Here is a 552,742-nt window from a genome sequence, read left to right on the forward strand (position 1 = left end):
CAATAGATAATACTGTTTATGAAGTCGCGGTATACCTAAATCTTTAAAGGGCATTTTATACTATTGATTCAGGCCTATTTGTAAGAAAGATTGAATTAGAGGGGGAGCATGCTCCTGATTAAGTAGTTACCTGCAGAATACGTATCTGTATTATCATAAAAACATGCTAAAGTGTTAAAGATTACCTGTGGAGGTCCCCAAGGCTCAGTGCTAGGCCCAGTATTGTACTGACAATGCAGTGCAAAAACATATAATAAGAACCAACAATAAAACCACATAAGAAACGTAAAAGAACGTACAAAAGATGTAGGCTTTTGACTGCTTCTTAAAACTGAGCTCAAGTTAGCTACAGCTCGGCTCGTGTCGCCGAACTACATTGGATAAACACCAATTTTTACATGAACTGCTCTATTCATTGCTTTTACTGGTTTTAACCAGTTATGTTTATTTTGGAGATAAGAAAACCTCTGTAGATAATTCGGCTCCCAATAAAATTCCTCAAAGTAAAGATTGAAGGGTCATTTTAAGACTCAGCTTGTAAATTTTATAGCTTGCCATTCTGCTCCTGGTTAAGTAATTACCTGCAGAATAAGTATCCGTATTATTAAAAAATAACTCAAACTTCCCAAAGTATTAAAGGTTACCTGTGGAGTTCCCCAAGGCTCAATGCTAGGCCCAGTATTGTTTACCAGCAGTGTACCACAATGTCAGTAGTCAGCTGCTCGACTTGATCAAGATGAGAGGAAACAGAACATCTCAATGATTTTGTCCAGATCATAAAAGGAAAATAGAGATTGTAATTCGGTCAAAGTTTGAAGGAAAAGGGTTGGACTCCTTTTTTTTTTTGTGTGCCACTCAGAGTTCATATGTTGGTCAAAGTCACCGGCTGTACTCTGCTGTATTTTAGCAGAAATGCTCTCAGGTTATCAGCTTACATAACAGTCCTCTTTCCCAGTGTCAATGCACGTCAGCCCTGTGGAGAAGCAGCAGATTTATCACATTAGAGACCGGAATCACTCCACTCTCCTCTCTAAATCATGTCTGATGTGTGCTATCTAATACCGCTCCATGCATCTGCTCTGTGATGCACTCAGAGTTAGCTGATGATTTAGCCATAAGCACAAGGACTGTGTGGTTTGTATTTAAGATTACCTGCAGTCTGATCGAGGCAGTGAGATAGCATCTTCCCTGATTTGTACCTCCTGCAGGGATTTATGCTGCATTCATGGCGAAAACTTACTGTTATTCCAACTTTGAAGCCTTATTTTTTAGAAAGTTACAGTTTTTAGCCCTCCCAAATGTAAATTAAGTCTAAATATCTTTTTTACTTGTGTCTAGTCCAAGTCCAAATGATATCGCTGTGGTGGATTTCTACTCTAGATGCACTAATAAATTACTATTACAACGTATTTAATTTATCAATTCCTAAAATCAGAATCTGCACAAGAAATAAACTTATAGTGATAATAAAAATAGATAGTATTAACTGACCTTTTTCTTTAAGAAAATAAGTGATAACATCTTTTCAAGGAATAAAGTGAGACTTTAAAACAATTGAATCTACATTTCTTGTACTTTCTTTTTTTTTATTTTGACAAAAGTATTGATATAAACTTAAATATCTCAACAAAAAAAATCTCCTGAATTGAATATTTTTCCATATAATAAATAGAATTCATTACATGCTAGAATTCATTATATGTATCTTTAGAAAATCAAATAAGAACTGTCACAAAAAAATTAATTTTCCGATTAATATCTGTAGTTCTATTCTGGTGTGACCAACTCAAACAACCAAAACAAAAAAAAATTAGATGATGTTAAATATTGTGATTGACTTATAGAAATCCAATCAAATAACTGTATGGATTCGGATGGAGATGACAGTAATTGTAGTTCAAACATCCTTAAAAGTCAAAATATACACAGAAAGGATGCTTCGAAACCAAGCAAAACCACGACAGAGAGAGTTTGTTTTAAGGGTTACATGGATAAACAACTCAATAAAGACGTGTTAATTGTTTAACAGAGAGTACCCTGGAGTTTTATTTTGTTTTATCCCCAAAAAGTTGTCCCCATTGGGATAGACGGAGATCTGAAGGCAGTGTAACCAGATACAAACAGTCTTTTGTGGAGCTGCTTTTGTCTGAGCTGAATAGATTCTTTGAGAGTTAATATTAGATTTTACTCCGGGGAGTTTCCAGTCACAGTGCGCTACCGCCTATTTTTGCCATTAATCTGGATATTTCATAGTTTGCGTGAGAGTAGGGTCGCTGCCTTTGTTAAGACATTTCAACGGACACTTTCCAGCCAATCAGAAGGTTGTTTTTGCAAATTCACATGGGAGCGGTGTTGTCAGTTATATCTTTACATATTCAGCCTGTTTTTGTTCACCTAGGGAGGACCTTGTAGGTAAAATCAGTGCAACTACATTACGAGGGTTCACTCGGACTTGAGATCAAAATGTTTCCGATTGGGTGGTCAAAGGTCAAATATCAAGGTCAAATGTCACTGTGACCTCTCAAAACATGTTTTTGGTCAACCCTCAAGAACTAATGCACTTATTATGACACAATTTAAACAAATATCCAATAAAATGAGGGATTTATGGCGTTTTTACCCAAAGGTCAAAGGGCAACTTGCCTGTGACATTATAATGTACAAGAAAACACTTTTCTGGCCATTACCCAATCTCATTATTTTGAACAGGATATCTCAGAAATACTTTGAGGCAATGTGGAGGAAATTTGCACAAAAGTCCACTTGGACGATAATTTTTTTGTCCTGTCCAGAGAACCATCTAGCAGGATGAGAATTCATGGGCTAATTGTGACACAAATTAACACAAATGTCTACAAGAATAAAATGATAAAATTATGACATCTAGTACCCGAAAGGCCAAAGGTTAACTTCCCCTGCACTTCATTATGTCCTGAAAAACGGTTTTCTTCCAATTATTTCCTCCCCATTATTGTGAGCAGGATATCTTAGGAGTGCTTGTAGGAAATATCTTTGGCACAAACGTCCACTTGGACTTACGATGTAATGCTATACAACACATACAACAGTTCAAGAGAGTTTATTTTGAGAAAAGCAGGAAATACCCATCATCATTTCTTTGTCATTGTATGGTACATATCTGACCAGACAGAACTGTTTGCTGTTTTTTCTGTTTCTGCTCAATAATAATTAATAATTTTCCTTTCTCAAAGAGAGAGCTAGATATTCAGCCATGCAGCTGGATTTGGTTGTGTGATGAGCAGAGGCATAAATGTGGAGCTGCACCCGACAGAAAGCAACCAATCAACCTCCCCGCTGTTTGATTCAGAGCTTTGCTGCTGCTGCTGACACAGACATAACCACCTCACTCCCTCTCACTCTGCCCGGCCAGATTAAAACATACACACACACTGCAGCGACACACACACTCCTACCTTTTAATCTTGAGTAGTTTATGGCTCCACAAGCCCATGCATAATACACAACACTTCTGGCTGCCTGTGTGTGCGTGTATCTGTAGTGTGTGTGTGAAGCCAGGGGATTTAGGGCGACATCTTTAAGCAGATATCGGGTGACACCACCATCTGTCTGAAGCTCTGAAGCCTGCAGCGCTGCGGTGACGCAGCCCTTACATTAATACATTCATTTCTTTCATTCATTTACTCAGAGGAGCCGACAGGCGTCTCATCCTCCGGCAGCCATGTTGGAGGCCCACAGCCGCATTTTGCAGGTGATACACAACTCTAACATGCTGATATTTATTTAAAACTGCAGAATTACAGGCGAAAATTAAAGGTGTTGTGATAATATTTCTCCTTCCCAACAATGATCCCGATTCCTAGATTTATGGCCAATTCTGGGTACCCCTATGGGACTGGTTTGCTAAAAACAATTATACATATTTTTATTATTATATGCATTAGCTCTAGGCTTTACTACTCACCCTGTATGTGTGTGCTATGATTGCTATCAGTGTTGTAAGGCCTGGCTCAGTACACGTATACAAGGAATGTAAAAACAAGTTGAGCAACTAAAGCAGACGTTCAGGGCCTCTCTTGATGCCCTTTGTCCATAGACTGACAAACCTGGATTTTTATCATAAAACTGCTTAATTATGTGTTTTTACTATAGACTGTATCAAAGAAGTGCACGTATCCACTGCATGTGCCATCCCCCATTGTTTTGCTAACTCCCCTTTTTAAGCTTGAGTCTGGCTTTATGGCCGGAAATATGTTGTTTCTTTGGAACAATAAGTGACCAGATTTGGGCATGAGGGTGGATGTTGTCTGTATTGGGATCTACATGTCACAATGGCAGTCAAGCCACAACCTGTTGGTACAACAAAATGTAAAGCACGCATTGTTCGTCAAATATCTGCTTAAAAAATCTCCAAAAGCGATAACACCATAAAAAGGCTGAGCGGTTAAGTTCAGTCGCTTCTAGCTGAGCTGACACCAGACAGCTAGCCAAATACCTCGCTATTAATTAAGCATAACTTTAAGCTTTATTATGTTGTAAACGGTTGAGTTATATAGAAGTTTAGCCCCCGTACAGTTGTCATGAAGAGAAAGATGAGCTATAGAGACCAAATAATTTTTTGTACCAGGCTGTAAACATGTTTATTTGTACTGTGAAGTTGGGCATTTTAACATGGGGCTCTCTGGGGTTTGACTCACTTTGTGAGACAGTTAAGTGGCCACTCAAGAAACTGGAGTTTTTTGGTTTCATTTTTTAACCCCAGAGTCTGCTCCTGGTCCTGATTCACTCTTAGTGCTCTCATATACCCCTTTCCCACCAAAATTAGCGTGTTGACGCAGGTTTTTCAGACCCTGGAAGACCCGCTAAAAAGTGCAGATTGTCTCTTTTCCCATTGCCAGTGGAGCATACTCCTTTCGGTCTCTTTTCACACCTGGTGGAAACAGGGTTAGTAAACAATAATACACACAAAGAACTTAGATTATACTCTTTGATAAACAGCATGGAGGCTAGTGAAGGTGTTACGGTGGTAAGGTCTTTATTGTATCTATTCCTCATTCAGTCTGTTTATCAAACTCGGCGCTGACAAATTTGGAAAGATGTTCGAGCGCTGCTCGGACGGATACAGGCAGAGTTTGTAGCTGAGATGACAAGGAGTCGCAGAAGTTACCGAAGGAGCATAGCATCACGCCGGGGAGGGGGGAGGAGATTAGTGTGTTGACACAGGTTTTGTGTTCCCATCAATGCCGATCGGCGCTGAAGCCTTTCCCACAAAGCAAAAAAGCCGGGTTTTTTTGACTAGTGGGAAAGCGGCTATAGCATCGTTTTAGCAGAACAAGCTGTTAAATCGACCGAACTCTACTCGCTCTGCAGGAAACCGCAACAGACATTTCCCTCGAGAGGTGACAGAGAACAAAATCAGAGCTAAAAGAGTAAACATTGGACAAACACAATTCCACATGCGCATGTTGCTCTGAAACTGCTGGATGTGGAAATGTTTGCTAAGTTGAACAAATCAGCCAAAGAGGTGTGACATGACGAGGCAGATTTTATGATTCAGCTAAGAGGGATACGTAAATGCCTTTTAAACAGCCGTACTGAAAGAGTCAGATGATACAAATATATTCTGATGGAAAAGAGAGAACCAGAGGATGCAGACAGCTCCTTCTGTCAACTGAAGCAAAGTGGAAGCAGCTGGTTTTCCAAAAAGCCTTTTTATTTTCTCCCCAGAGGTCGATCATTGAAATCCTCTCTGTTTCTTCAGTGACTTTGTTTTATCTCAGCTGGAAGTGCAGATGGTTCATTCACACTGGACCGGACACTCGGGAGGGGTTGTGAAGAAGACAGAATATATTTTAGAGTTCTGAAATGACGAAGGGTTTTCTTCCTCCAATGCCTGAAAAGTTTGCTCTCCTGTTACACTTTTATTTGTTTCAGCATCTTAAAACATGACTCGTTGAAGCTCTTCTTTCAATAGTTGCAGCACCAGATTAATCTGTTAATGAATAAAATCATCAAATGACTGAACACAACTTTTAGACAGTAAAAAAGTAAAAACACAACAGTTATTGAGTCCATTACTGCACTTCAGGAAGGGAGAGGGGTGGTGGTGGTGGTTCTGTGTTGGTGGTGGTGGGGGGGGGGTTATGATCTCTGCAGTCTGTCCACGGCTCTGGGAAAAAAGCTGTTCTGCAGCCTGTTTGTGTGTGTGCTGGGGGTTCTCAGCCTGCCCGAGGGGAGGGGGGTGTCCGGGGTGTGAGGGATCCTGCATTATGTTTGTGGCCCGTGTGAGAACACGGCCTGAGTGGATGTCGCCCAGGTTTGGTAGGGGGCAGCCGATAATCCTCTCAGCCGTCTTGACAACCCGCTGCAGGTCTACCACACAGTACAGCAGTATGGTAGCGTGCTCTCAATTGTGCAGCAGTAGAAGTGGATCAGAAGTTTCTGAGGAAGCCTGTTGCGTTTCAGGGTCCTCAGAAAGCACATCCTCTGCTGGGCACTTTTACCTCCAGTCCTATTTGAATAAAGGGATACTGAGATTAAATAAAGACCTCAATAAAGAAACACTCTCATTATCACATAGTTTCCCTTTAAATAGCAGGTATACATTTATATTAAGTGCTCTATTTTTAAAAATAGCTATCAGCTGATGAGTTTTTTTCACTCCTCAAAGTGGGTCAGACTATAATTACCACTAAAATAAGTTATTCGGGCACATGGCAGTGCTGTTGTGTTGTCCTTCATGTGTCAGACAGACAGCACAGTGTGGAGCTGCTGCATGTTCAGCCTCTGGCTGTGTACAAACCAGCTGCTGAAAGTATAGAAATAACACAGCAGCAACATATTGATTTTATAAGCTCTCTGCACTCGTATGCAGAACAACGTGCAGTCATGTGTGCATATGTGTTCCATAGGGTCCCATATATGCAACGGTTTCAATTGACTCCTGTCGTTCTCTGGTCTGTGTAATGGCCTTTTATTGTCTTTGTCATTTCATCGACTGTGGTGCTTTGTTGAAGCAGGGGAAACTGTACAAACTGAGCACAGGGGGCTTTATAAAACTCGACCTCAGAACTTATCACCTATCATGATTCCTCCTCTGGGAACAATGACAAACTTGCCAGCGGTTCCAGCCAAGACTTCCTTTTCCTTGCACTGCATTGTTTATAGTCCGACTAGCAACTTAAGAAGTAAGAATGGAGTCGGAGTTGAGATACAATGGGCCTCATTTACGAACAGTGCGTACGCACGAATCTGTGCTTGAACTGTGCGTATGCACGTTTGACGCACAAATCTTGGATTCATCAATTTGTTCTTACCTAAATTTCTTCGTACTCTGCGAACAAATTTAGAACTCCCTCAGACCATACGTACGCACAATGATGATGTCCTAGGAAATGTTAACACACACCCTTTTAACTAAATGCATACTATATTTATATTTCTTCATTTATTGAAAAAAAAAAAGGCTTTAATAGACAATAACTGAATTTACTAATGTATGGACCAAACGTAAATGCCATGTCATCCTCATAATTTATTGTCATATAATCAAAATCTTCAATTATAGCAGTTGAGTTAGTTTATTAAGTTTACAACAGAGTAGACCATATGAAAATGTTCATATTGAAATGTAACACTTTTGTTACAATTGTTTCTATTTCTGCTGATGTGAAATTTTCCTTTTGAGGCCATCTTTCACGTTCTTTCAGCTTCTCCGTAACACCGCTCTCGTCATGCGGCACCAAACAGATGTCCTTATATTGAGAAATAGAGGCGTGGCAGTATGCTGATTGCAGATCGCGGACACGCGCCTGTCAATTTAGAATGGTTCTGATTTACTAACATACGCACGGTGGTGAGAACAAAATTGGCCGGTACGCACGTGTCAAAAATCCGACGGTAATTTTGCGCAAGTACTTATTTTTTGCGGAGAGTAAGAACATTTCTGCGCAGATATTAGTGAATGAGGCCCAATGTCTAAGAACAGATTGTTAGCTGCACATGCAGATATCTGTTTATAGAGATTAATAAAATGTCCGCTGATGGAAGCCGGGATGTCATTCTGTCGGATTGCATTCCACTCCTTTTGCTCTCCATACGGACTGTTTTTCCTGCATGCAACAAAAGCCTTCTGATATGTGATCGGTCAATACTACTCGGACTACAAACGTACAACAAACGGAAACCAAAACACCAAAATCCAGTCCCAAATCTGGGAATAGAAATTTTATGTAACTGAATCCAGGTTTGGGTTTTGTTTGGATTTAACGAAATCCTGGTTCAGGTTCTCCATCAAATCTCCCAACACTTATCTTGACCAGTCAGGAGTCCTTTTCCCTGGAGTTGTTGTGATACTAATACCAGTATCGGAAATGCCAAAGGTGCAGAATCGGCAAGTTTGCCCTTCTATGCACTGATCAGATACCGTAATTCATGAGTATTAAAAATGATCAAGTTCTTTCACCAGGATTAAATTCTTCTTCACTGTTTCAAAACACTAACCTGCACAGTAATTTGCACTGTTGTGTCACCTTCACCTCCACCTGCTGCTCTAAAAAAGAACCGAGCAGAAAAGGAAATCTGATTTCTAGTAAAACAACAGTGTGTCAAGGCTATGTTTGATGGGGTGTTGTTGCCAAAATGGGTTCGTAGTGCAGGCCTACAGTCATTCATTGGATGGATGCATGTCCTGAGAATCTTATGTCATAATGACTGAGAACTTCTTATGTCCCTGTAACTCTGGAAGCTTTGTCGTCATTTCCTCAGGGCCGGTAGCTCATCATAGTCTTCCAAAAGCAAAACGTTTGCAAGAGGGATTCAAGGACCCTTGACCCTGACATTTGCAGCTGGTTTGGGAAACTTTCCCTGCGGGTTTCAGCTGGGCTCAGCCCCCCCTGAAGCCACAAGGGCCGTTTAAAAATGTTAAAAAAGCCCCTGAGTCATGTTTTATTACATAAGTCGAATTAAGTTTGTCTCTGCCAGAGTGCAGGATAAATCATTAAGGATTTGCTATCAGAAGCAGTGGAGCTGTCTAAGTTAATTTTTATACATTCTTCTATCAGCAGAAAGCACCTCTTGATTTTATCTTGGATGTCTGTTTTATTGTATTGGTGTTACCCTTCAGGTTTAATGTTTTATTTGTATGACCATTAATCATGGATAAGGTGCATTGAACAGAGAGCTCCCCTCACTCCCACACCAAAAGTCAACTGACAATACTGACAACCCAAAAAGTGCTGTAAAACGTAAGAGAAAGCACAGAAAAGAACAGCTTGATTTTAAGCCGGTTTTGGCTGTGATAAACAGATGTAAAGAACAACATGCTTTATAATTGTTTTGGGTAAAATGACAAGAATGATTTTCTTCAGTTGGTTGATTATCAGGCATCAGAATCTCTGCATTCTTCCACCTGCTGCGGGAAGCGCTGAGTCATGTCAGACCGGCTTCCTCACTGCAGGGATTTATTTTGTCTCTGATTACATTTCACTTCATCACTACTGCTTTTGTGAGCACTCACCAAGCTGCACAGCTAACAGAAACCGTGGACTAAACATGATCATACTGGAGATGGTATGTCAGATTTTTTATTTCTGAACACTTTTACTCCTAATTATATTTTTTGTCCTACTTTTACCTGAATTATAATCATGCTCAACAGTTCTTATATTTAGGGCTTTGAATTGGAATACACTGTATTTGTTTAAAATCTGGCAAATAAGCTCCATTAAAAGTTAGCTGAATGATCGATTAGCAGTTCTTGTTTGCAGTTTATTCATGCATGCGCTGACAAATATCACTGGATTCATTTGATACTGAAGTAAGTTTAAAAATGTCATGACTTTCAGGCACGTTCTACAAGAACAGCTGCACATGTCTCATAAACGCTTTGATGTTAACAACAAACTCAGGAAAAGTGCTGTATGTAAATACAAAGTAGAGGTACTTTATTTGAGTATGTTTTTTTTCCCTGCAACTTTTGCTTCTAAGTAAGGGATAATGTATAGTGAGCAGGTCGTTATTGCAGAATGGAACCACAGGGCAGGTCCTGTCTCATCCAGAAGGGGTTCCTCCACGATAACAACCTGCTCACTATACATTATCACGCTTATTACTATTAATATAATTATACTGTTATTACTTTTTACTTAAGAAATCAATTATTATCTTTCCGTTTTCCATTTAAAAAAAGTCTGTTACAGCCACAGTGAGAGCTGCGTCCATAGCAACGGTTAACTCTGTACATTCTTAAAATGAGCTAACCTAGCTGCTATTACTCACATTAAAATGAGCTAACCTAGCTGGTATTACTCACATTAAAATGAGCTAAGCTAGCTGTTATTACTCACATTAAATTGAGCTAACCTAGCTGTTATTACTCACATTAAAATTTCCACTAATGGTGAAGAAAGACATGATGAACGGACCGCAGCACCTGATTGAGGTTTTCTGTCTCGTCACTGTCAGTCTGTTGACATTTTCTTTTCCATTCACCGTGTTCCATGTTTACTTCATGTGCCATCTTCAGTTTTGTAGATCTCTCTGCTGTAGCCTTCAGCTTTTACAGTGTTTAACCTTTATTGCTTTCTTTCTGTTGTGTTTGTCTCTTTTCTTCTTTTTTCCCGCTGTAAACAAACCAACGTCAAATTTACCGGACTTCTTTGGCGGATTGATATGATTACAGTTAGTCTTCCGGATTGTGCGATCAGAGCTGAATCCCTAGCAACGGTCTGTTCTTCATAGCAACGGTCTGTTATATAGAAATGAGAAATAACAGACTTTGGAATTGCGTAAAAAAAACCAATCAGAATCAAGTTTTTAACACCGCCGTGTAATAATCCGATATAACTTAGAATCAAATATTGTTCTCTGAAGCCCCTGGATACCCAAATAATCTTCTAACTATGTAATTCAGGATCCTATATTCATCATAGTAAACATTTGAAAGTAGAAATATATATCAATCCAGATTTGAAATATTGTCATTTAAGTGTCTAACTTTTCTGGTATTTGGATTGAATTGGGCAAAAATTACGCGACAAATTCCACAAAAGCCAATAATAAAAAAAGTCACATGTCAGCAGTGTTTTAAAACCCAGCTTTAGTGTCGTCTTAAGTCCAAATATAGACCGAACATACAGGGGAAGGTAGGTATGGGGTACGGTAGATAGTATATCTTTTGTTTGTTAGATCCTTGTTTTGATGTTCCTGATTCAAGTTCCTACATGTTCTGTAAACGGCTGAAGTTCTTCCACTTCTTTATATGATTGTCTGCAGTCGTTATCGTTTCCCGAGAGCCACACAGTCCTCCAGCTTCATTTACTTCCATTAAATTTAACTGATAGTCAGGTCAAATGCATTCGATACAAATGTGCTTTGTGGGATAAAGTGCTACCACTGAATCCAATAAAGGACTTCTTCATGTCTTTCTCTCTTCTCTCTTCTCTCTTCGGTGGTTACTGATTCAAACATTAATTGTACCGTGGTGTTACTCTCCTCCTCCGAGGCGCCCGTCAGAGACAAAGCATCACAATCGCAGTAGCAGAGACAATACTTACACACTGTAAAAGTCCTGAAACGTGAGCAGAGCGGGAATATGAGAGCATTTAATTCACTGAGTCAGCCATGTGAGTACGGGAACGCTTCACATGGCCCGCGAGTGCTCACAAACACGGACAGTGAACTTAGAGAAGGCATGCACGGTTGTTACAGTGGCAGTTAAAAAAAACAAAATACATTTTATTTATATAGCGTTTTAATAAGTACTTAAAGACACCAATAGCAAAGACAGTAAAAGCAGCAGTATAAAACGATCAAGCTGCAGTTAAAATGCATGTATATAAAAGAAAACAGTTAAAGCAATAAGATAATGAGGGGTCACAGATTAAAAGCAGATTGGGGGGGTTTTGAGTCCAGTTTTGAAAGAGGGGAGTGAGGGAGGGTGTCTGAGGTGATGGCCGAGTTCCAGAGGGAGGGGGCGGCAATAGAGAAGGCTCTTTCCAAACTTGAACACTGTAAGCCGGCTGTTTAAACAGCATTTAAGTAAAGGAATTATTTTATTTGCTTTTATTATTAAAGCCAACAAATTTAGGCTTTTACAGCCAATGTTTTTCTCTGGGGAGCATGCCCCCAGACCCCCCCTAGCTGTCTACTTTTCCCCACTGGCTGTATACTCCATATGTTTGTGGAAAGCCCAGAATAATCTGAACAATATTGTCTGCATTTCTACATCATGTAGGCTATTCATTTAAATCCTGTTTTTTCTTATACTCCTCATAATAGCTTGTGTGAAAGAAAATATAAAATGCATAGCCAGTTGCGGCACAGTGGCACTTTCTCGCGGAATGTATATATTGCTTTGGTTTGGTAGCCACCCCAAGATTTTCTGTGGCCATCTCTGGCCACCCTTTTGAAAAACTCCTGGAGTTGCCACTGTCTTTATGCCTCTCTCATCTCGCCTTCTCTTCTCTCTTTCTGTCTTGCCTCTCCTCTGATGAATCAAGCCTTCTTCCTCCTCCTCCTCCTCCTCTCTTTCTGCCTGATTTCACCCATCACCCGGGGCAGTGATGGCATGCTCCAGTGTCCTTATTCTTCTTTGCCGTTCGGCTCTTTTGCTTACAGTATAAGAAACGTTTTTTTTGTTATCAAAGGGTTCAAAATACAAATGAATGTTTTCTCACTCGCCTCTAGTGGTATTTAGCGATGCAAGGTCTTTTTAGATCCCTGATCCACAGGGATGATTTCTCTTGACATTTTTAAAGCTTTTAATTTATTGATATTTACAAACAGAAATGAACACAAACTGGAATTGAGGGCAAAATTGTCAAGTAGATCAATCAGAAATTCAGCAAGAAATCTGATTTAGTGCTGGGGTCGGAGCCTAGACGCCAAACAAGCTATGTTCTGCTGCAATAAACATTTCAAACTATAACAACGCGAGTTGTCTGACTGAAATATATTTATTCATAAATTATTTACAGAAATCTTCCTTTATTTTTAAGTCCACAAACAAATACCCAGTAATGTAGATAATTTCTATGTGGACAAATTGAGGATTAACGACAACCAATTTTACTAATGGATTTCTTGTATCTTCCATGTGTTTGATTCGTGCCTGTGTCCTCTTGGCTTTGTTTGCCTGTCTGGATAGATTCCCTGATTGTTTCCACATCACACTTTTTGTAATAGAGTGACTCAGCATGGCCTCCACATTACTTCTGCATTTGGGTCTTATCCCCTGTGCTCCTGTTTTTTCGCTTGTACATACATGACTGAAACTTCTAGGGCCATGACTGGCCAGTTTGTGTAACTTTAGAAACAGCCTACACTTTCAATCAGTTAGACCGTGCTCTTGCAGCCTTACTTTCCTTACCTGGCTGGCCAGTTACCTTAATGTCCTGACCCTTTATTACCCGGACCCCAGGAGCTTTTTGTTAAATATGCACTGTTGGCCGTCTTGCTGTCCTTCTGCCCATCGGCCAGAGTTGTGGTGCCTAGATCACCGACATCGGGGCTGTCCTCCAGACATGCTCAGCCCTTCCTCCTGGTCGCCCTCCAGACCTTCCTTTTCCATCTGTTTCCACCCCAAGCTGTCTCCCCCGACAGTCAACTACCCAGGTCCTCCGCTTAAGGTCTCCTGCTCCAGACCCTTGGCCACCCGCTTTAGGTGTCCTGCTCCGTCCCTGCCCAGTCCCAAGGCCATCTGCCTGGGGTTTCCTGTTCGGCCTCGGAACAGCCCCTGGGCCATGTTCCCCTGTGTCACCTCAGTCCAGTCACTGGTTCATCCGCTTGAGGTGTCCTGCACCGCCCCTGCCTAGCTTCAAGGCCGTCCACCTGAGGTCTGCTGTTCAGCATCGGGAGTCAGACTGAGGTCTACTGCTCCACACGGCCCTGTTCCACCAGTCTGACATCCCAGGTTCCATTTTGCAGCTTTACGCTACCCACCCTATAATCTCTCCTCCCGACCCCTCAACCCACCCTGCTCCACGTTCCCGATCAGCTTGTTCGGTCATCTGGAATCTTCTCTTATAATGTTTCATCCCGCTTTCTACATCCTGACTTTAATTAATTAAAGTGTCAGCCATCAACTCTGGTACTGTTTTGCCTATGCCTATATGCCCCGCCTATGTTTTTTTTTTAAGATTTTTTTTTCAGGAAATGTGGGGAGCAGAGAGTGGGGGATGACATGCACCAAATGGATCGGCAGACCTGGAGGTCGAACCTGCGATCAGTGCAACGAGGACTGTAGTCTCTATACATGGGGCGCCTGCTCTACCAAACCAACCAAACCAGCCAAACCAGTGCCCCGCCTATTGGAAGATTTGCCTGTATTTGTTTCTCTTGTCCACCTATAATATTCACGCTCTCCTCCCCATGCATGTAAACAGTGTAATCCTTTATCTCTTTCAGTTCAGTTCAGTTCAGAAAACTTTATTTATCCCATACGGGCAATTCAGTTCACAGCTCCCAGTTCAACAAGTTAGAGAAAAAAAAGAAAAAGAAAAAGCACAACACATACACAATCATTCATTGCACATACAACTCTAACACTCAACACTCAACTCTCAGCTGCCAGCGAACCAGCTCAACCCATGCCCTCCCCAGCAGCGACGTCCTGTACATGTGCAAATATGCAAAATAAATATTCCAACACGGAAGAACGGGCCAACAGGATAAAGACAAAACAAGCAAATAAATAGCAAATAAATAAGAACCACAAAGCACAAATCTTCTCATTAAAATTGGCATTCATCAGCCTAATAACTGAAGGGATAAAAGAATTCGAGTAACGATTTGTCTTCCTCAGGGGGGCATAGTAGCGCCGCCCTGAGGGCATTAGAGTAAATTCACTGGACATGACATGGTCTCCCTGCTTCAGGATGCATTTTGCTTTCTGGACCACGCCTTTTTTCCAGAGCTCACTCAGGTCTGTGAGCTGGACTCCAATAATCTTGGAGCAGACTCTGACGATCTGATTCAGACTGTTCTTGTCCTTCACTGACAGACCATTGAACCAACAGATAAAAGAGAACGTTAAAAGACTCTCAATAAAAGAATGATAAAAGGAACATAGAATGGTTTTAGAAACACTAAAAGAGTTGAGCTTCCGCATCAGGTGGATTCTTTGTTGTCCCCGTTTGACAAGTGACTCTGTGTTTTTGTCAAATTTGAGAGTCAGATATGGTTCCTAGGTATTTGTAGGTTTCCACAATTTGAACTGGGTCACCATGTATCTGGCTGTTTTGTGGCTCTGCACTGTTCTTTCTAAAATCAATGATCAACTCCTTTGTTTTCCTTACATTAAGATCCAAGAAGTTGTCATCGCACCATTTGATAAAATCATTTAGAGCGTAGCCACGATCCGACTGTGGATCCTGAAGAAGAGACAGCAGAGCGGTGTCATCAGGGAATTTGACCAAGTGACTGCCCTCTTGTGAAGCTCTACAGCTGTCTGTATACATAATAAAAAGTAATGGCGAGAGCACACAGCCCTGAGGGGAACCAGTGCGACAAGTGATGGGGGTAGACATGTGGTCATTAACGAAGACACGCTGCACTCTGTCTGTTAAGAAGTTTAAAAGCAACAATAAGATCTGATCTGGGAGCATAAAATCAGAGGCTAGCCGTTCAATTAAAATGTGGGGCTGCATTTTATTGAAAGCGGAAGAAAAATCTGCAAATAAGAGTCTCACATGGGATTTGGGTTTTTCAAGGTGCTTTAGTGCTCTGTCTTAAATGAAAAGTTTTGCGTCATTAACACCTTTACCAACTTGATAAGCAAACTGCAGTGGATCTAATCTGCCATCAATTGGGGAGACCACATTTCCTTTTAAGATTTTTTCAAAGTTTTTCATCACAAGAGATGTCAGTGCCACTGGTCTGAAGTCGTTAAAATCTCTTGGATGATTTATCTTTGGCACTGGAATAATAGTGGATGTTTTCCATAATTGGGGCAGGTACCCACTCCCTGCGCACATCTGAAAGAGTACTGTGAACACCTCACTGAGTTGGTCTGCACAGTGACGCAAAGTGCGTCCACAGATGCCATCAGGACCAGCCGCCTTCCTGATATTCACCTTTTTGAACAGAGAAGCAACCTCCCTTTCTGTGATGGCAATTCCATTTTCAGTTTTTAAAGACATCCTCAATGTAGAGATCTTGCATGCAGGGTCAGACCTTTCAAAACGAGAAAAAAAGGAATTGAAAGCATCGGGCAGGTCAGCGTCATTTACGCCACTGATAGTTGTGAGCTGCCTGGTTTCGCAAGAGTACTGGTTTATGGATGCCATCTGTTTTATCCCCTTGCCAGGCAACTCTAAGGTCATCACTGCAGTACTGTTCCTCTATTTTGTCTCTGTTCTGAATTTTGGCTTTCCTTATTTCATTTCTCACTTCTCTGGAGACAGCTTTTTTCTCCAGAGGGTCACCAGTGTAAAAAATCTTTTTCTTCTTATTGATTACAGCTTTGAGTTCTTTAGTCACCCAGGGTTTATTATTTGGGTACGTGACAACAGTTTTGGATGGAATTATAGAGTCTACACAGAAATTGATGTATGATGAAACAGCGTCACATAGATCATTCATATCATCACAACCATCATAGAAACACTGCCAATCCGTGCACTCAAAGCGTGCTTGAAGAGAGGTAATGCTGTCTTCAGACCAGCTCTTGACAGTTCTCTCCTTTCTGTCCACACGTCTGAAGGTGGGTTTATACATAGGCATAAGGTACACTCCGTTATGATAAGAAGCACCCAGTGAGGGCGTTGGCATTGATGTATATGCTCCTTTTACTGTACCATAGCACAGATCAATTATAGTGTTCTTCTGTGTAGTGGAGCAGGTCACATACTGTTCATAAGTTTTTAAGACCGTGTTCAGTTTGCAACGATTAAAATCACCGAGAACAAATTTTGGTGCGTCTGGGCGGACAGCATCCAGTCTGCTCATTACGTCAGCGATCAGCTGAGCAGCGGCAGTAGCGTTGGCTCGCGGATGGATGTACACCAATGTGTAAAACAGTTGTTGAAACTCACGCGGCAGATAAAAGGGGCGAAGTGAGATTGTCAACAATTCAAGATCGGTTGTGCATATTCTTTCTCTGACCTTCACTGTATTACAGTACCTCTCGTTGACGTAAAAACACACTCCTCCTCCTCGGCTTTTTCTGGTAATCTCCGGAGACCGGTCCAGGCGAATCGGGGTTCCGAACCCGATGAGTGAAAAGTCCTCATCCCGGTCCGAGTCACTGAGCCATGATTCAGTGAAGGCGAGGAGGCAGGTCTCCTTGATTTCTCTCTTGAGCTTGGCCCATACTTCCAGTTCATCTAGCTTGTTCCTGATAGACTGAACATTTGCCAACAAGATTGTAGGGAGTGGGGGTAATTTACGCCGATCGCTCAGCCTGAGAGTCTTTAATCTCCGCCGTAGACCACCTCTTTTTCCTCTTTTCCTGGTCTTTACGATCGGCTTGCATATCTCCCTCGGGATACTGGCTAATATCTCTCCAGCTGCCGAAGTCCGCAGGAAAAGTAGAAACGCCCGGCTCAGAGTACCTCTCTCCGGTGCGCCGTGTTCAGCTCCATGGCAGGTAGAGACGCCAAGTAAAAGTGGTAGCGTTGCCGCATAAAAAAGGATCAAAAGACCCGCAACTGTTCCCATCCGCATCGCTGGTTCACTGACGGTTCATTCACACATAAGAATTTAAAAAAAAGATTTTAAAAGGCCTCTCGGAACATAGAAAACACATAACACATGGCATACACACACTGAGCAGACTGCTGGGTCGCACACTGTGAAGCGCCCCACTCGCCCAGTCTTTGCCGGTTTGTCTTGTTTGACAACCGTTCCAGACAGTTGATGCTTTATTATTCTTGCTGCATGTTTTTAGGACTTTTGGACAATTTGTGTGCCTGTGTGCTTGGACTGACCCTGGATTTGAGCCTTGCCTGTCATACCACAAAGTAGGCCTTTTTTTTCATTGCATTTATTGTATTAAAGTCACTCATATGCATCCGCTCTGCTTTTAAAGTAATAATGATAATAATAACTTTATCAGCTTTATAGATTCAGATTAACATTGTGCCTTTTAAGATACCCAAAGTCGCTTTAGGAGCTCAAACATGTGTCGTTGGAGTTCCTGGATTTTACTGAGGAAGGGAAGGTTGGAGATCAGCCTGTAGTTAGAGAGTTGTTTTTGTTTAAGGAAGGGGGTGACTGCTGTCATTTTGAAGGTGGATGGTACGATGCCAGATTGGAGGGAGGAGTTGATGGTGTCCACAATCAATGATTTCTGTGAGAGACACATCACACTTAGACTTCCACACTTGAATTGTTCTCTCTTCTTCACTTTTTCACAAGTTTTAATTCACAATCTACTTTAATCTGATCACTTCGCCTTCTCTCCTCTCTTTCTGTCTGGCCTCTCCTCTGATGAAACAAGCCTTCTTCCTCCTCCTCCTCCTCCTCTCTTTCTGCCTGATTTCACCCATCACCCGGGGCAGTGATGGCATGCTCCAGTGTCCTTATTCTTCTTTACCGTTCGGCTCTTTTGCTTACAGTATAAGAAACGAGGAACCATAAAAAAAAGTATTTTTTTTTGTTATCAAAGGGTTCAAAATACAAATGAATGTTTTCTCACTCGCCTCTGGTGGTATTTAGCAATGCAAAGTCTTTTTAGATCCCTGATCCACAGGGATGATTTCACTTGACATTTTTAAAGCTTTCAATTTATTGATATTTACAAACAGAAATGAACACAAACTGGAATTGAGGGCAAAATTGTCAAGTAGATCAATCAGAAATTCAGCAAGAAATCTGATTTATTTTAGATTATTTGACCTATTTATATCTGTAGTAATGGGGCGACGCCTGCGAGCTAGTTCAGGCAGACAACTCGAGCTGCACTGATTTAAAAATTGATATACGTCACTTCCACATCACCTGACAAACACTTCCTCCCAATTGGCGGTCTATTTAAGCTGCAAGATTTCCTGTCTCTCCCTCTGCTCTGTCATTGCCATCGCTGCCCTGCACCAGTACTGTGCTCCTACTTTCAGCCCCACCACCACCCCAGCATCCACCTGTAGGCTCCGAATAGGGGGTTTAAGATATTATCTCATCACTTCTCAATTTCTGCATGTATAATAAATCAGCGAGGAGTGCTGGGATCGGAGCCTAGACGCCAAACAAGCTATGTTCTGCTGCAATAAACATTTCAAACTATAACAACGCGAGTTGTCTGACTGAAATATATTTATTCATAAATTATTTACAGAAATCTTCCTTTATTTTTAAGTCCACAAACAAATACCCAGTAATGTAGATAATTTCTATGTGGACAAATTGAGGATTAACGACAACCAATTTTACTAATGGTTTTCTTGTATCTTCCATGTGTTTGATTCGTGCCTGTGTCCTCTTGGCTTTGTTTGCCTGTCTGGATAGATTCCCTGATTGTTTCCACATCACACTTTTTGTAATAGAGTGACTCAGCATGGCCTCCACATTAAGTCTGCTTTTGGGTCTTATCCCCTGTGCTCCTGTTTTTTCGCTTGTACATACATGACCGTACAAACTGGCCAGTCATGGCCCTAGAAGTTTCATTTGATCAACTTTAGAAACAGCCTACACTCCACTCAGTTAGACCGTGCTCTTGCAGCCTTACTTTCCTTACCTGGCTGGCCAGTTACCTTAATGTCCTGACACTTTATTACCCGGACCCCAGGAGCTTTTTGTTAAATATGCACTGTTGGCCGTCTTGCTGTCCTTCTGCCCATCGGCCAGAGTTGTGGTGCCTAGATTACCGACATCGGGGCTGTCCTCCAGACATGCTCAGCCCTTCCTCTTGGTCGCCCTCCAGACCTTCCTTTTCCATCTGTTTCCACCCCAAGCTGTCTCCCCCGACAGTCAACTACCCAGGTCCTCCGCTTAAGGTCTCCTGCTCCAGACCCTTGGCCACCCGCTTTAGGTGTCCTGCTCCGTCCCTGCCCAGTCCCAAGGCCATCTGCCTGGGGTTTCCTGTTCGGCCTCGGAACAGCCCATGGGCCATGTTCCCCTGTGTCACCTCAGTCCAGTCACTGGTTCATCCGCTTGAGGTGTCCTGCACCGCCCCTGCCTAGCTTCAAGGCCGTCCACCTGAGGTCTGCTGTTCAGCATCGGGAGTCAGACTGAGGTCTACTGCTCCACACGGCCCTGTTCCACCAGTCTGACATCCCAGGTTCCATTTTGCAGCTTTACGCTACCCACCCTATAATCTCTCCTCCCGACCCCTCAACCCACCCTGCTCCACGTTCCCGATCAGCTTGTTCGGTCATCTGGAATCTTCTCTTATAATGTTTCATCCCGCTTTCTACATCCTGACTTTAATTAATTAAAGTGTCAGCCATCAACTCTGCTACTGTTTTGCCTATGCCTATATGCCCCGCCTATGTTTTTTTTTTAAGATTTTTTTTTCAGGAAATGTGGGGAGCAGAGAGTGGGGGATGACATGCACCAAATGGATCGGCAGACTGGGAGTCGAACCTGCGATCAGTGCAATGAGGATTGTAACCTCTATACATGGGGCGCCTGCTCTACCAAACCAACCAAACCAACCAAACCAGTGCCCCGCCTATTGGAGGATTTGCCTGTATTTGTTTTTCTTGTCCACCTAAATTATTCACGGTCTCCACTCCATGCACGTAAACAGTCTAATCCTTTATCTCTTTGTCGGTTTGTCTTGTTTGACAACCATTCCAGACAGTTGATGCTTTATTATTCTTGCTGCATGTTTTTTGGACTTTTGGACAATTTGTGTGCCTGTGTGCTTGGACTGACCCTGGATTTGAGCCTTGCCTGTCATACCACAAAGTAGGCCTTTTTGTCATTGCATTTATTGTATTAAAGTCACTCATATGCATCCGCTCTGCTTTTAAAGTAATAATGATAATAACTTTATCAGCTTTATAGATTCAGATTAACATTGTGCCTTTTAAGATACCCAAAGTCGCTTTAGGAGCTCAAACATGTGTCGTTGGAGTTCCTGGATTTTACTGAGGAAGGGAAGGTTGGAGATCAGCCTGTAGTTAGAGTTGTTTTTGTTTAAGGAAGGGGGTGACTGCTGTCATTTTGAAGGTGGATGGTACGATGCCAGATTGGAGGGAGGAGTTGATGATGTCCACAATCAATGATTTCTGTGAGAGACACATCACACTTAGACTTCCACACTTGAATTGTTCTCTCTGCTTCACTTTTTCACAAGTTTTAATTCACAATCTACTTTAATCTGATCAATTTGCTTTGCTACACTCCCCCAACACACCTGCACCTCTGCTCTCTGCACAGCTTCTGGCCCCCCAGTGGTTGCCACGACTTCACGTGTGATTGATGTCCTGTGACTCCTGTCACTGTTTCAGTGCTCTTCTTCAATGAGGAAAGCGGGCTAACGACTGTCAATTTAGAGCGGAAATCTCCGGCGTTTAATTGCAACTTCGGGACACGATAAAGAAATCTGAAGCAGTGGCGGCAAAATGTATGTAGCAGAAACACTGCTGAAGATATTTTCAGGATGTTATTGAGGCCTGGGATGTCAGAACGCCTTTTATAAAACATTTTCTCAGTGTTGCATAAAAACAAAGGTAGAACATGCTCACTGCAACATTCTGAGGATCTTTTCAGGATGTTAGTACGGCCTGAACTGTCAAAACGTGATCTAAAACGATCCTGAAATGTGATTTGAACATTCTGGGAACCAAATAAAAACTTCCCACTCAAAACATTACCAGAACATCGCACGTTACATTCTCAGAAAAAAAACATTTCTAGCTGGGGAGGAGCATTAGGTTTCATGATCAAACAAAATTTCATATCACGTCAATTGAGTCCGTACTCAACCCCCCCTGTCATGAGTCATTCTAGTTTAGTTATGTTGTTTTGTATTTTGGTGTTTTGATTTTATTTCTTTTTTTCCTCGGTCACTTTGTCTCTTGTTGTCAGTTATTATTGTTTAGTTTGTATATTGTGTTCCTGTCTTGGTTTAGTCTGGTTTAGTTGTGCATTTCATTTCGAGAAATTCCTGTTTTACTTTGTAGTCCTGTCAGTCCTGACTTTATATAGTTTTAAAGCCCCTGGAAACCCAAATCCACAAAATCCTTCTCACTATGCAATTTAAAGTCTTATACTTGTAAGCATGTTAAAAGTTTTAGAAATGACTTTTAATCCAAACTGGAGTTATTGCCATTCTTACTTTAACTTCTCTGATGCTGGGGTTAAATTGGGCGTAGTCAGTGAAGATATTTATGTCATTTGCCATTCTTACTTTGTTAACTTCCCTGACGCTGGGGTTAAATTACCCAATTTAGGGCGTAGTCAGTGAAGATATTTATGTTGTCATAAATTTTCTTGAACCAATCGTCAAATAATCAACAGCAGTTGCCCTGCCCTCACAGGTGTAATTACACTTCTGGGCTCGCGATCAATCCCTCTCTCCGAGTCTGCGCTAACTCGTGCCCACATACCTTGAACATCTCTGCACATACCTGTTGCAGTTACCTAACGATCGCCTTTTCCCATCATGCCTGTGTGTGCTGTCCCCGGGATCATCTGAGATGACAACGTGTCATTCTTTTATTTTCTAAATGCGGCGGACTTGGAGAAGCAGCAGTGTTTCCGCCACATACATTTAATGAATTGTTTCCAGGGGCTTTAAATAGTCTTCTGGCTGATTTTGATGCCTGTGATAAAACTTTTTTTGGAAATGACTCAGTGAAAAAAACTGCTGATAGAGAGGGAGACAAAAACAAATTAGAGATGCTGATTTATTTAATCTTTAATTTGGCCTCATTTTTTTGATGCCCTTGGTTTGTTCTGATTTCTATAAGAGGTCTTTGGAGCAGTGCAGTTCATATTTCTGTATCACTAATTTGTTATAATGCCTCTGATAAACACCTGGTTTATTTATGTCTGTTGTCCAAATAATGTTGACCCCGTTCGGCCCTCGTCTTAGAGACTGTAAGTTTTTTGCTCTGCCTTTTGATTTTCCTTTTTTGACTTTTGTTGGATTATAGATTTTGTTTTTGCCTTTTGTTTGATTAAATCACACATCTAAGTCTGCATCTGGGTCCTCACCTTTTTGGTTTCACGTCAAAACCCTGACAGGAAATCCTGCTGATCCACTTGATCAAGCGGAAAAAACACTCCGAATGCAAAATATTTGGTTTCTTTTGTGAAACAGAATCAACGAGCATAATAGATGCTCATGGATTTTCTGACAGTTGAATAATCACTTATGTGTTTGATTTTTGATTTTACTCACGTTTGACCTGCAAACGCTCAACTTTAATGCTTCAACACTGACAGCAAAAAATCTATATCTCACTCGGGTAAAAAAATAACTGTCACTCTGATCTTTCGCATGCCCTGTCGCCCACAATGAGGCTACTGTTTGCCCTCTTAAATATTGCACTGAGTAAACTTATTACATTAAACACCGACTCATCTCAGAAGTTTTAAACATTTAGGATTTGACCTTTCTTAATAACCTAAATCAATACTTTAATTAGCTACAACCCAGCTGTTTGAAACCGTTCTAACCAGTTGATTTGAATGTGTGTGTCCTTTGCAGATCCCCGGGGCAGCGATGGACAGAGTCAGCCTGCTGTGGCGTCTGAGACGTCGGGCTCGCCGTGGAGTACTCTGCATGGCCTTCTTCTGCATCTCCATGGCTCTGCTCTACGCCATCTGTGCTGAAAACAGCGTGCCTGTCACTGATGCCATTTTTGGGGTTCGGGCAAGAACCCGAGCTCAGCCACGGGCACACTCTGTCATCAAGGTCTGCAGCATGTCTCACGGTCATGTTGGTTTTCAGGCAACCAGCTAATGTTAGCTGAATTGTGTCGCCAAAACTTACAAAAACTTATTGACTATGAACTCAGTGATTTTTTTTTTTAACTCTGAGCCTAACGTATGTCCTCCAAATTCCTCCTGTCAAACTGCATTTGGGACTGTAGTAAGATTTATAATATATAATATAATATAATATAAAAAATGTCTGTCCATGTCTATTAATCTCTGGAAGTAAGAACCAGTTACTGCTTAGCCAAACATACCATTCACTAATTATGTTGTATTAGACGGAAAAGCCTTCTATTGTAAAACCAGTTCAATGCTATTAATGTTAGCACTCTGTCCTGCTTCTTGCGATTCCAGCATCTCCAGTCAACCTTCTTCTTTATTGGTTTCTTTATTGACATGTTTTCTAACGTCGCATAGATCATCACTTGTCGAGAATAAGGACTTTTAGCCTTGTTAGCTGAAGTTTCAGTCTGGTAGCATGATATCAGGACATGGGTGCTGTTAACGGTAGGTTGTCGGTGAGCTTGAAATCATAACCTTGGACTTGTTAGCTTTAGCGCTAATCTGTCCATCTATTAGGTTTAGCCTCAATTTGTTTTGCATGAGTTTGCAGTTTTGCAAACTAACAGGTCCCAGGTCTTTATATCATAAGATAAGATAGAAGTTTATAATTTCCTTTGGGATTAATAAAGTTCTGTCTGTTAGCTTGATTTTGTGACTTTGAGCCTGTTAGCCTAAGCCTCAGTCAGTTAGCATAAAATCTTAACCCAGGATTTGTTAGCTTTAGCCCCAATCTGGTAGCTTGACATCATGGGTGCTGTTGGTGGTAGCCTCAGTCTGTTAGCTTAATATCATAACCTGCAACCTGTTAGCCTCAGTCTGTTAGCATGACAATATGACCTTGAACTTGTTAGCTTTAGCCTCGGTTTGTTAGCATGATATTATGACCTTGAGCCTTCTGGCTTAGCTTCAGTCTGTTAGCATGATTTTGTGACTTTTGGCCTGTTAGCTTTAGCCCCAATCTGTTAGCATGACGTTATGACCTTGGACCTGTTAATTTCAGCCCTAGTCTGTTAGCATGGTTTCATGACCTTGAGCCCTCCAGCTCTAGCTTTAGTCTGCTAGCATGGTTTTATGACTTTTAGCTTGTTAGCTTTAGCCCCAATCTGTTAGCTTGATAGTATCACCTGGGATTGTTAGCCTTAGTAAGATAGCATAAAATCATGACTTTGGGCCTGTTGACTTTCTGACTTCATCATTTCATGGAGCAAATGTTATTGGTTAGATTAGCTTGCTAGTTATAGCTGATAAACTCTAACATATCGTATGGAAATGAGAATCCTGGATGGTGGACCTATAGGACTTGACATTATTCTCCCTATGACCTCCACAGGTGCTGAGAGGCGGAGCCAAACCCATGTACATCGACCCCCAGAAGCTCCCAGGTGTTGTCCCAGGTGACCCTCACCGTCCAATCCCTGTCCTCTCCTCTCCAAACCACACCAAGGAGGCCGTGGAGACAGCCCCAAAGCGGAAAACAAAAGATCGGGAGACCGCTGGGTTTTTCTCCCGGCTGCTGCCACGCCCCTTCACTCGTGCGCTGGAGACCCTGTTCGGAGGCCGGCGAAGGGGGGAGCTGAGTGGCAGAGGGGACGCAGAGTTCTTCGGGCCGAATGGGCCACTGGGGGAGGTGTGGGATGACGAGATGTCTAGCAACATGCTGGGAAACAGACTGAGGAAGGTGGTGCAGAATTATCAGGTGAGAGTTTATTCTCGAAATATTGAGAAAACTTTGAGAGTAAAGTCTGCATTTTAATCACAAAACTCAGCCTTTATCTAAACATTAAGCTAAACTGTTGTAATTCTCACAGTTTATGTTTGTTCTTCTTTGTCTTGATGAATACATAATTTAGGCGATGAACAAGTACGGAGTCTCTCTCTCCGGCCCCGGCGGCGTGTCCAGCAGGCCCAAGCTGAGTGGCCCAAAGCTTCTTTGCCAAATGAAGGACATGGTAGAGGTCACAACTTTGACCCCTGACCTCCCACCCTTCTCGTCACTGCCCTGGGCCACCCAGCTGCCACAGCAGCAGCTGACCTCTGACCTCGGGCCGTACAAGAGCTGCGCTGTGGTGTCATCTGCAGGGTCGCTCCGCAACTCTGGACTTGGCAAAGAGATCGGTGAGACAGTTTTACATGGATGTATTGATTATGTATTGCTGAGTGTCAGCTGAGTGTTCCTATATAAGAAAATAATGGACAGGTTAACTTTTTGTGGACAAATATGATTTTTTTTTGTCTCTTTTACCATAAAGACGAAGAGAGGCTGTGTTGAAATTCATAGGCGCTTTTCCAGCCAGGAACTCTCCCTTAGGACTGGGAACCGTTGGGGGAACTCTGCAAGTTCAAGATGAAGATCCAAGATTATTGGTTACGAGATCTCATGAAAGCGTGGTGCTTGAGAAAGAGACAGGTTCTGATTAGAGTTTTAAGTAGTCTGTCTTCAAAACATTAATTTTAATGATAGAATGTTCTCAAAAAATGTTTACTTTACTGGACGTTACTGAGGGAATCAGGAGCTGCTGCTCGCCTCTTAAAGGGGCAGGCAGCAGAGAAACTAACGTGACACAGATACAGGAAATGACTCAGGCTTTGGGGGTGGGGCTTGCAACACAAAATTTCTGATTGATTGAGTACTCAAAGCATCTTGTTTTAGAGTCGGTTGTTGTATAGTCACAAAAATGCCCTTCAGGGGTCACACCAACTGCAACAAGCTGTAGGAGTTCCTTGAAATGTAGTTCTTAGGAATAGAAGTTCTGGGTACCTGGATGGAAACGGCAGTTAGATTTCAGATGTTCTATTTCTCAGTTTATCGTCCTAATATGTTCTATATCTGCTTTTTTCTCAAGTCCTTTTATTTGTTTTATTTTATATTCCACAGCAATGACACATTCTAATTCTTTGTCTTTAACCTGCTCTCAGCTACTTACTCTTACAGAAAGGTTGGCTTGTATTTAACCCAGTAAGAGAATTTGTCTATCTCTGCTGATGGCAGGAAGATTGTATTTTGTGAAAGGACTGCTGGACTGGTTATACTAGACGCATCACCGCTCAAAGTTTATTTATACATCATGTATTAGCTGCCTCCAAAGTGTGTTCCTATGCCTAAACTTAATACACAACCTCATGAATGATGATGTTTAGTTTAATAATTGCCATGACTCTTAAATGTTCTCTTCCTGCTGCTGGTGTATCATTAAAGAGTAAAGACCTCTACATGTTTCAATCACGACTTCCTTCACACTTTTCTGAAAGCTTTGAGGCGACACCAAACACGTGTGCTTTCTTCCTGTTTTTCATCAACAGCTATTTACAGACACAGAAACAGAGCGACGTGCTTTTCTCAGGAACGCAAGGTTTCACTTCTTCTAACATTGTTTTATAATTTAACATTTCAGACTCCCATGATGCTGTGCTGCGCTTCAACGCTGCGCCCACCACCGGCTACGAGAAGGACGTAGGTTCTAAAACCACGATACGCCTCATCAACTCGCAGGTAACCACACTGACATGCTGAAGGACACGTACGTGCGGCCGCTCACTTCCACATCAAGATTTCAGACGTGCAAGGTTTAAAACCAAAAGAGCAGAAAGTTCACACAGTGCAATATTGAAATCAAAGGCACAAGAGAGTTTGGATGTGAAATGACCCCTGACGTGTTTAGTAGAATCATTGAAGCCAAACTCAGAACTGAGAGAAGCTGCATTCGTGTCTGAATGTTCCTTTTGACTATAAACAAAATCGGGTCTTAACCTAAAGCCTCCATTTTCCTCACAGCAAGGCTCTTTAAATGTAAATCTCCACAGGAAAACACGCACAAGCTCCTCTCCCTGCAGCTCAGGTGTTCTCCACTCATGACTCCTCTGTTATCTTTATGAACTCGAGCTGTGCAGCTGAATTTTACAAAGATATCATACGCATAACACTCAATAAAGGATTATCATATCTTATTTTACATCAGGGTAACATTCTTATGATGACTAGATTTAGCAGTTTACTTTTGTAACTATTTTTGGTTCCTAATTTGGTCTTAATGGTGGTTTTACATACTCTCGGCACCCTGTTGTCACTTAATATATTCATGTTTTCATTTTTGTTTTGTACCCAAGTCTATGCGTCCTAGTTTTCTTAATCTCTAAAATCTCTCTTAATTCTACATAAAAATGTAGGATCTGTAGGCAGGGATGTGGATTTAAGGGACGGCAAGTGTTCTGGTTTCTGTTTGTAGTACGCTTGTAGTCCGAGTAACATTGACCAATCACGTGTCAGCAGGCTGCGGCGTATGCAGGAAGAACAGTCTGTGAGGAGAGCAAAAGCAGACGGAACATAATCCGCCGTAATGACATCCCAGCTCCCATCAGCGTCACCTGACGACGATTTAGCTTCTTATTAATCTCTATAAACATCGGCAACAGCAATCTGTTCTAGATCTAAAATTCAACTTGAGATGAATTCCCTTGACGCTGTGTCATGAAAGCCGTTCAGCGTTCAGGTTTCCCCGACTTCCTCGAATGCATCAGATTGATCCGACCTCCGTTCAACAAACGGGCATTTTAAAATTTTTCTTCTCCTCTTGAGGACAGACCTAACAAAGCTTGAATTTTTACTTCTTTCAAATCTGCATCAGGATGTTGAGATTTGGGCGAAGGTAAGACCCGTTGATAACAAGTAAATCACAAGAAAACGTTTTCTCTTTCTGTAACGATGCAGCACACGGAAAAGGAAGTCTTGACGGGAAGTCGATCATAGGTTACCGCCCGGCACGTTCACCGGTGTCCCCAGAGGCTAAATTGTCTCAGGGCTGACACATATTGTTAGAAAGGCTGTTGATTGAGGTCTGGGCGCCCCCTTGTGGTGCTATTGCGCAACTACACTGGAGAGCACATGGTGCTGTGCAGTCAGAGAGAGAGTGGGTGTGGAGAGCAAGCGCGGTTTGCTTGCTTGATCCGGAACGCAGCAGCACGACTGGTCTTCAAACAACCCAAAACAGCACACGTCACTCTGTTGTTCATATCCCTAAGTGCAACAAATATCACATTGAAATTCCCGTACCCTTGAAAGCACCTCGGTGAAGCAAAGATTACGTCGATCTTATTTGCCTTCAGATAAAGCTTGTATTTAAATGATGGGAGGGGAGTTTATTCAAAGAGCTGATTTCCCTGCTCAATGTGCTCTAAAACATCAGTGTGTGACAGCTGAATGTGTATCTGTGTTACAGGTGATGGCGTCTGATGACCATCGCTTCCTGTCCAGTTCTCTGTACAGCTCAGGTGCTCTGGTGGCCTGGGACCCCGCCCCCTTCTCTGCTGACCTCACTCAGGTGACGTTTACTTCATAATACACCCACAGGAAACAAGACAGCGTGTTTTACCTTTTAGAGCCATTACTGAATGTTTTTAATGAACCCTGCTCTGTTTTTTTAATCAAAAGCTGTATAAATTAAATACTTGATCCCTGCAGGGAGTTCTTGCTAACGCTGCATTCATGCAACGCCGAAAGAATGGGAAAAACAGTTGTTGTAGTTACACTTGTTTAATAACCCAAATTAGTAAATTCTGCTACTGTGTATTAAAATGTTTGAACTAATGAAACCTAGGGAAGTATACTTTGCACAAAGAGCATGAGTATAAATATCATAAAATCATCATAAATACACCTTTGAAGGATATCATGTGCCATGTCAGAGCTTATAAAGCAGCTAATTGCTGTATGAGACAAAGGACTTGATGGTAGAAGAGAAACCAGGTGCTAATGTCAGCCCCGCTGGACTACCGGCCGTTCTGTGATTCTACAGAACATACAGATGGCCAGTCCGCCCCTGAGACAATGTATATAATGTCTGTTGAGATATCACCGAGTTATGACTGAGAGAAGGAGACACCAGATAGATCATTTAACTCACACGGTGTCTTTCTCGCTTTGGACACAGAGACCTCGTAACATGCTGCAGAGAACACTCGTTCATTTTAATACTGAGCCAAACAACATCCTCATATTGCCTGAGTGTGATATAAGATGCTGTTGTCTTGTGATGTATGACGAACTCACCGTGCAGCAACATGACTTTCTAAACTATAATAATTCTGGATGTACTTGCTTTTGCTAGTCGAGCACACTCTGCAAACACAAGCAAAGTTTCTGTACATTGTTTACAACATGATGCAACATATAAAGCTGCTTTTTAACCCATTGTTTGTGGGTCGACCTACAAAGAACAACAACCTGCTGTACTGTAAAATGTGTTGTACCATGTTTCCCCCTCGTGCAGTGGTTCAACAGGACAGACTACCCCATCTTCACCCAGTACCAGAGATACAGGCGGCTTCATCCCATGCAGCCCTTCTACATCCTGCACCCTCGCTTTGAGTGGCAGGTGTGGCAACGAGTACAAGACAACATGGCCGAGCCGATTCAGAAGAACCCGCCCTCCTCCGGCCTGCTCGGTACGTAAATATGACTCCGCAGATCTGACGGATTGTGGAAGATGATTCCAGAGGGTCGGGGCTGAAACAGCAAATGCGCGATCACATTTTGTTTTAGAATTTGAGCGTGAGACTGATAGAAGGCCGAGATTAGATGAGTGGATTGGACGATGGAACGAGAAGGTCTGAAATGTAACTGGGGGTGAGATCATGCAATGCTTTATATGTGAGTAACGGGCTCTTGTAGTTTATTCAGAATTTTACAGGAAGCCAATGGCGGAATGCAAGAACAGGGGAGATATGGGACCGACGACTGGTTCTAGTTAATAATCTGGCAGCGGCATTTTGAACTGTAAATGTTTGAGGGATGATTGGCTGAGGAATGTGTAAAGGGAAATAAAATAATCTAGGTGGGAGAAAATAAAAGTGCAAATTAAAAGCTTGCGATCTGAAGAGGAGAGTAATGATCAGATTTTTGCAATATTTGTTTTTCCGTGAGTCGTCTGCATAAAAATGCGTACCAGTGTTGTACCATAATAAGTACCAAAATAAGTAGGATTTTTCCTTGCATTTTGTCAACAACACATTCAAACTGGGCCCCTCCTCCTGGCCTCTTCGTCACCAGAAGCTCGCTCTCACTTTCTCGTGCGAGAACACGCCCACCGACAGCATTGTCCTACCTGGTTTGAGGCACCTAACTATCCAACAAAAGGAAGGCCATCTTTTGCCATGTTCGCCGGTCTGAATGGAGCCCAGTTGCTAATTTGAACCACTCCCTCGCTCACCTGTATGCTGTGATTGGCTCAGGGAACCACAACAGCACCCCTCCTGAAAACGTCCCGTGCAAAGCGAAACAACAGAAAAGATGCAGAGGGAAGGGTCTGCACACGGGTCTGCACACACACTCACCAACACACATGTATAGAGGCCCATAAGTGATGATTTATATTATATTAAATTTACAAAAGTCTTATTTTTCGAAGAAAATCCTACTTATTATACCTTAAAGTTACATATGCGTGGAGAATAAAAAAGGACCAAGGACTGGGCCTTGAGGCACTCCACAGGAAAAATGGTAGGTTGAGGTTTAAAGTCACCAAAGGACAAACAGAGTAAAAGTATTCTTAAACTGTACCTGAAACACTCACCCGATGTTTACATGTTTAATACAAATGGCATGGTCAACTGAAATGTGCTTGTGTCATTTAGCCAAAATAAAACAAGGTCATGATTGTTACATCTCTGCTACGAAATCGGTGCGAGACTAAATATGGAATCCTTTAAATCCTTCTATCTTTTTTGTCCCTACCAGGCACCGTACTGATGATGTCGCTGTGCGAGGTGGTGCACGTTTACGAGTTCCTGCCGTCCCGCAGGAAGACGGAGCTCTGCCATTACTACCAGCGCTTCTTCGATGCCGCCTGCACGCTGGGCGCCTACCACCCGCTGCTGTACGAGAAGAACCTGGTCAAACGGATGAACCAGGGCTCCGACCGCGACATCAACACCCACGGACGAGTCACGCTGCCGGGCATCAGCAAGCTGAACTGCACCCAGCCTGCTGAAGGGGCGCCCGACCACTGAGTGGAGAGTGAAGCATCACACACACACACACACACACACACACACACACACACAGGAGGACACACACATACACACAGAGGATGAGAAGCAGAACGGTGCATGAAGACACATACGGATGAGGACAGACACATGAACACTTCACTCACTGCCGAACCCAAAGGATCGCTGTGCCACTCACTATAAATATAACATGGTGTTATTATAGGCTGTAAACACACACACACACACACACACACACACACACACGCACACAGCTAATGGATGTGCCTGCTGTTCACACATACATATCCTTACAAGGACGTTCCACTAATAATGTTCATCCCTGAAACATAATATTAACTCTTAAAGGACCATACCGCTGTTTTTGAAGGTTTATATAAATATATATACATTTATTATTAGCTAATAAAATGCGAAAGGCCCCTCACGTCTGACAGCCCTATCCACTGCACCACTGTGCAGCTGGTCCCCGCTTCCCCACCTCTAAAGTTGTGTGTTTAAACAGGGCTCAGTCATTTCCCCAAAAAGTTGCTCACTGTCATTTTTAGCTTAACTTTCTCCAATCGGGGGGGAAATAGTGCATTTAATGGGACTATTTTTAGTGGGGGATTAGTCCACGTGTCGTTTATCTCTTGCAAGTCTGAACATCCAGGATTATACTCAGTAAAGCAGGAAATGGTGATGTACTGATCTCAATCTAGTATCAAGTCTAAGAACATGTGGCATGCTTTAGAAACCATGTCAACCAGGAACACGAAGTGAACACAGTTTATGGATTTTTGGACTGAAACCTGTAAAATCAGCTGTATGGTCCTTAAACATAATTATGATATAGATCATTAACCAAACCAAAGTGTTGAACTGACTAAAGAAGGGAGAAGTGGCTGTAAATGTCCTCCATCACTCTGACATTTTAAATGTACATACTGTAACATATGAGTCATTCCACTGGGGGGCGCTGCTCTCTCTCTTTCACCTCCATCTTTGACTTTTACTTCGAATCTTCCTTCTTTTGTAATTGTTGTTTGAACGGCAGCTGTCTCACTGGAGTGATTTTTTTTTCTTCATCTTCTATTTTCCACTGCTGATACTTCTTCCATACCAATCTGATTACACTGAGGACCAATCAGATTCAATGAAATTACTCTGAGGAGTTCATAAAGACAACAATCACATCTGTCTCTGTGTGTGCGAGAGAGAAAGAACAACATGGCTGCTTTGCTTTGGTTTCATTTGTCTTGGGTTTAAGTTTAATGAATTATTTACCGCCCTATTTTCAGGGCTTAAAACGCACTTCTTAAGCAACTTCTTCTTTGGTTGAAGTAATTAGTCTCTTTAAAATGTGATTGTATTTGTTTTCACTCTGGGAGACAGGAAAAGTTTACCTACAAAACAGAGCCACAGTAAGAGCTGGTTTACAATAATGCATCCTCTTTTCTCCATGTCGTCTACTCACACGAGCCTGGTCGCCAAACGTCCTAAAAAGCAAGGATTTCACTTTAAAGAAAACAACAATCAAAACATCATTTCAAAGATCAGAGGAGTTCTTGTGGATGTAATTTGAGCAAACACAAATCAACATAGGGAGTAAACATCCTCTAAATGTTTATTTTTCCTCCTTGTGACTCTTCTTGCTCATAGGACAAACAAAAACTCTGTACTGGACGGACTGATCACCCTCGGAAAATGTTGCACTGCTCCTTTAAAGAAACCTGTGTAGCGATTAAAATGGTCAAAGAGCTGATGAATGTCTGCACATTCACACTCACACACGCACACACACCTCACGGAATCTATTTATTGAAGAAAACACTGCCTGCGGATGACATGACTCAAATACAAACGTATTAGTTAAACAGACTAATATAGATTTTTTACCCAGTTTGTCAATCCTTTAACAACCTGTTCCTAATAATCTTTTTATAACTATAATATAGTGTAAATATAGATCTATATTAATGCAATAATACCCATGAGGATGCTCTTTAGTGTGATTCTCCAGTGTGAGTCAGATTTGTAAAGCAGGACAGAGTTTTATTTTTATAAATATCCAAAATTTAAACATTATTTTGGTCTTAATAGTCTTGATATCATGCTAAAGTAGCAGCTAGCGTACATAGATGTTCTCCTTTAACTTAATTTGTGTCTGTGGGACAATAAAGAAGTATCTTTCGTAACCACAACATATATACCTTGAATACATACTTACGTAGTCTCCCAGCGTTGTCTGAGCCATTAATCACAGATTGATTAAGCTTTCATGTCGGTATGCTAAATTTGTAGCTGGAGTGAGGAGGCCATTAGCCTAGCTTAGCATAAAGGCTGTCAGGTGGAATCAGTTAGCCTAGCAAGCCTTCCAGCCCTCCCAGAGCTCACTTATTAGGTCTTATTTTTTTAACCTTTTAACCAAAAACAAGTTTTGTTTTCATTAAGGGGTTATGTGATTGGCTATAGCAACAAGATGCTAAGCTAAGCTAATCTGCCTGCTGGCTCTTGCTTGATATTTATTACAGTGAGTGGAATCAAAGGCAGTCTGTTAGCCTTTCATTAAAATCTGCAGCTATAAGTTAGCTAGCTAGTCCTTTGACCATCCAAGGCCATTTTAGCTGTGATCATAAATGAATAAAACAATGAACTATTAATATTTGTATCACAACTTTTAGATTTTCCGAATCTGATTTCATAAGGTTTTGAGAATTAAAACTCTGGTCTGCTCACATTTCTGAATCATACTTGTATCACAGTCAAGACATCAGCCTCAAGGGTATCTTGACAATTACGCTGCATGTGCACCATCTGTAAAAGTCTTCTCCTAAGTAGTGTAGCAACAGGAGAAAACACTCCTTCTCTGATAAAACAGAGAGATGATCCGCATGGCACTATTTCACGAAACGTGATCATTGAAGTTAAACATGCAATATTGTAAATCGCACCATCACATGTTAGCCAGGTCATTAGCATGCAAATAAAGCCTGGGTCAGACAGTGTGAGTGTGATGCTGCTAGGAGAATGGATGATATGTGTGTCTAAAATCTGATTTTTTGGGGGGATATCCTGTTGAACTTATGCAAAACTAGGGGGCGCCATCATGAAGAGCTGATTTGTACACTGTAGCAGACAAAAACATCAATTTACTTTAAGTTAAACTTCTACATTTTAAGTTAAATACATCAACTATTTGATGGATTGCTATGAAACTTGGTACAACCATTAATTCTTTCTTTTATAGAACGAATTATAATCACTTTGGTTGACCTCTGACTTTTATTTAGCTCCATAATCCGGTCAAATGCGTTACTCCTAGTTTGTTTATGACCAATTACCTGCAAACGGAAAGACAAGACCTTCAAGCCCTGTTGTACTTTGTGTTTAGCACTTGATAGCAACCGTTAGCATGCTAACACGCTAAACTAAGATGGTGAATATGGTGGACATCAGCATGTTGGCTGTATTGTGAGCATGTTAGCATGTTGATGTTAGCATTAAGCTTGTAAATATTTTATTTGATTATGATGATGCGGTGATGAAGCTGCTGTGTCTAATTTGCTGTTTTCTTAGAACTAACGAGCAGGGGGCGATGAGGAGGGGGGTCGAAAGCTAATGTGTGTTAGCAAAGGGTCCAACTAGCATGCCAATGTTTTTAAAGGGCATGTTGGTTCAGTGAAGCTTCAGCAGCCTCCAAGAAACATAATGTCTCCTGTTGTTTTTCTACTCATTTGAGTTTAATGTTTTCGCCAGGATGTTTTTGCTTATTCAGGAGGCAAACACTTGAATTATTGATGTCATTGCATTTAAGAAGAAAACTAGGAGAAGATATTCTTCCTATGCAGTCGCTCTCTCGTCCCGACTCCTGCTCATTTAATTTGAGCCAGTGTTTGTTTAAACCTTTTGAAGTTTCATTTGACTTTACAGATGCACTTTTTCCTGCTTTGCCTTCGTCCTCTTTGTTTCTGAGAGGGCTGGTTGTTCAGCTGTTAACTGTGGTTTCATATTGATTGTTTATTATTTAAGCACTTTCCCCCCGGTTTGGTTTTAAGTGAAATGTCTCAACTACAATTGGATCCAATTTTATGGAATTTTATTTGAGACAATCATGGTTCCCAGAGGATGTATCCCAATGAATGAACTTTAACTTTTCCTTTCGCGCCACCATGTGATTTGCATTTGCGGTTTTGAGTGAAATAAAACAATAACTATGGTATGGATTGTTTTAGATTTGGTTGAGACATTCATGGTCATCAGAAGATTAATCCTACTGGCTTTGGTGGTTCTTACCTTTCCTCTTCTGCCACCAGCAGGTTGATATTTCTGGTAGATTGCCCTGAAAATTGGTTAAGGTGTTTGTTGTGACTTGACCTCTGATGGTCCTCAAACTTTTGCTGTTGCGCCACCAGCAGTCAAAGCCTTCACTTATTCTGTAACATAAATCAACATTCATCAGATGGATTGAAACAAATGTTGGTACAGACATTCAGGGTCCCTAGAAGATATATCCTACTGACTTTGTTGATGCTAAATATCTTTGCAGTACTGCCATGAGGTTGGATTTTGGGGTTTTGAGTGAAATGTGTCAAAAACTATTGGATGAATTGCCTTGAAATTCACACATTCATGTTCTCCTATAGGACTAATTTTATAACTTTGGTGATCCCTTAACACACCATCTAGCGGCACCATATGGCCAAAAGTTGTCCAACAGTTTGGTTTATGAACAAATACCCGCAAAACCAATTCCATCCCCATCAGCTGGATTCGTGTTCAGTGCTAGTTAGCAAAAGTTAGCATCTTAACTTGCCAAATTATGATTGGGAACTCTTTACCTGCTTTATATTAGCATCTTAGCATTCTTATTATGAGCGATTAGCATGCTAAAATTAGCATTTAGTACAGCTGTGCACAAGCAATGCCTCAAACGCTAGCATAGCTACAAATGATTGAGTCTTGTTTTCTGTAGAAATGCTGCACACTTTACTTCTTAGGCCTCTAAAACTTAGTTTAGTAAAACAATCAGAGAATGAAAGATCACTCTTTATATTCACACAATTCATGAGCAGGGTTATTTTAAGGGGTAAAAGCCAAAAAGGTTTGGAAACACACCGTATGGCTGTTAACTGTGGGTCATAACCCTGCCTGTCTGGGTTCATAACAGTATATTATAACCCTGCATGAGTCCAGAACCAGTGCTGTAAAAGTCAAACTTCTGTTGGATTAATTATTATGATTAATGTTGTTGTATTTTTAGGATTCCTTATTCTGTCAGTGAACTGCTTACATGATGTTTTGTTACTGACTTTATGTTCAAGGTGTCACGTCTGCCATTTTGTCTGTGTGTGAGCAGGAGGTTGTGACAATCTGGAGTGAATCACATCCGGATGTTGGAATGAAGTAAATACATGTATTAAAGACTTTAAAACTGAGATCAATAAAGAACTGATAACTCCAAGGCTCTGGAAATCATTCTTAAAGAGTAAAGGAACATTATTATTTGTTTTTTTTAAACGGAGAAAAGAAAATACAATGCACAGTCTATTTCTTTTTTGTTTATACAGTCAATCCTTTAGGGAGCTGTCATGTTGTCCATCTATATATAAAGTCTTTGGTTTTTTACCTGTACCCTCATGCTGTTATTTTCCTGTATTTGCTTCTGTTTAGCTTTGAAAATACTGTTTGTGAGGCGAACGTGATAACCACCACACTACGGAAACGCTGTGAAAATGTTGCATTCATGAACATACTGTTAAATGTAACATTCCGGTCAATTTGCTATATTGAATCATAGTTCTAACATCCATACAAAATGCCTAAACGTATAGTAGCCTATGTAATGTTTACATAGTACATACATGTTTACATATGTACAAAAAGAGGCACAAACGCGGGAGTAAAATGTTCAGGAACATACCTTTTATAAACGTGCTTGTTACTATAGGCTTTATTATTATTATTTTCAAAAAGAACAATTGTCCTTACCACGCCAAGATATTTTTTTCTCTGATCAGATAAAGTGTCATTTAATGTAATTTTTGTAAATCAGAAATCTGATCTGGGTTCCCTTTCCACTACCGTCTTTATTTATATTAAATTACATAGTTCTTGTCAGGAGAATTCCTTGGAAATTATTCATATAAAATTGAGCTTTACCGATTGTTTTGTCAAATAACTACAAAGGCACACGCACAAATAAACGCCCACCAGGATAATGTGAGTGTTTGGATGTAGTAATATGTCGTCTGAGTCATCACCTGTGACACATGATGTCTCATGGGAAGGAAATCATCTGCTTCCTCCAAATAGAAACTCCCATCCCACTAAATATTTCATTTGAACAACAAACACCAAATAAACAATAATCACACTATCAGTGGCAACAGAGGAGGAAGTTCACCCATGTAGGTTTATGTGTTTCTTTTCACAATGTTTTTGTTCCTCTTTGTGTGTTGCAAAAGTTTTGGAAATCACAAGCCGGACCTGAAAGCCCCTCTGAAAGCCCACAGGTGTGACACAATGAAAAAATGTTGTAATAGAAAATAAAAGCTGTTATTGCATGTAGAAGTCAACACGGTAATTCCCCGTCTGAACTATTGAGTAACAATTTGGAGGGGGACTCTGTACTTGTACTATTTCTCTAAAGTTGACCGTTTACCGATTCTGAGTCAGTTAAAAGTGAACTAAGTAAAAGTAAAACTAATATTTCATCTATTAGGAGGTATCCCATTGGAGCTGTATTGTCCAGTTCGAATTGTAGTACTTGTTTTAATAGGGAGAGTGAAATGTACACAAGTATCTGTAAAATTCAGAACAATACAAATGTATGTAAATGCAATATTGGAAGACGTACTTTGGTCTATTTCTTATAAAAAATGTATAAAAGTACCAATGTAAAAATCCTCTGTAACAAGTAAATGTCCTGCATCTATAATTCTGACTTATGCAAAAGTACAAAAATATTCTCATCTTCAAGTAGTTCAAGTATCAGCAGTTAAAGTACAGAAATATCTTCACTTTCATGTATATAAAGTATACGTGGTAAAAGTACACAAGCATCAGCTACATGTACTTATAATATCAGCAGTAAAACCACCCAAGTAGTTAGAGTCTCAGCAGTTAATATAAGTACTATCAGCTTCATATCTTTAAAGTATCAGTGGTGAAAGTGCACAAGCATTATAAGCGTCTGTAACTAATAGTGTCAACAGTAAAAGTACACAACTATTATCAGCTTCCTGTACATATACAGTTAAGTATCAGCAGAGAAAGTACACATTAAAGTCTCAGAAGTAAAAGTGTATGAGTACTATCCGCTACTGGAACCTATAGTGTTAGTGGTAAAAGTGCACATTAAAAGATGTAACTTTCAGAAAATCCTCATCGACACGCTCGGCTGTTGAGGAAACTGCAGTCAACCTTCTCGTACGCACTTGGGCGGACACTCGCACGCATGAACGAGCATCAGGGGTTTTTGCCGAAGACACGAAACTGAGCATGCTCATTCTCGGAACTCACCGGCTCTGTTTACTTTTCACTGACGAGACGTGTTCATTGACGGTATCTTGTTGACCGGCATCATGTTGTCCAAAATCAACACAGTTTGTCATAATACCAAAGTTTGTATCATGTGAGGTGGCGAAGTTATTTGTCAAGCTAGACTGACAACACTGACATACACACTCGGATAGTATTTTGGTTGTCATAACATTAGCGGGCATACTAAGGTTAGCCAACTAGCTCTAACATAACTACACTGCATGGATCTGGCATTGTGCTTCGTAAGCAAATGGCAAATTACTCAATTACCAGCCAGATCAGCCCCGAGAGCCTTCGTGAGTTAGCTGATGCTATCTACTCGACAGTGTTTTGCTACGTTGCCTAACTGGCAAATCTTCTGCAATAGCACACAAACTAACGGTAGCTTGTTGCCAGCTTACAGCTGGCTGGCTAACCTTAGCCTAGACAGGTAATGCAATGATATTGGATAATTCATTGGCTAAGTTTTTTTGTTTTTTATTCTTGTGTGTAGTTTGTGTTGGTGTTGTTGTGGGTGCCAATCGTTTGTTAGCATTATCCATCTCCATTGCAAAGCTTGCGTTCGTGTTGTACACTGTTGACTGTAGTGGCGTGGAATGAGCTCTCGGCAGAGGTAGGGCCCGATCAGACAGGACGCATTTTGCAGGTGCAAAACGCGAGGCGCACCGCACTGCCTTTTTGTGAAAGTAAACACCCGATCAGACAGAGCGCGTTTTAGCAGCTGGGGGCGGCTTTTTTTCCCCTACTGTTGTTAAGGCAACCACCGAATCATTAGCTGTCATTAACCTAACCGTTACATTGTAAACTGACAGAAGGCTCGCCTCTCCTTTCATCCGATTGCACAATGAGAAAAAACGCCCATGACATCGGGCGCTTTTCTGCTTTGAGTTGACGTTTTTTCAACTCGAGGTGCTTGGAGCGTTTCCTCAAAAACGCGAGGCGCACAGAGCGGAAAAAAGCGAGGCGCTCTGCAAAGCAAAAGCAGCGCGCAAAAAGCATCCCTCTCATTGAAAACAATGACAAAAAAGCCGCCCCAGCTGCCAAAACGCGTCCTGTCTGATCGGGCCCGTACTCGCGAACGCGCAGATACATCACATCCTCTTGTTTCCTGGAAAAAACGTCCCGAGTGCTTTACATAAAAATCAGCCTGTGGAGGAAGTTGGGGAAGGTCTTAATTTATCAGTTCTTCTACTATCCCTTCACACATTGACAATAAAAAATATTTGGTTGATGAATACATGTAAAATCTTACATATAGCCCCTTTAAAGTTAAAGCACACAAGTATCATCAGCTTTATGTAGTTCAAGTATCAGCAGAAAAAGTACACATGTAGTTAAAGTCTCAACAGTAAAAGTACACAAGTATTATGAGCTTCCCGTACATATACAGTTAAGTATGAGCAGTAAAAGTACTTAAAGTCTCATCAGTAAAAGTACACAAGTATTGTCTGCTAGATGTTGTTAAGTTTAAGTGATAAAAGTACTCAAGTATTTAGAGTCTCAGCAGAAACACATTTATCACCATCTTCATGTACTTTAAGTATCAGCAGTAAAAGTGACGAAATACTATCATCTTCAGGGTATCATATTACCTTCACATAAACTATACTGTCACTATAAGTTCAAGTACAACACTGGTTGTAGTACTTGAACTGCTGTTGCCTATAACTTGATTTGTAGCTAAACTGCTTTTGTATAGTTTCTATTTTAGTACATTTTTTATTATTTTTATAATTTCAACTAAATTTCCTCTGGTTTTATCGCTAACAGTGTATTGTATTTTATAAGCGTAAAATATATTTTTTAGCATAGCATATTTATCTGCATTTATCTGATTCTGACAAATGCAGAAATTATCAAATCAAAATTATTTGTATATTAACAGCATTAATATTAACATTATACCAACAGATGAGAGAAAGCAACAGTATTTCCTTGTTTCTTTTATTAGTGATGAAATTAAAAGACTTTCAGAGAAGTGGAAAGAGGAACTAACATTTTAGATGACATGCTGCACACACACATGCATACACACACACACACACACACACACACACACACACACACAGTATATAAGTCTGAGGTTGTTATTTTTCATCTCAGTCAGACTCTGTCAGCATGGAGCAGATCTACGTCAGGCATGTGGAGCTGTTGGGCTTCGAGAAACGCTTATTTCCCAGTCAGCACTATGTAAGTCTTAAAATGTTTACTTCAATTTGACGACAAAAGACTTCAAATCCTTTAAAAACTACAAATTTAAGGACATTGTATTTGAAATAATTTTTAGTCCTGAGGCAAAGTTGAGTTACTGATGTGGGTGGCTTAACAGAGAGGCTTCAATCCAGAACCTATTAAATAACGGATATAATATGTTACTGCACCGTGTACATGCAGGTGTACAGGATGATGGTGAAATGGAGCGAACTCTCCGAGAAGCTCATCTACAGGACGTATCCTGAGTTCCACACCTTCCACGTGAGTACATCGGCACAACAAAATAAAAGCTCTGCAAACTTAAGACATCAAAAACAACCTTCTAAAAATAGTGTAAAATAAAATAAAATGCTTTTGAATCTGTGACAGAAATCGCTGAAGGAGATGTTTCCCATTGAGGCTGGTCAAATTGAAAAGAAGGACAGAAAAATCCCTAAATTACCAGGTAAAAAAACACGACATTTAGGCTGTTTGGATATTAAAGAGTAGAGATTGTTCCACATTCTGTTAGTTACTGACAATAAAATACAACTTAAATACGTGTAAAGTACAACAAGGTATAATAAAGCAACTTCTTTTTTACGCTTAAACATCCCCTGTATGCAGTATTATGCAGTATTCTTTCAGAAAGGAACCTGTGGTTTTTCTAACACGTATGGCAAAATCCACTTCTCTTTTTTCTAGTAGTCGTTAAAGCAAATGAGGCAGCTGCAACCAGGCTGAAACCAATGTGTCAAAATGTGCAAAGGGCATTTGGCAGCTGTGAGCAGCGGTAAAAGGTGTGAATGCTTATAGGCAGTGGTGGGTAGTAACGCGTTACACTTACTCGGCTAAATGTACTTAATTAAAAAAACAGACTTCTAAGGGTACTTGTTTTGTAGAATACTTTTTACTCTTACTTGAGTAAATTTGCGCAAAAAAATAATGTACTTCTACTCTGTTACATTAGGCGACACGCGGCTCGCTACTTTTATTGACACCAGGGTTGGAAATTAAACATTTATGGAATATTGTTACGGTTAGAAAAGATGTTTTAAAAATAAGTGAACTTTACTGGATATCACACCCATTCAAGTGATTTCACAGCACGCGCTGCGGTCCGTCTCCGATGCGTCCCAGAAGCGTGTCTCCGCTCTGCTTCGCTAAAAATACGCGCCGGGTCTATTTTTGACGGAGGCCGCATCAAGCACACGTCAAGCTCAACAGAGCAGATCGTTCCAAATAGGAGGTCACACATGAAAGCAACATACAGCATCTGATCATTTCAAAATAAAACACCATGTTCAGATCGGTACAGACTCACGTTTTTTCCCGTTTATTTTAAGATCAACACACTGAAATGTGAAAAAAAGAACACTTTTAATTAAGTAGTGTACTCCTCCATGGCAGAAGCACAAAAATCACCGAATGATTTCCAAATGTACAGATGATCAACCTCGGATGTGCAAAGTGAACTGTAGTTTGTGTGTTGCTCTGCTAACATTAATGTTATTGCGTGCTTTCTTAATTCTCGCGCAATAATTTAGTTCCAGCTGCTTTGGGCCAGCGCTCCGCTGCGCTGCGGACCAGACACGCTTCCTGTGGGCGAGGGCTCGCGCTGTTGACGGACCAGAAAACGCGGCGCAGGTGAAATGCACCGGAGACGGATCCTGTGGGATCGAGGGGTTACAATACATTGATGTAATAAATTGCATCTAATGAAGTTACTCACTACTTAAGTAGTTTTCTTGCGTGATACTTTCCTACTCTTTCTCAAGTTGTTATTTCTAAAGCTACTTTTACTCCTACTTCAGTAAATATAATTATAAAGTAACAGTACTTTTACTTGAGTACCGTTTTGGTTACTCTACCAGCCACTGCTTATATGTAAGAGAAACAAATCCACATATTTGAAGAAGTGAAATAAGCAATTTGGAGTTTTAATTTAGGACTTTCCTTAATTTCTGTGTCTATTCCTGCTTTCACTTTTAAATAATAGCCAGGTGTCATAAAAGCCAGTCTGTACTTTTTACTAGATCATTTTGTGTTCCTCTTCAGATTTTCAGAGCAAGTTTTCATGAAAACAGAACTCAAACTGTACACAACTGACCTTGTGAAACCTTAATTACAAAACAAAACTTCTTGTGATGTCCAGAAATAGAAGCAGAAGTAAAACCTCAAACCTGATGCAACAGCAGCCTTCAGAATCCACATATGTCTGGAAATGTCCATCTTACGAAAGTCACATAGCATGCGGGGCGTTAGTGGAGCTTTTAGAGACGGGAAAAAAGGTTTTAAAAATGCAGGAACCTCAAAGTAGACGATAGAGTTACTACTAACCTTCCACTATCCATCCATTCAGTCCAGTATCTTCCGCTTATCCGGGGTCGGGTCACGGTGGCAGCAGGCTAAGCAAGGTGACCAAGGCATCCCTCTCCCCAGCAACGTTTTCCAGCTCCTCCTGGGGGATTCCGAGGCGTTCACAGGCCAGACGGGATATATAATCCCTCCAGCGAGCTCTGGGTCTGCCCCGGGGTCTCCTCCCAGTTGGACGTGCCCCGGAAAACCTCCAAAATAAGGCACCCAGGAGGCATCCTAATCAGATGCCTGAACCACCTCATCCGGCTCCTTTCGATGCGAAGGAGTAGCGGCTCTACTCTGAGCTCCCTTCAGATGTCTGAGCTCCTCACCCTATCTCTAAGGCTGAGCCCAGACACCCTTTGGAGGAAACTTATTTCGGCCGCTTGTATCCGCGACCTCATTCTTTTGGTCACTATCCAAAGCTCATGACCATAGGTGAGGGTTGGAACGCAGATGGACTGGTAAATCGAAAGCTTTGCCTTCAGGCTCAGCTCCCTCTTCACCATGACGGTCCGGTACAACGCCCGAGTTGCTGCTGATGCTGCACCGATCTGTCTGTCAATCTGACGATCCATTTTACCCTCACTAGTGAATAAGACCCCAAGATACTTTAACTCCTTCACTTAAGGCAGCGAGGGAACATGGTGTTTGTTATGGCCAATCCATGACGAGCACAGAAGTCCAATAACAAAACACCACTCGGGTTCAGATCGGGGAAGTCGTTCCTCCCAATCACCCCCATCTAGGTTTCTCCATTATTGCCCACGTGAGCGTTAAAGTCCCGCAGTAGAACTATAGAGTCCCCAGGCGGAACCCCTTCCAGGACTCCGTCCAGTGACTCTAAGAAGGTCGCGTACTCTGAACAGCTGTTTGGTGCATATGCACAAACTACAGTCAGAGCCTTCCCCTCTGCCAGAGAAGCCACCCTCTCGTCCACCGGGGGAAACTCCAACACAGCACTCAGCTGGGGGCTTGTGAGTATCCCCACACAAGCCCAGCGCCTCAGCGCAACTTCGGAAAAGGAGAGAGTCCATCCCATCTCCAGGAGTTTGGTTCCAGAACCGGAGCTGTGCGTGGACATGAGCCCAACTATATCTGGCTGGTAATGCTCCAACTCCCACACCAGCTCCGGTTCCTTCCCCCCCCCAGAGAGGTGACGTTCTGCTGCTGGGGATCAGCGCGCCGAAGACCTGCCTTTGCCTGCCGCCCGGTTTGCATTGCACCCGCCTATCCCTCGCGTTTCCTCGTCGGACTGAGCCCGGCCGGGCCCCATGGATGAGAGCTTGGCTACCAGACGCTCACCATCGGGCATTACTCCCAGGTCTGTGTTTAATAAGGATCGTTAGGTGTGGCAGCAATCACTTCAGGGTGTGATGTTCAGGTGCGAGTGTAGACTACTAAGATGATGAAGAACAGAACAATGCAGAATGATTAGTAAAATAATTCGGTGTACAGCAAATATATTCAGTTAAGTCAAACCTAATTTGAACATCTACAATTCACTTACATAAACCATCAAGCAGATAGGAACTCAGTAAAGTAGGCATTGAACTAAGCATCTTATGATATATTATATAAAATATATATTATGATGAGTAGTCAACAATATACAAATAAAGTTACAGAAATCCTAGCCAATAAATAGAAGATAAACAAAGTTCACAACTCTTAACTAGCTCAGTTAGCTCACATTCTCGTCATTTTACCGGACTTAAAACAACATCAAACACGTCGAAAATACGCTTGCGGCAAAAGCCGACTGTAACAGCATGCAACATAAACATCAGTGTAAAGTTTACCTACATATTCATGGACGCACACACGATAAGAAGAGTCCGTCGGCGACCACTGATGTCTCGGTAGTATGTGCAGTAAACAAGTCCGGGCAGGTCTCCCTCACTGCCGTGTTTCGGGGCGATGCGCTGAGTCATGCTGCATTCAGGTGCGCTGCGTAGTTTTGTGACACAGACCTGGCAACCCTGAAATAAATAGTACATTTGGGCCTGTGTCCACTTAAAGCGTTGTTGTTTTTCTGCGCTACCAGTGCACACTACCTCACTTTCAGAGCACTTCTCACTGGCTCTTACTGTTGCTAGGTTGCGAAAGTTGTCTGGGGACACTTCTGCTTCCCTTGGTAGTGACAATTAAGTCTGTTTTAAATAGCTCTGTATATTTGCTTTAATTCAAGGAAAGCAGCTCTACACCTGGAAATAGTACCCTCAACAAAAACGATAGATTAGCTTCTCCTCCGCCATTGTTGTTGACAAAGTTGATATCGGAAGTCCCGCCCCTTTTTGACTTTATTTTTTTTGATTGAGTTCCTAAAGTTGAACTATTTTCAAATAAGAGCGCTGTGAGCTTAGCAGCAAAAACAACAGAACGTTTTTGCCCTGAGGACGCAATGAATGTTCTACTCTTTTATGACTTCTTGTGTCTGAACTTTACAACTAAGGCATAATTCCCCCCCTTCTAAAACCACAGACTCTCAACATTGCCTCACTGAGTAACCCATTCAGACGTAGGCTACTGTGTATTTGTGTTTACCTGTGTCTGGTCCAGCTGATGTGTGTGTGTGTGTGTGTGTGTGTGTGTGTGTGTCTGCAGCCCCGCGTTGGTTGGACAGCGAGAAGTCGACAGAAACCAGGCAGAGCACGCTGTCCGATTACTGCAGCGTACTCATCAACCTGCCGCCTCACATCTCCCGCTGCAGACTCATGACCAGCTTCTTCAGGGTCCGACCCGAGGACGAGAACCCACCAGCCCCAAACACGTCAGTGCATCATACACAGACACACACTGCTGCTTCTTCATACAGCTGATGCATTAGATAGTAAAGCAAACTGGATTACTTATAAATAAATAAGTCAAACAAACAGGCAGATCAGAGAATTACAAGTTGTTGAACAAATAAATAAAGATTATTTCTTCCTCAGACTGAAAAGAAACGATAACTTTGTGGAGTCCAGAGAGTTGGCAAGAGGCAACGCATCAGGTGAGAGTTACAACACCTAAATAAATTCCCTACATGCTTACAGTAACAACGTTCATTGTTTCAACCTTTATTTTGCACGTTCTTTATTCGTTTGATGAAATGAAAACATTTTTATAACCAGTTAAAACCTTCAGTTGAAACGTACAGTCTTTTGATATCGTCAGTTTTAATTCCCTGAAAATGTTGCAGGCGTTTCCTGAAATTAAAAGAAATGCTTGTGTTTTACTTTTCAGAGATTTCTGGCCCCATCATACTGGACACCTACAGAGTGGTCGCAGACTTCAAAAAGACGTCCAAACATGAGATCAACTTGCGCTCCGGAGACCTGGTGGAGATCGTGGAGAAAAATCAGAACGGTGAGAAAAGTTTGACACTTTGAAACACGTCATTACAAATTCTGCAGCCAGACTTGTACGATATAGATATAATATTACCTTATATTAAATAAATGAGGCCATGTTCTGAGCTGCTGTGTTCCTGCTGTTGTGGTCAGGTTGGTGGTTCTGTCAGTGTGAGTCTAAACACGGCTGGGTTCCTGCTTCCTACCTGGAGCCTCTGGACACACCGGAGGAGGCCGAGGAGGCTCAACCAAACTACGAAGGTAAGCTGTTACAACACATACGGAGGAACATGTGTTTAAGTGAGAAAAAAACAATATAAACAGTGTTGTGTGTCCCTGCAGGAGAGCTGCACGTCACCATTGAAGCCTACAAAGCAGAGGAGGAGGATGAGATCTCTCTGGAGCTGGGAGAGACCATCGAGGTGATTCACAAGCTGCTGGACGGCTGGTGGGTCGTCAGGTACGATCTACACAAACACACACACATTACAGCAGCTGTAATAAAGAATAATAATATAAAAACAATGTGCTTTATGAAGCATTATAGTTTTGGATCTTTGTTTAGCTTTCTGATTCATTGCTTTACTGTTCTGGTTCACTCTCAGAGCTCTAATAGCCTCGATTCACAGAGAAAGCTGGAACAAATTCTGCACTCTATGTTGTTCAGTATCAAACAGCAGACAGATAGTGAACTTAATGAAGCATTTAGCAGCTGAAGAGAAAGATAATTCCCTCAGGAGGTGGTGGAGACCAAAAACAGAGCTTAAGGAGAGAGAATATTGACTGCTGGATGTGGCAACATGCACCATTGCGCAAAAAAACAAACATAGCAACCCTGAGGGCCCGATGAGACAGAGCGCGTTTTAGCAGCTGGGGTTTTGTAGTTGTTTCGATGAGAGGGACGCTTTGCGCGCTTCTTTTGCGTTGCTGAGTGCGTTTTTCCTCTCTGTGCGCTTGCCGTTTTTGGGGAAAACTTCAACTCAAAGCAGAAAAGCGCCCAACGTCATTGCTGTTTTTTCCTCATTGTCCAGTCGGATGAACGGAGAGGCGGGCCTTCTGTCCATTTACAAAATAACGGTTATGTTCAAGACAGCGAATGATTCGGTGGTTGCCTTAACAACAATTAAAAAAAAACAAAGGTGCGGCAAGCTGTTTTTTTTTTAACTGTAGGCTTCGACAGAAAGGCAGTGCTGTTTGATCGGGACCTGAAGTTATTGTGATATGTTAACAATATTTTGTTTGCTATTTTGTGACTAAATGTTTCATTCAGATCCAACACAATATTTGTGTCATATAAAAAAAACCACATGATAACTGATCAAGGAAACAGTAGAGCTGTGCTCTACAAGTTAAAATAACTGTGGAGTGTGGTGTCCTTGAAGAGAGCAATCTGACATGTGTCTCTGGTTCATAAAAAGCATCTTCCTCTTTAAAAGAAAAGGTCTGTCTCTGTAGGGATCCTTTCTGTAATGCACTTAGAATAACAATCTGAGCCTGTCAGCGGAAAAAACAAGGACTTTTAGTGGATAGACTTTGATCAGTCAGGAGTAACACTGCAGCCAATACAGCCTGTTTCACAGCTGTGGCTGAAGCAGTCTACTGGAGCAATTAAAACTTATTTGTACCTATCACTAATTAGACCCTAAAATTATGTTAAGGGTCCAGGTTTAAAATAGTGAATAAGCATTTGATTTTAAGTTGTGACATGCTGTTTTTTTTTTACAGGAAAGGAGATGAGACCGGCTATTTTCCCTCCATGTTCCTGCACAAAGCGGGCAAGAAAGAGATATATGAAGCAGAGAAGCTGAACCTGCAGAGACAGAAACCACCACCACGCAGGTATGTCACATGTTCTTTAAATCTAAATAAGTAATTTTTGTTACCAGCTCCAATTAGCAAAAAACACACATTTGAGGGATAAAATCAGTAATAGGAAATAACTGCAAGTAAAGAGATGAACAGTCTTGTTTAAAATAATATGCAGCACATTTGTTTCTCAACGAAACTACTCCTCTGTAACCGCTTCATGTCCCGCAGATGTGCAATATTTGCATACAGTTCCTCTGCGGGCACTCCGGTGTTGGGCTGACTCATTTCAGACAAAGAGGAAGTGTGTTGACTAACACGTTCTCTCTCTGTTTTACACTCTGTTCATAAATTCATCTGTTTCTGGGACTAAAATAACACTTCTCTTTGATGTTTCCAAAGCAGCATGTTCGCTTTGTTTGACAGCATATTAGCCTGTAAACACGCTATGCTAATGTTTGAGGAGCATTTAAACAATTTTGATTGCGACACCTACCACTTGTGTTTAAAAGAGAACAACTGTGTGCCCTCCTCCGGTCTCAGGTCCTCCATCAGCAATGCCAAGAGCATCCACAACAAGGCCCGTCAGCGGATCAGCCAGGACACCTACCGCAGGAACAGCCGCAAGTACATCCAGCAGAAGGGCGGCCGCCGAGCCGAACCAAGCAGGAACTCCAAGAATGCTCCAAAGTCACCGCTGAGAGAGAGAAAGAACCAGAGTAATGAAAACACTTGATTATAGACAGTGAATAAAGAAATGCACCCACAAATCCACTCTGAACACTCTTTAAACCTGATGATTCTGTCTTTATAAACCAACAGACAACATTCCCGAGCAGCCTGGCTCCAGCTCAGAGAGCGAGCTGAAGAAGGAGGCTCCGGTCGTCCCTCCCCGGCCGAGTGCGGAGCTCATCATGGAGCGCTGCAGCGACGACACCCGCAAGAGGGTCAGCATCCACCGGTCACAGGTCGAAGTGTAAAGTTGCAGCAAAATTGCTTTTTTAGCTTCTTTAATTTGTTGCAGACAATTCAGGCAAAGTGGTTATTTTATATCGACATTACAGTGTATTATATATTGTGTGGAAAATCTTTAAATTTGATTAGCAAAAAAACAACTTCTTTATTATCAAAAAACTCCACTAAAAAAGCAAAACAACTTTGTGTCTGTTACTACTATCTGACTTCCTGTATGAGGCTCTCAGCTTTGAAGCTCATTGGCTCCCATAGAAGTCTTTAATCAATGAAAAAAACTCTATAATAAATATTTAGTTTCATGTTTAAAAAATACTAAGAAATGTCTTTAATCTGCAGGAAAAATTCATTTTTTGGGGACTATTTTAAGTGGCGGATTAATCCACATTTGTTGCTCTAGAGCCAAAATAAAAAGTGTGTGTTCATGGTATTGAAGGAACATGTCACAGAGCAAAATGTGGCTAACGAATGTTTTTGGAAAACAATGGCAAAGAGGAAGAAAATATACAGTCTGTGAGTCACACAACTCTTGTTTTTGTCTTTTTATGTGGATTTGTTGAAAGATAAAGAACGTCACCTTAGTGGTCCTTTAAACCATTATGTTAACTTTAGTGCCATCTGGTGGTCATACTAAGAATTACAGAATTTGATTTAATGCCTTCAATTGTTCCCCCAGACCAGTCTTAATGTTTGATACAACAGCTAAGTGCAAAAAGGCAACATTTGCTTGGGTTTAACTGTCCAACTGTCTTTAGGGACTGATTTAGCTTTTGTTTGATGTGAACAGCTCTACCTCGCTTAGAATGCAAGAAAAACAAGCTATGAAAACAAGCTACGTTCCTCACCGAAAGCTGAATTTATGAATTTATTTGGTTTCATTGTTATAAAAGTGTTTGTTGGAAAAATACAGAATTATATGTTTCTGCATGCCGAAGCATTTAAATCTATTTCCAAGCATGCTAACTGTAGTGCTTTGTCTTTATTTATTTGCTTAATATCTGTATACAATAAAAATGACAAAACCTCACTCTTTTGTTTTTGGGTTCATTATAATTTTCTCTCACATTATTCTCAAATGCTATGAGTAACATATCAGCAGTGCATCTTTATCTAAAAGTAGACACAAAACCTCACTTTTTTTAAAATTAAATATCCCTGCTTTTAGAATATTTACTTTAACATTTACTCATTAAAATGTACTTTAAACTCAGCATTTCAACATACATCTTTCATATTCTGAGAGAACAGAGCTCTATTTAGGAAAGTCGAACGGATGTTTCAAGGTTTCATGGGACAAACCTTCCTTTCAGTCTGAAGACAGGAAGTGGGTTACAGTTACTTGAAAAAGCGTCAAAGTCAAAAAGCTGCATTTAGAAACGAGGCTGAGGGATGGCGAGGACAAAAGGCTCTTTATAACATCAGACGCTCCAGTTTCCACTCTGTGTGACTGTTCACGAAATACACAAGATAAAAAGGCTCACATTCAGCAATTTGTGAATGTTTATGAAAAACATACTGTACTGTGTGTATTTCTTTTGTTATATATATATTATATATATATTATATTTTATTTATTTCCATCAGCAGATTATCCAAATTGCTTGTAGTAACAAATCCTACAGTAATCAGATCTTCTTTCAATTATATTTTTAATACCATCATCTATTTATGTGACTTATAAATGCCTTTAATAATTTCTCATTATGATTGAGCATTTATTTATATACATTTTTGTCTATTAACTGCAATATTTATGTAATGATTTTAGTGTTTAGAAAAGTGCTGAGGAGTAGGCCTAGTTACTTGTTATTCTCTGTACATGTCTCTACATAATCAACCTTTATTTATAGTCGAGAGATCATTGAGGGGCAACCCTCATTTACAATGATATCGAGTCCGTTACAGAAGCAAATTAAAAGACAAAGCGTTAAAAGAACCAGAGGAGAGATGAATAAAAGGTACGTAAAATTATTACCCAGCAATGCAACAGTGGTAATAAGAGTGGTCTCACCATGGTTTAATTGGTATCTATCGTCACTGATTACCTAGGTATTTGTTGATTAAGTAATTAAAATATGTGTTCCAAAACATGATAGAAAGAATTGACCCCGACGTGATTTGAACACGCAACCTTCTGATCTGGAGTCAGACGCGCTACCGTTGCGCCACGAGGTCCTATTGACAGAGAGAGGAAATCCATGGATAAATAAACAGTGACTGTAAATTCGTTGTATGTTGTTTTTCACCTTCAAACATTCACCAACAACTACGGCGAAAGTACAGGAAAAGCAAAGCAAGGAACAGCTAACATGCAAGCTAATCCTTTGCGAATGCTAGCAAGGCTAAGCTAGCTTCGGCCGCTAACCCGAACAAACGGGAGTAAGGGAATAAAGTAGCTCCTTCTTTAACACTGGAGAGAAAAAGACGTTGATCTACCTGTTAGCACACAGGGATTTATGAAATATTTGATCTATTAATTTTTGTTTTTTGTGGCTCGTTGGTCTAGGGGTATGATTCTCGCTTTGGGTGCGAGAGGTCCCGGGTTCAAATCCCGGACGAGCCCTCAGTACTCATAAGTGACCTTGCAACAAGTGAGTCTACTTATGAAGCTAGAGGAAAAAAACGATGTGCTCTTTCGAACACCTCATTCTGGAAAAGCCAGTGATTTCATGTGAACGTTATGTCAAGTAGATCCGGCTATCGGATTCCAGTGATGTTGGAATAATCCTTATTATTTTGTCACTTCTACAAAAACTCAAGATTTTCTTTCCCACCTGTGAACATTACAGACAGTCATAACAATGGAATTGACATTGCAATTTAGTTACAATGGAGATTTGTCAATTTTTTGTTCTATTACCGTCAGTTTTTTATGGCTCGTTGGTCGAGGCCAGGTTAAAATAAATGCGGATGTCAAAAAATAGGTCCGGACACGGTGGCAGCTGGGTACGAATCCGGACCTATTTTTTGACAACCGCATCTATTTTAACCTGCGCAGCTTTTTTGTCTTTGCGGTAGTGATTTGGGGGTCCAGGAAACTCACAGACCAATGCATTCGTTGTTATTCAACAAACGTGACGATACTCAGCCAATCATGTCTGTTACTCTGATAAACATCGCGACTGACCCAGTGGGTGTGTGAGAATACAGATACAGACGGAAGAGCCAGCCGACGGGAGCCTTACCGAGACACAGTGGGAGAAAGTAAGTGAGTTGGGGAAAAGTAGACATGGCGTGCTCTAAAATGAGAAAAGTAGAGAAAACAGAGCCTTTAAGACTGGACGGACTCGTATATGTTCCGTGACCGTGGCGATTATTAAACGCGGACATTGTCACTCCGTTTGTCTCTGTTAACAGACCCTGAGAGTTACACAGAGCTACACCAGGCTTCACCATCATGACCAGTTTTCCTCTTGCCCACTTCTGTTCTTATATGTACCGGTATGTGCCCTCTCTCTCTCTCTCCCCCTCGCTCTCTCCAGCAGTCAGTGTAACTGCTACTGTTTTTCAGCAAAACATTAAATAACATTTGGCAAACATGAAATAAAATATAAAGTGAATCCTATTTTGGTCAAATGTTGATAATTGTGTCAGGAGGCAGAGAGATAGTAGCTTCAGTGAAGACGTAAAGCTGTCTCTCTCTCTCGTTTGATTTCTGCACGGACAACATTATACTACCATGTGAATATGGCTCTTTAAATCCTGCTAGCATGTGAAACTCATGCTTGAAGTAGCAGACATGTATTATTTTAATTTATTTATTTTCATTTACAAATAAAGACACTTCCATCACAAACTGGGGCGTAAAATAAACCAAAAATACAGGACATAAAGGTTTTGACACTCAAAATTTTCTTGTGGAGACCCCCCCCGACCCCCCAACGTACAAACACACACTATATTTCCTTACCAGTATGGAAGTATTCATTATTATTATTGTTAAATTATAATAGTTCTGTGTAAAAGTTATAATAAGCATTGTTGTAAAAACTATTTAGCCTAATTGTATTTTCTTTATTTGATTTGACAGACGTTCAAAATGTATAAATGTGCGGTTCTGAATCATAACGCAGGTCAGACATTATGATGTTCCGGACCTTTGCTGGAGAAAGAATTCTATAACTGGACCTTTTTCAAGTTTAACTGAGTATCCCTGGTTGAGGCATATGGTTCTTGCTTTGGGTGTGAGAGGTCACCAGTTCAAATCCCAGATGAGCCCTCAGTACTCACAAGAGAACTTGTAATATACGTCACAGGTGCATTTATGCAGAGGGATACAAAAGTGCCGAGTCTGCAAATGCCTGCACAACTTCCTGGTTCAAGCCACATATCAAAATGTAGGTTGTGTAACTTTATTTGTTACATCTTCAGCAACAAGTCCAGACTTTCTTACCCACCTGTGAAACTGAGAGACTTCATTAAACTGGAACTAATTGACTTTGTATTTTAGTTAACATTGTGATTTGCAGGTTCAGGTCAGGTCAGGTTTATGTGGCTCGTTGGTCTAGGGGTATGATTCTCGCTTCGGGTGCGAGAGGTCCCGGGTTCAAATCCCGGACGAGCCCTCAGAAGTGAGTGTAGTGACCTTACAGTATGTCTCCTGTGTTCGTTTATGAAGCTAGAGACAAAAAATGTGTTCACAACGCTCTGATCTATCTCCTCATTCTGGAAAAGGCAGGCTTTCTGGTGAAAGTTATGTCAAGTTGATCCTGCTATCGGATTCCGGTGTTGGTTGAAGGTTGCTCAGACTGTGCAACTATACAGCTCAGACTACACAATGTGTTATATACAAAGCAGAGCTGTACTTATGCCATAAACTTTTTGTATTGAAAGAAAGCCACTTACACTAAAGTATGGCACAAGGTGGTTGATTCATGTGGAATTCACAATATGTTCTTACTTTCAGAAGGTGCGCCTATGACACAGATTTGATTTGAATCCTGGATGAGGAAAGGTCTTACAACATACCTTTCATGTACACAAAAAACATGCATTACACAGTTTTCAAAATGTACGAGACAAACACGGCCCACAGCAGAGTGACTTTTTCAGATATTTTGGTTGCTTTTTAATGAGCCAGTCTGAACATGAAACAGACAAAGGATTTTTTTCCTTCGTATTGGCAGGGTGATAAATAAATAAAAAAGATATCTGAATCATGGGATCACGGTAATATTAACCCAAACAACTTTCTTTCAGCTGATTTTCTACAAATGGAAAGTAGTCTTAAATGTTCCATAGTTTGTGTATCATGAAGTTATTTAAGTGTAACGCATGCATGGGTGCGACGCGTCATAGCCATGATAATGTTTGTCTGTTTTCTGTTGTGTGCCTTATTTGTGTATAATTTGCTTGTGTCTGTATTTGCAGCAAATTTTCTTAATGAAGCAAACATGTTGTGTCATTATGTAAATGATTTCTAAATGTATTCTATTTTCTCTTTCTGTATTTGTTTTTATTTAAAATGTGGTTGCAGTGTGTTGATCTCTCAAGGTCACCGTAGATTCTAGTCTTTTATATACTGTATGAACTCAAGCACCCACGGTTGTAGGAAACCGGCCTTCTCCACCAGAAATCTAGCTGTGTGAACCATAATCCTCTTAACCTTTCACAGCCATTAAGGAAACCTGGTGATGTGATTTATATAATGCTAATAAATGATGTGACTTTAGAAAGCTGGCGGTAACCAGATTACCTAAGTGCATATAAACACACTGATTGTTTCTCGAGGCCATTAAGCCCTCACGCTCGCCGTCCCGACAGCTTCTCTTTCTATTAAACGGAAAAAGGAGCAGTGAAGAACCAGCGAACTTCGGCCCAATGTTTACATAGCGCTTCTGTCTGAGCGCCAGCGGCTTCTTTCAATTGTTCTCAACAATGTAAGCAGAAATCACACACATCTAAGAGATGAAGAAAACCCTTGGTGTAGTTTATGTGGGTGATAAAAGCATTCAATCTGAATATACAGATCGCAGCAGGTTCGCTCTCTTGCCCTAAATATTTCAACCTTCCAGTGAGTTTATTTCACACCAATGCAGTTAATCACACTAATGAAAAGTGAACACAGTCACTTTCAACATTTTGTACTATTGACCACTAGGGGGAGCAATAAGCTAAGATCTGAAATTTGAAATGTGTAAACGTGGTTCAGTCTCTCAGGCTAAAGTTTGAGATGATGTCGATCTTATGGATCATATGAAAAAAGCTTTTTCTAGGAAGGCAATTACAAAGAAACGGCTTAAGCCCGTCTGGTATGATGTAATTCATCTTTATTAAGTAACGGCATTCTTGAATTGAAAGAAAGAGAGAAACTTTAGGAGTGTAAAATATTTGTTTAAATCTGTTTGTGTAAGTTATATACACCTGTGTCTGTGTGTGTGTGTGTGTGTGTGTATACGTGTATCTCCCTTCTTAATGAGGGACTTTTGTATGATCTATAACTATAATGTAAAAAGCTGGATGAAAAAGATGGGTCACTCTGTAAGTTATCTAACCCCCCTGGTTCTCAACTGGTGGGTCGGGGCCCTAAAGTGGATCACAGAACTGTTTTCCGTGGGTCGTGGACGTGTGCTTGAAAAAAAAAAAAGTTGTGACAAAAAGTCGATGCTGCGCTTTTATTTTGAAGAACATGGGGATCCTTCGAGGTGCGTGCAGCAGTAGTGTAGTTTAGTCACACTCCATGTATCCACTTATTGGTTATCCCAGCTACAGTTACATTCCTGAAACTTGATGAGCCCTTCAGTAGTTGCATTTATGCTGCACTTTTTCAGTTTATTTCTGATGCTAATTTAATGAATTGTGTTCTTCTTCTGTCCTGCTGCCTGCTTGTCATGTTGGTTGACTTTTACACCGTTGTGTTTTGTGATGTTGACATACTGTGATGTTTCGTCCTGTCTCAGGTCCAAACTGCACAAATTTTTATTAAATAAATTAGACTGTTTAAAAAATGTTAGTCGCTACTCGTCATTAAGGAGGTGGTGGTGGGTCCTCAGGCTAGACCAGTTGAGATCTAACCAGTGATGACTGTGTGAGCGTCTGTTACTATATGATTCCAAATCAAGTTAAAAATAGATTAAAGAAAAAGCATTAATAGAAGAATAAAATCTTATATCTGCTGCAAGTATTTCCCAAAGGCTGAAGATGCCATAAAGCACATTACATTACCACACTTACAACAGGTTGATTGTTATGCATGTTGTATGTTGAAAAGTTATGACACAGCAGTTTATTATGTCATTGATCAGCTGTTATCAGAAAGACAGCATCAGTGATGTTTGTTGGATCTGAACACAGACGGACACACGGTGAGAGTGTTTTGGTAACTTTTATTTTACTAAAAAAGGGGGAAAAGTTCACATTAACATTTAGCCTCAATATTACAGTATATTGAAATTCTTCTCAAAGGAAGTAAAATACAACATTTTTTATTTTATTTTAATCTTATATTAAAAATATCAAATAGTACTCATCTAGCAGTGCTTACAGTATTTTAAGATATGTCGCAGGCTTGATAGCAGAAAGGTTGGCTTTGTACTGAGCAGTTTGAACAAGGGCCTTGCAGAGACGACCGACCTTTGTGTTACCCGGCCTGGTTTGATTGACAAGCTGAACATGCAATGAGGGCAACTACACAAATCATCCTATAGATTATACTGGTGCAGTAAGACACTTGGAACAGGCTTGCAATAAAACAACAAGAAAAAAAGCAGAATGTTCCATTCGTTGTGTTTTTTTCCCAACCGCCCTCATGTCGCTGAGTGCCTTTCCTCCTCTAAAAAGTGATCTGAAATTAAATGGCAGAATTTCTGGTGATCTTTTCAGTACAGCTTACCAACCATGGACATGGTGAGTGAGAAAATAAGACTAAAAATAACATCACTACCTGAATAAACTTCAAAAAACAGACTTCTTAGAGCATTTCTCTAGTTGCACAAAACTGTACAGGCACACATATTATATATATTCAAAATAAATAGGGCTAATTTGGCCAAGACTCACTGGGGAGGGCGGTTCTCTCTCGTTTGTCAGCACAGAGAGACACATAACCAGCCTTTATTAGGGTGGCTTTCCAGCCACTTCTAAACCTCACAAGTTCTCATAGTCCCTTAAAACACACAAACACACACACACTTTCTCACTCGCTCGCTCACTCAAGTACATCCACATTGTCACTTACACACCCGGCCTCCACCACGCACATGCACAAAGCCAGACGGACTGAAAAACAAAACAAAACAGCTGTTAAACATAATTTTTAAACATGTAAATGCCATTTTTTCTGGAAAACAAAGCAGGAGTTTGAGTTGACTGGTTTCTTAGATCGTCGCACCAGTGTCCAAAAAAGGAGTCAATAGATGACACCACAACACCCACGGTGAGATCCTGAGCCACTGCGCCAGGCTGTGGCCTCCAGACGCCTCTGATCTCTCCCGTCGTGGTCCCAGAACGTCTTGTCGTCTTTTTGGCGGGAGGCGGGGGACGGGCGGCTCTGCTCGCCTAACATTACAAACGGGACATCACACGTGACTACTAGACGACCAGGAATTCTCCTTCACCACCTCCCTACGTGCTCGGCTCCATCTCTTTTCAGGACAGGGGCGGTGAGGTGGTTTGGTTTGGGGGTGCAGACAGGAGGGACGGTGGGGGGAGGGGGGCTGTACAGTCGAGATGAGCTGCCTGCTGGGAGACGAGGTGAGGCAGGAGGAGATTTGTTTGGAGTCTCTCACTCCCTCCTCTCCGGATGCTGCCCTGAGGGAGGTGGTGGTGATTAAACATCAGTGGAAAAGTAGAGCGTGTTGCGCTTCAGTTCAGCAAAGGAGATGGGAGGATGCTGCAGGTAATAGAGCAGCACCTGGACCTAGGAGAGAGCAAACAGGTTTGTTAGATGAGAAAACTTACAGTGTTTTAATTCACTCACCTACAGCTTGATTTTAAAAGTAGCTCCTGTTAGTGTAAATGACCACCGGGAACGTTCTCTGGTTTACTTTAACACTGAAGGAAGGTTTTTAATGATCTGTAAAAGATTCGTCTTTGAATGTGATTTATAAGCACATTTCTTTTTTACTCAAACTGGACATTAGAGGATCTCATAACCTCTGAAAGTGTAAGACCATGGTTCTCAACTGGTGGGTCGGGACCCAAAAGTGGGTCGCGGAGCTTGAAAATAAAAAGTTGAGGCAAAAAGTCTTTGCTGTGCTTTTATTTTGAAAGATATGACGTGCATGCAGTAGTAGTGTAGTTTATTCACACTCCATGTATCCTCTGGTTGGGTAATCCGGGCTACAGTTACGTTTACATTCTTGAAACTTGATGAGCCCGACAGTAGCTGCATTATGTTGCACTTTTTTAGGTTATTTCTCTTGAAGAAAGGCTGTTCATTGAATACATTGCACTGCCACCTGCTGGTCATTTTGGTTGCGTTGTGTGAAGCTAACGTACTCTGATGTCTCATTCAGTCTCAGGTCCAAGCTGCAGCATTTTTCATTAAATACTTTTGAATGGTTACATCTTTTTTTAGAAATTTAGGTGGTGATTTGTCATAAAGGAGGTGGTGATGGGTCCTGAGGCTAGATCAGTTGAGAACCGCTGCTGTAAGACACACTACTTAATAAATATTTAAATATGCACATGGTATATGTCCAGACTGACAAGGCTAAGATATGAATTTGAGAAGGAATAAGAGTAATAAAAAAATAATATCCCCTCAGGATTAATAAAGTATGTCTTCTTCTTCTTCTACAATCACTAACTCCTGATGTAATGCAACAAGTGTAGTTCTAACTTCAGCATGAAAATGTCTTGAAAGTACTTTTTAAAGAAACAGATGCACTTATTATTGGTAAACAGTTTTATTCCACAGGGTCACTTTGATTGTTTATCGTGTTTTTCTCCTTTAAAAAGCCACATGATGAGAACCAGACGGGGATATTTTCTCATGCTTTGTCAGATAAGATCAGATTTAAGATATAAGAACTTCATTAATCCTGAAGGAAATTAACGTGCCAGATAGCTCCAGAAAAGAAAGTACAAAAAAACAACTCAAATATAAGTGAAAATATAAAATATAAAGCGAATGGGTTTATGCAAAAGAGACTAAAAGAAAAACAACGTTACAATAGTCTTCTATAAAAGTAGGCAGGAAGTAATGGAGGCAGTTAAATTGACATTAAAGTTTGTTGTCCTTATAGATCAGCACAGAATGGTTGATGCCTGAATGAGATGGATGGATGATGGATGGTTGGTTTTGTGGCAGACAGAAGAACTATTTTACTTTCAGTTAATATTTAAGTCAGTTTTGCTTGCTGATTTCTCCTTTGAGGTTTCGCTGCTGACTAAAGAAGCTCTACAGGACGTCTTACATCACTCTCTGTAGTTATTGCTTTGTTAATCGCTGCTACAATTTCCCTACAGGTTATGTCTAACTCCTGCTTCAGTTCCTTATTTCACTGTGACTAATCTGGTGAAATAAAGTTTAAAAACAACAACATTTTTTCAACGACTCATTAAACATGTAGGACAAGTCCTGGCAATCACTTAACTGTATTTTTGGAGGTTGTATAAATTTGCTTTATTAAAACAGGTTGATCAGTCTAATGTCCCCCATTGCACTGCTCCACAAATTTCCCCTAATCTCCCTTTTAATCAGTTATGTCTGGAAACGTCAGGCATATGTCTGGGAAACTTAATTTGATTGACCTGGATAGTGGATATGGTTTCCTGCTGCAAGGAGCTTACCAGCACAAACTGTTTCTAGCGGGAAACATACTTTACAATATGTATTTTATTACATATAAGTCTGAGAGCCTGAGGACTAAATCACATTCTGTAAAACACTGTTTCTTTCTCTGTCCGAATGCTGGATGGACTCTTATCAAATGAGGGAGAATCCATCACTCGTGTCTTCGTATGAGATTAAATTCAGCATATGAAGGTGGAAGCATCTTTTTGTTTACTTATTAGAATAAACATTTAGAATATAAAATACAAACACTAAGCTTCAGACGGTTAAGACAGTTCCCTACATGTGCAGCCGCCCCTTTTATGATTATTTACTCTGGATGTTTATTCTGCCAAGAAAAGACATTTGTGCACAGGAAACTTGTCTCTTAGTAGACATGAAGGGATGGCCTGCAGCCTAAATACAGCTGGGAGAGTAGACTGCAGTGACACGGGTCACTTAGCGATGTGGGAGTAAAATTCATCTGGAAAACACGCACAGCAGCCGAGGGAATACTCGTGTACACACCAGTCTACCATCCGCACACGCAAACAGTGTTACGTCTACTCACTTTCTGTCAGTAAGATCGTGTGGGGAAAGCCAAAGGGACAGTGTGGACGTACCTGAGCCATGACGTCGTGTGACCAGATGTCAGAGGCTGAGGTGATGTGCTGTCCCTTCGTGCTCTCTGATTCTGAGGGCCTGAGCAGAGTGGGGCCAAACACGGTGGCCAGGTTGTGGAGGGACATCTTGTTGATGGGCTCCTTCTCAGCCACCCTGCAAGAACACACAGACAGGGGTGTCATTACAAGGCAGCCATTCACAAAGTAGGCACAAAGTACAAGAGTACAAGTGCAGGAAAAACATGACTAAATGTGCATTCACACAGAAACCCTCTCACTCTCTTCTTTCTCAAGGCCATCGAACAGAACTGTCGTTTTCTTCCTCCCCTTCCTCTTTCTGTTCATCTGTTCCTTCTTCGTTTTATTTTGTTTCCTTGTTTGTTTGATTTCTGCTTCGGTAACGTCTGATCTTTTTGTGGCTGTTTTTATTGTTCTAAAACTCCATGTTTTGTATGCGTTGTGCTGTGTGTGACTTATATTGTCTTCACATTTTCTCACAATAAAAAGCAATCTGAACAGAACAGAACTTCAACACTTGTTTACAGAAGAAGCTAAATAAAGAAGCAGGGGGGAAAAAAACGTGCTGTTCCCGCCCAGTTTCGAACTGAGGACCTTTCGCGTGTTAGGCGAACGTGATAACCACTACACTACGGGAACTGGCTGACAGCTGCTCTCCCCCACCACGCAAACACAGTCTTAGAGCATGTGTTGTGAAATCCTTCCTGACAATCACAAGAATTCTGTCAACACATCACACACAGGTCAAAGACAGCTACAAGTGATAAAGTTTAAAGGTGAGAAGAAGGGACATTTAAATGTGCATAATTACCGCTATTAATTTAAACATTCATGCATTACAAAAGTACTGGATTTCTTTTTCTAAAGGACCAAGAGATTCGGTTACTTTTTTACTGACTGGTGGCCTAACAGTGATCCGCAGGTGTCTCTGAGAGTTATTCTGCGTGTGTGCGTGTGCTTACCGTTTGAGGTGCTCCAGCAGAGTGAGGAAGGTCATGAGGTTGGGGTCAGGCAGGGAGCGCAGGAGGTGCATCATGCAGTTCTCCTTGGCTGCTGGGTCTGAGAGCGCTGCGAGGGAGAGAAAAAAAGATGTCAGATCAGATTATGGTGAGACAGGTTTTTATCTTAAGCCCCTTTTCCTCTTCCAGCTGGGTGAATTCAACTCCCTTGTTAAAGTCTCTAACAACCTGCTGATGACAACACACACTTCTTGGACTAAAGGTCGCTAACCTATGCCCTCCATGAAGGCTGGGTAGAGGCGGTCGGTGAGCAGAGGCTCTGGCAGCTCCCTGAAGTACAACTTCAGTGTTCCCGCGATGGCGTTGATGTCCATGTCACTCAACATCACCAGGATATCTTTGGTATCTACAGGTCAAAAACAAAGACTGATTAGACACCTGAACACACAACATTACTACAATGTAACAATAACACATCTGTCTCCGGAGTGATGTCATCTCTCAATAACCCCACGCCTAGACGGGGACAGATGCAGCTGCTGCTTCTGCCAGTTGTTTCAGGCAAGACCCACAAACCTCTCGCTGACAGATTGTGAGAGCAAATGCCTCGATAACAAGAACTTGAGGGCTGCAGGAAAGTATTTACATCTAAAACTATGTACATCTTAAACATCTGAACATGCAGCCTTTACACACACGCTTACTTTGTAGGGACAAAGTCTGTGAAAGCTTAATGACTGATGTGGCATTATATTATTCAGCTGGATAGAACGTGAATTGTTAAGTCTCAAAAATCTAAGAAGAGGATTTTACACATATGTATGTTTCTAGTGTTTGCAGCACATCAGTTCTGTGCTCTGTATTGGAACTATGAAGAAAAACGTTTATTTAAATCTAACTGAATTTGTACAAATCCATTGTTGTTGTGAGTGAGTGGAGTCTTACTGGTGTCGAATGCTAATTTGAGGGCCTGGATGTCCGTGGCCACCCCTGAGATCCTGTAGATTCCCACTTCATCAATCCCTCTCTTCTCCACCTCCTCAATGCACTGGCGGACAATGTAAGGCACCTTGGAGCGCTCGCGCCTGAGGACATAAACAGCACCTGTGTTATTTCTCTGATGATGTGAGTGAAGATGTATTCATGTACCACTGTGGGCATGAAAACATTGGAGAGAAATTGTGTTCGTAGCTCAAATAGAAATCAATAACAGGACCACACTTACTTTGTCACCACATTGATTTTGACTCCAAACACCCCGCTCTGTTTTTTGGACGGCGTTCTCTTCAGGCTGAGGTCCCGACTTGTAAACTTCATGGAGAATTCCACTTTGATCTGATGAACAAACAACACCACTTAAAGTAAACTGCATTTCCTCCATGAAAACTGAATCTAACTTTTGAGCCTTAATGAAACACTTTCTGTGTTTTGACATAGAACAAAAAAACCTTAGAACTTTCTTTAGGACAGAACGCAACATTTTTTTTAATTTCACTTTAGACTTAAAACTAAACTGCATTCGTAAACTAACAGTTAAGCTAACAATTAAACACAACACACTTCATCACAATAATGACAGGATATACCCTGCATGTCATAATCTAAGTTGTGTCTTACCCCGTTCATCTCAATGACGTCCATGTGCCAGTTCTTGGACTGCACCGTCTGAGGATCCAGCTGAGAGACACAACAGAGACAGAGAGATTGGGTGATTACTTAGATGAAGACACATGACGTGAGTCACACAAGGCTGAACTAAAGAAGAGACTGATGAATCAAATCACAAGATAATAGTTGTCACATTTTAAAATGATGATGTCACAAAATTGCACAAAGAATATGTTGAAAAGTCCCTCAAAATATTTAAACAGCATCTCCTCATTTTAAATTCAGTTACAATTTTGAACAAAGATTCTGACGTTTAGAACTTTTTATCCACATTTGAGCTTTTAGAAATGAAAGTAGCTTTGACACTTGTTGCTTTATAAAGGAAGCAAAAACAGTTGAAGGTGCAAGGGGAGTAAAAATGTGCTGTTCCCGCCCAGTTTCGAACTGAGGACCTTTCGCGTGTTAGGCGAACGTGATAACCACTACACTACGGGAACTGGCTGACAGCTGCTCTCCCCCACCACGCAAACACAGTCTCAGAGTATGTATTGCGAAATCACAAGTATTCTGTCAACACAACACACACAGGCCAAAAGATAGCTACATGTGACAAAGTTTAAAGGTGAGAAGAAGGTGAAGGAAAAGCACTTTGAAACTGTGATTAATGGTCACTACGTCCAGAGTTCACCTTTAAGCTGCTGTCAGCCAGATCAAAGCTGCTTTACAACAACACAGTCTCTCAGCCTACTTGGGAAAAGTTTCCCCAATTTGCCCTTGGCAGCCTCTTTGGGGACCAACCAGGGCTCCAGTTTGGCTCAGACACTTTGGCCTACTTCCCCGCACACATTCTCAAGGTCTGGATCACAGGTCCCATGATGCCCTCTGAGACACGAGAGATGGCGGCCTGTTGTTGTTCTGAGGTCTTTCGCAGATTGTGCCCACTGTGTGAGGCCACACCAGCTAATGTCTTTTTTATAGGCGTCTGCGCTACGCAGTTATCTCATTACTACAATGCATAGTGATGTGCTCAACTCAGAGGAACATAATGATGGTTGAGTGAGCACAGGGGCAGCACACTTCTCTTATTGTCAGCATTAGGCTGCAACCATTAAAAGTTCTCAGTGAGCGTATTTCATTACCTCGTAAAAAGGCCATTTGGCATCAGTTTCACGCATTCCTATTATCGTTAGAGCCTGTTTTCCCAGCAGGCTTTGGGTTTGAGACGGGGGACAGGTAATCACTCCAGTCGGGTCTTACACAGCTACTGCCAAGAAGAGAAGCGGGCAAAGATCCAGGACTGGCTGCAGACGCCTCCTGTGACCCCAAGCAGACTCAGCTGAAGAAACAAAAACTGTTTCCTTCCTATTACGCTCTGCTAATTTCTTATAAACCTGATTAAAAATGAATGTGCTGCAAGAGGATCCTTTACAGGCAGCGGTTACACTCATTGACCCCTCCAGACACTGCATCCTCAACTGTGCTCTTTTTATCATAAACTACTTGAACTGGTTTCCCCTCCCGTTCCCTTTCCTGGGAAATGTAATGGTTTAAAGGGAAGACTGCAACCAGTGTGACTAAGGAGCCCTGGACAACCCAGACTTGGTTTATACTAAATAAAACACTCATTATTAGGAACAAAATGTCAGGAGAAGGTTTTCGTGATTAAAGTTGTTGGGTATTAACTGTTATCGGGAGTGAGTCCGGTTGGCTGGTTTTAACAAAGCAGACAGAGGATTTAAGATTTAATCCTGAGTGACGGCTCAGACAGGGAGCTGGCAGGAAGAGGGCAGCAGGTAGCAGCTTCTGGAGAGGCAAAGGTAATGCAGTCCAGATTAGTCAGTTAAAAACAAATACAAAGAAATAAAGCTAACTGAATGTAGCCAATTAAGATCTGAAAATCAACAGTATGGACATTTTTATTCTTATTGCCTATTTTTTCTATCTTATTCTATTTAAGTCTTTTACTTATTTTATTCTAGTTCTGTGTTAATTGTTCTGCACCAAAACCACCAAAACAAATTCCTTGTATGTGTAAACCTACTTGGCAATAAACCTGATTCTGATTCTGGTAGGAACGGACACAATGAGAGTTTTAAAGAAGATTCAATAAATAAATATAAGGAACCTATTTTAAAGAAGAGCCAGATCGATACATTGGATGGCCAATATTATCAGGCCGATATGAACCTATCACTGATATATATTGGTATCGGCATAAATATTTTCCAGTGTTCACTGAATTAACTTTTTTATAGAATTAAGTAGTAGGTATGCAGGATATTATCGGCATGTTATCTGTATCTGCAGATTATGGCCTAAAAATGAAATATCAGCACGGGCCGATTTGTCATTTTTCTTCTGATATTTTCAGCCGATAAAACAACACTTTAATTATGAGAAAATGTTACACACAAATAAATATGGCATTTTGTACATAGCCTAAGTTTAAGTAGTTTTCTTATATCGCCCAGTGAATGTGTACATTTTAAAAAGCACTGTACTGTTATTTCTGCATCTGTCAGTGGGCCACTACAGTAAGAGTAGGCATGATATCAATTCAACTACAGGGGGGACTTGGTGTTCTCTGGAATCAGGTGGAAAAAAACATGTGCCGAATATATCAGTGTTGAAATCGGCAAAATGCGTTCAGCATCAGAATAGCTTATATCGGCAAAAAATCCAATATCGTGCATCCCTAATCAGTCCATTTTCCCTGCTATAAAATTGGTATCGGCCTCAAAAAAACCATATCGGCCTGGCTTTATTTCAAAGCCTTAGTTTACTGCCTTTAAAGCCTTCCCAGACCTTTTAAGGAGCTGGATAAAGCAAACCAGCAAAGCTTTACTTCCTTTTATCTCTTTTCAAAAAGATGACAGGCACAAGGACCAATTTCCGGTCTTAGGAATGCTGGAAGGGGAATTTAAGCAGATGAACATTTACTATGTGCACATTCATGCACATGTTTAGGAACAGATAAAAGACAAAAAGTATGTGATCTTTGTTATTTAGAGACATCCTCAGTGTGATATGGTTTTGATTAGGATCGCATCACTCTGTCCTTATTTAGAATACAATGAAAATGTGTGTGTGTTTGAAGGACTGATCAATTTAACAGAGCGTGTTGCTCTGTTACATGTGAACTCATCGTTCTGTAAGCAGCTCTCTGAGTGTGTACAAGGTTTGGGGCTCAGCTGGTTACCGTGCAGCCCATTTACTTTCTCTCCAACCTGCGCACGGCCTACTAACCCTGAGCCCTGTTTGCTCTCACACACATATATTATCTCTTCGCTTTTTGGTGGGCTCGAGCAGGAAAAGTAAGTCAGAATGCAACAGGAGGCATGTGGCTGCCATGTGATGTAGCTAACCTGTAGGCCCTACAGAAAATTGATGATTGATTTCAGTATCTCTTTCCTGCCTCTGGTTGGAGACGCTGAACACAGGCAGAAATATTATGACTGGATCCAGGATGGACATACAGCCTGTTCTCTGCATGACTGATCTACAGCGACAGAACAAAGCAGATAAGATGAGGCCGGCTACTCTGCTGCCACATGGAGAACAGGCAGTCGATTCATGCATCAAAGAGAAACACTAGCTCAACTTTTTGACAATAAATGACTATTGGAGGAAATTTGACAGACAAATCTGGAGGTTTGAGTATCCTCGTAAAATGTGGCAAAAAAATAGTCATTTTTCACACATAAACCAAGGCTAACTTTAAGCCCAAAGCAAAATATAACACCTGTTGTCTTCTAAAACAAAGAAAACTGCTGTTCCCGCCCGGTTTCGAACCGAGGACCTTTCGCGTGTTAGGCGAACGTGATAACCACTACACTACGGGAACTGGCTGCCTACCTCTCTCCCCCTGTTCTGCTAAGAGATAATCCTGCCCTCCTTCGAGAGCATGTGACATGTGAGTCGAGCTCCTGCAGCCTGCATGAGACTGACAGCAACAACAGGCTGACACAGCGGGACGGTCAGAGGTCTGTGGCCCTCTGGAGCTGTTTACATTTCCTACAAAACACACAGGAGGCTTCAGAGACATGCAGCACTGCAGCAGGAGAACTATAAATACCCTGAATAATGATTAGTCAGAAAAAAACAGGGAACATGTTCTGCCAGGAGGAGGCCATGCAAGAATAGAGTGCTATGCAAACATGCTTCCCTCAGTGGTATCTGTCAGAATACTTAAAAATACACTCCTTAAAAATCCAGTGAAAACGAAGTGTTCAACCTGGTAAACATCTCCATGTGGTGTTCTTCATGTGCTACAAGACATATCAGGGACAACATGAGCAGTCGTCTCCATGGCTGGGCCTGTCTGCTTTTAAACTGCAGTGCACCAAGGACAACACGTTTTCAGATTGGCAGGTTTGAGACGTCACAAACCTAAGGAGCCAATCCTGTTAATGGAAGGAGTCACGCTATGCATATCATTATGTGTAACCTATGGCAACCACTTAACTTTAACGTTACTACTCCTAATTGCTACATTTCAAGCGAGCTAAGTTTCAACAAGTTGCCACTAAACGACAGCAGAGACGTGTTTTGTTTTTGCGACGGAGGGGGCGGATGTACATTTGCATAGTGGGCGGGGCCTATGCAGATTCATGAATTTTTAATGAGGGAGAAGGAGGAAATGCTATGTGGGGATTTTTACAAGGTAATTAAAACGCATTTTGCAGAAAAAAACACATCAGATACAATTTATTATTTCAAGCAGAGTATTTTATAAGTCTTAAAACACGACTGGAGCTGGTCTAAAATGTTACCCAGATTTTACCACTGGGTTTCAATCACGTGCGTGGTTTGGATACTTGTTTGTTCTGCACACACACGACTTTATTTTTATAAACACACTCGTGCTCATTATGTAGTTCTTAAACAAAAAAGATTGAAGTAAGTGTGTTCTGAAATAGCAAAAGACATTGTGCCAAACAGTCAGTTGGTGAAGTGATGTTTAAAGCCGAGAATAATTAAATCCCTCCACGCTTCATTAGCCCACGGTTCCTTTGCTGCAGAGTTGGTTCATGCTGGCGACAATATTCAAAACACAAGTTGATCTTTTGATATGCTAAATTAATGAATTTATGTTTAAGTTCTCCTTTGTGTTTCCATTGCTGTTTTCCATTGCTGCTCTGCGGCTGATTAAATATTCATTCAGCGGCTGAAAGCTTTTTATTAGTTCTTTAATTAGAACGTAGCTCCGACTGCACGCCTCCTTGGTTTAAGCAGGATTACAGGAAATGTTTGAGCCCCCTTTCCCCCCCGCTAACACATCAAGCTGCTGAATATATTTGCTTCACAGAGTACACGCAGCGCGACTATTTTTAGACATTTGCACCGCATAAACATTATGTTTATATGTGCATCCGTGACAGCGAGCTTTTTACTTAACAGCTGCTGATGTCAACCCGGCCATGTGAGGTCTCTGACTCGGTTGCCATGTTGCCTTCGTCCCTCACTTCCTTGTTTGAGCCAATCGGCGAAGGTTTCAGCCGGTGCAGCGTTGTGATTTGCAGAGTAGTCTTGCATCTCTGCAGGCAATGTGTGACTCTAACAGGGCCTGTAAACAGCAACACACAGGCGCGTACTGCACTCGTGCAACACAACCCTGCCTGCAGCTTGCACACAGAATCATGAGTTATCCCACACAAGCAGACGAGCAGGACAGAGAGAAATATCCCTTCAATGAAGTTTAAACGCTTCTTTCATTTTTTCCCTCAACACACTTGAAAAACATGAATTCAGGAACGCCCTCCGCTGCTTCCTAAGACTTTAACGAACCAATAACTGTCAGCTCCAATTCCAGCTCTTATATAAAACCCACATGGTGAAGTCACAGATGCAAACACTGCTTTGTTCCATTTTCAGACGTTCTGATTTAATCTAACACAGCAGTGACAAAGCTCACATGTGCTATCAAGAGACCGCGATCTCAGTCACTTTCTTGTTCTCTGATGAGCCCTCATGTTTGTCTTGGGCAGATCTACAGCGATGTTGTTCACTCGTCGGCCCTCTGGGGACATTGCGTAGTCGCGGGCTAGCTCATTACCTCGCTATTCAGGATACATTTGTAATCTTTACCTATAAGAGCGTGTACCATTACGTAAAGCCATTAGATCATCTCTCTGTGTGTTTACACTGGAGTCTGCAAACTGACTGAGGAAGTATGATGTGTCAGTGTTGAAGCGAGTGCCAGGTCGATGATCAGATGGCTCTCACTTCAGCTCTGATGTAACATTCACCAGCTTGTTTGGAGAGAGAGTTATGATTGCTAAATCGGGCCGCTTCCACAAGTTACAAAAGAGCATTTTCTGCCTAGTTTGGACATTTTATCTGAGAGAAATCTTTCAGAAAAATGCAGAAAATCAACTCCGGCAAAACAAGTCATTCACTTTCAGATAAATGCATCACGTTCCCTGAATGTGAGCAGTAACTCTGAGTAATCCTCCTGCCCTAACAACCTTCCCCTCATTACCCAATTCCAGACTACACTACTGTTAAATGTGATGAACATACCAGAATCCCACACCTCCTTATTCTCACCACATAATTACATGATTAATGCCATGTTGTCACCCTGCTGAGATCAAAGCCACCCCGCGCACGGCCTGCTGTACAGCCAGGAGCGATGAGTCTGGGCTCATCCCAGAGGGGGTCATTGTGGGTATCAACCTGAGAATGTTTTACTGACCTGCCGCTCCCCTCCTGGAGCTCATTAACCAATAGCAGACCCCGCGCACGGGGGATGGATTGGGGCCAATAAAGGGCTATGCCCCGCGGTGGGGACAGACGGAGATTTATGTGGCCTATATAAAAGGCCATTAGGGGACTAGCTAGCATTTTAGGCACTCAGGAGGGATGAAACTCTAATATCTCATCTGCACTAATCAACAGACTCAAATGGAAGTGCATAATTTGGTATGTGGGCTAAAATGCAGCGGGGGCGAGGGGTTGGATGAGTGTGGCGGAGGGCAGATGATAATGGTTGGATGTGATTCTCCTCCACGGCTTAGCAGAAAGTACAGCTCCATTGTTCTCGCCACTAAGCTGCTGGAACTCCACAAAGAAAATCAAACCAAACCTTCCCAGCGAACAGGTCATCAGCCAGAAGAACACGATGTTAATCACACAGCCCCAAATCCCAGACTACCACGAGTACAGCCTAATCATCATTTGTTCTTTTGCTGCGACACACAACATACATTATGTCTGGTTCTAGTCCAATTAGTGTTCCCAGCCAGCTTCACATCTCATCACACCGTGTCTTAATTAGGTGCTGCTTTAGGCTGAAGGAGGGAAGACAATTCCCCCCGTGTGCTTCCATACCCTCATGCATCCTCCAACATCCACATTCCTCTGAATACACGGTGAATAACATGATGCATGCGGCAGATGCAGACAAACAGGCAAAGCAATATGCCCTGGAGGCTGCTCTCCCTGCACCCCCAATAATTATTTTACAACACTGAGAGTCGCCCCTCCTCATTATGGTCCCTGGATGTTTTTAGAGAGTTAAACTGTAATTATTTTATGATCGATAACACACAATACAAAGACACATTTTTAATTAGGTTTTAAAGTAATAATCTTGAAGATTTTCATGTAAATAAATGTCTGTTAAGTCTATCTATCGAATGAGGTAACACAATGGTGATTGAGTCTATGGCCCACTGATGAAAGCCTTTGCATTTGCAGTATATAGTATTATTACAGACTGGGTGTCTGTGGTGACTTTCGTGGAAAAGATCACAAGCGGCGCCCAGTTAGTGACACGTTTTCCATCAGCCAGCAGTGGTTGGTCTGCCAGAGAGGGTAGGCGGAGCTAAGCGGCTGCTTTTCCGCTCTCTGCAAGTGTTGCGAGTAAACAGTAATCTACTATGGCTGAACAAACAAAGAAAAGATGGATGACTACAGATACAACTTCAACAATAAGTGAAAATCCAAAGAAAAAGAAACAAACTTGACACTCAGATGAAGCAAACAGTCTAAAAAGGAAAGCGACCGTCAGCCAGGAAAATGCAATTGCAATGCAATTACAACCGGAGCCAACTGTGAACGTCACACATGCAGCACTGTCTGGATATCTGGGAAGTGTGCTCCCGCAATTACCGTTTATCACCATAGGTGCCGCCAAAGAGAACAAAACAGAACAGGAAAATAGAGCCAAGGGTGAGGTTAAAATCTACTTGAAACATTATCTTCAGATCTCTATCAGATTAGAGAAAAAAGGAAGTTATCATAAACTGTTTTACAAAACTATATGGAATACAAAAACCCGCACGCAGCCCGTCATTCTACTGTTTCAGATGATTTCACAGCATCACCCATCACTCTCCACCCACATAAAGAGGCAGACAGGCGCAGCAAGGGGAGCATAAAGAGAGAACTGTAGAGGAGCTGATAGCATCAAAAGGCAACAGAGCGCAGAAAAAACTGCAACACAAGTTTACTCATAAGACCAGGCATTCAACATAGATGAAAGGATGAATGGGACTTCACAGAGCAGTTAGTGACCGGGGGTTTCTGCACAGGCTGAGAGTTTGGGGCCGGATCACATGCCGATAACGGCTAAGTTGACACATTTAAACACTAATAAACAGAAACCTCCTTTGTCTCATTCTTTGACATGAGGACATGTGTACGGAGAGGAACTCATGAATCAGTACAGGTCCTGCAGGTCAATGCAGTAAAGTCTGGGCTTAGTGTGTAATCCCTGTTTCATCCTGCTCAGTATCAGCAGTGGTCAGCCGTCCTCAGGCCTCTGTTGAATAATGGAAAGCTCTGAAGCATAGGTCAGGCCAACTCTCTGCTCAGAATCTTTGTGCTGAACCTGTTTGTTATGCACACAAATTACAGCTCAAACTGCTGGCGATGCACTCGCGATGAAGATGAGGAGGGCTGCTGAATAAACATGTGCAAACATAGAGGGAAATAACAAAATGAGTCATAGATTCAGCTGCATGTGCAGAGCTACGCATAGAAGCAGAACAGGCCCATATGCTTCTTTATCGTTCACATACAAAAAGCATCTGGAGGGAAAAAAGAAGGCCTTTTCCGGCTCCCACGCACGAGCCAAACTCCAGGACCTGCATTTAAACTATGCCAGACCTGACCTGTGTGTGTGTGTGTGTGTGTGCAATCTCTGGGTAACAGATTCCTGAACACAAGGGTCATTCAGTAGAACCTGAGGGTTTAAACCAAATGACAACAATTGCTGTTTCTGAATTAGCCTCAATCCTATCATACATACAGCCATCACTGTCGTTTTTCCGTCTGATTTTGGTCTAAAATTCACGTATATTTCAACGAACAAGCATGTCTCTGTAACCCTCATTTGTTTATATTATTTTAATCCACATATTACGTAATAAAGTTTCAAAAAAGGTCTAAAATCCTGCATAAAAATTCAGATTTACTTAAAAAAACTTATAAAATGGCAGCAAAACACACACAAAATGTCAACTTTTAACAAAAACTAGATCCTTGCAGAGCTGATTGAGTTAGAAAACTGAAAAAAAGTGATTCAGATCTGCTACTCGCATGTTTCAGAGTCTGTTCGGGATAATGTGACAGTTAATTAGTGGAATCTGTGCTTGAAATGCCAAAGGGGCATTAGAGCAGTTCAGTCAGAGGAGGACAGTACTCAAAATGAACAGCAGGGGGAGCTAACCTGATACTGAAACATCTCAGAACCAATACAGTTTAGTTGGGAGAACCAGGTAGCCGTCAATAGTGGCTGTAAATAAGGAATAACAGTAAGGGTGAAATACAAAGCGTCAGGATGAAATGATGAGTATCTATCTGTCTAATGTGAGAGTGATTTTCACCTCCTGGTAATGACATTGTACAGGCCAGTATGGATAGAAAATAAGTCTACCTAAGATATGTGTCATTAATCAAAACTTTAACATCAGTGGGACCTTGCTTGTGCAATGCTAACCACTTTTAAAGCTGACATAAGGCTATATGACAAATATTTAGCGCATGCGTTACAGCAAGCAGAGCAGAGTCAAACAGAGACGTGCACTTAGAATAAGGTTATTTAGTTAAAGAGCACAAATGAAGGCTTTTAATCGTATCTCTGCCATAACTGTGGCTGGTGTTAAAGCAGGTCACAGTTCAGCTACCTTTTTATTCAGCACTACATCACTGCAGTCAATAGACCCATCAGATAAGAACAATAGTCGACTCTACACTGAAAGAGGAGTCATCCGGTGAGAGCTCACACACATGGAGAGGGAAACACTGAGCATAAAAGAGAGGCAGAACAAGCAGATGGAAGTGACAGAGTGATAAATAGGACAGAAGCAATGATAAAAGAGAGGAAACACAGCTTGTGTGTGCATGTGACGTGTGTGTGTGCATATGTCAGCTGGAGAGACCTTTTGTCTGAGCAGCTTGCTGCGGACGCGGCCCCATAGCTTGGCCCCGGTGTTGCTGTGCCTCTTGAGCACGGGGGTCTGAGGCTGGCTGGACAGATTGTGCTGGTTCTGGTCCACGCAGCAGTGCTGCTCCAAGCGCTCACACACCTCGTTCAAGTTTATATCCGACACAACGATCTCCGTCATCCCAAAGCCTGTGAGTGGCCCTAACGCAGCACGCCGCTTACAAACAAGGAGGAGGAGGGGATGATGGGTCCCCAAGTAACCTCTCACTGATCACCGGACCAGGTGCTGGAGAGCTGCTCCGGGGATTTCTTCAGGGGGAAAAAAGTCGTCACAGCTGATTCTCACTCAGATATTCAGTTCAAACAAGGAGAGAGTGATGAAAGAGGAAGAGAACGAGATGCTGCCATGGTCTCCTTGATAAGCCTGATGATAAATCCACGTTGGTTCCTCTCTCTGTGAGCTCGTTCCACAGTCAGCTGCCAACATCTCCTCACTGTGCAAACTGAATTCATCCACGGCAAACACAGACACAGAGCGTTAGAGCGAGGCAGAGAGAGAGAGAGAGAGAGAGAGAGAGAGGGAGGAGAGGGAGGGGGAGTGAATGAGCTCCTGTTGTCACCGAGTGGGCCCTGCTTCTCCAGATGTTGATGGACACACCTCCAGAGAGAGCAGAGGAGGGAGGGGAGGGAGACAGGAGGGGAGGGGGGGAGCAATAAACAGTCAATGAGGAATGAGAGAGAGAGGGAGAGTGAAAGAGGGAGGGAGAGAGGGGCTGCTAAATGCTGCTGCACTGTGTTTTTGCTTGCTTTGACCCCCTGTCAACCTTTCCCAGAGCTGGTCAGTACACAGGAAGTGAAGAGAGAGAGGAATTTAATAAAAAGAAGGAGGTAGAGGAGGTGTCAAACTTAACGTAAGTTTCAGGATTAAATGTTTTTAAGTGTGGAAAACATCCTCTAACAAGCTTTAAAGTCTTGTTGTCAATTCCTCTTTTTTCCTTCTCTTGCCACCCTAATCCTCCTCCTCTTTCTCTCTGTCTGTGAGCTTGTTACTGTGCCTTTCTGTGCAGATGACTTCTCCCCACCACGCTCGTACAGTTCTGATTTCTTCACGCACGCACGCTCACACATCCTTGGAGACACACAGAGCGCATCACCATCTTTATTCATCAGGGCGCCCGGAGCTGGCTGCCCCCTTAAAAGGCGTGTTCCTCTGTATAATGGATCGATAGGGGCAGGGGAGTCTGTGTTTGCCTGTCAAACTCCATCTCCGTCCGCCGCGTCCCTTCCCCGTCTGAATTAGAGGGCAGAGATATTCTGCAGGGGAAAGGTTACAGACACGAGGCGGCATTTTAAAACCTCGAGAGCAGAAAGACAGACTGTCTGCTGGGCTGACTGTTGGCTGTAATTGAGAGTGGGTGTCTGGTAGGTAGGCAGATGCCTGATGATTGTGCAGTGATTCATAAAGGAATTCAGATGAAAAGCAAGGAGCATGTTACCCTAAGAGACTTTTTGATCTACTGAAATCATGGGACGCGGCTGTGTTTACTATGATGCTAACAGCGAAATTTCAAAATGTTGACATTAACTTTTAGACTACTGGAAAGAATCAGTTCGAATGATGCAGAAACAATGTAAGAAAACACTCACTTCTAACTTTTAAGTCTATACACGCTCTGAGCATATCTTAACAAACCAGCGTCAAAGTCATCATGCCATCACGAGGCGCCTCAGATAGCGCCCGACAGCATGATACCAAGCTGTAAAAACATGTGGGTTAGTCTGTGTTCTGTGGTGGCGATAAAATAGTGAACAGGACAGAGTGTACGTCTGACAATGTCGGGGTTGCGGGGGTTATTATGGGAGAGACCTCAGCCAACCCTCACCACAGAGTATTTTTAACTCCCAGAGTTTGTAACTATGAGACATACACACTCCATGCGTCACATCCTGGAAAGAATGTCTGGGAAAACCATGTTTTGGCAATGAGGAGAAAGAAAAAGCCACTGGGAGGTATTTTTGGGCAGAGATGAGACAGAAGGGGGACACAGAAATAGATGGGTGGATTTAACTGTGTATATGTTAACTGTAATGTATGTGTTCAAGACGTTCTGTTGCTGTCCTTTAAACTGTCAAGAAAGCCTGGAGGTCAGAACATACTGACAGCTGTGTATATGCTGGCAAAAAGGGTTCATTGGAAAAAACACAAGCAGTGTCCCATGTTACCATCTTCCATTTCCCCATAGTTTACTTATGCAAACTCAATTTTACAATCATGAGATGGACTTGGACTGATGACAAAGGGAGGTAGCCACCCTGCTGTCATTTGTTTGAAGCCTCAGGTTTAGCATTTTGTCCGTTCGCCATCTTGATTTTTGTGGAGCCAGAAGTGACGATATAATAATCGGAGATAGCCACACCCTAAGGGCCTGTGTCCATGAACAGCATTTCTGCGATGGCAGCGCCCACGACTTCAAGAGTGCTTATAACTGGCACTTACTGTTGCTAGGTTACAAAAGTTGTCTGGCTTCTCTTGGTAGTGACCAATGACTGTATATTGTTTATAGTAGTGAGCGTAAAGTCTGATTTAAATTGCTCTGTTTGTTGATATCGGAAGTCCCGCCCCTTCTTCATTTTGATTGATTGGTGAGAGAGATTACATTGATGACTTGGCGGTGTCCCAAAAGTTTAACTATTTTCATCAGAGAGCGCTGTGAGCTCAGCGACAGAAAACAGCCGATGTTGAGCGAGTTTTTGCTCTTAGGACCTTGAAAACATGAGTGCTGAGAAAACAGGACAATGACCTGCTCTGTTGTGATTTGTACTATAAATAGGACCCTAATTTACTAATTGAACATCATGCTCTATTAAAGAACACTTGAAACTGGAGATTGAGACCATAAACTAATTAGGAAAAGGTTTACTGAGGTAAGAAATTAACTTAGATCATGGTCATTTTCTCATAGACTTCTATACAATCAGATTACAACTACTAAACACGCCCCCTGTTGGCCACGACAAAGAATGCAGGTTAAAGGCACTTATTTTCTGCAGTTTATGGACCATTTTGGTCGACCACGTAAGATGCTCGATGTTTAACCCCCACTGTTAGACACACAGAGAGCACTATACGTCTTTAGAGTAAAGCAACAGCTTTCAGGCGTCTATACCACTGGGTCACACAGAGTCCAACGCTTCACAACACATCACATCAGAAAACTGATAGAGTGAACACAAATGTACGTACAGAGTGCAGCGGCCAGAAGAACCCTAACAGATACTATGCGTTCATATATCCCGTGCTCCACTGGGTCTAGTGTGAGCTCATTCACTATTTATGGCTTTAAAAACATGCCTTCATACTGTAAATGCAGACATGTTAACCCAGAATACTGTGGGCTCACACCAGCTCCACACACATTAAATAACAGTCCTGGTAGTTGTGCACAGACTGCACAAAGGCCGCCACAGTTCTCCCGCAATATCCAGATTTACTCCATACGTGACGTTTAAATAAAAAATAATCACAGGACAGACATGTGCCAGGATAATATTTGTCTGCATCTCATTGGAGGAGAACTATTTCAGGTCATGGTTCAGTTGGTTGGATGGGTTTTGAGGAGCGGAATAATGGTTCCTTATTTTCCTAAAAGGCTCTCGCGTAGATAAAAATGTAGAGATGAGGGATGAACTGTGTGGGGCCTTGAGTTTTAGAGACATGGGAAAGATAAAAAGAGGAAAGATGCAAGCAGGGGAGGAGGAGTGAGTCCAACAGGGAGATTAGATTAAGAGTCCTTGTGGGAACAAGAGACTACATGAAAGAACAGAGAAAAAGAGTAATTAGTAGAAGAGGTAATACTTGAGATGTTTGTGTTGGTGCCAGGTTTGGTGCTGAAAACTCCTGAATGATGAAGCAATTAAAAGTGACACTGCAACATGCATCTTCCTAATGTTTAACCTGAAACAGTATTCAAGCTGCCCAACTCCCTGAGAACAAACATCTTTGTAAGATGTAGCCTTCTAGTCCTGCAATAATTCCCATGGCTGCTGTTTGCTTGCTTTGTGCTGCAGATCTTCCCAAGTCTGGGACGCAGCTGTGAGACTGCCACTCTTATTTCATTTTCAGTGCTTTGATCTGAATTTGGTCTTGATTGAGGCAACTGCAGAAAAATCTCACACAGGAAGGTCGGATGTGGCCAGGGCTCTCCTGCCTAGCAGTGTGTACTCACTTTCCACTCCAACTCAAAAAGCAGCCATGGTCTTGGACATTGGTGACAGGTAACATCAATGAACTGTCATAACCGAGATATGGCTCGTCAGATTTTCTTGTCTTTGTTTTAGTAGTCAGGACGTTTGGTGTAGACTCATCGTCATGCTGTGCTAGCAGTTTGGAACTGTGTGCCTTGGTTTTATTTAGCCTTTCCGCACCCCCCGTGCCATAACTCAGTTTGGGAATCACTGAAGCAGCCCATTGTCAAATCATCAGATGTTGAGTCTACCAGTTGAGTCAACTGGCAACAAACTGCCAGTTGACTCAACCAATCAAAATCCTGCACTTTTGTTTATTAGCTACATTATTGTACATCAGTAAAAGCATGGCAGGCTGCAAACTCAAAACGACCCTACAGTGTTTATTGTTCTGAATATAGGGAGCAAAATTACTGTCAATTATTGATTATTGTCGCCTCCCAAGAAAAAAAAAATACCAGTGGTTAAACCAGTAAAACACTGAATATTCAGTGTTGAATATTACATTTAAACACTGAGAGTAATTGCATGGAAATGGCCGACAGCCTCACTTATACAAACCTCTGATAAACCACAGCCTGACTGTATAAGACAGACTCACATAAGCTGATACAGGAGTTTGTTTTGGTGCAGAGCTTAAACAATAAGAAATAGTAGAATAGAATGGTCAGTGATTGGCCTGACAGATAAATCCCTAACCATTTCCCATACTGATTTTTATTTCTCCTCTATACTTACAAACAGCTTATATTGCTGAAAGTCAAAAATTACTCATTAAAATATCTACTATTCTCAGAATAATAAGCGTTTAAAACATTGCTTATTTTAACTTCAAAGATTAGAATAAAGCCATCTGATTACAGCATGAAAGGTAACAGAGCAGCTGGCTCAGCCCTGAGTGCCTGTGCTCTGACATCAGGACCCGTCCTGGCTCTTAATTATAGATGTGCTGGGTGGCACGGCCCCTTGTAAAGCTGCTCCATATGACCAGACAAGAGCGGGGGGAGGGGAGTGTTAAACAAGGTCCTGGTTTCTACTCTAAACTCCATCGGGGAACGCGACCGCTCCCTGACAAGCTCAGTGATTCTGTTGATTCTGCGGTTCTCCGGCCTCTGCTCCTGCAGGCCTCAGCACTGCTCTGCCAATCACAGAGGCCTTCAAGAGATAAATTAATGATCAATTTACGCAGCTCGGACATGAATATGAAGCAGCTCTGAATCCGCGCCTGTATAATGTGCATGAGGTGGTCCTGACACTGCAGTCAGCCTGGTGTTTTCAGAGTGCGGTGTACGTAACAAGCCCCTCTGACTGTATGATAGACATCCTGGGAACACTGTACAGCTGCTGAAAACATGTGCCTGTAAATGTTTGGTAGTTGACCTTCACTGTTCCCTCCCTTTGCATGAGTGTGATGCAAAGTCCACAATGAATTTCTTTCATGTCACAAGTAATTCCATCCCGAGTAAGAGCTGGAATATTGGACATTAACAAGATCTTGTGAACTACAAATCCAGATTTTCCTACAGGAAGCTGTGCAGTGGCTCTCCTCACAGCAAGTAGGTCCTGGGCTCGGATCCAGCTCGCAGCTGGGGTCTCTATGTGTTTGCATGTTCTCTCCTGCCTGACCTGTAGGACATGTATGCATGGCTGGTATACTACATTGTTGAAGGAATACTTTTAAATTTTAGGAAACATGCTTATTATCTGAAAGCTATTAAAATTGAAGTAGGTGGGGAGTCCTAAAGTAATAGGGAAAACACAGATCTTGATTTGTAGATTAAATTAGTATTAATGTTCTCATCACTGTACATCACCAACTACTCATCTTAATAGGTCTGCAATGTTGTATAAACATCTGACAGTATTGTTTACTGTGCCTTTAATATCTTCTGCTACTATGAAGCAGACGCTGCGCCGTTCTAACAAGGTGTTGTAGAGTCTCTTATCAGTGGTCTATACAAGCGTAGCACCAGAAATAAGACGAAAATAACAGCTTCAATGGAACAAGTAATGTGTAGATTCTTCTTTGGGCATATGGATAGCAATGAAATAGACACAAGCAGTTCGAAATTACTGTTCCTTCACATTATATTTGCCATCTTGACTCGGAAATTGACCGGAAGTGATGAAGACAAACAGCTCGCTCAGCCTTCATTGGAGCATTTGTCCCAGTCACTGACAGTGGATGTGTAACGTGGTACACACAAAAAATCAACAACAATCGCAACTTTGCCAAAAATCTGCTGTGAAATCACATAAAATGCCAGCAAAATCCTGGAGGGAGTGTCTAACTCTCAACCATCCCTTTAATAATTATTAACATTTGTTTTTGTTTTCTCTGATAGTTTACACATCTGGAAAAAATGGCTTTAAACTCTTTAGAAACAACAATTATCTTGTTTTTTAAAAATGGAAGTGCTGATTTTTTTTTTATCAAAGTAAGCGTGGTCTCCACCAAAACGCAGAGAGGCTGTTAATAGTCGCTGTGGTTTGTTATGATTTTACAAGCTCCTCAGAATTCAGTTTCCCTCTGTTCATGCCAGTTTTTAAGTGGCACTCTATCTCACGCTGCACAGTCTCACTCTGACCCTGCGTTCATTCATATTCCCGACCGCAGCTCTGCATCGTGCTCGCTGTAGATCCCTGTGAAGACGGGGAAGCTGATCATTTGAGACCCGGGTGTAGAAAAATGATTAAATCAAAAAGTAAGGGCAAGCAGCCTTTGGCTTATTCGACTTACTCATCAAAAATGACAAAGTGTTTTCATCATGTGCGCCTCTTTGAGGTCTGTGATTGGCCAGGTGACACTGACAGCCGCAGGCGGTGTTGTGAGCGGATGATTCAGTCAGATTTAATTTGAATGGTCTCTATAAGTCTGTTTACGGGATGACCTACTCCACCTCTTTGATCTTTCCTGCTGCCTTCACTCGAGCTTAGGCACGAGGAAGGGGTAATGGAGGAAAAAAGGAGGTGTGTGTGTGTGTGTGTGTGAGGGAGGGGGGCTTTCGAGGGAGGGTCCTTCAGGGTACAGTGGGAGTGCTAAAATGAGAGTGCAGACGCAGGAGGGGGGTTTGGCAGGGTGGGAAATCACAGCCTTAGGGTGCTCTGCAGATTATTCCTGCTTCTCTTTCATCTGAACCGTTGGGGGGCATCTCCCTCAGATTAACTGCTCCATCACTTATTAAGCACTTTGGAACAAAAGTGGTGATGGAGAGCGAGGAGGGAAGGAAAAATAGAAGGAGCCAGGAGGAGGTTTCATTAGCATGGAGCTCAGGTCTGTTGTGTGTTGTTGGGCGTGGTCGGGATGAGAAGAGGAGTGCAACCTCTCAAAGACGGAGAGCGGGTGGAAAAACACAGCAAAGATATGAATAGAGAATAACTTATTTTAAGCACATACAGGTTAATGTAGCCAAACATCCTTTTAAAGAATATGAGGTAAATATGGATATAAGGACAGAGAGAGAGAGAGAAGTGGAAAGATAAAGCAGGCAAGAGGAGGCAAAGCACAAACAGAGGAGTGATGCAAGAGTGAATGTTGATGCAGTAATGCTGCAGGTTCTGCATGACAAACCTCCATTTAAAAACAATGAGGTCACACTCTGTGTACAAGCTGCTCTCCATGTTCTCCACGCTGTGATTCATGCAGCTTCACTTAGCTTGTTGCAAGTGTTTACTTATATCTTTATGGCTCCTATCTCCATCTCCTTTAATCATTACTCTTCATTATGATGAGATCATCATTTATCGAACGCAGAGGTGTTCCAACCGCAAGATAACAACACAGCTGACGACACAAATCAAATGCGACATTCCTCGGCTCACACTGCATTTGTTCTCCAAACATGAAATCGTTTTTGTCAAAGAGACAAACAACAGAAGCTCCTCAGAGCAGCGAACTTTCTCTTATTACATCTGATCCATCCATCCCTGGCAAACATCAGATCGCACAATCTGAGCCGAGCTGAAACTTTGCTTTGCATTTTTGAAACCCCAAGAGGCGGCGCAAAATAACTTTCTGGGATTTTCCGAGAGTTAAGATTTCATTAGTTATAAATCACTGTCACATGAAGAGACAACATGATCAGTGTATGGGACTACTGAGGAAAGGAAGATTGGGATAAGAAAGAGATTGTGAATAGAGCACTCACTCACTGCATGTTGTGTTAATTTGTGTTAATCTGTGTAAATAGGGCAAGGCTGCAAAGTCAGGCTCAGGGGTGATGATGACATTCTTCCCTGTTTCAGCAACAGTCTGAGACGTATAGGAGGCTAGAGAAGGGTGTGATGTAAAAACCATCCTTTAGTGGGATATAACGCTGAAGTTGTGATGTTCGTGTTGTGCCCTCTGTCTGACCGAGACAAGGCTGTGTTACATCTGAACAGTGTGACCCAGTTCTGGTGAAGAAGAGAGTGCAAGCCCCCACAGGACGACGAGGACGCGGCTGACCCGCTTGAATAATTCATTCTCAAGTGTAAACCCAAGGCTGACTGGACGCAGTCACCTGGAAGACTACATGAGCAGGGAGGATGGTGGCGGGACCAACAGAGAAGAGGAGGCGACAGGATGACACGAAGTGAGATAAGAAAGTATTATGCAACAGGAGGTTACAGTAAAAAGAGCTGACATGAAACAATTTGGAGTAAATATTAGCGTGTAAATATTAGGAAAGGAGGCGGATAAGAGCGTCTGAAACAAGAGCATCAAATTCAAACTGTCACAGCCTTCTGACTGAGTTATCCAATCATGATGAGAGCAGGCAAAGTCTGATGCTAAACAGGCCAAGTCATGCCGTCTACACTTCAGGGTAAATGGACTGTACTTCTATAGCGCTTCAGACGACTCAAAGTGTTTCACACTTCATGTCACATTCATCCTTTCACACTCACATTTACACACTGATGGCAAAGGCCTAAGTGCTAATCTACAATCAGTATCTTTGCACATTCATACCGGATGGCTAGGCCACCGGGAGCAATTTGGGGTCCAGTGTCCTGCCCAAGGACACTTCTACATGTAGTCCAACACAAACCCCCTGCTAGTAAGCAGATTTTCTTAACTTTATTTGCCTGGCTAACAGTTTCCCCCTGTTTCCAGTGTTTGTGCTAAGCTAGGCTAACTGCCTGTAGATTTAAAGTTATAATCTCGAAGTCATCAGTTTAGTTCTATTTGGCGGCACCTTATGGCAATAAAAGGTAATTGCGTGTACATACGTCCCAGATTACCAGATGTCTTGTTGGCTCTGGATGTAACTCTTGATTTTCCTGGCTGACGGTCGCTTTCCTTTTCAGACTGTTTACTTCATCTGAGCGTCGAGTTTGCTTCTTTTTCTTTGGATTTTCACTTATTGTTGAAGTTGTATCTGTAGTCATCCATCTTTTCTTTGTTTGTTCAGCCATAGTAGATTACTGTTTACTCGCAACACTTGCAGAGAGCGGAAAAGCAGCCGCTTAGCTCCGCCCACCCTCTCTGGCAGACCAACCACTGCTGGCTGATGAAAAACACGTCACTAACTGGGCGCCGCTTGTGATTTTTTCCACGAAAGTCGCCACAGACACCCAGTCTGTAATAATACTTTCATCAGTGGGCAATAGGCACAATTACTACTGTGTTATCTCATTCGGCGATAGATAGTGACTTCACAGACATTTATTTACATGAAAATCTTCTTGTTGATGAAACTGATATTTATATAATTTGCAAATATTTCTTTTTTTTGTAAATTGCCTTAAATTTTGATAATTTTGTCCATTGATGCTTTGGCAAAATTGTTACTGAGACAATCATGCCAATAAAGCTCTTACACTGAACAGAAATTGATCCCAAAATGTCACAAAATTGTTTAAAGCATTTTTTCAACACTGAGCAAAAATCTGAGATCCCGCCTTCATGGCGGACATGAAACCTCCATCATCAAGAAATCTGTTTTGCAAGCTCTGACATTTTCTTTTCCCTCCAAACTGGGTCATCCTGTTAACTAATTCACTGCAGCATCAAAACACACCCAGCCCCCTTTGCTTTCCCCGATAACGGGTAAAATAAAACCCAACAACAACCCCACCATAAAAAAAAATCAGTGCGGGGTCAGCACCTCATTAGCAAGTGAAGAAGCCATCAACCTGAAAGTGTTAAATCAATTAGTCAATCAATGAAGAATCCAGCAGCTTCAGCCTGGAACAAGCACCCTGATGATTGTGTGATGATGACCAGTGTGTGTGTAACAGTGTTAGCAGGGCAGCACAGCAGAACACCTCAGGCTTACTCTGATGTAACACACCACTCTCTGTCACTGAGTCTCTTCTTCATGGTCTTCTGCTTTCATCCGCGAGCTTTCACCTTCCAATTCACAGATAAAGAAGACGGATTAGAAACTAAACAAGAGTGTCTCACTCATAATCGATACCACGAAGCCCACCAGGCTGGATCACAGTGGCTTCTATCTAACCAGAGCTCACCAGCCTCCTTCAAGCCGGCTGAGTGAAACATCAACAGGTTAAACCGGGGAGAGAAAGGTACAAGTGGGTAGCGATGCAATCAACCCAAACAACTCCTCTGCAGCTCGAGGAACACACACTCATACAGTACAGATGCCTGTCACGGCCATTATACAACCCACATTACATAATTCAAACAGTTTGTCACTATGTGTAAGACACTTCTGAGGCGCCCTCCCTCATAAACGCCCACGCAGCTCTTTGATAGCAGAACCAGGAGAGGGAACAGGTACACGCTGGAGCTGGCAGCCCTGCCGGATCAACACATTTCATCACTCTGCCAGGGACGTTCTTAAAAAAACAACAACACTCGTTCAGATGAATTCAGCACGACACGCTTGTTATGCAACAGGCTGCTTCAAGCAAAGCGATGCACAGGGAGCGCTCGTCATCGGAGCAACACTGAGAGCTGCAGAGAAAAGTGTTGTTTTCAAGGTTAGAAAACTTACAAGAGGGAGCATAAATTACTGTCGTCTGTCTCACTGCTTTGTTAAATGTGAAGCTAAACCTTTTGGACTGTGCAATAGAGAGGAGTCTGCCAGTGCATTCGCTGGTATTTTTGCATAGATGTAATTTCCTCAGTTTCTTCAAATGATCTACATCCCTATAATCTGTACAACCTAAGTTATGAATACAAAAATCAGACATATATGTTCATCAGTTTACTCAATAAACAACCAGTTTTCACAGGGTTAAAATACCAAGGAGTGATTTGTACACTATAAATGTCCATATAGGTTTAACTTTTCCTAATGTGTGATAAAGGATCAAGATCAACTTGGAATGCTTTGATCCCTCACGAGTTGCATGTGGCATCAGTCTGCTCTGCAGCACCACAAACTGGATTAGGTGAAGCTGGCGATGACCTCATCTTTAACACAGCTGACGAGTTCAAAACATCCTCACGAGGAGTCAGGAGGGACTTAAGAAACATTTCCTCCACATGAAAACAATTACATCATCATTAGGCTTCATTTGTGGAGGCAAAGGGGGCCCAATGCTGAGGTCCAGAAGGCAATTAAAAGAGCTTCGTTATTTTGGTTGTGAAAGAGTTTCAACCATTATCATTAGTGTGTTTACATCATTTTAACTCATTACAGAGTTTGTACATCTGCCAAGGGAAGAAAATGTAGTAATTCATTTATGAAGAGTAACACCCGCCATCGTGGCCAGCTGTCCGTCTGTCTGCAGGTTTGTAAAGTAGAATGGGAAAACAACCTATTATCAGCTACGTTTGCAGACCATAAAACAAATACCACCAAACATGTTCTAAGAGTGGGAGGGGCGTCTGATATTTACTGATAAAAATAGGACAACAAATTAGATAAGGACATGTGCGATTAGTACACAGGGAGGTAAAGGTTCAAGTGGTCCGCACAGTCCGAACAGGAAGTGGGCAGTTTCCCTCCTTCGCCCTGGGACAGGAAGTCATAAAGCAGGATCAAACGCCTGGCAGCGCTCCGGGACCTGCCGTACGAACAGCGTAATGACATGGGAAGTCACAGACACAACAACTCAAAGCCTTTGCAATAAGGCAAGTTGTGCAGTTTAAGTCATTGAAGGTAGCGGGGGATTTGCAAAGCGTAGATTCTGACACGACACTTGTCAGAGATGGCCTCAGGAGTGTAAAACTACCAAACTGCCCAGTTTCTTGTGCATCTCCATTAAACATGGAGACATGTTGTGCTGCTCTGATAAGTGGAGTGGAAGGAAAATGGAAAGGTCATCAGGACTTCATGAAATGTGAGGAGAAGGAAAACAAACAGTAGCTCTGAGCCATGACCTGAAACTGCTGACACAAACACCGTATGACAAAGGACTGATTCAAAGACCAAAACCCATTGAGTAATAATAATGATCTATCTAGTATTTCTAGTATCTAGATGGTATCTATAAACTGACATAAAAGATAAATCCCACCTTATTCTACAGTAGCTAGTCTGACCCACTGTACTGCTATATTTAGATATAAATCTGGATGACTTGTCTGCACCACTGTACATCTCATGCTTACATCAGGATTAAAGGTCACAGTCTAAAAAAGACTACAGACTAACAGCACTATTTTAGGGACATTGTACTCCCTTTAAATCTCCCTACAAGCCTGGGAAGAATGCTATTAATATACGTATTTCCGCCAGCAAGCAGTTTTCATGTCCACTCATTTTTCTCTGCATCTATCAGGCAAATTCATAATGTGTGTTTGCGACCGGGGGCTTTCTCTCTTGACTCACTCGTGAACAAAGTTGGATCGCTGCAGGAGCGGAGCAGATGCCTCTGCAAGGCTCTAAACATGCAAAAAACTGCACGCAGAAACCCCAAAATAACAGCTGCAGCACCTGGAGCGACTGATTAAGAGTCAGCTACTGTTTGAAATTCAAATGGTTTGGAGGTAGCATGCACTAAACATTAGGTAATATTCTTATTCTTATTTTCCATCAAAATGTCCACTAGAAATGAACAACACTCTTCCTGTACTACTTGCAAACAGCTGAAGCATAGTACACCTTCACCTGTGAGAGCTATTGGGGCCAAGCAGAGCGTACAAAGGCTGATCTGACAGCTTACTGAGGCACACACACACAGATATATAGGTGCTGCAACAAAGACTGTGGGGCTCAAGGACAAGCAGCACCCTGGATCTGAGTACAAAGACACAAACACCCTGATAGCTCTTGGCATACAGCAGGGGAGAGGAAAACCTCTTAGGACCATGATGGTCAAACTGTTTTTACCATCTTGTTGTGGTGAAAGTCTTCGAAACCCCTTCTGCTGATACAGAATGTTATCATTGGATCAGGAATGTTTGCAAAGCTTCTTCTGAGGTTGTAGATCGTAAAAACCAGGATGTCAGTAATCCCTCTGACACGCTACCGGACAGATCCTTATGGACGCTTCTGGGGAAAACGTTAAAAGTGAAACGCTACACAGTAGACAGGATGTAGTTGGGAAGTGTGGTTAAAGTGGAGATCATACTGCAACACGAGCACCCATCCGTCCTTGACTGAGGAACTGAAATCTTACAAGCTTATTAGCTGATCCTGACCTTCAGATTTATACACATATGCTAAAAGTGTGTTAACTTGAGATCCTATAAACACTGTGGATTAAAGCCACAGCAAACAACAAGAAAGAACATAATTAAACATTTAATTTCATACTTTCTTGGTGTGGACACATACCACGTTGTCTTGTCCAACTTATCCCCAGCTCCTAGAAGAAACCAGACCTCATAGAGGCCCCACTGTGCATCAACCACCCTGAATAATGAGGTGCAGAACCACAGTGGGCAAATTCTTGCTCAATCTCAGACCCCAGCTATGGCCATGTGGAAAGCATCGACGTTCCTGCACAATCATCACGTCTAAACAAACCAGCCGAGGAGAGTATTTTAACAAAAAGGCATTTACAGCTTCATAACTGTCCGACCCGATCACCAGCTTCCCCCGGGTATAGTGGGGCTCAAAACACAAGCAGTCCAGAGCAAACGTCAGCCACAGATGGATAACCATCACATCTTACTGCTGCAGGAACCGCTCTGGTCCCCCGACAGGCCACTTTAAAGCCAGAACAGGCTCTGCATGCTGGGACGCAGTGTGTTGCTGAGGCCCATTTACTTTAATATGGTTGGAAATGCTGCCAACAACAACAGCAAGAAAGAGGAGAGGGAGAAAGTATTCTGCTCTCACTCGGGGTTTTGAGGAGAAAAAAGACACAGTCGCATCTGGTGGTCAGAGACTCGGTTCTGGCCGTGATGTGAAATCTGATTAAGAAAGAAAAGGAGGCAGAGACACTGAGGGGCGGCTCTTCAACAGCAGCCAGCAGAGGATGAAAGAGGAGTGTGGAGGAGAGAGAGGATGCCGTTTTAAAGGAATGGTTTGACATTTATGACATTTGACATTTATTTATACAGGCTTGTGCAGAGATTTAGACGAGAAAATCAAATCCGCTGCCATACTGTCCCTTCAAATACATGGCTTAACTCAGCAGCTGGTTTGCTTTGCTTACCGTTGCATAAAGACTATAGGAAGTTACATACCCCGTTCAGAATTGGGAAACACAAAGGCTGTTATGAGGAGCCTTTTTTGGTAACGAAATAAACAAGGTATAGTAGAATGGTTACAGAGCTAAAGAGGTCCTGGCAGCTGAATTTTGGTCCCTTTCGACAGAGACACGCTTCCCTTCCCCCAGTTCCCTCTTTATTCTGAGCTAACCTTACGAGCTGCTGAATGTAGCCTCATGCTGAATGGAATATTATGAGTGGAATGAAATATTAAAGTGGTGTTGATCTTCTCACATAAAGCCAAGACTTTCTCCCCAAAGTGTTGAGCTACTCCATTATATGGTGTGTTTTCCAAACTCTCAGCAAAGTATCCTATAAAGCTTACCATTTACAAATGATAGAACTTAGATAGATTAATAGATTTTTGTCACAAATTGAGTTAAAAAGAACATGTCACACATGTCCTCCAAATTAAAAGACCCAACACAGTGTTGGTCCGTGCCCAACATGGTCAATAGTTAACGTTTGTGAGGTTTAATCTCAAAAACGTGGTGGTTAGGATAAGGGGAAGGAAGGAAAATTGTGGTTGGGTTTAAATTTCAATGTTGTTAAGGTTAGTAGACCTTAGTCAACATGGTTACAACAATAACCACTTGGGTAAAGTTGGAGAACAACTGTGATGATGGTAAGAGGAAAACAAGATTGACTGGTGGTTTGACACAGGGAACAAACAGTGGTCTACTGTGTTTGTGTTTGTGATCCAACAATCCACCTAGACCACCGCCCTTCTGACTGAGTATGCTCTTTAATAACGTCATCCTCTTTTTAGCCTCCTAAGGACAAGCGGCATAATAACTACAGCAACTACAGGGCTGTCTCATCTCGGTCTCTTCAAACAACTACTTTGGGGAATCTAGCAACTGATTTATACCCAATGAAACCCTGGTGGTCAGGGCAATTTACATGATACAATACCACTTTAGATTATGTCTTCCAGGAAGAGCCAAAAGAAATGACACATCTACAGGCGGACTCTACCACCGAGGACACCCCTCCATCGACCACACGGGGATTTCACAGACCCTTGGCTGAGGTGAACCCTCGACAATCCCTGAGCCTCGCTGTGCGCTGGCAGGCAGAGCCGAGCATGAAATGAGCTTTGCCCCTCAGAGAGTCAGACTGGGACCGTGATGAGAGGGATGAGGTGAATCTCTTCCCCCCCAATGTCATCTGTTGTCTATAAATCCACAGCTTGAGAGCAGCCAGGGAATGTGTGAATGTGAAGTTCAAATGTGATTTAGAAGAAAAGATGATTGTGCTGGACCAGTGAAAAAAATGGATTATGTTTGGAATGTCCCGGAATACAATAAGAAAGAAAACAGCGAGACCACCAAAGATCATAGCTGTGTTTCATCAAGAAGAATGTCTGTCTGACAGGAAAATATATTTTGTTAGCATGCGTTGCTCTGCTAACAGTAGTCCCCTATTAAGAATGTATTGCTTTAAACACAGCAGGGGGACTAATACAGCGAGATGATGGGGAGTTAACAAAAGTCTACTTGTCATTATTAATGACCACTTCTTGCTTCTCCGACTGCAGAGCCTCTGTAATGTTCTCGTCAAAGGCTACAAAGCGAACAAGCAGCTGAAACAATAAGAGAGGCACCAGCAACCAAGATAACGGACAGAACGGATGATTCAATCGCGTACGTCAGGACTGATCGACTCTCATCACCTCACGGTTTTATCAGAGCGAAGGAATAACCAGCCTCTGTGTTCAAATATAACACAATCATCTGACCCCCCCTTCAGACTGTTTCCAATTATTCCTGAACCCTGACTCTTCCACAAGACAAAAGGGATGTATAAAACGCATTGAGAGATTCTCAGCGCCTCTCCGGAGAGCATTTCATTTCTCCGGCTGTGATGAGATCCTTTGTTCTCGCTTTAACTCTCAGCAGCACATAATTGGCCACCATCTGGGGCTCTTCTTCCTATTCTCCCTCCTCTGCCTCTTTCTCTTCTGTGTCCCTCTGCAACACAACCCTCCATATGTGCTGCATATGCATGTTCATGGTAGGAAATCATACATCTGTTGTTAATCCCTTACACTTCCCTGAAACATTATGTAACATTATAATGAGGGACCAATTACAGAGCCGGCTTGCCCTCGACATCTCGGAGGGCCATCAGAGTGTTTGTGTTTGCTGCTTGGAATAAAAAGGCAAAGGTGATAAATGATGACGGTGAGAGGAAAAGAAAGATGTAAAAGAGGTCGCAGAGAGATCTTTGGGCCTTTAAACTGCCTTTTATATCTTGACTTTATTCTTTTACGAGGTCCTCAGTCATCCAACAGCAACAGCCAAGCTTTTCTGCTTTGCTCTTCCTACATGGTTCACAGTTCACTCTCTATCCTTGGCTGAATCAGAAGCCTGTCCAACGCCTCCGAGTTCCTTGAGTCCAACAGCTCAGGTTTTGAGCAGAACAGGAATCCTTCAATTCATAACTGGTTTGATTCAGAATTTCAAAGTCTAAATCAATGTGTTATAAACAGTTTGGCTCCCAGGTGGCCATGTGCATCTGTCAACTGGTCTGGACTAAAATCTTTCAACCCACGACTATTGGATGGATGGCCATGAAATTTTGTAGACATTCATTGTCCCCAGGGCCCGGTTGCTCAAAAGGTTTAATCCAGATAAGAATTACCAGAAAATGGATATCCACTTCTTTATATCCAGGATCAGGTAATCTGGATACTTTTATCCCAGGTGTTAAAAAAAATGGATAGGATCAACTTTATCCAGATACTGACTTTCAAGGATTACCAAACCTGGATTACCAGTGCTCTGAATGGGACGTCACGCTACATACTTTATCCACAGGGGGCGCCAAAATCAACACAAAACAAAAGTTCCTGAGTTACTTTTGAAGTTCCTTCGTTTAACTTTTGAACATTTCATGTTTGATAGTAAGAGGTATATCACAGGTATCACAGAGTAAAATATGAAGCTTGAAATAAGCACAATACCTCCCCTCTGAATCGTATGTTGGCCCTCGTGAGACCATATAAAATGCTAGAGATTTCCCGATCCCGATATCAACTATCGGATCAGAGCCGATCTGGGCATTTTTTTACTGATCTGGGATCGGCAATTTGAGCTTATCATCTCACCCCGATAATTTACGTCAGCTGTCGTACAGTGAGCACAATTTGTGGCCGAACGCAAACGTGCAAGGAACTTAGCATTAGCAACCGTGTGGCTAAAATGGTATCGACAGATACTCAATATTTAAAATCGGATCGGGGGCCAAAAAAGCTGATCGGGACATCCCTAAAGAATATAAATGTTTACAACGTCAGAGCAGTTCCAGATACCCACGCTGGGTGTCCTCCTTATGTTCTTCATAACACCATATAATATTCTTTTTTTCTTTTTCTTTTTCATTTTTAAAATGTCAAAACATTTCCAAAGAAATCCTAATTCCTGCCTTTTCCTCTCAGCCTACAACATCTAATTACAAGAAAAACCCAACCAAAGCATCAATCTGGATGACAAATGTTAATCAAATGTGTCTGTTCTGTCTTCTCACACACATGAAGTCGCTTTGACAGGTTGGAGGTTTTCCTATCCTACCCACAAAGAGAAAAACAAGTGGGTATCTGCAGATTGCATGATCTAAGAACGCTAACAGCACTGCGTGTAGTTATTTGGGGCATGCAGATCCCGAGCGGCAGGGAGTGGATGTTTTAAGTGAGAACAAAGGCTGCCTAAGTGAGGGGCTGTGACGGAGGAGCCTCTTTGTGGGGAGATGACAGGGAAAGACTTAGAATCCATCAAAACGCAGCTATCAGCTCCACTGATCAAGCGTCGTCTGATGAGGAAGTCGGCTTAATTGGGACTCATCAATAAAAAAGCACCATATGCTTCAACACAGAGGAGCTATGAGGGATGAGCTTCATTAGAAAAACATGGTGGGGGAAAAAAAATGGAACATGAAGAAAAAAATAAGTTAATGAGGAAAGAGCAATGAGGTGATCTTTGTCTCTGAATTAATGTACATTCTTCAGCCATATACAACCCCCGACCAAACACACACACACACCTCGCCAGACAAAGGAGACACAAGCTAATAAACACCAGGTAATGTGGCAGGCTCAAGTTATTGATATCATTTACAATGCATTAGCCCATCACCCATTTGTGTGCATATGAGTCTGGTTTGTCCCCAGGGAGGCTGCACACACACGGTAGTGAGTCCCATCTGTTTATGTAGCTGACAGCTGTGTGTGAGCGTGCGTGTGTCTGTATGGCTGCAGGGGGTGCGTAGGGTGGAAACATGACAGATCACAGCCCTAAATGACAGGGGGCAGAAACAAAATAGATGACACCATCTATTAGACACTAATTTATATTAATGCCTACACACACACACACACACACCCTCATTAAAACCTCTGAGCTCCGTGTTCAAAACAAATGCTACATGAAATACCACCACGCTGAATGCCCCAGAGGGAAGACATTTTTTAACAGAAACTACACAGGAAAAAATAATCACTTAGGAGTCTAGGCACAGTTTTCACTGAGAAGCAAGGAAATAAAAAACACTTTGAATTTCTGTCAGTGAATCTGATGCTACAGTTTTATTTAGATATTTAGAAGTTTAAAGAATCCAAAAGAGCTCCATTCTGAGCTGCCAATTTCCCCATCTGCTGAATAAAACTTCCACGATATTTCCTTCCCTGCTAATACATACTGTACATATTACTACATGCACTCACCAGGCTGTATTTCATTCTCCTGTCGGCCTGATGTTGGCATCATGTTTGATACGAGCACTGAGAGATTAGACCAGAGCTTGAGGCCTGCACTTTCTTTCAGCACTGGCTGAGTGCCACTGGTCCACAAGCCTTACCACCAATTCTCCAGATGGCCAGTCGGCTATTAGCCCAAACAACGTCTCTTTCACCAACAAACCCCTCACAAGGCATGTAAATGTCAAATTTTGCATCTAATGCTGCATGTGGAGGAAAGAGCTTCAGCTCTTAAGTGGGAAAGAGAGTGCAGATAGATGCTCGCCCTCAAACTTTACAACCCCTCTGCACCCGGAGTTTTACAGTAAGGCCGGCTAATGCGTGCGCCCGGGTCTAGATCCGTGGCTTCAGAGGGGGGAGCTGAGAGCTGCCAGGAAAAACTTCATCGCCCCTTTTTTTTTTCACTCGCAATGCCCAACTTCTCTGGCTGCCATCATCTCCGGGAAGCTGCTCAAAACTATCAGGTTACTGCTTATTGAGGCCCCGCAAAAAGTGCTGAGATGGGTTGCTGACATGCGCCCAACCCAGAACTGAACCAACAAAAACAACCCCGGTGTTATGCTGAGTGCAAAGGATGAGGAGGGGGTGTAGGGTCCTGAGGTGGTGTCTCTTTGCTGGGGATATTACTGGAGATGTTATATGACTCATATAACGCACAACAGTATCATCATATGTGGCTGCAACAATGACCTAAGTACATGACACAGCAGAGAACATTCAGTCCCTTTATGGACACACAGTATTACTCATTGGGACATTCAGTACAGCAGGTCAGCATAGTCGTGATCTCTGTTGTCCCTGTCTTACTGCTGTCTGCTCAAAGACAGGTTTGTGGCCTCCTCGAAGACAAAATGAGACAACAGTGTTTCCCCAAAGGCCCCCTATTTGGATGATAATCATGCTCTTAGATCTGGAACACATAATTTGAGGGCTTTCGGGGAAGTAAACAAGTAGTTTACTTAGTCAGGTAGTTTGCTGCTTTTCTTGTCTAAGCATATATTTGTGTACATTTAGAAAAATTGGCATTATTAAAAGGGTGTCAAATAATGTCATAGCAGTTCCTGTTTGCAATTTACCCAATTTCCAAATTTATGATATTGGTTACAGCTAGCTCACGCATCGCCTAAGTGGTTGCCATAGGTTACACATAATGATATGCATAGCGTCACCCCACCCATTAACGGGATTGGCTCCTTAGGTTTGTGACGTCTCAAACCTGCCAATCTGAAAACGTGTTGTTCAGCCTGTCCTCGGTACAAAGCAGACAGGCCCAGCCATGGAGATGACTGCTGATGTTGTCCCTGATATGTCTTGTAGCACATGAAGAACACCACATGGAGATGTTTACATGGTTAAACACTGGATTCTCACTGGAGGGGGGCTTTAAGGGTCTTTTTCTATTATTTATAAGCAGATGGATGGATATTTCTTTGCAATAGACATCAGAGATGATGGTCGTCATGAAGTCACTGAATCTAAACTACAAGGTTTACCCATTTTTCAGGTAGATTGCAACATTCTGATGCTAAAGGTTTTAGAGTAACATAATTGCCTCCATGAGCTGTATCCTAGATAAGATGCACAAACTTTGATAAGTAACTTCTGTTAGTTAAACTATTATCGCTTTAAGAACTCCGCCATGATTCGTTTTGCGGCACACTTTTTCTGCACAAAGAAATAAACCTCAAAGACTAGCGCCTTGAGAAACATGTAACCATCAGTGGAATCCCATTTCCTCTTCCTCACCAGTCTAACAAAGTGAGATAGTCAGAGACAGACTAAAGGGCTGGAGGTGCTGGTGGGTGTATGAAAGACAAGAAACTCTTCCTCTGATAAGATGAGAAATAAAAGCCCTGAGAGGCGAGCCCAGGGGAGGCCGGGACGGGGTGTACGAGGGGGCCGGGTTACAAAGATGAAAGCACTGCTGACGCTGGTTGATATGATGCATTCCTGCTTCACAAAGCACTGGGGCTGTTAACCTAAACAGTTACATAACTGGTCCTCCCAAGACAAGTATTGCAAGCTACAGCCGACTCATAGGGGTCATCGGGGAGACCTTGCAGAGAAGCATGAGGCAGACAAGGAGACAGTTTGCTCTTTTCAATCGTAACCAGTTCAGGACTTTGGGTCCCTTTAAAGCTAGACTGAGCAGAATCCCGGCACGCAGAGATTCATGAAGCATCAAACTGACAGTGAAATGTTGAATAAAAATCAACAAGGTCATAACCTGAAGAGTTTCTAATTAAAAACGTCCGTCTCATCAGTGGAGCCTTCAAAGTCTTGTGTCAGCATCTGACAGCAAAAACAATCAATGTGTCTAATTGTAATTGAGGTCATAACGTGTACAAAAAGTTTGTTTAGCTGGAGGACAAAAGTATCAGTGACAACATGCCAAAGATATCAAACACTGGAGGCAGCTATTTTCCTGAACTGTCAACTTTGGGAGCGGATACTGATCAATTTTCCAAGTCGCCTGCTCTGAGACATTTAAGATCCATTTGTGTTGCCAGTTTGAGAGACGGGGGAGTGTAACCTCGACATTGTTGCCTTCTAATGGAGGACTAGCAATGTGACCTGAGAGTTCAGAGGTCATCTGCTTTGGGGGGACATCAGTTTGGTTGAAGGGCTGGAAATAAATGTTGGTATTTTCCTTTGAGGACAAGCCAACATAAGTGTGCTACTGTTGCTTTAATCCTGTGCGTCTTCTTTCCTGTGTTTGTGTGTGTGCTTACTAGTCCACATCACAAACAATACATATCCTACAGGCAGAACATTTACAGATAACACTGCATCAACAAGCTTTCCTTGCTCACTGGTAGATTACAATCTCTGGCCAGAATCACAACATCCTCCGACGTCGGAGAAGATCAACTTTCTCATCAGTAACAAAGTGAAGTAACAGCAGAGGGTGAAAAAAGAAAACTTCCAGCCTGATATGCCCATTTACGGTCAGTCAGTATTCCACAAGCTTGTTAAATAAATCAGAGGGTCTCCAGAGAGGAAAGCAAAACACTGAGGGCTCCTTCTAAACTGGGCCTCACCAGGAAAACAAACAGCTCGGGTCCTAGTGAAAGTCTCTTTAGGCATGCACTCTGGACTGTGGAGCGGACCGATGTCCCTGTGGTTAATTCTCAGGAAGATGTGTGATCTGCTATATCCATATGACATGACATGTCCCATAATGCGATGAAACATTAGTTCCACCATGTCTCGGAACAAGAGCCGACCGATGTCAGATTTTGGAGGCCGATACTGATCACCAATATAGCGTTTGATATAGATAATTTTTGCTGTAATGGACCTGGATTGTTCACCAATTTTGCACAGATATAACTCGGCAAAGATACTCAGAATACTTACATAATAATATAATACATTTAAATTACACTGTCAACAAATTATACACTGGACCACTGTCTTCTTTGCTGTCTCTGCTAAATATACTACAGACAGTACTATGAGAATCTTAAACTACGGAGTCAAAGAACGCTCTGCTAGAGAAACTGCGATCACACCCTGAGTTACCCAAAGAATTTCATTCTGCATTTTAAGTTTTGTGACAAAAAAAAGTCATATTGTCTTATATCGGAAAACATATGCAATACAAATATATCATGATTGGCCAGTATCGGCCTAATAATATCGGCCTAATGATATATCCGCTCTACTCTGAACCATTGATTAGCAACATACAGTCAGATAGAATTCAATTATTCAGTATTTCATCATGTTTTAGCGAAAATGAAACAACATTACAACCAAACAGAAGTGAGGGTTTCACCACAGTGGTCATTTTTATCTTAGCAAACATTTTATGGTTCACGGACTGTAGCATTTATTGATGGTGTAGATATTAAAGGGCTGACTGTGTATTGAATAATTGTGGTAATATCCTCTGTTGAAGTATAAATGTTTTTGTTTTTTTTGACTGTCGGTACCTTTGACATCACAGAGATTAATCATTTACAAATGATGCATGAAGCTGAAGGGCACCAGCTAATGATTATTTTCATTAATCATCATGTCTTGATTGTGTTCTCTCGATGTATTGATTAACTATTTTGTCCATAAATTGTCAGAAAATTGTGACATCCTCAACCTAATCCCAAAGTGACGTTGTCAAATATCTCTTTTTGTTTGACCCCCAGCCCCAACCCCCTAAAATATAGTTTAAATGCATAAATGTACACGTTTCAGAAGCTGGGAGAAGCAGATATTTGGTCTTTATTGTCTAATTGTTCGCCAATCGCTCTACACAGCTGATACAATCACTGGAGACCGTCTCTTAACTAACTACAAACCCACAATCCCAACAACCCCCTCTATAGTACACACACACACGCCCACACACAAACAGCCCACCCCTCTCAGAGTCTGGGACAGAACATGCCATTCCTCCTCTCCATTTCTAACCCCTTTTAATTTCCCCCTTCTCACAGCGACTCACTGAACATGTGGTGTATTTATTTGGGGTTTTTTCAGCTGTTGTTGGCTGGAAATGGATGTGCCCAGCAGCAGCATATTTGTGTCTCTGACTGGCAGCGGCACCAGAGAGGGCGGGTTTTTAATGTCATGTAGATACAATGCTGAACCACTGACGGACCACTTATGAGAATGAGACGGTCCCCTTTGACAAAGAAAGAGGAGTTCAATAGAATAAAATCCAATTATAAAATCAATTCTGCATTTTCATAAAATGATGCTACATTTAAAAAATATATATTTATTTTGTTATTTGTTGATTTTACAGGTGGATTACTCTTTGCAGCCCCACAATCGCCCCCTCTTGGAAATATTTAGTGGTTTGAATTTGATTAGTTTACACATTGCTCTACAGACACTTAGGCTCAAACATGCACTCATACATACATGCATGTGCACAGTAATTGTTTTAATCCTCTCATAGGTCGGCAAATCTTTCACCAGGAGCCGACTCCTGACCCAATTAACCCGATCACACAGGCAAGGCAGGGTTTAATTATTTTATGCCACACTGCTTAGAATCCCATACAGTGCTTACTTAGAAACAGCCACTGTAAGGGAGGATAGTTACCAGGTAATCTTTGCTTCTACTATTATTTTAGAAACATTCAAGGCCATAATAACAATAAAACCCAAAGCCACATTAACATGCATGTAGATCTGATGAAGCTGAACAAGGGAAACTTTGTGGTGCACACTCTTATTCCCTTTTGCTCTTCAGATAAATCACAGGCAACACTCAAGGACGAAAACCATCAAACCGAATGAGAAAAGCATGGAAAGCGGTGACAAACAGGAAATGTGACATCAAATCTGTTGTGGGGTTTTTTTTTGTTTTGTAGACTGCTTGAAAGATATACGGCAGGAATTTGAGTCTGAGGCAAAACAACAAACCCACTGAAGAAGAACACAAGTTATTTTCGAGATACATCCTCGCTTTAAACTGCAACGTTAAGCGAGCGATTCATGTCTGCTCCACTTTCTCTCTATCGAAGACAGGGGATTTGTACTCCCAGTGCAATTTGTCTTTCATATGTGACTGTTGAGCGCTATTGTACATGCAAACAACACGAGATATAGATCATCTCAAGCGTTCCAGATTTAAGTTTTGAGGGCTGAAAAGTGTCGGAAAAAATGTAACCTCACTTCTAGCACCGACACATGCATCACTTGGGGGAAAAACAAGGACATTAAGTGATGATAAGAGTGACTCAAACCCTCAGATTTGACACTATTTCATTAGGAGGAACTATATTGTTTGGAGGAAACTGTAGCCATTGGACTGAACTGCAGACAAAATGACAGAAGTCGAGCTTCACTTGACCAAACAGATTTTCCTCTGAGGTTCTGGGAAAGTAGAAATATGACTCCTCTGCAGGCTGCAAAATCTAAACAATGATGCACAGCAGCATTTTGCCTTGATACCAAGAAGCCACAGATTCCACAGTGTAGGCAGGATCAAGTTAACTAGAGTGAAAGGGATTTTTATAGGAAGGTTTCTCACAACAAGAGAGGGGAATTCCACCTAAAATAAGCTCACGTTCAGGCAATTAACCCAACCAGCATCCTTAGAGGCCACCAAGACACAACCACATCATTGTGCGTAGAGGCGAGACGGCTGATTAAATGAGTCACATGTTGGGAAACTTCCCCAACGAGGACACAGGCGTCTCTCTTTGTGTTTCTGTCAGCAGCTGTTCTCTTACCTGGACCTGTCCCTTTCCCATGATCTTGTCCACGATCTCGTTGTCATCCTTGTTGAGCATGCTTTTGTCGTAGCACTTCTCGTAGCACAGGATCCGCAGGTACTGGGAGCCCTCCAGCTCAATCTCAAACTCCTATTTAAAGACACAAACACACAAAAAGAAGAATTAATTAGCTGCTACTGCAGAGTGACAAAAATGAAGCAATGTAGTGTTAAAGGAGGCATCTTTGTTACTGACTTCATTCCACTGCGGCTCTGATGTGTCTCTGAACACTCGAGTCTTGGCCTTGCTGACAAAGTATCCAAACGAGTCCACTTCAAGGGTGCAGTATAGATCTGAGAGAAAACACAGAGGGGAGACACATCCATTAAGAGCAGCAGTGGATAAACATTGAGGTCACTTAACTGTTCTGTCATTGTGATGATAACCCATATGTGATAACCCACATCTGTTAATCACGTTTTTATCATCTTGTAGTGAAAGTGCAGTCATTCAAGAGTTATTACAGCCATTAAAACAGACTCACTCAGACAAGTATTCCTTGTTAGTATCAGTTTCTCTACACTTAAGTCATGTTTTCGTATTATGTAATACGTACGCAGGGCTGCAACTGACAATGTTTTATGATCAAATAATCTAATAATGTCAACAAAAGAGCAATGAAATGTCTTGCTTAGTCAGACCCACAGTCCAAAACAAACTCATTTTACTATCATAGACAACTCTTACCAAATAAAAATATTCTCCCTCGAGAAGCTAAAACATTATTGTTTTAAAATGATGCAATTTATTGGTTCTCAAAGTTTATTTATATAACACATTTAAACACAGCCACAGCCACGGTTGACCATAGTGCTGTACAGACTTAAAACACAATGTCAAATAAAGAAAATGAACAATAAAAACACAATGAATAACAGTAAAACATAGTTGCATAATAAAAATGTCATGCTAAACTGGAATAAAAAGCCAACGCAACGAGGTGGGTCTTAAACAAGGATTTAATTCATCCACTTCATCCATGATTCAACGTCCTTAAGACAGTTCAGCAAGGCTTGCATAGAATCAATATTTGTTTTGGCAGATAGATTTTCAAATTGTCTGCAAAACAATGGATAGAAATGTTGTGTTTAAAAAAAAAAAAGAACCCCAGGGAAAGCATATATAGGGAAAAGAGAGCGGGGCCCAGAATGGAGCCTTGCGGAACCCCGCTGCTTAAAGATGACTGCACACTGCCCAGACGACGCCCAACTCACCTCAACATTCTACAGTTGGCAGTTGCTGGTTGCAGTCTTTAGAATGTTCCAGAAACCAACTGCCAGCTCCACACCGCCCAGACAACAGCTGATAGGACAGACTTTTGTTGCCTACTTTTTCTTATTTAAGTTTTTGCTTTATTTTACATGGACCAACGTTGTGAATACTGATGTTCCGCACGCGAGTACAGGCTAGTTGTCAAGGAACGCACTCTCAGAATGTTGCAGTTTGTTGGGAAAAGGCGCACACTGGTCCAACTTTCCACGACTCCACCAAACCTGAGTGGACATGTCAAATTCGAACAACTCAATCAGACAAACACAGACTGTTGGCGCAAACTGACACAACAGTTGGCGTTGGTTGGAGTTGGTCGGCATTTGTCTGGGTAGTGTGCAGCCACCTTAAGAGTATCGGCCGAGGTTGATGGAAAAAGTTTTCTCTGACAGATATGACTGAAACCATTTAAGGACAATAATTTGACTAATTGCTTTCGCTCTATCTCAAGTATCATTCAGTATCAAGAAATCAGTGCTCCTCTGTGCTGCATATGCCCCAATTTGGTCAATAAAAATCATATCACTAAAAAAATAAATGGATACTGAAGCCATTGAATTGTCTAATTCTGGTATCAGATTTTTAATGAATGTGCAGTTAACAGAAGAAAAAAGGTAACATTCCATCAATGTGAAATAACCCTTTAAAATGTCGACATGTTCTGGTTTGTCAGCTGTCAAGACATCAGTCTCCTGCCTGTGTACACATTTACACCCCCTCCACTCTTAACATGGTCAAACCACAGCCGACGCTCCCCTGAGATCTGCTCACACTCAGTTCTTACACGGAGCAATTAAAGTCTGTTAATGTGTTTCTTTAAATGCTGCTGTAGCCGTTCCTGCAGACCTCGCCTCCACCTGTCTGTGAAGTGTCTACAGTACGTCCTTCAGCCTGGACCTGGTCTCCGGGGTAAACCTCCATCTGACAGCATGATGGATGGATGGATGTACGGATCGACCTTTCACCAGAAGAGCCTCATAGATTGGGTGAAGGAGACTGAAGCAGGGAGGGGGTGGTGAATCTTATATGCATATAATGAACACAACACGTGACGAAAGACAGAGAATATGTTTAAACTGCAGCACACAGACCAACAGCCTGGCCTGTGCCTTGTTTAACGCAAGCATACCACCTGGGTGAGCTATGACTGAGTGAGGCAAACATCCACATGTATCTATAAAACCATCACTAACAAGACTATACAGTAAAACAGAATCTCTTTCCATCTGGTTTCATTCGGTCTTTGTTTGTTTGCTCAGCGCCTTGAAAGGCTCTGGCATAATTACTCCCAATGAGGAAGAGATTAGCAGCAGCGGTACGAGGGAAGTTCAGCAGAGGGGAGTTCAGTGTGTCCGTCTGGGGGATATTTATGAAATGAAGCATTTATTGTACGCTTCCGCTACACATGGGGGCATAACTGCTTGTGGCAGTCACCTCTGGAGCTTGACATCCGGCATACGAGGAATGCACAAACTACCTGTCAGACGCTGCTTAAGTTAGGAGAGGGGCGACATGAGGGATGTTTTAGTTGTTTAATCATGTCTTGCACTGATGGTGCCCTATTGAGACAGACTACAGGGTGTCATTCTCTGTAAACCAAGATATATACACAAGATATCATGATGTAAGAGGATTATTTTATTTTATCCAGACAGGAAAAAGTGTCTTGACAAAATAAATACTGTTGATCTAAGTTCCGCTGTTCCTTACCTTGTTCTTATTGCAGAGAGGGATTCTACTGAATGGCCAGAAGTTAATTACTTTGATATAAATAACTATTTGATTGAATCATTAGGTAAGATCGTCTCCTAATCCGACAAAGATCAAAAACAGGCCTTGTTTGTCCGGCCATATTACAGAGTGTCAGGATGCCACAGGTTTCTTATTCTTGCTGTTGAACCTCCACTTTCATCTTTTGTGTCCACTTTTTCCTTCTTAAAGACTAATTTTACCAGTTCAGATACTTGTGACTACATAGTTATTGGTTGTTTTATTTCCCCCCTGTTAGTAATGCTTCCTTACGCGCAGCAACTTAAACACAGAAGAATAAAATGAGGAGGCGCCTGGGCACGACAAAAAGTCAACCAAGAGCCATGTATTATATTAATTGAGGTCAGGGCGGGACTTAATAGCACCAGGTCTATCCACAAAAAGTTGTTTAATAGATATTCTTCAAGACATTTCCAGGAAAACAAGATGACAATCCTGACATCCTGCAATCCAGTGTGTTTAAGTGTTTTGCGTCCCATTTAATGCTCTATCAAATTTTATGTTCCTCAAACATAATGCGGGTACATGCTAGCTAGCAGATTTATGTTATCATCGGGTTTGCGTTAGCGCTAAATGTAAATATTCCATTAGTTGCTGTCAGCGCTAATAAATATCCACAGCAGTCCCTCCCTAGCTTCCTGTTATTAAAGTAAACATAAATATGTGAAATCAAGTATGACTCTACTAGCTGTTACTTGGGAACTTTAAAACTGATCTAGCCGGTTTGTATTTATAATAAAGTTGCAATTCACTTTTTTTAATGACAAAAAAAGCAGAGGGTTAAGTTACATTTATATAAAAAAAAAGTTTTGGCATTTGTTTGAGACACTGTTGTGGTTTAAAGCTCTCCTTTTCATCTAGCTCAGCAGAAGAGTAGAGTGTATTCATAGTCCTGAGCGGCTCCCAGCACTCTTTGGAAGTTTATTTCCTCTCCATCTGAAATGGGTTTATGTGCCCAGACTTAAACTCAAACAAGGCCAGAGAGAGCAGCTTTAGAGAGGTCTTTTTGTGTCCTCACAGTGGATTGTGGAGGGCTCTGAGAAGTAGGACAGACTAAAAAGAGGCCCTGGAACACCATGAGTTTTCATTTTCCTGGCAGGTCACCATCAGGCTCAGAGTATGAGGGGGATATATTTGTCAGCATGGGGTCTCTGACCCCTAAATGCAGGGGTTAATGGATACCATCCTCTTCCATCTCAATCAACTGAGGCCTGCAGCCCTTTCCGTGTGTGTTCTTATACAGGAGGCTAATCTTTGCCTGCAGCTGTGTTGAAAGCCGGGTCAAACTGCGGGTTCACAGAATTAGAAGGCAAGTGATAATCAGTTAAACTAATCATAGTCTGCAGCTACAAGCCCCAGACAACAGAACGGCTAACTGTCTGTATGTTTGGCTCTAAGGCATGAGGAGAAAATACTCCTGTAATGGGAGAAAATAAGGAGGGAACAGGCGAAATCTAATTGTTTTTATAGCAACCAGAAGAAGAAAGTTAATAAAAGAATGCTCAGCAATGAATGTTAATGCATGCAGCTGTAGCTGGATCGGATTAGAGGCAGCAGTCATGAGAACATGTGAGCACTGCGGGCAGCATTATGCCATTAATTTTTATGGGAACAGTGGCGCACGACAAAAACTTTGGTTCTTATTTAAGCATTAAAGAAAGCAGAGTGACAAAAGGAATATGATGTATAGCACCAGCAGCTCCAGCACTATAATTTCTTTACTAGTTCTATGCATCAAGTATGAATCTCTTTAGCTCGTGCAACGTACTGCAGACAACTGTAGCTCTTAGTGTGTCTTTGTGTCTGTAGAGCTGCTGCAGTTCAATCTGGATCTGTAAACAATATTCCGTGTTGGGTAACTGCAATGTGATAGCATTAACCTGAATCAGCTGTTGAATGCATATATGGTGAGCAATGCACCGAGTCACTTGTTGACACTCACAAATAAACAAAAATGTACCAAGAACAATGGCAGCATGTTGCGCACCTCTCCACTGGGTCATGTTTTCCACTCATTCTCTTCCTAACAGAGTATTTTGGAGATGCTCGACTCTTAGCTCCTTCCTCTGTGACCCAGTTAAACTACTTTGCCCCCGGGCGGATATTAAAGCCCTTTCCCACTGGTGGTAGGGGGGAGATCGTTGTGACACAAATAACACAACTCCAATAAGATATTGCAGGAAATGCTAATGTGAAGTTTCAATCAGGAGAGAGAACAAAAAAAAGCTGTTGTGGATGATTACACGTCTACTTAACAATCTGAATCAGTAGATAATGACTGTTATTTCCAGCCATTACACATTTCCATTCTAATATGATAATAACTTCCATATGCATCGACAGAAGCACATATTGTATACACTGTTATGCAAAGGATCAAATTCCTTACAGAACGCAGGGCTTGCAGGAAAAGTCAACAAAATGAGAATGAGAGCCTGATGATATATCGGTTGGGAAATACTGTCGGCCAATTTGGGCAGACGTGGAGTATATGTTTTCCAATAGAAGGAGATATGAAAACATATAATTCAAAAAACAATGCCTTGGAGGATTTGGAAAAGATGTCATCATGCAGTTTGTCCAGGGGAGCATGCTCTGAATACATATTTAATAGTCCTTTCACCACTGTCTGCATGAAAGGTGGCAGAGCATTACAGCTTAGCAGTCGCTGCTGCACAAGAATCAGTTTGCAATATATAATAAAGTTAAATATTGTTAAATGGATGTCTTTAATAAAAAATGGACACAGGCGTACCTTTGCATATTCATACGGAGCAAAAAATCCACAAAGGAAGGCTCTAATTTCATTCCCTCTAAAAATGCTGCTACATTGTTTCCATATCGTCTTATTAAACCTATTTTTCTCCTCCACAATTGTTGATGATATCAGCCTCAAACATCACATATCGGTAAGGCTCTAGTGAGAATGTCTTAAGGTAAAACAGAGAAGAAATCAATAGTGCAGATTAAACCACATCGAACCTCTAACACACACACTACACAACTACATCGCCGCACATCATCTACATAATCATGCAGATTTGATCCCATCATTAAGCAACATCTGGAGGCAATGCTGTGATTTTAGTAATTTGAGAGAATTTACAGGCAGAGGAAACATTACTGTGCACACAAGGTCTCCCTTCAATTCTGTGCTCTCTGGGCTCACAGTGCCAAAGCTGGACAGGATTCATAAACGAGTCCTGACGCAAATAACATGCACCTTTAACTTTCAGTGTAGTTAGGATGCAGGTGCAAAGTAAACTGGGGGAAGAGGCGTGTCAAAATATGGTGTTTGATCTTTAGATATGCGTCAAGGTCACACATGAAGCACACATGACACTATCCACACACACACAAACAAATAAAACAGTCACCCACGCAGAACATTTCTAACATAAAAACACAGGTGTGCTCTGCACTGTGGATGCAGCTGCCATGTGACTCCATGACACTACTAAGGGATATGATCTGAGCCGCCTTCACTGAACAGAAGCCGACGTTTGAATTAATTATGTAATTCCGGATCAAGTACGTTTTTTTCTTTCCCTGTCTCTGATTTATGGAGCTAATCTAAAGCTTAAGCTGCACATATGGAAGGATAATTAACTGAGGGTCCTTTCATAATCAGATTATGTTTTCATGCGGCACGCTTTAAACACTGTGGGACGCCTGTTCTGTTCGTCTTTCTTGTCTTTTTGCTCCAAGAAATCGACATCAGTGACATGTTTTGCTGGATTCGGTGTAGAGGAGTGTCTGCTTGTTTCGCCAGGCACAGGCGGGTGGTGGAGCGACTCCCAAGATTTATAAAAATAAAAATGTGATAAAGGATTTGAGGATGTATAAATAACCAAAAGGGATGTGTGTAAATAAATGCTATATCAGATATTAAAAGTTAAGAATCATTTACAGTGTGTGCATTCATGCTCCTCTATAACTTCTGACCTCTATGTAGAAGGACATTTGAGTGGATTTTATTTTGAAAAATGATTACAGCTGTTATAAAGCTACTTCACCCATTAAACAGAGAGTGTAACTTTATTTATTTTAAGGATAAATGCTTTTGTCTTCATGACCATCAAAGAGACCCTTCACAAATACAACACATTGTTTACCCGACACTACCTCAGTGCCCCACCCTGCCTCTGTGCGCTACACTGGACACACTCACATCAAACTGTATCAGTGCAGCTACCTAACTTCCCTCCACATACACACACACACACACACACACACACACACACACACACACACACACACACACACACACACACACACACACACGCTGTCTTTGTTCATTTTTAAACCCTTCAGCTCTCCGCACTCCACGGAGGATCAAACAGGCTTTCAGAGGAGAGAGCTTTCCAATCCATTACCCGGGAAGTTCCAGCTTTCACGTTCTACACGCTGTCATGGTAACCGAGGAAATCACATTCCTTCATCTCCATCTCTCGTCCAGATTTTTGGATATTTGACCTGCTGCTTGTGCAACAGGGCACAAAGTGTACCGCAGCACCAGCTGTCCACTACTGACACGTCCGAGGGTGCACGCCGCTGCCAACATCACTCGGCTGATGAGAAACACACACGCCCAGCTGTATCCGCGCTCATTGTTACACAAAGGAACAATTGTGTAAGGTAGGAGGTTTCAGTGACAACTGGCATCATGTTTGCCAGCAGCTCTGTTTCAAAAGTCTCCCCGCCCACTGTGCATGATTTAAGATGTTCTTTCTCTCTCCTTTTTATGTGTTTTTGTTTCATTTCTGAAGTCTGCTAAATAAAAACAACCACAGAAATTCCCCTGTGGTTTTTACTTCTCCTCTAAAACTCTCTCTCTTCTGTACTCTGTGTCCTCATCCGCCATCCATCCATCCATCTGGCCATCTCTGTTCTGGGCTGTGGAATGATGGAAAGTGCATGTGCGGACGGCAGTGATTGAGTGGATCATGTGTTTTGCTGGCAGACACGTATATGCACAGCAGCTATGTGTGAGGGGATGCTAAGCCAGAGTGTGTGCACAAGTGTGGTTAAAATATAAGAGAAGAAAAAAACTGTGTTCCTGGACGACTTACTGGCTGACTCCTTGAAGCCTTTGGCAGAGTGGACGATCACATGCAGAAAACCGTACAGGCCGGGAGTCTCCTCATCTGGAAAACAAAAACACAGAGCGGTTAGTCCAGTGGTCAGTGTATATATGGACACGTACTGTATTTGAAAGTCACTGAAAATGTTTGCGAGCATGTTACAGAGGCCTGATAAGTAGTCATTGCAAATTACGAATGTCTACTTATAAAACCATTCCCTCTTTATTTCTATCACAGTGGCATCTGTACTAGTGATATTTTAGAATTGTTTTAATCACTCAAATAGTACTATTTGACATAATTATGTCATGTTTTTATGTGCTGATTTCCTAAAGCAGCACTCGTCTGCACATTTTTTTGTGAATGAAACCTGGCCACAAATGCAGCAGATCAGCCGGGCTTATACTACACTTTTAGGGCTTAGATTATGGTAATAATCAAACCTCATGAATGAGGATACATTTTCCCCTTTAATGTCTTGAACCATTTAGAAGTATTTTAAAACAGGTACTTAAGTTCCTACCAAGTAATCTGATTGGACAAGAGGCATTCCATGAGTGCTGATATAGAGAACAACATCACTGGGACTTTTCACTCCATGTATCACTCCGCCTCGGCCAGGTGTTCTGAATACTGTTTATTAACACTACAGCCGACCGTGTATGTCTACACTGATCAAGCTGGTACCTCTGAATCACACAGCAGACTCTTATTTCACTGGTTGATGATACATTAAAAAAAACAGAAAAATTGAACATGATAAAAACAGCTGATCTGTGGTAACCTGCAGACACAGAGTGCAGGAGAATGTTTGGGTTGCTTAGCAACAGAAGTCCAGTTTCAGTTAAGTTGTGGAGCTAGTTGAGTTGGTGGAACAAAAAAGTAATCTCTTGATTCATACTGTTTACTACTATTTGCCGCTTGTATAACTGTTGTATAAAAGCAATATCACACTCAGGGTTGTGATGTACTGAATATCAGCACGGCTGTGATTATTTTACCGTGATGATTATCAGTACAACATCACGACCTTGAGTGTGATACGGCTTAAATTGCTCATGTGTACTTTTCATTCATTTCAGGTTGGGTGGTCCAAACTGTGAATAAACTTTATTAAAACCCTCTACACTAAGTGGTCTCATGTCTCTCTATGAGAAGAGACTTATTTAACTTCAGACATCAGCCCACAGCTGAATATGATGCAGCAGACTGAGGAAAAGTAACTAATCTGAGGATCTTAGTGAAAGCTAACTGTTATCTCAACCTTTCCTCAGATCAGTATCAGGCTTCACATCAACAAGCACGGTTCGTGGGAGGAGGTATGTTGGGTGGCCTGATGAACCCCCCGTCCTGCCGACAGACACATGAAGGGGGACGCTCTCTTGCTTTGGTGAAGGCCTGTGAAGCCTGGCTGTTTCCTGGTAAATAAACTCTGATGGGGGGCTGCAGGACTGTTTGGAGCTCCACTGTAGGCCGCTGAGAGGAGAGCAGTCATCCCCCTGAGTGTTACACGTGTGTATGTGTTGTATATAAGCGAAGGGGGAGTTTCGCAGCGAGAGAGTTCAAAGGTTCAGCTTCGAGGTGGCCTGTGTGCTGCTTTTAGAGCGGCACCGAGATCCATTACATTCAATTATAATCTTACTTCAACAATAATCAGTGGAAATCCATTCAATTACATAAAATAGTCGACCAAAATCTCATCAAAGAGTCAAACAAACGTGAAAGTATTTAAGGGACTCAAATAATATCCTCTATCCGATTAGCTATGAGATACATTCCTTCTCCAGCTGGTCTCCATTTAAACTCCTACTGTGCTTCCTGTGTCACATGTCCCCGAGGTGTGTGTGTGTGTGTGTGTGTGTGTCAGTGTGTGTGACGTGGGGCCTGAGCTCTGTTTTAACACACATGTCAGTGTCGACAAACCGAATAACAATGACCGATCTGTTACATAGCAGAAAGTGAAGGTTTAATCATGTTAACAAAATCTTCCTGTAGCAGTTAAAGTTATTAGATGCTTTAATTGTGAGCTTTAAACTTTGAGTTTATGAGTGAACATGAAGGAGAAGTTTATTGTAAGAAAATAAAAAGCAAATCAAAATTAATGCTCTTGAAAAAATGCCAAAGAAATTCCGATCAGCTCACATGTGAAGCAATGGATCAAAAGAAATCTTATATTGTTTTCACAGCTAAAGAAAAAAATGCTTTGAACAGATAATTAAAAATGTAAAGAGACGCTGGCATATTCTCGTGTACATCGCCCCATCACAACTATAATATTAATCTAAGGAATGTGTAGCTTATAACTGATCTCCCTTCTAAGAAAGACATCCTCACAGCCTCTTTATCTCAATCACAGGATTGAAACCACAAACATGGAGCGTGTTCAACGTTTCAGGATGCACAAAGAGGAAATCAAAAGGTGTTCTTTCATGTTACACAAGAAAATCATATTTATGATCACCTGTAACAGGAGCGCAAAAAGAGAGAAGCGGAACATTGCATCTTCTGTTCCTAGTCCTATAGAGGCGAAGCATTAAATATCATGAAGGTGTGTCGCTAAGAATGGAGACATACTGGTTCATTTTCCTTTATGTTGTGGAAACTATTATACCACATTATAGACATTCTGTTATATACCATACTGTATTTTATTGCAACTTTTATATTATAGGCCTACCTTACATTGTACCATATCTTATACCTCATATCATACTGTGTTATTTCATACTGCTAAATGCTGCTGCTATCACTCATACACCCCATAACTGTCACTTGTATAAAAGTGGTATACCTCTTATTTTACGTTATTTATTTGATCTACTCTTCATTTCTTGCTCCTCTTGCTACTTTGTCTTGTGCTGTTCCAACACCCGAATTTCCCCTCTGGGGATTAAAAAGGATGATCTTATGTTATATTCAGGCATGAATGCTAAAAGAGTTTATTTTAAAGACTTTTTGTAATAGCAAAAAACATGAATAGGATCATTGTATTTGTTATTATGGATGGCATTGATGTAATATGTGTGTGTAACACAGCTGGGATCAGCGGAATGAATGACAGGTTGACAAGAGCAGTCTGCTGCATAGCCATGTCTAAAACACAATTGGTCTGACAGTGGTAAATTTAACTGCATGGAGAGTGTGTTGGAGGGGTATTTGCTTATAATTTGAAACATATTCATGTTAATATTGCAGGCTAGGACTTCCTGTCTGCTACTCACCGTAAAGTAATGTGTTTTACACTTTAGTCTGTTTTGCGTTATTTAAAGGAGGAACTACGTGATAAACATGAGCCCTGAAGAAAAAAGTTACAGTACTGAATTTAACTGTCCAGAGAGCTCTACAGTTGTTCTTGTTTCCTTCACCAGAGTTGTAATACAAAGCAAGAATTCCTTTGATCATCGCCTACACGGTATTGGCTTTCAAAATAATGTCTCAGATGCATGGAGCTGGCATTGTATAAGATGCAAACATGGATAGTTTCTCTGTATGATGGGAGGAAGATAAAGACAATGTGTGCCAGGCCTGTGGGTTCTGCATGTATAGTGTGAGTGCACATGAAAGCGGAGACCCTCGTGCCATTCAGGGAGATCAGAGTGGGTCGGCCAGATGGCTTTAATGTCACCACCCGCCTGTGAAAGCGGAGCAACGTGGAGATCTGGAGCGAAAACAAACATATAGGAGCAGGGAGCTCGGAGCGGGCCACCGTCGGCACACTGCGTGGCACTGACTGCTACGAGCTAGATGAGAAACATATTGTAACCCAGATTCTCTCCTGCATGGCCCCCTTCTCTCATTATGTGGCTTTTTTGCGCTGAGAGTGTAGTAATAGGCACTTTTGTATGAATTTAAACTCAAAGCAGGGAAGAGAGGAATGTGAGAATATGTGTTTTAGGGATTGCTGAATAAAGGAGAAAGCAAGAGAGAACACAAACTAAACTTAAGAGGAGACGAAGAAGGAGGATAATGTGAGTGAGGGTTTCTTACCGTCTTTGTTACTGGTTACAGGAATGTTGTGGACAGTTCGGAGTTTGAAACAGGAGCTGGTCAGGACCTGGAGCTCGACAGAACTTAATACACACGCCTGCAGATCTGGAAAACACAGAAACCACACAGCTACAGCAAACCGTTTGTGGCACCGCTTGTAAAAACTATTTCAAAACCCCTATAAAATGATGAAAAACTAGGTTTTCCAAGGACAGAATATGTCAACAGTTACATTCAAGGCCTGTGTTACCTTTCTTCTGTAGTTTCTGGATGCTTTCCTTCCACTCTGACCTCTCGTAGTCTGAGGAGAGGAGGAACAGGTAGCTCTGCAAACACACAGAAAAACCACTGTTATACACGTCAACGACACATCTCCTCTGCACTATTAAAGAGTTGTGAACAAAATCACAGCAAAAAAGCAGAGTAGATTAGATTTGAGAAAGTATACACTGTTAAAAAGTGTGCAAAAACTACTAGAAAAATGATTATATCTCAAATTGTCACAAGTTTTGTATTTAGAAAACCGTCTTATCTATCACAGATTAGTCTTTGGAAAGATAAATGTCTCCCTCTAGTGGTGAGACTTGAGCGCTGCAGCTACAGGGATACAGATAGGATGTGACGGACAGATCTTCACCTTTCCGTGTTTGTTGTGGATGCGGAAGGGGATGGTGGGCGAATGTAGGAGCAGCCATGACTCCTGCTCGTTCATCTTCTTCCTCAGACGCTCCACCCGACTCTGACCCTTGGGTGCTTTCTGAACACACAAACACAAACAGGAAAATCAACATTAAGATCCTGATTTAGGGCTAAAACCGGTGCTTAATGCACGGATAGAAGAACATTGATTACATTACATTGAAGGTAACTTGCACTGTCCATAGAAAATAAACACCCACAAACAGGCTTTTAAAGCAAAGAAAGAAGTTGATTCACACAACTTCAGAACTTGCCTGAGAATCATCATGTTTTTAACTTTTATTCAGTATCAATGTCAGTAGTGATAGTAGTGATGTTTGTCCCGACATCTACAGCTCCGTAAAAAATTTGAGACCGCAGCAAAAATATGTTTTTCTCTGGTTCTCCTAATTATAGGTTTGTGTGAAACAAACTTTTGTTTTATTGTTTAAACATTTCTTCCTACTTCCAAACTGAATTCTCTCATTGAGGTCTTTTATTTGCAGAAAACGACGACTGGTTAAGAAAAACAGAAGATGCAACAAAGATGTTATTCAGACCTTGAGTTATGCAAAGAAAACAAGTTCATGTTGAAACAACAGAATACTATTGTTTTAACTCAGGAAGTGTTCGCAAATCTATATTTGGTGAATAACCTGGTTTTTAATTACAGCTTTCATGCCTCTCGGCTGCTCTCTACCGATCTGTCACAGTGCTGCCGGGTGACGTTAGACCATGCTTGGTGCAAAGATTCAAACAGCTTGTCTTTGTTCGATGGCTTGTGACCATCCATCTTCCTCTTGACCACAATCAGGAGGTTTTCAACGGGCTTCAGGTCTGGATTTGGCTGGCCATGACATGAAGAGAGAGATGCTGATTTAAGGAACATTTAGAGTGGTCTCTTAAAGTGGACATATTTTAGCTATGCAATCAATTTTCTGTTATTCTAATGTTTTTTTGTTTGTGTTGTTAATTTAATTTTTTTTTCGGAGCCTCTCCTTCCTCCTGAAACAAACAAGCTAGTTTCCCAATCAAAGGCTGGACCTCAGCCACGATTGGCTGACAGTATTTAGGAGTGACTGCGAGAGATATAATTATAATGTAAACTGAATTATTATCATGTATCAACACCCAGCTGGAGGATAAAAGACAAGCTCTACAGTGTTGTTCCTGTTGTCAGGTTCGTATCAGCTTTGGTATCTGCTTATTAAAATCGTTCTTATTTCACGATAGATAAAGCTCTGAAATTGGGCACCGTGCTGTGAGAGACTTGATATATAACTCAAGTATCTAATCTTGCAGTCAGTATTAAAGGAAAACAAATACACACAGACATCCTCCCGGCCCTCACCAGGAAGCCGTGAGTCACAGTCTGGATACAATCGGCTCCATCTCTCTCTCTCTCTGCCCTGGCCTCCTCTGACTCTAAAATACCAGCCATGGTCACTGGCTGTGCCCCCGGGTGGGCGAGTGTAACACAGCGAGAGGGGAATAACAGGAACTCTCTGCTGATGAAGCCTTCAGAGAGTCTTAGCCAGGGGGGGTGTATTACTGGAAATGTTTGTGACTGATGGAGGCGTATAGCATCTTCTTATTCAACATCTGTCACCAGCCACACAGATAGGAATAAACAAGCGGGCTGTTAAAATTCACAGTAACTCATAGGAGCAGTTTACGGAGTAGAAAGGAAAGTTTCCTTTTACATTAGAAAAATGTTTTTTGTCACACTCACTATAGCAGGAAATTCCCGACATGGCAACCTTATCTTGAGCCTGTCGTACACAAACAAATGTGTGGATGACAGGCTCTGAGTTATAACGTAGACACAGTGTTTCCAATGAGGAATCACGTACATGGGGGATTCTTCCATGAAAGCGCACACATCAGTCAAAACTTCCCTCCTGAGTCACTTGTTTGTGTTTCTATTATAATAAGAACAGCTAAAGAGATTAATGAGCAAGAACTCAGGAAGGTCCTGCAGAGAGAGAGGGCTGATTTTAAATGACTAACTTTCTGTTATCATGTGAACCTTGGCACCAAATGTTTCATATATCTATATAAATGAATCAAAAAGTCATACAATGATAGCTCAAACAATCCTGTTGTTGTTCTTCTGTCCTCTGGCTGAACATTGTGTCTATTTCATATAGGTTTTGGATACTTAAGTTCTTGTTTGATACATGCCCTCAAGGTCATCCCAGCCGGTTATCAATACACATTAACACAGTGAAAGTGGGAGCATTCCTAATGAAGCAAAGTGTTCATGTTAAATGATGTTTCTGGGCCCTGCTGTGGGTGTCAGACTGTGCCGCTAAAATGGATTAGATGTAATAACATAGATGTACTAATTTGAGGATATTATTTATCACTGTTGAGTAGAATTTCTGGATGTATCTATTTTTTTCTTATAGTGTTATTTACTGTATGTGCTCATTTCTCTGGTGCTTTATTTAATCTGACAACCTGCTACTGTTACACACCCATGTCCCTGTTTGGGATCAAGTCAGTCAGTCATATGTTTAGACTGCCTGTTGAAACCTATACTCATCCAAGCAGATACAAAACAGCTTCACCCAGTTTTATATTTACATTTTATCTGTTTAGGCTACCCTACGTTTCCTGCTCCACCCTGGCCTGAGTGCCATGACCCATTCAGTAGTCCTGTTGCCCAGCTAGCAGCTAGCTCCACTAGTCTTAAAAATGGTCACAAATAGTTGCCCCTCTGGGATGAGAAACTTCACTCATCTTACCAAAAGTAAAAAATGGTCTATTCAGTGATACTTTTCTTTTGTTTATGGTTCAACAACCACAGAAAAGTTGATTATTCATCATGAGATTGCACTAGTCATTTTTTTCTTTAGAGGCTTTCTGAATTGGCTTCAAAGACATCGCAAAGCTCAAAATAGACACTAACTTAACTCAGCGTCGAGACTTTTAAATGCCAATATACGTTTACAACAGTAGACGGCGCCACTTATCTGTAAAGCGAGTGTACCCCTCATGACTGAGGCCAGCCGTCACTCACAACTACAGTTCCAGGGAGATGATAGATGGAGAGACACAGTGATCGTCCGGAACAAAGTGGCTCAAAAGTCGACCAAGTAAACCGACAGCTGAGGCGGAGTTATGATGCCAATTTTAATGTAATGGTTAGCGTTGCTGCAGAATCATTAAAGAACCGTCAAATGGCCAATAAATATGATGTCGCAGAGAGCAATGTCCGAAGACGGCGAGCCCAAAAACACCGTCTTAAAAATAACCGTCAGAGAAAATCGTACCGTGGTCCTGAAAGCAGCCGCTTCCAAGAGGTTGACAGGAGAGTGTGTGAGTGTGTTACTGAAAAACTGTTGATCGCCAAAGTGTTAAGCATACACATTTATGAGATTGATGGCCTAAGAACTAATAGGTCATTTGAATTCGTAGGGTATTTATGTCAGATAAGTGCTTAATTTTCACATATGATTATATTTTACTAATATGGACTAATACGCATTTTATTTTATTATATATAAGTTATATAAGTTTTCAGTCCCCTGTATTATAGTTAAACCTAACTGTCACTGTTCTTGTACGCTTTAGGGATGCATTGGATTTTTACCACAAACCAGTAAAACAGTCAGGATTACCTTCTCTTTCTGTATCTCGCTCTTTAAGACTGAGATCTTGATCTTCATCTCCTCGATCTCATGCTCGGGCAGGACTTGGATGCTGGGGCAAGAATCAGAGTCGTCCAGGGTCTGGAAAGTCAAGTCTGCCAGAGGGATGTACCACTTGCACTCGTACTGCTGGTGACGTCTGCAGACGGATGCAGAAGTAGGAGAACATTAAACAGAGTTAGTCAAAGAATTATTAGAAGAATTCTTCCTCCTTTTTAAAGTCATCAAAGCATTTGAGGAAACATGAAGCTATAAAAATCTCCAGAACAAAGACAGGGAAAAAACCTGCAATAACACTGCTGAGTTAATGAAAAATTCTCTTAGAAATTAAGTTTGTCCAGATGGTCGTTTCCATTAAAAATGCAAAAGATGCCCTGATATAGATGTCAGAATTTAAGGAGCTTTGGAAACGCCATTATTAATGCATCTCTGGCCTAATTTCGACAAAGCAAGAGGTTTAATTTGTGGTGTGAAAGCATTACTGCTGTGGTTACAAATCATTACATAAACAGTTAAACTATCATAGTTTAATAGGAAAATACAAAACATTTAACATCCTGCCAGCTGACACAGCAAAACAACACTAATTGAGAGAACTACAGTTTAAGGTCACACTCACAAATAAATTGCTTTTCTATTTAAAGTGAGCTAGTTCGACCTCAGAGCTGAACATTTTTAAATAAGGCATAATTTTCAGTCTATTCATGAAGCTGCCAAGCTTTTATATTAATATAAATGATGCACGCTCAGCAGAGTGCTACTTCCTCCAGGGCTGAGGAGCTGCATTTGCATCGTCACTAATGAGACTTTCATTAGCATTCCTGGTGCTGTGCAGTCAACTCAAAACCAGTGACACCTTCATCACATGGCCGATTTGAGCAGCTTTCTAATGAGGATCTATGCTGGAAACAAAATTCTCATATTTTACAACCATTATCTTTTAATCTAAGAGCATAATACGTTTAGTTTAAGAGTTTTTATAATGGTCATACACAGGATGGTTTTAGAGGGAGAAAAAGTGTATTTTCTTGATCATATCAATCAAAGGAGAATATAAATATAACCTTGTTTAACAGGGCAATAGCCTCATTGGGAATTAATGTCTTTGTCAAGAGCATAGACTGTATAAAAGATGGACAACATGACAGCTCCCTAAAAGTGAAGCCAAACCCTCTCTATCGCCCCCTGCTGACTGGCTGCAGTATATGTCATAGAGCCCGCCTCCTCCATGTCATCAGATGGGACATGAGTAAAACTATAAAATCAAAATACACGTCAAATCAGATTGGTTTAGTTTTATTTTTAATTAGTTATTTGATGCTGTAAAAAGGATGATTGACAGCTCTGTTGACAAATACGGCTCCTGCAGACGATCTGTTCCTGATTAGCAGAGCAGATGTGGAACGGTGAGAGGAGACGTAACTAAAACAATCACTACAGTCATTGAAGTTTCCATATCTGTGAACGTCTGCTTCAGACCAACACAAGAAGCTGTTCTACTCTTAAACACGCCAACATGCAGGATCTTTGCTGGTTTTTTCCCCGGTAAGTTAAGTGTGTGTGTGTTTTAGTTAGCGGAAGTGGCTACGGCGGCTCCACCCTCCAATCTCTACTATGCAGCTCTGACTCCAAAGTATGTCACCAGTGCAAGATGGCAGCGCCTGTTGTGGGGGGTATTTTGGCTTCAACTTTGTACAACGAGGGCAGATGGAGACGTGCCATCCATCTTTACATACAGTCATTGGTCAAGAGTTACCTGGCCAGAAGTTTGTTGGAAAACTGTAGTCAGCATTGCAAATGTTGATGAAACTATAGCATAAGCCACCCAGTTAGTTTATTTCCAACCTGCATTTAAACTGTGACTGTAAACTCACACTTCTGGACTTGTAATAAAAGCTTATTCTTTTGTGTCCATGTGCAGGAAAGATAATTATTAATATCATTATTATCTGAGCACATTGATTTTAGCCTTCAAAGCCGCGCCCAAGCCTCTCAACACCTGCTCTCCCTCCATTTTCAAAGCCTTTGTGTCTCGTTGCTCTCTGGCCTTCTGGGAAACTCTTTGTTATACAGACCATCCATTCATTTTCATTCTAGTGTACTCTGCTTACAGCTGATCTGGTTACACTTGAACACACCCTTGCAGATATTGCACACACAAATACAAGGGTGGGGCTCAGTTAGATATCATATCATTATATCAAATCTCCTTTAGTTTAGGTGGAATATAAATGAGGGAAATAATTCTATACTAGGACGTGGAACACGTGGTCGCAGAGTGACTGTAAATATGACTAAGCTCAAAATGACAGGAGTGAGATAATCAGAGGATCCGATGGGATTAAAGATCCTCACTGACTTAGAGTTTATGGATAGATGCTCTCCTCAACTGTGTGTGTGCGTCTTTGTGAGTATGTGTGCGCCTGCAGGCAGCATGCTGAGATAACACCTCAGACCATAATAGTCTGATTTACAGGTCTGGTAGTTATGGCAACGCTTTGTGAGGGGTGGCAGCAAATGACACAGACTACCGGCTGAATGTCAGACAGAATGAGATCCAATCAGGCTAACAGCGGCCGCCATGCTGACAGGCAATCCTGTAAGTGTGACGCTTAATAAATGGACATGTGTCAAGCAGCACACACAAACAGATTGCCTCCTGGAAAAACAACCCCACATTTACACCAACACCTTCATGCTCTTTCTGTTTTTACAAAGTATTTCTGCGACTCTCCGCCCTCAGCTTGAGGCAAAATACCGGCTAGTCTTTCTCTTTGTTAGTGAGGCTTCTACAAGAGACAGGATCTTTTGTAAAGTGCCATCCTTTCTGTTTCACTGTCAGGTTGACTCTCTGTTTTGGAGGGTAAACTGAACGACATACAGATAGAAACACAGGGAGGACAACCCTTACAAAGGTGGGTATTTAAAAGGTCCATTCGTACGGCTCCGTGATAAATACAGTGTTTTTATATCCTTGATGGAGAGGTAAAAGTAAAGCCGACTCCTCACCCCACAGCCGTCTTCTTCATCTTGGCACAGAGCAGCAGATCCGTGAAGAGGAAGACGTGCCGTAGTTTCCTGGAGCTTTCCGACACCTCCACCAGGAAGCCATCCTTCACCAGCTGACGGGCCTGAGAGGACACCTCATGTTACTTTTTAAGCGTGCCACCAGTGCAACACCCACTGCTGATAAACTCCACACAACAAGGACCAAACCATGTGAACATTCGGCAATGATTCAGAGACAAGAATGGACAAATGTGCTTTGGTTTAAGGAAGTGGATACATCTTCTTATTATAGAGAAAGAGTATGTTTTGATGCACACACACCTCTCCTTTGGGCGTGGTGACAGCGGTCCTGCGAGGGTCGATCTCCTCGTTGATGGAGGAGAGAAAGTTCTGAGATATCCTCAAAGCGTCCTGCAGGAGGGGGAAGTCCGGGTGGTCCTTAGGAGTGTGTTTCAGCAAGTCCTGCAACACAACACGTGCACAAACACACAAGGTTACACAGACATCTGTGATATGATGCAATGATCCAATCCACTGAGGCCAGATCCTCACAAGTGTCCAGTGAAGTGTTTGTCCAACTTAAAATGGCAAAAAAAACAAAGCAAAACAAAACAGAAATTAAAGTATGAACAGGAATAATTGAGAGAGGGAAGGAGGAGTTTTCCCAGCTGCTCCACTTTAACACTGGTGCGTCATCCTGATTAAGGGGTACTTGTAAGCTTCCACAGAAGTAAGAGTGGGGTCCAAATCTTTCTAAAGTTTTGGAAAGAGCCTTTAAAGTCAAATCAAAGTTTTTCAGAGTGTCTCTAATCCATCTAGTAAAGTTAGGAGGTGTTTGTTCCTTCTAAGAGAGAAGAATAAAGTGTCTGTTGGACCCTTTTCTCACCTAAGTTAAGTTTTCATGTGGGATTGGGAGTGATGTCTCTTTGAAACATCTTAGCATAGGCACCAAAGATGTTGGTCAAAATGTCTTATGTTAATGGCAGGTTCAGAAGGTGTATGTAATCTGCTGGTTGACCTTTACAGCTGGACGTGGAGGGGAGCTTTTTTTGCCAGACTCAAAACAATTTTTTTCCTGAATCAAGATGTGTTCCGCACGAGTGGAGGAGCACAGCCTCTTATTGATCATCTGTCATTTCCTCGCCAATGTCACTCTCAAAGTCTCCTAACATCTTGCAGTGGGGGAAACATTAAAGTGATTTTGACCTTATTTTGTATATTGTTAGAAATCCCTCCTCACTTTCTGACAAAAATCCATTCAAGCATAAAGAGAAGATTCAATTGTGTCTACTTATTCAAAGCCTAATTGCATTACCAAACACAACGTCAGTAAACTCTGGAAATCTCATTTCCCTGCTTTTGTTGTGGCTGCTTTCATCAGTACAGCAGGCTGATGAACAGGGCAGCCGCCTCTTAATTTCCATGAATGACAGGAACACAACGTTTGTAGAAAACAAACAGCAAGCTTTGGAGCCACTGTGCATGGTGTTGTTCTGACAGCTGTATGTAAATGTAGTCATGCAACACACTCCTGGAACCTAACTAGACACATCCAGGCAACTGAGCCTGCTTGATTGGCAGTTTAGACTAAACTATTACTCATCCAAAGACAAAGGCTTATTTAGGCTGTGAGGAACCTGTGAAAAAAACAACAATTATTTTGACCAAGAATTAAGTAAAGACCAAAAATGAAGACGTTTGAAACTAGAACGTTTACTCTCAAGGGTGGATCTGTTGTTGTGCTGCACCTAACCATTATTTCTTATCGATTAGTCTAACGATTATTTTTTCAATTAGTCGATTAATCTTAATTAATTTATTGATTATTCTAAAGATTATTTTTTTATTACATTTGTGGTGATATGATTGGTGGAGATAGTGACTTAACAGACATTTATTTAAATGAAAATCTTCACTATTATTACTTAAAGTACGAGCAGGGTGAGCTAATTAAACAGAATGCTACTTCCAAACATAAATTATTTTTTGAGAAGGTTCGAGTTTGACCTGAACCTGTCACACCTCTCTTCTCGCGTTGTGTCGTGAAGCGCGCATTGAGTGAGTGGTCGAGCAAGCCAGCGCTGCCCAGAACGTGGTGCCCTTGGAGACCGCCCTTATCACCTAAACCTTGATCCAGACCTGGCTCTTCTTACCTCTATTTTGACAGCCAGTGTTGAGTGGCAAGATTCGTTTCTGCATGCACATAACTTTACAGTGCCCCAGCTCTTAACTCAGCCCTCTTGTCTTTGTGATGCATCGACGCACGTTACACAAATCATATTTCTGTAATCGATGACGATTACATCGGCGAGTCGCTGCAGCCCTAATTTGTAGTTAGGAATAAGAACTCTTATCAAAACAGCTACAGTGGTTAGCAGCAACTGTTTATTCTGTTTTGAGAGTATGCGTAAGAGAGGGCAGTTAAGGGTCACTTCACCAAATTACATGAGAAAACATATTTTTTCAATAACCTGTCGTGGTATCTGGCCATGCAGACTGTATCATTTAAATTTAAGATTCTTTATTGTCATGTACTCATGTAACATCATTACCGGGAATGAAATTCTTGGTAGCTGTTAGCAAGCTGTGTACTCACATGTAGGACCAGGGTGCTTCTGGTGACACGGTCGATGGGCTTGTACAGGAGAGCTGTTGGGAGAAAGAGAGGAGGGCTGTGAGTCAATGTCGCTCACACACAAGTCTGTGCACACACACATACACACTTGCATGAGGTCACAGATCCACAGCCCAAACAAGGACGGACACTCCCACACTGAGCTCACGCCGAGTTAAACACACCAGCTATGGTCTGGATAATGATATGATTCTGAACATTCACCTGCATGCAGCACAGCCTGATATGTGACCTCCGTGTGAAGGTCAGCGAGCAAAAACACAGTTACAATGTGATCTGCCTCCATATGTATGGTCATTAGATTGAAGGTGGGGGGATGCAGCAGTGTGTAACACAAACTAAAGACTTTAGGTCGTCTGCTTAGCATGCAGTCCACCTCTAACATAGGAGCTGCAGCCTCCGGTTGGTTCAGACACAGTTTGCTTCCTTTGCATATTCAGGCTGCTACTAGGTAAGCTACAGCCTGCCTGGATACTGCTGTCACAGAGTCTCTCATAGGACATGTAAGCAAATACAACAACAACACATTTATTTATGTATTTACACAAAGAGTGTGTATATAAAACACCGACGTGTCAAAATGCCACCTCTCCTGTCTGTAAATCACAGTTTAAGCCGGCAACACCAAACTTGGCTGGTTTCCCCACGGGACGGCTTCACTCCCGAGATGGTGTGAACAGCAGCAGGCCTGACATACATGGCAGCTCGAGGTGAGAAACTCCCACATACAGGACGGAGGGAAAGACAGGAATATATGGAGAGAAAAAAGATTACATAGGGAAGATGGGCGGCAGGCAAGATAGCAGATGTGAGATCCCCTGGGGAGTGACGAATCAGAAGCAAACATATATATAGATTTATAAAAAGGGAAGAGAGAGGGGGAGGCAGGTTTCTTCTGTCAGACTTAGGCTCCAGCAGTCAAGTAATGAAATGCCAAAAACGTCTCAAGGTCTCAGAATAATAATGCCACCGGTGTCATGAGGCGTTGAGAGAAGGCAAAAATGTATAATAATGTTGCTGTGATGAGGAACAAAACGTAAGGATATACAATGAAAACAAATCAGACCCTCAAGGGTATAAGAATGTGAACACCAGCTGACAATGTTCCAGCCAGTGATCAAGCTAATCTCCATTTATTAAAGTGAAAGACTTAAAGCAGCTGATTCTTAAATGGAAGGGAAGAGAAGTTAGCCGAGTGAGACAGAGAGAGGAGATGTTTCTTCTGTATGCAGGACGGCTCCGCTCCCACAGAGAGGACCAAACAGGGCTACACTTCCCTTCCAGTGTTACACTTATCTGTTTAAACCACTCAACAACTTTACAGTGCAAAGACTCTCTCTGTCTGTACTCTCTTTCTTCTCTGCTCCTCTGTCAGCGAAAATGAATGAAGGGAAACCTACAGGGAACATGTTCAGATTGTCTGATAGGGCTCGTCATATTGAACTTTACACACTCTATACTGACTCTCATGTGCTCATTACATACACACACACACAGGAGACACATACAGCTACTGTATAAGACCAAAGAGAATCTTCTAGAGGGCCTCGCTGATGCTCTTTGAAGCAACTCCACCCTCTGGTCTTTAATTCTGCAGGCCCACCAGTCGTCCTGCTTCACTGAGCCAATACTGCTGCCTCCTGGAGGATTAACAGGAGGACCTGCACTGACTGCAAGGACTGTGAGAACCTCTAATTATATGCATGTTCAGGCGACTTTAGGTTACAATTCAAGTATCAAATGTTAGCGTATGAGTCTTAAGAACACGAGCTGTGAGCACGTTAGCAGGCTGCTTAAGACACAACATCAGCTGTATTGATTATTTATGTCCTGCTTTGAGCTGCATGTCTGAAATACTAATACATGTTGATTCTGCTTAGAAACAGGAGTCTGCAGCCAGGCTAGCTGCTTTGTAAGCGGCACTGAAGAACAGTGGTACGTTCAGCTAGATGCTAACATCTGCATGCATGTAAAGACAACGACTTCATGATGATGTTTAGCAGTAATAAAGTATAGCCAAGTATTGGTTAATGCTGTTTAGACATTAAGGTCTGGACGCTTAAATGATGGTGACACAGACATTTTACTGCTATTATGTCACATAAACTTGCTAGGTTGGTTCATCGTAAGATAATCTCTATAAAAAGATATATGTATATAAGTGCAGAATCTGTGGGAGAGGGACAAAGCTTTTCAGTTTGAGTAGTAATGAGCAATCAAGTTTGAGCTGGCTTTGGTTGTACGCAGGAAGGCATTTGTCGTTATACAAGGCCTGGAACCAATCAGGTAAAGTCTGACCACTATGAAGCTTTTTATTAACCTCTATAAACACATAACTGCATGTGAGTGAAGATAATATTCCAGTCTACGGTGCCGTCTCTCCACTCCAACTCACAATTCTCGGGCCTCATGTTGCTAGTTGGAGGAACCTCACAAGCACATTGAAGACAATTTCAGAGAAGGAAATAGCATTGTGCATTGCCAGGAAGTGCAGAGCAATTACCTGGAAGTCCAATTCATGTGTTCTCATAGCTTGATGGTTCTCGAAAATGAATAGCTGCATTCCACCCGAACAGATCACATATAGATATACTGTGTCTCTCTTCCCCTTTCCCTTTTTTATTATTCCTCTTCCCGTTTGTATGTGGGTGGGACAGGGTGGGGTTTCAGAGCCAAGTGTTTGTGACTTTATGAGTGTATTTTGTATTGCTTGTCAAATCTAAAATTATACCTTACTTTTTGTCTGACTGGTACTGACATACCTTATATATAAGGGAATATTAATAATGAAGTTATTATATGTTATAGGGGAAATTCTTGCCATGGATACAATCAAAGACATTTGAAGGACACAGCCAGGATGATGCTTATATTTGTCAACAGTACTAATGCAGGATAAATGTGTTTCTTCAGGATCCTTTTTGGCGCGTTTTACAGACAAGGACAAAATCTGGACGGAGAAGTAAAGTTCAAGGTCCAGTCAAGTGTCAGGGCTGATGAGAAGACATGAGAAGAGAGGGAATCAGACAGAGAGAGGCGGATTATTGGAAGTCGATGACCTGCCACAGCGGGGTGCCTCTGATTGGTCCCGTTCTCAAGGTCGCCTTGACAACCTGGCTGACGGACATGTAGTTCATCTCCGCTAACTAGGGGATAGACCATGTGGGCGAAGTCTTTGAACAGGCACATCACACACACACTAGGACACGGGAACTGCCCGCTTCCAGTGTTTGGAAAGAAATCAGCTGCCAGCGCCAGGCAGGAGCCGTGACGGACGTGGAGGACAGAGGGAGAGTGAAAGGAGGAGGAAAATAAAGAAGGCAGAATGATAGATAGAGAGAGAGAAAATACGGATTAAGGGAAAGACAGAAAACACTGGTGGTGCAGAGCAAGAGTTCCCATTTACATGTAAAACAGGATGTCAGATGCTTGCTTGATTTAGTACTTGTGTTTCTATATGCATCCATTCATTAGACGGTGGTGGGCAGACGAAACAGTGGGCTTGACTTTAATATAAACAAGCCTGACAAATCAGATCATTTGGCTGGGGTCCAGTTTAATCATATGGAAACAACAAAGATGGATGCAGGGAAGAAAGTAAGTATGAAGACAGCATGATAAAGAAACATGGAGGGGAAAGCGAGAGAAAGCGGCACTTTTTAAGCTGAGCTACAGGAATCCCTTGATTACCTCGCCAGGTAATTAAAGAACCTTAATACAAACATTAATCAAAGAGGCTGCCCAGGGTGCCGATAAACACTGATTGTGGAGGGAATATGAAAGTAGTTTCCTGCTGCTTAGTTACAAAAGCTTAGAGCCTCACCAATATGGGATGAGACTGATATGAGACCCACATTTAGACGTGGTAAGATTCACTAATTAACCACAGGTGGCCGATATGATCTTTTCTATTAGTTTGTATAAATGTGTAAATCAGGGCATGTTTCAACTAACGCCATTTTTTGCACTGGCAGCATTTACTCCACATAACCAATGTATTTCAGTGTTTTCAACGCTCAGTGCAAAAACGCTTTGGGCGTCAGCTGTTTTTTGTCGCTGTGCTCACAGCTCTCTCATTTGAAAAACTTTCGGAACCCCACTGTGCTCGTCAATGTCACCTCTCCCTCACCGACCAATCAAAATCAAGAAGGGGCATGACTTCAGATATCAACTTAGTCAACAACAATGGCGGAGGAGAAGCTAATCCTTTCGTTTTGTCGAGGCCAAATCTAGAGAGGCAACTGTTTGATCAGCAATGAAGCTCTGCAGCATTTGCAGCAGACAGTGCTGAGAGTACTGTGAACTACTGAGTTGGAGCGCTCTCTGCTGGACAAACAACGTGATGACAACATTTCTAAATCACCAAGCGTTGTTTTCTGTGTTATATGTTCTTCGAAAAAGGCTTCATATTAGGAATATGTCGAAAAACATAGAATTACATACAGATTAGGCTGGGCAGTATGACAGTATATATCGTTAAAACAATCTGAAAATGTTGTCGATGGTGATGTCACAAAACCAACTTTTTATTTGTCAAGGATTTGATTCACACAGGATTATCCAAAAATAGGCTTTACCATGTGGTTATTTCATATCGACTCATTATTTGCTAAATTACCAAAAAACATTACCTATCGTGATATATGTTTTTATTGAGATATGAAAAATCCTATATCGTGATATAGGATTTTGGCCATATCGCCCAGCCCTAATACCGATATATCTCTGAAAGGCCCATATTATATATATATCTGTCAGGCTCCGACAGTAGAGCACAAAAATAAATCCTATAATAAGCTAAATAAAGTACAGTCTCTGCAGCAAAGATAAGAAACAATGCTCTTTTAATCACCTGCATAATTGAATTCTTCCTCATTTACGATGCATAAATTAACAGACAGTTCACAGGTACATGGTGCTGATCATTAACACACATATGAACACCTACCCTCCCTCTCTCAGCCTGACAAAGCCACACCATTATTTGCTCATCATGTTTGCTCATCGCTGCATAATTCCGACAGACCACAACAATTCAGTTTTTCAACAAGAGCGCTAACCCCTGGTTTTAGCTGAGCAAAATCCCCCCCAAAGAGCAGAGGGATGCACCGGCTTCCTAATACACGCACTCACTTGCACGCTCACACACACACACGCTGATCAGACTTGTTCCGATCCTCTGGCGATAAGTATTCTCTATCAGGAGCAGTCTGGGGCAAGCAGTCCCTATACAGACAAAACGTGCCCAGCCTTTAAAGAAACACACACAGCTGCTATCCTCCTACACATTCTGTAAGTTAAAAGGCATGAAGAGTTGCAGTCTCTCAGTCCCTGTGAGATGCATATTTTAAAAAACCATCACTCAGCTTGCACACATAGCTCCAACACTTCAAAAGATTCTAATATTAAAAGCCTCGCTGCGTGGGCTGAAGCACATGAATGTACAGAAAAGGGAAATTTAAAGTCCTGAATTGTCAGAATCAGTTCATAAAGCTCCAAATATCAGATATGCTGGTATCCAAAGTCAATCCAGCGGCTTATTAATAACTGTCCCAACCCAATAACTCTCCCAAACATCTTGCAAAAATAACAGAAAAGAAGTTTCCTACATGAAACGGCGTCAAAGTCAAATCATGCAGACGTTACCGTATGTGCAGTTACAACACAGCCTGAGGACCAGAAGCACCTCCATATCCCTCATCTCCTCTCCTCACTCTGCTCTCCTGCTTGCTGCCTCCTCTCTCAGGCAGAGACAGACAGCGAGAGCGAGCGAGAGAGAGAGAGAGAGAGAGAGAGAGAGTGTGTGTGTGTGTGTGTGTTTGAGCGCTCACACACACCAGTTTGCCTCCTAAAGCCCACCACTGCATACACAAGTAGAAGGGGCAGGACTGGAGCCTTAAAGCAGCACGTCAACTCAGACTGATGAAGGCACACACGCACACACAAAGACAAGAACACACATGCACACACATGACTGAACACTTACCCTCCATTGAAACAGTTGTGGTACAATCTTTGGCGTCTTTAGGACCTTTTACTTTGAGGTTCTGAAAGAAACAGAGGAGAGGAGTGATCGATTCTATTAATCATACACACACAACCATGCATACACACTTGCTGGGCGGAGGCTGATAGGACTAATGAAGAAGTATAGGGTCACTGCAGCAGACCGAGACAGCGGAGGGAGGCTGGGCAGTGCAACCTTCACAAGTTTACTCCACAGGAAGTTATATTTACTCCCACCTACACGTCTCTACATAATTATGTTAATATTATTTCTATGTTATGTAAGAATTATCAAATAAGCTTTGATCAAAACCAGTAACAAACAACTTCAGCTGTGAAATCGGCTTTACATTGTACTTGAATGAGAGTTAGAATACGTCATGTTTTGACAATAACCAATATTAAAGTTTGACCCATATATTTTACAGTTGAAATAAGAACTATTTTACAACAGATAGTTCCGACCAAGTAATCTGATTGGACGAGAGGCATTCCATCAGGGGGACTTTTCACTCTGTATATCACTCCGCCTCGGCCAGGTGTTCTGAATACTGTTAATTAACATTACAGCAGACTGTGTATGTCTACACTGATCAAGCTGGTACCACACAGCAGACTCTTATTTACTCAAACAGCAAAAACAGCTGATCTGTGGCAACCTGTAGACACAGAGTGCAGTGTTTGGGTTGCTTGGCAACAAAAGTCCAGTTTTAGTTAAGTTGTGGAACTAGTTGAGTTAGTGGAGCAAGAAATAATATGTTACTTTTTACTACTATTTGCCGCTTGTGTAACTGTTGTATTAAAGCAATATCACACTTGAGGTCATGATGTTGATGATTGCTTAAATAATTAATAACTCCATGCTAACTGTTTGAAGTTCTACAATGCTAGTTTTCTGCAAGCTGACCACTTGGGGGTAAAAGGTCAAAACACAACAGGAAATGGAAGGTTTATATCCACACATTTAAGGTGACAGTGCTCTAAGGTTTAAATGCTACAGTTTTTTTTTAAATCCCAAAACATCCCAAACAAATTTTTTTCAATATAATAAATCTTTTGTATTTTTCTTTATTAAAAAGACACTATATTTACCAATGTGTGGTATCTTTTATTCCTAGTGCAAATTTCGGAGTACATTGACGCACAAAGCTAGCACCCAACCAAAGCCATGAGAGTGGTTTGACTTTAGTGAGCTTATCAGAAGTCACTGCCATCACAGATGTTTTGCTAATTAATGTGTCAAACACCTTCAAACTCATGAGGGAGATTTTAGCACCCCTCCTCCACATCACCTCCAAATATTAAATATATCCATGTTGCTGGAGCGACTTGTTGATGTACAGTAGATCTAAAGGAGCCAAAATCTTCTGGATACTCGTAAGCTTAAATCTGCAATGTGTAGCATCAGTAAATCTGTTAAATCTGTTCCTCAAAATTAGATCACATTCCTATAAACACTGTTGCTTCCTGTTAAAAAGAGGATGTTTTGTCTAGCGTTGCTTCTCCTCTGCACTGTCCTCTCATGTGCATTTGTTTTCTCCTTCAGTTTAATGAAGAAGATTAATGTGTTGGCTTAAGAAAACTGATACCAGATGATAGATTGCTTTACTGTTAATTTCAGGAGTACACATTTAAGTGATTCTTAAGCGTTATGGGTGCAGGAATAAAAGCTGTTCTGTGCTGTGAAGCTGAGAGCATTGTTAAATATATCCTTGTGGTGAACAATTTTAGAGACAGTATCAAAAATAGGTTCTATCAAGCTACCCAGCATTTTTTGGGTTTATGATAATTATGCTTAAGGCTAAAAGTTATGAATATATGTGAATGCAACATACAGGAACTTTGATTGCGTTGCGACAAAATGACATCAAACATGCAAATGAAAGCTGCATGTCTGCTAATCAGGCATGTCTCAACCAGCTTCTCAATCTGCGCTCATTGTTGGAGGACAAACTCACCTCAGATATCTTCTGGAACTGGCTGTTGGCCTGGCTGCATTTCTCCGCTGTCTCGAGCGCAACCTTGTAGTTGTCCACGAAGGCTTTGTACACTCCCAACTGGCTGGCCTGTGGATGTAAAGAGAGAATAGGATGCATTAAGGAACAGCAGCCGGTGTGAGACTGATAGGGGCTCAAACCTCTCTTCCTCAGTTGTGTAAAGAACCATATGGACCCCATGAGCAACTGGTTTAAAGTCTAATACAGCCATTCCCAAACCCAAGAATGCTGCTGCCAATTTAACATCCGAAAATATTCTCGGGCCCACCCAAACCTTCAATCACACAACTCTGACTAACACCTGAGACAAAGACGAAGAATTTCACAACTCTATTTCATTAACAGAAAAAATAATAATAATAATCGATCAGAATATAATTTTTCTTTTTTAAATTATTAGTTTTGGTGATTTTTAAGCAAAAAATCTCAAACATTTTCTGGTTTTCTTCTGAATAGAAAGTCTTGGGTTTAAACTGTTGGCAAAAAAAGTGATTTGCAGACGTTAATTCTGGCCGTGGAAAGTTGTGATGAACATTTTTCACAACTTTCCCGAGCTATAACAACACAGGTCTGAAATTGGCAGTAAACCAAAACACAGAGAGATGAATATAAGTTGCATTGGCATTCATATATCAGTTCCATTCTTCTGTATGTCACACCATCATATGAAAATACATATACAGCTCTAGCAAATGAATTCATTTCAATTCCCACCAGAGATTTGTCTCTGCTGGAGTATAAAGAGTTCTGCAGTCTCCCTTTTGCTCTATCAGCACACATGGAATCATGCAACACACACACGGATCATCACACATACTGTATATAGTCAATGCATACAGGCTAATCATTTTCCCATAATGCCACCCCACTGGTGACTCTGTGCAGACCCCCTAAAGGAAACAGAGTCACTTTCTCTTTCTCCTCGTCCCTTTCATTAACAGCCGCTCTCTGCTGCACTGTATGTGCATTGTAACACAAGCTGCAGACCAGCAGTGCATGAATATGCATCCTGCTACAGCTATGCCTGAATGGCCCGGGCTGAAGAGCCGACTGCACTCTATTAAAGCAATGAGATTGGACTGAGCTGAATAGAGTGAATGAGGAAGACTTGTTACTTTTGTCCTTAAAGACCCCCTCCTCCTATTTTTAATTTCCTCTGCTTCCACTTCCTCTCAGAGTGTGAAGAAGTGGAGAGTCAGGCTCAAGAGAGGAGACAAGAAGGACTCTTCCGGCTATAGATGAAGCTTAAAAGATGATGTTGTAGATCAATATATTCTTCATAGGAACAGATAATGGAGAAAAGAAAACAAAAAGGCAACAGTTATTTTGTGAAACAGTCATCTTAGCACAGTCCTGACACTCACTTATCCAGCTAAAGACTTACAGAAATACACAGAAGAATCAGCCAAACCAAACAAGAGTCACTGTCTGTTTATCATCTCATCATAATTGGCCAAAACCCTTGGCTGTAAAGCTGAAACCACCGTGTGCAATGACAGAATATCCAAAGAGAGACGTTTCTGATTTGTCAGCTCGGCTGACCAATCAAGAAAAACATGACGTGATGGTGGCGGTCGAGCATGTAGAACACTCTGACCACAGAGACTACACAAGATCACAGGTTAGAGTGGTGAAAAACAACAGCTTGTGATTGAGTGCGGAGGTGGGAAGGAGAAGATATAGAGGGGCTAAAAAGGGAGGAGGAACAGAGAGAGAAAGAGAAACCATGCTAGTGTTTATAAGAAATAATGACTACTTTCTAGCCGAACAAACTTGAAAGCTTTAGTTCAAACCAAGTTTCTAAGTGTATAACACAACACGTAGTCCAAGCTCTGCTCTGTTGCATGAATCATAGAAAAACAAAGACAGAGAGAGCAATTGAACTTTTAGACCCTGATATATAAACACAACTTAAAGGAGCTGTTTCATGATGGTGGAACTGGGAAAAGACACTCATCTGTCCTTGAAGAAAGACTTTTTCACAGCATTACCAGCAATAATCTGGTAATACAGTTTTATCCTATACCTTCAATTGCACAATCAAAGACTGTACGTGCAGGAGTCCTGGTTCTACAATAGACCATAGTTCCTCTTGTTACCAAAATATACTGTTCCCCTTGGCATTCACACTGAAACTTCAGTCAGTTGTGCTCATGTCATAAGAAAAATCACTGCTAAATTTAAGAAGAAGGAAGAAGAAGAGATACTTTATTAATCCCGGGGGGGAAATCCAATCTTTTCACTCTGTTCTTACAAACATGCTAACACACACAAAGGCCCGAAATACACACATGCACAAACAGGATCCAATGGACATGCACTAATGGAGAGATGTCAGGGTGAGGGGGCTGCACATGGACATGCACCCCGAGCAGTGGGGGGATTCTGCGCCTTGCTCAAGGACACCTCGACGGAGCCCAGGAAAGGAGCTGGCCCCTCTCCAGCTACCAGCCCCAATTCCATGCTTGGTCTGTAACGGGACTTGAACCGGCGACCCTCCGGTTCCCAAGTTCCGGCCATAAATGTCTGTGTACAATAACATGGCAATCCACCCAAAAGTGGTTGAGATATGTTAGTCTCAACAAAAATGGTGGACAGAACAACACACCAATATTGCCATTCATAGAGCTACGCCTCTAGCATGGTAAAAAAGGGGTTGAGGCAGTTTTACAGTCACAGAAATGTGTTTAAAACTTGATTTCATCAGACCAAAAAATGTCCAGAGCCATTACAGCAGAAACCAAACCCTCTTACTGCCTCCAAGGACTTTGCAAGGATTTCATTTAACCATTCAAATTATCAGTCGCAGGCAACAGCTGAGCCCGTTTTCTTGTCTGAAAAAGTGAAGAAAAGTTTGGCTTTGATCCCCTCTCTGCCTGTTTTCTATAACTTGGTCCGTCCGTGTTGCTTCGTTGGCCTCCATGCGGCTGACGAGGAGCAGTAGGGAGCAGACCAGCTAATTACGCTGCCATCTGTACACTCACACTGCCACTCTGACTAAATGTTTAGCCGCCACATGACAGGCTCATGTACGCACATACACCCAGCACAGATGGCAGCTGGTGACTACAGTAATAGGTGTTACTTGGTGGTGCGACTCCTGGGGTCCACAGAGAGGAGGGGGACGAGAGGAAGTACTTAGACAAGTAAGATAATAATATTTCTATGGGAGAGCTAAGTTGATTATTAAAGTTAAGCTCAGCATTTCAATATAATCTTTAAATAAATATTCAACATTACTATTTTCAAAACCATATTTTTGAGGATCCTAGCATTTCTTACAAATCTTACAGGCCACACAGCTGTACACGACCAATCACGTCATTGGTACATACAGTTTAAAATTTGTAAAATTGTGATTTAAAAAAGAAAATATCATCATAAAGACAAAGTAACAAGATTCGGAAACTGACCAGAAATTCAACGCTATTTTTTGGTACCTGACATTTTTCAACACAGGTTCAGTGGACACATTTCAGTCTGTAACAAACAATTATCTAAGTATTTAAGCTAACTTAAGCTAGCTGTTTTATACAGAATATTTTGTTCCTTGCAACATAACTAGAAGCGGTTAATTTCTGTTTTTGTGTGATTGATAAAGGACTGTTTTGCCAATACATCTCATCAGTTTTTCGTGGTTTATGTTAGCTAATTAGCTAAACACTAGGATACTTTGTTAGGCAGGACGCCTTGTGGATGATACCTTTCTAGTTAAATAACTGCAGTCTCTTTGGTAATCATTCAACAGCAGAAACAAGTACAAACACATTTACTTGTTTTGTTCGCCACTAGCTAGCTTAGCTAGCTTACAAAGGCTAAAACAAGATGCTAGTTATGAAAGTGCCAATGTGAAAAACAGGGCTAAAGGGAAGTGTGTTTCATCAGTTTCTTGCCCTAACCTTGTCAACAGTTTCAGACAATGTTCAGGTACAGTATATCGATCAATACATTTAGGCATTATTTACACATAAACTTCAACAGGTATGTTTCAGTTTATGTTGTCCTGAAAAGCAGCGCGATCTTTGAGTCATTGGCGTTGTGGTTAATAATAACCTCTGCTGACATGATTTTTAAGTCAAATTAAGCCCTTTGAGAGATGTGGTAGAGAAATGGTTTCATGTGTCAGTGAGACAGGACGTTCTTCTTCAGAAGGTTCCTCTTAATGACACCATGACATTTACTCATCTATTCACTCAGAGTTGTGATATTTATACATCATCTGTGGCTGAGTCACAGAGGTTTAAATGAACAGCATAGATGCAGTTGAAGCTTTACATACATATATAGTCAAAAAGTGTTAAATGGTAATAACATCAAACCTGTACCCGACAGACATGAGTCTCTGTTTAAATCCTTCATCCTTGAAAAGGACTTCCAGAGGATGTTAATCACAGCTACCAGAGAAAACAAACACTGAATCAGAGAGCAGAAGAGCCAAACATATTTAACACTTCATACCGCAACTTCTCTTTATGAACGACTAAAACAGATGCTTGTCTTTATTCTGAGGAGATCTGTTGTCTGAGCAGGCATGACGCTTAATCTTGTGCTCTAGTCGAAACAACAGTAAGGAAATGACTTGGCAAAATGTCACACGAGTTCTAATAATGGGACATCTGCTTCACTCAGAGCTCATTAACAAGAATAAATTACATCTCTTAACATCTAAATCCATATTTAATCACTGATCTGACATCAGTTCATCACATTTATCTGTTTATTAAGATAACTGTATAACTGTATAAACACTCCTCATAAGCATATCAGCGTAAGAAACAAGATGCCTGTTTCAAAGGTACTGTCTAACAGTAAGTAGCTGAATATAAAGTTCCTGTTTAGGTAGTAGATTTACTTTAATAGCATATTATCTTCTGCTAATTCATGGTATTAAATCCACAACAGCACTCATCAAAGATAGCTACAGGATATGTGTGGCTTGTGGTGAAAGTCATGAAGGATTTAGTGTCTATTATCATTTTAAAATCCCATTACAAGATAAAGCTGTAAAAGTCAGTTATAACAATTTGAACAGCAGGATGTTGGAAAAGAGAAACTGAACAAAATGAAAATGAACCTTGTTAATGGCTCATATTGTGTATAAGAGCACAATAAAAACGTTGTCATATATCAGGTTTTTTTATGTTTATGGGGCTCCCAGCTTTAAAGCCAAAATGTTGCTTCTGTAAAGTAGACGTGGATTACAGCGGCTCACTGCCACTTTTCCAAATGGAGAGTTTGTGTCTGTGTAGTTTCCAGTCCAGGAAAATTATAAACCACAATATTGTGTTTTCCCTCCCCACACAGGAACATGTTCAGGCTGAACTAACAGGCCACTTTGTGCCAGGGTTTACTGACTTCAATTATACCAGCTACACTACACTGCAAAAAGTTAGCTCGAACATGGAAGGAAAAAAGCAATAGAATGGGAAAATACGCAAAATTATCTACACACATAAACACAACAAGAATTGTCAATAGTCAAGAAAAAAAAACTAAATACAAGTACATTAGTTTGATTCAAGAATAGATATACGAATTATTTGCTCATAATGTTGGGAAGTATGCTTAATTAAGCATCCTGTGCTATTGCACTCGTCTTGAAATATACGATACGATAGGGTACGGTACTGTCACTTTTTACAGCGACTGCCCTCAGTACCAAATGGCACACATGTTGTTAAATTTGGCAACCTTTTATTGCTGACTAACTCTGGGTTTTACACTCATAAGGGACTTAACCATGTTAATTTCTGTGTGGGTTTATTTTAAGTCCAGTTTCCTACATGTCAGCTAAAATTCTTTATTACAGCATGTTGCATCAGCCTCCCTACAGTTAGCCATCAAAAGCAATGAGTATCTAAAACATGTTACAGTATGTGCTGAGAAGCCTTGTTAAAATTACATTATCCACCGCTAATCCACTGATAATGCAATGATCTAACGCAGAGCGAGGACTAACTCACTTTGAGACTAGAGGAAGCCTGGAGTTGTGCTAATTCTGTAAACAGACACATCCATACACGTAACAATGATGACTATGTTACATTATGTACTGAGAGCGCCTGTTAAAGCTACATAATCCTGAGCAAGTAAGACAGATTGAAGGCTGCAACATTTCTGCTAGCGCACACACACAAACACACTTAGTTGCACTCACAGTCTAATTTAGACCAGTGATTCACGAGTACAAATAGCGAGAGCCTGACAAGTCTCCTTTACATGTTCACTGCAAACACTGTGATTTGTGGGTGCACGTCAGACTCACCAGCTTCTGGAACAAGTGTCCCACAGTGACCTTCTCGTCCCACTGCTGGATGTTGGGTAAAAGGGCGTCGTAGAACTCCTTGTGGATCTCAAAGATGTCCTGGATTTTGTAGAAGATGGTCTCGACCTGCTGGATGGTCAGGACGGGCTGCGAGGTCGTGGCTGTGGCTTTCAGGGGACGCATGGGCTGAAGGACCAGAGACAGAGAGAACAGATTGACTCGGAAAACTTGAAAATACTTGAAGCAAGGCATCACACCAAAACTCATTTCATAACAGTCTTTCCTTTTGACACGTTACAAATAAAAAACAAAAAGATTTTACACACAAATCAAAATAAAGTGGGTTAAACATGTGTCTATTTTAAGAGCAGGCTTCATTAGTGACTACAATTTGGGGCAGTAAATTGGCCAATCAGTGGCCTGATGTCACCCAGTGACAAGCATGTAATCTTAGCCTCTCTGCACTGCCATTGGGAGACTCTGTTCTCAGCTGTGCAGCCTCTGACCTGTAAGATTGCACGCCAACTCAGTTAGTCATAGATATGCGCGGAGTGGACGTGGTGTTGATGTGGGCTGAATTACAGTGAAAACAGAAAAGCTTTCACGTCATGGAAGCAAAAGTTCTCTGAGGCTGGTTATGAGTCACTCCCGCTGACTGCAGGGGTTGTCTGATGGCCAATCAGACAGACGGGCTCGGTTTTAAAAGCACAGACAATGGCTGCAGACACACAATCAACGCCCCCAGTGGCAGGTATATATGATGGAAAAGCACTTAAGCTGGAAAACACTCATTAGTTTTGACAACAGTGTTTGAAGTGTTAAAAGTGACACTCCGTCTCCACTTGTCTTCTTATGCCATTTGTAACTTTACAGGAGAGGAGCGTGGGATTATGGCAGCTGCAAAAATACAACAAGTGGGTCAGTTGGAGCTGTTAGAGAATATACCTTTTAATACATTTACAACAGGCAATTTACATTAAAATACGAGAAATAAAATATCAAATTTGTTGCTGTATAAGGTGGTGTACATGGTCAAAGTCCTGACTGATACATATTTTGTCTGGATTTTGAAGAAATGTCTCCTTCTAAGCTTAAACTAATTTTGCGTGTGGTAAGCAGAAGCAATTAAATATTGCTTCGCACATTTCCTCAAAACTGGTTTCATATTTATGTCATCTGTATTATTGGCCTGACCAGTTTCACATGAGGGAACGGGAGTGTTGGGACGCTGGTTTAGCTAAAAAACAGAAAATACCTGCTTCATGAATATCTATAAAAACGCCAGTTTTTTTAATTGCCAGTGTAACTAGCCTGTGAAGATTAAAGGCAGCTGTTAATTATTAAGCTAACTAGCTAGTAGAATGATGTTATTATACACAGCTCTTCATCACAAACATGTGGCGGATGGTCCAGTTTTTCTCCATTTTTCCATCATGTATTCAGGCATTTCTTGTAACTGATGTTAAATATGTAAAATCTAAATAATGATACAAGGTACCTTCATCCGTTACTGGAGGCAGCTGTCTCACATCTTAACTACTTATACTGCTGTCACAGGTGCATGACATCCCCCACTCTCTCCTCCCCACATTTCCTGTCTCTCTTTAGCTGTCCTGTCTAATAAAGGTTAAATAATCTTTCAAAAAAAAGTACATGAGTGTTAAAACACATTGATGACCTAGGAAGAGAGGAGAGGAGACTAGTAAGGAAAGGAAATGATAGGAGGATCTTCTGATGATCCAGTGTTTAAAGTATTTTTCCTACTACTATCTACTGAATTTAACTTGATCTAATACTCCTTTCATTAGGGGGCGTTTAAGGTGAGAGGAAAGGTTAAATTTCAGGTCTGTAACCACAATGCAAGTCTTTTTGAAGCACAGTCAGGTGGTTTGTATCTTTGCCGCACTTAAAACCAGCCTCAAGCTTTGGCTTAAATCAGCAGCAAAGTGGCGCCAATGACTGCCTTGTATAGACTGTATTTACCAAACTGCTTCTATGTATCATTTCACACAAGACTTTTATTTATTGTGCTGTTTTATATTGTGTAAATGCTTTTCTGCGTCTGTTTTCTTGTCTACATGCTACATGAGCTGTCCCTGCAAAAATTCACATAAAGAAATGAATGAGGTATAAACACCACCAAGACCAGACTATGTCGCCGTGCCTAGAAAAAAACAACAACACACAAGCTGCTTCTGACATTTGTTTACAAGTAATGGCCCGCCTTGAATTTGGTAGTGTAAACCTCAACTGCCAAATATAAAAAGTGCAACAAAGCGTAAACAAAACTGTGATCGCACGGTGCGTTTCAGACGTTCTCTCATTGACTGAGGGAGCGGAGGAGGACAGGAACAAACATGGCCAAATTGTATAATGAGATGTGTCGTCACTGAGAGCTGACAGAGAAGGAACTGAGACAGACCAGATTTCTCCCACGACTGACTTCTGCAAACAGCTTTTTGCGTTTAACTGCAGAAGGTTTCTTGCTTTAGCTGTTGTGTGATGAAACAGGTTTGTGTTTGCGTTTGATGCCAAACTGAAGAGATGTTGGTCAAAGTGCGGCGTGCCGCTGAGTGCAGCAGGATATGACATAGTAGTGGCTTAGCATGGGGAAGCATGATCAGTTAGTGTTTCAGGAAACTGCTCAAGTGCGGCCCTGCGTTCAATATGACCATTAACCACTAAAACGCTCTGACAGTTCTCACAGGCCTGCGCAAACACACACAGTAGCAGCACTGCTACATGCTACATTCTGCTACGTGACGCTGTACAGGCTGATTTTCCCTGTTAGTGCCAGGACGTTTAAAAGAAGAACAATGTTTTTGGGATTGTGTCTGTGTGTGCATCTCACCAGTAGCAGGGCCTCCAGCTGGTTAATATAGATCTCCTCACTGGCCAAGAAACCAGACAGCACCAGTTTCTTCATCTCCAGTCCTTTCTCGATGTCTCCCTGCAAGATAAAACAAACTAAAATGTAATATTGCAACATACATGGAGTTATACATTTTAAACTCACACTCTTTGTTTGTATCCAGGAATCATTTCTGTTTCAGTACAATGACTCAGGCTCATTTCCTGCACGATGCAAGTGATGTCACCACATCAGGCAAACATGAGATCTATACACACGCAACCAAGAAAGCAAGAAACATTAGTTTGTTTATCTTTTTACTAAGGAAACCACTTGTTTTAGTCTAAAGTATAAATACTGAAGAAGAACAGAGCTGTAGAAGTGAACTGTAACAGTTAAACTGAGCTGAAATGTCTTGGTGTTGATATTCTACTTTAAATTCGATTTATTCATTCACCTTCCTGCCAACTATCCCAGAATGCATTGGGCCGAAAGCCCTCAAATGCAGGATCAGACAGACACGTCAGATTCACTTCAGTTCACACTCTGGGTGTTTTATCCCTGTCCACTGAAGCTGATTTTGTGATTCATCTATTCTGGGTTTAATTATTGTTAATAATAACATCACAAAGTTTACTGTATATGAAGACAAATGTGTCCAAAATTATTGCAGATTATAGGCAAAGTATACTAGATTTTATGGCACTATTAATGTAGCCCTGTTCATTTATTTTACCATATTATAGTAACAATGTTCTCAACACATCTAGTATGTTATACACAACTGATATAAATCCATTTTAAACACCAGAGAGGAGAGCAATCAACCAAGGGGACATACCAACAGACTGTCAAAGTCAGTGGTATTAAAAAGTAAGAATTTAAATGAATGCAAACATTTTCAGTGTGTGGAGTCAAACTGTGGAATTCTCTGCTGAAAAATGTGAAATATATTGTAATTTATATTCAGTCCCTCCAGGATGTTGCGGCCGAAAAATGCCTGATTTCATGGCAGCTGTTTTAAAAAGTAGCAATGAAAGTTGTGATGATTTGAGGCCATTTGTTTCTGCAACACATTACACATACAATGTGAGCTATAAGGACAAACACTCTAATAAAGCAAGTAAAGCCTGAGCGGGCAGTTCGTCCTCTGATATCAGGACTCCAAATAAAGGTGTAAAAAATTGAATGACACTCGGGCTGAATGACTTTGAATAAACAGCGATTATTTTGAAAAATATACTATGTAAAGTTCATACTGTACTTCGGTACAGGGATCTGTACCATACAAAGATATATGATACTTACATCTGTGTATGATGTGTAGGTCACAACATCTCTGCAGCACAATATTTAAATTAAAATGGTATTTTGACACATTTCACCTTTAATCAATATTGGGCCTCCTGCGATTTGAAAATTGAAGCAGGCCATATTGTGATTGCAATTAAATTTGGATTAATTGTTCAGCCCTAAATTACACAGAGACAGGTGGGATAAATATCTCACTGTACAATGACTATTTAAAATCAGTGATGACACAAACATCAGTACATAAGAAAGAAGTAGATACAAACAGAAGTAAATACAGTAAAAGATGCTCTCCAATGTTCATACAACACTGCAGACCTTAGAGGAAGTGAGTTCGGTGGTAAATGATTTCACACGTGCAGGGAAACGGGATGATCGTTTAAAAATATGCAGAAAAGCTGTGGCAGTTGGACAGAATTGCAAGGTCGAGAAAAAGTTGGTTGGCAATTGGTTGAATTTGCATGAATGATTATTTAACCTGAGAAAATGAAAAGCAACCAAATCACCTGACAGAAAGACCGTTATGAGTCATGTGAAGGCTTTGTATCTGTGTGCATTTTGATGTGAGCAACATGCCTTTAAAAGCTGTAGAGAAGACTGCCAGCTGTAGCAGTGTAGACCATTAACATGAGTTATTTTAGGAAGGAGGACAAAGACGTGTTTTGTCACAAATCATATCTTATATTTAAGGTTGGGAATATACACTGAAGTAAGCATAACAAAGAAGAATCCATCTCCATTTTATGTATGAACATGGATTGTCATATATTGCCATCTCCTCTAGCCAGTGAACTATTGATAAAATACATAACACTATGTGAGGGTGTGAAGATTATAATGATTGTTTTATATAGATATTTATAAGAATGATATATTAATGCCTGCTGAATTATTCACACCTCACTGTTAAATGTTAAAAATCCACAGTGGTGTTAATATAATCCAAACAGGTCAGACTAGGTCTCTGTGTTAAAATAATGTGTTAGCAAAGCAATTCAAATATGTGAGAGCTATATTCCTTAATAAGACCACATAAACAGTCGCTTATGAAAACTACTATTCACACTGTAAGCTGTCATTCACTCTCTGCCCTCGGCTGATGACACACACGTCTCAACACACAGACAGAAGCTTATAAACTGAAGAATTGTGGTCAAAGTGATGTACAAGTGTTACATACTGAATGTTGTAATATTTGAGGCCAAAGACCAGCAGTGTGAGCAGAAAGGAAGATTAATTATTAACACAGACGGATCCTTACAATGATATGGGCACAGCAGCTCCGCCTGATAAGACGAGGAAGGAGCCGTGACCTCATTGTTTTAACCCAATCACTGCTGACGCTGATTTTATCCCTCAAGACTAAAGCTGTTGTACAACCAGTTGCAGCTGAAACAACATGTGCACAATATACACGTCTTCATAACAGGATTATCATTATTATAAAAAACAGGACTGATTTCTATGACTCATGTTTCTTTCAGTCTTTTTAAGTTTTCAGTGAGCTGCGTTTACATTAATACCTCAGTGATTAAGGAAGGATTTGAACAGCACATGTTGTCAGCAGCCTCTCAGCCTGTTCCCTTGAAAGAAACTGAAACATCCTTTTCCTTCGTCTAAAAAATATGCAGCTCTGGAGATGAGTCAGACTCTTAGATGCTACTTTGATACTTTAACTTCTGCATCTTATCATTTATATTAAGCACAACAGACCATATGCATGTCTTAGAGCCCGACTGATATATCTGTTGGCTGACATTATTGGGCCGATAAATGCCTCGTATAATTATCGCTATCTGCGTATTTTTTCCGTTGTGCGATGCTATGAATATTCTAACAGAATATTTAATGCAGGAAACAAAGCTTGGGTGGTTTAGAAATGTCATGACATAGTAGGGGTTGGGAATCTCAGGGTAACTCGCGATACAATACGATACATGTCCCATGATAACAATAATATCACAATACAGCAATTTTGCAATAATTGATACATTGCGAGACAATCATATAAAGATACATCACGATATCTGATTAACTTTCTTCTTCCGCCAGTTAATTTCCGTTCACATTACCCTCATTCATGTCAAGCGCCACCATGAGGGGTCATGAAGTAGTGACATAGTGAGTCAAAATCACAGGGAAATCTGTTTAGAGCGCCGTATATTTGTAAATTAAAATATCGATATTTGGCGATATTAGCCTATCGATAATTGTATTGCACGAGTCAGGACGGCGATATATTGCTGTCATATATATATTTTTTGGCTTTTGCCTATATTAGACAGGATAGCTGAAGAGAGACAGGAAATGTGGGGAGTAGTGCGTGGGGGATGACATGCACCAAACGACTGGCTGACTGCGAGTCGAACTTGGGATCAGTGCAACCAGGACTGTAGCCTCTATACATGGGGTCGCCCTCTCTACCTGCGCCCTGCCCCTCTTACGTAGTGTGTCATACAGTATGGGCTCTAACACCATAGTTTACAATATTCTCAGCAGCACATGGAGCAGAGCATCTCAGCTGAGTAGACAGTGGTCTGCTGTAGAATCTGATTGACAATCAATGATTATTTTATTTTTAATTATTGTTAAGACAGCTGTCTTTTAAGTACATTGGCATAGTGGGAAAATTGGTGCACAATTCACTAATTAAAGGTGTATTCCTATTTTCTTATGACCATTTCAGCCACAATATCAGTAATCAGAAGTTTTTACTTCTAAAATCGGTGTCTGTATCAGTCTCAAACATCCCATAAGGCCGTGCACCGGTATGTCCAAATTGTAACATCATGTTTTTATTGAAATATCATCCTACTTCTACCAAGGTTTTATAGGTTAGAGATCCCTGAAATAGCCCTGACCTTTGACCAAACAGCACATACAACTGTATTTTGTTTAGTTTGTTGGTGACGTGTAAAGCTCAGTCTTTCAGTGACAAGCCTGTCACAGCAGGATGAAAAAAAAAGGGACTGGAAAGGAAGGGAAAAACTATTTCTTCCAACAGTGGGAATATTTTCCCCTGTGCTGTACAAAGAGCCACTGTGTGGCGAGAGGGCAAGATGAGAAATACATGAGCGGTGAAAGTGTTTTTCCATGGCAACCTGCTCCCGAGTGTGTGTGCACTTTTCACTTACACTTTACATGCAGGGAAACCTTATATGTGTTCTTATATTGTGCCCTTTAGTTCTCATTCTGTGAGAAAAAGGAGATGTTAAGGTATTAAAAGTGACAGGCAACAGCACAGGGCAGCTCTGCTTTCTGTCAATTGATATACTAGGAGTACACACACACACACACACACACACACACACACACACACACACACACACACACACACACGGGCCTCTTAACAGACAGAAGTTAGCATTACAAACAGAAACCAGCTGGCTTTAAAAAAGACAGCAGAGTAATGAAACACGTGCTCCCGAGGAGCTGCCTCATCATCAGGCCATGCTCAGAGACCAATGGCTGTCACACACACACACACACACACAAACACACACACACACACACTTGCAGCACAGATGGCTGTTAGGCAAACGTAGCAGCACAAAGTGACGCCACATCATGCCCAGACACCAATAAGACCTTACACTTTGCTATATACAGACAAATAACAAGCCCAGTCAAGTGTGTGCATGTGCGAGTGTGTGTGTGCAGTCTCTGCATCCAGCTGCCCCGCCGCTGTCTCACCTTGAACTGTCTATGTATTGGAGTGATGGGCTCCAGCTCCCCATCTCCATAATCAAACACCTCCTCCTCCTCCTCCAGCACCCTGTCCAAGTAGCACAGCACCTCCTCCTCTTCCTCCTCCATTATTCTCCCTTTCTTTATTCCTTCTTCTTTCCTTCCACGCCTCCTCCTTCTCTCCTCTTTCTGCCCGAGATTCCCGTCTTCAGGGCCTGCCTGGACACATCAGTGTTTTCCCTTCAGAGCAAGTCGTCTGGACACCGAGAGAGAAAGAGAGAGGACCCCGCCTACACAACCCCACCCCCTTCCTCTGCCGGGCTTCCTGGTGTGTATGTGTGTGTGCTCTATTTGTGTGTTTGCGTGTATGTGTGTGTGTGTCTACTGTTCCACCTCGGTCGATGAGGTCTGCCCTCCCTCTACATCCGCCCCTCCCCTCACAACAAACGCTTTCCAGCCACTTCCTTGATGGTTACAGAGGCCGTTTCTGTCTCACTGGGAGAGTCTGTCTGCTTCTTCTCTTCGTTTCTTTCTTCCGCATCTTCAGGCACTTCCTCAAACACACACACTTAGTTTCTCTCTTTTTCTCGCCTTACTGATTGCTGCAGACTTCATTGCTCTCTCTCCGCTGTCTTCTCTCTGTCCATTGTGTTTTTATTGATCTGCTGAGAGCCTTAGATGTGGAGCTGAGAGCGGCTAATATGCTGCTAGCGCGGCTGATTCTAATTACAGGTCACATAGTTCACTGGGTAACAGCAGTTTTAGCCGAGGCAGAACATGAGGTTAAAATATTAAAAAAAGGTGTTAAAAACAAGACACGTGTGCACAAGATGAGCTGTTAGGAAGAACTCTGGATACTATGAAGGAAATGAAACGGAAAATATCAATGGCTTCTAACAAGGAAGAAATGTTGATTCAGCTTTTGGATTTGTGTGTATTTGTGAATGAAAACATGACCTCTCACTCAGCTCCTGACCTTTAGGTGTCGCTTTACAGGAAGTGACACCTATCAACCACCCTCTAGATTTTTCTACCTCCTTGTCACCGCTTCTTGGGCGAACAATGTTTGATTTTTTTCTCATGTTTTGGGTCCATTTCTGCACGCTAATCTTGCAAAATCTAGGCTGCGTTTTTAGGTTGCTTACCTCATGGCCTATAACATATAAGTCAGCTTTATTAAACAAGCGAATGACTTCAAAGAGTGTCTGGAAAAGACCAGAAGGATTAAAAGAAAAGTAAGAAAATAAAAGCATAAAACCAGTCAAGTCAATTCTAATCATAAAGCCTCAAAAGTTTTATATGAAAGAAAAACTTTAGTGGAGAGAAACAAAGTGGGAACTTCAGGTAGAGCAACACGGGCTGGATCCTTTCTCCAGCTCGGGCAGGTACAGAAAAGTTGAAAGCATAAGAACAAAAACACGACTGAGTTCAAATGAAACCCTCATGTGTGCAAGTTCACAAACTCCTCGTGCTGAATGTGTGCATGTTGGCATGGACGTGTCAGTGTTGGCTCTCTCCTCCCAGCAGATGAAAGGCTTGTGCAAACTCAGCGGAAAGAAAGGCCGACTTAACAAGGCGGTGAGGAGAGGAGGACTGCAGTGACTCCACCAACAACCTCTCCACGCACTATGAACTGCTCTCACTCAATTTTCAAACTTAAGTGTTTGGATGCATGTAAAGGACACAGTTAGTGCGTTTTGTACAACAGTTAGTTCTGACAAAGTAATCTGATTGGACAAAAGGCAGAGTTGTTATAGTTTTGAAATTTCCATTCGTTTTTACTTTTACTTTTTACTTAGGTTTAGTTAGTTTTACAAGTTCATAAGAAGTTTTATCTTTATTTTGAGAAATTGACTAGTTTTAGTTTAGTTTTTTATTTAGTTTGAGTTTTTCAGGTACTATGAGGAAACCCTTCATTTAAAGAAGCTGAAAAAAGTCAGATGAAAGATACATGTGTCGTTTTTATTTTTATTTCAGTTAACAAAATTATTTCTTCACTACTAGTTTTAGTGTCAGTCTAAGTTTTCTTTAACTATAATGACCCTAGTACTGATATGGAGTACAACACATAGACTGTATAAATAAGGTACAACATCACTGAGACTTTTCACTCTGTGTATCACTCCACCTCAGCCGGGTGTTCTGTATACTGTTAATTTAACATTACAGCAGACCGTGTATGTCTACATTAATTAAGCTGGTACCTCTGAATCACACAGCAGACTCTTATTTCACTGGTTGATGATAAATTAAAACAAACAGATAAATGTACATGATAAAAACAGCTGATCTGTGGTGACCTGTAGACACAGAGTGCAGGAGAATGTTTGGGTTGCTTGGCAACAAAAGTGCAGTTTCAGTTAAGTTGTGGAGCTAGTTGAGTGGGTGGAGCAAAAAATAATCTGTTGTTGATTATTACTGTTTACTACTATTTTCTCGGCCTACGGCCTTGTGCCTACGATCGAATCACAGCCGTGATGATATTCAGTACAACATCAGTCACTCTCATGTGATACTGCTTATATGGAGAAAAACAACATCACTAAAAATCTAGATCAAACCATTCCTTTGAAATTTGATCAAGTGGCTTCATCTGACTTCTGTCCTGTTCTTACTCCAGCCTGCCACTAGATGGAGTCACCACCTCATCTACATGAGCCGACCCCTGCATAGTGACTCACAGTGAGTAAAACACAACAATGAGCTTAATAATTCATAAATCACTGTCACAATAAGGTCAACGGTAAAGGCCTCAGTGTTTTTACAACATTATGATAGAACAGTGGTAATACAGCTGGAAAAAGGGAGAAGAAGAGAGCTGGCAGATTTAAAGGGCAAATAGAGCAAATGAAATTAAGGATGAATAAGCTGGTTTCTAGACACAGAAGGGGTTCAAAGCGAGAGGCTATTATCTGTGTGATGTATAATGAAAAAAAAGTGGATTCCTTAAAAGCTGTGAAGGTGTAAGTCACATATCAGAAGCCTGATTCAACCGCTCCGAGTTTCATTCAGGCTTTTTCATGCTGCACGTCAAAGCTGCCCCGATGTGTGAAAGAAAAGCCTGCTAGCCTCTTTTTCTCTCTGCCTTTGTGTGTGTGTGGGAGGGTCGGTTCAGGTCAGGGTCAACACGACTCCCGCTGAGTCTCTCCAGGGTGCTGAAGCACACACACAGTCACACATACCAGTGGTCACAGCACACACACATTTATACAAACACAAGCACACACAGCCGCAAGTCACAGAAAGAGAACAGCGAAGAAAATAACATTTAGAACATATCCAGCAGATTTATACAAGCCGTATGTTGCTACTCTCTAGCAGAAACTAATATAACAACAGTGACCCAGTGTATTTCAATGTCAGGAAAGATTTTGCATCAGCCTTTCTTACTGCCTGGTGTCTGAGGGGTTTAACTGGAAGTGTTTTATATTTCCTGCAGGAGCAGCAAAAAGCGGCACGACGCGCCAACAGAGAAAGAAAGAAGTGTCACATTATCACTGATGGATTGACAATAATAACTTATTTTTAAGAAAGAACATGGATCTAGAAAGTATTCTGCATCCACACACAGACTGCCTGATTGGTCCTGGTGGCGTCAAACCCCATCTGGGTCACTTGTCATTTCCTGCTGCTGTGAATGCACCACCCGCCGTGTGCTGCAGGCAGTCAGCTATTGCGGGTAATTGCTAACAATTACACAGGGTCAAGACATGGCGGCTAACTTCCGGAAGAAACAATCCGCAGCTCAGAAAAGACTGGAAGACTGTCAGCACAGATGGAGCCTGGAGTGGAGTCATATCAGGTGAAGCTTGGGCTGCTAATAATAAAGAGACGCTCTGACTGGAGACAGCTCTAACGCTTTCACACTCCTCACACCATGTCAGGGTGTTCACCATGAATTATAATTGATTTGACTTATTCAGAAGGATGAAGCCTCACTTTAGCACAATTTTGTCCTCCATCACTTGCATTGGATCTCTTCAGGGACAGTACATACAAGAGGAAAGACAACAGAGACAACAATATGGGCTTGTGAGTGCTGGTTTAAGAAACCCTGTGAAAAACTGACCTTAAAGAAGCTTTTGGAGAAAAGGAAGCTTCATCACATGATGTGAGAGCAGTGACTGATGTTTTTCATTAGACAGGATCAGCGAGGATTACGTGACTTTGCATAAAAATGTTTTTGCATAAAAACAGGAAACTTGCCGAATACCAAACTTTCCAGCAACACTGGAAAGCACCAGCAAAGAGAAACAACAGCCGCTGGTCGAAGCTGCATCACCACTCGACAAGACTTAACACTAGAGCTGCAACAGTTACTTAGTCAACCAAAGAAGAATTAATTGTTAACTATTTTGGTAATACATTAAGTATTTCAATCAAATTTTAAGCATTAAGGTCAAACACTCTCTGGTTCCAGCTCCCTATCTGTGAGAATGTGCTGCTTCTCTTCATGTATGACAGCAGCGTAAAATCCAGAACATAAGTCGCAAAGCAGTATAAGATGCAGTTTGTTTTTGGCAGCCTCCCAGAGGGAAAAAAGGCTTTCCATTGCTATTTTCTAATAAAAACGTGTATTAGGTTTAATTTATGTTGTGTAAAACGTGCAAGTTTTTTCAACACTATTTCCATTGTGTTTCATTTGAAACACAATTGTGTTTCATTTGAAACACAATCCAAACACAAATTACAGCCTACCATCTGTTTTCACCATGTTGACTTTGCAATCCTGGTCCGGTAGCTGAGCTCATCCTACGGTAACGTTGATTGTTGTGAGGATGTCCGTGACAAAGCTAGATTGTAGCACCATTGTCTGGGTAAAATCAGGCTTGGGGAGTAACGGAATAAAAGTAACGCCGTTACGTAATGGGATACAAAAAAAAGGCAACTTCATTCCTAAAGAGGTAATCAGATTACAGATACATTTATTAAAAATGGGCATTACTAGCAGGATTACAGTTTTAAAATGCATTTTAAAATGAAGACGATATAACAGCAAAGATGCTCCATAACATCTGCCGCCTCATTTCTAAACCATCTGTCTAACGTCTCTGATAATACCATGCACCTGCGTGCACGTTACCACACTTCACGACACACAAGTCTCACAACACCACTCCACAAAGTTGCCATCAACAGTCTCTGGTTGCCACGGCCTGTGGTGAAAAAATGCTTTCAATGGGTAGAAAATGGCCATCATTTTGTCTTCAAAGGAGAAAATGGGAGCAACACTGCCGCACAGTGCAAGTTCTGCCTTCCTGCTGTGAAAATGCTGTCATTATCCAAGGACTCAGCATGTAATTTCAGGAAACATTTACAGGTAAGAGCAACCGCTAACGTTAGCTGCACAGCATTCCAGTTAAAATGTTAGCTAACCTACTACTACTGAAAAATAGTTTGTGACTCTGGTGATGGCCACGGCCCGGGATGGTGTGGGTAAAAACACAAGCCCCAGACTGGAATACGTTAATGGCAGTTTACTTGAAGTTAGAGTGTGAAGTAGTGAGAGAAGCAGACTTAACAAAGTACATTTAAATACACTACAGTAAAGAGAGAAGAGTCTTTGGGTTTTGGACTGTTGGTTGGACAAAAGAAGAAACTGGAAGACATCACTGCTAGCTTTGGCATTTTTTTTTTTTGAGCAGTTCAAATTTTATAATCTAAATGATTTATTGATTAATCTTGAAAAAGATCGGCAGATTAATCTATCATGAAAACGATCACTAGTTGCAGGCCTACATAACAAATCATCAGTGAGATGTTTTACATATAGTATTTCAAGTTAATTCAAGTGTCTGTAGCTCTAACTGCTTAAAACTGAAATCAATAGTTTGCTGTAGTGAAGAAACTCAGACTCACATCATAAAGTATGCTTTGCATAAAGATACCAGCAATCATACACTAGTTAGAGAACAGGATTTGTACACATTGTTCTTCAGAAGCTCGCCTGGAGGAGAATAACCTGAACTCATCATTCATCTTGTGTATAATCACAACTTGAAACATCAGGTCTGTGATTTATGTTGCACGGTTCTCCAACTGCCATCTGTTCTTCCTTTGTCTGATGATAGACAGGTGTGTGTAGATGTTCAAGCACAGAGGACTGCTGCTGACTTGTACATGCCTTTGTGTGTATGTATGTGTGTGTATGTGCGTGTGTATAAGTGTGAGTGCTCTTACCCCTGCCAGCAGGCCCTCGGGTGGTGTGGGGGAGACCGTCTCTCCGTCGGGCCCTTGGGGAGCGCACAGCTGGGGCGACATGGTGGGCGACTCGTCTATATAGGGCAGCGTCTCGGAGCCGTCCTGAGACTTGCCGTCCTCCGCTCCGTCCCCCTCGTATCCATCTGTGTTGTAGTTAAAGTCTGCAGGACAGAGAGAGAGCGAGGAGTGAGGGATGAGGAGGAGAAGAAAGAGATAGATGCTGATTAGCATTTCAGCTCTGGGAACAAGGCCATCGCTGGGCTGCGGTGACTCACTACCACTACTCAGTGAGAATAATGAAGTACTTTTACAAGCACTGAATTCTTCTGTTAAATCAAAACGTGTGACAGTCAAACTGTTGTGGTTCAGTTGAAAATGGTTTACAGCAGGTTTCTGTTCTAAAGCACATAAAAGACAGTTACAAAATACAAAATAAAACTAAAGAAATCAACAGCGGCTTTAGAGAAGCTAGATGGCATCAACAAGCTGGACAGTGGAGCACGGCTGAACTGGTTTTAGGGCCAATCCACACCTGTGCTGATGATGCTACAAATCAGAAAACTCCACGGGTCACTTTCTTTGGTTTTGACTCCTGAAACATGTAGGAGTTTATCTTTAAAGGGGGGGTATTATGCTGTGTCACATTTTAAGACATATATTTAATGTTACAATGTTGGATGTCCAAACTAAACGTGGGTGAAGTTTCAGATCTGTAGGTAAAAGTATGTTGGAGTAATCCCCAGGCTTCTCAGCTCAGTCTGCAGGCTGCTGTGAACGCCAGGTTTCACACAGTTTTTTCTACACGCTGCACTTTGTGACATCACAAGCAGGCTTCGGAGAGTTAGCCAATCGGAAGAAAGTGGGCTTGTAGGGGCGGGGTTTCTTAAAGGCACTGACTGAGCCGTTATGAGGGAGAGGCTGAGGTGAGGTTTTTAAACTGTAAATTATGCTAAGCTACTCCACAGGTATCACAGAGTGAAATATGAAGCTTGAAATTAGCATAATATGATGCTGCAACAATAAAGGCATTCTGATCATTTAAAAAGACAGTGCTTTAAAGTTTTCTGCTGATTTGATGTCTTTGTGTATCCCAACACAAAGAGCACCTGTAACTTAATGCGTTTGAATCCAGGAAGCGCTTCTTTCTTTATACTTTTTTAATTTAGCTTTCATTTTGTTTCTGAAGTTTCCCAGTCATGTAGTTTTATAGATGAGTATTAGTGTCAGTATTGAGGTCAGTGAAAACGCCTGCATTCAGGCATGAGCAGCAGTGACAGCTCCAGGGGAAGAGAACAATGCGGACTCTGAAACGACTCCTGCTCTGCCTTTAGAGGATCACTGGAGAAGAATAACAGAAAGCATGAGAGGATAAAAAAGCCTGTGTAAGACACAGAAAATATTTGGCTGATATCTTTTGTATCTCATGTCTTATTATTAGAGAGGTGTATTTTAGATGGGCACTGAGGGAGGGGGAAAACCAGGCTGAAGCACAAACAGAAAAGATTGTACAATATATTGTTTCCCTGATTAGTTAAAAACTATTTGATGCGGCGCAATATATTGATTCTAAGACCTTGGAAAAGGACAAGCGCATGTACTACAGCTTGTGTAACTATTACTCGAAGCCATCCAGCAGTGGGCTGGTGTGAAAGCAGAACACACTGTGTGAGAAGAGAATCATGTGGGAGGTGCGTAGGTGAGCCTATCTCCCTGAATATAACCCACCACTTTAAAAGTACAACCAGTGCTCGTTCACTACAACTGCACAGACATACATGTGCTCCAGAGGGTGTGTTTTTGTGCGTGTGTATGATAATATCAGTAAACTCTAACAAGCAACAAATGAGAGCTAATTAGAAAATAAAAGCAGGGGTCAATCCCCTCTGGGCCGTCACGCAACATCAAGCTAATGCTAATGGGTGCTTAAAGTGGCCGACACACCGCCGTCTGTCACCTTCTGACACGCAGCATGACCCACAGTGACTGGACCACCCACCTGCCAATCAAAAAAAATCCCTCCATCTGTTGGTTGCATGTGAGTATGTATGAGCGCCGTGCAAATTCACAGCTACCATATGTTTGTTTTTTTACTGTTGGGCAAATAGCGGACAAATGGTGCTCTTGGGTCTCAGCTGATTCAGTGAAGCGTGGAGCAAAAAAAACAGTGACAGAGTGATGAAGTGTTGAGATGAGGAGGATGACTTCAACATGAGACATAAAGGCGAGGATAGGGTTAAAATACTGAGGTACGGTCATCTGTCCGATGCCAACTGTGCTGTGATCGTGCCATGGAAAAGATCTGCTCTGTGAGTTTCGTGCATGTATTTGTTTTTCCTCTCCCGTCCATCTGTTCCCTCTCTGACTCTCCTTGTGCACCTTCTGGCCTCCTGATGGGCGAGTTTGTCCCCAATCTGCTGAAGTTGTGTGAGTGTGTGTGAGCATGAAAGAGAAGCACAAAACTGTTGTGGTTTTTTAAAGATGTTTATCTGATGTTAAAAAAGTCAGTTCCCTTCCAGCTCATAGACAATGATGTTTTGAAACAAAGTAACCTGCAGGGCTGAATAATGAAGCCAACATGGAGGTGACAAAAACGGCAGTTCCTCGAGTGGCCACTAGGGGCTGGCTCCAGAAGAGAGTCAATCCCCATTAGGCCATATTTAACTTCACAGCTGATTCAAACATGTTTACGGCCTGGTACATTAAACAGTTTGGCATCCATAGCTAATTTTGCTATTCATGACGACTGTACCGGGGTTGAATGTTTATATAACGCACCTGTTTCATTTATGTAAAGGCTTACAGTTATACATAATTATGGATGTTGCAACTCTGCTATTTCAGCCACTGAACTTCTCATTGTATTTATGTTGTTGCTGCCTTTTGGAGATTTTTTTCATGCAAATATCGGACAAATAGTTTGGCTTGCTGTGCAGGTTTCTATATATTATAACGCCTGGATCCCACAGGATCCGTGTCAGGCACGTTCTGTCTGCGCCGCGGTTCTAGTCCGTCAGACAGCGCAAGCCCTCGCCAACAGGAAGCATGTCTAATCCACAGTGCAGCTGAACGCGGGCCCAAGCAGCTGGAGAATTGCGAAATATCGCGATAACATCAATGTTAAACAGAACAACACACAAACAACTGTCTCTACTTTTTGAGTCACTGAACCAAGTGTAGTAAAAGAAGGAGAGGGGTTTGGTCTGTTTGAAGAAAATATACTTAATATATTATAATATAATATAATATTTTTTGTTAATTATGTATGTTTACTTGCTTTACTTTACTGCATTTATCTGGTATAATTACCTGTACTTTTTATATCCCAATAAATACAGCAGAACAAAAAGTTATCTCAATATCAATTTTGTCCAATTCAGGTTAACAAGTTCATTCAGCAGCTAATGAAATTAACTGTTTAGCTTTGATATCTTGGTGTTCGCCAACCCCTAATATGGTGACTTCTGGCTCCAGAGGGCGTTTGCCAACCATGCCTAACTTGCAGATTAAAAAAGGAAGACGTCATTGGGTGACGTCAAGATGGCTACCTTCATAATTTGAACAGTTGAAACTGAAGTAGGAACAGTAAAGATGGATGAAAAGCACAGGAAGCCGGCCTTTCATGGTGCACACAGCAGAGCCGCCATGTACAGACAAGCACCAAGGTCTGTTCCCTCCTTTACGAAGACGTAGGCTGTGATTCATTTCTATTTACAGAACAGGCAGCAAGAATCATTCAGGAACAATACTGTCCATCACGGAGAAACAGTGAAGACAAAGCAGAACAAGTGGACTGAATGTACCGCTCACAGTGCGCACACACACACACACACACACGCACAAGCTGAGTGCTTCTAGCTTACTTACAGCTGCCTGAGTGTTCATGCATATCCTGATTTATTTCAGCTTTGTATGCATTGTGTGTTAAACTGTTAATGTGAGTCATTAGATTCATTAAGTGTTTGAATGAATCTTCCTGCGTGCAGTTTGCTGCGCGAGTGTTCATTATTTCTACTCATTACGTCTGATTAGCCATATTAATGCAAGACAGACACAGATACACGGAGAGAGAAGCAGAGACAAAAGTAATTTAAATGTCTTTTCAGCTCAGCTGGCTGCTGCTCGGTCGATCAGTGATGAGAGCGGACAGAAAAAGAGAGAAACCAGGGCTGTGTGTGGAGTAACACTCAGATTACAGCTACATGTGGTGCAACACAGTAAGCAGAATATGCCACACAAGCTGCTGGTGACACAAACATGCCTTTGGCTCTTTGCTGCATCCTCATTCTCTCTTACCACATTTCTGACTCTACGCACTGTCCGATCCAAAACACTAATATAAAAAGAATAACAGACTATCATTAAGAGGATAAATACAGGGCAGCTTAATCTTTAAAATACTCACTTATTAACACGACTGAAGTTAACTGTACCGATACATTTTAGAGCCCTCGTTTATACATCACATCCATTCTCAGATCAGGAAGTAGGTCTCTTGTTGGAACTCCGGTGCATGAACTTTAATATATTGTTCAGTATTAAGTTGGTGAATCTCTCTTAACAAATGTGTTTCCAGTAAAGGGACAAAAAGTAAACCCCTTATGTAAACTTGATAGGACCTTCCAATAATAGGCATCAGATAACAAAAGAGGAAGAAGGTAGGCTACATAGAGAAGAAGGAAACTAAATAATGCAGGTCAACTGATCAGAAGTGAAGGACATCTGGAGGGTGTGAATTTAAAAAGTGTAAAGTAGATAAACTCAGACTTTGACCTGATGATAGAGCTAGATGGGAGGCAATTTATCCTCCGAGGAACATGAACATCTGAACCAAATTTCATCCGACAGCTGTAGAGAATTTTCAGTGAAATACATTTCACTTTTGTCATTACAAAATCTGATGCCAATTCAGCGAGTCATGTCAAGATGTTTCACTGAGTAAGTGAAAACGTACTTTGAATCATCCAATACAAGATATTTCAATCTGGACTAAAGTGTATAAAGTCTATATAAAAAATATTAGTCTTGTTGCTGATGGTCTGGTTTGCTTTTGTAGGTCACACAGAGTAATCGGAATGAATTTCAGTCTGTTTCATAAGCAGCGGAAAAGCTGAAGCTGCACTGGAGGAATGTTTCTGGCCTTTCCACTTCGTGTCCTCCAAGCTATTTTAACTCAGGAGCTGTCATCGTAAACGAATGTCTAAGATATGACAAAAAGTGAAGAACGTCTTGAATATTGGTTTAGTCGAAGTGTCCTTGGACAAGACACCGAGCCCCAATGAATGAGTCTAGAAAAGTGCAGTCTATTACCTTTTTTTAGAGAGCTAACAAGCTCAAATCAGCCAGTAATTTCCCACAGATAAAGTAAAGAGAAAAAATGTTCAGAAATATAGACACTGTTCCTTTGCCTAAATCTGCTTTCATGGTCTCCCTTCCTACGTATCATTTTGCACTGTTGTTCTGCTGTGTTTAAACCCTGCCGCAGTCACAATCAATGCTAACATGTGCATGATCCAGCGACACAGAGGTCCACACGTGCACATGTTTATCTGCTCCCACTCTGACAGGCTGAAATGTAGGCTGCCTCACTCAGCTAATGCACCCTGACAATCCCCGCGCGTGACAAACACGAAAATCAATGCTGCGCCGTCAGTCCATGGAGAGTTTTTCTCTGTGGAGCGGATTCATCAGGCCTAAAGTGTCATTACTGTTCAGTCACAGTCACCAAACACGCACACATGTTTAAGGGGGTTACAAAAGGTAAAAGCTGAACATGACATGCAATTAAAGAGGAGATAACGTCAAGTAAAAGGATCGACTATCAGAGGAGGAAGATCCGATTGAGAAATCAATGCAGCCTTAGTCTGGAGCAGTGAAGTGAGCCTGTCAGGATCAACACACACAGAGAGACAACACACACACTTACTCTCGCTGGAGAAGAGGGAACGGATGACACACACAGCCTCAAAGAAGAAAGCCATGACTGTTTTCTGACCTAAACACCTTCACCGGCAGTCGGCCATGTCACCGAGGCGAGCGGGCAAACGTTATGTCACCACTTAAATCCCGCAGGTCCCATTTCTTGGACTCAAAATCAACAACACGAGCATTACTCGACCGCGCTGCCGACAGAAGGGTGAATATGAAAATAAGAGAGCTGTGTACGCTGAATACTTCCACTGTTGTTAACTCTTCAGATAGCACTCATTCAAATGAAGGCCACAATGATGTATTCAGCAGCCCCCACAGCCTAAGAGGAAGCAACACACTCACACGCACAAAAGGAGTAGTTAGAGTATGGAAGCTATAAAATGATTCAACGTGTTTGTGTGTCCGCTGAACATCGCCACGTCACTTCCCAGCTGGCCTATAAAGACAGTCCTGTTATGGTTAATGGGTCACTCGGTCATAGAGATCAATAGTGTGGGTGTATGTGCATGAATTTGAGGTATTCGCTGTACTACGAGGAACCAACCAGAACTGGATTTGTGCTTCACATATTAAGTCATTTAACCACTCTGTCAAGCTAAAACTGCTCAAACCCAAATGCTGAAAGCTGCCGCAGTGAGGCGGGCTGGGGATTAGAGATTTCACATTTGGATATTATTCAAATCGTGATGTTTCAAGCAAACACAGCGAGCTTCTATGAATCCAGAGGGCATGCAGAGATGAACGCTGGCTGAACTGTGATATTCAGATGACTGAGTGTGTGGTTTGAGGTTTACAGGCACTAAATCCCCCCCGCGTCAAATGGGGAACCAATAACATCATTCAGTTTGTAAATGCAAATAATCCACATACAGCAAAAACTGTATATTAGTAAGCACCTCTGGAGCCTTTCACCTCTCTTGACCCTCATCCTGGGTTACCTGCAGAACCATAGTTATACAGCTTTGTCGGATCCAACAGGTGCTTCATTTTAACATCATGCTTCATGTTCCTTCTGACTCCATTGTTGTTTTCGCTTTCTGTTTTGATGGGTGCTTTTTAAGAACACCAGTGTAGGGTCGCTGGTTTCGCTCTGTGGTTAGAGCAGGTGCCCCACATACAGAGGCTACAGTCCTCAGCACAGCGTCTGCAGGCTCAACTACCGCCCTTCCCATCAGCCCCAACTTTCTTCTCCCCATATTTCCTGTCTCTCTTCAGCTGTTAATAAAACAGCTCTAATAAAATTAAAATGGCCCAAAAAAAAGAATACCACTGTACTAGGGTAGGCCTACTGAGAGATAACTATATCTAGATCATGTGTGCCATGGGTGCTAATCTAAAGCATTTTCAGACAAAAATGGTAGGGCCACTTTGTCGGCCGTTTCGAAGAAGACAAAAACGGATGCAGCAGACACAGTCTGTTTTAGACAATATGCAAATTGACTGTGATGTTTCCAAAAATGATCCTTGGGTTCCACTAATACAGCGTCATAAGCTGAGCTGAGAGGATGCATTTACGTCGCTGGTGCTGGTCTTCATATCCTGCATGTGCTGCTGACAGAGGCGGGACTGCCTGCAGAGATCTTAAGAGAAAGAAAACCTGCCGCTCTACCCCTCCTTTGCCTACTTTAGTTCTTAACACTTAAATTGCTGTCTTTTTTTGCAAGCATGTCCAGTTTTATTGCCTTCTATTCATTAGTCATCAATCATATTTGTGCATTGCATTCTGGTCTACTGAGGCTACCAGCAGTGGAGAAATCCGTATCTACACTAGCGTGGATACCATTCTGTATAAATATGGAGATTCTGTGTAAAATGTCAACGTTAATACAGATGAGAGCTGCGTTTGAGTCTGAGGGATTGACTCCAAAACCGGGCATTACTGATGTTTTATAATACTGCAATACTGCAAAGGTCACGTTATGAAACTTGTTGCATTACATCATCTCCATATGGCGAAAGGGATAAAAAAAAAAACACCAAAACAAATCCAGAAATCTAAAAATGCATCAAGATTAAAAGTGATTCAGGGATTTGTTTTCAGCTGCTTCTTTTAAGTCCAAACACACCATCATGTATTTGATGTTTCTCTCTCTTCCTGTGTCTCTCTGGGCCTCCTTTGCACTCCTCATAATGCTGAGGGAAATTAGTGCAGCCCAGGAGGAAACACACACACTCTCACTGTGTCACTCATACCACAGATACAATTACTCAGAGGCTCTGCTGTGCAGTGATGGGGTTAGATCAATGAGGCTCCAGTTAATAAGGAACGGCTCGCACCGGAAAACCTCTCAAACTGGGAAAACCCACACACGTACACACACGTACACACACGTTCACATACAGAGACAGCACTGTGCTTTGCAATAGTAGTATTGCTCACTTCAGCGAGTGTTTAAATCTGCCTTGTGAGAAAACCACTTCAGCAGTTTCAGAGCTCCACATATGGTGGAAGTAAATTTATGACAAAGGGATCAAAGTGATTGCAATGAAATAAATCAGAAACAGGATAAAAATGTTCTCTCAGCAGTACAAGTCAATAATATAAATGACTGCACATTAAATAAAGTCTGCTTTTCAACACACGACTGATAGCGGTGCTCAATCTCTGATGCCTCTTATGTCCTTATATCGCTTTAACGTTTTCTCCCCGTGATGCATTCAAGGAAGTTCTAAAATGTGACATTTGAGTGTCAGCTGCTGAACAAAAAGCTCTTCAGCAGAGATGCAAATAAAACAAGTTTACATACATCTTTTCATAATGTCACAGCCCGGCTGCAAACATCGTGAGAATGCAAAACAATGCTACAAAGACCTGTCCCTGCTTACAGCTGCAATGCCCCGCATCAGGAAGGTGACATGAACACAGCAGAGGAAGGTATCTGCTTTTAAATTCTTTATACTAACACAAAGCAGAGCCCTCTAATTGAATATGCACATACAGTATATGAAAAGCTTTACTAAACACCATCGTGTAGAGAAAGATGCTTTCAGTATATAAGAAATTGAGCTGTCAGATAATTTGTCATGAAAAAGATCAAATGATCGCACTTTTCAGCACATGTTCCGCAAGGGTTCTGAGGTATAATAGATCACCAACCACTCAAAATCAAGAAGGGCGGGATTTACGATATCAATTTTGTCAACAACAATAGCGGAGGTGAAGCTAATCCTTTCGTTTTGTCAAGGGTACAATTTCCAGGAGTAGAGCTTCTGCTAATGCCAGCTTTCTTTGTAAAATGTCCTTGAATAAAAGCAAATATCAAGCATACAGAGCAATTTCAAACAGACTTAACGGTCACTATCAAGGGACGTGGAAGTGCCGCCAGACAACTTTCGTAACCTAGCAACAGTAAGCCCCCATGAGAAGTGCTCTGAAAGTGAGGCCGTGGGCACTGCAAGCACAGAAAACACTGTTAGTGGACACAGCCCCTTAATCAACCATGTTTTATCACTACATATGACCTTTTTACCGTTAGATAAAGATGGGTGTTAATATTTAAAAACAAAGAGCAATTTGCACTTGGGTAGTGATATCACAAAGCTGCCATTGCTTCCCTGAACTACAGTAGTTTGTAGTTATTCTGCAGTTCTCCACAGACACAGGTAAAATGTCAACATGGCAGCATGCACTGTCGCTATTAAAGTGAGGAGTTTGCTGTTTCAAAGGTTCTTCTCAGTTGTCTGAAAGTGGTCCGGTTTTGCGCATCCGGTTTCAAGCTAACCACTGTCCCCTTTAAAGGTTGTCTTAGGTCTGTGGGGACGAAAAGCAGCAGCTGAGTGAAGGATCTATCTGACACTACCAGTAGGGCAAGACATTTGGCAGGGAGAAAACACCTGCTAGAAAACAAGGCCAGCATAAGTGTTATCATGTGGATTATAATTGGAAATTGGACATTTACGGACAACAATTTATTTTATTTTCTGTTTTTTTTCTGTTTTTTCTGTGTTTCTGAACTACATGTAATCTTATCGGTAATGGCCATGAGAATTCTGTATTGGTTATCGCTATCAGCTGAAAAAAATATTCATATTGTGCGTCTCTCTGAAAGCTAGAACATTTAAAAGCTGATATTCTGTGAAAAACGGTAGGTAGTATGTAATTTGTATTTAAAGGGATAAAGCAGGCAAAACAACACATGTGATCCCCTTAAGAGGTCAGAGGTGAAAGGATGAATACTTTTGTTTAGACACCATAATCTGGCCACAGAGGAGCGTTTCATTGAAACACATGTTCCCTCTGATGAGATTTACTCGCTGACAGCTGGCAGCAGAGAAACAATGGATCACAGGGAAGCAGAGAGTCCACAGGTTCTCCTGAGAATCACTGCTTCTGTGGTGAGTTTGTTGCATAACCAGCCTGTTAAATCCTTAGTCCCATCCCTTAATACCTCGCCAAACACTCGCTCACCACTGACCTCCCTCCCGATGTCAGCTCACATCACTCTCACTGTTAACCTCTCCTGACGGACAACTCGCAATCTACCTGTCACTCTCAATAACCGGCCCTCGTTTCCATGGCAAGGACAGAGCCATGGAAACGGGCCAGGTTGATGCAAATGCTTCCTGCTGGCCGATGAGCTGTTTTGGCCGTGTCGGGATGCAGTCGATGTTCCTGAAAGAGCTGCACTATTTATACCAGGGGAGAAGAGAAACTTTTACAAGTGAAACCCCTGAGTCATAAACCAGCTGTGAGCTCTTACAAGAGAGCAAACTGTCTGTTAGGCTGTTTGAAACTGTCATTCACACAGTAAACAATAAACCTCTGCAGGGGTGATATGGATCGCTCTACTGCAGCTCGGCTCACACAGACCATGAACCAGGCCCAGAAGAAGAAGATCTATCATTCTGAACACAGCAGATCTAAATGTGCATGATGCTTCACATTTCAGCGTTCCTCTCTTTGTGTTGTTCTTCTGTCATGTGGCTCCAGCCTGCATATCTGTAACTGCATTCCATCAGTCTACAAAGGAAATAATCCTCAAAGAAATACTGCTTGAGTACATTGTGTTTTCTTGGATTGCTTTAGGTTTCTAAAACAAGGTTTGTCTAACAGGTCGGTTTCACAAAGATGTTTTGCACTGGTGTGTAGGGTAAGGACGGTATTAGTAACGCATGTAAGACACTAGTTCACAAAATTGAAGCCTTATATTAAAGGCAAAAACATTTAAAATAGGCCTGCACTGCAAATAAGATAATTACAATTTTTTTTTAAATGAAAATAAATTGAAATAGTGTTGAAAAAACTTTTATACTCGTTTTATTAATAAATAGCTATAGAAAACATGTTCCCTCTGGCATATCCCAAAAACAGACTGCGTCTTATATTTCGGTGCGACTTATATTCCACATTTTACGGTAAATCCAAAAAGCTTCTTTTTTTTCCACCCTTACATTGACACATATTAATCTGAGGGTAGCTCCCAGCTCGCTTGGGCTTCATCTGATCGCATCCAAAATGGTGTGAGAGCATGGCCATCATACCCCGGGCTCCATCCAATAGGTAACATTTCCCATGCTTAGTGAGAACTTTTGCGATACGTTTATTCCGAATGCTCATATTGCGATTATGATGAAATTCCGATTTATTGCCCCTCCCTAGTTTGAAAGCCATTCCATTCATTTACACTCGCTGACTTCGTCAGTAAATTGTCCTAGCAAATGTTTATTGGTGGAGTGGCTCTTAGCCAGCCATGATTGTAGTTACATTTTTCCCAGAATTCATAGCAAATTATTCAACTTAAACTAGTCAAGAACTAGACAGCTCAATCCAAAGTCTTCTGTCTTGCTTTGTGAAACCAGTTGGGGTTTAACCGTTATGGCATAAGTTCAGGATGAACGTAGCAAGTTAGATCCTGATGGGCAGCTTGGAACTTTGCATAATAGCCTCTGCCATCAGTGTGTGAATGTGTGTGTGAAAGTGTGAATGTGACATGTAGTGTAGAAGACTATAAAGACGAAGTCCATTTACTTTTACAAGAAAGAGAATAAGCTTAGAACTGAAGTGTCCTTCGTGTCAGCTCTGCAAGGTGTTTCCTATTTATGACACTTAATGGTTTCCCACCACGCTCCTCACCAGGAAGGAAGCTGCACAGCCAGAATAGGGGAAAAAAAAGAAAAAGAAGAGACGATTGAAGAAAAAAAAAAGCTGTGAGCTCTCCTGAGCTGCATCCCCTCCTCACACCCACACTGGGCAGATGAGTGACGGCTCCACTATCATGTGACATCACACGCACGGACCCCTGCTTAGAGAAGCCAGGGCGGACACTGTGCATTCAGCTGAAGCAAAGCCAGTTGAGAAAAATGGCTGCTCCTGTAACTTCACCTGCTCTGACACCTCTTCATTTTAACAGTGGGTGTGTGTGCGGGAACGTAAGAGGTGTGGGCAGTAATGTGATGGGTAAGTGGGACAACAAAAACCTGCTAAGACATCCATCACACAGCCAACGTACGGTAACAGGCTACTTGGGACTGACAGACACATCCATCACACAAGCAGCAGCAGGGACACACAAACATGAATGGTCGACAAACACTTACAAAAGATCCTGTGAGAAAAACTAACACAAGCAATTTACATCAACATCCAACCATTCTGCTGTGTGGAAACATCAAAAACACGGAGAATATGCCGGTATGCAAATGAAGGCACAGCTGCTGTGTACCTGCATGTGGAGATAACTCACGTTCTCACTGCTCTCCTCCGCGCCCACTCAAACATAATATAGTGGCAGTGACAGCAGTATCAGAGTGTGCTGTGTGGGTGTGGACAAAGCAGAGGTGGCAGCAGGTTGTGTGTATATAGTACAGTAGTACCTCTGCATGTGTTGACTTGTTGACGGATGAGCAGCAATAATGTAAACAATCGTGTCTGTCAGTGATGACAGACTTATTATGGCTAAAGCTAATGTCTATTTTTATTTTAATTATTCATCGGGCAACAGTGTTCTCCATACATTTTCTCGATACTGATTTCCAACAGACATTTCCAACCAAATGATGAAAAGATATTCTGTTTAAAAAACAAAAAGAACGCAGCAAATTCTCAGATTGAACAAGCTGAAAAAGCCACCCACAACCAGTCAGGGTTGAAGGAAGGGGTGGGGCAAAATAGGCTGGCGCCAAATATTGATATGTTAACGTACAAATATATGGTGCTCTAAACCCGTGGTTCTCAACTGGTGCGTCGGGACCCAAATGTGGGTCACAGAGCTGTTTTCAGTGGGTCGCAGATGTGTGCTTGAAAAAAAACAACAAAAAAAACAGCAAAAGTTTTGGGAAAAAAGTGCTGTGCTTTTATTTTGAAGGACATATGTTTCCTCTGCATGTGTGCAGTAGTAGTGTAGTTTAGTTGCACTGACTGGGTAATCCCAGCTCCAATTACATTCTTGAAACATGATGAGCCCGACAGTGGTTGCATTTATGTTGCAGTTTTTAGCATATATAAGTAAAGGGAATATTTTCCCCTTATGCACTTTTATACTGTTGTCTTTTGTGATGCTGACATACTGTGATGTTTCGTTCCCAACTCAGGTCCAAACTGCACCATTTTTATATCAAGTCAATTTGAGTGGTTGAAATAATCTGAAATTTGGGTCGTGATTTGTCATTAAGGAGGTGGTGGTGGGTCCGGAGGCGAGACCAGTTGAGAACCACTGATCTAACCAGACTCCCCTGCGATTTTGACTCACAGCATCACTACTTCATGACACGGTGGCGCTTATGACATGAATGAGGGTAACGTGAACCGAAATTAAACTGCAGAAGAAGAGGTTAATCAGATATCGTGATGTATCATTATATGATTGTCGTATCGTATCGTATCTCGAGTTACCCTGCGATTCCCACCCCTAGTTGTAGGTATAAAAATGTGAAGAGTATTCTTCCAAAATAATCTTTATACTAATTTTAAGACTTTGTGCATGTGACCCTGAACAGGAAAAGCAGAATAGATAACAGTTGGATGGATGGATGTTTATTTATAGGTGATATAATGAGTAATTAAATATGTAAAAATGTGATTTCTTACTTTTATCAATCTTCTGGCAAGATTTTTTTTTTAATTCATGATTTATTACTATATAGTCATTATCCCTAAAATCCAAACAGTCAGCCACGAGAAAAGAAATCCACATTTGTATCAGAAATATGAGTCACATCTGTGCAGCAGTAATCCCGTTATTAGCGTAGCTGCAGTTCAGCCAAAATGTCTCTGTGTGGAAGACTGATAATTGTGAGAGGAGAAATCACATCTGAACTAATGCTTCCCCCACTGATCCCTTTATTCACTCGAGTGGACCGCTCACAATAAAATGAGTGCATGAGCAAAAAGCAAAAATGAGACGACGCTCGGTCCTCACAGGATGCAGTGTATAAAGTTTATCTATAGGAGCTCAGACCGGCTGTTTAAAGCCGCAAACTTATTAATTCAGGGGAGGGAAAAGTTGCTGCTGCAGCGTGAGGATTCAATCAGGGAATAGTTTTTGTTGCCTTGCTCAGCATTTTTCTTCTGAGGAGGAGAGGATTACATCATGCCCTGCAGCCAGCTCACACTGTGTGGGCACTGGGAAACAGGCTGCAAAATGCTAGTGTGCTGTATAGAGGGCACGGCTGCAGTGACTGAACACACACAGATACACACTCACAGTCAGCGTGTGTTTACGAGTCAGGGCTGTTGTGTACCTTCTAGTTTCTTGGGGAGGTAATTTAGAGACATTTAATGTGTGTCTAAAAGAGTCTCTACGTGTCTGTACATGTTTATTTTCCAACACTCTTTACTCTATATATACTGCATGTCTGTTTGTGTGTGTGTTTGACATATTCCTCTGCGCCTCCTGTGCTGCTCTCGAAAGGATGTAAGTGAGCTCAACCATAACGGATCCAATCCTCTGAGGAGAAGATGAAACACAGAGAGAGAGGAGAAGAAAAACTAAAAAGACAGAGCTCAGCTACGAGTCGTCCTGTCCTCACGGAGCCATGACACAATGACAGAACATCAGCGTTTGACGGATGTGCGCTCTTTGAATAAGCGTTGACGGTGTTCATGAAAGCTTTTACAACTCCCCGTCCTGCGCTCGTCAGTCAGAAGGTGACACCGGGGAAATTAAAAACCTTTATGAAGGTCTTTCTTTACAGCGCGGGCACAGGACTCCTCCACACATCAATATAAAGTATTTCAACATGACACGAGACTCTGAGGACAGAAGCAGCAGTTATACAGCATCACTGGAAACCAATTTAAGCCCAACATATGCAGACATGTCAAATAAAAAAGCTAGAAAATACAGAGGCGGAATATAGTGCTTACATTTTACTGGCTTACTACACCCCTGAATGCAAATATAACCCCTGATTTGCTGCTTCCAAAGAATCTCTAAGTGCTCATAAGTCCTTCTCTTCACGCAATTTATGTTGGGGGAAAACATCCAGGAACCAAAAGTTAAACCTGTCACACGCCGACAAACAGACGCTAACCAGAGAGGCAGGTGTGCCGCGACAGACTTCCCCCCTCCAGGAGCCGTCTCAGCTGTGATCAATCCTGCTTAGGTAGTGATCAATATGCAGACACACCCACCCTCTGCCTTATGCACACACACAGAATGTCAAACAGCTGCATTTACACACATGCGAGTGAACATGCTGCCTCGTGTGCACACACAGAGAAGACTGATGTTTAGAGAGTGCTGCTGCACATTCCAAGATTCCCGTCCAGTCTGTTACTGGAGCTTTAAATTAGAATTTTATTCGACAAGGAAGCGCACCAGTACCTCAGAGATGATTGGAGTCTCGGTGAACCTTTTTGTTAACAGATGTTTTTCGCACAACAGTCGACTACAACATGGTCATGTGCAAGGTATAGTCAAGTGATGAATTCAAGAACACATTCTCGAGAGCAATTAAAATACTGATACATCTGAAGCACAAGTAATAAGAGAAGGAGGGTGTATCTTAATGAAATATCTGCTTTTAAATTAATTTTGCACTGCACGTAAAATAAAAGTAGGGGCGTGGCCACCATGATGCCATTTGCCAAATCTCAAAGCTAGCTTTTTGGCTGTTGCCGCCTATTTTTGTAGAGTCAGAAACGACAATATGAAGACAAGATGATGGATACCCATAAGGGTAAATATTGGCAGTTCGATCCCCTAGCCTCTCCCATGATGCTTTCCAAACCCCAAATTGCACCCTTAAGAATACCGTCGGTGTCTGAGTGTGTGTGAATGAGCTAGATTAGCTCTGATGGACGGGTTGGCACCTTGCATGGCAGCCACTTCAATAAGCGTATGACTGTGTCTGAATGGGATTTATGTGGCATTTAGCATAAAGAGCTTTGAGTGGTTGGAAGACTTTTAATGTGCTACGTGCAGTCCTTTTACCATTTACTATTCACTTTAACTAGCCATCCACTAAGGCTGTCTGCAAGATTAAAGTGATGATCTGTACAGCACACACAGCATATAGTGAAGATGTAAGCACTGCAGGCTACAAGCTGAGAGCTTTAAGAGATTAATGCGCTAAAAATAACTAACATGAATTTCACATTAATGCAGGATGTGACAGGTAGGAACGGCAAAATATATAGGTTACTGAGAATGTGCACGGATACTGTAGCATGAGGAGATGTGAATTGAGTCATTGTCACTTCAAAAAGGACTGATAACTAACAGTCTCTAAGAAACAGAGAAACTAGTCCCCCATCTGTGCATTCAGACCCAAAAGTACTGCTAAATGTCAGTTCATTCTTCTTTCTACCACCTTAATGTCACGCTAATGCTAACTGATGCTAACTAAGCCTGTGTCGAGAGCCGTGAGCAGCTGCATTCTGAAGGTCTGTGAGTCATCCAGTCAAGCCGGGGTCTTTGTTCCCCCTCTCTCTGATCCAGCCTGATCAGGATGATAATGGGTCTGCTCCTCATACAGCTAACCACTGTGCTCAGGAAACAGGCTGAGAACACTTTAAAAGGTCAATAAGCGGCAGGACTCCCACACATTAGTTACTGTAGAGAGAGAGAGAGACAGAGAGGAAGACAGGAAGAGACAGCTCCTAAGTGTTGAGCTTTAATGGAAGATGACAGGAGAGCTGCCAGTCCAAAATCAAAACGCTAACGGCGTGTAACATCTACAGACAGATGAGATTCCACTGTTCTGAGATGTTTCTAATGAAGATGTGTGCCCATTATCCTCTCCACAACCTGTGGGCACACATCCAGAGCACTTCCCTGCTGGAGAGGAGTCTCTTAAAAGGGAATATTTTCTCTTTGTACCTCGAATGAATGCCGATTCTACTCCAGCTGCATATCTTCATGTGGCATATGCCTGTAGGCAGCCAGAGATAAGGACCCCTCCTCATGCATGAATTGTTGTTTCACCGTGTCCCTGCTGCCCCCAAACCCAACCATCCAGTGTTACCATGGCAGCCAGCCACTATACATTGTAATTAGGCTAAATCCCAAAGGTTTGGACCGGTTGGATACAGCCTACTGCTTGCATAGATTAGGAGTACGACTGTCGAACACGGGGCGCCAAGCCGCACGAGAGGTTGCATTCAAGTGCAGACACACCTATGCACACACACAAACATCCCAACTAGGGCTGCAGCTTACTATTGTTTCCATAACCCATTAATCTGGTGATTCTTGTTATGATAAATGGATTAATCGCTTAGACCAGTGATGCTCTTTTGCCGTTAGAACACTGTGTGAGGAATAAACTGGTCCCGCTGTTGTTTATTTGGTTGCCACGACTTTTATTAGCGTGACCAGCCCGGTGACGGTAAGTTTTGGAAACGACACACACCACCTCATGCCGTGTGTGCACTGCAGGTGTAGCCGCTAAGCACAGGTGGCCGACCCTGCTCCTAGAGAGCTACCTTCCTGCATGTTTTAGGTTTCTCCGTACTCTAACACACCTGATTTGAATGTTTTGCTCATTGTCAATCACCTGAGACGCTTCAGTTGCTTGATAACGAGCAGGTAATTCAAATCAGGTGTGTTAGAGTACGTGGAAACCTAAAACATGCAGGAAGGGAGCTCTCCAGGAGCAAGGTTGGCCACCTGTGCGCTAAAGTAAACAGTCCACGGCACGTCCGCTCCATTACCAGACCGTAGATGTAGCCACAGCGTTAACGAGCGCCGGGACGAGGTGCTGCTGATAACGGCAATAAACCCACTATGATCTGTGAGGGCAGCAGCGTAGCATGCATGTTTACAGTTTACAAGCAGGTGAAAAGTGTTGATCAGAGTTGTGTTATGAAAGGTTTGGAGGGGAAGTGAAATATTTTTTTTAATTGTAAATTAGGCCTTAGCATTCTGAAGTTTGAGAAAGGCTTGTTCAGATCATAAAATGTCCGATGTACTGTGAAAATGCTCATCATTATTTCCAAAAGCCCAAAGTGATGTCTTCAAAATGCTTCTTTTGTCCAACCAACAATCCAAAACTTTTTGTTCACAAAATGACAAAAAGCAGCAAAATCTTTGTTTGTGTTCGACATTTCTTCTTGAAAAATCACAAAACAATTCATCTTTATTTTAAAAAAAATGTGCAATTAATTTTTCCTTTAAGAAATGAATCAATGAATTATGCAGCTCTATCTACAGCCCATCATTTATCTCCCACTTCCCATCTTTCACTGCCCTCCCTGTGTTGGTAAGCCTGGTACAAGGAAATTAATCCTTCACTTGTACTGTCAAGCTTTTCTCTCCCCACACACACCCACATCCACCACACAAACATACCGCTCAGCAGCTCTACTGTGTGGGCATCTACACCTCAGCGTGCAGCAGTACCCTCTGCATGCATTCGTGGGCTTGTGCTAATGGAAAGTGTATCAAACCGTGCAGCGAAACAAAAGACGAGTGGAGCTATTAAAATGCAGGCGGCTGTCGATCGTCCTCGGGGCAGCCCCGGCAGTGATTATTGTAGCGTCTGTTTATTGCACTCCACAACCCAATTAGATGACTATGATGCAGATTAGAGGCAGAGAGTTTGATGCACTGTAGGTGTAATAGAGAGAAGAGGAAAAGCCCTGAGCTGGTTCGTGTTTCACATCACAATAACACTGTTAAAGTCACCCAACATTAAAGGCAGAAAAGAGCGACTTTTGATACTTTCTCCTTCGCAAAAATGGATTGAAAAGGTTGGGAAGAAGATGAAATTCGTCCAGAAACTAAATATGCTACAAAGACACATGAAGATAAAAACTAACTGGCAGTGTGGGCGTACACTCGAAGCGGAACACACATAAACTTCCTGCTGGATGTGCCATCGTACAAGCACATTTTATGATTCATCTGAGATGTTTTCAAGGCAGTTTTCTGTGAGGTTTGTTGTTTTATAGACAACAAAAGTCCAGAACTGCTGTGGAAAAGAAGAGCTGTAAACGAGTTATTTCGAAAATTAGTCAGCATCCTGTTGAATTATGTCATTGTGATTCCTCTGACTCTGCTGCATCACTGTGTGCACATCAACCTTAAGGATGTGAAATCTCTTGCACACGATTGCACCATCAAGCCAGAAATTTATATTCTTCTTTTTACTTTCAAGCTTCAAAAACCTCCAGGGCTAAAAAAGTTACAGCTGCTATAACAAGAAGCTGCTGGTTTGAGCTGAACTCTTTCGCTGTGTTCGTGCCAGCTTTTAAATAACACCCTTTTAAGACAGAATCGGAATAGCTGCACGCTTCTACTAGATGCTAAATTCTGGCAGTAGGTATGCAGCTGTCTTCGAGACGTGATCAGAAGCTGAGAAAAAAAAAAAATGGGCACCATTCAGAAAAAGGAGCTGAAAACAATCCAAGGCTGCAGCAGCTCCTCTGTCCCTCGAGCATTGAAGGCAGGAGTGCAAGTACAAAGAAAAACACCTGCATAAGGAGAAAAAAGAGAACCACAACCACCATGTACATGTGACTTCTCTGGTCTTTCTGCAGCTGTCTCGTGCGGTGAGGATTCGCTGTTCTTCTCTTATAACGATTTGCCAAATGCTACCGCTGTGTATCTGCCAAAGAGTAAATACGAGGAGTCTAATGTGTCACCATCTATTCTGTTTTCTTTGACACAGATGCGCATGAGTACAAACTACAGCATGCATTGTACAAGCATGGAGGCTGACCTTCGCGCCTGTTATAGAGGTTTATTTAAAGAGAATAATATTGAACATACGAACGTAGAGGGAAGAGGATATCAATCTATTGATTTAGAGTTTGGTCCAACAACTAAAGGTCACACTTAAGTGGTGAATAAACAGTGGACAGTGATTTAAAGGAGCGGCCTCGCCTTGTCAATCAGAGTCTGTACTGGTGCCAGCAGCATCCTAGTTTTATTACACTGTAGAGATGTATGGAAAGAATATAAAGCGTCCTCAAGTCAGTCAAGCAGTTAAGTATCCCTTACATTTATAGAGGAAGGAAAAAAGCATATATCTTTATGATGCTTCTTAAAGGAGTAAGTCGCCATTTGGCGCCATAGCTGTCGAGAAAGTTGCAAAAACAGCTTCTACCTTCCTACAACACCCAGCGTGCATTGTGCCCCTCCCTCTGAAAGGAACAGCCCAGCGAGAGACGCTGGAGTGAAACTCACTGAGGAGTCTCTGTTGTGTCAAAAAGTCAACAAGGCTGAATACAAACATCCACTTTTGACCTCAGCAGAAAGACGACCTACTGAGACCAGGAGGCCAACCCTAACTGGGGCCATTAATCTTTAATGATACACACGCATGCAAACATACACACACACACACACACACACATATGAACAAGAGAGAAATATTGCTTCCTGCAGGTTAATGGACTCTTGGTTTGACAGCTTCTAACACGAGCTGTAAACATGCAGACAAACATTCATACAGTCTGATTTATATCCATGATTAAAGGATGTGGAATAAGTCAATTCACAGAATCCTGAGTTGATATACGACCTGTATGTTTTTGTCCACCTGAGTCTGTCTGGATGAATGCTTGTTTCTCCAGTGCATCCATCAGCTCTCTCAACTCATAATGGCCTCATCTCCCCTTCCTGTCTCCCCCCTCTCCTCCCCTCTTTTTTTTTCTCCTCCTCTCTTCTCTTTCGCTCGACTACCCTGAATGCTTAATGATGGCCCGTGCCTTCCGGGAGCAACGTAAACATGCCAGATGCACCATTGGCCAGGGCGGTGGTGTTACTCTGTCCTGATTGGCCGACGGGACAGGGGCATGGGTGGCAGAAGACGAAGGGGTTGGTGGTTACCATAGCCCTACAGGATGACTACTGTCCATAGTAACATAGCACACACACACACAGACATACACACACAGCTCGAGCCCCTGAGGGCATGGTGAAGGTCCCCACAGATTCACAGAGCACAAACACACTCAGACACATGACACACCCTCTAACATCAAGCACAACAAAGGATTTTTACCCACGTGAAGATGAGACATATTTGGCACTGAAAGGAGAGTAGAGCTAATGCTGCTATTTGAGGTATTACAGCTAGATTATAGCTCAGCTTAAACCTGTGATTCATGTGATAAGCAAAAAGCTCACGAACGCTGTATGTTTCCATAATTCCTTCATTTCTATGCAAAATACTAATTTCACGGTTAATTTGGGGTCAAATAGACGGAAAAAAATTACCCATACAAAAGCAGAAACAGAAAAACACAAATAAACAATCAAGCTAGGTCAAGTGCTATGGTGAAATATGTTATAGATTTTAAATCTAAATCAAAATTCATACATCAAAAATACATCCTAAAATATTTAAACAGTAAGAATTACATTATCAACAATATATAACAAGAGTTCCAAGTCTTGCCTGCTGGGTGAATAATGGTTGCCTGCTTAGTTTAGCAGTGGTAGCTACTAAATTAGCTAAAAAGACAAAACCCCTCTTGGCTGCTATCTGGTTAGCATGCTCTCTAACTTTTGGTGTCTGTGTAATATTTAACATACAGTATGCTCTGCATTTTCCTGGTGTTTAAAAAGGGACAGTTTTTGGCTATCCAAACAAATGTGTAGCTAATTGCATTGACGAATAATTTTCAGACAGCTAGCTAGACGACACAGTAACCGAGCGTATCAGCTAGCCAGAGGTTTTTTCTTCAGAAGTATACGGTGGAAGTAAGTATAATTTTTGTAAGTATAGAATTACTTTGATTTTCTACTATCAAATTATAAAGAAAAGCCTATGTGAACTATAACAGTCTCCTTCTTTATGCTATATAAGAAGCTAAGTCCATCTTAAGTAGCGATATGTCAGCAATAAGTCATTTTCAGACAGCTAGCAGTGCTAGCTAGCTGACACACTAACCGAGCAAATCAACTAGCAAGATGGTTTTTCTTCATAAATATAAGGAAGAAATAAGTATAATTTTTGTAAGCATAGAATGGCTTTGATTTTCTACCATCAAATTATAAAGAAAAGACGGTGCTGTAAAAGAAGCTAGCTTCATCTTACGTAGCTAGCGTGCAGATATCTCAGCGTTCAGTTGGTTACTAGCAGTTCATTATTTTTACTATAAAACAACACTGATGTATTTATGTACTCTCTGCTGAGTGTGAACATGCCACAACAACACACTCAGCTGAGCCAAAACCTTCATCTATTATTCACAAGACTGTCATTGAACGAACCCAGGCAGCCGTGACACAGGCGCTCACACATCGGCGGCTGAGGTAATGTTACAACTGAGAGCCAAATCCCTCTTCCACTCCTTTTAGCTGGACTCACTCACTTGGAACCAGGAGAAATTAACTGTAGATTCAGTGGAGCTGCTTCCTTTCTACAGCTGCACTGGTGCTGTTTAGATCTGTATGTCTTATTTCCCCACTATAAACAAGGTGCACCTAAGACATATTGGAACTTAAGATTTCCATTCCAGTTATAACCTCCTAGTAGGTATGTTTGAATGGCTGTGGTGATGAATGCTGTGTGGTAATCAAAATATAGCTGCATATTAGATGCCACTGTTTTCCACTCTTGTTTATAACCTGGGAAGTTAGCGTTCAACAACACAGTTTTGGCTTAGTGATCGGGATGCTAGACTTTATTGTAGCTACAATATGTAATGTGTGTTTTTACATCAAATGTTCTGTCTTCTAAAGTGGATCCTTACATAATCTTAAAAAATTACTATGATAGAGTAGTAAAAATATCTGGGGATGTCTGTGGATAAAGGGGATTTTAGCTCTAGCTGGATGAGAGTATCAGGGAAATTGTTTACTTTGCAATCAGTACATCCAGTGCCTCTCTCTCACTCCCTCTCTGTGTTAGACTCTCAAATCTGTAAGCGTTTGGTTCTCCCTCTGCAGCATCACACAACTGTTTCCTGGCGCTTTTGGAAAAGTGAACAGAAAGCCGATTACATAAGCCTGAACCCTTTTCCAGGCCCAATGGGAGAAGGATGCTGCAGCACAGAGAAGAGAAGCATGGCAGTGGAGGAAGAGGCAGTGGAGATGACGGTATTACATAACAATAGTGCTTTGGGCTGACTCAGACTCTCTCTCTCTCCCGCTCTGAGGACAGATTGAAATGTCTGTTTCTATAGCTACAGTCCAGAGAAAGAAGGGAACAGCTTCAACTATTGATCAGCATAATGGAGGAGATTGTACAGAGGGAAGACAATGATTCAAGACTTGACATGCAGCAGATTCAATTACACAACGCACAGTTTCATTCCTGGAGAGCAAAACCTTCTGGCTGCACAGTGGCTGATTTATAGCAGTAGTTGTGCTAATAGCAATTTATTGATTAATTATTCTATGATCAGGATTTACAACCTTCCAAGCATCTGAGTCCCAATAATGGTCCGTCCAGTTCAATCACATTTTCCATCAAACTCAAAAGACCACCTGTGAGCGAGAGTTCTGGACCTTGCAGCGGCACCATTGACTACTACTTTCTTACTATATGAATCACTTTTGCTGAATGATATTGATAACCTATCAATTAGTTAGTTATGCTAGATAGTTAGCCCGCTAGCTACCTGTGGCTAGGTGACAGGAGCAGCATTTTGTGACGCAAGGGTCAGAGCGGGAACAGCTGGTGACTCAAACTGGAAATCTTCCGTAGACCAGACCGTCTCATTTCAGTTCGGCTTTAGCGTCTACACAGGCTGTGAATGGAGCATCCCCCGTAGACCGCCTCCTGCAAAGGCTGCAGCCTATAACTCCCTTCATGTGGGCACAATATCTCCCTCCTTCCTTTAAGAACAATGGCTGCCCGACGCACTATGTCGTATATACTTGATCCAACTGTAAGAGTCTGTATTGAACTGATATCTGACATCAGTATTGGATCAGCATCCCCTCTAAATTAAAACGTTTTTTTCCCACAAAGAACCAAAGCTTTAAGCAGACCTCTTCACTTTAGCTGTGTTGTGTTCTTCTCTGTGGTCCAGCCTCAAATGACAAGTTTGGAAACACTTAAGATCCCATTGATCTGCACGTGGTGCTGCTGGTACTGATTGCAGAGCCAAACGGCTCAAACACAGTGAGAAAGAAAGAGACAGAGAGAAAGAGTTGGGTGTCAAAATAGATTTAGCAGGGTGTGATAAATGAGACACCCCTAGTGGTATCGAAACACTCTGCTGGGAAGCTCTCCAGAATCACTTCGCTGTGTGCCCCTGTTTGCTGAAGCAGCCCTTGTGACAGCCAACTAACTACTAACATTAAACACTCCGAGACAGAACTGGGACTGGACTGGAGTGAGCCAGGAGCAGCCAGCCAGCAGTGGGGCAGGAGCTCCATTTATCACAGCTGTAGAGGGGAAACAGAGCAAAGGTTTGACAGGCAGAGAAAGCCATCACTGTGTGGTGAATGTGTTACCCGAAAACTGTCAGCATCTGTTTTATTTCCAGTGGTGCCATTTGGTCCGTATACAAGTGTCATTAAGTACTTTAAACTGCCTAATAGAAAGGCTGAGACACTTATTATAGCATCTTCTAACTCTCCATAACTTCTACATAAACAGTGACAGTCATGGAGGAAGGACTGCCTGGTAAATGCCCCCCCCTGACTGATCCTGTGGTCTTTTAGCATGGCTTGCTAGGCTGAACTCCAGTGCTTCCCACCGCACTAACAGGATGTACAGAAATGAATATAGATTTCCTTTTTAATGCTCCCTCAGAGCTGCACACATATTTCAGCCCTCCTCACTGTGACTGGGATTAAACAAAATCGTTTTGACATGTGCACGTGCCACCCAGGCTCTGCCATGCCAAAATGCCTATATTCTTCTCTTACATAATCTAGCTCTCCTTTGATGTAGCTTTAGCATCACGTGGCTTTGAAGCAAGCCAGAGAGGAGTCTGGCTAATTCTGTGACGGGCTGGCAGTGGCAGAAGTCAGAGTCAGGCTGCAGTTTAGGCACAGACATGATGGGATTGGCAGAAAATGTGGCCTTGAAAGCTCATAGATTTGTTGTGTTATTTGGAATAAGGGACTAATAAGAGGCTGCTGTAGGCGATTCTGTGATTTTACAGTTAAAGGGTGCTAAGATTCACATATTTTGTTTGTTTGCAGCTGAAGATGCCAATTAACTGCGCCAATACTCAGCATCTTTAGTTCTGCTTCATATTACTATTAAATAAATACTGAAAAAGAAGCACTCAAATCGTTCACTATTGAATATTGTTGTTTGAACAAAGTGGTAACAACATCGATACCAGAATCAGAATTGCCTCAGATACAGACTAAATTGCTCTACACCAGTGTAACCAGCGAATACACCAGTCAATGCTCCAATGCCATAATCAATATCAAAAAATCAACATGTGTCCTTTTTGTTCAAAAAATTGCAGCCCAAGCAGCAATAATCTGTATATTATAGTAGCAAAGTCGAACTGATTTCAGGTCAGTATCACCTCCATTAACAAACAACAACAACAACAACATTGTGGTGGTATCAGAAAGTGTAGAGGTTTGTCAAAGCTAGCAAAGTGTCAGCAATCAGTGTTTACATTTCACACATTTTAAGGCAATATTAAGTTAATTTAGAGCACTAATAACTGAATAACATTTTTATTGCTATGGTATCGTACGTATCATTTTCGGCGCTCAGCGTCCTCAGCACAACAAAGTCCTCGGCCTCAGCTGTATTTTGTCGTAGCTCTCACAGCGCTCTCAGTTGAAAATAGTTAAACTTTTGGAACACTGCCGCGCTCCTCAATGTCAATTCTCCCTCAACGATCAATCAAAATCAAGAAGGGGCGGGTATCCAGATATCAACATCGTCGACAACAATGGCGGAGGAGAAGCTAATCGTGTCGTTTTGTAGAGGGTACAAATTCCAGGTCTGAGCGGCTGCTAATGCCAAGACACGATTCCTTTACATCGTTTTTATGTTTTCTTTGTGAAATTTCCTTGAATAAAAGCAAATATTAAGCATACAGAGATCTAAAACAGACTTAACGGTCACCACCAAGGGAAGCAGAAGTGCCACCAGATAACTTCCGTAACCTCGCACCAGTAAGCGCCGGTGAGAAGCGCTCTGAAATTGAGGCTGTGGGCGCTGCCAGCACAAAAAACGCTATAAGTGGACACAGGCCCTTAAGAGGCAAAATCAATATTGGCTAATGCATCTGAGTTTAAATGTTTAAGCAATCTAAATGCACTGTAACTAAGCTCAGTGAAGTGAATTTGGCATTATTTTATTATTTATTATTCCAGAGTATTTGAAGCGAGGGTTCAATGCTGACCGTTTTGTTTGTTCATTATTAATCCCCACATTCCTGCTGATCTATTTTCCCCCTTTTATTCACGACCATCCATCCAGCCCTTTTGCCCTGAATAACAGTTGTGTAACAAAGAGTCTCAGGTCAGTGGCTGCGAGGATAACATTTGACAAAGCTTCTCAGAGACTGGGCTGATCACTAATGGGAGTTTGGAATCTCAAAGGGCAAATCCTGGCCTGACATGTCCAGATAATATTTCAATCCAATTTTTGTGCGAACTAGAAAAGATAAATAAACAGAGTTAACAAAAGTACACAGAAGATGTAAGCAAAAAAACACTGAAGCAACAAAGAAACGTTGAAAACAAATGAGACGGCGCTAGATGATGATCTGGTTAGAGACAGAAAACGGAGACAGTTGCGGCACCAAAATGCTTTGAAAATCAGATCACGGCTGAAAAACCCTTTTACCCTGCTGCTTAATATAATAACACTGATAAACCTTTTGTGCATGTGTGAGAAGCACACTTAAAAATCATAAACTACTTAAATCAGGACAGAAAAAAAGGTAGAAAAAGCAAAGAATGGGAGGAAAAAAGAGACGTTGTGTTGAAGTATTTGTAACACACACACACACAGAAAAGCTAATAGCCGCCTGGGAGTCTACCACTTACGCTGCTGACTGGACAAATGGGGCAGAGGATGACTGATGGGAGGTCTGGGCCGGTGATTTTGTTTGGGGAGAAGAAAAGCTGGAGGAAATGTTGCCTTGATCAGCTGCGGCCAAACAGACGAGCCGAACAGAACGACTTCATCCTCTAGGGGAAACACGGCCGCTGTGGCTTTCAGCATCCTCTCCAGCTTTACTCAGCCAGTTAAGGACGTGTGGTCACCACTTACCAATGAGCAAGTAACACAGATCCAGTGGCTTAAAAGGAAAGGATGCAATTACAGCCACATGTTTGGTAATTCACAACAGCACACTCTGCTTTGTATTGTGCTGATGCGTTTCAGCCCGTGAACTGGTGAATGGGCTGTTTCAGGGTCAGTGTAGTGGTACTGAGGGAGGGAGCTTAACAGTAGCACTCGAAAAGCTCACAAAAGTGGAAGTGTGTTTTTATCCCCCTGAGAGGAGAAAGGAGGTCAGTCCAGCAGCCCTCGACGCACCAATTTATTTGTACAATACACACACAGAGAGGCACACACAGGCTCACACAGTATAGGAGGAAGGAAGTGGGATGCTGAAGTGACAGGTGCATCAAAAGGCTTGGTGCCCTCTTCCCCTCACAGGAGCTCAGAGTAAAGCCTGTTGTAATGTTAATAGTCTTCTGCTATCGTAGCATCCAGCCTCTCATAGAATTTCAAATGTGCTTAAGCACATGAGGTGTTGAGTTATGATGTATTCTGTTTGTCCTCACAGCAAAGCCAGAACCAAAATAGCAACATTAAAATAGTACACAGACTGAGTATACAGTCCTCCTGGTGATAGAAGTCATTATCATACAGTTACTCTGACCTGATTCCTTTTTTAAAAGTGGAATAATGCAGAATTCAGTGCGGAGATAATTCTGTGCTACATGAAGAAATGGTTCAAGGACAACATTATAATATTGTAGAACACAGTTAAACCATCAGACAAAGAAAAGTTATTGTGAAACTTTTAAGGATTTGTTTCTCATCTTCGGAAATAATTCACTAAGTACAATCGATACTGCTCTTATGACTACACACATATGAAGCAATAGCTAGCGAGCGATTAGCTTAGCTTAGCATAAGACTGAAAGAGGAGATTGCTGGTCGATTGGTACAACCACAAGATGAGGGTCACATGGCTAACGCGGGTAGCAAAGCTAGCATTACTGCTTGTCCGTTATCTGCTAGCATGTTTATTACTTTACTACTATAGTGAGGGTTTTGTTTTAGGAGTTTCAGTCAATACAAAATAAGCTACAGCCAGCTGTTGATTAGCTTAGCATAAGACTGAAAGGGGAGACTGCTGGTGGACTGGCACGTCCTGCAAGATGAGGGTCACATGGCTAACGTGGGTAGCAAAGCTAGCGTTACGCTAGTCCACTAATCTGCTAGCATTACTACTTTACTACTATAGTGCATGTTTTGTTTGAGGAGTTTCAATTCTATTATAATTTAGGATTTGTTTTATTACTTACAATGACACTGAGTCGTGCCTTCAGCTTTCTCAGTACAATGGTAACAGAGTTAGTCGGAGGGGGGAAAGAAATCAGGCCTGGAAGTCAATGCATTGGGCACAAAAATTACTCAAACAAATCCATCATGTAAGTTGAAAAGCTTTAAAGATGCTAGCAGGATATTTTTTTTGCCATTGGACACGGCCAGGCAATTGTTTTTCAGCTTTCCACCTTAGTGCTACGCTAAGGCTAATTACAGCCTCTAGTTTCTTATCTAGTGTACAGACATGATAGTGGTACCAAACTTTTCATCTAACTCAGCAAATAATCACACTCCCTTAGTGGTCACTATTCTTTTGAACACTCTCTAAAAGTGAAATAGTTTATTGTTGTCACACAAACAACCCCACATGTTTATCATGCTATTATTCATTTTCACACCTAGGACACTACACTTGGCTGATTATCCGTAAAAAGTCAATGAACATACCAATGACTGTGCTGTACAGTCAGTGTAATAATAACAGTATCACTCCTGCCTTCAGTGTCTTTGTGACAGCCCTCAGACCTCTCTGAGGAACTTCAGGAACAACTCCCCAACTTGCCTGCATGTACGTAAGGTTTTTCTTTCTTTCTGTTTCTGTATCACTTAAATCCCAAACACCAGCATCCCGCCTCCTCCTTAGTCTCCTATTCACTCCCTCTCTGCAGATTAAAGCATGGTGACAATGGTGACACAGCACAGCAAATCCCAAAAGACTGTGCCATGTGCCAAAAACTCCCAACACACACACACACACACACACACACACACAGCTTACCAGCAGCACAAACAACAACAGGGAGTCACAGCTGCTCCTAATGGGATGTTGCTGCAAAAACCGTTACCACTCACTGTCCCGGATCAAAGCAGGAAAAACTATTGTTCAAATTGTGGTGTTTGCAAAATACTCCTCTTATAGAAAAAGTTACATTTATAATACAGTAAAAAACAAGAGGAAGATGGGTTATTCAGAATATTTTGTTGTTGCCAATGCTAACACAAAAGTGCCTCAGTGACCCGGCATACAGTGAGACATGTCAGACTCTGTCTCCAGCGCTGCATGAAGACGACAATAAAGAGCAGATTAAAAATTCAACATCAGACAGCTTGTGTCCTCGATATGTTAGAACATAAAGTTCTACCTCCAGGTTGTAAGAATGACTCACTCTCTCCCACAATACCTTTCACCAGGATTCCCCCAGCCTCTAAGCCTACCAGCAACTAAAAGAGCTCAAAAGCAGCAGACAGGAGTTGCTGCCAGTGTGGGGAAACGGAGGCGTAAGAAGAAGACGACGGGGGGCTGAGCGTCTTGTTATGGACAGCCACAGTGATGCACACTAATTGGAAGTCCAGAGAAAATGCAAAGTGTTCTCTGTGGGCATGTAGCTCCGCTTGTAATGTAAACAGGCAGAGCATGAGAGGCAGCAGGAGGAGGAGGGGGTGCTGGGTAAAAATGGCAAATGGGAAACGATGTGTGGAGGAGAGTAAATAGACTGATGGATGGAGGGATACGTACTGCTGTAGAGGGTGTCGATCCAGGAGAGCCGGGGCAGGCCACGAGCGCTGAGGGGCTCCATCGTCCCTGTATCTCCGTCTTTCACTCACTTCTTTCTGATTTCTTCTTCCGTCCCTTTTCTGCTGCTGCTTTTAACACTGCCTCTTTGCTTTTCCTTATTCTCGATTAACAGCCGTCATCTCGCAGGAAGAAGCCAAAGGAATCATTCGGGGAAAAAACTCGCAAAAGACACCCCGGGGTCCAACAGGCAGACGAGCGAGCGAAGCCGAAGGAGTGTGAGTGCTGTGTGTGTGTGAGAGAGAAAACAACAGGCTGGAGACGACCACCGCCGACCGTTGCTAGGGGAAGGGAGAAGCACTCCCTCTCTCTCTCTTTGGCTTGCTCGCTCACTCTCATCCACCCCTCCTCTCTCTCTCTCTCTCTCTCTCTCGATTCTGAGCGAATGGCTCATCAGCTTCTCTCTCTCTCCCCCTCACGCCTGTCATCTCTCTGTCTGTCGCTCTCTCTCTTCAAGCTGAGGCAGGAATTCTGAAGCGATGCATAATGACCGTGTACCATTCAGGCGTATGTCAGATATGAATTAACTGGCAGATTCTGCATCTCTGTGCTCGTCTCTCTCTTAATGCTAAATCTAAAGTAACGTTCACTGACGCGTTCTATGATTTATGTAAATAGCTTCTTGTTTCCTTGTTGTACAGTGCTAATTCTGTTGCAGTATCCTTTAAAAAAAAGCCTCTTTTAAGATGAAATTCTCCATCTTTGTCTCGACCATGCAATTATTTTCCAGTTTCCAGTTAAGGGTCAATGAGTTTTCAAGCTTTCCAAGTTAAGAAAAGTAAGAGAAAGTGGCATTTTTGGTTCAGATCCTGCACCTATTCAGAAAACTGTCCGAGCATCATGTGAATGCAAGCACAGGCCGTGATACTGGTCGCCTCCACCGAGGACTCTTTATGCGTTTGTGTGTTTTCAGAGGTCTTCTGATGTGTGAAACGCACCCCGCGATCAATCGGCTCATGATCACTGCCGCCTGGCTGCCACACACAACAACACGCTCCTGTGTTTGAAACAGAGTCAGTCATTCACACAGCTAGGGACTGGTGGGTTCAGATGTCGCGTTTAAAGCCTGTCCTGTCTTCTGTTCCTGTGGCCACTCGCTCTGCCCCCCCTTTCTCTACACACACACACACACACATACACACATACAGAGGGGCATGTTGGAGGAACATGAAAGAGCAGACATGAGAGTGTGTTGAGCAACTGAGGGAAGGTGGTGGGACAGAGCTGAATACTGATATATCCGCTGCCACAAAACAGGATGTAGTGGTGATATAGAAAACATAATTTAAGACTATTCAGCTATTTTTTTCTTTTCTATATTAATCTTTTAATCATAATATAATTTTTCCTACTGTATTCACCACGAATACATGCCAAAAGAAAATAAGAGTGTAAGATTTAAACTGCAGTTGCAACATGAGTGAAAAAATTGAAGTTAGTTTTTTCTTCTCTACGTTGTTACAGGTATTAAATCAAGGTTTTAAGATATGTACGCATGTCAGCATCCCTTCTCATCTGTCAATATTGGCATTAAAATACATTTTTAGAAAAAACATTTGGTCGTAATCTAATGAGGAAGTTCATAGTGAGATTTATTGATTTCTCTGTGTGACGTTTTAATGGGCACATTAGCTCGTTTAGCTCTCCTGTTGCGTCCTGTTCCCAGAGACCGAGCTGACAGCGTCTCCACACATCGCCCTCTCTTTCTATCAGCATGTTTATGAACAATTGTGCTACACAGTCAGAAAATTAGAGACGAGCATCACGCCAGCGGCAACAAAGCCTGATATGAAACCCTCCCCTCAACCCTCAAACCCCTGTCAGGTCCTCTCCCCTACCCCCCTCCATCCCCCTCTAACCAGCATGGGGGAGGAAAGACGGGAGGACTGAGAGGCAGAAAAACTTCAATTAGGGCACAAAGGCTGACAGGAGGAGGAACCCCCCCACCCCCACCCCACTCTCTCTCTGCTCCACCACCACCCTCCACAGGCAGAGCACCGGGCCCCGAGCACCGCTCTTTGTCTGGCTACAGAGCCCTTATGTGCCAGCTGGAGGAAACGCACACACACGACAGGGCACCCCCAGAGCCTGTCTAGCTGGGGGTCATATTTGTGTGTGTGTGTGTGTGTGTGTGTGTGTGTGTGTGTGTGTGTGTGAGAGTGTGTGTGTGTGTGTGTGTGTGTGTGTGTGTGTGTGTGTGTGTGTGTGTGTGTGTGTGTGTGTGTGAGAGTGTGTGTGTGTGTGTGTGTGTGTGTGTTTTTGTCTCGAGGCATTTAATGTAAGTCTGCATGTGTTTATGTATGTCAGGGTTATTAATGAATATAAATGTGTCATTATGAAGGAGGGAAGTCACACTGGCATGACAAAAACATGCACAAAGTCGACGTTTCGAGACCACACACACACACACACACACACACACACCAACAGACGCACACACACACACATGGGTTAATGTAAAGGCAAAGGCAGCAGACAAAGAAGAACGGGGTTAGTGAGTGGCACTTCATCAAAAATAGATATACTGTACAGACTTACACATCCTTTGTCTTAAATCTGGGACAATAGGTTGCACACACACACACACACACACACACACACACACACACACAGCTATACCTCAGCCAATGTGTGCGCATACCTGTCTCCTAGGTTTTTAAGGGTTGCCCACCTCCCTGTCCTAATCGCCTCATCATTCAAGGGGCAGAGGCAAACAAAGAAAACACACACTTGCCATGCTTTAGCACACACACTAACACACACAAACAAACACACACACATATGCCATATATGCAAAAACACCAAGCAGCATGTTAGTCTTCCTGGAGCGTCACAAACGTAGATTTATCAAATATTAAAGGGCAGTCAAGCTGTGTAGTAAAAAGGGCCATTACTAACTGTCTCTGTACAACCTCATGACGCACATACACACACATGCACATACACACACTGACAGGCAGGTTGCACAGTGTTCAGGTAAGAGCAGCTGAAGTATCTGTCTGCTTGCAGATGTTGTAGGGGGAGGAGGAGGGGATGGTAGTCTGGCTCTTTGTAACACAACAACAAAGCTCAACACATCAGTGATGCTTCATTCTCCGTAAAGGTCAACATCCAGCAACAGTGCTCCACTGTGTGTGTGCGTACATGTGTGTATATGTGTGTTTGTGAGTGAAAGGCCGAGGATGGATAAGACTGAGGCTCCAGGCAATCATCATTTTAAATGTCTCCGTATAGAGGTTGGTTTTTCCCAGGATAGATGCTGCATTGTGTTGGAACACCTTCAGGTCTCGCATCATATGGTTTATTATTCTCTTAGGTTCATTTGCAAAGATGCACGTGTGTGTGCGTGTGTGTGCGTGTGTGTGTGTGTGTGTGTGTGTGTGTGTGTGTGTGTGTGTGTGTGTGTGTGTGTGTAACTAATGAGGGTGTAACACAAACCGTAATAAAAAGACACTACATCACTACTACTCAATCTCGGATCCCATCAGCTATAGTCTGACTACAGTATAGCCTCTGGAGACAATGGTGAACATGCCGGGCATGTAGCCAGTTGTTAGCGATAAACAACTTCCAGTCAAGACTTCCTTTTCCGCGTGCTGCTTTGTTTAAAAAGAACAGTTTTTCCAGTGACTGACTTTAATTAACAGGTCTTTCCTTTGCTGAAATTACAACATCCTGATGCAGATTAGTAAAAAGTCAAAATGAAGCTTTGTCGGGTCTGTCCTCAGGAGGAGAAGAAAATGCTCGTTTGTTGAATGGAGGTCGGAACGATCATTTTCTGATGCATTCGAGGAAGTCGGGAAATCTGAATGCCGAACGTTTTTCGTGACAGCATCAAGGGAATCTATCTCAAGTTAGTTTTAGATCTAGAACAGATTGTTAGCTGTTAGCATGCAGATGTCTGATAATAGAGATTGATAAGAAGCTAAATCATCATCAGACAGCCGCTGATGGGAGCCGGAATGGCATTACAGCGGATTACGTTCCGCCTGCTTTTGCTCTCCTCACTGACTGTTTTCCTGTATACCCCGCAGCCTGCTGCTACGTGATTGGTCAATATTACTTGGACTACAAGTGTACTACAAATTAAACCAGAACACTTGCCGTCCCAGAAATCCACGTCCCTGCCTACAGATTCTACATTTCTATATAGAATCTGTAAATAGAGGTTAATTAGGGTGTAACACAAACCGTAATAAAAAGACAATACATCACTGCTCAGTAGAGCTACAATTCAGAGTACAACACACAAAGAAGCCTGAAATCAATAGCTGCCTTTGATCATGCATGTTATCCCACTGTGAGCAAAGCCACTGTACTGCATGATGCCCAAAGGCGTGTTTAGGATTCACAAAGTCAGATTCAAGTTTTAGGTCTCCGACAGGAATTCCTATTATGCACTCGTCTGTTTCCACTAAAAGCTGTCTGCCTTACAGTATAAGCCTTATTTTGAAGCTTTAATCGGCCTTATTTTATGCATTAAAACAGCTTCTACTTGAGGCAGCAGCACTTAAAGTGCATAAAAACATCATGAAGTAAGCGTCAGTGTATAAGAAATAATTTACACAGAATATGTACAGAATATGAATCCGACTTGGCTGGAAATCAGATCTCAGTAAGAGAAAAAATAGATGTTTATTTAAATGTTCTGGGCTTTTAACTTGAAATTTCACTCATTAAGACTTCCTGTCACACAGTCTGGAGGTACATAGTGGTCATTGCCAGCCCAGTATGTGTGTGTCTGTGTGTATAATTAGGCAGTACCAGGGTCCCACCAGCCAATCAAAGTTCCACCCCTCCATCCCCTCCGTTCTACCCAGATACCCCTGCCCCACCCTCCCAATTCTACCAACCCCACCCGTATCTACCCCTGATACTCTTCATCAACATTTTCAACCCACACCCCAGGCCTTGGGGCTGATTGGGGAGGTGGGGGGTGGTGTGTTTCTAGCACTAATTTTCCAGTCACCACCCCGTTCCATCTCTCGGGCACACCACCCACAGAGGGGTGGCAGTAAGTACGTGAATGTGTGTCTGGTGCCCCCCATTACATGAGGATAAAGTCAACTGGAAATGTTAAAAGCCTGAACCAACCTGCTCCTGTACGACCCCCCACTCCCACCCGCTCACCACAGAATGTTTAAAGCAGTCCTGATGTGCGAGTGTGTGTACGTGAGAGCGTAAGTGAGAGTGTGTCTGCACACACACACGCGCGCACACACAGGGACAGACAGCTGTGTCTCCATACGAGTGGCTTCAAAAAGCCTAATGAAGCACTGGAGCGAAACAGAGTTCACAGGAACACAAATAATTTAGGTTAAATCAAATTAGACCTGGCACAGAGAGAGGGTGAAATAAAGGCACTATAGAGGGACAAATTAATATTCACTGTTTAAGGTGTCACAGGTTTACATTTGTTGAAAATAACATCGTATTATGTTTTCTGTCAAAAGACTTTAAGCCAATTTTTAAGGTAAAAATAATTTAAACACATCATGCTTTGAAATAAATGCTAATGTCAGCATGCTAACACATCACAAAGGGAATGCTAACATCATCATGTTAGCGGTACAGCTTGGGCTACAGGGAAAGTCAATTTTTACAGGTATTTTGTCATAAACTTAAAGTGATACTCGTAGATCTCAGTTTCGTTCTCTTTGGCGGCACCTATGGTGATAAATGGTAATTGCAGGATAGGGCTGAACGATTTTGAAAAAATTGCGATTATTTTGACTCATATTGCGATTTTGATATAAGATATTTTGATATTGAGATACTAAATTCAATTTTCATTGAAAAACATTAAAATTATTATGGTGCGTTTTTTGCAGGGATCTGTACCAAACAATAATATTTGATACTTCCGTCTGTGTATGATGTGTAGGCCAGAACATCTCTTGAGCACGATATCTAAATTAAAATGGTATTTTGACACACATTTCACCTTTACTAAATATTACGCCTCCTGTGATTTGAAAATTGCAGCAGGCCATATTGTGATTTCGATTAATTGTTCAGCCCTATTGCGGGAGCACACTTCCCAGATATCCAGACAGTGTTGCATGTGTGATGTCCACGGTTGGCTCCGGTTGTAACTCTTGATTTTCCTCACTGAGCGTCGCTTTCCTTTTAAGACTGTTTGCCTTCATCTGAGCGTCGAATTAGTTTCTTTTTCTTTGGATTTTCACTTATTTTTGAAGTTGTATCTGTAGTCATCCATCTTTTCTTTGTTTGTTCAGCCATAGTAGATTTCTGTTTACTCGCAACACTTGCAGAGACCGGAAAAGCTGCCGCTTAGCTCCGCCTACCCTCTCTGGCAGACCAACCACTGCTGGGTGATGGAAAACGCGTCACTAACTGGGCGTAATTTTTTTCTGCGAATGTCGCCAGACATGACATCCAGTCCATAATAATACTATATACTGCAAATGCAAAGGCTTTCATCAGTGGGCCATAGACTTAATCACCATTGTCTTAACTCATTCGGCGACAGATAGTGACTTAACAGACATTTATTAACATGAAAATGTTCAAGATTATTACTCTTTTTTATATTTTGTACTTAACTATACTTAAACTATTTCAATAATGCCAGTATTTTCTGATTAGGTGCAAAGTAAACTAAATGAAAATATGATTGTGTGAACGTCAAACACAATCTGTAAATTGTGTAACAGATTATAGCTCGCCATATGCGTTTAATTCACAAGATAAATAAATAACTTATTTCGTTTACGTTTGACTTCCTCTCTAACAGTTTATCATGAATGTGGTATTTCTTTCTCCCTGGCTGTTTTCGGAACACTCTATACACACACCTTGGAGATGGAGAAGGATATTCCTGAGCTGTATGTTTTTCATACTCCTCCTTTGTTTTGGGGGGTGGGGGAGATGGCAGTGAAGAGGAGTGATGACTATGCATTATTAAAAAGTCGGGAGTGCACTAGTGATGAACGTCTGCTTGTTAAAAGGGGAAGCCTGAAATCATCAGGGGCATTTTTCTTTATTGTTGGTGATTGTCTGCTCGTTTCTTTTTCTTCAGGGAAACAGCGCGAGAAGCCCCAGGAGGTCTTGCTTTTATCAAAGGCACAAACAAATCATCTGCCTGTCCTCTGTGTTTGTTATAAGAACTGTAGTGTTTCTCCATTAATTGTAGTAAAGTGACAATACATCAAGTTAATTACTTACTTGATTCTCCCATTATTGTCCCTCTTCTCTATGTGTGCCTGTGTGCGTTATGTGAGGGATAATGTACAGCGAGCAGGGTGTTATAGCGGAAACAAACCATGACAGGGTAATGCAGGACCGCGACACGAAGCGCTAAAAGTTATTTAATTGCTTTAAAAATGTTTTTATTTCTTCAGCTAAAAAATAGTCAATAATGACACGGCTACAGTTTGAGCCTCTTCCTGTTACAATAAACTATGTACTTTATTAAAATTAATCGCTCACATTAAATGGAACATTTCCAAAATACTGAAATAAGGATCTAAAAGCTCTGGGTGCCATCACAGTGCCTAAGTCCACTTCACACTACAGTCTATGGTCCGCAGCGACGGTCTGTTATCCATGGCAGTGGTCTGCTCCACAGAAATAACAGATAGATAGAATGCTGTAATTGACCAATTAGAAACAAGTATTCAGCTGTGTAATAATAGATACATGACTTAAATTGTTAACACTTCTCCACCATAATTGAGCTCTCACCATTAAGCGTTTCTATGTGATTGACAAAGCTTATGTGTGCGCGTGTGCGTGTGTGTGTGTGTGTGCGTGCATCACAGCATGTGCTCTGGCAGGCGAGAGCTCCTCTCACCTCATTTGCCCTGGATCTCCCCCCTAACTCCTTCACCATCCAATTATGTGGAACGAACCTGTCTAGCCGACCCCTGCCACATATCTGTGTGTGTGTGTGAGTGAGTGCGTGTGTGTCTGTGTGTGTGTGCCTGTCTGCTGCTGCTTCTATATTAAACCAGCCGCTGATTTATAAGATAGAGCTTCCTTAAATGCAATCCTGAGCCTGTTTGTGTCAAGGAGAAAGACAGAACAGGGGACAAAGAGATTGAAGACTGTGAATGTGTGTGCATGTGTGTGTGTGTGTGTGTGTACTTGTTTATGAATGAGAGAGAGAGGGAGAGAGAGAGAGAGAGAGAGAGAGAGAGAGAGAGAGAGTATTCATCCTATGCCAGTTGAATTCACTTTGATCTATTGAGGTCAATGTGGAAATCATCTGAATCATGCTGTGATTGGACAGACACCAGATAAGCACAAGTGCCTCTCCGACACACACACAGACACACACTCCCTTAAATGTGCACACACTGTAAAACCCCTCATGTGTTATTTAAGCTGTTTTCATCATTACTGTTTGTTTCTTGCATATAGACGAGCTTTCTTCTCCCCATTCACAGACACACTTGCACAGGGAGAAAACCCGCCTGCAGAAGAGATCAGACCAGTCCATCAGAAAACTGTCTTCTGTTTGTGCGCAGCTGCACTGTGTTTGTTTATGTGCATCAATGAAAACAAAGCCATGTGTGTATCTAGTCCACAAATTGACTTTTGATTTAACCAATTTCACCAAGTGCCTGCCTGCAAACTGCAAAGCCACCATGAGGTTACAAAGACAAACACACATGCACAAACACTCACCTCAATAATAAGGTGGACAGGGAGCACAACAAAGGTACTGACATCCAAATAAAGAACTAGTGCTCTCTAGTGTTTCGTTTCTGCAAACACAAGTTTAGGGGCTGCAGGAAAGATGCTCAGTGTGTGTGGGACACAGAAAAAGCTACAGGAAGAATTGACAGGAAGGGATTATAGAGATGTTTTGGATATCCATCGCTTATTATAAAAGAAAATTAATATTTTGTGAGACCGACCAATTAGTGTAACAAATTCTCCAGCAGAGAAACAACCAGGGAGAGGAGGGATCATGATTTTGTTGTTTGCCTTCAACGGTAAAACATAGTTTAAACATAGTTTTGTTTTTTTACTGTAACTAATCATTCCGTTAGTTTTCCATAATATAATGGAAAATATTGTTGTTTAAATCCTACCGGCCCTACCAGTTAATACTTCACTTGATTTATCTCCTCCTGTGCCACAGATGATGCTTACAACTGTCTACAAAGGCTGAGCAGTACACAAAGAAACTGAACTTCATTCAGAAAATAGGTGGATTTTTACATTTACAAGCGACTGTGTATTCGGCTCGAAACACGGCCAAAACACTGGTGACCTACACTTAATACTGTGCCTGAATGCATCCTGTGTAGTCACAGACAGAGCAGTGAAGCTGCTGCACTGCTAACACATTCACATTACACCTCGCGTGTGGAGACAGTGTAAGACTACGTGGCATGTGAAGTTAATCTGGGAATTGGAAACAAGTACACAGTTCTCTACAGAAATGTCTCATCATTGGTACTCTGTTATTACCTCACAAACACAAACCTCCACCACACCACAGCAGAACTGCCATGGTTACAGATGTCCACATGAGGGCGCTGTGTTCACCTGCAACATATCACAATCCCACAGGCTCCTCTCCAGTCAGGGCGAGGTCTCACTGGCATTGTGTCACACAAATGTTTGAAGCAGTCACATGTTTACTTTGGGGCAACGTCTAGTGTGACAGCATGTGATACTGACATGGGTAAAAAGAGAAGATAAGGGGAATCTGAAATCTTTGTTGTTTCTTGAGGTAAGATTAAGCCTGAACCTATTTTGAATGTTAGTGAAAATAAACAGCTCCACAAGCACATTTATTGATTAAGTGCTGCAGAGGTGAACACAGGGGGATTGGTTGGCTCTTTGGAACACATCCCATCAGTCACTGTGTCATCAGGGCAGATTACACACACACTCACACACATTGACTGAAACATAAGAGGGACACTTGCTGCAAACACAAAGAGTAAAAGCTGCTGCTGCAGATCCCTCCTGTCATCCACAACAGTCTTGTTAATATAGTGATTGGCGGGGAAAGCCATGAGTCATTAAAAACCACCTTTGTTCTACAGGCATTTGTTACACATATTTACCATCTTTACAGTTCAGCTAAGAAAAACAACTTCTTTTGTGTTAAAATGTGACTTTACATTATGGATTCTAGCATTAACATCCTAATGAAACTCTACACTGTGGCTCATGGACCCCACTGAGAATATGCAATAGGGTTGGGCATCAAGAACCAAATCCAAAATTCAGATTCTGGCGGAATCAATGAGAAATTTTATTTCGACGCTGCTCATCGATTCCTAAAGAAATTTCCCTCAGACAGCGCCGTCGCAGGGCGGGTGCGAGGCTCCGCTCATTGACATGCATGTGCATAAGTCACTGTCACACGCACGGAAGTACAGACAGACTGTGTCTGTATTTATTCAGTAAGAGTGAGACTGTATCTAAGTTTTTAACCAACGAGAGGGAGAGGCGGCGGCAATACTGTAATCATGCAGCGCAGAGAGGACACAAATCTGTGTGAGTGTCTCTCATGCTCTGTACCTGACCTAAGACGGTCGCAATCTGTCCGTATTTCCGTGAACAACCATTATAAAGCATGAAATCTACACATGCAGTGGATGAGATGAACCGGAGTTGATCCACACGTAGTTTATCTGCTCTGTACCTGGCTCAATAATGTCGCAATGTGTCTGTATTTCTGCGCACAGTTACTATAAAGTATAAACTCCGTCTCGACGTCTTCAAAGAATTGGAATCGTTAGGAACTGGAATTGATAATCAGAATCGTTAAAATCCAAATAATAACCAACCCTAGTATGCGATGCATTAATGTCACTAATTCACGGGATACCACCCACTTTACAGCAACTGATTAGGAGTATAAGCCAGCAGTTGACTTTTATCATCTAAAGAGGCTGTGACAATCATCTTTAAAAAGGAGAAGCCGCGAGAATAAATGTTGAACTACTAAACCGTCTTTATACTGAGCAAAAACTACATACAACACGAAGGCAGTTGCAGAAAAGTTGCACAATTAGTACGGCCTTAACTTAAATCCTGAGAGCAAACAGCAATTTGTTGCATTGCTTTTAGTTTGCCGAGACATTGTGGCTAAAAAGCAATTATGATACCAACAACAAACCAGGAAGTACCTGCATACTGTGCAAACGGCTTGAATACAGGGGAAGAAAGCAAACCTTCTTCTGGCAAGATCTCCCTCTTAGTATAATGCTGTGCCTATACTTTTAACCCTTGACCTGCAAGCTCAGTGAAGCTAGTATTTCCACATGGCATCTCACACAATGACACTCAATACCTACATCGGGAGCTCATGTGACCTGAAATTCAAACTCCCCTTTCCTTTCAGATAATCAGTAAGCAAGCTTTCCCTTCTAGAGCACCAAGTGGTTTCTGTAATGCAGTACCTGTAATAATTTCAATGCACTGCCTTTCTGTTTCTAAGTCCATCTGTTCCATTGCCACCTAGTAATAAAAGGGAAGTGAAAGTGATGAGCGTAGCAAAGGATGCCCTCAACATAACATCCACCACACACTGGGACGGAGAACTGAGAATGCCTTTATGGTCTTGGTACAGGTGTATTAAAACCACCAAGCTTCACTAAAGGCCAGCGTTTCATCAACTCCCCGGAGTGCATCTGACAACAAAAATAGCTTTCAGAACGGCACAGAAGGGAAGGTGTGACAAAGGCTGGCAAGACGTTATGTCCTGTAGCGCTGAGAGAGAATGATGAAAAGAAAGTCGGTTCATGAGAACATCTCCTGCTGGCAAAGCTAATACAGCTAAAGTCTGAGCCAAGGCTGCTTAAAGGTGGTGGTCCAACACAGTCCACGAGCATGACATTTAGGAGACTACCATCCTACAGGCTTTGGCTCTTACTACTAAAGAGTTCATGATCAGAAAAGCAACAGAATAATCTCTAGTTTGCCTCCTTTTTGAGCCTTGATATCAAATGTTAACATCAGTCTATGTAAACCTATGAAACCATATGAAACAGCTGAACAAGGAACAAGTGTTGTTCACATACTCTGTGTCTTTACCAGTCTGAGTCAGCAGATGCTGACCACTGGTGTAAGTCTGCAACTCCCCAACCACTGCCTTCAGCTGACTTCTGCAACAAGTGATCAAACTACAGTGCAACGTACAACTGATAGAGAACATGACATGTTTCACAACACCTAACCATGTAGATCTCCTCCTCTTTCTAGTGTAGAACAACAAGCTATGACAAGCTTACAGTAATAATGTTACCTATTACTTTCATTACTATGTCATTACCCTGCTCGCTAATGTTTTGTACTTTAAACAGAAGCATGAAGCGACATGGCTGATTTCTATTTTATAAAATCACATTTTTATAAACACTCTCTGAACACTCTGAGCTCCTTCTCTGTTAAGCTAGCAAACTCAACAACTGCTACCATTAACCAGCCAGTTCCTGGGAGCTTGAGCTAAACAATGTTAAAATCAATCTGAATCAACTGCCAAGCTGCTGCAGAATAAACACAGTACAAAGATATGAAACACTGTTTATCTAGAGTCACATGTGTAGTGTTTTGAAACTTACTATGTTCCCCATATTGAGAGAGACACACAAAGCTGTGAAGACAGTGTCTTTCTCTGCAGCGGCTCCTGGGCTGATAATGCAAACACTGGCTAGCACTTGTTTGATGTGGCCTAGCTAGTGAGCCGGCTAGGTAGGTAGCATGAGAAGCCTTATAAGGCTAGAATTTCATGATTTAAAAAAATGTTGGTTTATTCATATTTTTTATGTATTTGTAACAATGTATTCTCTATGTATGTCATATTGAGTAGTGAACTGATATATGTGGCCATGCACACCCACTGGCAGTATGTCAGAGAAGAATGCACTACACACGAACAAACGCCGCCGCCCCCCACCCCAGCTCCTTACCACACAAACCACACGGGGGTCTCCATGGCAGCCATAGAAGTCAGCCAATCAACATTAACCCATTGTTTCCTCACATTTCACTCTAAGAGGAAGTTCATCTAAATTGCATAAATTAAAAGGAGTTAAAGTGTTAACCACCTTATTAGGAAACAGAATATTCAGTGCTTTGACCAGAATTAGATTTACCCCTGTGAGCCGAAAGCTCCGAAACTGAAACGAAACTGGAAACCTGCCAAAGAGAAATGTGTCAAAGTTATTTAAGCTTAAAGTTACCTGTAGTTTAACATATTTTTTTCATGACGAGCCTGGTGGCTAACGTGCTTTGCATTCAAGTCTGTCAATCTACAAATCATTAAAAGTGAGATTAATTTGCTGATGTCACTTTCATCCAGGACACACACGGTTTGTTCAGTTAGCACTGCTGCATGAATCAGTTAACTGACAGGAAAACCACCACTCTCAGCCGCACTGCTCTTTTGCAGCTTCTACTACTTGATTTGAACTGAGAGAAATTCCCTGTAAGAAAAAAATTGCATTTCCTGTGCTTCTGTATTCCCTGCAGTGTGAAATCCCAGCCATAATTAAAAAAAAAAACACTAAGTGAGATAGCTGGTACAGTTTGTCTGACCAATTCATGTTTATATGACGGGTTGATCAGGGAAAGATAGGGTGAGAGAGGGGGTAATCCATCTCGGCCTTGTTTCAGCAGAGATGGGAACAGTAGTAGGGGCTTTTTTTGGCACATAGAGATGAGATGACCCTCATGTCTGTTAGCCTGTAGTTAATTTGAGGTGCCAGTTTAGCTCAGTTGGTAGAGCATGCGCCCCATTTACAGAGGCGCCCCACTACTCGGCTATGTGTTTTACTCCAACCCTCGACTCTTTTGCTGCATGCCATCCCCCATTCTCTCCTCCCAATACCTCCTATCTCTTTTCAACTGCCCTATCAAATAAAGGAAAAAACCACCATAACAATAATCTTCAGTAATGCTGCATAGCTATGTCCCTAAGGTCTACGCCTTTGTTGATTCTAGGAATGGACACACAAACACAGACAAAGGGCAGTGAGCCAATGTGCCTCACACAGTGAGCTGATGGGAAATCAGGTTCTGTTTACGAAGCCCTACTTCTAAGGCAATAAGTTCATATTGTTGCCACCTTTATCAGACACCTTTATTTATCCCAATGGTTTATGGGATCTCATGTGTTCTTTCTTAAACGTATTTCCCCATTAGATTTCTACCTAATCCTGTCCTACAATGCTGTCATTGGCCCATACTGACTTTGGGACTTTCAACCACGAAACTATTCCTCCAAAAAGTTCAGGGGACCACTGTTAATACCTGTTGTAAAAAAAAATAATAATACTGAGTTATTGTTTTAATCCTAACCACCATCTTTTCCTAACCTTAACCAACACTGCTTGGTTAGGTTTAGGGTTAGGGTACCAAAACAACTAGGGGGTTTAAGTGTCAACATGACTTTATTAGCTCTTGGTACCAAAACGACTTGGTTAGGTTTAGGTACACACGCTACTGGCCAGAATTAGGCACCAACACTACTTTGCTAAACCTAGAAACCTAGGTTTAGGGTTAGTGTAGTGCAGCGGTCAAAATCCTGTATTGACCTCACAGCTCACAAGCACAGTTGTCATAGCAACCCACAGCACAGTAAGGTGGAACTCTATGACGAAAGAATAAATCCACATGCTCACAATACGTGACTTTTTAATCTGTCACATTACCTTCCCATCATCTAATGAATCAATTTCATTTTCACCATCATGCATCTGGTCTGGCGCCTCCCCCCCTTCCATTACTCATCACAGTTTCGACAGTTAATGATCGAGGCTGCTGACGTCAGCAGACTACAGGGGGACGACATTGCATCAAAGGATTATGTGGAATGACAGTGACTGTTATCTGAACTTGTGGCTGCACTGTGGGAAATCCTGATATGATGAAAAAAGGCCTCAAGAATGTCTGTTAAAGCCATCAGGTCCAGCTCATGCTATTACCATAGTTTGCTTTGACAGATAAAACAGTAACAAGTGATTCAAACAATAGAAGGTACCTATAACAAGATCTAAGAAACTTTGCTTTGTTTGTGTGCATGCATCTGTCTATATGTGCATCTATGTAGAGAAGAGACCGCCAGGCTATATTTAGATATCGAAATAAGGTCAAAGCTTCTGCTGCACTCGTGCAAATATTCAACTCCTGCATCCAGCTTATAAACCAGCAATGATGCTGCAGAACTCACACCTCCTCCTCCATCACAGATACATCCTGTCTGCTCGCACAACCACGACGACACATTCATCACCAAGGTAACACAGGGATAAGTCACACCAGAAATAGTGTTTTACTTTTGAGGATTTGAGGCCACAGTTTCTTTGACTGCATTCAATTAGAGGACATCTTAGATTTGAAGGAAGTGAAAATTGTCCAATCTTACAGGAGGCTTTATGGGTTGATGTGTAACAGGAATAGTAGCCACAACGTATTCAATGAAGTTTGAGTTAAATGACATGAAGGGTATTATACTTCCATGAATTTGGAACATGCAGTATAAATACTATTTGAAATATCACTGCAGCTAGCTGTTACTAAAGCCCTTTTTACACATACACTGACAATTTTGCAGAATATTTCAAGACAGTGTGCCCCTGAAATCTTCCAGAGTTGCAAATGATCCTTCTTCAACTGTTCACACATCAGCTCACCTTGACTTCTAGCTAACATTGTAATAGGAGGCTGGCAGGAGCTGGCAAAAAGTCTCCATTAAATTAGGTTGAAAAATGTGTCCGTCTGCGCACATGCAGCCCTGCACAATGTTGGGAAATGTTCAGCAGTGCCGTGCATGTGTGAAAGGGGCTTAAGTTACACTGCATGGATCAAACTTTGTTTGCTACGTTAATTAAGCTGGTTAAGTAATTTACAAACGGCAAGCTAGCCAGTTTACCTGCCAAATCCTTCCCTGTATTCATGAATGTATGATGGTGATTCATCACGATGTAGGATTTTGCTACTTTAGCTTGATAGCAATTTGTTTTCGTGTTATAAGCATGTTAATGTTTACTAACAAACAAAACTAAAGTCCGCACATGAATCGAATGCCCTCGACTAAAGAGGTTTGATTTGATGTCTCACATTCGAACATCCGGGACAAGCTATATTTGGTATTTTGTTTAAAATGTGCCTAAAACAATTGACAATTAAGATCATTGCAGATTAATTATCTGGTGCTGTATTCATTGATTAATCAGTTTGTCAGACCAATAGCATAAGTGTCTTGATTTGACCTTTGTCAGTCTTGTTTTGTCTGTGATTACATAATTATTTTCCCTAAGATGTTAAGATCTCCAAGAGCGCCAAGTTGACTTCTTTACACAGTTTTTTTCTTTCAAATTAACAGTTATGTATAAAATAGAAAAAAGCGCAAATGCACTAGATTCATACAATCTGCTTTGCTTTGTGTTCACGTGCAACAATAATGAGGGTAGAAGCTGACATACCACAGCAGCAGCCACATGTCAGCCTGAGCTCTACAGCTGTGTTTCCTGGGACATGACTGAGACGAGTTCTGAGAGATTTACCCTACAGTCTCAGGGGACCGTCTGCCACAGTTAAAGCCTTCACTTAGCTGTAATAGGCTGTAGAAACTGGAGCAAATGGTCAAGTAATAATAAATCGACCTAAAAGTGTGTACAGAGGGTATAAAGTGAGGCCTCAACGCCTGAAAAGTGAACGTCACGTGTTCATTGTAGAGGCAAACAAATCAAACTCAAACAGACTGATTGTGAGTGTTCAAATGGAAACAATATGACAGGCTCATAGTTTGTCTGCTACACGCTGTTCAAGGCGAGCCTGGACAGGCCCACTTATCCGAGTGAAGAAGAGCCAACCCAGAGGAAAGGAGAAATATGTGTGTCAACCGCTCTCTCACAGAATGACAAGAACAGGTTTGTTCTCCTGTTATTCCTCTCTGAGTACACGTTGAACTGAACTCTTCTTCTCATAACTGGCTACCAACAACAACCATGTAATGGCTTTATCACAGATAATGAGCATGTTCTTGTTTTATTACACAACGACATGAAACTGAAGCTATTAGCAGGATGACACAGCAGCTGCCAAGCCTTTTCTGGTGATACAGTTACATTCCTTACATTACTCTGCGCCAGAAAACACTGCAGAAAGCTGACAGGTCCAGATGTTGTGAAATAATTCCTCTGAAAGGATTTAAAATATCATAAGTGCCACACTGTCATATTAGATGTGTTTTTTCACCTTGCAAACAACAACAATAATCTTCATAGAGCTCTGGGATAGACGCTAACACTATAATGTTCCCGAATTTCCCCCCTGGGGATCAATAAAGCACAGCCCCCAGGACCTCCAAGCACCTTAATGTGGTGGGAAAAGTACATTTCTGGTGGCCTCCCTTTACTATGACACCTTAACTAATGAAAATATATTTTATATGTACATGCTTATGTAGTAATCAATAGAGCAGAATAAGATATTGGATATTTTTATTTCTAAAATCCCAAAAGCAACCAATATAGCAACAGAACAAGTGTGTCTGTTACACCTGCTCAAGCTCCTTATTTGCTGGGGTTGTTCAAGAGTCAGGAAGTATGGATGGATTGATGCATGGATGGATGGATGTATTGATGCATGGATGCATGGATGGCTGGATGGATGGATGGATGGATGGATGGATGCATGGATGGATGGATGGATGCATGTATGGATGCATGGATCAGGGTCGCGCACTGACACATAGAGACAGACAACCCAGACAACCAAGATTTGAACCAGTGACCTTCTAGCTGTGACCACTTCACCACCGTGCAGCCCAACAGGAAATATGTGGAACTGAAATGATGAGCTGCTGGCAAATGCTCTCATTATTGGGATAAATCTTGGGTGCGACAAGCGTGGGCGCCACCTACATGTAATATTTGGTGGCCATATTGTTACTTGTTGGGCCACGGGCCACGTGGCTATGGTAAATGTAAACTTTTATAATAATAGCTGTTTTAATAATGGATTAATCGGTTTTGACTCTTCTTACTTGTAAATATTTTCTGGTTTCTTCCCTCCTCTTTGTGAGTAAACAGAATATTTTTGGGCTGTGGAAAAATCAAGACATTTAAAGTCGAGCTGAAACGGCATTTCAAGAGTATCTAGCTTCCGTATCGTGACGTATTTCCGAGTGAAACAGGACGTGCAGGCGGGACATATCATTAGAGGGATTTGATTTGATCGTTGAGAAGTGGGCGTAGACAGACGTTCTCCACAGCGCAGTAGCTAGCTAACTGACCAAACGTTCTTGGTGCTCTGCGGCTAAATGTTGCAGATTGATTGGTTGAAATTGTTTGGTGCTAGCTTACGTAAGCACACAGCATATTGTTTTTTACAGGAAGAAAAAATGATCGGATTTTGATATAAGAATACGAAGAAATGGATTTTCTGTATTTTTTTTGGCCTATATTGTCAAGTAGATGCACAATATTACCGGGGATGTGATCTAAAAGGATTAAAATGACATTTTTCATTTCACCTCGACTTTAAGGAAGTAATCTTAAGTGTTGGAAGCCACTAACGGACACTTGTCATGCTTTTCTGACATTTTTTACTTCCAAACAACTAATCAATGAGAAAATAATTGACGGTTGAATCAATAATGACACTAATCATTAGTTGCAGCAGCAACCCTGTGCATTTACACAGTGTGACAGTTCAAATACAGCCTTTACACCGCAGTGCGAACAACAAACATGTTATTCCCTAATTATATGTATTGACAGGACTTCACTCCAAAGACTTTAATGCAAAAATGATACATTTATGTGAAGACTCATCTCAACTTGTTTGCATTGGTTAAATTGTATCTACCCATTTAAATAAAAGTGAACTTTTTCTCACTCTGCTAATTTCTGAGCCACCAGCTGCTGTGCAGAGGAGTGTGTCATAGGTAAGAGGAACAGGAAACAGTTGTCTCAGCAGCGCCATCCTGTTGGTATCTTGACCTGATGAACTTTCAATAAACTATCACATTTACTTTGCCGGCTGAATCTTTATTACCTATTAAAACACTGAGTAATCACTGGTAGACATGAAATAAAAACCAGACGCAGATCAAAGATGCAGGGGGCTAAAAATAAACCAGGTATTACACTTGTTCTGCATCATTTTACTTCTCTTGTGCTCTTGTTTCCACTCAAAGAAGAGCAGATATTTTAGCACTAAAATGCTTTAAATAGTGTGTCAAGGAGTATGTCTCCTTGCTGGCATGACAGGCCTGGACAAATGAAAACCAGTATCTTGAAATGTTCAACTGACTTTTCAATCAACAAAATCATGAAACAGCAACAAAGCTTGGGTTCAGAGTCTTGAAATAACAGCTGGTGACTGCAAGTTGATGAATCAGAAGTGAATCAGGAAACACTCAGAAAGGCCCGACCTATGGATTCAGACTCACATGACCTGATGGACGGTCTTTTCCCAGCAAGCACACATTGCACAAAGGCCCCAGCATGAGCAAGACCTGTGGCATGAGCCCACTCCTGCTGTGTAAGAGTGTGGGAGAGAGACAGGACTGTATCCCATGACGCTGAGGGTCCAGGAGCCGGACATGCGCTAATTCTTTAATTATAAAAACAACTTGACCTCACAGAGACTAGCGGGCAGAGGCCCCTTAAAAATGTTTAAGGCCTTCTCAGAAGTCCACACACCCTCCATTGTTGCTAACCACAATCAAGTCTTTCCACTGATTCTCCCATTTGTCACAGGACAACATCAATATCCTGCAAAGATGGAAGAGATTAAAAGACTTACTGTAAGTGCTTATGTTTACTCAACCACAGGTTCATTGGAAAATACATCCCCTAACCCACTACAATGGAAGAGACACACTGTTTGATGGTTATAGAACAATGTAGATGTTTTCCCATAAAGTACCAGCTCTCGAAGTAACAGGAGGAAGCACTGGACCTGAAGGTGTCACCTTACTACATGTTCTGGATTCTTCATGCAAATACAAAAGCTAGTAATTTCCCCAAATCCTTGAATATAATTCAGATCAGTTACTATCTGGTAAATCTCTTTAATGCCATCAAGAGACTAAAAATGAAACCATGTGCTAAGCCGACCGTAATCCTGAAATATTCACAGGCGAGGAAACAAGCAGCCTCTGCGCCACAAAACATGTTTAGTTGCTCAAAAAGCCTTCCTCAATCTATTCTTATGTTACCGTCAGTCACTGACTCATGACGTGCAGACAATCTCTGTCCATGTTGCCACACTTTCTTGGGGAAGTAAAGTAATGCCACGGCATGTGTGTGAATCCTGCTTCCTGGATTTGCCATCATATTGTTATTTTGGCTGTTATTTCATATTGTTAATTTGAGATCCCTTTTTCTCCACAGCTGTGATGTAAATTGTTTTTTTTTGTGCATCATCAGGGTCTCAAGTTTATGTCTTAAACCTGTGAAGACTAACAAATCACTGGTGAGTGCTGTGATTTTTTTTATCCATATCAATGCAGGTTTCCTTATGAACCAACAACTTAAAGAATGCTTTAACATCTTGGCAAATACTTATTTTCTTTATCTTGCAAGAGTAAGATTTAAGGAATGATAACCACTCTCGTTGGTATGTGGTCTCGTTGGGTGGTCGCTAATAAAAGCCAATAAGGGCCAATCACAGACATATAGATTTTAGTGTACAAGTTTTCAGCGAGTAAGAAAACTTTCTTAACAAAACATAAAGCGCAGGAAACAATGGGGATGATATAGTAACGCGGTCATCTCGTAGTTTGTCCCCTAGCACAAGCTTTGAGTTGATAGTTCACAATAATCTCAGACACTGTATGTTAAACATCCTAATTTAAGTCATCTTGGTGCAAAATTGGTTTAAAATTCACATAGAAAATGTCTATTTCCATTAGAGTTAAAAAAAAATCCCTTTCATGGCCACCATTAGGTAATCGGTGAATTCCCCTCTTAAAATCGGTATTGATGGGACTCCACTGGTACCAAGGAAAAGCCGACAGCGCGGCTTTGGTTACAGGTAACAACATCTCCACAGCAGCACCTCTGATGCTCACTAATTGACTATATTTCCTTCTATCTTAATGGGTATAAACACTTAATTAAAGAACAATACATGCAATGCATGAAATGTCAATGGGGGAAGAGATGCCTGACTTTTCTTTGGCCAGCAGCAGAAATTTCCTGAAGTGGAGTAAGAACTAGACTCGAGGAAGTAAAGCACAGGTGAGAAGCAGTACAACACATAACCCACCAGAAAGCACAACAAAACTTGTTTTTGTACGGATTAAACAATCTTGTTAGCATGCTTTTGAGTTGCTCGTAGGCAGACTAGATTAACATAGGACAGAGGCAGGCTAGCTGTTTCCCCCTGTTTCCAGTCTTTGTGCTAAGCTATGCTAACGGACTGATGCTTCACATTTACTGTGCAGAAATGAGGGTAGTATCAATCTTCTCTTCTGATCTCATCCGACTTTTGGCAAGAAAGCAAGTAAGCTAATTACTCAAAAAGTCAAACTGGTCCTCTCAGTAGTTAAGCAGCAAGCAGCACCTGCTTGACATCATACCAGAGGGGTTAAGGACTTTAAATCTTGTCATAATAACTACAGTGAAATACATTGGGACAAATGCAATCCAAGGCACAATTTTAAACAAAGGAAAGCTGCCAATGTTGATGTTGGAAAGGTTTTTTGCTGCTGAAGCAAAACAAAAAATAATGTCAAAACACTGGATTTTCTGCCTGTGATGACACTGATTCACTTCCCTTAACTCCTGACTCAAACTGCATGGCAGCTTCTTTACAGGCTGATAAAACACCACTTAGAAATATTTCCCCCAAGTTCAGATCCCAGTTCTCATAGGTCAGGGTCAGAGACCACTTTATACAAGGACTGTGTAATACAGCCAAGTTCCCTTCGAAAACAATGTCTCGAAAGCACACACTGAGAATAACCTGGGCCTCATCTGACTTAAACCAAGAATATTAATTCACATCCGCACAATGTGATACTAGAGCAGAGGTCATAGAAGCCCACCACCTCTCATCAGTCAGTACATAACACCTTTAAAAAGCATTTAGTTTACTCTAAGCCAAACCAAGGCAGAGTATCTTTGTTTCATGATGTCTGCTTCAGAGGAGGAAGATGAGCTCGGAAGTCGCAGCAGTGAGGAAACCAGAGCCAGAAATAAGTCACATAACATTGTTGATCAATGTTAGCGACAAAACAGGACAGTGACTGAGGGTGTGCTAAAATATTGACCAGCACAGTGTGCACACTGAGGCATCAAAGTCGAATACAATGCAGCCATTGTGAGATACAAACAGCTTTGTCTAGTAAAACGTGCATTTACAGCAATCCATAGTTAGATGATTAGATGATAGATGATTTAGTTCCCTTATTTCTTTCCATTCACAGGCAAGGGTTCCTTAGTTCCACAATGCCAGGCCCATACAACAAGTTAAAATGCATTCACAAAGGCCTGTCTGACTTTGCCACTGTCACTGATCACAGTCTGTTCTGTAGTGATGGGTCCATCGTGAACAAGACGGCTCTAATAGGCGGCTCGTTTAAGTGACTGAGTGGAGCTGGCTCAGAGCCTGTTTTATATCTTTTGTTTATTTTTTTTGGTAAATCATTACTATGTATAGTTAAGGATAAAGAATAAACTTCAAATAAAATATGTGGCCAATTGTGTATTCATTTTTAATCAAATAATTGAGGGTCTCATTATTTTTGTGACAACTAGAATAGTTATTTTTGATATACGAAAAAACTTTTTAAACGTTTTATACTTAGATTAAAGTGTATTTTTTTAATGAATTATAAACTCCAGAAGTGGCACTAAATGAAAAGCTATTTGGGAACCGAAAGAGCTGTCTCTTGCTGAGTGGAGTCAAATGATCTGATCACTGAAAAGAGCTGAAATTACCATCACTAATGTTCTGTTGTGCCATATAATTTTATGTCATTTGTTGAACTACTAGTGTGTTTAAATCATGATGTTTCTAACTTTATTACGAGCATTAAGAGTAGTAGTGTTGGCATTAACGTTATTACCTGCAGAGGAGGAGTCGTCGTGGTCGGAGCTCAGGTACCCATCACTCCTCCTATCCGGGGTGCTGCACCCGGAGCCCCGGGACGCTCTCCTGTGAATCTGTGGGAAGGACGGGGACAGCCTCCCGTCATCGCCGGAGTCAAAGTCCCTGCTGTGGCGGAAAGGCCTGCGGGGGTCCCGGTAGCTGCTGGAGGTCATCTGGTTGTCTCTGCCGACGGTTTTTGGTGCCAACAAGTTATTTCTGACAAAATTTTCATTGAGCTCCGTGTCCTCATATTCTCTGTCGCTGCTCACTTCGTTATCATTCAGCTGGCAGACGACACTTTGGGCCGGGTCGACTCTCTGAAAGCTGGGCTTTCGCGGCGGGACAGGGATAGGGACGGGCTTACCTGTCCTCCCGCTAAACTTGCCCCTATCTCGGCCGAAGGAGCTCATGACTCCTGCTGTGTTAAATGCTGCGTGGGGTTTCACGCCTCCACAGTCAGACACCTTGGACATCCTGTGACCGTCACCTTCATCATACCTCTGCTGAGATTTCTTAATATTCCCCGGTTTAGAATAGCCAAATGTTTCAGCGTTAAAGTTTTCATCCTTGCCTTCAAATCTTTCCGGGTCGTTTCTCTTCCGTTGAGACACGGTGGTCTGCAGGTAGATCACCTTGAATTTCTCCTCCGCCAGCGCCTTTTGCAGCCTCTTCAGGTTGCCTTTACATGTCTCCAGCTCCGACTCGATGTCCTCTACTGAGTTCAGGTCCATTTCAGGCACTTCTCCATCGGGAAATTCATTCCTCCAGTGTTTTGCGAATTCCTCCTGTTCCCACATCTCGATGTTCAAACAGCCAACCGCAGGCTCGTGAGGCGACGGTTAGAAACGTTGAGCTAACTGTTCTGAGTATTTACCGACAGTTAGCTGCGTATCTGTCGCATATATCCACCTTCCTGTCCTGCTCTGATTTCTAAGATAAAACTGTCAGTCAATTTTAACTTGACCACTTTATGACCATCTTCAGCCTCACTCACATACAGAAAGCAGACGTACGTGTGCACTGTGAGTGCGTGTGAGATGCGGATAACAAGTTTGTCACTACGCTGAAAAGTTTCGAGACTTCCTGTATTGAGACGTGCTGCTTTCAAGTACTGCTCGGAAAACTGCGGTTTAATATATTTTTATGGCATAGCCTACTAATCGCATCAATGCACCACACCTCATAGCACTTTATATCTACTTATTAAATCCTCATTTAGTCCTCTACATCAAATGCACTGGTGCACTTATTAATGAAGCTTCTATTTAGTTGTAATGTAAATGTGTACAAATGTATCCTGTCTGAATGTGATTTGATGTTTTTTAATAGCACTCACACACAGACCAAAGCGAAATTTCTGACTTCTACATACTAAAGGTTGATAATAAAGTGTTTCTATTTCTCAATGCCAGATATTAAAGCAGGGGTGTCAGGCTTTGGTTGGGGAAAAAAATTAAATTGCTTCTTTATCTTTAACACTCAGACATCAAGAGCCCTAAAGCTATGGACTACTTTCTGTCAGACTCCCAGGACGGAAAAAAATAGGTTGTAGGTCAAATTATTAAGTTACTCTAGAACAAATATGGGGGGGCAAGCAAAATCATTTTAAAACTTAAACAAAACAAAAAAACATCATAACACCACAGTGGTGATTTTTAAAGAATAGATCACAAGAATACATAACATGTATACATTTATACAGAATAAATAACAATTCAAGTTATATTGTATAATTTGAATTTCGAATTAACACAATGCTTATCTTATCCCCACATAAATCACTTAAATGACTTGATTGCCACAGAATATTCCCTGCCATGCTCAATGGGACAAAGAATTCCGACAGCCCTGAATGCAACAAGTAATAGCGGACTAGAAGCAGGGGCTGATCCCTCCTTGCTGACATCAAGCAATGTTCAATTGCTCGAGGAATAGGTGAATATAAATTTCGTAAAAATTCTCATGTACTCCTTTTGCTTTTCTATTCAACCTACAGTTGTGGCACATTGCAAAATAACAGTTTAATGTCCCATCTGGATATATTTCATATGATATCATGTAACACGTAACGTTTGAGCAAAGACACAGGCACATGTCAGTGCTTTTGCATATTTCGAACAGAGACATTTGATAACTAACAGTTATTTAACACATCCTCATTCTCTTGCTTGTTTTGATTGATGCTATTTTATCACTGCAGAACAATCTCTGATGAGACATGTGAAACTTGCTGAGCTATTCCACCCACTTGATTTGTGGCACAGGCTTTTACTTTATCCTCACTGGTTCAACATTTTTTTATTTCGCAATGGGGGAAAAAAAAAATGTTATATCTTACCTTGAAAGCTTTCGATCATAATGATTTCACGATAGATGACTAGACGGAGGAGGAAACATGAAACCCAATCACCTCACACTCTGCAGGATGCATCTGTGTTAAAACTTGGGATGCAGCCAAGCAGCAGACTTCCAGTAAAACAGAATGCCATACAGCAGAGGAGAGAGTTATCATAGTAGGGCAGGGATGAGGTAGAGATGGACGCTTGGTATTTTCAAGTGCTCGTTTGGATCTCTGCCCAGAACTGAAAGATTATTCCCCTAAAAGCTTTCAGAGGCCAGGAGGAATCATTGATCATCACTGAGAGGCCTGATTGGGTTACTGTAATGAATAGAGGAGAAAGACTACGTCCAGAGTGAAGCCATGAAACTGAATTACTCATCTTAAGCCGAACATGATGTAGCAGGAGATATGCAGACTCCTCCCCTGGTCTTCAGCAGGTGGAATGCAGGAGAAATGACAGCAGCTGAGACACTCATACATAACATACTTTACCGATATGATCATTTCATGTCAGTCAAACTTGAGAACATTCAAAAGTTTCTCAGTGACTTGTCAAAAGATAAAGACATGACTGAGGAAATGGTAGAGCTATACACAGAGATTTTACTTGGCAGACTGCATTCTTTAAACGTCATTCCTAAAGTGCTTTAACTCATTAAACACCAACTTTCATCGTTGTCTTGTTCCAAGCATGCACGTTCTGCAAGGTGCATCAAAAAATAAAGAGTGACAAACAGTAATCTGGTTTTATTGTCGTATACAGTGCATATTTAAAATGTTTGCCACACCCCTCGAGCTCCTTCACTCCCATTCGAATCCAGATGTGCTGCAGGCCTGAAAGCTCTTATTTAGTTGCTGTGTGGAATTCAAGCTGCGAATGAGAAGCAAACACGAGCATGAGGCAAACAATCCCCAGTGATGCTGCATTGTAACATTTACTGTATGAGTCACTGTAAACACATTTGTCTCCACTATAAACACTGAATATGTTATCTGCAACATAATGTATACAGTGTATACAGAAGAGACTAGTAACAGCATGCAGTATGGTGTGTTACAAAGCAGAGTCATTGGTGTGTTCTGTGCCAAGGAAGACACAAAGCATTGTTAAAAACGACAAAAATCTGAATGAGCTTTGGTTGAATATCTATTTAACCATCCAAATGATAACTTCTTCCTTATGGCTCTGTTAAGAATTTCAATCTAAACATTTTCCATGAACACAAAATGAAAAAAACAAACATGAATGTGCATTTATATCTTAATATGTGGGATGGTATCGCTTCTCTATGAAATGTTTGGAAAAATTCACCTTCAGAAGATAAACTTCCAAACTAGACGATGGGTTAGCAGGAGGGAACCTCAACGCAGAATGAGCTGAGGTGTGCCTAAAGGAACAGTACACATAAATATAACACCATCAGAACGACATCACTCTAATCCTAACATGCATCAAATGTAACAAAGAACATGGGAGGGTAATGTGGTCAAAAGTTCCTCCTTTGACTTGGTGAACCAAATAACAAAACTAAGGATCCGTTGTTTGCCATAATTGTCCATTATGGGTATTTTTCCATGAGATGTTATCACTAACAATGACTGTGTACTAGACTTGTGTCACTTCCAGTCTGAGAGCCATATATAGCTCTATGGTGGGAAAAGGTGAACAAACCATGTATGAACCAATTTATACAATAGCTGGTTCTGGCCAGGTAATCTGATTAGATCCCTGAGTGCTGATATAGAGAACAACGTCACTGAGACTTTTCACCCTGTGTATCACTCCGCCTCAGCCAGGTGTTCTGAATACTGTTAATTAACATTACAGCAGACTGTGGATGTCTACACTGATCAAGCTGGTACCTCTGAATCACACAGCAGACTCTTATTTCACCGGTTGCTTTATAAATTAAATCAAACAGATATACAACAGGCAAAGTAGCTGATCTTTGAACCTGTAGACACAGAGTGTAGGAGAATGTTTGGGTTGCTTAGCAACAAAAGTCCAGTTTCAGCGAAGTTGTGGAACTAGTTAGTGGAGCGAAAAATAATTATCTGTTGTTTATTTTTTACTTTTTACAACTATTTGCCGCCTGCGGCATCGTGCCTACAATCACAGCTGTGATGATATTCAGTACAACACTCCCTCTCATGTGATATTGCTGAAGTATTAAGGATATTTAAAAAAGTATCTGGGGGAGTTTTTGAAACAAAATTATGTTACTGAACGATAAAATCAAAGACTGGGCTGTGAAAAGTAACTAGGATAAAACTATAAAGAGGGGAAGTTCAAGTGATTTTCAAGATTTCCATACTTATTTTAATTCCATTTTAATACATTATATTGATATTATGAATATGTAATCTTTGTTTTATTTGAAGATAGTAATATGTGTATTGAACCACCACAGTAAATATGTGCTGGTTCTAATGAACAAGTAACAAGTAGGACAACAAATGTGGGAAGAATATTACAGCAACAGGTCAGAAGTTCTTTATAACAGGAGAGTGGAGAGTGCATCATGTAGAGGACTTTAATCTGTTGTTATGTGTCGCCCTCTTGTGGTTAAAGCTGCTACTTTCAGAACTAAACAGTCGGGAAGAGTCCCAGCAAAGCAGTGTGAAAGGTGCAGTTAGAAACAATCGGAGATCACAGTTTAACACAGTACTAGATTTATTGATAAACAGTAGACAGTACGAATCATATAAATGGTGCTACCAAAAATATTGCTGAATGAAAAACGAACGACCGTAAGACCACAGTGAAACACTTTAAGACGACAGAGACGTAAAAATATTAGACAGCACATGAGCTTCCCATGATTTAACGAGTTCCATACATCACATAAAACCAAACGCACAGTACGAGTATATCAAAATAGACACAGATATATTATTATAAAACGTGTTTTTCAAACTGCATCCCGAGTGTTTAGAGGAACAGAACATGGAGCATTTCTTATCAAAATAATATCTTATTATCCAACATGTAGAATCTACAAATTTCACTCCAAATTTTGTTGTGCAATTTTCTCTGAAATCTCAAGTAAGGCAACGATAGGACAGCACCACAGATGCAACCACAGGAGTTACAGGTAGGTAGAGTAAAAAAAGGCCACAAACACCCTCCTAAAGATGTCACAAATATATGTTCAGAAGAAGAAGAAGACAAACGAGAACAGTTTAGGGTCCAAAAGTTGCAGGTTATGATCCTCAATGGCCGTCCTGAGCAGTAGTAGGAGTGTGTATAATTATTCATAAGCCATCAATGATTAGGCCTGTCCTTTTATATTATAAAACTGAGTTGATTTAATGTAAATATATTCTTAAAATAACAGCAATATCATAAATACTTACCACAGCAATATACCAGTCTTCAAAGACTCACAGTGACTTTTCACAAATGTCTTTTGCATAGTTAATCGATTTTCTGGTAGGAAACGCATAAAAAAACTAAATCAGTGTGTAAAAGATGCTGTCTAATCATTATTGTGAGGAAAGTCTGTCATTTTCTAACAGAACAAAGTGCAAAATCTATACACAGATTCACGTCGAGGCTAAAACACTGTATATTCATGATCCCTGGTAGCCCCACAGAGCAGTTCTCATGCTTTTCTGATGGCACTCGCTACCAGAGCTTCTCGCCGGGTGGTTACAAACGCCTGTTGTTTTTCATAATAGGCTGCCTCATTAATAAACGTGGGGTAGACGGTGCCCGGGCCCTGGTAGTGGATGGTCTTTCCGTCGAATGTTTGGAACATGGGGTCGCCGGGGTTCAGCGGTTCCCAGTCGCAGTCCTGAAACAACAACAAGAGTAAGTAACCCGAGTGTGCTGCTTAATCTGAAACAACACTTCTCACGTCAGCTGAAGACGCCTCATTTCCTCCTTCATAATAACTACTAATAATAAGTTCAATAGGTCAGATATGTTGGCTACAGAGTGACAACTGGAATATTTACCTGCAGATTGGGGTGCACCATGGCGATGATGTTCCCGTTGGCATCTCTGGGGTAGTCAATCCTCTCTGAGACCCGGAAAACTTCCACTGTGCAGGGAGGGAACTCCATGCCTAAACAACACACACAAAACAACATCCTGTATTCAAAAAACTGCTGAGGATGTTGAGGAAAACTGTGCACACAATTATTTTTTTACTTAACAAGGAAAAATTCCTGCGCATCCGGGTACACCAAAAAACATAATAAAGTAATAAAAGGAAGAAAAGGGCAGATGATTAATCGGCCGAGTTAGATTTCCTGCAAATGATCCACTTCTTCGCCGGCGTGATAGATAGACTTTGTCAATGATCTCTAAACTGATTTAACGAGGATTGATTATGTAAGAACAGACTAAAGGATGTTTAGTTTCCCCAGGATCCTGAAAAAACCTCCCTACATGAAAAGAGTACAGCTGGTCAGTGCTCAATCATGTGGACAGAAATACTTCCTGTTTATGCATTTAAAATGTATATAATGATGATTGCGGTAAAGCTACAAAGAGGTAATGTACGTTCCTCTAAGGTGACTTGGAAGACTGAATATCCAACATTCAAATCATCAAGTTACAAAAATAAATATATGTGCACGACACATTGGAGCTCTCACTGAACATCAAACAAAGGATGGGTTCCTAAATTTCCTGTTGGATTCCAGGGAGGTTCATCATGATTGTAAATATACAAAGAGTGTGCCTCCTGTGAGATGGTTATTTGTTGAAGGTCCTGAGATAAATACCCATCCTGCTCCACAGAGGAAAATGGCTTGAGAGAGTATGAATCAGCAGTTGCTTCGTGCATGCATCGTGATGTTTGGGTTAGCCTGAGAAACATATTGAAATGACGGAGGACGGCACGGTGGTGCAGTGGTTAGTGCTGTCGCCTCACAGCTAGAAGCTCCCTAGTTCGAGTTTGGACGAAGTGGGCCTTTCTGCGTGGAGTTTGCATGTTCTCCCCGTTCATGCATGGGTTCTCTTGAGGTACTCTGGCTTCCTCCCACAATCAAAGACATGCTTGATCTAAATTTATCTGTAGAGTGTGAAAGGTTGTCTGTCTCTATGTGTCAGCCCTGTGATTGACTGGCGACTCTCATGCAGTGGCAGCTGGGAGAGGTTGTAGCCCCCCTGTGACCCCTGACAGGATAAGCTGTGTCGATAATGGATGGATGGATGAATGAAATGAAGGACACATTACCAAGACTGGGATACAACAGCTAGTTTGCTCACTGCTCTGTGAGGTTGTACTTGCTAAATATTCAACATGCTGATGCTGAGTAGGTATGAATTTTATCATGTTCACAGTGTTGGTTTAGCCTGTTAGCATGCTAACATTTGCTCATCAGCACTAAACACAAAGTACAGCTGAGGATGGATGTGTAATCAGTCATAAATCAAGATTCTGGTCAAATTGACAGATAGTTTGAGAGAAAAATGTTGGGGAACAACAAAAGTCTTAATCCATTTAGAAGATATTTAGTTATAAAAAGATAGTTTGAACTTTGACCTGCTGGTGGGGCTGGCAGGAATGTCCGGGTATAACCAAAAGAGGCATCTAAGTCTTAAAAGCTGCTTCTAATATAGTCACATTCATCTCACTTATAATATTATATAACTTGGTTAACTCTGGTTAAACTGGACGGTGCCACATCGTGCCAAAAGGGCCTTTTTCAGTCTCTGGAACAAAACAGGAAGTGCAGGGTTTCTGGCAGAGTTGGGAAAATAAATAAGTAGATGCCCAAATGAACTGTTTAATCACCAAAGTGTTAAACCACTGAGCTGTATTGATATGCAAGTGGCAGCACAGACTACACGAACAAATGCTCTAAACACCACCGTCACAAAAGTCTTCTCACTGAATCTTTTGTTATTGTACCCAGTAAGTAATTTCAACTCCACCAACTGTTTCGTCTGTTATGGCTGAACAAGTTGTTTCTTCCTGCTGCTCAGCTTCAAAGCGCAGGAACACCGATTCATCACCAGGCCGGAGCATTCATCCGCACCAGGGTGGCCCCAACGACAGAAGATTACCACACCGTTGGCAGCCGGACTCCAACGACATGGAAACTGACCAACTCCCAACAAGCAGCCCATTCAGCGGCAGAGCGGTCAGGGGAAACCAGCCGACTGCACCTCACAGTTGGCACAGAGCGCTGGTTTACGTAAAAACAGGAAGGACAAGCTGTCTTGCGCCTAAACTTTCCAAACCCTGTTCTGTGCCTCCGGGTAGAGACGGAGCAGAGCGGAAGAGGGATGAACTGTATGCAGATAAATGCAGAGAAGAAGGTACGTCTGGATGAATCAGATGGACACCCATGGGCGCTTTGTCATGGAATGTTTCTCGTCAAGAGGATGCAAAACAGGATGACTGTAAACAACTTATTTTTCTATTATGTAACACATACTGAATCATACAAGTACTCGTCCCTATGTAAATATTCAAGAATAACTAAATTAATGCCTCTCCTAGAAACATTAACTCACTATTGTTTGCTTCAGTATCAACTGCTTTAGCCTTAAAACCTCTGAAATTTATGATATCATAGTTAAGAATCTCTTTAAACATCCACAAAAATCTGAGTGAAAATCAAATGTAATAACCATTAGAAAACCTAGTTTAACAAACAGCTCATTTCACTGTTAAAACGTTCTCTCAGGACTGTGTGGGCGTGGCCTATCATATATTGATTGACATCTTCCAGGCTCAACACACGACAAGGGCAAAATGTGAAAATCTGTGTAGTGCAGCCTTATATGTCAGAGTCTGAATCAGAGGAGGAAGCAGCAGCCCTGCCAATGGAAATGATTCATTATAACTGGTCACTTACAAAATGCTATTCATATAAGAGTTAGCATACACACGCAGTGTAAGCTGAGCTGCACTTATTTGCTCTCAAAGCTATGGATGTAATGCAAAACAGCTCTGTAGTGTTAGCTAGTTCTTAATCACACTCAACGCCTTTTCCTATGATTTGAACGTGGAATTAATTACATCATTAATACCAAGCTTAACAATCCCTCCATCATCCATACCGCTTATCCTGTTCATCGTCGCAGGGGGCTGGAGCCTATCCCAACTCTCATTGGGCGAGAGGCGGAGTACACCCTAGACTGATCACCAGTCAATCACAGGGCTGACGTATAGAGACAGAAAACCTTTCACACTCACACGCAGAATTACGGGCAATTTAGAGTCACCAGTGAACATAATGAGCATGTCTTTGAACTGTCGGAGGAAGCCAGAGTACCCGGAGGGAACACGATCGGTGTTTCGAACTAGGAACCTTCTAGCTGTGAGGCAACAGTGCTAACCACTGCACCCCAAAGCTGGAAGTTGTAATCTCGCAGATCTGTTTCATTCTCTTTGGCGATAAACGGTAATTGCAGGAGCACACTTCACAGATATCCAGACAGTGCTGCATGTGTGTTGACTCCGGTTGTAACTCTTTATTTTCCTGGCTGACGGTCGCTTTGCTTTTCAGACTGTTTGCTTCATCTGAGCGTCGAATTTGTTTCTTTTTCTTTGGATTTTCACTTATTTTTTGAAGTTGTATCTGTAGTCATCCATCTTTTCTTTGTTTGTTCAGCCATAGTAGATTACTGTTTACTCGCAACACTTGCAGAGAGCGGAGAAGCAGCCGGTTAGCTCCGCCTACCCTCTCTGGCAGACCAACCACTGCTGGCTGATGGAAAATGCGTCACTAACTGGGCGCTGCTTGGGATTATTTCAGCGAAAGTCGCCACAGACGCCCAGTCTGTAATAACACTATATACTGCAAATGGCTTTCATCAGTGGGCCATAGGCTCGATCACCATTGTGTTACCTCATTCGGTGATAGATTGAGACTTAACAGACATTTATTTAAGCTCAATTTATTTATTATATTTTGTCAAATTATTTTTTTGTCCTTTATTTGATAGAAAAGTGAAGAGAAGATATGGAGAAGCGAGAGTGTAGGATGACATGCAGCAAAGGGCCGAGGTCAGGAGTCAAACCTGCGGCCACTGTGTTTGGGACTGTAGCTTCTGTATATGGGGTGTCTGCTCTACCCACTGAGCTAAACCAGCGCCCAAACCAAGCTCAATTTAAACCCAATATTAGGAACGTTCATAGAAACTTTTATGACAATATTTCAAATTTGGATTGAAACTAATTTTCAACACTTTTTAAAGCATACAATCCTGTATATTAGAGCTTGCATAACCGCAGGATTTTGTGGATTTACATTTCTAGAGGCTTTAAAACCTCATGACGTCGCCTGCTGTTGAATGTCACATATATGCGTTACGTTGTAGCTTAAAAGCTTAAGCTGCTATGGTATGTCTGCCCTACCTTCATTGAACAGCTCGATGAAGTCCAGCGCATGTTTCAGTATGATCCTCATAGCTTCAAAGATGTTACTCCTCAAAACCCCCTGAGGCTGAGGACCTACCTCCAGACCTGCAATCATACAATCAGAGCACACATTGGCACATGGACAAACTATTCTCGAGTAACTTAATATCGGTGCCTTGGACACATTTTAAAACACAGTCCCCGGAGTGATTTGGCTGGACTTGAGAGACTCACCCACAGGGTGCTTGGCAACAGAGCGTGAAGTGGAATATTTCAATAGAGGATGTTCATTCAGCAGAACAAGACAGCTGGCCGGAGCGATGGCTTTCTGCAACACAAAACCCACAAAAACAAGATCTCAGCTGGAGATTAAAACATGCTGCACGTCAGCCCAGTGTCTCAAACAGGCCTTACTGTGAGGGACTGCTTTACGGTTTTGCTCAAACATTGGAAAATGAAATCAGCAGCAAAATAATGAAGCAATAAATGAAACACATACGTGCAAAAAAGTAGAGTTTATGTTGATTAAAATAATAGTAGATTCATTATTTCCGCCAAGGAGGTCGTTTTATTGGCACTGTTCGTTTGTCAGCAGGATTATGAAAAAAATAACGGCTTGATTTTTACGAACATTGGTTGAAGGATATAGCGCGGAAGATAGGACCCATTTAATCTAGCAGTGAATCTGGATTCGACACACGAACAAGGCCTTGGTGGAGGTTAGTGCTCAGTGAGAGCTTCGTCCCAGACCATAGACTGTATCAAAACATGGACGACATTTTGGGCGCCCCCTGCTGACTGGCTGCAGTATAGGTCATAAAGCCCGCCTCCTCCATGTTAACAGATGGGACATGAGTCAAACTATAAAATCAAAATACACGCCCGATAAATGTTTCTCAAACATGGTTTCTGTCATTATAGTTAGTTATCATCATGATGATTTGTGTCCAAGTGTTCATTTTTCTGCCAATTTTAAATTAGTTATTTGATGCTGTCAGAATGATGATTGACAGCTCTGTTGACAAATTCGGCTCCTGCAGCCAATCAGTTCCGGGTGAGCAGAGCGGAGGACGATCCGCGAGTGGAAACGTAACTTAAACAATCACTACAGTCATTGAAGTTTACATATCTGTGAACTTTAACCTCAGACCAACACAGAGAAGCTGTTCTGCTGTTAAACACGCCGGCGTGCGGGATCCTTGCTGTTTTTTCGGACAGTTAAGTGTGTGTTTTGGTTAGAGGAAGTGGCTACGGCCGCTTCACTCGCCGATCTCTACTGCGTAGTCTCTGGCTCCTTATGACGTCACCATCGCATGATGGCAGCGCCCGTCACAGGGGCTATTTTGGCATCAATTTCGTACAATGGGAGCAGATGGAGACGCGTTGTCCATCTATACATACAGTCATTGGTCCAGACACAGCAATAAACCCAAACAAAGACAAATAGAGTCTTAAACATAATATTTCTAAGGGTATTTTTACTGCATTCTGCCTGGAGACACGGACACAGCTGTTGAAACAGGCTCTGAAATCATTACTGATATTACAGTCTGTGTTATCCCAAACACAGGGCAGAGAAATGAGTCATTAAACAGCTGATGTGTCATGATACTATGTTGGGCTTGTAATTGGAAAATATCTGTCATGTCAATCTTCCATCTGCTTGAGTCTGTGTATCATTTTGTAATTTAGAAAATCATTACATGGTTTGGGAACCTCAACTAATATCTGAGGGAGGTGTCAGGCTAGGCTTCTGGCCATGTATAACAGGCAGGTAGGAGGACTCATGCTATACAGGTTTGCCAGAATCATCCACTTCAGAATGAGTTTGAGCTTTTGCCCTCAGGCCGTCATTTTAGGGCGGAAGACTAAATGGCTCTTTGTTTCCTTTATCCCAAGTGCAATTCACATGCATACTGGCAATTAGCACTCACTTGCACTACTGTTTTGCACTTTGCACACCTCCACATCGCACTGAGCATATTTCCACTTTGTCGGAATTTCCATTTCTGTATGAGCTCCCATTTTTGTACTATTTTTACTGTTGATGTTGTTGATATTGTCCTTTTATATTGTGTCATTTGTATTGTGTATTTGATCTTAAATGGGTCGGATTTTACTGTTGGTGTTGTCCTTGTGTATTGTGTTGTTTTGTGTGCTCCTGCTGCAAAACTAATTTCCCCTTGTGGGACAATAAAGTTAAACTAGAGGAGCTGTTTCTCATGACCTCTAAGACATGTTGCTTTTGGCTGTTCCTTTCCTCCCTGGTGCTGCTCTGCGTGACTCTGCTTTGTGTTTAGGAGAACAGAACCGACTGTGTTCAATATATTCCAAATTAGAAACAAGCTCACTTTTGTAAGTAAAATATGGTTAGCTCTTTTACCACAAAACAACATCAAAAGTACTTTTAAGTTCAGACTGTTCATAGTAATTATCTAAATGTGCCAGTACAAAATACTCTGTTGATTTACTGTTGTTGAAATATTATATGTACCATGTTCCTGATTATATTCTATGGTTTTAAAAGAAACAAATGGGGAAGGGGTCTTCTCAGGCTCAAATGATGATGATAACTAAAGTCATCCCTCCGGTGTCTTGGATGGTTGATCCTTTAGATGAGTTTGCCCAACATCTAAAGGTAAACTAATGAGTATATTATTTACACAGGTTAAGTGGACCTCACCAAAGAGACCTGGTAGTAAAACATTGATTTTTTAGCCCACATAATAAAGTGGAAGATGTTTGTGAAATCACTTTTAACTTTCTATCGCTGACAAGAGTTCGTATCAGTGTTTTCAATAGTATTAATACTTTGATAGTCTCAATGACCAAAAAAAGAAACCCGGAAACTGAAAGAAGAGAAGTTAGATGTTAGAGAACAAGGGTTAATGCGAGGTGATAATTAAGATACAATAATGAAAAAGAAGATAAAGGCAGAGGGAAGGGTCTCTGAAGATAAACCGCCGCATTTCTAATGGGTCATAAGATATAATGAAGAGGGACTTTTCTGTATGAGTCTACACAGTTTTACTATGCCTGACATTGCTCTTTGCAGAGGTTTAGTGGAGCATTTCTTACTGAGTACTCATGTTAGATTTTTGACTCTTTACAGATGGTAAGAGGAGGTTCAGCTCCTTAAGGTGGTCACCTTGATGTAGTTCATCATCTGCAGGTTGAAGTGGTCTTTGGAGCTCTCCAGGATCAGAGTGCAGCCCATGTTGGACGTCGTGTTGTGGAGGTCAAAGATAACGTCGTAGGCCTCTGGGCTGCCTTTGGGTCCAAACATCCGGTTGATCTCCTGGGCTCTCTGCACCTCGTAGGGCAGGTCATCTCCTCCCGGGGCACTGCAGGGCACACACACACACACACACAGACATAAAGCATGGGAAAGCAAGTCATACACCAACAAGTCACAGCTTATCAGACAGTTCTGCTGATGGAACAATGAGCCATTAAGCCCGTAAATGATTTACACAAGGGTGTCTCCTTGACCTGCTCGCCCTCTTTCACACTTTCACCTATCTGTCAGCCGCAGTGGAAAAATCTATGAGTAACAGCCGCAAACTACCATATGCACATGGGGGCCATTTTCCTCTGATGTCACTCTTTAAAAAGCTTACATGCTTTGATAATGTAGTACTGCTGTGTTCAAGGTCTGCTAATCGTATAAACATAAGAAATCTGCCGAATATTATCATGTTACTTATTTATTGATTGGCAACTGTAAAGAGCATGGATGGTGGAAATCTGGAGGTGAATGTGGCCATATTTCAATAATTATTTATTTATTTCATAAGCCATTGGCTGCTGATGGGGTTAGGGTGAGGCTGCTAACATTAGCATTCAACCAAGTCTTAGCTAACACTACCGTTAGCTAGCTGATATTACTGTTAGCTGTAGTTGTATCCCAGTTGTATATACCTCTTATTTTATTTTATTTACTTATCTATTCTAATTTTACACTGTATTAACTTAAAGAATCATCTTATCTTAGCTAGCTGATATCACAATCAACTAGCTAACATTACGTTTAGCAAGTATTTTCTATCATATTGTGTAGCAGTATCAAATGAATAAATGTGGATTGTGTATTATTGTTATTACAATTTTTTGATTTTTAAATACTACTGTGGAGGCAGCTAAATGTATGCAGCACACGAGTCAAGACAAATTTCCCTAGGGGGACAATAAAGTGTTTCGTATTGTATCATGTCATATTGTAAAAGTAAGGTTAGCAAGAAGTGGTTAATTGCTACTTTAGCTTTTGTCAATCGTTATCTAAGGGGTAGCTAATCAAACATGTTGTCTAAACCTTAAAATATAGGCCTGTATCCCTCCGCAGTTTCACTATCCATTGTCTTTCCAGTTATTGTTAATTCACGCAGCAGTGAAATGACGACCATTTGTCAGATTCCTCATGTTTAGACGATTTGCAACCCTGAAACACAATATAACAGATTTAAACTGCGTTTGACCTTCCCAGTCTGAGCATGACTTCAGAGGAAAATAGCCGCTGTGTGAATATGGTAAATTAAGCACAGGCTAAAATACAATGGCCATTTTTAGAGAAGAAATGTAATCCACTTTCTACAAGCCTTACATCTACATTTCAGGACCTTTGAGGTTATTTATATTAACCCAAGGCCCTACTTACTTCCCCCCCTCCCCAGACATACATTCAACACACTCTGAACAGAGAAAGAGCGCTTCCCTCTTTTTTGCTCTCATCTCTTTTGAAGCATTTCAAAATAACCAGCAGTCCGGGACATTCTCCGAGCTACTGTAGCACGGCACCTCTGCTGTACATATTGTCTCGCCTGCCTCACATCTGCTCTTTTGACCACATTTTCAGGAAAAAACGGCTGGTATTGTTTGGACTTTTGCCCGGAAACAGAGTACACAAGCAGAGTGTGAACTAAAGCTGATGAATACACAGACTCCGACTGTAAATGTGAGGAGGAGCAGAGCTGTCAGTCTATTTAAGTTCTGTTTAATCTTCTTATATGTTGCCTTGACAGAGGCCAAAGGGTCGGTAAGCTGAAGAACGGCTCGAAAATGTGGATAGATCATTAAAATATGCTGGACGAGGCAGCAGTGACTTCACCCTTACTGTTTAATGAGCTTTTAAACCATTTTAGTTGATTATATTATATTATTGTCACTCAACTGTAAAAGTACAATATTAATCCCATATAAAATATAACATTATGCCATATTAATAACAACTTCTCTACGCACGCTACAATAACCTTGTGAATGCTTTAATGGGATTCCTACGGTGAAATATGAACAGTAGATTGCTGTTATCCAACCACATTAGTAAATAGGCATTCTGTGTGTGTTCATGCACACTGACTACATGAGCCAGCGTTTGCGTAAGACTTTACTTTCCGCTATAGTGCACACGAAGAGGCACGAATTAAAAAGAGAGGGAAACATCGTCTTAATTCATTTGCAGCTCGGTCACGTTTCGCTCACGTTTTTCCAGCTGGCTCAAGTCACTGAGGAGGGAGGGAGTACACGCTGCTCTGCTGTTATTGGCAGAGAGCCAGGGGGGCAGAAGGGGGGGTGGGAGACATGGCTGATGGTAAACACACTACCTGGGATAATAACAGTTTGAGGGGAATATCCACGTGACTGTTTTGTAGATTCCCCAGAAGAAATCCTCATATGGTGTAACCCCAATTTTTCACGATCTTCCTTATATTACAACTGTATCATTATGTGTTGTTATTATTATCATTGCCATTCTTATTATTATTACTAATATAATTATTACTATGATCCTTTTAACATTATGTTCTTTCACTAACGGGTGTTGTCCTCATTTGACCAGCGGAGCACACACATATAGTCATTTTTGTCGATAATGTTGCAAAGTTTAGTTTTAACATTTTCCAATACACTCATGCTAACTGTAAGATTTACATATTTAAATATCCAACATTGGACCAAAATTAGATTCTTGATTGCGTAAATTCATTCACAAAAACAAGACGAAATGTACTCACGACCATCCACACAATGCCAGTTTACTGTGTAGCTATGCACGTGCCACGTCATTGCTTGTTTTCATCAGATGCGACACACTGACAGGACATGACAGCTCCGGGGTCTCCCGTGTTTACCTGAGGTTCTCCGGGCTGAAGGCTCGGTTGAGGTCGGTGTCCACGTATCTCGTGCACTTCTCCACAGCCTTTGGGTTGGTGATGAACGGTTTGGTCTCGACTCCTTTCCTCTGGATCTCGGCGCTGTTCTTCACCCACAGGTTGACGAGCGTCACGCCTGACATCTCGTTCCCGTGCGTCCCCCCGAAAATAGCCACCCGCCTGGCCTCGTTAAAGCACGCGCTGTTGTTGTACGATGACATGTCCGGATTGTGAACACCGTGCAGAGTGTGAAGGAAGACACGCTGATGGTGTCAGAGGCTTCAGCAGTGAAGGAAAAGTTTCCAGCTGGAGCTTCACAGCCTCTCTGTTTAAAAGCCTGCTTTGGCTGCGCGCTTACGTAACGTGCCCGCGAGCTTGTTGTGGTCAGTCAGCGTGCGTAAAATGAGCTGAGTACTGCACGACATCTCCAGTTTCAGGCGAAACTCCAGTTAACAGGGTTCCTCCTTTTGTTTGGGCTGCCCGACTGTGCGACTAACGGAGATTATTTACGATTCGTTTCCGGTGGATTTCCTCCAAAATAAAATGTATTCAAAACAGCCTTCCCATATTATAGCATTTACAGGTTGTCTGTTAAGCTAGACATAGCGGTATACACTACTTCCGGGCACAGCTTTCAAAATAAAGCTATTTCGCATGTTTCAGTAAGAAAATAGCTGTGGGAATACAAATTGACATTACAGGCAACGCCACTGGAAAATCGCATTTTTTTTTGTCTTTTCACCAAGTTCCCACGTAATTCATAAAATATACAGCGACATAATATTGATTACTTATTTTCTCATATTTATCGCATAGCTTTGTATGTACATATTTTATATCTATGGTCTATTCTAGTATATTTAGCAGTATGTATTCTATAGATATTGTACATATAATTTGTATATATATATTATTCCCTCTATTGCTTATGTAAATTGATTGTATCTATTAAATAAAATCAGTAAAGCAAAGCTACACATCTATGACTGTCACCCTTACTGAATGGCATTATTGAGTCCCCCTATCACATTTTTTACATGTTCAGTTGCAGATGAATATGAGAAGACAAGTCTGATTTTTTTTAACAAACTTTGACAAATCAGAAAAAAACCCTGAAAAGATTTTGCATGCGAGTCTGCTTAAAGTGTGGTGTGCTTAAAACCCACTAAACACAATCACTGAATAAATTCCAGAGAATGTAGCAACCTTCTAGGAAATGTTTTACCTAAAGCAGTTGATTATTACCTATTAGCATGAATGCATGTTGCCTAACTTTGTGACAGCTTTAACAAACACTGATAGACTGAAAGTGCACAGGTTCCTACAAAAACCCTCCCTACTGTAAGAATGACTTGCAGTGAATGACAATAATGGCCGTGACTTTTGTCCAAAAAGACTATATGGCTTTAGAGTTTAAATGACAATGAGGTTGAAACAAAATATTCTTTGTGAATTTTTTATTAAAAATTCAAACTTCATTTAATAAATGAAGTAATCCATAAGCAGGAGCTTTTATTTTGAAAACAACAAAAAGAAACCATTATATTTTGTTATTTCATCTCAACACCAAAAAGGTCGAGAACTGTCAGTAAAAAATGCTTTGATACAAAACAAAATACATAAAAACTTATTGTGAAAGCCTCACAGCTGTCTGATCTTCACTTTAACTCTGGTGTCTGCTGTCAGCGAGTTCAAACTAAGGGTCCATGAGGAAGTGCTCATTTGGGTTATGGAGTCTCCGTTTGACCTTTTTGTGCTTAGTTTTCATGGTTCTGTCTGAAGACGACATTTCAGACTTTGAGAGAGAAGTCTCTGATGACATGGGGCTGCTGGGTAAGATACTGGGGACGGCTGACTGCTCTGTTCCTTCCTCTTCATTATTTTGAGGGTCTAAATCTGTAGAATTAGTTGAAGATATCCCCTCAGGCTGAATGCTATCAGTGGATTTTACTTTTTTCTTCTTTTTCTTGCCTCTTATATCATTAAAGATCTGATTTCCATGTGTCTCTAAAGGTGGTGAGGTGTGTTTTTCCTTGTGTGAGAGTGAATTACAAGTATTCAGTGTTGATCTTTCTGATTCAGTGTCTTCAGTGGTAGCTGGTGGACTCTCTTGTATCTCATGGGACGGCTCTTCTGCACCCCTTTTCTTCTTTTTTGGCAGCACGGCCTCTTTTCTTTGAGAAAGCCCTGCATCTGTTGCATTTTCCAATCTTTCCTCAGGAGTCACAAACTCACTTTCACTTCCGGTCTGTTTCCTTTTCCTCCTCATCTCTGTGTCAGTGCTTTCGGCAGTGCTTTTTGGTTCCCCAAAATCCTGCTCGTGACCTTTTTCCACACCGTCCTGCGATACAGACATTTTCCTCTTACTCTTCTTCTTCTTCTTTTTCCTGACCCCATCATTGCCTTCCTCCAAATTTCCAGCAAATTCTGCTGATTCTGTCACTAAATCGCCGTCACAGACACTTTCCAGCACCTGGACATGAGCCTCCACAGACTGTGAAGACTCTGCATCAGCAACGAGGAAGGATGAGGTCCTCTTCTTTTCCTTTTCCTGCACAGACACTGAATCATCGCTTTGTGCCACACTGTTCTCTGAGATGTTCCTGCTACCAATTTCACTCTCTCTTTTCTTCTTCTTCTTCTTTTTCTTCGTCACCACTTGAGCATTTCGATCTTGACGGCTCTCCTCTGCTTTTTGGGTATTATCTTCTTTTTCTTCAGGATCATAAGAGTTAACCATCCCCTCAGAGATCGTTTTCTTCTTCGTCTTTTGCAGTGCCGTCTCTGTACTTTCAGCCAAGGCTACAGCATTGTTAAAGAAGCTCTCATCCGCATCTTGTTCTCCATCTTGAGTAGCATCATTACTCTGTCTCTTCTTTTTCTGCTTCTTTCTTTTGAGAAAAGATGACTCTATTGTTCCTTCAGAAGCTTCTGAACTATTTCCTTTATCTTCTGCATTTATAATCTCATCTATTTTACATTGTTTCTTTCTCTTCTCTTTCTTAGCATCATGTTCGACAGCTGCTCTCGACTGTAGCTGCTCCACATCCACATCCTCCTCATCCGCTTTCCTTTTCCTCTTTTTCTTCTTCTTCTTCTCCGCATTACAGCTCAAGAACGTAGAATCCTCCTCTCTCACATCACTTTCTAAGTTTCCATCCACTTCCTGTGTGACATTTTCTGCTGCAGACTTGTTCTTTTTTCTCTTCTTCTTCTTCTTGGGTTTGGAATCGGGAGTGTCTCTCTCCTCCTGTCTCAATATGTTTTCATAATTTGATGACTTCTCAGTCAAATCTCTTTGATTCAGTTCCAGCTCATCACTCGTCTGCGATGTCAGAGGCCCCGCCCTGTTTTCCTCGGACAGGCTAGGAATCTCATCTCCCTCCACATTCAGAGATGCTGCACCTTCCGGCTCCTCCTGACTCTGGCCCTGTCTTTTGTCTTTTTTCTTCTTTCTCTTCTTTACCTTGGTTTCATTGCATACACTGTCTGTATTAGTGTCGCTTGTAATGTCTGGTAGACTGTGGAGTTTCTCTGTCTGTGCTGTTTGGGACAGGTCGTCAGTTTGAGGCTCTGTTAAAGTTCTGGATACTTCTTTTTCCTTCTGTTGGTTACACAGCTCTTCCTCTCTTCCTTTTTGCATCTTTTTTTCTTCGTGTAGGAGTCTCTCTGTCTTTAGTCTTTCAGGTTTGTTTACAAAGTTTCCACCTCTCGTCTCCAGTTCATTCTGCTTCTTCTTCACAGCCTGAATAGTCTCTCCATCATCAGAGCTCTCTGGTCTGATCCTCGATGTGGTCGCTTTAGCTGGGATCTCATGTGACCTTTCCCGTTGTTTTTCTTGTGAGGTGTCGTGTCCGGCATCAGTAGCTTTCCTCCTCTTTTTCTGTTTTGACAGGTTGCACCAGTTTCGTTGGCTCTTTGTTTTTAATGGCACTGCAAAAAGTTTCCTCTCCTGTAAGAAGACACACAAGTTAAAACCTAGTTCACAAACAAAAACAGTTCAATATGCAAGATTTCTTGTTTTCTTACCACCACTGTGATGTCCTCGTTTCCTTCTCTCTCTTCTTCTTCTCTATAACAGAAAAGATATGCTCTTTTACCATCAATTAAAACTTTATTTTTACATCGCGGTGATGGTGAAAGAGATGGAAATAATTTAAAACAACAGAGTAACAAATGATGAAAGGGAGTCAAACTTCTTAAAAGCTGTGGCTCAGAAAGAAGAGTGGGTTGTCCACTAATAGGAAAAACAGGTGGTGGATCTTCAGCTTCTCCAGTCTGCATTTAAGTATCCTTGGTCAAGATATTGAACCCCAAACTGCTTCCAAAGGCATAGCCAGGTAAGCTGCTTATGATTGTGTATCACAAGGAATGTTCCCTGCACAAGACAGGCCGGAACTCCATTCCACCGGAGATTCTGCGTTTCTCTGCGGAGGCACAAGAAACTGTGCCATTTTTTTAGTGTGTTCTTAATGTGTTTGTAGCATGTTTTGTTTTGTCTGCCTTTCGTTGTTTTACAATAAAGATTTATCTATCTGAAGACTAAAAAGTTACAAGTTTTAATTTAAGTGTGTCAGTGAAAGTTGAATGATAACAGCACCTTTGGCTGTTTTCTGATTCTGTCTTTCCTGGTGACAACACAGAGGGTTTATGAATACAGATTAAAATGTAGTGGCCCTAGAATGAATCCTTGGGGAACCCCGAAAGTTATTTAAGTGTTTGGAGAAACTATAATCTACTGCAACAAAGAGCGCAGCAAGAAAGATCATTTTTAAACCAGATAAAAAACTCCACATTTTGTCATCTACTATAATATGAAAATGCAGAACTCTCGATGTATCCTGTTATCCTAAGATCACCTCAGCTGCGAAAACCAGATTGGAACATGAACTACTTTATCACACTAAGACCAGTTTCTCTAAAACTGTTCTAAAATAATGTAAGAAAAGAAATTGCGATTGTTGCATACTTTTTCAAAATACTACATGTACTTATGGCAATATGCACCATCACAACATGAAATGTACTCACTCTGACAATGGAGATATGTAGGCCCCATCGACGTCAACTGTTGGTAAAGACGCTGCCACATCATCTCCTCTTTGGTAGCCCTGCCACATCTCTCGGACACATTCAAAGAAGCCTCCCATTGCTGAGTTCTGTAATAAGGACATTATAACATCTGTAAGCATTTATACAACAACAGCCAGCCAAAACTTTAATTCCGTGTTGTTTGTCCTTACACAAAGACTTATGTTCTGCAGCATTTGAGTGCCTCTGCTTCTGGCCTTGCACCTCTTCTCTTTAAGGAAAGGGAAACCATATTCTGGCAGTTTGTACGTCTTCCTTCTCCCCTCTCTGTCATTTTTTGGTTCCTCGTTGGAGGCAGCCGAAGAATTGTCATCTTCACTTTCTTCCAGATGTGTGACACATGTGGGGTCTGACCTCTGGTTGCAGCGACTTCTAATAGATCTCACAGGAGCGGGTACTGGTTTCTGAGTTATAAACAGGCTGTCTCCTGAGTCACTGCAGATAGACATAAATACACATACAGGAAGTAAGACAGGAGCACTTTCAGGTTGCTGTTATAGGATAAATTGTATCAACCTTACCTGTCTGCTTCTGTAGGTTCATTAGACACTTTATCTTGTCCACTCTGTCCCACAGTAGACTCGAGGTATCGCGATATTTTCTCCAAGTACTCCGGAGGGGGTGTTTCCATGACAATGCGGCAAGACTCCGCTGATACAACCTCAGCAATAGCATCAGATTTTGCCCAAGATGAAGAATTATTCACTCCTGTCATTGTGTAGCTCAACAAAAGTTAGTAAGCAAATAACTGGAGGTCTTCATCGTGAGAAAGTTGGAGATTACATCCGCCCGAGAGCTTCAATGAAACGATGTTCAAAATGTGTTTGCATTAAGAAAGAGAAAAGGTTAATTGATCAAATAAGGCCACGGTAATGCCGTTTAACAACGTGCAGCTGGCCCAAAACAAATACAAAAGGAGAAACTACCACAGCACATGCGGTTCTGGGTCAACCAGGAAGTGTTTTAACGTCATTTACGTGACGAATGATCATCTGACCAATCGCCAAAGAGGAGGCAGAAGTCAACCTAAGAAACAAGAGATTTCACTCTTTGTACTTCCGTTTTCGGTTCACCCACAATATATCAGTTGTTCGTGATCAGCAAGAAGAAAATAAATTGTTGAAATAAATTTAAATGATTTGACTGCCTACCAAACGATATTCATGTATATTTTATAAGATTAGACATCTATTGGTTGTTTAATTTTAATATGAATGTAATTCCCTACACTTCGACTTGTTACCTCACTTAAAGCATCAACCTATACTCTAATTATTAAAACTTTTCTTCCTCAATACTATCTACTATAATATCACCAATCAACACAATTTTTTTTTATTTTTGACAATTATGATGAAAAACTATGGGCATAGGCGACGAATGACTATCAATAATAGGAACTATCTTGTAAGTATTGACTCTTTGGTTGTACTTCAACCATACAGTGGATGTATCCGCTTTAATAATCAGCTCTTTCTACACAGCTACCAGTCTGCAGCTACATTTAACATTCAGTGCAGTTACAGTGGCAGGTATGAGCAAAACTGAGAAGGTTCAGCTGCACGCGCCAGGTTTAGAGGAGCTGCGTGGTGGTAAGAACTTCAGCTTTGATGACACGGGCATGTTGGTGAAACAGTATGTTGATAAAGAGAGAAAGCGTAATAAAGATATTGTTGCCGTTTGCAGTTTTACAATCAGGACTGGAGGAGAACTTTGCAGAAGTTCAGGTGAGTGTTGTGGAGTGTCCAGATCTCACCAAGGAGCCCTTCCAGTTTCCTGTCAAAGGTATGCATGTGTGCACACAGTTTACCCAAGTTTAAAAACAACACGCATCTTAAATCAAGATGGCTGAATCTTATCAGAAGTTCGAAAATCAAATATATCATGCATGCTCTTTGTGTTTTTTAGTCCATTGGTGCACAAGTTGACACTTTTTTAACCCTTGTACTTCCAGGCCAAAATATGTTTTGCACTATTATTTATAAGTCTCTCAAATTCAACTATAAAGCACTAATTGAGCAAACGACACACACAGTTGCACGTGTGAAACATTGTGTGGAGGCCATTGGTTTGTGTCATATTGTGTTTCTCTTAATGTCCCCTCTGTCCTCCCTCTGCAGGCTTGTGTGGAAACCCTCGCGTCACAGATGTGGGTGGTGTACCGTACCTGATCCCCTTGGTTCAGAAGCACAAGGTAGTTTTATTGTGAAAATGTGCTTGAAGATAATGAGCAATGATCTGTAAGGAATTGCAGTGTTAGATTGTTGTCTCTCCCACCTGTTAGGAATATGACATGAACAACATAACAAAGGAGCTGGAGCTGCCGGGGGCCTTCGTCCTCGGTGCGGCAGGAGCTGCGTCAAGAGTTGTTGGAATGAACGCAGAGGTGAATGTTATTTTTACACAGATGTACACACCAAAATATCTTCACTTTTAGTTTCTTATGTCTCGCTTTGTGAAGGATGAAGCTCTACTTTCGTGTTCTCTGGATTGGTTTCATTTTCATTTACGTCTCCTCACCAGAAGGTCAGACTACAGAGTAAATATTTGATTGAAAAAGACAAACTTCGGGGGCTTGTGGGACTGAATTCTGGAGTTTAGACTTCAAGTGAAAGCTGCACATTGGCAAGCAAAGGCAGGAGTGATTGGCTGTTAAATGAGGAAAAAAAGATACTTTTCTGCTTCAAATCCTCCCTGTGAGTGAGATGCTGAATCACTGAATCTCCCCGAAGAGAATACAAAGTGAAACAGTTGATTTCCCCACAGAAAAGTATCATCTTATCGAAGAACGTTTGGATCTATATTATTCTCCACAGCTGATGCCTCTGGTTCTGACCGAAGCAGAGGGCAGGCCTGCGGTGAACAGCAGCTACTTCTCCTCCATAAACCCAGCCAACGGCCAGTGTCTGCAGGAGAAATACAGCGACAAGTTCTCTGACTGCCACTTTGGACTGCTGGGAAATCTGTACGCTTGTGAAGGGAAGCCTGGAAAGGTAAATTATTCTCATCTGATCAAACAAAATCTGCAAAACAATGCATTGTCATTGGCGAATAATGAACAACTACAGATAATTATCTGTGAATTAATAACCTTACTGCAGTTGTTTTTGTGAACCTCAGCCCTGTCACATGTGAGCCCCCGACATCTAGAATGATAAACATTAACAAAAGGAAAGTGAGTGTACAAGCAGAGTGTTCATGTGCTCCTCACCTGTGGGTCTCTTCAGGTCATCGAGGTGCGAGCTAAGAAGAGAACAGGAGGCCACAGTCTGGTGACGGCCCTGAGGACCACTCTGGAAGGTCACTACCCCGAGAAGAGCCTGGCTCTGGGAGGAACCTTCGTCATCCAGAAAGGGAAAGCTAAAATCCACATCATGGTAGATACATATAAGACGTGACACGGAGCACATGATTAGTAGTTACGAACAGTTACATGCATTGATATATTTGCAGCTGTGCATCATATGTGCTCTAATTTTTACCCTTATTTATTTATTATCGGCGACAAATCCTTGTGCTAAATGCTCCTTCGGTCTGTTTTCAGGTGCACTTATTCTTCATTTAAAGCACCTTTGAGCTGCATTTCTTATAGAAAAAACGTGCACGATAAACACAGTTCATCATTATTATTATTTTCTCTTTGATAGCCAAGAGAGTTCTCCGTCTGCCCGCTCAACACCGACGATGAAGTCAACAACTGGCTGAAGCACTTTGAAGTCAGCGCCCCGCTCATCTGTCAGTCAGTGCTGGTGTCCAGAGACCCTGTGAGTACAGCAGACACTTACTACCGAATGAGACGGATCAGAGGAGCTTATGGTTTTAGCACCAATTAGAAGTAGGTTTGTAAAGGAGGCTGCTTTGTAATGTTCTGTTTATTTGTCTCCAGGGTTTGGACCTGCGTGTGGAACACACTCACTGCTTCAGCCACCACGGAGAAGGAGGTCACTACTACATAGACACCACCCCCGACAGTGTGGAGTACCTGGGCTACTTCATGCCTGCGGAGTTTGTGTACCGCATCGACAGGCCAAAGGAGACGCACAAAGTCGGACGAGATTGAGAAATGGAGGACAAATAATTCTTGTTTGCTAATCTGATAATCATGCAGTGTTTTATAAAAGTTCAATTTCACTTTGTAAATGATTATTTTGCATCAATTCTTTGCTTTTCAATCACATCTCAATTACTTGTAATTGATTTCTTACAGACAAATCACTACATTTCATGTAATAAAAACAATGTTACATGTCTCCTGTTTGTTAGCTGAATCCAGTAGCAACATGTAAATCTGCAACACTGAGCCACATTAATGCTTACCAACTCCATCGTGATACAAAAGAACAGAGCAGAAAAGACCTGAGCAGGTAATGCCTGTGCTTTGTTTACTGTGTGAGAAAACCAGCACAATATTTTAGAGGCCCTACGCAACATGTAATCCCACAGAGGGGACTTATTTATTAATGTGTGCAAAAAGTGATGCACTTCTCACAAACATATTTCTCTCTCTCTAGTCGTGGGTGCTTTATATTGACTTTTTAAAAGTTTAAAATTCATATACGACATAACAACAATAGTTATAAAATAAAAGGTCACACCTCAAAGAACAGATGCTGCTATAAATGTATACATAGACACATTATAAGTAAATATTACAAATAAATATGTACCTGTATATGCAAGTATAGATGCATGCCTGACTGTTAAGACAGTTGGCTTCATGGGAAACGTGTCAAAGTCAGAAAGCAAGAGAGCAAAGGCTTCCACAGTCTCCAGAATTAGTCTTGTTTATGTCATGAGTCATAAATCAGTTTCTCCAGAGGGAAAGGAGCTGTGATCTGTGATATCCACATACTGACCTCAGGAAGCTGCGGAGCAGACCATTGATAAAAAAATTTTTTGCCAATAGTAAAAGAAATGATTAGCAGATTTGATGTCTGTAATAAAAAGATCTTTATCTGAGTGGTTCAACAGGTAAAACAAAGAAGACATTGTCAATCTTTTCGTCGTAACCTCCTGGATCACAGAACGAACCTCTTTCTAAGATGTTTGGATGCGACCACATGACCAAAACAAAGCATAAATGTAACGTTGTGTGTTTTTCATTTAAACAGTGGTGTGAATAGGTGGGAAATTTATAGATGTAAAATGTATAGAGATTGAGGTACATTCCAGAAAGAGGTTTTAAAGCAGAGGCCCAACCATCCAATATTAAAAACACCTGTGATTCAATAGATGCTACATTTATATAATTATGTAACTTTTAAAGGTAAACTCAACATCTCCATATTGAATCATTGGGAAGGTAAAAGGGGAATGTCAACACTGGACACACTTGAATTACAAATGAAGAAAAATGACCACATCTACACTGGTAAAACAACTGGTGGCTTGTTAACAACTGCATGAAAGCCTAATTTAAAAACCCATATTATTAATGTGACTTCCAGCTCACCTTTATTGAGCAGACAGTCTAAACCCCAAGTGGCTCATCTGTTCCCATAAGTCTGTTCTCCCAAATAGTTGTTGTTGGTTTCTAACTTTGCAAGCAGAATTATTGTTACACTGACAAACATTTCCAAAATTATACCAGTTTTCAAAAAAGAAAAAATCACATTCTGACTGAAATTATTGATATTAATATTTAATTGCCACAATACTTTTTAGTTTTATTAAGTAAGCAAGAAATACTTTTTACAAGAAACTTTAATTTGTCTAATTAAACATGTTTATTTCTAATTTAAAAGTTGCATAATAAATAAATAAATCCTTTACTGAAATATTGTAATTCTCCAGCGTTGTTCATGTAGAAACACCGCCCTCTGCTGACCAGAGAAGGAAACACACTATTTCCCACAATGCTGCTGCCGCACCAGCCCGGAAGTAGGACGTTTATTGACAATATGGCCGCGGAACTGGGTTTGGATTTGGAGAAAAATGTAATTTGACAGCACTCACCGGGGCTGCGATAACAACCCGTTTCCACCTCAGGAGTGTACAGAACAGATGCATTTGAATGAAGGGAGCCGCGGACCCACGGGACGGTGTCAGTGAGCTGAGGAAACGTCCAGAGAGTCAAACCCGTCATGTCGTTTTTCAAGAGGAAAGGTGAGGAAGGAAGCTCTCTCTGAGGGCTGCAACGTCAACGGTCGGTAACAGCTCGGAGAGTCTGGTTGAGGAGAGAGCGGTCCCCGATAAGATGAAGATAATGTGGTCGAGACTGTGACCGCAAGCACATTTGCGAAATTAACTGTGGTGTTGGTGGAAGTCGGTTAGCCTCTCACTGCAGTGATATTAATACGGTTAGCTTAGCGGTGGCCTCTCTATCCTCCCTGACTTATCTAACCTGGCGTTAGCCAGCAATGGTGGCAAAGACCTGTCAGCTTGAACCGCTCAGACACATAACCCTGATTGTGTATGCATAAAAAAGAGCTTCTCGTGGGTAAACATTAATATTAGCTCGGTTTATCTGTGGTAGCCATCACTGGACATAGGTGTGAAGATGTGCTATGACAGCTAGCTAGCTTAACCTGGGCATTTTTGTACAGCCTTAACCAGCAAGACATAAGTAATCAAGCTAATATCAGTCAGTTGAGGTGTTCAATATAATATAGAAACTGCGGGAAGTTGGTATTCATTGAGGGGATGTAATGTTAGCGTAGGCAGAACTGGTCAGCATCACCCAAGAGGAACTGATTGAACTGGACCTAACATTCAGCACTGTCAGCTATATACAACATTATTATCAGGTATTATTCCAGGCTCATTATTTAACATTCACAGCTTAAACTAACAAGCAAAATAATGGTTTAAGAATACGAAATTGTTAATCAGCTTAATATTTTAATCTCCTTTAATTCATTCTGAGCTGTTACAAGTGATCTGGTGGTCAAATGAACAGACTGGTAACACTTATTTGTTAGGTTATTCAGTACATTGAGCTTAAACTTATCCCAGTCCTGTAATAACCCCTGCCTTCATTAAGGATAATATGCTAATTTTTTCTTGTAACTGTTGCAGAGACAATAACTCAACTTAATGTTAATTTTGAAAGCTGTAGTTTCTTCATTACTGACATCTGCATTTATGTTGTTGTAACATTTAAATGAATTAAATTAGACTACAGTGATACGTCTCTGTGTAACGCGAAACATCTCAACAGCTCCACAACATCCACACTGACCGTAAGCCTTAATGAATACCTTTCAGCAATAATTTCAACAACTAGTCGTGTTGGCCAAGGCAGGCAGCAGCACAGTTATTAACTTAAGATATAAAACACAACAAATTTAACAGTTAAAAACAAAAGCAAAAAGAAGATATAATTAAAACATAAATTGACATTCAAAGCAGCCAGATGCACTTGAATCAAAGTCACTTAAAAGTCCTGAACAGAAACAGAAACTTATAATGAGATAATAGACCTGACAGACTAGCAGTGAGAAGCAGTGATTGTAATATGGATTCTAACTGAAAATCTTCCTGTGTTTATTCTAGAAATCACTACAGTATCTTCACTGTTTAAACTGGCCCACAGTCGTTCATCTTCAGGAGGGGAGATTAGCGGTTTTTCCTCGCAGGCAAAAGTGGGCAAAGTAGCTGACACAGCAGGTTTCAAAATGAGGAAATATAAGAGAGAGTGCACTTATAATACTCTGAGCCAGGATGACACCAGGGACTGACAGGAAGTCAGAGTGTTTCTCCATATAGGCATGATTAGAATGTGGAAGCAGAGTTTTTACTGCATAAAGAAATGATGTCACTAATGTTACATTATAATGAGATATGTCAGAATCAGAATCAACTTTCAGAGTACACAGAAATAGACATACGCTTAAAACACGACTACAAGCTCAACACATAAACATGAGGAATATTAAAGTAATATTTACAAAATACTATTAATTACAGGTCTGTTGTATTATCATGCAAGACAATGAGACACAGTCTTTTCTTATTGTCTTGCTTAATAATACAATTTCGGTGCAGTTTTAGTTACAGTTATAGTTGCATAATATAACCATATTCTTTAGGTTGTTGCACATGGTTCACTCGGGGGTCACTGTAATTCCCTGTGTTTATTGATACAAGTTTTCTTTTATCAGTTTGGTTCACTTGACCTTCAGATATGTCCGTCATGCTCATATCTGGCCCAAACAACATTTCCTCCCATCTGCACTTGTAACATTTTTAATACTATCTACACAGCAAGAGTTAAAGTGAACTTATTTACTGCTGTCTGTAGAGCACATTAAGACACCATACAAAGTCAGTCCATATGGTGCACTGAGATTTAAATTATATGTCGATATGGATATAGTAGTTTTAGTTAAAGCTGTTGTAGCTTTATGTCTGGAGTAGGGATGCACGATATTATCGGCACGTTATCTGCAGATAATGGCTTGAAAATGACATATCGGCATCGGCAGGTATGTCATTTTTCTGCCGAAATTTTCTGCAGATATTTTCCGCTGATAAAACAACGCTTTAGTTCTGCCTAAATGCTCGATGACAACATTAACTCGGTGCGTGTGCACTGCCTGCACCACGCCTCTTCCATCAAGCGTGAAGAAGGGTGCAAGATGTCTGCGTTATGGCAGTTTTTCAAAGTTTCCGAAACCGACAGCAAGGTTGATTTAATTTGATGTATTTGTTCTGTGCAACAGGTAAAATTTGCCCTAGATGAGGCTATTGTCAGGATTGTCTCAGGGAGAGCGTCATCCAAGCCTGTCTAAGTTGAATATTACAGTTTTATTTGAAAGAAAATGTTACATACAAATAAATATGGCATTTTGTACATAACTTAAGTTTAAGCACTTTTCTTATATTGCCCAGTGAATGTGTTCATTTTAAAAAGCACTGTATTATGTTACTTCTGCATCTGCCAGTGGGCCACTACAATAAGAGTAGGCATGATATCAATTCCACTACAGGGGAGACTTGATGTTCTCTGCAAGTAGGTGGAAAAAAACATGTGCCTAATATATCGGTATCAAAATTAGCAATCAGTAAAAAGGGTTGGAAAATATCTGCATATCGGATAACGGCAAGAAATCCAATATTGTGCATCCCTCGTCTGGAGGTTGTGGTAACACTTTATATTAAGGTCCTTGTAATAAGTGTTAGTTAATAGGTAATGAGACCCTTATAAGTCCTTATAAGATGGTTATTAACATTAAATATATGTTAATAAGACTATAGAAGTGTTAATAACTGCATCATAATCATGTTCACTGTTAGATTATAAGACATTTATAAGCACTTATAGTAAACTTGTACACAATTTATTGCTGGCTTAAGAGCGTTACTAAAAGCCTGATAAGTTTGCTATAACTGTTTATAATAGCATTACAAACTCATTCATTGAGTCTTACTCACTTACCTATTATGCCTTTGTTAAGCCTTTACTAAGCTTTATAGTTGCTTTATTAAGATTAATACATACTTTATTATGCAGTAATTAGCAATGAACTATGCACTTATTAACAGCTAATTATGCTTTTATGCAGCTACTGGATCTAAAGCGAGAACAGTAACTTATTTAGGATCTTACCTATTAAGTAGACCTAACGCTTAATACAAGAACCTTAATATAAAGTGTTAAAGAGAAGGTCTATTGCAGTATCTCATCATTTAAGGGTGAATATTTTTCAGAGCAAAAACATCTGATGTTATTTTTACCACGTTTCGGTTCAGTATAGTAAATATTGTTAGATGTTAGATATTAAATAGTCAGCTCAGTCCAAAATGCCTCACTAAACGAGCATCATTGTACCTTTAACTCTGCCTCTCTGTCCAGTTTGTAACGGTAGTGCTTTAAACTGTCACTTAACCTGACTACTCTTCGCAACAACAGAAGATGTTAATGTTGAGTCACTCTGATGAGAGCTTTGCCACCATGTCTTCCTCTGTGCACTCATTCCACTGCAGACTACATATCTCATATTTTATTAGCCGCAGCGTCAGAGTCAAAATCTGTCTTTAAACTGCTGGTAAAGCTGAAAGACCACCAAGGTCACAAATATAAGAAAGAACTTATTAAGCCAGAAAGCCGTCTCAGTCCTGCTCACTCTGTAAAGAGCAGGACTGAGGTGGCTTTGACACATCAACACACAACTTCCCTTTTCATCTGCAGTAAATTATTTGTTTGCGCAGCCTAGTTATTCCTGGTTACTTCTCTGGTATATAAATTACATCACTACAGAGTGTCATTATGTAACTAGATAATGTGTTCCAGTCTTTCCGGTGACACAACACCATGTCTTACCTCTCCCTGTCAATGGTTATGAATGTATGAATGTTTCTGGTGCAGGTCTGCCCCTGCGTTGTGAATAAGGCTGCTGTTTACTTCTAGAGTTACAACCCTGCTCTCGTCTTCCTCCCCACAGCTAAAAGCAAAGAACCTGAGAGAGTGACCGATGCTAAAGTCAGTAGAGGTGAGTTCATCATCGCTCCTGTAAGGTTATGAAAGTGTAACATGATGTTGTTGACATACAAACACAGTAAAGAAACTATTTACTATATGCCACGTGTGTGTGCTCTTTCGTTCTGAGATTGACCCCTAAAGGAAGTAATTGTAATAGGTTATTTTGCTTAAGTTGGCTCTATCTATGTTTAAGTAAGCTGGTCAAAAGAATCAACATTATGACCTCAAGCTAACCAGCTAAACACATGCAGCTCACAGCCAAACACTGAGCACTCTGTCTTCTCAAATATCTCTCACCCCCCGAGGCCTCTGTACGCAAACTGTGAGCTCTTTCACTAAAAAGACCTTTTCATAAAAGTCACGCTGATGTCATACTTTCAGGCCGCTCACAGCCTTCATATCATTGCACCCTTTTTTTTGTCTAATGCCCTATTTTCTGTCTTCCATTGTCGACCCACAGCCCCAGCCAGCCCTCACTCTCCATCGCTAGGACTGAGGAACCACAATGCCATCCAGGAAGCTGCGGGGCCCAGCCATGTGGCCATCAACGCCATCTCCGCCAACATGGACTCCTTCGCCCGCGGTCGCACCGCCATCCTCAAGAAGCAGCCGAGCCACATGGAGGCTGCACACTTTGGAGATCTCGGTGAGGAGCCTGCATGCGCTTGATTGAGTAATATAGTCTATTTAGTGATCACATATAGAAAAGTAGAAATTATTTGTTAATTTATCTGCATTAATATCTAGATTTTCAGTTTGGTCTAAAACATTTAAAAAAGTTTATCCAAATATTTAAAAGAACAAGGTGATGTCTTTCAATGTTTGTGTAAGTCCAAAACCAAAAGATATACAGTTAAATATATGACTTAATCGAGAATAGTAGGACACATCCATGTTTGAGAAGCTGAACGTTTTCATACATTTTTGCTTGATGTGTGATTAATCAGTTATTAAAATATTTGGCACAATTGTTGTTGATAGACCAGTAAACTAGTCGACTAATCATTGCAGCTCTGAACTAAAGAGTTTGTGTTACAGATGGAAAATCATCATTTTGAGTTTCTCAAATGATCCTCATTCATTACAATACAAGTCTGAATTAGCTCAATATTATTTAGTTATATATAAAGTATAGATTTTTTTTTGTCTATGACGTGAACCAATTTCGCAGGTTACAGACTTACAGCTTATATTTATTTTATATTATATTTATACTTGAACTTTACTTATTTATACATTTTTATACTTTATTTATAATTTTAGATTTATTTTGAATTTTTTAATCTCTTTTTTTTTTGATCAAATGTTTTTTATTTTAAAGTTTGGATAAAGACAATGTACAATAACGACCAATATGACACAAGACACAGAAATTAACAATACAGACAATAAATAAATTCAAAATGACGGTAGGACAAAACCAAGGGCAAGAAAACAAAACAATATTAATAATTAAAGTAAAGCCTCACTCCCTCCCTCGCCCCCCGCGGATCTCCAGGACAAACAAATGAAAACCTACATAATATGGCTGCATACGTTCCTTTAATGTTTCAGCTTCCGACACCCAGAAACCAGAACTGGCCTCCAGTCACACGAGCAGTGGACGGCTCCACGTAAACAACATCTAGATGTGAGAATCCAGTTGCTCAGCGAAAGCTTTTCAGGGTGTTTCCACCTCATAGCAACCAGTTTGTTGGCCGCAGTAAGGCCAATTTTTTAATCTATTTTAAGTTACTTCAATTTAGCCAGAGTGAATTTAGACTCTTACTACAGAACATAAAAACACAGACCATTAATCTGCAGATTATTATTTTCTCTATTATTTTAGTCCATAAACAGTCAGAATCTTTTTAAAATGCACTTTGTAACTTGGCAGAGTCCAAGCTGAAGTCTTCATATATCCTTTATGGAACATAAGTCCAAAAACAAACAATTTATATATTTATTTATTTATATATGTATATATTTAGGCTATCATATCTGAGAAAGAAAAACAGCAACAAATCCTGATAATCCTTCGTTTTCTTGAAAAGTGACTAAACCAATTAAATCATTGTCAGAATAGTTGCTGATTATGTTGCAGGTTAACTTATTTATGAGTAGACTAACGGTTGCAGCGTGAAAAAGGAGACACCTCGGATTAACTGAAGCCAAATATGCTTAATTAGAAAGGGTGACTAATAAGGCTTCATAGTAGTAAAAGCATAACATACTAACACAATAATAAGAGGTTATGAAACCTTTGTGTCTCGTAATGTGCAACAGTTTCAGTCCTCCTTTGTTGTGACTCTTGCATCACTAACATGGCTCCAGCAGCACACTGTCTTTTGCAAGTGGCAAACACACCTACAATAATCCTGTGTGACGCCTTCTCCGGACTTCATGCTTCAGTTTTAACAAACAACCAAACATTCATCCTCTCACAAGGTGAAGAAACAGCTCCTCCCTTTTATCAGTAGTACTCTAAAATTAGATTCTGTGGATGCCATCACACAAAACAGCGGTGTGGCACACGCTGACTGACAGCAGCGATAGGCTGTACGAGCCAGTTTGCCAGAGAATACCTGGTGTGAGTCAGACGGAGGTGGAGGAACCTGTGCTGCAGCCCGGACCACAACGTCTGAGCGAGACTCACCGGGCGGGAACTGATTGTGTCTGGGGTTTTAACAGAAAGAAGAGACAGGAAGAAGGAAGTGAGGGTGGAGAGTTCAAAGAGACAAAGTGGGTTAGTTTCAGAGACAGTTTGTGGGCGGCCGTGATGGTTGAAACTCAAGCTGATCTATACAGGTCAGAGGCCTGCAGGAGTCGACTTGCATTGATAGCCATAATGTTGAACATGGTCGTATGATATCCCCACTTTCTTCTGATAGCAGTTTAAAGAGTACAAAGCAGATGTAGCACATGTGAGGCAAGACTTTGACTGGCTGTGAAGAGATATGCAAATGAGGCTGGGCGCTGATACAGGCACAGATGCTGCACTAGTTGCTGTGATTCAAACAGCTTTTAGTATTAACGGGGCCTTGACTCTGTGAGAGAAAAGAACTATAAAGGCTGATTAAAAGTGGGTGATAACTTTGAAAGCAAAATTTTGTTTCAAAGGGCAAACATAACCGCACAAAGCCTCAGCCCACGCGTCAGTGCTACTACAGCTGATGTGCTGCGATACACACCTATCAAACTTGTTTGGTTGTTTGTTTTCTTGGAGTGTTTGTGTCTGCAGTCCGCCCAGGATGGAGGATACCATTCAAACTGTTTATATTTAAGACATTGAAGAGTAATATAATAATATGCCACACTGACAGGACTCTGACGGTTTCAGTGTTCATACAAACCCTGAGTTTGGAGGCTGTCAAAGTTTGCTCTGGCTGTAACTGCTGACCACTTCACGCACGCTTGAATGGCAGGACGGACAGGGCACGCAGACGCTGCTGACGTGCGATTCAGAAAAGTTTGTCTGGGTTTAATCATCTGTGAAATTGCATAGTCTAAAGCCACAGACAGAGGTGGAACTTCACAAGACTTCAAAACAAATGTCTGGGAGTTTAAATTCAGCTCACGGCGCAGCCCTCAGCCCGGGCCACGTTTTCCCTTCAAATCAGAGAGCTGAACACAGACATCCACTTTTTTGTCTCTCACTTCGTGTCGCAGCTGCCATCAATAAGCAGCACATTTCATGTTGTAAAGTTGAAAGCTTTAAAAAGTAGAGAGTGAACCGCTCAGAGTCTAATTGAATACTTTAGCATGTGCACTTAAAGGCAGCCTGTAAATCAGATTTTCTCATGAATGCAGGGTTTCACTGGTTTAATAGTTTCATAACAGCATTCCCTTTAAATGTGGGATTGTTCCTACGTTCTGAACATTAAGCTAATTTGTTTTTAAGTTCTTAGCTCACCTTTTACGTGTTGGATTTACCTATTAACAAGGAATGCACTGCTGTGGAGTGAACATGTGAATACAGCCCGAACAATACAGGGTTTTTGAGACTGGTGCAGGTGTTTGAGGGGAAAAACTGCTGTGGTGGCTACTATAGTGTATGTTTTAAGCTTGGATAAAAATAAACCTATTCCATGTGGATTTTGACTTTGCCAAGGTGCTCAGGAGTGCGCTCTGCTGGACACACTACCTGATGACACCTTTTCTAAATCACCATTGTTTCCTGCTTCATATCGGAAAACATACAGACGTGTGTGGGCTTGTATCCACGACTAATATTGCTTTACGCTCTACTTTTTGAAACAGTACAGCGTATAGTTCCTCTCCTTAGTTTATTGCCTAATTACACTTTTATGTTCCAGGTCACTCCAGTGTGAACTACCAGCCCCAGTGGACCCGCTCTCGCCTGTCAAAGACAGTAGACCATGTCCTTCGAGACAACGTGGCCATACCCCACTACATGCATTTTATGGAACTACGGGGCGCCGACCACCTGGTCCGCTTCTGGCTGGAGGCTGAGAGTTTCCGCTCCACCAGCTGGTCTCGGGTCCGAGCGCACAGCCTGAACTCTGTCAAACACAGCACGTTGGCCGAGCCCGTCCCGGCCTCCCCGGACGGTTCAGAGGTACCCGGGCTCGCCCAGCACGCTCCTAATGCCCTCTCCAGGGACAGTAGCAGTGAACGCCACGCTTTGCAGTCAGAGCAGCAGGAGTCCTTCAGCACAGAAGCAGGCCTCAGACCCAGCACCCCTCGAGCTGAAACGCCCAACAGGCAGGCACCCTCCAGGACGGGGACTCCTTACAAGGTGCAGGCGAACAGCACCCTGAGAGACCTCTCGGACAAACTCATGAAAAGTGAGTAGAAACCTCATTTATTTCTTATATTTTGCAGCATAATTAATGGGTTTTTTTACACTAGTGGTCGACACATAGCCTCCTTTAATAGACTGGAAACTAATTATAAAAGGAAACTTTCTTATGATTGACCCTTCAAGCTAAAGTAAGATACTTTTGGCAGCTTCTAGACGCTTTTCATTTTTCAAGTGTGTAGAGATATTAAGTTTCCGTCCCCCATGCCATGAGAGTAAGTGCCAGAGACTGTCTCATTACACCCGGCTTTCTATTTCCATACAGTAACGAATGCAAATGTGCATCAATTAGCTCTCTTTCTATCACTGATTTTCTGTAAATGAGGTTTAAATCTGCTCTACATTTAGATGGAAACTTGGCTGCTGGCCCCTGGATGGTTGAAAGACACTTTCTTTTTAGCAACAGTTTTATTTTGCTCTGAACGCTCTGTTCCTCACTTCCTGTGCACCCAAACATTTCTCACCAGTGCCCTAGAATCGTTGGGTAAAAACAAAACTACACAATTCCTTCAGATCTGTTGCAGCTGTATCTCCGCTGAAGCAGAACTCTGCAGCTTCAAAGGATAAAATTAGTATATTTTCATATCTGTGTTGAAACAATACTGACATGCCCACATGTAAAAAGACAAGTTTTATTAGCTGTGATTGTTCCTGCTTTCCATACTGGCAGCAGAGAGTTCACTTTCTATAGAGGGATTGTGCTATAAGTGATGGGGGTGTTGGGGTACAGATTTCAAAACCTTGTAAATGACTTTACTTGGTTTCTACATCAACATACGTCCACACAGGGCATGATGAAAACACAGAGGGAACTCTCTGCTGACAGATTGTGTGGATAAATCGATAACGTTAAATACAGCTGGATGAAACCAACTGGTCCAACTTCAAACTTTCTTTTAGTCTGAAAAATGTACAATGACTCTACTAAATATTAATTAAGCGAAGAGTTAATCTTACTTTGGCTGGTATTAAACAAAATACAAAAGAACCATAACTTGCTCCCACATCACAAAGTCCAACTTGGTACATCAAGATTGCCAACACCCGGTGGAGCATGAGGCGTTCAGGTGCGCGCGTTCATGAGGGAACCACCCTCAACCAGGAAGTTGACCTCAGAGAAACAACAAAACCAATACTTTGAACAATAACATACTAAATCAAAGATGTATAAATCAACCAAAGTGGATCCTAACATTAGCTGATGACTCACATCAAAAAACCACCTCCAAATATTCAACTAAAGGTTAATAAAGGAGTTTGTTGAGGGCGTAGGTGACGCTCCGTCACAGGGGGTCAAATCAACAGTGTGTTTTTCTAGCTGAAGCTATCTTCAGTACGAGCCTTTAGGAGTCTGAGTCGGCCAAATCAGGCAGTTAATCTTAAGAAATCATTTATTAAATGTTCTTTTTGTGCTCTCATGGACAGTTTTGTTTTGCCGACTGGTGACAGAGGTACAGTAACTTATCCTCCTGAGACCCGAGCTTTTGTTTGGTATGCATTTTTAATTTCTCCTTCCTTTTTGGGATTAATAGGACCTAATAAGTATAAAACCTAAGAATTGTCTTTGTGTTACAATGAAAAAGTCCCAGTGTCCTCATGTGAGTACCTTGTGTGTAACGGTGTTGTAGCTTGTTGCTATTGATAAAACTAGTCAAATTTGTCTGCCATATCAAGCTACAACTGTTCATACGCATTAAATAAACAAGTTTAAATCTGAAGAGGTTTTGTTCCTGGTTGAGTTTTCTGTAGAGTCCGACTGTAACACATTTTGGTTGGGATCACGGCCATCTTGAATGTACACCAATCAGTGTAATTTGCTTTTGTGACCACAGGTTGGTGGACAGAGTGTCCATGAATGAGACCAACGGGTCTAAGTTTCACAGAATTAAATATTATGGTGCTGTGAAGCCAAAATGTAATGTCCCTGTAATGTCCTTGGTTCTAAAAAGACTGTAACCTGGGAATATATCCTCTTGGTTTGTCTGGACTTTACTGCTAAAGCTTTGTGTTATCCTCTGCTGAATATTAGAAACTATTAATGGAAAAACTGAGGACATGTGGAGTTAGTCTTTTTGTACCTATGCTGAAATGTAGGCTCTGGGAAGGATCGCTATTTTTGCCAGTATGGACTCAGGACTGAAGTAACAATTACAGCAGCTAATAATGCTTTCAATGTGAATATATCTCTTTAAAATCTCTTTTCATTCACATTCATGGGGAAAAATACATCCTTCCTACATGTCTTGTTGCATAACTGGGTGATCATCGTTGTTTCTGTGTTCTTCAGGTATAGAGACGGATGCAGTCACCATCTTCACCAGGTACATCTCTCCAGACGCTGTGAGGCCCATCCCCATCACAGAGCAGATCAGAAACGACATTGTCGGTACGACACGGACGTTCTCTAAACGTCAGACAGCACTTTTAATGAACTCTGGTTTCTGATCCTGGAGTGTAATGATGATCCTGTCTCTCCTCTGTGCAGCTAAGATCTGTGGAGAGGACGGCATGGTGGACCCAAACTGCTTTGTCATTGCACAGTCTGTAGTGTGCAGCATCCTGGAGCAACAGTGAGTGTCTGCCTATTCATTCTCTAAAGGAGTTAATACTCACACACCAAAGCATCGCCATGATCTAAGACTAAACCCCACTAGTGTCCTTTGTCGTTTCACCACCTCACCATCCTCAGTAACAGCTGTGTTTATCTCCCGCTTGCTCTCTGGTTTCAGGCACTTTACTGAATTCCTGCGGAACCATCATTTCTGTAAATACCAGATTGAAGTGTTGACGAGTGGCTCCGTGTTCCTGGCCGACATCTTGTTCTGTGAGTCAGCTCTCTTCTACTTCTCTGAGGTGAGTGAGCCCTGTGGTTTCAACAAACATGTTTATCTGAGGTGTATCATTATTAACACATTTCTACATCAGTGCTATTATTCATTCTTTATTATATACTTGTCCTCTCTGCCACCACCACAGAACAGACTCTTGTGGTGTGTTTATTTATTCTTTAGGGAAATTTTATTGTCATAACAGCAATAAACTACGCACGCAGTAAACAAAACTAAACAAGAAATGGTCCTACGATGCTCTCTTTACAATCTCCTAACCTATCAGGGTCCCTGCGCAGTGTGGAAAGGTCGGGAATTTGACTTTAGTCATTTCAATGACAGGATATGTAAGGAAAGAGAAAAATACAGTTCTCTTCAAACTATTTCAAAGTAGAGAAAAACTTGGACAGGCGCGTAGGAGAGGAAAGCTTTTATTAGCTTGCAGCGTTTCGGTGCTCGACCTTCATCAGGCAAACAGTTTGTGAACAGGGGCGGGCCAACTTAAGGAGGGGCTGGCTGCACGTTTGCAGCCGATCAACTTGTGTGATCACAATAAGTAAACTAATGAACAAATTAAATCACCAACATCAGCCTCCTGACTGAGTAAATGTATCACAAGCAAACATCATGTTACAGAAATGATCCATAACAAATGATCAATTCACAAATACAAGTTAAATGGAACAATGAAGGTCCTAAAATTCTACAGGAGGTCATGAAACCGAAATAGTTCATTAATAATGATTTATACAATTAGTCACCCTAGTCAAGAAAAAGTCCCCCCTCCTCTAAAAAAAACCAGTCAAAGCATGCACCTCCATGGCAGGTCATCTGTGGATGAAACCAACACATAAATAAATCACCCGGTTTCTACAACATCCAAAATCAACACTAGATAATCCCTCTAGACTGAAAACAGGAAAACATGTTGAATATGTGTACACATATAAACAGACACAAAGACACAGCTCAGCTGATCCAGTGACCCTGATTATCAGTGTGCATCTTAGACTCTTGCCCCATTCTGTTTCACACACACACATCAATATAACCGTTATTAACTGCATATTATTCACGTCTTAACATGTATGACCTCTGCAGTGATGTAGAAAACTAAAAGGATTATCTTCACGCCTTCTTATCGTTATTTTCATGGACAGAGTGAATAAACAAGGCTGCCTTGGAAAACATTTAATTTCTGAAGCTTTTTCAAGTCATTCTTGGCTTTATTAAAAAAAGACTCAAAATATTGGTGGAATGAGGCGCCCGGTTTAGCTCAGTGGTCACAGAGGCTACAGTCTCCCGCCCCCAGCCCTTTGCTGTGTGTCATCACACATTCTTTCTGCCCCTGTTTCCAACGCTGTCCACAGTCCTCTCTCTAAATAAAGGCATAAAAGGCCAAAAAATAATCTTAAAGATTAATATATTTATAGATGGAATGGTAATACATTTTATTTATTCAGTATGATAAAGGAGAATAACAGGATTGTAAGTGGTACTGGTTAGTTCACTTCTTCCTCTTTAGGCTGAGATGTTCAACAGTGGAGCACACGGGTAAATGCATGTTTTATGAGGGCTAACTATACAACCCTGAATATAAAGTCTGCCTACATAATATTTTATTTTACATACTTAACATCCAGCTATTTGTATTCTGATGCCCGATACGGTCTGAAAAACCTCACAGATGCCTTGAAACTTTGGAAATTGGAAATGGAAAATGTGTAGGAACCCTGACTGATTGATCTAACACTAAAATTACATTTAACTCCATCCACAAAGAGAGCCGTGGTTGTCAGAGTTACCATGTAGCTGTAGGTTATCCATGTGAGCATGCACACAGGACATGCACTAAATACTGATGTGTACATTTGATTAAAAAAACATGCAGCAGCTTCCACTTGAATCGTCCTGTGCTCTGTGTCTCCTCTCCTGCAGTACATGGAAAAGGAGGAGGCCATGAATGTACTGCAGTTCTGGCTGGCGGCGGACAACTTCCAGAACCAGCTAGCAGCTAAGAAGGGCCAGTATGACGGCCAGGAGGCTCAAAATGACGCGATGATCCTCTACGACAAGTACGTGTTCACTCAACTCTTTTACTCCAAAACACCCAGTTAGTTTAAAAAGTCTATTTAGTGTAAGACTTGATCTTGCCTGAAACACAAATCCCAGGGGTGTTAAGAGATGTAGTGCAGAGCTATAGATATTTTAAAAAACGGCAACTCAAATTTGCTTTTCATGAAGTTCCATTTCCTCTCAGACGATAAAAAACTTTATTCCCGACAGTGTAATGCATTCACATTTTTGTTTATCGCTGCAGCTCAGATTAACCAGAGTGGACTTTGTTATGATAAGCTGAAATAAATCATCTGTAGTCTTATATGACAACAATAATCCACACACTCATAATTAGCTCCCATGATTATTAAAGCTACTTTACAATCAGATTGACCTCATCAGTCACTCCCTTCCTTCTCTCTGCTTCAGCGGCAGAGGCAGTCTTATGTTGATTTAAGCTTCATGATGTGTATCACATTCACAACAGGAAGTTCATACTCAAACAAAAAAGGAACTTACTTTCTAAAAGACAGAGCTACATAATTATTCACACTACTTATTGAGCCTTAGTTTAAATTCAAATATATATATATTTTTTAATTTTTATTGTAATGTTTATTTGTATAGGGACAAGTATGAAGCAAGTAAACCGATGCCACACACTACAGCATTTATAGCCTCGGCTAATTTGCAACGCCCGTCCCTAGATGGGCCTTTAAAATACATTAAATCAACAACAAATACACAAGAGACAATACAAAACAGACTCAACAGCAATAAGACAGATAAAACAATACAGGATACAACAATACACTCCTCCAATAAAACTTAATGTAAAACAGGGAGCACAAAATCATACATGACTACAAGACTGAGCCCTCTTCAAAAACTGTTTCAGTTTGAGTTTAAAATGCTCCAAGTCAGGATCCAGTTTGAGCTCTGCAGGTAAGACATTCCACATGTTGATCCCCTGAACAGAAAAAGTGCTTCGTCCAATTATTGCCGTGTATAGATAATGAACACACTGGTAGCTGAAAAGGAAAACACAGCAGTAGAACTTGCTTCATTACAGCCCTTACTGTGATAGATCGCTTTTTGTATGTATTTCTCTTTTGGGGCAGATCTTCAGCTTAATCAGTGTTAATGAACACAGGTGTGCATCATTAAGCCCTGTATGAAGGATGAGCTGTAAACTGCTATGTAGTAAATGATATCCTGTTAGCGTACAAGCTTGTGTATTTGGACAGAAAAGGTGTCCTTTAATGCCGTATATGTAACGTGTTGTAGATGAAGGTCAGTTCCTACATACAGGTTATTTCATTGACAGTTGTAGTCCATTCATCCTTTGGATTTTTCAATCACTGCCAAATATCCTCCAATCATTTTATTTATTTATTTTTATTCTCTATGCTCTGAAATGTTTGTGTTAGCTTAGCCAACCTAAGCAGATGGCATGTCCCTGTAGAGAGCAGGTCGGCTCCTCGTCTGAAGTAATATGAGACTAGCCGGCAGCTTGCCGTGTGGCTGCCCTGTTTTTTTTCTTCCTCTTTATTAAATTATAAGTTATCTTTGTTGCATGTCCTGGGGTCCATTCTTACCTCATTCATATTTAATAGTTAATAACTGCTACCTTTTTACACGTCCTCCATCCAAGACCTGCTTTTTCAACATCCCTGCTTTAAGTTGCTGTTGCCAAACATCTCCTGCTCTCCTTTTTAAAGGGCACTATATAGAAATATAGCCTCCTTTTAAGATACAATTTCCTTTTTATAATCTTCATAATTGTATTGTGTTATTGCCTAAAATCCTAATTCAAGTGCCCTCGCCTGAACTCAGTGATTAATGTCTCTGTTTCCTCTGCAGGTATTTCTCACTCCAGGCGACAAACCCTCTGGGCTTTGGTGACTCTGTGCGGATGGAGATAGAGTCGAATATCTGCCGAGAGGGAGGGCCGCTCCCCGACTGTTTCACCACTCCACTCAGACAGGCCTGGACCACCATGGAGAAGGTCAGACTCACACAACAAGGGCTCGTTGTATTATTATAAAACATTGAATTAGAATTTCTTTAGAATCCTTTTTTCTGGATGTTAATTTGATCCTGCGTAAAGGTTTTGTGTTGTAAGTCAGTTAAAAATGTCCTTTTAATCCACTGACATATGTAGCTACGTCGGGGTAGAGAGTTCAGAGTTCACTGTTCTTTGCGTTTGTTCAGGTCTACATGGTGGGCTTCCTGTCGAGCAACCTTTACTACAAATACCTGAGTGACCTCATCAACTCTGTGCGGGCAGACGAGTTTGTGAATGTCAACGCTCCGGGTCAGGGCGGGCAGGCGGACAACGACCGATCAAGTTCAAATGCCAGCGACGGCTCTCAGACTCAGGTGACCCCCCGCCCTCTGAACTTTAACCCTCATGTTCAGCCCCTGTGGGTAATGTACGTCTGTCTGCTGACATTTAGAGCTGCTCTGCCTCAAAGCACACATTACAAAGATTTTTTTGGTAATGCCAAAGGGTTATGATCATTCCTTTTGTTTAGATGTCTTAAAGTCTTAATCTCGAAGATTTTAATTTAAATAAATGTCTGTTAAGTCACTATCTATCGCCGAATGAGGTAACACAATGGTGATTGAGCCTATGGCCCACTGATGAAAGCCTTTGCATTTGCAGTATTATAGACTGGGTGTCTGTGGTGACTTTGCGTGGAAAAAATCTCAAGCGGCGCCCAGTTAGTGACGCGTTTTCCATCAGCCAGCAGTGGTTGGTCTGCCAGAGAGGGTAGGCGGAGCTAAGCGGCTGCTTTACCGCTCTCTGCAAGTGTTGCGAGTAAACAGTAATCTACTATGGCTGAACAAACAAAGAAAAGATGGATGACTACAGATACAACTTCAAAAATAAGTGAAAATCCAAAGAAAAAGAAACAAACTCGACGCTCAGATGAAGCAAACAGTCTGAAAAGGAAAGCGACCGTCAGCGAGGAAAATCACGAGTTATAACCGTGACAAAGGGAGCCAACCGTGGATGTCACACATGCAACACTGTCTGGATATCTGTGAAGTATGCTCACGCAATTACCATTTATCGCCATAGGTGCCGAAACTGAAGTCTTTAGAGAGAGAAAAAGAAAAAATATTAGCTGTATTTCTACCAAACATTTGTTTCATGGTTTCTCCTTTACAACAGGGGGCCCGAAAGGCAGCGATCAAGATCCTGAAGAACTTTGACGAGGCGATCACGGTGGACGTGGCCAGTTTGGATCCTGAGTCCTTGTACCAGCGGCCGTACGCTGGGTGAGTTTCCACTGTGTTCTCTGAGAAAGAAATATTTACAGATGTAATTTATTGAAATCCCCCAGTAACATTAAATGAAACAAGAGTTGAAAAAAGTGCACATAATGCAATTTTTCTGATGGCTTTAACAACAAACAAAAAGGCTTATTTTGAGTATTTCTGTTGCTGTGATTTAATTGATCCTCTAGTTCCCATGATGCTTTGCTTCTGTCTGTGTTACTCTCTTAAGTTTGTGTTCCTTTGATTTGCTGCCTTTAGGATTTAATGCTTGCATCTCTTCTGTTTTTTATCGACTGCCACATAAAACTTTTACGAGTGTGCTTTGAAAAATCCTGTCCACAAACAATTCAGTGGAATGATGTTATTGACAGACGAAGCTGTAGTCTGTCAAATTTGCCCCCTGCAGTTTAAATCCTAGTTATTGAAATCACACACACACACACACACACACACACACACACACGAAGGGCGGCTTTTGATTGTGCCTGAAGCTCAGCTTTGTCCCACATGCTCTGTCTGCTGTCTTCACCGTCTGCTCTCTCCGCTCAGAAGGATGACATTCGGGAAGGTGAACGAGATGGGTCAGTTCATCAGGGAGGCCGAGCCGGAGCCGGACGTCAAGAAATCCAAAGGCAAGATCCGCTCACGCTGCTCTCTTCTACCTGTTCGGCCCTCTCTGTCTCATTACTCCCTTTCAGACTTCGGCCTCACTCTGTCATGTTTTATCTCCTTCCTCCTTGCTGCAGTGAAATACATCTTCTCTGTGTCCATGAATATAAACCTCATCTAGCGGCTGCTCAGAGCTCGTAGCCCTCTGAAATATTTAACATTACCCTGGGGATGAAAAACAGCCTCTGTCACTCTTTGGATCAAACAACGTCCAAAATATTTATCACATAAGGAGGGCGCTCTCTTTAATAAGGATAAAGCACCAGCCAACAAAATAAGAAGTCATTGGAAGCCGCTGGTTAATTATTATTCACATCTCAATTGCAGTTTCTAATAAAGCTCTGAATGCTTCGATATCTCATGATGAACTCACCTTGGGAAATTCACATCATTCCACCAATTGCAGCAGTTCTTCTTTCAGATTACCTCGTGAATCGTGCAGCCCCTTTGTCTCACTCAGCCTTTGTCTCTCACCTCCTTTAGGTTCCATGTTTTCTCAAGCCATGAAGAAATGGGTCCAAGGCAACTCAGACGAGGTGAGGCCACACCGTGTTAAAATATTCATCAATGATTCAGTGGTCTGAGGCACACAGCGAGCCTCTCAATGGCATGTTTTCAGATGCACCCTGTGACATCACTGCATGTTGTATGATTTATTAAAGAGCTGGTTGGGTTAAAGTTATTGTTTGTGCTGTGGCTCTCGTCGTGAAGGCCCAGGAGGAGATGGCGTGGCAGATCGCGAAGATGATCGTCAACGACGTCGTCCAGCAGTCGAACCACGACAGCCCCGCCAAGTCCACCAAGGTACAACTGCCCCGTCTCTTTCCTCCTGTCGTTAGGTGTGAAATGATACCAGGGGCAGGATTCAGACATCACGTGCTCCGGTTTGGCTCAGGAGCAGGTGTAGTTCTAGACAAGAGGAGATTAACTTTATTCTTATATGACCTTTTAAAACAAAGTTACAAAGTGCTTCACAACAGCAGAATAAAAAATGTAATCAAGCGACAGGACAAAAACATTATTAAAAGAACATTATACAACAGTTAGTTCCAACCAAGCAATCTGATTGGACAATTGAGGCATTCCACGAGTGCTGATACAGAAAACAACATCACTGGGACTTTTCGTAATGAACATTACAGCAGACCGTGTGTGTCTACATTGATCAGGCTGGTACCTCCGAATCACACAGCAGACTCTTATTTCACTGGTTGATGATAAATTAAGACAAACAGATAAATGAACATGGTAAACAAACAGCTGACCTGTGGTAACCTGTAGACACAGAGTGCAGGGGAATGTTTGGGTTGCTTGGCAACAAAAGTCCAGTTGAGGTTGAGGTTGTTCAAATTAGTTCAGTTGGTGGAACAAAAAGTACTGCTCTTTTCCGTTTGTATACCTTGTATCAAAACAATATCACTATCAAGGTTGTGATGTGACTCGGTTGGCCGAGTGCTGCAGATGATCACAGCCAACATCACTCCCTCTCATGTGATATTGCCTAATTAATTAACATTACAGCAGACTATGTATAACTAGACTGATCAAGCCGGTACATCTGAATCACACAGCAGACTCTTATAAGTGTTTAAAAGCAATATCACACTCAAGGTCAGGATGAACTGAATATCAGCATGGCTGTGATTCGGCCGTTGTCACGAGTTCACAGGCCGAATCACAGCCATACAAGTACAACATCACTCCCTCTCCTGTGATATCGCTTAATCATATTATAGTAACAATACACTAAAATATAATATATATCTATACCATAGGTTTTTGAAACAATAACACTAATAAGACACACATGGCATTGCATTAAACAAAAGAGCATCGATATGAAGGATATTGTGTGCTTTTTTTACAGATATAATCATAATGAACTAAAGCCTGTACTTGTTGTACCTGTAAGATCCCAAGACAGTTTGATGCCGTTGTGGTAGCAGCTGACAGTATTTAGCTAAAACTGTTATGTATGCAGTCAGCACACATCTGAGCAACACATGTAATTACACCTGAAATACACAGGTGTATTTACAGTCAGATTTACTCATGATGGAGCTGTTATATTACTTCCACACAGTTTGTAATTTCCTTCCCAGCTGTCCTTCCTGCTTCTGGCAGCTGCAGCTTTGTTTCTTTTAGTCCGGATTGTGTTCAACTTCTTCGTTTTTATCTCTTCAGTTTGTAAAATATGTTGCTATGCTGCCAGTAGACATGTCTATGTTTGTGATTGACACTCCCACCATTATGTGAACACACTCATGGCTGGATGTTAGGCTTAGTGAAGCCAGACAACACATAGATACCCTGGGTGTGTTGAACTTGCTTTGTAGTACAGACACTTCCGTTCTTGTCTAAGTGTTTTCTTTTGTCTGTCTGCAGTTATGACCCCACTGAGGAACCAAAGGACAGTCACTCCCTGCAGACGCTGGCCAGCCCAGTGACACACTGTTCACAGGGATCACCCTGCAATGAACTGCAGAACGAACAAGGCTTTTTATCACCTCCCCAACCACCATGTGTGTGTCAGTGAGTGTGTGTGTGTGAGAGAGAGCCAGAGCTTGGATGACTGGTTGTTCACGCATGGTATAAGGGGAAAGTTGAAGTACACCATTCTTCCAGTCTTCTAACTCCATAACACTATAAAGGTACACGTGTAGTAGCTGAGATAAAGCTACACCCAGAGCTTGAAGTCACTCCTAATGAAGGAAACGTTGATGTTTGACAAAACATGTCCGTCTTATTTGGGACTTGTGGAGGATGTTACAAAGGCTGAATTACCCTCACTCCATCATGCAACACCTCCCCACACCTTTTATAACCATTCCTTGTTTTTAGATGAAGTCCTCTCCTAAAGGTCAGCAGCTTAAGGCTTCAGCAGATGTTGTACAGGTTTTTGCAAACGCTCCCCTCGGCCTGCCTGGAGTAGTTCTGTCTGCTGTGCTACCCTGGACGTTATGCGTACTGTAGAGCATTTGGAAATATGACAATGAAACAGAAGAAGAGCTGACTCCTCCTCTATGACCTCCTGGCACCTTTAAAGAGCGTAGAAGAAGAAATACTCCCCTAATGAACTTAAGTGCTCCAGATGTGTTGGAAAACTCCAGACTCCTTGTCCTAAATGTTCTATATATATACAGTATATATATGTAGATTTCTGGTTGACCCCATATATTAATGTTAGTCCTTTTTTATGGTGATCGCTGTTTTTTTTTTTTTTTAATGCATCACTGAAACAAACAGCAGTGATGAGCTGTTAAACTGGAAAGTGTGCTCAGTGAAATAAATCTTTTTTTAAATTTGTTTTGAGCCTTACCAAGACGTGGAAGCGAAACCAGAAAAGACTCTTGGTACTATGTACCACTAATGTTTTCTGACATGTATGTGTACTTAATCTATAATATATTTAAATTGTGTTTGATTTAAATACATATATTATAAAATGTTTTTGTCTGTCCTCTGATTTTTTTATTTGACATATGCTTTCTAAAGTGTTTCAGCCCACCGCAGGCAGAAACATGTCCTATGTTTACCGGCTTTTAAAAGTCCTATTTAAATCAGTGATATAGTCATAATGTGGGCAAAGTGAGCTGCTTGGTGCCAGTAGTTTCAGGGTGGACTATTATCACCTCTGACCAGCGGGGGGCGATATTGACTGTTATGCTACATGAGGGTAAAACGGTAAAATTGATGACACAGAATATTATTTGTGACATGAGCATAAATGTGTCTCCTTTTTCTTTCAGTAGCTGCTTTAGCTTCCATTGTAAAGGTCCAGATCCACAAATTGTATTGTACAGTTCAAACCAAAGGGCTCAAGAGTCACCTTCAACGCAAACAAAGCATTTGAAAAGTTGAGTTTTTGAATTTAAGCGACCTCCCCGTAGTGGTCACCTCGCCCTGTCAGAAATATTAACGGCAGTAATGCGGTATAATATCAGTTCTGTACACTGGGATCAAAATAATCTGATTGAATAATTTTGATGTCAATCAAAGGTATGTATCCTACACGTTGTGCTAATTATTGTCATAGATATGTGAAACACTAATTAGCAAAGTAGCAACATCGTAATTTTGGCTGCTGTTGTGGTTTCCTGACAGAGACTACCTGCACGTGCAGAGGCAACGCCCACCTCAATACTAACGGACAGTGCCTCTCCTGAGCTTTGATTGGCTGAGATGCTGTTACGATAACTTACTGTACGCCTCTATGCAACAATTATTTCAACATATATCATTTTAATTGTACATTTCGCTGCTGAGAAGTGTTTTGTTTTGCGGGAAATAATATTTATCTGAGATTAAACAACGTCAAAATAATATTTTCATATGCTGTTTTTTTATTACAAAGGTGTGTCTCGCTGTCTTTATGAAAGCCGAATCAACGAACAGCACAAAGTACATTCAGGAGAACCTGCGGCCAGACGTCTGCCCTGTCAAGGTAGTATGACACAGCGTGTGATACACCGGAACAGTCGGCTTTTGCTTTCAGAGTAAAAGTACTGTTAAATCGTTTTTGTGGGTTTCATGCCAGAAACAACAGTTCAGCTGTAGCTTACATTAGCTAACGACACTTACAGTTTCATTCCACAGATTCACAAACAACATTTTGTGTGTGTTAAAACCACTATGGGTGTAAATATGTGAGTGTGTCAACCTGAGTAATGTTAAATCGACTTTTTACAACCTATTGCTGTTTTTGACAGACCTGTATCTCCACCTTTCCTCTACTGTATACCGCACAGAGTGACAGTGATAACGATGACTCAGCCTGAGTCGACCAGGACCAGATGAGCCTCACATCTGGGCCACATTTCGTCACCATTTTGGCAGCTGTTGTTCCTGTTAAGTGGGTATGTATCTGAGTTGTATATCCATGTCCCTGGTACATTGTGAATGAGATATTGGGTACTCTGGCAATCTAGTATGTTACTTTTATTAGGTTGAAAAAAATAAACAAATTAAAAAAGATTTATTAGTGAAATGGTATAGCCTGACTTGGAGTCCCTAGTATGGGTCAAACACTGAATCCTACATCTCCCATAATGCAACAAATAGTGGATAATAGCCTATGATGTGCTCCTCTAGAACACAAGAAGACCACATTGAGACTGTGAAACACTTACAATAATGTTTAAATGAAAAGTTATCTGAAAAATCGGTGCAGTGCTTCTTTAATTTTAATTATTTAAATGTGGTCATTGGCGAGCCTCCCTGCTTTGACTTTGAAAATCACACCCGGAAGTGCTCGCGCTACCCTCTGTCGGCTTGACGTGGTCCAGACGCACTCCCTTTGAAACGCAAAGTGCGCGGCTGTCCGTGTTGAGGCAGAGCAAGTGCCTTGAGAGGAGCAGAGGAGTGGAGCGGCTGTGGGACATGTTTGTGTGTTTGCGTGTCTGAGTCAAACTGCTGCTCCTCGTGCGCGGGTATGACCGCTGCGCACACAGGTTTGGGTGTGACAAACATCTTGCGCGCGCGCCTGTGTGTGTGTGGCAGATTTGGGCATTTTTCCAGGCTGAGTGGAGGCGCGGATGACTTGACTTTATTGTAGCACCATCACTCCTGCTGCTGATGTGTTTTGGGCGTATTTAACTGGGTTCCCCCCCCAGACCAGATGTTTTGGACACATTCACACTGCAGGTGTCCACTGTTTTTGTTTTTGGCTGATGTAGTGTGAGGGTCTGAAGTTAAAGTCTTCCTCCTGAAGGTGTGAGCTCCAAATGCATTCGCTCCTGGGCCGGGAGAAGAAAGAAGAAGAAGCCGGGTTTGGGATTGATCTGGGTCTGTCTCCGGGCTTTCTGCCCCACGCTGCCACCATGTTCAGCTGTGTGGGCTGCTTCTGGGTGCTCCTCTCCTCCGCTCTGGTCGCCGTCTGCAGCTTCAGCTTCATCTCTCCTGCCTGGATTGTAAAGGACCAGCTGAGGAACAGCCACCACCACCACCATCACAGCAGCGGCAAGGACTCCGTCAGCTTCGGACTGCTGTGGCACTGCTCGGAGTCTCTGGATCACATGTACCGCTGCTACACCTTCGGAGGTCTGGGCAAATTCGCAGAGATCCCCTCCAGCTCCTGGCAGGTATAGTTTCACCTCACGCACACTCGTGGCTGTCACATGTGGAGGGATGTTTGGAGCATGTGGGGCATCAAGTGGGAAGGGCAGGGCATTGTGGGAGTCAGGGAAGAGTGAAGGGTAAGAACCTTTTGGGTTAAATATGAATAAATTAGAGGGAATCCCGCAGCTTTCACATTTAATCACTGCTCTTAATCAAGAAAATTACACCTGATCCGGGGAAATTACTCCTGATTTGAGACGTTTAATCAAACAAGTAGATTATGCACCAATTACAAGTCTTTTATCTCTTACATTTTAACTTAAAACTGTAGTTTAAATGAATTATTATGATAAATTATCTGCTCATTTAATAGCTTTTATCCCCTGTGTCCACAGAACTCCATTTGATTTTTCACTAATTTTGGGGAAACTTGGTGGTAGATGACCAAAAAACAGTGTTGGGGAAGCTACTTTGAAAGTGTAGCTTTGCAAACTACCAATTATTTCACACTGGAAGAAGTTGAAACACAGCAACTACTTAAGAGAGTTATCTAGTTTGAACTATAGCTAGTTAGAAAAACAGTTCAAACTACTTGATGAATTGACATGTATGTGGGATGCGTTGGTTTCTTTCATGGCCCAAAGTTGTTCGTAGTTTCAAGAGTTCACTACATAAAAAATGGCTAAAAAAACTACAAATCTACTTTTATCAATATCCAAATATAATTGTAGTTTAATTACAAACAAGTTAAACTACGTGTTGAATTATATGAAGTTCACTGCTTCTGAACACTGACACACCTCATGATGAAACTGTGTTCTGCTCAGTGTCACAGTAAACTCCATGACACAACAGGATAATAAGTGTTGATCTGATGCCCCTCCTGAGTCCATTTTTTTCACCAAAGCACACTCAGGATGACGACGTTATTTTCAGTCATAAGGAATGATGCATTGATCTTTTTGGGGTGTTATCAGACAGAGCAGCAGCTGCAGCACAGCAGGAGAGACACACATCAGAGCTGTGAGAGTGGCACCGGGTTGGCAGGACGCTCATCGATCAGAGCTCCGCGACCAGCAGGGATTTCAATTAAGTCATTTTTCGTAATGTTGAACTCATTCAGGGATAGTTAGATTTCACTGACTACATTCCTCTAACTTCTGCTGTAAACAAACATCCTCACACATGACATTGTGGGACCAATACAGATCTTTTGCTAACTTTGTAAATGATGCTTGGATTGTTGCTGAGGCTGCTGGGAAAAAGAGTTCTGCCTTCTTTGGGGATTTTAATCTGGGAGTTTTTAATTCATGCAAGTTGTTGGATAATTTTATTCCTTACTACCGCTCCTGCAACCCCCCCCAAACTAAATATCTTAAAAAGGAAAAAGCTGCAGCACTATAGCAGCCACCTCTGGAGCTATGATTAATGTATGAAGCAGAATTAGCATTTGAAAGGGAGATATTAATAAGTGGCTGCTTGTGTTGTGTGATTGTAGCGGAAGTATCTGAGAAAGAGGGTTTTATTTTCTCCAGGAGGCACAGGTGTCGGCTGTGCAGAGGCAGAAGAGATCTCTGTATGTTTACATCACCTCATTTATATTCAGACATGAACCGCTGCACGCTCTGCACTGAGCCACCGTGTGTTTAAGGCTAATTTGGCTGAAATCAGTCCTCATTTAGTTAGCAGTTTGTCAGAGAGTCAATTAGTGGCTGCGGTTATGAGCTTCTCCTGCAGTGAGTTAGAGAGTGAGGCTGATTTAAAGCACGCACACACACACACACACAGCGACACATGTTATTACAGCGGTGAACCCGAGCACACCGACCTGCTCACACAGCCATTAATAAAGGTGAAGGGGCCATTAAGTTTTCATCAGAGCCACTTTATTACTCCACCACTCCTCACTCATGTGCACAGCGTTCTGCTGACGTCTTACATTTTCCAACCTGTCAACAACCTGCACACGGACACACAGAACTCCACTTTACAAACATATTTCATGAAGAGCAGCGGTGGGGGAAAGGTCGACACAGTATAGTATCATGATATTCTGCGTGACAATATTGAATCAATACACGCATGGCAGCTATTGATCTTTTATTATAAAGAATATCTAGGTGAAAAAAAATCTAATTTAACTTTCAATTCATTTTTTCACTCTGTTAGTACAAACATGCTACACACATAAAGGCCCAAAGTATACACATGCACAAACAGGAACCAATGAACATGCACTAATGGAGAGATATCAGAGGGGATTCGGCGCCTTGCTCAAGGGCACCTCGACAGAGCCCAGGAAAGGAGCTGGAACCTCTGCAGCTACCAGCCCCGATTCCACGTTTCGTCCGTAGCGGTACTTGAACCTACCGTCTCCAGATTTGCTTCGTTTGAAACAATTGCACTCAATTGTACTTTGAGCACCCCAGTTGGCGAAGCTGTTTCAGAACTTTTTGTTGCATCGTTAAAAATACCTGTAATAGTACAAAACAACACGTGCAATCAGTTGATATGTACTATGCAGATTAAATATAAAGTTCAGTTTGTCAGCTGGATGCAGCAGTTATGGCTGTTTGGCTGTTTCCTTAACACTCCCATCCATCCATCATCTATACAGCTTATTCTGTTCAGGCTATCCCCGCTGTCATTGGGCGAGAGGCGGGGTACACCCTGGACTGATCACCAGTCAATCACAGGGCTGACACACAGAGACAGACGACCTTTCACGCTCACACCTACGGCTAATTAAGAGTATGAGCCTAACGAGCATGTCTTTGGACTGTGGGAGGAAGCCGGAGTACCCGGAGGGAACTCACACATGCACGGGGGAGAACACGCAAGCTCCACACAGAAAGTTTCAAGGATGATACATTTATATTTAGGAGACATAAGCTGCAGTTGAACAAAGGGTTATAGATCTCAGTATATCACCATATAGGTTATTGCAATCCTCAATGTAAGTGTTTACAAATCACAGTAACATCATGTCCTGTTAGCATCAGGATAATATTGTATCACTGGGCCTCTGGTGATTCACACACCTAATGTAGAGGTGTCTGTGCTACAGTGTACACACACAAACAGTGTACACACACACACACCCGTCCGGCCATTAGTCCTGCTGTGTTTGTGTCAGTGGAAGAAGACAACTCTCACCGAACACTGAGCTCCGTGGTCTCCATCAGAGTCGAAGACTGTCCTCTTGGCTCAGTCTGAAACACAAGCTGAGCCCTGTGGAAGCTGTAAGTAAACCAGAGGTGGAGGAGGAGGAGGAGGACGAGGAGGAGGAGAAGGAGAAGGAGGAGGCTCCCTTTGAGGGTGGCCTACTTGTGCTGTACTTTCTGTGGGCTCTTCTGTTGTCGCTTCGTGTTGTAAAAAAGATTTTTCTTGGACGTTGCTGCCACACAGGGCTGCTGGCTGCTGGCGCTCTGAAGACCAGTGCTGTGGTGCTGTCGCCAAGGTTGGCAGGGGTGCTGCCTCGATTTAGGCACACACACACACACACACACACACACAAAGACAAAGCAGAAAAAAACCCTGTGAGATGTAAAAGAGGGTAGCAAACAAACATGGGGTCATGCAGCGTTCATGTCATATTGGATGGATGGTAAAGAGTCCAATGTTTCTCCAAGAATTTACATCATCGGACATTTGAAGATGATTGTAAGACGCATCGATCATAAAACGTTCAAAACACACTTTTCCATTACTATTAACGACTTTGATTCTTTAGTGTACTTTTCTTCTTTCGTTACTTTTGCTTGAATTGATTTATTCATTTATGATCTCTTGAAGAAAAGTGTGTAGGTAGATGGGAGGCTGCAGGTTAAAGTAGTCCTCTTACTCACTGTGGGCAATGACATATATTCAATGATATATTATTACTAACAACTGTAAGTAGGACTACTTTATTTGTTTGTTCTTTTTGCTGTGATCACCGCTAACTGTGCACCTACTTCACCGGTCAGCTTCTGGAGCCACATGTTTTCTATTGTTGTCAAGATGTCCACTGTTCTTTTAGACTATTTAATGCCATCTGTTGTGTCTGTTTGTCTATTTTTTACAAAGGAATAAGAGAGAAGGTCATCAGAACACATAAGTTGTGAAGTGACTATTTAACAATATTTACTTTGCTTTAATTGACAGATAAATCTAAACCATCAGAAATACAAGACTCTTATAGTTGTACTCATCACTTGGATGCTAACATGAATACTTTTTCTTCTCTTTAACGTAACTCTGTTTTATCCATGAGTTTAGTCTTGTACTAAAGTTCCCTGACCTTAATTGACCTGCTTACATGCTTTATCATAGTTTGCAAATAACCCCATGTGTTTGCTGTTGTTAAAGATCGGAAGCCATTACAGAAAAAAACAGTTCATTTATTAAGTCAAACATGCTTCTAAGTGAACATCACTAACTTACAGTGACAGCCTGATTTCCCCTTCAGGGATCAGACACCAGACCTCGACTGTAACTTCTGACCCTTTATACCAATGTATATATAGATGGACGACACGTCTCCATCTGCTCTCAATGGACGGAATTGATGCTAGAATAGCCCCCATGTTAGGCGCTGCCATCTTGCCATGTTGATGTCATTTGGAGCCAGAGTTTGCGCAGTAGGGATTGGCGGATGACGCTGCTGTAGCCACTTCCACTAACCGAAACACACACTTAACTTACCAAAAAGACAGCGAGGATCCCGCACATGTAACAGCAGAACAGCTTCTGGTGTTGGTCTGAGGTTAACGTTCACAGAAAGGAAACTTTAGTAATTATTTTAGTTATGTTTCCTCTCTCTGTTTGTCCTCCACTCTGCTAACCCAGAACTGATCGTCTGCATGAGCCGTATTTGTCAACAGAGCTGTCAATCATTCTTTGAACAGCATCAAATAACTAATTAAAAATAAACTTGTCAGAAAATATGAACACTTAAATACGTAAAGACGTAAATCAGCATGATAAGAACTAACTATAATGACAGAAACCATGTTTGAGAAAAATATATTTGACGTGTATTTTGATTTTATAGTTTGACTCATGTCCCATCTGTTAACATGGAGGAGGCGGGCTTTATGAGCTATACTGCAGCCAGTCAGCAGGGGGCGATAGAGAGGGTTTGGCTTCACTTTTAGGGAGCTGTCATGTTTAAACAGTCTATGCTTTATACCCCAGCTGTGGCATCCAGCGACACCCAAAGTAAATACAGTTACATGTTTATATTGGACACACTCTTGGCTCCTACACGCATGATTCACAAAAGTGTTTTCCAGTTGATCAGTGCAACTTGGCACACATGAGGCTTTTTGCAGAAGGAAACTTCTGCAGGGTGGTTTTCCACATCAATGATTCTTTGTATTCCTTCTGCTTGTTCCTGCTGGGTGGAGAGCGGTGCTGCTAGTGTCTGAGCATGCATGCGTACATAGATGCATTAGCGTACATTTGTGTGTAAGTCAATAGAAGCGTGCATGCATGCTGAAGTGGAGGTTTCCAGGTGGAACGTGTCAGCGGAGGAGGTAAAGTGTTAGGTAAAGTGTAAAGGGGGAGGGGGAGGGGGGCGCCTGCCAGAAAACATTTTCACCTGAACTTGTTAACAGCTTCTGTGCATCCAGCTGCTTCACAGCACTAAACACTGGAGCTGGATTAGCTGGCCTGTGTAGTAAGCAGCCAACAGCTCACACACACAACTGGTAGGAGGGGGTGTGTCTGTATGCTTTTTCCTCTGTATGTTTTGTGCCATGTATGTTCGGGCTCCTCATACATGCCCATTGAATGTCAAGGTTTTTTGTAGCCTTAATGAGCGGTGGCCGAGCTCCAGAAGCTGTGATTGGAAGCTGTCTGAGTTCGTCCTCCTCTTTTGTCTTTCTGTGCAGAAAATGGCAGCATGACAGGGGGGAGATTGGGGAGAAAGGGATGTGATTGGCTCCCGTCAGCCCGTGTTGTCTCACCCTCGTGCCAGGAAGATGAATTATAGACGTTACTAGAGATGTTTCACCATGCCTAATTGCCAGCAGCCTATGAAGAACACTTACTGGTGCATAAACCCTGCAGGATGCTCCAAATGTCATTTCACCACTCAGTGAGCCAGAACTAGTTTTAAGTAGAGAGATAACTCATTGGGTGAAAGTCACTTAAGAGTGTTTGTCTGGCTGCTGCTCAGCTTTTGTCTCCGCACTCATTCATTAGGAGAAGTTTGGCTGTAAAAACATGTCAGCAGGAAAAAGGATGTCACTCTCTTTTTGCAGCATTTTGCTCGTCTGTGTGGATGTTATTTTATGTAAGAATCTGACTAAGATGGTCCAGAATAATAACATGATTTTAAGCATCATAAATGTCAAGATGCAGAAGAATATGTGAGGACTTTAAAACAGGTCGTACACTCAAACCATGGTCTATTGTGGTGCTTTCATTCTGTGCAGTTTGGAGCAGTGATCCAAAACAGATGACGGTTAAAGTCTTTCAGCTCAATAAACTTAAACATAATTATGCAGTGACAGGAAGTTGAAAGACAAATATAACAATTGTTTTCACTTATTTAAAGTAAAAGCAATGTTACCTCTACTCAAATGAAAATAATAGTGTACCTTGTGCACTTTAAAGTATTAAATGCATCTAAAACTTAAAGTTTGTAAAGCCGGAGACATATTTGCTTTTTAACCTTGTGTTCACGTACACAACCGGCTGCGTCATGAAGAGCTCAGGCCGTATGCAACTACCGTATGTGCGGTAAACGACAGACATGGCGAAACTCCAGGAAGTTACTGTGACGTTAATTCTTCGATAAGGGCAGAAAAAGTGACAGCTTTTGTGTGTTTGGTGGACAGACGTAACGGACGTAACGACCCCAGACGTGTTTCCATTTAGTTTTGCATGTTTCCACACGACTTCTGGAACTTATCTGTCGCCAGCTATTTTGACCGGCATATTTGTCGCTGTGCATCGTGCAGATGTGGATAGTTGGTTTATCTGCTTGTCTTCAAAACTTTCTGCCATTGTTGTTCCTGCTGCTGTGTTGACTCTGTCACGTCCCCTCTGCCTCTACACTGCCGCTACCGTTCATATGCAAACTGCATCTTGCAAAGCGTTTATCTTTGAGGAAGTCCACAGCTGACTCTCCACACAGACGCAGGGAACGCGTGGCAGCCATCATGCTCATGCAAGCACGTAGTTAGAAGCAAGTATTTCTCTGGCTTAAAAGGATTTTACTAAAGTTCAATTCAGAACAAATCACACCTCAAAGAATCACACAAGCATCAGAAAATCAACAGTTGTGCAGCCTTTTTTCATTTAACAGTCCACTGGTGAAGAACAAAAGGGCTCTGAATTAGGGACTGTGGGGAAATTATAAGGTAGGTCAGAAAATAGGGAGGGCAGATGTTTTGTTGTTTTTAAATGAGCAGCGGAGAGTACTTTTCTCTTCCTAAATATATCATTTTTCAGGATTCTTTGCAATAAAGTCCCATCAAAAACACGACTTTCACGTCAAATCTGTGTCTGTGCTCGTATTTATTCATGCGCACATTAGTGACACACAAGTTCCTTTAAGATATAAGTGGTTTACATTTGGGTACATGATTTAACATGTGAGGGGCTTTCATTAAGTAAAGAGGAGGCTTCAAAGAAAACATAAAAAGCCCAGAGGAGGGAGTTGCTTTTATTTTTTTCACCAAGTAACAACATTAATAATTTGTGTACAATCCCTTAAAACAATCTAGTTTGAAGTCTTTCATCTTACTCTTTGAAGTCATCCAACGGTATTCAAGTAACTCAATAACATTCTCTGGGCATGTTTTGAAGACGCTCCATTTAAACAACACATTTAGTTATTATTTAAATTACAGTGATTCATTCTTCAACTTACAATACGCTAATGTTTAAAGAAAGAAAACCACTGGTTCCATCTCAAATTACGATAATTTCATCTTTCTTAGTCTTCTGTGCACTATATATTTCTGTGTTTTGGACTACTTTGAACTTGTACCATTTTTTTTTTTTACATTTTATAGACCAAACATTTTTTAGTCTAACCCTTTTGTTTTACGAGTATAAGTATTTATTTCTCAGGAAAACCTGACCATGACAGCAATCTAGTTACAGACCTATTAATAAATTAAGAAGAAAATCGGCAGAAACTTGCATTAAGTAATTGTCTTAGTCTTCGACAGCAACAGAGTTAAGCTGTCGTTGGAGTGTCATGTGACCCCAGCTGAGAGGAGTAAAAGCACCGTTATGCTATTTCTATTTAACCTGGTGTGACATGTGGCCTCGGCAGCACGATATGCACTCACTGGTCGTTTTCTGCCTAATAACAGAGTGATGGATGAGGTCTGGCCTTTATCTCTTTGACCGACAAGAGGGAGCCAAACGTTCAACAGTACACACGCACACATATCCCAGAGGGAGTCACTGTATTCCCTGCCTTACACTGACATACAGCGGCTCAACAGACTAGCAGAGGGCTGTCATTTCATCCTCGATGCAGACTGTCTCTCCTCAGATTTACAGTAGCTGTAAAGCTTCCCTCTGCCTCTTTCAGCCTCTCTCCTGTGATGCTAGTGTGCAGCCTCTGTGGTGAAAGCCATTTGTGTGGACGTGTGTCGGCATGTTATAAATGATGTTTAATGCACATGTTGTATTCCTGTCCCTCCCCCCAACATCACCCGTGGGGAGTCCACTGCCCAGTTTGCACGAGAGACAAAAGGCCGACTTGTCTGGCTGCTTTGTCCCTGCCGACCTCATTCTGTTAACAGCGCCATGTACAGAGGCGCGTTCTGCACACACGCAAGTCTGACAACTCAGAGTGATGTGACGTACATAAACATAACACTTAAAGAGGCAGATGCACACGCACACTAAAATGCTTCTCAAAAGAGACATTGATGGGATGTGTTTGGCTGTCGGTGTCAGTGCTGATGCAGTAATTTGGGGTTCAGGGATGCTGAGGGGCATTAAAGTGGAGGAGAGAAAGAGATAGACCCGGTGAGTTATTTTAATCATGTCTGGGAGATAAAACAGTCGGGAGAGAGGCAAGTGATAAAATTTACATCGATGAGGAAGATGTATTTTGGGAATTTTTAATCTATAAAAAGATCAAACGGCCTATCACACAGCAGAAATAAGGATAACAGTCAGTTATTTGCAGTTCTCTGCTTGCGTGTGAAGTCCACAACCACAAGCCACTGCAAAGCCTTGTTTGAGCTGCTCTGTGAAAGAGGTAAAAGAGTGGAACAATGGGGCACGACAACAACAGTGAAAGTAAGCTCATGATATCCTCCTAAGATGAGGCCATTGTTGACAATAAATGGTTACAGAACGTCAATTATCTGGAAGTTAGTGGCAGCTTGGCTAGAAGCCCCCTCAGTTGGAAAGACTCTGTTTTCTGACCTTGAACCGCTTCATTCTGTTTAAATGTTTTAATTTTAATACCAGATCAGTTTGTTTTGAAGGCAAGGAGACCTCTGTGGACAATTCTGCTGCTCCTGTTAAAACCTTTTGAACTGTGAACAAGGAATGAATCCTTACTCTCGAATAAGCTCCTAGAAACAACCAAAGCTAATGCTAGCAGCAGCTCAGCTGGCAGCTCCTGCTGACGTGCTTTGTTTGTGATTTAAAATGAAACTGCTTTATTTAGCAATTTTACTGATTTTAATTACCAGGGCTGTCTGTTTTGTAGATGAGCAGACCTCTGCAGATAATTTGGCTCCAGTTAAATACCTCGTAAATGCTGAACACTGAATTGTAAACAAGCTTAGATAATGTTAGCGGCAGGTTAGCTAGCAGCCTCTAGACCGTGCTGAGACACTGATTTTACACGTGAAACTGCTTAATTTTGTGTTTTTACTGGTTATAATTACCGGGGCTGTCTGTTTTGTAGACGAGGAAGCCTCTGCAGATAATTGAACTCCCGTTAAATACCTCCTGAATCGTAAACCAGCTTAGCTAATGTTAGCGGCAGTTTAGCTAGCAGCCTCCAGACTGTGAGATAAAGACATCTTTAGTTCATTCCAATAAACTAGATTTTGGAGTTTGACTAATGATATGGTTTCTTCAGGGCTTCGTCATAATAATCTTCTAATAGATAATATTTTGAAACAAATATTTATATTAATAAAAAAACGATTATTATGATAACACATCTTGCCATATCGCCCATTACGATAAATATCCTTCTGCTATTACCTGCAAAAATCCCAGTTACATCAGTCTGTAAACTCTAAAATGAGGCCATACACTCAAAAGCAGCACTCCCATCCACAGCCCAAAGCTGCTATCATCTAATAAACTGAACTCTGTTTCCTTGCAGCCGATATCATGAAAGGACTTCCACCTGTAATGTTGCTGCTACGAGCTCCAGCCCATTTCCCTCTCTGCTCCGACGTGACCTTTTCGTTCAGCCTGTTGTTGTCGTGTACTTACCTGTGAACAGAGAGAAAGTAAAGAGCAAAGAGTACAACCAGTGTGGACGAGGGGAGGTCAAGAGTGGTGTTTTACCACCGTCTCTCCTGCCGAGCTGTTTTTCAGGCGGCTGGTTTAGAGCTCAGCTAATGCATCGTCTTTCTGCCGGTGCTTTATGAGACAAACAAATCCTTCGACCCCGGTTCAGCCTGTTATAAATTAGTGGCGTTTTGTATTTGGCTGTGTGTTCACCTTGACTTATATCAGGTACATAAATAGAGCCAGAGTAACTACAGTGTAGAGCTGGAGGACTGAGAGAGAGATAGATGTTTGGTCCTTTGACAGTAAGTCTTGCGTGAAATGTGGTGTGCTGTCTTATTATCATACAGCGCATGTTTACTTCAAGGCCACCGTCTGTCTGTGACAAAATGAATGGTAGGAAGTGTGTATACAGAGGAGTGATTTAAAGTGATGGATTTGGGTTTGAATGAGCCATTTGGATCACATCCTGAGTCTTGTTTTGAATATTTTACAAGCCATAATTTGCTTTTCTTTTCCTCTTTTTGGACTTAAGACTAGCCCTAACCCTTCCCCCTAAAAGTCTTTGATTCGAATCAAGTCGAGAAGACCTCAAACCTGCTCCCACTGAAAAATCTGTATTTTTAATTTTTTGCTGTCATTGCACACAGAACAATGCAGAAGCAACAACATGGCAGGCTTTGAACTTTACCAACTGCGTCCCGAACAAATCACCAGTGTTCATCGTTCACAAGGCTTTACCAGGGGCTAAATTCTCCACAGATGTCACTCCTCTCAAAAATCAACCAACCCACTTATACAACCAAAAAAAAAACAGAATAAGACCGTTTCATGTTGAATATCAGGATTTTTCAGACCCTCTTCTTTGTGGGACACAGGATGTCTGGTTTTCACTCATATTCTTTTTTCCCACAGAGGTCACCACCTTTCCAAAACACACAAAACAGGCAACCAAAAATAATAAAAAACACTGCATAAAGCAGTTTAAAAACCCGTCTCTACAGCTTTTTGGAGGGGCGGGCCTTCATCCTGTAAAATGATGCTGTCAAGAGAGATAGTGATTTGAATTTATTTTATTTTAAAGGGACCCTGTACAGTTTAAAACATAAATGTCACCATGTGCAAGGTCAATGAGATTTGACCTATAACACTGAAAAGTAGTCCGCTGGAAACCTTTGTAATGTAAACCTGACAGCCAGCGTGCGTGTTTAAACATGGGACTTAATGGCTGATGAAGGAGTTTGACGTAGGGCTAACCCTAACCCGTACAGCACACACTTTGTTTTGAGCAGGCCAAATCTGATTCAGCTAACAAAGCTCTGAGTACAGCTCTACAAAAGACCAAGCTTAACCTGCAGTATGTTACTGTTATTTGACTACATTATCTGTTAGAACTTGTTAAAAGTGTCTAACGGTGTGCCGCTGTGTCAGACGGTGTTATCTTCCTTCAATATCAGCAATTTCCAACACTCCGCTGGATGTCAGAAGAAGGCACTTAAAGCATCGTAGTAGTGTCTCTGCATTTATTATGCTATTAACATCAAACTGTGTGCACTATACGTTACTGCTCACCTTATTTGAAAGCACAACAGGAGTTTTCACAGTGATTTTCTACCATCCAGGCTGCTCCTGCTTTCAGATCGTGTCTCAGCACACAATGAAAATCAACACATTGAGACACTCGACACTCGCTTTAGAAATGTAATCCACCACAGTGACTGTTATAGGTGCCTTTATATATTTATTTTTGATAAAGTGGTGTAAATGTGTTGGAATACAGTTTCAAACAGGGGCAGTTATCAAAGCTCTCAATGATGGTGCCTTCAAGGATGCTCAGACATCTCAGACTTCCATTTTGGCTGAAGACCAAATTCACACATCTGTTTTTTAACATCTGTTTTTCTTCTGTATTTATATTCAGGGCAACATACGGACGCTCATTCAAGCAATTCTTTTTCTAATCTCACTCTTAAATCGTACTTGTCAGAGTGTCCTTGAACACATCTCAGGAAAGTTCCAACTCTCTTCAAGTTAATTTCCATCCTGTTTTGAGAAGAATAAAAGGCACTGACAGCCTGCAAGGTACAAAATCACTTAATTTGAAAGGCTTTAGAAAATGTTTGGCAGCAACGTTACAAATACGGATTTGTTGTTTTTTCAATTCTGTTTACCTTAATGACCAAACAGCTCTGCAGCAGTTTGTAGCAGAAAGGCTCCATCAACATTACTGCACTGTCACAATAAGCACATGGGGAGAATCCACTGTCAAATATCCATCAACATGATAAACATGTAAAATCAGCAGCAAAGCTATTTATGGGAATATTTTAGGCTTCAGTGGAGGGAAAATCTGGCTAGTGGTTTAAAAGCTATGAAGTTTAAGTTGTGATTTATATTTATTTGCACACACATATAACATTAAATGCAGCGAGAGAGTGCATTTTTTCCCATCACATATCTCAAGAGCAATAAGGGGGTCATCATCTTTGTCCAGGATTTAAAAAAATATAGTTTTTATTGACAGAATTTGAATGAATGAAAAAAAAGTTTATTTTGATCACATGTCAAGGACACAAAAGTACATAGCAGAACAAGAAGAAAATCTAGTGCATGAGTACAGATGATCCACATGATTAAAAATATAATTCAGACATTTTTATGTTAATGCTGTGGGGGAAACCTTCACCTTCATTTAGGGGTCGTCCCTTCTCAATCCAATCTGACTGCGGATGTTGTTAGAAGGCTTTAGGAGGAGGTTGTCGACAGGCGGAGCGAGGGCAAGAGGTCAGCGCTGCGTACGGGAGAGGAATGGAAAGTGCAGAGGAACAGCTGTCCAGATGATGGATTGAACAGGTGTCTCTGGGAGAGATGAGGATGAGGAGGGAGGGAGAGTGTTTTGCATTTTATACCCATCTCGATGAAGAAGAGAGTCCATCTGAGGAGGAGAGGGATTTATGATCTCATCAGCTGTGATGGATGGATGTTTCCTGCAGAGTATGATCATCTGCTGCCGCTTTTATACCTCGTATTTGATTCTCTCACAGCAGAAAACACTCAAAAATGTGACATAGGACTTCCGCTTCCGGCCGAATGGAGTAAGCAGCAGATAGAGGCAGCTCGGACTTACATGAAACAAAACTCTCCCTTCAAAGGGAACTTCATCTAGTTTATACTACAGAAACGACTAAACTTACTGTATGACCCAAGAAAAACATTATTATGAGTATGGGGAAAAAGCTGGAAAAGTGTTGGCGCACCAAATAAAAGAGCAAGCTGCATCAAGACTGATCACACAAATATGTACTGATTCGGGACAAACCATGTTAGACGCAAAAAAAATAAACATCAAACAAAATAATATACGTCAGAATCTAAGGGGGGGCCCAACAGTGATCGACCCAATGATCGATCATATCTCAACAATCAGTTCTGAAAACAAAGAACAATTAGAAAAACCTAAATCAAGAGAGGAAATAGAACAAGCAATACAAAAGATACAAAACTCTAAAGCCCCCGGCCCAGACGGCTTCTTAATAAGGCCTTTAAAGGTCAAATTTCACCTCTTTTGTTGGATGTAAATGAGGCATTGGTCAACCGCCAACTTTTTCTCTCTAATTTATAAGAAGGACAAGCATCAGCTGGAACCAGGATCATATAGACCAGTGAGCTTATTGGATGTAGATAATAAAATACTGGCAAAAATCCTAGCAACACGTTTGGAAGTAATTCTTCCAACAATAGTGTCACAAGACCAGACAGGATTTATAAAAGACAGACAGCTGTTCTTTAACATCCGAAGATTATTAAACATTATTCATACCCAAGATACTGAGAATCAACTCTGAGATACTGCTCTCTTTAAGGCCTTTGACAGGATCTGTTTTCGACCCTGTCAAGGTTTGGACTTGGCCCTAAATTCAGTTCTTTAATAGCTTACTGTATGCCCAACCCCAAGCTTCTGTACAACAAATAATATCAGTTCCAGTTATTTTCCCCTTAGTCGTTCTACGAGACAGGGATGCCCTGTGTCACCGTTACTGTTAGCACTCGCTGTCGAGCCTCTGGCCATCTCATTACGTGCAGCAAAGGAATATGCTGGAGTTAAAAGAGGCGGGGCAGAAAACAAAGTGTCCTTATATGTGGATGATTACTGTACATCACTGTCCATCTCAAACCCTACAAAATCAGTATCACTTATAATCACAATTCTCAAAACATCTGGAGTAGTGTCTGGAATAAACTAAATCTATCCAAAAACATAATACTCCCAGTTAACTCCAAACCCCAACAAAGCACTTACACCTTTACCTCCTTTCCATTTGCAATTTCAAAGCAGTTTAAATACCTCGTTATAAATATTACTCAAGACTTTATGATTGATGGGCTAATTTTCCAGTTTATAAGTGGGACGAATTAATATTGTTAGAATAAATATTTGACCTTTTATTTTACCTAGAGCTTTCCTATCATCATCAATAAGGCTTTTTTAAAAAGAAACCAGAATTCTAAATATCTCATTTTATCTGGAATAAGAAGACCCCATGAGTTGAGAAGGCTTTCTTACAAAGCTCTAAAGGGGGTTTGGGATTGCCTTGCTTTCGGCTCTATTACTGGTCTCTTAACATTCGCTCTCTGTCATTTTGGTGTTACATATAGGGGCTGATTGGTCAAGGATGGAAAATCAATGTCATCAATCAGTGATTGACAATGTTGACATGTTAAGACAATAAAAGAAAGTCATTCATCACTTTACAGAAATCCAAATATACAGAAAGAAAATATATTTCAAGACTTTATTGAAGTTTTGCCGAATTAATTTTATTTGATTTCAAATTGTTGTGTGGGATGAAACCGGAGCACCCGGGAAAAACCCACAAAGGGAAGGTGTGTGTGTGTGTGCGTGCGTGCGTGTGTGTGTGTGTGTGTGGGGGGGGGGGGGGGGTGTTTTGAGAGGCTGGGGTGTTAGTCCTTGTCCAGCTTCTGCCGCTTCTGTTGCTTATATTTGCGACGGCTGTGTGGAGTGAGGAACTTCTTAAACCTCCTCCAAAGAGAGATTGTCTCCTCCTCCATTGTTGGCGGGACCAGCTCAGGTGTTGTCTGGACCAGCTCAGGTGTTGACACATCGTCACAGATAGAGACTGTACAGCCACACTGGATCATCTTAGAGAGGCCTGGCAAGAAGATCTATGAGGGGAAATCCCAGAAAATCAGAGGAGAAAGGCCCAAGACCACGTCCTCTCCTCTTCTGTATGCATCAGGCATAGACTATTGCAGTTCAGAATATTACACAGACTACACAGAGATGTTTCCTGCTGTAAATCCACCCTGTGATTGGTGTGGACAGGGACCGGGACCCAACCCTTAAAAAAAAGAATAGTGATATTCTCCTCTAACTTCAGAGAGGAAATGCTTCTGCAAACATTGGCCGAACTCCTGGCAGAAGCAAATATGTCGACACTCTGAAAGTTTATCTCTCTTTTGAAATACGCTGTTTGCTTTGGTGATATTTAAGAGCCCTCTGATTAGCAGTCCGCAGGTAGACACAGCGAGATGTCTGACTGATAGGAGAGAGAGGAGGAGGGAGGGGGGGCGGAGTAACAGAGCGCTGTTTCATGCTGAGTCAGCGAGCACTGCGAGCGCTCCGTCCATTTGTTAAGCGGGCTGTCACTTCCTCTGCCCTCGCTGTGGATCCTGAGGGTAGTTTATGTATTGATTTAACAGCGAGCCTTTCTCCATTTTTTAACATAAATGATGGCTCACTCGGCTCGATGCACTGTAGCCGCCTCCATCAGTATTCAAAGCACAGGGATTGTGGGTAAAAGAGGGTAACAGGTATAACCCTTTAATGCCTTAAATCACCTCTTCTACACATCTGAATGTCGGCACTCTGTAGAGGGAAAGATGCTAAAAAAGGAGGAGGTGCTTGTTTGATTTTTTCTGAACTATAGTTTTCCTGCTCCACTTTTTCGCTTCTCGCAAATCCGGAAACATCAGAACGTAAGGCTCCAGGGATCCAGCCGAGCTCCCAAACATTACTTTTTCTTCTGCTGGATCCCGGAGCGGGCCTCGCAGCTTCAGAGGAAAAAATCCACAAGTCCCCTGTGTGTGGATTTATTCAGTGCTGTATAAAGGGGGATGTCACTGAATTCTGCTTTGAATTGTTTCACTCTTAAAAACTGTCAGACAGTTCAGACGTGTCAGACATTAAAAAATTAGCCGTTGGATGGGACATGTTTAGTTTTGGGGTAGAGGAGGGAATTGCAGCATATGATCAGGTCTTCTTATCTTTCTTTGGGGAGTTGGCTGTCTTACCGGAGGCAACGCCTTTCTTCTTCTCTGTCTGAAACTATGTAGATAGAAGCAGACTTTGTGTGTGAAACATTTAATGCACAATGTGGAAAAAAAGAATATTGCACAATGTGAATTTCAGGCCACAGAGCTTTTATCATTGTCTGTTTGCATGAAAAAATGCAATACGTAACCCACAACCGTGAGCCTATTTGGAAGTCTTACCTGCACCGTGGGACTTTCAACTATAGACAGGGGTCTAAGTGTAATATGAAACAAAATGCGTATTTGAACACACACATTTTGTTTCGCAAACTTAAACAAGTGTTTTTTGCCTAAAACTAACAGAAAAAACTGTTTCAAATTAACCCATTTGTTCAAAGGGAAGAAAACAGATGCTAAAAGGTGAAACAGAAGCTGAACAGACAATACCTCGTGCATCTATTCAGGACAAAAAGTTTGTATAAAGTGTTTGTATTAAACCACAGGGGATTCAATATTGTAAATCTGTATAATTAATTATGCTTGGACCTGACTTTAGCAATCTAAAACACGCTGGGGAAAAAGAAAGAAGGAAGTTCTGCCTTTCTCCCGCTCTGCACTATCTCCTCCTTCTCCCTGAGCACTCAGTAAACTCAGGTGCACAGCAGGCAGAAGGATGTATTATCAATCTGTGTTTTAGGTGTAACCTTTTTAGCTCAGGGCTATCAAATATTGGATGTGAGGCATCAGAATTATGGGCAGTGAGACAGCAGATTCTTAATAGGTAGGTTTCATCTGTTTAGTTAAAATTCTCATAAGCTCTGAGCATTAGAGTAATATTTAAACATAAACAATACTTCAGTTAAAGACTGAAATTAGCCATAAATGAGCTTAACATTATTATTGCATTGTCAAACAGATAAACATTAAACTATAACTCACTTTTGGTAATTTGACAGGTGAGTAACGGTTTCTCCTCTTACTTATAACAGCACTGATTAAGGGCAGATTGACGTCACCTGTGTCTCGTTAGCTCCAGACAGCACAGGTGTGCTCGTTGCTCCTCCCGGAGCTCAAAGGGATCATGGCAGACATGAAACACTTTGAACAATCTTGTTCTATCGATTCAGTTAGTACAACCCTACTCTCGCCTACTAAAACAGGCTTAATTTCCTGCTCTGCAACAACTGCTGTGCTAATGTGCTGCTCTACATGGAGAACTGAATGAAAACAAAGATGAATATGTGAGCACGCAGTAGGACACGCGTAAAGGCAGATGTATAATGAAGCCATTTACATGCAAGATAATTTGCAGAAACATAAAAGTAACATCCACATAAAACCTTATCCTTCATTTAAAGAAGTTTGTGCTCACACATGTAACCTCTGTAAGGCCAGAAGAAATATATTCCCTCATGTTGTTTATTCTCGTTAGAGGGCCAAAAATTAATGACTTTAATAAAAACAGAAGCTCCAAGCTGACACCCGCTCATGTAAAACTTCATTATAGTCCCGTTCTCAAACAGAGGAACAACTCAGGCTATGTCTACACGTACACGGCTATTTTTCAAATGTAGCTTTTTCTCTGCGTTTTGGCCTTTCGCCCACACAAAATGCCGTTTTAGGTCGGGTGAAGGCTTTTAGAAACCCGTTTTCGCGGAGATGTGGGTAAAAGGAGTTTTTGACTCGTGAGCCTGGCTCAGGCTGTGCGCCGTTATCTCCTTTGTAAGGCGTCACAAATGAGGCGACATTCCTTGCAAAATGACTTACCTGACAACAGGTCTAACATAACAGGACTTTTTACATGTTTACACGTACAGTTGCTCGTCCACTATGAGCTGAAATGATCAATCATTTGTTCCCACGTGAGGCCACTAATTATTGACCTACAGTGTAATAATAATCTGTCACCGTGTAAGATTAAGCAGGTCAGCAGCATGTTGTTGTCCGGTTACATCATCCCACTCCCGAGCCTCTAACAGGCCCGACTCTGAGTTCCTCCACATGCAGCAGATTCTCTCTCTGCCTCTCTCTTTATGAGACTGATGCAACTGTGACCCAGACCTGGCAACACGCGTATTGATCGGCCCTGGAGATCTGCTTTCCTCTTGATTTGTGAGAAAAAAAAGAAGATCGCTGAAATAGCAGAGGTATGGTTGGAGTCTCAAATTAAAGCAAAATAAAAGCCCTGTAGCTGCATGTTCATATTTGGAGGTCGGGTGGTTCCCTTTAATCGGAGCGTAACATGGCCCAGTCTGACTCGCTGATGAAATGAAGCAGAGCGGTGCAGGCAGATATAGTAGCATTTCCAGTTGCTACAGTACAGTATGTATGAATTATGAAAGGTGCACTTGGGAGCAGCGGTAGTGCAGATCATGAATAAATGCAGGAGCAAGCTGGGCTGTGTGAGGTTCAGAGTGTGTGAGAGCTGAAGTACGGTGTCCTCTGAAGCCCACACGCTCTCCTAAACCTCTCTATCACAGGTGGAGGAGGAGGCGGGGCCACATGGACACACTGTTAGTCCTCCATCTGAATGTAGCCACAAAAGCTGATAATACAAACTGGGGAAGGTCTGAACTCTCAGTTATTTTTTCCAGTCTGCATCTATAAATATTACATCCAAAGTGTGAAAAAAAACATTAAATTACTTCTTTTTTCAGTCATGTGGGAACAGTGATGCAGCTCAAACTGGGTTGTTGAAAGTAGCTCACTCTTCAGAGGACGCTCTCCTCTAAAAATCACTGATTGAATCATTTCAAACACTTTCAGCCTAATTAATTTACAGACTCTTCCTCTCATCTTTTAAACAGCATGCGACTTCCCTAAGTGTTATATTTTGCTGGCTAATAGATAAACACACATATATTTAGCCTTGTTGTTGTAATATAGCTTAACTACTTCAGGCTGACATCCTGTAATCAGGCTTAATTGATCCTGTTAATCCTTTATTCAGCTCTTTGAACACACTTTAAACATTGATCCGTTAATCCGGGATGAAGCTGAATACAGTTGGGCTTTTACTTTGAAATTTAGGCCACATGAGTCAGGAGACAGTAATCAGCTCTCCTATCACTGGCTGCATCCTGATTGTGTGATTAGAGCTGCATCAGGCAGGTGTGTGGGGAAGCCTCCCAGCATGCACTGGTGCTGAAGACTCATGGCTCTTTTATTTTATTAGTGATATTGAATTGTAACCTACAGTATTTAACTCTGCTGTTAATGTGACATACTAAGGTATAAGAAGTGAATGTGCTAACATGAGTGACAACATGAGTTTCTCCTACAGGGAGAACAAAAGACTTTGAAGTGATAATTACGAACCTGCTGCAGCTGATGATTCTCCTGTATGCCGTGAAATCTTTCAACATACAGACTCTATTAAAAGTCTTAATACATGGACTTAATTAAATGAAAACTTTATCTCACTTGGACAGATTTTAACATAAATATGATCAAATGTGTCAATTAGCTTACTTACAGGGTGCTGGAGTTTAGACAGAACAGTCTTTATGCTCAGCTCTCTGCTGATTTCAGTTTGCTCAATATTTACACGTGATACTCTGTCTCTTTTAAAAGACAAACAAATAAAAACCTCACAAATAATATATGATTAAAATAAAACTGATAAATAGTAATAATTAGTGATAATGGATAGGACATCTTGAAAACAAAGTGCAATAATAAAAAGCTATTTTGGAAGTAATCTCGCTGATTCTGCTGCCTCAAATGTTCAGGAAGAGTTCAGAGCTGGGGGTCCCATGACGAGGGGTGGGGATCGCAGAGTTACTAACTATACAATACGATACTCAATACATGGCCCACGATAACGATTATATCACGATAAAGCGATTCTGCGATAATTGATATATTGAAAGACAATCATATAATGATACATCACGACAGCTGAAGATGACAAAATGCCCCTGAAAAGGTAAAGAGCACGATTAATGTGTTTCACTGCAATTTGACACAAACTGAGATGAAACTATGGACGGGTTTTTAGTCTGTGAATTACAATTACTGTAAGAACAAATAAAGACTTGAAAGTGGACGGCGCATCTCTGTTTTTTATCTCTTCTTTTATCCTGCTGTCAACTTCTTAGGACAATTAATTTCTGTCCGACTTGTTACCCTCAGTCATGTTTTAAGCGTCACCTTGAGGAGCAGTGAGTCAAAATCACAGGGAAATCTTTTTACAGCGCCATTTATTTGTAATTCGAAATATTGATATTTGGTGCCAGCCTATCGATAATTGTATTGCACGAGTCAGGACGATGATTTATTGCTGTATCGATTTTTGTTCCACCCCTAGTCCTGACTGTAAAATATGTTATCTTTACTGTTAAGCCGGTGTGTATGGACAGCCAACAGAGCTCATAGGTGAGCAACTACTAATCAATATAACTTGGAGTTAAACCATGAAGTACTTTAATAGCTTATTTTTCCAATGAAAGGTGACTTTCAAATATTATGTATGTTGCTGCCCTGAAAGGTCTTGTTCATATTTCAGCTTTTTGCAGGTTTGGTTTTAAATACTCATTACTCTGACAGCAGCTCCAGATTGATTTTAAGACAGATTATAAAAACGGAAAAATCCAGAATCATCAAAGGTCCCATTTCTGTGAAAACTAGACCAGAAAGACCCCCTCCACTAACAACCTTGTGTTTAACCTTGTAATCATCTCCATGTGGTGTTTCTCATGTGCTACAAGACATATCAGGGACAACATGAGCAGTCATCTCCATGGCTGGGCCTGTCTGCTTTTAAACTGCAGTGTACCAAGGACAGGCTGAACAACACGTAACCTATGGCAACCACTTCAGCGATGGGCAAGCCAGCTGTAAATGTCATTGTAACATTACTAATACTAATTACTAAATTTCAAGCTAACTAAGTTTCAACAAGTTGCTGCTAAACGATGGCAGAGACGTGTTTTATATTCACGGCGGAGGGGGCGGTTGGAAATTTGCGTAGTGGGCGGGGACTACACAGAGGGAGAAGGAGGAGATGCTTTGGGAGGATTTTTAGAAGGTAATTAAACATATTTTGCAGAAAAAAAACATATCAGACACAAGTTATTATTTCAAGCAGAGCATTTTAAGTGTCTTTAAACGTGACTGGAGCTGCTCTTTAAAAGTTAAAGCTTTGATTTGCTTTTCAAGAAAGAAATGTTACTTTTCACCTCAGTTGTGACAGTTTTTGTGTGCGGGTTAATATTTTTACACGCTTTACATACAAACAGGACTAAGTGAGCATTAATAAGGATAAACAGCTCAGCTACTTGTTAGATAAAGGGTCCACAGATGGAGTCTTAGTGTATGTGGGCTGTGGTGTTATTACGCCTATATGTGAGAGAGTACAGTATTTCTTTTTTGCTCTTTGAAAAGGCTCAGTGCTCCTCCCTCCCTCTCCTTCACATCGTCTCTACATTTCTCTCCCCCCCTCTCTCTATCTCGCTCTCTCTCCTGCAGTGCTGCAGTTTTTGATGTAAAAACATCAACCATCGTTTCTGTATCGGCCGTCTTTGTGCACCAGTTTCTCCGTGCTGTTTGTTGGGATGCCAAACATTTGTTAATGATCAAACATGCTTATTAACAGTTATCGCCTTGGATTCATGGTGTTTATTCCGCACTTCCTTCCAAATTTCAACAGTTTTCTGAACAACTATTTCTAATTAGCGTCTTGCTTTCAAAGCCGAGAGACAAAACGAGACAAATTCCTCCGCTGGTATCCTCTGAGGAGACGCAGGGGTGAGGGGGGGAGTGATGGGGGGAGGGGAGGCCGGACACAAAACTATCAGTTGCTCCTATAATTCAATTACAGCATCTATAGAGAGAAAGGAGAAAGTTTGGCCGGGGTGGATCTCTTTTGACTACCCATCAGCCCCCTCAGCAGCCTGCATAAGACGCTGTGGTCGTCTGTGAGGATGTCATCATTAAACCAGGCTGAGAGGGATCCCATACATTTCAAACCAGCAGTTTGATCCTCCCATCTCATCCAATCGCCTTTTGTGATCTATTATGAACGAGAGGAGGGAGAAGAGGCGCTTTAACAACTTTCTGGTTAGATGTTTTTTTTTACCTTCCTGCTTGAACCTCAACCTGTACCCCCCCCCATCCCAGCCCTCCCTCCTCCATCCTTCAAGAGCATCAACTTTTTAATTGAGAGCAGAGAGATAAAGAGAAGAGAAGCAGGAGAAAAGGCCTGTGTGTTGCAGCTTTGCCCCCTCGCTCCCCCTCCTCACTGTGTATGATCACTGTGATCTGAAGCTGTAGTGTGGCAGCAGGAGGAGATGAAACGATGAGGACTGTAAGCTTTCAGACTCTCTGCAGCTACGTGAACCACGTATAACCCTGAATGCATGTGGCTTCCCCCCTGAGCGGAGTACAAATACTTTGTTACTGTACTAAAGGAGAGTTTTCAGGTATGTGTAAGTTTTTACTTTTACCCCTCTTTCACACAAATATATGTACTTTTTACTCCTTAGATTTTAAAAACAGGCTTTTAATTTAGTTTAAATGGTATTTTGGGGGTTAGCGCTGTCGCCTCACAGCGAGAAGGTTCCTAGTTCGAGTCTCGGCTCGAGCGTTGGTTTCCTCCGGGTACTCCGGCTTCCTCCCACAGTCCAAAGACATGCTCGTTAGGGTCATTGGTGACTCTGGGTCATTGTCTGTCTCTATGTGTCAGCCCTGTGATTGACTGGTTAGGTTACATCGGGGCTAAAGCCCTTGATGTTTGGCTCTAACGACGCCACTGTGCTCCAGCCCCCTGCAACCCTGAATGGGATAGTCGGTGTAGATAATGGATGGATGATATTTAAGGGGTGTTATCGATGATTTATGTTCCTCATCATTATGGGCATCCTTCTGAACATCAAGACCGGTTTCAACCTAAATGAATGAGACAATAATCCATAGAAAAGACGATTTTGGTGTATCCATCAGTGCATATCAAGCATGATATACGTAATATAACAAAACTACATGAAATGAAACAGACAAGGAAGAGAAACTTAAATTCTGAGAAGAGGCGTGAATGTGACGCCTGTGACTGAACTTGAAGCGTTTGAAGTACTAAATATTTCATTTAGGGAGCTTTCACACCTAAAGTCTGTTTGTTTGATCAGAATCAAAGACCACATCGTTACAATGTTGCATTTTGCCTCGGGTTTGGTTTGTGTTCACACAGCAGCTTTAACCAGAGGACCAAAAGTTTAGACGCGCAAGGAAACTGCTCTCTGATTGGTCAGAATTACCACGATAAGATGAGAGAGAATCGCCGACTTTAATGTTGTTGTTTTGTTTTTTTACTTCTAACCGACATTGTTCTGCAGTTCGATCACTTCCAGTCTCCTTTAGTTTCTCACTGAACAGTTTGAATACCTCCAAGTTTCCGCAAGCCCTCACCTCGTCGCTCCCCTCTGTCCTCTACTCATCTTGCTGCCTGGCTGCGTGGCTGTCTCTGCAAGTGTCGAAGTCTGTTAACAACCCACAGTGCACGCTTTGTTGGTTTGCTTCCTGTATTAGTTCCTACTTTAAGTCTGTTTAATGTTCTCACCTGAATCAAACCAGGCTGTGGGTCATTCTTCTTTTTATACACATATTTGCACTTCTACTTGAGTAAAGAATGTGCATACTTTTTCCACCTCTGAGGAGCCTGACATCATGTTTGCAGAAACATGTCAGACAAAGTAAATGTTTTGTTGAACGTCCGAAACTTTCATAAATTCATGTATTGCATAAAAAGTTTTGTTGCTGTTCATGTGGAGTGACCTAGATCAGTTGTGAGCAGTAAAAAAACAGCACACCTTTGTGTCCATGTCACTTCCAAATTTTGACTTAAAGCTGACTAAAGCAAACATACTAAAGTGGGAAGAACATCTTTCCTACTCAGGAAATGGGGCCGTACGAGGAGCACCTGAATGCAGCACAAGCCGTGCAGTGCTGCAGTGTGTGTGTGTGTGTGTGTGTGGGCAGGTGGTGCTCAGCGCTGCCAGATGCATACTTTGTAACTTGTCATACAATTTATGATTAACCTGTAAAGTGAACCCATTATATAATCCTTCATTATCATCACTGAATGGAGGAGGGAGTTTGTGTCTCAAAGTTTCTGTTCCTCCTCCGTGTGATTCAGAGGGACGCAGCGCTGTGGCGCTTCAGCTACTTTTCAAAGAGCTCTTTTTCTCAGAACAGTGTGCTGAAAATAGAAGCTCTTCTGCGTCCTATAGCTCTCCATAACAGTCTCTTACGTGTGAGTCATTGTCTGTGCGGCTCCACCTGAGGGTTTCATAAAGATGATTCTCCTCTGGGATGATACCAGCCTGCATCTATTTCCTCTGCCTGCATCTGAAACCAGAGCGCTGCGTTCTGTCTCTCTCCTGCAGCTCTGAGACCTGAGCCTCACTGAAGTCTTTTGGCAGGTCGGCAGCGACCTGAGGCAGTTTATATTCACACAACTTCTATTCACAGACTGAAATAAATCTGATTCTAAACGTCTTTCTGGAAAAGGGAGAACATTGATTGAACATAATGGCTTTTATTGTATAAAAAAACTCGCTGTAATTTGTCTCTGGAGTCATTTCTGGAAACATTTAGGCTGCAATTTTGAGTGTTTGAACCTTTATTATTGATATTGGCTACACATTTAAAGCTGAAAAAGAATAAAAGGAGCTATAATGAGTCCTTTGGGGAGAATGCAGCGTTGCAAGAGCTTAAATATGTTGGAAATCACAATAACCAATACATTGACTGTAGACTGTAAAGCCTGCAGAACAATGGGAAATGAGGAGAATAAAAACTGCATCATTACCTCGCCGCTAAGATTAAAACTACACTCGTTCAGTCAGTGTGAGCGCAGTGAGTGAATAGTTCGCAGTGACAGGTCAGAGTGCAGCTCCAGCTCATCGATCAGCAGTAGTTTGTGTTTATTCATCACCACAGAGCCCAGGAGTAACGTCTCTTTGGTCTGCAGGTGTCACAGCAGGTGGTCTGCAGCGGGCTGGCAGGGACGCAAACTGGAACCAGGCCAGATACACTGGAGGGCTGTGGGCACGGCTGGAGTCACTCTCTTTGAGCCTTTATTTACTCCCACTATATGTGGTACGTTTATTTTGTCTCTAGACACCTGAAAAACACCTGGTACTCCTGCGCTGGCATAAAAGTGTTTGCCCCTGCGGTCAGCTATTTTGAAACACTTTGGTTAAACACGACTTTAATTAGCAAAATGTAATCCAACATAGATTCTGACACAGAGCTCCTCAAACACCGAGATATAAGGAGAACTGGGGAGACAGGCTCGAGCCATTCCTATGACAGCTGGTCAGCATGAGGCAAAAAAAGTTCTGTATTTTGGGACCCATAGAGCACACTCATGCCTCCAAACCTCAAAGTTTTGACACATAATGCCAAGGAAAATAACTCCTGATTCAGCTGTTTGTGAAGTGTACACCTTTATGACATAATGGTTTAAATAAGGGCTATTACAGTGTAGCTAATGTAGGTGAAACAAAATGATTTGCTGATTTAAAGATGTCTCTTTCACACTGAAAGTAGACGAAGAAAGCCTTCTTTGGTCAGTGTGCATCACGTAGGGATTGGCAATTCAAGCAAAAAAACGTTTCGATTTCCACTTGAACTATTCAAATATTATTCAAAGATTCTGAAAAAAAGGTCAGTCCTCAGAAAAAGAATGAATCCTCTTCCGTACTTATGATGTGCTGCCTCACCTCAGCTTCCAAAGTTTGCACTTGACCTCAATAAGTTTATTTTTTGAAGGAGTTCCAAACAAAACTCTCTCTCGGCTGCAGAAGTGTCTACATTTTTCTCTGGCTCCGAATCTCACAGCAGCACACCCATTTTACTGGCACCTGTTGTGTTCTTCTTCCTTTGTTATTTAATGGCGGTTAGCAAACAGCTTTCAGGTGCGCTACAACCACCGTCTGGTGGTAGTACTGCATCACAACCAGGCGCTGTAAAAACTGTGGAAAAAATATATTTTTAAGATGACATATTAGTTGCATGAACTTATCGATTTTTATTTACAATTCCCGACGATGAAGCAGGTTTGGCCACTGTGTCAAACAGCCTTCGTAGCCTGACACTCCTCCTTGGCGCTCGCAGTTTGAAATGTCAGACATTCACGAAGGATCTTGTTTTAGTTGCTGTTGTAATTTTATGCTGCGAAATACAACACAAATTACCAATTAAATTAATTATATATAAACAACTCATAAGGAGTAGAACAGTGGCAGTTGCCCACCGCGCCTGGCTGCCAGTCTGACCTCGGCCTGTTTTTCTGAGACACAAACGGACAGGGAAACGCTGTGTCGACCAGAGAAGTTGGCGTAAGAACAGAAATGACGTCCACGCAGCCTCTAGTGACTCTGAACCAACTTCCTGCTCCGAAATGTGATCCAAATCAAACAAACCTGCTCACCACACGATGTACCTGCCCCACAAAGAGCCGGAGAAAGGTGTGTGTGTGTTTCCCTGGGTGTTTCCTGCATACTTTCTCTTCACTCATTCAACCATTCATCTATCTGTGTGTTTGTGTGTATGTGTGTGTATGTGTGAAAGTGACACTGACTGTAAAAGAGATTCCCACAGTGTTTTCATTGAACATGACACCGTGGACTGAACACCACATTAAAGCGTTGCTGTGCAGCAGGGAGCGTCCTGTGTGGCTCCCTGAGAGAACGCAGTGGGACAATGAGGGTCTCTCTACTCTCACTGTGTGTCTTGGCTGTTACAGTATAAAGGAGTAGTGCTACCAACTTTAGAAATATAAGAGTTCACAGATAGTAGAAGGTGTATACTTAGTGTGACGTTTGACAGAACAGATCAGGATTAAAGTAACATGTCTAGCTTCAGTAGGTCAGCTCATGTTATATTATTATATGACTCAGACTAATGCAGAAAGTTTTTTCAGCTTTTTCAGACGTTAAGAAAACGTGCTGAAATGCAGAGGATCCAGTCCCTTAGAGCGCAGGCTTTGAATTATTAAAGCATTACATTTCTAAATTATTCATTTTAATGTCATTGCTTTGATAAAAAGTCTTCACATCTCTCACTACATAATGACTTAGCAGCTCACACTTGACCTTATCATCACCATCACATCCTTTAAGAACGTCTTAGTTGGGCTTTTCCCATCAGACTAAAGTTTCATAAAGTTGCCGTGGAGCTAAGAAGAACAGAAATGTAAGTTTGCATGTAAACAGTTACGCGAGACAAACGCTAACATCCCTGCAGACTCCTGAGAAAGGAAGCTGCTTCACATACAAGAGGCCTGTCACAATAAAAGCTCAGGTAGAAACAGAGAGAGAAAGACATACATCTCCCAGCAGGAGAAGAGGGACACTTCTCGACGATGCCATGTAAAGATGTGCAAAACCCCTGAAATATACCTGCGTGTCAGACACCACAATTGGGCGACAAATTAATGAAATCATGGACGATGTGGAGCTGAAATCCGCAGTGGGATTTTCCAACACATTGAGACACCACAGCTATTAGAAAAATGTGTTAGTGCAGGTGTTATCTGGCCGGTGCAGAGTTGTGAAGAGAGCGAAAGTATGTGTGAGAACTTGCAAACGGCTGCTAGGAAACACAGTACGGACACCAAAATGCCTTTTTCTATTTGTGGTAATGTTTCTCTCTAAAAGTGGATCCTCTTTTTCTCCTGAAGGACAAATCACAGAGGCAGCCCTCCAGCACAAAATGACAGAAGATTGTGCCTCAGAACCATTCCTCAAAGAATAACGGGAGCAGGTCAACAGCTTAGCACACCTGTGTTCAATATTGTATTGATCTTTTTAGTGCTATATGCCATATATGCTCACATCACAAAAAACATTATTCATGTTTTCTTTATCTTCCATTGAAATGTGATGAAGCCTGCAAGACAGAAAGAACATTTAATGAGGGATTCATAGCAGATCTGCAATCAACAACAGTTAGCAACAAATACTGAAGACCTTTAAAGATACAATCTCGAATCGAATTTCAGTGTCGTGCTCTTGAGCTCCACCCACTGGCGATAATCGGTAATTATGGGAGTGTTCTTCCTAATTTAACCAGACGTCCACGGTTGGCTCCAGCTGATTTTATTTGCTGACGCTCGCTTTCCTTTTTAGACTGTTTGCCTTCATCTGAGTGTCAAATTTGTTTCTTTTTCTTTGGATTTTCACTTATTCTTGAAGTTGTATCTGTAGTCATCGATCCTTCTCTCTGAATGGAACAGCTCAGCAGGCGCTGGAGGGAAATACTACAGTTTCGCTGCAGGCAATGGCTCAGAGCGTTACAGAATCCGAAATACGACGAGAATATACCGGTGGATCGTCTTGTGGATTCACTGTGGATTCAGGGGCCAAAGTGACAAACTTAAAAATATTTGGAAAAAGTCTCTGCTATGTATGTTGAATTTTTCCTGTAGCTGTTGAAATTTGTGGAAAATCTTGTCAATGAATAAGTCCTGTCTGAGAGTGATGGTGTGAATGTATGATTGTTTATCAGCGGAGCTAATATTATACCTTCCTGCCATCAAATCAGGTGCTTATCTTGGACCAGTTTTTACCTGAATGAGAGACTGTTGGATTCCTGAACTTTAGATAAGGAATAGATAGAGCAGAATAAATCATTGCTTGTAATGAAGAAGATTGACAGCCATGAGCTAGTCAATAAACTAGAGCGACCAATATCAGTTGAAGAAAAGGCCTCTATTCTTATTCAAATATATAATGAAAATGTGTTAATGACACTCTCCCTAAGACCCTTACTCAGGCAACTATCTCTCTTGCTCTTAAAACAAAACATAATAGATAAACATCATTTTGGTAGTTTAATCTGTAACAATGCATCATACTTGACTGGTAATTTTTATTTTTGTAAAAGTAACAAGATAAACATTGAAATAAAGAAGTAGAAGTAGCACAAAACAAAAAGAGAAAAGTTAGTCCCTCAAAATTTTGAACTACCACAGAAGAAAACATCACAGACTTCAATTTTATAATTATCATGTTATCGTAGTCTTTTGGAATTATAGATCAGTGTTGGGATGTTTGCAGGTTTAATTGTGTGGGTTCAATGTTGATGCTTGGGAGGCCATTTTGAGAATGTTTTTTTTTGAATTGCTGTTTTAAAAAAAACAATACATCAAAGGAATTCCAGAATCCTGGTCACACATCAAAGGTATTAAGAATGACGTGTCATAGAACACAACCAGAAGTTTATAAGTTGAAGCCACAAACACTCAGCAGTTCATAGTTACAATCTGAGACACAACACAACAATTGTTGGAAAGACCCTTGACAAACTACTGAACCACAGAGACACTGATTGTACTAAGAACAGCAATGTTCACCACGACCCAACGCAAGCCCCCTACCCAGCCACAAGCTGCGGCTGCCTACCGAGAGGCGGAGACAGCTCACGAGGGGAGCCACAATAACCACCACAACTCCGGCCAGGCCCAAAATCGTCAATGGCAGCAGAGGGGCCCAGCCCCTCCACAATGGCAGGTGGAAGCAAGTCTCAGGAGTCAGATGAGGGACCTACAGTTTCAGCTGCACCAGGAGAGGACCTTGAGGCAGACGGCCGAACAAAACAATGCCCTCAACGAGAGCAAGGTCCAGGCGCTGCAGAAGGAGGTGGAGGAGCTACGCAAGTCCGATAGTAGGACTTGCGTAACTGGTAAGACCGAAGAGCTTGAAAATCTTCATCGAGATCAAGCCGAAAAGCTGCAGACTGAAATGTTGAGGGCTGACAACCTCCAAAAAGAACTGGTGGAAGTCAGGCATCAGCTTCACGAAACAGCCAAAAGGGATGCAAAGCTCATTGAGATGCTGACGGGACAAAAAGAATCCCTTGAGCAGGAGGTGAACGTCCTGAAGGAAGAGGTCTTAGGCAGAGACATTTTAAACACAGAGCAGCTGGACATCTATAAGAATCAGCTGCTAGAACAGACATGCAGCGGCTTCGAGCTGGTCTACAAACTGAAAGCTCAGGAGGAGGTAAGTCAGGCGCTGCAGATGGAGGTGGAGGAGCTTGGAAAGCAAATGGAGCACCACAAGTGCCACCATGTCGTAGAGCCCTCCCTCCAAAAGGACAATACAGACATACCCAGCAACGACTCTCCAAGCATGGGCCAGGAAACACCTGAGACGGTCCAGGAAACACCAGAGATGGTCCAGGAAACACCTGAGACCGTCCTGGATATACCTGAGATGTTCCAGGAAATACCTGAGCAGGTCAAGGAAACACCTGAGATCATTAAGGAAACACCAGAAATGATCCAGGCAACACCTGAGCTGGTCCAGCCAACAATGGAGGAGGAGACAATCTCTCTTTGGAGGAGGTTTAAGAAGTTCCTCACTCCACACTGCCGTCGCAAGTACAAGCAACAGAAGCGGCAGAAGCTGGACCAGGACTAACACCCCAGCCTCTTAAACCCCCCCCCCCCCCCCCCCCCCCTTTCACTCACTCTCACACACACACACACACACACACACACACACACACGCGCGCGCACGCACGCGCACACACACACACACACACACACCATCCCTTTGTGGGTTTTTCCCCGGGTGCTCCGGTTTCATCCCACACAACAATTTGAAATCAAATAAAATTAATTCGGCAAAATTTCAATAAATTCTTGAAATATATTTTCTTTCTGTATATTTGGATTTCTGTAAAGTGTTGTCAAGTATTTCTCATAGTGTTGAATGTAGGTTTTCAAATGTATTGTAATATTGAACAGTGTTTTAAATTCAAAAACCTATAAATGAGGCAAAAACTAAAGTTTTTATAAACATTTGTGAGGGCTGTTTTTTTTAATCAGTCAAATTTCAAAAACATCTGGGTTTCAGTACCATTGGTCTGATTTTACATGTTATCCTTGAGCTCCATTATGACTTTCTTTTATTGTCTTAACATGTCAACATTGTCAATCACTGACTGATGACATTGATTTTCCATCCTTGACCAATCAGCTCCTATATGTAACACCAAAATGACAGAGAGCGAATGTTAAGAGACCAGTAATAGAGCCGAAAGCAAGGCAATCCCAAACCCCCTTTAGGGCTTTGCAAGAAAGCCTTCTCAACTCATGGGGTCTTCTTATTCCAGATAAAATGAGATATTTAGAATTCTAGTTTCTTTAAAAAAAAAAGCCTTATTGATGATGATAGGAAAGCTCTAGGTAAAATAAAAGGTAAAATATTTATTCTAACAATATTAATTCGTCCCACTTATAAACTGGAAAATTAGCCCATCAATCAGAAAGTCTTGAGTAATATTTATAACGAGGTATTTAAACTGCTTTGAAATTGCAAATGGAAAGGAGGTAAAGGTGTAAGTGCTTTGTTGGGGTTTGGAGTTAACTGGGAGTATTATGTTTTTGGATAGATTTAGTTTATTCCCGACACTACTCCAGATGTTTTGAGAATTGTGATTATAAGTGATACTGATTTTGTAGGGTTTGAGATGGACAGTAATGTACAGTAATCATCCACATATAAGGACACTTTGTTTTCTGCCCCTCCTCTTTTAACTCCAGCACATTCCTTTGCTGCACGTAATGAGATGGCCAGAGGCTCGACAGCGAGTGCTAACAGTAACGGTGACACAGGGCATCCCTGTCTCGTAGAACGACTAAGGGGAAAATAACTGGAACTGATATTATTTGTTGTACAGAAGCTTGGGGTTGGGCATACAGTAATCTATTAAAGAACTGAATTTAGGGCCAAGTCCAAACCTTGACAGGGTCGAAAACAGATCCTGTCAAAGGCCTTAAAGAGAGCAGTATCTCAGAGTTGATTCTCAGTATCTTGGGTATGAATAATGTTTAATAATCTTTGGATGTTAAAGAACAGCTGTCTGTCCTTTATAAATCCTGTCTGGTCTTGTGACACCCTTGTTGGAAGAATTACTTCCAAACGTGTTGCTAGGATTTTTGCCAGTATTTTATTATCTACATCCAAAAAGCTGATCCTGATCCTGGTTCCAGCTGATGTTTGTCCTTCTTATAAATTAGAGACAAAAAATTGGCGGTTGACCGATGCCTCATTTACGTCCAACAAAAGAGGTGAAATTTGACCTTTAAAGGCCTTATTAAGAAGTGTAGCCGTCTGGGCCTGGGGCTTTAGAGTTTTGTATCTTTTGTATTGCTTGTTCTATTTCCTCTCTTGATTTAGGTTTTTCTAATTGTTCTTTGTTTTCAGAACTGATTGTTGAGATATGAAGTTTTTCAAAAAAAGTTGTCGATCACTGTTGGCCCCCCCTTAGATTCTGACGTATATTATCTTGTTTGATGTTTATTTTTTTGGGTCTAGCATGGTTTGTCCCAAATCAGTACATATTTGTGTGATCAGTCTTGATGCAGCTTGCTCTTTTATTTTATGCGCCAACACTTCCAGCTTTTTCCCCATACTCATATTTGTTTTTCTTGGGTCATACAGTAAGTTTAGTCGTTTCTGTAGTATAAACTATAAAGAAATGTTGCCACAGACACCCAGTCTGTAATAATACTATATACTGCAAATGCAAAGGCTTTCATCAGTGGGCCATAGGCTCAATCACCATTATATATATATACATATATATAGTGATAGATTTGTCGATAGATAGTGACTTGGACACATTAAACATGGTTGAAAAACATGAAACTACGTGAAAAAAATGTGTCATCTTGGAGCTCTGCCTTTTTCTTTTAATACTGGTAGAATTACAGCCCGATTGCTCAGGTAAAATTTATAGTGCGGTTCCCACAAAATAAAATAAATATTCTGAAAATTCTAATTTATTTTTGTATCATTTACTTTTTCATATTTATGTAGCAACATGTAGTCTAAAGCTGAGGTGATGATTTTCTTCCCATATTGTCAAATATCAGTTTATGTAAAGCAGTCAAACTAACTGAATAGACGACTGGCTGGCATCTTTTGTTACATCTTCATTTTCACTATGATAGCATGTTGTTATTTAACTGGAGATTTTTACCTTATGGAAACACTAACTCAACTTATAAAGAAAGTAAATACACATTTGATGAAATCATATTTTAATCTCTGCAAACCCCAGACCACACGTGTCCTAAAGGAACTCTCCACATGTTTCCCAAGCTGTCTGTTAGGCCTGCATGATATGCTATAACTCTTAGTTTCTCATCCTATCTGCTGTTTTGCATGTTTCACAGAATACCTGTGTTTGCAACATGTCCGTCCTGAATGCAAAATAATTCAAAAAAGTGTTTCTTTTTTCATCACTAAATTGACACCAATGAATCTGAGGGGAGCTGACAGCTAGTTTGGGCTTCATCTGATCGCATTAAAATGGTGTGAAAGTATGACCGATCCAATAGGTACAATTTTCTCATGCTTACATATAATATTTTTTCTTATTCATTACAATAAATTCTCAATTTTGCGATGTGTTTGTTGTGAATTCTCATATTGCAATAACCATAAAATTGCGATTTATTGTGCCGCCCTACTGTTGAAAGTCAGGATGGGGTGAAAGGTGGAAATGTGTTGGCAGTGCTTGTCACAGCCTCTAAAACATCACCTATAATGTACCATAATGGTCACACCTCCATGAGGCAGAGCACACTTGATTGTGCTTAGCACGTTGCCACAGGGTTCATTGCAATATATCACAATTTTGTGACAACCTGGAACTAATTTAAGTCATTTATTCCCATTTCTAAGACAATTACTGTTCAACAAGAACTTCAGAAGAAGATTTGTGCTTCAGCGTGTCATCACTGCTGCTATTAACACAAATCCATCTCACAAAGTATCAACCATCCACCAACCCTGCCTTTACACATTTACCAACAAGTGTTTTTTTATAGGCCTTAATGCATTGTTTCGTACAACCTCAAAATGTTATGATCCGTAACAGAAATCCCGCCCTAAACGTACACGTGCTTGTTAGCTAACATAGAGTATGTTGGCCCCTGTGTGTGTGTGTGTGTGTGTGTGTGTGTGTGCATGTGTGTGTTCCCATGTTCTCCTAAGTGCTCCTGAATGTCACATCCTATCTGCGGCCTGTCCCCGAGGCACAAATGGACACTCCATCCACTTGTCAGGTGATTAATCTCTGCTCCCCTCTCTCCCTCATCTCCTCTCCATCTCCTATTCACTCTGTACACACAGCATCGTCGACCATTCACAGGACCGTCACACTCACCATACACACACTTATCCCTCTCACGGTCTCCTCCCAGTGAGGATCAATGAGGGAGACGGATGTATTATTCAGCGCATTCATTTAGAGGTGGGGGGTGTCCTTTTTGTGTTAGCGCTCTGGCAGGATTATTAGGGATCGCTCTGAGAGATGATGAAGTAACACGACAGGCAGAGAGAGGTAAAGTGGAGGGGAAGGGAAGCGGTTTACAGGGAGTGGACTGGACGTGAAATCTCAGCTGATACCTTGTGAGCTGGAGCCCCTCTGCTGGATCAGAGATGTCCTGTGAAGTTGTGTTACGCTGCTAATGGGCTTCTAGAGGCAGAACATGTCCAGGCGGATGCTTCACTGTGACCGCTGGGCTCCCACGCTGCTGAATGCTGATGAGTAATGGGAGGGCTGAGGCGGCTCACAGAGGATGAGTCAGCAGTCTCCTGTTGATGGCATACCTGTACGCTTTAATAGGGCTGTCCCTGGAAAAGAGTCGGGCTCACACTTAGGGAGATTTGGGCTGATTCATACCTGATTCCCAGAATCTTGTTAGGGCCCTCTGTCAGTGCTGATCCTGGGTCTAGATTATCTGTTAATTCAAGGGGTTTACAGATCAAATTTTTCAGCTCCTGAACTGCTCGCAACCTCATTGGGGGACTGTCCCAGTATTATCAATACTGAATTATTACATCAGTACTTTCACAGTGCGACAACTATAGCCAATAAGAGAGAAGGAAACGGTGCTGCTGATGGTGATTCTAAAGGGGAAAAGTTCTCACCCCTGTGGCTAATGTTAGCTAACATGCTACTGCTAGCTAAAAAACAAAGTTACGATCTCACTTTAAGGTCTCGCTGAAGAAAGACAACCCATTTTGACCACTTCTGTCAAATGTTTTCTCATTCAGACATTTTCTCTCACAGCAAAGCATGACTACAGCAGGTTGTAATCAGTCTCCCATTTTGTTTACATCTGCTTCCCGTGAGATCACGTGGGGAGCTACGTTACTCACTCAGGCACACCTAACTTCAAAGTTCTCCCTGTCTTGTAGTGTGTCCATGTTTGAGGTTGTAGTGGAGAACATATATGAAGTTTCTCCTTTTGTGCGTGATGACACCCAGTATTTGAATTGGTTAAGATTTTGAAACTCCTGTAGTCTAAGACAGACAAGCCTTAGTCGACCATATTAAAAAGCCTCACACTCCATCCAAGTGATGCATCTTAAATGTTGTTTGTTTGTCTCTTAGAACCTCTGTAACATCATCTGTAATGTTACCAGCCGAGCTAACCCTTTAATAAGGGTGTTATCTGGCCAGTTTGTTATAGGAAGAAAGTTACTTCTGTGAGTGAGAAACCAAAGACTATTCTTCACTAGTTCGTTAGCTAGTTAGCAGCTACTGGTGGGGTAAAGCCAACTGATTGAGTCTAAAGTTGGAAGTTGCTAGTTGCAGTCTTTAGAATGTTCCGGAAAACTGCCAGCTCCACACTGCCCAGACATGAGCTGACAGGACAGACTTTTGTTGCCTACTTTTTCTTTTAACTTAACTTAACTGATTTAAGTTTTTGCTTTATTTTACTTGACCGAAGGTCGTGCGTACTGATGGTCCACACGCGAGTATAGGCCAGTTGTCAAGGGAACACGTTCTCAGAATGTTGCGGTTTGTTGTGAAAAGGCGCATATTGGTCCAACTTCTCACAACTCCACCAAACCCAACTGGATATGTTAAACTTGAATAACTCCATCCGACAAACACAGACTGTTGGCGCACACTGACCCAACAGTCAGCGTTGGTTGGGGTTGGTCGGCGTTTGTCTGGGCAGTGAGCAGCCACCGTAAAGTAACCAGAGGTCTTCCAACCATGGTTTGGCGTGGGCCTCTTAGATTGATATTTTAATATTTGTTATTATTGTGGTTTTGTATTTCTCTGTAATTCAGCACAGTTTAAATAATGTAACTCATACCACTTTTTCTCAGCCCTGGAACTTAAACCATTTTCTGATGCCACTAAAGAAATATTAGATAATTAGACTTACACCTTAAACATGCAACGACTGGCTGATTAATAGCTTGACATTCAACTTCTAGTCTAGTAGGAAAATCTTATTCAGTGGCAGCCCTACACAGAAAGAGTCATCGAGCACTATGGCCATCGAATCATGTCTGCTCATCTGTGGATCTGCCGTGTTCTTGCTTCACCTCTTGTCCTCCATAAAGGCAAAGCACTGGATTGTAAAGTGGTGTGGTTATTTCTGTCAAGGGCCGACGCTGAGCTCCAGCTGTCTCCTCTCCTCGGCTCCTCTGAAGAGGTGAATACCTCCATTTTCCACAGACCTGCTCTGAAACATTTGGCCGTTCAGTCCAGGCTTGGAAAGGCAAAGTGCGTTTAATGAGACATGCCTCGCCATATCCATCTTGTAACTCCCAATTGAGGAGACAATGAAATTTCATTGGCCCGTACAGTGTAATCCCCGACTTCCTTAATGTAATTGGAAGTCAAAGAGTCCCCGTCAGACCGTCCCTTTATTACACAAAGCAGCTGGATGGAGGTTTTTTGTATTAGTGCGGTTATTGGTCTCCAAGAGGGTCAGGATGTGGACCATTTATTGAGGAAACCAATAACATTTCTTTATGATGGAGCCAGGTCGTCTTACATGTGTATCACGGCCTTTAGCTCCTTTTTTATCAGCATCGTAACACTTGTATGGATGTATTAAAGGCTGCTCCAGGCCAGTTTCTAATACAGTGGGATTTAGTGGCGCTCAGGGGTCAAGTCTGACAGGTATTGTCAATATTAATTACAGTGGTGATGTATAGGTTGTGTCTTTGTGCCTCTGAATACCTTAAGTCTCAATATCCTGAGATGATTACTTTTCAAATCAAGTTTTCCGACTGCCGAAAAGCTAAAGACAAAGAGATTAAGAAACGTCTGTCTCATTCTGTCTGCCAAATTAAAACTTTTATTTCCCTCCTCAATTTTCCACTCTTTCAATCCCCCGCTTTCTCTCCGTCTGCAGCTGTTGCAGCGGCTCGACCGGTTATTAACACATAATTACAATCTATTTAGGAAGCATCACTGAGAGGGCCAGTGCTGTTAGCGGCTCATTTTCTCCTAAATTAACTTGTGCTCAGAGCGACGAGGAAAAAGGCTTCCGAAATGTTTCTGTATTGTCTGTGAGTAAAAGTGGTAATGATTATGAGTTTGTTTCTCCAGAACACAGAACACATTGTCGGGAGTTGATTAATTGGGGCAGCAATAATTGAAATGTTGGTTGGTTGCTGTAAAAATAGCCGCGTAGCGCTCTGATAGCCTTTGTTAGTCTCTGGGGCTGTGTTTAAATGGCACACAAAATGTCATGTGTATAAATCTATTAGTGTTTGCAGATAATTAAGTGACTGGAAAATGGACAGAATACAGAAAAGCTGGATTTACAGCTTATATGTGGAAATACTTAGATTTATAACCATTACATCAGTGTTTTTCCCTAAAACAGTCATGTATTTTTTTTCCAGTCATCGTTATCGGACTTAATTCAGCCGACTACAACATTAGAGAGTGTCTTTTATTGTTGAGCGAGAGCATACCTTCTATAAACGAACATGGCTCTCCTCCCCCTGTCAAGCTCCTCTCCTATATGAGATATGATGTACCTTTAATGTGTCATAGTGAATCGGGAACAGCAGGGCGGGAGGTATAGGCTGCACACTGTGAGCCCACGAGGCATGCCAACATCCAGCAGCAGAGAGAGAGGAGACATTCCTCTGCATACATGAATATCATTTCAGGGGGGAGAGGGAGAAGAACAAAGACCCCTGAAGTTAATGACTTCTCTGTATCTTCAAGTGTGCTGCTGCATCTCCTCTGTCCCTTTGTAGAGGTTCAAAACAAGAAAAACAAGTAGCTTGTGTCAGGAGAAGCTAGCAGAGATAAGGGCTCTTAGTGGCAACATGTTTTTTTCTTTCTTTTTTTACTTGTTATGTCCTTGCTTTAGTTAATTAAAATGGCAATAGAAATTATTTCTGTATTAACACTGGATAAAGAAATATATACTAACATGACTACTTGTATTAGAAGGAGGCATATACTGATAGGCGCTGAAAGTTACCACCCAACTGCAGCTTTTCTCAGTTCAAGGGAGCCTATAGCATCTTTAAGCTAGTTTGAGCTTATTGGCTTTACTCTTAACACTCTCATAGTGTTTTTTTGTTGCTGCTGTTTAAAAAAGCTGTGGATTAAAAGTCTAGTATTTTACAGCAGTTATACTATGCTAACAACTAGCTTGTGAACATAGTAGTACATAGTTGGTGAGGACGCTTAAAGTAATAGATATCAGACTTAGATTTATCATGTAGCCAAACACACAACTACAAATGTATGCTAATGTTAATACAGTGTCTACCGTACACGTTAGTAACACTAAACCACTAAAAGACTAAACACTTTAGCCACTCTGTAATCCACTAAAAACCTATAATCAGGTACTTCCGAGTTATTGAGAAAACAAATAAGTTTGGAAAAAAAGGACAAAACTGAAACGGTGGAGCCCTTGGAAGCTAACGACGAAAACACGCTGGACCCAACACTGGACGATGGTGGTGCTATGCTAGCTAGCGACGCGGACAGCGGACAAGAACAGAACGTGACAAGTGCAGATATCATGAAAGCTATAAAGTCCCTCAAACAGGATTTTCATGAGGAGATTGATGGGGTACTAACAGCCATCAAGGCCAATATAAGAGAGTGCACTGGCTGCATGAATGAGGCTGAGGAACACATTTGTTTCTCGGAAAATACTATCAACAATCTGCAAGCTAAAGTAATGGACATGGAGGCCAAACTAAAACTCACCAATGATCTTGAGCTCCAGAGCAGGCGAAACAACTTGAGAATAACAGATATACCAGAAAAGGAAGAGGGGACAAACTGTTGTGCTTTTATGGAAAAATGAAAAAAAAGTGAACACTGACTTTCATTGTTAAGTTTCTCGATGACAGACATAAAAGTTTGCTATATCATAATATCAAGTATCAAATATTGCAAGCTTTATTTACATAAAGCTTATGTTTATGAACATATACTTTCGGATTACCTTTAACCCTGAATAAAGCTGAGATTCGTACTTTCAGTCAAGGGTTGGCCTACCTTACAGGTGTATCCACTTGTATTTATTTCGGAGTGTACCGGGCCCCATAATGCGTTGTGTTTTCAATTTAAGTGGAGAAAAAAAAAGTTATTTGCTTTGTTGATAATTATATGAATTTATTCCATAATAACTGTTGAATTGTTGTAGCCTATTGTTAGAAGAAACTGAAGTGTCTCTCTTTGTGTCTGACAAAGTGCTGTCAGTAAATGTTTTAGATTACTGGAACGATTTCTTTTTGCCACCATAGCTACTCCAATTTTTTATGTGGAGTTGTGTTAGTCATTGTTGTTCAGCTAAGAAAAATAGTAACTCAGAGACAAATACCCGCTGAAAAAAACGGATTCTTGTCTATCTTTTTGTCTCTAAGGGCTTTACCATCTGGAAATTATGTGTTACCCAACATAGGCACATTCAGCAGAGTAGGCATGAAGCAACAACAATCTGTAAAATTTCATTGAGGAGAAACAGAATTACAAAATGACATAGACAGAGTGCAAGCAACACAAATGTGGGAAACCAAAGTTTGCAGGTTTTGAATTCAGTTTTCTGAAAGAGGGAAAGTCAGTAGTTACAAGTTAAACACACTTGCATGGTATGTATCAATACGGCTAGCGGCAATAAAGGGGAATTTCTCACACCAAGCTAAGCGGTAGAGAGGTAGCGAGCCGCTGCAGTGAGGAGTGACGCATATGCACGCCAGGTAGAGTGGTTTGCGCATGCTTGCTGCTGCCTCCAGTTGGGTTGCCAGGTCTTATGACACATATCCCACATAGAGGTTGAGAAAACACGTTTGATTGGTAGTCGAAATTACAAATCGGGAGTGTTGGCAGGACTGTATTAGTTTTGCAGGTATGTAGTCGTAAGCCAGGGTAAGTCCAATTAAAAATGTGACCTGCACCAAATTTAGTATGCTTCATTCTCTGGGGACCATGAATACATAATTTCTATAAATGTTTAATACGCATATATAACTATCAATTTCTTAATGCATCCGTCTGCTCCCTCCTGGCTAAGGTTGAAGCTTCCATTAGTTAAAGTCCCAGCAGCCATCACAAGATAGAAACTGTGATCAAACAATGTTCTGGTGGACGACTGAGAAATGATCGCTGTCTTGAATAATGATGACATTTCAGACATAAATTAGATCAAATTAAAGTTCTTCAAAATGATATGCAATAAAATTACTTTCTGAAAGGGGGTTGTTCTTATTCTGCTCTTCCATTGCTTGATTGCTATGGTCAAGGTGCCCTTGAGCAAGGCCCTTAGCACCTGCTAGTTCCCAAGGTGCTGATCTGTAACCCAGATGTGACTGTGTGTAAGTGCCCTGCTTATGTATAAGGGCTCTTTGTGAGGAAGAACATACACACTTACACATTCAACAAACCTGGAGAAATAAAGGTCAAAAGAATAATCATAATCATTGCCACCAACATCACAGCACTTAAATATCTCCCCCAGCTCCCCTCTCTGCTTTTCTGCCAAACTCCCACAACAAGCTAATTAAATTTTCTGTCAGGCATGGAAATCACTTCTGCTTTCATCCTTCCTCCATTCATGTCAGTCACATCAGGGACATGCGTAATGACACGTGTTTCAGGGCTGTAATTCCCCGGTGCATGTTAGACATTTCTCTCCCATCGCCCCCGCCTGCATGCTAAGCACTGGTGTGTGGCTGTTTTCTGACTGCGTTAATGCGTGTTGCACTTGTCCAAGACGGGCACGTTTTTTAATGTGTCCAGGAGGATGTGTGGCAGCTTTATTGGAGCTGGTGAGTCAAGTTCAATTGTCACATATAATCATAGGGTGCAGTCATGATGACATGTGTGTCAGCAAGCTCCTTCTATCATGCAATAAAATAATAAGTGAAGGGGCAGTCTTAGGCAGTGTCCTCATTAAAGATTCTAGTGGCCTGATGGTAGGAGCTCCTCATAGTACCTTCCTTCCTCCAGTTCAGGGACAACAGCAGGGTACTCAGAACGCTGCCCTGGGGTTCTCCAGTGTTAAGAAGGTTATGAACATCAAACAGCACCAAGAAGACAGAAAGGTTGTTGGAAACAAACCAACTCCAGTAGCCACAGACACTCCCTCAGGGCTACAATACATTACGTCTTCACAGTAAGTCTTGACAGTATGACTGCCAGGCATCTAGGAATGCAAACTTTTCTCATTAAGGACTCTTGTTGCCTGATGGAAAAAGCTCTTCCTGGTACCTTCCTCACTTCAGCAGCAGAAAGAAAGGCCAGTATCTTTGCAGTTAGGATCCTTGATGATGCTCTTAACCTTTTTCTTGCAGCACCTGGCGAAAATACAGCCTTTTATACTGTGTGTCCAACCAAACGATCTTCTCTGTGAAGGTCCTTGCAGTCCTATTTGGTGCTGTTTCTTTCCCATGCAGCATTGTTACCTGTACAGACACTCTTGGTGCTATAGGAATAGAGATGGGTAACAATGACTGATACTTAACTGGCCATTGGCCATAGCAATCATGCAATAGAATTGGTACATCATGAAATACTTAAAACCATCGACCATGCCCACAAAGGACCCATAGTTCCTTTCCGTCTTCTTTCCAAAGTCCACAATCAGTTTCTCAGTGTTGCTAGTTTCACAACGATTCTTCACAGGAAGCGATGCTAACGAGGGAACAAGAGAACATCATATAGTTTCAGATTTTTCTCCAATTAAGACATCCTAGATATCCAGGTTCTCTTCTTTCTTCAGGTAGGCCTTGTTATCTTATCAGACTCATCATAGCTGTGTTGTCTGCAAACTTGATGTTGGAGACAAAAGTGGCTACATAGTTGTGTTTGTTCAGGGACAATAGCAGGGGACCCAGATCGCTGCCCTGGGGTGCTCCAGTGTTGACGGATGAGGGAGGAAAAGGTGTTTCCGCCCCTGCCAATTGTGAGATTATGAAGATCAAACAGCACCAAGAAGACAGAAAGCAGCAACAACCACAGACACTCCCTCAGGGCTAATGTACAGATTGCTGCCAGTCATCTAGGAATGCAAACTTTCCCAGGAGACACACTGAAGTGAAGCCAGTCAAAACACAGACAGGACCTTTTGTGAATCACCCAACTTCCTCATAACAAATGTACCAGTTCGGATAAATTCATACAGTCATGGCTTATCATAAAAAAAGTTGTGAATGAATCTGTAGTTTGTGTGTATGTGTGTGTGTGTGTGTGTGTGTGTGTGCTTCCTGACTCTGTTTGGCCCCTGTGTGTGTGATTAAGCGCAGATGTAATTAATAGGGACAGTTCCCTGTTGTTTGGCCATGGAGTGCTGTTTTCCAGCTGGGAGAGCCATTAACCTGTGAGGAGGATTCAATTTGAGGTTACACAATCTGACCAGACCGACACGCAGACACTTGGGCTTTGGGGTGTGTTTTCAAACGTAGTAATGAATCATAATTCTTGGATGGTAATGTAAACATGCTCAAATTAGTTTGTGGCTACGTGACAGAACAAGCAGCAGAATTTCCTTCCTGTTTTGAATATTTGCAGCTTGTGGGCTCTCTTTGATGTGAGTGAAAACTCGTCTCTGTTTGTGTTCCTCAGACCAGTGCGGTGCTGTGTTCAGGAGGCTGTGCTCTGCTGGCTGTCAGCTCCCTGTTGGCCATCATCACCATCTTCCTGCCCAGTGGAGGATGTGAGAGGAGGATCTGCACGCTGGCCGGATACATGCAGATGGCTGCAGGTCGGTACAGAAGTGACAACAAACATACCCAAAGCAGCACACTCAAATCAGATACAGACAGAGCTAGACGACATCCATCTTAAATTCTTGACATTGTTAAGTGCTGCATTTGTGTAAAATCCATTATTTCAGCATTGTGTATTCTCCCTGTGCCTGTCGAGTTGAATATGTCCTTCACTTTCCCATCTTTCACCATTAGAGCCACTCAGCCACGAGCACTGATAGCGCTTCTATTACCAGAGCTGAAAAAAAGGAGCTGACTTTGTTGCCCATCAGTCACAAAAACAAAAAAAAAACAAAGGAAACAACTCGAGGACAGCTGCTGCTAGGCAACCGCAGTCTGCATAGCACTTGTAGGGGTGAACCGGCGAGGACAGATTTAGAGCGAGCTGTAAAAAGACAATTATGCCTCCTTAACACAGGCCGTTGGTTCAGGGCTACATGTGACTTATCAGGTCGTCTCTTTCACTCAAATATGGGAGTAGACTCATAAACAAAGTGCGGTCATGTCAGCGCCTAGGCTTTAAAATCCCCACAATAAAACACAGCTCATGTCACTGCTCAGCACAGGCGCTCAGACTGTCACCTTGTGCCGAACATTTCAATGGCAGTGGATGTTTTTTTACAGCGACGTGTTTTCTCATGTGTTGAACCTTCACATTTGCAACTGTAATATATATAGTCATATTTGCACTGTTTATGATAATGCAACATTATGTAGTGTACAAACTCTTGCTAGTAGACTTTGTGATCAGATATCCCTTTAACTCACAAACTTTTTAAATGACATATTTTGGCGACTTAAAGGAGAAGTTCGGTATTTTTAAACCAGGGCCCCATTTGTGTGCGGACTAGGGCAACTGCGCCTGATTAAAGTACATCCACTAAAAGTGCTCGTTTTAGCCACTGACAGGCTCAGATTGTTACCCCAGGTGTCCGACAACATTATGGAAATGATCCCTTTCTTTTAAGAGTAAGATCCTTTTTGTGTAACCAGAAACAGTGACATTTCTTGGTAAAGAAATTAGATGCATGTAAATATGTTACTACTGACTCGATAGATAGTTGCCTTTCAAGTCCCTTTGGTCTTAGCCTCCTCCTCCAGTTTATTTTGGGCACATGAAAGAATGCAGCACAGCCCTGTTGATCAGAAGGGGGGAATCCTCCGACGTGGTTACACAGCGCTGTGTAGTGTCCGAGGTGTCATCCCTGGACATGCTTCATCTTCATGGTCGAAATCAGGTAAATATTCAGCCATGGCTTTTGAAATACAAAATTTCAAGCTAGCTAAGTTTCAACAAGTTGCCACTAAACGATGGAAGAGACGTGTTTTGTTTTCGACCGTAATTTCACGAAGGAGAAACGTAGCACAAAGTGGGCGGGGCCTATGCAGATTCAGGATGAGGGGGAAGGAGGAGATGCCTTGGGATGCCTTCAAGCAGAGCATTTTATTTGTCTTTAAACATGAGCTGGTCTTTAAGACTGGCCTTCCACTACCGACCAGTGGATAATATCTCTGTGAAAGAGGCCCCTGATGGTGCTGAGCAGTACATCTAAAAGATATATATGCTGCTGCGATGCATACTAGTGTGTTTCTCTTCCTTTCTACCTTTTCTCCCTCTTCGAACATTTCTGATGCTTTTTTGATGAAGTCTCTCTGCTCTTCAGGGTGACTGATCCACAAACCCTTAATCGCTATTTTGTCTCCTCTCATTTGTTTAGCGGCAGCAGCAATTACGTAGCCTCTATCCTTGAGAATATTGAGTAGCTAATTTAAATCCCTGCATGTGGCATTTAAATAAGCGTAATTAGAGGCTGGATTCATTGGGCAGGTTAAATCTTTAGTGACAAACCTGGAGCTTTCACAGGGCTGGTTAATGGTGTGTTTAAAGTGGCGCTTGTTGCCAACAGCCAAACTCTAGTACTTCTCTGTCTGACTCCAGAATCAGATCAATGCTGCGCGGAGAGGATGAGAAGGAGTCTGTGGCGAAGCAAGTGTACTGAGCCTCTTGTGAGTCTGTGTGTGTTCACTCATTCTGTGAAACTGAGAGTGTGTGCGTCTTTCATGGTGACATTTTTGCTAAATGACAATGTGGAGCGAGGAGCCGGGCCTTTGTTCAGTTTCCAGGTCGACTCTTGTCTCGATATACGGAGGTTTCACAGAGAGCCACAAAGCCCCGAGGAGGGCAGATCAGAGGAGTGTTTGTTTTCCCAGCATTGTAAGGATGTGTGTGAGTGTGTGCGTGTGTGCTACCAAGTGAGGCTGATAAACTGAAACAACTAGATTAAGAACAATGGTTTCTTTGTGGCGTGCATGTAATCAGTGTTGCTTTTGAGGCCTGTTTTTCCCTTTGCAGATAGAAGTGATGTCTGTATTAATCACCATGCTTTCCACATTATCTCTGAACTACAAAACATGTCAGTGTGTGTGTGTGTGTGTGTTATTAATCTGAAAGTCATTACAAGGACACAAGTAGAAAGAGATATCCAGTTTATCAGAATAATGTAAATATGTTTGGATAGAGGTAAAGATGAGGGTGGATTTTGAATCAGTGCACAATATTGGGGAAAAGTGAGTCCCGATAAAACAAAACCCTCCTCCTACTTTAATCACATGAAGTTCAGCGACTCTGACGCCTGCATGAAAAAGTAGAGAGAGTTCAAGTGAAGCGACTTGTTTCTTTATAAAATAAATACAAATAGCATTTTTAATAGTGTTCAAATATATGTGTATTGACGTGACCAGCCCGGTGGTGGTAACTGCTCCTACTAACTCCTACTTCCAGCCATCACACACACAACCTCACGCTGTGTGTGTGCGCTGTAGGTGTAGCCGCTAACAGTAAAAAAAAATCTACGGCACGTCTGCTCTGTGAACGGCCCGTTTATGTAGCCACAACATCAACCAGCACCGGGACGAGTTTGCCTCTATAACGGAAATACACTCACTTATAAGCCACCTCGCGTAGCGGAGGGTCTGCCACGATCATCCCGCCGATTCATGGCCGCTGAGTCGCGTGCTTGTTTACTGTTTACATACAGCTGACAAACAAGACTCTGCTGCAGAGCAGTCAGTTCACTCTGAGTTCACACTAATTTCATATCAGACTGACTTTTGCTGTAGATTAGTGATGGAAAACGAAAAACTGGCGAGTTTCCGTTTTGCAGCGAGGCCCAAACAAAAAAGTAGCAGTTTGACCTGCTTGACTGTCGCAAGTCGATGTGACTATTGCACATGCGAAAATAGCAATTGCAATGGTTAAACGATAAATCATTCAGCCCTAGTTTATAGTTAGGTGTGTTATAACTTAACCCAACAGCAGCACCAAGGCTACATTACATCCTGAAGGATCGGACAACACTGGTTACTGACTGAGGATCCCCTCTGGACATGTAGAAATACTCTGCTTTGAATAATCATTTGTGTCTGATAAACTTTATTCACAAAAAAGTTAAATCGACTAGTTGGAAATCATTAAAATCACATGAAAAACCTATAATCTTTGAACAGTCATTTACTGTTTATGGCACAAGTGTAAAGAGGTTCAAAGAGTTTTACCCATTCACACTTGTATAAGGTGCTTATTGAACCATCGGCCCCCACAGCCTCCAAACAAGTTCCGTATTCCACGCACATGAATGCTGCAGATGTAACTCATACAAACTGTAAGTGACAAGTGGTGGCTTTTAGTAACTGCAGAAATAGAGCAAGACTTTCCCCTGTTCATGTCTGACCTCTGACCTTATAACCAATATGTCTGACTGACAAATATAAACACCAGCAGTCTGCACTCATAACCAAGTCAGCATCACCCAGAGGCTGAATCATTTTCTCCTCTAAACTGCTGTCACATACATCCCACCTCCACAGCACTTACTGTTTCCATTTACAGCCACATCTGCTGTATCACCGACACTGTTACTCAGCTGGAAGGTTAAAGGAACAACCCATCAATGTTTGTGCATTCATGTCAACCATTCTGTCACGTCTCCTCTCTAAACCTACACACCCGGGGGCTGGTTTGAACCAGGAAAACCCTTTTTTCTAGGTAAACCTGCCTCGCTCTTTCTCAGCAGCGTACTCCCGTGGGTGACGTCCAGAATTAGACGTGAACTTGTTAACCCTCCTCTGGTTCGGCTCGGCGCTCCATGCAGCGGCTCAGCCGTCGAGCTTGTGCCTCCATCAATGTTTTACGCCCTGAGAGAGAGACGGAGGGAGGCAGAACATTTGTGTGTGCTGAGGCAGGGAGCTTTTTCTCCTGTCATGCATATTTCATCTGCCTGTTCTTCTTAGTGGTCGGGATCCGTCGGATTGGACGGCTCTTTTGCTCGGGCCTTGTGTGTGTGCGGAGAGAGAGACATGCACACTTTGCATGATAATGAAATACATGCAAACGTAAATACGGTCTGATTTAATGCACGTTGACGATGCAAGCGTCACACTGTACTTCACCCTTTTCTGCAGATATTTTAGTGTTTTTTTTCTCATATCCACTCGCTGATAGAAGCAGCTGAGCGCTACGTCTGGGTTTCGTCGTGGTACATCGCTCTCGCCGTGCAGTTATCTGTTCAGGGCTGCAGACATGTCACACTCGGCTGAGTGTACAAATGCTCGCTGCACATACATGCTCAATTTCAGCTGATCTCCTGCAGGGTTACAGCCGTATTAAGCATACGGAGATAATGTACATTATGTGCTCACATGAGAATGTGCAGCAGAGTTTATTTGCTGTGTTATCTGCCTGTTGTCTTTGCTTTGTATTGATCAGTCTGCCTGTGAGCTCTATTTAAAAGAGCAGTTTGTGTGAACATGTTTCTGTGGGAGTTGCCTGGGTCGAGGACTTGAAAGAGAAGCGCCTGCAGCTGTGTTCTCTGCTCCTAAAAGAAATATGAACCAGTGTTTTTTATTCTGAACTGTTCAGTCGGAGTTGTTTGTGGTTTTATTGTAACATGGCGATAAAAAGTGAAGTTAGATCTGTGTTTACTTTGGGCTGAATTCAGCTGCATGGTTTTGGTGCCGGTTTTTCAAAAAGATATTTGAAGCCAAATTGTCCAGGGGTGATTTTCTCATAACGAGGCATTCAGAAATATTTCATGTGTTGGAGTATGAAGATTGTCTTGTTTTTTTCCCAAAATGCATCACAGAGCTGCGAGCACGGCTGTAGTCTCCAGGTCAGAGGTTAAATCCACTCGAAGCCCAAATCCACGACAGCTTTAAGCGCCTTAAGTACATCATAGTAAGAATCTAAAAAGTGTTAGAAATGTGTTTCTGTGAACTTTCATATTTGGTTTAAGTTGTGCATTTATGCTCAGAAATATTACCAATATTACGCATTTAATTCAACAATCCAATCATAAGCATTCACAGCACTTTCCGCAGCAGCCTCTGCCATCAGTGTGTGAATGTGTGAATGTGACATGTAGTGTACAAGCAGCCTTGAGTGGTCGCAAGAAAAGAGCTATATAAGTACAGTCCATTAAGGGCAGCACTGTACTTACTGTCACGTGCATCATTGCTGTCCAGATGAGCCAGGCAGATGTCAATCAAAATGTGATCCCCAATACCTCCACAGTCTTGAGAAATGGTCCATCCTTCCATCCATCCATTATCTATACTGCTTATCCTGTTAAGTGTCGCAAGGGGCTTTAGCCTATCCCAGCTGTCATCGGGCGAGAGGCGGGGTTACACCCTGAACTGATCACCAGTCAATCGCAGGGTTGAGACAGACAGAGACGGACAGACCTACAGGCAATTTAGAGTCACCAGTGAACCTAACCAGCGTGTCTATGGTCTGCGGGAGGAACCCGGGGTACCAGGAGGGAACCACTGCACCACCATGCAGCCCTAAACAGCAAAAGTTATTTGAAATAGGTTTTGAAATAGTTCTGAAGTTTTTATTTCCGCTGAATGACCCTCAGCTTTGATCATATTCCTGCATATTTACAATTTAAAGCCTCATTTCCAGAGGCTTAATAGGACATAAGGTAAAACTATTTAATAAGTCGAAGTAAGCTAAGTATTTCACAAAGATAATTTCCCCAGAAAACCATTATTTTCCCTTTTTTTAATCCTGCTTCAGTTTATAAAGAGAAGTATTTAATGCGCCGTGGAGGGCCAGCTTTGATTGCTCATGGGCACTTCTGAAAGGCGCCTCTTGTCTTACGTCCTCAGTAATAACTAACTTCTTCCTCTGATGTGTGCAGAGATCACGTCTCAGCCACGGGACTGTGTTTAAATCAAAAGCGTGACACTTCGGCTGCTCTTGGCACTGAGTGAACACGTTTCTGCAGCCGCAGCAGAATGAATGAAAACCGTCTCTGTGTAGGAATGTTATCACTCGCTCAGTGGACCAACTTCTGGCTGGAAAAGGTTTCTAATTTGCAGCTAAACTCGATCCAACCCCTGCTGTACGCTCTGAATATCTCCCTTTGATGCCTCCCTCTGAAACTATACCTTCTTATCTGCATCCCATCATCCTCCAGTGTTTTGAGCCCGACCCCTGGGCCACTCAGGGAAGGAAAGCCGGTGTGTGTTCCTGTGTGTTCCCGTCGCGCACACACATTCTGTCATCCAGTTTCATTGTGCTGATGCTGAGGAAGCCCGGCCTGCTGTGTCAGCGTTCCCCTGAGTAAAGCTTCTATGCAGATGTCCTCTGAAGCATGGTGATGAAAACAGGAAGTTACTTTGATCAAAGCACCTGCTGTGTTATTTCAGTGCTGCTCCAGCACATATGGTACCTGTGCCAGCTGTCAATCACCTCTCTGATACAGATGAATACATTTTTCATATCAAAGTGGCAGCCTGTGAGCAGAATGTCCCTCCAACGATTCAAATGCAGTTTTTCTTTCTTCTGTGTGTGTGGAAAGTTGATTGGACCACGAATCACGTCGCATTATTTTACTGAATCATTTTCCTGGAGAGAGTATGTAAGTAAAGCTTTATTTATGTCGCACAACGACTTAGCCTCTGGGAGCTTTGGGGGCTTTGGATGTAGCCAACAGTTATTCAGATAAGTGATAAATCATATCCGGGCCAAGGCTTCAGTTTGTGTGTGCTTACAGTCTGACATGAGATGCGAGAATCCAGTTGGAGTTTAGCATTTACAACGGGATTGCTGCACTTCTGTCTGTTCATAGAGAGTCTTTGTTAGATTACAGTTGATGGCTTCCTGTCTTGCAGTATGGCTAATGCGTACCACGTCTTTTGCTTTCCACACAAACTGTTCTGCCTGTCTCTGCTGCCTGCTAAAACACTAGTGGACTAGTGGAAACTATATGGACTTCAAATGGACATTGGAGCTGTAACATGTCCCTCTGCATTAATTGTTGTGTGTGTGCAGCTGGGTGAAGCTGTTGGCGGGGTATAAAAGGGGATCTTTACTCCGCCCACACTCTCTTTTCCCTCCATGATCCAGGAACCAGCAGTTTGGTGTGTTTTGTGTCATGATATACTTTTGATTTCTGTGAATAAATGTTGTTACTTTGCATTCAGACCGGCGTTGTGTCGCTCCATATGTTGCGGCCTCCGAGCCAGTCGTAGCAGGAGCACTTCCAACCCCTAAAAATTCACATGCATCTGTTTATATGTGAATGAACCATATACAAGACAGGGATCTACAAGAAGGCTCGTCTATATAGATGGGTTTTTATAAAACCTCTACAACAATGCAAAGATGGAGCAGATCTGACAGATTGACGGAGATGATTCCAGCCAGTGGGGACTAACGATGGATTAACATTTGAGCATGTGAGAGGAAGAGATATGGAGTGAGGAATGACGAGGCTGGAATTATAATGGGGTTAAAGTCATCCCGTGACGATCCAGGATAGGGCTGCACAATTAAAAGAATATTAATCCTGATCACGATTTTGGCTTCCCCACGATTACGTAATTGATGACAGGGATATTGACGTTTAAAATGCGTGCGCCACCCGCAGAAAACTGTGCTGCATATCAAATCAAGCGCTCTCTAATCTAACAGCCACTCCTCCAGGAGGCGATAGAGAGGTTTTGGCTTCACTATTGGGAGAGCTGGCATGTCATGTCATGAGCGCCTACCTTGCAGCGGGAGATTAGAGTGGAACAGTAAACAGAGACCGGTGTTTCAGTTCAATGAGTCATCATGTTAACTGGAGACTTTCAGCCGAATGTGTCTGCTGTTGTCGTGGATACAGCATCTGTTAAAAAACGGAAAGAGAGTAGCCGTGTCCCAATCCACAGGCTGCAGCCTTTGAAAGAGGCGGTCCACGGAGGATGCTCCATTCATAGCCTGTGTAGACGGTTAAAGCAGAACTGAAATGAGACAGTCTGGTCTACCCTTGCGTCACCAAATGCCGCTTCTGTCGCCTAGCAATGGGTAGCTAGCAGGCTAACTAGCTAGCATAACTAACGTCGCCTAAGTTAACCTTTTATTTGAAAGATTTCTTTCAAGGGCCCTTGGCCCTGTATCTCTAGCAAACGTTTATGTTTTAAAGTGTGTTCCTCGGCCTGGCCTTCGTGGCCCAGGAAACGGAGGAAGCATTTGTCAGCCCATCCAAAGGAGGCTTCGAATTGGGACAGCCCTTCGACGCGCTTCTGCGACGCAATCAGCCTTCAAATACGGCCTTCGAAGGCCTGCTAGGTCTGAAGGTCTTGTCAGTACCCCATCCGTCCCGGCTGCCCGATCCGTTCTGCGCATGCTCATACTTATTCCTGCCCGATTTGTACCTCACGTGTGAATGTTTGACAGCAGCAAGTCTTACAATATTAGACAAATACACTACACTGCAATACAAATAACAGTATGTGGCAGTTATTATCTGACATAAAAGCACAGAAGTTGCACAACTGCTTGTTTTATTAACATAGATTGTTAAAAGAACTCTGTATCATACATACTAATTAGCTAATTTGGGTAAAACTAGCTAATTTGACAGCCAACCCAATGACACAACTCTCTAATCTAATGTTACACGCCAATTCGACCGCCAGCACACAAACACAACTCTCTCGAGTCGAGCGATGCATGCGTGGAACAGATAGGGCAGCCGGGACAGATGGGGTACTGACAGTGCTGTTTGTGCAAACGTGTCATGAAGGCTACTAACGCTCAGTTGCGTTTTGTAATAAAACCCTTTGAATTATAAATGTTCCTTTATTTTCAAAAAGTGAAGTTTGAGATCAGCAGAGGCCTGATTTTTATGATATTTCTTAGCTGAAGACAAACTCGGTGACGTGAGGATAGAAGGTCATTCACTGGTCAAAGATGAAACCAACAGTCTCAGCTTTAGATTTGATATTTGAGTGAGAGTCTCAGGCTGAGTCTTAGAGAGCAAACATCACTGAAGCATTGTTTGATTATCTCTGCCATCTCTCAGCTCCTCCCCGCTGCCTCCGGGCTCAAACGCAGCCGCTGCTGTCCAGTTTTCCACTTTTCTGTGTGATGGGAGCATCTGCAGGTCAAGTTCTGTGTGTTGTTTGGACTTTTTCATTCTTCCTCCGCCTTTCAGCCGTCTGTCTTTTGCTTTAATAAGATGAGAATGTGCAGTAAATCCATGCTTCCCTTTCTGACCTGTCGCTCCTCCATCATCCACTCGATTCTCTTTCTCTTTCATCCTTTTAACTCCCTTTCTCGCAGCGTATTTCCTTCAAGCACGTCTTCATCACAATCAGCACCGCGCTCCTCTTTTTCTGCTTGTTTTCCGTCGATCACTGATATTTCATTCTGTTTCATCAGCCGACTGGAGGCTCTCTCACACCTTTTAAAGTAACTTCTCCCTGGCAGAACTTGTTCAATCCCGCCGATCAAGGACAGAGAAGTCGATTCCTAACTTCTTAGCACAAACGCCCGCTCTGTTTGTGCGTGCGTGTGACCCAGTTTAGACGCGGTGCGATGCTGACATCGTGACCTCTTCACCCGTGACTCACCGTGCGCTGACGATAGACATTAATCACACGTGTCAGTCACAGCATTCGCGTGTATGAATGTCACTTCCCATTTGATCAGAGCTGCCACGTCTCACCGTCTCTGCCTCCTGCAAACACAGAAATCTGAGCATTTTCTTTTTGTTTGTGCTCCGTTCGAGCTAATCTCATTAATCAAACAAAGCAGGAGCAGATTTACACAGAAATCATTCATAATTACTGGAGAAACAACAGATTTTGCTGCACGTTTGTTTGATTCATTTATTAGCTGCTGTATAACACGACTCTCGTCTTGTAAATGTCCCTAAAAGGATAAACTACACTCCTAATACCTTGTGAATCGAAGCCTGTGTGTGTTTGTGTTTTCTGAGCTCCCTCATTGGTCAGATCTGATGTCTGCTGTAATTATGAGCTCCCCTCTCTCGCTCTCTGTTACGCTACCCACAAAAACCACAGTAATTGGTCCAACAGTCACTTAGAGTCTCATTGTAATTAAGAATGAACTTTCATCCCGTCTCATTCATCCGTCTTCTTTTCATTTACTGGAGAGCCCTCCTATAGAACGCCTGAGATCAACACTTTTTTCATCCATCTTTAATGCTCCCTTTGAGAGCTGAGCCCGAGCTTTGATATTTTCTTATTCATCAAAGGAATTAAGGGAAAATATCAGAGATTTTCCTCTAATATTAATGTTCTTTAAAGCAATAATTAACCTTCCTTATCTTCCGTATGTGCTGGAAACTCTTTGATAATCTCAGCACAGCAGGAGAGGCTGGACCGGGCTCAGTTCTCTCACTCCGGTCAGACGGAGAAGAACCGTCTCAGAGTCCAAAACATGTCCGACTGTTTCTTATTCCTTCCTTGTCTCGCTTCTCTTCCTGCTCCTTCGTCATCCTGCCATGAAAGCTCCCGCACATACGCACTCGCGTTCACACACAAACACACTCAGAGTGTAGTGGCTATGCATATTACATGAGTCCTCCACCTCTGAGGGCCTCGCTGCCTTTTTTCATTTTGCAACTTTGAGCAGAGATGATGAGGTGGAAGCTGGATCCTGCACTTAAGAGCGATTTCCCGACTTTACTGCAGAAACCAGAAGCGGCTGTTTATGGGAAACATTTGAATTAAAGCAGTTGTGCTGCAATTAAACTATCAATATATAATTCAGTACTATCTTTATCATGGACTAAGAAATAAGGGGGATCTATTGGCTGTTGTTGTGCAACTGTTTCTCTGTTATAAGACCAAGTGTTTGGCGGATGTTACACGATTTAGCCAAAATGTTTTGCACTTGTCAAATATGGGTTAAAGAGGGGGTATTAAGCTGTTTAACATTTTAAGACATATATATAATGTTACAATGTTGGATGTCCAGACTAAACGTTGGTGAAGTTTTGAATCTGTAGCTCAAAGTATGTTGGAGTAATCCCCAGGCTTCTCAGCTCAGTCTGCAGGCTGCTGTGAACGCCAGGTTTCGTTTTGTGACCTCACAAAGTGCAGCCTCAGCAGGCTTCAGAGAGCTGGCCAATCAGGCAGGGTTTCTTAAAGGGAGAGAGCTGAGTCGTTTCAGGCAGAGGCTGTATGAGGGCCTGTGCGGAGCACCAGTGTGAGAAAAATGAGGAGGTTTTTTAGCTGTAAATTATGCTAAGCTACTCCACAGGTATCACAGAGGGAAATATAAAGCTTGAAATTATCTAATTCTAGTCCTGTACTGGAGTGTACGGAAATAAGGAAAAGGAGGGAAGGAACAGAAGTAGCTTGAGCAGGTTTCCAAGGCTAGAGAGGATGGTTACCTCACCTGCAGGCTGCAAGCCCCTTGGCATAGTAGCCATTCCATCATTGGAAGCCCCAACAACACCTGGCTTAACTCCTGAGAACAGCATGTCCTCATATTGTTTTGTAGTTTGGTTTGCCTTTATTCAGGACAGGATGACATAAGAGGGAAAAAAAGGTCAAGGACCAGAGTCGAAACCAGGGCCGCTGAAGCTTCTATGCACGGGGCACCAACTGAGCTAAAGAAGCGCCCTGTAGTTCAGTTAAATAGGAATAGATAATGCTGATTTCCCTCGTGAGTTCATGAGTAGTATTTTTTTTTAGGTCAAGTTGAACGTCTCAACACACAGCTGTCTCTCCACGTGTCGACTGAACTCCCTCAGCTCCCTCCGACGCAGACGTCCCCACACCTGAGGCTCATTTTGTTGTTTAAGGAGATTACAGAAATGGCTGCACGTGCCCCTCAAAGATGTTACGTTTAAGGCCTCAGGACATACCAATAACGTCCTACCAAGACAGCTTAACAAACCCAACCCGGTTTCTCAATGGATACCAGTCCAAACTCCTTAGAAAACAATATTTGAAGTTAACATGGAATCTGTTTCTGCAAAGAGGAACAGGAAGCATCTGTGTTAATACTACGGTGTGTGCTCTGGATGTTTGACAAGCTATATCTACAAGGTCACTGGTTACAGTCACAGTAGCTGACTCAGGAATGGTCATACAACCTGTGCATGTGTGCGTGTGTCTCCCAGGAATTCCCACTCGTGCTGTTTGATGTGAACAACAGCCAGGATGACTCATTGTTGTGTCTGATGCTGTTGGATTGCTGCTGCTTTACTCCTCCACACAGGGCCCTCAGCCGTAAACACACACACAAACACACACACACACACACACACACACACACACACGCATACTTGGATGATTGTTTGTGTGCTCCTTTCAGTCTCATTTCTCTTATGTCGTTTTATCCTCTTCCCTCTCATGCAGTGATTGATCCTCGGCTCAGAGGCTCCTCTTGAGTGCGCAGTGATGAGTGAGAGCTGGTGCTGCGTTGTCGTGTTTTTGTTTGTGCCATCTGTGTTGTTTGGAATTAGTTTTTGTAGGCAATATGAAAGGTTGAGACCGCGGGTACCTGTCACACACACACACACACACACACACACACACACATGTACTGTGATTGATTAGTCAATGCTACTCAATTGCGATGGCTTTGCTCGTGTTTATGACTTTGTCATTTGCATGCAGTAAGTGAATGTGTTAGCTCTGCTAAGTGAATTAAAAATGCTGCATCAAAGATTGTGTTAAGGTGTGTACATGCATGTATACTGACCCTGTACATAAAACACATGTAAAACAGACAACAGGCTGGAGCTTTGTCTGGCTGCAATGTTGATATTTTCAGTTATACAGAAGCTTTGTCATGAAACTTGTGCTGTCAGCAGAATTTGACGATCAATCACTTCAGCAGCAACTCAAGAAGGAATCAAAGTCAAAAATGTTGGGTCAAGAAAAAGCTTGACTTTTAAAAAATATGCTTTGTTGCTGAGAGTGAGACGAGAAGATTGATACCCATATCATATCATCTCTGACTGTTGATGAAGCTCCGCCCACCAGGAGGATAGCTTAGCTTAGCATAAAAGCTGTGAACAGGGGAAAAACTACTTGTCTAGACCTGTATACCACAGCCACTAAAGCTATCTGTTTAATATGTTATATCTTATTTGTTTAAACTCTTCTAAAACCAAAGAGTAAAAATGGAAAAGTGTTGTTTTATCTGACACAACCAGGCTAGCTGTAAGGCTAGCTGTTAAGTTTGCTAACTGATGATTTTAGCTTCATGTTCACCCCTAAGAAAGAAGGTTGATTTTAATCTTCTCACCTTACACTGGGTAAGAAAGGAAAAACACGTATTTCCCAAAATTGGAACTTTAAACATACTCTACGTTAAGTGACAGAATATTGTGAGAAAGTTTTACAGTGAAAGGGTATTAGCTTAAATGTAGCACTTTCTGCTAGCATTGTGTACAATCCTTATAAAGAGTACTCAAAAAGAATCTGGTGTTTTGAACTAGCAGGGACTATTTTTGCAGTATGCACAGTTGCTGGTCCGCACAGATAAAAAGAACAGTAGCGATCCATGACGTGTTTGAGCTTTAAAGTGGCAGAGGCAGAGAGAGCGGGAGCAGTAGAGGGAATATTTTCTCTCAAGGACATCAGTGGCAGCAGGACGGCTGGAGAGGACTGTAAATTCACAGTCAGCTGGATAAAAGCAGATATCAGATATATTCAGTGAGTGTGTTGGAGAGCAGGTGTTCACAGTGACCTGCTGCTGATCTGAAAGTGAACAGAAGTAATAGTCCTTCATCCAGGAAGTTAAGTTCACATGTACTGCAGAAGAAGCAACACGACAAAGCTTTGATGTTTGTATTGAAGAAAGATGTTTGGAAAATATCCGCACAGACTGTTGTATATTACCTACAACATATAACTTAAACTATATTATGCTATGCTAATTTAGGCTATGGCAGACAAAAGTTGTCAATACTATACTGAACTGTTTAATGCTATACAAACTATGCTATGCTAGGCTATGCTTTACTAAGATATACAATACTGAACTTTGTTATGCTAAGCTATATTATACAATGTTATACTCCTTGATGCTACGCTATTCTAAACTACACTATGTTGAGTGTGTTATCCTATGTCAAGTTGTGCTATGCTAAGCAAGACTATACTGAACTACGCTATGCTATTTATACTATGCTATGCTTTAGCACAGTAAGCTAAATGATGCTATACTCTGCTATGCTAAACTACACTATACCACTATGTTATAGTGCTATTCAAACTATGCTAGTTTATACTACGCTATGCTTTAGCACAGTATGCTAAATGATGCTATATTCTGCTATGCTAAACTACACTATACCACTATGTTATACTATTCAAACTATGCTAGTTTATGCTATGCTATGCTAAAGTAGACTATTCTAATTTATGTAAAGCTATGCTATTTTATACAATGCTATACTAAGTATGCTATGCTATACTTTACTTTATTATTCTTTGCTAGGCTATGCTGTACTGAGCTATACTATACTATACTATACTATGCTATGTTATGTTACATTGTTATACGTTATTCTGCTCTAGCATGTTGTAGTTTGTTTTATAAACGTCTGAGAGATAATAAATACAGTGATGTGGATGATTAGAAGTAGAGCGTATCAGCTCTTATAATAGCAAGAAGAAGAAAGGGCTGATGGGTAATCTTTTGTCTGAAACACAGAGTGTGTCCTCTGAGTGTGGCAATGAATCACTTTGGTCTCTTTAAAAAGGCTTTTACTCTTAATGGATGTTTGTCCGTTTATCAGCTTGCTTTATTATGATTTGATGCTGATGCGGCCGTGTCAGTGCTCGTAATGAAGCTCCTTTTGTTCCAGTCCTGATGCATCTGATCCACGTACGAAGCCGCTACACTGAATGCTTTTGCAGCAATGACGGATCTCACAGGCAGGCCCATTGTGGCAGGTACTATTTATGCAACACTTCAATTAAACTATGCATGTGTACCTCCGGAGTTTCATCCTACAAATGCTGCCCTTTACTTCCATAGATTATAGATTCACATCATACAAACATCCAGTATATATTAAGAATAGCATTAGATTAAGTTAAACTCGTATCAGCTGCATTACCCGTTTCTTTTGTGTTGTAAAAGCACCATTGTTTTGCAGCATTGTACCACCAGCCATTTAAACCTGATACAATTATGCCAACATAATTATCAACATAATTTAGAGTCACCAATTAACCTTACAAGGAAGTCGGAGACCCCGGGGGAACCCACGCACGCACAAGGAGAACATGCAAACTCCGCACAAACCGGGGTTTTAACCGCTGACCTTCTAGCTGTGAGGCAACAGCACTAACCGCTGCACCACCGTGCAGCCCTCAATGTGAACAATGTGAACAATGTGAACTGTAACATGATTCCTGTAAACACCCCAAAGAGTTGGTATAACTTGTTAACATTAATAGTCTTTATGTTTTCACACGTACTGCTTTGTAGACAACTTCACCTGGTGTTTGCTGAATCAGAGAGGACCTTGCTACACAACACGTCATGTGGGTGCAGCTGATGTTGTGTGATGATGTGGTGGACACACAGCTGCTGTCACATGTTAGGTATATGAAGTGAGACTTGTGTGTGTCCTCTCGGTCTACAGACTGTAATATATAACACCAATGAAAGATGGTTGACTGAGAAGCTGACAGACCTGGTGTGTGTGTTTGAGTGTGTGTCGATGCTTCTGTGGGCCTGAAGTCATTTTCTTACATACCACTCCATCTTTCAAAAAAAATGGTAGCCACAGGTGCGTGCTTTCCCCCCTGACACACACACACCCAACATACCTACAGGTAGAGACTCCACATTCTTGTCTTGACCCCCGGGCGCCACACACAGTTGGCACAGTGCCTATAACTCAAACACACTTCTTCACTGCCCTCTTTCCCACACCGACAGACAGGTAGACAAAACGGTGAGCACACACACACACACACACACACACGCATATTGGATCTCTGTCTGGATTCTGTATCACACACACACACACACACACCTTTGTTTGTCTGCCCTGAAGATGTGTATCTGTGTCTTTGCGGGGGAAGAGGATATGATATGTGCATCGCTCTCTGAGGTTATTTGTAAGCAGCCATCATATCTCAACATGAAGGTGGAGATCGGATTAGTATTCTGGGAGAGACCACACACACACACACACACACACACACACACGCTCACAAGCTCACTCAGAGGTGTCATAAAGCAGCCAGTTGTGGACGGTTCTTTCTCCGTACATCAGGAGCAGACTGGCACATTATTCTGGACCCGTCCCCACATGCACACACATGTTCACACACTTACACACGCACACACACACGATGTATTGATTTAATCGATCATTTTTGTAATGAAATCTGTCCTCATGTTTTCTCACGTTGATCTACTTGTCTTGTTATCGATCTGGAGCTGTAGGTGTGTGTGAAGTCACTTTTATGAAGCTGATGTACGGCCTGCAGAATGGATCGGGATGTTTGCTTTATTAAAAGTAATTTTCTTGAGATAACTTCACTTTCTTACTGCATGTGTAGAACATTTCCATTACCAAGCGACAACACTGTTGTCTAAAGAGGGAGGATTTTGTGTTGTGTGAATTTTTCAGTTTTATGTAACTGTGAATTGAATATACACCTGTGATGGACTGTTGTTTGGAGAGAAAAAGTGCATCTTTTAAGATAAAACAAGACAATGGTGCAGCTAGAAGGTAACTAGTTTGAATTCCAGTTTGGACGTAGTGGGCCTCTCTGTGTGAAGTCTGCATGTTCTCTCCCCGTGCATGCGTCAGTACTCCGGCTTCCTCCCACAGTCCAAAGACGTGCTCGTTAGGTTCATCGGTGACTCTAAATTGCCCGTAGGTGTGAATGTGAGCATGAGAGGTCGTCTGTATGTGTCAGCCCTGCCGATCAGTCCACGATGTACCCCACCTCTCGCCCAATGACAGCTGGGATAGGCTCCAGCCCCCCTGCGACTCTGAACACGATAAGCGGCATAGATAATGGATCCAACAGCTCAAAAAAAAGAAAAGCACAATAATAATGATAAAAATAATGAATATATATACACTGTATACACCTTTGAATTATTGATAGAGGTATCAGTTTTGCACAGAAAAATGTACAAGGTGTGTAAAGTGAAATACTCGGTAAAAATTACACATGAAAAAGTGATTGCACGGACATAACTGCACGGTACGGATTAGGTGATAAATACGTAGAAATATATGTACCAAAGTATGAATACTGTGGTAACATACTAAAGTAGATATGCATAAATATAATTATAGTAATAATAAAATACAAAATATGCTTAAATACAATTTGTGTAGCTATAAATGAGAAAACAGTGCAAAGCAGCTGCCATGAAGTGATTGGTGCGTGATGATTGGTTGATAATGTCGGTGCTAACAAACATTTGTGGGACTAACAAACTTCTGTACATATTTTTGTTTTATGATCTTAGACAGACACATCATTTGCAACAACAATAGTAATAATTTTCCACTATGTTTTTAAGATGTTGTAAATATTACCATATATTTCTTTGTTTCGTGGTGTTTCTATTAATTCATCCCCCTCACTTCCTGGTGACCTCTGAACCTCCCAGTTCAGGTCCAATAAGGAGAATGTGTTTGTTTAGCACGACAGCGCCCTTTTCCTGAAACTTAATCATGTTTGTGCATCCACGTAAAACACACTCCACACACACGCAGCGCCTTCTAATTGATATGTCATGTGTGCGCCGGGCTGCTCACACAGCTCACGTTGATTGATCTGCTGATGGGATGGATGCTCTCCAGCTCGTGATCTAATCTGTTACAGCAGAGCAGTGTACACACTGAACATAGAGAGAGAGAGATATCTATGTCCGTCCTCCACTCTCTCTCTCTCTCTGTCACACATATCCCTCACCTCCTCGCCTCTCTGTGATTACAGTTTAAAGTGGGAACCTCACAGGAGCAGACAGACAGGAGAGGAAGACAGATCAGAGCGAGCAGCCACGCTGAGACCAAACAGATTAAAGCCGGTTTCCCCCCACCGGCCTCTCTTGTTCATTTCACATCTTTCACCGTGTAACTGGGGGTCAGGACGAGGCTGCCAGACAGGAAGAGAAGCTTGAATGGAATTGAAACACTCTGACAGCAGCACTTCTCAGCCACACCCTCCATTATATCGGTAGTTATCCACTTTTCTGGAGCAGACAGCGGCTCCGTTGTTGCTGGGAAACTTCAGGGTTCACTAACTGAAACTTTGCCGAAGCACCGCCCTGCGTTCAGTCATGATAGCGTCTGCAAAGTTATTACACCTTATGCCTTGTTTTTGTCGTCTTCGGTATCATAGTTCTTGTTGTAAAGACGTCTGAAGGCTTCCTATACATTTTGATTTACCATAATTGTTTGTTCTTTACATCCCAGCTGCATTTTTTTTCTTTAATTTGGGTGTGCAGACAGTTCTCCGAAGATTAAACATTGTGAAAAGGGATTATTACCATCATGTCTCATCTTTTTGGCTTTTGCCTTTATTTTATTGGACAGCCAAAGGGAGACAAGACATGTGGGGAGCAGAGAGTGGGCGACGGCATGCACCAAACGAGCGGCAGACTGGGAGTCGAGCCTGCGATCAGTGCGTCGAGGACTGTAGCCTCTGCACATGGGGCACCTGCTCTACCAACTGAGTTTGTATGTTCTCCCTGTGCATGCTTGGGTTCCCTCCAAGTTCCCCGGCTTCCTCCCACAGTCCAAAGACATGCTTGTGAGTGTGAATCTCTATGCCTCTGTTAGGGCCGGGCAATACGATAATGTCTGTCGTATGTGTTTTTCTTTATCGTCTCTATCGTGATGTCACAAAACCAGCAGCTGAAACGCTTTACGTTCTAATCCTCGCACGTGGGAGCGAACCTGGAGCGAACTATAGAGGGAGGCGCCGTTTATCAACATTGACATTAACGTGCAGAAAAGGACTCAGGCTCAAGTATTTAACTCACTCAGGATTATCCAAAAATAGGCTTTAATGTGGTTATTTTATATAGACTATTTTTTTGTTAAATTACCAGAAAACATGATATATCGTGATATATGTCCAGCACTTGCCTATATCTGTCAGCCCTGTGATTGGCTAGCGATCAGTCCAGGGTGTACCCCGTCTCTCGCAACAATGACAGCTGGGATATGCCCCCCCCAGGGTAATATATGTAATAATACAAGTGGATTGTACCTTAATGTTCTGCCATGCATACATAATTAGTCTAAGCAAAGTAATGGCCCTGAAACACTGAATATTTTAGTCAATAAAAAACCCCCGAAAAGCACACGCGTTCACAAGATAGAGTGAGGCTGCATTCTATCTGTACATCCCTTGGTGCATTTATCCAGGATTTACACCTCTCTGTATGCTGCCAGTGTGTCCTCATGTGAGCTCAGAGCAGCAACTAACCCAGCAATGACCCGTGCTGGAAGATAACACTCCTGTGCAGAGACGGTGCGGAGGACGATAAATGAGACAGTCAGGGTGAGCGTCCTAAGCATCCGAAACATAAATACGTTCAGTTAAACACCATCAGCTTTTATCTGTAGAATCCATATGTTTAAGATGTTCTGTGTGTCTTAGATCTTATTTAGCCAGCAGGTTTAAAGATCCTTGATCAATTCTGCTTTCCTAAATTGCTGTAATTATTTCCAAGCAAGTTTCACACGGAAGTTTAAGAGATTGAACGTACGCGGGGCATCTCCCTGCTCTGTGCGCTCATGCTAACAGCTTGTTTCTCGCCCTGTCACTCCTAGATTTAATGATGTTGGCGTGTCCGCATGTTCCAGTGACTTCTTTGTGGGGAGCGCTCTAATCAAAACACGATGTGATGATTGAAATCCTCAAAAATAAGAGCCAGTTTGTAATAAAACAATTTTCCTTTAACGAGTATTAAAAGCAAAAACAACCGTTATGATTGATGTTTTTGTGACGAGGTGTTGGAGCGTCTGGACGCCTATTAATCACCATTCTTGCTGTCAAGTCCGCGCGGCCTAATCTCATAATCCGTCCGGCTACTTTCCCCATTATCCCCTCTCACTGACAGGCCGACACAAACAACCTCAGTGGGGGCTAACTCTGTGTCAGCGGGGCCGGAGCGCCCGTCCGTGGATGAGATGCTCACCATCTGCTGTGTTTACACTCTCAGACTCTCTCACTGTATTCTTCTGACAGCCTTTGATGCATTAATGATTTCCCCCCGTCTCTGGGGGGCTCTCGGCTCGGCCTAGCCCTGTTTACTCTGGAGTTAGATGCGCTCTTTCATCAGGTCTGGAATTCCCCAGGTCCGAAAACTTCCAACCAAAGCATATCGGAGGAAAGGGAAAAGAAAAGAGAATATTTTTAGGGAGAGTTTGAGAAATAAAGGCTGTCATTGTCTTCTCGTTTCAAGATCACGGCTGTGGAAATTCTGCTTTTACAGACGGAGGAAAAACAGAACTCAGATCTGGATTTCAACCTGCGAGTTTCCAGTCCTGTGATGTCATTCGAGGTGTAGAAACTCGCTGCGAAATGCTCCTCTTCCTCTCTGACACACACAAGTGATTCAGGGCCGAACAGCGGAGCCTCTCAGGCAGGACATCTCTGCGGTGCAAGTCGTCTCTTGTGAGAAGACAAATGAGAAAGACAAAACCCAACCAGACAGAAAGAGAGCAGAGAGGGTGCAAAACGTGCTGGAAACCAGTGAAACCTCCTGTTTCTTGTTGCTGGGGGCAGAGTGGACCGGATCAGAGAGTGCTGCTTACATTCAGCTGCAGCAACAGGCTTCAAGAGATGTCACTGGTCCCCAGAGTCTCCCAGCACCCTCAATCTGTCACCGCACATGCACACACACAGCACATGGACACACAGTATCAAACATAACATAGAAAAGTCACACTGAAACACTGTTTTTGGATTCTCCTCTTGTATGATAAGAAGTGAACTAACATGAATGCTGAGTATTGTTGCAGTTTATAAATATAACGTGATCTGACAGTGAAACTCTCCATCCTACAGACTAAATCTCTGATGACACCTGCAGGGGGACACTTTAGGCTTACAGTGAAACATCTCAATATCTATTGGAAGGGTTGGCATCACATTTGGTACAGGTAGTCGTGTCCCAGACAGGAAGGTGCTAACTTTAGCGATCTATAAAGCATTTCACCCATTGCTCCTAATTGATCCAGTACTTTGGATGTATAACCAAAGACCTGCAAAATGTGACAGTCCCATCATCCTCAGCTTCGAACTAAATGTCCAGTAACTAAAGTAAGACGGTGACCATAGTGCGTCACAACGTTAGCATTTATCTCAAATCTCAGCTGTACTTATGAGCCTCACAGAGCTGATAGTCTTTGCTCTCTTTAACAGAAGTGTTCCTAATTTCCATCTCTTCGAGTCAGGTTTCTAGGCTGCTGTTTAAGTAGATTTTCTCAGTGAAGCTGTAAAATACGTTGTTCTTCCAGCACCAGTGCTGTCATTTGACATGAGCTCCTTTTACACTGCCAGTTTGAGCCGGGACTGTTACGCCTCGTCTTTTATGTGAAGCGCACAGAGGCGTAATGGTGGGGCGAAGTTGTTCCTCCTCTGAGGTCGTAACAGAGGCGCAACAGCATCTGTGGAGGAGCCTGCGGGGTGAAACAGCCCGTATGTACAGGAAGCACGCTGTGTAATAAAACACACTGGGGCGGCTTTAACCGGCATTGCTTGGTTCAACATAAAATGGGAAAGACGAGGCAATGCCTGAGCGTTGTTACGGCGCTGTGGAGGAATTGCATTGTAAAAAGGTCTGTAGTAGACTAGTGGACTATTTTACCTCTGATTTCTCCACTAAATCTCTGCTTGTATTTCAAACTAGCTACAAAACTACGTTATGAGAAGAGGAAATCCCCTCCCAAAGCAGGAGGGCAGAGGATGTCGGGGTCAGGGATTCATTTTACAGTGTTTTGGCTGACTCAGATGTTGAGCCACATTTACACGAGCCGGAATGTGACCAGAGAAATGCCGCGTGGCGAGGCTGCAGCTGCACGTGTGCAATGCATCCTGGTACATGTAGGGGCGGCTACACATGGCGGCTGTGGAAGAGTCGGTCGTCTTTCAATCGGAAGGTCGGAGGTTCGATCCCCAGCTCCCTCAGGCGACATGTCGAAGTGTCCTTGGGCAAGACACTGAACCCCAAACTGCTCCTGGTGGCCAACGGGTATGAATGTGATAACTGATTGACAGTTGGGCACTTTACGTAGCAGCCTCTGCCATCAGTGTGTGAATGTATGTGTGAATGTGAAAGCTTTGAGTGGTCGCAAAGACTAGAAAAGCGCTGTATAAGTACAGTCCACAGCAGACTTTCTTGGTCAGAATGGCACGCATTGAGAAATGTGTTGCTTTAGTTGATCACATTTATCAACACTGATTGTTAGACATCCGAATGAATGACAGCAACACTTCCTTTAAAGGCCATGCTGTATATGGTCGGGTTTCTTACTTTCTAATGGCTGCAGTGCCTCTTTTTTTTTTTATTATTCCAATTTCCATTTTTATTTCTCAAGTTTAAAAATTGAAACTGAAATGAAACAGAATTCTTATCTCACAGTGTTTTCTTGCCGGCTTTGCTGGAGGAGAAGATCTTCAGTGATCCCTGAAGGGAAGCAGAGGAAGAACAGTCATAGAAGTTAGTGTTTTATTAATACAGCCCATGAATAAAACAGTAATAAAGGATATAATGCACATAGATTAAAACTAGGGCATGGACATTATTCTCATGAAATATAGCTCTTGAATGACTGATATAAAATTGGCACCATGATGGTTTTTGACAGATTTACAGGTGTTCGAATTATATACAGCAGGTCGTCAGTGTGGAAACACAGGCGTCTCTGTGCTGCTGATGAGACTTTTAATGCGAAGCAGAGGCGACACCGAGGCCCTGATCCCTCCATCATCTCTGCTCTGCCGTTTATAGCCGAGCTGTTTAACACAGTCTGGACACGCGGGGGCCAGAGGAAGTCAACGACCCCCGGGAGAGGTCAGCAGGACAATCAGCACTTTGTACGAGCGAGGAGAGACAAAGAATTCATCTCCATCCTGAGAGAACAGAAGAGAAATGTGACTTCTGCCGAACACCCGGCAGCACTTTGAGTCTTAAAACAGAATTACAGCCTGTCAGACGCCTCAGCCAGGCTGAAAGGAGAGCGATGTTTTCACCGCCGGAGAAGAACCTGATCATGATTTCTGCCCTGTTTTCACGACAGCGGGCCTCCACTCAGTGGCTGCGTATCCACAAGTATTTCAAAAGAAGATGGAGAGGGCAAGAAATGGCAACTGGGAGAGGTTTCGGCGTGCATCAGAGGACACCAGAAGCGCTTCTGACAGGGAGAGCGTGGTTGCAATTATCACCACAATGCCTTTCTTGTGCCTCAAAGAGAGATGGAACAAGAGAAAGATGTATGCATGCAATTTTCCTCAAGAATGTGTTCCCCCTATCACCCTCTGCGCTTTCAACTCTTCCTTTTGTTCCTTCCTCCTCTGACTCCAACCCCCTCCTGCCACTCCATCGCCTCTTCATCTTCCCTCCAACCCCCCGCCCGTCCTCTCCTCGTGCTCATCGCCCCGGAGAGCCTTTGAGACTCTCTGAAATTGAAATGCGTCCTGCCCTGAGACAGGCGACCCACGACTGGAAATAAGTGTGATCCAGGTGTCAAGCGACAGCTTCCGCTCTCTTAAGTTCACATATGTTCACTTTTGTACCACGATTTCTCATCCTGGTGCAAGTGTGTCGCAGCAGCTCCCATTCTGTCGTCCCATCGTGTGCTTTGCATCACACAAACACTATACACAGTATGTGCTATAAGAGGAGAGCCATTTATCTTCTGCTCCCGGGAGAGCTGTGTTGTTTGCGTGAGTAATGAGCTCTGTACATCCGCGCTGTGTCTCTGTTGTCTTTAATTGGTGCAGCGTGACTCTATTAGAAGGATCCAGTGTAATTAACATCTTCTCCAGAGTGGGAATCCAACCTCACCGCTTTGTAGGCCGGAGTTTTTTAACCGTCTGCTTTAATCAAAGATTAACAAATCAGCGGTTGAGAGAAGTGACATTGAGTGAAAGATGTTAGTAATTTAAGATCAGAACGTCGGCTTTTACTCAACAGAAATCGTGAAAGCAACTCTTTTAGAAACATCTTTGTGCATCTGTAGGAATGTGTCTTTGGATCTGTGCCCTGTGTTACGTGTCATACGCGTACCCAGGTGTGTAAAACGAGCCATGAGGAGCTGATAAATAATAATGGTACTCCGTCTGTTCCCGCCTGCAGCTTTTTAATCAGAAACTTGCGCAGCCACCTCTCTGTGATCTGCAACCAATATGTGTGCAGACGTCTTGTTGCTTAGAATATATTGTGCTTTGCAGCATCAAGAGGCTGATGGTAGACGGCCATGCTCATTTAGTCTAGCCTTTAAAAAGATGGGCGACATGACAGCTCCCTAAATGTGGAGCCAAACCCTCTCTATCGCCCCCTGCTGCCTGGCTGCAGTATAGGTCATAAAGCCAGCCTCCTCCATGTTAACAGGTCATTGGACTTGCCTAGCAATCGCATTGTAATCAGCGGGGCGGCTGTGGCTCAGTGGTAGATCGGTCGTCTTTCAGAGGGTTTGATCCCCAACTCCCTCAGCCTACATGTCGAAGTGTCCTTGGGCAAGACACTGAACCACAAATTGCTCCCGGTGGCATAGCCACTTTAGGTAGCAGTCTCTGGATGAATGGGTGAATGTGACATGTAGTGTAAAAGCAGCTTTAAGTGGTCGCAAAGACTAGAAAAGCGCTATATAAGTACCGTCCGTTTACCAAGGTGTGCAGACTAAAATGACTCAGGACGCTACAACCAATCAGAGCTACGAAATTTGTGACATAGCGGTAGGCTGCTACATCCAGCTCCCATGGCCTGTACAATACACTCGTTTGAATGAATTGAATAGAATTTGTAGCCAACAATTAACATTTGTTTATATCTTGAACTACCGAACTACTAACGCTCCAAGTCAGCAGCAGCCATCTTGGTTGTTTTCCTAAATGCCTCAGTTCTGCTTCAACCTGATAAACTGCTGTGATTGGCCCGACCTGAATCAGGTCAGCTTAAAATGAATTGAATTGGAGGAAAGCCGGACGCATCTTTCAGAGGAGGTAAATCATGAGTTTGCAGATTCGTCTGGCTCAGGTTTTAGTAATGCCTTAACTTTCTATACTTCAGGCTGTCAAGGTTAAACCTTTGTTTCATGACCAAATACCTGCACAGCTAAGGACATTTGCTTCCAGTCCGCATTTTGATTTTACTGGTATATAGTGATGCAAATGCTAAGCTTGATAGAGCACTCTCTAATTTAGCATGCTGCTCATGCAAAACATTGCACGGTCGTCCAGCAAAACATGGCTGACTTTATGCACTGAAAGAAAAAGACGAGTCACACTTTGAAGCCTGTGTGATTCTTTGCGCGCGCGTGTGTGTGTGTGTGTGTGTGTGTGTGTGTGTGTGTACAGTATCCATGTGCACAGCGATAAAGCCCTGATATGTGATCTCCCTGCTGATCAAGGTGACTTGGACGGGTGCTGGTTTTGGGCGAGGCGGGCCAGCTGCTGGGTAAAGATGTCAGGCGTGGCTGGCAGGTTTGGGACTGCTGCGCTCCCTGTGATATGACGGACAAACACACTCCCCTGCTGAGCCATGCATCACACTAACACACGCACACACACACACACACAGACAGATATGCACTGCTAGTTCAAATAGTCCCTCTGTTTGCGATCTTGTTTGTTTATGTGTTGTTGTCTGTGCATGATGTCAGTGTGTTGCTGCCAGTATCTTTTCTCTCTGATGATCGGAGGCGCAGCAGGCTTGGCACGGCCTTCGTGTCACTGTCACGCCAGCAATCTGAAATCTGAACCTCCCTGCTGCCCATACGAGCCTGCGGAGGGAGAGACAGAGGAGGAGAGAGCAACAAAGAAATGAAGACAGGAAGGAGGGATGGTGCTTCAATAACTAGCTCTGGTTCTTAGTTCTCTACCTCCCGCCCCTCTGCTCTCGGTTCTTCCTCTCTCCAGGTGACGACGGTCCAGAGAGGATGAATGACGAGGGATAATCCCCGAGCTCACAGATAATCAACTTACATCCTCTCACTGCCTGTCAGCTCTGCTCGCAGTTATTGATCAAACAGCTTTGGAATTCTACTTTAGAGCCTCACTCACCTTCATGTTATTTGTTCCTCACACGTGCGCACAGTGCGACTGTTGTCAGTCTGCAGGTTTCATTGGGATTCCTCACTGTGCGTTTTTTCCTGGTTGAGAGGAATCAGGTTGTAATTAAGAGAAGCCGATGAGTTGTTTGTCGGCTCTCCAACAGTACAACAAAGTCCCTTCATATTCACCACGGTGCTGCTGCCACAGTTTCTCTGAGTGAGGAAGATATAAGCCAAACTTTTTATGATATTTTTTGCTTTTTAACATGTTTGGTCAGAAGCCAACCCAGAGGAGGAATATTGTTCCCTGTTACCTGCTGGAACGTTTCACACCTCACCTGTTTGCTGTATTTGGCAGTAAACAAACTCTGGTGCATTCACACGTTTGGTTTGGTTTGTTTCCGCTTGTTTGAAAGCTGTCAATCAAACTTTGGTGCTCGACTTAACAACTCCGAGCAAGACCAGCAGACAAGGTTGGTTCATCTGTACATTTACGCAATATCATCTGGTAACCATGGTAACACCTATGTGCATGTTGGTTTAAGGAATTTCCTGATCAATAAGAAAGGTTGTTGTGTGTTTAGCACGTCCTTCGTTTCGAAGCAGTTCTTTGTTGCATAACAGCGCTTCTGTTTCTAGCTGTACATCACTGTTCACAAGTCCAGGCTTAGCCTTAACTATTAATGCTCATTATCAGTGATTTGTTTGCTCACACGTCAGATGAATAAACACATTCAGTAATGTGCAGAAGAGTGCAGTACGACCTGCAGCCAGTCTCCTGGATTGGATTTCCTCTAATGGCTCCATGCTGAGCTAATGATGCGAGACGAGAGGAGCTTAAACTGTCCAGACGATGTCAGCACATTCCGGTATGATATTTGCCCGAATTGCCTTACACGCGTCACTCACAGTGCGAGATGGTCTGTATCTGTTTAGTTGAAGGTGGCCCCTAGGTAGTTGAGATCTCTACAACATGTATCAGGACGTTTGCATGTGTGACAGGGGCTCATGAATTACCTCTCTGCATGACATAATATTTTACACCTTTTGGTCTCTTTCTTTAAACCAGTGTGAGTCCTGAGTCCAAACTCCAGACTATATTTCCTGAGGTACCGTTGATGTGTGAAAGCCAACTGATACAAAACCATCTGCCTCTCTGCTGCCTCAGAATAAGCCCCTCCTACCAACTGACCCACCAAATATGCTGTAGAACCACAGACTTACAACATAGATTATAAATAATGGATGTAGCCACTGTAATGTTACCCATTGGTTTCTTGACTGTGTATGGAGCCTCGAGTTCGGCTCCTGGCTGCAGCCATGTTGGTCTCAGGACGTGACCATATTTGGACGTGAGGGTGACTTTTTAAAGGGGGGGGGGGGTCATGCTATTTAAGCCTTATATTTCACTCTGTGATACCTGTGGAGTAGCTTAGCATAATTTACAGTTAAAAAAAACTCATGTTTCTCACACTGGTGCTCTGTGCAGGCCCTCATACAGCCTCTGCATGAAACAACTCAGTCAGCTCTGTCCCTTTAAGAAACCCCGCCCCTACAAGCCCACTTTCTTCTGATTGGCCAGCTCTCCGAAGCTTGCAGAAGCATGTAGAAAAAACCGTGTGAAACCTGGTGTTCACAGCAGCCTGCAGACTGAGCTGAGAAGCCTGGGGATTACTCCAACATACTTTGAGCTACAGATCTGAAACTTCACCCACATTTAGTCTGGACATCCAATATTGTAACATTATATATATATATCTTAAAATGTGACACAGCTCAATACCTCCGCTTTAAAGGAACCTTTTAATTGAATATTCTAATTGATGAAAAATTGCCTCCTGCGGCTTTAAGAACAAAGGCAAGAACACCATACAGAGTACGTCTGCGTCTCCTGCGACTGTACATACAAGCAGACAGTCACCTGTGCTCAGCTCTCCACAGCCTCACACACAGCATGACACACACGCCCACAGCTACATGCCACATTTACTTCATGTAAAACCTGTCGCTCTTCATGTACATTTCAAACACACACACACACACACACATGGATCCTATCCCCATGAGGTGATGGCAGTGATGCCAATTCTTTCTGTCACTACACACACTTCCTGTCAAACACTGCCAAGGCTATGAACCACGGTATAACCGTATCAGCTCATGTTTGTGTATCTGTGTGTACGTGTGTGTGACTTTTGATTGTGGGCTCATTGTGCAGCAGTCAAGTGTGTAGAAAGCAAAGATGGATAAACAACTCTCCTTTGTTTGGCCTCTAGCATTGGCTGCATACGATCCATTCAACAGGAACACACAGTCTGTCAGTACAAACACATGCACACAGAAACACACACATTTGCACACACACTGACATTTATTGTCTTTGTACAGTTATCATGTAATGATGTCCCTATTTTCCCCTCAGCTCAGCATGGCCTACCCTTGGCTGCAGAAACATCCCATTTACTGCGTGTCAATTACACATCTCATTGCCGAACACACACATACACACATTCAAACGCACACAAACATATACACTGACACATAAACACGCAGATGATCCAGGCTGATTTGTTCGCACTAACAAGACAAGGGAAAGAATAAAAAAGGGATACTTGACTTTGTGTCACAGTCGCCACCCAATTTATTCTGAACAAACTGCATTAGTTGTTCTTGAAAGTGCAGCTCCACACTTTCATGTTCCCGTCCTTTATGTGTGGAAGCTTCAGAAAACTCAGCATCTCCACTGAAGCAGAGATGTGTAACTAGACTGGAGCAGCTTCTGGTTTTTGAAGTGTTTTCCCCACTGTAAATTCCCTTACCTAGAAATGTACTTTTCTCAGTCTTTGTGAGTATCAACAAAAGATTCTCCTGGATCGTTTAACAATAATATGACTCTGAGTTATCTCAGGTTAGTTCCTGATATGTCATGTTTAGTTCTGTGGGTGTGTAATGCTGGATCTTTAGAGTCACAGGATTATCATTCACAGTTATTATTGCTCAACCCGTCACAGGAGTCAGAGATGAAGCAAGTTGTTGCAGTTAAGAACAAAACAAGGCCAGCGATGTGCAATTCGTCTAAATTCCCAGTTTGGGATCCATCCATCCATCCATCCATCCATCCATCTATCCATCTATCCTTCCACCTTTCCATCCATCTATCCTTCCACCTGTCCGTCCGTCCATCCGTCCATCCGTCCATCATCCATCCATACATCATCCGTCTGTCCATCCATCATCCATCCATCATCCATCCATCCATCTGTCCTTCCATCTGTCCATCCATCTATCCTTCCATCCGTCCAATCGTCATCCATCCATACATCCATCCGTCCATCATCCGTCTGTCCATCCATCCATCCATCCATCCATCATCCGTCCATCCGTCCATCTATCTATCTATCTATCCATCATGTATCATCTGATTGGATGCTTCGTACCAACATGCTTCTTGGGACTTGTAGTCATCTTCTGTCTTAGTTCTGTTGGTCTTTACTCATAGACTGTATGTAAATAGTTGACCTAGCCCCTTGGTTTCAAAAGTAAAGCCGTAAATGTACATGCCTCAAATGTGCAGTCTTTCTCATGGCCAGCAGGGGGCGACTCTTATGGTTGGAGAAAGAAGCCGGATATCTTAAAGTCTCCTTTTTCACGTTATTTAAAAGTTTTCTTTATAATTTTACAGTCTCAACCTCCAGTTTGATGTTCGTTTTGTTTAATATGCTCACACTTACGATAAAGTATGGTACGCTTTAGTTTATGGAAACCTGTGATTGACAGCTCTCAACCAGGACAGAGATATAGACATGTGTATCCACCCTGTTGTCCAAATATGGTCACGTCTCGCTCTAAAAAAAACAAGATGGCGGCGGTATACCACAAACCACTGGTTGATGTTATGGTGGCTACATCCACTTCCTTGGAGGTACACAAACTTTCATCTACCATTGTCCATGACATGAGCGAGACCTATGGAACCCTGGACAACTACAGTAACCTTCACTGTGCAACACTGTGGCTGTTTATCTGTCAAAAAGAAATACAAAAATAGCAAAAAAAGTCTTAACTACAAGATTTCATATGTATCTTCTTAAGATTTATTTGATATAGATATTTTAATGAACCATTCGGCTTCCAAAGCGCTAATGAGCTTAAGTCAGTCCATCACCAGTTTTGTTATCTGCTCTGATTTAGTGTCAACATGACCATCACAGACTGGAGGACAGATGGTGGCATGACTCTAGCTTAGCGTGACTCTTTTCACACGACGTACAGAAACTCTTTTTAAAGCTGCTCTTCACACAACAGCCTGATCGCTAGTGTTTGTTTGTGTATGTGAGAAAACATTTGGCTACATTCACAGGCCTTATCGCTCTTTACGTTCCAAAGTTTGTCTCCAAACCCGCTCACACATAAACAAAGTGTGTGTTCAGGGATTCTTCATGATTGCTGTCTTGGATCTAAATGCTGCCGAGCGTCATCAGAATGCAAATACACGAACAATAAAGCTAAAGCAGCGAGATGTTACTGTCAAGACTCCATATCTCAACAAACACACTGGTTAACCCTCTCTGCCTCTGTGTCGGGCTCAGGGAAACAGACGGAGAGGGTCTGTGCCCTGCTATTTATCTGTGTTTAAGAAAATCTCATCCACACACATGTTAACACACACACACACACACAGCATGGTATGTTAATCATGTGTGTTTTCCTCTGATCATCAGAGAACAGGCTGGAGCTGCTTATTGAGATACAGAGCCGTATTAACTCCAACTGGTGAAAACAGGGACGCATATGCTTCAGAAATACAAACGCCCCGAGGGTCTGTGCATGTGTGTGTGCAGTTGTGTGAGTGTGTGTGCGTCAGCATCTGTTGGTTTGTGTGTGTCATTCATATCAGAGTTGTTAATGCAAGTGTAACTGCTGTGTTGTTGCCATGTGTTCGTCTTCTACGGTCCAACGGTGACTTTGCAAACAGGCCAAACATTAAAGACACGATATAGAATCCAGAAGTAAACACAAAGGGTCCGTCTTGCACCAGAAACCCGGTAAAGTGTATGAAAGTAACTGACAAGTAGTTTTATAGGGATTCGAACTAGTGGAGAAAAAGTAGGAAAGAAAAATGCTGATGCTGCTGAAAGTTTTAGAGATCTTTAGATGAAAGTGCATAAATTAATGTGAAATAAGACAGACCCCAAACTGCAGTAATAAAGTTATAGAAGATAATTCCAGAAATAATCTATTAATGTGCTTCAAAGCCTGTTTGAGAGTCCTATTTTCACCTCCTCTGCCAACATATGGTAGCCTACTGGACTAAAGCTAGACAGAGAAGAAGATCACGGGCGATTTTACCCAATGAACCTACCGAGCATGTCTTTGGACTGTGGGAGGAAGCCGGAGTACCCGGAGAGAACCCGAACATGCACGTGGAGAACATGCTAACTCTACACAGAAAGGCCCACTATGTCTTTTCCGTCATTTGAAAGCGTAAATCTTTATAATCGGCTTCTGACTTTCAAAAATATTTAGCTCTGTGAGAATGCACCGCACTATCCTCGTTCTTTCGCGATTTGATCAGACTCGTATGGTATGGTATAATTAATAGTTTATAATAATAAGTATAATTTGGACCTGTTCTGTCTTTGGCCTAATTTCCTCAGAATTTATGGGAACTTGGGAGAAAATGTAGGCCTCCAATTAGCCTGTGTTTAGTGAAGGGTCAAAACCTAGTCTGTTTCCTCTTGAGGACTAATTGGGTTGAAAAACATATTAAGTGTAGATGTTTCATTTATAAGTCATGCAAATGGACCTATAATTCATACGGCATGGTGTAATATAATGATATAATAAATCAATTACATACTGGGGCTGTAGGCTCAGTTAATTTTCGTACACATGTTCTTGTTGTTAATGTATTTGCTTGAAATGAAGCCAAAAGAAAGTCGAAGGTAGTTTAAGCTATAGCGACCATTATCCAGGAAGTGCCCTGGGTACTCTTTGTAGTGCGTTTGTAGTCCGAGTAGTTTTAATCGACTAAGTATTAGCAGGCTTTAGTAAAAGCAGGACAAGCAAAAACAATCTGCTGTAGATCAAAAATTTCAACTTGTGTTGCGAAAGCAGTTCAGCGTTTAGATTTCCCGACTTCCTCGAATGCAGCGATCGATCTGACCTCCGTTCAACAAACGAGCATTTTAAAGTAGTTCTCTTCTCCCCTTGAGGACAGACCTGACAAAACCTGTTCATTAAAGTAAATCACAAGAAAAAAGGCTGAAGTGAGTCAGAGTGCAGCCCTTGTGTAAGATACTATTTACAGGGAAACTTGAGACTCACCACAAACAGACCAGAAGGCCTGAAAAGTTCACTCTGTCCCGGAGGCTGTATCGTGGTCTGAAGGTAGACGATGGGTTCTGAGATTGCAGCCGGCATGACTGAAGAATTCAAATCACATCCAAAATACACAAGTTTGCCTGCTTCTATAAAGAGATGCTCTGCTGCATAACTTTACCGCTGCGCTCATCCATAAGGTGGCTATCACCTGTCTGATCTGCATTCTCAATGGCTTCCATCTATCATTCGCTCTCTGTCCTCTGTGTTATCATACGCACCCTCCTCTGAGCCACATTTCTTATTCTCTTCCTGCCTTGCTCCTGTGTCTGGACCCTCCCTGGGTTTTGGAGGTGGTTGAACCTGGGAGGTTGGATCAGTGGAGGAAGAATAGGCCTAAGATAAGAGGAGGTTCAAAGGTTGAAAACAGACATAGGATCCCTGTCACAGTCGCTTTGATTTTTGTTGGGCCCCACTGAGAGAGTCCTCGCCGCGCTCCTCGAGATGTCTCACTTTGCGCTTGTTAGTGTAGGCGACACACTCCGAGGTGGGCGAGTGTGTCAGCGTGCGATCGGTGCCGATTACGGCGAAGGAGAAAGTGTGCGAATCTGTGCTCTCGAGTGTTTGCGTGTCGTATTTACACAACAGCTCTTTTCCTTTGATACAGCCGTAAAGTCACTGATACAATCTCTGCAAGCCTCTGTGAAAACACACTCTGTTCTTCTGATGCAGAGCAGATAGTCACAGCTCACAGAGAGGGAAATAATCAAAACAACAGCACGCCACACGCCGCATCACATCCTCTGCTACTGGAGGCGAGGGGAGGGATGAAAGCAGGTGTGTGTGTGTGTGTGTGTGTAGTGGGGGTGCAGACAAAAGGGCTGTGGAACATCTGGATGCCGGTGATAGCTCTGCTCACACGCGTTACGAGCCAAATTAATCAAACCTGGTGGGGAGACTGTGGAGTGTGTGTGTGTGTGTGTGTGTGACGTGTATTAAGAGTCGATCCACGTCCTGGACAGCCCGGTGCCGACATATAGTCATCCAGGGAGGGTGGAGGGGATGGAGGAGAAAGTATAAATCAATGGCTTGACGTCTGCAGAGTGACTGCGCTCGATACAGGAGTTGGTCCCGGTGAGAACAGGAGCAGACACATTATGTTGTCGCCTCCTCAAACTCTTTCAGTCCCATCGGAGGCTGATAACACAACCACAGCTGCTCCTGTTATGAACACAACTCTGCAGAGGCTGCAGGAGGGCTATCGGGAGCCTGATGGTCATAGATGTTCTTAAGTAACACTGCAAGACATTAATCGTATTAAAATATTATATCCCAAATGTTCATGCTCTTTAGCATGTTAGCTGTAAGACTCCAGGAATGACAAGGCCATTCGGTCCACTTCGGTCCAGACTGAAATATCTCTCTACGTTGTAGCCCCCTAAAGAGGAATGACTTTAGTGATCTCCTGACTTTTTCTCTAACACCACCATGAGTTAACATTTTTGTTTTTTGGTAAAATGTCTGATCACTTGTTGAATGGATTGACCTGACACCTGCATTGATGGTCTCCAGAGAATCCTTCTGACTTTTGGGGGTCCCTTAACCTTTCCTCTGTGGAATATCTCAACATGTGTTAGCTGGATTGACCCAAAATAAAAAATAATCATGTTCCCAAGATGTTTATCATGATGGTTCACATTTTGGCCCCCCTTTCCCCCCTCTTGCGCCAAAACAGCCCTGACCCGCCGAGGCATGGGCTACGCTAGACCTGTGAAGGTGTGCTGAGGTATCTGTCACCAAGACGCTGGAAGCAGATCCTTTAAGTCCCGTAAGGTGCGAGGTGGGGCCTCCATGGAGCGGACTTGTTTGTCCAGCACATCCCACAGATGCTCGATTGGATTGAGATCGGGGGAATTTAGAGGCCGAGTCAACACCTTGAACTCGTTGTGTTCCTCAAACCATTCCTGAACCATGTTGCAGTGTGGCAGGGCGCATTATCCTGCTGAAAGAGGTCACTGCCATTAGGGAATACTGTTTCCATGAAGGGGTGTACTTGATCTGCAACAATGTTAAGGTAGGTGGTGTCAAAGTAACATCCATATGAATAGTAGGACCCGAGGTTTCCCAGCAGAATATTGCCCAAAGCATCACACTGCCTCCACCTTCTTACCGTACATCTTGGTACCCTGTCCCTCCCAGGTGAGCAACCTCCCTCACTTTATTTATCAGTACATTCTTATCTAGTGACATCATCAGGTCTGTATTTGTTCCATTCCTTTTGAGTACGATGAAGTACCTGCAACACCAAATCTGGGAACCCATCAGCTATCAACTGATGGCAATAAAGCCTCTTGGGGCAATGGACAACTTTTTGGACGCTTCCACTGTAGCTGTAGTTATTCGAAAAAACCGAGGGATTTTATCGAGCTCGGACCTGCAAGACCTGAGGAGCTACTTGAGCCGCGAGAATGGAGTTCGAGCTCCAGATGTTAGCACGCTAGGCTAAACTGATATGGGGGAATCATAAAAAAAGCTGATAAACATAGGCATGATTAGCGTTATCATCATGGCCATGTTCAAAGCATCACTGACCCACAGAGCTGCTCGCAGAGCTGAAACCTCTTGGTCTTACTGAGGTCTTAAACAAATCTTAAACTGTTGTCACTTTTGGGCCTCAAAAGTCTTCAAATCTCTGAGGTGGAGAAACCGTAAATGTCGTTACGCCGTCGGCGTTTCTCCTGTCCTCCTCCACCTCTCATTGTGATGGTATTTGCAGAGCAGCAGCAACAGACCACCATCACTTATTCCCAGACTTGACTGGAGGGTCGATATGAATTAGCATTTCCCTCTAAATGAAACCTTCAGGGATTTACAAGCCAGAGTTCCAGCGCGCTGTCTCACTCGCAGCAATTTGCAAAAAATACACTCTGTTTTTTAACGTAGAAACACGGAGACAGACAGGTAGAAGTTGAAAAAAGAACAGTTAAAACATTCACTCTTAGTTACTTACTTCCTGTTTGCTAACTCTCTAGTCTCTGTGTCTCTTTCCTATGTTGGCTACATGCCAGCTATGAAGGAAGATGACATTTTCAGGGATCTGGGGGAGGATCCTCTGTGGCTGTGCTGTTCTGTCCCATGTTAATGTGAGTGTATTATATCAGCATTGATTTTCTCCCCTGCATTCCTGCTATCGACACGTGAATACATCACGTTAACTGCCGAAGCGCGCCGGGTCAGGGTTTATGCATCGGTCAATGCGGCGTCAGGAGGAAGATAAAGGAACTGCTCCGGCTCATTCTGATTAGAGGAAGAGGAGTGTTTGGCTCACGGCTTTTTAACGTCTCTCTCTTTGAAAAATTCATGTTTTTTTAATGCTCAGGCTCCGTCAGCCGTGGTGCAGGATCCTAAAGCTTCCTCTTCTTTAAAGAAAATCTACTTGTTGAGTTTGATGTGAAGCTGTTTCTTTGTTGTTCTTTAATCAATCCACATAAATGCCATTTGCTTTGTCTTTCTTTGAACTTGGGATCAGCAGCATATCATTTTGTTCACTTATATAAGAAAACAAGCTTTCAGACTCACACAAAGTCGCTCTGATTTGCACCGTCGATAAGCGTTTTTCACGTTGTCAGCTCTCCTCAGATGGATAGCGTGTTTATTGTCATTATTTATCTCTCTCTCTTTTAACCATCCCTCCCTCGCATTCTCCCGCTGTCTGCTGATGAGAGCAGGTAGCGCTGACGGCTGTGAAATCGAATTAAGCGCGCCTTTCCTCCTCCTCCTCGTCTTCAACCTCCTCTGACATGCAAGGGTTTTAATGATCATGCTCCAAATGGCAAACGCTTAATTGAGAAAAATGAACGGGACAGCGCTGCGATTCATTCATCTAAATAGAGGAACGAGGGGTGCGGGGGGTCGTACCTTCTTCAATTTCTCTCTTTTTTTTTCTCCCCCCCTTCGGCCACTTCGGAATGTGGGAAAATTTCATTAGGTGAGGTGTGGGATAAATCAACATGACGAATCTCTCCCCTCGCCTTAATCGTGTTTGCAGAAATAAGAGAGGGACGCTGCTGGATGCCATGGCTGATCTTTGGTTGTAGAAGATGATGTAGCACGTTGATGAGTGTTTGGATTTTATTGTGTCTGATATTTATTTAGCGTCGAGGCCATTGGAAACAAACCAAACTGTCACTGGCCTTCCAGCTGTGTAATAAAGGGTCTTATGTAGGGTGAAGTCAGATAAAATGGGCCAGTTTTTGGTAAATGATCTATTAGGCCATAAAATAAGCAGAGCACGAGATCTCATGATATTTTGATTAACTGGCGAAGACCTCTTTAATATTTATTTGTTAATAAAATGTGGAAAAATATGATTGTTTTGGAATTATCAGAGCTAGAGTATCATCAAGTGCTACGCCATGATGTTCAGGTGAAATGGGCCGATCTAAACTGAGAACAACACAGCGAGTACAAATGAAATATTTTTATTCTATTGCTTTTGTTGTGCCTTGGACATCTCTTCTGGTAAGGGGGAGAGGAGCTTGATAAGACTGGCCAGCTCCCTCTCAGGATCCTCTGGCATAGGGTTTCCTTTCAGCAGCAGAGCCAGCATCTTTACAGCTAATGCGCCTTTGCAAAGTGGTCTTTGGAATATTTAATGCCCTTGCTTAAAAACTGTCTGCCCTTTCTCTACTAGCTCACAGTACTCATTGACAGCACCCCTTATTCTGTCTTTCTCCACTGGTTGTATTTGTCATTTTTGCTTCCTTTCTCTTTCTTTTTCTGGTCTCTTTTCTCCCTCTTTTTTCCTTCTCTGCCTGTCCCCCCTATTTAGGGTTATTAAGATTTTGAATGGATACTTAATTGGACCGATGAACTTGTTTTGCACCCTTAATTTCTGTCTTTCTTCTGTGTAAGAGTGTACATTTACTGTGGCCCATTTCAGCTGACTGGTTCAGCTAAATCGGGCCAGTGACTAACATGTATTAGTGATTAGTCATTTTTGCCATGTCAGGCTCACTTTGTGTACAATTTCCCTCCATCACTTGTAACACATGTAACACTCTACCCCGCCCATCTCAGCAAACTTAGACCAATAAAAAGTATTGTTATATGTTGATTATGGTTGTAGCAACAGTTCAAGATCAGTCAATGTGATTGGTTGTAAAACTTTAAAGAGCTATGATGGCATCTAAACACTATTAGAAACTAGCTTCAATCTTAATTAGAGGTATTGTTATAAACTTTACTGATATTGGGTTTGAATTCGGCGGGGTTAAACTCCAACATTTATGACGTCATTAACTCCAATCATTGGAAAAGTCACACAGCAGCTATAAGGCTGTTTAAATCATGCGTTAGCATCGCCTGTGGGTCATTATTGAACCGCACATGAGTGCCGACCATGGTTTCCTTTTTTTTTGGCTGCAGGAGTTTAGTTCAGGCTGTACTATTGTTGTTGGCAGGTGTTGAACATCAGGGGGAAACTTAGCTACTCTCACAGCTATAGCACTAGCTAACGCTACCTAGCTATCATTTAGCACTGCATTCATAACTTTGAAAACAAACAGAAGTATCTCAGCAGTGTTACTAATCCTAACTCCTGTTCAAACCAAATTTCTAAATGCTTTAAAGAAGTTTCATCAGAGCTTCATCAGTGTCTGTCAAACTGTTTTTTTTAATATCAGAGTGAAGAGTTTACACGGCCGCGTCCAAAGGACTGACCCGGTAATGAACCTCTCATTAGTGACATCATTAGCCGCCGCCTCCCACGGTTTGAATCACACCTCAGGGACGAGCCTGCAGATCTGCTTAAATCACCTCACAGCTCCGTTCTCCGTCTCTGCTCTGTGTGTTTAAAGCTGTGCAGGGTCTCCTGCACTGGGCAGGGGTTAATGTGGGCGACCCCCCCCCCCGCTCTTTTTCTTCTCAGCACACCCCTCCAGCTCAGCTCAATCCATCACTCCCAGCCGACCCAGCCTAATCTGTGATTATGTGTCAAGCAGGAGGCCATTTATTCCAGATTAATTTATTCATCTTCCTGGTGTGGCTTCCGCTGCGGGGGATTGATGGTGCAATATATCTGAGGCAAAGAGAGCCGGAGAGGAGAGAGATCATCCATTTCTATCCTCTGCTCTGTGAGAAGTGTGGATATAAGCTTGTTTTACAGCTGACGTCTCGCCTCCGCTCCTCCGTAACCCCATCGTCAGGACACGTGTAACGGACAATTTATCAGCCACATGCAAAAAATCAGAGAATTTATCTCCTAAATAAATCAGTTTTAATTGCAGATTAGTCCTAACATACGACACATTTAGTGTAAATATTTATTAGTCCTAACATACGTCATATTTAGTGTAAATATTTATTAGTCCTAACATACGTCATATTTAGTGTAAATATTTATTAGTCCTAACATATGTCATATTTAGTGTAAATATTTATCTCTGATAGGAAATAGATAAGTGTCGTGTCAGAGAATAAAAGTCTTAATCTGAGTGAATCCTCCGCTCTTCCAGCTCTTCTCTAAATTAAAGACATACCCCGAGGTTTCAAAAAGTCAGCCCTTTGATCAACTTCATATTGCACAGAAAGAATATTGGTAGCCTCTTCACGTCTTAATGTTAAATTTTATAATTTTCAAGTTCTATGTTGCACTCAGAGATAAAAAGAGCTAAGAGTGTTGGAGTAACCTTAATTTTGAACATTAAACTTTAAAATTACTTTAAAAACTCCACATTTTAACCAATGATATGTTCTTAAATGTGTGATTGGAAAACACTAGCTGATATTTTGCTAGCTTGGACTACTGTCACTCTCTAAGCTAGCGCCACACTATTCTTCTTTTCCAGTTTTACAGCTGTGTATTACTAACTCTGTATGGATGTGATAAGTCACTTATGCCGTCATTGTTGTACACCCTGGCTCATAACACTGAAGGAATTCTAACTAAAAAACAAAAGGACCGCCAAAAAACAGGCTGAGCTAACGTTAGCAGCAGCTTAGCTTGCGTGGCTTCTTTTGACATTCTGTGTCCACTGAGTCTGAAAATCCCAGATTTGATGAAACTTTGTTTTATTTTGGTTTTTAAAGGTTGACATTATCTGTCCCTCTATCCTTATTTGAAGTTGTGAATGAAAAAAATGCTGTTTCCTGGCATTTTGCTAGCTTTAACACTTTGCTAGCTTTGGCTAATGTTACACTCTAAGCTAGTGCACTGTTCTTCTTTATATATATATATTTTTTTTACAGCTGTGTATTACTAACTCTGTATGGATGTAATATGTTATTTATGCAGTCTTTGTTTTACGGCCTGGCTCATAACACTGAAGGAATTATAACTTTAAAACAAAAGGAGCACCACAAAACAAACTTAGTTAACGTTAGCAGCAGTTTAGCTTGCGCAGTCTCTCCTGACGTTCTGTGTCCAATGAAGGGAGTGTGCAAAACCCAGATTTTCAACATGAAACTTTTTTTGGGGGGGGGTTTTTACAGGTTGAAATGATCTGTCTTTATCCTTAGCAAAATTTGTGAATAGAAAAACACTGTTTGCTAGCTTTAACACTAGCTTTGATTAACTCCATGACTGAAGCTAGCAGCACTGTTGTTATGCTATCGTCACATAGATTACCCGAAATACTTCTTCTTTGCAGGCAGCTCTAAAACAGAAGTTTCTAGTGACAGGCATAATATATGCCATTGCTGTGTAGACTGCTGTATTGGAGGAGAAGAAACAAGTAGCATTTTGTGATGCAAATAAATTATGGTGTCAGAAATGTGCATTGAATCAGGGTCCACTCAACTGATTCAAAAGTTCAAGTTGAAGTTTTCAGACCAAGTACAAGTACTTACTTTTGGGTACTTGTAGATACCGAGTGCTGATATGAGTACTTAATGATATCATTACAGTTCTTGTAATGACTTTAAAAACATGTTTCATTTTCTTCGGATGTTCCTCACTCTCTGAGTGTAACAAAGTAAATAGACAGAATGATGCAACTGTTGCTGACATTTTAACACTCAACTTTGCTTCTCCGCCGACCTGCTTAACTAACGGAAGGCTAACGTCAAGGCATAAAGAAGTACTCGGGTGCGGTACTCGTCGTTGTCTTACGAGTACTGTGACGGCATCCTATTGGAGCCTGCTGGTTTTCCTTCTCCTGGTTTTGGTTTTGGTTTTGGTTGCTGGTGGGTGGGGTTTCGCTGCCCCTGGGAGTGCCTGGCCAGTCTCCCAGGTGCATTAAAGAGCTGCCCGTCAACCTGCACACTCTCTCTTCTCTTCTCTCGCTGCTCTGCTCGACTCAGTCCTGCGAGACGCCAGTGCAATCCGCGTGGCGAAATGACTTTGTTTAGTTGGCTTCGACCGTATTTTGTTTAGGTTTCACACCCTACGACAGGCACTATACACTTTCCATTCATCCAACAGCTGACACACTGACTAACAGACTTACACAGCTCATGTCCTTTATACCTTTCATTCCCTTATTTTGTGATAAATATTTACTTTTGAATCGTTTAAGCCGTGTATTTCCCTCTTTTGTCATGTCTTGTGAGCCTTAAGCTCCGATACCGCCCGATACCCGATACTGGTGCATCCCTATTGGTCAGCCAAAAAAAATGTGAACAATTTTGCTGGATTTGCCACTTGTAGATACTTGTTGATCCTCAATTTAAGCAGTATCAGGGGTATTTCTGATTGAGTTTTGGAACAGCTCTATATAAAAGTAAAAGCATTGCCATGCAATACAGACAAAGGGTGTAGAAATCACCCTTCAGCAGAGTGTTCTCGCTCTGGTGTGAAAGAACACTGTGTGAGATTTCCTTATCCTCCACGTTCAGTCTCAGAGTGATAACATAATGCATTCACTGGGTGTCGAGGTGAGCCTTTGTGAGCGTCTCATAAAGAGGCTTATTCGTTCATCATGGTGCTGATGAATGACATCAGGCCATGTGTGTTGTTTTAGAGGGTATCTGAAGAGACGCAGCAGTTGAGCTTTATGTTTTTCTCTCCTGGCCACAATCCACAGCTTCCCCTCGCTCAGCCTGTCTGAATGTCTCTGATGATCTGAGCTGCTGCTTAAAGGTGAAGAGGATCTACAGCATGGCTCATTATGAAGCCTTCCAAATCTCCTCTTGACGTGTTTTAACTTTCTGATAGACATGGGTGGTTCTTATAGAGCCCTATACACTCGCAGACATCCGAGTAACTTTGGTCTTCTACCTCTTGGGCTGTTGAATCCTGTCTGCTTTTAGGGCTCTTAAAGAAGATGTTAAAGCCGGGAGACGGTCAGACAAGCAGCAGGGAGGAGAGATACAGGGAGGTGGGAGGCTAAGGACTTTTAAGGTTGCCCTCTGGCGTCCTGTTTGATGGAGCTCCCAGGATGGCGTTTGAATGGAGGGTTAGAGGAAGGCCTTGCCTGGAAGCTGTGCTTTAATAGAAGAAGAAGAAATTGGTTATGATCTGTTACACCTATTTAATTCCATCTAAACCTTTACTGCTTTATTTGTAGTCCCAGCAGTGGTTCATCTCAAGAAGAACAACCGTCTACCTCTGAAATATTTACCCCTTCCTCTTAATATGAGTGCTTGGTGTTCTTGCACCCGGCTGCAGCGTGTCTTCATGGTCATATATAGATGAACAGGGTCGTGCATTTCTGCAGATGAGGTCAGAGCAGACATTAGCTTCAGTTTGCTTTGTACAGAAACAGCTGGTAGAAATGTCCTTCTGAAGGCTGCCACCTTTTTAGTTTAATACTCTGAGTACACACAGAGTCTGCACTTCCTTTACACAAGCATAATGTGAGAGATATAAGTCCAACTTACCTCCTCTTCCTCTCTCTCTTTATTGCTGTCTGTCAACTTCCATCTCTTCCTCATCCCTCTCTCTCTTTACACAAGTACCTGTACTTCGACTTGGCTAAAAAAAAAGCGTGTGTACTTTTGCCACCTTTTGTAATGGGTGAATCCATTACCAAAATGCCTCAGGTGTGCTATGTAAATGTGCGGTCAGAGAGGGAAGTCTGTGGGTTATAATCTTAAAATGAATATATGGACAAAAGTCAGAGGTGTTTGAACAGGTAAGACACGGACTGGAAGGACTTAAAAATCTATGACTTCTTCAGATGTTTGAATACAAGAGAAAGACATCAAGCGAGGCTGATCAGGGAGGCTTATTGAAAGTCAAGTCAAACCATCCTCCTCCTCCTCTCCCTCTCTTTATCCCTCTTCTTTCTGTCGGTCGACTTCCATCTCTTCTCCGTCTCTCCCTCTGTCTCCTCTCCTCCGTCCTCCCAGATGTGCCACATTAATTCCACAGCTGCTGTCCCCATTAATGTTCACCGTCACAGCTTGCACACCCTCATTTTCAGCTTTTCCAGACACCCCCCACCACCACCACCACCAAGTGCATGCATGCATGCAAGTGTGTGTGCAACAATGTGTGTGTGTGTGTGTGTGTTTGTGAGGGAAGTGCAGCAGCTGTTAGCCCTCCACTTCCTACTAAAACTATAGTAGCAGTGGTGTGAGGAGCAGATTTACTCATTCATGGAGATGTCATCAACAGCAGCGCTCATGCTTGTCTGTGACTCATGCACACACACACACACACACACACACACACACACACACACACACACACACACACACACACACACACACGGGCAGCATCAGCAGCACTCTCTTTCCCATTTAAAACAGCCCTGCCTGAGAAGATTTCAATAATCCCCGCTCCACAGTGGGCTGTTTTTCCGACACATTGCCCTGACCAGTCGAGCCCGATGGACGATATCTGTTTCTTACCCCCCAGACTCCCCCCTAATCCCAAATAGCCCCCCCCTCCGCCCCCCATTTAAAACAGCGTGAGCGTTTGGCGGCCCGAAGGCTTTCCCCGTCTCCGAATGTAGACGCACACGTCTAAAAAAAGGGAAGAATGTTTAAAATACAGCCTCCACAGGGCTGATACATTTTTAAAATCTTCCTGCAAACACATAAATTATTAATGTGTTTACTCTGCCTCTCCTCATTACGACCTGCTGCTTAATATATAAGTGTTTTTATCCCGGGCTCATTAACCCTGCGGTGAGTATTAAGGCATTAAAGTGATCTGTGTGAGATTTTGTTCTTTTGCAAAGTTGTATCTCATTACCTTCTCTCTCTCTCTCTCTCTCTCTCTCTCGCTCTATCTCTGCTGCTAAACACGGTTAATTTGAATGTGGAGGGGGGTAATTGAAGGTCGCACCTTTGTGTCGGCTGCTCGGCTTAATGAAGGCTGAAGCAGTTTTCAGGAGGAGAGCAATCCGGAGGAGGTGAAAACATGTTTTGTGCTGTTACAGAAGACATTGAGAGTCTCACGGAGGCGATCGATGTATTATGGAAGTTGCATCTGTTCTCCGTCGTTGCTCTCGTTCGCTCTCATAGCTGCATGAGGACAAACGTAATTTTTAAAAGGGCGCTCCATCAATTTTACACGTCAAGATGGGTTTTATGATGAATGGAGGTTAACACTCAGCCTGTAAACACTGTTTTATTGGATGAGAGCGCCTATTGTCCTGTCAAATCTCATAAAATGACCACAGTGATGTCATCAGGGGCTGTCTCAATTTCGCCTCAAAGATCCCGAGAGAGAAATTTGGCCTTGTGTTGTGGATGGAAATGTCAGTCTGTTGGTAAGATGACTTTGTGTCAGACATACGTACATCATCAACTATTGGATGGAAGATGTTCATGGTGCCCGGAGGATGAAGCCCACTGACTTTGGGAACTTCTGACCTTTGCATTTGCAGCTTCATGTGGATGGCGCATGTGGTTGAAAGCAAAGTGGCAACTTCTACAACTACTGTCGTTAAACCTGATGCACACGTTCTTATTGAGCTCGGGGTGACTTTTAAAGTCCTGCAAACTGCAAACAATAATAACATCAACATTAGATAGAGTCAAGCAAATTCACAGCCAAGGGCGGCAGGTTGCTTTTTGGTGTCGCTTGTCAGTTCTCACTCTGCGAAGGTCGTGCAGGAAGCAGCAGAAGAAGAAGAAGACAAATTCAACTTTTTCACTCGGCACAAACACGACTCTATGGACACGCATTAATGGAGAGTTGGGGGATTCGCTTGCTCAAGGGAACCTTGACAGTGCCCAGGAAATGATCTAGCACCTCTCCACCTACCAACCCCAAATTCCATGCTTGGTCCGTACTGGGACTTGAACCGGCCACCCTCCGGTCCCTACAGACTGAGCTACCATCTACATGAAACTTTGCAAGAATAGAACCAGAGGGAGCATTTTTTCCAATGCGTTTGCATCCCAAGGCACTTGGACCTGGGTCGTTTTTTGCGCCTTTACTAGCAGCCTTTCCAAGAAAGGAATGTTGCCTTGGATGGATTTATATAACAGTTACTTAAGAGCCAGGTGCTTGTTTATGCCGATGCTGAAGGGTATCTCAGTGTGTGCTGAGGGACACAGCGAGAGGCGTCGCGTCCCTGAGTCTGTTCGCTGACACATGCAGTGAGTTAGAAGTTTATCAGGAAGAACTCAGAATCTTATGTTCACTTGGCGTTCGGTTAGTAATTGGCACAAGTCTTGTATTGCCTGTAGAGAAATGGAGTTTGAATTATTCACAATAAATTGGCACAATGGGAATTGTAGGATGCAGTGTTTTTGGAGCTTGAATAATAGGACTCAAACTATTGACATCTTCATCTCTTCTGTTTCTTATACACATTTGTCCCGTGCAGCGTTGCAATACCAAATTCCTTGTGTGTAAATGAAGTACACCCCGTATCACCCAGAGTCAGAGGTGAAGTCGTGCACACTCCACTCCTCCTCCAAACGCACGTCTCATTTATTAGAGGACTAGATGTCGTCCTTACTGATAATGGTTACCAGCTCTGTCACATTACTTCCTTACTGTTGACAGAATCTCTGCTCTGAAGGATTACTGCGCCGGCCAGGGGAATCCTCACTCACACACACACACACACACACACACACACACACACACAGACGAAATGGCAGGAAGCAATAAGACTGAGGTTGAGTGTTGGACATGGGGAATAAGGGACTAAAGGGACCTATTGTATCAGAAGCCGTGACCCGGCCCTGCCTGCCGCAGATAACAGAATTACTGCAAATTGAACTTTAGGGTTTTCTCTCTCTCGCTCTGCTTTTTCCTCTCTCAGAATCACTCCATCTTCCCCTCAACCTGTGTCACCTCCTCCGCTGCTTTCTCTGGGATGTACGTCCTTTCGGGAAAATCATACTCTGTTGCTGTTTTGTTGGAGCCCTCTGCCCCCGGAAAAGAAACAGAGACAGAGGCAGAAGCAGAGAGGAAGCAGGAGTGAAACGTAGAGAAAGACAGAAAAAGACGGATGGCTTTTGGAGAGGGTGATAAAAAAACAGGAAACAGACAAATAGAGAGTCAAAGGAGAGAGGAAAGTGAGACGGATGCGTGTGGAATAAAGCAGAGAGGCAGCGAGGCAGAGGATGGAGGGAAAATTATGGCAAACAGAAGAAATAACGTCAGGAAAAAGACTCGAGGGAAGGCTCTGCACTCGCCCACACCTTCCTTAATGAGGAAATATAATATGGAGAGAGGATTGAGGTGGATCAAATGTGGGAGATAATGGTTTTATCTGCGGCCAACTTAGAATTATGGATACAACTGCCAAAGACCTTTCCAGGTCGGCCACCTGGAGAGAGAAGAGTGAGGAGAAGAGAGGCCTCGGGCTCTGATATGGACAATTGAATTTAGCAGGATTGTATGGATCCTCGTGCATTATTAAAGCCCCCATTAAAAACAGAAAGCAGGAGTGTCTATTAGCATAAAAGTAGATTTAGACCCTGGAGCAACAGGCAAACGCAATGATAGAAATTCATCAAACTAAACACTGATTCAGACATTTATTGTTTAGTTGATATGTGTGCGTTTGTGTCTCTTTGCATGAATTACCGAAACATGAGGGGATAAAACACGGCTGAAACAAAGGATTATTTCCACCATTGATTGTTCCATAGTTCTTGATTGACTGATTAATTAATACGTTAGTCTGTTGAAGTGGTAACCCAGCGTTCAGTAATCGCACGTCCATTACTTTTTAAAAAAAATAATGGCACAATTAAAAGCAGCAAAAGCCAAGATGTCCTGATGACCCTACCTACCTCCTTTAGGCTGTATGTAAGATTTTACTTATATTCATCAATCAAATATCATTTTTTATTGCCAATGTGTGAAAGGATAGTCAAGGAACTGATAAATTAAGACCTTCCCCAACTTCCTCCTTTGACTCTGACAGCCTGAGGGATGATTTTTATGTAAAGCACTCGGGACATGCCGGAGTCATGCACTGTGTTTATGTTAGAGCTAGTTGGCTAATCTTACCATGCTCGCTAACGTTATGACTACCAAATCCGAGTGTGTATGTCAGTTATCTAGCTTGACAAACAACTTCAGCTTACATGTCAAACGGTGCTGATTTTGGCCAACAGTAAATAATGTAGCAGGACAAAGAAAATGTGTATAACTACCGATTGTTTTCTGCCAATGTTGTTGCTGTCACGTTCAGACAGACAACAGGACCCACAGAGCAGACCTGAGGCAGAGCAGATTCGTTTAACCGTTTATTGGCAGAGTTCGGTACACGGGAGATCAGTCAATGGCAGCAGGACAAAATCGGCAGGCAAAGTCGTAGTCCAAAAAACAGGCAAAAGTCAAAACCAAGGTAGCAAACTAGACAGGCAGAAGTACAAAATCACTGGGCAAAAGGAGAACACGAGGAAAACTGATCATACACTGAGAAACTAACACGAGGAATAAACGCCGGAAAACTACTCACAAGGATGCAGACAATCTGACACACTGGGGAAGACAGGCTAATATACACAAGAGGGGAGGAGACAACGAGACATAGGTGAAAACAATAAGCAATCACACACACAGAAAACAAAGAAACCTCAAATGAATGCAAACAGGAAGTGGGGAGATTAACAGAATAAAACAGGAAGTACAGACAAAAACTCAGGACCTGACAGTTGCATTACCTGCCTAGGCTAAGGTTAGCCAGCCAGCTGTAAGCTGGCAACAAGCTACCATTAGCAAACAAGCAAACGTTAGCTTGTTTCCTGTTTCCATAGGTTTGGTAGCTTCCTTAAGACAACTTTACATTTAACTCTTTTATGTGTGCAGTTGTTGGACTGTCCCAAAGAAAATCACAATGTATGACATTTTGCTTTCAAAGCTGAAATCTTCAAAATGATTTTATCAAAAGCTGAAAACTCAAAGAAACCAGTTCAGGATGAAAAAGAGAAAAGCAGGAAACAGTCGTGCTTATTGCTCAAACAATAACTTCATTCATAAAACCTTTTATTTTGTAGGAGACAATCAAGTGATTAACCAAGTGGTTGTTTTAGCACTAGAATAATTCTGTGTTCTTGGGCCCACCTCCCACGAGTCAGTCACACCCACATGACCTTTAGCCTCTTTGAGGTCAAAGGTCATGATTGGTTGCCAGTCATGTCAGCGTGTGCTCCTCCTGATAGGACAGCTGACCGTCTAAGGTTTGGTACTCGATGCAGCTTTAAGTGTTTCCTCCTCTTTGATTGAACGCTGAATGGATTTCTCTCCCATAAACCCTCAGCATTCACAACAACCTTCAGCATTACAAAGGTGTGCGCAACATTTTTACATGGACAAATCACTCTCCTTTCTTGCGAGACTGTTAAATACAGCAGTTAGTTTGATGACAGCCTCCTTGGAAGGAACTATTTTCATCCCTCTTTTGGACATAAAGGAGGAGAGTTGTGAAATTTCTGAAACACTCTGTTTTTTCCCAGAATCCTGTGAGGAAAATTGACCAGAGTGGCATATCGCCCGGATGTGCGCTCACCACCCCGGGTTCATTTAGAGGCTTCAGCTTCTATTTTCATTCACCCACACTCCCACAACTCCTTTACTTGTTCCTCATTGTTTTTCAGTCCGCTCAATTTCCATCCGTTTCTGTCCGCACTCTGCCAAGAGGGAAGCTGTTGTCATCGTAACCACCGGCGTCTCTGGCTCTCTCTCTGTCCGTGTTTTTCAGTTTCTGCCTCTGTGTCCGTCTTTCTCTCTCTCCTGTGATGTGATAAATATTTATTTCCACGCCGCTCCAGGAGGAGGAGGGAGTGGGCGGTTTGGCGAGGAGGGCCTGAGTGGTTTTTAAGGAGCTAACGGAATTGGAATTGGTGGCTGGTACCCGGGTACAAGGACACAGCACACACACACACACACACACACACAAACACTGTCTGAATGGAGGGAATTGATTGTGGCGGCGGCCTCGTGCTTTTATACAAACCTGTCTGGTTCACTGAGGGAGGCTTCGTCCTCTCGGGGGGGTCTTTAATATCTGTTACGGGTGGGTGTGGAGGACTGTAACATGTGCCAGTCAATTTTAATCATATAAAGCTGTCTCGGCCGCTCGCTGAAGGCACGCCGGCTTTATATTCCACTCCTCCTCACTCTCTCCAAGCTTTAAACGGCGTCTTGAATCCTGTGAGGTAGTAAAGTCTGAATGTGGAGAGTCCTTGGAAATTCAAACCTAGGATGTTTTTAGAAGGATGAGACAAACTGAAGCATTTTTCTGACGCTTTTAACTATTGCACACTTTTATTTTGGATTTTGGAGCCATGGACTTTTGGTATTTCCATTCCTGCGAGGCATTTTCATGAGCACAAAGTCTGTAAGTTCTTTCTTTAGTTGTTTTCTTCAGCTTTCTATTTCAATCTGAATCCCTCAAACTCCTCGGCTCTCCCGCACCGCCTCTCTAACCTCCTCTTTCCCACTCTTTCCCGTCAGCCGGCCACAATTACAAATCTTCCCTCCTCCATATGGGCCAAATCCTATAATAGCTGGAGCTGAAAGAGGTGTGTTTGCTCGCAGTCTTCGTCCCTCATTCGCGCAAAAATTACACGCATTAGTAGCTGAGGGACAAAGCAGGGCTAAAGAGGGGGACCTCTCTTTCGGCTGCCGTGTGAGATGGCGCAGGGACGGGGAAGAAGAAGCTGCTGTTTTGCATGGCAATAGGCTGATAGTGTGCATGGATGAAGTCATGGAGCTGAATGTGAAGGAGGCCGGGCCCGGACGCTCCATGGCTAATTGTGTTACCCAGAGAAAGGCCCGACCGGCCTGTTCTCAGCCATTGAGGAGCGGAGGCGCGAGTTTAAAGCCTTTCAGGAGGAGGGAGAATGGTTCCCCGCTCTCTGAATGGATGCTTCCAGAAAGTGAGAATGGCTGAAAGACAAAACCGGAGGAGGAATGTGGTGATTGGATTTCCCAGAGAGTAAACTGTGTTGGCAAACATGCAGCTGAAAGAGTTCACTGGTGCTTTTCAGAAACTGATACTGTCTGGATGAATGAACATTCACACCGAGTAACTGGATGAAGAATGAAAAGGTTCAACACTTCCTGGCCGGGGTCGTGATTATCCTCTGATTACAGTGTATTGATCCCTGATAGGAAGCTGTGCTTACTGCTGAGCTGCCATGGCTCACTGAGCCACGTGGAGCCTGACTTACCACAGGGAACTTTGGCTAATGAACCTCTGATTAGAGATCCTCCAGGACTCTTGGACTCGAGACCTGGCCTGGAACCTGTACTCATTCTGGTCCAGGTTTTATTTCGGTCATTTCAAGTCATTCCAACTTGGGTCCAATTCTTCTACCAGTCGTCCCTGGTCTGTTTGTCATCATGTGTAACACCAGATTACAAGAGTCAAACTCAAAATGTTAGGCCACGACGTCAGCAGGTCGGAGGCAGCGGCGCAGAGAAAAGACATCTTTTGTAAAGTGTCTTGAGAAAACTTTTCTTATGATTTTTGCTATATAAGTAAAAATTGATTGATTGATTGATGGAGGCTGTCTTCATTGTGATGAAAAAGGTAAATGAAAAGGAATATAAAGAGTTCAAACCCATCTGAAGCTAAATGTGGTCTCACGGCTCAACTTCATTAAACCAGACTTATGACAGCAGCTCTCATCAAAGCAGGGCTGCAACTAACAACTATTTTAAAACTCAGTTGGTCATTGATTATTGAAATGATTAGTAATTAGTAGTTAATTGCTCTAATTTAGCTATCAGCTCTTAAATGTAGGAGGAAATGTTGGAGGTTCTTTTAAGCCTGTGCTAACTAGCGATACATTTCTTCATTCATAAATATGTCTTTTAATAAACTTTGTTGCTGATTCGGCAGGCAAAGTGCTGATAAAGAAAATAAATAAAATCAAGCAGTCCAAGTCCAACACACTCCACAGATCTTGCAGGCGATTCTTTTCTTTGCAGCGTTGAGGCTGAAATGCTCACAGACTTGATGATGTTGCATCGGCCACAGCTGTTTCACTATGTCTTGTTTACATGTTGCTTCTCGGTCGCTGTTTTGCGTGGGCAACTCTCAGCAGAGATAGTAAGGATGCGAGACGGCTCGTCCCTCAGCAAGCTCCGGAAAAATGTTATGTTGGCGCACAGCATAAAAACAAGTGCGATGACGTAACCGACTATTATCGACAATTACATTAGTCATTGTTTGTCGGCTAATTGTTGCATCGAAACAATAAAAAATGACCAAAAAATAAAATGAAATGAATTTATTATAGATATCTAAAACATTATTTAACATTACTGTGGGTAAGAAGGGCAAGAACATTATCTTGTTTTCAACATGATGAACATTTTAGCAGCACAGTGGCATAAGGTATTAGTATATTTACCAGATTTGAGGGTCTACTTTATGACCAGACATTTTCCAACAGCAAAGTATGTTTCTCTGACAAAAACAGGTTGGGTATTTATATTTTATAAATGAATGAATGAATTTCAAAATGTCTCTTGTCCTTTGTTTCTTTGTCCTTTTCCCTTTCTTTCCCTCTGTGCTCATAATTTACAACGACCATGAAAACACCGAAAAACTGCAGATTTACATCCATCATATAAAGTCTCTCAGACAGGCCGGTGGTGTTTCAGGATGGAGCACCAATAACCTGCTCCGCTCCCTGTATCACCTCCTCCACCTTGACTTTGCTGACCTTGTGAGCAGGGATACTTAACCACAGACATCCTTGAGTCCTGCCATTTTTATGTCTTTCCTAACCTTTTAAAAAATGTTCCACTCTGGCCAATACCTCCGTTTATAATCTCCATCCATCTCTGTCGGCAGGCGGATGCACCCCCGAAAGACATAATCGGATTTGTGTGGCATTAAGCAGCGAAAATCTGCTGTCAGTGGACGACCTGCTGGTAACCAGGTTTAGAGGGGGAGCTCCACATTTGTCAAGTGTCAGAGCCGAGGAGCAAACAGCAGATACGGACACGAGCTGTACACGCGCGCTGTGGTCTCTGAGGGATCCACTGAGCTGTTAGTACGAGGGGAGGGGGCTGTCTCATTTCATTTACTGTCAGGATGGATGGACGAGCTAATGGGCTTCTTTAAGCTGCAGATTTTAGATGTGAGGAGGTCAGGAAGATAACCTCTCATTGCTTCTAGTTTATGAGCGTTTAATGACAATCAACATCAGTTTGCAGCTATGCAGACGGATACATCAAAGGGTTAACATTTCCTCTAATGGGAAGGAAACCACGAGGTGACCAATGAAGACCAAGATGGTGGCTTCTTCTGAGAAGTTAATTAACCTGCAGTTAAATTTGGGTTGATTTTGTATCACAAATTAGTCGGCAGCCAACAAATTAAAACAAATATTCAGTGCAGTATAATGTGAGACACACATTCACACATTAAGAAGCTGGGGAGGTTTTTTTTCCCACATTTTTGCTTGATATACAAGTTAATCATACAATAAAATAATTAGCTTTTAATTGACTCAATGAATTGCTCTCTGATTGGTCAGAATGTCCACCTGAAGTCAACAGAGAGAGAACAAGAAGAGAGAGAATGTAGTTTGTTTTTACTTTGAACCGACGTACCACTGTTCGAGCAGTTCTCCTTTAACACTTTTAAAACCTCCGTGTTCTTGTGCTTGCGTTTCCACAATCATTTATGAAACTGTTCGCTCAGCCCACACTTCTATTTCTCCTCGTCGCTCCCTCGCTGTCCTCTACTCGTCTTGCTGCGTGGCTGCGTGTCTGTCTCTGCAAGTGCACCCGTTAAAACCCACAATGCACTGGTTTGTTGGTTCGCTTCCTGTATTAGGTCCGACTTTAAGTCCGATTATGTTCTCAGCTGAATCAATCGGAGCGTGGTTCATTTGGAAATGGACCCAGTCCCGTCTTTTCTAGCAGACCATGGTCCGGTGGTTTGGTCCGCTCCGGAGTTTGAACGCGTGTTCTCACCTGTCCAAACGAACCGGAGTCTCAGAGTAAAGTCAGAAAGCACGCTAAGTGTATTCTTTACATAACAGAGCACATGTGACTGCAAATGACAAACATATTGTGATTAAGTAAACAGACAGTGGAAACCTGTATGGTCAGCACACTGAAATGTGGTCATATTGTTAACGCCTTGTTTGATTTTGATGTGACATTGTCCAAATACAGTGGTGCTGTGGTTAGCGCTGTTGCCTCACAGCTAGAAGGTCACCTGTTCAAACCCCGGTTTGGGCAAGGTGGGCCTTTCTGTGCGGAGTTTGCATGTTCTCCTTGTGCATGCGTTGGTTCCCCCCGGGGTCTCCAGTTTCCTCCCACAGTACAAAGACATGCTTGTGAGGTTAATTGGTGACTCTAAATTGCCCATAGGTGTGGGTGTGAGTGGGAAAGGTTGTTTGTCTCTATGTGTCGGCCCTGTGATTGGCTGGTGACCAGTCAAGGGTGTACCCTGCCCATCGCCCAATTCACCTGGGATAGGCTCCAGCCCCCTGCGACCCTGAACAGGATAAGAGGTATAGATAATGAATGGATGGATTGTCCAAATATTTGAACACTTAGCATTTGATACCTTTGCAAAATTGTTCCTTAAACTTTGAATGGAATTAAAAACATTTGAGAAATGTTCACTCCTACTCGTTTTGAATGAACCTCAACAAAGGTGTAACTTCATCGCTCGGTAGGTCAGGGACAGGTCGTCGTGTTCAAAGGGTTGGTCCTGCTCCACTGCAATCTAGCCACGAACAACCAACGAGCTCAAATCATACAATGCCATATTTTTGGTTGTGTAAATGCCCACCAAGTAACGTTAAAGCCCAGAGGTCTTCCTCCCTTGGGTGATGGGTTAACTCGGTGTACTGTCAGTGCTAACCCCAACTTCATTCTGACTCAGTCATCTGAAGAGCAAGTGCTTCCTTGTGTACAAACTGTCTGCCTCCTCCTGCCTGCAGACGGACTTGTGTTTCCTTCAGTCGCCGATCTTCAATTCCAGACGTCCGTATTGTTTGTTCTGGAAATGAGAAATATGTATCAGTCAGGGGCGATGTCTTATTCATCACCGCTCCGACTGTCCCGGTGTCTCAGAGTGTTGTGTACGGCTGACACTGTCACACGCGCTCATTGTGGACGCGTCTCACTCCAGGCAGATAAAGCAGACGCCTCGCTCTCTCTCTCCTCTGTAATTGTATTCTGCCTCCACACACCGCAGATGTAACTATCAGATCATATGAGTAATGAAAGTCCTGTATGAGATGCTTTCCTGTTTCAAGTGTCGCACAAACGTGTTCGAGGCTGCTTGAAAGGGTATTTGTGCTCGCATGTGTGTGTGAGGAGGGAAGCAGTGATCGGTAATCATTTGGAAAGGAGGAATGAGGCGCCTCATCAATCACGCGTGTTCGTTAAAGGTTACGTCGCCACATTTTGAGGGAACGTACTCGGCCTCAGCGAGGGGAATAAAAAAGTAATTATCCTTTATCATCAGCCAGAGGAGACCTGACATAATTAGGTTTTTGTGTTTGAAGCTGATCTGGGCTTCCTGTCCTTTGGGATTAAATATATCAGATGATGGTTCGACTGTTCACATCAGGCCGAACAGTCAGTCATATCACACCTTTATCAGCTTTAAACTGATACCTGACTGTCTGTCTGTGTCCTCCTGACCCAACATACAACACCCCCTACAATGAGACAATGTGGGGGGTGTTTGGTGGCTAATAACTTCCCCTCAGGCATCTGTAAAGTACCAAACTGAACATTAATAAAGCTGTGCTGTTATTGGAAATGCCACGTTACTCAGATCTCATTTTAACAATCTTTGTAATTGAATATTTCATTGTGAAATGGAGCAGGACTCCCTGCGAGAAGAGATCTTGTATCCTAATAAAGGATAAATCAAATATGTTCTGACGTCTGCGTCTCTCAGACCCTGAGCCCTAAACTCTGAAAGTACAGCTTCAGAACTTTTAAGTAGAAAACTTTCAGTTCAGGCAGGACGTAAAGTCAAGCTCGGCCAACAGTTTCAACACCATCAGCTCATGGCAAGCGGTCTGAAGCCAGCCCACATCAGCTGAGTCTTTATTGAAACTGCTCCAGCCTGCCTGTCCCGGCTGCTTCCACTAGAAGATGCTTTACACCTCCAACCCTGCTCCGTCTTCTCAACGTCATGTCTGTTGTTGTTGCCCGCTCTGCTGTGCACAGTGCTGCCACTCCTTACACATAAGCATGTAAAAGGGACAGGGATGTCTCAGAGCAGAGCCATACCGCTCAATAAAACTTACTACAATGCAAATGTAGCTTTCGTTGACTCAAGTGGTCCTGACTGAACGGACATATTGAAACTTGTTAGTAAACACTTGCAGCAGGATGGGCTTCACTTGGAGCCACTTGTGGCCTGGTAAGTCGGATTTCAACTCTAATTTTAGTTCTGGTTCCTAAAGGAAATATGTCTCCCCCTCCCTGCTGGTTTATTAAAGAGCTTTCCTTTTAGATAAAAAGCAGTGAGGTCATTTGGAATCAATCCAGTAAAAACTTGGGCCAGAAAAACTGAAACAATTAGTTGCTGTTGAGCTCCACTGAGGTAAGAGGAGTTATTAAATGTGCAGTATTTAAAGGAGTAATTCAGTGATCTCTCAAGTTTGGGCTTAAAGTTCAGTGAAGTCAACTTCATGTCTAAACAATCGGCGCCCCTTTAAAAGGGATCTTTTGATAGTCTGATTTTTGCAGTGAATTGACACTTTTATTCAGACCTCTTTGAAGATATTTTTCTGACAGGGCTCTACCGTCACATATATTACATGTTCATACAGTGATCATGTAATCTTTTATCTATAAGACGTATACACCGGCAGACAGGGGTAAAAGATTCAATGATTATAAGCATCATATAAAAAATCTAGTTTGGCGGTTTTTTGCTGTTAAACTACACTTCCTCAATCTAGGACGTCCGCCTCTGATGTCATGTCTCGTACAAAATCGTCAAGTTTGAAATGTTAGACTGCAGACCTGAAGATTTTTTAGACGATCCACCGGTATATTGTCATTGTGTTTCGGATCCTGTACCGTTCTGAGCCATCGCCTGCAGCGTATTTCACTCCAGCGTCTCTCGCTGGGCCGTTCCTTTCAGAGGGAGGGGCGCAATGCACGCTGGGTGTTGTAGGAATGTAGAATGGGCGAAACCACAAGCTGTTTGTACAACTTTCTCCACAGCTATGGCGCCAATTACAGATATTATTGTTCAAATTATATACCTCATATTTAAGGAGTACAGGTAAATACATAAATAAATATTACAGGCCACAACTACCTGCAGTACAGATATCAGTCGTGGCCTCTGAGCGAGCAGTAATGATCTTTAATAGAGGAAGACGAGGATGAGGTGGCATCTCTTCCCTCCATCATGAACCTTCTAACCACCTGCAGTCCTTTTGTCTCACAGACGTCACGCTGGGATGTAAAGAAACAGAGAGTGAGCAGAGGAAGACTTATGGAAAAGGGGGCGGGATGACGGAAGGAAGGAAGGGGGGGTTGAGAGAGTGAACGAGAAAGAGAGAGTGAAAGCCAAGTGAAAATCCATATACATGATTTATACCAGCGCGACTGTGCGCGGTAGGCAGGAGTTATCTTTTATTTATGAGGGCATCAGCGGCAAAGCGCCCAGATGTTAAGCTGTGTGGGGATCTCATCTCGCCGACTCGCTCTCTGGCAATAAAAGCTGGAAGGTTTGGCTGTTTGGAGCCGAGGAGGGCGGCGCGAGGAGGCGCGTGGAGGAGAGGCGAGGCTTTGTCTTCTTTGACAGGAAGCTCTCGTCTTGATCGCCGTGGTGCTGACGCTGTTAAAGACCAAACACGCTGATGACTTTTCCCTTTGATCGGCGTCATCAGAAAGCATCCTTTTTACTTTAATTTGGGGTATTTTGTCAATCGAAGTCATTAAATTGCCTTTGTAAATCACATGACCTTATGACCCAGAAGTTAGGCGAAGCACAGACGCAAGGGGAGAGAGAGCTGGTGTCTTTTGTAGTTCTTACGCTGCTGCAGGACACCTGTGAAGATGTCACATGAACGTCAGTAAGAAGCGTAGACTCTCAGTAGTTAAAAGTTGAGACTCTCAGCGTTGAACTTCTTTGACAATTTGTCAAAGTAGAAACAAAGAAAGACAGAAAACCCCCTCATGTTTGATGGAGTCATTTGCAGGACCGGCTCATTTCCTACTCTTCCATTATTTATCCGAGCAGGAGAAGACACTTGTTTTTCCTCCTCTGTCAACAGCTCATCAAAGAGGCGCTGAGGATTCATTATGGAAATGAAGCCCCTCATTGTCAACCTTTTGCAAATCAGATGCAGAAATCTTCACGCCGAGCATCATCATCACCATCAATCTAACCTCACATTAACTCGGCCGCGATATGAAAAACACGCCGCCGGTCCTAATAGCGCTAATAAAGACGGTTGCTAATGTTGTTCTGCAGCCACTGGAGGGTGGAGGCCGCAGCTCGCTCTTTACATGTTTGCTCCAAAGTGAGTTTTTTTTTCACAACATGCCAGCCACGGTGACAAATGCCTAACAGCCGCGGGGCCCAGTGCGGAGAGATTTGTGAACTGTAACAGGAAGAGAAAGGTTACGCTGTGACCGGGTCACTCAAACCCCGCAGCTACACAGCAGGTCCTGATGCTGTGTGGGTTTAACTGAGGCGTCTTTCCAGCGCAGACAGCTCCGGCTGGCAGGGGAAACATGTTTCAGGCATCATATAGGGAGAGTGTGTTCCTGTTTCTAAGGAGGTACAAGTGCTCTGAACACTAATGCTGCTCTCGGCCTCTGTGCAGTGTTTGCGACATGGCTCTGGACTCCTTAGCTAACAAGCTAAATGATCATAAATGTGTCTACATTTTTCTCTTCTGTCTTTCCCTTTCATCTCTTCTTTTTATAAATATACAATAAATAGTTTTGATATTTTGAGGATGTTTATTTTGAGGTTTCATTTTGTACCATTGGCGGTGGGATGCTGGAGACTGGAGGTGCAAAAAAATATGTATGTAAAGGCTTATAATTTGCTTTCATAACTAATCTAACATCCAGTATCAAAGGTCTAATCTCGAAAGATTTTTGTTGCGTTCTCTTTGGCGGCACCTCTGGCGATAAACAGCAATTGCGGGAGGACACTTCCAATTTACGTCCACGGTTGGCTCCAGATGTAACTCTTGATTTTCCTCGCTGACGGTCGCTTTCCTTTTCAGACTGTTTGCTTCATCTGAGCGTCGAGTTTGTTTCTTTTTCTTTGGATTTTCACTTATTTTTGAAGTTGTATCTGTAGTCATCCATCTTTTCTTTGTTTGTTCAGCCATAGTAGATTTCTGTTTACTCGCAACACTTGCAGAGACCGGAAAAGCAGCCGCTTAGCTCCGCCTACCCTCTCTGGCAGACCAACCACTGCTGGCTGATGGAAAACGTGTCACTAACTGGGCCCTGCTTGTGATTTTTTCTGCGAAAGTCGCCACAGAAAGCCAAACATAATAATACTATATACTGCAAATGCAAAGGCTTTCATCAGTGGGCCATAGGCTCAATCACTATTGTGTTACCTCATTCAACGATAGATAGAGACTTTACAGACGTTTATTTACATGAAAATCTTCGAGATTATCACTTTAAATATTAAAAATTATCACATTAACTATTGACAATTATAATAATAAAGATAAAAATGACAACAAAAAGACAATAAATATACTGTATATCAATTAGGGCCTGTGTCCACTGTCGGTTGTGCTGGCGCTTATTTTCTACACAAAATCAATGCTGTTCAGTATTTTCAGCTTCAGCTGTTTTTTATCGCTGCGCTCTCAGTTGAAAATAGTTCGACTTGTGGAATGCTGCTCGTCAATGTCACTTCTCCCTCACCGACCAATCAAAATCAGGAAGAGACGGGACTTCAGATATCAACTTTTTTGAACAATGACGGAGGAGAAGGTAATCCTTTCGTTTTCTCGAGGGTACAATTTCCAGGTGTAGAGCTGCAGCTAACGCCAGGACACGATTTATTTACATCGTTTTTATGTTTCGTTGAATAAGAGCAAATATTATACATGCAGAGCGATTTAAAACAGACTTAACGGTCACTACCAAGGAAAGCAAAAGTCCCTGCAGACAATTTTTGTAACCTAGCAACAGTAAGCGCCGGTTAGAAGCACGCTGAAATTGAGGTCATGGGCACTGCCAGCACAAAAAACGTGGTTAGTGGACACAGGCCCTTTGAAACATGGATTTAAGTATCAACAACTACAGTAACAATGACTACAAGGGGCCTCACTGTGTCTTTACATCCAAGACGACAATTAAAGAGCCTAGAAATATAACTTATTAAAACAGCACATACAGAGAACAGGGGAGACATTTTAAAATAAGAATTGACGAAGAATCATTAATGATCATGTAGTCTCGTATTATGGAGCAAAATCAGGCAAAATAAAACAGTGTGGTTAAAACTATTCAGTATACTTGTAGCAAAAGGAGTTGCGTGTGTCTGCAGAGAGACTATGGATTGCTGTTGCTCCTCCACCTCGTCTCCATTATCTCAATTGAAGCAGTTACAGTAAATGTTGAGCGTTAACGCGACACTTCCTGGCTCCTGACGGTGCTTACGCTATAAAACGCATTCAATTCCAATGCTGAGCTGCAGCTTCTCAATGGCTCGTTCACTATCAGCAATTACTGTAAATGAAAAAGGTTTTTGTTCTTCGCTGCCAGTTTGGAATCTTAAAGCAACTTAATCTACTTTAAAGAGATCAGGAAGAAACGAAGGGTTCAAACACATCTCCTGTCTCCTGCTGGAGTAACCCAGGCGTCCCAACTGCTACATGTTTGTTAACAGAAACCAGCTTTCAGATCAGCTTTGCACCGCTGCTGATGAGAGGTATAATCCCAGTCTACTGTACTGTCTGCTGGAGTATTTCAGTGTGTGCATGTGTGTGTGTAACAGAGCACGCTGGATGCAGACAGGCAGACAAAGAGCCACTCCCTCCTGCTGATTGAGGCTGTTGTGTAGATGCATGTTGCGCCTCCTGAAATGAAGTAATATTCTTTATCGCAGGGGATGTAGAGTGATATATGGCGTGATATTGTTTAGCTCCTATCATGGGACTGTCTTTAATATCAGGAAGTGTAATATGTTGTTTTGTAGTCTAAATTAACGTCATTAAATCTCTCCCAGAACAACCACAGCTTGCATTTGTTTAAAATGAAAGAGCTGAGAACTACATGTTGTGTCCAGTGAGCATTAAAATCATCTCCTGTTCTTATCATATAAGCAGACGAACAAGAGGCAAACAACGAGTCTAACAATGCTGCTCTGCTGTTCTGGAAGACAGTTAAAGCTGAGACAGGAAACTGTGAACAAACTGTCCATCAAACCATAGAATCATCAAAGCCCCAAACGCATGAACGTGCACTATTTCCTCTCTACAGGTGCAGGATGAGTCAGGAGAGAGCGCTGGGTGATGGAGCACAGCCCATAATTGTTATTATGGCATCAAACTACCTTTCTCTGCCATTACTGAGCTAGTTAGAGTGCAGATGACTCAGCTAATGGGCACATTTTTTAGGGCATTTGATTTATTGATTGCTGTAAAATATTATAAAAACTTAATCTCACTTAATTTTTAACCATTTTGTCAGTCAAACTTTCTTGATGAGAGTAAGACAAGAAGATTAATGCCGCCATCATATCTGCATGTTCATTATGAAGCTGGAGCCCGGCGGCTGTTAGCTTAGCATGAAGGCTCCGTCCAATGGTAACAGAATCTGCCTGCACCTCCAAAGCTCACAAATGTTATAACTTTATTATTTACTACGGTAAAGAATAATGAAACCTTGAAAATGTTATTCTACCACTCATTTTCATTTTTGACATATGCATGTTATTTGAGTAAAAATGCAAAAATCCAATTTGCATTTTCATTGTCACGTACTTGTTCTGTGGTGTTCTGTGACCGCATTAAAATTAAAATGGAAAAGCTGTTTGACATTTCGTTTTCAAAGGTTTAACCTGCATCACAGTGGACTAGAGTCAACTGTTGTCAAATCTGAAAATGAAAATGCCTCATGAAAAATGCAGCCTCATTTTCTATTTGTGCAAGCATCATTTAAGAAACGATTACAATTAAATGCACATTTTTATCAATTTAAAACAAATGAAAAGTCAAGTGCTGTTCTCATATTCATTTTCAAAGCCTTACTCAAATGCAATAAGCTAACCAGCGCCCCCGATCTGTTGCATTTTCATTTACATGTCACCACGCTCTTTTGGGTCTTCTGCTTTGCCGTCAATCATTCTCTGTTGCCGGGACACCATAGGTTACTTGGATGTGTGTGTGGGCGTGGCTTATGAGTCCTTTGTACACAAACAAGGAAATAAACACCTCAGTTACTCCACTGCTTATCTCTCATTAATCGTGTCCTTTCTGACATTATAAGAAACACAGTTTGCCGGGACATTCATCACATGACAACATGCGACCCTACACTCGCCATACTGCTGATCGCTTCTGCTTATGTTTGCTTTAAATACCGTTATGCCACGGAAGCTGGGCCTGGTCATAGTTTAATTTATACACAACCGATGGGTAAAGGCAATTATTTAGGGTTAACAGGGAGTTATGTGGAGGACTACATATTGGCCAGTAGCACTGACTTCTTGGAGTCTCCATTTGTTGCCTGGCAACCTCGAGATGACGATTCCAGGATTTTTTTTTTTTGGGTGAAAGAAGAGATTTATAAATATTAAAGTGAGTGATAATGGTGTTCAATTCCAGTGGTCAAATAACATTTTATTAAATTATTCAACATTTCATTTTAGCTAAATCAGCAGTTTAATATGAGGATGAAAAATTCTAATATCAGGAAGAAAAAAAAATTTGACTTGAATGTCTTTCCTCCACTCTCATCTTCCGGCGCCTACCTGCCCTTCGTGAAACAAATCAGTGTGAAAGACAAACCAGGAGAAGCAAATATGCAGCACAGGACATTACATCTGATAAGAGCAGCAGAAATATTCAACCTGTGCACAGGCTGCTGTTATTGCATCACCAGACATCCCATCAGCCTGTACGGCCTCCACTCCCCTCTGAGCCTCCATTATCATAACGTCTGCGGGCTCGGCCCCCTCGTCCCAGAGGCCAACAGGGTCTCCATTTCACCGCTCTAATAATGGAAAGTACCCCAGAGCCTCAGCAGACCTCCAGGTTCAGCCTGCTTATTGTTGGGCCGTTAGGAGTATTGTGTGGAAGAGTGATACAAGTGTGTTCAGTGTGTGTGTGTGTGTTTGTGTACATAAAAGCATGGACGGGTGTAATGTGGGAATAATCCATCGGCAGTTAATGGGATTTCAGTAGGAGCTCGCGTTGTTGACAGTTTACAGTAGCCGCCTACCTCAGTGTGAATTATTAAACGACTGTGAACTCACATTAGTGGCTGTGACATTGGAGCCAGACAAAGAGCCGCACACACACACACACACACACACACACACACCAGACAGAAAACAGTGAAAGGGCTACTGAACTCTGACTACTAATCACATAAAACTGGACACACAAACACTCACATTGTATTTGGCTACATTTTATTATTCTGCATTTAACTTACCGAAGTAGAGAAGTGAAATAGGGCTTAACAAGCTTAAAGAAAAGTAGCATCTTCCCCTCACACCTACACATGCTGAAAAGATGCACACACACACACACAAATATAAAACCAACAGGACAGAGGAAAGAGCACTTCCCAAGTCGCAGGGAGCCTTAATTTAATTTCCTGGTGTTTGCTGTGAGATGAGACAAGGTCATTTGCATTTCAGTATTTTTTTAAGCTGCTCCTCAGCCCACCAGTGGAGCAGAGACACACACAGGACGAAGGAGGAGAAAGCTGAGGCTTAAATTAAAAAAAAAGCATGTTATGGTGTGTGTGTGTTTAGACTTGAGTTCGTCTGTACCTACGTGTTTGTCTGTCTCATTATGCAGATACACAAGGTTACAGTGGCTGCCTGCTGAGTGTTTTACTATCTGCTCTCAGCTTCCCACACGGGCATCGCAGACAGAACTATTAAAGGCCAAGGTGCCGCCTTCAACCGGGCTGTCTGTCAGCATGATTGGTTGGCTGTTTGTAATCAATGGAGCCTCCTAAATCCATACAGCAGGTTGGGAAAGATGAGACGGCAGAGGGAACGTAGGCTGCGAGAAGTCTGCCACACACACATGCGAACGCTCCTTGTTTAAATGGTACCCCGCTGTTTAAGACCCCATCGATCAGTTAGTGAGCGTGTGGCATTTTGACTTAAACCGTGCATGGATAATGGGCTTGGCAGCCACCGTACAGATAGTGGGACAGCAGCCCAAGGAGCAAGCAGAGGGGGGGCTCATTAATCCAGGAGCATGCCGTGACATTGCCAACAGGCTGCAGCTGGATCGAGGAGCATCTGGAGCGACCCTTCCAACCCCCGACCCACCCACCCCTCTTTGAAGCAATGGCCTGGCCCGGTCTGGTGCAGCTGACTGCCAAGGCAGATGGTACATTGGGTGGTTGAGGCTGGGCAGAGATGTGCATGGGCAGTGATGTGGCTGATGGAGGCACACAGACATGCTTTGGCACACACAGGGCGGGCACGCTGGTCAAATTTACTTAGAGAGAGAGTGTAATGTAGGAGTCATGGTTGTGCATTTATAGGGCTGGACATGGGAGGCTTTGGGAATTGGTAGAGTGCGGAGACTTTAGGCTTTAACCTGGATTCAGACTACTCATTCTCAGCCATGAAATTTGCCATTGGACATTACAATTTGTCTGTGGCGTGTCCCAGACAGGTGAATCTGTGTGGAGACCCCCAGAGTCGAGCATGTCATGTCATTCTTCTCAAAAATCCTGATCAAGACACGGCAGGACCATGAACACCTCTTCTGACGTTGCCATCATCCTAAGGACATAAATGTTGTGCAGTCTGATCACGCCATAAAATACATGCACCTTCAGAGCGTGCAGAGAACAGGATCCTCATCCATCCACAGGTTTTAAAGTGATGCTATGTAACTTTTGGAACTTCATCATATGCACATTTTCCTCTGATATCACACTCAGGGTGGGAAGCTCTAATGCTATTATGATGTCGTACTTCTGTGTTCCAGGTTAGAAATCATACAACAATGTCACCACTTACAGATTGAGAAGCAACTGAAAAAAGACAATGAACAGTGATTGACAGGCACAAATATCCAAAGGTAGTAGCTACATATTTAATAACCCATTAGCCACTGTTAGACAGCAGCTAACGTTAGCATTCAACCACTTCCTAGCTAACATTACTGCTTAATAGTGTAACAAGGAGTGCTGGGTAGCGTTACTTTTAAAAAGTAACTTGTTACGTTACAGCGTTACCTACTGAGAAAAGTAACGTGTTAGATTACTTTACCAAAAGTTACACATGGGTTATATTGTCAGGATGGCGTGTAGCCTACTGTATGTCTACCTTTAAATGTATTGACTCTTTTGTCATTGCATAGCCTTGTTTACAGCCCATAATCTGTAACTCTGCAGCCTAATAACGGGAATGACAGACGCATTATAACCTTTACAGCTCTTTATTATGCTAACAATTTCACAGTTTTAGGCGCATCTGTTTCAATAAAAACAATACAACACTGGCTCTTAGTCCCACCAGTGCTGTGGAGCTGTGTTTAGCTGCAGATGCTACTTCAGAAGTGGAGCTCTTCACAGCTGACAAGCACTTATCCTCCAGACACAACTTACATTTCACCGTCATGTAGTTCTTCTCTGTTAAGCCCAAAAAATAGGCTAAAAATATTGGGAAAATTTCCACAAAGTAAACGCTGTCCTCTGTGCCACCTCGCTAGATGAATTAGCTAGCAATGCATGCGCACGGACACAACTTCCGCTGGTACGCAGCCGGCTCTCAAGAAGTAGGAGGGAAACAGAGTGACACAGTGCTTCTGGGAAATGTGGCATTTTATTAACTTTTTATGAAAAAGTAACAAAATAACAGATTACTTAACACGTTAAAAAAGTAGTCTGATTACTTTGTAACACTTTACCCCCAGCACTGGTGACATGATATGTTAGAAAAGGTCCGGTGTGTTTTCTGGCTTTAAGGCTTAAATATATTGTGAAAGGTGTGTCTGGATATTTAAAAATTGATTTATTATTTATATATTTATTTGTTTATACGATAGCATAACATCATTAGAGCTTCCAACCATTAGCGCAAAGCCATAGGAAGATGGCTGCTGCCCTTGCTGACTTTAATACACACTACAACGTCTGGTTTGACCATTATCTTGTGGTGGCTAGTTGATGCTAAAACACTGAAAGCTAGATACAGATGTATAACTGATATTACCGATTGACTTTATAACTCTTATCTACTAGTTTGACTATTTAATACTCATACACCTTAACTCTCCAGGAGACATCTTTGTTTTTCTTTTATTCAACTATCTACCAAGTTGACTAGTGGTGATGTTTTTATAGCAACTCATTAGAATCATAGGGAATTAGGTGGTAATCTTACTCTTTACCAACCAAACAGTAAAATATGACTGAGCTCAGTTGCTTTGGCTCACACAGAAGAATGACTGTAGGCAGTTATTGGCCAGGCGTCCACAGTCACACACTTTACAGATGGTTTCATGGTGATATTTAGTTCACACATTCATCACACTCTGCTGTCCAGATCTCTGAGTGCAGGTCTGCATATTCAGTTTGTCTTCTCTGTTCAATCAATGACGCCGCGCTCACCTCTGATTCATCAGTCCTTCCTCTGTCTGCTTCTTCTCTCCTTTAGAATGACAACGTTAATACAGCCTAAACACACACTCAGCGGTCCAAACTCAGACATCAATACACTAATCACACACCCAGTACAAGCCAAACGCCACGTCGATGCGCCACAATCGCAAAGGCCAGAGCTAATGAATGTAAATGTATGCAGTGTAAACCTACACACACCAGTTGAACTGTTGGAGGACAGGAAGGTGCAACAGGGAGCAGAGAAATGTGCTTTCCTGCAACCACATTCAGTTCATCGCCACTGCTACAGAGTCTTAGTGCTCTATGGTGCAACTAAGCCTGACCTTTGACCTCCCCAGGGATGTGGTATGGAAAAAAGAAGTTTGTATCTCTGCAGACCCGCACACTTGAAGAGGGCAGGTCCAATGTTTTATATTATGCCAACCAGGGGCTCACAATCCAATCCAAAGACTAACTGACCAACAGTAAAGTCTCATTTTTGGTCTAATAAACAGCAAGTTCAAGAAGTTCAGAGGGCAGAGGGGGTACAACCACCGTGACTGAGCTCAGCAGCCCACCAGCAAACACAACCTCCGATACAAACACAGGTTTGCTGACAGGAACTACAGCACGAAGGTTGTTTCCTTGCCAGGTCTAGCTCGTTGCACCCATTGGCTCACCCTGTTGAACCAGACCTCAGTAGATGGGTGCTGACTGATAGCTGACCTCTTCTCACTTCTCCCCTGTTGAACTTACTTAACCTATCCTCATGAACCCACTGTTATACGCAGAACACTACTGATCGTAGCCACTTTAAATCACCTGGGTTCATTAATGTTAGAATTATTTCCTGTCTTCAAACAGGCCTCCATTGGTCAGACAGCTGCGACCAATAGGAGGCTGCAGAGTCCAGCTCCATTGCTTGGCCCACTGCGCACCTGAATTTGAGGAATTCACCATTTATCAGACAAAAAATGAGACATGAAGTTGCTTGCTTATTTCCTAAATGTATTGGAGACGTCTGATGACACTTTGGGCTGATTCAGTTCCTCGGATACTTCAGCTGCCTCTCTTCAGATGATGAGCTGAATTTAAATAACTGGCTGCATGCTCGTGGAATTATTTTTCGATGGGCAGAGGATTGCAAGCCTCCTATTGGCCAGAAAAAGAATGATAGTGACAGTTAGCCCGCCGTCCCAAAGTCTCCAGTCTGCAGTGATACCATGCTCAAAAAAAGAGACCATTACTTTAACTCAGTAGCAGATTTTTGTTGTCATTTCTGATTATATAGGTTGTCCTCTGCACATGCAAAGTCTCAGCACATCAACTATCATTAGCCAAGATGCGCACCAAATGGAGCTGCTTAATTCGGTGCAAAACAGAAAGAGGAGAAAATTGCTAATGACAGGGAACTCGGTCCACATCGGAAACAGAGCATTCAAGCAAGTACTCGTGTGATTTTGTGTACGTAAATCTTTCATTATGTGTTTAACTGACGCCAAATCATCTGAATGAAAAGTGTTGATGACTACATATGGCTGCGCTCTTGTAAACAGCAGACAGCTTCGTTCTAATTAACCCACATAATCAGAGGAGCAGCAGTTTGTGTGGGCGTGCTGGACCAGCGCGAGCGAAGAGAAACCTTATCGTGTCTCATAGTGGGGACCTGGACGTCTGAGGGAGACATCTGATAGGCCGACTGTTCCCCCCACAGTGCGTCTGAGTCTGAGCTGTATTGTTTCAGCTCAGTGGGGGATTGTGGAGGAGAGACAGTGATGGTCTCATAGCTGCTTTTTAGTGCATGCTAATGGCTAATTAGGCATTTCATGACTAAAGCTGCACGGTTATTCTCATTACATGCTACTCAGTACTCCCAGAGTGCCTCAGCATTGTGCTGAGGACAGACAGTGTTGGCTTTAGTCTCCTACTATAAATTATTTGTGTTTTATTCCGAAGAAGACCTCAAACTAGCTTGCATTTTTGCCAGTCGACAATCCCGATTTTTGTTTTTTAGCTGCAGTATTTTACACAGAGCAAAGCAGGAGAGACAGCATGTCTGGCTGTGAATGAAGTCTCTGAATGACCCTTCAGTGTTCATCGATTTTGAGGTTTTTAGCGTGAATTATCCGCTGAGGTGTTTTACTCTCCCAAACAGACTCAGTGATTAAATCCGGTAAAAAACACAGAATAAAGCAGCAGTTATGTTTAACATCAGTGTTTCTAAGAAACTCTTCTTCAGTGAAGAAAGGCCTTTAGGATTGTCTGCTTGTGGACCTGCTGTTAGCTTGTTTGGTTGTGCCTAGCTTGTTTCATTTCAGCTTTCATTGTTCACAGGGTATCTACCAGTAGCCGAATTACTTAAAGAGGTCTCCTCTTCTCCAAAACATATAGACCAGGTAAATAAAAACAATATTAACACTAAATAAAGCTGATTAAAGTTAAAAATCAGGGTTTCTCCAATAGTTTTCCTCATAGGACATCAGGAGGGTCTGCACTTGGACCTGCTGCTGCGGAGCTAGCATGCTTTCTGTTAAGATTGCTTCAGTGTTCATTGTTCACAAAGCTTTTACCGGAGACTCATTTTTGCATAGGTCTCCTCCCAAAACAAACATACAAGTTAGGCTAACAAAAAAATATAAAAAAGGCACTCTTTGGCGAGGCTAGCTTAGCTGCAAGGTCAGCTGTTGCAAACTAGCTGCTAGCTAGCTCACTCGCTGACTAAAACCCGTCTTCCTGTTAAAGATATCGTGAAACAAAAAGATGGTGACTTGATTTACACATTCATAAACTTTATATATTCATATGGTAGAGGGCTGGAAATAATTTAATTGGAAGTCGAAGCTTCGTATTAAAGAGCCAAATCTTTATCGACAGACACAGTTCTGAGTCGGGTACGGCCCCCTAAACTCTGACTGTATTTGCTGGTTATTCCTAGCCGGGTTGGGTTTAATGGTATGATAATAGCAGCAGCCCATCTCACTCACTATAGATGGATATTTGACTGTTCAGAGTCTCTCCCTGACATGATAGGGGCCCTATAGATACTTCTGTCAGCTTAACTCCTCAGCCAGGCTCTGGGTCATTAAAATACTGTCTGTCAAACACCCTCCAAATTAGACACAGCACCATTACAGTTAAAGGGACAGCATTTGTGTGTGTTTGTGTGTGTTAAAGGGTGATTGAGGGGGGGTGGGGTTTTCCTGCTGTTGCTTAGTGATAAAGCTGTTAATAGAGTAGCCACTGAAGATGTTAACCAGTCTTTGTGCAGCCTTGATGAACGCCCCAGTTATCATGATAATTCGACACAAGGGAGCCCAGCACAGCAGCACAGTGTTTATTTGAATTGAGGGCAATTGTGTGTCTGTATGTGTGTGTGTGGAGGGTCACAGTGGTAATAATAGAAATCATGCATGTTTTAGTTTGCTGTGACTGAAACACAGGGGTTGTCCAGGCATGCATGGGATGCTTTTGGGATGAGGGAATGTTTGTATACACATAGGAGGAGCTAGGTGCTTATTTAAGGCCTTAATAACAAGGAGTACGCCTGTTATTAAAGCATGACCAGTCAGTTAAGCACCTGGCTTTGTCTTCTGCCTGTTCGTCCTCCAGCAGACAGCTTGTGACAAGCAAGAGGCTCCGCTCCTCCCTTTACTTTAGCTTAGCTGCAGCTTCAAAATAAAGCACAATGTTTAAAAGCGATTGTGCTACAAGTCCCAGGAGGCTCGAGAGAGAGTGGAGATGAAGCTGTGTTTGATTGTGTTTACAAGATTGTTGAAATCCTAGATACACGCATTTAAAAGATCGTTTATAACCACAATTTGAACATAATACTTCATGATCTTATTTTGAAGTTTTCACTCGAGTTGTGTACACAAGTGTCTTGTCGTAGCTTGCAGGAAATCAAGTGTGTTTACACTCATACAAACACATATTGTACAGGCTTCTGAGGGAGATAACGGCTCTATTTACGCTGAATCTGCACTCGGCAACCAAAATACAAACCAAATGTAAAGCAGTTTAAAACCAGATTTAAAGTAGGAGGTTAAATGGGATTCAGATAAAATGTTCTATAGTTACATCCAGTGACCTCCACACAAGGTCGCCACCCACCTGGGTCGCCCCTCAGACCTCACAACCCCAGGCAATGTCAAAGAGTTCCTCTTCCTCCTCCTGGCAAATTTCTCTGGGCGGCCTGAACAACAGGAGGGGTACGCTGCAAAAAGTGCCCCCCTATCCACCCTGTGATGTGCTTACATATGCTTATAGCATGTGTTTCATGGTGGTGGAAGTTTAAAGGGCAGGGTGTGGTCCAGATGTTCGAGTCCTACGAGTTACACCTGGTTTTAAATTGGATCTACATCTGGGGTAGTTGTCCATATAATAAAACCTTTCAATCCTACCTTTTGCATTTGCACCTGCTTTTTAATGCCTTCTTGTTGTCCTTATTGAGGTCTGATCACTGTTGTCCAGACAAACACCATAATTAGAAATATTAGTTTCCGACTGGCAAAATTCACACGAAGAGTCCCTAAACCTCGAAGAGCAGTCAGTGAAATCTTAATGACAGATCTTCTGTCGCATTCGTGTAGTTTCTCTATTATGACTTAAGGCTTGTGAACAATCCAACCAAATGCATGTAAGATCATAGGAAACAGAAAGACACAAATAAAATGTATTTCTAGGGTGAGTTAAGAAGGTGTGTTTCATTGCAACGATAACACCTTTCACCTTGTTGTCTCGATTACACAGCTGTTACACTCTCCGACCCCCTCACAGTGAGTCCTCTCCACCTCTCAGCGTGCTGTGATTGAAGGACAATCCACCTGTCTGTGTGTATTTGTCGGGAGATGGTGTTCGATTAAAGCTTTTAAACCAGAGAGGTGCAATAACGTGGACGTATATATAAATGGAAATATAAACTAATTCATTCAGTTTTTCTTAAACAGCATTTCCCAAGTTGCCGCCATTTCTAGACCCATCCCTTCATGTCTTTGAGGCTGTCAGGTTTGCAATGATGGATGGTCAGAGCGTGAAACAATAAGTATGTGTGATTAAACCCCGGAGTCGCGCCTGAATGAACAGAGGTCACCCTCTGACCCTGACACCCCGCATGTGTGTGTGTGTGTGTGTGTGACAGAGAGAGGACGAGCATTAAATAAAGGAGAGCGAGGCAAGAAGGGCCACGACACCACACACAGGCCAGCGTGTGTGTGTGTGTGCGTGCGTGTCAACCACAGCTCTGCCTGCTTTCATTAAGGTTTGTGTAACCAGGGAAATTGCTTCACCACATTAGCGCTGCTCTCCCTCGAGTCTCGGTGGTCTTCTTGATTACCTCTCAGGCCATCGTTGTTACCTAAGGCTTCATTTACAGATCTGAAAGCATTTGATCGATTGATAGAGAGCCGGGGAGCCACAGCTCGGCGTAGCTAGGCCGAAGGTTGATTTCTGATTGTCTCCTTAGATTAAAGAAAAGATGTGAGTGATAAAAGAGCAGGATGAGTCCTCTTTGAGGAAGACGTTTCACAAGATGACACAGGGCGAGGTTGAGGGGATCTGCTCGAGTCCCTTATTACTCCATTAGCATGGGCAGCGCTTTAAGAGATGTCATTAAGATGTGTGTGTGTGTGTATTTGGATGTGCATCTGTGAGTCACACTTGTAGTTGGCAGAGGGAGGAAGGGAGAAGCTCATTAAAGATGTAAGAGATGTAAGAGCAGAGAGTTTTTATAGAGTCGAGGAGACACACTGGTTTATCACATGGTGAAAACAGAAATCATCTACAAACATCCCTTCATCACTCATTGCTAACTATGTGTGTGCTACAAACTAAATAAGATGTTGGGAGGTGAGTATCGTGGTCTCAAAGTGAAATAACTTTTAATAGCTCTAAACAGTTTACAGACAGGTTCACAAGGCCTTTGAGAACACACGAGCATTTTGGTTGTAGCAAACTTAGTGCCACTATGTAGTGAAGGTTTTTACGTGAACGTATTGGGCCCTATTAACACGGCAGAGGGTGCGCGTCTAAAGCGCTAAGTGATTTAGGGCGTGTCTGAGGCACTTCTGCTAGTTACACGGCGCACAATCTGGCGCAAACCGAGGCACAAAGAGTGAGTCATTCCCTTTAAGAGCCCAGTGTGCCTGAAGGCAGGCGGGTTGCTATTTACACGGCAGATTTCAGTCATTCTTCTTATATGAACCGGACTCAGACCGACATATTTAACTTCTTTCTTTCCACTGTGTCCTTGAACACACCCAGGTCACTGTACGATACATGTCGAAGCACAGATTGATGTTAAAGCCAGTGAAGTGATCGCACTGCCCAGCAGAAACCAACATGAGACGTACATTTATGCTGTGTACATTTACGCACAAGGCACAGCATTAAATATTTACATCTCCAGACGGACAGAATCTTATGTTTATTAAAGTTCTGTGTGCCGACCATCAAAGAAAGGTAGGCTTTAAATGTTTATTTACTTGTTGCTGCTGGATCACATGGCTGTGTTCTCTGTTGCATGTGTAATCGACACTGGACAGTGTATTAATATCTGTGGGCACCACTGTCGGTGTCACAGGGAGTTAAGTCCGAGGATTATAATAAATGTACCTCTTAGTTCCGTGTGTGTGAGTGTGTGTCTGTTTCTGCGTGTATTAGAGAGAGCACACATCAGAATGATCGGTGAGATGGAGAGCTTGGTGTGGCATTTTGGCCCGTGCGTGGCTCGAGCAGGAATCTCCCTGAGGTAAAGCAGGTGTGTGAAGCAGCCGTGAGCTTGTCCGCGTCTTCCGGCGTCACCAGATCGGTAACAAACCGAAAGCAGCATCATGATTTAAAGGGACGAGGGAAACAAAAGCCTAGCTGTGGCCACAGCGTTAACCAGCGCTGGGATGAGGTGGCGCTGTTAACGGAGACACTCTCACCTAAAAGCCACCTCGTGTAACGGAGCTGCTGGCGTCACAGATAATGATGATCAAGGCCCCTGAACTCTGATCAGATCACTGGATGTTTCAGCCCTTATTTTTGGGGTTTGTGTAGTTTATGGCTCAAAAAAAGTTGTTAATCATGATACACCACAAGATTTCTGATCAGTTTTCAGCAGCTAAATCTGTTTTTTTCACAAGAAACATGTATTCCTTCTGTCTGTATTAAGTCAATGCCGTACTCTTTCAAAAATAATTTGAATCTTGCTCTTCATTCCCAAATTCCTTCATTCATCCTTTTAGACAATAACAGACAGAGGAGAGGGGGACAGGGAAAACTAATGAAAAGATAAAGAAAGGAAAGCAGAGCCAGAGGGGAAGAATCTTATCTACCAGGTTCATCTGTGGCACGCTGCTGTGCTGCTCTGTCTCCTGTAATGAACTTGATCTCAGAGATGTGCCGATCAGATGATCTCCGACCAGTGATACTCCAGTTTGAGAGACGAGCAGTGGAGGAGGCAGCTGCTACAACCGATACATCCCATCCATACCGAGGCAGTCCAGAAAACATCATGTGTAGAGGAATTCAGGATAAAGCCTCTCTTTTGTTCTCGCTCCCTTGGGGTGCCGAGGATTTCTTCACGTAAGGCGTGGTGTGTTTACCAGGTTGGAAATCCACAACAAATCTAAACAGGGATGAGATTAGTGGCACACACACACACACACACACGTCTGCTGGAATATGTCTAAGAAGAAACATCAGATCTTCCTTAAAAAATATCTGCATACACACTAACACACACCTGCACCAGTCTACACCCTGTCAGTGCTGTGACGGACATATTCTTCACCTACAGCAGAAGCGTCTGGTCTGCCCCCCCCGCTGTGCTCCGTCTCTAGTTCAACCTCATTCCACGCACACCCCTGCAGTCTGCTCAGGTCTCCTCCTCTGCAGGCTGTGGAGGTGAAGGCTGAAGGTAATGGTTTCCATTTTTCCTTAATGCCAGCGGGTCAGGGAGCGATGGCAGGGCAGAGCTTCATTACAGCAGCCCAGCGGGGCCCCGTGGCTCCTGTAGGGATTCATTATGATGCTGCACGCCCCCCACTACCCCCAACACGTCCAACCAACCCGGCTACAACCTGCACTCTTAATATAAGTTCCTCTCTCTTTCTATATATATATTGTAAGATAATCATTTTCAAGACTCCTATGTGCTGCTCCTGAGGCTGAAACTTCCACTTCTGGATACTTTTTTCACACTTTCACTTTCCAAAATCGAACTTCTTCTCATGAAATCATGACTAAACAAATTATATTTTTGTGATTTTGGGAACAGCCGTGCTTTCCAATTTTCAACGTTGTGCGCACCGCTGAGTTCAGAGCTAGTATCGTGTTGTTCATTCAACTTTCCACAGCAGGTAAGCTACCATCTGAACCCTCACAGATAAAGCAAAAAGCAAGGTTTTCTCTTTCACTGTGCTTACATGGTTCTGCACACAAAGAGCCTTATACATTCAAGCCGTAAAAAGCCTCTAACTTTGGTATTAAATTGCCCCGAAATAAGCGTGTTGAAAACATATTTTCCAAAAACATCGGGTCCTTTTTTCCAGATTTTGTTTTTGTATTTCAACACATGAACAATTCTTTGACTGAATGCAGCACATGAACTACTGCTCGCACCAAAACACATCCTTTTATTCTGTGTTCTGCCGACTCTCTCTTCGGCCATTCAGCACCACAGGCGGAAAAAATACACACAGTAACACACACAGATGGAGATCAAGATTCATAAACAGGGATATTCATTTATTATCCTCAGACGTTCCGAGTGGAGGCTACACAAGCAACACAAAGAGGCACATTTGCAGCACACACACACTGATTAATGGGAGCTTGTGTACAGTTACTGGGCCCAGGTGCACAGCTCCTCATTTTCCTTTGTCTACAGCGGCCTTGTAATGATCCGCTCTCTCTCTTTCACTGCTTCATGCTGCCAAGGCGACACTTTAAAAACTGTCTATAGATGCTAAATTAATTGACACACAAAAAAAGGTGACTTCCTGCAGCTGTAGAACTTGAGTTACAGCACGGGGTCGTCTATATGCTAACCATAGCGTGCAGGAAACAAAACACATGTAATGCTGCTATGTGAAAAATGTACAGCAGTCACTTGGAAGAGAAGCACCTTGTTCTTCGCCCGCCTCATGAATTCATGCATGTCGCGTTTTCATTATACCTGCTGTGTTCTGCAGGAGGTTATGAGAATTACAGTACAGTCTGTCAAATAACAGGTGTGGTTACTGCGATTATGTACACATGTATATTTATACAGCTGGTCCATTACATCTCGTGTGCTGTTTTCATGCATGTGTTAGCAGTGGAGGGTGTGGTGACGTAGTGAAGGAGGCATACTTGTAATGACGGGCAGGATATTTGTAAAATTATGTGGCTTTGTAGAAATGTTACGTCTCTCTGTAGTTTAACGCCTCTTTGTGCTCTTTTTGTGCTCTTTTTACGGTACTTTGTGGTTGTTTTGTGTCTTGTTTTGTGTCTTGTTCTGCATCTCTCTGTGGTTGTTTTGTGTCTCTCTGTGGTTGTTCTGCGTCTCTCTGTGGTTGTTTTGCGTCTCTCTGTGGTTGTTCTGCGTCTCTCTGTGGTTGTTCTGCGTCTCTCTGTGGTTGTTCTGCGTCTCTCTGTGGTTGTTCTGCGTCTCTCTGTGGTTGTTTCGTGTCTCTCTGTGGTTGTTCTGCGTCTCTCTGTGGTTGTTCTGCGTCTCTCTGTGGTTGTTTTGTGTCTCTCTGTGTTTGTTTTGTGTCTTGTTTTGCGTCTCTCTGTGTTTGTTTTGTGTCTTGTTTTGTGTCTCTCTTTGGTTGTTTTGTGTCTTGTTTTGTGTCTCTCTGTGTTTGTTTTGTGTCTTGTTTTGTGTCTCTCTGTGGTTGTTTTGTGTCTTGTTTTGTGTCTCTCTGTGTTTGTTTTGTGTCTTGTTTTGTGTCTCTCTTTGGTTGTTCTGCGTCTCTCTGTGGTCGTTTTACGTCTCTCTTTGGTTGTTCTGCGTCTCTCTGTGGTTGTTTTGCGTCTCTGTGGTTATTTTGCGTCTCTCTGTGGTTGTTCTGCATCTCTCTGTGGTTGTTCTGCATCTCTCTGTTTTTGTTTTGCGTCTCTCTGCGATCATTTTCTGATTTTTGTGGTTGTTTTAAGTGCCCTTGATGTTATTTTGTGTATCCTTGCTGTAGTTGTGTATCTGTTTGTGTCGTGTATCTTTGTGGTCAATTGTGTCTTATCGTGGTCATTTGTGTGTCTTTGTGGTGATTTTGTGTTTGTTTGTGGTTTCCTCATGTTTGGTCCTCCTTGTGTTTTTTTTATGTCTGTTTGGGGTCCGTTTGGGTCCCCTTGTTTTCCTTTTGTGTGCCTTTGTAGTTGTATTGGGTCTGCAGTTGTGTTGTCTCTTTGAGGTCATTTTGTGTCTCCCTGTTGTCTTTTGAGGTTGTTTTGTTTTTTTGTGGTCACTTTCTTACTCTTTGAGGTTGTTTAATGTGTCTTTGAATTTTTTTTTGTGTCTCCTTGTAGTTGATTTCTGTCTCTTTGTGGTTTTTTGACTTTCGAACAAGAAACGTAACAGTCACTTAATTCAGAAGCTCTGGTCTGTTGGCCCAAGGCCTCTACTGACTGAGGCACACAGATGTGACCTGTATTGCCACAGCACAGGTGGATAAACAATGCACCTCCCAGTGTCAGCGGGCTGTTCTGACTTTTACGGCTGACATTTCCTGTTGGACCTGCGGCAGCCGCTGAACCCAGGAGATGTCTCGCTTAAGGGTTTAGCCTCAGGGCCAAAGGCTGTCAACACAATCACTGGGTTAATGTCACACACACACACACACACACACACACACACACACCTCACCTCCAGCAGGCGTCCACATTCAGCACAGACACAGACCTTCAGATTTTCCATTGTTTCCTCACACAACACACCATTTTCATGGTGAAAGCGACTTTTCACTGTTGATTGATGTCTTCAATCTAATCGCCTCTTTCTTCCTTGTATTATTATTATTTATTCTCCCATCCATGCATGCGAGGCACTCTGTCTCCCGTGCTAATCCAATCTGCGAGCTTGGTAGGATGGATTGAGCGACAGATTACGTTTGGTTAGGTTGTACGCTGACACAACCTCGTGTGTGTGCGCTGCCGGTGGCCTCATAAAGGATAAGGAAGTCAAGGACGAGCAATTTGTCTGAGGTGTAAATTAATTTGCTACATTAAAAAAATGCACGGCGATATGGAAATGGAAGTAATTAAGATGATAGATTGGGTGCAGCGTGTGAGATTCGTGTGTCATTGCTACAGGGCTCCCAGGATGGAGATCCACAGTCATAAGCAGGAGTTCAGGTGGCTCAGCAGGCGCTGGGAGCGCCGAGACACTTGAAGTGGTCTTTGTTTGGAGGCTGGGGAACGGTGTCCAAATTACTGCATGCTAGGATGTGCATCTGTTTGTTTTCTTCTTCTACTTCTTTTATAAGTTCTTTAGTTTGATTTTTTCCTTCTTATATCATAAATAACCAGTCACATTTAAAATATCCCCTTGTTGGAAAATTTTGCACAATGTGTCGTCATCACTCTTACTTTGGACAAGCTGTAATCAGTGTTAATTTTGGCATCAGAAATTGGTATCAAGGCGACAGGTTGTACCATGTTTAAATCTGTACAGCACCATTTCACTCTCTTATCACTTTCACTTGTGTAATATCTGGATTCCTCACCTTATAAAATAATCTAGCCTAGACTCTCCCACCGACTCTTCCCACCTAGTCTGTAGCCACAGGGCGTCTCTCCGTCTCCTGTTAATACAGAGCATCGCGTTAAATACTGGTAAATAAAGTGCGTCCATCTGTTCCTTGTTTCCGACCAAACCCAATTTGCGTTGACGCCGTCATGTTGTTGTCAAGCTGCCGCTTTGGGACATCCTCACCTGTATGGCGGGGTCGGATTGAGGAGGATCTGCACACGCCCCTAAACCAAGTCAGTTACAGGAATGCATTGCTTGTATTTTGACAGATTAGACGCACAGTGGGGGAAAATATCATGGATTTTAAATGTGCGACAGCCCACCACTAACTAGGGATGGGCATTTCCAGTAATCTCAATATTTGAGTAACTTAATTACCTCATGAACAAGTAATCAAGTACTCGCAAATTATATATTTTTACCGTTAAAAACACACGTCAGAGACGGACCACCCGGCCCGGAAATAGTAGGCTGTATGCCTGTAAGAGAACATTACTATCTAACACTTTCACATTAATGTAAATAGCCAACAACAGAAAGCAAGTGCAATTTCAAATGCATTAAAGAACCTTAACAGGCCCTTCAATTAACGTTGTTACATTCCATTGTGAAACGTCACAGCGGTAGCGGACTGTATGGACTTCTGTTCTGTGTTGCTTAACGCTTAACTCACACGTTTTCCACTCTCGTAGCTGTTCTCTGGCGTGTTCTCCAGCTTCTACTGCGGCTCAACAAATGCCATCAGCTCACGGAAGTCTTCTTCCATTAAAACTTACTGGGCGCATATCATCACCCACCATGTTCGTTATTAGCAGGCTAATCTTCTCCGCTCTGGTATCATCACCACGACGTGTGCTAACAGGGCTAGCAAATGATGTGATGCGAGCCAACACCTTTAAGAGTAATAGTTCTACATTTTGTGGACTACGCTTATTTATTTCCTCAAGGGTTGAATAAGAACATAAACCCCTCTCACACCTGTGTGCTAAAACTAGAGCAGCTGGTTAGCGTAGCTTAGTCATTCAACAAACTAAGTGTAAAAGGACAAGTTGTTGTTTTAGAGGTTTTACAGAGTTTTTGTTTGCATCCGTCCAACAACTAGACCTGCATTTAACCCCACAGTGTTGTTTTAATTAATTTAATGAACTTTGAAGCTGTTGGTATGTGAATTTCTTCACCTTAAGTCCAGCTAGCTTTTTCCTTCTGCCTCCAGGCTTTTTCCCTTAGCTAGCTAAGCTAAGCCAAGCAATGCTAACCAGCTGCTCTCTGTAGCCTCAAATTTAGCTTAAAGATTGTAATATCAATCTTGTTATTTAACTCTTAAGCAAAATGTTGAATTAGTCCTTTAAAAATCAATCTATAATCACTTTACAACAGCGTCTTTATATATTATTCACAGCATGCCCTCATGCTGTGGCTGCGTGTCGTCTCATCTTTGACACTCTGTTTGTTTTATCTGTATCAGTGTCTTTGTTTATGCGGAGCCTCGCAGGGAATCATTACAGCTTTGCTTCATCATCTGATATAATCTCCCAAATGCAAAAAGCTTGTACAAGTCAAAATCATTAAGAGTCTCTGAGACTAAACAAAACAGTTACATGCCCAAATGCATTCTGGACCGGGAGCTTTAACCACCTTTGGCATCTTGTGTGTGAGTCTGAATGACTCGGTGATAAACAGACCTATTACTGAGCTCTGATTGACCCGTCCACAGGCAGGCCGCTCGCTCTAAAGATAGCAGAGGCTGTTTTATTGCTCTGCTAATCTCTCCCAACTTCCTCTATGTTATTTCTTCATTGGCTTTTTCCTTTTTTTCACTCTCTCACTCTTTTATCTCTTTTTGTGCTGCATCCAAGGTCAGTCGGTTTTTACTTCTATTGACCGTTTGCACTGAAAATGTTTGATGTTCTCTGTAACACGTAGACTCAGACAACTTAATTTCCGGTGGTTTCAAATTAGTTTTGCACACATTTTTGGTACACACATTGGTTTATCTCAGACTTGGTAATATCTAAAAGGAAGGGATGGAAAGTGTTTTTACATTTTAGTCAAGAGCAAGTCAATTTGGAGTTAGGTCAAATAAAACTTGCCCTAGCATACTTAAAGCAACTGTGAGGAACTTTCAGTTTGTGTTAATTTTTGGGCCCCTTTGGACAAAGTTACAGCTTATCTCTTTGCTGACCCCGTCCTGCACATTCGTAAACTTTAAACTGACTAACTCACCAGTCACTAAGAAATTATTCTGTGGAAAATGTAATCAAAGGCCGTCTGCGAGGTGTAAATCGCTTCGTTAGACCCACGGGCTGTATAAAAAGATGGACGACATGACAGCTTCCTCAAAGTGAAGCCAAACCCTCTCTATCGCCCCCTGCTGACTGGCTGCAGTATAGCTCATAAAGCCCGCCTCCTCCATGTTAACAGATGGGACATGAGTCAAACTATAAATTTAAAATGCACGTCAAATACATTTTTCTCAAACATGGTTTCTATCATTACAGCTAGTTATTATCATGCTAGTGTTCATTTTTCTGACAAGTTTATTTTTAATTAGTTATTTCATGCTGTAAAAGTGATGATTGACAGCTCTGTTGAAATAGGTCTCCTGCAGCCGATCTGTTCCTGATTAGCAGAGCGGAGGAGGAACGGCGAGAGGAAACGTAACTAACACTTGCACAACAGTCAATGAAGTTTCCATATCTGTGACCGTCTGCTTCAGACCAACACAAGAAGCTGCTCTGCTGTCCACTGCGCCAACATGAGGGATCTTTGCTTTCTGTTTTTGGCAAGTTAAATGTGTGTTTTGGTCAGCAGAGGAGGCGGGACATCAACACCCAGCTCCTCTTCGTTGTACGTTTAAGCAAAATGATTTAGATCAGTAACCAGAAAAAAATAAATGATCAACTTCCACTCCTGCTAAAAAGCAAGCTGGCCCAACAAACAGATTTTTATCCCACTTTTTTTATAGGTAACTTTATTGAAACGTAGCATCTCTTCTTCACAGCCTGCCTTTTGTCTAATGACCTCAATTATACACCTAAAACTTTTAACTGCTTCAGTGTTTCTTGGGAATTATCCCTCCTTGCTCTTTCACTTAAAATCCAATTGTAAATGCCCTTTCATTTCCTCTCTTTTATCTGCTCTCTTGTTTCTCGTCATTATTCTTTTGCACAAAGATCTTTAAATGAAACTAAGTCTTAAACCTATCAGCAGCTACACGTTTCTACCAAAGTACTGCTCTGAATCTTTACAAACGTATCTCTCTTTACTCTCGCTGCCCTCCTTTCCTCTCCAACTTAATCTCTCAGAAACATTTATTAGTGGGTTTGTGTTTGAGCTGTTGTGTGTGTGAACACCTTAAGCCGAACGTTTCGAGGAATGTAGGTAGTCGGAGGAGCGTCATTAGCATAATTTCCCAGAGGCGCACTGAGCTTAATTATCAACATGGCTGTGTGCAGACTCGAGCACAGCTCATCACATTAGGATGGAGTCCCTGCTGTTCGTGCCCACGCTCCACCAGGTCCCAGCTGACTACCTGAAGATTCATGGCTGGCACAGTTCAACTCCCGACAACTCCAAAAGTTTCATCTTCCACGCTACGATTCCGCACCTTGAGAACGCAGACGGGTTGAAATAATGGAGCCAACATGATGCACAGTTAGATACATAACGCTGGAGACTTCGGACCATCTGCTGAAGTCTGCGTAAAGCGCTGCACGTTATTTATTTTAAAGCAATCAGTCGTGTGCTCCCCCGAGGGGCCCTCACACAATCCTCCCGCATTTCTTCATCTTTATTTGTGCTATCTGCTTGATGCGGTTGCACTTTTGTGTTTTGGACATCTCTTTCTTCCTTCTTTGCCTGCAAGACAAGAGGTCGAGTTGGAATTGTGTGCTTACTGCGTGCGAGAGAAGCAGAAATTATCCATCCTCCCATCTCCATTCGCCTGCAGATAGAGGGGGAAATGGAAATACTGCTTGTATGCGGCCAGTGAAAGGCAATTTCCTTGAGATGCACCACTGTTTTGCTCTCCCCTTTGTGCTGTCATTATCAGACACGCACACACACAGTGTCTCAGATTTACTTGTTCAACTGTCCTCGAGCCAGGCACTCCCTCCTTGCTGTCTTACAAGCGGCCCTTGACCACGACACTCATGCATACATGTTTATATGCAGATTTGTGTGTGCGCCTGCCTGTAAGTGAGTGTATGTGGGTCACAATGTGTCTTTACTGCTCCTGGGTGTTACCGTGAACCAGCTCCTCGTTTACATCAGCTCCCCTGATAACATCTGGGTTATTATTGTGTACAAGAGCATGCAGCTCACCTGTTCTCTTCACGGAAAATGCTTTAAGAAGCAAAAAAAAAAGGAACAAGGAGGAGGAACAGAAGTTCTGATGTATAGCTTTGGGCCTACATCTGTAATTAAGCTACATTTCTCTTGCATATGTTTCCTGTCAGCGTGTTTCATCACTGACAAACATGGCCGACGACACGAACAAATGAGCGCTGCGTCGGCAAATCGAGATTTATTAGACGTATTTTGTTATGTTCGCCTACAAGCTTACCTGCGAGAAAGAAAGGAATCATCCTCCGCAGAGAAGAAAAATACGTGCTGTTTTTCCTCCTCTGGCTGCTGTTTTGAAGGTAATGTGACATCAAACAGGTTTGTGGTAATGCAAGGCCGCAGTCTAATGTGTGTGCTCTTTCAGGTGTCTTTGAAGTAGCAGCAGATAATGTCCCTGTTTGGGGAGCAGCCAGATAAGAAGTTTCTAAGCAGTGGGTGCGGGTGACACAGGAATATAAGTAACACTCAAAGGCCCGCTGTACTTCTCCGCTTCTTCTTCTAATGTTTTCTGTATTTACACGTCTGACTGCTCCTGTCCCGGCGGAGCTGGTGGTCTCCACTTGACTGTCTCTCTGGCTTGTAGGTCAGAGCAGATAAGCAGGGCATTAGTCTACTTTAATATATTCTGCTTGCCTCTCTCTGGCTGCGCGGCCTGAATCTATTGTATAACCTGTCTTGTCTTATTTTTCAATGTCAGTCTTCCTCTTGCTGACTTCTCATTATAAAGTACTTTCAGAGCCCGTCCTCTGCAGGAGAACACATTAAGTCAGATACTGTTAGTGAACTGAGCTGCTGTTTAACTGTAAATCTTCCCCCTGATTCTTTCAAAGCTTTAACAATACTGTATTGTTTAGACGGTGAATCAGCCGCTGTCATTACAAGGCTACTGTACACAGAGTCGTCTCTGCGGGCGTCTGAGTGTCTGGGCCGGGTGACAATAATCAGCGCACTTAATATATTTTATGTAACAGTTTGCCAGAGGGAGAAACAGACAAGTTTAACCAAGGGGATGTGCAGCTACTGTAACCGAGGCACCATGAGTTCAATTCTTCCATCGCTAACAGAGCTATGACAGCCCAACCCTAACTCCCAGTCTATATATTTGTCTATATTTCTGAACTACTTTCCAAATCAAGTTGTAGTCACTTTGTTATATACTGCTTTTATGTAACGAGCTGGAGTCACGAGGAGGGAAACCAGAGTGCAGGGCTGCGTGCCCTTTATCCGTTCTGTGTTTAAGTTTGGGCATAAAAACGCTACTTTGGTTTCAAACGTCGTATAATGCTGTCACTATGAGTAGGTTTTGTAGTGCAGGATTTTCTAATTAAGCAGAAAACAAATGAAATACATTGTGAACATCATATCAATTTGTTCAAACTCAACATAATTGTTTCATAATGAGCGATTCTGCTCTGCAAAAAGCCGCTGTCAGTCAAAGCTGGGGTTCTCTGTAATCGTTAGAAGCAATAATATTTGAAATTGGCGCCATAGCTGTGGAGAAAGTCGTACAAACAGCTCGTGGTTTCGCCCATTCTACATTCCTACAACACCCAGCGTGCATTGCGCCCCTCCCTCTGAAAGGAACGGCATCTACATTTCAAACCTGAAAATTTTGAACAAGACGTCAGAGGCGGGCGTCCTACATTGAGGAAGTGTAGTTTAGCGAGCTCCCTGGCCTCCGCCAGATAACTGGTGAGTCTGGTGGCGGTTTTCCAGGGCCCACTGGAGAAGCGGATAGCGTCCTCCAAAGGCACAGAGTGAAATTGCATTTTTTTCCTACCATAATGGCATTAGCCACCCCATTATAGCATGATAGGACTGAGGTTGAAAATCGGCAAACTGGCCCTTTAATAGAAAATATAATTCAGTCTAGGTTGTGTTTCGTTGGTGTTGCACATTGGTTGTTTAAGTGTAAAGACAGGGCTGGAACGTCGGCAGGAAAAGAGCACAGTTTGGTCCAAAGCAGAGGTCTTTGCGTTGTAATGAAACAGGACTTGAAGCTCACAGATTGTTTTACAGGTATTATCTTGAAAAGAATAAAATTTAGGAGTTTAATATTTGATAAAAGTTCTCTGAATATCTGCAGCTACAGTTTGTTGGCTTTCTGTCATTTCCGACTGGAGTAGACTCAGACTCCTCAGATTTCTGCAGCTGCAGTCAGGCATTCACATTGAAATACGACACACGAGTGATCCCATGATTTGTGTGTTTCTGTGTAATAAACTAAGCGAGCGATTTCTGTCTGAGGTCTGTGATGAAAGTGATTCAGTGTCACGCTTGGATGCCAGGTTATCACACACCTTCCTGCCCCACAGACCCGTTCAATCTCTTTCTCTCATCCTCACTGCTGTGAACCCGCTTCACGTCTCCGGGAGCGGCTTTCCTCTCCTCGCTGCACCGCTGAGAAGGACATTCAAGGTTAATTTAGTTCATTGTATGCTCGTACAATGCGTTTCCATCTGTTTTATTTAATTTTCCCTCCTCCGCTACACTTGTGCTGGATGAACACACAAACAAACGTTCCCACAAAACGAGAGAAGCGGGCACATGGAGGTATTTGCTTTTCATTAGCGTGCACAAAGGCCTCGGCAGCCTTGCAGCTACCTGTGAAAACAGGCCAAGCTAATGAACAATGAAATCTAGTGCTCTTGGACGCTTGTGGCTGTTTTGCATTTTCAAATCGATATTTTCCTTCCTTTGCTGAAACCCGAACGCATTTCAAAGCTGCAGAAGAGTGCATTCAAACAAGTTGTTAGTAATGAGAAATAGGGCGAGTCCTCCAAGGACTCTTCCGACATTAACACACTGAAATGAAAAAGTGATTTAAAAAACAACTTAAATATTAGTGTGTAAATTTAAAGTTTTATTTTCCCATCTTTTCTTTGTACAGATAACTAAGTGCTGGCTTTCGTCAGCACTGCGTGTATTATAAGTTTGCATTGAAAGTGGGACACATTAGTGGCCAGCTCACTCGAGGTCTCTCCATTATTCACTGTCTCGTCGTCTCTGAGCCATTATGAAAGCCTCGTGTGCTCAGCAGCACTCGTCAGATCGAGGCTGACACACTCCCTCCACACACCTCTTCACTTTTATTCGTCTCTGTGGAGAAACGACAGGCCGAGCTGGCTTCCCTCCCAGGGTTGAGTTCTTACAAATGCAGGCCATTGATTGGCTGTGGGGAGGTTAGTAAATACTCTGCTACTTTGGTCTATTAGGAGGTTAATGACAGAAGCACTTGTAGCTTTTTGCTGCCTAGGGTCTGCTGTGGATAGTAAGGGACTGTATGCAAATGATTGTGGTGGGGTGGGGCTTTAATCATGTACTTTATTTATAAAGTTTATGAAACTGTATTAGACTGTTACAGGGGAACATAAGGCCCGTCCCCTGTTTCAACAACCATACAGCTTGTAGCAAAGTCCAGTCAAGTCAGATGCAAACTGTCAGCTGGATGTTTGGACGAAAGAGACAGAGGGGAACACTTTATCAATTTGTTTGAGAAACAGCCGTGTCTGTTTGACACAAGTCTCAAAGGTATTGTAGCGCTTGGTGTAAGTTGTTTATGTTTGCTGATGTTTTGCAGTTGTTTATTGAGGGAGGTGTCCACCGTAGTGGGTAATTGGCTGAGAAGTAGTTCCGGGGGAGGAAAGAGGGAGTTATTGTTATAAAGCTACTTTAAAGCAGGAGTTCGGCGTTCTGGGAAGAATAGGACTCTTGTTTTTGGCTGACCGCTGGGGTCAGCCCTACACATGGGTCTGTATGTAACTGACTGACTGAGTGAGTGACAGTACTTTCAGAGTCGTAGAGAGAGAGAGTTGCGACATCGCAATGGCGGATCATGGAGCATATTTGACCTCCGCTGACGCGACTCTCTGTCTATACGGCTCTGGATTCTTCGTGCAGGAAGTAGGCAGGGCTGCTCCTCACCTACGTCCGCACCTGATTTCAAACACGTTGTCATCGGCCTCATAAGGACAGTCCTTGTAACACATTGCCCACAAAAGCGCACTTTGACCTGTGGTCAGCCACATACTAGGTTTTGATCTAGTCTTGTTCCAGGACACCTCGGGTTAGCTGCTGCTGCGACAAGGAAATAAATCTGGGCTCTATTGAGCTAGCAACGCATATCGGCTCTTCCTCCATTTGTCTAGCTACCACACAACGCTACAGTATAATATACAGGATTTGTCGGTTGCTGTTTGTTAACGCACAAATCGAGGTTGGCCTCCCCTGCTCGACTGAATGAGGAAGTGGTGAGCAGCGTGTATAAAGGAAGCAGTCATGAGAGAAATGTAGTTATTGTCTTATTCTTTTGACAGTTCTAAAACACAACATGCTCACAGCTCCACTCATCCCTGCTGGAAGGTACTGACTGGTTTATGTGTGAATCCAGGTGAAATGCAGACTACATCCTGCCTCTCTGCTCCGTGTATGTATGTGTGGCTCAGCCCTGCCCTCAGTCAGACACACAGACCTGCTACTCTACGCTTCAGGCTACATCCGTGACACAGACAGAGAGCAGACACCGTCTCATCGAGTCACACTGGCGTTAACTGGCACGTTTCAGAACGTTGTTGACGACAGCACTGAAGTTTCAAGTTTCAACTTGTTTTGTTGCAAATATTTGGTCTCCAGTGGCGCTAAAAAGCAACATCCTCCGTTGACCCTATGTGGACATTTTTTATAGCAAGAAAACTCAAAAGGAAGATGGAAAAAAGGAACAAAAACATAATCCTCCCTCTTCCCTGACCCCCTCTCCCTCCCTATTAACTTTCATACAGTCCCTAACTCCATTTAAATTAGAAATGGATTTGAGTTGAAAGCCTCTTTCTCTCGTTGATTTGAACAAGACTCTGTTTGAAGATCTAACTTTATTGTTTGATGTACGTGTAACAAAAACACTTCAGTATTGTTGTGATTATTTTACTTCCATGTGACCTCAGAAGCGCCCTTAAATCATCACCTGCTGACTCACCCATGCGCGCTCACCCCTTCATTATCAATGATGTCAACGACACAGAGGCCTTCAGTTAAGTGGGAGTCCGCATGCACTCTGCTCAAGTAATGAACAGTTCGGCTTCAGTCTCCCTGCGTGGCATCATGGTGTCATGTCAGCCTCTTTCATCACACTGCCCATTCCTCACAGGATTAGACCACCGGGCCATGTAAGACCCTGTCTGAAATTAAGCTCGTCTGCCATGCAAGCAGTGGAAACTAGACACTTGTTTCCATACTTTAATTGAAAAGAGCTCATTGTTCTGTGTAGAGCATCCAGTAAAATATGCAACACATGCAGTCAGGCGTGAGGTTATTTAGAAGAGCACTCGACAGATTTAGCTTTGCTCTCCTATAACAACATGAGACTTATAGATGACTGGCCTCAAGAGGAGATGAGGAGCAGGTTACAGTGTATTCTTGTAGAGTTTAATGTTGGTGTTTGTGCGACCTGCCGAGGGACTAAGGATATAAATTCACATTCTTGCGTACTTGCTAGAAGGTTTGGACAATTCCGGTTTGGGTTTCCTCCGGCTTCCTCCCATGTCTTCCTTGGGTTCATTGGGGACTCTAAATTGCCCGTAGGTGTGAGCGGGAATGGTTGTCTGTCTCTATAGCCCATTTACCACTGTTCAAAACCCTGCGAACACCCAGCTTTTTTGATAAGTGGGAAAGGCTACACGTGTCATTCAGACCCAAGTCAAATGACTCTGCAGTAGAATGACTCGGCTCCGATCTGCAATGATAACCCGGGTCGACACGTTAATCTCCGCTCCATTTCCGGCGCGATGCTATGATGCGCATTGAAGTTCTGGCCGCTGTCGTGTAAAATACAGAAGAACAACATATAACGGCGAATCTGTTCTTTGTTTCGCGCGAGATGCAGCAACACTGGCAAGACGGTGAGGTGAGAGAGCTTCTTCTGATCCAAGGGGAAGAAACGGGTCAGCAAATTCTGGTGGGAAAGGGGTATAAGTGTCAGCCCTGTGATTGATTGGCGATCAGTCCAGGGTGTAGCCCGCCTCATGCTCTATGACAGCTGGGATAGGCTCCAGCCCCCCGCGACCCTGAACAACATAAGCGGTATAGAAAACAAACAAACAGTCTGATAAGGTCACTTCTTTCTAACTCCATCCCTCTGACCAACACTGAATCAAGTGACATTACATGAGGACATTTGTCAGACTTTACACAGCTCCCTCTGTGCACACACAATGCTTTATCTCACAAGACTTTAATGTTTTACGTCGATGCAATTCTCTGTCTACTTTGCTTTGGTTTCACCCGTCTCTGACCTGAAGGACAAAATACACCCATTTCAACTTTGTCTCTGCTATGAGGCTGAGATCGTACAGTTTTCCGACAGTTCTCTTCTCATTAAAGTCTCGCAGAAATCCACTCACCTCGGGCTGCAGCTTATCTGATCCAGACACCGGCCCTGCGAACCCTCCTGGACAGATTGATAAAACCCAGCCCTCACCTCTCTGCTTACTGACACTTGTTAGAGACCGCAGCCCGAGTTTCACTCCTGTATTGATTATTTTGGGGCTATTCGGTGTTCTTCACCATTTATCTATTGTAGTATTGTGTCCAAGTTTGCTTCAGAAGCCATCATTTCAGAGGAGGCGGGAAGTGGCCTTGGGTTCTGAGCCTGTGTCTTTGTGTTTTCTCCACAAAAGCCAATGATAGTTTGATAAAGAAGGTCATTAAAGTGTCATTAGGCAGTGAGTTTCACGGCGCCGGGCCCCTGCAGATAAAAATGCAGCCACTGAGAGCTGGGTGCTGGGTTGGGATACACAAAGCTGAGAGGCAGACCCTAAATGAACTCCACAGAGAGGCTACACAGCAAGCTAGACAACCCCTCACTCTCACAAGAGACACCTCTGCCTCACCCGATCAGACCTCTTTCTTTGTGTTTCTCCCCCATCACTCTGCCCTCTCCTCCTAACAGTCAATCCCAAACCCCCAGTGTGCAACTAACATCAGTAAAAGCGTCCTCTCTGCTCATCCCTGTTCTACTGACACAATCCTTCACTGCCCACACAACACATTGATTTGATACTCATGCAGCTATTGCCTTGTTGGAGCTCTCGTATGAGCACTTTTTTCCCACTGACCATGAAGCTGCTGCCCTTGAAAGCAGGAAAACAGACATCTCCTGAAATCAATACAGCGTAATAAAAGATATGTTTGTTGTGCTTTCTCACTAGAGCAAGTTCAAGCTCTTCTAGTAACCCGAGCTCTCAAAAGCTAAAACAACGATGACACCTGCTCATTGTAATGGAAATCCAGCGGGCACTCAGAATGACTAAGAGCAGCAATGATAGCCTGTAGCGCAGTCGATAACTGCTTGGCAGCACGGGCTGGGAGACCTGACTCAATTTGTAAAAGTGAGACGCTCGCTCGGGCTGCATGGACGCCGAAGATAGCGTCGCAGAAAGCTGATCACAGCAAGCGTAGGGAGGAGGGGAGGGCTTCTTTTAAACAAAGCCGTAAAGTCTCAATGAAAGTAGATTTAAAGAGACATTTATCACTTCTATTAGAAGTTTCTATCAATTACAGGGAATCCAAGCTTTTGTTGTTTAATACATTAAAAGCTTCTTCTGCCGTTGAATTAAATAAATCAGGAGCTGTATATTTTTATGTGTAACACAAAGCAACAAATCATAATCCTCTGAGCAAATGGAGGTACATCAGCAATCATAAAGAATTAACATTACTCACTTAACGCTCAGTCAGGCTGCTTTGTGCAAAACCTCTACTGCCACCAAGTGGCTCTCCGAGGGCACGCCGGGACAGGATGCAAATCTCACTGTTGGAATCTTTCATGTCTGCCATGATGCCTCTGAGTTCTGAGAGGAGCAACAGGCACACCTGTGCTGCCTGGATTAAATGAGACACAGGTGAAGGCAATCTCCCCAATCCAGACTCATATAAATAGGGGGGAACTCACTGCTCAGTTTTGCTTTGCCACCAACCAAATCTGTGTTCTCCTTTGCCTGTCGAGTGAACACCCAGAACTTAATGAGCAAAAGGAGAAACTGTCTAAATAAAGTCCTTTCTGAGTCTGCCGTCTCACTGCCTTTGGATACCTCGTCTATTGTATAATGCCCATAAGATCCAACCCTCCTCAAGGTTACACCTAAAACACTCACTGAGAAGTTCACTGTTCACTGAAAAACAAAATAAACAAGAAAACAAACAGACAAACAAGACAACCCAATAACTTTCGTGGGGACTGGTTATAATGTAAAAACAACTTTTAAAACAGTTCACACTGAGGTCTGTGGATCGTCAAGAGTTAAGAGAGACTTTTATTTTGAATGTCGGGAAAGTGACACATTTATTTATATTCAGCTCCACCTTGCTGGGGTGCAGGCTATATGTCAAATGTGTATTTGTGTGTGTGTATTTGTTTCATGTATTTTAAAGGCCCATCTAGGGACGGGCATTGCAAATAAGCCAAGGCTATAAATGCTGTAGTGTGTGGCATCGGTTTACTTGCTTCATACTTGTCCCTATACAAATAAACATTAAAATAAAAATAAAACACTGGCCAAACAAACTAAAACTTAACCCTACCCTTTTAAAGAGTTTGTATATTTTCACTTATTTAAACATTAACATTTCTCTTTTCATATTTAGTTGACATCCTCATCGGACAGTATATTTTTCCCACACTGGTGCTCTGTGCAGGCCCTCATGCAGCCTCTGCCTGGCACAACTCAGTCAGCTCTGTCCCTTTAAGAAACCCCGCCCCTACAAGCCCACTTTCTTCTGATTGGCCAGCTCAAAGTGCAGCCTCCGCAGGCTGTGTAGAAAAAATTGTGTGAAACCTGGTGTTCACAGCAGACTGAGCTGAGAAGCCTGGAGATTACTAAAACATACTTTGACCTACAGATTTGAAACTTCACCCACGTTTAGTATGAACATCCAACATTGTAACATTATATATGTGTTCAAATGTGAAACAGCATAATACCCCCTCTTTAAAATGTGTGCTGCCTCCAACAGACTGCTTGTTTATAGTCTGTCTAACCGCTCTGTCTTCTTCTCTGTCTCCTCTGCAGTGTTCATCATGGCTGCCGGACTGCTCGTCTACCCCTTCGGCCTGAACTCGTCACTTGTCAGGTCCTTCTGCGGGGAATCGGACATCTACTACGCTGGCGAGTGCCAGATCGGCTGGGGCTACATGCTGGCTATCGTGGGAGTCATGCTCACCGTCTTCTTGCCCTTTTTTGCCAAATATGCACCCAAGGAGCAGCTGTCCCCCACCCCTCTGCCCACGCTGTTATAGTGAAATGATATGATGTCTTGTTTATCCCCCTCCTGACCGTTATCTCTAACCTGGGCTTGATGTCATGGAGACGCCTGCATCCTGTTTGAGAAGCCCCTCTCAGTGACAAGTGAAGCTGACATTCAACAACAAAAACTGTCTTCCTGCATCTGTTATGTAATTAATTCCAATTGAGTTCATTTAGATGGTATGTTTTATGTTAAAATAATACTCTGTGGTTATAATTTTAACCCTCTAATCTGTCATGAACTCTCTGCTTCTCTGTTTCTTCATGTATGCTCTGGAGATGATGAAGATGAAGGACTAGTAGCCTAATTTAAAAAAATACCACAAACATAACAAGAACTTGCTAAAAAATATAAGTGTTTCTTTCTTTTGTTTACTTTTGTTGGTTACAAATCAACATGTAAAACATTCCAAAACAGACTGGAAGTCGGCTGCATAAAGACAGTGGAAGCATGAGATTACGCAGCAGTATGAATCGTCCAATCAGAAAATGTTTCTTTCAGAGGATTTGAGGAGCGTTTGACTCAAAGTGGGAAACACTTTGAGTGTTTGAAGATTGAGAATATCCATGGATGTAGACCCATGCGTCTCCGCCCTTAATGAACTGTATCTAGTGAAGATGTATAGCAAAAACATTGGGACTGGATTTATCAGAGCCGATGTTTCAGACTGAAACTTTGAAGGATTTTTGCTCGTCAGACTTCTCTGTGACCCGGCAGTGAACCCGAGGGAGTTAAGAAGACATTTAAGCTTTCAAAGACGGTGCGTTTGGTAACTGTCACAGAGAAAAGACACAGTGCTCGACCTGCCAAGAGAACAAACTGAAATCTCTTTCAATAACAAGGAGGTGAATCGTTATAATAAGCGGTGGTTCCAGAGCAGTGTTGTCAAAAATGTTACGTTGGGATTCTGCATCCTTTTGTCGACCTTTCCCCCCTGAATTGTTTGTGTCATGTGACTCGCTTGTTGAAAATAAGCAGTTTATTTCTGTCTACACCACACAATGCTAAACATTGATCTAATTCAGGAAAAAAAATGATTGCAAAAGGCAGGGAGCTGTAGGAATTTTGTCAAAAAAATGCATGATACGATGGGCTTTGTTAATGGTAGAACAATTGATCTAGATTTTAAATGTGATCTGACCAACTTGTGCCTTTTAACATAACCAAGACAAGTGTTTAATACGATTATCAGGTTATCATCTTTTTCTGCTGAAAAACTGTGGATCCTGTCGTGTGACGTGTTTTTTTCTATTATATCATTTCTCCTGAACTCGATGCAGTATGATCTCATTAACGTGAGCAGATTTTCTGGAGGATTAAAAAAAAAAAAAAAGGTGATGTCTCTTTAATCCTCGGAGGTGATGGCAAAAAAAAAAAAGTAGTGTACTTGTGTTCAATTATGCCCCGAGACATTTCTGCCAATTATCCAGAAGAGGTGAGTTGAATTGCTGTATTAAAAGGTTGTGACATGCAGCTAACAGATTAATTCCTGGCACCCTTGTCTTATGTGATTTATAAATTGAGTGGTAGAGGAAGGAGCTGTACAAATTGAACTTCCCCTCTGGTTATCTGTGCTGAGCCGACACATTATTCACATTATGTGTAAAACGTGGCTTCGAATAATTAACCCCTCGACTAAGCTAATGTGTTGCTGTGTTTTTTTTCCCCCTCGTCAACCCACTTCTCGTTTTTTAAGCGCTGGCACCATTCCTGTCATGTTCCAAGGACAAAACGTCTCCACTTACTGTCCCTGTACACTGCCAATTTCATCGAGCTCGACTCCCGTTCCTAGTGGGTGTTCATGTCAGTATAAGTGTTAAATAATGGGTTGGATTTAGCTAATGGGTTGATCTTTAATATATTTCCCTGATTCTGTTCCCATAAAGACATTTCCTGACATATAGAGAAAATAACTGTGATTTTGTTGCCATATTTGAAAGAAGGTCAGGAGAGAAATGTTGGTGGTGTATTGGACCTCATACTGTGCTTGACTGTGGGAATGACTGGCGTGACTGCTCTGGACTTATTCCCTTATTTGTTGAACCTTTCGTGTGTAAAGTCTCAGCACTGGTGAAACTGTTTTTGGTAGAGTAGAAATATTGTTTTTTTTCCCATTGTGATGTTTGACTGTAAATAAACTAACTGTACTTGATATCACGTTATTCTTAACTGCCCCGTTTTTCAAAGATATATTTTGAGATATTACCTCATCGTGTTTGCTTTACCTGAATTAACCTCTAAATGATGTTTGCTGTTCTGTGAATTTTCTTTGTAATAAAAAGACTTCAGAACAAAAAGAGAGGCTTGACTTTCCATTAAAGTTCTGGTTAAATGAAACAACACTTTATATATTTGTTTTACAAACTACCAGAACATGCAACTGTACTGTGTTTACATTCAACTAACTAATGGCAACTGGTCCAACGCTTTTAAAACTCTGAACACTTCCACCTACAACAACACTTATCCATTACTTTACAGCACTAAACTTTACTCTCATGTACCCTTATCATGTACTTTGTTAAGATACCTGCTCATGCTCAGACTTCACTGAGTGATTTGACCAGCCTTCTCATTTCTGCATCGCAGGCATTGACGGCCTCCAGAGCGTTCCTCAGCTCCGAGGGAAGGCTGGGTCTGACGGACACACACACCAGGACGTCTCTGCTGCGGTCATAGTTTCCCACACAGCGATGGACTTGGCCTCGGATGAGACGGGGAAGTTCCTGCTCCTGTGGGACAAAATGCAAAAATAAAGATTAAGTCAAGTCAGATTGTAGTGCTGTTTTTTGTTTGTTTAGTACACTCAGGGGGGAATTCACTAAAGGATTGCACAGCTTTTGCAATTTGCTTTGTGAATCAGACCTTGACACAAAGCAGACAGTGGGTGCAAATGAAGCACAATTTATGAGCTATCAGTGACCGCAATTCATTCTTAGTGAATTCCCCATTCAGTATGCCCAAAATGCAAGTGTCATGCCACCTTTCTCTGTAAAGGCAGATAATGTTTCTAGACACTTAAAACTTTAGGCCCTGATTAGACAGAGGGTGTTTTGCAGGCTGTAAAACCTGAGGCGCACCACACTGCCTTTTCTGTTGAAGCCTATGGTTAAAAAAAGAGCAGCTCATTGGGCCTTTTTCTTTTTTTTACTGTTGTTAAGGCAACCACCGAATCATTAGCTGTCATTAACCTAACCGTTATTTTGTAAACTGGCTCCCAAATACATTAAACACAGGGAAACAGAGATCTGTGTGAGTACATGAGACCCTCAGAAAGAGGAAAGATCACCGCGAGTACACCAGCTGAAGGCCCGACTCTCCATTCATCTGATTGCACAATGAGAAAAAACGGCGATGACGTCAAGGCGCTCAGAGCGTTTCCTCAAAAATGCGAGGCTCACAGAGCGGCAAAACGCGAGGCGCTCTGCAACGCAAAAGCAGCGCACAAAAAGCGTCCCTCTCATTGAAAGCAACTGCAAAAAAGCCGCCCCCAGCTGCTACAATGCGTTCTGTCTGATCGGGCCCTTACCCAGCAGCAACTCCTATACATTAGTCTAAGTAATTGAAGCTGATGAGACTCAGGGCATATTAATGTTTTAATTTGACATCGTCCTCAGATAAACTGAAGACACATTAATTTGATTTACTTCTGAGAAGAATCTTTCGGCCCCAACTCACATTTTCATAGAAGACACACTGCACAACCTGCTTCCCGTCTCTCATGAGGAAGTTCTTTGCTCCGTGGCGACCCAGTGTGACAGCAGAGTCCAGAGTAGCTGAAGGGAGGAGCACAGTATGTGAGTTTAATGGAGCTTAAAAATACTGAAAAGTCCACCTCAGAGACAACAGTAACTCCTTCACAACTAACCAAATATCTCAAACAAGTACAGGACTTTGTCTTTGAACTGGCTCCAGTGTCTCATGCCGTCAATAACTGCAGTCAGGATCCTCAGTGAGTTCTCAGCAGCTGGTTTTACAGGAAATGTTTCCTGTTGAGTACAAATACAAACTGAGCTCTGATCACTGACAGTATCATGAAACATAAATGGAAATGTTGTTTATTATCCTATATTTCCACCTAGTTTGCTACCTGAGTTTGTTGTGCAGTCTGAGGTCGATTTGTGCTCCTGTTTCCCTCGAAGAGGAGGCTCTGCGGGCCAAAGCTGTTAGTAAACTTCCAGGAGTTTTTTTGTGGCTGCGGTTCACGAGGAGAGGGTCTGCTGGGTGGTGGGACAGGAGCAGGCTGAGGTCTAGACTGCTGGGAATACTGATTTGAAGGATTGGGTGGTCTGTAAGATGACTGCTGATCCATCTGAGAGAAGCCAGAATGGGGTGATGGTTTGCTTTGTGCACTCTGACTGATGCGGGGAGCTTGATATTCACTCTGTCTGGAGTTAACACCGGGGCGGGAATCCTGTTGTCTCAGTGGGTTGCTGAGCTGTACAATCTTTGAGCTGAAAATGAAAATAAAAAACCTATTTGCACATTTTGGGATCTGGAATTGAAACCTAGCATGAACCAAACACCAGATACATGTCTCACTTTGGTTGATGGTTTTTATATGTTTTCTGAGCTAGCCATGTAAACTCTCTCTGGTCAGAAAAGTCATGGCTCAAACAGACACATTGTTTGCTGACTGTTGAAGCTAGGGCAAAGTGGGCGTGCCTGGACGGTTAACTGCCCTTTCATTATTTGAGAATACAAAAATATGAAACACATAAACAATGGCCACTAGGTGATCTGGGGATCTGTGTTTTTTGTGATATTTATTGATACACTTATCAATGGGTAATGGGTAATGGGTCCAACCACTTACCATTCTTATATCAGTGGTCAGAAAGTAAATGAAGCATACCTTGTGCCACCACCTTTGTATGGATGTGGGATAGGTGTATAACTTCTGATTGAAGGAGCAGGTCCAGGAGCAGGTCTGTTGCTGCCATACTGCTGAGGAGGAGTAGATTGTTGGATGCCCTGTCTGTTCCACTGGAGGCTGGGTGGAGCACCAGAAGATGGACCTGAGGCCTGGTAACTTCCAAAGGAGCCTGAGGAAAGTTATATTATTAGAGGAACATCTTATAAAAGCCTCTACTATCCCTAGATTTGATTGTTGTCTTAATTCATAAGGATGTTTTAACAATATTGTCCTTAGTTTTATGTAAAATTACTTCAGTAAATATATTTAATGTTATATTTAAAAGCAACAAAAATGAATAGATTCTCTATGTAAGTCACATTGTTAATAGACAACCTGTCAAGTAGAAAAAATAAGAGCTCTTGTTATTTTAAGTGCATATATATTTTGCCTTGGATGTACTGCCATCTAGTGGCAGAAGTACAGTACAGTAGAAGAACAGCAGAAGCTCAACTGAATGCTTCACCTGTTTGGTTGTGAGATGCAGCTGAGCTGGTGCTTGCCATGTATTCAGTATGAGAAAAGAATTCATTCTCAGAGGGAGCAGATGTCAAAGGAACTCGGTTTCTTTTCTTCTGGTTGAAGAGCGGCACAGACAGGCAGCCTCATGGAGAAAACAAGATACATATCTGAACGTATCAGACAGCTCAGTACACTGTTCTTTTATCAACATTTTACTATAAGCAGTACCTGCTTTTTGGGGATATGGATAAGGTGACTGGAAACACTATTTTAGGATGTTTGAAATAATAAACTAATCAAATTTAACTTCAATCTTTAAACTTAAATGTATATAATAAGTACACTCCTTTTAAACTATACCACAATACAATAACAACTGAACCAGGCAGAAATGAAAGCAACTTATCAATATGAGAAAAAGAATATAGTGTGCAGGGTGAAATAAATCTCTTTAACAAACCTGCTGTAGTCCGCGGTGGCTGGTTTTCCTGTCTTCTCATTTTGGCTGCTGAAAAAGCTCCTCCAACAAACGTATGCAGGTAGTATTAGCTAAATGACGACATGCACCAAATAAAACATATTAAAGACATATATAACTGAAATCCTGGTTAGTGCTGGTCACTTACTTCGGTCAACACAAGTGAGAAGTAGTAGGTTAACTCAATTAACTTAATGTATTTAGCCAGTTTATACTGCTCTGCTGCTGCTATGTTAGTTTAACCAGTATACTGTGCGTTAGCTAGGTTTGTTAGCTAAAGAGCTAATTTTGCAGTTTTTTTACCAGCTCGTCGAGCAAGGCACCATTTCTGCTGAAAATTAACACTCACCGTCTTTTTTTGTTTGTTTTTTTACAAGACGAAGTTGTTTACTAGTAACATATATATATTGCGGATAATTGGTTATTATAGCCCTAACTCGTTTATAGGTGAAAGTTAGCAAAAGTTACAATTACGTATGAAGACGTGTCCTGTCCCAGATCAGAACTTTAGAACGCGACACGCGCCAAAAAGACTAATTGATGCCAGGTGTTGCCTTCAGGTTCCCTCTGGCAATCTCGGATGTGTCTGGGGCTTCAAAGACGTTTTGAGGCAAATAATAAAGATTTTATTTTTTTGTTACTCATAGCGCTTGTTATTGGTGCATTTTTAGAAATTGGGGAAAAATACTGTAGGCACATTTCACTGATGTTAATAAAAACCTCATAATGTATACTCCATTGTTAAGGAAATACAACCCTTACATAAAATAAAATAATTGTATAATATGACAAATAGGCCGTCCAAATCCATTCTTTTTATCCAGGGCTGCTTAAACAGACAACTACTAATTTTATCAAGATTGTCAAGGTTGTCTCACACTTTGTGTGTTTGTGGATAAATAAATGGATGAAGATATCCTAATCTCTACCCCCCTAAAGTGGAGGAGGGGCAATAAGATACTGATACAGATTAGTAAGTAATTAAGTAAGTAAAGCTTATTTTTATAGCACATTTAAAAACACTAGGTTACAAAGTGCTTCATTTGCACAGGAATATAACAAGTATTGCTTCTCTCCCTCTCGTTCATCCCTTACAGAATCCTCCTGGCCAGGGGAAATCAACTAGCTCCCACCTGCACCTGGAGTGTACCAAAATCTGTAAAGAATACAGGCATGTGATAAGAATGATCTGGACAAAAGCAAACACAGATGGGGACATCTATTTGGAGAGTCAATAAGAAGAGACAAGGGCAGAGGCTCCAGATCTCACAGTTGTGGCCTTCGCCTTGCACACATCCTGAGGCTAATCTCAGTCTCAGTGGGTCTGTGTGATATCCTTGCTGAAACCCTAAAGGAAAGTCTCTGATCTTGACAAGTGTGGCGTTTCTGTCTTGTGTTAACTCAGTCTGTGAATCCATGGCAACAGCAGCATGAATGGTCTATTCAGGATGGCCTCCACTTCATCCTTTGCCTGTAAGAAACTGTTGTGTTTATCAGCAAACAGTTGTGTAGTTGATTAGACTTTATTCAAGGTGAGAAACAAAACTTGAATCCCTTTCAAATCTACTCGAGTTATAAAACCAGTTGTTCAGTTACTAAGTCATGACTGCTGCAATACCATTCGCATTTAATGATAAAAATGTGATAATTTCATTGGGGTTTGTTTAAGCAGCGTCTACTTTACAAAGAAACAGCTTAGAGCTGTTAGCGTCCTGCAGTTTTTATGGGTTGGGTTAAGGCAGACGTGGTAATAGATCCGGAAATTAGTTGGTGGTGGGGCAAAAACTGTAGTGACAGAGCAGAGTCTGAAATAATATATTTTTTCCTTATCTGCCACTGTGGCAGGTCATTGAATATTTCTACAGGACCAGGGACAAAATCAGCCATTTCTGAAATATACAGTATGTCATATATGTCAGAATAAATCTTTAATCCTTCACCATTCTTAAAATTTATTTTATAACACATATTTATCAATATAGGAAAAACTTACCTTCCATAATGGCAGGTGAATTTTTTATTGTTTTACCTGCACGCCAAATATCATCGCTGCATTTGCCAGGTGACAGGTGCTAATTTTATTCTCTGAAGACTATCTGGTTTCCTATACTGCAAATAGTTGGATTCTCAGGCAATAAAACCTGTTTATTATCTTCTAAGTATACTTTGCATGTCCACAGTGTGACTGTGAGAGAGATAGAGTTACAAACGCCAGAAGCCACTAACAATTATAACAATAAAAACCTCAACTAATTTTGTAACAGCAATCTGCAATTCTGTTGCCTACTTTATAAAATAGAAACTAAATATGTAATATAATGATGTGAGTGTCTTATAGTGATTACAACATATGATATCTTATGGCTAAATAAACTCCCATAAAAGCCAGTGCATATACTGTACAACCTAAAAGTTTTGACTCATTAATGTATTAGGAAACTGTTTATGTCTACACTCACCGACCACTTCATTAGGTACACCTGAAAAATCTAATGTAATCCAATACACCAGCTCAGCCATAGGATTTACTTTCATGTTGCTTGTAATGTTCAGCCTTTTTTCTTAGCTGTCATAGAGGTGTTAATTCAATGATATTTTAGCATCACAGTCACAACTTGTGGTGTGGCTGTTCTGAGCTGCATTATATTCAGAGGTGTTTCTAATACTCTGGGTCATCAGACATCTCAATGTAATGTAGTTTAGTACAACACCACCTTTAACTAATGGCCTCAGTAACAAACATAATTGAATTTACACACATGGGACTCACAACAAAACAAAAGTCAACAAAAACTAAACTTCATAAAAGCAGAATCCATGGCAGTGCTGTTGTATTGAATTGCATTAGATTGTACAGGTGTACCTAATGAAGTGGCCGGTGAGTGTATGTCCTACGAAGCATGAGTGATCATATCTCCTAAATTAAAGCTCCTGTGAGGAACTCTCGCTTTGTGTTGATTTTGTTTACCCCTGTGGACAAAGCCGTACCTCTTATCTCTTTGCTGATTTTGTCCTGTAGCCTACATGCATAAGTGGTGGTTTTTAACAAAAAATCTCATCCAGCTTTCTTTAACAGTCATATATATCGCTCACTTTAAATTATTGTCCTGGAAAATGCAAACAAAGTGGGCAATTAATCGCTTCGTCTGACACCTACCCCACGCGGTTCAGGCATTAAAAATAACTATATAGAAATAATCAATCTTGTCGCTGATGTCTGGTTTGCTTTTGTAGGTCATATAGAGTAATCAGAATTAATTTCAGTCTGTTTCATAACCAGCGAAAAACTCCTCACAGGGACTTTAAGCATGACAGACCTCACAGCAATTATGTTCATTTTGACGTTTGGGTTGAGAATTGCCCCTTTCTTCCTCATTTGCCTCCAAAGTAATATCAGTCAGTCGGTTTATTTATACAGATTAGAGATCATCTATCACATTTTGTGTAACACCTTCTATCATTTTCTGTCAGCTTCCAGAAGTTTCCGTTGTTGGACTATATATTGACCCTCAACATACTCTCACGGGTAGAAACGTAAATCAGAACGTTGATTACGGATTATTTACGTCCCACACTGGCAACCTGCATGTTGTTCAGGGGGAGGCGCTAGTACGCAGTAGTTTCTGGAAGGAACCTCATGCTTGCACCATGGAGAAAGTGAGTGTCCTGCAACTCCTTTATAATTGTTCTATACTTACATTCATATATAAGATATAGTGAGGTTTTTCTCAGAGATACTTAAATCAAACGTAGCTTTATTACAAGAATTACGAGTTTAATGTAGTTAGCCATCTACTTAAACTGCCACTTCACTGTTTGCTAATATCACACCGCTAGCTAGCGTGCTAGCTTAGCGTCAGTCCGGTAGTAATGTGTTTTAGCTGTTTGGCTAATGTCTTAGCCGAAGATGATTGGGCTTGATGGTGTTACTAAACACAGGATAGTTTGACAAAGCGAGCCTGCAGTGTCGCTTAACTGACTTCTTAAAACAGCAAACTTGGCTAGGTAAACTGCCTATTTGAATAAATTACGGTTGTAGCTAATTTGTCTACGACAAGGTTAGCTAAATGTTAAGCTAACGCATATGACTTAAATCTAACACAGCAGCTTTGTCATTGAAAAAGTGACAGTGTGGTTTTTGCCATCATTGTATCCTTTATCCTCCCCTTGATTTAAGAAAGCAGTTCGCTCACCCCTAGCTTATTAAAGACAAGATAACCTACCCCTATGTAACTCCCGAGTTAGCAAATCACCGCGTAACCGCTAACTTTAGCTCACAATGTGAACGCTATCATTAATAAAGTGACGGACAAATAGAAGTCGTAATTAAGCAGTTAACCCCTTTGTGCTTGAATGATGCTTCGGTAGACCGACAGCTTAAACTGCGGCAGTCAGTGTGAAGCACATGCTGCAGGAGTATTTTTGGATCGGCCTCAGCGCTGCCCTCAGTATTCTCCACTCAGACCGGAGGATCATTCTAGATGCACACGCGCTGCTGTCATGGCTACAGCCGCATTTTGGCACCAACTGCCGCGTCTGTCGAACCTTCTGCAGTTTGGCAGTTAAAGTTCTAACGGCGAGAATTTGTTGAACAGAGCTTCGTTTTGTTTCATTGTCGTACTTGAGCTGGCCAGTCGTCATAACTTACCATAACAGACAATACATGTTGTGTAGGTCAAGAGGGCTTGCTGATGCTGTGAGAAAATACATATGTGGTTATTTACTCAACCATTCAAAGAGAACATGTACAGCATGTTTTTAACTTATAAGTAGTGGAGCCATAAACATTTGTTACCTTTTATGTTAATAAATGTTAACAATAACTGGTCCTGTAAAAAAGATAATCAACCAGACCTCATTAACGATCTTGTCCATCTCTTGCTCGAGTTTAACTGCAGCTTGTTTATGTGTATTCTCACATTGTTTGTGAGTACAGCCCCTGGCATGCAAAGTAGGCCGCCACTCAAATTGCTTTGGGTCATCTCTTACCCGTTTTGTTTAGTTCTGATGTACAATTTGTCAGTAACAACTGGTTTGATGGATCAAAAAATATATTTTTACTTTGTTAAATTAGCTCAGTAATTTCTTTTTGTCACACATTTGCTTAGCGTGAACTGAAACTGTTTTCTGACTGCTATTATCACTGATGCACTTTTAGTGTCTTATTACATAGCCAGAAGGGGTGGAGAGCCAACAGAATGTTACTTCTTTCGGCTTGGTGTGAATTTGATTCTGTAACATACTGTGTAGATGCAGCATGATAACTTGTCAAAATACAACAGGCCAACAAGTGAACAGAGGTGTCTAAAACTGTCTGAATACTAACAACATTTTTCACACTATTGTTTGTAGAAGTGTCAGTAAGCTTTCCCTTTTTCAGACGGAACAGGACTTCAGCTAGCAGGCCTGGTAACTATTCTGACTTTAGTATGTTGTAGCTGGGCAAACAGTCTCTCTGTTTGAAGTCCCCCAAGATACCAAATCAATCTTTTGGTTTGGACAAGAGACAATGGCTGTGTTCCAGTACCCATCTTCTATTCTATTTAGTATGCAAGAAAAAGATTTAGCTTGTCCAGATACATGTATGTCAAATGCTGTATGCCAAAAAAACCAAGCTGTCCAACTACATCAGGTCAAATTTTGCAGTATGCAAGCCAGCAATGTTTTGTTTTTTTGGCTAGTCTGACTCAGAGTCCTTTGCACAGCAGAAGATATGTCACATTGGCTAACCAGCTGATAGTGCCCAGCTGCAAAGGGTGTTTTATATCTTCAAGGCACCCAGTTTTTCAAAAAGATAAAAAAATGATATACTGCACTGCGAGGGATGTACCAGTAAAGTAGTACAATTCAGTTGCATGCCCACTGTATGCAAAGTACGTACTTTGTAAGGGCAGCTACAGTGTGAACTATAGTAGCAAAAGGATGAGATTAATCTTCATTTGCTGGAACTGACATTTTTTAAACAAGTTATCTTTGACAGTTGCACATTTTTTGGCTGTAAGGATTTAAGCTTACCACATTGTTATTGCTATTGTTGCCATCTTTCATCTGATGTTGTTTTGTTAAGCAATGTCATGTACATCCTTGCATTAAAGGTGCTAAACAAATAAACATATTATTTACCCCTAGGTCATCGGATTTTCGGGCTAATAGAGTAAATGTGGTCGGAGTACCTTGAATGTGCACTAAACAGTGCATTAAACATTAAAACACATTATCACTCCTCCTCACTGCTGCACCTGTCTGACATGAACAGCTGAGTGGTTGTCGATTTCTCCCCTCAGTTCTGCCAGCGGCAGCTGCATAAGATGTCTTCTCCAGAGTCAGATCTATATTAGGGATTGTGTGCCTTTGTGTAGGAGTGATGGAGAAGTTACAGCAGGAGAACTGTAGTGAATTTGTTTCTTTATGTCTAATTTGATTGTATCTTATTGACTCATAGGTCTCAGCATTGAAAGACCAGGGCAACAAGGCACTAAGTGCAGGCAACATTGATGAGGCTGTACGTTGCTACACCGAAGCTGTGGCTCTTGATCCTTCAAACCATGTCCTGTTCAGTAACCGCTCAGCTGCCTACGCCAAGAAGGGCAACTATGAGAATGCTCTCCAGGATGCCTGTCAGACCATCAAGATCAAGCCTGACTGGGGCAAGGTGAGAGGTCATTTCTTCTCCTGTTATGATGCTGTCAGGATATGCAGACATTTTGAATTTAAGCAGCACTTTCAATATTTAATTCTTGATCAACCAGGGCTACTCTCGCAAAGCTGCAGCTTTGGAATTTCTTGGCCGATTGGAGGACGCTAAAACAACTTACCACGAGGGACTCCGGCAAGAGCCAAATAACCAGCAGCTAAAGGAGGGTTTACAGAACATTGAGGCCCGGCTGGCAGGTAGGAACCGTTGGATTTATGATGTCCCTTATTTCACAGTAAGAGTAGTATTACAATGTGAAAACTGTATGACTCACGTCTCCCTCCCACATGCATAGAGGACTTAGAGATGACTGCTGAGGGGATCACTGAAGTAAAAATCACATTGTGAGTGCAGGTTTCAAAAAGAGAGTAGGCAGCCCTCTTGGGCTTAGAGTGTGGTGATTCATTTAGACCAAGGACAAGTGGTTGGGGTTACAATGGAGACAAAACTGTGGGGAAGTGAATCCTAGACCTGTGGGAGATGGCTGAGCATCCTGAGTGCCTCATCTCATATATTACACTAATAATCGTGAATTTTTGCTTCACCAGAGAAAACAATGATGAACCCCTTCGCCGTGCCCAACCTGTACCAGAAGCTGGAGAATGATTCTCGGACCCGTGAGCTGTTGTCAGATCCCAGCTACAGAGAGCTGTTGGAGCAGCTCAGGAACAAACCGTCGGAGCTTGGCACGTATGTAGATTCTCGAAAATGTGTCAGCTTCGCCAACATAGTCTGATAGAAGAGGAACAAATTCTGTATTAAGACAGAAAGAAACAAAAAAATAGTGAAGACAGACAGTTTGAGAATTGCACAACAATTCTGGTTACATAGTGAGAAATTTTGTTGCTCAGTGCTAGTACAAGATTACATCATATTTGTAGGCCCCCTTTTACTACATATTGTTTCATATTGCTGAGGATCATCTTCTGTGTTGTTACTGAATCATCATTCCCATGTGCAAAACTGAAATGGGGCCAAAATATAAAAAAGTTAAACACTTATAAAACTTTAAAGTTAATTAAGAAAATGTTCAGTAGGCCTGAGTATGTGGTCGTAGAAATGCATTGGTTTGCCTGATATTTTTGCAGGAAGCTGCAGGATCCCAGAGTGATGACCACTCTCTCTGTGCTGCTGGGACTGAACCTCTCTGAGATGGAGGAGGAAGAGGAGCCCACTCCCCCTCCTCCCCCGAAACCCAAAGAGACTCAGCCACCTCCTCCCAAAGAGGAAGACCTTCCGGAGAACAAGAGAAAGGTAAATCACTTCATTAGACTCTCTACTTAAATTTATTTTCAGCCATAATGTCTTTCTTATCTCGTCTTAATTTTTTAATCCTCTAATCTACTTTTTTTTTTTTAACAGGCCTTAAAGGAAAAGGAGCTTGGGAACTCTGCTTATAAGAATAAGGACTTTGAGGCGGCGCTGAAACACTATGAAGAAGCAGTCAAACACGACCCCACCAACATGACGTATATATCTAATCAAGCAGGTATTTATTCTCACATGATAATAAACATATCATTCAGAATATATGTATAGAGAATTAACCTCAGTGGTACATAAAGAGAAGTCTCTCCATCAGTGTTTACGCTAGACTTTTTTTGACCAATTTGGACACATAACTATTCCTGAATTCTGGCCATATAGAAAAACTCGGACATATGCTTTAAATAGCCATATATGCCTAATAAATTAATCAATTTGAAATGAATAAATTCATTAGACATAATTTGTGATGTGTCTTTGCAATTCATGTATGTTAAATAAAATAACTATAAAATAAACTACATGAAGAATTCACGTTTGTCAAATTGGCGTTTAGGTCAGTTTGTGGAGGGGCTTCAGAATTGCTCACTGCTTTTGCACTTTTTCCTCTGTGAGGCGGCTTCTCAGGGCTGTTGTTATCCGGTTCTGGACGCTCTGCCGCCACACTCGACACAGGAATTGTGCTAGCAGTCTTTGCCATTACTTATTTTTATAATTTATTTATTTGGCATATTTTTCCACCGGACATTTTGGGCGTTTATATCTTTATCTGCCGGACAACTACATGTGATAGCGCCGAAAAGCCGGCACATACTGCTCCCCAAAACACATTTTTAAATGCAAATAAAGTTGTTGGCTTAGACACTGCTACGTGAATCACTTGGAAAATGAAACAAAAATATTGTCAAATAGTCATTTGCTTTTTAAGTCAGTCCAGCACAGTTCAGCCAGAATTGAGCAGAGACATGTTCCTAACTTTTTGTACTTGAAATGTTAAACTTGGTCTCATTGTGCCGTCCCTTTAGCTGTGTACTTCGAGAAGGGAAATTTTGAGAAGTGCCGAGAGCTGTGTGAGAAGGCCATTGATGTTGGCAGAGAGAACCGGGAAGACTACAGACAAATTGCAAAGTGAGTTCTGTTATTTTTTGTTTTTGTCTTTGCTTAAGCAGTCTGCCCACACTCTGCTCCTCAGGCTGGAGGCAGGACTGCTCTTATGTGGGGTCTTAGAGGCATCAGAGTAAATGTCTGCATGTGAAACCACCTGCAGCTAACAAGCATTAGATAAGAGACGTTATGCTTTACAGGAACCATTAGGTGGCACTGTTGCTCTATTACTCCCTGCTACCAACTGGCCATGGAAAGTGTAGTGATGTTGAATTAGTCACTAATTATCTCTGTATTCACATAGAGAATTTTCAAGAGGACAAAAGTGGTTGTGTGACTGTGAATCATGTTTTTTGTTTAATAGGATTCTTTGTTTCTAAACTGTCCTTTCCCTGAGCGAAGAGGTCCCGAATCACAGGTGTTTGCTGAATGATGTCTGAATGATGTAATAACACGTTTATCTTTGGCCTTTCGTTTCTCTTTTATAGGGCCTTGGCTAGGATTGGCAACTCATACTTCAAACAGGAGAAATACAAAGAGGCAGTTCAGTATTTCAACAAGAGTTTGACAGAGCATCGCACTCCTGACGTCTTGAAGAAGTGTCAACAGGTGCAGTGCAAGATGGCTTTCCCTTTCCCGTTTGTCTAACTCCAATCATATTTGTAATAACTTATCCAGTTTTTGAAAATGTGAAAGTGATGTGTAAGTGGGCCCTTCACTTATATTTTGATGCTGTGATTGTTTCCACAGGCAGAGAAGATTGTGAAGGAGCAGGAGAAACAAGCCTACATCAATCCAGAGTTAGCCCTGGAGGAGAAGAGCAAGGGCAACGACGCCTTCCAGAAAGGTGGGCGTGGTAGTTGTAGAGCTTCTTGGTTTATCATTAACATTGATTTTTATAAGAACTTGTACTAATGTGAACTCCTCTTCTCCTTGCCACAGGGGACTATCCATTAGCCATGAAACATTACAGTGAGGCCATCAAGAGAAACCCCCATGATGCAAAACTGTTCAGCAACAGAGCGGCCTGCTACACAAAGCTGTTGGAGTTTCAGCTTGCCCTGAAGGTACAGTGCATCATTATCAAGCGTCTCAGTGAGAGGGAGTCAGATAATGAGTTCCTAACATAACAAAAAAGTGCCTCTCAATTGTATTGAATGACCTTATGATACCTTGTTTTTAAAGGATTGTGAAGAGTGCATCAAACTTGAGCCCACCTTCAGTGAGTTGGATTTTTGTTCTTATAAACAGTTCTTGAACATTTTGCTTGAGGAATTCTAACAACTGTTTTTAACACATCTGCCCACAGTTAAAGGCTACACACGTAAGGGAGCTGCGCTGGAGGCCATGAAAGATTTTTCAAAAGCTATGGATGTGTACCAGAAGGCTCTGGAGCTGGACTCATCCTCAAAGGTATTTTACACGTTACAACACAGATCAAAAAATATACCATGATAAACACACACGTTTTGGTTTTCGTACACATATTTCATAACTTATCTACGTGTGTCTGATATCACATAGTGCATCTTTTCCACAGAGCACACAGAGACCTGATGCTCTGCATGCAGAGTGTGTGTGTGTCACTTGCCTGTAAACGCTGCAGCGTTATATATGATGTCGGCGGGATGATTGAGTCAGACGCTCTGTTACGCTAGTCGGCTTTTCAGTGAATGTGTCCCCGTTATTAGCGGAACCTTAACCCAGTGCTGTGGCCGCATGAACAGACCGCTCATGGAGCAGAGGTGCCGCGGAGTGTTTAGCTGCTTCACCTGCTGCACACACACGGCGACAGGTAGTAGGATGCGTGAGTTTCCTTTCCAAAAGTTACCGTCATGGGGCTGGTCATGCTGATTAAACATACATTTGAACACCATTAGAAACGAAATGTTCTGACTATAACTTCTGTTCCCTGAAGGAGAGGAACAAGGCACAACAAATGATATCCCATAGTATAGCTGTTGTGCCGACTGTAAGGGAACGGTAGATGACCAGTCTATTTGTAGTCGCTGAACCAAGTGTGGTAAAAGTAGGAGGGATTATTGTTTTGTAAAATAGAAAATAAACTTAATATTAAGTTTAATTGTTTATATGTACATGAAAACACATTGATGTGTTCCCTTACATTGACAATAGAGCAATAAGAGCTAGACTCATGTTTTGAGTAGAGTACCTTTTCATTTTGTAGTACCGCTGCCGCCAAAAGGATAATAAATATTAATAGATATAAATTTTAGGTAATTTCGCCCACCCCTACTATAAAACTATACATAAGACCCACATGAAAAAAATAAATAAATACCGTGATATACCATCAAACCGCCAGAATATAAAAAATACCATGATACAGATGAAGCTGCTGCTTTATTGTTGCTTGGGGCAAAACTGTCTGATGTCACATTAGTGCAGCCCTTCATGAGAGCACAGAGTGAACTCACCGCTGCGCATGCAGAGTCTGTGTGTCACCTGCCTTTAAACAAGCACGCAACATTGCTGCAGTCACAGATCATGTCAGCTGGATGATCAAAGCAGACCTTCAGTTATGCAAAGCAGCTTTTGACTGTGTGTAGTCCCGTTGTTAGCGGCACCTCGTCCTGGTGATTTGTTAACGTTGTGGCCACATATGGGGGCGGTTAGCGGAGCGGAGTGTTTACTTGTAGCGGTTACACCTGCAGCCCACATATGGAGCAGTCTTGTGTGAGTCGACAGATAGTATGAGTAGGTGAGCTTTCATTTCAAATAATTACTGTCATAGGGTTTATTACACGGATTAAACATACATTTTAACATCATTAAAAATGGTTGATGACAAATATGTTACACATTAATAAGTTACTCAATTTGTCTCTCCACCTGTTGTCTCTCTTCTTTTTCATGTGGGTGTCAGCGTCACTGTCAGGGCTGAACCAAGTGTTGTAAAAGAAGTAGAGAGGTTCTGTTTTCTTAAAGTCCCAAATAATTAAAAAGATGATTGCTTTTTTTTTTTGTATGTATGTGCATAAAAACACACTACATTTATCTGGTATACTTTTCTATATTTCTTCATATCACAATATATGTTGCAGAAAGAAACAATATCGCAATGTCAGTTTTTTCCAATATGGCACAGTCCTACTACTGCACTACTCCGTTTCTACATCAAACAAATAATTCAGAACTTCCAAACTAAAAATATATACCCTTTCTCTCTTGTATATTGTCTCTCTCTGTTTAGATCTATAAGAACTATAACTCACAAGTTTACCCTCTTCAGTTTATTCGCTTCTTGTTTCACTAAAACAAAACTTCCTCTTCTACTCTAGGAATTAAATACTTTGAGTACAGCATTTCTGCTGATAGATGGGGCTAGTTGAGGAGAAGGGAAATGAATGTGCTCCTTAGATACGCATCTGTCCTATCCTCTGCAGTCACTGTGTAAACTTGGTTTAATTGTTTAAAATTCCTAAAACCCAAACAAAAACTTATCTGATCACATTCTTTTCTATTCCCTCTCATTCAGGAGGCCACAGAGGGCGTACAGCGCTGTATGGTCAGTCAGGCCATGAGGAACGACAGTCCTGAGGATGTGAAGAAAAGAGCGATGGCTGATCCTGAGGTGCAGCAGATCATGAGTGACCCGGCCATGCGCATGATTCTGGAGCAGATGCAGAAGGACCCGCAGGCACTTAGCGAGTACGTTTTCCAGATACTGTTAGTTTGTGACTTTCTCCATAAAGCATGTGATGATCATGATTACTAACATTGTTTTCTTATTGTTCCTCAGCCACTTAAAGAATCCAGTTATTGCTCAGAAGATTCAGAAACTCATTGATGTCGGACTGATAGCCATTCGTTGATGAGAACCAAGATCCAGATGTGCGAAGAAACTCCAAAACAACAGTGGAACTAATCCCTCCAAAATATTACACCCTCTTTTCTTGCCTTCAAATTCAAAATTATATTGTCCTCAGTCTCAGAGACTTTGTGTGTATGTTATGTTTTTTTAAATCAGTTTCACAACTTTTACATTGTATTTAAGAAAGCATCTTGTATGTCCTCTCGAGAACATCAGGACTTCAGAAAACGTAATCTAAAAAAAAATTGATTTATGTGTACAGATGCTTCAATACATCTAAGAATAAACAACACGACTCAGTCGCACCAACACGCTCCGTGTTTTAAAGGGGAAAATCACCCTAAAGCAGTTCACATATTCCTGTTGGTTTATGTTTTAAGAAAATTAAACAAGAAATAGAAGAATTCCTAAACGCAAAGTCAAGATTGTAATGTAGATCTCAAATCGAAATAGTCAACAATGGTCTTCTTAACTCTGGTGTTGTCCTTTTCAAGGCTTGACTAAACATGGTGCTTTAAAGTCGGGGTGTCAAGTTTGTTTTTTTGTTACTCTCAACTCCGGTAGAAAGCTGAATCTATCCTTTACTGACCACTCACATGCAGGTCATGGATCTTGTAGGTGTGCTAGGTATTATTTTTGTTCTTACCCAAAATAATTTGAAGCCCCGTTTTGAGGTTCTGCTGTCTGTGGCTCAATGGTTAATGATGTTTTGTGTAAAGCTACCATCAGGAAAGCGTTGAGCGTTTCCTTGATCGTGGTGCAGAGAGGATGGATCCAGACAAATTGTTTGACCAGGACTGGAAGAATTCTACCCAATGCCTTTTAAAAAAATCATGGGATGTTGTGACAGGATATAAGATTTAAGATCCATTATTAAACAAGTTCATACAAGCACTTAAGGCCGTCGTGTTATTGTTTCTGAAAATGTCCAGTTTTAAATCTTGGAGGTAAAGCTGTTTGTCAGCAAGCTTGTCAAAAGTCTCAAATATTGTGGAAAACCATGATGAGGTGAACTGGCACAAATTACAGGTTTTGGTGACCAGCTGTGTTGAAGTGTGTCGATAATTCAAGTCTAATCAGATCCCTTTTGTTGGTCGAAATTTTGGTTTTCTAACCCTGTAACTACAAAGCGGCTGTGCGAGATGTGGCAAATTGTCTGGCTTTAATATTCCTAGATAATAGGAATTCACTTCATGTATGCATCTTTAACATTTGTCAGTTCTTAGTGCACTGAAGCCCAAGTGCTACTAGTAACTAATTCCTATGTATATTTTGCACAAGGCAAATCTTGAGGTTAAATTTTGCCAACTTCCCAGAGCGGCAGATGATTCAGCTTCAGTTTTCAGAGAGGAGATACACATGATAATATAATAATAATAATAATAATATTGCTATTGAGCATTAAGTCACATGTGGCTTCAGATACCTCAGAGTCAACACATTGTCAGCATCTGTATCCTATGATTTCAAATATGGATTTAAACATGTTATCTTGTGATACCTTTTTGTTGTCACATATCCACAGCAGAACTCATAATAACTTTTGGCACACAGCAGAAATGGGTTTTGGGCATTTTTACCATCAATGTCCGATTGTATTCATAATTTACACGCATCAAATGTGTAGTTCTCACATGATGTAAAGCAAACTGTCCCAAGAAGTGTAATGTACTGTGAAATATACAGTGTCTGAATGTTTCAAAGGTCAGTACTGAGTTTCTTGTCCTTTTAAGACCAACAATGTTGACATTGGGCCATTTTATTGTAGTTGGTTTGATTTATACACCATATAGAACACACACCAATAAAAGTACAATGAAAAGATTAGTCATAGAAGTGTGTGTAAATATTTATGCTTGTTAATGTTTATACACTTAACAAAGCTTAAAATAACATCATCATACTGTTAATACACATTTGTATTGTTTATTGGCAGCGATCCCTCTTCAGAGTGAACATAGTAAATTTGTATGTAAACCATGTGTCACACATGTCAGTAGCAAAACTTAATTGTTTTGCTTTGGCAGGGCAAGGTCAACAGTGTACACAAACAGACAGACTGCAAGCTTTTAATAGCTAACAGTAATTTAAAGGTGCTTAGGGCTTAGTGGCTCTACAAACACTTGTGCCTCACAGGCCATTGATTTGATGCTATTGTAATGTTATCACTGTATAATAATGCTTGTCTTATTATTTATTTGGTTTTCTATAGTAAAGAAATGAAATATATGTATTAACAATATTCAACACATGAAAAACTACCAAAAAGATCTTATCTGGCAAGTTCTCCTGAGGTCGCGAGCAACATTGCTCCGCCCACACCAATGGTTCACGTGACTGACCGTCGCCCAGGTTGTGTCGAAAGCATCCTGGTGTTAGCAGTTAGCTAGCTGCCGAGAGAAATACAAAGTATTGAAGAAATATTTTGAAAATGGGTGACTGACTGTCGTGGCTCTAGAGAAGAGAAAGAAGATAAGGAACTACCCAGACTGTTCTTTTCCAGCACGGTCTGACTGCTGATATCTGAAGAGGCTTGCTAACATAGCTAACTAAACATTAGCGTTAGCTAACGTTCAAACTTTGACGAGCAACAGCAGCAATTCGTTAGCTAGCGGCTTGTTGTAAATTTACTACTGCCATTATAGCTAGCCAGACAACATGTGTTGTTATTGTAGCAGTTAGGCTAACTAATGAGCGTCGTAGGTGTTAACGTGTTGGTTGATAACGCGTTATTTTGATATAACTGGTATTTACGTTATTACTAAGTAACGACAGCTAACTTATGAATGACTACTATTAAACAGCTAATGCTAACGCTAGCTATTTAAACTTCAATGCAACTAACATAGACACGTACTCAAAATCAGAACTGTTGAGCTTTGTAACTAGTGAAATAATAGCTCGTAAACAGTTATCTAAAGAGCTCGACGTCTGATTTTTTTCTGATTGATATCGGCCAATCACATGAGATAAATAATGATAAACACAAGGATGTCAAACGCGTGGGGATTAATGTCAGGGCAGCAGTATTGTTTAGAAAACACAGCTGTCCGCTCATTTCGATAATCCTTGTATTCTGTATAATGCAGCTGATATAGATTTGTGTCATTGCTGAGCGGGTAGCGTATCATTTTATAAATACAAAGACATTTGGCTATTATTCAGTTTATCATAAACCGTCTGTATAGGCTACAGTCTACTTTTCTTTAAGTTATGCCTGGGGACGCATCTGATAGTAGTGATGACTCCGATGCAAAAACAAATGAAAAGGCCTGCACCGTCAAGCATCAAATCACCAATGGTAAGTCAAGTGTGCTGTTTGTAATCAAGTACGTCATAAACTCTGTGTAACCAGAAATACAGTATAATTTGATCAAATAGCGTTTTTTTACGTGTGTATTTTTATTGATATTTTGAATAATAATTTTAAAATGTGCTGCTGTTCATTATGGTTACAGCATTGTTGCCTTACATCCTACAGGTGTTTCTATTTTCCCATCACTCAGTTTAAGTAGATTGATTTTTGTCTTTCAGTCTGCATTTAAGTTATCAGTTTGAAAAAATCTAAACACCATCATCGGTGAACATTTTAGAGCATCTGTGTGTCAAACCCAATGTACTTTTGAGCAGTGGATTTTCACTTAGTTTGTGTTTACATTTGCTTCACTTGATGTGGACTCTGTACCAGAGAAGAAAGATTTATTGTTGTCCTATAGTTTATGAAGTTTCTATGTTTCCTATAATACAATTCATATTAAAAAAAATCACCCAGAGTCACATAAAGCAGATAATTGCTGCTTTAACCTCCCTTAGTGAAAATGTTCCCGTAAGCAGTGATGTCACTGCATTTTTTTATTTGTCTGTCACAACAGAAACGTATTACTGTGATTAATTAGGGTGTGGATATGGACCAAAGTGCACCAACCTTTTAATTGACAAAGATCAGGGCAGCACCCGTATAAGTTGTAATGCTGTTATGCTGCTATTAAGTAAATCTCATAAACACTGACTAACATAATTGAACGGATATTTATGTTGTATATTTGTCTTTATCTGTTGTAACACACCACAAATTCTAAACACAGTTCATTGTGCTCTCTAGCATCTCTTAAAAGTTAGACAGTTGTTTCAGCATATTGGATGGACACTGTTGCTGCTCTGAAATGTGCTCGCCTGTCCGCTTTAAAACAAAATTGTCTGTGTTTGCAGGGCAGAGAAATTAATCATGTACTGTATGTTATAATCGCAGTATTTTCTTTCTGTCACCAGCTAACCTCACGGGTCACACTGAGAAGGTCGGCATGGAGAACTTCGAGCTGCTCAAAGTCTTGGGCACTGGAGGTACGTGACTTTATCAAGCATAGAATATATGAGCTAATGGATACAGTTGTTGTTAAACCAGAAGAAAACTCTCAGTAAGATGTCAGTATGAGGTATACCCAAAGCACACAGGAAGTGTTTTCCTGACATAGTTATATATCTTAAGGGGAAACTGTTTCTAATTAATTTTCACGTCTTGAAGAGAACGTGTCTCTGAGGACTTATACGTTGTGGTAAAGCCTTTCTTTACAGTGATTTGGGAGTTGCAAATCTTCAAAACAGCATGAGTAGTATGATGTTTATATGAGAGACCATATGCTGTAGATGTCTCTGTTATTAGATCTCATCCATAATGAATACCTTTGAGAGATCTGAGACGCTGTTTCTGTCAACAAAGCAACGCCTGAATTAAATGTGCTGTGCAGGAATGTATCTGCATATAATCCAGTTGTGTTTGTGCTTATAGTGATGTGATTGACTGGATATGTTGTTTGTTGTTTGTCTAGCTTATGGAAAAGTGTTCTTGGTCAGGAAGAACACCGGTCACGATGTGGGACAGCTTTATGCTATGAAGGTAAGCAGCATAATGAACAAAGCCACACAACAGTTTCTTAAGAATGATTTAAATAACTGGGCTTGGTTTTAAATTCAAAACAGGAACTCTTTTCCAAAGTTTTATGTAAATGATTAGATGATTTTGCTTTTATACAAATGTGTCTGTAATACCTGCGAAGCACATAATGAGATGTCATTCAATCTAAATGATATGCCACAAAGTGAAGGTTGACTGAGCTGCCAGTCATTTAAACCTCACAGAGGAAATGGAGAAAAAAATACACCGGGCTATTCTTTTCTTGTAGATATGCATTTATTACTTTTCAGCGCAGAAGTTATATGGGAAAAAATTGCAGAAATACGACCCAGCACATGCAATAATGTGATAACCATAGTCAAAAATACATCAAATACAGAGCAGTTTCTCTTTAAAAGCACAAATACTAATCTACGAATAGGTTTTTTTTGTTGGTTTCATGCTCAGGGGAAAAATAATAATAGGTTAATTACAAAAAGACAGAGAGAGAGAGGAAAAAAGAAGAGATGGTCAAGTATGTCAATTACATTTGTTCATATCCTGGAAAAAGACAAAAAGAAATTATAAAAAACAAAAGTGTTTAAAGATCTTTAAGTCTTTATTTAGAGAGAGAGGACCGTGGACAGTGTTGGAAACAGGGGAAGAGAGAGTGGGGGATGACATGCGGCAGGGGGCCGAGGGTGGGAGTTGAACCTGGGGCCGACGCATCAGGGACTGTAGCCTCTGTAAATGTGACACATGATTTAACCGCTGAGCTAAACCTACACCCCATAAAGATCCTTTTTTTAAAAAGAGACGGAAAAAACACAACAAGGTGCTTTACACAGGTGACAAACTACATAAGTCCTTACCTTAAAAATAACCCAAAACAACACATCAACACATCATTGTTATCAACACATCATTATACAATCTCGTCTTCTCCAGATGTATTTGTTTGCTATTTCTCTCAACCACAAGTGTAAGGCACAAGTATCTTGTGTTTCATTCAAATTTAGATTCAATTTTCCTAACTTGCAATATTATGTTTTTTGCAATCACCAACCTAAAAAACAGCAATTTTGTATTCCTTATGGCAAAAGATGAGGAGTGTGTTGCTCCAAGGATGGCTATGAGTGCATCAGGTTCCGTACACTTCCCAAGAACCTCAGAGAAACAATAGAAGATGTCTTTCCATACAGTTTAGAGCATAACCAAAAGCAGTGTGTTAAATTACTGATTGTGACCTAGTTTGATTACAAACAGGTAATACTACACTAAAAAAAGCTGTGTAATTATGTGTTAATATCATCACACAGTAACGTCGAAATTGGACACCAAAAAAAAGGAAATCTTAAAAAAAATCTTTATAATAATTAATTAGTTGTTAGATAAATTGACTAATTGAAAAAATATTTCTTTGATTAATCAATAGAAAATAATCGTTCTACTGTATCCGACTTTGTCTGAACACTCTGTATAATCTTTCAACATTCATCCCAAACCTCATGTTTCAGTTCTACATTCAGCTTGTCCGCCCATCCTTGTTTAAATCCTGATGTGTTCAGCAGAGCTTTGTTATAGAGGATCTAGTAAGAAGAGGGGAGGACGCTCACGATTGACAGCATCAAATTTATTTATTGTCTCCGGAGACTCGTGCTCGTTCAAATTCCATCTATTTTGAGCCTGTAGCTGCTGAATGGGTGGATGTGTTAATGAAAACGTGTACAAAATATTACTTAATCTGGTGCTTTAAATTAATCGTTTTCTAACGTCGACCAAACTGTTAAACTGTTGAATCACAATTAGTTCAAACTAAAGGTTATTTCTACCCTAGGTGTTGAAGAAAGCAGCCATCGTTCAAAAGGCAAAGACAACAGAACACACTCGCACTGAGAGGCAGGTGCTGGAGCACATCCGCCAGTCTCCCTTCCTGGTCACGCTTCACTACGCCTTCCAGACGCAGAGCAAACTCCATCTAATCCTGGGTGAGTGGTGAGACCCTACAACCAAATATGGACAACTGTGTTCTCTCCAGTCACGAAGCGCTCAATAGATGTTCTCTTTATGTTTCTGTCTATAACTGTTAGTGTGTTTGTTGTATTGTGTGCATACTGCTTCTTTGTGTCATTTTTGTATCATGTCTATTCAAGCTGCCTGTGTATTTGTCTTTGTGTGTGAGTGCAGACTATGTGAGCGGAGGGGAGATGTTCACTCATCTGTACCAGCGGGATCACTTCTCTGAGGAGGCGGTGAGGATTTATATCGGGGAAATAATCCTGGCTCTGGAGCACCTGCACAAGGTGGGTGTCCCCGCTTCCAGCTCTATAACTTTAAGACACATTTATTGGTGTTTGGATGCTAGGAGGCAGAAGAAATAAAATCAAGCTTACAGAGACAATGCATCTTTAGCCCTTTTTACACTGCGGTCCTGCCACAGCAACGTTACGAAGATCTGCTGTCATGCAGCCTTTGTCATTTTACATTGGACCAAGCAACCAAGCTTCGCCCCATCATTCCACCTTTGTGCGTTTTACATGGAAGACAAGATATAACAGAGGTGTAATAATCCTGCCTTGAACTGACACTGTATATAAGGGGCTAATATATTACTTTATACTTTCATGACTTACATGTTGGCAAGCAAATTTTGTCTTGCTTGTGGCCAGCTGATCAACGTCAGTCCCATAAGATAGCCTTTAACTGCAAAATGTTTTTCTTTCTTTACCATTTAGTCTCTAACTTTGTCTGTTGTTGGATGCTATGAATGCAACCCTCTGGGCTGCTTCCTCTTTGCCTGAAATATTCTTTAAATGAATAAAAAGTCTTAAATTAATTGCTTGTGGAAAAGTCTCCATTTACACAATTTTTTCCAACTAGCTGAAAACAGCAATGTTGAATTTTATGGGTTGTTTATTTTGATAGCATCGATAAAACCATCTCAGCGATAGCACCATTGGTGCCTGGTATTTACAATTCCTGATTTATTAGTGCAAGTAAGCATTGTGCTCCAGTTTGTGCTGCTGTCTCGGCAGTCGTTTACTTTGACAGTTATCGGTATCAAACTTTAAAAGATTGGTATTACTGAAAACTGGTTGATAAAAGGTCATTTATGTTTCCTCTGCTTGACAGAATGTTTACTTTGTTTGGTGTATAAATCACTGCTACGTTTCACTGTATTTTGTACAGCTGGGGATCGTGTACAGAGACATCAAACTGGAGAACATTCTTCTGGATAGTGAAGGCCATGTGGTGTTGACAGATTTCGGCCTCAGTAAGGAGTTCCTGGAAGAAGAGGTATGTAAACATGATACCAACATCAAAACATAATGTGAGTGCATGTGGACAATGAGTGGGATATCACAGTCATAACAATATTATCTTCATATAACACGTTATTTTCCAGCTATGCTTTATCTTGTATCCTTATTCTCATTACAGAAGGAGAGGACCTACTCTTTCTGTGGCACCATTGAGTACATGGCGCCTGAAATCATCAGGGGGAAATCCGGGCACGGCAAGGTAAAAATATGGCAGTAAGGCAGCAAGAACTAATGTTTTATATTCATTGATTTTGGCAACCGTAAAGATTTTAAGTTGTACACTTTTCATATTTATTAGATTAAGGATGACAGGGAGCAAATGAGTTGTAGATTTTTTAAGTGCTGTTAAGCCTTAAAAAGAAGAGAGTCTCACTTTGGTTGACTGTGGTTACTAAGCAGGGCACAAAAAGAAAAAAGCCTCTAGTTTAACCACTGTATGGGCTGATGTACCACAGATAAGATCAACAGTACGGTTGACTTTTTTGGTTATGACAGGAAGTCAGTATAAGAGATGACTACACAGTGGGCTCCTTATCTGCTCATCTTTGTTCTCTTTCCTTCAAGTAAAATTTTAAACCTCTCGTCTCTTCAGTCGGTAGATTGGTGGAGCCTCGGGATCCTGATGTTTGAGCTGCTGACGGGAGCGTCTCCGTTCACCCTGGAGGGAGAGAGGAACTCCCAGAGTGAGGTGTCAAAGTGAGTGCTACTAACTTCATCTCTATAAAACATGGATTCATTTTAAACCATCGTCCTTATTCTCTAAAAAAATCCAGCCGTTGAGTTAGGGGTACCTGTTGTCATTAATCTACCTAGTATTGTCCTTGATATATCTGCTCTTGGAGTTTATCTTATTAGGGTATTATGTTGACGGAATAGGAATTATACTTCCTTTTTCATCCCTGTTCCGTCAGACGTATCCTGCGCTGTGATCCACCGTTCCCCTCCATGATTGGATCCACTGCTCAGGACCTGCTGCGGAAGTTGTTGGTTAAAGATCCCCACAGGAGGCTGGGTTCTGGACCGCGAGGGGCTGAAGACATTAAAGCACATTCCTTCTTCAAGGTCCCAATAGACTAAGCTTCTTATCCCAAGTAATATCTCTTCCTCGTGCATCTGCATCTCATCATCCTTCATGTCTTCTGCTTTGTCTCTCCTAACAGGGCCTGAACTGGGCTGACCTCGCACAAAAGAAGATGCAGAGTCCGTTCAAGCCGGAGCTGAAGAGTGAACTAGATGTGGGGAACTTTGCTGAGGAGTTCACAGGGATGGATCCTGTTTACTCTCCTGCAAGCACGCCCCCAAGCACTGACCGCCTGTTTCAGGTTCGTTCTCACTGTCTCAGACTTTGTCAGCTCGATTTCCTAAATAAAGATCACCATCTGAAAATATTGCCATTCTGATGTAGTAAATGCTGATCCTTTCAAAGTGAGTGTTCTTAAACTTACCACCTCGTCATAAACCTTAACATTCCCTCTCTGTTATTTTAGGGTTACTCCTTCATAGCACCCTCCATCCTGTTCAATAAGAACGCCGTCATGGGAGACTTTGTTGATTCTCAGGTTGGTGCTGATCGACCGGGTTCAGCTTCTGTCCAGCGCAGTGCAATGTTACAGGTAAGGATCGTAAACCTGTTGGACCTATGAAGTGTTTTTTGGGAGGTTGGGGGTTAAGGTTGAATGGGATTTGGGCATTTGCTAATGATTCGAATGTTAAAGAGCCACTGTGTATTTGATGTTGGTTAAACATCTGAAAAAAGCCTCAGCAGTGTGTGTGAATTAGGACAGACAGGAAGGATGAGGGATGAGGATGAGGGTCGCCTAGTTTATTAACCAGAGTTGGTTAACCTTTATTTTACAGCTTGTTTTTTTTATTTTATCAAACACTAGGCAGTTAGGGCTGTCCCGAATACCTTTTTCGACTGCCATCCCCGAGTATTACACCAACGTGACCTAGTAATTTTATTAAACAATGAAAATGTGTATCACAGCTCATTATACAAAACAGAATCCCACACTACAGGGTTTTTCCTGCACTGAGTGGGGGCAGATGACAAATCCTACTTATTCTGCCTTTAAAGACTCATTGAAAGAAGTGAATCATGTTATTCAAATTGAGGATTTTCTTGAGGGTGTTGATTTCATAAAATCATTTTTCGTCAAGAGGTGGAGCGATGTTGTACTGAATATATGCGCTGCTTTGTTTCGGTCGTAGGCACGAGGCCGCCGGCAGTGCCGAAGATAATCACCATTCAGTTACACAAGCGCAATTGGTAGACAACAGATTATTTTTTACTAGATTTAGACTAGATTTTTACTCCACCAACTCGACTAGTTCCACAACTTAACTGAAACTGGACTTTTGTTGCCAAGCAACCCAAACATTCTCCTGCACCAGTTGGGTGTAAAAAAATAGGTCTTATCTCTTACGTCCGACTTAGCTACGACCGACTTCTTAATTGGAATTTACGTCGTCATTTAATCGTAGCTGCGCCCGGTCTTATGATGCACATCCATGTGAACACTTGAAAAGCATTGACTGTTGCCAAACAACATATGTCTCCACCCACTAACTTCTGTCATCAAATGATCGACAGAAGATATGGATAACAAAACAAGTAAAGAAAAATACATTTTACGGATAGTGAAATGAGGAAACATAAATAATCAAGCATGCCGTCGTCCAATGTACATTTATCATGTCTCCCTCCGTGTTCTGAAAGGCCCTACTGGCACAAAATCTGTGCTCAATCAGCACCTGCAGGGCGGGGACAGCGCCGCGCTTCTGTCCGACACATGCTGCAGCTGAGGGGAGAGCTCTTTAATCATTCCAAACAGGAAAAAAAACGAAACCTTTCGTTCAACTTACTGTCTGACCACGGACCACTCTCTCTCGTTTTAATGCCCTTTTATTTATCCTGTAAAACAACAAGACGCGCTGCCACTGTGTTTTTCTTTAAGGTTTCTTTAAGGCGTAAAAGATACACCCGGGTGCAACACAAACGGGCCTTAAGTCTAACTGGTGCACAGGGCGTAATTTCATGTCTCCTCAGCTCCTGGTTACCACAGATCAGCTGTTTTTTTTTATCATTTACATTTATCTGTAGGTTTTAATTTATCATCAACCAGTGAAATAAGAATCTGCTGTGTGATTCAGAAGTACTAGCTTGATTGATGTGGACATACAGGGTCTGCTGTAGGGCTGGTCGGTCGGTCGGTCAGTATTCCATTACCGACAGTAATGCAGTTTCGGTGGAGTGGCCCCGCTTAAAGCCAGACTGATTTGGGTCGAACAGATTGTTCTTGGACAGGAAGTCGGAGACTTGATTAAAGACTGTGCACTCAAGTATTTTTAAAAGGAAGGGTAGAAGTGAAAGTGGTCTGTAGTTTTCAACCTGGTTTGGGTTGAGGGTGGGTTTTTTTCGAGCAGTGGGTTGACCTGAGCTTAAATGCAGTGGTGAACACACCTGTTGACAGTGAAGAGTTGATAATGTGCGTGACTGCAGGGTTAAGTGTGGGGCAAATGGTCTGTAGGAGGTTTGATAATATTGGGTCCAGTGGACAGGTAGTGGGCCGAGAGTCCAGCAGAAACTTGGAGACTTCCTGTTTCTCAGTATCTTAACTGCAGCTGTCTTCCCTTTTCCTGTAAATGCAGAAACTGAATCACAGCCTGTGTATGTGTGTTATTTTGCGTCTGTTGCTTACAAAGCCATTTACAGCGGCCACAGTAACATTCTGTCAGAAACAAACTGCACAAAGTTTATTCTGATAAGAAATGTTGTTATTGTTGTTGTTTATACAATGTATAATTTTAAAGCTCTTTTTGTGCTCTTTCTGATGGAGCTATCCATACGCACATCAGATCAATATGAAGGTAGTTATGAGGGCATTTGCAGAGGCATGCAGAATTTGCCGAATGTCAACGTTAGAGGTCAAAGGTCAAATTCTGCTGTCCTCACTGTCATGAAAATGTGACTGGTAGGTAGAATATAGTCTAAGCTTTACAGTGAGTGAGATATTGGCACTGTGACCAAACCAAACCATGAAACTATTTTAAAGATGGAGGGATGAAAAAAAGAGTGATAGCTCATAGAAAGCTACCATTGCTGCAATGCTGTCATACATTTTCCAACACTAGGCACGTAGACCTTTATGAAAATCACACAGAGACATGGTCCCTACAAACTTGCACGACGGACAAATCCTGGGCGTCTGGCTCATGGACTGTCATGCCTCTTATCCAATCAGATTACTTGGTCGTAACTAACAGTTGTATAAATGATAACATCCTGACCAGCAACGTAAATGCCGTCTGTATCTGTATATAAATCCAAGCATGTTCCTGTGTAAGAAACTCTTCTCAGGGACGTTAATATTGACTTCTCAGGTTTTATCGTTTATTGGTCAATGCACTCCAAAGGCAGAGGCTTTTTACGCTACTGGAAGCAAGGTCTGATCGCACAAGGATAAAAGAAAAACAAATAAATCTGTTCAGACAGCTCACTGTGACTCACACCGTCCCTCCTTTGTTCAGGAATCCCAGTTTTTCCAGCACTATGAGCTGTGTCTTTACGGGCCACCCCTGGGTGAGGGCAGTTTCTCTGTGTGCAGGAAGTGTCGACATAAACAGAGTGACCACGAGTACGCTGTCAAGATCGTCAGCCGCAGGTGAGTGGAGATGTAATCGTGCTACAGCTTCCTAGCTTCACTTTGTGTGCGTGGCTGGATCACAGTGTCACTGTACCATCAGACGGCGTAAGTTACAGAATGACATTGAATGTCTCTCCTGACTGTGTTAGAATGGAGGCAAACACTCAGAGGGAGATCGCTGCTTTGAGGCAATGTGAGTCTCACCCGAACATCGTCAAGCTGCATGAAGTCTACACTGATCAGGTACAAAGAAGGAAACCACGTAACGTGTCAAAACAGTCATAACATTACCACATTACATCGTGAATATACTGGAAACTTTATAGAGATTGTATAGCAATGGACATCTCCTTCCCTGTCAGTATCACACATATTTAGTGATGGAGCTCCTGCGAGGTGGCGAGCTGCTGGAAAGGATCAAGAGGAAGAAGCTGTTTGGCGAGGCGGAGGCCAGTCAGCTGTTACAGAGCCTGGTGTCAGCTGTCAGCTTCATGCACGAGGCTGGAGTTGTGCACAGGGACCTCAAACCAGAGGTGGGTGAACGATTTAATACAAACAAGCAAAGTGATGACTTGACTCTCCTGACACAGCAGTTATGAGCAGTGTCTTCTGCATGCACATGTGTTCATAAAAACACCAGTCCAACATTATTAAAACCATATTTCTACGTCACCAAATTCTATTAAAATAAGAAAAAGGAGGTTTTTATAGTCTCAGTTATTTCAGTCTGACCTGCACGTGTCCTGCGTATCTCTAAGATGTCTAAGTTAGACTATATCAGTTGGATGTGTGGAGATGTTAGTGTAGATATTCTGCTGCATCATTTGCACATGAATGATTTAATTGAGGTAAACACAGTGGACAACAGCTCATAATGCCTCGGTGCCGCTGCACGGCACTCCTCCAAATGAAGGCTGCAGATTTATCACATATCCTGCCGTCTTCAGATGGCTGTGGGATTTAATTAACTGAACGAGAATGCTTTCAGATAGTATAACGCCGCTGTTAATGACAGATAGCGGCAAGAATCACCCATTAACTTTTAGTGCTTTGCTGAGACGCCTGTCGTTGTTGCATAAACTTTTATTTTTGATGCCAATCTAAACTCATTTACCCACAGGAGAGGGTTTGATTAAAACGGTTTATCTGCATTATTGCACAATTCCTGCACAATTCTTCTCAAGTAATGAGTCAGTTTGATAAGAAGAGTCTCCAAAAGATGAATGTTGACCGAAAGGAAGATATGGAAGCATCTCCTTCCCCACGGCATCTACTGTAATATTCACCGAAATATCAACAACTAATTTTGCACGGCTCATTTGAAGGAAAGTCCCATCTGTTTGCCCTTTACTCCCACCTTTACTCCACATGTGCTGCACTGAGGGGGAAAATGCCAAACTCACTGGGACAGCATATGCCAATCTTAGGAACGTGCCAACTGGGAGTAATAGTCGTGTTTACTTGTGATATTATAGCGTTTGTTCAGTCCAGAATGTGAGGAATATATAAAACTGAGTGAGGATGAACATGGATTTTATTCTCTACCTTACAGAACGTGCTGTTTGCGGATGAGGGGGAGGACTCGGTGCTGAAAGTAATAGATTTTGGATTCGCCCGCCTCTGCCCTGCAGGCAGCGCCCCCCTGCAGACTCCCTGCTTCACACTGCAGTACGCTGCACCTGAGCTGTTTGAGAGCGCAGGATACGACAAAGCCTGCGACCTCTGGAGCCTCGGGGTCATCCTGGTAGTTAAACCTGAAAACTGTTAATTCTGTAACATCAGCAAAGCTAACTCAAAGACTTATGACTCTCTCTCTCTCTGTGTTTTCATCAGTACACCATGCTGTCAGGCCAGGTGCCGTTTCAGAGCGAGCAGCGTGGGATGACCTCATCATATGCTGCTGACATCATGCAGAAGATTAAAGAGGGTGATTTCTCATTGGATGGAGAGGCCTGGAAGGGAGTGTCGGAGGATGCCAAAGAGCTTGTTAAAGGTATGTGAGCACTGAAACAGATGTTGATTTTAGAGTTTAAAAATTCACTGAGCACAGAAATGGTGGCAGACCATCATGTGCTCTGACTCTCTCTGTGACTTGTGCTGCAGACAGGACTGAGTGTTAACTACAAAGCCCGAGCACTCTCTATGTTCTGTTAAAGCGTTCTCATATTGGAAAAATAATATCTGCCTTTTGATGTATTGTCAGGCTCTGATATTGACTTTACTTACAGGGATAGTTGGGTTTGTTTGAAGTGGGGTTGTGTGAGATACTTAACAATAGTAAGTGTACTACATACAGTGGCTGCCGTTCAGCACGGCTCTGGTGTTCAGATACTGGCCGGAAGCTCGGCTATATGCCGCTGCAGATGGTGTCAATCCCACACGTAATTTATCCACTTATAAGGACGTCTCAAATCAATAGTGGTATCGATTATATGCTATACTTGAATAATTCACCGCGTTTCATTTTTCAGTAAGAACGCCTCTTTATTTGGCACTACTTTGTGTGGACCGCAACACATACGTGTTACTACGCCTGCAGCGTACGATGTCAGATCAGCTGTTTGTGTCAGCGGTTTGTAGAAGAGACAACAAACTAAAGAAAATACAATATTATGGAAACGACAAAGCGCCGTCCACGGTGGGGACTAGAGGACGTTGTTTTCCTTCATGCCTTGAAGTGTTTTATACTGTTGGGTTACAATGGTGTTAGGTAGCTGTAGCTAGCTCCGCTAATATAAACATCCACACTTCAGCCGCAACACTGAGACAGTTGTACACCTGCATCGATCATTTTTCTGAAGAGGATTATACAAAACCTACGCCGAATGATCCAGCTGGACTCTTGCTTGCTCTTCATGGTGGAGACTAAATGATACTTTTATGAACCAGAGAACACAGAGGAAGTACTTTTACAGATGAGACTGGCTGACAGAAAGACAGGGGAAAACTTCTGCAGTTGTTTGGTGAGTTGTTTCAGTATTGCTCTTAAGCAAGAGTCGGGCTGGATCATTCAGTGCTGGTTTTGCATTAATCCTCTTCAGAAAACTTATCGGTGCAGACGTGGAGCTGTCTCAGTGTTGCGCGAGGAGTGTTTATGTTTACATTTAGCTGAGCAGCCACCGCTATCTAACACCATCATCACTCAGCAGAATTCGGTGTTATCTATGAGGTAATCAGGACACTTCTTGTTTCAACACTCCGTGAAAAAAACAAGCAAGCACCAACGGTGATATCTTCAGAAAAGTGAAGTTTGATTTCAGTCTGTGCTCGCCGCTGCACTTTCTGACACAAATAGCTGACATGCGGCATAAAACACTTCACGGCATGAAGAAAAACAATGTCCTCTAGTCCCCACCGTGGACGGCCCTTTGTCATTTCCATAATATTGTATTTTAGTTTGTTGTCTCTTGTACAAACCGCTGACACAAACAGCTGATCTGACACCGTACGCTGCAGGCGTAGTAACACGTATGTGTTGAAGTCCACACAAAGTAGTGCCAGATAAAGAGCCGTTCTTACTGAAAAGTGAAACCATCTGCAGCGGCATATAGCCTAACTTCCGTTTCCGGCACTCCTGTCGGTATCTGAACACCGGGGCCGTGCTGACCGGCATCCTCTGTATACAGTACACTTACTATTGTTAAGTATCTCTCACAACCCCACTTCAAACAAACTGAACTGTCCCTTTACAAACGTGCTTCATTAGACTTTCTGTATTATTGAAACATGCAACGGCGGATGGCTCAGGGAGTTCCTACAGTTTTCAGGACTATAGCAGCCAGAGGAAGGTTTTTTCCACACTACTTTTTTACTACTTGTTTCATCTTGTTTTGTCTGCATCTTTGTGCTTGTTTGCTGAAACTCTTCCCTCTTTAATTAAAGGCCTGCTGACAGTGGATCCAGAGAACCGTCTCAAACTCTCTGATCTGAAAGAGAACAGCTGGCTGCAGGGCGGAGCCTCCATGTCCACGACTCCTCTGTGCACCCCAGATGTGCTCGAGTCCAGCGGGCCTACTGTCCGCACCTACGTAAATGCCACCTACAAGGTAAAAGTAGAGCGTACCAAACAGAGTAATAAAGTGGGTTTACTTCCTGTGTTTCGTCTTTCTTTTCTCACACTTGTCTTTGGTCATTTCGCTCTCGCCAGGCTTTCAACCGCGGTAAGAGAGAAGGCTTCTTTCTGAAAAGTGTCGACAATGCCCCGCTTGCGAAACGACGAAAGCTGAAGATGACGAGCACAGGCGTAGAGACCCGATGGAGTTCATCCTCCTCCTCCTCATCTTCCTCCACCTCCTCCTCTGCCTCGGCCTCTGCAAAAGCATCCAAAGCACCGCCAAAGCAAACTGTGACCCCAAAGCAGAGCTAGCCTGAAGGGCAGGGGAGAGAATGAAGTGGTATGTGTTTAAACAGGCTTCATGATGTCCTCCAGCGGTGATTGGTTCGCCCGATACCAAGAAACACATACTGACAAGCCAAAAGACTGGTTTCACATAGTATTATGTTTTCAATACAAGATTGAATTCTACTTTTTAACGGCAGAGCAACTTCATTCATCATGTGGTATTCTCCCCAAACCAAACGTGTATTTTCATTGAAAAGATGGTGGAGGTTTAGTTTAGTATCTTTACGATGTACAGAAATATGTGGCCTTGTGGAAAATTAATATTTACCCAGTATTCACACACCATAATGTGGTGGAGACACACACTAAAATTTAACAATGAGACATTTACCTATGTTCACTGTGGGTAAGAAACAGTGCCTGGCTATATAGGGATAAAGGGAAAAAGGAGCCATAAATGAGCAGAAGCCATATATACAGCAAAGCAGTGCATTTATCAATTGAGCCGTTGTGAATGGACACACATTTGCACAAAGCAAATGAGTTGTCTTTCCAGGAATTAGCAGGCTTAACCCTTTACAGGTATGGAGTTATTTTTAACTAATCAATTTGTAACGATTGGCAAAAAACGGTAAAAGTTTGGCCACTTTTTTTTTGCTTTTCTAAGTTGTTAAGCAAAAATCCAGCTGTTTGCACTAATTAGCAGAGAATGTAAATGATCAAATGGTAACAAAAATAAAGTAGAAAGCTGGAAGGACTGAGCGCAGAGGGCAATGATTGTGATATGTGAAACCCCTGAGACAGCCAAGGATGAATAATACACAGGATGACATACAGTTTAAAGGTGTCAGGACCAAAGGCTGTATATATAGATGGGCGACGCGTCTCCATCTGCTCTCATTGTATGAAATTGATGCCAAAATAGCCCCCGTGATAGTCACTTCCATCTTGCTGGGTGGAGCCACAGTAGCCACTTTCGCTAACCAAAACACACACAGCGTGTTTATCATCAGAACAGCTTCTTTGTGTTGGTCTGAGGTTAGCTTTCACAGATATGTAAACTTCACTGCCTGCAGTGATTGTTTTAGTTACATGTCCTCTCACCGTTCCTCCTCTACTCTGCTAATCAGGAACAGATCGGCTGCAGGATTTGTCAACAGAGCTGTCAATCATCCTTTTGACAGCATCAAATAACTAATTAAAAATAAACTTCTCAGAAAAATGAACACTTGGACGTAAATCAGCATGATAAGAACTAACTATAATGACAGAAACCATGTTTGAGAAAAATGTATTTGACGTGTATTTTGATTTTAAAGTTTGACTCATGTCCCATCTGTTAACATGGAGGAGGCGGGCTTTATGAGCTATGCTGCAGCCAGTCAGCAGGGGGCGATAGAGGTGTTTTGGCTTCACTTATAGGGCTCTGTCACGTCGTCCATCTTTTTTACAGTCTATTGTCCGGACACTGACTTCACACAGCCGGGTCGCACATAGACACTACCAACTACAGATCCTGTTGAACACAACGTGGAGCACATGTCCTGAGAAACGGCTCCGATGATAAAGTATTTGGAGAAACAGTCAGAGATTAACTTGAAGCGCTAACCGTGCTAACAACGTGTTCGACAGTAGCACCTGTACATGTTAAAGAGTGTGATTTTCTCGTTGTTCTCGCTGTAAATAACTGCCATTATTGTGCCAGTCTGAACTCTCTAGCATGCTAATTTGTTGTGATGATCTGTAAGAATCTTTTCTATATTTTGGTATCTTGGGTTCACTAAATAGAAGTCATCCACAATGTTTTTATGCTACCAAGTGCAGCTCGAGTGTTTGCACGTATATCGGAGCGTCGTTGATTTCCAGTGTGTAGCGGGAATGTAAAACAGGTGTTACAGTGTTCAGCTGCCCCTTCAGACCAGCGCCACGTGTGGCTATCATAAACACAATCTTTGATACAGTTAGATATTGTTTCCCCTCAGTTAGGCTCAGCTTGTGGTCCTCCTGGGCTGTAACGACCACCCCCATACATCGTTTTACAGATGTGGTTTTACAGCATCGTACGGTTTATGAATTGAAATGATGTTACAGAATGAGACACTTAATAATGACTTTAATGTGGTTGTAATGAGACCATCCTGCAGAGCTGGTGTGTACATACTCATCCTTGATTAAGAGCAAAAAAAAAAAAGATGTAATGTTTTTTAAATTTTAATGGTATTTAGTCTCCTGATGTAATTATGTTTTTATTGGACTTTTCTTTTTTTTACATGTTGCACAGTCAGTTGATCAATTAAAACACACATTTCAGCTTTAAAGGTGCTTTCTCTGATATTTATTACCTGTAATTGATTTTAATGCAGTGGTAATGGGATTTATGATTTAAATTGGCTCTTGTGTTCCAGCACTGCGTGTGTGTGCGTGTGTGCGTGAGAGAGAGAGCATGAGGGTTGCTGGGAGGTTGTTTTACTGTTATTTCTGTACCAGATGAAGCATTATTGCAAGTTACTGTATTATTTACTTGTTTGGCGCCTTCGTCTGTTGAAAGGTAACTGGTTGTTTGTGTTTGACCTTTGACATTTTGACTTCGGACCTGTGCTTTCATTGGTGTTGATATTCTTTTGTTACAGTAATTGATGTTTTTCTTTTCTCTTTCCTTTTCTTTTGAGCATTACTATTTTCCTGAGATGCACTGTCACTGATGTCGTAACTGGGAATTTATCTTTTGCACCAAGAGTTTTTTTGGTCGGTGCAGAATAAACATGACTTTTAAATAGCTGGTGGTGTGATTTATTTTTTGACAGCTGTTATTGTTCGGTAAATGCTTGTGATCGGAGCGACTACACTGATCCAGTTATACTGATGGTGGGATTCTGAATTGTTGCTAAAAGTGCAAATACAACAGATTATACAGGAAGTTTGATAACCTTTGCATCTGACAAAAGCTGTTCCTATGTTGTTACAGAGAGGGGAAAGCTCTCACTAAATTATTAGTCAACGCTCTGAAAAAATGCTCATACTACAAGGCAGATTTTACTCACAGATTAAGCTCGGTTTATCTCCTGAATTACGTAGCTAGTACCTATGTTTTTATTCACATGTATCTGAACCTCCTATTTCATCTATTGATTTTAGCATTTTTCACCACAGACAAGTAGCCAGGCACGAACTGTAATATTCACAGAGGCTGTAATGTCTATAAAGTTACCTTTTATTAGATGTGGACGGGGGGTTATACATTTTTACATTGTGACTAGCAGCGTTGAGCTTATGTAAGAGACAGATAATAGTCTTATTTAAGAGGGGGAATGTGTATTTAAAGCTCCTGTGAGGCACTGAATTTGGCCCCCACGCGGACAAAGCCTTACCTCTTATCTGTTTGCTGATTTTGTCCTGTACATGCTTAAGTGGTGGTTTTTAACAAAAGATCTCTTCCTGCTTTCTTATGTATCACTCACTTTAAATGTTTGCCCTGGAAAATGTAAACAAAGGCAGCGTGCAGTTAATCGCTTCGTCTGACACCTACCCCCCGCAAGCAGTTTCAGGCATTAAAAATAACTATATAGAAATAATCAATCTTGTTGATTGCCTGGTTTGCTTTTGTAGGTCATAAAGAGTAATCAGAATTAATTTCAGTCTGTTTCTCCTCACAGGAGCTTTAATCGGCTCCATTTTAATAACCACCAAATGCCAATGAGGCAATTTCTCTTCTGATTCTCTGTTAGTGACTTAATCATATGCTAAAAACTGTTTTTAACGGTAAATGAAAAATGTTCATTCAAGACTTTGTAGGAAGAACAGTTGCATTTTCTACATAAGGATTTGATAGCAAGAAGTGTGCGGGAGGTTGAGCCTCCCCGAGGTGTCGTGGGCCTAACTTGACGAAACACGAAGGGAGGCGCCCACTTGATAACCCTGTTGATGTGCTGCCTCTCGCTGCCCATCTAACTACAAGTTTGAGTTGTGGGGGCCATTAGGAGCCATGTGGTAGGGTAGGTACCTAGAGCTGGAATGAATGGAGCCTGGGTCTGTTGAAGTTGGGTTGCGGTGACCACTCAGGGTCATGTGGTAGGTTAATTATAAGAATTGGGATGAGGGCACAAGGGGAGGGGTTTCTTCACTGAGCGGGCACAAGTATTCAAATTCAGTGACATTGATTCTTTGGGTTAAGATCTGCCCACCCCAAGCCTTGAACACGCTTCTGTATGAATATTACTGTTTTTCATGTTAAAATACCGCTGCTTTGAACAGCTGTGAATTGGCTACGATTGCTGTATCAACAAACATTTGTTGGCTGAAACGAAACGCTGCAGTATGCAAAACATTTATCTGAAATGCTAAAATCTCTCTGAGGTCTTTGTCACTAGTCTTCAGCGTCCACAAAGGTTTGGTTTTTAGAAGGAAGCTTTATTGTCCTCGGGTGCTTCATATCCTCCAGGGGTTGACTACTTCAGGTACTTGAGACAGATATTTCTGACATCTGAAGTCCTTGTGTCAAACATCGTGCTATAAAAACACAGACTGAATCAGAATTTCAGCACGCTTGAATTGAATGGGTTTAGCAGCTGGCACAGACAGGCTCGACCCCGCTGATAATAAGCAGGGCGGTAGTGTTTTATTCTTTGCCTTTTTATTTCTGTTTTTCTTAACTGGAGCTTTATGTCCTTCAGGTTCCTGAGCCCCATGACTGTTAAAATCTTTCACTGACAAAGAACAAAAACATTTGTAGTGATGGTGTGTGCGGTGAAAGAAACAGGAGATTAAGTGGAGTGACGTCCTTTAAAACTCTTCTGTTTCATATGAAATAACATTTCTTTTGCAGTTTTTGATAGACCTGACCATGAAATCTTAATCAATCTAATCAGTCTTTCTTACTGTGTGTTAAAGTGGTTTAAGTCCTAAAACAAAGGGAGAACGTTTAATGTGTCTGAGAAACACATGATCAGTTTTGGGGTTCCACAAGGAATCCGCCTGGGCCCATTATCATTCTCACTATAAATGCTTTCACCTGGTGACAATATAGAGCTAAATGTATGTTTCCTTATCTATGCAGATGACACTAAAAAATGCTAAAAATGCTGAAGCTATAAACTCCATTACAACCTGTGTTTTGGCAAAAAAAACAAAACTGAGTGACCATTTATTTCAAATAGTTAAACCTGGACAAAATTGAAATCCATTATTATCATCTACACCACGGATCTTGTTCGGGTTGCAGGGGCCTGAGCTGATCTTCAGCTGTCACTGGGCAAGAGGCGAGGTACACCCTGGACTGATCGCCTGTCAATCACAGGGCTGACACATAGAGACAGACAACCATTCGCACTCACGCCCACACCTATGGGCAATTAGAGTCACCGATGAACCTAACGAGCATGTTGGACTGTGGGAGGAAGCCGGAGTACCAGGAGGGAACCCGCGCATGCACGAGGAGAACATGCAGGCTCCACACAGAAGGAGCCTCTATGTCAGATGTGGGATTTGAACCAAGAACCTTCTAGCTGTGAGGTGACGGCGTTAACCACTGCACCACCATGGCCCCCATCTGAAATCCCAGAGTAAAAAAGAAATGTCTATTGATGTGGGGTATAAAGTCACTGGATTTATGCGAGGTTTCCATTCTTTGTGTTCCACATTAAGGAGGAGCTGAAATCATTTTTCCACTCTGAAACGAGCTAAAGTACGGACATTTATAAAATGAATAGATGCTGAAAAACAGTTTTATGCCTTTTTTGAAGCTCCCTCGATTACTCTAATGCACTTTTTACTGGCTGCTCAAAAAAACCTCGAGAGGCTTCAGCCCATTGTTGTTTTTTAACTGTACTTTGTATTAAACCAAAACTGATTGTCCTGCTGATCTTGCACAATAAAATTCCACTCTACTGTAATTATATAACAGCCACACTCATGCCGATGCGCACACACACTTGGCCCCATGACCCTGTGACCCTATCTGTAGTAGTTGGTTTCTGTATAGTGAGCAGGGACCCCTGGTTGATACATCTTCTTCTGTGTAATGAGTTTATTGCACCATTAGGTGGCTGCTGTGTGCTGTCCAGTCTACGATTCTGTGACCTCTGTGTTCTGTTCTATCAGCCCCTTCATCTCATCCACTGTCAGGTGTTCCCTCTCTCACTGGGTTTCTTCTATATGAATTTGTACGGAAGCCCTGAGAGGCCACTTTCTGATCTAAATGTTTTTCTTCCCTATGACCGAAAAAATGTTCGATTAGACATTGTTTGTTTTTGTCTAAGACAGTTTAAAATGCTTTACACTGAATTACCTGATTGTTCTATTTTTCATAACGTAATTGTTATCCATCTGTTACCTAAACTGTGCGATCCATGTCGGTTAATGGCGCTTGATTTACTGTTACTGACTGTTGCACACTTGCTACATCTCCCCATTAGACCACTTGATCATTTGAAACATTGCTCAGGACAGGACAGCAATTAACGGCACAGGACACAGGGCAGGACAGAAAAGGACACACTGGCTACCTAATGATACAAGACCTTCATTACACAGGACAAGACACAAATTGGATTACTACATGACTGTAAAAGACAGTGAAGGGTTCGTAGAGCTAAAGAGGTGCACTGATGAAAGGGTCTGCAGAGCTGAGTGGGACGAGTGCTGACTTTGTCTTCGATGTAGATCTTTGTTATTGTTTGTCAAAATGTACTTAGGCTATAGACTTATTATAACATGGTGATGTAGCCACCGTGACGTTCCCATTTGTTTGAGAACCCCCTTTAGAAGTCTTGACTTCTGGTATCTTGCAGCCACCTTGCTGTTTCGGAGCTTGTCAATCACAGGTAGCTGTGCCCTAAAGCATACTCTGCTTAATCCTCGCTTTATCTCTCAATGGGACCATAATTTACAATATGAACATCGTGCGGTATTAAAGCAGACTTGAAACTACCGATTGAGACCATAAACTTACTTAAAAAATGTTGTTAGAGGTAATAAATCCCTTCTGGTTTTATGCTATTGACCTTATTCACATCGGCCATATTCCTCTGATGTCACTCACAGGGTGGGGAGCTCTCACAGCTCTTTTTTGTGCGGGCAGCACCCACCACCTCAACTTCACTTACTGTTGCTAGGATACGAAAGTTTTGGAGCTGCACTTCCGCTTCCCTCGGTGTTGTGTTAAGTTTGTTCTGTATGCTTAATATTTGAATATAATGTTACAAAGAAAACGTAAAGACAATGAAAATAATTGTTTGATTGTTGTAATAATAGTAATAATTGTTGATATCGTAAGTCCCACTTCTTCTTAATTTTGATAGGTCGGTGAGGGAGAAGTGACAGAGACGGGCGCGTTTTTGGGCTAAGGACGCTGAGCACTGAAAACCGAACTGCACTGGTTTTGTAGAAAAAATAGGCGCTAGCTGCCCAAGAAACGCCGATCGTGGACACGGCCCTCAGCATTCACCTACTTGATACTATTAACATTAGCTTGGAAGTGGCCGATAGTTACAGCTACCATTTGGTAGTGTTGTATGATACAATATGAAAGGTGTAAATTTGTAGCTTACATAATGTTATCTAGGAATTGGTTGAATGCTAGAATTAGCTGTGGGGCTAGCTTAAAGGTTATAAATCTGGAAATATGGCACAATGTCCATCGGATTCTTCACTTCAGGTGTCCTTTCAGTTGCTCATTATTCTAGAAGCAGTGAAATGATACTGATTTGTCCGATGGCATTCATTTATACGTCTTAAAACAGAACTTGAACACAGCATTACAACATTATGACAGCACGTGAACTTCCCACCCCGAGTTCATCAGAGATTAATGGCTGCCGTCTAAATATATGGCGAATTGGACTTCTTCTTGAAACCAGTGGAGTCATGAGAAAGAAGGCAGATTAACAGCACTCCCGTATTTTGAGCTAACTGCTAACCTAGCAGTCTAACATGCTCATAATGACGTACTAAAATGTATATTAGCAGATAGGCTATAATGTTTACCATGTTAATTAACAAATTTAATTTGCAGGTATTTGGTCACAAATACCTCCATGATTAAAATTTCGACAATCAGCCGTCATTAGGGTTCATCCTCTGGGGACCATTGATAGTTATCCATATCAAATATACGGCCATCTATCCAATAATTGTCTTGACATTTCACTCAGAGCCACAAATGTCAACCTCCCGGTGGCTAGAGCAAAAGTCAGGGGATTATTGAAGTCGTTATAGCTCATGATAGCTTAATATTAGACTATTAGCTGTTAAAATATTCCAGTCTGGACCAAAGTGTTCGACCCACAGACCCACAGTGCCACAGAACTACAAAAGGTGATATTATATTGGTGTTGGTGATGCATGTGATAACCCAAAAGCAAGGAGAAACCAATAAATCTGATTGGCATGCTTTGCAGCCGGTTCATCGATTGTTGGCAGCAGATGAATTCCCCGCTGAGCCTCTGGGCTAATCAAACTCTTCGCTCCACATATTCCACCGACTGTGTGCTGCAGCAGAGGCCGCTGTTATTGGCACCGCGTCGCTAACAAACAGCTGCACTTTCTGAAGGGCAAGACTTTTGTCTCTGCAGGAAGAGGCAAATGTTTACTGATAAAACTCACACTTTCACACAAAACAAGACAGAACGCCAACAAACAGCAGGAAAAAAATACTTTGTTGGCACGGAAAACTGAGGCTATGTTTAAGAGGAATTAAACATTAATTAAGGAGTTGTCCTTAGTGTATTAACAGTTCTGCAGACACCTTTGAAAGTGCCATAAAAGCTGTTATTAGCTTTCCAGTAACTATCTGCAATGTACTTAAATATAAGAGTCCTTCGAGGTGAAATGCATTTACAGTTGTGCGCAACAATACAACTGTTATATCTCCTCCTAGTTTTAGACCTTGAAGCTTAAATTAAGCAATAAAATGCAATGTTGCACTAAAGACAAGTCTGCACTTCTGTGTGATGGAGCAGCTGCTTTTGTACAGTGTAAGCTTTATGGTAAAAACTGTACAGTAAGTGTTTTCTCTAATGAGACTGCTTAATGAAATATTTAACAGGCCATTAAAATATGTGGTGTATGATGATATATGCACACCAGAAAAATGTTGCCCATTAAATACCCACAATGCTCTATTAGTCCACTGATAAGTTTCATGAACTCTGACGCTGTCCGTGGTCCTGAACGCTGCACCATAAATTCCACACCACCGGGGGTCAGTAGGGTTCCTGGCACCGACAGACGGCAGGAGAGCCACGGTGAACGATGGAGAGGCGATGGATAACATGAATATAATGTGTCACTGAGTCATTAATCAAATCAATCCCTGGATGAATGATTTGCACTGAATAAATGTAATATATCGAGCATGACAAAGACAGATCTGCGTGGAGCGCTCGCTCAAAATCATCAATTATAGGCCGCTTGGATGTGACCCAAGAACAGAGTGCACTGCCTTCAGTCAGCAGCACGCACACACAAAAGAGGGAGGCATTTACCAGCAGCACCATCACCCTGTAGGAGTTCACTTATTGATGAGTTTTCAGAGCAGATCACACTACAGATGTGCTCTGAGATTCCTCTTTGTACACTTCAGTCGTAGCAAAATGTGCTTGAGTTGAACACTGGCTCCAACGAGCATCAAGACACTATATTGACTGTGGAGAATGTTCAATATTATGAGACTGGAGAGCAAAACTTTACTAGACTTAAAGGTTTATGTGACAAGTTAACTGAAAGGTAGATTTAAAGGGAGGTTTGTTTACTCATCTTTGGGAGTACAACTCAGCCTGTTAAAACACTTGTGTAATGTATTTTATTACTCAGGAGGAGATTTCTATGGACTTCAGAAAATAGCCTTGATGACATCACGTTGAGGTCATCTTTCAGTTTGGCTTGATCATTTTATAGCCTGAGAACCAGACCAATCTGGGATCTTATGTTTCATTACGGATGTGTCTGGTCCCCCTTCTGTTCAGACCGATTCCCATCCGACCTGATTCAGGTCAGGCCAATCATAGTTGTTTATCTACTTAAGGATTGGTTTAGGTGCAAATTTAATTCACGTTATTTTCATACGTGGAATACCCTCCCTCAACTTTGCACTCATTAACTGGACGGTGGTCAATGTCACCTACAAATAATAACTGTCAGCCACGTGTCATTCCAAATGTCTGTGTATTATGTTAAACTAGAGGCAATTGGAACTGGATGTTGGAGCTAGCTACCTAGCCTAGCAACCTACTGCTGCGTCACATGTTTCATCGCTCCAAATGGGTGTAGCATCCAACAGCTTTTTGGTCTGTGACCGTTGATAACACCCTCTGAAATCAAAAGTGAACTGAGAGGTTTTAAACGTTTTCATATTTACAAAGTGGTCTTACAATGCAGGTTTAAAATGTTTGACAGAAAACATGTGTTATTATTTACATCAACTTTTAAAAACTGGCGCATTTACCACACAGGAAAGGCCTAATTAAAGACCTATGGCGATAAACGGTAATTACAGGAGCACACTTCCCAGATATCCAGACAGTGCTGCATGTGTGACGTCCACGGTTGGCTCCGGTTGTAACTCTTGATTTTCCTGGCTGACGGTCGATTTCCTTTTTAGACTGTTTGCTTCATCTGAGCGTCGAGTTTGTTTCTTTTTCTTTGGATTTTCACTTATTTTTGAAATTGTATCTGTAGTCATCGATCTTTTCTTTGTTTGTTCAGCCATAGTAGATTACTGTTTACTCGCAACACTTGCAGAGACCGGAAAAGCAGCCGCTTAGCTCCACCTACCCTCTCTGGCAGACCAACCACTGCTGGATGATGGAAAACGCGTCACTAACTGGGCGCCGCTTGAGATTTTTTCTGCGGAAGTCGCCACAGACACCCAGTCTGTAATAATACTATATACTGCAAATGCAAAGGCTTTCATCAGAGGGCCATAGGCTCAATCACCATTGTGTTACCTCATTCGGTGATAGATAGTGACTTAACAGACATTTATTTACAGGAAAATGTTCAAGATTATTTTTATTTGTCAAAGGTTTTTATCAGCCCTTTCAAAGGTCCCATATTATACTCCTTTTCAACAAGTTCACATTGGTCTCAGAGGTCCCAGAACAGTCAATTTGAAGTCTGCCTAAAAACCCAGTTTGTTCCTGGACTTCATCCAGCCTGTAACGTTCTACTGAGCTCTACTGAGAATAAGCTGTTTCCGTGTCTGTAGCTTTAAATGATAATGAGCTGTGCCTGTCCACGCCCCTCCCGCGCCGGTACCATGCGCTAATTCGGTTGCTATTGGCCGGCTCTGCCTTCAGTCAAAGAGGGACAGGCACCTTCCTTCAACACCGACTCTGGTTGGCTATTGTAGGCTGAGAATCAGTAATGGAAGCTCCTATTGGTGTAAATGAGACCTCTATAGAAAGCTAAGAAGCTCGCCTCCACTCTGTGATAGCGGAACGGAGCGGCACTTCAAAGGGAATATGAAGTTATTACAGTAAATACACGGGGAAATGCGGCATTTCTGACGGCCGATTAGTAACGATGAACGGCGATCAATGGATACTTATTGATGGAATAATGCTTTTGGACTAAATACTTTACTGGATTATATCATCTGGACCTTTAGCAATGTACCAGGAGTGAATTTATGAAAATACTATGCATCAGTGGATTACAGTGAGCCTTCATCGGTGAGTTACGTCAATTTTGTAAATGTTTGTTTATGTTCTGTTGCCGTTGATTGCACCCGCTGTGGTGATTGGATCTTTTAATGGTTAATATCAATCGAATCTTGAGCCTGATCGTAGCTTTCCAACGATGTGACACATGAGTGGCAACATAAAGTTATCATCGTAGCTGCAGGGCAAATGTTGTAGTAATCGCGATGACGGCCCGCCGGCGGGCCGTAGAGTGGTAACGGGTTTTAACGTAGTATAAGGAAACTATGTTACCGACAGTAACTTACGTTAGCTGCTATGCTAAAACCACATTCAACAGGCTATCACGCTCGGTATGCCTATACAGTAAAGCAACATAACCTCAGACGAAGGAGGTAAAAATAGACTCCTGTGCTTTGTGCAGCCAACAACAGAGCAACTGCCGTGCTTTGCCCGTACCTTCGCCATGTTTATTTTACCGGCGCAGCGCTTGCGTGAGGAAAAAAATAGCGCCCGCGAGGAAGTTTCAGGGGGCAGACCACACATTTATCTGGGGCGGGTCACTAACCTGGAGGAGGTGTTATTGCCCTTATTGACGTCATGCAGGGAAAAGCTGCAATTGGGCTGTTTCAGCACACATTTTCTGAAAAGTGGAGCAAGCGAGAGAGGGAGAGGATAGACTTTTCTCATTTCGGGGGGTTTGTAGACAGGCAGGGGGCGCCTATTATTGTTAGAAAACCATTCCAAAGTGAATTTTGCATAATATGGGACCATAGACTGTATAAAAAGATGGACGACATGACAGCTCCCTAAAACTGAAACCAAAACATTTTGGGCGCCCCCTGCTGACTGGCTGCAGTATAGCTCATAAAGCCCGCCTCCTCCATGTTAGCAGGTGGGACATGGGTCAAACTATAAAATCAAAATACACGCCCGATAAATTTTTCTCAAACATGGTTTCTGTCATTATAGTTAGTTATTATCATGCTGATTTAAGTCCAAGTGTTCATTTTTCTGACAAGTTTAATTTTAATTAGTTATTTGATGCTGTCAAAATGATGATTGACAGCTCTGTTGACAAATTAGGCTCCTGCAGCCGATCAGTTTCGGGTGAGCAGAGCGGAGGAGGATCCGCAAGTAGAAACGTAACTAAAACAATCACTACAGTCATTGAAGTTTCCATTACCTGTGAACGTTAACCTCAGACCAACACAAGAAGCTGTTCTGCTGTTAAACACGCCGGCGTGTCGGCAATCTCTACTGCACAGACTCTAGCTCCGTATGACGTCACCATCGCAAGATGGCAGCGCCTATTGCAAGGGCTATTTCGGCATCAATTACGTACAATGGGAGCAGATGGAGATGCGTTGTCCATCTATATATACAGTCATTGTATGGGACCTTTAAAGCTTGACATACACTTGTGGAAACAGGATTTCTCAGCCCCTTCAAAATTCTGACTCTTCCCAAAACTTTATTGATTTTCAATGGCCAAAAAATCCCTTTAATCTCAAATGCATCTTCACTCACTCAATCATTTTCTGATGGTTTGTTGCTTTAGGAGGGAAAAAAATGATACCTGAAAAGCGAAAGACATATTTGACAGAAAACCTGAGTAATAAATGGACACTGACTTTTAAAAAATAGGCTCTTTTAACAGCCAGGGAAGGTGTAATGAAAGATACGACTGAGTTGCATTCTGGGAATTGGTACTAGCCATTTTGAAGCTTGACCTACACTCGTGAATAAATGCCAGGACTCCTCAGCGTCTGCTGCAGCAGTTTTGACCGTTCTTACTTTCACTTTGTCTGAAAGAGTCTTTAAAACTTTATGGAGTTCCACTTTTCAGACTCAAAGTCATCATTTTTTTTATACTTAAACTCTTCTGTCTGATGTGTTGTTGCTTTAGCAGGATCAATTTATACCTGAACAAGAAGATTAAAATTAAACGTGTCTCAATTTCTATCGCTGCTCTCAGTTAATCTACAAAATGTCAGGTTCTGAAACGGACATGTTTTGTTTGTGTTTGTCACTGCTTTGAAGATGTCTCATTAACCTGCAGGTCGACACATTTTTGGTGCTTACAGCTTCCTGTAATTGAAGCTTGAAGTGAAAAATAACTAGGTAGGAGGTAGGAGGTATCACCTGGCAGTGACACTTTGTAGATTAAAGTCGGTATGTAAATGAACACTTTCAGCCAATGAGTGAAAGCCACTCGGCATTGTGGGCTAAAGCGTTAGCATTCTAACACTTTATGTAACCGCTCCATGAACCGCCGAGTGCATCAGCGACAGCCTTGTGTTGGAGGCTGAGTAAGAAAGCTCCTTTGTGTTGTGTTGTGCGCTTCCTTCCTCTTACCTTTGTCCTCCTCTGACTCGGTGGCATTTACACAGGCTGCTTTAATTTTGCAGTAGCTAACATCTGTGAATAGATCTAAGAAATGTGAGTCATGCGGCGCGCACAGAGCTGCTTTCACTTAATCATGCAGGTCAACCCCAGAGATACAGGCAGGATAAAGACATATTTCTCTGGCAGCATATTCCTGCGCTTTAAACTGACGGGGAGGGGAGCAATGGAAATGACATGTTTGGAAATCGAAAGAGAAGAAAGACAGTGGATGTGAGATGTCTCATGAATATGTCGGCGCGGTGGGATGGAGAGGTTTCTTTCGCCCTCTCACCTTTGTAGTAAAAGAGCCTCCGCAGGCCGACAGCTACTCAGAGCACAGAAACTATTTATTGATTTAGCAGCTAAAAAAAAGGCGTTTTCAATTCTCATAGCGTTTAAACAGCCTTCCCTACACTTTCTACTCCTCCACTTCCATTAACCCCACCCTCCCCTCTGGCCCCCATCACCCCCTCTCACTGTCTGATAACCCGGTCCACTTTATTCGCATCCCATCATTTCTGCTCCAGCTGAGAAACGATCATTACCCTCCCACACACGGCGTCCATCTTTAGGCTGGATGTGCAGAGACACCAACACAAGCCTTGTAAAATGTAAAACCACCGCACAGGACGGTTTCTGTGCCAGTGATTCACTTTAACAAGCCCGTTCAGACCGCGAGAGGTGCAGCTGGCAGCGCCGACGTCGTGTACAAACAAAATAATCCGAGTCTGTTAAAAAAAAAGGTAAACATTATTAGAGCTTATTAAAAATCACAGCCGAGCGTCAGCGGGGGCGAACCTGGAGAGATGACGGGGCAGCTTTTAAAACATGTCAAAATAAGAGTGTGAAAGGCTTTCATAAAGAGGAGGAAGGAGCCGGGAAAATAAAAGAGAGGGGTGAATTCCCAAGCTTTTGTGTAATATAAATTATGAGGCATATCTATCTCTCCGGCATTGTTAAGTGCACCCCCCTCGGTATCTGATCTGCAGGGCTGCGAGCAGTTTATTAAAAATGGAAGTCATTCTAAATGAGCCTGTAATGCTCAACCCTTTCAGGAAATCTTAATGGATCCAGGCCTATCTCTGACAAGGTTAAACGCTCGAGGAGACAGCCAGAAACGTTAACAGACTAGATTATGAAGAGAGATGAATACTAACCAGCACGCGGATTCAGCTGGAACATTAAACTGTGTCCGGCTTAAATACAGCGTTTTATTGTTTCAACGCACCAGGTGTTACAGATAAGAACAGATACAGAACATGTTCGCTGCCTACTGTCGCCTTTATGTTATCGATTCCTCATAATGTCTCATGTATCGCACTCTTACAACCAAATGATCGGATTAAAAGCCTCATTTTAAAGCCCCTTCGACAGTCAGCCTGAAAGCTCAACGCACTGCAACTCAAAGAAAAAAAAAACACACTGAAAATAAAGAAATATTAATCTGACAACACACGAGCAAAATGTTTCAAATTATGAAAACACAAAAACATTAAAGTCGCTGCCAGTCGCACAGAACACAAAGTTTTAGTTCACTTAAATTAACACACCCTGGGACATGCTGGGACATCTGTTGCCATGGCTACCCAAGTTACCAAAGTCAGCTGTGCTTGCTTCTTTGTTGTTGTTTTAACATTCTGATTGCATGATCATAGTAGCTGTGTCCCAATCCAGGGGCTGCGTCCTTCGAAGGACGCATTTGACGGCAGCGTGTCGAAGGCTGTCCCATTTTGAAGGGTCCTTCAGATGCGGTAGAAAAATGTTCCCCGGGCCGCGATGGATCCATCGGGTGCATCCTTTGCGGCCCAAGTATCCCGAGATGCCTTGCGTGCCAATTCGATCAAGATGGCGGACTCTTAAACGACAGACACTTTTAAAAGATTTGGTTTCAACTCATTGTAATGGTGATACAAATGTTAAAAAAACAAATTAGTTACATGACGTTAGTTATAATTAGTTAGCCAGCTAGCTACCTGTTGCTAGGCAACAGGAGTGGAGTTTGGTGGGAACAGCTTGGTGCGAACAGCTGGTGACGCAAACAGGAAATCCTCCGTTGACCGGACCGTCTAATTTCAGTTCGGCCTTCGTGGTCTACTCAGGCTACGAATGACTCAGTCTCCGTGGATCGTGTCCTTCGAAGGCTGCAGCCCCTGAATAGAGACACAGCTTATATTATTATTATTATCCATTACTGACACTTTTTCACAACCCAGGATGTCCTTCAAAACCGTTTTGTAGTGGCTGTTTTGCATCTAATTCAGACATGAACATGGTACAATGCATTTTACTTCCTGTCTTACATGTGGGTAATCTCAAACAGTCTAAATTAAGTCTAATAAAAACAGTCTAATAAATAAAAGGGTTGGTTTAAACAATAAAACAATGTTGTTCTTCCAGGCTGTTGTCTGCCCCCCCCCCCCCCCCCCCCCCGCTCTGTGAGGACGAGGTCTTAATTCGACTTTCGGCATCAAACATCGAAGCAGATGATTTTACATTATGTTACATGTGTTTGAAAGCTTGTTTCTTATGCAGACGCTGAAGCTGTGTATCTGTGTGAGACTAAGTGTCAGTATTTAGCACCTTTGGAATGAAACAGGCTGTTAAACTTCTTCACTAATCTACTGCCTTTCTCCTGATTGTGTGCAGCGTGCAGCATTTCTTTTGTTTGTACTTGCAGCCTGTTTGAGCTGTGATGCATTTTTCATCCTTTTCATGAGCACTGTGCGCTGGCTGTCAATTTGGTGAAGGTTTATTTTTTATTTGCTTATGTTTTTGTCTATTTGCAAGAGCATCTAATGGAGCTGCACTTTGAAGGATTCAACGCGCAGCTCGGCTCAGCATCCTCGCCGCACTCGGAGAACATCAGTCCAGCCTCCAGTATAAGCTGCAGACCCCGCTGTGCTTCAGCATTAATAACTGCACAGAGTGAAAATAAGTAAAATCATGTTGACTAAAAATAACCAAAGCAGCAAAGTTGTTGGATTAACGCTCACAAAGTCAAGCGGAGTTAGTCGCCCTGAACCGTGAGATGTAAATATCCTCCCAGGATGAGCAGTCACTTCCTCTCCACGTGAAGCGCGCGTCCTTCAGTTGACACCACTCAGAGGATAAATTCAGCCTCATTAACTCTGAATAACTCAAAGCAGAGGAATTTGTGGTACACTTTCCCGACATGAGATTATTTGAATAATACATCATCTTTGTTTGTTTGGTGAGGAGCGCCTTTAAAGTCTTTGGAATAAGCTGTTCGTATGCATCTTTAATGTCGTGCTCACACGTCCCCATGTATAATGAATAAATATAATCTGAGGAGGCTCGCAGATGCCATGGAAACTGTGCTTAAGTTGACATCCTGGTACATGTGCCCTTCTTCGGGGTATTTTTAGAACTGGAATAAGTTCTTAGCCGGGCTCTTTGTGGGTATGATGTTTACATGTCTGATATCAAAGCTGCAAGTTTCACATACTAATGTTCGGGTTCCATGTGGGGACAGTTTCCTCTGCGACCTATTGACCTTTGCACCCTCAGAGCTATGTTTTACACAGATTCTTTTTAGTCTCCAGAATACCAAATATATTCAAGTTTTTGTGGATAAAACGATGCACAGCAATACTTCCATTTAATGCACCTGCACAGCCATAAAACATGATGTATTGTGGGTAAGCATTTTAAAGCTCTAAAAGTGTCAGATTTTGTAGTTTTAAATAAAGACAGAGAGGGATTTAAAGGGATGTATTTACATGCTTGCTGCAGACGGATCCTTTCTTCGCCAGGGTATCAGACACGCAGCCTGTAAATGGCCAGTCTGCCTTTTAGGACCCTGGGCTTTCTAAAGGACAACCTGTCATGCGCTATCATGTCTATCTGTGATCTGGGTCAAGCCCTCGTAATGCATGAGTGCCTCTACGGGCACAAACAAGGCCGAAATGCAGCACACAGCTCGGCTGGAAACACAATCAGGTCCATTGTGGAGTCCACGCTGCTCTTATTAACAGTCACTAAATCCCTGCGAGCTAATATGCGCGAGCCCAGCCGCCGTCAGAGCCTCCAGCGGTCGCAGAGACGCATTCAGGGGCCACATATGTGCTGGAAAGTGGCACGAGCTGCCGAACGAGACATGAAATGTGTTCCTGTGCACAAACAGTGAAGCAGAATAATTAGCATTGAGATGCTTCATGTGCTGGGTGCAGGAGGAGCTGTGGTGGCAGTGTGTGTGTGTGTGTGTGTGTGTGTGTGTGTGTGTGTGTGTGTGTGTGGAGGAGGTGGATGAAGGGATGTGGGAAGAAATCTGTGTTGTTGTAGCTTCATTATTAATTTAGTTCATCCCCATGATGCTCACTGTTATTTTCATGCATAGTTCCTGTGCTTACTTGCAGGGATAGTACAAACATACACACACTCCTCATGTGTGACAAACTTTGTGGAACAGTGGAAGAAGGAACATGTTCAGTATTCAGCTGTACCTGACTTGGTTAGAAACACTCAACACTGCAAAACCCAGCACTTGAAGGGAAACTGGTTTGTTTATAACTGAAAATCAAAAATGAAAGAAATGCAATGTAGAGGAAAGTCTGGTGACACTTTTGAATTAGTTTTTATTATTTGAGATGTTGATATATCTCGTTCTTCTGTACCTTGGAGCTCCAATGTTGTCAGAACTCCCATACTGTTGCATGAGGTGACATATGACGTCTTTATAATTAGGGATGCACCGATACTGATACCAGTGTCAGGTATCAGAGCTTAAGTACTCGTACTCGTAAAACTACACCGATACAACCGCAACCGATACCACTTTACGGCTTGACGTTAGCCTTGTCAGTACCCCATCCGTCCTAGCTGCCTGATCCGTTCTGCGCATGCATCGCTTGACTCGAGAGAGTTGTGTTCGTGTGCTGGCGGTCGAATTGGCGTGTAACATTAGATTAGAGAGTTGTATCATTGGGTTGGCTGTCAAATTAGCTAGTTTTACCAAATTAGCTAATTAGTATGTATGATACAGAGTTCTTTTAACAATCTATGTTAATAAAACAAGCAGTTGTGCAACTTTTCTGTGCTTTTATGTTGTTTAATAACGGCCACGTACTGTTATTTGTATTGCAGTGTAGTGTATTTGTCTAATATTGTGTTGTTAATAAAGTTATTAAAAAAAAGACTTGCTGCCGTCAAACAGGTGAGGTGCAAATGGGCAGGAATAAGTATGAGCATGCGCAGAACGGATCGGGCAGCCGGGACGGATGGGGTGCTGACAAGCCTCTTGTTAGTTAGGCAGGTAGGTGGAGAAGGAGCACTTTTCAGATAAAGGCACTAACATGTCCACTCACAGCCAAACTGAAGCTAACAGAGTGTAACATAAACATGAAGGTAAACTAACTCACATATTCATGGACGCACATGCGATAAAAAGAGTCCGCCTGCGATCACTGATGTCTCCGTAGTAGGTTCAAGTCCGGGCATGTCTCCCTCACTGCCGTGTTGCGGAGGGACGCGCTGTGTCATGCTGCATTCAGGTGCGCTGAGAAATGGGAGTGCTCATCACGTGACATTTTTTACACTATATGTGGTGTGTTGTGTTTTACTGAAATCCACTGAATGTCTCGTAGGTTACACGAAAGTTAAAATGTCAGTTGGATCATTCTGTCGATTGACTTTGCTACAGTCAGAAAGTTTGGAACATCTGATGGAAATGAAACATGTTTTTAAAGTCATTATAAGAACTGTAATGATATTATTAAGTACTCATATTGGTACTCGGTACGGCAAATGTAAGTACTCGTACTTGGTCTGAAAAAAGTGGTATTGGTGCATCCCTAATTATAATCATTTCCATTCAGTCAAACACAAACCATCCTGCTGCTGGAAATACTTCAATCCTGTCAGCACCAGGTGTTTATTCATCCACAGCTGAAAATAGTCCCCAACAAACCACTACACTATTTGAACAGTGTCTGCTAAAAAACTACAGTGCCCAGCTGCTTTAGGAGATCACAGCCCCTCTAAAAAGTAACACCTGTATATTTATTTACCGTGTATTTGCCTGTTTTTTAAGAGTCTTAATTAAACATTCAGGCGTAGATGCTTTGTTTGCAATCTGGGAAGCGATCAGCTTTTGTCTGACAACGATGCAGCCTCTGGGAACAATTTTTCAGGTGCCAGTGTGGCCAACAGTGATTTGAATGCATGATAAAGGATTTCTGGGCCAAGGCTTCTTTCTCTTGTGCTGTTCATTGTTTACAGGCCGACAGCCACTCGAGACGTGACGACTGAGTTGGAGTGGAAAGATGATGAGTTCATGGATTTTAATGACGATATGAAAAATATTGCCAAACAGCACCTTTAACAGTGCTGGAACTGTGGCCGACTTCTTTGTCTAAATGAGACTCATTCATGCTTAATTTAGCTTAAACACTGCAGTTAGCAAAGCCAACAAAAGGTCATTCACTGTAAACACTCTGTAAAACTGGGTGAACATCTGTCCCTGCACCCTTCTCGATCCTGCAGACGTTCGGGCAGATGTTGTTCTGGGCCGGACAGATGAGAAAGGTGCGACAGAAAATCGACAGCAGCGGCAGCAGCCAGACCTGCTTCGTGCGCCTGGCATGAAGCCATTTACTGCAGCAGGGAGCTGGACTCGGCTCTGACCTCTCTGCAAACTCTAAAGCTTTGCTGCCTCCTCCTGCCATAAAACCCATTCATGTAGGTTAGTGGGAAATAAAGGAGCGTATTGCACTTGCGACTCCCTGCCCACATGCAGAGCAGATCACTGGATCGATCGCTGCCCTCGGTTTCTCTCCCTTGTGGCTCCGGCTGGGAGAGCAAACGCTGTCGGAGTCACTGAGACTGTTCCCTCAAATAACCAAGCTTTGAACGTCTCTGTCTGCGACAACAAAAGAGCCATTTTCACAGTTTAACTGCAGACACCCTGTCATTTCTTCAGGTTCACTCATTAAATATGTGTTCTTTATTACGTGCTGATCGCTTATTTCCAGCTGCTTTGCTTCAGGATGATGAAGCTTCATTCACATACAAATAGCCTGTCATCATGAAGGCCAAAGGATAAAGGGTGGGCTGAAACAAAAGACAGCTTACATGAGGTAAAATGTACAACAACGCCACATGAAGACTCTGAAGGCTGATTTGTTGAACAAAACGTGAAAAACAATGTTCAGATCATTTTGACAAAACAAACTCAAGGTCTAATTATGTGCTTTGTCGTGGCTTTTAACTTCATTTCAGCAAACTAATGTGTTCATGTTTTCTGTTATTCTGCTTTTTGACTTTTGTGACAAGATAATAGTTCACATCAGGGGTCATCTTAAAGTCATAATCGCAAAGATTTTCATGTAAATAAATGTCTGTTAGGTCTCTATCGCCGAATGAGGTAACACAATGGTGATTGAGCCTATGGCCCACTGATGAAAGCCTTTGTATTTGCAGTATATAGTATTATTACAGACTGGGTGTCTGTGGCGACTCTCGCAGAACAAATCACAAGCAGCGCCCAGTTAATGACGCGTTTTCCATCAGCCAGCAGTGGTTGGTCTGCCAGAGAGGGTAGGCGGAGCTAAGCGGCTGCTTTTCCGCTCTCTGCAAGTGTTGCGAGTAAACAGTAATCTACTATGGCTGAACAAACAAAGAAAAGATGGATGACTACAGATACAACTTCAAAAATAAGTGAAAATCCAAAGAAAAAGAAACAAACTCGACGCTCAGATGAAGCAAACAGTCTGAAAAGGAAAGCGACCGTCAGCGAGGAAAATCAGCCGGAGCCAAACGTGGACGTCACACATGTGACACTGTGTGGATATCTGGGAAGTGTGCTCCCACAGTTACCATTTACAGCCATAAAGTGCCGCCAAAGAGAACGAAACTGAGAGCTCCAAAATTACACTTTTAAAGGACGGCGAATTCAACGTTGAAGAACAAAAAACGAGATGCCTCTGAAAATGTACTTTTTAAAATTCCCAGTATAATAAATAAATATTTTATTCATACTTACTCACCAAAACATCAGTTTTTAAACTTATTTTTGAACTGTTGCACATCTTTTGTCCTCTTTTATCTGAAGTAACTTAAATAAGTACTGACACCTGGCAGCGCCTCTGCTCACACAGCTGAGCCACATTTGGCCTGGTGGAGGTCACAGTTGAAACCCTGAGTGCAGCTACAAGATGTGCATCACTGAGCCTGGACCTGTACTTACATGTATTTCCCTGTGCCTGTCTGAATTTAGTTTTTAAACTTCACATGCTGTAGATGTCTCCTTCTGTCTGCACTGGTGAGATGTTCTCCATGTCTGAGTTCATGTCGTCTGTGAGAAGTCGGATTTATTCAGTCAGCCTGAGAACAAACACACATCTGTAAAAACTGGGGGATTAATAAAATGAAAAAGTGTTTGTCGCTGAGTAAAAAAAAGAGCACATAATGATATTTGAAACACTGTAATATTAATATTACTTAATTGTTTTGTTCTGAATTAAAAAAAATCAATATCTCAATTTTCTTTTCATTAATCAACAATAACAGCAGCAATAACTTTCTTAGTAAATGGCAACCCTTCAACCCCCGACAGAACATGTAACTGTTTATACTCATTCATTCATCCATTTGCCCTCATTCATCACATCACGTTCTCTCTCTCCCTCTCTGTCCTGCCTGTCTGGTGATCAGCTGATTGGAAGGCGTATACGATTTAAGTACTAAACCAATCAGAGTTAGCCTCAACGTCTGTCGACCAATCATCCCTCTGCTGTCAAACTTTAAAGGATAACTTCGGGAGTTTTCAACCTAGACCCTATTTTCCCATGTGTTTGTGTGTAAGTGACTACGACATGCTACTTTACCTGATGCTCTCTGTTGTTGTCTGCAACCAAGTCTCGCTCACGGAGAAGTCTCACGGAGAAGTCTCATGCTGAAGTCTCGCGTGAGATCGTAGTTGTTGCAGGAAGAAGGATAGAGGAGTGAGAGAAGACGAAGAGGGAGAAGTGCCGTTTGTTGTGTTGGAGTACGGAAAGCGTTGCTCAGTGCTGTCTAAAAGATTGTCATGGCTGAAGATCCTCTCTCCCTCTCCTTCTTCCTACAACAACTATGGTCTCGCGCGAGATTTCAGCGCGAGACTTCTCCATGAGCGAGACTTGGTTACGGACAACAACAGAAACCCGTTTAGTTACATTGTATCTCATTTCGCGGCTGCCGGCCAGTGCTCCCTCCCTGAATAATGGATCGATTTCAATAATTGTTGTCTCCACTAGTCACTTACACACAAACACATGGGGAAATAGGGTCTAGGTTGAAAAATCCAATCATTGCGACCCTCCTCATCCCCACTCCCCTCCGATCCAACTCTTCAGTATCCATGTTCAGCTCTACAGAAGTCCACTCCTCATCACATCCTGCTTCCATCCTTCCTTCACCGCCACCACCACTGTCTAGACTCCGTCGGGGGGTTTCCTGTCCTGCTCTCGGCCTCACTAACGCTTTTGAATGCATGAAGATGTCACGGTGGGGTCTTTGCACGTTCTCATTCTTTTCTAAACTTGTAAAATAAATAATTATTTGCTCATAATGAAGTCTCTCCTGATTGAAATAAATGTAGGCCCTTTTCAGTCACTCAGAAGAGAAAAGTAACCTGATCTGCAGATTTACAGATAATATTTGACTAATAATAAACATTAATATGTTGTTTCAATCAAACAAATATCTAAGGTGTATAAGGAGAACAAAGAGAACAAAGCAATAAAAGGTTTGGGGTATTACACAGGCTCCTGTGTGTCTGCTGTTCCTGTCTCAGCATTTCTTCGTGCTTCGCTCACCGCGTCATATCCTCCCGGCGCTGCTCTGACGTCACCGTTTGTCTGACTGCTGAGCTCCTGAAAAACTCCAGAGCCACAGGGTTTCATGTTCCTGTGACAGACGACAGCAGAGGGTCGCGTCATCAGGTGTGACATGACTGCATGTTAAAAGTGTTGATGCAGCGATTTTTCTTTTGTTTTAAAAACCCCCTCCAATGAGAATCAAGTGTTTTAACCTTGTAAACATCTCCATGTGGTGTTTCTTCAGGTGCTACAAGACATATCAGGGACGACATCAGCAGTCATCTCCATGGCTGGGCCTGTCTGCTTTTAAACTGCAGTGTACCAAGGACAGGCTGAACAACACGTTTTCAGATTGGCAGGTTTGAGACGTCACAAACCGAAGGAGCCAATCCTGTTAATGGACGGGGTGATGCTATGCATATCATTATGTGTAACCTATGGCAACCACTTAGGCGATGCGCGAGCCAGCTGTAACCGTCATCATGTTTGCAAACTCACTACTGACTACTAATGTTAAAGTTACTGCTACTAATTACTACATTTAAAGCTAGCTAAGTTTCAACAGGTTGCCACTAAACAACGGTTTGTTTGTTTTCGGCGGTATTTTTATGAAAGGAGGAACGTAGAACATAGTGGGCGGAGCCTATGCAGACTTTTTAATGAGGATTGAGAAGATATTTACATGGTAATTAAACTTATTTCGCAGAAAAAAACATATTTACTATTTCAACTGACTGGAGCTGGTCTCTAAAGTGTTTGAGAACATAACCTTTCATGTCAGTCATGTAAATGTTGCAGATTTTTTAACCTGGTTAAATCATTAAAAAAGCTCAAATTATGACCCACTTAAAGAACCACTGATCTAGAGACTTAATGGAAAGTGAAGACGCTGACTTTACTCCTGAACAGGAAGGAGCTCCAACTGTAACTGTGAGTTAACAAACCAACAAGCCTGCTGGAGAGAAAACAACCAAGTAAACAGCTTTGTTCTCCCCGAGCAGACACAGGTTTTTGTGCTTCTTAGCCGTAAATGAAGACAACTTTATCTGTAACTGAATTCCCCGCTCTGTGCTGGGGCGCGTTGTCAGACACACTGTGCATTTTGTCCGTGTGAGGAAGCAGTAGTGTTGGCGATGTATGAGGAGAGAGAGTTTCCTCTTAACTCACTTACCCCCCCCCCCCCCGACAATATGCACGTGTGCTGATTGTGTCTCCCTTCCTGCCTCCAATATCTCTGCCCCGTATGTTGTGGGCCAGAGGACGTCGGCTCAGCGGGGTGGAAAATTAGATCATTAATTGGGAATCATCAACGAGGAATCTTTGATAAGTAATGTAGAGAGCGCTGAGCGGTTGTGGGGGATGAGTTTTAATGCAGAGATAACTCTTCGTCTGTCGTCCGTAAGAGGATAAGGCTGCCGATATTCTATACGTTTGTTATTGTCAACAAATCCCATTAAAGGGCCAAATCCTCTCTGCCCCAGTCTCTTAATACTTTATGAGCCTCTCTGTGGCTCTCAGCCTCGAGCACAGTCACTCCTGCTGGAAGCGCTCATCGTCTAAAACGTCTCACACATATATCTCTTCATTGTGTCGCCGAGGCGTCTCATTTTTTGGGTTATTTCACCCAGCTTTTACATCCTTGGTAGTGAGATACCTCAGGAGTACCTGGAATTAATTTCTTCATATTGGACAGAAAGGTTAATGTGGACTCAAGGATAAATGAATTTAGTGTCTAAAGGTCAAAGGTCACTTTGATCCCTCATAAAATGTTTTTTTGCCATAACTCCTCACAAAATGGATTTGCCAATTGTGACCATTTGGGATTGCATGAAAAAGGGATCTCTTTTTCCCCAAAAGGTCAAAGGTCAACTTCAGTGTAACATCAGAATTATGTGGGAAAACACTTTTTTTGGCCGTTCTTCTTCTACTATTTTTGTGCTTACGATATCTCAGGAGGCTGCACGCTGGCACAGTGGGCTTTTGCCTCTTCAGTACTGGCATAAAAAGCAAAAGTAATAAAACAAAATCACAGCAAGGCTGGAAAAATCGTTAAAGGAAGACTAACTAGAATTCTCAAAGATAAACTGGCCTACAAAAAATCCTAAACAAAAGAACTCTGAATAAAAAACACAGCAACCTGACTGACCTTTGGAAACACCTAACATGGCAAGATGAACAGGCACAGGACAAAGGGAGACACAGACAATATTCACACATCAGAAACACAGGAAGTTTTCTGAACAAGAGGAGAGACATTACAACAAGATAAAACAGGACGGGAAACACAAAACACAGGACTGAACTAAAAGGTGTGAACTTAACATAAATGACGAGACATGACAGAAGTTCCTAGTTCGAATCCCGGTTCAGACGAAGTAGGTCTTTCTGTGTGGAGTTTGCATGTTCTCCCTATGCATGCGTGGATTCCCTCCGGGTGCTCTGGCTTCCTCCCACAGTCCAAAGACACGCTCTAAGTTGCCCGTAGGTGTGAGTGTGAAATGTTGTCTGTCTCTAGGCTGCATTCATGCTGCAGCTAAAAGTGTCCCAATTCAGACTTTTTTCCTCCCTGTGGGACACAGATCAGATTTTTTCAAATCAGTGTGAACAGCACAAAGTTGCATTATGTTTTTTAAATACGGAACTGGGCTACTTGAATATGAGGCACTAAATCGGAATCCAAATCATTCAACTTGTATTTGAACACTCAAATCGAACTGGTTTGCGAAGAAGAAGAAGAAGAAGAAGACTTCCTTTTTCCGAAACGAATGTCAGCGGATGTGACGTCCTTTGTTATTGTTGTTTGTGCACGCTTGTGTCTTTTTGAAATCATTTTCTGTTCACATTGATAACTTACCTGGGACACGTTCTAAAATAGATATGAACAGTGATCAGATATGAGTCCCAAATTGGAGTTGAGCTTGAAGGCCTGCAGTACGAATGCAGCCTATGAGTCAGCCCTGTGACTGACCGGTGAATAGTCCGGGGTGTACCCGCCTCTCGCCCAGTGACAGCTGGGATAGGCTCCAGCCCTCCCGCACCCCTGAGCAGGACACTTGGATGGATGGATGGATACCTCAGGAACACTTGAAGGGAATATCTTCAAATGTGGCACACATGTCCTCAGACTCAAGGATGAACAGATTAGATTCTAGCGGTCAAAGGTCACTGGGTCCCCAGGTCCGTCCCATTCATATGAAAGCAATATCTCAGCAACGTCTGGAAGGAATTTTATTACATCAGGCTTAATTCTATTTCTTTTTTCACCCCTCAGAGACAATGACACATCAGCCAGCAATCAGGAGACAATCTCCTCTCGCTTCACCCCTCACATACTTGCTCATTCGGCTATCGCAGGAAGGGTCTGCCGCCAATCACGTGTTCTGCATAAAACCATGAATAAAGGTGTTCCTTTACGATGAGCCACCTCTCCTGTAGGCCGTGTTTGTTTCTGGGTAATGTAGTCTTTCAAATCTTTTAAAATACAAATACATCCCCAGTCCCTTCAACAGTTACACAGTCGTGCTGTGGGGAACGCTGATGGATGTTAACTGCCACTAGACTAATTGGGCGGAGGCATACAACTGTGAGACAGTGATTCTCACATAAAAACACAGAATAATTCCCTGAAACAGCTGGAACTGTAATTTGTAGAAATTGTCATTCAAGCGGGAACAAATTGTGAATTTGCCGGGGACTATTTTCAGCGTTGGATTAATACACATTTGTGGTACTTTCAGTGTTTTCAGCAGCAGGATGGTGTCAGAGGGATTGAGCCGTTTAGCTAAAAACAGAATATTCTTGTTCACATTATGAATTCATTGTTGGTTTGTGTCTTTTCATGGGATTTGTTGAAAATGTCTCGACGCTGTGCCCAAACACTCCCCTAACCCGGAGTGTGTCTCATCCTTCCTCTCCACCTCTCCCGTCCTGCTGTGCCGGCCCCGCTCCGTGCCAAGAACGTTTCCCATCTGCCGCCGCAGGGCGCTCATGATAGCTGCGATGTGGATTTAAGAAAGTGTGACACTGTAAATATTTGGTTGTGCTGGTTGCGAGTCTCCTGGGGAGAAAATGCCACTTTGTTTGGCCGAATAACAGAAGGGACACTGCAGAGCGGAGGAGTCCAGCGTGACTGTAATCCCTCCTGAAGGAAGACGATCCCCGGAGTATTTAGTGAAGCAGGAGAAACAAGGACAGACGTAATAGATGAGAGCAACATCACTTTAAAAAGTATAATTAAATTACCCACAAGGACAAACAGAAACAGAGAGCAGTTCGGATTTATTAGCAGGTCGTGTGGTTTGGGTTGAATCTGACAGCTGCTTCGGGTTTATTTGAGTGGTCGGACTCAGTTCATCAAGTCAAAATGGCTGCGATCAGGCTGTAATGGATCACTACCTTTTGCAGTGCGTGGAGGTGCTTTGGTGATTGCACGAACAGGGGAATGGGATATTAAAATCTGAAATGAACATTTTAACTCCTTCCTTCCCCCCTCGCCCGTTTATCTCCTGTTTTATTATCCTGAATAAATCCATTTGCCGTTTCCTCCTTCCTCCCGTTTCAGCGCTGATTGACTTGGTTTTCCATCTATTTCTTATTTTACGCGTCTCTAATATGAGAAACGCGGCTGAATGACTGCTTTAAAGGCAGATTGAGCACTAAAATGTCTCTGTAAATGACAGAGAGGCAGCCGGATTGTGTTTATACTTTGAGGCCTCGCAGAAAGGTGAAATGATTGGAAAGCACATTGTTATGGTTCTCACAGAACCCATTTACTTTCACATGAATGGGGAAATTTCCTGCGCTCATAAGCAGGGCTTTGAACGCTACATGCCTCTCTCAGTTTTATCTCCCGGTTGGAAATTGGCTGATGTGACAGGTAGGGAAATTTCAGCTTCAGTTCTTTAATCTTTATACCGAAGCAGTCGTGAATATGTAAATGTGTCGGAGATGAAGAAGAAGGCTTTATAGCAGAGCTGGCTGTGAAACGAGCCGCAGACTGTACGCTAAATTTATTATCCACAAATTATTCCCTGATTGTGTTTTATGAGGTACTTGTGTCGGGTCTTGAGGGTTTTTGTGGACTTACTGTGATGATTTATACCTGCTTTTTCAATTTCTGGGTTTACCTAAAGTGTGAAAAAAATATCAATAACCAGCGTTCAAAAACAGAACATGATCAGAGTTTTTATCAGTAATCTGGACACACGATGTTTACGGGCTTTCGTGCCATCTAATGCTCCCAGTCAGTGCCGACATCAGAGTCTGAAACCCGACTGACATCAGTCAAAGTTTAAAGTTTAATGACTCTGCACTGAAATGAGAAAATAATGACTGCAGTGTGTTTGTTTCTAAATCAGGTGATAAATGTTCATATGCATAATCCATTCAACCATGAGCAAATACATTCATATCATAAGTCATGCTTTACAAACTGCTGAAGGTCACAGGCGCTTCGACTCTTTTTACTAACTCCAGTTTGTAGGAGTCACTGAAGAAATGGCTAACTTCCGGTTTAGCGCTCCGCTAAAATTCATGGAGATTACATTTATAGTAAGGATGCACAATATTTGATTTTTTGCCGATATCCGATATGCCGATATTTTACAACTCATTTAGCCGATTACCGATACTGATATTTTTCCCGCACACCTAATTGCAGAGATCATCAACTCTCTTCTGTATTGGAATTAGCGTCCAGTATAATGGTGATACTCTTATCACATTTGTTACAACGGTCGGGGTGAAGGGTCTTGAGATGGTAAATTAAGTTTGTAGCGTTGAAAGACTTTGCCTTGGCTCCTCCTCGCATCGCCGAAGCTGAGCAGTCATTGCAAATAGCAGTTTTGCTATCTAGTTCAGACACTTTGAAAAACGTCCACACCACGGACATCTTGTCTTCTAACTCTCTCATGCTGCAGGTAGACACACGTGACGTCATCACGCTGCGCCACGCAGGTCTTCTTTGCGCCGGGGACATTGCGCCGAGGTCGGGCATTTAATCAAGTATGCAGCAGCCCATTATATTATTGCTTAATTATATCGGCGTGTTGGCCGATATCCGATCATTTTTAAGCCGATATCGGCCGATACCGATAACGTGCCGATAATATTGTGCATCCCTATTTAATAGTGCAGCTCTTCCAGAACTACTGATTGTTTTTGGACCTTATTGATCTATTTTGTTTGTGACGCTCGTTTTCCCACGACTGTGTGTGAAAAAATGTGCTCACAAGCGAGTGATTCGTGCAGTGAGGGCTCCGTGGCGTGTTGGGAGAGTGGTACTGAGTAAGCCACTGAGCGATTCAGGGAGTGATTCATGTAACTCGAGTCGGACCTTCAGCTCAGGGCAGGGAGCGAGCTCCGGGCGGCAGACTGTGGGAGCGAGTACTGAGTTGAAACAAGCGTCAAAGTGGGCTCGGTTAATGCGTTGGTCTCGCCTTAAAATTCACAGTTTGCAGTGGCTAGTAGCGGGTAGGAGGGGTGAGTCAGTCAACGAGTTAGTGGAGGTGAGGACTCATGACTCCCAAGTCAGTAAAAAGAGTCGTTCATTTCGACGACAGTGCTTTGTTTCTTTCAAGGATTAAAGGATCCGTCATGAACAGACTTTTCTGACAAAGTTGGAAGTTTTTCACTTAAAATTTTTCCTCTTTTCTCACAGGTTTGAAGTTAGTAAATCAGATTTGAGCAGTTTTATAATCACTATCTGATGGATGTTGCCAGAGCTGTCAATCAACTCTGATCAACCAAAACAACACCGTCCTGAAGAAGCAGGTGAACTCATTTTTTAGTGTTTTAACTGAATCGGTGCTTATTTAGTCAAACATACTTAATGTGGTACAACAATAATTAAGATTTGTAAAGAGGTTTTCATTGATGTTAGGGACTGCATGAGAATGATTAGTAAAGGGAGGAGGGGTCAGAGAAAGGGGAGGGTATGTACTTGTGTTAGGGCCGAGCAGGAGAGTGTTTTTTCTGCTATTCTTGCATTTCCAGGAAGACCATCAGTTTTACACATCAGAGTCTGTTTGTGGAAGTACTCTGCATTATGTGAAAAAAGCCTTTTGTAGCTCCAAAGGGAGCTTTAATCATCCTCTTGAGTTGCATTGTGGGTAATCTAGGCAAAAAAGAATAACAAGGCACGGATTAAAAAGATGATATCTCTGGTTTTAATGTGTCGACGAGTATGAGTGAGAAAATGATATGCGTATACAGTACAATGCTATGTTAGCGGAGTAAAGTTGTAGTCTGACGAACTTTGAGCTAGCCACCAGAGATGTGGACTTGAGACTTGGTGACTTGGACACGAGTCGACTCGATTCACTGTTTTGATGACTTGTGACTTGACTAAAAATAAAAGGCACACAGTGAAACATTTTTTCCTACCATAAGGGCATTAGCTCCCCATAATAGCATGATAGGACTGAGGTTGAAAATTGGCGAACTGGCCCTTCAATGTGCTCTACTCCATGAGTGTAACAGGTCGGGTGTTTGGAGCACACTTGACAGTACGGATTGTTGGTAATAATCTTTACTTCGATTTAGCAGCTAAATGAAATAATGACAATGAAACAGTTCAGTTCAGTATTAAGGCTTAGAGCCGTCAGAGTCTCGGACAGGGTGTGAGCCTAACCAGGAAATAGGTGAGTGAGGTGAGCTGGTGGTGCACACGCTCATGCAAGACACTCATGAAAGTCTCTGAGCCAGGAAACCACAGGTGAGTACTTTGGGGAAAGTCACTCTGTAGTGTCATCTCAGGGAAACGCTAAACAGCCAAGGAGTGAGGCAGACAGAAAGCAGAGGCAGAACTCGGGGAGAGAAGGTGGAGGTGATTTCCGGTATAATGACGGGGCAGGCAGGTCAGAGGCAAACAGGGTCGGCAATCAGTCCGGGAATGAGTGCGAGAAAGTCTTGCATGGAAGGTGAAGAACAATCTGGCAATGAGTGTGAGAGCAGGAGAGGCCCTAAAGACTTATTTTTCCTTCACCACCCAAATAATTTACGTACAATTCCAAAGTAATTTTTTTTTTATAAACTTAAAATATTTTACTGCTGATGTCCTGCACTTTCAACCTTCGCCAATCCTCGCCCAGTCTCGTCTGACACTTACAAGTTTCCAGCCAGACTCAAACCAGGTCACAGTCTCATGGAGTGTGGTGACTGCTGGCCCACAGACCGACCCACTGATATCGTTTAGTCTGCAGTAATCGCTGCACAGAGTTGCCAGATGAGCCGACTCGTTGCCAGTTCTGCGTTTCACCGCTGACATGTGTGACCAGAGTCAGACACGGCTTATTTACTGAAGCGCACGAGGTGATTTGGAACGTGTTTGTGTGTCTGCACTTTGGTTAGATCTGTTTCTCCCGTGTCTCCACCCAAACGTCACATCACACACTCATTTCTGCTTCATCATCGGTGGAGTCGACTTCAGCAAAGCAATCAGCGCCTCTGTTTCCACCTAAAATCTAATCTGTTCTCTCTCCTCTGAAGCCCCCCTCTCATCTTCACAGAATATGTCTTCATCTCTCTTCGACTCAAATTTCCGTGTTTCTTTAATTAGTTTTTCTCTGTTATAAATGATCATTACAGCCACACAGGGAGATTTGTTACATTCATTGTCTGCCCCCTGTGGCTTTGACTCTTACTCTCTTACTAATGGTTGTATTAAAGCAGGAAGTTCAGCTCATCCTTGCATTACACAAAATGCAATTTCCCCTTTATATGAAAACGTAAGCAAAATGTGCAAATGTAAGTCTGCATCCTTTAGGATCTTTAACCTAAAACACAACTCGTATGAGTTCTAAGTTTCTGCCTTCAACGGCCATAACAGTGGTTTTTACAGCATGCTTTGTGGTCATTATAGTTTTGCCTTTTGTCCCTTTTTACCGCTCTTAAAGATGCACGTCACGGCTGCGTAGGAACCATTTTAATTGTTTTGTTTTAAGTGATAGCAAACTGAGTCGTAGCTTAAGCTTTGAGCTAAAACCAAGGAGGAAAATGCTCCTTTAAACAACCTGATACCTTGTTCAAGAGAGCTCACTTAAAGCACAACATCATCAGTGTGATGTTACATTTTACAGAGAATGTTCATGTTTTTATGTTTATCCTGTTCAGGGTCGCGGGGGGCGGGAGCCTATCCCAGACGTCATTGGGCGAGAGGCGGGGTTACACCTGGACTGATCAGGTCCACTTCCTGCCTTTGTGTTTCCTGCCTGTTTGATTACGTGCCCTGCCCTGATTGTTTTCACCTGCCCCTTGATTGTCTCACCTGTGTCTGATTAGCCTGACCTCCTAAGTTTAATTAGTCTCTGTGCTCCCCTGTCTGGTGGCTGGTTCATTGTCTTTGTCATGTTTCTTTTGAGAGACTTTCTCGTGATGGATTTACCTGTTTCCTTGTTGCTCATGTGTGTTTTGGTTTTTTCCCTTTGGATTATTTTATTACCTGGACTCTCAATCAGTAAGCCTGTTTTGCCTTCTGCCTTTTTGTTTAAATAAATACATATCCAAGTCTGCATCTGGGTCCTCAACCTTCTTGTTTCCACTGAAACCGTAACAAAAACAAACATAGAAACACGCTTACCTCATTAGTGTGGGCAATGGCAGCATGAACTGTCCTGGTCTGTAATATCACAGTGAGCAGCCTGTTGTTTGGTTGTATCGATCGCCAGAGAATTATCCCGTTATCACGCCAAAAATAAGTCGAGAAAACAACCGGAAATGTCGCTTTATGAGGGGAAAACGGAGTAAATGAGATGTATGGATGCATGTCCGCTTAGGGCTTCCGTACATGTCTGCCCGTTTTAACAATCATTAGAAGATAAAGGTTGTTCAGGTTGTTTATTTTCACCCATTCTGAGTCTATTACATTGCTTACTTTAAGAATATAGTTAATTGTTGAAACGCACATAATGTATGAACAGTCAGAACGTCTGCAGTGGCCTTCCTCGTTTATGATTCTCGAGGTGTAAGCGTTAACCAGACTGTGTCGCGTTCTTAAATACATCTCAGGACTTCAAAGCAGAGATTCGTTCCATACCTTCTTTGTCATTCCGACTTGTTCCTGTTTCAAATTGCCGTCAACAGCTTCATCAATACGACACTTTCCCGCCGGGGATGGAGCGGCTGCTGCACTTCAGCGGGCCGTTTCTCCTCTGCATCCTGACATCAGTCTTCTGGTGGCACCATTAAGGTTTTTGTACCTTTTCCTCGCGTCGTTTCCCAAAAGTCAATAAGAACCATTGCGGCTGTTGTGAGGCGGCGCTATGAATGTAATCAATGCCGGTTTTCTCACCAGTGTTCACAGCTTTAGAGGTGAGAAAACACAGGAGTAAATGCACTTTTGGCTTGAAAAGGCTTGTGTTAAATTACAGCCGGGCAGACTGAGACCTGTTTACAAGAGGAGAAGTGTAACACCTCGGTAAAGGCTGAATTATGATCCAATCACAGTGTTGATTAAATGTCAGTAAAGACAAAGTAAACTACCCTTCACTCCTCGGCTTTACAGGCCGACCCGACAGGAATATCACCGTGCAAACTCTGCTGGAGCTTGTTACAGGATGATTCCTGAGCATCTTTTCTGCATTCCTCCCATCACGCTAAAAAAAACATCACCAATCGGGAAAGAAAGCAGCTTAAATAAGCAGTAAAACCTGTGTTGATGTTTTCTACGTGTGTGTAAGCCTTGTTCCAGTTGTACTCGACTGTACTCTGTAATATAACGTCCATGCGCCCCGTCTTTCTCTCCCCCCCCTCGTTCGCCCGCTATCTGCCTCTCTGCTTTTCCCACTGGGTGGAGGAGCTATAAATTAAAGTGGGGGAATTACTGCTAACTGTTGGAATAAATTAAGGCGCTTTTGCGTCTGTAAACACCGTCTGACTGCGTAATTACACTCCCACTCCCACTGAGACGCCTCGGAGAGAGAGGATCAGGGAAGATATGCAGAGGAGTTTGAGAGAAGATGAACAAAGTGTCAGCGGGGGGTCAGATATTAGATTCACTCCTTCACTGAGGCCTGACTGTGGCCGGGCACGCCTACGGATGAAGGGGGGGAAAGGTGACTTTGAACGTTCATGATCTCAATTACAATATTTGTCATTACATACACAACCAGAATCCACAACAGCATAATAACTTTGTGTACATAATAGTTAAAGTATAAGAAATGAGCTATAATCTAAATTAAAATTATTGTCATTAAGTGTCTGTTAACTTTCCTGATTTAGGGTTTGAATCGTGCGTCGTTATACTCCGATATTTATGACCAAAACTTTGCAAATAACTCCAAAAACAAATCACAGGAAAAAGTTCAGCTGCTGTTTGGCTGCGTACACCCAGAGCTGACGCTGTCCGCACGCCAAGTTTCGATGTCTGTTGGTGGTAATTGATGGCCGATTGTTGGCCGAGGTTGTCCATTTTTGGCGTGTGCCTTCAATGATTTGTTTTTGCCAACGAGGTAGTGTCAGCAGAGGGAGTTCATCCATCCATCATCTATACCTCTTATCCTGTTCGGGGTCGTGAGGGGCCTGGAGCCTATCCCAGCTGTCACTGGGCGAGAGGCGGGGTACACCCTGGACTGATCGGCAGTCAATCACAGGGCTGACACACAGACAGACAACCTCTCACGCTCACATTCACACCTATGTGCAATTTGAGAGTCACTAATGAACCTAACGAGCACGTCTTTATGTGGGAGGAAGAACCCAGAGGGAGCCCATGCTTGAGGAGAACATGCAAACTCCACACACCTACGCCCCGATGTCCGAAACCAGATTCAAACCAGGAACCTTCTAGATCGGAGGCGACAGCACTAACCACTGCACCACCGTGCAGCCAGGAGGGAGTTCAGTTCAGTTCAAGCTAACGCTACAACGAAGCATATTGGCTAACTTTGTATGCTATCTGCTAAATATGATACTGAGAGGAAAGTATTTTCTAACTCACCAGTCAGTGACCAGTTGATAAAAATAACTTTCCATAATGTGGGGTTAGGCAGATCTCATTGGCCACACCCACACGGTCTTGAGAAGTGGTCTGAGCCACAGACTGTAAAAAAAGATGGACGACATGACAGCGCCCTAAAAGTGAAGCCAAACCCTCTCTATCGCCCCCTGCTGACTGGCTGCAGTACAGCTCATAAAGCCTGCCTCCTCCATGTTAACAGATGGGACATGAGTCGTTACATCACATGGTTTCTGTCATTATAGTTAGTTCTTATCATGCTGATTTACATCCAAGTGTTCATTTTTCTGACAAGTTTATTTTTAATTAGTTATTTGATGCTATAAAAAGGATGATTGACAGCTCTGCTGACAAATACGGCTCCTGCAGCCGATCAGTTCTGGATGAACTGGCAGAGTGGAGGAGGAACGGCGAGAGGAGACGTAACTAAAACAATCACTACAGTCAGTGAAGTTTACATATCTGTGAACGTTAACCTCAGATCAACACAGAGAAGCTGTCAAACACGCCAACGTGCGGGGTCTTTAAGCGTGTGTTTTGGTTAGCGGCAGTGGCTCTACTGTGCAGACTCTGGCTCTAAATCACGTCATCATCGGAAGATGGCAGCGCCCGTCACGGGGGGGCCTTCACTTTGTACCATGAGAGCAGATGGAGCTATACAGTCTTAAAGTAAACTGTTTTTGAACCAGGTTTTCTAATATTTCTGAGCATTTCTTCCCTCCAATTTTTGTGGCTGTTTAATGAGACTCTTAACTTTGATACCACATTACACATTTTGACTAATTAAAGACAAATTATCAGAGACTTTAAACTTGCAGTCTCTGTCTAGATTAACATATTGGGACTACAGCTCTCATTAGATATAATCACAGTATGGTCTCTTTAATGCTACATCACATTTAGCAGTGCAGCAGTTCGATATTGGACAGACTGGGAGCCACTTTATCACAGACGGATGTTAAAAGCTGACAATAAACAAGAACCAGATCCGTGTGGCCTTCCAGGAGAGATGCGTCATCCGTTAGCATGAGTTAGCCCGCTTGATGAGAACCAGGTCAATTCGATCAACACATTTAAAGAAACGTGCTCGCTTCTGTTCACCCGCATGAGCTGCTGACAGTCGGGCGCCGCTGACACGAGCCAGAACAACACAACCAGCGTCACCGTCCTCTCGGTGTTTCAACAAGCAGCCGTATAAATGAAACACAGAGTCCATAAAGCTCAGCTCACCTTACTCTCAGATTGTGTAGCAGCTGTAAAAAACAACAGTCAGCCTGCAGAGCCGCTCGAACGTCTGAACCTGCCAGCTCGACTCCTGCAGTGATTGGGCCGATCGAAGGATGTGTGCACGTAATGACAGAGAGCTGCTCTGCGTACATGTGTGCACAATCAGCTTAACACTATTGTGTGTCACACAGGCATACAACTACAGACAAGACTGCTTACTCACAAAACAACAAATGATCTATCACAGCTTTTTCATTAAATCCTGGCAGTTTTTTTGCATGACCAAATATTCTTTTGGCTTATATATATGTACGATAAATCTCTCTTTGGATTAGGGAACACGATGCTGCACATTCCCGTGCATGTCAGATAGGTGTCAGGTGTCGTGACAGGAAGGAGAGATCAAAAGAACATCACGTCGGCGCAGCAATCAGAACAACTGCACCGATAAATGCCGGCATACCTGCACGCTCACCCCACGCACAGAACAATGTTTCATCATCACAACGTTTCACACCTGCTTGCATGTTTGTTAGTTCTCCACCACGTTCAGTTTGACATCTTGCACGCACGTAATGACAGATTTCCGCTCTGATGGCGTGTTGTAGTCGGAGCGGCACATGTTTCAGGAGTGTGCACATTCAGCTCGGCACCGCTGTGTGTCACACAGTCTGCCCGGGGCGCACACCTTTTATAAGCAACTGAGGGGAAACACTACTTACTCAACAAGCAACATGGAAAAATGATCTGTCACAGCACTTTTATGAAATTGTGGCAGCTTTATGCAAAGGTTGAAGGTTAGTAGCTCCACAGTGCTCATGATTCAGGTAAGGATTGTTGTGGTGCAGGCCCACTGCTTACGACCTGTTCCTATGGACCTGTGAGCGCTCTGCCACACTTGTAGCTTGTGGCCGTGGATGAAGGAGTCTCACCAGCTTCACATGAGGGTGCAGTTACTCCTGCTCTGAACTCGGTGGCTAACAACAGCTGGACGTCCAGCAGCTTTGTAGTTTGAATGAAAAATGAACGATTTGAATGTAACTAGACATGTGATGGAAAAAATACTTTGTTTTTATCCTGGTTTGAACACATTTAAAAATCGTGCTCGCTTCTGCTCACCCGCATGACCTGACAGTCGAGCGCTGTTGACACGAGCCTGAACAACACAACCAGCGTCGCTGTCCTCTCTGTGTTTCAGCGAGCAGCCGAGCAGCCGTATAAATGAAACACAGAGTCCATAACGCTCAGCTCACCTTACTCTCAGATTGTATAGCAGCTAAAATTATCATCATTTATACTTTAGTACATAACTCCATATCGTAAACGCTTTGCAAAGTCAATAAAGTTCAAAAGCTGCGACACAAAAGCCACAATGGAAGCGAGCGAAAAAAGGCACGTTTGTACTTTTTCTTTTTTGAATTTGCAAAGTGTTTGGGCGACACGGAGTTCGTTCAAAACCTCTCAGGCACCGTACTTCAGACCTTCCTGAACGCACACGCGGCGTGTCGTGGAGCTGCAGGTGCTAAAGCACGATTAGCTGTCTTCATGTGCAGGACTTTCGAATCTTTCAATCTAACACATCCGCGAGCTTCATCTGTGTCGCCAGGTATCTCAGCAGGCTCCCTGCACTGAATCAGCTGCTTGCCGTAAACAATGAATCCACCATAGTTTGGGTCATGCCTGGGCCACGCTAAAAGATTTTTCAAATCTTAACAGATGTTGAAAATGTGAGAGACCCCACACATGAAGAGTTTTGCTCCTATAGTATGGGGAGCAGCGATTACGCCACAACTGGACCACACACTGAGAGGCCTGTTGTTACTGTCTGACCCAAAGGTCAGAGGTGAACTGGGGAGAGAGGCGTTTCAGTTTGCTGCTCCCTGGAACTTAAGGAGCTTCATTGGATGCTTTTAAGGCGCTCTTAAATAACTTGGAGGCAGAAACATCTGGTGGAAGATGTTCTGCTTGATATATTTATGATTGCGGCTGTTATAGACAAAGATTGTCTTTGTCTTTATCGTATTATAGTCTCATATGATGTTATGTTTGTGCGGCTGCTCAGAAACTTGGTTAATGTGCTGCTGCCTGTCTCGGCTGAGGGTTTTTCTTACTAGTTAAATTACTAAGAATAAAAAACAGGCCTCCTTTCCGTCAGGCACGTGTGGAGGCTACCTCCAGCCTTTCCTCCTCTCTGTTTAAAGGCTTCTCTGTTTCCTCCGTCCTGCACACTCAGATGTTACACTAATTGTTTCTCTGACATGAATTGCACGCACACATTATGACACCGAACGCACCGCGAGCTCAGGAGTGCATGATGGCACAGAGAGCAACGAGAAGCTGCACTTTTCATTTTTCAAGGTCCTCCTGAATCATTAATGCTATACGCTGACGCTCTGCATTGTAATTATAGGAGCCACTGATCCCCGCTTACAGTTTCTGCCTTTAATGTACAAAAATCTGCTTTTCTACACAAATCACGGCCCAGGCTTTTCACGGAACACGATCGAGGGGAGCAAAACAATACGAGAAGTGTAGGAGGCAGCACATTCTCTACATCGATAGGGAGGCTGAAGCCGAGCCACACCTAATCACACCGAGCTGATTCATGGAAACATCTCCAGCTTGACAAGTGTTTTTTTTTTTGATGCACAGCTGAGATGTTAGCAGCTGGTCGGGGCTCGGTCCTCTCTCGGCTCGGTTCCTCCCTCAGCGAGTCCACATCACTCCGGGGACCGGAACAGATGTCGGACCAATTTGAGGACCACTTTGAAACACACTCGGCTGTCAGGGCTCGGAGCAACGGTGCCATGATTGGACAGAATCATAAGATGCCCAACATGCTGCGCGGATCAGAGAGGAGCTGTAATTAAGAAAAGGAAAAACAACACAAACCCCAGAAACATCCATCAGGGTGACAAATAGGGAGAGAGAGGGAGAGAGGCTGAGGAAAAGCTGTGAGGAAGTGCTGTTGTTCAGATAGATGGATAGATAGTAAAACAGGGACAAACAGGGAACTGTTGAGTAAAAGAGAGAGAAAAAAGAAGAGAAATATGCAGAGTGTCTCTCTGTTATTCAGATGACATACAGAGGAAAAGGCTTCACAAATGTGCTCCAGCCTCCTCCTCCTTTAATCCTCTTCATCCTTTACGCCTCACTCTTTCTCTCCTCCTCTCCTGCTCCTCTTCTCTTCAGCCTCAGCCGGCAGATTGAACATTTTTTTCCCTCCTCTCTCTCTCTTTCTCTTCCTCTCAGAAAATAAACCACAGCGTCTCAGGGGCAATTTATTCAGCGCAAATCGCGGATCTAGCTGAGAGGCAGCGGATTTTTTCCCAAAAAGGTACACGGATGAGCAAGCACGGACCGGCCCGGCGACTAATTGCCATAATAATAAGAAGGCGCACAAGTTGGCCAGCGCGTCAGGCACGTTTTATTTCTCCGTATTAGCATGTAGCCAGTGCCGCAGCGGGGAGATAATCGGGCGGAGGGAGCAGTTACAGAGAGGAGACAGAGAGGGGGAGAAAGGAGCTGGCAGCACATGATCACACAGGCTATCCAGTCACACATCAACCGGAGCGTTCATAATCGCGCTGGCGACAACATATGGGAATACAACAAGGCGAGATTGTGGTCACACCTGCGCGTGGAGGACACCGGAGGACCCGTGCGGGGGAAAAAGGGCGGCCAAATCTGCCGGACTTTGCATCAAACACAACCGAGAGAGAGAGAGAGACGCGTGGAAGCAGCATCCGGTAGGTGAGCTTTGATTGATGTGCGCGAACTGACAATATGCTTTCCATCATCTCATCCCGCAAAATAGTGTTTTAAAAAACCGCCAAATCAGTGATTTTTCTGGCGCGTTTCAGCCCAACAAGTAGTCCGTTTGACACATTTTGTGTTTGTGGATCGGTGCAGGAGAGAATGAGGTCTGTCTGGGAAACAATGCAATGCCTCTTTGCAAAATGCCAAACCAGTTTGAATGAAGATGCATGTTTCAGTCACATAGAAGCAGAAGATTCTGGTTCCGGGGCCCAGTCTGGATTTAAATGCAAACAAAGGGGGAAGAAACAGCATAAAAGCTGCAGGGATTAGGGAGAGATGGAGGCAGGATTTAATGCAAGAAAAACAAATAAATCAGCAAATTTAAGCAACAAAATGTGAGTTAAGTTAAATTACAAAGAGTGTGACTGGTTTGCTTTTGTAATGTGTGTTTAATGGAGTCAAAGTCTGCATTTTAATTAGAATTAATTGAAGAAAATCCATTTAAACAATCAAAAATCAGCTTCAAATTCTTCATAACTATTCTGTTATTCTTAAGATGTTAAAGTTGGGAAGGTGAGACCTGGAATCCCACCTTCCCCACCCCCACTGCCAGGTTCCCATTGACTTATCTGACTCTTAAACAGATTTACTGCATATATCACTCCTGCAGCAAGCAGTGCCTCCCACCATGCATGCCCATTAAATTGTCATTAAGTTAGGGAAACAGTTGGATGTAATCTAGCTGAAATCAACACAACGTGCAGTAAATCCAAACATGTGAAATATGCATAAATGCTCTGCTTCAGAGGCTCATTCAGGGAAGTGTGCGTGCACTCGCTGAGGTAGATGAAGAATAAAAATGAAACCGGGAAGAAAAATGAGTCAAATTTCACAGTTTTGTGCAGCATCTTATGTGTCATCAGTGCAGAAATACAGCCTCGAACATCCTGTCAGTGGCATGCTCCAATCTCATGATACCAGGAGGTCTTTCAAACCAAATTTCAAACATGACTGTCTGGTTTTAAAAGGCAACACAGTATATTTCAACTCCATTCCCTGTGCACCTCATTAAACAGCCCCGTGTGCCGAATATCAGGATGAAGGTGCGAGGAATCTGTGGCTAAAGCCCACAGAGGGGCACTGAAACAAAACAGGGTGATGAAGACTCACATGAAAACGGGAGCTGCAGAGGCTCGGGACGTGCCTGCTGCAATAACTTGATCTAACCTGAGCACATGGCACACGGGCGAGAGACAAACAGATGGCATCTCCAAAGGATCTCATCTTGTGAAAAAGCAGGGAGAGAGGTATTCTTGGACGGACTTCCCAGGCTGTGCCTGGCTGGCACCGCGGCCTGCGTCTGCCAGTAATGATGGCAGTCACAGTGAATGGCTGCGCTGATTACATCGCTCAGTCTTATACCTTTAAAAAAAAAAAAGAGAGAATAATCCCTGTAGTTGGTCTGTAAGCGCGATGCTGATGCTGCAGAGTGCTGCTGGATTGATTTGCATGGCTTGATCATACATCAATAAACACGCAGGCGACGGAGATTTGACCAGCTCATGCGGGCACGACGCATGCAGCCCCTTCCAGTCATTAACATGCTGATTGAATAAAGCAGCTTTGTTTGTAGATAAAGCAGCCACAGTATGCTGTAGTGACAGATATTTGTAGTATATGAGGGTCTTTGTGTGGCTTTTCACTCTGTTATTTTTATGTATTCATTAAATTGGAGGTAATCATGCAAAACCCAGATTAGAGCTCAGGGATTCTGGTTTATTTAGAGAGCACAGTACTTTATATAGTCTGTCAGAGTCTGTGCAGCAGGCCGGCTGTATTTCAGAATAAGAACAACAATCAGAAGCTCGGTTTACATGGAGCCTAATATTCTGATTATAATTGGTTTAAAAAGCCCAAACTGAATAAAATGCTCCAAATAAACACCTCAATCAGAATATAAAGGCCCAAACAGAGGGTGTTTAAACCTCTTCATTAAACGATCAAATGAAAAACTGCACCATGTAAACGATTGGACCCGATCACATCCTGACTGTGTTCTTCTGCGCATGCCCTGCGTCTTGACTTAAATGAGAGGTGATGTACGCTTCAGATGACGGCAGCATCCAAGTTAAACTGGACAACATCAGAGAGCATATTTTTACTTCAAACATTAAAGGACCTTAAAGGGGGGGGTATTATGCTAATCTCAAGCTTCATATTTCACTCTGTGATGCCTGTGGAGTAGCTTAGCATTACAGTTTAAAAAACTCCTCATTTTCCTCAAACTGGTGCTCTGCCTTCATGCAGCCTCTGTCTGAGACGGCTCAGTCAGCTCTGTCCCTTTAAGAAGCCCCGCCCCGACAAGACCACTCTCTTCTGATTGGCCAGCTCTACGAAGCCTGCTGAGGCTGCACTTTGTGACGTCACAAACTAGAAAAAACAGTGTGAAACCTGGCGTTCACAGCAGCCTGGGGATTACTCCAACTGTATCAAACAGTGTAACATTATATATGTCTTAAAGTGTGAGACAGCATAACACCCCCTCTTTAACATTAATGGACGGCTAGATACGGCTGATACGTTGACGGCTACATTGACTGCTGATACGTTGGTGTTACGCTGTTGCTTGCTTGACAGCAACACAACAACGGCAACTACTGCGCTGAACAGACGATAGATCTGCATCTTGAGCTCACACCGTTGTCCCGATTTAACGCGGTTGTCCTGAAATCTTCATTCGGAATGATTTCATTCCGACTGACAAAAAAAGTGTGCGTGTGTAAACCCAGACGGAGTCAGCTTCATTGGTCAGGTGTGTGTACACATACACACGCTTACAACAAGGACAAGTTCAACAAAGGTGACATTAACATTAAACTGCTGTATCATTAACATATTTGATCTCTATATTACAAGTACATTTGCATAAGTCTGTATACATAATGTGTCTTTTTCTTTTCTTTCTGGTGTAAATATCTGATAAAACACAAAAAAAGATCACTCTGGAATTGCATTAAAAATTAGCGTCCTGCTAACAAAGGCCTACAGAAAGTATTAATATATATACCTGAAAAAACAACAACATGAAATATCTCTTCACCTCTTTATATACAAAAGCTAGATGGGTTCAGTAGTGTTGGTGGATGCTAGTGAGAAACATCATCATGGCTGCAGCGGCTCATTGCATTAAATAAACACATTTAAAATCAGTATAATGTCCCATAAGATTAATCATTTGCTAAGCAGCCATGTAATAATCATTATAATGTACAGGGAGCCGTTCATTATTGCATTCCTCTTACGGGCTCACTTTCAATAATGACCGCCTGCTTGAGTGTGCCGTACTTGGCAACCTGTAGCAGATCAGAGAGTCTTGTTGTTGTTGCTGCCAGTGATCAGCCGGCCTCAAATCATTAGAGCTCGTTTCAGCGGGCTGTGAATGAAAGGTAGCATTCCTCGCTGACGTTTGACTTATTGACGTTATTGACGTTTGAGCGATGCCCGGATCATTTTGTCCTTATTTCTGACAGATTAGTGTCGGCACATCACGTAACGTCAGCGTTGATTTTCTGTCAGAATCAGGTGTTTTTGCCACGTATGTTTCCACATGTAAGGAATTGTATGACATGTAGAAATCATTCAAAACAGCACGATTTTATAGAAACAAGACGCACACAGTCTGACATCCTTTCCTCTTTTTACAACGCCAGACAATGCAGTGTTTCCTCACAAAATCCCAGGAAATTGGTGCACTTTCAGCCCAGCCAAGCTATAGCTTCCCTCTGCTGCAGCACTCCTCGCTCAGACCAGGAATATGTGAACTTCCTGTCTATAAAACATAACAGCGTAGCCATTATATTCATGACAGCACAGTCATTACGGGAATGACAGCTCTCCCGCTCCCCATTGTTGCCATTAGAGTTGAAAAATTGATGGTTTGCAGAGTTGGTGCTGGGCAGTAGGTGGAAACTTGTCAGCACAGACCGGAGGTGGACTGAACAGCGGGATTAAAACAGCTCATAGAAACACGTTCAGACTGATTTGAAGGAAAGAATTTATACTATCAATTCAGATTGTTAATTGTACGGTAAGTCATTGCATCGATCTGCAGTGTTATTTTCACTGTCAAAGAATAAAATAGTGCTGATTAACGGGATGCGTGAGAACGTCTATGTGACAAAACATGAGCAAGTGTTCAAAAGACAGGTATAAAAAGGTTTCTGTGACAGGAAGTTGGGTAACACTTCCACAATAAGGGCACTTATAATGTCATTATTATGACTCATGACTATTTAATACATGGACTGATGCAGGATGTGTCACGGTTTCCTGTTTATCACCATCTACAGCTGATCAAGTCAACGTGGCTTCATGTGATTAGCTCACATTTAACAGTTAATTATCAGTTAATGAATGTTAATATACAGTTGCTTCATACCTGATTGATCCTGTTAGCAGGTTTACAGTTACATTAAACCTTATTTCAGATCCACGTGCTCGTTTAGCCTCCTTTAAAAGCAGAACAGAACCTGTTCTCATACAAATATGAGCCTCTGTTTAAGTCAAACTTGATGTCAGATTTAAAATATACATAAGGTTTTGTGCAAATGAAGTCCTGCTGACTTGATGAAGTGAATGCGTCAAGTAGCTGTAAATAACTGTGACTTAAAATATAATGGTGGTGTATCTTGATCATTTGTTAATGGTGGGCAGCTGAAATCAATGACACATCCTGCATTAATGCGTGTATTTAATCCACATGTGTTATTTAACTGACTGACTTAAAGCTCCTGTGAGGAACTCTCGGTTTGTTTTGATTTTGGCGCCCCCTGTGGACAAAGCCGTACCTCTCATCTCTTTGCTGGTTTTGTCCTGTACATGCTTAGTGGTGGTTTTTATCATAAAATCTCCTCCTGCTTTCTTTAACAGTCATATGTATCTCTCACTTTAAATTATTGCCCTGGAAAATGTAAACAAAGTGTGCTGTTAGCGTCCGTCTGACACCTACCCCACGGCAGCAGTTTCAGGCATTAAAAATAACAATGTAGAAATAATCGATCTTGTCGCTGATGTCTGGTTTGCTTTTGGAGCTCATATAAAGTAATCAGAATTAATTTCAGTCTGTTTCATAACCAGTGAAAAACTCCTCACAGCAGCTTTAATATCGGTACGCCCACATTTATCTGTTGGAATTAATATAAAACACATTACCTGCTCTTACGATTGCATAGAGGGTAAATTTCCATTAAATTATGAAGGATGACTTAGAGCTGAAATGATTGATGAAGTCATCACCAGTAACTTTCAGTTTTTAAAGCAGAAATATTTGCGAGTCATAAATGTCAGGCTTTTATGCTTTTTGGCATTTTGTGATGAAACGTTTGAAACTGTTGCTTTGACCAAAAGAGCGATTTGAAGACATCATTTTGGGGAAATTGTGATACACAGCTTTGTGACATTTTATAGAACAAACAATTACTTGATTAATTATAAAGATATTGGCCGGAGGGCTGCACAGTGGTGCCGTGGTTAGCGCTGTCGCCTCACAGCGAGGTTTGTAGTTGCATCCCGGTTCAGATGTAGGGGGCCTTTGTGTGTGGAGTTCGCGTGTTCTCCCCATGCATGCGTGGGTTCCCTCTGGGTACTCCAGCTAGGTGTGAATGTGAGTGTGAAAGGTTGTCTGTGTCTGTGTGTCAGCCCTGTGACTGACTGGCGATCAGCCCGGGGTGTACCCCGCCTCGCGCCCAATGACAGCTGGGATAGGCTCCAGCCCGCTGCGACCCGGAACAGGATAACCGGAAAAGATGATGGATGGATGGAAATTGGCCACATTACTGAAAATAATTGTGAGTCGATGCCCTGATCTAAATCATTACATAAAACTCTTTTAAAGCTGATGTTTTCCAGCGCCCTCTTTCCCTCTTTAGAGATCAAATTTCTGCAAAAATATTGTGGACATCCACTAGCTTTAAAGGAATTCATCAAATTCAAAATGGATTTTGCATCCCACTGTTTTTGCTGTTTTAATGAAAGCCGTTCTTGAGCCACTCGCCTTTTTGAAGCAGCAGGAGCAGAAACACAGTCGCTCTCTTCTCCAGTGAAAGCATCAGAGAGGAGGGAGGAGAGGAGAGTAAAGGGGGGGCTTTCTGGAAGCAGTGGGGCCTTTGGTGTCGGTACCCTTGCCACAGGCCTGCGCTGAGCTGGACAGCCTCTATCTTTGGCCATGACCACAAATTAATTAGTTATACATTTGGAGGGTAAACAGCACGTTGAACCACTGCTGACAAAACTGAGGCTCATTGGATCAGTGTCAGTCAGCTGGCTGGGCGCAGAGAGGGGCAGCTTGCGACAGGATGTGTGTGCAGCTAATGAAGCCACCGCAGCTCTCCTCTCTCCACGACAACCATCTTTCTCTTTTTCATGTTGTAAATTATTTCATTGTCATGATAAGTATCTATTAGCTGAATTTACATGCAAATGAAGGTGTTGCATCATCTCCTTTGTGTGACTTTTTCAGCAGCCATTAGTGTATTTCATTGGAGAAGAGTTGGCAACACTGTCTTTCATGGATTTATCCGGACATTTATTGTAAACTTCCTGCCATCTTGTGCAGCAGACGCCTGAGTTTTACGAGTGCTGTTTATTTGGCAGAGTGGGAATGGCGATATCAGCGCACGCACTCCAAACTTAAATCCTTCCAAGACAAATAAAATACAAACAGACATAAAAATGTTTCAAATTTGTTCCCTAATTGCTGCTGATTGTTGTAACACAAATTAGCATTAACTATGAGATGCTAATCAATCAATAGATTCACATACTTTTACAGTATTTGGTCGTCGTTGTAAAAGTCATTTATGTGCGAGGTAATTCGTATAATAGCAGGTTTGGAAGAAATAACATTTAGTCCAAAGCATCTGAAACACAATCATGCGCAGCACTAAAAGCCATCCGCTCTCTGTATTTGCTCTCTTTCTGCGACCTAGCATGTAATTTAACAGTTCCTTTCAGGTGCTGTGGTGCATGAAATGGACATTAAAACATGCCGTTTTACATGTCATTTCCAAGACTCAGAATGTAATGAAGTCAAGCTGTGAAAGCATGTAAATAGACCATAATGACCATAAATTATTACACCTCTGACACAATCTGTGCTGTTCACTGGCGCTGTTGCTCCTCTCAGTCACACTGTCTGTCATGATAAGAAAGGAGGTTATATTCGCTGTTAAACAAACAGTCACGACTGAGAAGAACTCGGTTAGTCCACCTTTATTCACACAGAAATGGATGTTCACGGACAGGAAATCAGTTCAGTTGGACGTCTGTGCAAATAACAGGAATGCCAAGGTTGTGACGGTATAAAGAGGCCACAAACACGACATTCCTGCAAATTCATCCATCCAGACAATGAAGGCGAGATCTGTGTGCCATTCTTCTGAACATGAACACCCTTAAATAAATATCGCGTCTCTGTACCTGACTCAAAGCTTACATTGTCTGCTAAAACATTGTGTTTCAGTTCGAACTACTCTGCTTATCTTTGATGCATTTTGTAGGGATTCACGATGACACACGGGGTGGCATAATTCACATTAGGCTGCCTTGGAGTTGTTGCAGCCTACAGCTGGACGAAATGTGTGTTCGTGAGGAGCTTATTATTTCCCACCCATGGGTACTCGTATACCAGAGGGTATGTGGGTACACACGCTAGGGGGTTTGTGGAAAGAGTGCAGAGCAGCTCGGTTTTTCAAAAGAAAGATCTGTTTGACAATATTTAGTCATTTTGAATCCAACACCTCAGACCAGAAATGTTGGAACAGCCAACCTAAATACAGGACAGGCAACACTTAATATTACGAATAGAGAGTTTAAATAGTTAGCTAAGAGTAATAAATAAAGAGTCACATTTCCCGGTACTCTAAATGTATAGGGTACAGTTGAACTAGCTAAAAGCAGGCTAATGGATAAACACTGAAATAGCTAGCTAAAATAAATGATAACTTGCTAAATAAGTGGATTACTACAGTTTGAACAGTAAGCTGAGATTAATAAATCAATGTGTGCTTACTGCAGGCTACAGCTGAGCTAGCTAAAAGTTGGCTAACGGGTAAATGTTGAAAGAGCTAGCTAAACGTAACGGATTAGTTGGTATAAAAAGCCAATGTTTTGGTGAAATTGTTAAATCCAAAGCTGAATGTAACGGGTAAACAGTTTGAATAGTAAGCTATATTAAATCAATGGTTTAATGGTACTTTTAATGCAGGCTACTAGCTAACAGTTAGGTAATAGCTAAATGTTGAAATAGCTAGCTAAAAGTAAAGGGCAAATACCGATTAACAATCATCAAATGATACCGCAAATGAAATACTGTAATGACTAAATGGTACGCCTAATGTACTGTTTGAATTGCTAGAATGGATACTTGTTTAAATAGATAGCTAAAGGACATGATAGAGTTTATATAGATAGCTAAAAAATAAAGGGTTAACGGTTAAAAAAAGACAGCCAAAAGTAAAGGACGAATGCTTAAATGGTAGGATAAATGTAATGGATAAACAACAAACAGAAGCAGTTAGCTGAAAGTAGGCTAATGGATAATTGATTGAAAAGTAAGCTAATGGATTGGAAGTTTAGTTGGCTCAGGACAAACAGTTGAAAGTCATTACTTCCTCTTTTATGGAACAAAAACAATGAACTGACATCCTGTTAAATCAAACATATGGCACATGATGTCTTAAGGGTACTTTACTTGAGTTCATGTGGTTGGGAAGGATTCAGTGTTGTACCAACCATTGTAGGCCCACCTGCTGTCACTCCAGCAGTACGTTATGTAGGCACTCATATACCTATCAGATCATGGGCTTTGACAAAAGACGTGCAGTTTGAGCGCACTTTCTAAAATGGAACGTAATCCAGCGCAGGTGCAAAGATGACAGCTAAACAATTTCATGATATCAGCATGAAGAGCAGACAGGAACTGCTCTCCCTCCCCTGCTATGCTTCAGTGTTGCTGTGTGTGCAGTGCATATCATTCCCTCATCACACGTAATGCTGATAGAACCATTTACTGTGGTTTGAGGCTAAAGAGACATAGCTTCCTGCATTCATTTTGTCTCACTGAGTACTTTGAGTATCTGCCACTTTTACAGAAGAAGAAAACCCTCCATGTGTCAGTCGTTTCGAAACAGAAAGCCGGGTTAAGGTCGTCAGGTGCTTTACATTCGCTGTGCATGCAGAGCGAGGCCAGTCATCCATGTAAGCTCTGAGCAGATGAAAGCTGTGTGAGGCCGCTATTGCATTGACGCCGCTCTCCAACGTACAATATAGCTTCTCTTTTAAAAGTAGCATCCTATCCAAGAGTCCCTGAATCGAATGCTGAACAACAATAGTGGTGCGAACAGACATCAATAGCTTGCAGCTGCTTGTGAGAGTGCAGTGAGCTGGAATAAAATCACAATTCTTCTATCTCAAAAGAGCCTCTGTTGCTCCACTACAGGCAATATTATTTCCTCCTTCATACATTACACTGCCTGAGACCGAAAGAGCAAACTATGTCCTCCCTCGATTTTCATTTGTCCTTCATTTTAGGAGCAGGCAGTGGGTGCATAGATGCAGGAGGTGGGTAATATTCAGTGCGGTTATTAAAGAAATCGAACCATCGACCTGCGCCTTTGAGCACAGTTCTCCCATCGGAAATATGTTCTAGTGGAATCTTTAATTTGCTCTCTCCTTCCTGTTCGTGCAGCTTTTTACCTTCACACCACTTAAATAGTTCAGAGCACGGCCACTCTTATAAATAGCGTTTATTTGAGTATAACGGCACCATCTCGTTCTTGTACATGCAGGGCAGCTTTATGAAATATTGTTCACGTCGTGTTCCTTTCATAAATCTCATTGTGTAACACAAGAGCGACTGCTGTAAACATGCTGATTATTATTTGCATGAATGATTTGAAACATCACAACAGTCGTTTTAATTTAGAAAAGCCGAGACGTTTGAGAGCCGAAATGAAAAACGGTTAATGGTTGTGTTCCTTTTTTTATGTCGAGGCCCTAAACGAGACACGCAGGAAGCTTTGTGAGGAGCAACAGTATCGACATTTGTCGTCACTAAAGCGTTTAAATCCAACAGAATTCACCAAATGTGTCTTTGGATGATTTAGCGATCTGTTACACCGCCTGTGTACTCTGTAAATCACAGAAATCTTACGTTTTATGTCTTTTGAAATGGCTTCATGCTCAGTTATAAAACACATTTTGGAAATTGTGTGTATAAATGTTGTCAGAATCAGTGGAGCTGCAGATTGCGGCTCAGTTGTAAACTATTGTATGGGCTAAAGGTATTAAATATTAATGTTTCCCATGAGGTGGAATATGAGCAAGTCCTATCTGCCTGTGTCGTGCCCCGCCGTGTTACATGAAAGGCTTCGAGGAATCTATTAATCTGTAAATGTGCTGCAGCGGTGAAAAGAATATCAAGTAACTTCACATCAACTCCGATGTACAGTATGTGCTGATATACAGCGTTTCCAACAGAAACATGTTTCTTACAGTAAGTGAGCTGAAATTCTCTCTGCAGAGCTGCGACTTCAGCTTGATTGATGGCCCCAAAGTCAGAGAGAGAAGTCATGACATCAGATTTTTTACAGTGTGTGGTTAGTGCAGCGGGCTCCATTATGAGTTCACAACAGTCGTCATTCATCAAACAGAAGCAGAAAACAAGCTTCTCTTAAAAATGGACTGTCTGTTTCTCTGCTGCCGCCTGGTAATTGCAGTAGTTGGTAGTTTTCTGGTGTTTGGATCGTGATGGGGACCTTTTAAAAATGTGAACGACTCCAATTTACTGCTCACAAACCAACAGAGAGAATTTTCCACAAATTTAGCTTTTATATTTTTCATACGCAGTTTGCATAAAGGTCTGCAAACACACTGTTATGTATGGTCCACACATTTCGTCTAATATGGCAGCTCGGTCTGAGAGACCAGGTACCCCTCTCGTGTTAATCTGGCACCAGCAGGGCGACACAGTCATTCACCCTTTCACACTGACAGCAAAGGCCTAAGTGCCAATGTCCACTTAGGGACTAACTACAGTCATATACCAATGGCTCTGCCTTTGAGAGCAATTTGGGGTTCAATGTCTGGCCCAAGGACAGTGATCAAACCTCCCAATATTCAGATTGAGAGACGACTGACTCTACCACTGAGCCACAGCCGCCCACAATAAAGCTTCCAATAAGAAGTGTTTCACATTTTATTACTTTTGGACATCCAAGTTTGGTTTTGTTCAGGCAAAAAAATCACTTTGTTAAGCTTGGGAAAAAGTACACGGTTAGCGATATAATTTACACATTACGTAACCAACGCACTGTATAAGTCTAAATGACTGTATATATAGATGGACAACGCGTCTCCATCTGCTCCCATTGTACGTAATTGATGCCAAAATAGCCCCTGTGATAGGCGCCGCCATCTTGCGATGGTGATGTCATACGGAGCCAGAGTCTGCACAGTAGAGCTCGGCGAGTGAAGCGGCCATAGCCACTTCTGCTAACCCAAACACACACTTAACTTACCGAAAAAACAGCAAGGATCCTGTTTAACAGCAGAACAGCTTCTCTGTGTTGGTCTGAGGTTAACGTTCACAGGTATGGAAACTTCAATGACTGTAGTGATTGTTTTAGTTATGTTTCCACTCGCGGATCGTCCTCCGCTCTGCTCACCGGAACTGATTGGCTGCAGGAGCTGTATTTGTCAACAGAGCTGTCAATCATCATTTTGACAGCATCAACTAATTAAAAATAAACTTGTCAGAAAAATGAACACTTGGACGTAAATCAGCATGATAATAACTAGCTATAATGACAGAAACCATGTTTGAGAAAAATTTATCAGGCGTGTATTTTGATTTTATAGTTTGACTCATGTCCCATCTGTTAACATGGAGGAGGCGGCCTTTATGACCTATACTGCAGCCAGTCAGTAGGGGGCGATAGAGAGGGTTTGGCTTCACTTTCAGGGAGCAGACATGTCTTCCGTCTTTTTATACAGTCTATGATTAGACTAGAGATGTTCGATAGCATTTCGTTTTCTTCCTGATATGATACCTACTCTGAGAATTGGCTTATACCGAGGAGCACAACACTGATTGTTGACATTTTTCCAGGTTTGAATAACCAACTAACTCTGCCAGCGCCACACTGTTGTTTTTTATTGTCGCGATAATACCTGAAACCAGTTGATATTTTGGGGGCTAATTGGTAATCGTACTGGACGCTGGCGATGCTATGACTGGCACGGTCAGCACATTTTAGGCAGTGCTGGTATCTGGTGTCGGTATTAGGCCGATACTGATAATGATGGTAAATGATAAATGCTAGGTGAAGTGCCCAGCTGTCAATCAGTCATTCACACACCGTTATGCCACTGGGAGCAATTTGGGGTTCAGTGTCTTGCCAAAGGACGCTTCAAGATATAGACTGAGGGAGCTGGGGATCGAACCACCAACCTTCCGATTGAAATACAACCGACTCTACCACTGATCCACAGCCGCCCTGATACTGGTATTGGCTCTACAGAGGAACTAACTAACGGATGTGCGTTAGGTCTTTTAAAATTAGTCAAATGATGAAGATTTTTAGAGAACTTTGACCCTCAATGGCTCCACTATTCCTGGGTCATGTCAGGCTGGTGAGTCACAAACCATGGTGGCAAGGACGGCCTCTGCTGCTATCTTGGGCGTTGTGCCCCCAGCTGTCCTGACTGGTGCCGTCTGAGTAAGAAGTGAAGCTCCATTTACAAGGACACCGAGGTCGGAGAGGTGCAGAAGACTCCAGTCGCTCGTTGAACTGATCGAGATACAAAAACGCTGCTGACGAAAATAGCTCCCGTCTTAAGGTAGCTGGAGGTGGTGTTGCTCGAAAATGGAAACTCAATTCGATGTTTTGTACATATTTAGAGTTGGCCTCTGTGACAGCGAGACGGTAACAGCTGCGGCAGACTGAAGGTGAAAAACCGAGCTCAAGAGGAGAATCCTCAGAATTTGACTTCATGCCGAGTAACACTTTGCTGTTTGTCGTGGTTTTTCTCCTTGGCATAGCTTCAAGAAATTATTCAGCTTAAGACATCGACGTCTCCTGAGCGTCCTCCTTTTAATGATGAGTTAACCAGAAACACTTAGAAGAGTTCAACCTCAAGTCTCCCTGTTGAAAGTCATGTATTTGTTTGACCCATCAAGTACCTTAACCATCACAGCAAGCGGACTTTTGTGCTCATTTAGCTGGGGAACAGGGCTCAGAAATGATGCTCAAGGGGAACCTAAAGCGTCGGGCCACTCACCAAGCTGCTGTTGGGCTTGAGAACAGGCCGGCCTGGTTGATGTCATGGTAAACCCCAGAGTGCTCTCATTGGGTCTAATGCATTAAGACTCACTGTGCTGCAGCCTGCATACTTAGTAATTTCACCACAAACATGACAAATGGTTTGTCATTTTCCTCCTCAGATCACGCTCTCTCTCTCTCTCTCTCTCTCTCTCTCTCTCTCTTTCTTCTCCCTCAGCATTGTTTTCTCCTCTTCCTCTCTGATGTCGACCTCTCTCATCTCTCGAGCCGTGTTTTTTTTTTTTTTGGTATCATCAGAGAGACAAATGAGGAACAAAAGAGAAAGAAAGCCTCGGGGCTCGTGTCCTCACATCATCACCACTCCCTTTATCCCCCCCACCCCCTTCCCTCTCGTTTTCTCCCCTCCATCTTTCCGTCTTCCTGAGTGACAGCTGGCAGCCAGTAGGGTACAGTGGGCATGCCAACCCAAGTGCGGATATTTGCCAACTGACTTGAGAAAATACACATTTGAACGTGACTGACTCATGGAGAGCAGTAGCTGCTCTTTTTTTTTTGTGGACGGCTCAGACACACGACGCGGCGCACATTACACTGGCTGCTGCCCACAGAGCTTTGCGGTCATTAAAACATGCAACAGTACGTTCGCAGAAGGCCCCGTAAACGAATCCAGAGGGACGGACTGGAAGGCAGAGGCCACACAGGCAGCTGCCATAAAAACAAGCATTGAAATCTGCAGGACGTGGACGGGAATTGATTAGAAGAAACACTCACTGGTGGGCTGATTTTAATAGATATAACGATTGATTGACAGCCTAAAATAAGCTCCCTGTATGTTAACATATTGTGAAGATGCCTCTTGAAGGTTTTGGCTGCAGCGATAATTAGGCTCCACTTTTCCTCCTTTTTTCTTCCCACTAAATAAAAAAGAGGTTTGTGCTTCGCCTTTAAATCCAGGAGCTTCACGCAGCAAAAAGAAGACATCTCCTGTAATGATTCTGCAATATGCAAACAGACCCTTTTATTATTCAAACAGCAAGTACCGTCCTGCTCCCCCTCGTATGAAAAACACACACACATACGAATGTCCAGCTTCACACTACGAACAGAAGATGTGACGACCTGACCGAAGGAGCATCAGTCACCGTGATTATTCTTTTATAATTTGCACCAACGGTTCATTTTCAAGGATCCCCAAACGGCTGGCGGCTTTTTTTATTCATCCGTTCACTCTTAATGCGAAGTGACATTTGGGTCGGGATCTGGGGTTTACGTAAACTCAACAGCACGTCTGAAAGACTCGATTAAAGCTTCGTGGAGGCCGAATTGCAAAATGTAACGACAGAATATGTAGGCACAGAGGTCAGCGATTGCAGCGACGACATTACAAGACGCAAGATTGAATAAAACATACATAAATAGTCAAACAAAGAAGATCTACGGCGTGTAACGGCACACACACACGCACACAGTCAATATCTTTGTGTAATCTGGGATTATTCCAGTACAGAAGGAGGGCATGTCCAGGACTGCATCGACAGAAAAACACAACATGGAAAAGAGAAAACAGACAAAACACGAGGCTCAGACTTGGACCTTGAGGGATAAAGGCAGACAGGCGGTAATGAAAAATCAGGGATACAGAGATTTGTTGTTTTGCTTTGATGGAGGGGAGACGGAGAGAGAGAGAGAGGAGCAGAGTGTGAGGCAGAAACACCAGAGACAATAATCTCCTGGAAACATGAGCAAGCTCACACACACACACACACACACACACACAGAGAGAGACACACACTTCTCTATACATCTGATATCTGTGTAAACGTTGCTCTTGCTATTAGCGCCAGTGAAAGGTGTCAACACCCAGCAGTGTAACACTGATCATTACTACAATACCAGCTGAGACAATTGTATAATTACCAAAACAAACAGAGAGGGACCAAAAAATCTCTGCGATACAGACGAACTCATCTTTGCATTTCACGAGAAACCAGAAACATAATAATAACACTTTAATAATTCATAACAGTCTGCAAAATCCAGAATATAGGTTGCACTGGGGGGTGTCCCAGAAGGAAACGATGGGTTCCTATACCTATTGATTAATAAAACATGCATACAAGTTATTTCAACACTATTTTCATTTGAAACACATTCAGCACACACGCAAAATTACAGCCTACCATCTGTTCTCGCCATGCCGAGTTTGCAATCCCGCTAGCGGTCGTTGAGCTCAGCCTACGGTAACGTTGATTGTTGCGAGGATGGCGGCTGCACTGGCGATCATGACGGCGCATGTCTGTGACAGCATTTCGAGAGTATCTAGCTTCCATATCGTGACGTATTTCTTAGTGAAACAGGACGTGCAGGCGGGACATATCATTAGAGGGATTTGATTTGATTGTTGAGAAGTGGGCGTAGACAGACGTTCTCCACAGCGCAGTAGCTAGCTAACTGACCGAACGTTCTTGGTGCTCTGCGGCTAAATGTTGCAGATTAATTGTTTGGTGCTAACTTACGTAAGCTAGCGTGAAATTTAGTTTTACCAGAAGAAAAAATGATCGGATTTTGATATAAGAATACGAAGAAATAGATTTTCTGTATTTTTTTTGGCCTATATTGTCAAATAGATGCACAATATTACCGGGGATGTGATCTAAAAGGATTAAAATGACATTTTTCATTTCACCTCGACTTTAAAATCGAAAGAGACAAAGTAAACTCACTATTCATGTCAAGAAACCTGACTGTCAGAGCACTGCTGTTTCAACCCTCTGCGCAGCTAATCAGTGCAGTCTGGCGACATGCTAGTTTAGCCGCTACAACAACAATTAGCCCGTCACCACAGATTTCATTTCAACAATCATGGATACGAACTTGGTAGTGGTTAATAAACTCACGTTTCCACAGCTTATCCTGTGTTCACTCATTCAATGATGTTTTAACGTCTGGCGGACGCGCTGTAGTTTAAAAACAAATAATACTCTGGCAGCAGGCTGAGGCGACGGTTTACCGCTGAACCGCAAGAGGGCGTTAATGATGCACCATGGTTAGAAAAATTCAGCTCTGCCTATACCCCTTTCCCACTAAACTTTAGCGTGTTGACAGGTTTTTCAGACCCGGAAGACCTGCGTATAAATGCCGATTGTCTCTTGTCCCATTTCCTGTGAAGTACTCGGTCTCTTTTCTGCTGCGTCACTGTCTGATGCAGAAGAAAATGGGGGCGGACATTAGCGCGTCAACACGGGTTTTGCGTTCCCATCAATGCCGATCAGAACCGAGGCGATAATTACCTTGATCTACTGCAGAGTCATTTTACCCGGTTCTGAATGCCGACTGTAGCCTTTCCCATTAAGCAAGAAAAGGCGGGTGTTAGCGGGTGTTTTGTGTTAGTGACCAGTGGGAAAGCGGCTTCATACACTGAACTTTACAGTGATAGGCACATTGGCGGTGGTTTGGGGCACAGGGCAGGAGGAGAACGTTGTTCTTGCAATGGCACCAAAATTACCTCCGACATCTTTATTAGAGCGGCACTGATACGTAGTTTGAATGTCCAGAAATTAACAGTTTTTACACTTCATTTATAGTCCAAAGGTTCCAGATTCTCACAATTTGTTTTTCTATTAAAATAATGATGCTTTAATTGTAGGCTGTCCATTTCTCTCAGTTTGCTGATATTTGTTGAACAATCCATTAAACGTTTAAATGAAAATGAAAGAGATTTCTAGTTGCAGCCTGCATCTGATGCCTCTTCAGTAAAATTACATATAACACATTTTTTATTGTTCATTGTTCTACCATTTAAAAAAGTATTATTTTAAGCCCTCCGCTCCGACATCTACAATCATGTCTTACAGAGAAGCTCGTCTGAATGAGGGATGCTGTGAGCCAAAACCACAGTGACGCATTCTCCCCCCTGAGCACGTCGGCCCTCCGAGGCCGCTCCGCCCTTCACTCATTTAAGTCACACTTAGGTTTCAGTGGTCATTGGGATTCCTTTTTACGAGCCCAATGATCAATCAATCCCGTAATTCAATCCCCCGCTCAATCATGTTTAAATGAATAATTCACAAACCGTTGCAGAAAGCTCGGAGAGAAAGCTCGGCAGCAGGGCAGTGCCCGTAATACTGCAAGGAGACCTGAGTGGAATCACTACAATCAAACTGCATGAGATCAAAATGTAGAAAAGGAAACAGGAGAGGTTCAAACAATATCTGAGCAATGTGATCCGTGTTCAATCAGCAACAGATCGTCAGCCAAAATGATGAGAGAATACTGTTGATTCCACTCTTTGATCAATACGTGAGAATGAATGAGAGGGTGTGACGGCTGCTGAAAGTGTCTCAGTCCTCTATAGCTTCTGTGCAGTTTCAGAGACCCAACCCTGAGCTCTACCCGAAGGCCTGAACAATAAACCCTCAAGGACGTCATTGATGTCAGGCGAGCTGTGTGCGAGTGTGTTAGGGATCAAAGTTATAGAAAAAGAAGGGATTTGAACGATGGAAAATGGCCATTTTTTCAGGGCTTCCTGTAGCACACAGATACGCACATGAGCAATATACAGTGTTGGTGTTAACGCGTTACATAGTCATACGAGTAACGTAACACGTTACCTTTGCCTTTCAAGTCATCTGTTATTTAGTTGCTCTTTCAAAAAAAGTAATTTGTTACTGGGAAAAAATTGCCGTATTTCTCTTTTCCTTTTGTCACCACAAAAAAGGAAAATCCCCGAAGCACTGTGTCAGGTAGCTAGAGTGCAGTCCGAGTCAGAGCGCATGCGTAGCTAGCTAATTCAACTAGCGAGATGTCAGAGAGGACAGTGTTCACTTCGTGGAAATATTCACATTATTTAGAATTTTTGGTTGAAAGGGACGAGAGCAACATCACGGTAAAATGTAAGGTTTGTCTGGAGGATAAGTGCTTGTCATCTGTGAAGAGCTCGACTTCAAATGTGAAGAAGCATCTGCAGCTAAACCACATAGCGTCTATTTTCCACTGAAGGACAGAGAGTAGGCGGCTGCCTCGAGAAAAAGAGCGCTCTGCCTTTTTTGTGCAGCCGCTTCGAGTTGGAAATTAACTTTTCAGAAAGAGTGCTGGTGCTGGTGTTGTCACCGCCCGCTTTTTTCAGGCAACCAATCAGATAAGGCGATGGGGCGCCACTCATCACCCTGGTTACCACCGAACATGGAGGAGCAATTTCTTTATGCCGTTTCTGTATAGAACTAAACAAACTGTACAACAGAGTTCATCTAGCTGCACATTTGTACTACAGCTTGTGTGTGCGGCGGTAGCATGACTTTGTGATGTGCATTAACGCATGTCACAGATGTTTCCATCCATTAATGTACACTTGATGGATACATTAGTGGCAAGAAGTGGAACGAATGTGATCAATGGGGTCGCTGTAGTCACGTCTCAAAGTCAAACTTGATGCAGGTCCATTAACAAACACGGTTCATACAGTATCATATACAAACATAGTGTATAACCAGACTTGCCTGTGTGACCCATAAGCCTCACATAAGCCCGTTTCCTGTTCAGTGTTTTTAGGAATAAAGATGTCTGCTCACAGCTTTATTCTTCCTGTGACTTTCTCGGTGAAGATTAATGCCTCTTGTTTACAGTCCCTGCGTGCAGTCAGCTATGGTAATTGCTATGTTAAAGCAGCAAAAACATAAATAATTCGCCTCTTCTGAACTTTGTATCTGCACGGGACCGGAACATAAAGGCAATCAGAGCAATCTGTTGCACCGCCCACACCGGGTCAGCTTACAGGGACACATCAGCCGCTTGCAGTGTGGACGCCCCGTCAGGGTGCAATAACCAGCCGCCCACGCGGACGGGGCCCAGATGGACAGGTTTACTGTTTCTGATTTCCTGCCGCTGAGCGCTCCCCTCGCTGCGCTTCAGGCTCCGTGCTTCGTGAAGTGAAGTGCGATGATCAATTGCGGTGAAAATTTCTCAGAAGGTTTTAAAATGGAGTTCAGCGGCCCCCCGACTGCCTCCTGAATTTTTTAACTTTCCTCGACGCTGAAAGACAAATGGCCGCCCTTTATGGAACAGCCTCAAGCAGTCTGATTGTTAATACTGTAGGTGTTTAATATTACAAGGAGAGCTGTTAAATATATAAACACATTACAGTGCATTTTATGATTTATGAGCTTTTTAGAAAATTGCATCATACCCTTTCCATACAAGTGTCTGCTTCTCTATTTTGTTGCTAATAAACAGCAGATTTTGACCCCTGTGGAGTCCTTTATGTGTATTTTCACACCGTCACAGTTTTCAGAGTCACAATAATTCATACCGCCATGGATCTCCTCCAAAACACACACTCAGAGAATAAAGAAATAAATTGCCTATGAAAAAAAAATGTCGGGAAAACATAAAATTTCCTGACATTGAGGTTATTGGCTTTGTGACTGCAGAGAAGGTTTATGGCGGCGAGCGTTTCAGAGGCCAAAAGGAGACAAAGGAAGCTAATCTCACTTAGAACGTTAAAATCTGCTATATAGCTAATGAAGTATTATACTGTGGTCAATGAGGTAGAGGCACTGCAGAGCGCCCACGCAGTGTGTGTGTGTGTGGGGGGGTACAGCACGTGTGTGTGTGTGCTTTGCTGTATGAGTGGGGGTTTGTTTGTCGGGAGGTTGTGGTGATAACGCCGCCATCAAGAAGGAAAGTCTTTCAAGGGAGAGCGAGCATGGGCGTCAAGAGGTGAGATCTCAGAATAATAGATGAAAATCTATAACAAAAAAAAAAAGTACATAAGTAAGGAAATAAATTATGACAGGAATTTATATCAACCAGTTTCGTGTAAGTGCTTTGGCTCATTTTAGACCTTAAACAACAAATGATTTCATTTGTTTCAATTTTGAATGTCTTCACCGTCTTTTTAGGCAGCTTATGTCTTCAGCATTTATTTCCCTATCTTAAAACAAGGCAAAGAGCCATGCTAGCTGCTCTGTGAGGCTGTTCTTAGGTACTGTCGTGCTTTAAGCTAAATGCTAGTTAAGCTGAAGATGCTAACACGCTGATGTTTTGTGGGTATAATGTTCATATTCATTACTTTTGTTTAGCCTGTGAGTAGCCATTAGTGGAAAAGCACAAAAACAAAGTACAAATAAGAAGGGGAAACCAAACAAAGACAAAGCTAAATGTCGGCATGATGTTAGCACTGGATGCTAAGTTAGGGGAACACCAAAGTGATAACAGAGGGGAAAAATAATGTCTAAACCCCATTTCATGGAAATCCCTCTGATAGTTGTTCGGTAAGGGATCGTGTACTGTATAGTGAGCAGGTTGCGAAAATTATTTTATTAAGTTAAAAAGACTAGGTCAAAACCTCGTACGTGGCTGACCGCATCAGGTCAATATGCACTTTTGTGGGCAATGTGTTACAAGGATCGTCCTTATGAGGCCGGTGACAACGTGTTTGAAAGCAGTTGCGCGCTGTGGACGTAGGTGAGGACAGCGGTCAAGCAGCGGAGGAGCAGGCCCGCCTACTCCCCGAACAAAGTATCCAGAGCCATATAGACAGAGAGTCGCGTCAGTGGAGGTCCAATATGCTCCATGATTCGCCATTGCGATGTTGCAATTCTCTCTCTGCTGTTTTCAAAGTACCGTCACTCAGTCAGTCAGTTAGTTACTCAGTCAGTCACATACAGACCCATGTGTAGGGCTGACCCCGGTGGTCAGTCAAAAATGATTATATTTCTTATTTTCCGTTCAAAAATAGTCCATTATGCTCACATTGAGAGATGCAACCATAGCAACGGTTAACTCTGTAGCCTTTTTAAAATGAGCTAAGCTCGCTGTTATTACTCAAGTTAAAATGAGCTAAGCTCGCTGTTATTACTCAAGTTAAAATGAGCTAAGCTCGCTGTTATTACTTACATTAAAATGAGCTAACAGAGCTGTTATTACTCACATTAAAATGAGCTAACCTAGCTGTTATTACTCACATTAAAATGAGCTAACAGAGCTGTTATTACTCAGATTAAATGGAAACATTTCCACTGACGTTGAAGTAAGACACAGCAAACAGGACCACAAGCAGCAGCGCAGCACCTGATTGAGGTTTTCTGTCTCGTCACTGTCAGAGTCTGGTGACATTTTCTTTTCCAGTCACCGTCTTTAAACACCTCCGTATCTCATGCTGTGTTTAGTTTAATGTTTACTTCATGTGCCGTCTCTCGTTTTGTAGATCTCTCTGTTGTAGCCTTCAGTTTTTGCATCCTTTGACTTTTATTGCCTTCTCTCTTCTGTTTTGTCTCTTTTCTTTTTTTCCCCTCTGTTAACAGACGTCAAAATGACCAGACTTTTTTCGGCGGATTGATATGATTACAGGTAGTCCTCCGGATTGTGTGATTAGAGCCGCATCGCTAGCAATGGTCTATTACCAAGAAATAGCAGACCTCGGAATGCTGTGATTAACCAATCAGAATCAAGTATTCAACACAGCCGTGTAATAATAGTTGTTTAGAGTGACCAATAGAGGCATGCAATTTTCCTAAAAGCTTAAATAAATCACGGCTAAGAATCTATTGACCGTCTTGTTTCTGTTCTGAAAAACATCAAAGTAGATTTGGAGCCTCTGAGCTCCTGTTGTTGTCGCCTGATAATTTGAGGCAGTTTAGGTCTTATTTCTTCAGAGAGCTCTGCTGTGTGGCCGCACAATAATAATATAAAACCAATGAAAAGTTAATGGGCTGTAATTGAGATTTTTGAATTACAAGGGATCATGTGACTTCACAGTGTGTAAAAACCCACATAGATTATCACCGGACTCTGCAGCTCCGCTCAACTCTACGGAGCTTTTCTCAGAGCGTTTCAGGGCTCTGGTTCATCAGCCCACAGCTCGACTCATGTTTTCAGTATTACTTCTGTCAGAGTGTTGTTGTCGGCTGCAGCAGGAAGGTGTTTTTTTTTTTTTGTGAAAAGCTTTAAAAACCTGTGTACACTACCTGCTCAGCACCAAACAGCAGCTTAGCTTGTGAACACAGTGGAGCATTTTAGCAGCTAAGGAGCCACACATGCGACGTAAGAGCAGGAGGAGATGAAAACAGAACTTCAACGAGTGTTCTCTTACAATCCTCAGGTGGCCAGAAACTCAAAATGCATGCTAATATTATAGAAAAGTGCCTTTGGCCTACATCTGGTTAACGATAACCGGACTGTGACATTAAAAACAAATTAAATCTTAAGGATGACGTGGATGTTTCTTCAGCTCTGTAAAATGTTGTTGGGATCATTCAAGGTCGAGTTGCTTTGCAGACTGTGAGTCAAGGTCAAACACTTTGAAGGATGACGACAGTACTTTACTCAACAGGAGAGCAAATGTCATCAGGTCTGAAAATATGGCTGAGCAGCAGTGCTTGGGGTCAAAGGTCAGGGGAGATGGATGTGTTCAGCTTTTTTTCCCCTCAGAAACCTAATGATGGCTCGCGTGGAGGCCAACAGGTTTAATGATGGAGATAAAAAAAGGCTGGTTGACCTGCCAGGAGGTGAAAATATTGAGTCCTGGTGATTCAATTACAGTCAGTGTAGCTGCAGATGATTGACATAATCCGCCGTGTACTGTAGCTACAGTGTAAACAAACATCTGAAATGTGTTTTATTTTGAAATGTCGCACATATTTACTCTAAATTTAGTTAAATTCTGCCTGCCTGAGCACATAAACTGTGTTTTTATGATCTGGGTCCCTCGGGGGCCATGTGAGGACTCTCAGGAGGCTCTTTTTTCATCAATAACAGAGGAAACCTTGAGAAAGCGAAGGAAACCGCACCTCCTCTTCTTTCCCTCCTGTTCTCGGTTCCTGCCGCTCTCCATTTGTCAAAGTCCTGCTGTATCATTTCATGCTTGACTCTCTTTTCCTATTACCTCATGTACACGACAGTATGGCCGCCCGTGGGACGTGTCGACATGCAGACCCGATAAATTATTAGGTCTTGTTTATTATGAACTCTGTAGCTTACAGAGCGGGCTGCGAGCTTTTAATATTCATGCAGCACGACTGTTCCCAACTGATGCTAACAGGGCAGAGTGGGATCAGATAAATGCAGTCACGTACGTGTGCAGAGTAAGACATGCAAGAACACATTTGAACATGTAGCGTTTTAATAATTAGTGCTGGGTCAGCATGCACACATGCACAGAGAACATGTGAGACCACACACACACACACATGAGGGATCTTTGTAGCGAGCGAAAGACAAACTGTTGTTCTGTGCTGCAGCCTGCTCGGATTGACGTGGCCAGTCGGATCAGCTCGGGCTATTTCTGTCCCTTTTTTCTGTCCGAGCTCGCTGCAGGCAGGAGAGGTCGCCGGCGCTGTCCGCTCGGCTGAGTGGTCGAGAGAGGGCGACCCATCACGCGAGACTTTTCGGAGGAAACATTTTTGGAAGGTGAAAGCGCTCGCTGAACTGCTCCTCCTGTGAGCTGCGGGCCTCCGGACGACGTGAAGCGTGCTGGTTAAAGCAGCACAAACTGAAAATGGGTGAAAATGTAGTTGAGTTGGTGATAACACGGTCTGTTTCCCTCCCCCTCTCCGTCCCCCGCTCTCTCTCACGGGGCTGTAAATTTGTCATTAAACAGGCCATCCAGATATGAGTCATCTGTGAGATTAGTCTTTGTTTTCTGCCTGCCCTCTGTCCCTCTCTATTCTTATCCTGTCTAATTTCCTCTCCACCTCACACGCTTTTTTCCTCCCAAGCATGTTGACCTTGTCCCCTTCTTCCACCTTGTTCGATTGTGAGATACTCCTCAGTGTATGTGTGTTTGTGTGTGTGTGTGTGTGTGTGTGTGTGGACAAAGAGGAAACAGAGGTGGGAGAGAGAGAGAGAGCAGTGGAGAGAGGAGGAGAAAGAGAGAAAGCAGTGAGGTGTCCAGCACTTAAATTGCCTGTTTATTTCCAGTCATTGCATCAATTACACTGATCCAGCTCACAAACGAGCATGTGTGTGCGCGCATGTGTGTGCGTGTAAGATGGGGGAGGAAAAAAGAAACGATTAAGAGTGATAGATATGTAAATTTTTGTGCTGTAGTGTGCAGTTTCTGGCTTCCTGCGCGTCACAAAAACACACAGGAGGCAGAAAAAAAACAGGGTTTCTTTTTGTTCTCTTCGCAGGGAGAGACGCAGACGAAGCTCAGACTGTAGTTTTGATTGTGATTAGTCTGAAAATCAGTGAATTCTTGCCTAAAGAGTGCATGTCTGAGTGTGCGGAGCAGGCTGCAGGGTGTGTCTGTGAGTGTGTGTTACGCGGGGTCGGGCGGCGGCTGCCCCCGAGATCAGCGGCGCGATGGTCGGCTCTGTGGAGAGGAAGCGGGGGAGGGAGGGAGGGGCGAGGAGGGGGTGTCTGTGACAGGCTGCAGTGATTAGTTGAGCTCAGCGGGCAGAATTTATCAGACTCAGCCGAGGCCGTGAACCATTTCGGCCTGCAACTCTGCAATTTGTCTCCAACTTTGCGACATATAACGACGCCGCTCGCTTTCGCACTTTGATGCGATTTGCGTGACTTTTGGCTCTCTGAGTGAGACGTGTACGCTCAGTCATGAGAGGTGAGGCTTTTAGCAGTCATGTTTGCATGTAGCGGCCTTGTAGAAGGAGATACACAGTGTTGCTTTGAATAATATTTGATGTTTACCCCAGTTATTTCTATGACTCTGCGTGGTGCATTCAAAGCTTGTTAGGAAAAAAGACTCCTCAGGGGGTCTGTGTCTCCAGCTGAATTTCTGAAAATAATAAGACTCAATTAATCGATTTGCCTGTTGTTAAGCTGCAACAACTACCCATTATTGATGATGATTTGATTATTATGATACTGATTATTTTCCCAATTAGGCGATTAATAGTCTTGCATATACAGTGTTTCACAGTTCAAACCCCAAAGAGTTACAGCTCACTATTATCTAAAAGCATTAAATTCTTACAATTGAGAAAATAGAACCGGGAAATGTTGGGCTAAAAAGAAACACTAAAACAATTATAGTCCCTGATCAAAGTTCTGTCAAAGGACGTATCGATTTGACAAAAATGTATCGGAAACAATTTTGATGCTAATTTATCATCATTAACCTTTAAGTTAAAGGAAAGTACCATGAGATTGAAATGTATTTTCTGATAGAGACCTGGCCAAGGAAGCACACCAGTTTATTTTGGTCTGTATCAATGACTGTATAAAAAGATGGACGCTGCGTCTCTATCTGCTCTCATTTTACAGAATTGAAGCCAAAGCAGCCGTGGTGACGGCGGCTCTACCTGCCGATCTCTACCGCTAACCAAAACACACTTAACTTACCGGAAGAAGGCAGCCGTTCACAGATATGTAAACTTTAATGACTGCAGTGATTGTTTTAGTTACGTCTCCTCTCGCCGTTCCTCCTCCACTCTGCTAATCAGGAACAGATCGGCTGCAGGAGCCATATTTGTCAACAGAGCTGTCAATCATCCGTTTTACAGCATCAAATAACTAATTAAAAATAAACTTGTCAGAAAAATGAACACTTGGACGTAAATCAGCATGATAAGAACTAACTATAACGACAGAAACCATGAGAGAGAAATGTATTTGACGTGTAGTTTGATTGTATAGTTTGACTCATGTCCCATCTGTTAACATGGAGGAGGCGGGCTTTATGACCTATACTGCAGCCAGTCAGCAGGGGGCGATAGAGAGGGTTTGGCTTCACTTTTGGGGAGCTGTCATGTCGTCCATCTTTTTATACAGTGTATGGTCTGGATTACCAATTTCCTTACCTCCAAAAAAAAATCCACAACAGTTTCAGGTCAGGTCAAAGGTCTTCTACAAAGCAGTGGTTGGTGTCACGGGAGCTATGTGCACTTCCTATATAAAGTCAATGGGTGTTAAAGAAGGTAAAAGAAGCAATGAAGTTCTGAACACAACTCGTCATCACTATTTCGGTGGATGTTGTGATGATGTGTCTGACCTGACAGGTTTTTATCTCTATTTCATCTGCTGGTTTTGGTCCACAGTGTTCACCGGCTGGTTGACAGCCATGTTTGTCTGCTGCAGTGTTGGTGTTCGCTTGTGTTTCAGAGCTGTTTTTTGCTGAAAGCATTCGGCTGCTGCAGATGAAAATAACTCTATAAGAGGTGAGATTGAACCCAAACAGTGGAGCTGCCGGTGGACGGCTGGAGAACGAGCTTTCAATCCGTGTTAAGCTGATGGGAGCTGCAGACTCGACTGATAACTCCATGGAGGTTTATCACTCGCCAATTAATACATCACCAATTAATATCTTGTTTATTTAAATACATCAGCTGCTGGCGTTCTAGCACGTCATCTTGGGCTGTAAAACCTGTGACGGGCATTTTCACAATTCTTGACGATGAAACAATTCAATTATTAATCCAAACAACAACAGGGAGGTGACTTATTACTTTCTCTACTGAAGCGAAGCCCGATAGATTTCCTGCGTCAGAAATGTCAGAGTAAATCCTCGCATTAGAGGAAACTACTTTTAATCAGCGGCTGAACAGCCGATCATACCGGCCTGGCTCATTACTGTCTGAAGCGGAGAGCATGAGAAACATGGGTGACAGATTTAGTGGCCTGGCTCTCTCTCCCTCTGGGAAGCATACACCGTTTTTATGGTAAGGGAAACAATTCATCAAAGGGTAATTCATCAGTGGATAACTTTTAATTAATGTGCAAACGTGCGGACCTTTAAAACGGCAACCTCAGCTCGCCCTCGCTCTCTCCTCGAGTGTTTGTTTCCTCCTCACAACGTCAACACCCCTTCCTCTTCTTCCTCTTGGTTGGACTATTTACTCACCCGTTTCCACTTCAACACTATCCCACTCTATTTTCACAGCTCCTCTTTCCCTCTCCACTCTATATTCCCCCCGTGTTTACATTAGTTTCACTGGTGAGTCCTTGCAGCTCAGACCTTGCGAATATTTGTGTTTGCGTGAATGCAACCCTCCATTTTCAGCGTTTTATGATCTTTATATCGCAGAAAAAACAGCTAATTTACTTCCCTGTGTCCCGTTCTTTCTCCTTGTCCTTGTCCCGGCTCTCCTCTGCCCCGAATTAGCAACATCAAGGCAGAGAATTAAAAGAAATGGCTGATCAGAGGACGCAGTAGAAGGAGAAACCGTTCCAAAGGCTCAAAATGGAGCCGGCATGGGCAAATTGGAAAGTGGTTAGCTCAGTGAAGATGCAGGAAAGTCCACATAAAAGGGAAGAAAAGAGAGCCGGACAGATTGATTCTGAATGAAATTAAAGAGGACGAGGGGGGAGAAGGAGATGAGTAAATTGAGCATTACATACTGCACTACAGTGTCTCTTAATTAAGCGTGTAAAAGCTTTCTTATTAGGACTGATGCAGTGCTCAGTTAACGAGGGGGAGAGAGGATGCTCTTTCAGTTGTCATTGAGACGGGCCTCGGAGGAAAAAGTCAAACAGCGAAGCACGGAATAAGAAAAAGGGCGAGAACAACTTCAGGGACAGAGAAAGGAGGAGAAGAAAGGTCCGAGCTAACTGCTCGTGTGAATTCTTCTCGCTCGGCGGGTTTTGTTCTCAGTTTTCTGTCATCTTTGTCATCCCGGTCCACGCTGCTCTCCGCCACGTTCCTGTCAGTGAATAGACATTATGTGCCGCCGCATTGAAAGTCTGAGCACATCGCAGGGAATCTGTGTGTGAGAGCAGCGTGTGTGTGTGTGTGTGTGTGTGTGTGTGTGTGTCAAATGAGTTCAGCTCCAGGTTCTGCATCTGTGCTGTCGATCAATGTTGAATCATAGGGAGGTAAAAAAGTTAACACACTAAACTCTTCCAAATCTTTTGATTATACATGCTCGGAGACAATCTCGTAAGGAGGCAGTTCAGAGTCAGAGATATGAAAAGCCAGAGCCTCTAAATCCACACTTTACATATGATAGAAATGAGCATGTAGAAAGTGATGTATGTTTTTTTGTGTTAAGAAGATTTAAGAGGAAATTCAGAGGAAAAAGTCAGCACTTTTAAGCAGTACCTTAAAAAATGTATTTTTTCTCCTTGCGTCACCTTGCATGATGTCACATGCAGCAGGAGCCGGTTTCTCTGAGTTCTCTATAGGGACCTGAATTTGTGAGGTTACACAAACTCCATAAAAAAACAGCTCCATAGACTACGCATTAAAATCACAAACTGTTCTTTGTACATTTCTGTTCATATTCACGTTAAACAAACAAGATTCATCACGTAAATACCACAGTTTGGTGCTACGGACAGAACCGAACTCCGTGTTTTCCCTGGTTTCCAGTCTTTAAGCTAAGCTATGCTAAACTGGATCTAGCTCCTGCTACACAAGTCACCCAGACATATCAGAGTAGTGTCGATATAATCTCACTCTTGGAAGGAAAATGTCACAAAATATTGAACTAATCAGCTTCAATTTCATGCTGAGAACTAAATAAAAAGATGACACCATTCAGCTAAATGACAGTTAGCTTAGCTAAGCACAGAAAAAGGTTACCGCACAACGCAGCAAGCTTTGCTCTGTTTCAAGTTAAAAATACATTTGCAAATACCTATTTAAATGTCTTATTTACAATATTATAAGTAAACCAAATATGTTAAAATGTTTTAACATGTGAGCTTAAGAACAGTTGGTTTTGTCACAGAAACAGTGAAATTATTTGCCAAAGATTCAAGCCTTTATGGTAAGCTAAGCTAATCTGTTGAATGTAGCTTCATATTTACTGTCTCAAGATACATAAAAATGCTATCAACTTCTTCTCCCTTTCAAAATAGTCCATTACACTCAGTGAGAGCTGTGTCCATAGCAATGTTTAACTCTAGCCTTTTAACATGAGCTAAGCTAGCTGTTTTTACTCACATTAAATGGAAACATTTCCTCTGATGGTGAAGTAAGACACGGTGAATGGGACCGCAGAAATCAGCGCCGCTTCTGCCTCGTCACTGTCAGAGTCTGTTGACATTTTCTTTTCCATTCACCATCTTTAAACACCGTCGTATCCCGTACTGCGTTCAGTTTAATGTTTACTTCATGTGCCGTCTTCAGTTTTGTAGATCTCTCTCTTGTAGCCGTCAGTTTTGGCATAATTTAACCTTTATTGCTTTCTCTCCTCTGTTTTCGTCCCTTTCCTTTTTTTCCTCTGTAAACAAGCTGACGTCAAACTTACCAGACTTCTTCAGGCGGATTGATGTGATTAGAGTTAATCCTCCAGATTTAGTAATTAGAGCTGAATCCCTAGCAACTGTCTGTTCTTCATAGCAACGGTCTGTTATCGAGAAGTAGCAGACCTCGGAATGCTTTGATTAACCAATCAGAGTCAAGTATTTAACACAGCTGCTAATAAACATTTATATTAGAGTTATAGGCCTACTGAGTTAAAGAACAAAGAGGAGGCTGGAAGGAAATACTAGCAAATTTACAAATATGTATTTAAATAGCATTTTATAAATTATCTGTTTGATTCCTCATTTAACAAGCTTGCCTTGTAATTTAGACAAAGGGAATGTAGAGTATGAGGACTGTACATCAGTAAACTTTGAATATTCTCTTCTGTGACTTTAAACTGGATTTGAACTTCACACATCACGTTAATCTCCTTTTTTATGCCAGTTAAAACAATCCCCAGAACATTTTGAAGTTTAGTTTGACAACTGTCTCATTGCAGTTATTTCCAGGTTGCTCAGCCAGATCGGATCTGCTGCAGTCCAGATGGGGACAAAGAGTGTTTGCACAAGCAAATCTGAGTCAGCAGATTTTACACACAGCAAATCTGCAATAGCAGCTGTAGCAGTAGGTTGTCTGAAATCAAAAGAAACATCCGTCTGAACAGGAGCGACTGTGCAGGTGCCGTTGTGATTGACAGCCCTTGTTAAGGGCAAGATTTCTGAGAGGGGAACAGCAGCTCAGTCTTGTCAAGGTCAATCGGGAGGTGTTTGGCAGGAGTCCAATTGGAGATTTCAGCAAGAAAATTGGAGATATGCAACGTAACCTGTGTGTCAGAGCTGGAATCAAAAGGTCAGATAAGTGTCATCGCAATGAGAGGAGGAATTATGGGATGTGGTGACAGAGCCAAGGAGTTAGCGCAGCTAAAGGATGGTTTGGCCTTTTAGACCTCCGCGGAGAGGAAGATGCAAACCCTTCTTGATACCTTTAACATAATGTTTTCTAAAAGCGACTTCACAGGGAGAAACTTCTTGTTCTGAATAAGTTCTCTCGAGCTGATTGAGGTGTTTATGCAAGAAGCCCTGTAATCAGCAGACAAACTTGTGTTGATATATTATAGATAAACTATTCTGCTAATAAAACTGTTGCTGTCCTTGTGTGTTTGTTTCAGGCTGTCACAGGCGTCTAAAGACTCCTTTCAATTATATATCAGCTTTACAAGTACCAGGCCCTCGTGTTGCCCCATCTGTGTCAGTCTGATTTGACTGAGTGTGCTGCACCGACATCTGGAAGATTGTTTAATCACAACCCATCCGTATAACTGATCATTTACTAGAATTAAATCCGAGGCACGGTGCACTGTCTGCAAAACATGTTTGGCAACCGTTGTATTTATCTTAGTTCCAGTTTAGTGGTACGAATACATTTCTAACTCCAGGTACAGGTTTTCATCCACTACATGAGGAGTTTGCATACTGAGAGGGGGGCCTCCCATGGGGGGCGAGGGAGACAAAGAAACTGCATGAGCTGAAAGGAGCAGGTGCGTGTCGGCGGTGAAGTTTAGCAAACACACCTCCAGTCGAAGCGGCAGCAGCGGCTGTGACACGCAGCTGATGGAGGCGATTAGGATTCAAATCACATTTTGGAAATTAGTGTCAAAAATTGCACTCTTGTTCTCTGAGTCATAACTCAGTGAAATGTGGGAACACTGACAGGATTCACACATTTTCAGATTCAGTGCGACTTACACCGACTGAGGAGATCAGTATGTCCAATGTACATCTCGAAATATTGCCAAAAAAATCTTTAGAAAATCAGTCAAAAGATGCTCCTGATACATTAAAGACTTAGAGCCATAAATTGTACGTTTTCTTAGTAATCCAATAATTGCATACTTTTCTGTACATCTATGGCGACAGTTCAACAACATTTTAATTAATTTTAATCATTTTTACACTTTCAATGGTGCAAATATGATTTTCGGCAAAAATCATCGTGTAAATGGGCTGCAAGGTGGTGCAGTGGTTAGCGCTGTTGCCTCACAGCTAGAAGGTTCCGAGATCGAATCCTAGTTCAGACCTAGGGGGCCTTTCTGTGTGGAGTTTGCATGTGTGGGTTCTCTCCGGATACTCCGGCTTCCTCCGTCAGTCCAAAGACATGACTCGAAAGGTGGCTGCTCACTGCCCAGACAAACGCCAATCAACTCCAGCCAACACCAACTGTCGGTGCACACTTATCCGACAGTTGGTGTTGGTTGGAGTTGGTTGAATGGAGTTGTTCGAGTTAACATATCCAGTTGGGTTTGGTGGAGTCGTACAAAGTCAGAACAGAGTGCGTTCCCTTGACAACTGGCCTATATTCACGTGTGGACCATCAGTACGCACGACCTTCGTCCATGTAAAATAAAGCAAAACCTTTAATAAGAAAAAGTAGGCAACAAAGGTCTGTCCTGTCAGCTAGTGTCTGGGCAGTGTGGAGCTGGCAGTTGGTTTCCGGAACATTCTAAAGACTGCAACCAGCAACTGCCAACTTTAGAATGTTGAGGTGAGTTGCGCGTCGTCTGGGCAGTGTGCAGCCACCTTAAGGGCCTTTCCCAAACCATTCCCTACACCCTCTCCCTACGCACTTCCCCTCCGTTTGTGCGCTCGCATAGAGGGTCTGCCACATTGAGCGCTGTCCAAAACTTCTGTGTGTGATGTGGGAGTGGGTTACTAAACTCTCCACCAGCAAGTCTGCACCGATGCTGACTTACTGACCAGGTCCAACGCTGTGTTCTGTTCTTCATGAGATGAGAGACGTAAATTAAAGTTTTATATTATTACCCATACAAACAAGAACTGCTTTAATTAAGATAAACATGAAATAATATACTGATGTCAGCGTCTTAAAGTTAACGTTATATTCAGGATCTAATAAACCGTTTTCTTGTCTAGAAACGACACAAGTCAAAAGTATTTTATATTAACAGGGACGGCTGTAAAAACTCTAAAAATATATTGTAAAAAATATATTTAGGCTACAAATAAGAAAAGCCACAGAGGAAGCTTGGGATGAAATTTAGTTTCCTCATGATGTGGAGTGATTTTATAGACTCTGCCACACTGGTATTAACGTAGCTTTTGTTATTTGTATGACATGAAACCATGGTTACACACAAGCTCGAAGGGTGCTCCGGTCAGCTGTAAGTGTGACGTCAGACGGAGTTCACTCTGCGACGGAGTGGTGTGGGGAGGGTTCGGTTTCGGAAAGGCCCTAACTTGCCCGTAGGTGTGAATGGGAGCATGAAAGGTTGTCTGTCTCTGTGTGTCAGCCCTGTGATTGACAGGTGATCAGTCCAGGGTGTGACCCTGCCTCTCGCCCAATGACAGCTGGGATAGGCCGCAGCCCCCCGCGACCCTGAACAGGATAAGCGTTATAGATACTGCTACTTTTCTGTACATCAATTATTACATTGCAAACATTTACAGGAAACAATTTCTTACACGTTGCCAACGTGTGCCAAAGAAAGCAGGAAGCAGTTGTCTTTTGTGGGTGAGGGAGCTACAGTGTCAGACTTGGCAAATACTTTAAATTAATAGTTTTTCAGGCACCTTCTCGAAATAAATGAACAGTTAAGACATTTAATTGATCCAAGGTTATAGAAATTTGACATAAAAAGACACCAGAGCTCCTTTTTACTCTGTTTGTTCAAGGAAAGACTTTCTACCGAGCACATTGCAGGCAGCATGCTGAAGAACTGAAGAGGAATAACTGCTAAAGGAGCAGCGCTGCTCTGTAGTTTCAGCTGTCTGATCAGATGAGGTTTGGTTTCATGACAAGAGCAGTGAGCTGAAGTGACTCAAAGGAAGATGGCGTGCTGTCTCGTGTCACAAAGCGGGCGGTGTTAGCTGCGAGAGAGAGAGACCCGATCAGCATCGATGTGAAGTCGGAGGCAGCGAGATGAGGGTGGAGGCGGCTGCTGGCAGAGTTTCAGGGCCTCGTCTGGGAAAACAAGAGAGATGGGTGGTGGTGGTTGGTGGTTGGGAGCTTCAGATGTCATTAACCATTTTCTTTTTCAAGTGTGATATGAAATCTGCAAAGGAGGAAGTGAGGGGGAGCGGGAGGAGAGCAGGACTGTGAGTCAAGAGGCAAAATACTTAGGGTGGTTTGGTGGAAAGCTTTCATATTAACATGGAACTGATGTAATTCTGCAGCATTAAATTTGATGTAAATTCAAGGGGAAGTAATGTGTTTTTAAAGTATGCTGACTCTATACTTTTAGAATTGGTATTAAAACCATTTAAACAGCACGATCGGTCTGTTTGTCCTCCTTTTTGATTAAATTGAGTCACTTATTGCAAACGCACGTCTCATTTATTAGAAATAAATGTAATAAAAGTTCAGTAAATGAAGAATAAATCAGTAAATCCTCTCACCAAGAGCAGATTAAGAAAAGTAATAAACATATAAAATGTAATACAGTATACAGAATGACACAAAGCGACAGCAGACGGGCAGAGTCATGCAGAGAGATCAGCGCTGCCGTTACAGTCCCATCAGACAATATGACATCTGATTGGCATTGATGGTCAGATGGGATTCCTCGTGATCTTTCTGTCACTCTCTTTCTCCACAGAGAGCAGATCTGAAGTCAGCGTTGACGACTAATCGACTTCAAAGCTGAGCATAAAAACACAGAGCGGGAGACTCGATCCCGAAAGAAGTGAAGACGCTTCCCAGAGTTTATGGACTTCATGTGGAGAAAAGCCGGAGCGGATACAGTGTGCAGACTTTGAAGGAACAGCGTCGTGCAAATGGTGCTGCAGCTCCTCCTTCCCTGGAAGCCCCACTGCAAAAAGTAAGTATCTATTCTTCATACAGTCCATGCATGTGAAATATCTGAGTGTTTTATTATGAGATCAAACTACAGAGTATATTCTTCTGTATTCATCACCGTCTGCTGCTCACCTGTACTGTACGTCTCCTGATGCTATTTCAACCCTACAGCAGTGTTTACAATTAATTTGAGTGAAAGTGCTGAGCATCTGTTCCTCTGGAAAATAAACACCGGGAGACCTTTGACAACAATTAACAATGTTCTGAAGATATTTAGAGAGTCTTTAAAGACGCCTCTGTCTGACAGGAGGGAAACATATTTCATCTACGGCACCATAAAAAAGACGTCGCTGATTTTTAACCTGTTTCCAGAATCTCTTTTTCTCAACCCAAACTAAAGCTGTGGCTTGAGCTGGCTTTTGTCCTGCCTCGCTTTGTGAAGCACGGAGCAGAATTCAAAAATATATTCACAGCTTTGGTTTGACTTTAAGATTGCAGCAAAGTATTGCTTTATATGTTGCTTGAGTTTTACTAAAGAAGCAAAGACGTGAAATGGAAAGACAATTTAATTGTCTTACGGCGAGCAGAATATTTTGGTCCAGATGGTTAGTTAAGTCTCTTTGGATTATGGAAGCATCATCAGACACGTTTGACTCTTTGTATTAGGATCAATATTTTGAACACATTAGCCTCCAACAGACTCACTTCTCTCAGATTCCTTAAAATAGCTATAAATGCTGCTTTGAAGTAAGAAAGCTGTCTCATATTGTTGTCAGTTTCTTTCATCTTTTAACTACTGTGGACGACAAGGGCAATCGAGCTGCAACGGCACAAACAATTTCCATTAGAAGAAACAGGCTGCAAATTCAGCAACGATGCCGATTCAAAAACACGTGCAACAGTCCAAAACAGGTACAACGACATGTGCTGCAAAAAGCCGAAACATCAAACGCACTGCGAATACAGAAACGATGCAAAGTCAAAAACAGAAAACACTGCAAATCCAGTCAACACTACGGAAGTGCTCCAGGCCTGTAGGGGGCGCTGTTTCTTCTAATGGAAACCAGTTGGACCGTTGCAGCGCGATTGCCCTTGCCTACCACCGTATTTAAAAAATTTAAAGGGGTGGGGGTCGAAGGTTTGTGCTAATGTCAAGCTTCATATTTCGCTCTGTGATACCTGTGGAGTAGCTTAACATAATTTAGAGTAAAAAAACACACATTTTTCTCACACTGGCGCTCTGTGCAGGCCCTCATACAGCCTGAAACGACTCAGCTCTGTCCCTTTAAGAAACCCCGCCCCTACACATTTTTTTCGATTCGAAATGATGAATTATAAAATACATCCATACGTGTTGGCCCCCGGATCTGACCCGGAAAGCTTGGAGAGTATACAGCATGAAATTCAGCCGCAACAGTGCTATTGTTCACTGTGTTCCACAAAGAAAAGTAATGAGACCTTGAACCCGAAGCAAACGGAAACAAAGCCCGAGCAGCACCTTGACTGTACCTCTGTCTCTAATGTTGTCAGTAATTAAATAAAGATGCAGATAAATGAAGTCATTAAACAAACTAACACTTATCAGTGGCTTAACAGTGAGCAATAAAGCTCGATTATCCCCCTCATTTTCTCCTTTTGGGCAGGAGGCCAAACAAAGCAATCAGCAAAGGTTGCTCCAAAGCCAGAACCCATTAATGAATATACAAACACAGTGCTGCTGGTCAGTGCTTCAAGGTGGACTGTATCTCATGACTGTATCCCATGACTGCCTTCATTCCTGCTTTGCCCGGTTCAAAACATGAGCAGAGGTTCTGTTCAAAGGAGTTAATTTACCATATTAATAGATTTTGAAAAATAAAAGGTGTCCATTAATCGAGTAAACTGAATATTTTGGGGATGAAAAACAAAAATTGCTCACAGATAAATATGTGTATTAACTGGTTATTGTCTTAGCGTTAGTGACACACTGACAGGCACCGCTGTTCTGTTTTATTTATGTATGTGAGGAGTGACAAACCTGTCTCCACATCTGCGTGTGCGTTGAAGCAGTATGACTCAGCTTCACAGGTGAGACGCGGCTCTGCTGGATCGTACTGACTGTGTTTTAAGGGCTGGTTTTCTGAACTTTGCTTTGACTGGAGAAGTTTTTCTCATCTAAAAAATATGTGACCTCATGGCCCTCTAAATTTTAGAGAATCTTCTCCTTATTAGAGAAGCAGTGCAGCTGCCCTACTCTGGGCCTGGGGCAGCTGAAGGGTTTGGCTTTTGGCCAGAAATCTATGAAGGCGGTCTAGCACTAAAGGGTTAATCATCTCATTGCCCTAAAAAGATGAAGGAATGAATCAGGTGGGTTTGCCAGTTTTTGAATCCTCAGGGATCCTGAGAATCCGTCAGCAGTGTTACAACCAATGGAACAAGTTTTTAATGTTCAGTCCAGGTTTCGTAGACAGTCAATCAGATCCACAAGCAAACAAATCCACAGGAGCAGGCAGAGTCAAAAAACAGGCAAAGGTCAATTCACAGAAAAACTAAGGAACACGAGGAAAAAAGGCTGAGACGAGGCAACACGAAGGAACACACAAAGAACTGCAACAAGAGGGAAGACAGACAGGAGCTGTCTTCCAATCCAGGGGCTGCATCCTTCGAAGGGCGTATTTGAAGGCCGATTGCATCACAGCGGCGCGTCGAAGGCTGTCCCAATTCAAAGGCTCCTTCAGATGCGGCCAACAAATGCGTCCTCCTTTTCCCGGGCTACGAAGGATCTATCGGGTGCATCCTTCGCGGCCCAACAAATCCAAAGATTCATTGCGCGCCAATTCAAACGAGATGGTGGATTCTTAAATGGCCGAGGAATACATTTTAGATGTAAAACTTTTTGGTTTCAACTCAGTCGAATAGCTAGCGTTACACATGTGTAAAGAAAACCATGAAACTATGAAACAAATTATCTTTAGAATAATTGGTTAAGTTACTCTATGTTAGTTATGCTAGCTGGGTTAGCTCGCGAGCTAACTTTCTCTAGGTGACAGGAGCAGCGTTTGGTGACACAAGGGTGAGGGCGGGAACAGCTGGTGATGCAAACAGGAAATCCTCCATAGACCAGACCGTCTTATTTCAGTTCGGCTTTAGCGGTCCACGCAGACTATGTATTACTCATCCTTCATAGACCACGTCCTTCGAAGGCTGTGGCCCCTGAATTGGGACACAGCTAGGGTATAAAGTATATCCAAAGACAATCAGGGGAAGATGAGACACAGGTGAGGCCATTAGGGCAGAGCTGACACATGGGGTCCGAAACGGGGAGCAGGAAGTCTGAAAGACAGACACAGGTTTCATAATAAAACAGGAAGTGACAAAATGAAAACACACTGAGACAAAGACATGACCTTAAGGAGCTTGCATGGGTTTGTTTAGCAGCCTCTGTTTCTAAATAATTATTACTGTCCTCCAATTCCAGATTCTCTGTTTGAGTTCAATCCTCCAGAACCTTCAGGAGGCGAAGGTTTGAATGTTTATGCTAGCATCAGCAATAAGCGTTTCAGTGCATGGCTAGCGAAACGTCTCACTGCTTTGTCTGAATTAATGTGGCCTACACATTGATAGTTCAGCAATGTGTAGTGGCCTACACAAAAAAAAGGGACAGAACCCAGGTGCAGACTCTAGGATGATTTATTTAAACACAAAACGAGGCAAAACAAAAGCTTACTGTTTAAAGGGAATCAAAATACGTCCAACGTCAGGTTCAACCAAAAATCCAAGGGAGGAAACTTAAGGAGCCAGGAGAAGAATCCACAAGGGTTCAGGTATCCCACTTAAATAAGTCCACGGGGGAAAACATGGGTAACTCGACCACAGACTTCACAAGGAAAGGCAAAGGTTTCACAACGTAAGACGACATCGAACTGGTGAAGAGACATGGGAAGACAAATGTTGTGTTCAAAATCAGATACTATATACTACATATTACAGACTATATACCACATACTACATACTATATACTATATACTACATACTGTATACTACATACTATATAATACATACTACATACTATATACTACATACTATATAATACATACTATATACTATATAATACATACTATATACTACATACTATATAATACATACTACATACTATATAATACATACTGTATACTACATACTATATAATACATACTGTATACTACATACTATATAATACATACTACATACTATATACTACATACTATATAATACATACTATATACTACATACTATATAGTATATAATACATACTGTATACTACATACTATATAATACATACGGTATACTACATACTATATACTACATACTATATAGTATATAATACATACTATATAATACATACTGTATACTACATACTATATAATACATACTGTATATTACATACTATATAATACATACTACATACTATATACTACATACTATATAGTATATAATACATACTATATAATACATACTGTATACTACATACTATATAATACATACTGTATACTACATACTATATAATACATACTACATACTGTATACTACATACTACATACTATATAATACATACTGTATACTACATACTATATAATACATACTACATACTATATACTACATACTATATAATACATACTATATACTACATACTATATAGTATATAATACATACTATATAATACATACTGTATACTACATACTATATAATACATACTGTATACTACATACTATATAATACATACTACATACTATATACTACATACTATATAGTATATAATACATACTATATAATACATACTGTATACTACATACTATATAATACATACTGTATACTACATACTATATACTACATACTACATACTACATACTATATAATACATACTGTATACTACATACTATATAATACATACTGTATACTACATACTATATACTACATACTATATAATACATACTGTATACTACATACTATATACTATATAATACATACTATATACTATATAATACATACTACATACCACATACTACATACTACATACTACATACTTTGCTTTTGTCTGCATACTGCGAACTACATTTTGGCCACATCAGCATGTACTGCTAAGCATAGTAAGGCATTTCGAACACAGTTAAAGACTTAACACTCTGGGGAGGTGACGCTAATCAGACACAGTTGAGACAATCAAGCAAACCACCAACATATTTGAAGAAATTTGAGTACTGAAGTTTATTAGCTAAAATATAAGCAGCATGTTGGGCTCGCGACTCCTCCAGGTCAGCTGTCGGCTGAAGGATACACTTAATTTATCTTGTAAATCAGATAAAAATCCAATGTAAATTTGTGTTTTCAGCCCAGTGTGAGCAGATCTCAGGTGTGGAATTGGGACCATGTGGGGTCGGAAGAGTTTTTTAAGACTGCGTGAGGCATTTTGGGAATCAAAGCAACTTTTGCTTAACATCCAAACACTCCTACAGCTTATACTTCATGCAGGAGAAAAACCCCCACACACACTCGGAGAAGTCAGAGTCAAGTGTACACTGCACAGGATCTTTTCTGAGCCCTGGAGGCGGCCTGTGTCTATTTATCCACTCTGATTTCTTATATGGTGAAAGACGAGCGCATACAGCTCCAAGAGCGACAGCACAATGTAATATTTACCTCATTATGAACACAACCTGCATGCTACACTCCTGAGAAATGTTTCCTCACACCCACTTAAATGTGATTTATTTAAGGGCTCTGTAATTAATTTTCCAAGTTGCATTGCTGGCGTAATTTTCCTTTGGAGGAGATTTTATCAGACAAAAGTGGATTTCAACCGTTTCCAACATCAGTCAAATGAAAAGCGAGTATTTGTTTGCCTTTCCATTTCTGTGCGGATGATATAAAGAGTGTTTAAAATGGGATTAAGCAAATGTTGCATAAAGAGAGAGCAATATGGAGGGAAAGAGAGCGAGAGCAGCTGCTGCAGATTGAATGCTTAGGAATAAATTAAGCGGAAAAAGAACAAAATCGCAGATGGAACGAAAAGGAGAAATTCAGTCGGTGTAGACGATTCAGGACGAGACGGTTTTTGACAAATGTAAATGTAACACAAACAGGTGACAGATAAAGTGGAAGTACGTTTGTAAAGGCGGGTGTGATAAAGAGGCAAAAGAAAATTGGGTCTCAAGTCAGTCGCCTCCTCGTTCCCACACCCACAGAGAGACAGAGAGAGAGAGAGAGAACTTATTTGAAATCTCTTCAGACTGAAAATGAGTCCTCAGACGACCAGGCGGTGTGTATGAAACGTGCGCAGACACGCTCTGATCGTAAACAGCACGGTGAAGGATCTGATGTGTAAATTGTGGAGCGGAGGGTGTAGATGAGATTGAGGATCCGCGTATCTGACAGGAAGATGAGTAATAGAGGAGATTTGGTGCAACATGCTGCGACCATGACACCAACGTGTGATGGAAACTGACCTGTGATCAGTTCAAACAAGCACTCAAATAATTACTCATCACATTTTCAGCTTAGTCTGGTGAGGTCGGGGCAGCGTGTGGATTTTATTTTGAAATGTTGGAAAGGCCAAGGACAAATTGAAGAGCATGCTTTAATATTCACAGTGTGGAAAAATATATTAGGTTGGAAAAATATGAGCAGCTGAGATAAACCTGTGAAACTCTTCTCAGTTAATTAATACTCACACTACATCAATGAATCCTACATGACTGGGTCGTATCGTGCTGTTGACCTTCCCTTTGTAATATAAAGTAAATATATTCTTATATGTTACACCAAGGTAACTTTTGTTTGACACTCTTATTCCTAAAAGGACACTGATGCTTTGATCGGCATGATCATTTATTCATGGACGGTGCTGATCAAGGTTTGTAGTGGAAAGGTTTTTGCTACATGTGTTACTGAAAAGCAGCAGATTACTGAGCAGTTAATTGCTTGAATCTGCAAATACCCCCCTTGGTGCACACGTCAGAAAAAACGTACCCTCATGGATGCCCCTGTAGTACTGAAAAAATGCCCTTCCAGTGAATAAATGATACGTGTGAGACAACGCGCCCACATGGGATGCCACTGTAGTTGAAAATGCCCCTGCTGATGTTGTTTTTTTTCTAATTATAGCCTTTTAAAATACAGTTGTGTGGCAGCGTGATTCCACCTCATTTTCATCACGACTTCCTGCGTGCTGGTGCCCCATGGCATACAGCTGGTGCCCTTTTTATTTGATGCGTCTTGCCCCTCAAACAGCCTGAGTACGCCACTGCTACCAATCAACTACCTTGACCTCAGTAACTAGTAGGACTTAAAGTGAATGTTGGGAAAAAACTGGGTTTTCCATTGGGTTTAATATAAAATATAATGCCTCTAGCCACTGCTGCCTTTATGGTATAAAAATCACTATAAAACTGTGAATAATGCTGCTGTCAGTAGGACTGGATTGTGTATTGCGAGATTACCTTCAGGCAGAAAACAAATGAGTAAAGTAAGAGTAAACATTCGTTCAAGAACAACTTTTGAAACTTGCCAGTTTCGTTAATAAACACTTAATTTATGCAACAGTTTGTCCAGACCGTGTAATCTGATTGGACAAGAGGAATTTCATGAGTGCTGATATAGAAAATAACATCACTGGGACTCACTCTGTGTATCACTCCGCCTCAGCCAGGTGTTTACAGCCGACCGTGTATGTCTACAATGATCAAGCTGGTACCTCTGAATCACACAGCAGACTTTTATTTCACTGGTTGATGATAAATTAAAACAAACAGATAAATGTACGTGATGAAAACAGCTGAGCTGTGGTAACCTGTAGATACACAGGTGCAGGCCCAGCTGGAAACGTTTTGTTCTAAGAACGTTCTGAGAGTGTTACGTGCCATGTTCTGGTAATTTTTTGAGCGGGAAGATTTATTTTGTTCCCAGAATGTTCCTTTAGGAGAACGTTCTCTGAAAACATTTTCAGAAAGTTGCAGTGAGAATGTTCAAATCACATTTCAGGAACATTTTAAAAATCACGTTCTGATAGTTCAGGCCGTACTAACATCTTGAAAAGATCCTCAGAATGTTGCAGTGAGCATGTTCTACCTTATTTTTTATGTAACATTTAGCAAATGTTTTATAAAAGGCGTTCTGAGGCCCCATTTGAAATGATAAACATCCTTTAAACGTTCTTTGAACATTCGATTAAAACGTTTTCTTTCTAACGTAATTAGAACTTGTAGGTAATGTTAGCCAATGTTATGGGAACGTTGCTGGGGGAGAATGTTTGGGTTGCTTGGCAACAAAAGTCCAGTTTCAGTTAAGTTGTGGAACTAATTGAATTGGTGGAGCAAAAAACGATCTGTTGTTGATTAAAACTTTTTACTATTTTTTGCCGCTTGTGTAACTGTTGTATAAAAGCAATATCACACTTGGTTGTGATGCTGTACTGAATATCAGCATGGCTGTGATACTGGATCAATATTTGAGAGTTTAAATAATCTGATAGCGATAAACTGCTTTTTTAAACACGAAACATTATCCACATATGGATTTCTTGAGAATGATCAGTGTTGATCTCCAAACAAATGTAAACTAACTCCAAAATGATGAAACTATCTGAAACCTTGTTTGGCGTTTTTCTGCTGCAATTTCTTGCTACATGTCAAAGTACACCAATGCGTATATCTGTGAAAATATAATAAACATGCCAGTCTCGCTCTTACATGAAAAAACATAAATGAAGCTTAATAATATGAAAGGCCCGTAAAATCAAACTTTGAGTTTCCTTGAAAAATGCCTTTTAAAACAAAGAAAAACACATTTCTTATTGTTTGTTGTTATAATAACACACAGCTGCCTGCCAGAGTTGAAGTCAGACATAAATGCACATAAAGCCAAATAACACTGTCTGCTTCTTCAGATGAGAAAAGTGCAAAGACTGTAAACTTTTAATGTGAACATGTCCATCACTTTCACCCAGACAGAAAACACAGACACAGACCTGACGTGAACCTGAACTCTAAAGCAGTATTCGAGTTCCTCGTGGGAAAATGATGTTTTTTAAAATGATGTTCTGAATAAATAAAAAGCGCTTCTGCAACATCTGATTACACAATGTTGAGTAAGCCACGAATAATTAAATAAAATACATCAATAAATTACACCATGAACAAAGTAAGAGATGAAAGATGAAGATCTAAAATTGCAGCCATCCCTATATGTGTGAAAATCAGGTGTGTCCACTACATGACAGTGACGGTAAACAGCAGTGAAGTGACCAGTTTACACTCAAAAGCCCATCTGCTTTTCACATGATTTAGCAGTGTTGTGATGTGTTTCTCAGTTTTTCACAGGCCTGTAATGGTGTCAGGGATCCAGAGAGCGTTTTCGTCGCCGTTATCTCTTCCTTCTTCGTCTGTTGTCGCTCTGATCTGGAGGTTTAATTTTCACCCTGAAAGCACAGCGTGGTCATGTGACTCTGCAGCCTCGGCCTCCCGCAGCTCTGTATTTATATTGCAACTCGTCGGGGTTGCATTCAAATTCTCACCAATTAAGCTAACCATCCTCCCTCTCTCCTTTTCTCACAAATAAAAAAATCCAATCAGAGTCCTAGCTGAAGCGTGACAACCACAGCCTGACTCCCTGACTTTAAGGCGGAGGATATATTTGCCTTTATAAGTCCTGTTTAAAATGATCAAGTGTGTTTTCTCATTGCAGACGAGTCAGACTCTTCTTCCGAATAAACTGTTTCCTCTATTTTATGTAGCAGCAACATCACTGAGGGGAACCAGCAACATTAAAATCAGCGTGAATGATCTCAGAAGCCAGCGGGACATTGATCAAAGAGTGTATTATGTCCACTGACACAGACTGACACATCTAACGTTTATTTGTCAGCCAGTCTGCTGAGCTCGTGCTTTCTCTCTGTATCATCCACCAGTGTGGCAGCACCAGCAAACTGCCCATTATATCACGACCTTTACTTTAGATTGCTTCATAGATAACATGGAGGCATGTTGTAGGTCAGCTGTTTTAACGTTAATTAGCAAACAAAGGCAGGGAGAGTTGCTTGATAATGATAAAGCTAGCTTGTATCAGAAGGGCCATTTTTAATCAGCTGAAACATAGATGACAACATAAGAGTGTATGGTCACACTGAAACAAGACAACCATTAGGCTATCTAAAAATAAATTCAGCTAGTAGCACACAAAGCTAATGAAGCTCCTTTTAAGTCACTTTAAGAGCATTTGTGTTTGTCTAACTTGCTAACTTGATTTGAAAAGACTGTTTCTTTCAAGCTAGTAGCTCTGTAAGGTTGTCTTAGTGCTAATAGCTAAATGCTAACTGCTTTTTGCTAACATACTCACGATGACAACTCAAACATGTTTTAACATTCATCATGCTCACCCTCTTAGCTCAGAGCACAGATTGTTTTAAAAGATGGACGATGCGTCTCCATCTGCTCTCATTGTACAAAAGTGAAGCCTAAATACCCCCGAGGCTGGTGCTGCCATCTTGTGCCGGTGACGTTATTTGGAGTCTGTGCAGTAGAAATCAGTGGGTGGAGCCACTGTAGCCACTTCCGCTAACCAAAAACAAACACACCTGCACATCAACATATTTAACAACAGAACAGCTTCTTGTGTTGGTCTGAAGCAGATATGGAAACTTCAATGACGGTGTGTTAGCTCTGTCTCCTCGCTGTTCCACCTCTACTCTGCTACAGTCTATGGTCCGTGTGCTAGCTTGCTAACATTTGCTAACTAGCTCTGAATATAAAGCACTGCTCAGGCTGATGGAAAAAGGCTTTTTTTATTTGGTCATAAAACAACTCATTGGATAAATTAAAACTGTGATCCAACAGTTTTTCAGTATTAGCTAAAGTAGCAGACCACCAGTAAACACAGCACCATTGCTATCCCTGTAGCCCTGGTGCTAGCATAGCTAAGGAACTGGTTTGTTGGAGTATTAAGTAATATTTTTAGAAATAGGCTGATAACTAAGGCAAACATTTATTTAACTAAACCTGTTCAGTTCAGTTAGCTTGGCAGTATCTGCAGTACCTTTTGAGGAACCTGCTGGATTACACAGGGTCAGGGTTAACAGGAACAACATTTTGAACATAAACCCTCCAAAAAACCCTGTCGGCATCATGTAAGCCTTGTTCTTACCTCTGTACACAATACAGGAGCATATTGCTGCAAGGAGCCACGGCCCTTTTGTTAATACTGAAAGGATTTACCTGTAATCCGGCTGACTGGAGGAAGAAACACTGAGAGGAAAGAATGGAGAGCTAGCTGCGGCTGCAGCGGAGAGGACGGGGATTGGACCATGGTGGCACGACAGGACGTATAATAGTGCTATAAAGATAAAACATGTAATAGAGCTGTAGAGCTATATATCAAGTCACTTCAGGGCCCGGTGAGCTGCATACACCAGCAAACAAAAATCCCAGAGATGAAGGGACACCACCAACTGTGAATTATGTGACGTCTCCATAGCTGCCGCGCTATCTCTATTGCTTTGTTACAGCCTATTTGGAAAGCTATATTTAGCAGAGTACGCTGTTTATTATTCGGTCCAGTATTTAGAGGTCGTGTGCTCTACTTTTGTAGGCATTCTTTCATTTTTAGATGGCAATGGATGCAAAAATGCAAAGACTCTGAAGATGCATTGTCATTATTACCCAGTTAAATGTGTTTAGGAAGTCAAGGCGTAGTTTGGGTCGAATCCACGTCCAGTTTTACTTGTGTAATGTGTGATTAATTCCAAACAGAATTTAATCTGTGGTGTGTTTGTATTTGCATTCAAAGAATTTAAGCTCTGACCAAATCCATTTCAACACAACAGAAAACACTTGTCTGTTTTTATCTGAGTGGTAATATTGACAAAATCTGACGGAAATAAGAAAACAATTTTTAAACGAAAACACAAATCTTTATGTATGTCACATTCCCCGGGTCTTTGTGTCAGCAGCTCAGATGAGAAACTGCTGAGTGCAAATCCAATCAGTCGTTCATGCCAGCAAAGAAATTGGTGCATAAACCCGGAAAAAAAACAACCGAGTACGGGGATAAGAACCCATTACTTATCAAGCCTTTAACATGTTATTCAATGTGCCTCTGTAGCATATTTACATGGCATGTTTCCACAGAAGAGAGGATGATAGGAGAGCTAAAGGGATTGTAATGCATCGGCACATCATAATTATGATTTATTATGAGCCGCAAAAGCAGCGACTGGTTGGGTTCGTAAACATGCGAGGCGGTGAATGCGGCTTTATTCTAAACACACGAGCATCATTTGATGATGGGAGTTGTCGTCGTTTGCATAAAAAAGATAATTAGGATCATGACTTTGCGCTTGTGCGAGACGCAAATTGCAGAGAGTAAAATGCTTTATTTTAAATGTGCATTTTTCTGCTCTGTTTCTTTTGGGGATTAAAGCCCTTTTTTTTATCTCCATGTTTTAAGAGCTGGAAGATTATAGGACATTATTGCAAAGACGTGGTCTCTTAAGAGTATTACAAAAAAATACTACACACACGCACAAACAAAAGCCAACAACCGCTGTGATTACCCGAAACTGAATAGGCTGTGATTTTCTGGCTTCTCTTGTTTTTTTTCCCATCTCAGATCCCTGGACTCATCTCTGTCATCACTATAACCACCGTGTTTTGCGTCATCCTCTCCCCTTTCCACATGTGCAATCAGTAAAATCTAAAATACGATCCATGGACATGTAAGATAAGCTGTGGGCCACTATTATCTGTTCCCCTCCATCAGTAAAGTGGATTTCCTGATACTGCAGCATCCCCGCCGGTCATCCAAAATCCGGTTTTCCAGATTTCCAAGTCCTATCCCTCTGTGGCCGTCTTAATGGGGAGATGGGATTCAAAGGTCTTGCTCCAAGCTGCTTTCTGTCACTCTCTCTCTTTCTCTGTTTTTTATGTAAATCGATCCAGTCTTGGGTTCCAGTATTAGATTGGGGGTTGTTGTGTGCGCTGTACTCTGCCTGAGGCGGCTGGCTGTCTAGCTAACACATTACCCCACATCTCTGCAGCTCTCCCACCACTGATAACTGAAATGTAGACTGCAGCCGTATAGATTGTCCCCATATGGGTTAATGTTTGCAATGTGATCATCGTGCATGGATAGACAAACACACAGTGCCTCAGCAGCAGGAACACTCACACACACTAACACAAAGCAGTCAGGTGCATTTTATGCTTTTACGTTCGCTAATAGAGAAAGAAAAAAGAGCAAAAAAATATATATACTCATGAAATGCCTGTCTGCTATTCTTTTTAGCACCTGCCTAATCCAAAGAATCACGGCTCAGTCTGCTCCATTAATCCCTCTGGCTCCCTGCACCACTTCAATCTCACACCACATCTATCTTGTTTTTAAAGAGCTGACCCAAATACTCCAGTGTTTGAGAGACTCGCTGCGGAGGCTCCTGGGATTCAAAAGTCATCCATTCTTTAGCACTACTCTGCCTCAGACACACACACACACACACACACACACACAAAACCTTTTGTACATTTACAGCTGAATACAGAGTATAGCCTTCTTAATCTTAAAATGATTATCAATTCTGATTGGTTAATTACGGCATTCCAAGGTCTGCTATTTATCGATAACAGACTGTTGCTATGAAGAACAGACCGTTGCTAGGGATTCAGTTCTAATCACACAATCCTAAGGACTGACTGCAAACATATCAGTCCGCTAAAAGAAGTCCGGTTAATTTGACGTGGGTCTGTTTACAGAGGGAAACAGAGAGAAGACACAAAATAGTTGAGATAAAACAATAAAGGTTAAACGACGCAAAAACTGACGGCTACGACAGAGAGACATGAAGTAAACATTAAACTGAACACAGTACAGCGGTGTTTAAAGACGGTGAATGGAGAAGAAAATGTCAACAGACTCTGACAGTTACAAGACAGAAAACCTCAATCAGGCGCTGATTCCTGCGGCCCAGTTCACCGTGTCTTACTTCACCATCAGTGGAAATGTTTCCATTGAATGTGAGTAAAGACAGCGAGGTTAGCTCATTCTAAGAAGGCTACAGAGTTAATCGTTGCTATGGAAACAGCTCTCACAGTGAGTGTAAAAGACTATATATAAATAGAAAACGGAAATATAATCATTTTTAAATTAATAAAATAATTTCCAAATCAATATTTTGTTTCAAATTATTGATTTCATAAGTAAGTAGTCCTGCTGATCCTGTCGGGGTTCCGTTCTGCGATAACAACCAGCTCAATATACATTATCTGTTTTATAATGGCATTCCGCATTCATAAGTCCCCCATAATACTAAATGATATAATATATCGGAGATCAGATTGTCAGCATGATTCATACAAACTTCACATATAGATTTCTGTAACGATCTGCCCTGTCAGTGTCATAAATGTAGAAACTAAAGGACATTTTTGACTACACTGAAGACCACTGAACATAAAGAAAGTTTGTCATACCGAGATTTTTCTTCCTCTAACCTTCACACTTCGTGGCTTAAAAATATAAATTACATTCAGCCTGCCTCGATGTCAAACATTTTTTGCCTTACAAATATTGTTTTCCGAATTCGTCACTGTCTTTCATACTTGACAGTTTTATTATTATTAGAATTCATATATTTTTAGAGGCTTTATTAGGAGATTGGTGTCGACTACACACGTTTTGTGTGGCAGTAGCTAATATTCATAACAAACACACTTGCAGGTCTGTTTGTGCTAAGAAAAATGATAAGAGAGCTGGCTTATATAAATCATATACAGATATGCTAGCATTTTCTGACATCATCATTTTTGTAGTGCTGCGCCTTCTGATGTCGGAAAGATGTGACGGGACAGGATTTCCAAAGCTGTTTGCCCGTCAGACAAACTCCTCTGAAGAGGCGTACTGGCAGCTTGAAAGTGTCCACATGGGTTTGATCGTCAGGCCCCGAGGCCCAAATCAAATCTAACATAATGATGAATAAATAAAATCATAAAACGGTGCTCGTATCAACAGCAAAATAAAGATGTTTGTGTATAATGGGAGATTTGCTGCGCTCAAAAATTATAAAGGCAGCACAGCAATAACTTCTCAATAGCATTTCCTCAGCGGCTTCAGGCAAACAAACACAAGTGGTCATCTGCAGGTGACACACATTAGTAATCAGTGTTCAGGCTGATGCAGCAGCTCCCAAAGAATCCTAACACAAAGATAACCATCATAAAGAAGATGACAGATTTGCTGCTCTGCCACATTGGTCGAGGATACAGTGGGACAGCACAGACTAGCTGGCTTTAGGTGTGTGGGTCTGTGTCAGTGGTTATATTATCACAGTCTTTGTTGATGTCCTCCTGGCTTCTGCAAATATTGTATAAAATATTTAAGTGAAGGAAGGAGCGGTTTAGGTTTTCAACTAAATTTTTCTTTAAAGAATAGGCACAAATTACTTTGTGCATATCTAAATTCTGCAAAGTCATCCCCCAACAGAGTTGTCATTTATGTGGTTAAGTAGCTGTCTAAGTTACACTCCTGGGAATCCTGTAATCTGCATGAGAGCCGACTGGCTCTGGCAGATCACCTCGGATTTGTGAGAAAATCGATACTACAGCCTGACTATGTCTGCTGCTGTGTGGGCCTTAACGGTTTGACTAATGGCCCAGGCTATTGAAGACTGTGATGTGCTCAAGTTGTCAATGTGTTGCAATTTGCCAGTTTCCAAATCTCTGCAGTCAATTATGTACTTCCTGTTATGACATCTCTCGCTTAATCAGTAACAACAACAAGTCGTGATGCCAATCAACTTCTGAGGACATCTCATGCAGACTCCCACGGTACAAATGTGATGACTAATAGTTCATTTGTTGTCACATTCTGCATTCTGCCGCGGATCATATCCTGCTATTTATACAACTAAATTAAGAAGAAATTTATGTAGGAGTTTTTATGAAGACTCATAGTGCTCAATGCCACCCTGACTGCTCTGTAAGACGGTGGCTCTCAGATAAAACATGTTGTTCTGTCTTCATAATGAAAAGTGTCTTCAGCTCTGTCTGGCTGATGCAGCCCTCTGTTGGCATCTCCTAATGGAGTTATAGAGCCTCTCAAGACCTCTTTAATAATTTAAAGTGGAGAATATTCTCAAGACTCCGTATTTATGCACGAGGTTTAATCCTGAATGTGGGATTGGATTAGTCAATTTAACGGCTGCTTTTGCTAAAGAAAAGCATTCACACTGTTTTAAACATTCAGTAAAGGATACACTGAAGAGGAATAACTGTCTGTAATCTTGGATTACTGTTGCTTATTCAACGTAATAGTTGTTGGCAGTGCAGTTATCTTTGTGTCTTTTTGGCTTTCGATCGATAGCAGAATGCTGTGAGAAGCTGGGATGATGGGAATCCTCACAAATCCATCCATGTGTGCACATCTCCCCAATGATCTGATAATTAACTGTGGAAACAAAACAATCTTGTTATTGAGTGCAATATTTCTTTGCGGCTTCTGTTTAGATTAAAAATTAGAGCAAATTCATAGGTTCTTATATTGTTAGACATAATCATCTGAAAGTATAGTGTGAAGCAGAGCGCATACAATTGCCTGAAATCACCTTGTGTGTCTCACCACCTATGTTCATTGACAAATTAATTTGTGCATAAGCGCTGACTGTAATTTCTCTTTCTCTCTCAGGGTGGAGGTCACGGGATTCCAGCTCACTGCAACAATTTGAGGATTAACAAGGGAGCTGGAAAAGAGAGACAGTGCTTATGTTCACCACAATGGCACCTGTAGGCGTGGCTACACTGCGGGCGCGGCTCTTCCTGCTGTTTCTTTGTCTGACACTGTGTGCTGGCATGCTTCAGTTTGCTGCAGCCACGATACAAGGATACATCGGAGACAGGGACATGATATGCCCGTCCGTGTGCAGGTGCGATGAGGACTTTATCTACTGTAATGATCGTGGCCTGAGCTCCATCCCATCATTGCCCCCTTCTGCATCCGTCCTCTACCTACAAAACAACCACATAAACAACCCTGGTTTACCCACCTCCTTGGAGCACCATCTTGCCGTCCGTGTGGTCTACCTCTATGATAATGAACTGGATGAATTCCCCTTGCATCTGCCACCATCCGTCCGTGAACTGCATTTACAAGACAACAACATACGCACTATTCCTCGTAGTGCTCTTGCTAGGATGCCCTTGTTAGAGAAGCTCCACTTGGATGACAACTCCATTTCCACTGTCAGTATTGAGGACCAGGCCTTTGCTGACAACCCGCGGTTGCGACTACTTTTTCTTTCACGAAACCACCTGTCTAGTATCCCATCAGGACTTCCTGCTTCTTTGGAAGAACTACGTCTTGATGATAATCGAATATCCACTATCCCAACCCATGCCTTCCGAGGTCTTGCCTCACTAAGATGTCTTGTCTTGGATGGAAACCTTTTGGCAAACCAGCGCATTGCAGATGACACGTTCTCCCGCCTTTCGAATTTGACTGAATTGTCTCTAGTTCGTAACTCCCTCCAGACCCCACCTGTCAACCTGCCCAGCGCCCATCTACAGCGCCTGTCTCTACAGGAAAATGCCTTGACTCACATGCCACGCGGTTCCTTGGACGGGATGCACAGACTGCAGAGGCTGGACCTGTCTGGAAACAACCTGACCACCCTGCCGAGGGGACTGTTCAAAGACCTGGACAGCCTGGGTCAGCTGCTGGTGCGAGGCAATCCTTGGCACTGTGGCTGCAACCTGCGCTGGCTGTATGACTGGCTGCATGCTCGTGGTAATTCCATCACTGTCAGGGGTCTGACCTGCCATGGGCCTGACAGGGTCCGAGACATGGCTTTGATAGACCTCTCCAGCGAGATGGAGGAATGCGAGGTGGTGAGGACAGCAGGAACAAGAGATAAAGTTGGAGGAGCTGGAGTTGATAGCGCTACCACTCAAACCCCTCCACAGGGCTCCCTCTTCACCCTCCGCTCAAAGCGACCAGGCCTTGGGCTTCCTGACTCTGGCTTAGACTACACTCTTAGCAGCAGTGGTGTGGGGAAGAGTCTGGCCCTCAACGTGAAGCCACTCTCTCACAACAGCGTCCGTGTTACCTGGAGCGTGGCCCAACCCAGCTCCTCCTTCAGGCTGAGCTGGCTCCGACTGGGCACTGGTAATGCAATGGGATCAATCACAGAGACTCTGGTTCGGGGCGATCGCAGAGAGTACCTGCTGACCTCCCTGCAACCTCGCTCCAGCTACATCATCTGCATGGTGCCCCTCCCTGCTAGCTCAGAAAGCAAAGGGGCAATTTCTGGAGATGCTGACTCTGATGAAGCACTGGTTTGTGCAAAAGCTGAAACATCAGACGTCACCCCGGTGGAGGACGAGGAGAGTGAAGGCTCAGAGCATATGACAGCGCTGCCCCTGGCAGGGATTATTGGTGGGGCTTCTGCCATTGTATCTTTGGCTCTTATTTTTGGCGTCTTCTGTTGGTATGGGCATAGGACTGGGCATTTGTGTCCCCGTGACCACTACACTCGCAGCAACTCACGAAAAAGTAAGACCTATGATGATTATATCGAGTCAGGCACCAAGAAGGACAATACCATCTTGGAGATCCGTGGTCCGGGGTTCCAGATGACGCCAATGGCAGCTTGCCAACCAATGCAGCCTAAACCCCTACGAGAGGATTACATCATTCACACCATATTCCCCTCCAATGGCACTGGCCTGTACAAAGGTGTCAACCATGTTTCTAATGCAGGACAAGGCACCAACCGTGGCTATAGAGAAGGAGGAATCCCAGATATAGACTACTGTTACACATGATGTACTGTACCAGATCCTGTTCACAGTGTTGGTAAACTGTATAGATGCACAATTTCCCTTCGCATGGACACTTCTGAAGCACCCCTCTGTGCCTTCTTCTTCTTCTGGTCTCCCATTCCAAATTACCTGCTGTTCACTGCACTGAAAGAACTGTATGTGATTAACTGGAACTGAAAACTTGTAGGAACAGTTCACTGCAGGAGGCAGCAGCCGGTACCCCAGGTGTAAATGCACAGCCAACTGTTTCTTCACCATCTTAGTAATGGCCTGTGTATGTTTTCTTTTCTGCTCTTTCCCTGTGACATGGAAGCAAAGAATGTATACGCTGTGGAAAGGTCAAACTTAGCGTGGGTGGAGGTAGAGTTTCTGTTTCACACACAGGAGCCACAGCAGTCAATTCAAAATGGATTAAAAGAAAGATTAGAAATTGACATTTTAGGTACTCGTTCCTGCTCACCAGTCAAACACAGTATGAAGTATTATCAACTCATTGTTCCGAATGCCTCAACTATATTGATGTGCCCTACCAGCTATCCGAGGAAAGGGCTTTGTAAAGCTGTGAATTGTTCTATTTCAATCGACCCAATAACCACATGTCTTAAAGTAGGCTTGATATTACCTTATTCAGTAGCTGGCAGGGTGGAGATCTTATCAGGGCTGGTCAGCCTTGGTTATACCTCTCGAGATCATGCACCTGAGATCAGTGTTGTTGTGTTGCATCAGATGAGCTGCAGCACAAGCCTGTAGATAATTTAGATACCGACTGGGCTGTGTTTGAAAAATGCTTCGCTATTTTTATCAGTGGTTTGTTTAGTAATCAAATCCTGCACAGCTGTCTTTATTTATTTATTTTGTTCCTTATGTGATGGTTTTTGTCCCTGCTTAAATTGCTTTTTTCGTTTCCACCCTCACGTTTGTCAGTACCGATGAAACCCTGCTTTGATGAAGACGTTGGATTTGTTTCATTCAAACGACAAAATACGAGAACTGAGGAAAATATCCTGATGGCTGTCTCCAGGTTCATGTGTTCTTAAATGCAGCAGAGTGAATTATTGAGTGAGACTGTTTATACAAATGTAATTTGAAAAATAGACCCCATCCAAAGACTAGCATGTCAGTTCACTGAGGAAAATATCAATCCTTCTTCTGTCATTTATTGCCTGTGTGCTTAACCTGTGTTGGTTACCAAATGTTTGCTCCACGTTCATAAAGTGATGACAGCGTTCACGAAGAATCCAGACTGGACAAAATACCCTAAAGACTCTTGTGCGCGAACCTCAAAATGAGGGCAAGAACTGTGAGTCGAACTGAGGAGTCTCAAACCGCAACACTGTTGACCTGCACTGTGGAGCAGCGGCCAAGCTGCGGGTGGGAGGAAGGACTGACGGGGGAGTTTGGGGGATGGGGGGGACTACTCAGCGAGGTGAGTTCATTGATGTTTGTTTTAGCAGTGGTAAAAGGCCTCCACTCATTCCACCTCTTTTATTACAGAGCAGCACTAAAAATGTAAATGTATTAGCACTTAGCAGGGAGCAGGGATAAATGTTATGACAGGCACGGGGAGACGGAGGGTAGGGAAACATCTCCAGGCACTGGGAAAGATGCAGAATTGATGGCTCTGGCGCGGTGGTGTTCACCCATGCATAAATCTGTTTGTCATACTCAGCTTCTCCCCTTGGGTTTTAATATTGTCCATCAGTTGTTTACCACTGTGTTGCTTCCAAAGGGGAAACCAACTGTGCTTCCTTGACTGTTCTGTCCGCTAGAGTTTTACACTGGTGTCAGACGAGATGTCAGTGGAATGTATATTTTATCTCGCACCCGAAATCACTGGCTTAAACAAATAACATCCCACTGGCCTGGCTAATAATGTTTTGGAGAATGTTGATATAGTGTAATTACTATTTTGCAGTGGGTCTATTCCAAACACGTACTTCCTCATCATTTGTATAAATAAAACCATGGCCACAGCCACATGAATATTTTTTCTGGTGAAATTATAGAATTTAATGGTGCCATAACTTTGCGTAAAAAAAAAAAAAATATGTGAACCTGAGATATGTGTGGAATTTGCTTTATAAATTCATCTTCAGAGGGGATCAATAAAAGTTTTATAATCTTGTTATTACTGCAACCTGTCATTTCACCTCACGCCTGAGGAGGGTATTTTTACAACTCACGGAGGTATTGGTGGAGGAGAAAAACTACCTTCTCACTTTCCTCCCTCTTAAGAAGTCAGCTGTCATGCACAAATTACACATACATATTGTTTTAATTCATAAAGGCCCTGAGCAGCACTGAGATTACACAGTGGCAAACACAGCCTGAGGCCAGACACTTGGAACCAGCTGAGATCATAAAGTGGAGCTTGGAAGAGTCAACAGGCTGAGAATCTCACTGACCTGCAGCCTTGGACAACACAAAGGAGCCCAGCTCCAAAGGTACAACTTCATCAAAACACTTCAGATGAAATTTCTGTGAAATGAATCAGCTTGATATCTTTCTTTTACCTCTGAAATTCATTGCCACCTGTGACATAGCCGCTAGCTAACTTAATAAAGGAGAATGAAGTTCTTTCATTCACATTTCAAGTCTGAACAAAGAAAAACACCTCTGGAATCAAAGTGTGCTCCCATGCCCCTTTAACCCCTCCTAACAATGATGTCACAGTGTACTGACACACCCCTCAGTACTTTTTTACATCACTCCAGCAAGGTGGGACGTTAAACCACTTGTCAGCAAAAGCAGGATTTTTTTGGTGGGTGGTAATCTGCCCTTTAGAGTTCCCATGAAACAGCCAGAAAGGTGCTATTTGATTCTGCATATTTACATGTTGAATGTCACCGCTAGCTCGCTCTTCAGCTCTATGGCATGTGGGGGTGGGGGGTGGGGGGGCAAACATTTCTTTGGATTTATTTGAAAAAGTAGTGAAAGCCCCCCAAGTGCAGGATGAGTCACCAACAAGTTTTTCAGGAAATGACAAACTCTCAAATACCCTTAAGAGCGCCTTCAAAACTATGTTCTTGGCTCAGTCCCGATCTCCACCCTAAAGCCTCAACACTGAATGCTCCTGGACTTTAATGACATCAGACGTACAGTGTGTGAGTCTGTGAAGGCTTGAGGACTGAATAAAAATGGAATGGGACACACTATCATGACATCATATGTTGCCTGAAAACGAGATGCGCCATTAAATAATTAGAAAAAAAAGCCGACCTCCAGGATGTATGTGTTTAGATATTTTAGCAAACTATCAAAAACATAAACATCGGACGCATAAACGGATTTGTGTCGTTCCCCATTACCGTCCATGCTTGTTCTGTTTACATATTTTTTGTTCAAACTTTTTTGAATACTACGTCAGTGTGCAAACATTTGTTTACATTTAGTGGGGGGCTAGACAATCACGTTCTTCACGTCACCAAGGTTGCGATGAACGCTGGGTAAGTCCAACAAGGGAAAGTCTGCAGATATGCACACTCGGAAATTGCGTAATTTGGGGTTTAACAGAAACACGCCTCAAATTCTGTGAGTGTGGAGGTTGGGATCGGGCCTTTGTCATTGTTGGATTAGATATTAGTGTGTAGGTTACAATGAGATAGATAATGTGATGCACTCCTAATAAAGGAACGGATATAACTTAAAGAGGAGGTATTATGCTGTGTCACATTTTAAGACCTATATTTAAAGTCGAGGTGAAATGAAAAATGTCATTTTAATCCTTTTAGATCGCATCCCCGGTAATATTGTGCATCTATTTGACAATATAGGCAAAAAAAAAATACAGAAAATCCATTTCTACGTATTCTTATATCAAAATCCGATCATTTTTTCTTCCTGTAAAAAAAAAATATCCCGGGTGCTTACGTAGGCTAGAACCAACCAATTTCAACCAATCAATCTGCAACATTTAGCCGCAGAGCACCAAGAACGCTCAGTCAGTTAGCTAGCTACTGCGCTGTGGAGAACATCTGTCTACGCCCACTTCTCAACGATCAAATCAAATCCCTCTAATGATATGTCCCGCCTGCACATCCTGTTTCACTCGGAAATACGTCACGATACGGAAGCTAGATACTCTCGAAATGCCGTTTTAGCTCGACTTTAATGTTACAATGTTGGATGTCCAGACTAAATGTGGGTGAAGTTTCACATCTGTAGGTAAAAGTATGTTGGAGTAATCTCCAGGCTTCTCAGCTCAGTCTGCAGGCTTGCTGTGAACGACCCGTTTCACACAGTTTTTTCTACATGCTGCACAGCCTCGGCAGGCTTCGGAGAGCTGGCCAATCAGAAGAAAGTGGGCTTGTAGGGGCGGGGTTTCTTAAAGGGACAGAGCTGACAGAGTCGTTTCAGGCAGAGGCTGTATGAGCCTGCACAGAGCACCAGTGAGAGAAAAAAATATGTAACTGTAAATGATGCTAATAATCATAATACCCCCCCTTTAAATGTTTTTATTACCAAAATGTAATGGCATAAATTACATAGTGCATTGGAGACATACGTACGTCACAATCCGTACATGACGCATCTTAAAAAGTTGAACTTTTATGGTCAATTTATTGTAAAAATGTGTCCCTTTAATTTTTTAGACCGCAGCACAAATTTGTCCGTGCAAATTTAAATCTCTCACCATAAACTGGAATGAGTAATGTGTCCTGAAAAATGGATTCACCATCCACTGATAGGCTTTGGAATTGGTACTGTCACTATTCATCCAGTGCTATTGTGCAGGACAATAAGGGGAAATGTGGTAGTTATACGGCTGCAAGCTGTAGACATAGAAACAGCAGATCACATTTAACTCCTTTGCTTGTAAACAGTGAAAATTGATTGAGTAGAAATTTAGAATCCATTGGCAGCCTTTATAAACCCACAGTGATGTTTTGTTTGGCCGACAGCGGAGCGCCTGTGGTCTGAACAGTGAAATGACGCAGCATTGGACTGAATAGGCTCTAAAGAGAAACACCAACTGTTAACTTGAGGTACAAAGTGTTGAAAGGAAGTCGGCCTCTTTTTGTCTCTTGACTGCCATTGTTCTGTTTCATTTCCCTTGAATATCATGCCGGCGCTCATTTGGACCCTATACAACTGCAACGTGCTGCCATTCTATTCTGTCTATGCCCATGGGAGTGTGCTAGGTCTGTGAGAGATTTAATGAGTATCACCACAGATCAACAATGTAACTGCTGTTGTAAAGCATTGTGAACAGTTTGTAATGGAAGATAAATTCCCCACACAGAGCTACAGAAGTCGATTGGATTATGTCCTTAGCATGCCAGAGCTGCGACAACAAAAGATAATTAATTTCAAGGGTGATGGAAATATAACTTTATCCATCTTTAATAAGTTTATACAAACCTCTCAGACTCTGAATGAAAAGCTGAAACTCTCAGAGCACATATTCTTCCTCTACCTGTCTTTGAATGAATGCATTTACAAGCACTTGAGTCATTGTCAGTTTAGGCCTCAGACTGCTTTAGCGTTTCGTTATCATGACAAAGGCAGAGGACCCAATATCGAGCTAAAGAAGGACTTATGGTGACACAAAAGAAAAGTCTTACGGTGGGCGTCCATAGGAAGCAGGTGTGAAATAAACATACAAAAAAAAGATTCAAGGTCCAACTTTGAGAGCACTGGAGAGCCACAAGGAAACATCCACGCGAGGAGCAGGGAAGAAGAAGCGACGAAAAACGAACTGACAAAGAAACGGGAAGAAAAAAGCTGCGTCTCAATTCAGGGGGCTGTATCCTTTGACGGACACGGTCTACGAAGAATGAGTCACTCGTAGTCTGCGTCGACCGCCAAGGCCGAACTGAAATGAGACGGTCTCGGGTACGGAGGATTTCCTGTTTGCGTCACCAGCTGTTCCCGCCCTTACCCTTGCGTTACTAAATGCCGCTCCTTTCACCTGGCAACAGGTAGCTAGCTGTTGCTACCCCCTAGATAATCAGGGGCTGCATCCTTAGAAAGACACGGCCTACGAAGGATGACTCTTTTGTAGCCTATGTAGACCGCTAAGGCCAAACCGAAATGAGACAGTCTGGTCAGCAGAGGATTTCCTTTTTGCGTCACCAGCTGTTCCCGCCCTTACCCTTGCGTCACCAAACACCATCACTTTCAATCACTGGCTATTTGATTGAGTTGAAACCAAAAACTTTTACATTTAAAAGTGTATTCCTTGCCCACTAAAGAGTCCGCCATCTGTTTTGAATTGGTGCGCAATGAATCTGGGGATATGTTGGGCCATGAAGGACGCACCCAATGGATCCTTGTCGGCCGCATCTGATGGAGCTTTCAAAATGGGCCAGCCTTTGACGCGCCGCTGTGACGCAATCAGCCTTCAAATACGTTCTTCGAAGGCTGCAGCCCCTGGATTGGAGCACAGCTAAAGGCTGAATACACAGGTGAAGGTAATCAGACAAAGGTGTGATTAACTAGACACAGCTGAAAACAATAAGGGCCAATGGAGACAAAGGTGAGTAAAGTGAAACAGGAAATGAAAAGATCTTAGAAAGATTTAACGTCTGTAAACTCGTAGCCGCTATCAGCATTACTCATCGGAATCTCCAATTGCATTGTGGGTAAGTTAGACGCCAGGTTTTGATAAGAAAAAGAATAAAAATCTTTGGTTTTGTTGCATCAATGTTGCTCTTGTTTTTTTCCTTCATGAGTCCCACAATTGTTAGGGAGGCAATGCTTGGTGGGAAATGTCTCTTTTAAGTCCTGGAGACCTGAGCATAATTTCGTGACCAGAACCTTGTGGTTAATAAGAGGCTTCTATATAGAAACATCACTTTAGGAGATGAAGGCCCTTCAGTTAGAAATCAGCTTTGTCGGCTTTGCAGCGCACAATCCCTTCAGAGTGGTGGAGTGTGTAAACGTGGATTGCATTTATGCGAGATTGCTGCAAAAGACACTTCTTTACCCTTTCCAGCCCTTGTCTGAAGAACAGCTCTCTCCGACCACGAGGCCAGAAAGAGCTGTTCTTTACTGCCAGCAGTCCGTATGTCTCTGCTGCTCTTGGACAGCACACTCACCCTCTCGAGCACCTTTTGTGCTCACAGAGATAAAAGAGTATCCTATTGTCATGGTCAGCCGGATCACAACTCAAATAACTGTGACCTGAAGGTTGGGCTCTAACCTATTTCTGGCCTTCCCGGACGATTTAAGATCATGCCCCGTAAATCTTATTGTGCAGTGAGAAAAGGGGCGGGGGAATAGGATATAAGAAATACAATATTGGAGATGAGGCGAAGGGGGGATAATGCATGAAGAGATTGCAGAGATGTTGGCGGTGGGAGTCACTGCAGAGCCTCACAGCAGATGGGCGTGCATGCTTTCTAATGCAGATGGTTTAATAATGTTCCTCCAAGATTTAAACAGTTAAGAGTCGATAAGCCGGCAGTCTGATCGTCTTGGATAAACGTATATTATACTGCATTGATTTTGGAAGGAAAGCCTTGTCTGAGCCCTTAAAATCCGATGGAGATTGCAATCACTACAGTCACGACACAATTACTAAAAGTGTATAGATGTAGCTGTATTTGTGGCTCCCTGCAGGGTTAGCAACATCCCGAACTCAGTATGAGGTTTTCCTTTTTCAGAAGTCACAATAGAGCAACCCTTGAACAAAATTGAAGAAGCTTCAACTCATTACTTAAGATCAGGTAAACTGCTTTTCGTTCCGCTGTTGATTCTCCTGTAATCACAAAGTGTAATCTGAGGGCTCAGAGGCCCGCGGTATAAATAGAGAAAACAATCCAACGTCTCAAAATACCCTCTGCATTTAGAGAGATCGCACAAACAGATACAAAGATGGAGAACATTCAGAACTCGCTGCAGGATTAACAAGATTAAAATGGACCATAACCGTATTCACTGTTACATGATGTTTCCTCTTGACGCTGACCATGCACCTGTGGTCTGAGCAAAAACAAACGCACATTTGAAGACAGCCCCTGTCCAAGAAAGACAAAGCTGAGCTTGTTAGCCGGAGCCAGTTGGTGTGACTGTGACTTCAAGTGGAACTCAGTGCTTTATATTGCAATTACAGTACGTGCTCTTGAACGTGTCTCGACTTTAACCGAGCTCTATTTACAAAATGTGATGTGTTAGTAAAACAGTAAAGCCACGTAGTTGCACAGATGGAAGGAACACTTGAAAGGCCTTACAGTGCGTATTTTCATTTTTGGCCATTGATTTTTCTTTGACAACCACGATTTCTTGCCCTCGGACGTTTTATTACTGCACAGTGATCCAACAGAAATACTATACCAGGCCTTTCCTGTAATTCCCGTCTGCTTCTAGCTCTCAGAGACGGCCTGTAACAAACAATAAGTTGAGCTTTAACCTGCGTTATTTTAATCTGCTGTAGTGTTTTCCTGATTTGCTTCAATTCATCTTACATGCTTGTTAGATTAGTCAACGTAGGAGGGAAATAATGAAGACAAATGTTTGTGTAGGTGTGAGAGATTTCCTCTTAAGAGTGGATTAAAGCAGAGTATTACCAAAGACAAATTTGTTGCAGCACCAATCTACAGTAGGTAGTCTGACATCTGTATGAAGTGCTCTATTTATTCTGAAGTGGTTGTAATCACCGTGATGTGGCTCAAATTACAGAGGTGGTGCTCCAGACTGGAATAAAATTACATTTTGTAAAGCAACTGAGCCGAGCTGTTTTTTCAATTAGATCAGGGGGAACTTACCCATGCAGTTGTTCTGGATGGGCTCAGATAGTAAATACATTCTGCAGGATCACTTAATAAAACTAATACTATTAAAGAAAGCTTATGTGCAAGCTTGCAGAATTTGTGACTAAGCCACCCTTTGTTCTCAGGTGGTGGTGGTCTCTGTGCACGCATCTATGCTGAAACTTTGAATAAGAAGTAAAGGAGAGCAAAAATGAGCCACGCTGCTCGAATCTGCTTTTTAATATTCTGCCAAGATTCACTTCATCCCACGGCCAAAAGCAGCACATGATTGTTATTTCAGTTTTCAGTCAGGCAGGGGTTTCAAAATTAGCCTACATTATCTGTTTTTCTTCAAGGTTTAAAAAACGCTATCCCACTCAACTATAATTAGCATCTGGAGAGAATCAATTTGTCTTTTTGTCCCATCATGTTTCATTTGTATGTTTTTGTGAATGATTCCTTTGTTCTTCACGGAGGGGGAAGATAAATATTTGGTAGACAGGAATTCTCGTTGCTACGTGATTAAATGTGAGCTGTGTCAGGAGAAGAAAGAAGAAGGAAGTGTTTTTTAAAACACTTTTTCAATTTATTAACGTTATTTGTTATCCAGCACTAAAAGCCTTGGACTGATGAAATTTTGCATATGAATACAAAACCTTTCAGTGTTCCGGTTTTCAGACATCTTTACAGTCGCTAACGTTACCCATGAGCTCGAAGGAAGTGAAGCTACAGTGTTTGCTAGGTGTACCTTATCTGTTTAGCTTACAGGTTAATGCTGCTGAGAGCTAGCAATCAGTAATTACTTTGACCTGGACTCAGCTGGCTCACTAACCTGGTAGCTAACTGTAAAGTTGTCTAGTTCAAAGACTTATTGAAGTGTTACTTGAACCAACTTGATACACCTTGCATCTAGTCAGGACCATAGCGCTGCCAATAGGTGATAAGTAGCCATGTTAGCCGCATGGCTCTGGGGATGGAAAATGTTGGTCTGTCGGTTGGTCCTTCAGTTTGTCAAATACTTTTGGTTTATGACAGAATACCAACCTGAAGATATTATTTTTGTGTTGGTGCTAATTAACTATTGTGCATACTAACAAGGTAGCCTTAGTTGGTGATGCTACTTAACATCACCTTTGAGCTTGAAGTGAGTGTATTTGTTTAGCTAACGATTAATGCTGTTAAGGGCTAGCATTCAGTAATTACTTTGACCTGGACTCGCTAACGTACCTGGTAGCTAACTGTAAAGCTGTCTAGTTCATAGGTTTTTTAAAGTGTTAGTTGAAAAAAGACCTAAAAAATAAATCTCTTATCTAGTCCAAACAGTTGTAAAGCAATTACATGTTGCATGACCGATGGTCCTATCAGTATGACAAATGTCACATGTACTGTTCTTTATCTATGGTAGCCATGTAAGCAACATGGCTCTGGGGACTGAAGATATTCTCTTTGTTTGTCTCTTTGTTTGGTGCTAATTAACTATTGTTAGCATGCTAACAAGCTAACCTAAGTTGGTAAACATGGTAAACATTATACCTGCTCATAGTGTATGTTGGCATCATCTTTTTGAGCATGTTAGCATGTAGCTTAAAGCACAAGTGCCTCACAGAGCTGCTACCATGGCCATAGACACTTAGTCCTGCTTAAAAATAGAGATTTCATTCCCTTTATTATTTTAGCTTACAAAAACGTATGCTCAGACATGAAAGGTACTTTCATATAAGTGCTACATTTTCAACATCGATTCTCTTGGGATGCAGTGAACAAATTTCACCATTTAGAGGGTTTCCAGGTACTTTTGTCTTTGCACTGATGATTTCTTAAAAAGAAAATACTAGAAGCCCCCTGGACGTTTGTAAAATAATCATTGATTTCCATTGTCATAGCCTCTATATTGCCTTCCCACTGTTTGACTTTCACACACTATCCCAGCGGCTGACACCACTCTAACTCCCTTAATCACTCCACCACCTCATTACACTCAAATATAAATACCCCCTTCTCATATACTTGCTTTCATAATGTGCACATTGTCTCATTAATGCACAAAAATCTAACCAGGCTTATTCAGACATAACGGTGAAAGAAGGATGTGCTAGGAAGTGTTTGCAGTACGTGTTTGGAAGGCAGAGAAACAGCAATAGTCTCATCTGATTAGGGTTTGTTGTGCTGTTTTTAGCCTGTTTTACATCTGGTCCCCAAGGGGGGGGAGCTCTAATCCCTGACACTCGCCCCCGCTGGATGTGTACCAGAGGTCACGACTTTCTGCCGTTCCTTTGAGTGTGCAAAATTTGCAAAAACAACTCTTTAACCATTAGCCAACTTTTTAAACCCTTCCTGTTCAGAGCAATCTAAATCTGGGCTCTCACAGATTCTCAGGTGGGTTTTTTTCTTTCAAGAGTTTATCTTTGAAAACTCTCAGTGGAAAAACTGTTACCCGGCCACGAGTCAGAGAAATTGTTGTTACAAATTCACTGTGACTGTTCATCTTATTATCAAGAGTTATTTTCTCTCCACGACAGATTCAGCGGAGTGCTCACTTCTAATCTTTTGAGACACGAGCGGCGCTATGATATCGTCGACAACGGCATCCTGATCAAACACCTCAGAGGTAGGTAGTACTGACACATCACTTTAATGGCTCAGCTCCCTCAGCTCTGACTGAACGCATCCATTACGCTGTCAAATCATTGTCATCAAATGTGCTAAAAAAAAAACTGCATCCTCTTAGGCCGGACTCAAACCACTGAAGAACCAGGTTGCATTATGCACATAAGGAGAAACTCCCTGTATGTTTTTCCTTGCATCACTCACTACAGGAAGATTCTCCTGTGTGCCAAAGGAAGCATCTTTGCACCTCACTTGACCTCGTAAGATCTCACGTGATCTTACAGTGAAGAAGATGAAAAAAAAGTCTGGATGAGAAAATATTTAAGGTGACAGTCAACTCAGTTTGTCCATTCTTTGGTCAGGGCGGCATGTTGAGATTGTAGCTGTTACCGGGGCGACGCAGACGAGCCGCGTGGGAGGTTTAAGAGTGGATCTGTAAACCCCTCATCTAACCTGATAATTTAGGCTGAACAATAGTACCAACCAAAGTCTCAAACCAGACTCCTGTGATTGTCGGAAGGGGCAAATCAGATATAAATAAACTCATGTAATCTCAGCCTATGTTTGGACCGTTCCTCTATGCATGAAGGAACATAGGACGTAGTGGACACACAGTATTTAGACAAATTAATGTGGTTTCAGCAGGACAGATGTCTTTGCTGCATGTTGACTGTGCTCTGACATTGAATGGTCAAGTGCAATTTAAGCTCGGTTAAACAGGTCCTACCGCAGCCGCTGGGCGATGTGAGTCACAGATGGCTCACTAACTCTGAGACAGCTGCCGGACATTACATCAAACCAGAGAGTTCACAGATCAGAGGCCTCTTCCTCTCCTTTTTCCCCCTGTCCTGTATAGGAAGGGACGACACAAAGCCATCAGTGTAATAAGCATGGATCAATGTGCTTTACTGTTCGTCATCTTCAGTCAGAAGTTTTAGAAAGAGAAACAACAGACCTGAGTCTGATTTTATGAAGCACACAGAGTGAGTCAGTACACACCTGGAGCAACATGATAAGACGTTTAATTCTGTCTCAGTGAGCATTTTGACCGTCTCAGTGGAAAGTTAGAACAACCTAAAAGACATTTAGAGCCAGTTTAAAACTGAAATAGACAAACTTGTATTAATTTTGTCTTTAGCAGCAGTGTTTGGCTTCTTCTGTGTACTTTCAAGTTAAGAAACTTTCCAACTCGGTGCTGAGCAGCTAGATGCAGAGAGAATGTGACTCATCTGGCCTAATTAACGGTAACACAGCAGAGAGTACAACCAAGTGTTTTTTGGCGAGCTTCAACACACCCTGTGTGCTCTCAGGCTACAACATGCGAGTACAAATCCAGAGTGAAACTGAAAATCAGTCGACGGTACATGCTCAGCGTTTGCTCCTGCAGTGTAATATGGGTACATTTTTTCATTTTTTCATGGCGTGACATTTTCAGAAAACACTGACAGTACATGACAAAGATGGTGGTCTTTTTAGCCATGCTAGCAGCATGACTTCATGGTTGCGATGAAAATTTTTCCTGACCCCTTGACCTTTTTTTGTCCAGAAACATGTGATTCACGTCTTTGCTGTGAGTGAAATGTCTCAACAACTATTGGACGGATTGCATGAAATTTGTTGCACACATTCATATGGTGGTGATCCCTTGACATTATCTGCTAGCATCATCAGATCAAAATTTACATTTATTTTTGACTGAATACCTTCAAATGAATGAAATGCTCTTTAGCTTCAGCTGTACTATTGTGTTTAGTGCTAATTAGCTAACATTAGCATGTTAAGCTAAGATTGTGTCGATGGTTATCCGTGGTAAACATCAGAATGCTAGCATGCTTACATGTTAAGCTAAGATTGTGGAGATGGTTATTCGTGGTAAACATCAGAATGCTAGCATGCTAACATATTAAGCTAAGATTGTGGAGATGGTTATCTGTGGTAAACATCAGAATGCTAGCATGCTAACATGTTAAGCTAAGATTGTGGAGAGGGTTATCTGTGGTAAACATCAGAATGCTAGCATGCTAACATATTAAGCTAAGATTGTGGAGATGGTTATCTGTGGTAAACATCAGAATGCTAGCATGCTAACATGTTAAGCTAAGATTGTGGAGAGGGTTATCTGTGGTAAACATCAGAATGCTAGCATGCTAACATATTAAGCTAAGATTGTGGAGATGGTTATCTGTGGTAAACATCAGAATGCTAGCATGCTAACATGTTAAGCTAAGATTGTGGAGAGGGTTATCCGTGGTAAACATCAGAATGCTAGCATGCTAACATGTTAAGCTAAGATTATGAGGATGGTTATCCGTGGTAAACATCAGAATGCTAGCATGCTAACATGTTAAGCTAAGATCGTGACGATGGTTATCCTTGGTAAACATCAGAATGCTAGCATGCTAATTCTATCATTAATCTTCTGCCTGAGCTGCTAGCATGTCTGTACACTAGATGACAATGGTAAGACGTTCCCTGATGCTCTGCTCTTCTGATTGTGTTTCCTTTATACTCCATCCTGTTATTAATCGTCACAGTCGGGGTGGACACCCTGCCCAAGGTTTCTAGCACTCCTTTGTCCATCATAAGATCTTCATTGCGGCTTTATCTCATACTCAGGAGGGGATCTCACATTGGGGAGTGTCGATTTAATTTACTATCTCATAAAGCGCGGCCCTTTGAGACTCAAGCGGTGATTGCAGGTCGTCCAGAGAGCCAATAACGGCTGAGTGCCGGGACGGAGGAGGTTACCTTCATCTTCAAAACAGCTTCACTCCCTTCCAGCCAGAGCATTTGATCCTTGTCTGCACGCTCTTCACGGGTGAAGCTCCATCGTAAACACCAGGCGCTGCTTCCACTGATCCGGGCTGCTGTTGTGGAGTGTCTCACGTTGTGTTTTCACAGGAAGGACAGCTGCAAAAACTCCTTTTTATTTTTTTTACCTGCAGAGCTGGCATCTTCACTTCCTGTCTGTCTTTTCAACAGGTCTGGATAATTGAACGTCGGGTCAGTCTGGTCCTTATGCACTTTGGATTTTAATAAAGCCGTGTTGGGGCTTCCTCCTAATTGGCTGGAGATGTGCATAGAAAGTTTCGGCAGGAGGAATCAATATTAAGGCTGATAGGGGCTGAATCCTGGGTGGAATTTAACACATTTCTGCTGATTAATAGAAACTTTGGAGGATTCTCCGCTGGGACAACATGCTGCTTAGAGAAATATAGAGTATGCAGGAGGCTCCTGTCAAATAAATTACCCCTCAGAACAGGCGAGGGTCTTTTCTCCGCCAGATAATGTGCGGCTGTGTGTTTTAACGGGAGCGAGTAGGAGAGAGAATCACAGTCAGATAAGAAGCACCGAACAACCAACCGTTAATTATATTATTATTTATTAATTAATTTGTTCTAAAGTGCAGCAGCAAAAACAAAAACCTGTGCATGAATACACGTCTTATGGACATTATATTCATGACCTGGGGATGCAGCAGGGATGTTTTATCTCCCACTTTCCTCACTGTCACAGCAGCGAGGACGGCCTAAGTGCTCCAGACCTCTCAGTCTTTTATCAGATTACAGGCTCAGAAATTAAATAGAAGCATGTGCAAAGGTTGGAGGGCCGGGGAGGAGTCGGAGAGGGCCGAGGTAATGTCACTGTGTTTCTGATCCTTATTGAGAGCGACGCAGACAGAACCTCCCTCCCTCCACACACACACACACATGTGCATTTCCCTGTATTGATTACTTCAGGAAAAACGGTTGAGGTCAGCAGGCATATGTCTGAATTTCTTTCTCTCCGTCTCTCACACTCCATTTATCTCTGTCTGATCCAATACTCTCCTTCCCCCATCAGGGGGCCGCGCTTCATCCATATATCTGCGTCTCCCCTCCCCTGACCCGCTATCACACTCTGTGCCTTCTTTTTGTTCGCCTCTTTGCCCTTCACTTGACATACATAAATCAATCAGTCAATCCAATTTCATTCAGAGCAAAGCCTGATGGATTTGCTTCTAGGCCACCGTCCTGATAAAGTAACAGCGTCCACTGTGTAATTACATTCCAAATGAGATGATGTGGTTATGAGCGTGGATTTGATTTTGCTTCATTTTCAGTTATGACTCACAAAAAGTTCAAGAGATGCGAGAAAACACGTAAAAACAAACACAAAACAATCAAGGAAAAACAGTTTAAGCTCTTTGTGAAGCGGGGTAAACACAGAGGTTTTCATTGAGGATTCCCAGAGGGGCGCTAGATTGTTTTAGGTACTCGACATGAATGTGGAACAGGAATAAACACATTTCTGCTGTATGAATGCATAGCTCAAAACTCATCACGCTGTTGGCTCGACATTATGTGGACCAGACTTCAGTTCACTCAACAGATTTACACATACACAGAATTTACACACAATTCAAATCCAATACTGACACAGTCCGTCAAGTTCATTAAGGTCATGTTTTTGTTTTTATTGCATTTATGTTGTTATTTCCTGTTTTATTTTGAAACTCACTGTTGTCACTTGCTGTGTCCTAAACTGCATACTAACATACTGCCTACTACATACTCAAACAGTATGTACTGCATACTGCCTACTAACATGACTATTAGGATGCAGGTGGCATCATACTCAAAGCCGTCTTCTCCGTCCGGTCCATCTCCGCCATAGTAGAAGTTGAATAGCCGCAATGCATTTTGGGGCGGTTGAGTACAGCCAGTGAGCTCCCGTCTCATACTCAAACATCCGGGCCGATCTAGTATACATCCGGGCTTTTCTCGCATGTATACACAAAATTGCATACTATGAGATGGGAACGCATGACATACTCAATTTTACGTTACGGTTAGTATGATTAGTATGATAGTATGCGGACACACCGTCTGTCTGTGTTTGAATTGCCATACTACATACTTTTCTCCATAATACTGCAGACTGTGTTCGGCGGTAGTATGTAGTATGGAGCTGTTCAAAGTTATTTTGCAGTATGCAACGCCAGGCGCCAGTTTCTGGTTTTGGAAAGAGGAAGTAAACAACAACCGGCCCTTCTGCTGCTGCCTGCCATTTCAACTGCCGTTTCAGCGCTTTGCATTGTGGGATACAGTAGGCGAGGTAGACTGGTCCATATTTTTGTCATACTTTAAATTTTGCTCTTGTTTGTATACTGCATACTACATACTACATTTTGGCCAAATCAGTACGTGCTGCTAGTATAGTATGGAATTAGGGACACAGCACCAGTCTTTCAGATCCCTGCTCCTTGCCTCTCCTGCCTCATGTGTCAGCCCCACACTAATTAGACCCACCTGTGTCTGGTTTCCCCTTGATTACCTGTACATACGTTTCAGTGTTGTAAATGCGCAATGTTTAAAAAGCACATCAAAGATCAGTCCAGTATCACACAACTAGCACAGATCTTCCCTTCACCTCTCTGATTTAGCACCCATCCCTTTACAGTAGCACAGAGAGCTGATTCATGAAACGCGCCATGCCTGAGTCTTCACGCTCTCCCTCACAGATAGAGCTGATAGCTGATCAATAGTTGCCAGACTCAATCAATCAATGCCCCCCACTTTACCCCCCCACCCCTCACCTCCTCCTCAACCCGACAACCTCTACGGTCACTTCAGACCCAGCTGCCTCGGCTCCGGGGCTGATTTGTCCTCCACCGCTTCTGTCCTTTGTCTCTAGATTTCCCTTCCATCTGATAGCTGCAGTGCTTTCCAGACGCCCTTTCCACGTGTCCTTACCCCCCGACAGTGATTTATACGTGTCCCTGTCATCGCTGAGGACGCATCAAGTTCAAGCTCATTTGCACAGTTCGGCTCATTTTCATTTTTTTCATGAAAAGGTTAAACGGCACTGAATGCTGTTTCATAAATCGGCTTGAAGGGCCCTAACTGTAACAGATTTTTGCTTTACCAACATATGAGATATTTCCATCTAAGCTACCAACGTTTGTCTGCTCTCATAAACCACTTTGAGCTTTTCAATGAAGTAAACAAGTCGGGCAGAATGAAACCAATAATGGACGTTGTCAGATGTTAAATTTGAAGCTCATTAGAGTCTTAATTGTGCCGGTGTTGAATGCTACACTGCTTTGGCTTTAATAAAAAACAACAAAAAACACAGCAGAAAATCAACAATATTTCAGACAAGCAGCTGTTATTATGTTTAGGATAGTCCGTCTAGCCATTATCTGTACCGGGTCGCCCGGGGGCTGGAGCCTATCCCAGCTGTCTTTGGGTGAGAGGCGGGGTACATCTTGAACTGATCACCAGTCAATCACAGGGCTGACACACGCTACATTCAGACAGGCAAATGTGGCCCAAGTCCCAAAAGTCAGGTCTGTTTGCGTCCTGAGTCTGAACTGTCATCAGAATTCATGCGACTTTCACGTCACTCTTGATCGGCATAGGTCACAATTTTGAGCTGGCGGGGCTCAAACTATAAACATAAACATGGAAGACGGCTGCGATGGAGTTAGTCGGTGGATGGATAGTGAGGTGTTAGACCTCACGTCTGTCAGGAGTTCTTATTGTTCTTATTCAAGGCCGGTTTCACAGACAAGGCTTTGGTTAAGCCAGGAGTAGGCCTTAATGTTTTCTCGTTAAACCAGGAAATTGAAGTGGCTTTGATGGACGTGGCCTAAGATCAGTTAGTCAGTGACTATGGAGTGCTGGAGTAACCAGGGTTAAGCCTCATTAGGTTAAGTATGAGCACACACTGTTGGTCTAATGGTGCTCATAAAAACCCGGAATGGAAAAACACCATGACTGGTGTGAATCTTGAACGGCAGAGGCAAAGAGAATGTGTTCAAAATACTTTAGTGAGTCTGAAAAGGCTGTGCCAAACAATCCAGTGATTGAAAATAAAAGCCACACTGATTTCACTGAACAAGAGAAGACGAGTGGTCGGGCTGCAATCTGCGGTAAACTCAACACAAATGAAAATATGACAAGAAAAGTTCATTTTCTTTATTTTCAGTTTTTCAGTTTTCTCATATTTATATTTTTGTGACATTCATTTTAGAATGAAGCCTTTATAGACTCTGTGGAAGAACCTTAAACTGTGTAAACAGAAGAGAATGCAGAGATCAGAAGAGACGATGTAATACTGGTGTCTGGAATCATAGAGCACCAGCAGCCTCTGGATGGTGGAGCAGATGATCGGACGGTTCAGAAGACCTGAGCACAAGTGATAAATATTCCACAGAAAGTAAAGTGGTTGCTGGTTACTTAGTATATCCCACTGTCTGTGTCAGTCTTTATTCTTCTTCTTCATACTAAGGACCAAATGAGTTTACTGCTTCTAATGGAGGATTTTAATCACCACAAACTACCTCTTAAGACGGCCTTGATTTCGTCACTCATTTAATTTTCAGCGCATACTATTTAAATTTTTTTAAAAGCAAAAAAAAAGCCATAATGAATAAATTCTATATTTAAATCTCATCTGTGTGTGCTTCAATGTAAAAGCATCTGTATGCAGGTCCTTGTTGGTCATCGCTGGCCTCAGCCATGGGCACACCTGCTTGATCCTGATTTTCCATTGGAGGATCAGGACAGCAGCGCTGCTTCAGGTAGCTGTGCAGCACTCCGATTACACTTATCCACAAGTACTCGTCTGGCTGGCCTCTGTAGTGCACGTCTGTCTTCATTTAGTTATTCCAAATAGTCCATGCTTCTTCACAAACAGAACTAAGCAGAAGTTAAACCTGCCTCTTTGAAGGATTAATTTAGACTTCGTTTTAGTCCTAGAGTAGCTCTAACCTTCCCTCTCACAATCAGCTTAGTTTAATCCAGAACAGGCTAAGTCTATGACTGCTTTAAGATAAGTCTGTGCAAGTCGCTTTAAGTTAAGACAGCTCAAACAGGCATTTTAGTCCGGGACTAGGCTTAAGCCTTCTCTGGGCCAGTTTCACAGAGAAGGTTTAAGCCTAGTCCCGGACTAAAATGCCTGTTTGAGCTGTCTTAACTTAAAGCGACTTGCACAGACTTATCTTGAAATAATAATTTTGTTTTCCTGTACCCTTTGGACAGAAAGCCTTTGTTTGTTGCCTTTAAGTTTTTTTGTGTATTCAACTTACATCACTGTCTGCATCTGTCTCCTCTCCCTTTTTGTTTCACCACAACCGTGACGATCCCACCGCTCTCGGCTCCGACTCCGCGTCCACACACACCTCCGTACTGAAGTAGCAGCCATTGCTCCACAAAAAGCCATAATTAAAAATGTGTCTCTCTTTCTCCTCATCCTCATCCTCGTTATCATCTGCTGTCGAATTCGCTGGCTTTCATGGGACATCAATTTATACATGAAGCCGTAAACGCCGACTTCCAAGGTGCCAATGTTTGTTTGATTGCTGTGTGCAGTCTTTGTTATTGTTCTTTTGCACATGCGGGTCAGCACAGAACCGTGACCTGTTCACACTACGATCTGATATTGGCCACATTTTTAAAAATAATGTGACCAGCCAAAGAAAAGAATAAGCAATGAATCGGAACTGAGCACGAAGGCTTGCAGAGCGAACGTAGCCATAGAGACAGACAACCTTTCACGCTCACACCTACGAGCGAATTTAGAGTCACCAATGAACCTAACGAGCATGTCTTTGGACTGTGGGAGGAAGCCGGAGTACCCGGAGGGAACCCACGCATGCACGGGGAGAGCATGCGAACTCCTCACAGAAAGGCCCACTACTTCTGAACTAGGACTCGAACTGGGAACCTTCTCGCTGTGAGGAGACGGCGCTAACCACTGCACCACCGTGCAGCCGATATAATACTGTACACACCAAAATAGTGTTTTTAAAAGTTGCCAGATGGACCAGTTGGTGAATTGGTGTCCTTTTGTTGGCAAGTTTATTTATTCCACCTACACAGTGAGAGAATTAGAAATACAATACAAGCCTAATCTGATGTAAAATGTATTTCAATGATATTTGAGTATAGGCAAATAAGGCGAATGACCGAGCACGACATGTGAAATCAATGCAAACTGGAGAATCCAGTCCAAATACATCTACAAAGCACATTTAAACACAACAAAAGCAGACCAGGTGCTGTACAATCAAACACGAAAGCCATGAAAACAACACAATAAAACATTAAGGCCAATTTAAAGACAACAGGACAATAACATGAAAGGATTCAGACCAACAGGAAAGGAATGAAAAGGTGACTTTCTTGCAGAGCCAAAAGCCGAGGATAACAGATACAGACAGACGTTGTGTGGATTTGAGCTTCACAACATTCAATAAATAACTCTGTAGTGTTTTTATTGTTAATATCGCTCAGGGATGTTTTGTACTATCTGGCCAATTTGCAGAGGTCATGATGATGTTAACTTTGCAAGAGAAGATGCAAGAGTGCTGTAACATGTCACATTTAAGACGAGTCTCTCCGACCTAAATGTTTAATTTGAGTGAGTAAATTAAAGTCAGCGCTGAGCAGGAGGCAGGACTTTACACTCACTGCTGCATTAAACAACTTTTGATTTCACGCAGCATAACTCGATTCATCGCTTCAGATCTTGTAAGATGTAGCGGACGTCTCAGTCTCCCTCCTTTGCACCCTTTGGACTGTGTCTGGTTTTCCTTTTTGCTTTTTCGTTTCCTCATTTTACCCTCATCGCTCCCCTCTACTGGCTATTCACATGTGCACTGGACTGTGAAGGGAAAAGATGTGTACCCTCATTCTCAAACACATGCATGGCCCTTTACACACACGAGAATATATGCATAGTGTAACGACACAAAAAGTCATTATTATGCATGAACGGGCCGCATTGTGCACACGCTGATGTCATTACCATGCATTTAAAAAATGCTAGTCATGGCTGGATTGGGAGCTAATGTGGCCGCAGTGTGCACGGCTGTAACTCAAAACTTTTAATAGCATTTGTTACGCTCATTTCTTACATTTACAATCCCTGATTATCTATTTATATCCATTTATGTTTGCATTAATGACATCTCAAAGACAGACCGACTTAGAGTGTCGCTTCCTAAGGCACCACCTGATCAAATGAAGACATTTTGCTGCAGTAAAGTTGTCCCACTGATCTGCTCGCAACACCAGTCCTTCATATTCTCTTCAGTCTTTTGATAAAGTCATTGCAGATTTCACAAGCTTAAGATCACAGGCCCTTAGAGTTAATGATCATCTACCTCAAAGATCCACACACACACCAAAAAGACCTTTAATCTATACCTAAGATGACTGCACTTCAGTCTGTTCTGCTGATGAAAGGTTAATATCTTTATCTGCACACACAGTGCTGACTGGTGATTGGACTCAGCATCCTGTGCTCTCTTAGCCAATACTTTATTGGCGATCAGTTTGTACACCATCTGCTGACTGAACACACTAACTGCATTCTGACACAAAGCTGCCAAGAACAAAAAGGCAAAAGTCCAGAGAAGCTCCTGCACGGCAAACACAAAATGCTAATGTGTTACTATATAAGAAAAGCATCACTTTATCTGGGTTATGTTTCGCATCCACAATTAAATAACTGCACATATTCTTTCCGGATGGATCAAATATTCCTTCTTCATATTAGATGCATGTAAAGGTAGCCCTTTCTAGTTTTTCAGGCTACTTATCTATATTATGTATCTGCTCTTGTGCATCCTTTTGCTCCAGCAGGATCCATTTGGTTTATCTTGTCCTATTAAAGATCATCTGATTGGGTGTTTTTAATATCTGCTGTTTAAATGAAGAAGGCTTCAGCACAGCATTATTAAACAGTCCCTCCAGGATGTTGCCTGATTTTGAGGCAGCTTTTTAAAAAAGTTGCAATACAAGTGATGTTTTGAGTTTATTTTATTTTTCTGTTTAACACACGACACATCCACTGTGAGCGACTGGGACAAACGCTCTATTGGCTAAGCGAGCTGTTTACCTTCTGACATCACTTCCAGTAGATTTCAGTATCAGGATTGAATATAAAATGTGTAAAAACTGAATGTCAATAGCCATGAAATGAATATTTTGAACATCAAAGAAGTGGCTTTGGTGACGTTCATGACTTCACACATGCGGGGAAATTAGATGATTGGTCAAATTTGCAGAAAGGTAGTATTTGCGATGATAAAAAGAAAGTTGCAGCGATTGGTTGAGTTTGTATGAATTCGCAGGAACGCAACTTTGCACCTTCCTGGAGGGACTGATTAAAGCTTTGCAGTAACTCCAAAGCAAAATATCAGAAAGATTAGAGCTGGTGAAGCTATTGTCTAACTAATATCTGTTTTGGATTACAATTAAATCATATATGTATCTCTTTGTATGTAGATGCCAGATATGATAAAAGTATAGATGTATATCTATTTTGAACAAAAGATTAGAGGATATTAAGTCCATGTGTATGTAAAATACGACAGATAAGATCCTCCTCCAGAACAATATGTGTCATGCTTTTGTGTACTGATTTAGAACATGCATTTAAAAGCAGAATAAGAAACAAACAAAATGGCAGTGTGAGGATAACAGTGCGCCATAGATTTATTTGTGTTCAATTCTAACAGTTGTTGGTGCTATACATATACTGCTAATGTAAAAAAAAAAAAAAAAAAAAAAAAGGTCTAAAGAAACACAGACTCCAGACAGGACAAACAGAAAGCAGTTTTGCAATATTTAAAAGAGATAGGAATATATCATAGGTTATAGAGGGTTTTATTGTTTTTGTTTTTTAAGTTATTACTATCATTATTAGTATTATTATCTATTATTATTATTATTAATTTATCTGATGTAAAGTAATCCTCAGACAACTTCCATGCTACATACTCCGGTACAGTAGGTGGCGGTATGCTTCTAAAAAGTAATGGTTGCAACCCGCCATTAAGCATTAAACTAAAAGAAGAAGAAGAAGCAGAACATGGGACTCCGGTGCAGTAGATGGAGCACTGCGACTGTTGGTTTGGAATGAAAACCCACGAAGAAGACCCAGAAGCGGAAGAGACGTGGCACATAAACAGACAGAGGAAGGAAGGAACCAGCTAGCTGCACTGAAGTTTACTGATGACAGCTCCCGGAGCCGCCTTCCATGTGAATTTGACACGGAAGCTTAAATGACAGTCGTACAACATCACCTGAAACGAACGGGGCTTTATTAAAGTCTGTGTGACAGGTAACGTGTAAATATTGATCATATTCGCGATAACTCCCTCAACTCTTCTAGCTAGCTAGTTTTGCTCGCTAACGCAACCTCACCTGACAACTTCCAGCTAAGGCACAGGCTAATGTTAGCTTAGATGAATGCCAAAAAGGTGTTATTGCTGACGTGACTAGTTAGCTGGTGTTGAAACATGAATTTAGACCAAATAAACGGGCGCACGACCTCCTGAAATGTGTGCGATAACTTATGTCACGTTAGCAAAACACCACAACACAGGATGCGTACAGTTAGCCGGTTTAAAACACATATCACGCCTATAGACAATATGAGTAGCATCAAGTGCTGGGTGTCATTCATAACAAGCTAATAAAGAAATGTAGTGGCATGTTCACGCAACATTCGATGAAGCTTTTAAATAGCTGCTCTTATAAACCAGTACAACCTGCTAGATTTATTAGCCTCGCTTTGGGCTGTACCCCCCACTACTTTATGACATGGTAACAGTTTATCAACAGTACGTCAATATATTGCGTAATTAAATACACCAAGACTGAAGAAAGATGTCACTCACGTATAGTTAGGCTATAGGCCCATGAAAAGACATTATGTCATGATTGATGACATGTAACCTTACATTAGAGTGGGCAAAGAGGGCAATAGTAAATCAGAATCAGTTTTATTGAAATGTACAGACCCACAAATACTACACTACATACTACACTTAAAACAAGGACAGGTTAGACAAGGTAACACAGACACTTAATACACGAAAAACTAAAGCTACTATAATATTACAAAGTAATATATATATATATGGTGCTGAGATAAATATTGTTATGAATCAGGTTGTTATATACAAGAAGTAGATGGTTGTAGTATTTTCAGAATATACAGAGAACGTGAATTGACACTTTGATTAAGTATGTAATCTTGTATTACAAAACAGCCATTTATCAAAGTGAAATCAGGTCTTAAACATTGATTGCAGAACTGCTGATGGATATAACATAATCAGTTAATAATGACTTTATTTGGGTCTCATGAATTCCTTATAAATGAAGATATTTCATCACACTGATTTGCAACATTACTTACAGTGCTTTATACTGTACATTCACACAGTAATGGTGTGTACAGATTATGAAAATTGGATGGCAAAGCATCTGACTTTAGACATGTTAAAAATCATCTCATGTTATATATATCGTAATATCCCTGACCCCAACTCTAACATATCGCCAACAAGCCATGATAAGCAATTTACATAAACCACTTTCGCTTTTTGTCTTGTATTGCCTATTCAGCGATTTCCCTCCTTCCCTTTTGTCCACATGGTGAATACTTCTGATTGTTTTCACATAACTTTGACAGAAGAGCTATAATTGTACAGCACTCAGGGGTTTAAACACTTCCCATGACTTCTTCTTCTTCTTCTGAGTCTGGGAAGTTCACCACATTAATCTTGAACACACAGATGCATCCAGTGTGCCTGGAGACATTTCATGCTGTCGGGGAAAAGACGAGTCTGAATGAATGTCCATCTTGGGTCTGTTGTATCGCTCTGCTCTGTATTCAAGTGAACCTCAGCCTCAATGCAAGCCTTTTATTGTCACATGCTTTTACTACTAATTGCAGACACTTTCCACTTGCCTCTTGCTTCTGCTTACTTAATAGGTCTATAATTTACACAGCGATGACAAGTGCTCCTCTGTTGTATGCGTTCATAACAAACCTGCATTCGTTGCTTGTTCTCTACGCAGCGCAGGTGGCTATGGGTCTCTGCAAGTGTCCGAAGAGAAAGGTGACCAATTTATTCTGCTTCGAGCATCGTGTCAATGTGTGCGAGCATTGCCTCGTCTCCAACCACAACAAGGTCAGTTGGTAAACAAGCATCACATCATCGATGATGGTACAGAAGTTGCAACCTCACATTTCTAACTTTGTGTTTCCATGTGCTGCCTTTCAGTGTATCGTGCAGTCATACTTGCAATGGCTTCAGGACAGCGATTACAACCCCAACTGTACTCTGTGTAACACTCCACTGAATGCTCAGGACACTGTCCGACTGGTCTGCTACGGTAAGACTATTCAGTTCCTGTTTATCATCGTAATTCATGCAAACCTTTGTCAAGCAAGCTGATGATTTAATAAGAATTACAGAAAGCATGTTTTGTTTTAGTTTTAAAGAGAGCATCCCGTGTGATTGTTAAACTGTCTTTTCCTTCCACAGATGTGTTTCACTGGGCCTGTCTCAATAACTTGGCATCTCGGCTGCCCCTCCATACGGCTCCAGCTGGATACCAGTGTCCCACCTGTCAGGGTCCAGTTTTCCCCCCTTCCAACCTGGCAAGCCCTATTGCTGATGTGCTGAAAGAACAGCTGTCATCCGTTAACTGGGCTCGAGCTGGGTTAGGGCTGCCGCTGGTAAGGGCCTGTCATTGTTGTAATGTGTGATTGGTGACCTCATAAACCATTTGACAGACTCTGTGAAAATACATCATGTGAGAAGAAAATGCTCATTCAGAACCAAGCCTTCTGGGTGTACAAAAAAATCTGCAAATTGTACAGATGTTCTGTTCTAAGAAAACAGACATCCCAGATAGATATAGGAGGTCGTTGTTTGCAGAGTCCTGTTAAATTTGACCCCACATACCCAACTCCAACATAGCTAGAGCATTCATTCTTATTTAAACAGAAAGCTTAGATATCAGTGCTTCTTGCCAAAACATTGTACGTTCATTAATGATGTTATAACATTTCCTTACATGCAGTTAAAAAGGTGTTGAAAACAGCCAAGTGAGATCGTTGTTTCCTGCTCCCATTTAAATCAATCTAAGACAAAAACCGTAACAGCTAATATTTAAGTTGCTTAACCTTTAGGTTGTACAGATTTTAGGATATGAAGCATTTAAAGATACTCCAAGAATTAAATCACAGTGTACCGATGCAGGCACGTGCGTTAATAATTTAATCTATGACTGACAGATTGAGGAGCCCATTGGGGTCCTTGAAGAGTCCACAGCTAACGATGTTACAGATTATACCGACTGGTCAACATTTGATGGTGAGCATTCATGTTTAATTTTCCGTATATGATTTGCAGCTGGTTATTAAGTATTTTTTAAGTGGGTTAATTCACCTCTATTTTTTTTTCTTTCTACAGCACAAGATCAAAGTAACATTTACCCCAGCCACTCTTACAACACCAGCATCAGCCCTCCACCAAATTCTGTCTCACCTCCAGCGCAGGAGGACCTTGGAGGTCCTCGTAAAAATGGGGATCCAAATACGCAGGATCACTCTGTGATCACCTTCACTACTACTGCCACTACCTGCGACACAGTTACAATGAACACAGGTAAACAGTGGAGAGCTCTGTGAATGTGCTGCTTTTTGTGCATGTACTGAGCGTTAAACACACTGTAACACCCTCTACATTGAAAGATAACTTATTGTCATCCTCAGCATCGTCACCAAGAAAGATCTACGACACGCGGGACGTTGCTCACAGCTCGGTCACACAGATTGACTTTGACGATGACAAGTACAGACGAAGACCAACATTAAATTGGTTTGCTCAGATTATCAAGTAAGTATAATGATTTACTGAAGAGCTGCTGATCTCTTTTATTGCTTTGTCACCAAATCTATAAACCCCTGTATGACTGGTGTGATCTTTGATTTTTCCTTTCAGAAATCGTACAGGTGGAAAGCGGACATCTCTGTCCTGGAAACAGCGGGTCTTCATGCTTCTCCTGGTCGGCGTTCTGGGATTCTTTACGTTGATCATCATCATGGCTAAACTCGGACGTGCCTCCGCCGGCTCCGACCCAAACTTAGATCCTCTTCTTAACCCCAACATCCGTGTGGGGAAAAACTGATAACAAGCATTGATTCCTTCTTGTCCTTCTGTGTTACACAATATACGCCTGTGTAGACTGAGCTGAAATGGGACTTTCCACGGTTAGCCCAACAGAGGGAGCCGTTTACCCAACATGAACGGGGAAGCAAAAGAGACGCTGCACTCCACTTAGAGTGGAGGTAATCTCTGGCGCCATTCGAGTACACCAGTCAGTAGGAACATGCCAGGGCCCTTCACAGATTATAAGAATCCTATTAAATTCAGGAGTTTTCCTGTGATTCAAGTTAAGAAAACTCCCGAAGTGACCAAAGCCTGGTGCTTGTAGGCGAAGGATCCATTAATTTTTGCTTTGAAAAGCTAATGGTGGGGAGGGGTAGTATTTATATTTACAATTCCAGCTAACAATTGTCTGTGATCTTTGGAAGTTGATTTTTAATTTTAGTTCAACTAAACACTATTGATGTTGAAAGAACATCTTTTTGTGGCAGATGAGTCAGAGTGTACATAATCAGCAACAAAACCTTCATTAACATCTACGAGTTTATAAACTGAATCTGCTTTCTTTTTCTGATTTGAGTGACGTTTGTGCATTTCGCTTTCAGAGAGCCTCAAACTGGGATCAGATCAACTCCACACAGAATAAACACACAGCTGTTTAAGGGTGTTTGCATTTCTTTTGAAATTGAGTGCAATGCTTTTAGATTTGGCACACATACTGTATGTATATTTTCCCGATGTTACTTTGACTGTCTATTAAATGGGAATAATACAGAATGTCAGTACTGCTGTTTTTTAAAACTGCCTCAGAGGTGAGCGTTATCTTTTTGCCTGCACAGGTTCAAACTGTCAGGTGTTAAATACAGTTTCTCTGACAATGAAAAATATTAGCTCATAGAAGTTATCAGATATATATAATTGCATATTTGAATGTAGTTGCCCCCAAAAAAACAGTTATTTTGCCCCACTTTAATGTACCAGCTGCGGTGAAAGCAGTGCAATGATGCCATCACAGTCCACAGATGAGTATGATCCCACACATTACATGCAGTGCTCTGCTCTTTATGTACTAAACTGTAAACTGTTGCCTTGAACTGACAGCATTTATAAAATTCAACTTTAGGTTGTGAAAGTAAGCACCACTCACTCGCCTTTATTGTGTGTCATGACAGCACCACATATATGTGCATCTTATTTAAACAAAGTCTATTTCTAGGTGTTGCTGTTTGCACCGTATGTCATCAGGCAGGTAAAAGTAAAGGTTTGTTTGTACAGTGTACAGTGACATCAGTTAATTAGACATCACTGTGAGAGTGACAGTGTGTTAAGTTTAGTAATGAGTGATTTGTTTTATGTTCATGTTTCATTAAAGAGCAGCCCCACTTGTAGTTTAAACTCCATCTGAATGTTATTTTAAGAAAATACTTTTAAAGCTGCCATACATTTTTGTGCGACAAGGATTTTTAGTTTTATCGTTGTATTCCAGGTGTTACCAGTACTCCTTACAAAGAAAAAACTGAATGTAAGATGCTCCAAACTTGTGCTGAACTGTGTGTAGCAGGCAGACCTGCCTGTAAGATTACAACCTGATGAATGGGCCCTCTGTCATGTGCAGCCATGACACTATCGTACAAGTATTTTGCACTCTGACCTTCCTGGTGGTGCATTCAGCTCAGCTCAGGACCTCCACGTCATGGGAAGAAGTTCATAACAATCCTGACTCCTGTGCACGAGCTGCTACTAATAAATCAATGAAACACTGAATGAACTCATGCTAATAAGAGCTTACATATAGAGTGATTTCCACTCACTGGCCTGTGAACAGCAGTTAGTTCAGAAACAGCACAGCAAGCCATTTTATTTGTACCTTATTTGCATGTAATAATCCCCAAAAGGCAGCAACAACACAAACACAGCCGAGATGTTAAGTTTGGTCACTGAATTAGCTGAAGTGATCGCTAGCAAAACCAAACTGTTAAGCAAAGTGACCACGCCTCAAGTGGACAGGAACTGCAGTTTTTCGTTGGCTTCATTTTTCAGGCTTAAGCGTCCTGCTTGAATCTGGCACACTAATTGCACCTCTTGAAAGTTAAACAGTGAGAGGGCAGTGTTCCCCGACCTGAAGCAGAGTTATTTTTACACCTAATTGCATATGAAAATGTGTCGGTAAATAATTCCGTAGCACAATGGCAATGCGTCTGTTTCATCATCATCATCCCTGCGTCATTACTGGGCCTGTGATGATCTTGTAAGATGTAACTTTTGTCACATCCAGTCCACAGCTGTCCTCATTACAACCCCCTTGAAGTGTAGATATCCGAGTTATAAATATTCTCTGATACATCCCGTGTTGGCAAGTGTAAGAGGCCTCTGACTTTCCATTGCGTTCGCCAGACAGTCACAGCAGTGTAGGTTTTCCATTGATTGTTAGTGGATCCGAGCCACATTACATTGATGCAGGGAAAGCTGCCGGCGGCGATGAAGATACATGCTGCATAATTACAATGAGGATGACAGATCTGGCACTCGAACACACCACGAAGCTTTAGTTCGCATTGTCTGATATATTTGTTGTCATATGAAAAGGGTTTAAGTCCTGAGTGGTTTAATATAACACGATGATGTCTTGTGGTGTGTAATTGGCTTTGTCACCTATTGGAGTTCAATGTATTTGTCAGTAACTCTGAGTTATTAGAGTGCCCATTGCACTGACATAATAGGGACATCCTGATCAATAGGGTGACACTTTTTGGTTATCAGGCACTTTGTAAGCAGCACAGTGTTTTTGTGCCTCTGCTCTGTTCTCATGACGACAATCAGCTGGTGACATGCGTAGTAATTTTTCTTTGTATCTTTTTACTTTTCACATGAAACAAAAGTAGCCTCTGATATATTCTGACTTGTGAGAGGGGGGTTTGTGTTTATTCTAAAAGCTGCAGTGATACAAGAAAATAGTTTGTGACATCTAACATCCACCCACAACTGTGCCTCAAGTTATACAGGCTCAAGCAGAGTTTTTCTCTGACAGTTTTTCCTTTGCAGTTACTTCTTTTGATGTGTCACACTGAGGGGATCCATGTACAAGCTGAGGAATAATGCTGGAAGCCAGTGTTTGTTGGCTGGTGCACTGACTCAGATGCTTGAGGCATCTCCAAATAAAAACATCTCATTGAGATAGGCTGAGACACTCTTGAAAACCAAGCTGCAAAAAAAGGCAGTTTTTACATTTATACAGTTTGAGTGGTTTATGAAACAAATCCTTTAATATTCTTGTGTGGATTTGATTCAGTATTTGGAATAGCTGACACTTTGCTTTGATAGCATTGTTCTCTGAACTAAAAAAAAGGAACTTGTTTTTATTTTAATATCCTATAGGACTTATCATTGTCCACAGCAGACATCACCTGTGGGGTACCCCAAGGCTCAATTCTTTTCTCCCTCAACATGCTTCCACTTGGCAATATAATCTATATGCATAATGTCTTTTTTCAAAGCTATGCTGATGATACACAGTTATATCTAGCATTTATACATCACCATCCCAGCTGCCACAGAAACTGTCCAAAGGCCATGAAGCTTTGGATGTCACAAAATGTTCTTCACTTAAACGAGAAAAGTGAAATGGTAGTTTTTGTGCAGCAAAATGCCAGAAACCAGATTTTACAAGACCATCTGTTGTAGTGCAGGCAGCCACAAATTTAGAAGTGATTTTTGTTTGTAACCTGTACTTTGATGTATGTAAGTTTCCAAGTAAGGAAAGTTGTCCAGTCTTTCTTTTATAAACTCAAAAATATCCCAAAAATCCATTAATTCTGTCCCAGAGTCCAGGCTCAAGACCCAAGGTGACTGTGGAACAGCCTGCCAGAGGGAAATAGGCAGTAACGGCAACAAAGTCAGTTTCATTTTTTAAATCTCTTCTAAAAACACACTTTTAGTTTCCTTTCCCTGATCTCATGTTGTATTTTAGCCAACACCTGTTTTATCGCCGACTGCTGATATGTTTTTACCTGCCTATCTCACATATAATACATTTCTTTCTTTTTATCATTGTTGTATTGATGTTTTATGGAAATCACTTGAACTTTGTTTTAAAAAAAGTGTTAAGTTATTAATATATTTAGTTTATACAAATATACAGTATGTATTTATAGTCTGTTTATGCACTGTAACTGCACAGTACAGTATGTTACTAATTCATTATGGTATCTTTAAAATACATGCATGAGCCATCATAAACAGCAGAGCACAGACCAGAGTTTAACACAGTTCGAAGTAGCTGCAAGCGACAGCTGCCCCCCTGTCATTGGATGGCACGGGGGTTTATATTGATGTGTGAGTACATGTGGCTTTGGCATGTGCTTCCCCGTTCAATTAGAAGGTGCATCACTGAGAGGGAGTCATTTTGTTTCAATGAACATCGCTGCCTGTGTCATTCCTGTGGCTTCATTGAGAACGTAAGTACATATGATGGCTGTGCGGTAGGTTACAGACAAATTAGCTATTTTGAACAAGAATTAACTTGCTTTATAAACTAAACAGTTTTTTTAAGGAATGTTAAATGTTGCTTTTAATTTTGAAAGCTGCATTTTTGACAAAGACATCTGCA

General features: G+C 42.1%; 13 protein-coding genes, 1 long non-coding RNA gene and 6 other non-coding genes across 28 annotated transcripts in view; 11 read left to right on the plus strand and 9 right to left on the minus strand.

The window, feature by feature from the left end:
• The window catches only part of st6gal1 (ST6 beta-galactosamide alpha-2,6-sialyltranferase 1), a 35,854-nt gene extending 3,500 nt beyond the window's left edge, over positions 1–32,354 (plus strand). The window contains exons 3-10 of the mRNA XM_069673309.1: positions 3,668–3,730; positions 23,579–23,785; positions 25,202–25,567; positions 25,722–25,986; positions 27,264–27,361; positions 29,085–29,186; positions 30,135–30,309; positions 31,601–32,354. Of these exons, the coding sequence (XP_069529410.1) occupies positions 3,668–3,730; positions 23,579–23,785; positions 25,202–25,567; positions 25,722–25,986; positions 27,264–27,361; positions 29,085–29,186; positions 30,135–30,309; positions 31,601–31,872 (1,548 nt within the window). The 3' untranslated portion in view covers positions 31,873–32,354. The remainder of the gene's footprint in view (positions 1–3,667; positions 3,731–23,578; positions 23,786–25,201; positions 25,568–25,721; positions 25,987–27,263; positions 27,362–29,084; positions 29,187–30,134; positions 30,310–31,600) is intronic.
• A 9,156-nt stretch (positions 32,355–41,510) lies between these two features.
• On the plus strand, positions 41,511–51,087 carry ncf1 (neutrophil cytosolic factor 1). Its single transcript, XM_069672893.1, has 11 exons — positions 41,511–41,586; positions 41,791–41,871; positions 41,980–42,055; positions 46,555–46,720; positions 46,884–46,942; positions 47,176–47,298; positions 47,436–47,543; positions 47,625–47,742; positions 49,008–49,121; positions 49,632–49,807; positions 49,911–51,087. Exons 1-11 carry the CDS (start codon positions 41,515–41,517, stop codon positions 50,066–50,068), a joined length of 1,251 nt encoding a protein of 416 aa, XP_069528994.1. The 5' UTR covers positions 41,511–41,514; the 3' UTR covers positions 50,069–51,087.
• Positions 51,088–52,163: 1,076 nt separating this feature from the next.
• Positions 52,164–52,235, minus strand: trnaw-cca (transfer RNA tryptophan (anticodon CCA)). Its single transcript has one exon. It is a non-coding gene; the product is annotated as a tRNA-Trp (tRNA).
• A 316-nt stretch (positions 52,236–52,551) lies between these two features.
• Positions 52,552–52,623, plus strand: trnap-ugg (transfer RNA proline (anticodon UGG)). Its single transcript has one exon. It is a non-coding gene; the product is annotated as a tRNA-Pro (tRNA).
• A 1,930-nt stretch (positions 52,624–54,553) lies between these two features.
• Positions 54,554–54,625, plus strand: trnap-cgg (transfer RNA proline (anticodon CGG)). Its single transcript has one exon. It is a non-coding gene; the product is annotated as a tRNA-Pro (tRNA).
• A 2,753-nt stretch (positions 54,626–57,378) lies between these two features.
• Positions 57,379–204,930, minus strand: abr (ABR activator of RhoGEF and GTPase). 5 transcript variants are annotated; one of them, XM_069665755.1, is made up of 23 exons: positions 203,925–204,930; positions 150,550–150,731; positions 139,372–139,470; positions 136,521–136,706; positions 130,217–130,324; positions 128,239–128,299; positions 122,214–122,266; positions 119,939–120,079; positions 119,618–119,739; positions 116,579–116,747; positions 112,912–113,031; positions 112,525–112,600; positions 112,275–112,379; positions 108,276–108,350; positions 100,360–100,457; positions 100,123–100,254; positions 63,995–64,054; positions 63,603–63,712; positions 63,323–63,462; positions 62,649–62,783; positions 62,381–62,486; positions 61,401–61,554; positions 57,379–58,917 (listed from the first exon to the last, which is right to left on the minus strand). In XM_069665755.1, exons 1-23 carry the CDS (start codon positions 204,742–204,744, stop codon positions 58,828–58,830), a joined length of 3,342 nt encoding a protein of 1,113 aa, XP_069521856.1. In that variant the 5' UTR covers positions 204,745–204,930; the 3' UTR covers positions 57,379–58,827. The 5 variants fall into 5 exon arrangements, with proteins under 5 accessions (XP_069521856.1, XP_069521865.1, XP_069521873.1 ...); XM_069665764.1 differs by lacking the exon at positions 203,925–204,930 and adding an exon at positions 180,848–181,156; XM_069665772.1 differs by lacking the exon at positions 203,925–204,930 and adding an exon at positions 156,494–156,579.
• Positions 61,985–62,057, minus strand: trnav-aac (transfer RNA valine (anticodon AAC)). Its single transcript has one exon. It is a non-coding gene; the product is annotated as a tRNA-Val (tRNA).
• On the minus strand, positions 64,410–64,482 carry trnav-aac (transfer RNA valine (anticodon AAC)). Its single transcript has one exon. It is a non-coding gene; the product is annotated as a tRNA-Val (tRNA).
• trnav-aac (transfer RNA valine (anticodon AAC)) lies at positions 67,757–67,829 on the minus strand. Its single transcript has one exon. It is a non-coding gene; the product is annotated as a tRNA-Val (tRNA).
• A 2,090-nt stretch (positions 204,931–207,020) lies between the features above and the next one.
• On the minus strand, positions 207,021–221,226 carry aspa (aspartoacylase). 2 transcript variants are annotated; one of them, XM_069674299.1, is made up of 7 exons: positions 220,744–221,226; positions 217,764–217,959; positions 214,850–214,943; positions 214,613–214,720; positions 210,249–210,358; positions 207,601–207,676; positions 207,021–207,159 (listed from the first exon to the last, which is right to left on the minus strand). In XM_069674299.1, exons 1-6 carry the CDS (start codon positions 220,983–220,985, stop codon positions 207,635–207,637), a joined length of 792 nt encoding a protein of 263 aa, XP_069530400.1. In that variant the 5' UTR covers positions 220,986–221,226; the 3' UTR covers positions 207,021–207,159; positions 207,601–207,634. The 2 variants fall into 2 exon arrangements, with proteins under 2 accessions (XP_069530400.1, XP_069530392.1); XM_069674291.1 differs by lacking the exons at positions 207,021–207,159; positions 207,601–207,676 and adding an exon at positions 208,956–210,085.
• A 1,234-nt stretch (positions 221,227–222,460) lies between these two features.
• On the minus strand, positions 222,461–225,056 carry LOC138599880 (DNA ligase 1-like). The gene is made up of 3 exons (XM_069671638.1): positions 224,794–225,056; positions 223,000–224,716; positions 222,461–222,540 (listed from the first exon to the last, which is right to left on the minus strand). The coding sequence occupies exons 1-3, from the start codon at positions 225,046–225,048 to the stop codon at positions 222,461–222,463; spliced, it is 2,052 nt and encodes a 683-aa protein (XP_069527739.1). The 5' UTR covers positions 225,049–225,056.
• Positions 225,057–225,801: 745 nt separating this feature from the next.
• LOC138605260 (uncharacterized) lies at positions 225,802–226,796 on the minus strand. The gene is made up of 3 exons (XR_011309315.1): positions 226,377–226,796; positions 226,008–226,290; positions 225,802–225,923 (listed from the first exon to the last, which is right to left on the minus strand). It is a non-coding gene; the product is annotated as an uncharacterized lncRNA (long non-coding RNA).
• A 519-nt stretch (positions 226,797–227,315) lies between these two features.
• On the plus strand, positions 227,316–230,065 carry cunh11orf54 (chromosome unknown C11orf54 homolog). The gene is made up of 8 exons (XM_069674375.1): positions 227,316–227,447; positions 227,542–227,640; positions 227,976–228,049; positions 228,140–228,241; positions 228,672–228,848; positions 229,083–229,232; positions 229,503–229,619; positions 229,742–230,065. Exons 1-8 carry the CDS (start codon positions 227,390–227,392, stop codon positions 229,913–229,915), a joined length of 951 nt encoding a protein of 316 aa, XP_069530476.1. The 5' UTR covers positions 227,316–227,389; the 3' UTR covers positions 229,916–230,065.
• A 1,683-nt stretch (positions 230,066–231,748) lies between these two features.
• akap10 (A kinase (PRKA) anchor protein 10) lies at positions 231,749–253,372 on the plus strand. Of its 3 annotated transcripts, none has more exons than XM_069670447.1 (15): positions 231,749–231,960; positions 236,241–236,288; positions 236,739–236,924; positions 240,574–241,065; positions 243,367–243,465; positions 243,565–243,649; positions 243,809–243,932; positions 245,846–245,982; positions 247,829–247,973; positions 248,180–248,347; positions 249,147–249,253; positions 249,803–249,885; positions 250,406–250,458; positions 250,634–250,726; positions 252,308–253,372. In XM_069670447.1, the coding sequence occupies exons 1-15, from the start codon at positions 231,939–231,941 to the stop codon at positions 252,311–252,313; spliced, it is 1,848 nt and encodes a 615-aa protein (XP_069526548.1). In that variant the 5' UTR covers positions 231,749–231,938; the 3' UTR covers positions 252,314–253,372. The 3 variants fall into 3 exon arrangements, with proteins under 3 accessions (XP_069526548.1, XP_069526555.1, XP_069526563.1); XM_069670454.1 differs by having other exon boundaries at positions 249,806–249,885; XM_069670462.1 differs by lacking the exons at positions 250,634–250,726; positions 252,308–253,372 and adding an exon at positions 250,585–250,614.
• Positions 253,373–255,645: 2,273 nt separating this feature from the next.
• On the plus strand, positions 255,646–391,022 carry LOC138594101 (LHFPL tetraspan subfamily member 7 protein). Its single transcript, XM_069665158.1, has 3 exons — positions 255,646–256,002; positions 299,567–299,705; positions 390,796–391,022. Exons 1-3 carry the CDS (start codon positions 255,646–255,648, stop codon positions 391,020–391,022), a joined length of 723 nt encoding a protein of 240 aa, XP_069521259.1.
• A 2,469-nt stretch (positions 391,023–393,491) lies between these two features.
• Positions 393,492–396,907, minus strand: LOC138605379 (spermatogenesis-associated protein 22). The gene is made up of 7 exons (XM_069677587.1): positions 396,868–396,907; positions 396,412–396,549; positions 395,886–396,081; positions 395,121–395,484; positions 394,899–395,019; positions 394,709–394,806; positions 393,492–393,762 (listed from the first exon to the last, which is right to left on the minus strand). The coding sequence occupies exons 1-7, from the start codon at positions 396,905–396,907 to the stop codon at positions 393,571–393,573; spliced, it is 1,149 nt and encodes a 382-aa protein (XP_069533688.1). The 3' UTR covers positions 393,492–393,570.
• A 3,609-nt stretch (positions 396,908–400,516) lies between these two features.
• On the plus strand, positions 400,517–411,169 carry stip1 (stress-induced phosphoprotein 1). The gene is made up of 14 exons (XM_069676066.1): positions 400,517–400,542; positions 403,328–403,537; positions 403,635–403,776; positions 404,128–404,269; positions 404,668–404,833; positions 404,942–405,068; positions 405,871–405,973; positions 406,438–406,558; positions 406,700–406,796; positions 406,892–407,016; positions 407,135–407,171; positions 407,259–407,362; positions 409,449–409,621; positions 409,713–411,169. Exons 1-14 carry the CDS (start codon positions 400,534–400,536, stop codon positions 409,783–409,785), a joined length of 1,629 nt encoding a protein of 542 aa, XP_069532167.1. The 5' UTR covers positions 400,517–400,533; the 3' UTR covers positions 409,786–411,169.
• A 968-nt stretch (positions 411,170–412,137) lies between these two features.
• rps6ka4 (ribosomal protein S6 kinase, polypeptide 4) lies at positions 412,138–429,764 on the plus strand. The gene is made up of 18 exons (XM_069667738.1): positions 412,138–413,085; positions 414,054–414,125; positions 414,611–414,678; positions 416,513–416,663; positions 416,863–416,978; positions 417,865–417,972; positions 418,117–418,197; positions 418,591–418,694; positions 418,910–419,060; positions 419,159–419,320; positions 419,486–419,611; positions 422,529–422,662; positions 422,794–422,887; positions 423,007–423,177; positions 424,197–424,388; positions 424,478–424,637; positions 426,527–426,690; positions 426,792–429,764. Exons 1-18 carry the CDS (start codon positions 412,998–413,000, stop codon positions 427,008–427,010), a joined length of 2,361 nt encoding a protein of 786 aa, XP_069523839.1. The 5' UTR covers positions 412,138–412,997; the 3' UTR covers positions 427,011–429,764.
• Positions 429,765–518,817: 89,053 nt separating this feature from the next.
• On the plus strand, positions 518,818–522,213 carry flrt1a (fibronectin leucine rich transmembrane protein 1a). Its single transcript, XM_069672908.1, has one exon. It carries the CDS (start codon positions 518,818–518,820, stop codon positions 520,873–520,875), a length of 2,058 nt encoding a protein of 685 aa, XP_069529009.1. The 3' UTR covers positions 520,876–522,213.
• A 21,929-nt stretch (positions 522,214–544,142) lies between these two features.
• On the plus strand, positions 544,143–548,913 carry zfpl1 (zinc finger protein-like 1). 2 transcript variants are annotated; one of them, XM_069673223.1, is made up of 8 exons: positions 544,143–544,289; positions 546,038–546,150; positions 546,244–546,355; positions 546,508–546,701; positions 547,263–547,341; positions 547,441–547,635; positions 547,743–547,866; positions 547,972–548,913. In XM_069673223.1, the coding sequence occupies exons 2-8, from the start codon at positions 546,049–546,051 to the stop codon at positions 548,156–548,158; spliced, it is 993 nt and encodes a 330-aa protein (XP_069529324.1). In that variant the 5' UTR covers positions 544,143–544,289; positions 546,038–546,048; the 3' UTR covers positions 548,159–548,913. The 2 variants fall into 2 exon arrangements, with proteins under 2 accessions (XP_069529324.1, XP_069529332.1); XM_069673231.1 differs by having other exon boundaries at positions 546,043–546,150.
• The last annotated feature ends 3,829 nt before the right edge of the window (positions 548,914–552,742 follow it).

This window comes from Semicossyphus pulcher, unplaced genomic scaffold (assembly GCF_022749685.1).
Source record: "Semicossyphus pulcher isolate SPU_LCO1_2020_fin unplaced genomic scaffold, fSemPul1.0.p SCAF_10, whole genome shotgun sequence".
Taxonomy (NCBI): domain Eukaryota; kingdom Metazoa; phylum Chordata; class Actinopteri; order Labriformes; family Labridae; genus Semicossyphus; species Semicossyphus pulcher.

Excerpts from the sequence above, each read along its gene's own strand:
- stip1 (XM_069676066.1), top strand. Across the intron at positions 404,270-404,667 it reads AAACCGTCGGAGCTTGGCAC|GAAGCTGCAGGATCCCAGAG; the intron begins GTATGTAGATTC and ends ATATTTTTGCAG. Across the intron at positions 406,559-406,699 it reads TCTTGAAGAAGTGTCAACAG|GCAGAGAAGATTGTGAAGGA; the intron begins GTGCAGTGCAAG and ends TTGTTTCCACAG.
- akap10 (XM_069670447.1), top strand. The coding sequence starts at position 231,939 with ATGTCGTTTTTCAAGAGGAAAG. Across the intron at positions 243,933-245,845 it reads CTCTCTTCTACTTCTCTGAG|TACATGGAAAAGGAGGAGGC; the intron begins GTGAGTGAGCCC and ends CCTCTCCTGCAG. Across the intron at positions 245,983-247,828 it reads GCGATGATCCTCTACGACAA|GTATTTCTCACTCCAGGCGA; the intron begins GTACGTGTTCAC and ends TTTCCTCTGCAG.
- flrt1a (XM_069672908.1), top strand. The coding sequence starts at position 518,818 with ATGTTCACCACAATGGCACCTGTAGGCGTGGCTACACTGCGGGCGCGG.
- LOC138594101 (XM_069665158.1), top strand. The coding sequence starts at position 255,646 with ATGCATTCGCTCCTGGGCCGGGAGAAGAAAGAAGAAGAAGCCGGGTTT. Across the intron at positions 256,003-299,566 it reads TCCCCTCCAGCTCCTGGCAG|ACCAGTGCGGTGCTGTGTTC; the intron begins GTATAGTTTCAC and ends TGTGTTCCTCAG. Across the intron at positions 299,706-390,795 it reads ATACATGCAGATGGCTGCAG|TGTTCATCATGGCTGCCGGA; the intron begins GTCGGTACAGAA and ends TCTCCTCTGCAG.
- ncf1 (XM_069672893.1), top strand. The coding sequence starts at position 41,515 with ATGGAGCAGATCTACGTCAGGCATGTGGAGCTGTTGGGCTTCGAGAAA. Across the intron at positions 41,872-41,979 it reads CTGAGTTCCACACCTTCCAC|AAATCGCTGAAGGAGATGTT; the intron begins GTGAGTACATCG and ends AATCTGTGACAG. Across the intron at positions 49,808-49,910 it reads GAGAGAGAGAAAGAACCAGA|ACAACATTCCCGAGCAGCCT; the intron begins GTAATGAAAACA and ends ATAAACCAACAG.
- aspa (XM_069674291.1), bottom strand. The coding sequence starts at position 220,985 with ATGTCATCGTACAACAACAGCGCGTGCTTTAACGAGGCCAGGCGGGTG. Across the intron at positions 217,960-220,743 it reads TTCAGCCCGGAGAACCTCAG|TGCCCCGGGAGGAGATGACC; the intron begins GTAAACACGGGA and ends TGTGCCCTGCAG. Across the intron at positions 210,359-214,612 it reads CATCGAGCTGTTCAATGAAG|GCATGGAGTTCCCTCCCTGC; the intron begins GTAGGGCAGACA and ends TGTGTTGTTTAG.
- abr (XM_069665755.1), bottom strand. The coding sequence starts at position 204,744 with ATGTGGGAACAGGAGGAATTCGCAAAACACTGGAGGAATGAATTTCCC. Across the intron at positions 150,732-203,924 it reads CGACGACTCCTCCTCTGCAG|ACTTTAACTACAACACAGAT; the intron begins GTAATAACGTTA and ends TCTGTCCTGCAG. Across the intron at positions 62,487-62,648 it reads AGCCTTCATGGAGGGCATAG|CGCTCTCAGACCCAGCAGCC; the intron begins GTTAGCGACCTT and ends TCTCCCTCGCAG.
- zfpl1 (XM_069673223.1), top strand. The coding sequence starts at position 546,049 with ATGGGTCTCTGCAAGTGTCCGAAGAGAAAGGTGACCAATTTATTCTGC. Across the intron at positions 546,151-546,243 it reads TCGTCTCCAACCACAACAAG|TGTATCGTGCAGTCATACTT; the intron begins GTCAGTTGGTAA and ends GCTGCCTTTCAG. Across the intron at positions 547,867-547,971 it reads TGGTTTGCTCAGATTATCAA|AAATCGTACAGGTGGAAAGC; the intron begins GTAAGTATAATG and ends TTTTCCTTTCAG.
- cunh11orf54 (XM_069674375.1), top strand. The coding sequence starts at position 227,390 with ATGAGCAAAACTGAGAAGGTTCAGCTGCACGCGCCAGGTTTAGAGGAG. Across the intron at positions 228,050-228,139 it reads CCTTGGTTCAGAAGCACAAG|GAATATGACATGAACAACAT; the intron begins GTAGTTTTATTG and ends CCCACCTGTTAG. Across the intron at positions 228,242-228,671 it reads TTGTTGGAATGAACGCAGAG|CTGATGCCTCTGGTTCTGAC; the intron begins GTGAATGTTATT and ends TATTCTCCACAG.
- LOC138599880 (XM_069671638.1), bottom strand. The coding sequence starts at position 225,048 with ATGCAGACTGGAGAAGCTGAAGATCCACCACCTGTTTTTCCTATTAGT. Across the intron at positions 224,717-224,793 it reads ACGAGGACATCACAGTGGTG|GAGAGGAAACTTTTTGCAGT; the intron begins GTAAGAAAACAA and ends GTCTTCTTACAG. Across the intron at positions 222,541-222,999 it reads GAAACAGACCGGAAGTGAAA|ACAGAACCATGAAAACTAAG; the intron begins GTGAGTTTGTGA and ends TGTCGTCTTCAG.
- LOC138605379 (XM_069677587.1), bottom strand. The coding sequence starts at position 396,907 with ATGAGAAGACAGGAAAACCAGCCACCGCGGACTACAGCAG. Across the intron at positions 396,082-396,411 it reads TGCATCTCACAACCAAACAG|CCTCAGGCTCCTTTGGAAGT; the intron begins GTGAAGCATTCA and ends TAATATAACTTT. Across the intron at positions 395,485-395,885 it reads TACAAAGGTGGTGGCACAAG|CTCAAAGATTGTACAGCTCA; the intron begins GTATGCTTCATT and ends TTTCATTTTCAG.
- rps6ka4 (XM_069667738.1), top strand. The coding sequence starts at position 412,998 with ATGCCTGGGGACGCATCTGATAGTAGTGATGACTCCGATGCAAAAACA. Across the intron at positions 418,198-418,590 it reads GGAAATCCGGGCACGGCAAG|TCGGTAGATTGGTGGAGCCT; the intron begins GTAAAAATATGG and ends TCGTCTCTTCAG. Across the intron at positions 424,389-424,477 it reads GGAGCCTCGGGGTCATCCTG|TACACCATGCTGTCAGGCCA; the intron begins GTAGTTAAACCT and ends TGTTTTCATCAG.